At 44.0% G+C, this 485,422-nt stretch overlaps 6 protein-coding genes and 2 non-coding genes across 13 annotated transcripts; 2 read left to right on the plus strand and 6 right to left on the minus strand.

Moving 5' to 3' along the window:
* The first annotated feature begins 4,481 nt into the window (after nt 1-4,481).
* Nucleotides 4,482-50,827, plus strand: SCOC (short coiled-coil protein). Its single transcript, XM_038755324.1, has 4 exons — nt 4,482-4,629; nt 47,302-47,370; nt 47,466-47,549; nt 49,204-50,827. The coding sequence occupies exons 1-4, from the start codon at nt 4,563-4,565 to the stop codon at nt 49,344-49,346; spliced, it is 363 nt and encodes a 120-aa protein (XP_038611252.1). The 5' UTR covers nt 4,482-4,562; the 3' UTR covers nt 49,347-50,827.
* Nucleotides 50,828-53,579: 2,752 nt separating this feature from the next.
* On the minus strand, nt 53,580-89,040 carry CLGN (calmegin). The gene is given in 16 exon segments (XM_038755089.1): nt 53,580-53,902; nt 55,637-55,755; nt 56,830-56,968; nt 56,970-56,993; nt 57,382-57,501; nt 60,497-60,712; nt 62,820-62,976; nt 63,167-63,280; nt 64,200-64,389; nt 68,715-68,907; nt 70,604-70,685; nt 73,391-73,532; nt 74,116-74,174; nt 76,511-76,584; nt 78,789-78,944; nt 88,987-89,040. Coding segments are annotated over 15 exon segments (1,857 nt in total). The 5' UTR covers nt 78,936-78,944; nt 88,987-89,040; the 3' UTR covers nt 53,580-53,821.
* A 7,340-nt stretch (nt 89,041-96,380) lies between these two features.
* MGAT4D (MGAT4 family member D) lies at nt 96,381-185,479 on the minus strand. Of its 2 annotated transcripts, XM_038755124.1 has the most exons (15): nt 185,360-185,479; nt 148,615-148,776; nt 145,525-145,665; nt 144,522-144,655; nt 142,422-142,468; nt 141,257-141,370; nt 137,168-137,243; nt 119,634-119,748; nt 116,406-116,536; nt 113,831-113,938; nt 112,616-112,809; nt 106,649-106,727; nt 106,203-106,284; nt 99,694-99,806; nt 96,381-97,463 (listed from the first exon to the last, which is right to left on the minus strand). In XM_038755124.1, the coding sequence occupies exons 1-15, from the start codon at nt 185,451-185,453 to the stop codon at nt 97,443-97,445; spliced, it is 1,611 nt and encodes a 536-aa protein (XP_038611052.1). In that variant the 5' UTR covers nt 185,454-185,479; the 3' UTR covers nt 96,381-97,442. The 2 variants fall into 2 exon arrangements, with proteins under 2 accessions (XP_038611052.1, XP_038611053.1); XM_038755125.1 differs by lacking the exon at nt 148,615-148,776.
* A 1,230-nt stretch (nt 185,480-186,709) lies between these two features.
* Nucleotides 186,710-281,480, plus strand: ELMOD2 (ELMO domain containing 2). 5 transcript variants are annotated; one of them, XM_038754989.1, is made up of 9 exons: nt 186,710-186,767; nt 257,594-257,741; nt 259,532-259,560; nt 262,963-263,060; nt 265,558-265,687; nt 269,395-269,528; nt 272,718-272,786; nt 273,636-273,769; nt 276,956-281,480. In XM_038754989.1, the coding sequence occupies exons 2-9, from the start codon at nt 257,597-257,599 to the stop codon at nt 277,111-277,113; spliced, it is 897 nt and encodes a 298-aa protein (XP_038610917.1). In that variant the 5' UTR covers nt 186,710-186,767; nt 257,594-257,596; the 3' UTR covers nt 277,114-281,480. The 5 variants fall into 5 exon arrangements, 4 of the variants coding, with proteins under 4 accessions (XP_038610917.1, XP_038610916.1, XP_038610915.1 ...); XM_038754988.1 differs by lacking the exon at nt 186,710-186,767 and adding an exon at nt 245,302-245,344; XR_005453391.1 differs by lacking the exon at nt 186,710-186,767 and having other exon boundaries at nt 257,403-257,741; nt 276,956-280,254; nt 281,243-281,480.
* LOC119935985 lies at nt 199,361-199,498 on the minus strand. Its single transcript, XR_005453580.1, has one exon. It is a non-coding gene; the product is annotated as a small nucleolar RNA SNORA7 (small nucleolar RNA).
* Nucleotides 281,481-284,747: 3,267 nt separating the features above from the next.
* Nucleotides 284,748-300,782, minus strand: UCP1 (uncoupling protein 1). The gene is made up of 6 exons (XM_038755245.1): nt 300,657-300,782; nt 292,628-292,826; nt 290,880-291,077; nt 290,609-290,710; nt 290,024-290,204; nt 284,748-285,147 (listed from the first exon to the last, which is right to left on the minus strand). Exons 1-6 carry the CDS (start codon nt 300,780-300,782, stop codon nt 285,033-285,035), a joined length of 921 nt encoding a protein of 306 aa, XP_038611173.1. The 3' UTR covers nt 284,748-285,032.
* A 37,717-nt stretch (nt 300,783-338,499) lies between these two features.
* TBC1D9 (TBC1 domain family member 9) lies at nt 338,500-435,158 on the minus strand. Its single transcript, XM_038754985.1, has 22 exons — nt 435,037-435,158; nt 434,953-434,985; nt 401,579-401,689; nt 390,284-390,402; nt 385,430-385,658; nt 384,573-384,834; nt 382,635-382,842; nt 377,604-377,810; nt 374,044-374,214; nt 371,690-371,840; nt 367,897-368,111; nt 364,691-364,808; nt 362,240-362,525; nt 361,621-361,750; nt 351,407-351,505; nt 351,200-351,268; nt 348,043-348,283; nt 345,736-345,801; nt 343,379-343,465; nt 342,037-342,111; nt 341,840-341,943; nt 338,500-339,243 (listed from the first exon to the last, which is right to left on the minus strand). The coding sequence occupies exons 1-22, from the start codon at nt 435,131-435,133 to the stop codon at nt 338,500-338,502; spliced, it is 3,822 nt and encodes a 1,273-aa protein (XP_038610913.1). The 5' UTR covers nt 435,134-435,158.
* A 41,657-nt stretch (nt 435,159-476,815) lies between these two features.
* Nucleotides 476,816-476,953, minus strand: LOC119936005. Its single transcript, XR_005453599.1, has one exon. It is a non-coding gene; the product is annotated as a small nucleolar RNA SNORA7 (small nucleolar RNA).
* Between the last annotated feature and the right edge of the window lie 8,469 nt (nt 476,954-485,422).

The following is a 485,422-nucleotide window of genomic DNA, read 5'->3' on the forward strand; positions in this document are numbered from 1 at the left end:
GGACACTAAAATACATTACAGAGAAGGGAAATGGCAGAATATAAGGAGACGTACAGAAGTGCTGTGGGATGGAGGGAGTAACGGTGTTTAAGGGTGGGGCAGAGCCAAGAAAAGAAGCGACACCAAGGAGAAGGCAAGGTTAGTCAGGGAAGGCCCCTTGGACGAAATATGATTTAGTAGGGCTTTGGAGATGGGAAGAGTGATGGTGAGTCAGATAGGAAGGGAAAAGGCTTCGGAGAAGAAGCTTCGGCAAGGGGTTGACAGTGATAATAATAATAATAATAATAATAATAATAATGATGATGGCATTTATTAAGCGTTTACTATGTGCAAAGCACTGTTCTAAGCGCTGGAGAGGCTACAGGGTGATCAGGTTGTCCCACGGGGGGCCACAGTGTTAATCCCCATTTTACAGATGAGGGAACAGAGGCCCAGAGAAGCGAAGGGACTTGCCCAAAGTCACCCAGCTGACAATTGGCGGAGCCGGAATTTGAGCCCATGACCTCTGACTCCAAAGGCCGGGCTCCTTCCGTTGAGCCACGCTGCTTCTCATCATGCAGATGAGAGTGGGGAACAGCGTCTAGGTTGGCACAAGAGGAGCTAAGTGGGCAAGCTGAGCGTAGTAGGAAATCAACCAGGGAAGGTAAGGGGGGGCAAGTAGATTACAGTGACTAAAAGCTCATGGTAAGGAGTTTCTGTTTGATTGTTAATATGTTTTGTTTTGTTGTCTGTCTCCCCCTTCTAGACTGTGAGCCCGCTGTTGGGTAGGGACTGTCTCTATATGTTGCCAACTTGTACTTCCCAAGCGCTTAGTACAGTGCTCTGCACACAGTAAGCGCTCAATAAATACGATTGATGATGATGATGTTGGGTAGGGACCGTCTCTATGTGTTGCCAATCTGTACTTCCCAAGCGCTTAGTACAGTGCTCTGCACACAGTAAGCGCTCAATAAATACGATTGAATGAATGAGTCACCGTCTCCATATGTTGCCAGTTTGTACTGCCCAAGCGGTTAGTACAGTGCCCTGCACACAGTAAGCGCTCAATAAATACGATGGAATGAATGAATGAATGAGCATTTCCTAGGCCCGTTGCTTTATGTACATGTTTACTATTCTGTTTATATTATTTTGTTAATACGTTTTGTTTTGTTCTCTGTCTCCCCCTTCTAGACTGTGAGCCCACTGTTGGGTAGGGACCGTTTCTATATGTTGCCAATTTGTACTTCCCAAGTGCTTAGTACAGTGCTCTGTGCACAGTAAGCGCTCAATAAATACCATTGAATGAATGAATGAGTGAATGAATGAATGAATGCTGAGGTGGATGAGCCACCGCTGGAGGTTCTTGAGTGAGATGTGGACTGGTTTTTTTTTGTTTTTTTTAGAAATATGATTCTGGCAGCAGAGTCAAGTATGGACAAGAGAAAGGAGGTGGTGTGGTGTAGTGGATAGCACATGATCCTGGGAGTCAAAAGGTCATGGGTTCTAATCCCAGCTCTGCCACTTGTCTGCTGTGTGGCCTTGAGCAAGTCACTTCACTTCTCTGTGCCGCAGTTACCTCAACTATAAAATGGGGTGTGAGCCTGTGAGCCCCACAGGGGACAGGGACTAGGTTCAAGTTGATTTACTTGTATCCACCCCAGCACTTAGTACAGTGCCTGGCACATAGGAAACGCTTAACAAATACCACAGTTACTATTATTAGGAAGCAGAGAGGCCAGCAAGGAGGTTGATACAGTAGCTAAGGCAGGAAATGATAAGAACTAGGATCAGCAGGGTGGCCGTTTGGATGGAAAGGAAAGGATGACGTCTAGAGATATCGTGAAAGTAGAAGTTACAGGATTTGGTGATAGATTGAACATGTGGGTTGAATGAGAAAGATGAGTTGAAGATAATGCCCAAGTTTACGGACTTGTGAGACGGGGAGGATGGTAGTGTTGGTTATAGTGATGGGAAAGTTTGGGGGACTCATTAAGACTCCCTTTTTGGTCAGGATTGCAGGAGAGAACCCTTCAACTGCTGAGGCCAAAGCTGGGGCCAATCCATCAATCCTTGAAGGTGATGAAGGAGATTGTTCTCACAGCTTTTTGATCTGGGCCCTCAGGCTTGCTTATCCCAAACCAAAGACAAGACATTTTTTTTAAAAATGGTATTAAGTGCTTATTCTGTGTCAGATACTGTTCTAACATCAGGAGTAGCTACAAGTTAATTAGGTTGGGCACAGTCCTTGTCCCACAGGGGCTCACAGTCTAAGCTAGAGGGAGAACAGGCATTGATTGAATCCCCATTTTACAGTTTAGAAAACTAAGGCAGTTAAGAGTTAAGTGACTTGCCAATTGGCAGAGCTGGGATTGGAACCCAGATCCTCTGGCTCCCAGGCCCGTTCTGCCCATTAGGCCATGCTGCTTCTCCAGGCCTAAGAAATTCCAGTTAGGGCTGAAAAGACCCAAACTGATGGCTTTCTTGCCTGTTAGTTTTCTGAAGCCAGCCCCCTCCAAGTCCTCCTCATTCCCCCCATACCTGAAGGCCCCCTTTATAACCCCACGCTAAAAATGAAAACTATGATGGTGATGCCAGTAGCCATGGCAACTGCTCCTCTTTTACAGGGATGGCATCCACAGTCACCATGGTTACCGCCACTGCCACACCACCAATAAATCAAACAATAATATTTGAGGGAGAAGAAGAAGGATGAGGAAGAGAAGGAGAAGGAGAAGGAAGAAGAATTGTGGTAGTTGTTAAATGCTTACTGTGTACTGAGCTAGATGCCAAATAGTGAAGCTGAACACAGTCCCTGCCTCACATTCATTCATTCATTCAGTCGTATTTATTGAGCACTTACTGTGTGCAGAGCACTGTACTAAGCGCTTGGGAAGTACACGTTGGCAACATATAGAGGCGGTCCCTACCCAACAACGGGCTCACAGTCTAGAAGGGGGACTTTTACATTTCACAGATGAAGAAACTGAGGCACAGATAAGATCACACAGCAGGAAATTGGTGGAGCTAAAATTAGAACCCAGGTTCTTTGAAAGTGGGTGGTGTCATGCTTTTAAAACTGTTGTCTTGCCTACCTGCTTAAAGTGTGTGCAGTTTCTGTTCTTTATAGAGCAGCTGCTTAGAAATCCTCTTCACATGTCCTCTCACCTCTGTCCTCCCACAGTGATCACCTCACCAATGCTAGTGAGCGGACTAGATTCCAGGCCCTCCTTGTTGGAGATCCTGTATGGCTATTTAAAGTTGGCTGTACTTTGCAAGTGACAGTGGGCAATTTTTCAAGAAGCTGAATGTGCAGGGCTCTATTTATGGATTTATTTATTAAGTGCTTACTATGTGCCACACATGGAACTAAGCACTGGGGTAAGTACAAGATAATCAGCTTGGACACAGTCCATGTCCCACATGGGGCTCACAGTCTTAATCCTCATTTTCCAGGTGAGCAACAGGCACGAAGAAGTTATGTGATTTCCCCAAGGTCACACAGCAGACATGGAACAGAGTAGAATTAGAATCCAGAGCCTTCTGACTATTGGGCCCAAGCTCTAGCCTTGAAACCACGTAGAAGATGGGGTGCCTGCAGATAATATTCAGAGAAGCAGCATGGCATAGTAGATAGAGCATGGACCTGGGAACTGTACCACTTTGCTGTGTGACTTTGAGCAAGTCGCTTCACTTCTCTGTGCCTCAGGGACCTCATCTGTAAAATGGGAATTAGACTGGGAGCCCCACGTGGGACAGGGACTGTGTTCAACCTGATTTGCTGTATCCACCCCAGTACTTAGTACAATGCCTGGCACATAGTTAGCGCTTAACAAATACCATCTTCATTATTACTATTATAGCCTGGACCAAAGCAAGAAAGCCTGCAAGAAAGCACGGCATGTAACTCCCTGCAGCTGGCTGTGATGAAGTATGTCGTTCTCCTGTTTTTCCCCATCCCACCTACCCCTTCCTCCCACATCAGTCAGCCCCTTGACCGCACATCTTCTGAGTCCGACTGAAATACCGCAGCTGGAGTGAAAGTAGAACAGAGCAAGGAAACAAGCAACGAACTGTTACTGTTTTCTTGCTCAAGGTCAGATAAAAAAAAGTGCTACATTTTCCTTGGTGATTACCCTCCCTACACTAAATCTTACCTCCAAAGTTGCCCCTTGCCTAGCCCTAACAAATGATCTCCTAAGGCATTTGTTTGCCATGCAATCCACTCTCCTCTGCAAGGTAGATCCCCAAGGAAGTCCCCAAGCACGGATGACTGCTGAGAGTGAAAACGCCGGTAGCTAGAAATGCCAAGTGCTCCAGAAGCAGTTATCTAAGAGGGTGGTTTGAAACTCTTCAACTTGGGACTTCAACAGTTTCCGTTTCAGAATCAGGGCTCAGGAAAGAGCTCATAAAGAGATTAAAAAAAAAAAAGCCGGTGGTTACTGGCAGGATCAGGTGGTAGCATTTGCAGGTTGCACTTGCTCATTAATGATTTAACAAGAACAGTCACGTGCGCTGTGAGGAGCTCTCTCCTAGTTTACCCCCCTCACTCCCCAACAACTAGTCCGAGAAAGTGGAAAAAGATGGACGGGGTCAAAGAAGAGGAGGAAGACAGCAGTTTTACCAGTATTTCACTGACAGACGATTCAGGTAAGAGCTGCATTTAACTAAAGTTTCAGTGGCTGCTCAGCCATTTCCAATAAGTAGGGTTTTTTTTCCTTCTCTTATGGGCCCATGTTGAAGCTTTCTCGGTTAAGTTTGTGTGGCAACTGGCTAGGTTTGGGCTAAAATACTTTTCAGGGAAAAGTGTTATTGAGTTCTGTTCGTAAAAGTGGACAATGGCAAGTGTTCTAACAGTATCTTCCACTTCCTTAGTGGCAACAGGTTAGGTTTGTGCTAAAATACTTTTCAGGGAAGAGTGGTAGTGAGTTCTGCTCGTAAAAGTGGGCAATGGCAAGTGTTCTAACAGTATCTTCCACTTTCTTAGTGGCAACAGGCTAGGTTTGTGCTAAAATACTTTTCAGGGAAGAGTGGTAGTGAGTTCTGCTCGTAAAAGTGGACAATGGCAAGTGCTCTAACAGTATCTTCCACTTTCTTAGTGGCAACGGGCTAGGTTTGTGCTAAAATACTTTTCAGGGAAGAGTGGTAGTGAGTTCTGTTCGTAAAAGTGGACAATGGCAAGTGTTCTAATAGTATCTTCCACTTTCTTAGTGGCAACAGGCTAGGTTTGGGCTAAAATACTTTTCTGGGAAGAGTGGTAGTGAGTTCTGTTTGTAAAAGTGGACAATGGCAAGTGTTCTAATAGTGTCTTCCACTTTCTTAGTGGCAACAGGCTAGGTTTGGGCTAAAATACTTTTCTGGAAAAAGTGGTAGTGAGTTCTGTTCGTAAAAGTGGATAATGGCAAGTGTTGTAACAGTATCTTCCACTTAGTGAGCTACAGATATTTATGGAGGAGTCAAAATTACCAAAGTTCGTAGGGGAGGAAGTGGGAAATGATGGCAACCTATTTATTTAAATGGCATTTGTTAGGAGTTTACTATATTCATTCATTCAATCGTATTTATTGAGTGCTTACTGTGTGCAGAGAGCTAATCAAATTGTACACCAGTCCCTGTCCCACGTGGGGCTCACGGTTTTAATCCTCATTGTACAGATGAGGTAACTAAGGCAAAGAGAAGTTGTGACTTTCTCTAGGTCACATTGCAGACAAGCGATGGAGCTGGGATTAGAACCCAAGTCCTCCGACTTCCAGGCAAGGCCCGTGCTCTTTCCACTAGGCCATATTGCAACCTAATTACATGAAAGCAGCGTTCATAGAAAATGTCCCCAATTCACAGTCGACTGAGATGAGGAGTGCATCACCTATTTCCAAAAGAAGATCTCAGTACTAAACCCAAGAGTCTTTTCAGTGTCCTCTATTTTAGCTGTGTTTCACATGAGAAACAAGCAACATATTTACTGAAAGAACTGGACTATTATTCCAACTTATTACTGAAGTACCTTTTAGGTACAGGTTACAAAATTCCATTCATCTACAAACCCTGCCCTCTCCACCTATGTTAGATAATTTTATCAGTTTTGGAAGCTCCCCCTTTTTTTGTGGTATTTAAGCACTTATTATGTGCCAGGTATTGTACTAAGCACTGGGGTAGATACAAGATAATTATCTCGGACACAGTCCATGCCCAACATGGGGCTCCCCGCCTTAATCTTGTACTTCCCAAGCGCTTAGTACAGTGCTCTGCACACAGTAAGTGCTCAATAAATACGATTGATTGATCCCCATTTTACAGATGAGGTAATAGGTGCAGAGAAGTCCCCGTCCCACGTGGGGCTCACGGTCTTCATCCCCGTTTTCCAGGTGAGGGGACTGAGGCCCAGAGAAGTGAAGGGACATGCCCAAGATCACACAGCGGGCAAGTGGTGATGGCGGGATTAGAACCCAGATCCTCTAATTCCCAAGCCTGTGTCCTTTCCACTACGGCCAGGCCGCTTCCTTATTATTGCAATCAATTGAACGATGGTATTTATTGAGTGCAGTGTATGTAAAGCACTGTACTAAGTGTTTGGGAGAGTACAATTCAACCGAGTTGTTTCTCTGCCTACAAAGAGCTTAGTACAGTGCTTGGCACATAGTAAGCGCCTAACAGATACATTATTATTATTAATCTAGCGTTTGTTATGTGCTTGCTATGTCTCAAGCACTGTACTAACTGCTGGGGTAGAGACAAGTCCATGAGGGCCCTGATTATTTCAAATCTATATCGGCGCTCAGTACAGTGCTCAGCATTAAGTGCATAACAAATACCACAATTATTATTGTACTAGATAAGCAGGTCGAATGGGGACCATCTCTATATGTTGCCAACTTGCACTTCCCAAGCGCTTAGTACAGTGCTCTGCACACAGTAAGCGCTCAAGAAATACTATTGAATGAATAAATAAGTTGTCCTGTATATATGTTTGTATGCATTTATTACTCTATTTGTTTATTTATTTTATTTGTACATATTTATTCTACTTATTTTATTTTGTTAATATGTTTTGTTTTGTTGTCCGTCTCCCGTTTCTAGACTGTAAGCCTGCTGTTGGGTAGGGACCGTCTCTCTATGTTGCCAACTTGTACTTCCCAAGTGCTTAGTCCAGTGCTCTGCACACAGTAAGCGCTCAATAAATACGATTGAATGAATGAATGAAATGGGGACCGTCTCTATATGTTGCCAACTTGGACTTCCCAAGTGCTTAGTCCAGTGCTCTGCACACAGTAAGCGCTCAATAAATACGATTGAATGAATGAATGAAATGGGGACCGTCTCTATATGTTGCCAACTTGTACTTCCCAAGAGCTTAGTACAGTGCTCTGCACACAGTAAGTGCTCAAGAAATGCAATTGAATGAATGAATAAGTTGTGTCCTGTATATATGTATAAATGTTTGTATGTATTTATTACTCTATTTTATTTGTACATATAAATTCTATTTATTTTATTTTGTTAATATGTTTTGTTTTGTCTGTCTCCCCCTTCTAATAATAATAATGATGGCATTTGTTAAGCGCTTACTATGTGCAAAGCACTGTTCTAAGTGCTGGGGGGATATAACATGATCAGGTTGTCCCACGTGGGGCTCACAGTCAATCCCCATTTACAGATGAGGTAACTGAGGCTCAGAGAAGTTAAGTGACTTGCCCAAGGTCACACAGCAGACATGTGGCAGAGCTGGGATTCGAACCCATGACCTCTGACTCCAAAGCCCATGCTCTTTCCACTGAGCCACGCTGCTTCTCTAGACTGCGAGCCCACTGTTGGGTAGGGACCGTCTTTAGATGTTGCCAACTTGGACTTCCCAAGCGCTTAGTCCAGTGCTCTGCACACAGTAGGAGCTCAATAAATACGACTGAATGAAGTGATTTGCCCAAGGCCACACAGCAGACATGGCAGAGGCAGGATTAGAACCCAGGTCCTTCTGACTCCCTCACCAGTTCTCTTTCCACGAGGCCACACTGCTTCTCCAATTTGTCCGAATATCCTCAAGTTGTAAACAAGACCCCAGAGAAGCAGCGTGGCCTGATAGCTGGAGCACCGGCCTGGGTGCCCGCCAACTGACTCTGCCACTTGTCGGCCGTGTGACCTTGGGCAAGTCCCTTAACTTCTCTGTGCCTCAGTTACCTCATCTGTAAAATGGGGATAAAGGCTGTGAGCCCCCTGTGGGACGTGGGCCGATGAGCTTGTATCTACCCCAGCATTAGCACAGTGCCTGGCCCATAGTAAGCACTTACACAAATACCATAAAAAAAAATACTAGCCTTAGCGAGTTGTGGAGTAAGCCAAGTTCTGCCGAATTCAGTTAGGAGAAAGGAAAAAAGGAAGGATTGTCTTCAAATGCTGACTGTGAGGGATAAATAGGGAAAGTAAGGGAAAAAAGACTGAGTTCTACAGTGTTATACCATATAAACATATATATATCTCACAAATAGATATAGATATATATATGGTAGGGAAAGTAAGGGAAAAAAGACTGTGAGTTCTACAGTGTTATACCATATAATATCTATACCTATATCTATATCTATATATGGTAGGGAAAGAAAGGGAAAAAAGACTGCAAGTTCTACAGTGTTATACTATATATATATATATACATATATATATATATATATATATATATATAGTAGGGAAAGTAAAGGAAAAAAGACTGTGAGTTCTACAGTGTTATAGCATATATATATAGTAGGGAAAGTAAGGGAAAAAAGACTGCGAGTTCTACAGTGTTATACCATATAAATATATATGGTAGGGAAAGTAAGGGAAAAAAGACTGTGAGTTCTACAGTGTTATACCATATAAATATATATGGTAGGGAAAGTAAGGGAAAAAAGACTGCGAGTTCTACAGTGTTATACCATATATATATACCATATATATATATATATATATACCATACCATATATATGGTATATATATATGGTATAACACTGTAGAACTCGCAGTCTTTTTTCCCTTACTTTCCCTATTTATATATAGGGAATATATAATATAGGGAATTTATATATATATCTCACACCTCAACCCTTACCCTCTCTCGCTCAATCAATCAATCGTATTTATTGAGCACTTACTGTGTGCAGAGCACTGTACTAAGCGCTTGGGAAGTACAAGTTGGCAACATGGCTCATGTTTTGTAGCGTGGTTCCAGGGAAAGAGCCCGGGCTTGGGAGTCAGAGGTCATGGGTTCAAATCCCAGCTCTGCCAGTTGTCAGCTGCGTGACTTTGGGCAAGTCACTTCACTTCTCTGGGCCTCAGTTACCTCATCTGTAAAATGGCGATGAAGACTGGGAGCCCCACCCGGGACAATCTGATCACCTTGTACCCTCCCCAGTGCTTAGAACAGTGCTTTGCACATAGTAAGCGCTTAACAAATGCCATCGTTATTATTATCAAAGTTTTTTTAGCACCACGGCAGCTGTTATCAGCTGCATATATGGAACGCTTACTGTGTGAACAGCACTGTACTAAGCACTTGCCAGAGTCCACATAAATTTGTACAGACACGTTCCCTGCCCACAAAGAGTTTACAGCCTAGAGCAGGAGGCGGACATTACAGTAAATTACAGATCCGTACATAAGTGCTGTGAGGCTGAAGGTGGAAGGCCAGGAGGCTTGTGCCTAGGAAGGAGAGTGTTCAAAAGAGCCCAAAACAGGAATTTTTTTTTAACATCGATTGTTCTTTCACAGCAGCGACATTTCTCCATTTTTCTCCCCAAGCGCTGCAATCCCGAGGTCCCTTCTAAAGCCCGCCACACACTTAGCACAGACTGCCAGAAAATGCTAAGCCTCTCCTCCTGCAGCCACGCAAACACAACCGCAGCTTTGGAAATCAAAGAGGCATTTCCAAGCCTTTGTCCTTGGGGTGGAGGGAGGGTACGAGGTATCGTGACTGCACGGTAACAGGACACGGCTTGTCTCGTCACGCTCTCGCTGGGGAATTTGTCAGAGTGGGAGGCAGCTGAAGAAGACTGTGATGAAAACAAAAGCAAAATGAGAACTAAATTTAGGAACAGCTAGGTGACAGTTTGGGGAGGTAGCCCTTAGACACAGCAGGTTAGGTAGAGCGCTGGGTTCTTGACTGGGAGGTGAGTCTCAAAAATTCAAGATTAATTTCCTCCCCCTGTCTCCACTCCATCTCATCAGGGCAGAGCAGGAACCCTGTTTTAAATTTTCCAGGAGCTGAGTTCGCTGGGGAGGAAGGAAGAACAAAATAAGGGTGGTCTTAAAATGCTGACGGAGGGATGTGTAGGGAAAGTAAGCAGGGAAGGACCTCTCCTAACATGGCCGGAGAGACAAATTTACTTATAGGCCCGTTCTTCAAGCCTGCCCGAGCTCCCGAGTTAGAGCTACATGGAACAAAGTCCACATGGGCCTCCGGGATCACTGGGCTGCAGCAGAGGCAGCCCTAAGGGTGGGTAAAACAAGTGGCTTCATGATGCCCCTCACAAATGGAGCAGACACTCACCCCTTTGCCGGCTTTCCGGACTCTTGAGTGCACCCACAGTTCAAGGTAGAGACTTGGGACTCCAGTCCCGGAAATGTCTGGGATAAACAAGCATCTCCCCTCCCGCACCTGCTACGTTTGTAATGTATGTGGTGGGGAAAAGGGGTGTGCTTGCCTGCCCGTTTCCTTAATTATGTACAGTGGGACATGTCCGGATGGGCATTCTCACATTCTCTGGGGATGGTTTCCAACAATAATAATAAATGTGGCATTTGCTTAGCGCTTACCGTGTGCCAAGCACTGGGGTAGATACAGGGAAATCGAGTTGGACATGGTCCCTGTCCCACGTGGGGATCACAGTCTAAGGGGAGGAGAGCAGGCATTTAATCCCCATTTTATAGGTGATCAGTCAATCAGTGGCAATTTTTGAGTGCTTAGTAGGTGCAGAGCGCCGTACTAAGCACTTGGGAGATATGTATATAAGTGCTGTGGGGTTGAGGGTGGGGCGAATACTAAATGACCAAAGTTCACAGGTCCAAGTGCAGAGACGACGCAGAAGGGAGTTGGGGAAAAGAAGGCCTTGTCAGGGAAGGCCTCTTGGAGGAGAAGTGACCTTAATAATAATAATAGTAATGATGGTATTAAGTGCTTACTACGTGCAAAGCACCGTTCTAAAGCAAGGTGATCAGGTTGTCCCACGGTGGGCTCACAGTTTTAATCCTCATTTTACAGATGAGGTAACTGAGGCCCAGAGAAGTTAAGGGACTTACCCAAAGTCAAACAGCTGACAGTTGGTGGAGCCGGGATTTGAACTCCTTTGACTCCAAAGCCCGTGCTCTTTCCCCCCTGAGCCACGCTGCTTCAAAAATTTAAAGCACTGTTCTAAGCGCTGGGGGGATACAAGGTGATCAGGTTGTCCCATGTGGGGCTCACATTTTACAGATGAGGTCACTGAGGCTCAGAGAAGTTAAGTGACTTGCCCAAGGTCACACAGCAGACATGTGGCGGAGCCAGGATTAGAACCCATGACCTCTGACTCCCAAGCCGGGGCTCTTTCCACTGAGCCATGCTGCTTCTCTAAGCTGCAAGCCCCTCCCCAGCTGCTCAGGCGGAGATGGGAGAGGGACTGGAAGGCCAGTTCAGGTATGCAGCCACTCCCGGTGATTCATTCATTCATTCAATCGTATTTATTGAGCACTTACTTCCCACACTGAGCCCCCTCCATCCTCTCCCTTCCTTCCTTCCTTCAATCGTATTTATTGAGCACTTACTTCCCACACTGAGCCCCCTCCATCCTCTCCCTTCCTTCCTTCCTTCAATCGTATTTATTGAGCACTTACTGTGTGCAGAGCACTGTACTTAGCGCTTGGGAAGTACAAGTTGGCAACATACAGAGACGGTCCCTACCCAACAGCGGGCTCACAGTCTAGAAGGGGGAGACGGACAACAAAACAAAACATATTAACAAAATAAAATAAATAGAATAAATATGTACAAGTAAAATAAATACAGTAATAAATACTTACAAACATATATACATATATGCAGGTGCTGTGGGGAGGGGAAGGAGGTAAGGTGGGGGAAGGGGGGGGAGGGAGGATGGGGATTTGTAGACTGTGAGCCCACTGTTGGGTAGGGACCGTCTCTACATGTTGCCAACTTGTACTTCCCAAGTACTTAGTACAGTGCTCTGCACACAGTAAGCGCTCAATAAATACGATTGAAGGAAGGAAGGAAGGGAGAGGATGGAGGGGGCTCAGTCTGGGAAGGCCTCCTGGAGGAGGTGAGCTCTCAGTAGGGTTTTGAAGGGAGGAAGAGAGCTAGCTTGGCGGATGTGTGGAGGGAGGGCATTCCAGGCCAGGGAGAGGACGTGGACCGGGGGTCAAAGGCGGGACAGGCGAGAACGAGGCACAGTGAGGAGGTTAGCGGCAGCAGAGGAGCGGAGGGTGCGGGCTGGGCTGGAGAAGGAAAGAAGGGAGGTGAGGTAGGAGGGGGCGAGGTGATGGACAGCCTTGAAGCCCAGAGTGAGGAGTTTTTGCCTGATCTGCTTGAGGCCTGGCCCAGCAGACGTGGAGATCTGGAGGACTCTGGGGTCGGTGGATTTGGTCCTGAGGCCCCGGCTGGGAATTCTGTCAGCTTCTCAAGGGTTCCTGGAGGATCGGAGTGGATAGGCACTACCGGTGGAGAGGGCCTGGAACCGACTCACTTGCCTAAAGGGCTTCTCGTCCGTACCTGTTAGTCTGGACCTGCTTTCTAGAGAGGCCTTGAGAGTTCAGAGATCATCATCATCATCATCAATCGTATTAATTGAGCGCTTACTGTGTGCAGAGCACTGTACTAAGCGCTTGGGAAGTACAAGTTGGCAACATATAGGATCCAAGAGGGGAGCTCTGAAAGACATTCCCCACAGCTCAACACAAATGGCCCTCTCCCTCCTTACTTCACTGAAGCCAACATCTTAGTGAAAGTTGTAGGGGAACCCACAATCGTATGGGGTGCTAAACTGTGGGATCACCGGGAACCTTCTCGGAGACAGGGAGGGGGTTCAACATTGTGCAAGCACCGCACGCACACACACACCACACAAACTGTTCTTCTGCTCCACCCACAAGATTCCCCAGTTGCCACACTTTAAGGGGAAACATAGTGACCCTCTCCGGTGCCTCGATGTTGTACCACACACGAAGACTGTTCCGGTTCTGAGCTACCAGCACGTCACTCCCTGGAAACCACTGCACGAAGGAGCAGAAATTCAGGATCATTGTGTCTTGGAGCTGCTCTCGATGTCAGACAGGTGCAGTCGCAGATAGAGTGGTTGTCAGATGTATAAAGAGAGGGAGGATGGGGAAAGGGGTTGGCGGTGAGATAGACAAGATTGGGGCCCAGTAAGCAAAATGGTGCTAGAGGAGTGAAGTGTACGGGCTGGGCTGTGGTAATTAATCAGTGAGGTGAGGTAGGAGGGTGGCAAGCTGATTTGAGTGCTTTGAAGCCGATGGTGATGAGTTTCTGTTTGAAGCGGAGGTGGGTGGGTAACCACTGGAGATTCTTGAGTGGTGGAGAAACACAAACTGAAAGGTTTTTTTAAGAAAAATGATCCGGACAGCGGAGTGAAGTATGGACTGGAGTTGGGAGAGATAGGAGGCAACGAGCCAGATGCAGTTGTCGAGGTGGGATGAGGATTTGGGGGCAACAGAGAAGTTTTAAATAAAGCTGAACAGCCAGGAGCAGAATCCTTTGATTTTTTTCCTGTTGAATAACAGTGAGTTTTAGTTGTGGCGTGTGTTGCAAAATACGAATCGGTTTGTTGTTTATACTGGTAATGGTTTCTTTTTAAAAGTCTCAAAAAGAAAAAAAACCCAAACACTTGACACCACTTCTCTGGACCTGCCCAGTACTTCAAAGGCAAATCCAGAGGTTGATTACCTTGGTCAAAAAAGCAGGTCCTTCAGGCCCTCCACCACTTCCTCTTTCTGTTTCGAGAGGAACCAGGCGGCAGCAGAGCAGGATCGTTGCCCTTCATCTGCACAAAGTGAAATCTGACCGACTCAATTTTTGACATTACTGCCATGAATGGGTCAGTAGACCCTGACTGTTATCTGGGTCCACGACTGCAAGGACCATTAATTGTTTTCCAAGTTCTTCCTGTGAGCTCTTGCTTCCTTAAAAGGAAACCCTTCGTGGCGAAAGAAAAGGATGAAGAATCAATCCATTGATGGTATTGCTCTGTGCAGAGTACTGTAACAGGTGCTTGGGAGAGTACAGAGGAGGCAGACACAATCTCGCCCCCGAGGAGCGTAAAAGCAAAACCAGAAATCAAATTTATGGGGTGTCCTAATCCTAGAGGCAAGAACCTAAAGTGATCTCGTGGGAAACTACAGTTCAGACCTTTGTCATCTTCCCATTCAAATTTAAGAGAACAGTGTCCTGTCTTCTGTTGCAGGAGAGGGGCAAAACACACCAATTTGTTCAATCAGTGTTGCCACTTTCAGTCAATGGTATTTGGTATTTATTGAGCGCTAGGTGTAGAGCACTGTTGGGAGAGTGCAACAGAATTAGCGGACATGGTTCCTGCCCATAGAGCAGAAGAGCAATGCCCCTTAGCTAAGGAGAGAATAAATGAAGGGGTGTGCTTTATTTCATTTATTCCTCTGCATCCATTTGTGTGTATCATTGTTCTCTATTGACTTTGACTCAAAACTGGATGTGTGCACGTGTGTGTGTAGGTGTATACTTGGCTCGTGTGCCTAGTTGGCTCCTCTGGTGTGTACACTTGGCTTGTGTGTGTACACACTGGGCTCCTGTGTGAGTTTGTGCACCTGTGTGTGCTTGGCTTCTGTAGGCATATGGTCATGTTTCCTATCCTTGCTGGTGGCCTTAGAATGAGAAAAACTAATTCAAGCCTTGAGGACACTTGACTCTGCAAAGTACATCCTGTTTTCCACCCCCTGCTGATAATCTCCCTTATCACCAGTTTTTCTGGATCCTGCTCTAAATTTCTTGTCTCTCCCCGTTCATTCTACTGTGCTCACCTTTCCCACCTGTCCAAAACAAGTTTATAGTCTAAGGGGGCAGACAGAAGTTAATATAAATAACATAATTTAAATATTTTAGTTTAAAATATATACATAAGTGCTGTGGGGTTGAAGGTGGGGCCGATATGAAATACCCAATCTTATTATTGATGTCTTGTCGGACTTATTTAAAACTTTTCCTAACACCGATTTACGAATCCTTTTCTCTTTTAATTCTGAAAAATCACGGACATCTATTTGCCGGGTTTTCACAATTTGGGATTGAATGATCCCAAGGTTCTTTAGTTTTGGGCAAGTCACTGTGAAATCCTTTGCTGCTTGGGAACAACTTGTGAAAGTGAATTGGGTAAGTTCAATGCTAATTGATCACTCTAAGGCAAACCTGGCATGTAGTTTTTCTGACATGTTCTGATTGCCTTTTTGAAAAATAAACGACTGAAACTAAGGCAGGCGTTTGAGAGATGATTAATCGGCTGTCTTCCTTCTAGTCCCCAAATGTGGCAAAGATTTAGAAAACCAGGTGAGACCTTTAAAAATCTTAACCCTTTTGGAACTTAGAACAAACTAACTCATCCTGCTGCCAATAACAATAATAATGGTATTTAAGTGCTATGTGCCAAAATGAAGCTAAGTGCTTGAACTCTCTGTGCCTCAGTTTCTTCATCTGTAAAATGAGGATTAAATCCTATTTCCTCCTATTTAGACTGTGAGTCCCATTTGGGACAGGGGCTGGGTCCGGTTTGATTATCTTGTATAATAATAATAATAATAATAATAATAATAATAATAATGACATTTATTAAGCACTTACTATGTTTAAAGCACTGTTCTAAGCACTGGGGGGGATACAAGCTGAGCAGGTTGTCCCACATGGGGCTCACAGTCTTAACCCCAATTTACAGACGAGGTAACTGAGGCTCAGAGACGAATAATAATAATAATGGCATTTATTAAGTGCTTACTATGTGCAAAGCACTGTTCTAAGCACTGGGGAGGTGACAAGGTGATCAGATTGTCCCATGGGGGGGCTCACAGTCTTCATCCCCATTTTCCAGATGAGGGAACTGAGGCACAGAGAAGTGACGTGCCCGAGGTCACACAGCAGACATGTGGCGGAGTCAGGATTAGAACCCATGACCTCTGGCTCCCAAGCCCGTGCTCTTTCCACTGAGCCACGATCCTAGCACATTTATTTATGTTAATTTCTCTCTCTCCCTCTAGACTGTAAGCTCACTGTGGCCAGGGAATGTCTGTTATATTGTACTCTCCCAAGTGCTTAGTACACAATAGTGTACTAAGAGGAGCAGCGTGGCTCAGTGGAGAAGAGCCTGGGCTTTGGAGTCAGAGGGCATGGGTTCGAATCCCGGCTCCGCCACCTGTCTGCTGTGTGACCTTGGGCAAGTCGCTTCACTTCTCTGGGCCTCAGTTCCCTCATCTGTAAAATGGGGATGAAGACTGTCAGCCCCACGTGGGACAACCTGATCTCCTTGTAACCTCCCCAGCGCTTAGAACAGTGCTCTGCACATAGTAAGCGCTTAATAAATGCCATTAAAAAAAAAATAGTGACTGATGACCACTGTTCAAAGCACTTAGCATAATAATATTGTTTTGTGGTATGTTAAATGCTTCCTACGTGTCAAGCACTGTTCTGAGAGCTAGGGTCGGTACAAATTAATCAGGTCACACACAGTCCCTATCCCACATGGGGCTTATAGTCTCGACTGGATTACTGCATCAGCCTCCTCTCTGATCTCCCATCCTCCTGTCTCTTCCCACTTCAGTCTATACTTCACGCTGCTACCCGGATCATCTTTGTGCAGAAACACTTTGGGCATGTTACTCCCCTCCTCAAAAATCTCCAGTGGCCACCAGTCAATTTACGCATCAGGCAAAAACTCCTCACTCTTGGCTTCAAGGCTGTCCATTACCTCGCCCCCTCCTACCTCACCTCCCTTCTTTCCTTCTACAGCCCAGCCTGCACCCTCCGCTTCTCTGCCACCAACCTCCTCACTAGGCCTCTTTTTTTTTTTTATAATGGCATTTATTAAGCGCTTACTATGTGCAAAGCACTGTTCTAAGCGCTGGGCACTGTTCTAAGCGCTGAAGCACTGTTCTAAGCACTGGGGAGGTTACAAAGTGATCGGGTTGTCCCACGGAGGGCTCACAGTCTTAATCCTCATTTTACAGATGAGGTAACTGAGGCACGAAGAAGTGAAGTGATTTGCCCAAAGTCGCACAGCTGACAGTTGGTGGAGCCGGGATTTGAACCCCTGACCTCTGACTCCAAAGCCCGGGCTCTTTCCACTTGAGCCCAAGAGCTTGTTCTCACCTGTCCCACTGTCGACCCCTGGCCCACGTCCTCCCCCTGGCCTGGAATGTCCTCCCTCCGCACATCCGCCAAGCCAGCTCTCTTCCTCCCTTCAAAGCCCTACTGAGAGCTCACCTCCTCCAGGAGGCCTTCCCACACTGAGCCCCCTCCTTCCTCTCCCCCTCCTCCCCACCCCCCCCCACCCTACCTCCTTCCCCTCCCCACAGCACCTGTATATATGTTGGTACAGATTTATTACTCTAACTTGGATGTATTTATTCTATTTATTTTATTTTGTTAATATGTTTCGTCTTGTTGTCTGTCTCCTCCTTCTAGACTGTGAGCCTGCTGTTGGGTAGGGACCGTCTGTAGATGTTATATATGTATATATGTTTGTACGTATTTATTACTCTTATTACATATTTATTCTATTTATTTTATTTTGTTAATGTCTTTTGTTTTGGTCTCTGTCTCCCCCTTCTAGACTGTGAGCCCACTGTTGGGTAGGGACCGTCTCTATATGTTGCCAACTTGTACTTCCCAAGCGCTTAGTCCAGTGCTCTCCACACAGTAAGCGCTCAATAAATACAAATGAATGAATGAATGAATATATTTGTACATATTTATTACTCTTATTACATATTTATTTTATTTTGTTAATGTGCTTTGTTTTGTTGTCTGTCTCCCCCTTCTAGACTGTGAGCCCGCTGTTGGGTTGGGACCGTCTCTACATGTTGTTGCCAACTTGTCCTTCCCAAGCGCTTAGTCCAGTGCTCTGCACACAGTAAGCGCTCAATAAATACGATTGAATGAATGAATATGTACGTATTTATTACTCTTATTACATATTTATTTTATTTTGCTAACGTGCTTTATTTTGTTGTCTGTCTCCCCCTTCTAGACTGTGAGCCCGCTGTTGGGTAGGGACCATCTCTATATGTTGTTGCCAATTTGTCCTTCCCAAGCGCTTAGTCCAGTGCTCTGCACACAGTAAGCGCTCAATAAATACGATTGAATGAATATGTTTGTACGTATTTATTACTCTTATTGCATATTTATTTTATTTTGTTAATGTGCTTTGTTTTGTTTGTCTCCCCCTTCTAGACTGTGAGCCCGCTGTGGGGTAGGGACCGTCTCTATATGTTGCCAACTTGTACTTCCCAAGCGCTTAGTCCAGTGCTTTGCACACAGTAAGTGCTCAATAAATACGATTGAATGAATGAATATGTTTGTACGTATTTATTACTCTTATTACACATTTATTTTATTTTGTTAATGTGTTTTGTTTCGTTGTCTGTCTTCCCCTTCTAGACTGTGAGCCCGCTGTTGGGTAGGGACCGTCTCTATATGTTGTTGCCAACTTGTACTTCCCAAGCGCTTAGTCCAGTGCTCTGCACACAGTAAGCGCTCAATAAATACGATTGATTGATTGATTGAATGAATGAAAGGCAGGTTTCTGGTCTAGGAATAAGAATGGGTCTTTTGTTCATCTATTTGACCACGAGAGGGCGCCCGTCCTCCATCTCAATGGATCGTAAACCTCAATCCATTTGTCATTCACACTCATCTAATAATAATAATAATAATAATAATAATAATAATGGCATTTATTAAGCGCTTACTACGTGCAGAGCACTGTTCTAAGCGCTGGGGAGGTTACAAGGTGATCAGGTTGTCCCACGGGAGGCTCACAGTCTTCATCGTTGAGAAGCAGCGTGGCCCAGTGGAAAGAGCCCGGGATTTGGAGTCAGAGGTCATGGGTTCAAATCCCAGCTCTGCCACATGTCTGCTGTGCGACCTTGGGCAAGTCACTTAACTTCTCTGAGCCTCAGTGACCTCATCTGTAAAGTGGACATTAAGACTGTGAGCCCCACGTGGGACAACCTGATCACTTTGTGTCCCCCCCAAGCGCTTAGAACAGTGCTTTGCACATAGTAAGCGCTTAACAAATGCCAACATTATTATTCTTCTTATTACTATTTCATCCCCATTTTACAGATGAGGTCACTGAGGCCCAGAGAAGTGGAGTGACTTGCCCAAAGTCACACAGCTGACAATTGGCGGAGCCGGGGTTTGAACTCATGATCTCTGACTCCAAAGGCCGGGCTCTTCCACTGAGCCACGCTGCTTCTCTATCAATCGTATTTATTGAGCGCTTACTATGTGCAGAGCACTGTTCTACTCTCCTCTCTACTAGCTCTACTCTACTATTAGCAGCTAACAAATGCTACTATCATTACTATTATTGTTATTATTATTATTATTATTATTATTATATCTACCCCATTGCTTAGAACAGTGCTTGGTACAGAGTGAGTGGTTAACAAATGCTATTATTATTATTATTATTATTATTATTATTATTATTATTATTATTTTATTGTATCAGCCCCAGCGCTTAGAACAGTGCTTGGCCCAGAGTGAGCGATTAACAAATGTCGTCATTATTATTATTAATTATGATTGTATCTACCCCAGCGCTTAGAACAGTGCTTGGCCCAGAGTGGGTGATTAACAAATGCCATTATTATTATTATTATTATTATTATTATATCTACCCCATTGCTTAGAACAGTGCTTGGTACAGAGTGAGCGGTTAACAAATGCTATTATTATTATTATTATTATTATTATTATTATTATTATTTTATTGTATCTACCCCAGCGCTTAGAACAGTGCTTGGCCCAGAGTGAGCGATTAACAAATGTCGTCATTATTATTATTAATTATGATTGTATCTACCCCAGCGCTTAGAACAGTGCTTGGCCCAGAGTGAGTGATTAACAAATGTTGTTATTATTATTATTATTATTATTATATCTACCCCATTGCTTAAAACAGTCCTTGGTACAGAGTGAGCGGTTAACAAATGCTATTATTACTATTATTATTATTATTATTATTATTATTATTATTATTTTATTGTATCTACCCCAGCGTTTAGAACAGTGCTTGGCCCAGAGTGAGGGATTAACAAATGTCGTCATTATTATTATTAATTATGATTGTATCTACCCCAGCGCTTAGAGCAGTGCTTGGCCCAGAGTGAGTGATTAACAAATGTTGTTATTATTATTATTATTATTATTATTATTATTATTATTATTATATCTACCCCATTGCTTAGAACAGTGCTTGGTACAGAGTGAGCGGTTAACAAATGCTATTATTATTATTATTATTATTATTATTATTTTATTGTATCTACCCCAGCGCTTAGAACAGTGCTTGGCCCAGAGTGAGCGATTAACAAATGTCGTCATTATTATTAATTATGATTGTATCTACCCCAGCGCTTAGAACAGTGCTTGGCCCAGAGTGAGTGATTAACAAATGCCATTATTATTATTATTATTATTATTATTATTATTAATTATATCTACCCCATTGCTTAGAACAGTGCTTGGTACAGAAGAGTGAGCGGTTAACAAATGCTATTATTATTATTATTATTATTATTTTATTGTATCTACACCAGTGCTTAGAAAAGTGCTTGGCCCAGAGTGAGCAGTTAACAAATGCCATTATTATTATTATTGTTATTATTATTATTATTATTATTATTATCATTATTATCTACCCCAACACTTAGAACAGTGCTTGGCCAAGAGTGAGCGATTAACAAATGCCATTATTATTATTATTATTATTATTATTATTATTATTTATTATATCTACCCCATTGCTTAGAACAGTGCTTGGTACAGAGTGAGCGGCTAACAAACGCTATTATTATGATGATTTAATAATAAGTTTATTATTATGATATTATTTTATAATTTCACTAGTATAATTTTATTATTTATGATTTTATAATAAGCGATTAACAAATGCCATTATTATTATTATTATTATTATTATTATTATATCTACCCCATTATTATTATTCTTATATCTACCCCATTGCTTAGAACAGTGCTTGGTACAGAGTGAGCGGTTAACAAATGCTATTATTATTATGATTATTATTATGATGATGATTTTATTGTATCTACCCCAGCGCTTAGAACAGTGGTTGGCCCAGAGTGAGCGGTTAACAAATGCCACTATTATTATTATTATTATTATTATTATTATTATTATTAATTTTTGTATCTACCCCATTGCTTAGAACAGTGCTTGGCCCAGAGTGAGCGGTTAACAAATGATTATTATGATGATTATGATTTTATTGTATCTACCCCAGCGCTTAGTGGTTGGCTCAGGGTGAGTGGTTAACAAATGCCATTATTATTATTATTATCATTATTATTATTATTATTTATTATTATATCTACCCCATTGCTTAGAACAGTGCTTGGCCCAGAGTGAGCGGTTAACAAATGATATTATTATTATGATTATTATGATTTTATTATATCTACCCCAGCGCTTAGAACAGTGGTTGGCCCAGAGTGAGCGGTTAACAAATGCCATTATTATTATTATTATTATTATTATTATTATTATTATTATCATTTATTATATCTACCCCGTTGCTTAGAACAGTGCTTGGCCCAGAGTGAGCGGTTAACAAATGCTACTATTATGATGATTATTATGATGATTATGATTTTATTGTATCTACCCCAGCGCTTAGAACAGTGGTTGGCCCAGAGTGAGCGGTTAACAAATGTTATTATTATTATTATTATTATTATTATTATTATTATTATTATTATTATTACTACCCCATTGCTTAGAACAGTGCTTGGCCCAGAGTGAGCGGTTAACAAATGCTATTATTATGATGATTATTATGATGATTATGATTTTATTGTATCTACCCCAGCGCTTAGAACAGTGGTTGGCCTGGAGTGAGCGGTTAACAAATGCTATTATTATGATGATTATTATGATGATGATGATTTTATTGTATCTACCCCAGCGCTTGGAGCAGTGGTTGGCCCAGAGTGAGCAGTTAACAAATGTCATTATTATTAGTAGTAGTATTAGTATTATTATTTATTATTCTTCTTATTATTATATCTACCCCATTGCTTAGAACAGTGCTTGGCCCAGAGTGAGCGGTTAACAAATGCCATTATTATTATGATTATTATTATGATGATTATGATTTTATTGTATCTACCCCAGCGCTTAGAACAGTGGTTGGCCCAGAGTGAGCGGTTAACAAATGCCATTATTATTATTATTATATTATTATTATTATTATTATTAATCTACCCCATTGCTTAGAACAGTGCTTGGCCCAGAGTGAGCGATTAACACATGCTATTATTATTATTGTTATTATTATTATTATCTGCTTGGTACAGACTGAGTGGTTAACAAATGCTATTATTATTATTATTATTATTATTATTATTATTATTATTATTATTATTTTATTGTATGTACCCCAGCTCTTAGAACAGTGGTTGGCCCAGAGTGAGCGATTAACAAATGACGTCATTGTTCATCGTGATTCCCCCGCCCCCCCCCCTCGGGCGGATTGGCGGCGCGAGCGCCCCGGTGCGGTGGGCCTCGGAAGCGCCGCCTCCCCGCCCCGCCTTCCTATTGGGCGCCTCGCCCCCCCTCCGCCGCTCCTGATTGGTCCGCGGAGACGCCGCTCCCCGCCCCCCGTCTCCCGGGGCGACGCCGCCACGCGCGGCGGGCTCGGGCTCCGGCATGACGTCACTGCCCGGCGGCGCAGGCGCAGATCCGGGGGGGCGGGGGGGGGGGCGGCGCGTGCGCAGTGAGCGGCGGGCGGAAGGTGAGTGTCCGGCGGCCTTGGGCGAGCCCCTGCACCCCTCAGGGCCTCAGTGTTCTCGTCGGGGAAATGGGCAGGCACGGTGGGCTGCCCCGGGGCCTTGGCGGGCCACGGAGCAAAACCCTTTTTCCTTCCCCCCCTCCCCATCCCTCTGCACACAGTCAGCCCTCAATAAATAATAATAATGATAATAATAATGACATTTATTAAGCGCTTACTATGTGCAAAGCACTGTACTAAGCGCTGGGGAGGTTACAAGGTGACCAGGTGGTCCCATGGTTAGGGGGGGGCTCACAGTCTTCATCCCCATTTTCCAGATGAGGTAACTGAGGCCCAGAGAAGTGAAGTGACTTGCCCGAGGTCGCACAGCAGACATGTGGGGGAGACTGAATGAATTAAGTGATGTGTATAATAATAATAATGATGATGATGATGGCATTTATTAAGCGCTTACTATGTGCAAAGCACTGTACTAAGCGCTGGGGAAGTGACTTGCCCAAGGTTGCATAGCAGGCATGTGGGGGAGACTGAGTGAATGAATTATGTAAATGATGTGTATTATAATAATAATAATGATGATGGCATTTATTAACGCTTACTATGTGCAAAGCTCTGTACTAAGCGCTGGGGAGGTTACAAGGTGATCAGGTGGTCCCACGGGGGGGCTCACAGTCTTCATCCCCATTTTCCAGATGAGGTAACTGAGGCCCAGAGAAGTGAAGTGACTTGACCAAGGTCGCACAGCAGACATGTGGGGGAGACTGACTGAATGAATTATGTAAATGATGTGTATACTAATAATAATAATGATGATGATGGCATTTATTGAGCGCTTACTATGTGCAAAGCACTGTACTAAGCGCTGGGGAAGTGACTTGCCCAAGGTCACACAGCAGACATGTGGGGGAGACTGACTGAATGAATTATGTAAATGATGTGTATAATAATCATCATCAATCGTATTTATTGAGCGCTTACTATGTGATGATGGCATTTATTAAGCGCTTACTATGTGCAAAGCACTGTACTAAGCGCTGGGGAGGTTACAAGGTGATCAGGTGGTCCCACGGGGGGGCTCACAGTCCTAATCCCCATTTTCCAGATGAGGTAACTGAGGCACAGAGGAGTGAAGTGACTTGCCCAAGATCACACAGCAGACATGTGGGGGAGACTGACTGAATGAATGAATGATGTAAATGATGTGTATAATAATAATAATAATGATGATGATGGCATTTATTAAGTGCTTACTATGTGCAAAGCACTGTACTAAGCGCTGGGGAAGTGACTTGCCCAAGGTTACATAGCAGGCATGTGGGGGAGACTGAGTGAATGAATTATGTAAATGATGTGTATAATAATAATATTGATGATGATGGCATTTATTAAGCACTTACTATGTGCAAAACACTGTACTAAGCGCTGGGGAGGTTACAAGGTGACCAGGTGGTCCCACGGGGGCGGGGGGGGGGGGGGGCCTCACAGTCTTCATCCCCATTTTCCAGATGAGGTAACTGAGGCACAGAGGAGTGAAGTGACTTGCCCAAGGTCGCACAGCAGACGTGGGGGAGACTGACTGAATGAATGAATTATGTAAATGATGTGTATAATAATAATGATGATGCTGGCATTTATTAAGCGCTTACTGTGTGCAAAGCACTGTACTAAGCGCTGGGGAAGTGACTTGCCCAAGGTTACATAGCAGGCATGTGGGGGAGACTGAGTGAATGAATTATGTAAATGATGTGTATTATAATAATAATAATGATGATGGCATTTATTAACGCTTACTATGTGCAAAGCTCTGTACTAAGCGCTGGGGAGGTTACAAGGTGATCAGGTGGTCCCACGGGGGGGCTCACAGTCTTCATCCCCATTTTCCAGATGAGGTAACTGAGGCACAGAGGAGTGAAGTGACTTGCCCAAGATCACACAGCAGACATGTGGGGGAGACTGAATGAATGAATTATGTAAATGATGTGTATAATAATAATGATGATGGCATTTATTAAGCGTTTACTATGTGCAAAGCACTGTACTAAGCGCTGGGGAAGTGACTTGCCCAAGGTTACATAGGCATGTGGGGGAGACTGAGTGAATGAATTATGTAAATGATGTGTATTATAATAATAATAATGATGATGATGGCATTTATTAAGCGCTTACTATGTGCAAAGCACTGTACTAAGTGCCGGGGAGGTTACAAGGTGATCAGGTGGTCCCACGGGGGGGCTCACAGTCTTAATGCCCATTTTCCAGATGAGGTAACTGAGGCACAGAGGAGTGAAGTGACTTGCCCAAGATCACACAGCAGACATGTGGGGGAGACTGACTGAATGAATGAATTATGTAAATGATGTGTATAATAATAATGATGATGCTGGCATTTATTAAGCACTTACTATGTGCAAAGCACTGTAGGTGATCAGGTGGTCCCAAGGGGGCGGGGGGGGGGGGCTCACAGTCTTCATCCCCATTTTCCAGATGAGGTAACTGAGGCCCAGAGAAGTGAAGTGACTTGCCCAAAGTCACCCAGCTGACAACTGGTGGAGCCGGGATTTGAACCCATGACCTCTGACTCCAAAGCCCGAGCTCTTTCCACTGAGCCACGCTGCTTCCCTTTCTCTGTATATTATCATAATAATAATAATGATGATGGCATTTGTTAAGCGCTTACTATGTGCCAAGCCCTGTTCTAAGCGCTGGGAGGGGGATACAAGGTGATCAGGTTGTCCCCCGCGGGGCTCACAGTCTTAATCCCCATTTTACAGATGAGGGAACTGAGGCCCAGAGGAGTGAAGTTCTGTCTATATTGACGCTTGTTTCCTTGTTTTGATGTCTGTCTCCCCCCTTCTAGACTGTGGGCCCGTTGTGGGAAGGGATTGTCTCTCTTTGCTGCTGAATTGTTCTTACCAAGCGCTTAGTACAGTGCTCTGCACACAGTCAGCGCTCAATAAATACGACTGACTGAATGAATGAATAATTTAAGCGCTCAGAACAGTGCTTTGCACATAGTAAGCGCTTAATAAATGCCATCATCATTAGTAGTAGTAGTACAGTGCTCTTCACACAGTCAGCGCTCAATAAATACGACTGACTGACTGAATGAATAATTTAAGCGCTCAGAACAGTGCTTTGCACATAGTAAGTGCTTAATAAATGCCATCATCATTAGTAGTAGTAGTACAGTGCTCTTCACACAGTCAGCGCTTAATAAATACGACTGACTGAATGAATAATTTAAGCGCTCAGAACAGTGCTTTGCACATAGTAAGTGCTTAATAAATGCCATCATTATTAGTAGTACAGTGCTCTTCACAGTCAGTGCTCAATAAATACGACTGACTGAATGAATAATTTAAGCGCTCAGAACAGTGCTTTGCACATAGTAAGCACTTAATAAATGCCATCATTATTAGTAGTACAGTGCTCTTCACACAGTCAGCGCTCAGTAAATACGACTGACTGACTGAATGAATAAGGGCTCAGAACAGTGCTTTGCACATAGTAAGCGCTTAATAAATGCCATCATTATTAGTAGTAGTAGTAGTACAGTGCTCTTCACACAGTCAGCGCTCAATAAATACGACTGACTGACTGAATGAATAATTTAAGCGCTCAGAACAGTGCTTTGCACATAGTAAGCGCTTAATAAATGCCATCATTATTAGTAGTACAGTGCTCTTCACACAGTCAGCGCTCAATAAATACGACTGGCTGACTGAATGAGTAATTTAAGCGCTCAGACCAGTGCTTTGCACATAGTAAGCGCTTAATAAATGCCATCATCATTAGTAGTAGTAGTAGTACAGTGCTCTTCACACAGTCAGCGCTCAATAAATACGACTGACTGAATGAATAATTTAAGCGCTCAGAACATTGCTTTGCACATAGTAAGCGCTTAATAAATGCCATCATTATTAGTAGTACAGTGCTCTGCACACAGTCAGTGCTCAATAAATACGACTGACTGACTGAATGAATGATTTAAGCGCTCAGAACAGTGCTTTGCACATAGTAAGCACTTAATAAATGCCATCATTATTAGTAGTAGTAGTACAGTGCTCTTCACACAGTCAGCGCTCAATAAATACGACTGACTGACTGAATGAATAATTTAAGCGCTCAGAACAGTGCTTTGCACATAGTAAGCGCTTAAATGCCATCATTATTAGTAGTACAGTGCTCTTCACACAGTCAGCGCTCAATAAATACGACTGACTGACTGAATGAGTAATTTAAGCGCTCAGAACAGTGCTTTGCACATAGTAAGCGCTTAATAAATGCCATCATTATTAGTAGTACAGTGCTCTTCACACAGTCAGCGCTCAATAAATACGACTGACTGACAATGAATAATTTAAGCACTCAGAACAGTGCTTTGCACATAGTAAGCGCTTAATAAATGCCATCATCATTAGTAGTACAGTGCTCTTCACACAGCGCTCAATAAATACGCCTGACTGACTGAATGAATAATTTAAGCGCTCAGAACAGTGCTTTGCATATAGTAAGCGCTTAATAAATGCCATCATCATTAGTAGTAGTAGTAGTACAGTGCTCTTCACACAGTCAGTGCTCAATAAATACGACTGACTGAATGAATAATTTAAGCGCTCAGAACAGTGCTTTGCACATAGTAAGCGCTTAATAAATGCCATCATTATTAGTAGTAGTAGTACAGTGCTCTTCACACAGTCAGCGCTCAATAAATACGACTGACTGACTGAATAATTTAAGCGCTCAGAACAGTGCTTTGCACATAGTAAGCGCTTAATAAATGCCATCCTTATTAGTAGTACAGTGCTCTTCACACAGTCAGCGCTCAATAAATACGACTTACTGACTGAATGAATAATTTAAGCGCTCAGAACAGTGCTTTGCACGTAGTAAGCGCTTAATAAATGCCATCATTATTAGTAGTACAGTGCTCTTCACACAGTCAGCGCTCAATAAATACGACTGACTGACTGAATGAATAATTTAAGTGCTCAGAACAGTGCTTTGCACATAGTAAGCGCTTAATAAATGCCATCATTATTAGTAGTAGTAGTAGTAGTACAGTGCTCTTCACACAGTCAGTGCTCAATAAATACGACTGACTGAATGAATAATTTAAGCGCTCAGAACAGTGCTTTGCACATAGTAAGCGCTTAATAAATGCCATCATCATTAGTAGTAGTAGTAGTACAGTGCTCTTCACACAGTCAATGCTCAATAAATACGACTGACTGACTGAATGAATAATTTAAGCGCTCAGAACAGTGCTTTGCACATAGTAAGCGCTTAATAAATGCCATAATTATTAGTAGTACAGTGCTTTTCACAGTCAGTGCTCAATAAATACGACTGACTGACTGAATGAATAATTTAAGCGCTCAGAGCAGTGCTTTGCACATAGTAAGCGCTTAATAAATGCCATCATTATTAGTAGTACAGTGCTCTTCAGTCAGCGCTCAATAAATACGACTGACTGATTGAATGAATAATTTAAGCGCTCAGAACAGTGCTTTGCACATAGTAAGCGCTTAATAAATGCCATCATTATTAGTAGTACAGTGCTCTTCACACAGTCAGCGCTCAATAAATACGACTGGCTGACTGAATGAGTAATTTAAGCGCTCAGAACAGTGCTTTGCACATAGTAAGCGCTTAATAAATGCCATCATCATTAGTAGTAGTAGTGTACAGTGCTCTTCACACAGTGCTCAATAAATACGACTGACTGAATGAATAATTTAAGTGCTCAGAACAGTGCTTTGCACATAGTAAGCGCTTAATAAGTGCCATCATTATTAGTAGTACAGTGCTCTGCACACAGTCAGTGCTCAATAAATATGACTGACTGACTGAATGAGTAATTTAAACGCTCAGAACAGTGCTTTGCACATAGTAAGCGCTTAATAAATGCCATCATTATTAGTAGTAGTAGTACAGTGCTCTTCACACAGTCAGCGCTCAATAAATACGACTGACTGAATGAATAATTTAAGTGCTCAGAACAGTGCTTTGCACATAGTAAGCGCTTAATAAATGCCATCATTATTAGTAGTACAGTGCTCTTCACACAGTCAGCGCTCAATAAATACGACTGGCTGACTGAATGAGTAATTTAAGCGCTCAGAACAGTGCTTTGCACATAGTAAGCGCTTAATAAATGCCATCATCATTAGTAGTAGTAGTGTACAGTGCTCTTCACACAGTGCTCAATAAATACGACTGACTGAATGAATAATTTAAGTGCTCAGAACAGTGCTTTGCACATAGTAAGCGCTTAATAAGTGCCATCATTATTAGTAGTACAGTGCTCTGCACACAGTCAGTGCTCAATAAATATGACTGACTGACTGAATGAGTAATTTAAGCGCTCAGAACAGTGCTTTGCACATAGTAAGCGCTTAATAAATGCCATCATCATTAGTAGTAGTAGCAGTGCAGTGCTCTTCACACAGTCAGCGCTCAATAAATACGACTGACTGACTGAATGAATAATTTAAGCGCTCAGAACAGTGCTTTGCACATAGTAAGCGCTTAATAAATGCCATCATTATTAGTAGTAGTAGTACAGTGCTCTTCACACAGTCAGCGCTCAATAAATACGACTGACTGCATGAATAATTTAAGCGCTCAGAACAGTGCTTTGCACATAGTAAGCGCTTAATAAATGCCATCATCATTAGTAGTAGTAGTAGTACAGTGCTCTTCACACAGTCAGTGCTCAATAAATACGAATGAATGAATGTTCTAAGCGCTGGGACAGATACAAGTCTAATTCATTCATTCAGTCGTATTTATTGAGCGCTGACTGTGTGCAGAGCACTGTACTAAGCGCTTGGGAAGGACAAGTTGGCAACGTAGAGAGACGGTCCCTACCCGACAATGGGCTCACAGTCCATTTAACAGATGAGGGATCTGAAGCACAGAGAATCAATCAATCAATCAGTCGGATTTATTGAGCGCTTACTGTGTGCAGAGCACTGTACTAAGCGCTTGGGAAGTACAAGTCGGCAACACACAGAGACGGTCCCTACCCAACAGCGGGCTTGATGATGATGGTGGTGTTTAAGCGCTTACAAGGTGCCAAGCACTAGTCTAAGCACTTAAATTCTTCATTCATTCAGTCAGTCGTATTTATTGAGCGCTGACTGTGGGCAGAGCACTGTACTAAGCGCTTGGGAAGTCCAAGTTGGCAACACAGAGAGACGGTCCCTACCCAACAACGGGCTCACAGTCTGTGAATTCCCCCTCTGCCCTTCCAGCGCTTAGAACAGTGCTTTGCACATAGTAAGCGCTTAACAAATGCCATTATCATTATTATTATTATTATTATTATTACCTCCTTCCCCTCCCCACAGTGCCTGTACAGATATTTGTACAGATTTATTACTCTGTTTATCTTACTTGTACATATTTACTATTCTATTGATTTTGTTAATTCGTTCCATCATTCATTCATTCCATCGTATTTATTGAGCGCTGAGTGTGTGCAGAGCACTGTGCTAAGCGCTTGGGAAGCCCAAGTTGGCAACACAGACGGTCCCTACCCAACAATGGGCTCACAGTCTGTGAATTCCCCCTCTGCCCTTCCAGCGCTTAGAACAGTGCTTTGCACATAGTAAGCGCTTAACAAATGCCATTATTATTATTATTATTATTATTATTATTATTATTATTACCTCCTTCCCCTCCCCACAGTGCCTGTACAGATATTTGTACAGATTTATTACTCTGTTTATCTTACTTGTACATATTTACTATTCTATTGATTTTGTTAATTCGTTCCATCGTATTCATTCATTCATTCCGTCGTATTCATTCATTCATTCCATCGTACTGTGAGCCCCCCGGGGGATATCCTGATCACCTTGTAACCTCCCCAGCGCTTAGAACAGTGCTTTGCACATAGTAAGCGCTTAACAAATGCCGTTATTATTATTATTATTATTATTATTATTATTATTATTATTATTATTATTATTACCTCCTTCCCCTCCCCACAGCACTTGTATAGATATTTGTACAGATTTATCGCTCTGTTTATTTTTCTTGTACTTATTTACTATTCTATTGATTTTGTTAGTTCGTCCCATCGTATTTAGTCATTCATTCATTCAGTTGTATTTATTGAGCGCTTACTGTGTGCAGAACTGCGCACTAAGCGCTTGGGAAGTACAAGGCGGCCACATAACATGGCATTTATTAAGCGGCATTATTAATTAATTAATTATCATTATTAATTAATTATTAATTTATTTATTAATCAATCGATCAATAGTATTTATTGAGCGCTTACTGTGTGCAGAGCACTGTACTAAGCGCTTGGGAAGTACAAGCTGGCAACATAGAGAGACGGTCCTTACCCAGCAGCGGGCTCACAGTCTAGAAGGGGGAGACAGACAACAAAACCAAACATACTAACAAAATAAAATAAATGGAATAGATAGGTACAAGTAAAATAGATAAATAAATAGAGTAATAAATAAATATACAGTAATAAATAGAGTAATAATACTCTAATTACTAATTACTCTAATAAATAGAGTAATAAATAGAGTAATAAATAGAGTAATAATACTCTAATTACTAATTACTAATTACTCTAATTACTCATAGTAATAATACTATGCGCAAAGCACTGTTCTAAGCGCTGGGGGAGATACAAGGTGATCAGGTTGTCCCACGTGGGGCTTACAGGCTTCATCCCCATTTTAATAATAATAATGATAATAATAATAATAATAATTGGCATTTGTTAAGCGCTTACTATATGCAAAGCACTGTTCTAAGCGCTGGGGAGGATACAGGCTGATCAGGTTGTCCCACGTGGGGCTCACAGTCTTAATCCCCATTTTACAGACGAGGGAACTGAGGCCCAGAGAAGTGAAGTGACTTGCCCAAGATCACACAGGCGGATGGCATTTGTTAAGCGCTTACTATGTGCCAGGCACTGGGGGAGATGCAAGGTGATCAGGTTGTCCCACGTGGGGCTCACAGGCTTCATCCCCATTTGACAGATGAGGTCACTGAGGCCCCAGTGAAGTGATGTGCTCAAAGTCACCCACTTGACAAGTGGCGGAGCCGGGATTCGAACCCACGACTCCCAAGCCCGGGCTCTTTCCACTGAGCCACGCTGCTTCTCGTCATCATCATCATCATCATCAGAATAATAATAATAGTATTTGACAAGTACATATTTATTACTCTATTTATTTTACTTGTACATATCTATTCTATTTATTTTATTTTGTTAGTATGTTTGGTTTTGTCTCCCCCTTTTAGACTGTGAGCCCACTGTTGGGTCGGGACCGTCTCTCTATGTTGCCAACTTGTACTTCCCAAGCGCTTAGTACAGTGCTCTACACACAGTAAGCGCTCAATACATACGATTGATGATGATGATAAGTGCTAAGAAGCAGCGTGGCTCAGTGGAAAGAGCCCGGGCTTTGGAGTCAGAGGTCCTGGGTTCAAGTGCCGGCTCTGCCAATTGTCAGCTGTGGGACTTTGGGCAAATCGCTTCACTTCTCTGGGCCTCAGTTACCGCATCTGCAAGATGGGGATGAAGACTGTGAGCCCCCCCCCCCCCCCCCCCCCGTAGGACAACCTGATCACTTTGTGACCTCCCCAGGGCTTAGAACAGTGCTTTGCACATAGTAGGTGCTTCATAAATGCCATTATTATTATTAACAAATACCATTATTATTATTATTACTGAAAACTCCCCTCCTCCAGGAGGCCTTCCCAGGCTGAGCCCCCCTTTTCCCCTTCTCCCCTCCCCATCGCCCCCCTCCCTCCGCTCTGCCCCCTCCTCCGCCCCACGACACTTGTGTTTATATGTGCATAGTTGTTATACTATTTTATTAATGATGCGTGTATCTATAGTTCTGTCTATATTGTCGCTGTTGATGCTTGTTTAAGCGCTCAATAAATGCCATTATTATTATTATTATTATTAACAGCTTCATAACTGCCATTATTATTATTAACAAATACCATTATTATTATTATTACTGAAAACTCCCTTCCTCCAGGAGGCCTTCCCAGACTGAGCCCCCCTTTTCCCCTGCTCCCCTCCCCATCGCCCCCCTCCCTCCCTCCGCTCTGCCCCCTCCTCCGCCCCACGACACTTGTGTTTATATGTGCATAGTTGTTATACTATTTTATTAATGATGCGTGCATCTATAGTTCTATCTATATTGATGCTGTTGATGCTTGTTTAAGCGCTCAATAAATGCCATTATTATTATTATTATTAACAGCTTCATAAATGCCAATATTATTATTAACTAATACCATTATTATTATTATTACTGAAAACTCCCCTCCTCCAGGAGGCCTTCCCAGACTGAGCCCCCCTTTTCCCCTGCTCCTCCTCCCCCCCATCGCCCCCACTCCCTCCCTCCACTCTGCCCCCTCCCCTGCCCCACGACACTTTATATCTGCATAGTTGTTATACTATTTTATTAATGATGCGTGTATCTAGAGTTCTATCTATATTGTCGCTGTTGATGCTTGTTTAAGCGCTCAATAAATGCCATTATTATTATTGTTATCATTATTATTATTATTATTAACAGCTTCATAAATGCCATTATTATTATTAACAAATACCATTATTATTATTATTATTATTATTATTATTATTATTATTACTGAAAACTCCCCTCCTCCAGGAGGCCTTCCCAGACTGAGCCCCCCTTTTCCCCTGCTCCTCCTCCTCCCCTCCCCTTCGCCCCCACTCCCTCCCTCCGCTCTGCCCCCTCCCCGCCCCACGTTACTTGTGTTTATATTTGCATAGTTGTTAGACTATTTTATTAATGATGCGTATATCTATAGTTCTATCCATATTGACGCTGTTGATGCTTGTTTAAGCGCTCAATAAATGCGATTGATTGATTGATTCTAGACTGTGGGCCCGTGGTGGGAAGGGATTGTCCCTCTTTGTTGCTGAACTGTTCCTCCCAAGCGCTTAGTACAGTGCTCTGCACACAGTAAGTGCTCAATAAATACGAAAGAAGTACTGTTCTAAGCGCTGGGGCAGATACAAGGTAATCAGGTTGTCCCACTTGGGGCTCACAGTCTTCATCCCCATTTTACAGATGAGGGAACTGAGGCACAGAGAACGATGACGGTATTTAGGTGCTTACGTTGTGCCGAGCACTGTTCTAAGCGTTGGGGGTAGATACAAGGTAATCAGGCTGTCCCACGTGGGGCTCACAGTCTTCATCCCCATTTTACAGATGAGGGAACTGAGTCACAGAGAACGATGACGGTATTTAGGTGCTTACGTTGTGCCGAGCGATGTTCCAAGCGTTGGGGGTAGGTACAAGGTAATCAGGTTGTCCCACGTGGGGCTCACAGTCTTCATCCCCATTTTACAGATGAGGGAACTGAGGCACAGAGAACGATGATGGTATTTAAGTGCTTACGTTGTGCCAAACACCGTTCTAAGCGTTGGGGGTAGATGCAAGGTAATCAGGTTGTCCCACGTGGGGCTCAATCAATCAATCAATCAATCAATCAATCGTATTTATTGAGCTCTTACTGTGTGCAGAGCACTGTATTAAGCGCTTGGGAAGTACAAGTTGGTGTCTGTGCTTACTATGTGCCAAGCACTATTCTAAGCACTGGGGTAGATACAAGGTAATCAGGTTGTCCCACGTGGGGCTCACAGTCTTCATCCCCATTTTACAGATGAGGGAACTGAGGCACAGAGAATGATGACGGTATTTAAGTGCTTACGTTGTGCCGAGCGCTGTTCTAAGCATTGGGGGAAGATACTAGGTAATCAGGTTGTCCCATGTGGGGCTCACAGTCTTTATCCTCGTTTTAAAGATGAGGGAACTGAGGAACAGGGGAGTGAAGCGACTTGCCCAAGGCCACACAGCAGACAAGTGGTCGGGATTAGAACCCATGACCTTCCGACTCCCAGCCCTGGGCTCCATCCACTATGCCATCCTATTATTTTAGGGTTGTACAGCCGGCTTTGGGCACACTGGGCTCCCGCACTGACTGGGGCCAAGGGATTAGTAGGAGTTTTAGGGTGGTCCTGTACTTCCCAAGCGCTTAGTACAGTGCTGTGCACACAGTAAGCGCTCAATAAATACGATTGATTGAATGAATGAATGAATGAATGAATGGTAGGGATGGACTAAGAGAGCAGGCTGGGGGGAGTAAGCAAGCTTGTGGCTCAGTGGACGTGGCCCAGGCTTTGGAGTCAGAGGTCATGGGTTCAAATCCCGCCTCCATCACCTGCCGGCTGGGTGACTTGGGGCAAGTCACTTCACTTCTCTGGGCCTCATCTGGAAAATGGGGATTAAAACTGTGAGCCCTTGGTGGGACAACCTGATCAACCTCCCCCGCGCTTAGAACAGCGCTCTGCACATAGTAAGCGCTTAACAAATACCATCATCATTATTAAAGGGGATGGAGATTCTGGGGGTGCAGAAAGAATCACCGAGAGGTAGGTGAATCCACGTATTTATGGACTTAATAAAGTCACTTTCACCCTTTGGGTGTCCGGCGGCCTATCCTTATAAATTTTAAGATGGATAAAGAGTAGTGTTGATGCCGCAAAGAGGTTGGAAGAGAGGGGAGTGGCGGAAATGTTGAGGCCTCAGTTGTTTTAGAGACGTTGCGTCCAAACTATTCAAAGTTGGGAAAGCTGATGATCACCAAATGACAACAGCGAGGACGTGGATTTGATTTGATTTTCCCCAGCAGAGCTGGAAAGGAAGAAACGAGGTTAAAAACGTTTGCGGGGACGTGGATTTTAGTTTATTATTTTATTTACCCCAGCAGAGCTGGGAAGGAAGAAACGAGGTTAAAAACGTTTGCGGGGATGTGGATTTTAGTTTATTTTATTTTCCCCAGCAGAGCTGGAAAGGAAGAAACGAGGTTAAAAACGTTTGCGGGGACGTGGATTTGATTTGATTTGATTTTCCCCAGCAGAGCTGGGAAGGAAGAAACGAGGCTAAAAACGTTTGCGGGGACGTGGATTTGATTTTATTATTTTATTTTCCCCAGCAGAGCTGGGAAGGAAGAAACGAGGTTAAAAACGTTTGCGGGGACGTGGATTTGATTTTATTATTTTATTTTCTCCAGCAGAGCTGGGAAGGAAGAAATGAGGTTAAAAATGTTTGCGAGGACGTGGATTTGATTTGATTTGATTTTCCCCAGTAGAGCTGGAAAGGAAGAAACGAGGTTAAAAATGTTTGCGGGGACGTGGATTTTAGTTTATTATTTTATTTTCCCCAGTAGAGCTGGGAAGGAAGAAACGAGGTTAAAAACGTTTGCGGGGATGTGGATTTGATTTTATTTTGTTTTCCCCAGCAGAGCTGGGAAGGAAGAAACGAGGTTAAAAATGTTTGCGGGGACGTGGATTTGGTTTTATTTTGTTTTCCCCAGCAGAGCTGGGAAGGAAGAAACGAGGTTAAAAATATTTGCGGGGACGTGGATTTGATTTTATTATTTTATTTTCCCCAGCAGAGCTGGGAAGGAAGAAATGAGGTTAAAAATGTTTGCGAGGACGTGGATTTGATTTGATTTTCCCCAGTAGAGCTGGAAAGGAAGAAACGAGTTTACAAATGTTTGCGGGGACGTGGATTTTAGTTTATTTTATTTTCCCCAGCAGAGCTGGGAAGGAAGAAACGAGGCTAAAAACGTTTGCGGGGACGTGGATTTGAGTTTATTTTACTTTCCCCAGCAGAGCTGGGAAGGAAGAAACGAGGTTAAAAACGTTTGCGGGGACGTGGATTTGATTTTATTTTGTTTTCCCCAGCAGAGCTGGGAAGGAAGAAACGAGGCTAAAAACGTTTGCGGGGACGTGGATTTTAGTTTATTTTATTTTCCCCAGCAGAGCTGGGAAGGAAATAACGAGGTTACAAATGTTTGCGGGGACGTGGATTTGATTTTATTTTCCCCAGCAGAGCCGGGAAGGAAGAAGCGAGGTTAAAAACGTTTCTGGGAGAAGGGGAGGCCAAATTCGGTAGTTTTTTAGGTGGAGTGAAGCAGAAGGAAATGCAGTGATGCAATGTCGGGTGGTGCCCTCGCCGTCGGTGTGGATTTTCCCCCGTCCAAAACAACCCCAAAATCAGGAGGTGGGGACGTGGCTTTGACCTACCTGCGGTTAGGACTTGCGGGACGACAAAGTCTAGGGTGTGATACTCTCCCAAGCGTGCTCGGCACACAATAAGCACGCAGTGTATACCGTCTTTGCAACAGCTCTTCACATCATCATCAATCGTATTTATTGAGCGCTTACTGTGTGCAGAGCACTGGACTAAGCGCTTGGGAAGGACAAGTTGGCAACATCTAGAGACGGTCCCTACCCAACCTTGCCGCAGTCCTCTTCAGAGGGCCCTGATTGTTTCAAATCTAGAGCGGCGCTCAGTACAGCGCTCGCCATTGAGTGCCTGGCCAAGACCGCGCGGCAGCACATGTGGTTGGTGACCTGCTAGGGGAGGATTTGCCCGAAGACCGATGGCCTTTCATCTGTGACGCTGTGGTAGTCGCCTCCTTCGAACGGGTTTTTCTCTGCTCCTCTTGGATTAAATCTACTCGTGAAATCTGGGAGCCTCAGTTAGGTTTCAGACCTCTCCGGTGTTCATAGTGTTTTATCACTGTCCTGTTTTATCACCTGTATATATGTTTGTACGTATTTATTACTCTATTTTACTCGTACATATTCCATTTATTTTATCTTGTTAATATGTTTGGTTTTGTTCTCTGTCTCCCCCTTCTAGACTGAGCGTCCACTGGTTGGGTAGGGACCGTCTCTATATGTTGCCAACTTGTCCTTCCCAGGCGCTTAGTACGGTGCTCTGCACCCAGTAAGTGCTCAATAAATACGATTGAAATGCGATTGAATATTATACTAGATAAGCGGGTCGAATGCTTATCTAGTATACGATTGAATACTAGATTATTGAGTAAGGGCTCAATAAATACGATTGAAATACGATTGAATATTATACTAGATAAGCGGGTCGAATGCTTATCTAGTATACGATTGAATACTAGATTATTGAGTAAGTGCTCAATAAATACGATTGAAATACGATTGAATATTATACTAGATAAGCAGGTCGAATGGGGACCGTCTCTATATGTTGCCAACTTGTCCTTCCCAAGCGCTTAGTACAGTGCTCTGCACACCGTAAGCGCTCAAGAAATACGACTGAATGAATGAATATCCATCAGTCGTATTTATTGAGTGCTTAGTACAGTGCTCTGCACACCGTAAGCGCTCAAGAAATACGACTGAATGAATGAATGAATATCTGTCAGTCGTATTTATTGAGTGCTTAGTACAGTGCTCTGCACACCGTAAGCGCTCAAGGAATACGATTGAATGAATGAATGAATGAATATCCATCAGTCGTATTTACTGAGTGCTTAGTACAGTACTCTGCACACAGTAAGTGCTCAAGAAATACGATTGAATGAATGAATGAATATCCGTCAGTCGTATTTATTGAGTGCTTAGTACAGTGCTGTGCACACCGTAAGCGCTCAAGAAATACGATTGAGTGAATGAATGAATGACTATCCATCAGTCGTATTTTTTGAGTGCTTAGTACAGTGCTCTGCACACCATAAGCGCTCAAGAAATATGATTGAATGAATGAATGAATATCCGTCAGTCGTATTTATTGACTGCTTAGTACAGTGCTCTGCACACTGTAAGTGCTCAAGAAATACGATTGAATGAATGAATGAGTGAATATCCGTCAGTCGTATTTGAGTGCTTAGTACAGTGCTCTGCACACAGTAAGCGCTCAGTAAATACAGTTGAATGAATGAATAGTGAGCATTCACTGTGTGCAGAGCACTGTACTAAGCTCTTAGCACTGTACTAAGCTCCCCTTCTAGACTGTGAGCCCACTGTTGGGTAGGGACCGTCTCTATATGTTGCCAACTTGGACTTCCCACGTGCTTAGTACAGTGCTCTGCACACAGTAAGCGCTCAATAAATGATTGATTGATTGATTAGGAGAGTACAAAACAACAATACTTCTTCGTTCATTCAATCGCTTCATCATTTACATGGTGGGATAGGGAAAGCAGAAAAGTACTAGAGAGGCGCTGATGCATAAAAAGGTGGTGTCACCCATTAGTGGAGTGAAAGTGACTAGACTGTCACTTTCTAGACTTCTTCTAGACTGTGAGCCCACTGTTGGGTAGGGACCGTCTCTATATGTTGCCAACTTGGACTTCCCAAGCGCTTAGTACAGTGCTCTGCACCCAGTAAGCGCTCAGTAAATACGATTGATTGATTAAAGTGAAGGAATTAAGAGAGAGAAACACATAAATGTAGTGGGCCTTGCAATTAAGGCATCGCATCGACATTTGCTGCAGGGAGGAAGCCATCATCATCATCATCAATCGTATTTATTGAGCGCTTACTGTGTGCAGAGCCCTGTACTAAGCGCTTGGGAAGTACAAGTTGGCAACATATAGAGACAGTCCCTACCCAACAGTGGGTTCACAGTCTAAAAGCGGGATAATAATAATAATAATAGCAATAATAGCATAGGCCTCTTTTTTCTTTCCTCTTCAGTGCAGTGCTCTGCACACAGTAAGCACTCAATAAATACGATTGATTGATTAAAGTGGAGGAATTACAAGAGAGAGAAACACATAAATGTAGTGGGCCTTGCAATTAAGGCATTGACATTTCCTGCAGGGAGGAAGAAATAATAGCATAGGCCTCTTTTTTTTTTCCTCTTCAGTGCAGTGCTCTGCACACAGTAAGCGCTCAATAAATGCGATTGATTAAAATGGAGGAATTACGAGAGAGAAACACATAAATGTAGTGGGCCTTGCAATTAAGGCATTGACATTTGCTGCAGGGAGGAAGCAGTGGGACAACCCGATCACCTTGTAAACTCCCCGGCGCTTAGAACAGTGCTTTGCATATAGTAAGCGCTTAATGAATGCCATTATTATTATTATTATTATTATTATTGGCCTCTTTTTTTTTTTTCCTCTTCAGTGCCGGGGCTCTTGGCTCAAAATACTAATTGGCATCTTGTTTTTGGGGACGTTAGCAGAAGGACTTCAGAAGCTCCGTGTCCCCAAGTCATGTTGGACTATGAAATCATGCAATCTACTGCAGTTGTTTTCCAGGTTTAGTAGAAGGCATATTGCACACCCAAACTGTAGAGCAGATTCTAAAGTCAATCAATCAATCGTATTTATTGAGCGCTTACTGTGTGCAGAGCACTGGACTAAGCGCTTGGGAAGTACAAGTCGGCAACACACGGAGACGGTCCCTACCCAACAGCGGGCTCACGGTCTAGAAGGGGGAGACAGAGAACAAAACCAAACATACTGACAAAATAAAATAAAATAAACAAAATAAAATAAAATAAATAGAATAGATATGTATAAGTAAGATAAATTCTTCCAGAGTGTGAGCCCACTGTTGGGTAGGGACTGTCTCTATATTTTGCCAATTTGTACTTCCCAAGCGCTTAGTACAGTGCTCTGCACATAGTAAGCGCTCAATAAATATGATTGATGATGATGATAAATATGTACAAACATATAACATGTACATATAAATTGTACATATATGTACAAACAATCAGTCTTAATGGGCCTGCCAAAAGTCAAGCCTGCGCCTAAAGATTAACCACTGTTGCCAGACCAGGAGTGCCCTTGCCACGCTGACTGCCACATGGCTGCCAACTTGTCATGGCAACTTATATGTTGCCAACTTGTACTTCCCAAGCGCTTAGTACAGTGCTCTGCACATGGTAAGTGCTCAATAAATACGATTGATTGGCTGCCAGGATAACGATGGTATCTGTTGTACTTCCCAAGCGCTTAGTACAGTGCTCTGCACACAGTAAGCGCTCAATAAATACGATTGAGTTTATTAAGAATAATAATAATAATAATAATGATGATGATGGCATTTCATTCCTCCCCTGCCTTACCTCCTTCCCTTCCCCACAGCACCTGTATGTATATATATATATATACATATATATATATATATATATGTTTGTACGGATTTATTACCCTATCTATTTACTTATTTTACTTGTACATATTTATTCTATTTATTTTATTTTGTTAATATGCTTGGTTTTGTTCTCTGTCTCCCCCTTCCAGACTGTGAGCCCACTGGTGGGTAGGGACCGTCTCTATATGTTGCCAACTTGGACTTCCCAAGCGCTTAGTACAGTGCTCTGCACACAGTAAGCGCTCAATAAATACGATTGATTGATCTGTTAAACGCTATGTGCCAAGCACTGTTCTAAGCGTTGGGTTAGATAGAAGGTAATCAGGTTGTCCCACATGGGGCTCCCGGTCTTCATCCCCATTTTACAGAGGAGGTAACTGAGGCCCAGAGAATAATAATAATAATAATAATGATGGCATTTATTAAGCGCTTATTATATGCAAAGCACTGTTCTAAGCGCTGGGGAGGTTACGTGGTGATCAGGTTGTCCCTCGGGGGGCTCACAGTCTTAATCCCCATTTTACAGATGAGGGAACTGAGGCCCAGAGAAGTGAAGTGACCTGCCCAAAGTCACACAGCTGACAATCGGCGGAGCCGGGATTTGAACCCATGACCTCGGACTCCAAAGCCCGGGCTCTCTCCACTGAGCCACGCTGCTTCTCCAAGTCAGCTTGTCCTCTGACTTTCTTCTCTACCAGGACACTACCCTGCGGGTGCTTTCTTCTTTTAGGAAGCACGAATCAAAAGCACAATCGGGGTTTTTCCTATTTTGTGGCTCGTGGTTTTCATTTGTCCATATTCTGTTTTTATATGGGAAGCAGCGTGGCCTGATGGAAAGAGCACAGGTGTGGGAGCCAAAACCTAATAATAATAATAACAATTACGGTATTTGTTACACGATTAATAGGTGCTGAGCACTGTTCTAAGCACTGGGGTAGGTACAAGATAATCGTATTTATTGAGCACTTACTGTGTGCAGAGCACTGTGATTGTCCCATGTGGGGCTCCCAGTTTTAATCCCCGTTTTACAGGTGAGGGAACTGAGGCACAGAGAAATGAAGCAGCTTGCTTAATTTCGCACAGCAGACAAGTGGCCCCTTCCTTCCTCTCCCCCTCGTCCCCCTCTCCATACCCCATCTTACCTCCCTCCCTTCCCCACAGCACCTGTATATATGGATATATGTTTGTACATATTTTTTTACTCTATTCATTTAATTTATTTGTACATATCTATTCTATTTATTTTATTTTGTTAGTATCTTTGGTTTTGTTCTCTGTCTCCCCCTTTTAGACTGTGAGCCCACTGTTGGGTAGATACTGTCTCTCTATGTTGCCAATTTGTACTTCCCAAGCGCTTAGTACAGTGCTCTGCACATAGTAAGCGCTCAATATATACGATTGATGATGATGATGATGAAGTGGTGGAGCCGGGATTAGCCCCGTGTCCTCTGATTCCCAAGCCTGTGCTCTTTCGCTGGTCCGCTGGGTGACCTTGGACAAGTCACTTCGCTTCTCCGTGCCTCAGTTTCCCCACCTGTAAAATGGGTATTAACCCCGCCAGCCGCATGTGGGACAGAGTCTGTGACTATCTTAATTACCTTGTATCTATCCCAGTGCTTAGTACAGTGCCTGGCCCAGTAAACGCTCAACAAATACCACAATTATTATTATCCTGGGAGGTGTGTGCGTGTCTCCAGTCGGTGTAATTGTGTTTTTAAAGTGTAGAGACAGACTATCTAGAGGAGGAGTACACAGCACCTGTATATATGGTTGTACATATTTATTACTCTATTTATTTTACTTGTACATTTCTATCCTATTTATTTTATTTTGTTGGTATGTCTGGTTTTGTTCTCCGTCTCCCCCTTTTAGACTGTGAGCCCACTGTTGGGTAGGGACTGTCTCTATGTGTTGCCAATTTGTCCTTCCCAAGCGCTTAGTACAGTGCTCTGCACATAGTAAGCGCTCAATAAATACGATTGATTGATTGATTGATTGATTGAGGAGTAGAACAAGTAGCAAGCTAAGCAATACTGGGAAAGGTCTGGAGACTTTAGGGGTGGCTATCTTGAAAGCTGGAGTTTCAGTAATTTGACTTAGGCTCATAGGTTGAAATGGTTGTGGTTGGGATCCAAATTTAGAGAATACTGGTGTTTGGGTGTCCCAGGAAATTGTTGGGTTCCCTGATCATTCCCACATCCAAAATCTGTGCTGTCCCATTCACCGGCAGGCTCAATAAATCTCGATTCAACTCACTAGTCAAGCAGAACTGTGACTGCTGAATAGGTGAGCGAGGGCCAAATCAATCAATCAATCAATCGTATTTATTGAGCGCTTACTGTGTGCAGAGCACTGTACTAAGCGCTTGGGAAGTACAAGTTGGCAACGTATAGAGACAGTCCCTACGCAACAGCGGGTTGAAGAGAGAAAGCCTTTTAAGGCAGGCCGCCCTTAAAGCGTGAGTCAAGTGTGCTAGAGAAGCAGCGTGGCTTAGCGGAAATCAATCAATCAGTCGTATTTATTGAGCGGTTACGGTGTGCAGAGCACTGGACTAAGCGCTTGGGAAGTACAAGCTGGCAACATATAGAGACGGTCCCTACCCAACAGTGGGCTCACAGTCTAGGAGGGGGAGAGAGAGAACAAAACCAAACAATAGTAACAAAATAAAATAAATAGAATAGATAGGTACAAGGAAAATAAATGAACTGACTAAGGTACAAGAGTGATTTTCTTTGTTGGGGGCAGTGGACAAGTGTGGGTAAAGATCTCTTTAAATATAACATTAAGTCTTCTACAGGACACTTTGTGTTGTACAGTTAACGTCTGGACTAATGTAGATTCCCGAAAACTGTACTTAGAGCAGAGGGAGGTAGGAAGTGGATGTTCTTGGTTCATCATCATCATCATCAATCGTATTTATTGAGCGCTTACTATGTGCAGAGCACTGTGCTAAGCGCTTGGGAAGTACAAATTGGCAACATATAGAGACAGTCCCTACGCAGCAGTGGGCTCACAGTCTAAAAGGGGGAGACAGAGAACCAAACCAAACATACTAACAAAATAAAATAAATAGAATAGATATGTACAAGTAAAATAAATAAATAGAGTAATAAATATGTACAAACATACATATATACCGGTGCTGTGGGGAAAGGAAGGAGGTAAGAAGCGGGGGATGGAGAGGGGGACGAGGGGGAGAGGAAGGAAAGGGCTCAGTCTGGGAAGGCCTCCTGGAGGAGGTGAGCTCTCAATAGGGCCTTGAAGGGAGGAAGAGAGCTAGCTTGGCGGATGGGCAGAGGGATTGGGGGCATTCCAGGCCCCGGGGGAGAAATAATAAAATGGTTCTGCAGAAATAATAAAATGCTAAAAGGCTGCAGGGTGGATTGACAGCGTTGCTAAACCAACCGGAATACGCTTCTCAGCGTTTAATGCTGTAGTGCACACTCGCATCTCCAGTATTTAGGAACGTTTTTTTTTTTCATTTTCGTCTGCTGATTGAGTTCACACCGACAGGATATGAGCGGAGATTGACATTCCAAAAAATGCGCACATAGAAATTTTGTATTCTTGTTTTTGAAAGAACTGATGCTGTGAAGGAATATCCTGGTAAGTTAATGGGCTCACTCTGTTGTTCAAAGTTTAGCGGGCCCTGGTTGGGGGGGATCACTAAGAGCCCCCTCCCCAAGCCTTACCTCCTTCCCCTCCCCACAGCACCCGTATATATCTGTACATATGTATTACTCCATTTGTTTTACTTGTACATGTTATTTATCTATTTACTTTATTTTGTTAATATGTTTTGTTCTGTCATCTGTCTCCCCCTTCTAGACTGTGAGCCCGCTGTTGGGTAGGGACCGTCTCTATGTGTTGCCAACTTGTACTTCCCAAGCGCTTAGTCCAGTGCTCTGCACACAGTAAGCGCTTAATAAATACAATTGAATGAATGAATGAACAATGGATATAGATGACATGCATCCACGATTCAGTATTACGAATGCCAAGGCCCGAATGAACTTAATTTAAAGCCCAGCAACTTGGACGTGTCTTAATTTTCCACACAAAGGAATTTCTTCAACATAGATATGTGACTTAATAACTTTTCAGGGCTCTTTCGACTTGAAACAGCTGGACTGACGGTGCACAAAATGCTGTTGTTAATTACTGTTGTTATGTAACAGAATGAAGTATAGAAAAGTTATCTATACTTACCACTTGAGACTGCTGGACTGATGGTGCACAAAACGCTGTTGTTAAGAACTGTTATGTAACAGAATGAAGTATAGAAAAGTTATCTGTATATATGTGTATATATATGTATATGTATGTGGTATATGTATATATATATATATATATATCCTGCATATATGTATATATGTTTGTACATATTTATTACTCTATTTTACTTGTACATATCTATTCTATTTATTTTATTTTGTTAGTATGTTTGGTTTTGTTCTCTGTCTCCCCCTTTTAGACTGTGAGCCCACTGTTGGGTAGGGACTGTCTGTATATGTTGCCAATTTGTACTTCCCAAGCGCTTAGTACAGTGCTCTGCACATAGTAAGCGCTCAATAAATACGATTGATGATGATCTGTACTTACCACTTGAGACTGCTGGACTGACGGTGCACAAAACGCTGTTGTTAAGAACTGTTGTTATGTAACAGAATGAAGTATAGAAAAGTTATCTGTACTTACCACTTGAGACTGCTGGACTGATGGTGCACAAAATGCTGTTGTTAAGAACTGTTATATAACAGAATGAAGTATAGAAAAGTTATCTGTATATATGTATATATATATGTATTTGTATGTGGTATATATATATATATATATATATATATATATCCTGCATATATGTATATATGTTTGCACATATTTATTACTCTATTTTACTTGTACATATCTATTCTATTTATTTTGTTAGTATGTTTGGTTTTGTTCTCTGTCTCCCCCTTTTAGACTGTGAGCCCACTGTTGGGTAGGGACTGTCTCTATATGTTGCCAATTTGTACTTCCCAAGCGCTTAGTACAGTGCTCTGCACACAGTAAGCGCTCAATAAATACGATTGATGATGATGATCCACTTGAGACTGCTGGACTGACGGTGCACAAAATGCTGTTGTTAAGAACTGCTGTTATGTAACAGAATGAAGTATAGAAAAGTTATCTGTACTTACCACTTGAGACTGCTGGACTGACGGTGCACAAAATGCTGTTGTTAAGAACTGCTGTTATGTAACGGAATGAAGTATAGAAAAGTTATCTGTTCCCAATGAGATGACATATTTTGTTGTTGTTCATATCAGAGGAAATGAACTCCAGTGTTAGTCCAACTCATTTGGAAGTGAGTCTTTGGTTTCCCAATAATGAACATTACAGCGCTGTTCCTTTTTTCCCACTTGAGGCCCACCGCTCCAGTTCGGCTATCGTTAACAAGCCAGGAAGGGAAAGGAGGTGGGCGGGATGGTGCTCACAGCCAGAGTTGTTGTTCCCATCCCATTCCAATTCTCGGAGCTGGAGTTGGGATGGAACGGTGGAGCGTGTCAGGAATTAGTGGCAGTGGGTTCCCTGTGCCGAGCGTGCCACAGCACCTGCTGGGGGCCGAAGGTTAATTTTAAAAAAGGAAAACACTGGAGTTGTGTGTTGGGGCGGGAAGATGAGGGAGGAGCCTGGAAAACCATCGGGAATGGGGCCGTGGGAGTAACTGGAGTCTGGAAAACCACCGGGAATGGGGCCGCGGGAGTAACTGGCTCAAGTCGGCAGATACGGCAGGACATATCCTCAGGTTGCACGTCTTTTGGGGGCTGCCCGAACTCAAATAGAGTTTAAATAAAATGCCTTTTAGTGTTTGCAGTATTTTTTAATATTTAGCACTCATTAAAAGAAGTCTGTGTTTTTATGTTAACAGAGGGTGTTTCTGAAGGTTGTTAAAATAAGCAGCTTGGAAAGTCACTTCACCTCATGCCTGCCAATTTTTAAATTTACAGTTAGGGTTTTGGGGGGATAGACTTCCAAGATCATGTTGGCAAAATTGTTTCTTCTTACGCTTCTAAGACTTGTACCTTTTATGTTCAAGTAGTAGTTTTTTTAAAAAAAAAAACTAGTTTTTTTTAAAAAAAATGCCAGATTAGTTAGCAGCTTGTAATTTAAAGGTTTGACTGGCCACATCTATCGTTTCCACTGGCTTGATGCTAAATGATGCATGTATTTTACGGAATTGAATGGATGCTATCTGTGGTTGTGTGGTTTAAGGTAGAACATCTTGATTTTTAAGATTTTTGGTACTTTGCAGACCAAGTTGACTTTCTGTTCTCCCATTCCAGACCATTCAGGAGTACTGCACTCAAGATCAGAAAACTCACCATCTATGATGATGAATGCTGACATGGATGGTACGGTTACTACTTTAGTAAGGTGAATACGGGGGGCAGTTTAGTAGCCGCCCATCTCATAATTATTACATTGAATTTCATCTTCTGTATTATAGCTGTTGAGGCTGAAAATCAGGTGGAACTGGAAGAGAAAACACGGCTTATTAATCAGGTGTTGGAACTTCAGCACACACTTGAAGGTTAGTTTGCTTTTAATAATTGCCCCTGCAAATGGCTCGTTGGACGGTTGACATTTGGGATGCAGAAACGGTACAAACCCCCACTAGAGAAACCGACTCCTGTGTTGTAGCTGTAAATTGGAGCATCTGCTTGAATCGGGTCTGAGAGCCAGCTAGCAGAGGCCTCTGTGTAGACTTTGTTGAATCCAGATCATCATCATCATCATCATCAATCGTATTTATTGAGCGCTTACTATGTGCAGAGCACTGTACTAAGCACTTGGGAAGTACAAATTGGCAACATCTAGAGACAGTCCCTACCCAACAGTGGGCTCACAGTCTAAAAGGGGGAGACAGAGAACAAAACCAAACATACTAACAAAATAAAATAGAATAGATATGTACAAGTGAAATAAATAAATAGAGTAATAAATATGTACAAACATATATACATATATACAGGTGCTGTGGGGAAAGGAAGGAGGTAAGATGTGGGGGATGGAGAGGGGGACAAGGGGGAGAGGAAGGAAGGGGCTCAGTCTGGGAAGGCCTCCTGGAGGAGGTGAGCTCTCAGTAGGGCCTTGAAGGGAGGAAGAGAGCTAGCTTGGCGGATGGGCAGAGGGAGGCCATTCCAGGCCCGGGGGATGACGTGGGCCGGGGGTCGATGGCGGGACAGGCGAGAACGAGGTACGGTGAGATAGGAGATAGGAGTCTTGGGTACTCCATTTGGTCCTCTTAGTTCTCTCTGTAGCATCTCCCCTCTGTGATGAGAACTAGTTCCTTTGAGTCCCCAGTTCGTGACCGTTCTACCTTCGCAGCATCTCTTGACCACCCAAGCTGGTCCAATCACCTGGTCATAGCCCACCCTGACTACAGTGTGGATCATTTTTCTAAAAAAAATTAGTTTTGTACAGGTCTCCCCCATACCTCCTAAATCGCCAAGCGTTGCCTCACCTCCCCTTCACACCCAACAGACCACCACTCTCCCCTTCTTCAAAGCCCTACTAAAATCACAGATCTCCCAAGAAGCCTTCTCTGACTAACGGCTCTTCTACCAACACTTTTTTCCCTCCCTTCTGGGTTGCTTAAGCCCCTGAGTTTGTCCCCTGAGCATTTTGGTACTTATCCCATCCGCACTCCTCACACACATCCTGACACTCTCCCTTTTCCCCTAGCTGCAATTTATTTAATGTCTGTCCCCCCAGCCCCAGGTATTAAGCTCCTTGAGGGCAGGTATCATTTCTACCCCTTCCTATACCCTCTGAAGCACTTAGAGTGCTCAAATACCATTCATTGACAGGTGGTCTCTAAATTGCTCTCTTCTTTCCAGTGTTTTGAGGACTAGTCAAACCCATTTTCCACTCCTGATTGAGTCCCAACCACCTAGGGTCTTGGGAAAGAGCTAAATTCCCTGCCTCAAGGGATATTACCCTCTAATGGAGCGTCAGTTTATTTAGTCTTCCGAGTTTACACGCTGCAGGTAACGCTACAGTGTGCTGGGGATGAAGTAGAGGAAGTGATCTTTGCTGTTGGTTTGTGAGTGAAACAAGAGTAATATTATTGTCACTCTTAGTCTGTTTCCCTGTGGTGTAAACTGTCTATTGATTAATGCATGCATGGGAGGGGATTAAAACATTTGACTGCCAGTTGACTTCTGCCCAACGTGTTTTAACAGATCTCTCTGCCAGAGTAGATGCAGTTAAGGAAGAAAACCTGAAGCTGAAGTCAGAAAACCAAGTTCTTGGACAATATATAGAAAACCTTATGTCCGCTTCTAGTGTTTTCCAGACAACTGACACCAAAAGCAAAAGAAAGTAAGGGGTCGGTCCCTCCCTTGCTTCAAGGTATTGCTGCTATTTTTTGGTTGAGGTTTTTCTTTTAATATGCATCGGCTACACAAGTTCCAAATGTCTTAGTTTGTGGCTTCATTAAATATTCATGGAGATAATGGCAGTTGTAGGCAGAGTTAAGAGCACTAACCTATCTGAGGACATCAGTGAATTTGTGTTTTATGTTAATCTTTGGAAAAATGTGCAGATGTATTGTGGAGACTTTATAATTAGATTCCATAGATTTGTTTAAGGTTAAGCTAGTGTCTGACATGGCCGGGTTCACTCTGAAAAAGGCTAAGTTTGGGGAGTGTTAATGAAATGCGTATTGTGAAAATTCCTGAACCATGTTCTGAATGTGTAGTTTTTAATCTGGCTTGCGCCCGCTCCATGTGGCTCCATCTCCCTTCCTTCCTCTTACCACCTCTCCACGTGACAGGGAATGTTTAACAGACTTCTGTCTCCCACTTGCAAATTATGTTATAAATATGAGAGGCCAGGATGAGAATTTTCATAACATCCAATTCTAAGTTGGGCTTGTTGGCTTGCCCCTGGCAAACTGAAAAAAAAACTATATAAAAAAACCCCAAAACTGGCAATGCTGAACTTCTTTTATTTAGAAAAATAATTTCCAGTTTACTTTTCCAAAACTCTACTCTGCCCCTATCATTAAGAATTTTTAACTTAAAAGGTCAGTTCAAGTTTTTTTAGAGGTAGAAAAGGAATTAACCCAAAGAACCACGCAGGCAGATATAAGCACCGATAAGCGAGCGTGTCTCCAGTCATTTTCCCTCTCTGAACACACGTCGATCCTCTTCTGTTGTCTGTGGATTCTCACTCATGGACATCAGGGAATGTTACGTGGGAGAGAGTCGATGGAAAAGGGTCACTTACTCCAAAGGAAGTCTTTCGTCAAGATATCAGAGCCCGTTCAGAAATCATTAGAGCAAGTGCTCCAGTGCACAGAACAGGAGCAGTGTGTGCAAAACCCATTAGGGTGTATATGAAAATCGTGCAAAGAAGGGGCAGTTTTTACCTACGGTGCAAGTTGACCGTCTTTATCAGTATTTGAATTGAACAAACCTCCCAAAAGCTGATCCAGGGATTTGGATTGCAGGATGGTGGGAGATGCCTTTTTTGCTAAATGAGTATTTTTAATCAAATCTCAATTTTGAGAGTTAACGTCAAAACGTGTCGGCCGCCCAGGGAGCAAGAGGGTCCGCCGCTGCCCAGGAGGGGGTATGGCTTGTAGCTATTAAGCCACGAGCCACTTTTAACCAAGAAGCACTCTTAACGTTTGTTTTGTATAGATGGAAGATTGAATAAAGTGATTTAGCTGTGTATATAAATATATAAAGTAGTCAGGACTGAAAACACTTTGCATCGTGATCTTTGGACTTAATTTATGAACGTTTAAAAGTGGTTGCAGTTTGAAATTCCAGTTATTAAAATTTTTTTTTTTGGATTTTGTGCGATCCAGTTTCATTATCTTTGCGTTGTCTTTTCTAGGCTAGCAAAGAAAGCCGTAGCTGTTCATTTTAAGACAGGATGGTAACTCCTCTACTCTCCCAAGCACTTCGTACAGTGCTCTTGCACACTGTAACTGTTCAGATGCCATTATTCTGTTAGTGCTTATTTTTATGCTGTTACCTTAAGTCACACCACAGCCAAAATCACAAAATCATTTCCCTCGGGCTGGGTTTGCGTGCTATGTGAGTAAAACGGAATCCCCTTCCATCCGGCCTGGTTTAACGCTAGTGCTTCTCAGGCATTTTTCAGAAACAACAAATAATTCATCAGCTTTAACCAGAACTCTCTCGATTCTTTGTTCGCAGATAACATCTCTGCGAACAAATTCCCCACTCTAGGTTCCATCCCCATCCATGGCTTTCCGTTGTCCTGGCGACCAGACTAGAAGGTGGGGTTGTCTGGAGGCCTTGTTCCTTTTCATTGACGATTCACTTTACATTGCCCTTTCAATTAGCACCATTCTAGAGTGGAATCACGCACAGGAGGATAGAGGATGAAATTATTCTAAGCACAGTTCAAGAAAGTTAGAAGGGGGTTGGCAGCAGGATTCAGGTGACTAAGCCCTGCTGGGATTTTTAGCTGGATTTAGATACCTCTGGTTACAGATCTTCTGGTAGCCTGCCTCTTTGGTTTGTTTGTCATCTACTAGAACCTCTTATCTGTGATGGTGAAATCCAAAACGGGTCAATTCCCGTCCCTAACATCCTCTGGCTTAGGACTACTCTCCTTAGATGGAGGCCTGGGGTGGGATGGAGGCTATTTCCTATTCTGGGGGTAGAAAGAAGCACAAAGGGAAGAAGGCAGGAGGTAGCCGCTTCCCCACTGGACAATATGGAATTTGGCCCTTATTTCCAAAGGATGTAGCTGATGGACATGAATACAACATGGGGAGGGGATTATTAGCAGTTGGATTTTCCTTTAATACAGATGACTTGAGTTTGGGCTGCACTACTTTCCTCAATCTTTTTAAAACTTGGGAATATTGCTAAAATGACTATCACAGCTGGAAATCCTCTTTAAGCCAGACCACCAAGCTAGACATTAGGAAGTGAAATGTTCTGTTGAACCAAATCAAAATTTAATGCTGCTTTTCTGGGTAACAAGGAAGTCAGGAAAGATTCTGCTCTGGCAGGGCACCAGATTTCTCTCGGTTCATAATGTTTAGAATTTAACTGCAACTGGGAGACAGATTCTGGTGACCCATCTTAGAAAGGGGCAGCGTAAAGGCAGGGAAAGGATTGCTATCCCAAGAGGAAAGAGCGCTGTCTATACAACCCTAATTATTTTTGGTTCTGCACTGCAGAATTGGACAAAAAGGGTTAATAGCCAACCTCTTAAAAAGCCACCCAACAGTTGTACTGAATGTAGCATTGAAAGATCAAAACAAACCAGACGTCACTAGTCCTGACTAGTATTTTTTAACATTATTTGGGGAGCCATTGCTTGAGGGGAAGATGAGGTTAAAAAAAAAATAGATTAATTCTAGTGACACACAGCCCCACTGTTGGCAGAATTTTAAGTGAAAGATGGACTAAAGTTGCCCCAGCACCCCTCTCCCCGCCCCGCCAAAAGGAAACAGGTACACATCTATGGTCTTGAAGCAAATAACTGAATGTGAATCATTTTTGAGGTCCTACACCTTTGCAATTACATCAGAGCTTCCCCTTTATTCCACAAGAAGCTTGGTTAGTCCTTGAAGACCAGGAGAGCCAGATCTGCAGATTCCCATTTTCTACTGCAACCCAAGCCCCGTTACTTGGGGCGACCTAATGGTAAGTTTAAAAAGGATCCGTGTTTTTAAGATGCAATCAGATTTTAAGCAGGGGCTATTAAGCTTTCAATATAATGGGAAAGACGTTTGGCAAAAGGTACCATTTACTAATATAAGAAGAGCACCAATACAGGGTAAGAGAGCAATAATCTTCAATGTTAACCAGCTGCCTCTGAAGTAGGGGTCAACTGCATCATTGGCAGAATTTTGTTTACTTACTACTGAAATGAATTTGTATGAACTCCATCCAACAGGTCTGCTCCAACTAGATGCTTTTTCCAGTTCAGCTGAATATTGCATTAAAGTTAAGCACCCAGGTTATCTATCGTGAGTTGGAAAAACGTTCATTTAGAAAGAAATATATTAAATATTTGAGCTTTATTTTCAAAAGCAATGTACAATAGCAAATATTTTGTAAACAAGGCCACCCTGGCTTAAAATGGGAGAACTATAAAAGTCAGAAATTCATCTGTACATCATTCTAGTTCAATAAATTAAACATCCTTCCATTCAAATGAAAAAAAAATACACTTGGACTACTAGTAAGTAACCAGTGATTCCACAAAGGACAGCTGTCTGCCAACAGAGCACCTTTTAAAATAAGTTCCTGCAACCAATTCTCTAATAACAACTGGACACTAAATAAATGTAAGTCAAGTACACTTTAAATTGTTGCTAGAACCACACAACCATATAAAAGTTTTATTGCATTTAGCTCTGTACACTGGTGCAACTATTCCAATTTAGAGAAGTGAGCTACAACATGACCGTATTTTACCTAGTAATGCCAACATGTGACTTGTGCAACAGCTAAAGTGAGTCTCTTACCAACTCATTTGCTCTGGCCATTTGATAGAGCCAAACTGACAGCAAAACAACTAAACTAAGAAGCCTCTGCTTTAAAGTACTCAAATCTCATAGTCAAATTGCTGTTTTCTTTTATTCTAAATTCAAAAACCAGATAACTTTACAGAGAGCATTTTCCTCCAAAAGGAAGACCACGGGAGAGTTTCGGGAAGAACTTAGAGGCTAGAAGAGGAAGCAGGAGGTGGAGAAAGATCAGAATTCAGCAGGTCTGTCACCTGTGGGCTGCCTCTCTGCTGCTCAAGAAGAAAAGCCCAATTTCTCTCAAAGGAAGTCTAAGGACACTACTTGGAGACTGTTCAGTCCTTTCGTACTTTTCTTTTGCGAACCGACTTCATTGGCCCATCTCCTGATCCTGTGCTCTCATCAGCGTCTTTCATCTAGAAAAATGTCAGAGTAGTGAGTTGAGTCCAGTACAAATATGCCTGCAACAAGTCCTCTGGCAATTAATTTTTACCGATTTAATTACAACATACACTCCCTGAGTGACTTGCGTTCCCTTCCTACTGCCGATACCAACAATCTGGACCCCTCTGCATGCCTTTTTGGACCGATTAAGTCCTATTCAGCCCAAATTCGAACCTACTGATCTTTAGGACGACACAGCTCTTCCCACAAGAACCTCACTGGTAAAGTAGTGAAGTAGCAGAGGCTGTTGTGGCATCTCTCACCTTAGTCATCATCATCATCATCATCAATCGTATTTATTGAGCACTTACTATGTGCAGAGCACTGTACTAAGCGCTTGGGAAGTACAAATTGGCAACATATAGAGACAGTCCCTACCCAACAGTGGGCTCACAGTCTAAAAGGGGGAGACAGAGAACAAAACCAAACATACTAACAAAATAAAATAGAATAGATATGTACAAGCAGAATAGAGTAATAAATATGTACAAACATATACATACAGGTGCTATCATCATTAGCACCGGCATGGGATTTTTTTTAAGCGGCATCCCTCTATCTCTGTTAGAACTTGACTCTCTTTTCCAGAACGTCTAAAACAAACTAGCACACTCCCTGCCCAAGAAGGGAATGAAAGGAGAGTGGTGGTGTGGCAACAGCATTTGGAGAATCAAGGCATTTAATTCCCCAGAACTACAATGGGACCGAAAGGGAGCTTCATCTCAGCCAAATGGGTCAGGGGTTGGGGTTGATGATGATAATAATGATAATAATAATAATAATGATGGTACTTAAGTGCTAACGATGTGCCGAGCACTGTTCTAAATGCTGAGGTAGATAGAAGTTCATCAGGTTGGACACAGTCCCTGTCACAAGTGGGGTTTATAATCCCCATTTTACAGACCACACAGCAGATATGTAGCAGATCCACGCTTAGAACCCAGGCCCTTCTACCAGGACCGTGCTCTATCCAGCACTAAGTCACGCTGCTTCAGTTTAAGGCTGCATCCATACAAGAGTAGTATCTAATGTTCAAGTGGGGTGAAGAGAAGAGTAAGTGCTAAGGGTGACAGTTCTGATAATGTTTAGAGAGTTGTAAATGAATAAAAGGCTTCCTTTCGTGGAGGAGGCTCTGATGATGGCTGTGATCCGGAAGGTTTCAGAGGGAAGATTATTTTCCAGGTCAGGGGAAACAACATAAGAGACTGAGAAAAATTAGAAGGTGAGCTTGAGAGGAACAGGTGAAGGCTCAATTGTGCGTTGTGGGATTCACAATCCAGTTCTCCCTTCCTGCTTTGATTGTGAGTCCTGGATGGGACCCGCACTGTCTGACCTGATTACCTTATATCTACCCCAGCTTTTAGTACAGTGCTTGGCACATCGAAAGCACTTAACAAATACCACAATTAATACGCCTGTAGTTCACTGTGAGATGGAACTGATCATCGGTTTTGTGCCCTGGTGGATGAACTCTCAATAAAGAGAAAATAGAGACTGCCCAGTATAGTTGGAATTGGGACGGCAATGAACTTTCCTTGAGGGTTGAGGTTTCCATGCAGCAATGTTTCAGCGGGATGGAGCCTGTACCTGTGGCCTAAGCCGTAGTTTTCACTGTAGTCCAAGATATTTTCATTCCGAACTTCAGAAGTCTCTTTGCTAAAGTGTTTACCACTAGAGACAGTAGTGGAAAAAGGAAGCAAGCTTACCTCATCCTCAGAACCGGATTTGTTTGATTTATTGCCTTCCTCTTGCCCTTCTGGAGTTCCATTTTCTTCTTCACTCTTTTCTTCAGTTTCAACTTCATCCTCTGCAACACAGATTTCCTCTGAAACACAGATTTCAGTCAAATGGTTGACTTAGTGGATTTAGGATTATGATATTTGGAAGACGAATCACCCATCCTTTTTTTTCCCCTCCAGGTTTTCTCTCAAAACTTCCCATGTTAATTACTCCTTGTGGTGGTGCCCATGGGGTGAATATTTGTTTGTCTTTACAGCAACATCTCAAAAAGGTATGCTGGAGGAGGCTAAACTGCTTGCAGTTCTAAGCTCCCCTGCACTGGCCCCATTAAAATGAATTTTTAATCGTGCACCGGGGAGGCCGCTAGCTCTTGTGCCCCTGTATTGATTTCCACCGTTCCGTATCACGTGAAGTTGTTTAACTCATCTGAACCAAGCTAATTTTAATAGAGTTTAACAAAGAAAGCCTGTGATTCCTAAGGGCACCCGTGTGCACTCTGGTTCCACACATCCAAAGGAGGAGCCAGGACTAGTATGGCCTCTCAGAATAGCTGTCTGAACAGGGACTTTACTGCAAACCGTATGTCTGCTTCCCTGTGCCAGCTTGGGGGCTAAGATTTGAAACAACAGGACCGTGGCAGTGACTTTTACAAGTATGCTTCGGGTGCCCTAGCTGAGCAGTATTCCTCCAACAAGTATGCGAGGTTTAAATGTTGTGACAACAAACAAGATTTTGGGCTGAAGAAGCCTCACCTGATGCTGATGGCAGATTCGCTCAGCCCACAATGCAATCAATCGTATTTACAGTAAAACACTGTACTAAGCGCTTGGGAGAATAAACCGTAACAAAATTGGTTGACACCTTCCCTCCCCCAAACAAGCTTCCAGTCTAGAGGAGGGCTTAATTATGGAAACCGTAGGGTTGAGGCTGGAACTATTTATTCCCTATTTCCCCCTTTTAGACTGTGAGCCCACTGTTGCGTAGGGACTGTCTCTATATGTTGCCAATTTGTACTTCCCAAGCGCTTAGTACAGTGCTCTGCACACAGTAAGCGCTCAATAAATACGATTGATGATGATGATGATTATTCCACAGGTACCTATTTCACCAATCATTCCCTTCTGCAACAGACGCAATCAAAACAAGAAGTCTAGCTTACCCTTTTCAGGAGTTTCGCTATCAACTTGATTTTCCTTCTCCTCTTCCACATCTAAAGGATTCTCTACAGCGGCCTTCTCTTCTTTCACTTCCTGTTCCAGCGCTCCCTTCGTTTGTGGCTTCTGTATGTCGGTTTTTTTTGTAATCCGCTTCTTCCACCGTTTTCTACAAACAAGGTACTCATTAAAATGGGTACACGAAAGAACAACTGCAACAACTTAGTCCTACTGCTGCAATACGGGCATTCTAGATACCCACTGAAAAATACGGAACGTTACCAGCAAGAGAGCAATTTAAAAAATAAAAATGGAAAGAAACAATGAATGTTACGGGATCTAGCGCAAGTCAGTCAACTTCCCTAGGTCTCGTTTTTCTCATCGGTAAAATGGGAATTAAATCCCCCTCCCTCCAGCTTCAGACTGGGAGCCCTACGTGGGACAGGGACTTTGTCCAACCTTGTACCAAACTCCGGGTCTTAGAACAGAGAACACATAGTAAGCACTTAACTACCACAAAGAGAATTGGAAGACGAGAGGAAATCTATTTCCTTTACCTTTCTTGGCCAGCAAAACAATGTAATTAACGCTATAGGCAGCCCTGTGGTCACAACATAAACAATCCACAGCCACGGACGTTCTTCTGCAGCAGTCATCAGCTGGCTGAACACACCAGGCTACATAAACGGAGAAGAAAGGACATTTTTCTCTGTTTTCTAAGACTTCCAGGTCAAGAACTCCTCTTTTAAAATTCAGTATGTACCCTGCCGGACATTCTGATCCTCACCTTTGGAGCCTCTGTGGAAATGATGGTTAGAACGTGACAAAAAGTTGCCCAGAAGAGGGAAAACAGAGACCAAATCCTGCTGTCGAGATGATGAAAAATATGAAGAACTAGGTGGCTCTTGGTGAAGAGGGAAATCCCTATTATAGCAACGGTTGCCGTGCTGGGAATTATAAGTGGGATTCACATGGCAGACAACAGAATTTTCATTCATGGAGGAGCTGAGGAAAACAGCATTCTTCATGGACCTATTGATGGCCTGTGTACAATCTTGCAGATCTCCAGGTTGGCCTGAGAATACGCTTTGAGTTCCGGCCCATCAAATCATACTGCCGAATAGATCTAAATTACATGGGCGCAATCCGTTCTATTTACGGGACGCCAACTCGGTGGGCAACGTTATACTAAGCGCAATCCCTGCCCTCAAGGAGTTCTCTGTTTAACACGGGAGGAAAACAATTTAGAGATCAAACACCTGCTGTGGGAAGGTGCTTGGGAGAGTTCAATAGTAGATCAATCAGTAGTATTGATTGAATGCTTACTAAGGGCAGAGCAGCATACCAAGTGCTTGGGAGAGTATAAGAGCATAGTTGGTGCAGAAATTGCTGAGGTGCTAGTTGGGAAGGGCATTACCTGGGGAGCCGAAAAGTTAATTCGCCTCCGGGGAGATGCGGTATTTCAGAAGAGCTCTGAAGATGGGGAGATGGCCTGGAAGGTTTGAAAGGGGAGGGAACCCTGGTTAGGAGGAAGGGTGGGAGCAAGGGAGTGGAGGAGCAGAGATGAGAACGCGGCCCCGTGAGTAGGCTGGCAGGAGAGGAACGCGGACTACGAGTTGGGGTACAGCGGGAGGAGAGAGAAGATCTGTAAGAGGGAGAGGGCTGGAGGGAGTCCACTGTTGGGAATTTCTACCTGAAGCAGAGAGAATGGGTAACCTCTGAAAAGTAGTGCAGCCTAGTGAAAAAGACCACAGGACTGGGAGTTAGGAGACCTGGGCTCTAGTCCCAGCTCCACCACTTGCTAAATGTGTGACCTGGGGTAAGTCACACATCATTATCATCATCCTCATTAATAATGATCGTATTTATTGAGCGCTTACTCTGGGCAAAGCTTTAACCCCTCTGTCCCTCAGTTTCCTCATCTGTAAAATGGGGAAATATTATCCGTATGCCTCCCTTTCAGATTGAGAGTCTCGTGTGTCTTTTAGATTGTGAGCCCACTGTTGGGTAGGGACTGTCTCTATGTGTTGCCAATTTGTACTTCCCAAGCGCTTAGTACAGTGCTCTGCACATAGTAAGCGCTCAATAAATACGATTGATGATGATGATGATGATGTGGGATGATGGACAATGTCTGACACGATTACCTCGTCTACCCCAGCTAATAGCACTTAAGAGGCACGTCATAAATACTAAAATTATTAGAATCACTGGACTCTCTGAATTTTCACATGATCTAAATCAGCTCTTCCACCAAGTATGGAAACTTGCCCCGTAAAGTAGAAATTTGCAGCACTTTTGTATATATTCATAATTCATGCATTTCTATTAATGTCTATCTTCCCCTCTAGACTGTAAGGGAACACATCTACCAACTCCGTTGTATTATACTCTCCCAAGCACCTAGTAGAGGTGCTCTGCATACAGTAAATCCTTAATAATACCACTGATCGATTGACATCAGCCACATAAATGCTACATACAGAGCATCATCTGTTTTGTTTTACAGTCACGACGCAACCAGCAAGCACCAGCCATCTTTGGTGAGACACACTGTCGCTGGATGTATTTCCCCGGCTCACTAACAATTCCTGCTGACTAAACACCAATTATTGAACAATCACACTACACAAAAAACAAATTGTTACCAGAAGCACTGAAAATAAAACAAAGCTTCCAGGCACTTCCCCCTCCTCTGATCAAAGAAAGGGGCCTCCAAATACTAGTGTTCAATATAAGCATTCCTGCCAGAATACAGATTTCTGGAGCACTGTTTGGATAGGACAGTGCTTTGCACATAGTAAGCGCTTAATACCATCATCATCATCATCATTATTATTATTATTATTATAGGACATGATGGAAGAACAGGGGAACAGAGTTACCATAACATAGCTTGGGAGCAGTTATAATGGGATGCAACTCTCCCAGAAACATCTTCTGAAGCTTGTTTCAGGCACTGGGAAAGAATCATGTAGTAACAATTATCCATGGTTCATTGGCATTACAAAGGGAACCACAGAGAACTTAAAAAAAAAAGCTCACCTACTACTGTAAAGGACTAAACAATTGTAAACCCTAGACTGTACGCTCTTTGTGGGCAGGAAAAATGCCTACCAACTCTGATACTCTACTCTCCCAAGCGCTTAGTACAGCGCTCTACACACAGTAAGCACTCAATAAATATGACTGGTTGACTGATAAACTGATTCCCCATACAGTTCTAATGATACCTGTAAGTTTCACGGAAGGGTCAGGCACCAGGCTGCTTGAAACAAGATTTAGAAGGCTTTTTTCACCTTTCACTCGGTGAGACACCATTACAGTTATTTTCAAACTTCTCTGACCTAACTCCTTATTTATGATTGAAATAAAAGCCGGCCAATGTTATTTTTTGTTTAACATAAGGATTTTCAAGAATTCAATTTGGATGTTGTGACAAGGAATGCCTTGTCTTTAGAATTCTCCGTTGTAATCTTTCCCCATTTGTCTTATGACTCGTCTGTCCTTATACCACCTCTGATTAATTAATAACAAAATTAAGGCTTTACACTTACCTGTAAAGACGGCAAATTTTTAAAAAACCAGTCACCATTTCACTAATGTTAATTAGTACAGTACTACTATGCATATTTACATAACTACTATTAATAATTTCAGTCAATACTATACCTCATTGGCAATAGCTACCATGTTCTTCACGCTCCAACTATCTGCGGCCCAACGATCAGCTACTTCCTTTTCTGAGCATATGATAAAGTTATCAAAGTAAATATCAGAGGTCATAGACCATAGCTCTAAGCCAAGAGCACCAAAAGAAGTGAGAAGAAATGGGTGATCATCCTCAAAGTAATCTGGGTTAGGAATTTTTTGAGGACTCCATATTCCCTGAAAAAAAAAAAAGGAGAAAGATAAAATATATGTATTGGCTTGAGAAAGCCAATAGCAAATGAGAAATCTCAAAAAAAGCATATGATAAATATTGGTAAAAGGGTAAAAATAATGAGCAAAATGAGAAATACCCTGGCTAGTGGTCTAAATTGGTTGCAGGAAATTAGAGTGCTAAGTGAAAGAATGGTAAATGAAGTGTAATTTCCCAAAAGATACGAAGCACTGTAATAAGCTCCCAGGATCGAAAACATTACAAACATACTATAAAAGAGTGATTAAGGGCATAAGATAGTAACCTGGTAAAAGAATAACAGAAAAATGCACCAAGACAATGTTAAATTATTTAATTATGGGAACATATATAAACACTTTTCAGAGTGTTACCTTTCCTAATCTACTGAACAAAATGGCACTTATGCTAGCATACCAGAGCTCTATTGTTATCTATGATGTAGTAGTAGTAGTAGTATTAATGGTATTTATTAAATAGTCATTATGTGCCTCAGCCCTTGGGGTAATTTCTTCTGAGGCAAACTGATTTGGGAGAGAGGCAGGTTCGACAGATAGAAAAATCACAGTAGAAGACAAAACAACAACGAATTGTAAAGTCGACATCCAATATCACGGTAACAAACAAAGCATCTAGAGGTAGTTCTTGAAGAAGGCCTCCCCACTTCCCTGGGGTTCAAACATAGCCAGCTCTAAATATATCTGCCATAACTGAAGCTAAATTAGATTCTACTCAAGTCAGTCAAAATACTCTAACTTTTGAGGAGGGGAAGGGAGATATTTAAGCCAAAGTAAATTTGGCAGCTTATCACAAACTGAGTATATTGAAGTTTAATAGCTATTTGGAAAGAGCACTAAAGAGTGTTTGTTTATAATGGGGATTGCTCTACAGCCTTGAAAATGAAGAAAAATATTTAAACATCTAATAAAAGGTAAAATCCCTTCATAAATATAGGACTTGGTAAATATGAAAATTTTAAAGTAGTTGGAAGGAGAGAAGGCAGCGTAGCCTAGTGGATGGGACACGTGCCTGAAAGTCAGAAGGATCTGGGTTCTAATCCCAGCTCCACTACTTATCTGCTGTGTGACCTTGGGCAAGTCACTTAGCTTCTCTGTGCCTCGGTCACCTCATCTGTAAAATGGGGATTAAGACTGTGAGCCCCATGTGGGACATGGATTGTGTCCCAATGGATTAGCTTGAATCTACCCCAGAGAACAGAATACTTGAAATAAGTGAAAGAAAATGAAAACAAAGGCAGAGGTGGAGGAATAAAATAAATGTAGAATACGGTGGGCTGCATTAAAGAAGGAAGTTTTTTCTAAGGCTATATAATTGCCACAAAATGGCAAGGGAGACACCAGTAACAGGAATTATGAAATACAATGGGAAAGCTACAGGACAAAAAGAGACTAAAACCCCCTTATTTTATATATGGTTATTTTACATAGGAGTATTTTATATCATGCTGCAGACGCTGATAATGTTACCACCAGTGATATTAAAATCTTAAATATTCTCACAAAAATTACATATTGGCTTCACCCCACAACCAAGACTCATTCTTAAAATACTATGTGAGGCTTCACGTTATTAAGAATTTAATTTGTGAAATATTTGCATATGAAGCTTCATATTAAACATATATTTGTCAAGGAAAAAGAACATTGTTTACTAGGTCATGTCTTCAACTTTTCAGTTTGGTTTATTTCTGCAGAAAACACCACATCTTAACAGCGAAAAGAATTCCTCAAAACCTTTTCTTTTTTTAACGGTACTTATTGAGCACTTATATGCCAGGCACTGTACAAGGTAATCAGGTTGGACACAGTCCCTAACTCTCTTGGGGATCACAGTCTAAGTGAGAGGGAGGAGGATTTAATCCTCATTTTACAACTGAGGTAACAAGCCTAAAGAAGTGAAGTGACACACCCAAGGATCAAACAACAGACAAGTGGCGGAACCAGCACTAGAACCCAGATCCTCTGGCTTCCAGGCCTGTGCTCTTTCCTCTAGGCCACACTGCTTCTCTTTCTCCACTATCTTGCCCAGTGTTTAGTACATAGGAAGCACTTAATAAATGCCACACAAACTAACCTGATAGTTAGGATTATCTATCATCGGAGGAGTCCATTTTCCTTTAAAATTCGGATTGTCTATCAGAGGGCGCGTCCATTCCCCACAGCCTGGAACAGTTTCGCACTTTGGATTAGGAATCTGCGGCGCTTCCCACTCACCATCCATTTTTTCATCCCTGTGATAGGACAGCCAAGTAGAATTTTGTTATTTCAATAACAAATTGGTCATCACAAATCTTTCCCCCAAAATTATGAGTAATTTTTTTTTTCAAAATAAGCCGTAGAACCTAAGTATTCTAAGGTTAAAAAAAATAAAAATAAATCTTTGCACTCTGAAATTTAGATCCAGAGTTAAGGAATTCTTACCAATCCTCAGGTTTTTCAGCACCGGGGTCTGGTATGTACAATGGTTCATCATCAAGCCATTCCTCTGGTTTAACAGCATCAGGATCTTCTATTTTGGAAGGTTCATCATCATCCCTTTAAAGATAGTATTGTTTATATTACCACAAATCCCAAACAACCACCCACTTAGAAATTCCACTGAATAATTTAAAATATTAAAATAATTCTAAATGATCACGAATTTTACTTATATCTCCCTGTAGTATACTAGCCATAGGAGAAGCACTTGAAAGAGAACAGCCCTGACCCTATAAGAGCTGGTGGTGCCTCCATGGGCCAGACAGTCCCCAGAGGAGTCCACGACAGTTCGGACCACCTCTGTGAGATTCAACATCAATAAAAACAGCTTCAGCTATGAAGGCCAAAAGCAATAGTTCACATGATTATAAAAATAAAGAATCTTTATTTCCAAATACAGAAGTCATATTTTTCAGCTTTCATTACATACTGCAGTCGTTATCTCTGAGGGGAGTTAAAAATAAAATCCTATAAACTTTAATTATTAAAGTAAAAGAAAATTACAAGGGAGTAAGGGACTGCATTTGCCCGGTTGCTTTGTTCCATACAGACCTCGTGGAAAAATTACTTTTCTAATCTCCACTTTACTGGAGAGTGCAGAGACAACCACTTCGCATATTCTTAGGAGGCAAATCTTTCAAAGCACGATTTACTTCATTTCTCCTCAAACATTTTCTAGTTACAAAATTAAGTAAATCATAACCATCTCATACATAAGTTGGAGTCCATCTGGATTAATTGGGATGGATTAGATAAATCTATCAAGGTCTTTTCTACTAAATAAAAAACATATGCCACTTTTTCATGTCCTTCTCCATATTCCTTGATGGAAGAAAAGGCATGTTGGGCTGGAGCTAGGTAAATTCTACTACTGCTGTTGAATCTTCTAATTGTCTCTACGAGTCTACTGTAATTTCTGCCTTCGAAAAGGTGTTTGCTTTACGATACTCTACAAAGGTAGAAGAAGGATGTTCACCAGTCATCTGGTTTGACAGCAGAAGAATCGGGAATCTTCGCTCTTTCATCCCATTCATCAGGTTTCTTATCATTGGGATCTTCAATTTCCTTAGGAGGGTTGACGGGAGGAACCACATCCTCTAGTAGGTTTCCTTTGCTAACAACCGTTTGGTCAATTAACACTTCATAGGTATCATCTGGTTTCAGAACTATAAAACAATTTAAATTCATTAAAATGTGCTTTCGCTACAGTTTTGGGGCTTTTTTTGAGGAAAACAAATCCAAACTTTACGGGTTCAGTTCTAATACGGCTAATGAAATCGTGGCAAATAATGATGAGAAACACTGCCTGCCTACTTGCGGACTACTACCATTTATTCCTCAGTACTTTTTCCCCTGATGTAAGAAAGAGAGTTGTTGGCATTTTGGGGGCAGTATGCTACTCCTCTACAAGATTACAATGGCAGGGCTGAGGCTTGCAGTGTGGAGCCCATCACTTGGCAGCACTTTTCTAGGGAATATGGGCCCTTTCTTTCCACAGGATGGCTCATCAATAAGCTTTTCAATATAAGTACTTTAAATAAATTATGGTTATTGAACACTGTACATTCCCAACTACCTCTATTAAGAGACCGAGAAAAGAAAACTGCATTCTGAATACAATGGAAAACTTTTCCACTATTATTTTTTTTAATACTCTTGTGAAAGTCAGTTTTACATCTGTAAAAAGATTTGAAATTACATAATTTCTCCCTGGAAAAAGCCCATGACAGTAATATTAGATATCAGTTTTATCTCTATTTTCCATAGAGATAAGTGAAGCCCAGAGAAATTAAGTAACTTTCCATTATGATGGTCATTCAGCTGGACAGTCTGGTTTTCACCTTTGTCATACTGATAGAGCAGTGTTATGGGCACTATTTTATTTTAGATGCTTAGCCTCCTTCTGCTCTGGCTCCTGCCACTCAGTCTCAAAGGTGGCATTCATCTTCATTAGGACAGAGCCTAATAGCATTGGCGCAAAGGGAAAGGTAGGGAATCTCCTGGGAACAGGCTCTAGGTTCTGCAGATTTCCATATCAGTTTCTATAGGACACCACTGTTAACACTGCATAATACGCTTAATAATAATAATAACATTTTACTGCTTACAATGTGCCAAGTACAGGGGTAGATACAAATTAATCAGGTGGGACACAGTCCCTTGTCCCAAACGTGGCTCACAGGTTAAGAGAGGGAGAAGTGCTACCTAATCCCCATTTTACAGATGTGGAAACCAAGGCCCAGAAAAGATAAGTGATTTGACTCAAATCACTGAGTAGGCAAGCAGGGAAGCTGGGATTAGAACCCAGGTCCTCTGGCTACTAGGGTCATGCTGTTTCCACTAGGCCAAACTGCTTAACAATCAAGTACGACTGTTCACTTTGGGTCAGCTAAGGCATGTCTGGTATCTATGGGTGCCATTAGTGCAGACAGGGGAAAACTCACATCGCATGTTACTTCACAAAACAGATCAGAAGAGCAGTCGACTTTCTTAAGGTGCATATTTCCATTTTGCAATTTGGACAGAATGCATGGAAGAATTAAGGAGCATTCTTTCCACAATCTATATCTACCTGGAAAGAAGGCAATCCAAAATGTGTGTAAATAGATGCAATGAAAGAAGAAAAGACCCAAAACAGAACCTGAGAGTCACAGGAGTAGGGGAAAGAGACTGAGAACGATCATACATGGAGGTAAGAAGTGATCCAGGAGAGACATCATTCTCGCCACCTCTAATGGACTCTACTCTGCCTTAATTGACTTTGACTTCTTGGCTGTCTCTGGTACTAGGGACTACCCCTTCCCCCAAACACATGATCTAACCTTGGCTTTTCTAACATAGTTCTCTCCTGATTCTTCCTTTACCTCTGAGATTAGTGTTTCCAGAAGGGATGGGAAAGAGGAAAACCAGGAGGGAAGTGGGTCAGTAAACCAAGATCATCATCATCATCAATGGTATTTATCGAGTGCTTACTGTGTGCAGAGCACTCCTCTAGACTGTAAGCTCATTATGGGTAGGGAAAATGTCTACCATCTCCTGTTGCACTGTACTCTCCCAAGAGCGTAGTATTCATTCATTCAATCGTAGTACAATGCTCTGCACACAGTAAGCGCTTAATACGATTGATGATGATGAACTATACGCTTGTAAGAATACACCAGAGCTGGCAGAATCTACAACGAGCTTACATTCTAGAGAGGGAAGATTTGATAGTGTTCCCAGGAGAAGTGATTGACAGTGCCGTAGGCACCCGAGAGGTCGAGAAGAATTAAGGCAGAAGAGAGTCCATTAGATTTGGCCAGGAGGAAGAAGTTGGCAAGTGGTCTCAGTGGACTGATGGGGGCAGAAACCAGAATCTAAAGAGTCCAGAAGCAAATGAGAGGAGAGAAGATGGAGGTATTTGACCCACTGAAGGAGCTCAGACTGTAAGATTCTTGTGGGCAGGGATTGCATCTACCACCTCTGTTGTACTGTACTTCCTCAAGCACTTAGTACAGTGCTCTGCATACAGAAAGCATTCAGTAAATACCATTGACGGGGTCAGTGGGATCTACAGAACCTTTTTTAGTACACGGGAACCAGCAGCACGTTTGAAGTCAGAGACGCAGGAACCATTCAAGAGTGAGCAGATGGAGATGACATTCAGGGAGGGAAAGGAGTGAGAGGAAGTGTTTTGTGAAGGTGAAAAGGGATGAAGTTGGAGGCACAGGAAGGGTATAGAGTTTGGAAGCAGATAGGAGATCTCGAGAGGTGCCTAAGAATGAGAAGACAGTGATGCGGGGGTAGGAGGAACCTCTGGAGATCTCCTTTATTTCAAAACATTATGTGTGCATGATACTTTGTCCTTAAACATGTGTGTGTGTGGGGGGGGGGGGGGGGGGGGCTCCCAAAGAATCTCATGTTATAGTATTCATGCGCATGCACAAAAACCTTTTTTTGACTTACGACAGCCTTCTGTTCAAAATGCACAATGAAAAATCGTAGTACAGACAAACTGACTGTATTTAAGTTGGGCAGTTTTGCTAATTCCTTGAAAAATATGGAAATAGACTTCAAAGCTGTTATGACACATTAAGAAATGGACCATTAAAAGCCGAAAGAAATGCTAAAGGGAGAAGTATGAGGTAGGTTTTAAGGACAATACAACTATAGGAGGAAACAAATCAATCACAGAAGCAGAAAATGAGTGAACGCTAAAAGGCTGTAATTAAAGAAACTAACATGGTAGTAAACAAATGATGTGCAAAAGCTAGGATGACTTAATTACTGTGTTCAAATACATAGATTATTTTAAAGAGACTGCAGACCAGCTGTTTTCCATCTCCAAAGAGGCATAACCATAAAGAAATAAGCTTAAACTGCAGCTGAAGAATGCCTGGTTAGACAGTGGATTAATTTGTGGATGCTGAAGAAAAAAACCTCTGGAATGTGGCATCTCTATTTTGAAAATCATAAAAATAGGAGAGATCCATCAGGTTATTTAGATGTTGTCCTGCCTGGCCCAGACCTGGTGACTTCTTGGGGTTCAGTTTCCTAATTCTAGATAATGCCAAAAAATATAAATGGGTTGTTTTTTCAGGTCTATTTCAATTAATAGTATTTATTTCAATCAATTAATGTTATTTTTTGAGTGCTTATGAGAGTTCAATAGACTTGATCACTGTCCTCAAGCAGTTTACAATCTAGTCTATAATTATTTTTTAATCATGGGCTTGTCTTTATTTCAATTGGCGGGATTCCTTAATAGAAGTAATATTTATTGAGGGCCCACTGGGTGGAATGCACTATACTAAGCACAAAACCACCAACTGACATATACGTATACAGTGTCCACACGTTTACACACGAATGGGGAAGGTAGACAAAAATTTACAGAGTACTTGAAATAAATGAATGTACAAATTAATAAATATGTACAGAGGGGGCTGTGATCTGTCGGATTTATAAGCTCTCATTCCATGCACATTCTGTTTTAAAACTGCGGCATGAATCTTAAAATGCAAAATGAAAGTTTTTCAAATATTCAACGGCATTATTTCTTATTTTCATGCTTAGGATATTAATGTCTTGTTACACCAAAGATATAAAAAAAAAACAGAGGCTTTACCAACGGGATGTAGCAACTTGTTATGGGATCACTAAAATTTTTAAAAGTATGCATTTCTATTTTCTTTAAATAAAACTTATCATTCTTTCAAAGATGACTAACCTTCAAAATACCCCATTCTATAGTGGAAAAGAGAGATTCTCAGATGAAAAATTAAACTCCTTTAGGCTCAATGCCAAATATTACATTACAGAAAACTAGTCTCGGTTTTTCAATAGAATTACAATAGGGTGTTTGAAGCATCATTTTCCTACACTACATAATACCATGAAAAAACACAACTTAACTTGATAAGAGGTACTAGATGAAAATGTTTGGCAAAATACTCCCCCTTCTCTTGCTACTGCTTTAAATAATTCATTTAAAATGCAATTTAAAATGTACCAAGAGTATATAGATGGGTCCGCCTGTCTGAATAGAATTTTTTTAGGTCTACATCAGGTCGTTTGGCATGTTTCTCCTCAAACACTCCAGTTTTGGGATGTTTATGTCTGAAGATAAAATGAAGTTTATAATCTTCTCCACATTTATCTGGTCCAAACATAATGGTATAAGATGTTTTATCAAAAAATTGTTCCTACAAAGAGAGGTACATATTTTGGTATTACTTATGGAGCCCTTAAATGAATGCACTTCAGAAGCCAAACTTCTGTAACCATCTTCTGTTTTGACACCGATAGCTAACGTATTAAGATAAAAAAATACATTTTACCCCACAGAATCAAGTCTCATATTAAAACAACTTTCATAGATTCTATAAGATGAACTGAAATGAAAATCAGCAGAAGCTTTTATATATTCTCAATGAAAATATTTCTGTTGAGTCGTACTTGCCATGTGGAGCTCTTAAGGTTACAGTAAGTTGCTGAGAGCTGTGGAAAGTGAAAATCCTTCTCTCCCACTCCTTCTAAGTGGAGACACTTGGGAGAAGTAAGTTCTGCTTAATGTCTGCTTACTTCAAGAGGAGAATTACCTTTCAGGTGGCAGAGGAAACCTCTGCCACCTGATCTACTTGGCCCTAGGGGACAAGGGGGAAAAGGTGGCACCGTGAAAAGGGGGACACCGTAACAGGCTTCTGCCATGGGCAGCGAGATGCCATTCCCTCAGTGGGCGATTTTCTCAAAATTTCTCAGGTTCCCGTATCAGAGAGCTTGAAATCAGAGGATTCAATATTTCAGCAGGTCTGTAACAATGGGATTAATCATCATTTAACTAGAGTAAACTCTTATTGAAGGAAGTTCAGAACAAATAAAAGGAAGCGCATTCACACGACAGAATTTGTTACCAGAGAAATTCATGAAAATGGAAACTACTAAGAGGTTTCAAGAAGGGTTTCGATGCACTCATGAATGAGAGGGGCAGAATGGGTAAAAACAGGGACAGCAGTAGAAAATCTAAGAATGTGCAAGTTTAAATGTTCTTGAAAGATGGGTCCAAGATAAGAAAAATTAAGAGATGTTCTTCTTTTGGGGGGGTGTAAGAAGAACAACCAAATCAAATAATGGTTTGGATGCACCATATGTATGACAGGTCTTACATTTTTCAAATCTGTAAAGGAACAAGTTTCACAGATTTAAATAATGTGAAAATCAATAAATTAAACATTCCTCAATTTTCTTTATACCTGTTAGATTAATTTTTATGGGTTCTAAATGGTATCAACAGGTCTTTAAGGCACTATCTCTGGGGGCCCATGCAGGTAATTACCAGGTAATTCTGAGTGATCCACTTGTAAAATAAATTATTCCTGGGAGAAAACTTGTCCAGATGCAGGTTTTGACTAAGACACAGATTTTAAACGTTGAACGTCTGCGAATTGACAGATATACCACCCCAATGCCTCTTTCCATTATCCACTCTTCCATCCTAGAACATTCTGTCCGAAATAGATAATTTACTTCAAGTGTTACTCTAAGGCCTGAAATGAGTCGCTCCTTTAGATAAGATTTTAATGAGTTCAGTTTACTTCAGTGTTCATTCACACTGTTCTTTCACTAGGATCTAAATGTAGAGTCAAATTTACAAAGTTAAACAGAAAATTGAGGACAAAAAGTAGCACAACTTTGAGAGAGACTAGGCTCTTAATATTTATTTACGTACAAATAAATCAATAATTGAGTAATAAAAATCTATTTATTACTAAAATTAAATTGATAGTTTTATATAGGCATATCATTAGTTTCAATTAGTCTTATTATATGTTTCTTATCTGTTATTCCTGAAAAACACATTTCAAGTAACGCAAATTATTCGTAAGTGTCAAAAGGTCATACCAGATTCAAATTGTCAGTGTTTTCCAGAAGCTTAATATAGGCACCACCACAATCAATACCATCTTGAAAATTCACTTCGTATCTGAGGGGGAAAAAGAAGGGACATAAAGTTGTTAAAAAACAGTCAAAGGTCCACTTCTACTTTGTGGCACTAATTTTAACTGCTTAAGGACCAGAGTAAATCAATATAAAAAAAGGTAATCCTTCTATTACTTTTATTATTATTATTACTGTACTTAAGCGCTTATTGTTTGAGCATTTGGGTAGAAACGCGTTAATCAGGTCAGACAGTCCCTGTCCCACTAGGGGCTCACAATCTAAGTATGAGAGAGAACAGATATTTCTAGAATATCAATTTAAATGTTTTCTTACTACTTCCACACCCAGCTTTTGTTCACAAAAATTTACATTTAACCTAATTTTTTTATATTTAAAACCTCGACGCTTGCATGACTGACAACTTCTGAATACGTGAAATAGTTGCTGCGGAAGTTGTATTTATTAAAAGTTAATAAGATAGCTCTCTGTCAAGCTATCTGAAGAACTTGAAATACTTAGGTGGGCTCACAAGAGGCACAGCATCACGTTTACACAAATTCATACTTCAAAATGCAGAAACACAGGTCACATATAGTTTCAAAACCAATAGTGGCAGATCTGTTCTTTACACGGGGTTGAAATATAAACCACCTCCTTGTAACCTAAACCATCTTTCACAGATAAAATATCTTACTGAATATTTCTAAGAAGATTGTCCATAATACCCCACATAAAATCAAATAAACCTGGCTTAGAGACCTGCACCAGTACAAACACAACTCACTTCCCCTTCAATGTGAAAATTGCATTCTTGCAGAATTCCATGTTCAAGTAAATTCATGTTGTAGCATTCACTGTGTCTAATACACAGAACGTTTTTTCCCCAACACCAAACTGTATTTACTGTATTTAAACAGGCTCAAACTGTCATAAGAACGTTCCCTAATTCTGCTGAGGCACTCTTCCAAAATGTCTGTTGAAAGCATGGACTCTGGCAGAATCATCATCATCATCAATCATATTTATTGAGCGCTTACAGTGTGCAGAGCACTGTACTAAGCGCTCGGGAAGAATCGTATGCATTTCTAACTTGTACCCATCCAATATCCATCCAAAGTTTCTTTACCTGCAAGTTTGGGTTGGGTAAGGGAACTTATTTAATAATAATAATAATAATAATGGCATTTATTAAGCTCTTACTATGTGCAAAGCACTATTTTAAGTGCTGGGGAGGTTACCAGGTGATCAGGTTGTCCCATGGGGGGGCTCACAGTCTTAATCCCCATTTCCCGGATGAGGTAACTGAGGGGCAGAGAAGTTAAGTCACCTGCCCAAAGTCACACAGCTGATAATTGGCAGAGCTGGGATTTGAACCCATGACTCCACTTTGACTCCACTGAACCATGGTGCTTCTCTAGGGTTGGGTAAAGAAAGTTTAGGACGGATATTGGGTGGGTACAAGTTGGATCTGAGCAAGGGGACTTATTTGCAGAGTGGAAAAGGTTGCGGGGGCAGGGGTGAGGGTGCAGGATGGGAAAGGTTGTTACAAACAATATCTGTGAAGAGCTCTCTACTGCGGTAAGGCTGCCCATGTATCCTTCTGGGGTACACAGGCAGCCACCCTGCAATCCTCTCTCCTTGGATCACTGTAGTATGCGCTGGGGCCAAGGCTGCACGGGAAGGTTGTGGGGCTGGGAGGGTAAGAGAAAAGACGGAGAACTGGAGGGGAAGATTTGGGATGGGCCATGGCACAGCCCCAACACGGAGTTACCTCTAACTACTATCCTAGTAACGGTGGCAATGATGCAATCGTTAATTTATTCAGTCAAACACAGGGTCCACGGTCTTTGCCCACACTGAACCTGCACCCTGAGAGCAATGGTCTAACACAACCTCAGGTCGGATCAGGTCCAATGCAAATACGCACGTCTTTACACAATGTCACTTATTTTCCAATATGATTAAAACGGCTTACTGTACGCTGGGTTAATCTAAATTAAGCAGTTATATTAACTTTGACTCAAATTCAATTTGCGCTGCTCTCGACCTAAATTCTGTTTAACATTTCTTCGTGCTAATGGAATTTTAAACGGAGAGAATAGTTTAATGCTGTAATTTTTAATTTTTAGCGACATTTCTTTACTATGCTATCTTGAAAGCCTGTTTACTGGCCAAGGCTTATAGTTCTAATTATTTCTCATTGAATCATCATCATCATCACCAATCGTATTTATTGAGCGCTTACTATGTGCAGAGCACTGTACTAAGCGCTTGGGAAGTACAAGTTGGCAACATATAGAGACAGTCCCTACCCAACAGTGGGCTCACAGTCTAAAAGGGGAGACACAGAACAAAACCAAACATACTAACAAAATAAAGTAAATAGAATAGCTATGTACAAGTAAAATAAATAAATAGAGTAATATGTACAAACATATATACATATGTACAAATATATATATACATTGAATGACCTTTAATATTCTAAGTTACCATTTCGTGACAGACTAAAGTCTGTAGTTTAAAGAAAAGATGTAATAAAATTACAGTTGAGCTGAAAATCATTTTCCTTTACAACAAAAACACTTTTCAAAAATACTCAGTTCTCATCTAATGTGGGAGTTATGTTCTTAAAGAATCCTCCCATTATTGACATGCTTTGATGCCGAGGGCATATGACCATAAAACAACTGAAGTACCTCAAAATTCACACACAAAAATGAGAAACTAAATAATTATGAAACTTACTGAACTATCAAAGGCTTATCAGCAAAAATAAATGGTTTCGTTAGCATGGTTGATATGGCATGATGCTTTGCTTTTGACTTTAAAACTAATCCTCTGTCACCAAGTACTCTGTTTTCTTTCAGCTCCTCTATTTCCCATCTGCCTGAAAAACACAATGTAATGAACACGTTAAAACTAATTGAAACACGTTAAAACCGATTGAAAGAAGTCACCCTAGAAGATGAAAAAAGCAACAGTTACTATTATCACACCCATATCAATTTGGTAAATTAAACTTAAAAGAGGTGGCTCAAGTTGTTTTCCAAAGTAGGTTATTAACTTGCAAGTGGATTTGCCTCACTTATATGTTATGATTTAATTACTAACAAAATGTGGACTGTGTCCTTCTGGCCCAGGACAACGAGCTCTTGCTCTTTCTACCTCTCTTACCTGCCCATTCAATGCTTACGTCTGTCTAATCAGGCAGGTTTGCCTTGCCCGAAGCTCTGGAAAACCCCAAACATAAAATGAATTTGTGTGGCGGTACTTGGGATTTTTTTTCCCATTAACTACTATTACTATTATTGACTGAAATAGGGACACAAGCTGATAAGGCAATTGGTGGACTCTTCTATTGTTCCCTGTCATGAGCACATTTTCCCAAATCCATGTAGACGCTTCCCGTAAAAAGAGTTTAGCTAGAGTCAAAGGAATTTAGCTATATACATTTAAATAAATAAAATTACCATCATATTTAGACATGTCATCATCTGTGTCTTCTTTTTTTGTTTTTGACAACACCCAACTGTAAAGGGAAAAAATTAGTTTTAAAAATCAATATATCCATTTCTATGACATATAAAAGCACAGAAGACTGTAGCAAGCAAAATTCAAGGCTAGCAAGATTTTTGAAAGTGAGATGTCACATAAATATGTACGTGTTATTGATGATTCACAGGTTAAGGTAATACTTAGTTTCCTTATTTAATAAAAATTTTTTCTTTAACTCAGATATGACTTCTGAAGCATGATCAGTAATCTGCAGCCCCAAAATTTCAAGGTTTTACACACTTTAGTTACTCTCATCTTGATAACGTTGGGGTGATCTTCCTGACGAACCCCAATGTTACAGAAAACTCAGGTTGCATTATGAGTGCTAAGATGGGTGCTAATTGCACACACACACAACCATTTCTTCCAATACTGCACCACTCCCTACAGACGCATGTTGTAGGAAGAATGTTCCCTAAAGAGGCAGCTTGGCGTGGCACTTGGCATCAGGAAACACGGGTTCTAATCCGGGCTCCACCACTTTTCTGATGGCAACACTGGGCAAGTCAGATAACTTCTCTGTATCCCAGTTTTCTCGTCTGTAAAATGGAGATAATGAATCTGGTTCTCCTTCCCTCAGATTGTGAGCCCCATGTGAGACAGAGACTGCATCCAATCTGATTACCCCCATGCTTGGCACAAAAGAGGTGTTTAATAAAGAAATGAAGATGGTGAGCCAGGTGACAGGGGGTTGAGGGAAGTGTGCTATATTCCTCTGGCCTGACCTCTCAGTCCTCTCCTTACATCCAGTTTCCCTAGGTTTGTTCCCTCTAGGCTGAATGAACCCTACAATTCAATTCCCTCCAGACTGAATGAACACTAATAATAAGAGAAGCAGTGTCGTTCAGTAGAAAGAGCACGGGCTTTGGAGTCAGAGGTCATGGGTTCAAATCCCGGCTCCGCCACTTGTCAGCTGTGTGACTTTCGGCAAGTCACTTCACTTCTCTGTGCCTCAGTGACCTCATCTGTAAAATGGGGATTAAGACTGTGAGCCCCACGTGGGACAACCTGATCACCTTGTAACCTCCCCAGTGCTTAGAAGAGTGCTTTGCACATAGTAAGCACTTAATAAATGCCATTATTATTATTATTATTATTATTATTCCCAGCCAAGCCCTCAGCTATTTCTGGCCACCTCTGCCATGGCTTCCCACTACCCCAGAAGGACCTACTACATGGAGAAGGGAGGAAAAGCAACCAAGAGAATAAAACCCACGCAACTGGGGCTGTGAAGACCAAGCCATTATGTTCACCGTATGGCATCAATCATATTTATTGAGCGCTTCCTGTGTGCAGAACACTGTATCAAGTGCTTGGGAGCATACACTATAACAGTTATAGACACGTTCCCTGTCAACAAGGAGCTTACAGTCTAAGGGATCAGCTTGTCCTCCTTCCTGCCCTATGTGTCTGGAAGTCCACCTCTCTAATCTGGGCTTGTCTAGTGAGAAGCTGCGTGGCCTACTGGAAAAAGCAACAGTCGGAGTCAGAGGACCTTGAGTCTTACCCTGGCTCTGCCGGTTCCTTGCTGGGTGACCTTGGGCAAACTCTGTGCCTCAGTATTCTCAACCATAAAATCCTACTCCCTCATGCTTAGACTATGAGCCCCATGTGTCCAACATGATTAACTTGTATCCACCCCACCTACTGTTTTGTAGAACAGTATGTAACATATATTAAGCACTAATAACAATAACAATGAATAATACTTCCTGGGCTTATGTGTGTCTGCCCTTTTCTCCAGTCCAGCCCTCCAGAAGGCCCTGAACTTCTGAAACCCCTGCAACATTCCCAATTCCTCTTTCCTCTCTTTCCATCTCACCCTCTAACAGCTAAATTTATGTGAATTAAATTAAAATCATAGAAATAGAAAAACAACCAGTTCTCCTTTTAACGTGGGGTGCATTTTCACAGGCCCCACATTAAAAAAAACCTCATGCATCCTGTATTGCATACATAAGCTTAGAACAATGCTCTGCACAAAGCCCTCATTGAGTACTATTGGTCAATTTCCAAAGCATGGTGCAGTATCCTGATAGATGTCTGTTGTTGGACTAACAGTCCCTAAATTTGCCACATTGCTCTATCCAAAACATATAGTGAAAACTCATGTCAGAGGAAAACTAATTTTTAAAATTCACAAAAGCAGGCTGAGTACATGATCGGTTTACCATCTTTAGCAAACACATTTTTTAACAAAATAACTTCCAAGCTGAAAGCAGTTTTCACTGGCCAGAAACTAACACTTGATTAACACTTAACTAATTTGGCCTAGCAATAGATCCTCTTCAAAATTCACTGGACACTTACCCAGACAATATTCCACTATCAAAGGTTTCTGTAAAATATACTTCTCCTATAGGCTGTGGAGTCTTGTATTTAACCTAGAACAAACAGACAGGAAATAACATTTTCCACAAAGACCCAGCTATATGACAATTTACATTTGGAAAATAATTTCTATTGACTGAATAGCTGACACTCATGGTCAATTAATTTAAGAAACACCTGACTGGCTAGAGGAATACCACTGAAAACTTCAGACACTCACACATTTCCACACTCCCCTGGCAAAAATATCTAAAAATCAAAAAGCCATCTTTTCATACAACAGAGCTCTGAAAACATTGGGCTGCTGTCTTATAGCTTTTACCTTCAGAGAGTACCAGCTCAAGTATACATAATTTTGCAAGATCCCAATCAAGACTTGTGTCCTCCCCTGAGTTCAGCAGATTTAAATAAAGGCAAATCTGTGAGAGGGTGAAATTGCCTATGCTTACCTAAACCAAACCTCAGAAGTTTGGGTTCCAGGGGACGTAAAGGCTGGGTCCAACATGTGTAAAAACCTTTTGTGAGTGAGTGTGTGCCCTAACTTGAGTTCTCTTTCTGTACATGTGTGGAAGTATGTTTTTAGGTATCTCTGAATATGCATGTCCACGATGTATGTGGGTCTAAACACACACATATAAATATATATGCATATCCATATTTATACCCCCCAGGTTACAACCCCTTCCATGATACAATTTCCTCCCCGCCTCGCCCCAGGATATAACCTGTATTGTTGATGCCTTACTCCACACTTTTACCAGATCATCCCCAACGTACCAGACAAGAGTTATAGGTGAATAAATCTTTACTTGTATCTTCCCCAATGAATTTCATAGCATTGAAGAGACACCTCAAACACTTACATGTTGTGGGCAGGGAATGTGTCCATTTTTTGTTGTACTGTGCTCTCCCAAGCACTTAGTACAGTGCTCTTGCACACCGTAAGTGCTTAATAAATACGACTGACACACACACACAAACACACACATTAGATAATCAAGGAAGTTGAACTGGGGAAGCAACTTAATTTACAAATGGACAATGCAGATATTGATAAATTGCCTCATTCAGAAAAATAACTGAACAGGACCTCGGTGGACTTCAAACCTCTACTGAATCATTGAACGACACTAAAAAACATGAAGTAGTTATAGCTTCACCGCCAGAGAATAGTTTGGTGTTAAGAAGCTTTGCATCTATTTTTATGAAAGTGGATGACTTACAGATATGATCCAAGACAAAGATCTTAATGAAGTGAGAAATTCAAAATTGTGCAGAGGTGTTTGGGAATATATAAACTCTTACTCCACAAGGAATCATTCTGTCAAAATGGCCCTCACATGGGGAATATAAAAAGTGACAGAGGTAGTAGAGTTTCTCGGTGGGTAAGGTTCAAGATAACAGAGCTTTTAATGCATGTTTGCCTATTTCCATGACTATAAATTTTAATCTCCAGCTCTGAAGTGTCCGATAGTTTAAATAGTTTAAAGCCAAAAAAGGAACAACTTGGGCATTATGACAATTCCATACTCTTTGGGATAAACACGGAAAGATTGCATTTCTACATTCAAAGTCCAAAAGGAAGTGGGGCAGGAATTCTTTCTTGGTGTTGTTATGCATTTTCCTACCACAACTTTATTCAGTGCCTTCCTCACTAAACTGCTGAACATCTGTTTTGCAATGATAATGATGGAGTGGAAATAATGAAGCAGAGAAATTGTATTAAGAAAGGAGTGGCAGGAGACAAGGAGGTAAAGTGTGCAAGATATGGCCAGGACTGTGGGTCCCAGAGTGGTCTTTTCTGCCACACATGCCCTCACAGGAGAATTTCACCAGTGGTGTCATTTACATATATGAAGGGCAACTCAATGTATTCAAGTGCCTTGCTTACTCCAAGTGTGTTTGAATAATAATGAAATGAAGTATCTAATCCTTTTCTATTGGTGACCTGATTCTATTTAGATTCTGCCAACCCTCTCCCCATTTATTAGGATCACAAAAATGCTAGCTAAAGTATAGACAAGTAAACAAAGACCACAGATTCATTCATTCATTCAGTCGTATTTACTGAGCACTTATCGTATTCAATACTATTTATTGCACAGAGCACACTAAACACTTAGGAGACTACAATGAGACTGCACTTATGGGAAAATGGATGACAAAAGGCAGAAAGAACATTGCAGTCACTTTTATGCATTAAGATGAATTACAGTTTAGTTTAAATCCAATTTCAATATTTTCAATATGATATTACCTCTAGAGAAGGTTCATCTTCATCAACATCAGTTTGTTCTGAATTTGTGTCTAATTCCTGTAACTCAACATCTTCATCCTGAATTTCTGCATTTACTGAGATGAACAGCAAGAAACCCAAACATATCCAATATCCTTGGAAGTGCATACTGAGTATCTATAAAATTAAGACAAAGCAAGTTTTCAATGTACAACTCTCATATTTAAGTGTCTTGTGATGCAGTCATGGTGAGGCATCTTTAACCATATTTAAAAGTCCCTTATTACATTTTTCCCTCCCTCTGCATTCTTGGTAGTCCTCATTTCTCAGGCAAACTCTGAGTTCTGAAGCACGCATTCTACAAATGGACACTGAGTCAAATCCAATTTTCTCAAAGAACCTTATCCCTAGTAATCCTATTTATTGGTAAGCATCCTCCACATTTGCTGCCATGTCTTTTCACCTCTCCAGCATCAGATGGATTTGGGCAAGAAGTGGGCAACGTCCCCAATCCTCTGAAAAGAGGCACCCAGTACCTCTTGAACACTCTGGAAATTAATTTATTTAGAGAATCTCACAAACGCAGAGAGAGTTCATCCCCAAACATTCCAAACTAAGAGCAGTTTCCTGTAAATACCTAGTCACCATATCACCAGAGAGCTTCCCTACCAGATCTTCCTCGCTAAACACTGTACCAAAACACAGCGCGTGGGGCAATTGCGGTATATAAACTAAGGTCTCCGACAGGACCAAGGAATTAAGACAGCAGAACAAGACTGAAATTAAAGATTCAATTCAATACATGTGGAATTATCCAAAGCTACCTGTTGAAAAATGCCTCAGTGATGCACAAACTCTAAAGTTCTGGATGCTTTTAAATCAACCACGATCCTAAATGGCTGACTGGAGAAAAACTAGCATCCATTCAATCATTTTCATTGAGAGGGGAAGAGGTTGTCTTCAAATTTAATTGACGTTTATATTTTAATTATTAGAGTAGGATTGTTCAAGTGCATTTAACCCCTTCAGGAAAAAAATACAGCTGTTTCTCCTAAACTACTCACTTAATGAAATGTTTGGAAATCTAGTAATAATTTACCCTTTTCATTTTTATTATTCCTTCTTTTACTTTACTCTGCTTATGGTTTTTTTAAATCACTGTGTGACCTTTACTGTTCTTCATTATATTTGATTTTTTGTCCATAACATACATTCAAAATCTCAGGTTTACCTCTTTTTAAGGCTGCTAGTAGTTCTCATCTGAATTTTTTTCCAAACACTTTGTCAGCAAGGTGAAAAATGAAATATTTATTGACTTCAGTTTAACCACTAATATTTTGCCCTTCAATAGTATTCTAACATTTTTTTTAAAACCTATTCTTTTTGGCCCATGCAACTAAAAATATCTCCCAGCCCTGATAATTCATGTTTCAAATTAAATTTGTGTGAATGGATTTTACTGAAATACGGTGGCTTCAATGAATCAACAGCATTTATGGAGAACCTGTGTGCAAAGCACTTTATTAAACATCTGGGAGTGAATTCCTGCCCAGGAGGCACTTTCAATCTAATCAGAGAGTATAACACTCTCTGTTATTTGCAAGTAATTATACACAATTAGCAAGGTGCAACAATGCTAAAGCTTCTGATAACAGGATGTGTTCAGATAAGTAGCATTTAAAGATGAACTATGAAGCAAACATCCCTGAAGTGAAGGACTGAGAGCAACTCATGCTTTCAATCGCATTTATTGAGTGCTTACTGTGTGCAAAGCACTGTACTAAACACTTGGGAGAATAGAATTCATTCATTCAAGCGTATTTATTGAGCACTTACTGTGTGCAGAGCACTGTACTAAGCGCTTGGAATAGACTATAACTACAAAACACGTTGCTCTATCACTGGTGACAGGGCACCTGGAGAAGTAGCAGGTTTACCTGCCAACTTCCTTAGAGGTACATGTTCTGTTCTGTCTTTGTTTTAATCATTTTATTTTTAATCCACCCAAATGCTCCATTTGCTCACACAAACTGCATTTTTCACATCTGATATAAATTCCAATCCTGAGTTGAGATCTGAATTTCTGAATCATGACTTGATTTGGCAACAATAAGAATCCCCTTATCTTTCAACGGAAGGCCCTAACACGATACTTCCAATTTGCTGCATTTAGAATGTACCCAAAGATTTGTCCAAAAACAAAATGGTCTCCATTATTGTGCACTGAATAGACATTTTGATTTGACTTACCTATAAGTTCACTTCATATTTAACAAAATATACCCTTGACAAATCTATTTTTCTGCACTCCACTCAGTTCTTAACTCTATTGCCGTTTAACCCACTCGGGTGCCTTGCCATTTCCTACATCTAGTGGATGAGAAACTTGCCAAATGTCCTCAAATTTGAAATAATAATAATAATAATAATGGTGGCATTTGTTAAGGGCTTACTATATGCCGGGCATGTACTAAGTGCCGGGGTGGAGATAAGCAAATCGGGTTGGACACAGTCCCTGTCCCACACTGGGCTCACAAAAAGCTTTTAGAGGTCTGCCTGACATCCATCAACTTTTACCATGGCAAATTATTAAATTTAATTGAAAAAAGAACTCTGTACTTCATCCCCACTGATAATTTGTAACTTCTAAGATCAATCTTTGGTATTTTGCCAATGACACAGTAGAGGCCTTCAAATAGCAATCGTATTTACTGAGTGCTTACTGTCTGCAAAGCAGTGTATTAAGCTCTTGGGAGAGTACAACAGAGCTGATAGACACATTCCCTGCACTACACGAGCTTACGGTCTGGAAGGGAAGACAGACATTAATATAAATAACAGAGTATGTCAAAGCCTAGAATTCTGTTGAAGAAAAAAGGTGCACTTTGCGTGTTCAGTGCTTCACCCCAATTCAAAGCTAGAAAGCCAAATGTGAGACCAATTATGCAATCCAGTTGGCTTTTGCTGAGGATGGGACTGCTAATCTGGTTGTTATGGGAATAGATGGGCTATTTCCAGCTACAGGGGAGGGAGCTATGAGCTGGCAAAGTTACGCCTAAAGGCAATGGGGCAACAGGGCAACTCATTTTTGCTGCCCTTTTGAGAAGCCCACAGTGGCCTATAAATAGCCTACTTGAATGGTTGACAGGCTCGGCAGAGCTGTGCGACAGGATGACTGATGACGATGTGGGGGGGAAGGAAAAGGTGTCTGCAATCTATTACCTGGAGGCAGTCCAGGAACTTGATGAAAATGCCACAGGCATATCGTAATTCTGGGAGCAGATTTTAAACACTTTTCTGGAAAAATGATATCACTTTAAACAGAAGAAATACCCTGAAAACTCAAGTTGTCAAACAGATTCTAAATATAGGGAAAAAAAGTCTTTAAAGGGAGAAAAACAGTAAATACCTCGGCCAACACCCCCCAGGATTAGATGGTAAAGGTTTCCGTCAAGAATGACAGATGGGCCTCAGTCCTGGGGCTTCAGGATCAAGAATGTGCACGGAAAAATGGATATCAGTACTACTGGTTTGCACAGAATCATTATCATTCTCGTAGTTGCTGCACTCCATGCCTCAGTGGAAACACCACCAGAAAGGGCAAGTAGCACACTGCGGACTACTTAAGTCCTTCCACGGGTTTGCTTAAAATCAGCCTCCCTCTCTTCAGGAGGCAAAGCCAGGGTCAGTAATAAAGAAGATTAAAGGTGATCGTTTCTATGACTACAAGGAAGCACTCAAATACCATCGGCTGAATGAAGTTAAAGCACTTGAATGTTAGAACTGAAAATGAAAATATTCTCTAACAACTCATTAAAATCAAAGCTGAAAAGGACAGTGACTCAGGTGAGCCTTAATCCAAGTGGCCATGAAGTTATTTAGCCCTGGTCTTGAGTTGGGTTTGGAAGAACGTCCAGAATAACTTTCCTAGACTTGGTCCTGAGTTTTATGTATGAAAAACTACCTGGCATAACTTTCACTATGTTCTTAAATCTGATCATCTGAGGCTGGTGACAGCTGCAAATGACATAATGAGAAACAGGAGTGTAATATGGGAAAGTTGTTTTAAACAGAGATGCCCACTTCCATTGCTACCACCTGCAGAAAGTGAGTGAAACTGAAACTGGCCATGATAATGAATTTAAAATTCTTTCCCTTTCTACCCTCCTCTCTTCATCACCAATATTTACTGAACACCTACTGCGTACCGAGCAAGATACAAAGAATAACACGGCAACCTCTGCTCTTACAAATATAATGGGGAAGAGGACAGAAGTGGATGAATGAATATACAGTAATTAAGGGAGGGGGAGAGTAGATATTAAAAAAATACAAATGGAAAAATAAAAACAGATGGCTGAGGGAATATGACTGGTAGTATTCATGATGATAGTATTTGAGAATGCCACCCTGAACAGGTTTTTCAAAAGGGCTTGGAAGGAGGGGAATGGGTTAGTTAAACTGTAACAGGAAGGGGGAAAGACATGAGAAAAACCTCAGAGATGAGAAAACAGTGATGGAAGGTTAGGAACGAAGAATAGGCAATGGCATAAACCCCCACCTGTGGTTCCTGCCAGCTACTCCCTTATTCAGATTCGCCATCACAAAAACCTCTTCACTGCTTAGTACAGTCCTCTGCACACAGTAAGCCCTCAATAAATACCCTTGATAGATTGCTTGGAATGGCATCAATTAATGGCCAAGACAAGCTAATATTTGGCTAGAGGGTAACAGAAGGGTATGTGAGTGAAAGAAAAAAGGAGTCTATTATCATCATCATTGGTGTTCTGCCCAACGTAAGAGCTCCATATTTTGATGATACAGTTGAGAAATTAATAATTTAAAGAGTTATTCTAACATCATCATACATTCTACATCTCAAAATCCTTACAGAGAAGACTCATTGCTCCAAGAAACACGGCCTACAGTAACTGCATTAAATACTATCCTTGACTTCTCATTTTCAACTCCGTTGCTAAATCCTGCCAGTACTTCCTTCACATTTTTCAGATCTGCTTTTCCCTCTCTATCTTGAACGGCCACCACCTTGGTCCATGTGTGTTTGACTATGGCAGCAGCCACTGCACACAAGTGCTCAATAAGTACCACTGATTAATCAATCAGCCTGCTTGCTGATCTTCCTGCCTCAGTGCTCTTTCCTTTCCAATCCATAGCTCACTCTGCTACCCAGGTCATTTTTTCTAAAACCATCTGCACATGATTTTCCACTCGTCAAAAACCTTAGCCAATATGGCTGAATCTCAGAAGTGTCTGCACTAGCATTTATCCTTTTAAAAAGCCATCCCTTTAAGGCAGAAGTGAAAGGAACTTCTCAATAATATTAAAATATATTCAAGATGAATTCTGCAATCTATTTTCAAAAAGATTAGCTAAATATTGTCTTTGAGACATGGATTAAATAGGCCCTCACATTCAGTCACAATTTCTTAATAAGTGCTGCAGTTTCCATCCTTGTACCTGTCCTTTATACTTCTATAATTATGTATGCTCAATTAGATTTTGAGTTCTTCTAGGGAAGGACTGTTCTTTAGTAACTTCCTAAATCAACTAATACTATGTTCTGTCGCGGTAAATACTAAATAAATACTGTTGACCAGAAGCCTAATGTTAAAAAAAAGTTAAATAGTCTTCAACAGAAGTGTTTCCCGCTTCCTTATAGTATCTATTAGTCCGATACAAATAGGGCCAGCTTCAGATGATGAAAGTGTGAGGCAACTCTCTCAAGGTGCATCATCAGGGGGTGTGGGGGGAGGGAGAGAAAAGGGGCGGACAGTGTTTAACAACTTAAAAGTGCCCACCTGGGGAAGGGGGCAGATAGTATAGCTCTCTAGCACGGTGGATGAGGCAGGAGCCCCTCTGGAGGGATGTTCTGGGTTCCAATGAGGCCCCATATGCCACCATGCACACAGCTTAGCAAAATGATATTGTAAATACGATTGAATATTGTATGAACTCAATTAATCATATTTGAGTGCTCACTGGGTGCATAGAGCTTGGGAGAAAACAATATAACAGAGTTGGTAGACACATTCCCTGCCCACAAGGAATTTACAATCTAAAGAGGGAGATGGACATTCAAATTACGTGCTGTGGGACTGAGGGTGGGGAGAATAAAAGGTGCAAATCCAAGTGCAAGGGTGAAGCAGAGGAGAGTAGGGGAAATGAGAGTTTAGTCGGGAAAGGCCTGATGGCGCAGAAGTGATTTTAATAAGATTTTGAAGAGTGATGGTCTATCAGATATGGGGTTGGTGGGGCGTTCCAGGCCAGAGGCAGGACTTAGGCGAGGGGTCGGCTGCAAGATAGCCAAGATCAAGGCACAGTGAGTAGATTGGGGATAGAAGAGCAAAGTGAGTATGTTGGGTGGCTGTAGGAAACCAGTGAGGTAAGATAGGAGGGGACAAATTGATTGAGAATTTTAAATGCAATGGCAATGAATGAAATACCGTCTGAGACAGTGGTGGATGGGAAACCACAGGTGGCTCTTGACGAGTGGGGAAACGAACCGACCGGTATTTCAGAAATTAACATTTAGTGGGAAGTGGAGTTGGGAGAGACAGGAGGCAGGAAGGTCAGCAAGGAGGGTAATGCAATAGTCACAGCAAGTTATGATAAGTGCTTGAATCAGCACAACTGCAGTTTGGATGGGGAGGAAAGGGCAAGATTTTACAGGTGTTGTGAAGATAGAATCGAGAGGCCTTGGTGACAGTGAATGTAGTGATGCTCCTATTTCTACTAAAGTGAGAGGGGTGCGATTTGCATAGCTTGTACTTCCCAAGCGCTTACTACAGTGCTCTGCACACAGTATGTGCTCAATAAATACGACTGAATGAACAAACGATCTGCCTGGATCCGCCGCAGCGCTTGGTACAGTGCCGGGCTGGTAGAAGGGACTGTCTCACTCTGTGGCCGAATTGTCCTTTCCAAGCGCTCAATAAATACGATTGAATGAACGAACGATCTGCTTGGATCCGCCACAGCGCTTGGTACAGTGCCTGGCGCATAGTAGGGACTGTATCTGTTGCCGAACTGTATTTTCCAAGCGCTTAGCCCGGTGCCCCGCGCACAGTAAGCGCTCACTAAATACGACTGAATCATCATTATCATCAATCGTATTTATTGAGCGCTTACTATGTGCAGAGCACTGTACTAAGCGCTTGGGAAGTACAAATTGGCAACATATAGAGACAGTCCCTACCCAACAGTGGGCTCACAGTCTAAAATGAGACTGAATGAGTAGTAAGCGCTTAACGACCATTCTTATATTATTATTTCTCTTTTTCTCCGGGTGGTTCCCTTGCCGGCTTGCGGCTGCCTCCCTCCCTCCCTGCCCCGGGGGGAATGACCTGCCTCTCCTCCTCCTCTTCCTCCCTCCCGGTTGCCTGGGGGCGAAGCGATAAATAAAACGGTTTCCACGCGGGCGGCAGAAGCAGCGGGGCTCAGCGGCAGGAGCCCGGGCTTGGGTGCCAGCGGCCGTGGGTTCAAATCCCGGCTCTGCCACTCGTCAGCTGTGTGACCTTGGGCAAGTCACTTCCCTTCTCTGGGCCTCAGTTCCCTCATCCGTAAAACGGGGATGAAGTCTGTGAGCCCCACAAGGGACAACCTGATCACCTTGTATCCCTCCAGGCGCTTAGAATAGTGTTTGGCACATAGTAAATGCTTAACAAATACTATTATTATTATTATTATTATTATTAGAACAATGCTTGGCACAGAGTAAGTGCTTAACTGAGAGCTCACCTCCTCCAAGAGGCCTTCCCTTTTTCCTCTCCTCCTCCCCATCCCCCCTCTGCCCTACCAACTTCCCCTCCCCACAGCACTTGTATATATATGTGCAGATTTATTACTCTATTTATTTTACTTGTACATATTTACTATTCTCTTTATTTTGTCAATGATGTGCATTTAGCTTTAATTCTATTTCTTCTGACGCCTTTGCCACCTGTCTCCATGTTTTGTTTTGCTGTCTGCCTCCCCCTCCTAGACTGTGAGCCCGTTGTTGGGTAGGGACCGTGTCTCTCTGTAGCGACTTGTCCTTCCCAAGCGCTTAGTCCAGTGCTCTGCACACAGTAAGCGCTCAATAAATACGGCTGAATGAATTGAATGGATGCATGAATTAACAAATACTAACGTTATTATTATTGACCTTAAACACGCGACCAGGCGGGTAATGAGTGTCTGGCCTTCGGCCCTAAATGAATTGAGGTGTTGGGGGGGGGGGGGGGGGGGGGAGAGAATCCCTGGTCGGCGTCGGGGGCGCGCTTGGGGGGGGGGCGCGAGGAGGGGCGGGGGCGCGCCTGGGGGGGTGAGAAGGGAGGGCGCGCGCACGCCTGGGGGGGTGAGAAGGGACGGGGACGCGCCTGGGGGGGAGAGGAGGGACGGGGGCACGCCTGCGGGGGGTGAGGAGGGACGGGGGCGCGCCTGAGGGGGTGAGGAGGAACGGGGGCGCGCCTGGGGGGGTAAGGAGGGAAGGGGCGCGCCTGGGCGGTGAGAAGGGACGAGGGCGCGCCTGGGGGGTGAGGAGGGGCGGGGGCGCGCCGGGGGGGGGTGAGGCGGGGCGGGGGCGCGCCTGAGGGGGTGAAGAGGGACGGGGACGCGCCTGGGGGGGGTGAGGAGGGACGGGGACGCGCCTGGGGGGGTGAGGAGGGACGGGGACGCGCCTGGGGGGTGAGGAGGGACGAGGGCGAGCCTGGGGGAGTGAGGAGGAACGGGGTCGCGCCTGGGGGAGTGAGGAGAGGCGGGGGCGCGCCTGGGAGGAGGGGGACGGGGGCGCGCCTGAGGGGGTGAGGAGGGACGGGGACGCGCCTGGGGGGGTGAGGAGGGACGGGGACGCGCCTGGGGGGTGAGGAGGGACGGGGACGCGCCTGGGGGGGTGAGGAGGGACGGGGACGCGCCTGGGGGAGTGAGGAGAGGCGGGGGCGCGCCTGGGGGGAGTGGGACGGGGGCGCGCCTGAGGGGGTGAGGAGGGACGGGGACGCGCCTGGGGGGGTGAGGAGGGACAGGGACGCGCCTGGGGGGGGTGAGGAGGGACGGGGACGCGCCTGGGGGGTGAGGAGGGACGGGGACGCGCCTGGGGGGGTGAGGAGGGACGGGGACGCGCCTGGGGGGTGAGAAGGGACGAGGGCGAGCCTGGGGGGGTGAGGAGGGACGGGGACGCGCCTGGGGGGGTGAGGAGGGACGGGGGCGCGCCTGGGAGGTGAGGAGGGACGGGGGCGCGCTTGGCGGGGTAAGGAGGGAAGGGGGCGCGCTTGGAGGGGTAAGGAGCCAAGCGCCTGTATATATGTATATATGGTTGTACATATTTATTACTCTATTTATTTATTTTACTTGTACATATCTATCCTATTTACTTTATTTTGTTGGTATGTTTGGTTTTGTTCTCTGTCTCCCCCTTTTAGACTGTGAGCCCACTGTTGGGGAGGGACTGTCTCTCTGTGCTGCCAACTTGTACTTCCCAAGCGCTTAGCACAGTGCTCTGCACACAGTAAGCGCTCAATAAATACGATTGATGATGATGATGATGGCCAACGGCCAACATCCTCCCCCTGGCCTGGAATGCCCTCCCTCCCCACATCCATGTCTACCTGTATATATGTCTACCTGTATATATGTATATATGTTTGTACATATTTGTTACTCTATTTATTTATTTATTTTACTTGTACATATCCCTTTTATACTGTGAGCCCACTGTTGGGTAGGGACTGTCTCTATGTGTTGCCAATTTGTATTTCCCAAGCGCTTAGTACAGTGCTCTGCACATAGTAAGAGCTCAATAAATACGATTGATGATGATGAGGAGGAGGAGGAGGAGGAAAGTGGGCGCGCCTGGGGGGTGAGGCGGGACGGGGGCGCGCCTGAGTGGGTGAGGAGGGACGGGGACGCGCCTGGGGGGTGTGAGGAGGGACGGGGGCGCGCCTGGGGGGCGAGGCGAGGCGGGGGCGCGCCTGGGGGGGTGAGGGGGGAAGGGGGCGCGCCTGGGGAGGTGAGGCGGGGCGGGGGCGCGCGCCGCTGCCCGCTCCATCCCGGGGGGCCGTTAGATGGGTAACGGCCGCCGCAGTGAGCGCTCAATCAATACGATTGAATGAATGAATGAATGAATGAATGAATGAATAACGGCGTCCCCCGGGGCTCCCGGAGGGGGTGGGGGGGCTGGCCCCCTCCCGTCCCTCTCCCCCCCTCCCTCCCATCCCTCACTCACCCGTGGGTCGGTCGGTCTGTCCGTCGGTCGGTCCCCGCGGCCGTCGGGGTCCCGTGCGGGGGTCGGTCGTCGGTCGTCCGTTCCGCGAGGCCCCCGTTGGCGCGGGCGAAGGCGGCTGAAGCGCTCGGCCCGAGCGCGGCGACCAATCCCGCGGCGGGCCGGGGCGCCAGTGCGCAGGCGCAGGCGGGGCGCGCGCGGCACGAGGCTCAGGGCCGCCAACGCCGCCGGCGGCGGTTTTCAGGCTCCCCCCAGCGGCCCGCCAACCGGCCCTCAGGGAACCCCAAGCCTCGCCTCAGCCCGCCCTCCATCATCCCTCCCGTCCTAGTCAACCCACTGTCGGGTCGGGACCGTCTCTAGATGTTCCCAACTTGTCATCATCATCATCAATCGTATTTATTGAGCGCTTACTATGTGCGGAGCACTGTACTAAGCGCTTGGGAAGTACAAGTTGGCAACACAGAGAGACGGTCCCTACCCAACAGCGGGCTCACAGTCTAAAAGGGGGAGACAGAGAACAGAACCAAACATACCAACAAAATAAAATAAATAGGATAGATAGGTACAAGTAAAATAGAGTAATAAATATGTACAAGTTGGCAACGCATAGAGAGACAGTCCCTACCCAACAGTGGGCTCACAGTCTAAAAGGGGGAGACAGAGAACAGAACCAAACATACCAACAAAATAAAATGAATAGGATAGATAGGTACAAGTAAAATAGAGTAATAAATATGTACAAGTTGGCAACACATAGAGAGACAGTCCCTACCCAACAGTGGGCTCACAGTCTAAAAGGGGGAGACAGAGAACAGAACCAAACATACTAACAAAATAAAATGAATAGGATAGATATGTACAAGTAAAATAGAGTAATAAATACGTACAACCATATATACATATATACAGGTGCCGTGGGGAAGGGAAGGGGGTAAGATGGGGGGATGGAGAGGGGGATGAGGGGGAGAGGAAGGAAGGGGCTCAGGGTGGGAAGGCCTCCTGGAGGAGGTGAGCTCTCAGTAGGGCCTTGAAGGGAGGAAGAGAGCGAGCTTGGCGGAGGGGCAGAGGGATTGGGGGCATTCCAGGCCAGAGGAAGGACTTGGGCCGGGGGTCGATGGTGGGACAGGCGAGAAAGAGGCCCAGTGAGGAGGTTAGAGGTGGAGGAGCGGAGGGTGCGGGCTGGGCTGGAGAAGGAGAGAAGGGAGGTGAGGTAGGAGGGGGCGAGGTGATGGACCTGGCCTTGAAGCCCAGGGTGAGGAGTTTCTGCCTGATGCGCAGGTTGATTGGGAGCCACTGGAGATTTTTGAGGAGGGGAGTGACATGCCCAGAGCGTTTCTGCACAAAGATGATCCGGGCAGCAGCGCTCAGTCCAGTGCTCTGCACACAGTAAGGGCTCAATAAATAAGACGAATAAATGAATGAGTGAATCATCCCTCCATCCATCCCGTCGTATTCAACCCACTGTTGGGTAGGGATCGTCTCTAGATGTTGCCAACTTGTACTTCCCAAGCGCTTAGTCCAGTGCTCTGCACACAGTAAGCGCTCAATAAATACGATGGAATGAATGAATGAGTGAACCATCCCTCCATCCATCCAGTCGTATTCAACCCACTGTTGGGTAGGGACCGTCTCTCTATGTTGCCAACTTGTACTTCTCAAGCGCTCAGTACAGTGCTCTGCACACAGTAAGCGCTCAATAAATACGATTGAATGAATGAATGAATCATCCCTCCATCCATCCATCCATCCCGTCGTATTCAACCCACTGTCGGGTAGGGGCCGTCTCTCTATGTTGCCAACTTGTCCTTCCCAAGCGCTTAGTCCAGTGCTCTGCACACAGTAAGCGCTCAATTAATACGATGGAATGAATGAATGAATGAACCATCCCTCCATCCATCCAGTCCTATTCAACCCACTGTCGGGTAGGGACCGTCTCTCTATGTTGCCAACTTGTACTTCCCAAGCACTTACTACAGTGCTCTGCACACAGTAAGAACTCAGTAAATACGATTGATGATGATGATGGTTCAACCCACTGTTGGGTAGGGACCGTCTCTCTATGTTGCCAACTTGTACTTCCCAAGCATTTAGTAGAGTGCTCTGCACATAGTAAGCGCTCAATAAATACGATTGATGATGATGATGATTCAACCCACTGTCGGGTAGGGACCGTCTCTCTATGTTGCCAACTTGTCCTTCCCAAGCGCTTAGTCCAGTGCTCTGCACACAGTAAGCGCTCAATTAATACGATGGAATGAATGAATGAATGAACCATCCCTCCATCCATCCAGTCCTATTCAACCCACTGTCGGGTAGGGACCGTCTCTCTATGTTGCCAACTTGTACTTCCCAAGCACTTACTACAGTGCTCTGCACACAGTAAGAACTCAGTAAATACGATTGATGATGATGATGATGGTTCAACCCACTGTCGGGTAGGGACCGTCTCTCTATGTTGCCAACTTGTACTTCCCAAGCATTTAGTAGAGTGCTCTGCACATAGTAAGCGCTCAATAAATACGATTGATGATGATGATGATTCAACCCACTGTCGGGTAGGGACCGTCTCTCTATGTTGCCAACTTGTACTTCCCAAGCACTTAGTACAGTGCTCTGCACACAGTAAGAACTCAATAAATACGATGGAATGAATGAATGAATCATCCCTCCATCCAGCCAGTCGTATTCAATAAATACGATGGGATGAATGAATGAATGAATGAATGAATCATCCCTCCATCCCTCCATCCATCCAGTCGTATTCAACCCACTCTCGGGTAGGGACCGTCTCTAGATGTTGCCAACTTGTACTTCCCAAGCGCTTAGTACAGTGCTCTGCACACAGTAAGCGCTCAATAAATACGACGAATGAATGAATGAATAAATCATCCCTCCATCCAGCCAGTCATATTCAAGAAATACGATGGAATGCATGAATGAATGAATCATCCCTCCCTCCATCCAGTCGTAGTCAACCCACTGTCGGGTAGGGACCGTCTCTCTATGTTGCCAACTTGTACTTCCCAAGCGCTTAGTACAGTGCACTGCACACAGTAAGGGCTCAATAAATACGATGAATGAATGAATGATTCAACAAGCCCTTACTGTCAAGCGCTTAGTGCAGTGCTCTGCACACAGTTAGCGCTCAATAAATACGATTGAAGGATGTGTGCGGAGCACTGGACTAAACCCTTGGAAACTACAATTCAACAACTTGTTTTGTCGTCCGTCTCCCCCTTCTAGACTGCAGCCCGCTGTTGGGTAGGGACCATCTCTGTTGCCGACTTGTACTTCCCAAGCGCTTAGTCCAGTGCTCTGCACACAGTAAGCGCTCACTAAATGCGATTCATTCATTCCATCGTATTTATTGAGCGCTTACTGCGCTCACTGGACTAAGCGCTTGGGAAGTACAAGTCGGCCACAGAGAGAGCCGGTCCCGACCCAGCAACGGGCTCAAAGTCTAGAAGGGGGAGACAGACGACAAAACAAAACATTTAGACAGATGTCAATAAATAAAACATGTAGACGGGTGTCAATAAATAGAATTGTTGTCTGTCTCCCCCTTCTAGACTGCGAGCCCGTTGCTGGGTAGGGACCGTCTCTATATGTTGCCGACTTGTACTTCCCAAGCGCTTAGTCATCATCATCATCATCATCATCATCAATCGTATTTATTGAGCGCTTACTATGTGCAGAGCACTGTACTAAGCGCTTGGGAAGTACAAATTGGCAACATATAGAGACAGTCCCTACCCAACAGTGGGCTCACCGTCTAAAAGGGGGAGACAGAGAACAAAACCAAACATACTAACAAAATAAAATAAATAGAATAGATATGTACAAATAAAATTAAAAAATAAATAGAGTAATAAATATGTATAAACATATATACATATATACAGGTGCTGTGGGGAAGGGAAGGAGGTAAGATGGGGGGAATGGAGAGGGGGACGAGGGGGAGAGGAAGGAAGGGGCTCAGTCTGGGAAGGCCTCCTGGAGGAGGTGAGCTCTCAGCAGGGCCTTAGTCCAGTGCTCTGCACGCAGTAAGCGCTCACTAAATGCGATTCATTCATTACATCGTATTTATTGACTGCTTACTGCATGCAGAGCACTGGACTAAGCGCCAGGGAAGTACAAGTCAGCGTGGCTCAGTGGAAAGAGCATGGGCTTTGGAGTCAGAGGTCATGAGTTCGAATTCCGGCACCGCCACATGTCTGCTGTATGACCTTGGGCAAGTCACTTAACTCCTCTGAGCCTCAGTTACCTCATCTGTAAAATGGGGATTAAGACTATGAGCCCCACGTGGGACAACCGGATCACCTTGTATCCCCCCCAACGCTTAGAACAGTGCTTTGCACATAGTAAGCGCTTAACAAATGCCATCATTATTACAAGTCGGCCACAGAGAGAGACTGTCCCGACCCAACAACGGGCTCACAGTCTGGAAGGGGGAGACAGACGACAAAACAAAACATTTAGACAGATGTCAATAAATAAAACATGTAGACGGGTGTCCATAAATAGGATTGTTGTCTGTCTCCCCCTTCTAGACTGCGAGCCCGTGGTTGGGTAGGGACCGTCTCTATATGTTGCCAACTTGTACTTCCCAAGTGCTTAGTCCAGTGCTTTGCATACAGTAAGCGCTGACTAAATGTGATTCATTCATTCCATCGTATTTATTGAGCGCTTACTGCGTGCACAGCACTGGACTAAGCGCTTGGGAAGTACAAGTTGGCCACAGAGAGAGCCGGTCCCGACCCAACAACGGGCTCCCAGGCTAGAAGGGGGAGACAGACAACAAAACAAAACATTTAGACAGATATCAATAAATAAAACATGTAGATGGGTGTCAATAAACAGGATTGTTGTCTGTCTCCCCCTTCTAGACTGTAAGCCCACTGTTGAGTAGGGACTGTCTCTATCTGTTGCCAAAATCGTCGGAACAAATAGAGGTATAGCTATATGCACATCATGAACAAAATAAATAATAGCAGAGTAAATATGTACACGTAAAACAAATAGAGTAATAAATCTGTACAAATATATACAAGTGCTGTGGGGAGGGGAAGGAGATAGGGCGGGGGGGATGGGGAGGAGGAGAAGTAAAAGGGGGCTCAGTGTGGGAAGGCCTCCTGGAGGAGGTGAGCTCTCAGTAGGGCTTTGAAGGGAGGAAGAGAGCTAGCTTGGCGGATGGGCGGAGGGAGGGCATTCCAGGCCAGGGGGAGGACGTGGGCCGGGGGTCGATGGCGGGACAGGCAAGAACGAGGTATGGTGAGGAGATTAGCGGTGGAGGAGCGGAGGGTGCAGGCTGGGCTGGAGAAGGAAAGAAGGGAGGTGAGGTAGGAGGGGGCGAGGAGATGGACAGCCTTGAAGCCCAGAGTGAGGAGTTTTTGCCTGATCTGCTTGAGGCCTGTAATTTTTCTGCTACCTGATCCCTTCTGCTCCCAACACCAGAAACAACAATATCCACAGTGCCTAGTCCACTGAAGAAATGGTGGTCCAGTGGCCTTTTTATGGTATTTGTTAAGCGCTTACTATGTTCCAGGCACCGTACTAAGCGCTGGGGTAGATACAAAATAATCAGGTTGGGTATGGTCCACGTCCCAAACGGGGTTCACAGTTTTAATCCCAGAGGTAACCTCGGCACAGAGAAATTGAGCGACTTGCCCAAGATCAAACAGCGGGTACGGGGTGAAGCTGGGATTAGAACCCAGGTCTTCTGATTACTGTGAGCCCACTGTTGGGTAGGGACTGTCTCTGTATGTTGCCAACTTGTACTTCCCAAGCGCTTAGTACAGTGCTCTGCACACAGTAAGCGCTCAATAAATGTGATTGATTGATTGATTCTCAGGCCCATGCTTTTTCCACTACGGCACACTTCCCTAGATCTGTTTCCTGGAGAAATGAATGGGCCACAGTGTCCAATCCAAAATCTGTCTGGGTCTAAGATTTTAACTGCGAATGAAATAAATCCTCAATGAGTAGAGGGGTGTGCTAATGTTGAAAAGGAAAGTGGGGGCATCAAATTAAAAACATAATGTAATAAAAAAAACACGGTTAAGAAACAGGCAGCTCTGAATAAGGGATTACTACACTGAGAGTCTATTTTCTCCATAAAGCCACGGAAATATAATTTTGACATTTTGCTTTATGAGGGAGGGGAGGAAAGAGTGTGGCAAGGGGCAGGGAGAACGACCCTGACCAACCTGGTTAGTAGAGGAAGCCATCCAAGAGCAGGTGGTTTGGTAGAGGGGCAACTAGCTGTCTAATTGAGGGCAGTGGAAGCCAGCCTGGTGGAAAGCTGGGTTAAAAGTACTAGTCCTGGACCCCAGCCCAGAAATGGGAGAAGCTGCCCAAGAGCATGGAGTTAAGCAGGGAAATAGCCCTGGATCATGTGGATAATCCACAGTCCTTATACTCCATACGTACCTAAGAGGAGATAGTACTTTGTTCTCGTTTCAATAAAAACCCATCACACGTTGGTGTAGAAATATGATGGTTTTATTTTATACCAGGGGCACACTGGTTTTATAACCTTGCTTCCTTCCTCCACTGCATTCCTTTGAATTGGCTTCCATGCATTTTGAGTGAAATTTTAAACGGAAGAGCATTATCCTCACTCTGGAGAGAGAGGAAAGATGTCGAGGCTGAGGATACTACTAGTAAGAGCTGCAAAAATAACGCAAATGAGTATTTGAGAAAAAATAGAAAACGTTGCTTATATAAATAATTATATATATTTAAAAATAAACTCTTAAGCATCTAACAGGGTTTTGGATTCACGTAGCACAATTCTTTCCAAGAGTTTAAAACACTATTGAAGAGTAACGCTCTCTAGAAGTATTTGGGACAATTCTACAAATCATGTAGTTTCATATAATGATAATAATAATAATGATGATGATGATGATGGTATTTGTTAAGCGCTAACTACATGCCAAGCACTGTTCTAAGTGCTGGGGTAGATACAAGGTAATCAGGTTGTCCCATGTGGAGCTTACAGTATTAAGCCCCATTTTACAGATGAGGTTACTGAGGCACAGAGAAGTTAAGTGACTTGCCCAAAGTCACACAGCTGACAAGTGGCGGAGCCGGGATTAGAACCCACGACCGCTGACTCCCAAGCCCGTGCTCTTTCCATTAAGCCACACTGTTTCTCACAATAATGAATGAAATATGCCACGAACAGCCGGTGAGGACCGCGGTTTTAAAAACCCTTCAGGAGAATCGCTGCATAAAACATTATTTTTAAGTCATTATTTTATCCTCTCTACTCCCCTGGGCTGCTCTTTAGGGGATTTCTTGCCCAGGTCTCAGTGGTTTCTCTCCTCTCGGGCGTAAATAATGCGATACGTACTCACGGATACCATTTCTTTGAAATGACTTTAATGGTTTCACTTCACATTGACATATAATGCAGTGTGTAGTTTCGGGGGGTGGGGGGTGTTTGCACATCTTGTAGGGGCCTCCCCAAAGAATGGTAACGGTGTGGGGGGGCACCCAGCAGCAGGAGACGGTTCAGGGGTACTTGACTAGAGGGTGAGGAGCCAAGGCAGAAGAGACGAGAGGAAGGTAGTGTTGATCTCCTGTAGATCTCCTTTTGTGTTTATGTGGCTCCCACTTCCCCGGCACAAGGGGAGGGAAGGAGATGACAGGGAATTAGGGCATCCTAGGCCTGGGACACAGCCCAAGATCCACTGGGTAGGGAATGGGCAGCTCTGTCGAGATGGCAAGGATCCTGGCACTTTAGGGCCTTGGGATCAGGGCATCTTGTTGGGGAAGGAATGGGGACAGCCCTCGGAAGAGCAAGTCTGGTCACCGGTCACCGCTTCTGGATCTGTGACTGCGCTGCCTCTCTCTTCCAGGGTAAAACCTTCCGTCAAAAGTGCTGAAATGTAAAGCTGCTTCTGCCCTCCACCCTCTGGCCTACTTGTTTAGATGGCGGTTGAGGGGGCCGACTGAGGATGAAGGTGGAGAAAATGGATGGGAGGATACGAGGGTGGGTCCCACGATAATGGTTGCCCCGGGCCCTGCCTTGCAGAGCTCACGACCATTGTTAGAATGTGAACCCCGGCCTGGCAGGTGAGGGCAAGCCGTTGGACTGGGAAGAGCTTATGTCCCGTTTGAATGAAACGCTTACTAGGTCTGGATCTATTAGGCTGTTGTGCCAATAAAAAAGTATTTCCTCAATTTAAAAAGACCCCTGCGTTATTTTTTACATTAGACACGTAGACTTCTTCAAATGCTTTAAAGCACATCAAGTTCTTCAGAGTACTAAATTCTGTATAAAATATTGACTTTTCTTTTTCTCAATAGAAACAGTAATGTGCACTTTACGGATTTGTGTGTTGCGTTCAGAGGATCACTTTGTCTCCACCACTAGATGTCCTGGTGCTCCAGGCAATCGAGAAGCGACCGTGCCTTCTCGAATGCAGCGTTGCTCTTTGGCGGGCGGCTTTTCAGCCCGTCCTGATAAATATCTAAAAAAGAAGAAAAAGGGACGAAACTGTTATGATTCGAAAAGAATTTCAAATCAGGCGCCACCCTCTTTGATCCTTCCCTCTTCCAAATCCGTCCAACCACAGTTCTCCCCCCATCTTCAAACCTTTTCGAAAGCCCACCTCTTCCAGGTCGCATCTCCCCAGACCACGCGCGGTCCCAACTGCCACCCCAGAACTCACTCACAGTCTAGGGTGGCCAGTGGCCACTCTAGAAGATACTGGACTGCCAAGAGCAAATGACATTCCATGTGCTCCACCAGGCAGACAACATAATGTAAAAATGTCAGATCGAAGCCCACTGTTGGGTAGAGACCGTCTCTATATGTTGCCAACTTGTACTTCCCAAGTGCTTAGTACAGTGCTCTGCACACAGTATGCACTCAATAAATACAATTGAATGAATGAATGGAACATTCCGGCTCCAGGGGTCCCCAGCCCCCTCTCCACCTCACTCCAGAATTTTTCCAGTCCCATCCAGGTCCCTCTGAACACAAATGCTGCTTCCAAGTCACGGGACTTTAGGAGCAAGAGCCAAGATGAAGGGAAACTTTGTGTTAAAATAAAAAATACCAGCCATGCAGGTACCTGGTGTTATTTCTGTTCAAGACAGGGAACTGACAACCTGAAAACTGGTCCTCCTGCCCCACTCACTATCAGCACTGATGTACATATCAGTTTCTGCATGCTACTATTTAAGCACTTATTAATTCTTTTGTCCCTCTCCCATTCTTTGGTTATGACTGGTTCTAGTGCTCATTTTCCACCTAACTGGAAATTATTTTGTGCCTGTCTAGCATGTAAGTTCTTTGTGGGTGGGCCTATGCCTTTTACCACTATTGAACAAACTCTCCCAAGTGCTTAGCACCATGCTCTGCGCTCAGTAGGGATTCAACAAATACCTCTGATTTATTCACTGATTTTCAACATTTTCCCTTTAAATTTTCCCCCTGCCCTCTTCCAAAGTCTTCTTTGGAATTTGATTCCTCGGCAATCAGCTACGAAGAACACAGGAGCAAAGATGAAATAAAGGGAGAAGGTCCCTTTGACTGGCTCCTTCCTCCGCCTCTCCCTCCCTGTGTGTGCGTGTCAATTCAAGACTCAATTTTGGGTCTCTTCTTAATTTACACTCACTCCAGTCTCACAGCTTGAACTGCCACCTCCGTGCAGTTGATTTCCAAATATACCTCACCAGCCCCGACCACCCTCCTTCCCTGCAATCTCCTCCTGCTTCCAGAGCATCTCAATAGCGATATCCTGCCTCAAGCCAAACATGTCTAAAGAAGCTGGATCGTAAAAGGTTAAGGGGAAAACAGGAGGACGGGAATTGGAGGCAGTAGATGAAAACAGAGCTGGCTTGAGGAATATGGACAGGATCGGTAGGAGGAAGGGGGGCAGTGAGGTTGAGGTAATATGTTTCAGAATAGGGACACATAGGTGTATTTGAAAGCAGAGGGGAAGGAGACATCAGAGACTGAGCAGAGGAAGGTGGTGGTCAGGCAGAGAAGAGGAGTGGGTGCAACTGTTTTTATAAAGCATGAAGTGGGTAGAGTTGGAGAAACAGGCGGAGGAGGTAGACTTCAAAAGCAGGAAGATCTCCTCTTGAGAAGCAGTGTGGCTCAGTGGAAAGAGCCCGGGCTTTGGAATCAGAGGTCATGGATTCAAATCCAGGCTCCGCCAACTGTCAGCTGTGTGACTTTGGGCAAGTCACTCAACTTCTCTGTGCCTCGGTTACCTCATCTGTAAAATGGGGATGAAGACTGTGAGCCCCCGTGGGACAACCTGATCACCTTGTAACCTCCCCAGCGCTTAGAACGGTGCTTTGCAAATAGTAAGCGCTTAATAAATGACATTATTATTATTATTATTATTATTATATGACCCGGGAGGGTGAAAAAGTGGATAGTGGATTTCAGAGCAAAAGCTGTGACTGCCTTTAAGAATGGGAAAAGGGAGAGGTGGGGAATGGGAGGGGAAAAGAAAGGAAAAGGGAAGGGAAAGACAGAATCAAGGAGTGAAGGTGGAGGAGAGGAGGGAGAGGATGGGGAAGGATGCTGAAAGAGAAGAAATTGAAACTGGGGAACGTTGGGAGTTCAACTTTCAGCACAATCGAGCATGGCACAGAATTAACAAAGCCCTTCAATGTAAGTGTTAGGTTAGTCAGGAGAAGTGACTAACTTCCATCCCAAGTGATAACTTGATTCAACCTTACCTCACTCAATAAAGCCCATACAGGTGAATTGGAGAGTACAGTTAACCGAAGAGCTTTTATTTTCCCCACTGTCGGGCTGACTGTACCTTCAGCAATTCCATTTTCAAATGCGCCTTCAGAAAAACAGAAAATGTGTGAATTATTTTCTGTGATTTTTGGTAGGGAACAATGCATACATCTGACCGAGCCAGGACACCTCACATCAGGTTGAATTCTTTTGAAATCCAGGTGCTGCTTAATCACTCTATGAACATTTGTCTCATTATTCATCTAAAAAGTACGAGGTTTGGTTGCTATGCTTTTATCACAATTCATTATTAGAAGAACTGGACAACATTAGTCTTGGCCAACTTGAGCCACTTTATCCTTACTTACTACAACTTTGCTCTCTTTTCCACTCAGCACCATTAAGGATCCCCTTCTTGGGGAGCACATCTGCTTCCATGACTTCAACAACTACCTCTGTGTGGATGACTTCCAAATCTACCTTGCCTGCCCTGACCTCCCTTTCTCTGCAATCTTGCAATTCTATCTGCCTCTAAGACATCATCACTCCAAGGATGTCTTGCCAAGATCTCAAATTTAATACGGCCCAAACGAAGTCTTCATCTTTCCTCCTAAATCTTCTCCTCCACTCACCTTTGCCATCACAGTTTACAACAACACCAACCTCCTGATCTCTCAAGCCTATATCCAGGCTTGACTCCTCCCACTCTTTCAACCTTCATATTTAGTCTGTTGCAAAATCTTGACAATTCATCCTTCACAACAATTCTAGAATACCCCCATTCCTCTCCAGCCAAACGGCCACCCGGATGGTCCAGACACTTTTTGACTACCTTATTAGTGTCAAAGTCAGCCGAGAGCTTCAGAAAGATAAAGATGGGATAGGGTTAGATTTGGCAAGAAGGAGGTCATTGGTGACCTAGGAGAGAGCGATCTCAGCAGGGTAAAGAGGGTGGACATAGGGCTGTTGAAGGACTAGAATAAGTTGTAGATGAGGAACTGGAGACAGTGGGGATATACACTCTGTCTGTCTCCCCCTCTAGAATGTAAGTTCATTATGGGCAGAGAACTTGACAGCTAATTCTGTCATACTGTACTCTCCCAAGCACTTAGTACCGTGCTCTGCACATAGTAAGAGCTCAATAAACACGATTGATTGATTGATTTAGACAGGATTGGGAGGAGGGGAATGGCTGGACCGTGCAGTAGTAGCCATAGCAGGTATTTCTAATAAGAGGAAACATGGGCATGTTGGAAGGCAGAGGGGAGGGAGCCATTAGAGAGTGAGCGGTCGAAGGAAGCCATCAGGGAAACAGAAGGGTGCTGCAGGGGTCTCCAGAAGGTGAGAAGGGTTGGGCTAGGAAGCATAGACGAGGGTTTAGATCGGGCAAAAGAGAAACACATAGGTTGGGAGGAGACGTGCAAATCAAGTTAAGAAGTGAGGAGAGGGTGTAAATGCACTTAGCTAGGGGCTAGATAAAGGAATCGGATCATCTTCTCCCACATCCCCAATTCAGATCTCCCTCCTACTTAGACTGTGGGATTGGGACTGTGTCTGACCTGATTATCTTCTATCAACCCCAGGGCTCAATACAGTGCTTGGCACATAGCAAGTGCTTAAAAAATACCACAGTTGTTACCATCATCTTAATTCGGTTCATGGAAGGGACCTCCCTAAGGGAAGGAGAATTGCACTGTAGCTGAGATAGTATGCTTGGGTGAAGTTTGCTGAACACTAGTTTCTTGGTATACTGGTTTATAGGATCCAGGCCAGAATTTCTTGGGACAGAGTTGTGGAAGAGTAGGGTAGGGTGGGTGGCCACAGAGATAAAAAAAAATATGTGAACTTTACTCCTTACTGAAGGACGTAATCATTTCCCTTCACTCCATGCTCTTCCTTACCTATTATCTACACCCAATATGGCATCTTTAAATCTTTACAAACTAGGATGGTTGTGCAGATCCAATTCTTTATAAGGGAACATGCTAATTGGGATACAAATATAAGTGTACTTGAGAGAATCTTTGAATATATGTATATATATCTATGATATGAAAAATAATATTTGTATATATATTTGTATGTGTTATATATATTGTGTGTGTGTCTGTGTGCTCTTTCATAACTGTATGCCATCATTTGTACACGTTTCTATGTGAACAGGTCTCTGGTGACTTAGAAACCTATTCAATGGTTTTCTCTTTTGCAATGTTGCTTGTCCATTGCCAGATGCATTTTTGGGAAAATGGAAAAAGAGAAGGACTTAATGTACCAAAGAGAAACATCTCTAGAATGCACCTAGTCAAGACATTTTCAATGCACCAAACACTCTTCAGAGAAACATTAAGAGGAGGAAATTATTCCTGCTATTGGCCTCTGTGGGTCTGGCAGCCAAGCAGCTCAGGAGGAAGCATCTTTATTTGATTTAGCATTTGGCTGAGCTGGGTTATGTTCCATTTATTTGCTCCTGATATTATTATTTGATGCTCTAATTATCTGAGCTTGAGAAAATGCAGCATTCACTGTGGGTGGCTTTGGAGAAATATTACTCTTTCCCCACAAGACTTTGGATGATATTTTCTGAGCTATAAGCAGGACACTAAAGTTATTAAATCTAAAAATAAGAAAAACATTTGGAAAAATAATCACCTATAAACACTGTTAAAGATCTGAAAAACCTAGAAAGCGAGAGCAGCAGCGACGGCAGTCGGTCTACTGGAAATAGATCTCGGATTTCAATCGGTCATAGTGGATATGACCAGGATCACCCAACCAGTCAGACCACATAATCCTCTAGAATGTAAGCTTCTTGTGGGCAGGGAACATGTCTCCCAAATCTGTTACAGTGTACTCTCCCAAGCGCTTAGTACAACTGCTCTGGCCACGGTAAGCGCTCAATGAATTTGATTGATTGATGACCTCACACATTTTGTAGAATCCCATTCTTTGATAGATGTGCAATGCTTTTCTGGGGAAGTTCTGTTTCCAATTCCCCTACTGCTGTGAGATCCTGGGTCCCACACTAGCCTTCCCTGCCGTCACATCTGGATTATGGCAACTGAAACAAGTAAGAATACAATGGACATGAAGGGAGTTTTCATTTATAAAATGCCCTTGAAATGCAAAGCAATTTAGAAGCAGATGTAGAAGTTCTGTGCTTGGTTCACTTGGTGCATTGACTTGGCCCCAAACCTTGAGAAAATCCTGGGATCTGCCCGCACGGCTGTCCAAATTGCCAAGCAACAAGGGAAGCCAGGAGGTCAGGGAATTGTCACAAGATTTCAAAGAGCCACCACTGCCAAAACTTTGAGAAAGTGAAAAAGAAGCTGATGATGGCTATTGTGAAATGACAGTGTTCACCAATGCAGGCAAAATCCTGGCCCAGCACCCTTTTCAAACAGCTCCTACTGCTTTAGGCCTCAATTTAGCACACAAACTGTTTTGCAGGACACATTATAATAATAATAATGATATTTGTGAAGTGCTATGTGCCAAGCACTCTTCTAGGTGCTGAGGTAGATACAAGGTAATCAGGTTGTCCCACGTGGGGCTCACAGTCTTAACTCCCATTTTACAGATGAGGTAACTGCGGCCCACAGAAGTGACTTGCCCAAAGTCATACAGCTGACAAGTGGCAGAGCCGGGATTAGAACCCATGACCTCTGACTCCCAAGCCTCTGCTCTTTCCACTTAGCCACGCCGCTGGCGGCCAATGAGGTATATCTAGCTGGCTGCTTTGAGAAATTTAACTAGATCCCAAGGTTACTCCACTGTCCGTCATGTCAGGGTTGAGAGTGCCCTGCCGATCTAGTCCCCATCCCCAGTGGGGTAAAGCAGGGTTTTATAACAGATCCAGTCTCATTCAATCTATTTTTCAAGATAGAACTATTGAAGTTCACACCACACATAGTCAGTTAGTGGTAATTATTAGGTATCCACTGGATGCAGAGCACTATATTATGCACAATAAGGTTTTTGAAGGAAGAACAAGGTTTGGTCCATGCTCCTAATGAAGTTAAGCACTTTTTTTAGCTAAATCAGTTCAGCAATCAATCAATCAAATAATTGATCATACTGACTGACATAGATACAGTTGAAGAAGACTGAGGCCGGGTATCTACTTGCATTATAATAGAGCTGAATTGTACTTTCCAAGCGCTTAGTGCAGTGCTCTGAACACAGTAAGCACTCAATAAAAACGATTGATCGAACGAATGAATAAATACGATTGAATGGATGAATTAGGGAAACCCTACAGGCAAAGATTTTTATCATCAAGATGAATTTGAAAGCTGGTATCTAGATAGCGTTTTGCTATCTAGGCGGAACACTAATGACACACCCATTGATAAAGTGGAAGCAATCAGATCTAGAAAGTCAGCATGTCCTAAAGGCTCTAAGCCTCCCTAATACTCACCCGTATATTCCTCTCAGTGCTCAGAACAGTGCTCTGAACATTGAAGGTGCTTAATAAATATTATTACTATGACTATGGAAAGCAGCGTGGCCTAGTGGAAAAAGCACTGGCTGGGAGTCAGAGGACTTTGGTTCTAATCCCAACTCTGCCACTTGTGTGCTGTGTGATTTGGGTAAGTCGCTTCTCTTTGCCTCAGTTTCCTCAACTGTAAAATGGGGAATCAATACCTGTTTTCCCTCCTACTTAAACTGGGAGCCCTAAGTGGGACAGGGACTGTGTCCAACCTGATTAACTTGTTTCTACCCCAGTGCTTAGAACAGTGCTAGACATATAGTGAGTGCTGAACAAATAATAATAATAATAATACTATAAGCAGGGTCACCTCTAAGGTACAGCAGGCCAAGGTCACTTCCCCCTGCCCTGTGCTTTCAGAGGCTTCGTTTCTAGTCATTAATTCAGGGAAAATTGGCTGATGGGAATAAATCAGCCCCAGGAAATCAATAGTTCCTGAGCTCAGTTTGGGGTTGAGAGCGGGATTGCAGGAGTAAGGAGAGAGGAGGAAAGGGAAGTAGGAGGGAATTATGTATTAATTGACATTCTCTACTGTTTAAGGAGTGGAACTTCTGCTTGGTAAACTGTTCCACTCCTTTCACCACTCCCTTTGACTGCCTCTTCTTCATGCCCTTCTTGGATCAGGTTTGGAATTTGCCTGGGCCCCACACCTCCCTATGGATAGGCCCTGCTATATAAAGTCTCAGAGAAAGAGCCCAACACGGCATCATAATCCGGATCAAACCAAAGGTCTTTGGAACAGTTCTCCTTCCTAACGCTTAAATCAGAAAGGGAGACTTGGACCAACTTTAGACAGTTGGCTTTTTGAACAGTTTCATCATGACGATACTTAGTATGAGTCACATTTAATCTTAAAATGACAACACCCAATCACTAACACACAGGATCTAGATGCCACTCTAATTACCAGCTACCTTCTCCGGTTCCAAAGTTTCCTGGCGCTCATCCACTGACTGGGAAGATTACTTGGATATGGAAGAGATGGGAAGGGGCAGGGAGAGAAAGGCAGAAGCAGGGGGATAGAGTGTAAGCCCGTTGTGGGTGGGGAATTTGTCTGTTTATTGTTCTATTGTACCGTCCCAAGCACTTAGTACAGTCTCTGAATAGTAAGTGCTCAGTAAATGTGATTGACTGACTGAGAAAGGTATGGAGGCAGGGGTGGCAGGAAAGATGTAGAAACTAATCCAGCAAATCATTTTCAGGTCTCTGGGAATGTTTCTATTTCTTTCCAGAACTATCTTCTGAACATCTGAGAAAATTTGAAAATGCCACATTTAAAGTGTAGGCTTTAATTGAAAGTCACCTTGATGACCAGTTTTATGACCAAATCAATTATCTCAATGGGATGACTCTTCCCAACCTCCTGAAATCCCATTACTTCCAGGAAAAATTCCCCAATTCATTTTTTCCTCTCCAGGTTATATGCGCCCAACCAACTACAACATCTCAGCACTTGAGTATATGCTCAGCCACCCCTTGAACTGCTGAACATATTAATTTTCTTACTCACCTATTTAAGCACTTATTCTCCTATCAACGTTTATGACCTCTTTCTCTGCTTATTGGTAATTTCTCTATATCTATCTTCCTCGTTAAATTGAGCAATTTACGTCCAGGAGATCATGTCCTCCATCTCTACTGTGCTCTCCAAGTACTTAGTTTAGGGCTTAGCACATGGTAGGCACTCAGATATTATTGCTTGATTGAAAATTCTTAGACTTTGGCTCGGGCCACAAATTCCAGTTCCTCGTCACTTACTCCATGTCCTAGTTTGCAATGGCAGGTTGTATATTTTAATTGAAAGTCTTTGCTATTCTGCTGAACTACACCCACACATTAGAGTGTAACATTCTATATATTACCAACATTTACAATGCAGCATCTGATTATGACCTAACTTTGGAATTAAGCTTCCGGTACTCTAAATAGGTGCACTATTGCAAACAACTCCAGGTTTTTAAGACAACGTAAAAACAAACTGTTATAATCTTTAAATGGTAATAGACAGTTCACCTATTTTAAAATATTCATTTTCAGTTGCTTCGTTGTCAAATTTATCTCCATTTTCTAGTGAGATTTTTAACAAGTCGGCTTTCTGTAATGAGACAAAGAATTCCACATTAGCATAGACCGCTTTTGTTTCAATTATTATCTTCCACTCTAGACTGTAAGCTCTTTATGGGCAGGGAATGTTTGCTAATTCTGTTGTACTGTAGTTTCCCAAGAGCTTAGCACAGTGCTCTGTACATAATAAGGGTTCAATTCATTCAAACATATTTATTGAGCACTTACTGTGTGCAGAGCACTGTATATGATTAAATGAATAAACACCATTGATTAGTTTTATTATTTTTATATTTAAGTGCTTACTATGTGTCAAGCATTGTTCTCTAAGTGCTGAATTTATCATTTGTGAGATATGGATTTCTATGAATTCTGCTTGGGAAGAGATCACTTACTTCAGCGGGTAAAATTTCCACAGTCGTGTTAAATAGTTTATCTCCTGGATGTTCTGCATTTCCACTTCTGAAAAGATATCTGCCAAAAAGCCAGAGATTTTGTCATTCTTAAGCTGAAAAATTATAGGTTCTGCACTGATCTGCTATTCTAAAGCAAAAAAAAAATCAAAGACAGCTATTACATTTTAGTACCTTAGGAACAAATAAAATAGACTAACTGAAGGAATATGATGTGTGTTTATATGTGTGTGATCCAAGAAAACTTGCAAGACATTCCAGACCATATTATAAAGAGGAAGTGTTCCATGTGCTCTCTAAATCCAACCCCTTTACCTATTACCTCTGACCCCATTCCCTCTCACCTCCTAAATATACATCCTCCCTCACTGCTATTTTCAGCCTCATGCTCTCTGATGGTTCCTTCCCTTCTGACTTCAAACATGCTCAAGTTACCCCCTTATTAAAAAATAAAAACAAAATCAAGTCCTCTTTCAGTCCCTCAGCTCCTTCCAACTTTTTCCCCATCTCTCTGTTCCCATTCCTGTCCAAAAGCCTACTGAAGGCCCATCTCCTCCAAGAGGCCTTCCCCAACTAAGCCCTCCTTTCCTCTTCTCCCTCTCCCTTCTGCATCACCTTGCTTTACTCCCTTTATTCATCACCCCCCTTCCAGCCCCACAGCACTTACATACATAATAATATAAAGTATTAATATAGATACTTTATATTACTGTCTGTCTCCCCCTCTAGACTGTAAGCTCACTTGTGGGTGGGGAATGTGTCTGTTTATTGTTATACTGTACTCTCCCAAGTGCTTAGTACTGCACACAATAAGTGCACAATAAATACGATTGGTTGAACGAATGTGTTGTATACAGCCTTATCTTAACTGCCCCTTCCTCAACTCTTCTTGATTCACTCCATTCAGGTTTTCAACCCCTTCACTCTACTGAGACTGCATGCTCCAAGGTAATTTATGATCTTCCTGTACCAAAGTCTACAGAGCCCAACCCTGTCCTAATCCACCTTAACTTTTCAAAAATCAGCCCTTGAAACTTGGGCTCTGCTTTTTCTGACACCATCCTAACCTGGTTCTCATTCAGGGCAGGAAATGTGTCTGCTAATTCTGTTGTATTATACTCTCCCAAGCACTGAGTACAGCACTCTGCACTTTAGTAAACGCTCAATAAATACCATCTGTTGATTGATTCTCAGATTTCTTTGCTGGCTCCTCCATTTCATTCATTAGCTCATCTTCTGCTGCTCATCCCGTAACTGTGAGCATTCCACAGGGCACTGTTCTGGATCCCTTCTTCTCCTCACTCTACACTCACTCAATCAGATGCATTCAGCTACCAAATCTACCCTTCAGCCCCAAATTCTCACCTAACCTACAATTGCCCATCACCTCTTACCTACAGGACATCCACTTGGATATCCCTCCGGCACCTCAAACCGAACACATTTGAAAAATGAACTACTTATCTTCCTTCCTAAACGCACTCCTGTCCCTAACTTTACCATCTGGCTCAGTTATAACCCACCCTCCCTGACCAGAAGTCTGCAAACTGGGTGTCGTCTTTGACTCCTCACTGTCTTCCAGCTCTTACTATTGCTAAATCCTTCTGATTCTGCCAACACATTCCCCTTCCCCACCTCCCAAATAGTAACCACGCTGCTCTAGTGATATCTAGGCTAGACTTTTGAATCAGCCTTCTCACTGGTCTCCCTACCTTCAGTCTCTCCCCACTCCCATCTATACTTCAGGGATCACCGTCTTGAAGTGCCCCTTGATGTATACATCTCTCTGCATCTCACAAATCACCAGTGGCTTCTCATTTCCTTCCGCATCAAGCAAAAACTCCTCACAGTTGGCTCCAACACTCGCCACCAAATCTCTCCATCTTAAATATCGGCTCACCACCTGCTACCCTCCAGTATAGCTTTCATTCTTCCCAAGATAACCATCTTACTGTATCTTGCTCTTGACTCTCCCACTTCAGTCCCCTTGCTCATAACATCCCCTTGGCTGGAACTCCCGCCCTTTCCAAATCTGACAGACCACAGCTTTTCTCATCTTAAAGCCCCCCAAAAGGCTTCCTGATTCATTCTCTAACACCCCAAGTGATAATAGCCCAACAGTCACTTTTAGCCCCATGGCCACTGGAAAGAGCACAGGCCTGGGAGTTGGAGGACCTGGGTTCTCATCCAGATCTGTCCCTTGTCTGCTATGTGATCTGGGGCAAATCACTTAACTTCTTTATCCCTCAGCTCTCTCATCTACAGAATGGGGATTCGATACCTGTTCTCCCTCTTTACTTAGACTGTGAACTCCATGTGGGACCTGATGATCTTGTCTCTCTCCCAGCACTTCGTATGGTGTGTGGCCAATAGTAAGTGTTTAACAAATACCAGTCACTATTATCATTATATTTTTATACACCTCCTCAGTACTTGTGCATAAAAGTACAGTTACTATTATCATTATATTTTTTATACACCTCCTCAGTACTTGTGCATAAAAGTACAGTCACTATTATCATTATATTTTTATACACCTCCTCAGTACTTGTGCATAAAAGTACACTAAAATTATACAGTGAATGATTTATCAATCGATGGTGCTTACTTCACGCAGAGCACAGTAGTAAACATGGGGAGAATACAATATAGTTGGTAGGTTTGATCCCTGCTCTTAAGAGGCTTACAGTCTAATAGGGGAGACAGACATTAAAATAAATTAGGAGAGAACGATTGAGCATAAGGATATGCACATACGTGTTTCATGGGAGTATAGCCTGCTCTATTTGTACATGTTTTCATGTCTGTTACCTTTGTTAAAATATAAGCTGCTTAGGAGCAATGACTACATCTCTTGTTTCTGTTGAACTTTCCCAAGTGATGAGAACTTTACATTACAGGCAGTAGGTGCTCAATAAATACCATCACTATTAAACAACAAAATTATCTATAGGGCAAGGTATTGAGCCAGTCTTCTGTCCAGTATTCTCAACAGCTTCAGCATCGTCTCCTCTCAGCCTTTGTCCTTCCAGACTGGGGACATCTAATTTTTTCAGTTTATCCTGAGACTCAAGACGTCCCATCCGGCAGGGATTGTCTCTCTCTATTGCTGAATTGTACTTTCCAAGCGCTTAGTACAGTGTTCTGCACACAGTAAGCGCTGAGTAAATATGATTGAATGAATGAATGAATCATTTGATTTACCCAGCTCTGCACCATTTCTACCTCTGTTTTGTTTTTCTAAGTTGCAGCAACCAAAATGCAAATGGGATACTGTGTTTGCACGTACTCTGGTTTTATTTAGTGGAAAAATTCTGCCTTTTGTTTTTATTATTTGTAGCATTCATCATGGTACTTGTTAATTACTTACTATGTGCCAAGCACTGTACTAAGAACCGGGATAGATATGAGATAATCAGGTTGGACACAGTCCCGGTCTCACACGGGGCTCACGGTCTAAGTAGTAGGGAGAACAGGTATTGAATCCCTATTTTACAGATGAGGAAACTGAGGCACAGAGAAATTAGGTGATTTGCCCAGGGTCACAGAGCAGACCAGTGGTGAAACTGAGATTAGATCCCAGGACTTGTGAGTTTCAGGCCCATGCTCTTTCCATCAGGCCACGTTGCTTCCTTTGAACATGTTGGGTTGAACATCCTTTAGCTATCCCTGTTCCGGCACACTTTTATGGCCTTTTCATTTGTCCAAAGAGCTAATGAATGACAGAAACAGTAAATAATGACTCCAAGATCTCTTTAATGAGCTATTTACTATAGCAGTAGTTTTGATTATTGCTTCCTCTGAAATTCATCTGTCACTGAAGCCGCATGGCACAGTGGAAAGGCGTAGTGGACACAGCACGGGCCTGGAATCAGAAGGTCATGGGTTCTAATCCTGTCTCTGCCACTTGTCTGCTGTGTGACCTCGGGCAAGTCACTTAACTTCCCTGTGCTTCAGTTACCTCCTCTGTGAAATGGGGATTGAGCCTGTGAACCCCATATGGGACAGGGACTGTGTCCAACTCGATTAGCTTGTATCCACCCCCGTGCTTAGTACAATAACTGGCACGTAGTAAGTACTTGAGAAATACCATTATTATTATTATTCATACTTTTCTGCCTACTAATTCAACAGTGATGTCTTCCTGCAGTTAAGTGCCACTGAAACAGCATTTCACCATCAGAAAGGAACGGGAAGATTTCACCCCACATGCTATCTTTCAGATCTTCTGTGAACAGATTAAATAAAACTGGTCCTAGACTCAACCCCTTGGGAACCCCAATATTTACATTTCTTCATCCTGGAAAGTGCCTATTATGTCTTACTCTCTGTTTCTTGTCATTCTGTACATTTTTAATGATATTTGTTAAGTGCTTACTGTGTGCCAGACACTGGGGTAGATACAAGCTTATTGGGTTGGACCCAGTCCCTGTCCCACATAATAATAATAATAATAATGGCATTTATTAAGTGCTTACTATGTGCAAAGCACTGTTCTAAGCGCTGGGGAGGTTACAAAGTGATCAGGTTGTCCCACAGGGGGCTCACAGTCTTAATCCCCATTTTACAGATGAGGTAACTGAGGCTCAGAGAAGTGACTTGCCCAAAGTCACACAGCTGACCATTGGCGGAGCCGGGATTTGAACCCATGAACTCTGACTCCAAAGCCCGTGCTCTTTCCTCCGAGCCACATGGAGCTCATTCATTCATTCATTCATTCAATCGTATTTATTGAGCGCTTACTGTGTGCAGAGTACTGTACTAAGCGCTTGGGAAGTACAAATTGGCAACATATAGAGACGGTCCCCATTTCATTCATTCATTCAATCGTATTTATTGAGCGCTTACTGTGTGCAGAGCACTGTACTAAGCGCTTGGGAAGTACAAGTTGGCAACATATAGAGACGGTCCCTACCCAACAGTGGGCTCACAGTCTAGAAAGGGGAGACAGAGAACGAAACAAAACATATTAACAGAATAAAATAAATAGAATAAATATGTACAAGTAAAATAAATAAATAGAGGAATAAATCCGTACAAACATATATACATACATACAGGTGCTGTGGGGAAGGGAAGGGGGTAAGGCGGGGGGGATGGAGAGGGGGAAGAGAGGGAGTGGAAGGAGGGGGCTCAGTCTGGGAAGGCCTCCTGGAGGAGGTATGCACTCAGTAGGGCCTTGAAGGGAGGAAGAGAGCTAGCTTGGCGAATGTGGGGAGGGAGGGCATTCCAGGCCAGGGGGATGAGGTGGGCCAGGGGTCGATGGCGGGACAGGTGAGAACGAGGCACGGTGAGGAGATTAGCAGCAGAGGAGCAGAGGGTGCAGGATGGGCTGGAGAAGGAGAGAAGGGAGGTGAGGTAGGAGGGGGCGAGGTGATGGAGAGCTTTGAAGCTGAGGGTGAGGAGTTTCTTAAAGCTCATTTTACAGATGAGGTAACTGAGGCACAGAGCAGTGAAGTTATTTGCCCAAGGTCAAATAGCAGGCAAGTGGTAGAACTGGGATTAGAACCCATGAACCTCTCATGGACCTCTCAGGCCCATGCTCTATCCACTATGCCCTGCTGCTTCTAACCCAGATCCCCCTAACTGCCAGGCCTATCCTAGGCCATGCCGCTTCTCTAGTAGCCATGATCAGACATTCCTTCCAGTTCCATTATTCCTCAGCTCTTGGCCTTACAACGTGTGACCTAGACGAAGGCCTTTGGAAAATACAAATACTTGGGTTCACTGACTCCTCTCTATCCGTATGCATATTGATCCCTCCAAAAGACTTGGCCTGATTTGTGAGGCATGATTTCCCCTTAAAGAAGCCATGTTCCCTTTTTTCCAACTGGTTTTACCTGTCCAAGTGTTCACCAATTCTAAATTAGAAACTAGCATCTACCACTTTGCCAGCCATAGAAGTGAGAGAAAACGAATACAAGATTCTTCTTAAGAGATAGAACTTACCCTTTCATTTGCAAAGGCTCTTTAAAATTTATTAGGATATAATCTCCGGCCACTGGGGAGTAAGCCCAGAAACACTCAGCTCCCAAATAAGCCTTTTCCAAAGAATAATGCTGATATTCTTTTAGAGAAGTAATTAAATAGGCAGGAGGATTGACATGTGCTACATGCAATGGTGATTTGCCAAAATCTTTATCCTGTTAGTAACCAAAAGATAAATCTAATTAATGCATGCAAAATGTGTGCACAAACTATGGAAATTAGCACGGGTTTCTATTTAATCACCCCTTCCTGGCGCCCAAAGGGTTTTGGAGGGTCTGGATGGAAGAAGGACATTCTGCCTTTGGGGCCTCCAAACCTACCAGAATTTTGGAAAGGCTTGGAGTCCTACAGCCCACGGAGGACCCCAAAGCAGCAGTTAGAGTTGGTCCCTCCGCTCCAGTTGCCAAGGCCACGGATATGCCCGGACACCCCTCTGAACGGCGGCGGTTTTCAGCAGAAAAGCCATGACCATCCAGTGAACCAGCACAGTGCAAATGATTTATTTATTCACTCATTCAGTCGTATTTATTGAGCGCTTACTGGGAGCAGAGCACAGTACTAAGCGCTTGGGAGCGTGCAATACAACAATAAGCAGACACATCCTTTTGTGACCCCCTAGAATACATTTCTGTTCACTTTGGTCACAATGCTTCAGTTACTCTTTTAAAGAAATTGTGCTCTAGGTTTAACCTATCCCATTCATTCCACCTTTCCTCTCTCTCCAAAGCCAAGAAGAAATATGCTTTACTACATATATACGGTATATTCCTTTGGAATACTAAAGGCATAATCGACCCCATATCTCCTATGGCTGTATGATTTTAATTTGTCAGTGTGGTCTCCTAGACAATGCAAATCCCGGTGTAGATGTGGGGCTTTTTTCATCGTTTTTTAAGAGCTGTATTTTGACATTATGCCAAAAGCCCCATATTTTTCATTTTATTCCATGAAAAATGGACATGAAAACGGATTTATCTTTGGCATTATTTACACCACTGGTTTTTCTACGGCCATCATTATTCCTACCGGTGGACATTATCCCAGCTCTGAAGCCATACCTCGGGCAAAGAGGTAACTCAATTGTCAGCAATCAAGGTAACCCGTCTCTCTCATTTATGCCCCTTTGGAATTCTGGGAACACTTGAACATAATTGCAGCTATCTGAAAATGCCTTACTTTTAGGTTCTGAATTTTTCCGGGTAATGACGAATATGTTCCCACGTGCTGGAAAAGGGAAGGTTTGTAGCGGATACGCAAGTTGGTCTTCTGTCTGTCACAGTGTCTCTAGGGAGAAAAGAAAAGTAATATTTTCTTTCAATCACAAATAATCCTCTAACATTGCTATTTCCACTCCATCACTAAATTTTAGAATATCTGTTCCCATGAAGGCTATTCATTTTTGAAGCTAAGATAAAGCTTCATTTTCTTAATAACTGAACCCATCACTTCAGATAAAAAAGTGGCATTTTCAAAGTTCTTTTTATCGATCATAATAGGTTTAAAGACACCAGGGTGACCTATTCATTTTTCTCTCCTTTCCCATATCTTCTCTTTTCTGATCTTCCCTGCCGCCCATTTCTAGGATACCGCTCCTGTCATTCCTTACCTATAATGCTCCCTCCTCACCTTCATATCACATATCTTGAATCAATTTCTTCTACTCTTCCAATTGTCCTTTTTCTAGGGGTCACTTTCGTGGGGCCTTCTCTTCACCTGCCAACTGTGCTCCAGGGATCATCAAGGGCACTTTAACAAACCATTGATATTCTGGCACCCATTCGTCCGGTCAGCAATTATTAAATCATCAACGTGCCAAGCGCCAAGAAAACCATCACATCCTCTCCCTAAGCCTAAACTTTGCTCTGACTAGAACCTCATCTGGGGGAATGCTGGCAAGTGAACATCCATTTTTGACTTTTTTACGGCGTTTATTAAGCACTTATTATGTGCCAGGCACTAGACTAAGTGCAACAGGAGATCCAAGTTAATCAGGCCGGATAAAGTCCCCGTTCCACATAGGGCTGACAATCTTGATCCCCATTTTACAGGTGCAGTAATTGAGGCACAAAAAAGTGAAGTCACTTGCCCAAGGTCACACAGCAGACAAGTGGTGGAGCTGGAATTAGAACCCAGCCCATGCCCTATCCACTGGGCCATATTACACTGTGGATGAAATGCATTTCTTGATCAATCAATCAATCAATCAATCGTATTTATTGAGCACATACTATGTGCAGAGCACTGTACTAAGCGCTTGGGAAGTACAAATTGGCAACACATAGAGACAGTCCCTACCCAACAGTGGGCTCACAGTCTAAAAGGGGGAGACAGAGAACAGAACCAAACATACCAACAAAATAAAATAAATAGGATAGAAATGTACAAGTAAAATAAATAAATAAATAGAGTAATAAATATGTACAACAATAAATACTTGATGCTTGGAACTTGAAGGTCATCTACGATCTGTGTGCAGAGTGTGTATTTGGTTAGAAAATAGATATATATGGAGTGACAATGAAAGCAAACGTACAGTTGTGCATGTGGAGAGCTGGAGAGAGGGAGAGGAGAGAGAGACAGAAAGAGAGAAGAGGAAGAGGAGAGAGAGGAAGAGAGAGACAGAGAGAGAGAGAGAGCGCACATGGGCATATGCCCAGTAAGGGAAAGGAAATGAACACTGAGCCCCAAACTGCTCCCCCTAATCTGGGAGCACCACCAGTGTCTACAGTGTGGGACAGAAGCTGCCCAACCCCATCCCACCAGGAATCCCACTGGCTCCTGCTCCAAACTGGGCAGGGAGAGGAAATTCCTGCAGTGTTGAGGCAGCCTCAACTTCTAGAACACCAGGAAGACCACGGCCGTGGCTGCTGGAACTGTTGAACTGAGCCATAAGGACCCTGAAACTCTGCTCCTATAGCCACAATGCCCTGCTGCTCTCATCGGATTTACCCTTGTCTTCCGAGGCTCACTGGAAAGAACACGGGCTTTGGAGTCAGGGGTTCGAATCCCGGCTCTGCCAATTGTCAGCTGTGTGACTTTGGGCAAATCACTTAACTTCTCTGTGCCTCAGTTCCCTTATCTGTAAAATGGGGATTAAGACCGTGAGCCCCCCGTGGGACAACCTGATCTCCTTGTAACCTCCCCAGCGCTTAGAACAGTGCTTTGCACATAGTAGGTGCTTAATAAATGCCATCATTATTATTATTATCTCTTACCTCATCTGGAAAATGGGGATTAAGTTTGTGAGCCTCACGTGGGACAACTTGATTACCTTGTATCTACCCCAGCGCTTAGAACAGTGCTTTGCACATAGTAAGCGCTTAATAAATGCCATCATTATTATCATTATCTCATATCTCATGCGGGCTTTTTAATTGGTTAGTTTTACTTTACACTTCTGTCACTAATCCACTCTTCCCTTCATTCTTAGACTGTGAACACTTTGGAGGCCAGAGACAGTGTCTATTTTTCATCCATGTATTTTTTTCCCCAGCACTTAGTACAGTGCTTTGCACTTCATAAATAATCTGTCTCTTTTTCCTTCTCCTCCTCCTCCTTCTACTAAATTCTCTCCTTGTAACATACCCATAAAGATGCAGAGAACCACCTTACTGTGGAACTTTTTGCTCCAATCTCTATGCAATCAAATAGTAGATAAGGTATGTTTAGTAATTAATGTCTGGTAATTAGAGTATGCTAATGTAGTTGTTTTCTACCACAACTAAATTCAGTAAAAGGCAGAAATACTTACGGCGTCTTTTTCAGGATTGCATACTCTAACCCAGAGTAAGTGGTCCAAAAGCCAATCTATAGGTTTATCTTTGTAGAACATTAAAAAAAATTCCACTATGAACGGCAAGTCTCTGGATCTAAAGAGCTTTCCTGGAAAGAAAATGAAAATGAAAATCAATCAACCAATATCAATCTATCCACTGATCAATCATATTTATTGAGCACTTGCTGTGTGCAGAGCACTGTCCTAAGCATTTGGGAGAGTACAATATAACAGAGTTGGTAGATATGTTCCGTGTCTACAGGGGGCTTACAGTCTAGAGGGGGTGACTAGCATTTATTGAGTGTTTACTGGGTCCTTAATAAATACTACAATAAACATTTTTTGTAAGCTCATTGTGGGCAGAGACTGTCTGTTATACTGTTGTGTTGTACTCTTCCAAGTACTTAGTACAGTGCTCTGCATGCAGTAAGCACTTCATAAATACAATTGATTAATTGATTGGAAAAGTACCTTGAGAAGCCGTATGGAAAGAGCCTGGGCTCTAGAGGCAGAAGACCTGGGTTCTAAAGTCAGCTCTGCTACTTTTCTGCTATGTGATCTTCAGCAAATCACTTAACTTCTCGGTGCCTCAGTTCCCTCATCCATAAAATGGGAATTCAATCATATTTATTGAGCGCTTACTGTGTGCAGAACAAGACTATGAGCCCCATGTGGAACACGGATTGTGCCCAGACCGATTAGCTTGTACCTACCCTGGCACTTAGTACAGTGCCTGGAGCATAGAAAGTACTTAATAAATACCATTTTTTTTAAAAAAAGTACCTGGGAAGTACAAAACAATCAAGTGACATATTCTCTACCCCTAAGGAACTTGGAAGAGTGTACACAGAATTAGGAGACACGATCCCTGCCCTCAAAGACCTTACAAATAGAGGGAGGGACAGACACTAAAGTAAATTACAGATAGGAGGAAGTAATTCAGTATATTTGTAATGCACTACTCATAACCTACTGCACTTAAAACTCTCCCATGCACTTGATACAGTGCTTTACACACAGTAAGTGCTCAATAAATACCATCGAATGAATGAAGTGGTGAGGACAAAGTGGAGAGATAAGAAGTTAATCCAGGAAGGCCTCCTGAAAGGGATGTGATTTCAGAAGGGTTGTGACTTGTACAGATAACGTGTATTGTCAAGATTTATATTGCATAAATAACATCTGGAAATGCTAAGTCATCCACTGAGTGGGTTCTCAGCTATACATTCATTTAGGATGAGTTGTAATACCTAGCTGCAGTAACAACAACAACATTAAGCGCTTACTATGTGCCAAGCACTGTACTAAGTGCTGGGGTGGATACAAGCAAATCGGGTCGGACATTGTCTCTGCCTCACGTGGGACTCAGTGTCTCAATCCCCATTTTACAGAAGAGGTAAGTGAGGCACGGAGAAGTGAAGTGACTTGTCCAAGGTCACACAGCAGACTAGTGGTGGAGCCAGGATTAGAACCCATGACCTTCTGACTCCCGGGCCTGTGCTCTATCCACCGCTTCTCAAAACGGAGGCACAGAGGAGTTAAATAACTTGTCCGGGGTCACACAGCAGGCAAGTTGTGCGCCTGGGACTAGAAGCTGGATCGCCTAATTCCCAGATTTATGCTCTTTCCACTACGTCAGCCCCTCCCATTATCTCCAGAAACTAGTGGGAACTTTACAAATGTTGGGAAAGCAGAGCGATGGGGCACAGGGAAACCAATAGGCTTGTGTACTTTCAATCAATCAATCAATCGTACTTATTGAGCACTTACTGTGTGCAGAGCACTGTACTAAGCGCTTTCAAGAAGATGCCCCATTGAGCTGGTTTCTGCTTCCCTCTACGTTGTACCACTCCCATAGAGTTGAGATGTTTGGAGCTGTGAAGGGATGCTATTCTTAGAATGACACCCCTGGGTGCAAAGACATTGAATATTTTTGATCTATATGATGAGGATGATGGTATTTGTTAAGCGCCTACTATTGTGTCAAGCACTGTTCTAAGTGCTGGGGGAGATACACGGTTATCAGGTTGTCCCAGGTGGGGCTCACAGTCTTACTCCCCATTTTACAGACGAGGTAACTGAGGCGCAGAGAAGTGACTTGCCCAAAGTCACACAGCTGATGAGTGACGGAGCTGGGATTAGAATCCACAACCTCTTCACTTAGCCACACTGCTTCTAGCTTCTATATCTTTATTAATAGGGAAAGATGACACTCGGGACATGAGGGAAGTCAAATTTCACCCTCCATTCCAGGTATCTTCAGTGGAAAAAGGCTGGGGCTGTTGACCCCTTGTTCACACCTTCCCCCATGCCTGTAACTCCCTCCCCCTTCATATCTGGCAGACTGCAATTGCCCCATCTTCAAAGCCCTACAAAAATCACGTCTTCTCCAGGAAGCCTTCCCTGACTAACTTCTCACCTCCCCACCTTGTTCTCCCTTCCTTCTGCATCTATCAATCAATCAATCAATTGTATTTATTGAGCACTTACTGTGTGCAGAGCACTGTACTAAGCGCTTGGGAAGTACAAGTCGGCAACATATAGAGACAGTCCCTACCCAACAGTGGGCTCACAGTCTAAAAGGGGGAGACAGAGAACAAAACCAAACATACTAACAAAATAAAATAAATAGAATAGATATGTACAAGTAAAATAAATAGAGTAATAAATATGTACAAACATATATACATATATACAGGTGCATATATACATATATATACAAACATATATATATTATATATATATATATATGTATGTAGTGGGGAAGGGAAGGAGGTATAGCCAATTATTTGTATCAATGTCTGTCTTCCCCTCTAGACTATAAATTGAGGGCAGGGAATATATCTTTCCATTTTGCTGTTAGGATATAAATAAGTGTGTACCCCAGCACTTAGTACAGTGCTTGACACATAGGGAGAGCTTAACGAATCCCTCACTTAGGGTCTGTGTCTGATCTGTTTATATTGTATTTACCACAGTGCTTAGTGTCTGGCACATTGTAAGCACTTAACACATACCACAATTTTTATCACTTTGATTAAAAGATAGATTAAAACACCTATGATGAAGTAGCTTTACAGAAACTAGCTTATGTTATACAATACTTTTCCATACAGTTACAAAACTTTTGACAACTTCTTAAATAAACCCATTCTAATACCAAAAAAACCCACCTGGTTCAAGCAAAAAAGATATGCTGCTTACCTATAAATCCAAGCTGCGAGAATTCAAGAATAATCCACTCATCTGAAGTCTGTTGAGTTGCAAAATTTTTTATAGTCTGAAAATATTGAGGCTTGGCTACAATATCATCTTCCAGCTGAAAAAATAAACCCCAAAGTTAATACTTTCATTTCCCCCAATGACTGCAAGATGTAGTGAACCTCTTTTAGTCCAGAACAATGACAGCATGCTAATGAGACAATTGCATTCATTAATTGAGGGTGAATCTTTTAATCTAGGGTGGATTTTTTTGGGAAATCTTGCAAACATAGGCTAGTGGAAAGGAGAAGCTTTGTAGTTCCATAGATGTTCAGGGCGCTGTCAGAATGTGCATCACTGGGGAGAGGGGATCCAGATTAATGGCCGGGAAAATGATTTTATGTGCCTGTCCTTAAAATATTGGTTTTGTTAATTATTGAATTAGTTCCAACTGGATGCCTGTATATCAATCAATACTATTTACTGAGTGCTTCACAACATTAGGTTAAGCACTTAGGAGGGTACAATATAGTAGACACAATCCCCCTTAAGGAGCTTACAGTCCAGTGGGGGAGAAAGACATAAGAATAATTTACATATAGAAGGAAGAAGGAAGAGTGGCTATACAGATGAATGAGTGTTTAATTAACCAATCAAGGAATCAGTGGCATTTTCTCAGTACTTACTGTGTGCAGAACACTGTACTAAGCACTTGGGGAAGTACAATACGATAGAGTTGGTAGACCTGATCCCTGCCCACAAGACTATGGGGGAGACAGATATTAAAATCAATCATATTTATTGAGCGCTTACTGTGTGAAGAGCACTGTACTAAGCGTTTGAATAAATTGCAGGTAGGGGAAATAGCAGAGGATAAGGATATATACGTAAGTTCATTCAGTCATTCATTCAATCGTATTTATTGAGTGCTTACTGTGTGCAGAGCACTGTACTAAGCACTTGGAAAGTTCAATTCAGAAACAAAGAGAGACAATTCCTGCCCACAATGGGCTCACAGTCTCGAACGGGGGAGACAGACATCAAAACAAGTAAACAGGCATCAACAGCATCAATATAAATAAAGAGAATTAGGGAGATATTGGGCAAGTCACTTAACTTCTTTGTGCCTCAGTTACCTCATCTGTAAAATAGAGATTAAGACTGTGAGCCCCATGTGGGACAACCTGATCACCATGTATCCTCCCCAGCTCTTAGAACAGTGCTTTGTACATAGTAAGCGCTTAACAAGTGCTTATTATTATTATATATACATACACATCAGAACAGGCATTAATACAAATAAATAGAATTATAGATATGTACAATATACACAAGTGCTATTGGGTGGGGAGAGGGGTAGAGAAAAGGAAGCGAGACAGGGTGAGATGGGGGGAGCTTAGGAAAAGGGGGGCTTAGTTTGGCTAAATTTTGTGGGGCTGGGGTGAGATTCCAAGTGCTTAAGGGGTATGCAGCCAAGTGCATAGCCAACAAAGAGGGAAGGCCAAATAGGAGAAATGAGGCAAGGCCTCTTGGAGGAGATGTGATTTTAGAAAAGTTTTAGAGGTGGGGAGGGTGATGCTCCGTCAGATATGAAGGGGGAGGGAGTTGGTAGCGGGCCAGGTGAGATTGAGGTACAGTGAGTAGTGAGTAGGTTAGCATTAGAGGAATGAAGTATGGAGAATGGGTTACAGTAGGAAATCGAGGGGAAGGAGGGAGAGAGCTGATTCAATGCCTTCGTGCTTGTCTTCATAAGAAGATAAAATATCTTCATATTCTTCAATAATGGAGCAATATTAACAGTGTAGTAATGTACTGTTACGATATGTACAGTACAGTAGGACAGTACAGTACGATATGTATGTACAGTTTAATGCGATATGTACAAAAGTTACAGGTGGTTGGAGTAAATTAGTGTGTAGGCGGAGCAGAAATCCTGAGATCATAGTCGTGGGCAGAAAATTCATTCGTTCATTCATTCAATCGTATTTATTGAACACTTACTGTGTGCAGAGCACTGTATTAAGCACTTGGGAAGTACAACTTGGCAACGTATAGAGACGGTCCCTACCCAACAATGGGCTCACAGTCTAAATGAATTGGGAATTTGAAAGATGAGCTTTCAGAAGGGTTTAAAAACAGCAGATAGTTCTAAACAGCTCAATTTATTGAACGCTTACTGTGTGCAGAGCACTGTACTAAGCGCTTGGGAAGTACAAGTTGGCAACGTATAGAGACGGTCCCTACCCAACAACGGGCTCACAGTCTAAATGAATTGGGAATTTGAAAGATGAGCTTTCAGAAGGGTTTAAAATCAGCAGATAGTTCTAAACAGCTCAGAATATATTCAGCAGAGCTAACTGCGTCTCTTTAACCAAATCCTCTGAATATATAGAGTAGGGTTTGTAATTTGTACTTAATATTGTACTTCACTGATTTTTCACTGGTTGCCACTGATGACGATTTATAAATTCTTAAAATACGTCCTGGTGATACTTCAGTGATACATATTAATATATGTTATGTAGATCTGTGATTAGTGTTACCAGTGTTACCGATGTGCCAGCTGTAGAATAATCACAGAAAGAGCCCCACAGTGATCGAGCATCAGTCCAGGATGGACAATCTAGTCAATCAATCAATCAATCGTATTTATTGAGGACATACTGTGTGCAGAGCACTGTACTAAGTGCTTGGGAAGTACAAGTTCGCAACATATAGAGACAGTCCCTACCCAACAGTGGGCTCACAGTCTAGGAGGGGGAGACAGAGAACAAAACAAAACATATTAACAAAATAAAATAAATAGAATAGATATGTACAAGTAAAATAAATAAATAAAGTAATAAATACGTACAAACATATATACATATATACAGGTGCTGTGTGGAAGGGAAGGAGGCAAGGCTGGGGGGGATGGAGAGGGGAAGGAGGGGGAGAGGAAAGAGGGGGCTCAGTCTGGGAAGGCCTCCTGGAGGAGGTGAGCTCTCAGTAGGGCCTTGAAGGGAGGAAGAGAGCTAGTCATCTCAGGAACCGTTGAAGGAGAAGGTTCACACATATTACCATCAAAACAAAGACCTCCCAAGAAAAGGATTCCCGCACGCTACCGACGGAAGGGGAATAATAATAATTACAATAATAGTGGTAGTTATTAAACACATACTATGTGTCAAGCACTGTTCTTTGCTCAGGGGTAGATACAGAGCTATGAGTTTGGACACAGTTCCGGTCCTTGTCCCGCATGGGTTCACAGTTTTAGGAGGGAGTGGATTTAATCCCCATTTTACAGATTCATTCAATCATTCAATCGCATTTATTAAGCGCTTACTGTGTGCGGAGCACTGTACTAAACGCTTGGGAAAGTACAATACAACAATATACAGTGACAATCCCTGCCCACAACAAGCTCGCAGTTGTGGTGGGGGGGAGGGCACGGAGACGTTTAGTGACTTGACGTGCCAAGATGACTCTGCAATCAAGTGGAAAAGTTGGGATTAGAACCCAGGTCCTCTGATTCCCAGACTGGTGCTCCTTCTACTAGGCCATGCTGCTTCTCAATCAGTACTGTTGACCTCATGAGGAGATTAATTTCCTCTGAGATTCCCGGAGGGATTTCTTTTGAGAAGAGATGATCTGAGAAGAATTGACCTCATGGTCTGCATAGTATCAGCAAAAGAAACCAGGACCTTGCTCATCCTGAAAGACTCTTTGTTGGATTGGGATTTTACGGGAGGAGTCTAGGAAGCATTTGGGACTTTCGATTTCTTTGATTATAAAAGGCACAAGTCTTTGCTGGAGAAGTGTCCATCTACCAGATGATGCTGGGATAGTGAACCCTGCTACATAGGGCCAGTCTGTTCATTCATTCAATCGTACTCATTGAGCATTTACTGTGTGGAAAGCACTGTACTAAGCACTACTGAGCAGGAGAGTCCTGTTGTCTGAGCAGATAGGCGGTAAGAATCAGCAAGTAATTTTAAGTACTATTTTGCTTGCTATCAACAATAAATTTAGTCACTTGAGACATAGCTTAATAATAATAATGATGATGATGCTATTTATTAAGCGCTTACTATGTGCAAAGCACTGTTCTAAGCACTGGGGAGGTTACAAGATGATCAGGTTATCCCATGGGGGGGGGGCCTCCCAGTCTTAATCCCCATTTTACAGATGAGGTAACTGAGGCACAGAGAGGTTAAGTGACTTGCCCAAAGTCACACAGCTGACAATTGACAGAGCCAGGATTTGAACCCATGACTTCTGACTCCAAAGCCCATGCTCTTTCCACTGACCCATGCTGCTTCTCCTTGAAACTATTAAACAGTAGCATTAATCATTACTCTGCCTACAGGTAAGTCCTACTGGTATGTATTGAAATTGAATTTTTTATGAGTCATTTTTTGTAAACACACAAAAGAAAGGTAGTCTGGACTACATAAAAGCTATTATTTCAATTGGCTTCAGTTATGAAATACATTCCTAAGAGAAAAATTTAGCGCAAATATAATTTGGAATTCATTAGCTTGTCTCTCAAGCCAACAGATGGGTATTTCTGCTCAACCTCTGCAGAACTTTTTATCTCAGTGCCATTAGTTCATTTATTTGAATTTTTATAATACCGAACATGATACGGAAAATATAGACTTATAAATACTATAGTTAAAGCAAGGAGCTACTGAAATAAGTTTTGAACACTGCCAATACAGGTATCTGAAAGGACCAGTAATTTTTTTCTATTCAGCATCCCCAAACGAACATTAAAAGTGATTACAGTTGATTTTTAATGTGACCTATCAGTACAACAAGAAGAATTTACGTTTTAAACGTCCGCTGTTTGAATCTGCTCAAAACTTCAAACTTCTTACAGTAGAAATGCAATATCCATCATCTGAGCGAAAAACATTAGATGACAGAGACGGAAACCCCAATAAATCATGGGGGTAGGGAGGGGCCCTTCAGTACGCTACCAATAATAATAATAATAATAATAATGCTATTTGTTAAACCCTTACTCTGTGCCAAGCGCTGTTCTAAGTGCTGGGGTAGATACAAGGTAATCAGGTCCCTGTCCCACATGGGGCTCACATTCTCAATCCCCATTTTAAGATGAGCTAACTGAGGCACAGAGAAGTTAAGTGACTTGCCCAAGGTCACACAGCGGACAAGTGGCGGCACCAAGATTAGAACCCACAATCTCTGACTCTCAAGCCCATGCTATACTGAGCTTTTCCTCTAAGGCCTTGGTGAGGCAGAGGGGTCAGAACAACCCTGAGCTTTCAATTTGGGGGACCACCATCCATCCAGCACACACTTTGGACACCCCTGTCCACCTGGCCAGAGCCCAGGTCAGTTCCAGAACAGGTCAATCAATCAATCATATTTATTGAGCACTTACTGTTTGCAGAGCACTGTACTAAGCGCTTGGGAAGTACAAGTTGGCAACATATAGAGACAGTCCCTACCCAAGAGTGGGTTCACACTCTAGAAGGTCACTAGTCAGGCGGAGCTGTTGCTTCATCATCAATCATATTTATTGAGCACTTACTATGTGCAGAGCACTCTACTAAGCACTTGGGAAGTACAAATTGGCAACATATAGAGACAGTCCCTACCCAACAGTGGGCTCACAGTCTAAAAGGTGGGCTCACAGTCTAAAAGACTTGCTTGAGAGCAATTGATACGGTATCTAGATGGCTGCTCTAACCCTGAGAAGGAACTTGGTTTTGTTGGAATTGCAATACTGTTCCGCGGGAAATTTCTCCTACAGTGAACGTGAACCCTAGTATAACGCCATCCTGCACCACTGTCCTTGCTTTTACCACAATATACGATACCTGACGAAACGGTAGTTTTCAGGGCATTTCTCTGTTCCTGCAGTACAAAGGAGCTTTCTGTTAGCTTTAAAGAGAGATAAATCATCTTCTATGACAAGTATCATTTTCACTCCTTGTCAGATTTTTGCTTTTATAATAGCCAGATGGCTAAGCAGCTGCTTTATTATCCATGTTCTTTGTTTGGGAATAAAAGCTTTAACAAGTCCCCAGGGTGAGCTTACTGGGAAAATACAAAACATAATATTGTTCGCAAGGTTTCCAAATTTTCAGCCAACTTGGTGATGTCTTAGGTTCAGAAGATGTCTAAAACTTTTGAAACAACTCTCGAAATCCCGGGTGCTAACTAGAGTCTGACCTAATAGCAGCATGGGCTAATGGAAAGGACACAGGTCTGGGAGCCAGAAGACCTGAGTTCTAATCCCGGCTCCGCCAGCTGCCTGCTGGGTGACCTTGGACAAGTCACTTAACTTCTCTGTACCTCAGTTTCTTCACCTGTAAAATGGGGAGTCAACACCTGCTCTCCCTAATACTTAGACTGCGGGGTCCATCTGGGATAGGGACTGCGTCTGACTTAATTGACTCGTATCTGCCCTAGTGCTTAGAATAGTACTTGATATGCATTAAACACTTAATAAATACCATAGTAGTAATAATATTAACAGTGATCCCGCACTTTACATTGGGGTCTGGCATCATTTTGAAGTCAATTTGCTTCAAGTCAACCTATTTTCACAAAAGAGTCTTGGGAGCCATCGTTATAGCAGCAATAAAAGTGAAAGCAGGCCAGTGGGAAGGTATGAGATAGTGCCGGATCAAGGAGAGCAAGATTTGGTTGTTGTAAAGGGAGAGGCCTTTACTTCTGAGCAAAGCCTGTGTGATCATTTCCCAGCTTTCTGCTCTCGTAAAGCACCCTCCGGAGCTGTATGAAGAATCTTGTAACTATTATCTCCTTTCATTAACTAGTGGTTTTGGTTTGAAAATGTCTTTAAAAATAAGAATACTGTTTGATTATTAACTAGTGGCTTTGGTTTGAAAATGCCTTTAAAAATAAGAATACTGTTTGATTGATTCTCCCCTAGTTTGAAGTGCTGGCAAATTCTGGCCCTTGGGGATTGAAAAGGAAAGTCGAGGAGCAGCTTGGACTAGAAAAGCAGTGTGGCCTAATGGATAGAGCATGGGCTTGGGAGTCAGAAGGACCTGGGTTCTAATCCTGACTCTGGCCCTTGTCTGCTGTGTAACCTTGGGCAAGTCACTTCAATTCTCTGTGCCTCAGTAACCTCATCTGTAAAAAGGGGATTGAGACTATGAGCCCCAAGTTGGGCAGGGACTGTGCCTGATCTGATTTGCTTGTATCCATCCCAGCGCTTAGAACAGTGCCTGGCACATAGTAAGTGCTTAATAAATACCATATTATTCTTATCATATCTGTAAACTTCACTCCCTAATGTGAATCAAGCATAAAAGTTTAGGCTCATACCAGGGACCCTCAGTTTGCATTATTTTTCTGGAAATCATTACAATCTTTTCAGCATTCCAAGTGGACCAACAATTTGAGACACCTTGTGAATCAATCAATCAATCAATCAATTGTATTTACTGAGCACTTACTGTGTGCAGAGCACTGTACTAAGCGCTTGGGAAGTACAAGTTGGCAACATATAGAGACAGTCCCTACCCAACAGTGGGCTCACAATCTTTTCAACATTCCAAGTGGACCAACAATTTGAGACACCTTGTGAATGATCTCTGATAGTTTATTAAAAAAAACCCAACAAAACTCACCTTTGGGACAGTCAATGATTTCATTCCAAAATGGAGAACAAGGACAATAAAACAACTCTATTTTCATGTAACTGTGAAAACGCTAAATCTTAAAAGAAAAAAATTAAACTTGTCACTTATAGGTGTATTTAAGTTCAGCCCCAAATTATTTTATGGACAGAGAAATAGATGTCCTTGAAGCTACAGTCTCTCCAGAAATCAGATCTAGGACAGTGGCACCGAATGGTATCATAACAAGGTACTCATTCACTGGAGGGAAAATTACCTCTTGTGCTGTATCACAATTCAAACAAAACTAAGTTGTCTTTCAAGGTTAGAGCAGTCACCTAGATAAATGATCTCTTGTTCTCCTGTGACAACACATTGCAGCTGGTGACCTTTTCTGGAATTGTTCTGGGTTTTGAGGGGCTGGGCAGTCTCCAAAAACCTGGTGTGTGCTGTACGGTTGTCACTGATACTGAAAGATAGGGATTGTTCTCAACCTACTGAGGGGGAGATCAATGTAATTTCTTGTTATTTATGGTATTAACTAAGCACCAGTTTGGACACTGATCCATGACGAGCCTGAATTTCTGCTTCTCTAGCCACATTAACCTAGGACTCTTTTTTTGTATTTATTGTTGCCTTGTCTTTTATAATGTCTTTGTGCTGATATTATTCTTTATCTTTTCTTATGTATCTGTTGCCAGTCCCTCCAAATCCTCTTTATTCTTAAATTACGAGTCCCTTGGTGGCCACAGCACATAAAAGTCACTTAAAAAATATTATTACTACTAGTACTACTTCTACTATGACATGCTGTTCACCAGAGTAGATATAGAATAATCAAATTGACATGTTCTAGGGCTCACATGTTGCAATCAACTGATTTATTATCAATTAATTAAATTAATTCATCCACAGCCTACCCCAGATTGACTACGGCATCAATTTTCTCGCTGATCTCCCTGCCTCTAGAATCTCCCCTCTTCAATCCATACTTCACTCTATACTCCAGATTACTTTTCCAAAACCTTGTTCTGCACAAGCCTGTCCACTTCTCAAAAACTTCTGATCGTTGCCCATCTCTCTTGAATCAAGCAGACACTCCTAACCATTGGCGCTCAATCAGATTTCTCCCTTCTATGTATCCAGTCCCTTTTCCTACTACAAGCCAGCTCGTACTCTTCGTTCCAGTCAAGCTAACCGACTCAGTCCTCATTTTCATTTCTCCCATCGCCAACCTCTTCTTGCTCATACCCTCTCTTCCTCTTTGAACTCCCTCCCCCTTCACATCTGGCAGATCATTGCTCTCCCCATCTTAAAAGTCCTTCTGAAATCACATCTTCTTCAGGCAGCATTCTCTGATTAATCTCCCATCTCCTCACCTTCTAACCCCAAACTGCCAGTAAACTATTGGGCTCCCTGCCCTTGCTGGTAGAATTTCTTTTGTATCTTTATACTCTCTTTCATCCTTCTATCAATAATTTATTTATCTACCCTGCTAGATTACAAAATCCTCGAGGGCAGAGATTATGTTTAAAAATTCCCTTGTACTCACCCATGTGCTCTGTACATAGTAGATGCTCAATAAGTGCTACTTATTGGGTATTTACTGAGCACCCGTTGCACAAAGAGCATTGTACTAAGCATTTGGAAGAGTTCAATAGCTGGAAAAAGACATTATTCTCATCCTCAAAGACTTCACAATCTTTGAGAGAGAGATGGGACAGAATGATTTATAGTTAGGAGGCCGAAGAAGGGGATGGTGACAGTTCTGGGAGCTTCAGGAGGGAGTTAAATGTCTGGAGCTGTGGGAGTGGAAATCAATGAGGGAAGAAAAGTAGTGTGTGCATCAGAAGAGAGAGCTGAATTATAGCAGGCCAGAGTGAGTTTAAAATCACTCTGGATTTTGGATCACTGCCACCAACTCCTAATTGCATGAGAGCAAGAGCAGCAGAAGTGCACTGTGGGGATGAACCATAGCTAGGAGTTGGCGGTGTGAGATCAACGAGGAGAAGGCAGCCTGGGAGTTTAGGTCAGGAGACAGTGTGGTACTGAGGTTGTGCACTTCGGCAGCAAGGGTGGAGAGGGATGAGGGATCCAGGTGGCACATAATGGTTTGGGACAGGTGAAGAGGGTCTAGAGGTCACAGGTTTCTGTTGGGGCAGAGGGCAGATATGGAAGGTGATAACACCAATTTTGGTATTTGTTATGTGCTTGTGAAGGGATGTGCAGGAGGAGGCAGGTTCCACATGTGATCCTGAGAAGCACAGAGAGTCTCATTTCTCTGTCTGGTAAATTGGTAGAATGTTCAATTAAGTTCAGCACTAAGGAGAACTTAGAAACGCACAACCCCTCGGGAGACTGACATCATGATCTCTAGAGTTTTTCACAAGGGTCAAAAACTCATATGACTCACATGATCAAGGGTCAATCAATCAATCAATCAATCATTCGTATTTATTGAGCGCTTACTGTGTGCACAGCACTGTACTAAGCGCTTGGGAAGTACAAGTTGGCAACATATAGAGACAGTCCCTACCCAACAGTGGGCTCACAGTCTAAAAGGGGGAGACAGAGAACAAAACCAAACATACTAACAAAATAAAATAAATAGAATAGCTATGTACAAGTAAAATAAATAAATAGAGTAATAAATATGTACAAACATATATACATATATGTATATATGATATGTGATCATACGATCATATGGTCATGTGACCAGAGATTACTATTCTAATAGATTACTATTCCAATTACTATTACTATAGTAATAGATTACTATTCTATTTATATCACTATACCAATAGATTACTATTCTATTTATTTTGTTAATGATGTGCATCTAGCTTTACTTCTATTTATTCTGGTGACTTGACACCTGTTCTCATGTTTTGTTTTGTTGTCTGTCTCCCCTCTCTAGACCGCGAGCCCGTTGTTGGGTAGGGACCGTCCCTATATGTTGCCAACTTGTACTTCCCAAGCGCTTAGTACAGTGCTCTGCACACAGTAAGTGCTCAATAAATACGATTGAATGAATGAATGAATGAATGAATCAGAGGAGAATCGGTGAATATAAAGTATTCAGATTTAGAAAAGGCCTTTCTCTAGTTTTCACGATTGGAGAAATATTCTCTCAAGGATGGAAAACTGGTTAAAGGAAGAGGGGGGAAAGGGGGTTAAAATAGCTATCCACATCTCAGGATGGAGAAGTGTAAATAGTGGAGTCTACCAGAGATGAGATGGATTTTATTAAGCAGAGTCATAAATAATCCAGGAGGCGGAAGGTGCAGAATGAAATCTCTATGTTTGCAAATGACAGCAAGCTCTTCTGTGTGGTGAAATGTCATGTAGAGGGGGATAAAATGCAGGAGATTTCAGAGTCTGAGGGAGTAGACAAAAAGGTGGCTTCAGTGCCAGGCAAGTATGAGGTAAGACAATTGGAAAAAAAATAATCCATCGTGCTGGGCTGAGGAAAGTTCTTGGCATTGTGGTTGACTGTTCCTTTAAACCATTAGCCCATTGTGGGTTGGCAATCAAAATGGCCAACAAAATAGTGAACATCGAAAGCAAAACAAAAAGGGCATAATTTTTATACCACACAAAACCACTTTCCGCCCACACCTGTCTAAGAGAGTGCAAGTAGCTGCTTCTGGGAGCATCCTTCATCCTCTCCTTTCCCTTTCCCCCAGCGCTGCTTCTGATGGAGAGAGTGGTAAAAGAGGAAAGGAGTCACAGGGGCATGCCCTTTTTGAAAGCTGCAGGAGGGGAGACAAGATGCTCCCTACTGAGTCACCTGGCAGTTTAGGCCTAACCTTGCAGTGGGATCGCTTGTTTAGGAATAGTCAAGCCACCCTTACGCCGAGGAACCCAATACCAAAGCATCCTGAGCTGTTGCCATTTTAGAATCACTGCACATCCTATTGAAATTATTTTTAAAGGATGTTTGGATTGCGTATGATCCAGAAGCAAGAAGTTTTCTACTTTTGCCACAACCAAATCCATCAATCAATGGTGTTTATTGAGTGACAATAATGGACTTCTGCTTCCATTTCCTCCAACCTCCTACAGATAGTTAAGGAATAAGACTCAGAGTGTGTGTCTGGATTCTGGATTTTATACTGGAAGGAAATTGCATATCCACACACTGTACCATTCTGATCAGATCCTTCAATCAATCATATTTATTGAGCACCTACTGTGTGCAGAGTTGGTAGACATGTTCCCTGCCCACAATGAGCCTATGGTCTCCTTTAATATTTTTTGGTTTACTTTTGTTTTTTGCATTCAAATTCATCATAATTTTATTCCATTCCTTTCAACTGATCCTTATCTAAACTTCTGTTCTCAGAAACCAAGCCGAACGTTTCCTCTTCCGTCAACTGAGCCGAGAAAGAGATTATGCCTACCTGCTTTCCCATGTCATCAAGTAAAATATGTTAATTACAGCCAGTAAGAATCGATTTGTTAGATGCACAGGTTCATTATAAGTAGTTGAATGAAACAATGCCCGTGACTAATAAGACCGAAGCTAAAACATAAATTCTGAATGAGGATGGTAAGAGCAGCTGTCAAAGTTCAGGTTTTGACTTCACTTTCCCGAGGGGCTGATAGAAAGCATTTCCCAACAATTACTGTAACCGAACCTCTCAAAGATGCTTTCAGCTTGGGAAAAACACAATTATTTTAGGATGAAGCAAGACTAAATGAATGCAGGGAGTAATGGCAAAGTGGCGCTGCCTTGCTGGGATTAGGCTGCCTACTTTTAAATTGCTTTACAGCTAGGTAATTTGGCATTACTTGCTAGACTGTTGGGCCTCTGATGGCCCACCAGATGCTTGGCAGGCCACAGTGAAGTAGATACAATTATCTTTAATACCCTTTCTACCTTCTATTGATTAATAAAGCCATTACCAACTACAAAAAGAAGCTGATCCAAAAGCACTAGGCTTACTGAATTAGACACTGAAACTATTGTGATGGACTAGAATATCACAGAATACAATTCTGTGATGGAATTGTGGCCCTTCTTCCACATATTAACTGTAGCAACTCCTTGAAGTGCTGCTACTGAAAACTCAAATGAACAGTGGATAATATGTAGATGCAATATGACAACACTGCAACTTAGGTAATAATTAGGTGTAAATTCATTCCTTTAGGCCATATAAAAGTTACTTCATGATATTGCCTTCTTCTCACTACCCCCTGCCCCAATAAGAGTATTCACAGACTTAAAAAAGAAATGCCTCTCTAGACTTAAAGCTACTATGGGCAGGGAATGTGCCTGCTACTTCTATTGTATTGTAATAACAATAATAATGATGATGATGGCATTTATTAAGTGCTTACTATGTGCAAAGCACTGTTCTAAATGCTGGGGAGGGTACAAGATGATCAGGTTGTCCCACGGGGGGGCTCACACTCTTAATCCCCATTTTACAGATGAGGTAACTGAGGCACAGAGAAGTGAAGTGACTTGCCCAAAGTCACACAGCTGACAATCGGCGGAGCTGGGATTTGAACCCATGACCTCTGCCTCGTGCTCTTTCCACTGAGCCACGCTGCTTCTCTAGAAGCGTGTAGTCTCCCAAGCACTTGGTACAGTGCTCTGCTCATAGTATGTGCTCAATAAATAGAACTGGTTGATAGTATTTAAACCAGGTTTCTTTATTTCAGAGAAGCATCTTGGTCTCGTGGATAGTCCCTTCTAGACTGTGAGCCCGTTGTTGGGTAGGGACCGTCTCTATATGTTGCCAACTTGTACTTCCCAAGCGCTTAGTACAGTGCTTTGCACACAGTAAGCGCTCAATAAACACGATTGAATGAATGAATGAATAGAGCACGAGCCTGGAAGTCCGAAGGACCTAGTTATAAGCCTGGCTCCATCATTTATCTTCTCTGTGACCTTGGGTAAATCACTTAACTTTTCTATGACTTAGTTATCTCATCTGTAAAATGGGAATTAAAATTGTGAGCCCTATGTGAGACAGGGACTCTGTCTAACCTGATTATACTGTATCTACCCAGCGCTTAGTACAATGCCTGGCACATAGCAAGCACTCAATAAATACTATTATTATTATTATCATTATACTTTTCCTGCTGATAAAGAAAACACCAATTCTGCATTTTGAGTTAAAATTGTTACACAGTGAGAATAATTTTCACTTAGGACAAGTAATCTCAAACTGAAAACCTATGAATAATGGACTTGGAATATAAAACCGCTTCCTGAATATCTCAACAGGGCTCAACAGACCGCTCCAGCCATTGCTATATTTTCTAGATTCTGCTAGATTTTCTAGATTCCAAAAGAGATGGGTGAATTTTCTACTGCACATAACTCATCTAGAGTTGTCTAAATAAATTCACTCCACTCTCTGAAATATAAATGGCTTATTGGAAAGAAACATAGTGTTCTGGGAAACAAACTTTCAAGTGCAACCGCTGCACAACAGGTGCCAATGTTTGGGTTTGCATGTGGGAATGATAGGGATTAAGGTTTTGGTGGGAGGCAAGCAAGGATGGGGTTGGAAGGTAGGGAGAGACAGGGCTCAAACAGCTAGGAGGTCAGAAAAACTTTTTCACTTGGTAACTCAGATCTTTTGGGTAGGGACTGTCTCTATATGTTGCCAATTTGTACTTCCCAAGCGCTTAGTACAGTGCTCTGCACATAGTAAGCGCTCAATAAATACGATTGATGTTTGATGATCTTTTCAGTCTTGCTCCAAAGTTCTCAGTCTTACCGGTGACCAGAAATGAGCAGAGCTGCATGCCCACACCAAATAATTAAGGGGTGAAAACAGTGGCATTTACTTTAGGTGATACAGCCTCAACTCCCGTGGGCACTGTCTACTGAACAACCATAGCAATTATACTAAATCCCAGAGGGATCTACAGTAATATTAAATCAGGAAAATATCAGTTGGCATTTCCCAATCTTTCTCATAGCAACAAATGGCAATGTTGGGAATAATATGCTGTGCCAGCACCAAAGTAGAATATTAAAATTTTCCATGAGAGAAATAGGTCCTTTCAAGGTCCATGTAAAATCATGGCCATAAATTGGCGCTTAATGGCCCTTATATAACCACTTGTCTGAGTTGCACAGAGGGCAGTTTTAATGAGAGACTCCTCAAGTCAAGTTTCATTTCATTCATTCAAGAGAAGCAGCGTGGCTCAGTGGAAAGAGCATGGGCTTTGGAGTCAGAGGTCATGGGTTCGAATCCCGCCTCCACCACAAGTCTGCTGTGTGACCTTGGGCAAGTCACTTAACTTCTCTGAGCCTCAGTGACCTCATCTGTAAAAAAATGGGGATTAAGACTGTGAGCCCCACGTGGGACAACTTGATCACATTGTATCCCCCCCAGCGCTTAGAACAGTGCTTTGCACATAGTAAGCGCTTAACAAATGCCATCATTATTATTATTATTATTTGCAGAATATCCCTTTAATGGCCATCATAGCCCTAACAATAGGTGTCCCAGGGCTCCATGGTTTCTAGCTCTCCAGCGGTAGCACTCTCTATAACGACCAGGTCAAATTTTCATCAACCAAAAATCAAAGAAAATCCCCTACAGGTGCTCGGCACTCTTTGACTAATGCCCAAATGATGACAGAAATAACGGTACCCTCACAAAAGTTCACAATAGAGACAAATGGATATTCCTTAGTTGTCTGTTCCTTCTATGAATAAAACTTAAAAAAGTAATTTATTCTTGTCTTCCAGCAGGGGTTAGGATAGAGGTAGGTAGAGTTCGTTGGGGAGGTGGAGGGAGGGTAGAGGTGAGGAATTAATAAACTCCATGGGGTCACAGCTTAAGTTTGAGGAAAACACGTGCGTGCTTCACCGTTAACAGCAACGGTAGTGAAGTGTGTTCGGTAAAGGTTTTCTGATAAAAAATGTAGGCCAATAAAGTGACTTGTTTGTAAAACAAAAAGAAATAATAGCTGCTTCTCCCTTGTGCCACAAGTCAAGTAGCGTATCTTATTCATTTATTCATTCAATCATAGTTATTAAGCGCTTACTGTATGCAGAGCACAACATGAATGCCTTACCATTGTACAAATTTATAAATCAAGATTCTGTTTCAAAATCAGGTGAAGATGAAAAATGAAAACATAGCCAGAGTATTTTGGCAAGAGTAGACTGGCGAGGAAACACATAGAATCCATTTAGTCTGTTCCAAGAACTGCTGACCGGCAATGACATGTGAGCCTTAGAAGTACAGTGAGTCCTGGGATGCAAGTTAACTACCAAGAAGTCCTCTTTGTTTCTGTAATACTACATGAGCCTCACTAAAATCACATCTCCTCAAGAGGCAATTCCTGACTCATCCCTTATTTCCCTTATTTGATCTCCCTTTGGTGTCACCTATACACTTGGTTCTACTCCCGGCTCTATCACTTGTCTGCTGTGTGACCTTGGGCAAATCACTTAACTTCTCAGTGTCTCAGTTACCTAACCTGTAAAATGGGGATTAAGACTGTGAGCCCCATGTAGGACAAGGACCGTGTCCACCCTGATTTGCTTGTATTCCCACCCAATGCTTAGTACAGTGCCTGGCACAAAGTAAGCACTTAGCAAATACCATAATTATTATTATTATCTATACCCTTTAAGCACTTGATATTCACTCTACCCTCAGCCCCACAACACTTACTTACTTATCCATAATCTATTTTAATGTCTGTCTTCCCCTCTGGTCTGCGAGCTCATTGTGAGCACATATCTTGTCTACCAACTCTGTTATATTGTACTCTTCCAAGCGCTTCAGTTCAGTGCATGGCACATAATAAGCGGGCAATAAATCCCATTGATTGCTTGATTGATCGATTCCCCTCTCATCTTGTCACCCTAGGTGGTCGACTGGGGGTCTTCCCCAAGCCTGGGGCATCTGGTCCAGAGGTCATGCCCACCTCCTCCGGGGTTCAGGGAAAAGGACCAAATTACGTAACCCCAAGTTAGTGAAGCACGGACAGAAAATCCAAGGAGAGAGATCACACCTAGAGAACAAATCCTGAACCAGACCCACTTCATATCCAAAAAAAAAAATAAAAAAATACAGTTGAGTACAATCAGTGCATTTCTATGATGAAGAAAATATCTGGGAACATATCCTGGACACAGCAGAAGGAAATCTGTATAAAACCTAATGATCTATGAAGAGAACTGCAGAACACAGTAGATGGTAGAAGATGAAATGAAAATCAGACATAAGGTTGGGAAAAAACAATGCTTTTTTTTAAATTTATCAATTCCAACAAGCACATCTATGCCCTTAAGATGTTTCATTACCTAAAGGACCAGGTTTCCTTGGCACTAATCTGAACTAATCAGGACCGAGTCTACACGAATGCTGAAATTATCAGATCGGCTCAGTCTTCCACTTCAGTTGGTGGTTAAGTATCATATTTTGCCACCCTCTTGCATTAGGAGGCAGAAAAACAACTCTCTAAGGTTTCCCAGAGGACAAGCTGGTTGGCAAATTACTATAATTATCATTAAAAAGAAAGCTGAGAATTCAAAGTATTCCTTATGCATAGTTGGGGACATTTGGCATTGCTGAAAGTTCAGAAACCTGGTAACATATCCAAAGAAATGTCATAAAGTGTAGCTAAGGAAATGTGAAAAAGACTGTGAACATTGATTTTTAATGTTTGCTTTGTGATTTGCAAACCTCATGAGAATAAACTGCACTACGTTTAACCAAATTAGTGAAAGAACAGAAATTTTTTGTGTTGCTATATAGAATCAGCCACATGATGACTACAGAGCCAAGAAAAGTTACACAGAGCCATATTCATGCTCAGGAACACATACACAAACATAGCAGAAAAGACAGTTGAAAAAAATAATGTAAAGATCAACCCAAATTTTTAGAGTAGAAAACAATTGTTTGGTTTTTCTTTTAAGAATTTATACTTTAAGCTTACCTGTAAGTAAAATGTTCCTTTGGGTTGGGCATAGAGCATCAAGAAGCTATAATCCAAGTTTTGTTTGGTCCTCCACCTAGAAATCAATACAGAAATCTGTGCATTTTTCCCATGATTTTTAAATTTGTAATGAACAAGCACTATGCTGTGATTAGAAGAATTTTGAAATCCTTGATTTTTTTATGAATCAGCTGTAGTGCTCCCTTGATCAAGTGAAAGCTAATATACCTTTATGCTTGAATTTAAATAATTAGATGCACCAAGTCAACCGTGGATTCAAGACGTCTCCCTAAATTATGCTGCAGAATAGTAAAATAATTCATCCCTCCATTAACATTTTCATTCATAGTTCTCTGTGTATTATTAATCTTCTAAGGCAGAGGTAGAAATTTTCCTGCCTCTCAGGGATTTTTGCCTAAAAACACTACTTTAATGTGATTTGGATAATTTACTTGATAGATTGTAAGCTTGTGTAGGCAGGGAATGTGTCTGCCAACTCTGTTGTATGCTTCCAAGTGCTTAGTACAGTGCTCTGCACACAGTAAACATTCAATAAATACCATTGATTGACTGACCACTAGCTTATCTTTTAATCTTAGCATTGCTGTGCTTCAGAGATACTCCTCAAATTCAGATCTTTTTTAACCTCACCTTTTTATTGTCGGAGTTCCCAGAGTCTGAACCTGAAGCGTGTAAGGTGTGTAGGGGGCGGGGAAAGTAAACTGAGTCACAAACTGCAGATGATTGGGGGAAAAGGATGAGCGAGGTGCAGAGTGAGGAGGAAGAAATCAGGCAGAACGAGGGGCAGGGGAGGAAGCCCTTCGGGGCTGTGATATAGTAATGGTACTTGTTAAGCACTTACTATGTGCAAAGCACTGTTCTAAGCGCTGGGGAGGTTACAAGGCAATCAGGTTGTCCCACGTGGGGCTCACAGTCTTAATCCCCATTTTACAGATAAGGGAACTGAGGCACAGAGAAGTTAAGTGACTTGCCCAAAGTCACACAGCTGACACTTGGTGGAGCTGGGATTTGAACCCATGACCTCTGACTCCAAAGCCCGTGCTCTTTCCACTTAGCCACGCTGCTTCTGGCTTTTTGTCTCCCCAGACAAGCCCTGGATTAAGGGTGGCTTGGAGCAAGGCTGGATCAATCCAGCCTTCAGATCTTAAAATTACTAGGAAGGGAGGTGAAAGCAGGGAAAGAAAGAAAGAGAGAGAGACAGACAGACAAAGAGGGTCGAGGAGCAGAAATTCTTCTGTTTCATGATTCTAATTGGCTCCAAGTCAAGAAGCCGCTCTGCTGTCTCATCCAGAGTCAATGAGAGTTGGAACACCGAAAATAAAGGAACTTCCAAAAGTCTGTTTGGGCGGACTCTCTGCCCACTGTAGTAGCTGAAACCCGGGCACCAGAGAAGCAAGGTCAAGAACAGTTGATCCACTGCCCCAGGGCTACGATGGCCCCACCTGGGGACTCAGGTGAGGTCAGATCACCCTCTCTCACTGGGCCACTCTGACCAAAACTCATTCATTCACTCAATAGTATTTATTGAGCACTTACTGTGTGCAGAGCGCTTTACTAAGCCCTTGGGAAAGTACGACATAACAATAAATAGACACATTCCCTGCCCGCAGCATGCTTACATTCCAGAGGGGGAGACAGACGATAATATAAATAAATTACAGATATGCACGTAAGTATTGCAGGGTTGGGAGCCGAGGGGTGAATAAAGGGAGCAAGTCAGGGCGATGCTGAAGGAAGTGGGAGAAGAGGAAAGGGGGATTTAGTCAGGAAAAACCTCTTGGATGAGATGTGCCTTCAGTAAGGCTTTGAAGGGGGGCAGGGTAATTGTCAGATATGAGGAGGGAGGTCATTCCAGACTAGAGGCAGGATGTGGGCAAGGGGTCGGCGATGAGATAGATGAGGTCACGGTACAGGTGCAGAAACTGCAACTGTCTGTAAGGCAAAGCTCTGGTTTGGGGATGCTAAAAATGGACCCCCAAGAAAGCTGCTCGGTTTCGAGAACAATCCAGTGAAATGTGCAAATGTTTAAGAAGATTTTTGATCCCGGCTACAAAAAGAGGGACAGGGATGGGAAAGGCCATGATTTACTCTGGGAACCCTGACTCTATTGCTAGCAAATGGCTCTCATTCTAGTGAAACTGGGTGGTCTGAAGCTGCATTCCTCCTCCCATCTCCGCTAACCACCCTGCAATTCTGATTCCACTTTAGAAATCACCCCCTTCATTAATCTACAGCGGTCTGCCACATCTGAACGATTGTTCTGGGTGCGTAACATATTGTGCCATTTATATTTGATAATACCCAGCAGCTCCCCCATTCAGCAAGCTAAAAGTAGTGTTTCATAAGTGAGGGAAAGAACAAAAAGAATTCGTGATTCTGTATAGGAGTTGTGACTACTGATGCTTACTTCTAAGCAATTGTGACATCCTTGGATCCACTTCACCAGATTCGTAATCCCAAATCCACCCCTATCTGTATTTAGAAGGATTTATAATGATGATTTAAAAGAGCACTTTATAAAGTAACTGTGCACTCGTTTTCCACACACAATGAATTATTTATATTTGCTCTTCAGAAAGGCTGAGGCTTGGTTGGTGTGTCGTTCCCCCATGATATTTATCTCCCCCACCCTTTCCTTCTATTCTGCCTCTGCTTTCCCAACTCAGTAAATGTAATTGTATTTATTGAATGCTTACTATGTGCAGAGCCCTGTACTAAGAGCTTGGAAAGTACAATTCAGCAATAAAGAGAGACAATCACTGCCCACACCGGAAAATTGACATTATTGAGGAAGAGGAGCAGAGTAGCAGCGTGGCTCAGTGGAAAGATCACGGGTGTGAGAGTCAGAGGTCATGGGTTCAAGTCCTGACTCCGCCACTTGTCAGCTATGTGACTTTGGGCAAGGCACAACTTCTCTGTGCCTCAGTTACCGCATATGTAAAATGGGGATTAAGATTGTGAGCCCCACATGGGACAACCTGATCACCTTGTATCCTCCCCAGAGCTTAGAACAGTGCTTTTGTACATAGTAAGCACTTAACAATTACCAAAATCTTCCAGACTGTGAGCCCATTGTTGGGTAGGGACCATCTCTACATGTTGCCAATTTGTACTTCCCAAGCGCTTAGTACAGTGCTCTGCACACAGTAAGCGCTCAATAAATATGATTGAAGGAATGAAGAGGATTGAAATGGAACATTCCAAACAGATAGCATTGGTTGAAATTGATTTTGGGTCAGATGAAAAGCATGGCATAGTGGTTAAACCAGGGGCCTCGAAGTCAGAAGGACATGCATTCTCATCCTGGCTCTGCCACTCGTCTGTTGTGTGACCTTGGACAAGTCACTTCACTTCTCTGGGCTTCAGTTACCTCATCTGTAAAATGGGGATTAAGACTGTGAGCCCCACGCGGGACAGGGATTGTGCCCAAACCGATTTGCTTGCATTACCCCCTTCCAGAACTTAGTACAGTGTCTGGCACGTAGTAAGCACTTAGCGAATACCATGATTATTATTATTATACCCTTGTTTTTACTCAGTTGAGACCTCTGCGATGTTTTAATTAGATCAATGTTTGGAAGGAATAAGAAATCGCCTCCATTTCCCAAAGCTTCCCCTTCTAGAGAGCCAGATTTACCAGTGATGTTAGCAGGCACATGAATTTAATTTTAAGTTAAAGTTTGCTGTGATAAAAATGTAGTCTTTAACAAAACTATTATGAAGGTGCTAGCCCTTTGCTATCAGCTAGTCTGTTACCTGACTGAAGGAGCAGTGGATTTACACTCCTAAAGTCTCTGAATGTTTCAAATCTATGACATTAAACATATAATTTTAAAAAATCAATAAGCAGAAGTTTAGGATGGTTTACTAATTATCCCTCTGTGAAAAGCTGTGGGAGAAAAAACAATCAGTACTTTTTTCCCCAATTATGTTCTATTAAGTAAAAGAAAGTATTTTGTACTTCAGCTCCATTTCAGTGTGGCATTCCACTATGTGAATGTCAAGTCCAGTTAACGGTACACAAACTTCTCCAATTTGTCCAGGAAAGTGGCATGCAATTTGCCATACCTCACTCTTTCTTTGGAATCTCCAAACGTTTCCTTGAGGTCTGAGAAAACTGGATAATATGAGGCAGGTGGTGAAACGATCTCTAGGACTCCAGACTGCACTTCACTGGGGAAGCTGGAAATGGAAATTTAATAAGAGATAAACAACTAAATTTGCATTCCTGGCTAGTTAACTGGAAAAATGGGACTTTTCATCCTGGCAGGATACACAAGTTGTGGTATTTCTGTTAATCGGAGAGATGACGTACAAAATAGGAGCTCAAGAAACATCAATAAGAAGCAGCAGCAGCTTGGCTCAGTGGAAAGAGCACTGGCTTTGGAGCATGGTTTCAAATCCCAGCTCTGCCAACTGTCAGCTGTGTGACTTTGGGCAAGTCACTTCACTTCTCTGGGCCTCAGTTACCTCATCTGTATAATGGGGATTAAAATCATGAGCCCCCGTGGGACAATCTGATCACCTTGTAACCTCCCCAGCGCTTAGAACAGTGCTTTGCACATAGTAAGCACTTAAATACCATCATTATTATTAACGAATACCATCATTATCAATAGCACTTAGAAGGGGCAGCATATAAGAGCAAATCGGGTCTATGATAAGAAAGTGGAAGGAGTGCTCTTTAATCCTGCCACTATTCAAAAGCTGAGCCCCAACAGCAATGTCTGGGAATTTTTAAGAACTCTATCTCCGTCCTCCTAAAGATTTGACCAGTATTGCCTTGGGAATGGGTTGCTAGGGAGAGCTGGGAAAACCTCTCGATGACGTGCACGGGGAAAGGAAACTGCTGTCCGTCTTTCAGAACCAAACTTGAATAGTGGCATTGCCCGTGGTCTAGCTGTTATAGTCCAAGGAAAATGAGAGCACTGAAAAGGGATTTTTTTTTTTCTATTTGGTTTGGGTTTTTTTGCTGGTATTTGTTGAGCACTTACTATGCATCAAGTATCATTCTAAGTTCTGGTGCAGGTACAGGTTAATTAGGTCAGACCCAATTCCTGTCTCACATGGGGCTCATAGTCTAATTAGGAGGGAGAACAGGTATTACATTCCCATTTTACAGTTGAGGAAACTGAGGCACAGAGCAGTTAAGTGACTTGCCCATGGTCACACAGCAGAGGTGCTTACAAACATAGAAAAGCAACTACTTGTTAAGGTGATACGGAGTACTTACTTGTTCTTAACACTTTCTGCAACACTATTAATATATTCTTCATCAACCTATGAAATGAGAAAAAAATAGTTTCATCAAACTGAATATGTTACATAATTTTCAACTTATATTTCCATCCAATGCAAATCTAGTGTATGAAATGCCTGTACATTTTCCCATTCCCAAGATTTTTGCTCCCCATCAGGGTCATTTTAATAATAATAATAATAACAACAATAATAATAATAATGGCATTTATTAAGCACTTACTAAGTGCAAAGCACTGTTCTAAGTGCTGGGAGGTTACAAGGGGATCAGGTTGTCCCACGGGGGGCCTCACAGTCTTAATCCCCATTTTACAGATGAGGTGACAGGCACAGAGAAGTGAAGTGACTTGCCCAAAGTCACACAGCTGACAATTGGCGGAACCGGGATTTGAACCCATGACCTCTGACTCCAAAGCCCAAGCTCTTTCCACTGAGCCACACTGCTTCTCTCAATTTTCACAGTTGTTTCCATGGGCTAGGAATTGAACAAATACAATAAAAGCCACTTTCTCTCCTGTTATCAGAATGGGGAGTCCTACAGTTGATCCCTTTAGAAATAAAGCACCATCTATTACCTGGGGGAGGGAGTATATCCACTCCAACGGAATTTCATTTGCCCAAAGCTATTCAAACTTTATATATTGTTGTTCACACCTATCAGATTGATGTCATTTTGCTTAAAAATCATTTTGAGATGGGGTCAGACTCATAGCATAAATTTCTCAGCAGAACTTTGACTTGTCAGCTGACTCACAGTGAGTAATAATAATATGAAAAATCCAGGGGTGAACAAACTTGAGTTTCTAGGTACAGCTGTCCTTCGGACCTAAAAGACAGTGTTGTTGATGGTGAGACTGTGTCCGTGAGTGTGAGCAATGTTGAGAGGAAATATCTTGTACACTTTTTCACTGTGCCCTTGAAAATCCAACAGAGTACCTTTTCCTGCAGACTTGCTATTTTAAGGAGGGCATGGCTCCTCCTTAATGAGATTAAAAATCAAGGATGACAGTGAGGTTGGCACTGTATAAACCATTAGCGTTATAATCAATCTCTTCGGGAAATCTTCAAATCTTCAGGACTGAATCTAGGCTCTTCTGTCCTTTGTGAAGGCAGACTTGAACCTCATGAACATATATAATGAGGTTTTAAAAAAATAAAAATAATGCTACTTGTGCAGTGCTTGCTATGTGTCAAGCACTGTTCTAACTGCCAATGTAGAGACAATCAATCAATTAATTGCATTTATCGAGTGCTTCCTGTGTGTAGAGCATTGTATTAAGTGCTTGGGACAGTATAATGTGGACAGTATAATGTAAGAGTTGGTAGATATTTTCCAAGCCCACAGAATAATTAGGCTGGACACAGTCTCTGTCTTACATGAGGCTCACAGTCTAAACAGGAGGGAGAACAGGTACTGAATCTCTTATTTTACAGATGAGGAAACTGAGGCACAGAGAAATTATATGACTTGTCCAAGGTCACACAGCAGACCAGTGGTGGAGCCAGGATTAGAATCCAGGTCCTCTGACTCTCAGACCCAAGATCTTTCCATTAGGTCATGCTGCTTCTCAAGGGGAAAGTTTAAGGAGAATTTAGCTGTTATACTGTACCCTCAAAAGCACACAGAAAACACTCAATAAATATGATTGACTGACTGACTGACTGACTCCAAGTATCCTGTTGCTCCTCTTGGAGACAATACAGAGCTGAATAGGACCACTGGTCTGACACAATAATGGCCTTTTGCATTTTCTCATTCTCTTTCAATTGAAAAGAGCTTAATTGTCCAGATATTTAAAAAGAATTCAAATATCTTGCTGTGAAAGAACTCGGAGTGCCTACTCTGCACGATTGCCTGCGAAGATAATGTAACTCATTTTTTACTTCCATTCTGTTACTACAGGCTAACCATTCATTATTATGGAGCAGAGGATACTTAAGACATTATTATCCTTGCCTCAATTAACCCTGAAAGAAAAGAACCAGAAAAATGCAGTATAATATTAGCTCTTAATTTGTTGTTTCCATATTTTCCCTTTTATTTACGGAAAAGCGTAGTTTAGTATTAGCTTACCTCGGCTATGAAGATAACGACGACACAGTCATCCTTTTCGGCTGCAGACATCTCATAGAAAAGAGATTTCAGTGTTTCTATCAGATAATTTTGTCTTTGCCTTTTTACAGTGGGAATACCCATCACCAAAGAGACTGTGGAAATAGAAGTATAGAATCAAATTCATTCAATCGTATTTATTGAGCGCTTACTGTGTGCAGAGCACTGTACTAAGTGCTTGGGAAGTACAAGTCGGCAACATATAGAGACGGTTCCTACCCAACAACGGGCTCACAGTCACTTCAGGTAATTAGAAAGAAGATCTTTAGAAACATGATGTTTTATGTCCAGATAATAATCGATTATGGTCCTTGTCAAGCACTTACTACGTGTCAAGTAGTGTTCTAAGTGCTTGGGTAGATACAAGCTAATCAGGTTGGACACAGTCCCTGTCCCACTTGGGGCTCAAGTTCAAAGTAGAAGAGAAAGGGATAAACAGAGGACATCAAAAATTGACTGCTAAATCATCTGGGAGTCAGAAGGACCTACCTAGGTTCCAAGTTTTCAATAAATATGATTAATTGATTGATGGTAACTGTGTGACCTTGGGCAAGTCACATCACTTCTCTGTACCTCAGTTACCTCATCTGGCAAATGGAGATTAATACTGCGAGTTCCAGGTGAGACATAGACTGTGTTAAACCTGATTAATTTGTATCTACTCAAGCACTTAGTACAGTGCCTGGCACATGGTAAGTGCTTAACATATACCTTTAAAAAAAGGCACGCAACCACAAATCTAATTTTAGACGTATTATTTCCATGGTTTCTCCCCTTTAGATGATCTCTTTGTAGGCAGAGCACATGTCTCACATTTCTATTGTACTCTCCAAAACACGTAGTGTACCCAGTGGATACCTAATGAATACTTTTTCTCCTACTACTAATTGTAACCTTAAAACTTTTTAGAGCATTTCCTTTTACGCTTAAAATAAACACAATTCTCCCCCAAGAATGTTCTTACCGCCAGTTCTCCTTTGTCCAGTGATTACATTTGGATAAACGCTGTCTTCATGCTCCTGAAGATGAGGCAGATAGTAGTACATGTTGCTGAGATGTACAGGGAGCTTTTTGGAACAATCTAAAATTTTCCATTTCAAGTCATCTGAAAGAAAACAAAGGTTCCAAGGTTATCTGCCTAATGACTCCCCTTTTTCCTTTACCTCTTGGCTAGATCTGGTGATTATTACATACTCAGTGTTTTCAAGTCACAAAGTTAATTTAGGTAAAGGAAATTTTGACTCCCAAGATATGACTTCTTTATTTCACTGTTGAATCTAGAAGTTGACTCAATTTCTCTTACATTCCATGTACTGCATATATTTTTTATGAGCAAATTAAAATAAATATGGAGGAAGAGGAAATTTTATTGGATGGTAATATTTCAGACTATGAACATACCTCATTTTACCATTTTTAAAAGAAATACTGAACTTGCGCGTTTACTTGGCTACATAAAGGACTGAGCAACAGGAACTGTTTATTTTCTTTAGTGACTCTCAAGTTCTGCACTGGGCAAGTTTATGCAAACTTATTGTATTGCTTTGCCCCAACATTTCTCCCTGTCCCTCCGATTGTTTACAAACTCCCTACGGAGATTTAGCAAGAAGGCAAATGTGAGTTTTGCCCCAGTTTAATGGCCACACTGCTCAAATGTTTAAAAAAACAAGAATTGGAGGGGCCTAGTGGAAAGACCTCAGGGCTGGGAATCAGCTAATCCCAGCTCTGCCACCTATCTGTTATGTAACCTTGGGCGAGCCACTTAACCTTTCTGTGCCTCAGTCACCTCATCTATAAAATGGGTATTAAGACCGTGGGCCTCATGTGGGACTGTGTCCACCCTGATTATCTTAAATCTACCCCAGCATTTAGTGCCTGGGACATAGTAAGTGCTTAACAAATACCATTTTAAAAAAGAGTTTGTTTTCTAAAGAGAATTTCCCAGTAGCACCCTCTTTAGGGAAATAACTTCAAAATCAAACATTGACCTTACTGACATTGTGGGTGAAGATAGGCAAGAGTGGAAAGATGGGGAGGAGAACCTCAGGGATCTAAATCTGAAAAAAAGCCGAAGGACATGGTCAAATCTGGATCGTGTTGAAGAGGCTTTCAGCCACGCAGTTCCCCCATTTCCTTTCCTTCATCTCTCTCAACACTGGGTTTTCTTTAGCTTGTCATTTCTGCAACATTTTATATGCACCCACCCCTGGTTTTTTCTCCTTAGTTTCCCTTGATCTTATAGCATTTATAAAGTATTAAACTAGCTATGGCAGCTGAGTGAGCCCAGGTCTAGTGGCTGAAGAAAGGGAGAGAAGGACATCTGCTTAAAGAAACGAGGAGCAGCCAGTCAAGCTTCTTCTTCTTCTTCTCCCCTCTGCCCCATCCCTAGGCTCTCGTACCGTGAGCTTCAGTCAAATGAAATCCTGACCAGGCTAGTAAAACCACACTGGGTCCAGATGCTATTAGCAAACACTCTGTTCTCCAGTTACCCGTCTCCGTCTCTGCCGAAATCTTCATTCATTCCTTCATTATCTCGCACTTTAATTATCTTCCCTATCCCCTTGCCAAATTCCAGCAGACCTGAATCCATTAGATGCAAGGAAACATGACTACACTGTATGTTTCCTTCCCAAACAACACCTCTATCTCCCTATTCTTCCTAAAATTGCCCTCAAATGTGCCCTTCTATTTCATGCCAGTTGGAATTTGTTCCATTCAGCTTTACCAATCTTACCTCACATTTTTCTTCCCTTGCCAATTCCCAGTATTGGTACAGCTTTGTGTCTTCAATCGAATTCCAGCTGGCATAAGCATCTCCTATCTCTTTCAGCACTTTGGTGTGGGATAGTCTTTCTGAATATCTCCATTTCATTTCAGAACTGCTGAAAACTGTTTATCCTTCATTATTTTTCCCCTTCTCTAGTGTCCTAACTAGGCAGATATGTTACAAGGCCCCCAGGATGGTAGAATATCATATTAATATCTGTGCTACCACTGGGAAAGATTTGCAATCCAGAGATACAGTTCCTTTTCCTTTGCTGTGAAAGACTAAAACCATTTCAGAAATGGATTGAAAATGTTGCACTACCAAAGTGAAAATTTGTTTATCCATATGCACAGAAAACATGAGTAGCTTTTTCCTAGGGGAAAAAAAAAAACTTCCCTACAATGCACCAAACATTCTTTCAATATGAATGAATTGAAATACTTTTGTCTCCAGTCGAACAATGTGTTTTTAATAGGAACTGCTAATTATCGCCGTATATTTTGACACTGCACTCTTTTCAAAGTGGTGTGGCCTAGTTGATAGAGCGCGGGCCCGGGAGTCTGAAGGACCTGGTTCTAACCCCAGCTCCGCCATTGGTCTGCTGTGTGACCTTGGGTAAGTCACTTCACTTCTCTGGGTCTCAGTTACCTCCTCTGTAAAATGGGGATTAAGACTATCAGCCCCATGTGGTGTCCAACTCGATTAGTTTGTATCTACCCCAGTGCTTAGAATGGTGCTTGACACATAGTAATTACTTAACAAATATCATTACTATTATTATCATTTACACTAGGGCAGAAAATGGCCTGTTTTCTAGGCACTGGGAGATTACTGGCTGGGGTGCAGGCTGACTTTGAGTGGCAGCTCCAGGCCGTGATTCAGAAGCAGCCACTTCTCCACTGATTGGCCCACACTTCCAAGTTTCCATGCTCTTCCCCCTTCCTGCATCCCTGCTCCCAGATCCTGTGCCCTTTGCCCTTGAGCAGGGGAGCCCGAGCCAAAGTCAAAGCCTTGGCAAAAGTCACAAGCAACAACCCTGGCATCAGTGCCATATTCTGGCACGCCTGGCAGAATAACCTTCAGCCCTACCCTTGACCTCACCCTCTTTCGGGGTTGCCTACGTGGAGGCTCAGAGGGAGGTGATTTCAGTAGGAATAATGTCTCCCTAGAAATGAAAGAAGCAATAACAATGACTTTGGGATGTGTATGAAAATGATTAGGCCCTAATACCAGGAGTGTCTGGGATTCTGAGCTCTCAAAAAGAAGTAAACATTTCTGAGCACAAACCTGTGTGATTTGCAGTAGTGTTTGCTCTCTCTGCAAGTGCATCTTTGATTTTGTCCAGGACACTGCTCAACTCCCGAGACCTTTTGTGATTTTCCTTTTCTGCATGTAACAATCTTTCCCGCAGTTCCAGTAACTGGTTTTGGAAAGTGTCTAAATCATTTCCTGCAAAGAAAATGTACATTTTTTTTCACCCCTCCACCCCTTCAAAAAAATTAAAGCGACACCGGTATGATGTTGTTGCTATCGAAATGTCTAGAAATTATTTTTAGCACGTTAAAAATTACATAGTATGTTTGTGCAGTGGAGTGGGAATGGGGAAAAGGAACTTTGAGAGGTATGATAGAAACCCTATGTTTCCACTGACTCTCCTGACAGGTCTTCCAGTTCTAATGTCAATTAATTTTTTCTTGATTTACAATTAATCAATGGTATTTAATGAACACTTACTGTGTGCTGAGCACTGTATAAAGCACTTGGGAGACTACAATATGACAGAGTTGATAGACACGATTCTTTAGGGAGCTTACAATCACATCCAGAATGTCTCCCCATCCCTTTAGTATTAATCAATCTATCAATGCTATTTATTGAGTGCTTACTGTTTACAGAGCACTGAACTAAGCGACTGGGAGACTACAGTACATATCAGGCATTCTTTGAACAGAATGGAAAAATTAAATCTGGAGTTAATGTAGCCAGCGCAGTGAAACCCAGTAATTGTTACTTATTTTCAAACACAGATAAGATGGACTTGAAATATGGTCTGTCAAGAGGTACTATTCCTGTGTTAGTGGATAACATGGTCGTGATTGAACCATTGAGAAATAAAGTTTGGTTAGTAGTGTAAATAGAGAAATTTTATACAGCTGAAGTTAGATATTGGATTAATGCCCGTGTCTGGATTTTAAACAGTATTTTAACATCAGCATTCACAGGGAATTTTCCCTTCCTCTCTAAAGGTGAAACACAGAACTCTGCAATACCGGTAACCAAATAAAAGGGCTAACTATGAAATGGAGTTTAAATTAATTAGCTATCCAATAGTTAAATTTACATCCAAACTTCTTCCAAGTGGAAATCAGGTTGAGTATCTTAAGAAGAATATGTCTGAATTACATCTTTGGAAGAGCATGAAATAGACAAATGAAGTACTCCTTTTACTATTTCTTTATTACATCATTGTCTGAATAGAATGGGAAGTACAGGAATATTTGGGGATTAAATCCGTTACAGATTTTCTCTAATTTCAAACTTGTTTGGATTTTATTCAATGTGAAGCTTTGAAATGTGCGGGAATGTTGTTGAGAAAGCATTCAGACAAAATACATAAGCTTGCATTATGTACATTTTCTGTTCATTCCAACATTGGCATATAGCAAGCGGATTGTCAAGGGAGACTTTAACATATGTGCTACTAGTGGTAGTGAAACTTGAAAGAAAACCATTAGAAGCTAGGAGATTAAAAATCATTACTGAAAATTATCCCATTATGTGCCTAGAGTGAACTGGTGAACAATCCATCATCTGCTAATCTGACAAGAGAAAAAACACCACAGATGCAGACCTAAAACACTGGATCCTTGGGAAACCTAGAAGTGCGTTCAGCCTACAAAAATCGATGCACAAACCTGAGCTATTAACAGGCTACGGCTTCCTACACTCTAAATTTCAATGTTTCTTTCTGGAGTAGCAAGTTCAACTGCTTACTTAGCTCAGCAAAGCTCTGTAAACATCGGCTTCAGAGGTTAAACAGAAACCAAATGCTATATTATCTATATTTAGCCTGAAAAAACTAATCACACCCTCTGAATTTTCAGGCCTTTGTCCAGAGGTAGCAGCAAAAACAATATTTGTTTTATTTCATTCTAAAACCCTTTGTGTGAATTGGGGGTAGTAAAATATTGGCAAGGACACTGCAGGGATATGATTATGAATCTGATGAAGCTATGCAAAATCTGGGAGTACCCTAGTTTTTCCCTTGAATGATTTTCATATCTTTCAAAAATAGAAAAGACCTAAAAACAACAGATATAAAACAGAGAAGCTACTGAAATATGCAGAATATTTCTGCAGCAATTTCATTTTATTTACATTGATACGTAGCTTATTAATTCAAGAAGTGAGAAAGAGGATTCAAAGTGGAAGCTGGCTAAATTCAACTAGCATAGAGCTAATCAGGATTTTAGGAACACAAAATTGGCTTCTTCAATTTATTACTATTTACTCTTCTCCTACTTTTTAGGGAAGCCTACTACCCGAATCATGGGAGATACAACACGGAGACTAAATTTGGGGCAAAACAGACAGTGAATTACATGTATTACTCTATTTATTTTACTTGTAAATATTTACTATCTATTTATTTTGTTAATGATGGGTATCTAGCTTTATTTTCATTTATTCTGGTGACTTGACACCTGTCCACATGTTTTGTTTTGTTGTCTGTCTCCCCCTTCTAGACTGTAAGCCCATTGTTCTGTAGGGACCGCCTCTCTATGTTGCTGACCTGTAATAATAATAATGGCATTTATTAAGTGCTTACTATGTGCAAAGCACTGTTCTAAGCACTGGGGAAGTTACAAGGTGATCAGGTTGTCCCACGGGGGGCTCACAGTATTAATCCCCATTTTACAGATGAGGTAACTCAATTCAATTGAGTTCATACTAAGCGCTTGGGAAGTACAAGTTGGCAACATCTAGAGACAGTCCCTGACTTGCCCAAAGTCACACAGCTGACAGTTGGCGGAGCCGGAATTTGAACCCATGACCTTTGACTCCAAAGCCCGTGCTCTTTCCACTGAGCCAAGCTGCTTCCCTTGTACTTCCCAAGCGCTTAGTACAGTGCTCTGCATACAGTAAGTGCTCAATAAATATGATTTAATGAATGTAGACAAACACATAAGTATCAATTATTGTAATAATAAATAATAACAATTATAACAGTAATTGTAGTATTAGTGCAAAGTGCTAATACCACATAACAGTGATATTATGTGCCAAGCACTATACTAGGGACCAGCACATAATAATCAGGTTGGTCACAGTCCCTGTCCCACATGAGATTCACAGACTAAGGCAGGAGGAGAACAGGTATTTAATTCCCATTTTACAGATGAGGAAACTGAGGCACAAAGAAGCTGACTTATCCAAGGTCACACAGCAGCCAAGTGGCAGAATTAGAATCCTGGCTCTCTGTCTCTCAGGCCCCTGCTCACATGTCCCTTTTCTAAAGGAATACAACATTATTGACAATGAATCTTAGCCATCCTAACCAACGAAAGACATAGCTATGATTGACCCTCCATTCTACACTATATCTGTAGTGTACTCTCCCAAGCACTTAGTACAGTGCTCTGCACACAGTAAGCACTCAATACCTACTACTGATTGACTGACTGCAACAAATGCTATTTTTCTCTAATCTTCCTCTTGGTCTCTCATTCCTCCCAAAGTTTCTGCTCAACGAGAACAACTCTTCCTCTGATTGCTACATGCCAGCTTGTTGTGTAAGCAATTGTTGTTTCCCCAGAATCCACTGCTAAATCAAATTGTTTGAGTCTGTAATGCTGTGATGTCTTTAAAACATGGGATTTGCCATCACTGCTTATATTTGCCCCCTTGCAATTCCCCGTTAAGCAGGTGTTCATGATTCCTGTGTGCATCCCTGATTCCTTCCCAAGTCCACTGATGTTGTAGCCACAGTGAGCATTGCTTCAGGATTACTGAGCTGATAGTTTTTCAGAGCTTCATTGCCAGGAGTCTTTTTGCCTTGTGTATCGCTTATATGTGACACTGAGCAAATTGCTTAAACACCTGAATGTGTCTTCTATGACAGGCTTGAAACCTAGAAGGTGGGATCTTCAATTTGTTATGAAGTTCGATGTCTGGTTTTTGGATCCCAGTTGTCTTTCTTTTTCTATCTGCATTATGGGAATGTATGTGCATAAATACATATGTATCCCTGGTGCCTGAATTCAGTGACAACATTAAGTTCTGTGTTAACGGACTTATTTGGCATAGTGGATAAAGACTGGGCCTGGAGTCAGGAGGTCGAGGGTTCTAATCCCAGATCTGTCACTTGCCTGCTGTGTGACCTTGGGCAAGTCACTTGATTTTTCTGGGCCTCAGTTACCTCATCTGTAAAATGGGGATTGAAACTGTGAGCCCCATGTGGCACAGGGACTGTGTCCAACCCAATTTGCTTGTATTCCCCTCCAGTGCATAGTACAGTACCTGGCACATAGTAAGTGCTTAACAAATACTATTATTTTTACTATATTTGACTTGGATGTCAGTTTTTCCCACTCAGGCTGGAATAAAACCTCAATTTTCTTCAGGCTATTGGCAACTCATGGCATTTCCCTGGCTCTGTGAAAGGATTCATAATCATCTGTATAGCTCTATATATTCCTCCAGAGAAAAAGCATGAGTATAATAAACATGGGAAAACTTCAAAGATGCAAATTTTGGGGAAGACTGTGGTGGAGTCTTTACACGGAACAGGAAGCTGAATTAATTAGCCCTATTTTCTCTGTAATAGCATCCAGAGATGTACAATTTCCTGCTCCTGCGATTTCTACTGCTCCCCAAATTTGTATCTGCCACTTAGAGGATGACAGGCAGTGGGGGCTGTTTTTGCATGATATATTGCAGGCTCCCAACCTTTTTAATCCTCTTGGATGTTCCTTATGTTCCCACTACTGAGCTTTACACAAAGGAGGAACTCAAATATTGATCCATAATCCAGCATTATTATGCAAATGTCAGTTTTCCAAAAGATAAACTCTCCTTTTAATTAACCTTCTAGTTCTCTCTCTTCTTTGTTGACTAGACCGTAGATTCTCTGATAACCTTCAGCTTTACGTAATTGATGATGAGAAGCAGTGTGGCCTATGGATAGAACACGAGCCTGGGCATCAGAAGGACCTGGGTTCTAATTCCAGCTCTGCCACTTGTCTGTTGTGTGACCTCACTTCTCTGTGTTTCAGTTACTTCATCTGTAAAAAGGGGATTAATGGCATTTGTTAAGCACCTACTATGTGCAAAGCACTGTTCTAAGCCCTGGGGTGGTTGTCCCACGGGGGACAACCTGATTAAGACTGATTAAGATTGACTGATTAAGATTGACTGATTAAGATAAAGACTGATTAAGACAACCTGATTAAAATTAAGACTGTGAGCCCAATCTGGAACGTGGACTGTGTCCAATCCGATTAGCCTGTAACTACCCCAGTACTTAGTTCAGTGCCTGGCACATAGTAAGGACCTAAATACCATAAAAAAAGATGAAAATCTTGGAGCGGTGTCAGGTGCACTTGGTGTGGGCTACTGTGTAATCACTGTCTTCATTCTGTTTATTTTATTTTGTTAAAATGTTTTGTTCTGTTGTCTGTCTCCCCCTTCTAGACTGTGAGTCTTCTGTTGGGTAGGGACCGTCTCTATATGTTGCCAACTTGTACTTCCCAAGCACTTAGTACAGTGCTCTGCACACAGTAAGCATTTTCAAGCACTTAGTACAGTGCTCTGCACACAGTAAGTGCTCAATACGATTGATTGATTCTTCAGGATGAATGATCCCTGGGGCAAAATTCCTCCGTGTAGCAAGCCCTTGCCTTCCACCATTAATGAATACAGAGCCCCAGATATTCTTGAAACTCAGCCCTGGTTCTGGAGTGTTGTGCACTATGAGCTAATCGAGCTTCCAAAGTACCCGTTTCTTGGATGAACCTAGAAATCAGACTGCTTTTGGAGCCATGACATGAAGTTCTTCATGACAGGGGCAATGGCCCTTACCAGGAAAACTGGATCCTTCTAACCTAGGGGACTTGAGGCAGTCCCACTACCTACCTCAGTGGTGCTTCTGTTCCTGGGTTTACTATTAGTTCAGAGGACTGGGCTGAGACATGGCTTAAAATCATTTTCACATCCTTATACATATGCCTCCTGAGCAGAATAATCACCATAATGAGGTTCTAGTAAAAACATATCAAGGCCTTTGGATGATACTTATAGACTGATCGCATCTGTCTTGCCATTGACCCCTTGTCTGGAACTCCTTTCCCCTCATATCCACCGAAGTCCACCACTCTCCCCACCTTCCAAAACATCCTAAAAATCACATCTCCTCCAAGAGGCCTTCCCCGACTAATCCCTATAAAAGAATTCAGGTCCTTATTGACTCCCAGGCTGAGCTGCTTCTTCTATTCAGCCTTGACAGTTCACCTTTGGGTGTGGCTGGGCCTTGACCTGTACATGATGACATTTAGTTGGCATTTCTTCTCTCATAATTAGGAGTTCCTCCATAGGGCTGGCTATGCAATTATTTTCCAATCATTTTCCATGGCATTGGCTACCCATACCCACTGTGCAATGACTGTACTTGAAATCGAATCCATAAGTAGTAATGTGAAGCCTGTCTTGGAGTTTCTCTGCATTAGGTCCCTTTATCAGAAGGCCTCTTTACTATAGAACAACAGGTGGTCTCCTTTAAAGCAAATTGTACTGTAACTGGATAACTTTTTTCAAGAGCAGTAGTTAGGCAACTTGGCTAATTAGCACCTGCTCACCTACTTAAAAATCTAAAAACTAGCAGGTGGCAGGTTTAAAATAGAAATTATGTCTTTAACTTCTATTAATGATCCCCGGCTAGTTGTGTTTGTTGTGAGACTAGAATTATTTTTCTCTTCAGGGATTAAGAAACAATGGGCAGGGCGGACTAGGGCAAGATAGAGGATATTGTTAATAAAATCCTTTCAGAGAAAACTTGGTGGACAGATGAAGATATTTGTAGGTTCATGGACTGTTTTGAGCCATCTGTGAGCTGGGGTACTAATCAGTAGGAAATGCAATTATTTTCAGATTAGGGAGACAAAATAGTGCCAATATTAACAAAGAGGGCCAGAGAGCTTTTGGATATGGAATTGCTCAGTCTTTCAAACATCACTCCAATTCAATACTTCTTTATTTTGTCATCTGGGGTTTATATTACAGAAACATTTCTTTCTTCCACTCAACAATTGGTCTATATTTTTACATTGCCTGTGTTCTTGGTAACTTCCCAAATAGGCACAGTTACTACTTTCAAAAACAAAATGTAAATCAAAAAGTAGTTTGAGTTTCAAAAAGGGTAGAAATATTCTCACTCGACGGGAGGAAACGGAACTATTGTGACTTACTATTGTGACTTACCCCTCCCTCCCCACAGCACTTGTGAGCAAATATGTACATATTTATAATTCTATTTTATTAATGATGTGTATAAATCTATAATTTTATTTATTTATATTGATGCTATTGATGCCTGTTAACTTATTTTGATGTCTGTCTCCCCCCCTTTTAGACTGTGAGCCCATTGTGGGCAGAGATTGTCTCTGTTGCTGAATTGTACTTTCCAAGCGCTTAGTACAGTGTTCTGCACACAGTAAGTGCTTAATAAATATGATTGAAAGAATACTATCCTTCAAGTTTTAAATCAAAGCTTTTTCTCTTAGTTTTTCATTATCATTAATATCCACTTGGCATAGAAAAATGAAGTTGAGTCTTTTTAAAAGCAAACAAATCCTGTGATATTATGAATATATTAACCTTACTTAGTGTAAGACCTAGAGGAAGGAGCACAAGACTGAAAGTCAAGAGAACTGGATTATATTCCCAGCTCTGACGCTTGCTGTTTGACTTTAGTCAAGTCACTTATCTTTTCTGTGCCTGTTTCCTCATCTGTAAATTCATTCATTCAATCGTATTTATTGAGCGCTTACTGTGTGAAGAGCACTGTACTAAGTGTTTGGAAAGTACAATTCAGCAACAAATAATTGAGTATTAAATATCTGTTCTTCCTCTGCCTTAAAAGGTGAACCAAGTATGGGATAGGGATTGTGTTCGACCTGACTGCATTGTATCTACACCAGTATTAAGCACAGTGTGTGGTATATAGTAAGTACTTAAATACCACTATTATTAACATACAATATTTTTATTCAGCACAATATACAGTACACACCCATGAAAGTGTTTATGTGTTTTGGAATTTAAGCTGGCATATTTAAAATTCTCCAATTTAAATTGACATTTATGAAAGTCATTTTTTCATTTGATCCAATAATGTTATCTACTAAGTAGCAGTTCAGTTTTATGGGGAAACCCAAGACAGTATGATATAAAGACAGATAGAATTTTACAGTAGTTTTCCTGAGAAGCAAATTCCACATCCCAGATGTTGAGTAAAAACTTAATGAGCTATTTGACATACAAATAGCTCTCCCAATAATATACAAATTTGTCTATTTTCTACAGTGAAAAAGTGAGCTACTTTTGAAGTATGAGAGAAATGAGGGGCTCTTTGTATCTATATATGAAGGTCCTTCTGAACCTTATTTTTCAAAAATTTGTTAACACTAAGATAGGGATATTTAAAAAATCCTCCCATTTCCTATTTATAAGTATTATGACCTATCTTCACATTATTTTCATCATGCTTTTGACTTGAGAGTGATTGCTAAGAGGTTTCAAAGACATACAAGTTCAAAGCTCTATCCCCTATCTGAATTCAGGGCTTATTTTTTTTCCTACCCAACTCAGCTAGGTAAGGGAATAAACAATTCATGTATTCCCTTATGTGGTCATTCAATACTCCAGAAAGCATTACTACTGGAGTAGTTATATTTTGGCTATTAAAGGGTGCAAATTAAAACACACACAGTGAATTTTTGTCTTTTTGCTACACTTTAGTAAACTCTCTACAAGGTTACTATCACTTGGGAAAACAAGGATAAAATTCTAGGTGGGCTTCATAAATTGGAAAAGTGATTTACACCAAAACAGGGTGAAATTTAATAGGGATTGAGCAGTGCAGTGTAACACCCCAAGGAACAAGAAACAAATAGTGGAAATACAGAATGGGAAAAGACAGGCTAGACAGGCTACAGCAGAATAAGAACTGAGTGGTGGTGGAGGGGTTCAGATTAGTCTATACATTGACTGAGTTAAGAACGAAACACCACTACAAAAACAGCCTATGTGATTTTGTGATATAGTATTGCAACTGTTACATATAAAAGTCAGACCTGCAGCCTTTGCAGTCCACTCTGCTTTGGTCAGACTCTTGGTTGAGTTTTTGGTCCAGTTGGTTGCTGCACTTAAAAAAAAAATTGGAGAAACTGGAAAGAGCCCATAGTTGAATGATCAAAATGATTAACCTGGAGAAATCAATTAGTAGTTTTTATTAAGCACCTGTGTGCGGAGCTCTGTGCTAAGCATTAGGGAGAGCACAATGCAATGGAATTGGTAGACACATCCCTTGTCCACAAGGAACTTATAGCCTAGAGGGAGGAGGTAGAAAAGAAGAAAAGGAGGAATGAAGGTTAAAGAATGTTCAAATAAATCTGTAAATGGTATTTATTGAGTGCTTACTGTGGGCAGACCACTCTACTAAGTGCTTGGGAGGATACAATAAAGTAGGCAAAAATTCCTTAAATATGCAAGGGGCTTTTGTGGGGAGGGGGTTGACCAATTATTTTCAATCAATCGAGGGTATTTATTGAGCAGTTGTGTGCAGAACACTGTACTAAGTGTTTGGGAGAGTACAAGAGTTGGTAGACTTGGTCCCTGCCCCCAAGGAACTTACAGTCTAGAGGGGGAGGCAGACGTTAAAATAAATTACAGCTAGGTACATGAGTTTTGTGGGGTCGAGGACAGGGTGAATCTCAAGTGCTTAAGGAGGATCATACAAAGAGAAATGGGTTTAAATTGAAATAGGAAGGTTGGTTCAGTTGAACCTAAGACAGGACTCCTTGATGACACCCAAGATTTCCTAATCACATTCAGCACTTCTTTGGAAACAGGCTACTAAGAAAATAATGGTAGAAAATGATCTTCTAGGAAGCCTTGGTTATTTACCTATTTTAAAGTAAAGAGGAAGATTAGAGGATATGTCATGACCTCTTCCTGCTCCAAGAAATGTTCCAATGGGGCTGACTGCTGTGGTAAAATCTTACACAACTTGAGCGTCAATCTTCAGTAAGACAATGTCCATTCACAAGTTGAAAATCTGCATTACTTCTTAGAATGACAATTTGCAGCACTCCAGACCTAAATCCAATCCTCCTGGTATATTTTTTTATGGTATTTAAGCACTTAGCACTTAGAACAGTGTTTTGCACATAGTAAGCACTTAATAAACGCCATCATTGTTATTATTATTATGTTCCAGGCATTGTACTAAGCACTGGGGTAGATACAACAGGTTGGACACAGTCCATGTCCCACATGGGCTCACAGCCTTAATCCCTATTTTACAGATGATGTAACTGAAGCGCAGAGAAGTAAAGTGATTTGCCCAAGGTCCCACAGCAGACAAGTGGTGGACCGGGATTAAAATCCAAGTCCTTCTAATTCCCAGGCCAGTGCTCTAGCCACTATGCCATGCTGTTTCTAGTTTCCCACTCGGTATACAGAGTCCCTTTAAAACGCAAGGAACTTGGAAAGCAGTAAAGGAGACAAGCTTCAGGAGAACTGTGAATTATCCGCATATAGCCTGTTCCAATCAGATATTTGCTTTCAAGTATGAGATGGTTTTTAACCTAAAGTGAACAATTTCAGGCTGAGGCCAGGAACAGAACTTCTGAAGCTTTTTCAGCAGCCAACACTGTTTGCCCTAGATCTTCTCCTAAACCATTACTGGGAGAGATACATTACTACTCTTATAGTTTCTTGCATTAAAAAACAATCGAAATGAATTAACTGCATGGAGGAGCTGTGTCAAGGAAAAACAAGTAGTGGATGAGTTGGCGGAGAGGGAGAGGAGGGTGTGCGTAGGAGAGAAAATACTTTTTTAAAAAAGAAGAGGAAAATCACATTTTAAAAAATTAAACAAATCAATAATGAATGGATTTTCCTGAACAGAGAAATGTTCCAAAACTAGGCAGCAGAAAGGAAGCGGAAGATAAAACAAGACTGGAATAATTCACAATCTAGAAAATTAGTCCTTTAATTTGTTGGAGCACTTTGGATTTGAAAAGAATATTATTGTAGAGCAATATTAATGTTCTAAAGGTCAAATATTATTCCTGAAAAGTCTAAACTGAGTGCTTTAAGCAAACCCATAACATAATCAAGATTACAGTCAAAATCCTAATGTAAAACATTTAGGTAATAGTTTTAAATATGTTGCTTTTCATCCCGTTTCATCTTGGAGAAGCAGCGTGGCTCAGTGGAAAGAGCACGGGCTTTGGAATCAGAGGTCATGGGTTCAAATCCCAGCTCTGCCAATTGTCAGCTGTGTGACTTTGGGCAGGTCACTTCACTTCTCTGGGCCTCAGTTCCCTCATCTGTAGAATGGGGGATTAAGACTGTGAGCCTCACGTGGGACAACCTGATCACCTTGTATCTCCCCAGTGTTTAGAACAGCGCTTTGCATATAGTAAGCATTTAACAAATACCATTATTATTATTATTATTATCTCGGAAGGGAGATCATTCAGATATATGGCAACTTGCTGGATAATTTCAATTAGCAACAAATGATGGTCACTTTAAAAGTTTTGTTTTCTAAATGTGACCATGCCAAGTAAACCAGATCCTTTCGAATGTTTTACATTCTAAAAACTCAGCATTATGCTGTTTATTTGCTCAGTATAACAATATACCTAGAAAGCAACAGAACCACACATGAACTACAAGTTTTCCACACTGATATACTGACTCCAAGAATTCCCTACTTTTTGCAAATTAAAACAAGGGTGGGACCATTATGCAGGTCATTTAAGAATTAAGTCTAGTTTTTTATCAATTCCCTTCTGCATCACCCTGACTTGTTCCCTTTATTCATCACCCCTCCCAGCCCCACAGCACTTAAATACATATGTGTAATTCATATATTTATTTTAATATACATCTCCCTCTCTAGACTGTGGACAGGGTAGGGAAAGTGTCTGTTATAGTGTACTCTCCCAAGCATTTAGTACAGTGCTCTACACATTGTAAGTGCTCAATAAATAAATTCCCTGAATGACTGAAAGGAGAGAAGGAAGAGAAGATGGCATTTGAGAATGCAACTCTATTAAGAGCTGCATATAATAAGCACTCAACTCCTCACCTGCTGTATTCCCATCTTTTTTAAATGATATTTGTTAAGTGCTCACTATGTGCCAGACACTGAACTAAGTGCTATGGAAGATATAAAACAATCAGGTTGGACACAGTCCATGTCCCAAATGGGGCTCACAGTCTTAATCCCCGTTTTACAGATGATGCAACTGAGGCGCAGAGAAGCTGAGTGACTTGCCCAAGGTCACACAGTGGACAAGTGGTGGATCTGGGTTTAAATTATTATTAGTATTACTGGCACTTACTAAACTCTTACTTTGTGCCAGGCACTGAACTAAGTGCTGGGGTAGATACAAGCCAATCAGGTTGGACCCTGTTTATGCCCCACATGGTGCTCACAGTCTTAATTCTCATTTTAAAGATGAGGGAACTGAGGCACAGAGAAGTTAAGGGAATTGCCCAGGGTCACACAGCAGACAAGTGGAAGAGGAGGATTAGAACCCAGGTCTTCTGATTCCCAGGCCCTTGCTCTTTCCACTAGACCATGCTGCCTCTCTCTCCAATTCTTCTCCTCTTCCCTGGTGATGCTGAAGTCTTAATGTTGGGTACGGATTGTCTCTATCTGTTGCCATATTGTACTTTCCAAGTGCTTAGTACAGTGCTCTGTACACAGTAAGTGCTCAATAAATATGACTGAATGAATGAATGAACTCTTCCTTCCAGTTGTGTTGCCTTGTTCTCCACGTCCTCCCCAGCCAAGACTACTGGTAGGTACCATTATGTGGCACAAAAAGTAATCTTTTATTTTCTCCTCAAAAATTGGGTTGGGGCAATTATGCAGGGGGGCAGGGGGCAACTATGCAAGTAAAATTTGATCATTATGATTCAGTTCCCGAATAAAGAGAAGCAGCGTGGCTTAGTGGAAAGAGCATGGGCTTGGGAGTTGGAGGTCTTGGGTTCTAATCCCAACCCTGCCATTTGTCAGCTGTGTGATTTTGGGCAAGTCACTTAACTTCTCTGTGCCTCAACTACCTCATCTGTAAAATGGGGATTAAGACTGTGAGCCCCAAGTGGGACCACCTGTTAACCTTGTATCTATCCCAGTGCTTAGAACAGTGGTTGGCACATAGTAAGTGCTTAACAAATGCCATCATTATTGTTATTATTGTAAAGGAAAGAAAGATTTTCCCGGGAAGATTTTTTTTCCCACTCAGTAACTCCAAGAGGCTAAACTTCCGCAGCCTGACTTCTATATGAACCTCTTTGGGAAAGCCAACTTTTGGGATAGCAAATGTGCAGTTTTTGCTCACACACTTGAGCTAACATTGAAACATTTGAAAGAATGGATTAAATGAACAAAACTTAGGTCTCAAAACAAGAGAACCTAAGGACAGTAACACGTATTGAACAGTAAATATTAGATAAGTTAAAAGGAAAAGAAAACTGTTAAAAAAGGAGGAAGTATTAACAGGATTTATGCAGTTTTCTTTCAGGATACAGTACATGTGAAAATATGCTCCTCTAAATTTTAGTTATATAACTACTAGTGCCACCTTGAGGAGCTCTTAATGCTGATGACGAAATTCACCTTTTCCTTTCCTTTACGCTTTTGTCTTTGTTTTGCTTAGAAGATCAGTTTTTAAAATATCTACCTTAAAATAAAACACATACATTTAAAATGACAATGTTCAAATTACCGGCACACTGTTGATTCTCAGACATTTATATACAGTACATTACAATACTGCTTAGCCTTGTAAACATGTTCATAATGTAAAGAGATTCTTAAAAAATCTGTAAGCTCATATGTATATCTCTTGGTTTCTGTTCATTGAAATATATGGCTTCCCAGCAATACATAATTAATGCTTTGTATCTGGAGTATGTCTGGAGTACAGTCTAGCCTAAAAAAAAAAAAGAAGGGAAGGGAAAAGTGCTCTGCATATTATTTCAAAAGCCTCACTGGGGAAAGAGTAGCCATTTTTTATTTATATTACTGTTTGTGTCTCACTCTAGACTCTAAGCTTATTGTGGGCAAGGGAATGTTTCTAACAATTCTCTTGTATTGTACTCTCCCAATCACTCAGTACAGTAATGCTCAGTAAATACCACTGATAGATCAAAAATTCTAATTCATTTTACCAGTGTTTTTTTAAATTTTAAATAAGTACAAGTGGAATGATTCCCCTGTCTCCCCATTCCCCACATAAAGCAAAAACAAAACCACTATAGCAGATTAGCTAAGCCATTAATAGAAACATGGAAGTCAAAAGAAAAAGAACAAGCATAGAGAAGGGTCTTAGCCTGCTTGCTTCCTTTCTGTGGTCTAATCCCAGATCTGTGGAAATTTAAAATGTATATAACTTTCTAGAGGAAGGTTGTGTAAATATTGAAGATAGATGTTAAACGATCTGAAGGTAAAGTTACACACTGGTTGCTAAGTTAAACAAAGTTTACTTAAGTGTAATATACACTCAAACATATCTAGCATTTGTAGAGAAAAAAACTGAAAGAGGAACTGAACAAATTACAAACACAAAGAATAATAAAGAGGATAGACCACTTACAGAATGAGTAAATTCGCTAATGATGGTAGAGAAAGAGGATGACTCGCTTGGATAGTGTTTGGAACCCAAATGATGAGTATATTAAAAAAAGAACATTTTCTTCATTCCTAGAAAAGATGAGATTTTTGGTGGAAAGGCCAAGGCCAAATATTTTCCCTCTAGGCTCATAGACAGGACTCGAGTAGATTCTATCTGAAGACTCTCTACACCAATGAATATATTCAGTCGCTATTTGGAAAGCATGGTTTAGCGGAACTACCATTTAGGTTGTATCATGTTCCTGAGGCTTTCCATTGAAGAATCCAGAGATGATGGATAGTGAAGGGAACAAAAATCTTCAATCAATACACTCTAAGGCACTTATTTAAAATCAGTGAATGGTATTTATTGAGCCCTTGCTGTGTGCAGAACCTTGTACTAACCATTTGGGAGAGTGCAACAGAGTGGGTAGACACATTTTCTGCCCACCATGACATAGGCATGAAACCGAATAAAACCGTGTCTCTCTCTTCCTGTAAAAGCTCCACTTTCCTCCCAAACTCCTGACCATTGGCTCATGACCCTCCATGAGCTCTCCCCATCTTACATTTATATGTACACGCTTCATTCCTCAGCTTGGGGGTCTTCATTCTCCCCCCCGCCCACCACACCTTCTCACTGCCCCTTCTTCTAACCTCTCCCGCCATGGACCCCTTCCTCACGCCCTTCCTCTCCTGTCCAGAGCTCTCTCCTTCTTCAAATGTTCCAGTTCCAGCTCTCTTCAACTTCAAGGCCCTCCTGAAATTCCCTCTCCTCTTTCCCGGCCCTGCCCGTTTCATCCTAACAGTCTCCTCAGCATTTATGCCTTTACAGTCACCCTAGCACTTACGTACATATTGATTTATGCACTCTTATTTATTCAGGTATTTAATCGCTTGTCCATCTTTTCCTGCTCTCCTTATTAACAGTTGTTTTTACCTTTTCCTCCCAGGTCCCATTAGATTGTAAACTCCTGCTTATTTAAATAGGCCTGAATGCCGGGAAGCATTTTGCAATACCTCCTCCTTCAAGATCTTGCATTTTTCTTGACTGTGAATGAACTTTTTACCTTTTGCTTCAAATTTACAGATGCAATTTATAACAGATATTGCTACAGTAAACAGTAATGGAACCAGTAGGATAAAAGAGCTACAAAAAATATAAAGGTTCCTTGGTGATTCATTAAATTTATGTGGATTTCACTAAAAATAATAACAAATAAAAAAGCAGTTGCCTAAATTATACTAATGGTTTCTAAATAATTATAAAGTTATGTGAGGACAAGAGGGTGACAAATTTATTTTTGCAAAACAGAAAAGGTATTTTAGTTCAAAATGAGTCTAGACTTGCATAAAAGTATTTTTGGAAACTATGTTTTTATACAATTTCAATGAAAAATGTGATTATAAGGGTTTTTAAAAAAATTTAACGGTTGATTTCTAAAAGTGCATTAGGTGCTAAATACCTATATGAGCCTTGAAGTACTGATGGGAGGATGAAGAAAAACACTGAGTGAAGACTAAAAGCATTTTAAAACATCTGGAATTGAACAAAATGTACAGCACTTAATTACCCAACGTCATTGGAGGGCTTGTGAAAACGAATCTCTCAGAAAATCTAAAATCTCCTGCAACCAAGTTTCAAATTCTTCTTTTGTCAAAACTTCTCTTCAGTTTCTCATAAGAAACTACCTTTCCTTTCGTTTCTCCTTTCCTCACCTGGTGGAGATACCAGTGAGAATAAAATGACCAAGACACAGGTCAGAGAATGAAAGAGAAGCAAAGGGGCCGGTTAAGATGCAGGGAAAATAGATATAACAAAAAGGTCTAATTTCCCATCAAGTACCATTTTCATTTTGTGAAAGAACTGTATATTCCTGTCACAACATCAAATACAGTACTTGAACATTTTAATGAGTTCCAAGAGCTAAATGCAAGCAAGTGAAATGAATAATAATTAATAACATTCTACAATACTCATGCTGCCTTGCAACATTTGCTTTGGGAGGCTGATAACCAATGGACGAGCTACACGTCCCACTGTCACTTAGTGGCGGTGTGGATCAATAAGGCCCTGGTGAAAGACAAGAAGACAGGGAGAAAAGGCTGATCCAAAACAATAGGCTATTATTTCATATATAATATCAGAAAGAGAAAAAAAAAATCACACAAACTGAAAATATTGCAATGCCATATGCTTGAGAAGTAGCATGGCGTAGTGGATAGAGCACGGGCCTGGGATTCAGGTCATGGATTCTAATCCTGGCTCTTCCCCTTGCCTGCTGTGTGACCTTGAGCAAGTCACTTCACTTGTCTGTGCCTGAGTTATCTGTAAAATGGGGAGAGAGACTGTCAGCCCAAGGTGGGACAGAGACCGTGTCCACCCAGATTTGCTTATATCCACCCCAGCAATTATGACAGTGCCTGGAACATAGTAAGCACTTAAATACCATGATATTTATTATTATTATTGTTACCTCCATCAGGTTCAATTGATACTATTTACTGAATACCTACTCTTTTCAGGGTACTATTTTGGGTGTCTAGGTAAGAGATGTGATTCATGTCTTCAAGGAGCTTACAACTAAATAGGGGAGGAGACAGACACAAAATAAATTACAGATAGGAGAGAGGAAAGATGGAGAGGTGAAAAAACAGGGCTTAAAGAGTATGACATTGTAAAGTGATATGAACAAAAGTGCTCTCGGTGGCTGTGAGTTCACAAATGCTTAGGAGGGAGGATGACCCGGGAAGAAGAAGAATTAAATTGGGGAAAGCCTCTTGGAAGAGATGCAATTTCAGGAGGGTTTTGGAGGAGAGCTGTGATCTGGAGAATGTGAAGCAGACGGGGAGGAAGGCATAAGCGAGGGGCTGGAGGTGAGAGAAATAAAAGTGAAGGACAGTGGGAAGGCAGAGGACTTGGCAGCAGCAGACGAAGAGAGCAGATAGCTACGGAGAGAACCAGAGGAGAGCCTTGAAATCAATGGGTAGAAATTTTTGCTTGATTCTGTGTGAAATGGATCATCAACTGGAGGATTTTAGGGAGCAGAGGGATGTGGACAGAAGGTTTTTAGGAAGGTAATCCAGGCTGAGAAATACAAGAGAAACTGAGAGCTAAGGCAATCCAGGAAGAAGGAAGGGACAAAGAGAGTAGGGGCAGTAGATACTAGAACAAGGCACAGTGAGGTACCTTAAGAGGAATGAGGCATGTGAGCTGGAGTATACAGGGAGAAAAGAGTTTATAAGAGGAGAGCACTGATAGTGAGCCACTAGTCAGATGTCTCTGAGTCAAACTGTAATGGGTAACCACTGAAGGTTTTTGAGGAGTGGAAAGATGTATGTAGGATGACATTAGTAATGGTATGTACTGAGCACCCATGGGTGAAATGCACTGTACTTGGGAAAGTACAATAGTAAGAAGTGACACATTTCCTGACCACAAGGAGTTTACGCACTAACAGTAATACGGGCAGTGCAGATTGGAAACAATAAATATCATTGATTGATTGATTAAAGAGCCAGAGAGAGCAGTGAGAGGGCTGATTCGACCCCAACTGGGCTATGATGACCTCCTGGACCAAAGTGGTGGCTGTTTGGAAGGAGAGAAAGGGGTGGTTCCAGTAAACGTTATGGAAGAAAAATTGACCAAGTTTAGCTACAGAGGGAATGTGAGGGTTGAAACTGTGAGAGAGGTCAAGACAGATACAAGGGTGTCAACTTGGAAACAGAAGGGAAGGGAAAAGACGACAGAGGCGTTGTCAATTATACTGGGAAAGTTAGATGGAGGAGGAGATTTAGGAGGGGGGGAAAAAAGAGTTCTGTTTTGGCATACTGATTATATGGTGCCAGCAGGACAGCCATATAGATTCTGAAGGTAAAAGGAAATAAGAGATTACAGAGGAGGTTAGAGATTAGGGCTAGCAAAATAGATGTGGAAGTTATCTTCTTCATAAGTGGTAACTGAAGCCAGGGAAGCAAATGAGGTCTCAAAGAGAGCGAGGGTGTGATTAGAGGAACAGGGGACATAGAATACATCCACGAGGGACACCTATAGTTAGGGGGTGAGAGGCAGAAGAAAAGCTGGCAAAAGAGAATGTGAAAGAGTGGCCAGAGAAGTAGGAGGAGAACCAGGAGAGAATTGTGTTGGTAAAAACCATGACTGAATAGTGGTTCCAGGAAAAGCATATGATCTAAGGTGTCAAAGGCTGCCAAGAGATCAAGGAGGATTAGGATTGTTCTGAGTTCATTACATTTGGCAGGGATTCATCCCTGGAGAGTGTGATCTCGGAAGAGAAAGAGGGCAGAAACCAAGTTGCAGTATGTCGAGAAGGAAGTTGGAGAAGTGACAGTGCAGGCAGTGGGTTTACATGACCCATTTGGAGGAGTTTGGACAGGAATAGGGACAGGCAGAATGGGTCTTAGCAAGATAAAGAAAAAAGATTTTTTAGGCTAGGGAAGATGTGAGCATGTTTGACAGCAGAAGTAAAGAAACCGTCAGAGAGAGTGAGGTTGAAGATGGTAGTTAGAAAGAGAGGAGTGGGAGTAAGCGATTTTTTTGAAGTTGGGAAGTAGCGTGGCTTAGTGGTTAGAGCACGAGCCAGGGAGACAGAGCACTTGGTTCTGCTACTTACATGCTGTATGAACTTGGACAAGTCACTAAACTTTTCTTTGCCTCATTTACCTCATCTGTAAAATGGGGATTAAGATTGTGAGCCCCATACAGGGCAGGGATTGTGTCAAATCAGATTAGTTTGTATCTACCCCAGCACTTAGTGCATTGTGCCTGGCATATAGTAAGTGCTTAACAAATACTATAAAAAAAGTTGAGAGGGGATCAATAATAATAATAATAATAATAATAATGGCATTTGTTAAGCACTTACTATGTGCAAAGCACTGTTCTAAGCGAGGGGGAGGATACAAGGTGATCAGGTTGTCCCACGTGAGGCTCACAGTCTTAATCCCCACTTTACAGATGAGGTAACTGAGGTCCAGAGAAGTGAAGTGACTTGCCCAAAGTCACACAGCTGACAAGTGGTGGAGCCGGGATTAGAACACATGACCTCTGGCTCTTTCCAAACCCGTGCTTTTTCCACTGAGCCATGCTGTTCCCAAGTTAGATGCCCAGAGAAGAGGGGATAGATTTTAAAAGCAGGAGACTTCCTCCTGAGGGATGGCTGGAAAGGAGGAGGGTTTGGATATCAAGGTAGTGAAGAGTTGGGAAGGTGAGGGGTAAGAGAGGTGTTTTTTTTCAATTTTATCAACAAAGTAACTGATGAGGTCCTTCGGGGCAAGACAGTGGCTCAGGCAGACTTCAGGTAGGAATTAAAAGTCTGGAATAATTGGTGGGGGCAACGGGTATGGGAGTCGAAGGAATGTTGCTGAGCAGAGGAAAGAGCAAAGCTCTTTGGCAAGTACTGTATCAAAGTGAGAGGAAGAGAGACTGGCAGAGAGTGGGGGGAAGGAAGGGGGGCTCTTTTGGCTTGATGTTTACCCCACTGTGGACTGACAGGTAGAGTTTGAGCACCCATAGCCTGTTGCTTAGCTTCTTTCCGAGATCTACCCACCTCATATTTCTGGCCCTCAATGACCCAGTCCAAAAATCCAGGCAGAAGTCCACTGTTTGAATCCCAGGTTTCCCACCACAAAGCTGACCTCTGGCTTCCTCCATTTTAGAGACCCACCCCCACCTATGCCCCCACCTCCCGCCCAATCAGATATCCAGGCTATCGTCCAACGGGAATTCGTTCCTCCATTTATTTTGGTGAACTGTTAGCTGGGTTGGACCAGATAACTTTGTTTGCCTTAGTCTTACTTCTGAATTCTACTTCTCATATATTTCCCGGTTCCTAGCTCACTATTCTAAGGGGCTTAATTTACACCTTAGTTTTCCCAAGCCTAGTCTCCTCATCAGTTTTCAAGTCTTAGGGCCTAGGGTAACCTTGCCTCCTCCTGTCCTATAACTGGTCCTTCAGATTTCCTGAGCTTATTCAGTATTCAGTGCTGGAGACGTACTCCAACTGGCTGGGTTGGACTTGGGAGGGCAACTCCAGATGATCCCTCAAGCTTTCGGCACTTGGGGGGCTCATTGCTCCCTTGACATTGCATTCATTTGAACTTGCAGTCTGGTCTTTTTCTTGAGGGGTCAAGGGGAAGTGCGTACCTTATGTCACAAAATGACAATCTTTGGCAAAACTCCAAGCCCACATCTAAATGCTGATGTTCAATGTCACACATCATCATGTTTAGACGTCACCTCCTTTGTAAAGTAAATACCCAGAACAGGATATTGGCTGACTACATATTTAGGCATGAGCTTAATCTTTGTCAATGTGTTTGCCTACATTTAGGCTGCATAATTAAACAACTTTTAAAGTCTCAGATATTTGACTTGTTTCTTTGGTGTTTTACCTACTGGGTGTATACCAGGTTTTGGAGTTTGCAAACTTTTTTTAACTGGAGAAAACAGAAGATTTCTTTTATACTGAGCATATATGAGTTCATACAATTCTCAACAAGGATTAAACTCGACCGAGAGCCGAGCCCTACAATTCAACTAAGGACTAAGCAAATGTGAATGACACATCTTTGATTATTTGTTTCCATGTTACGTAGGTCTTTATTGGCTAATGGGTGAATACCTAATCCCTGTACTCCACTACTTGGTAATTCTCACCACTTTTTAGTTACTCCTAAATTTGGTTACCTACAACCACCAAAACGATAGAATTGGTGCAGCTTTAGTTTTTCTTAAATATCTCCTCCTTTCGCCTCCTTTTTTGTTTTCACTCATGGATATATGCTGCAGAAGCAGCATGGTCTAGTGGAAAGAATGCAGGTCTAGAAGTCATAAAATCTGGATTCTAATCCTAGTCTGTCACTTGCCTGCTGTGCGGCCTTGGGCAAGTCACTTAACTTCTCTGTACCTCAGTTTACTCATCTGTAAAATGGGGATTCAATACATGTTCTCCCTCCTAGACTGTGAGCCCTATACGGGACAGAAACTGTGTCCAACCTGATTACGTTGTATCTACCCCAGCGCTTAGTTGTGCTTGGCACATAGAAAGCACTTAACAAATACCACAATTATTATTAGAAACAATTCTGGAGTTAAATATTGATTGTCCCAAGAAGGAGAAGAATGCCTATTATAATTTTATTAACTATGGCAATTTTTTTCATCAGAGTGACTCAGACATTATTGACTTTTGTAGACTCTTGCACGGGTGAACTTGAGGTTTATTTTCCAGGAAAAAAAAAATAGCAAAACCAAGAAGATAAACTGCTCACTCTCCCAGGTTTGTGATATTTTGGGCTGGCCCTATCAATATACTAACTCTACATCTCAATTAAAATATGTATTTCAAGACACTTTTGTAGTCATGAGGCCAGAATGAGAAAGGGACTTCCGATGCCTGTGGCAGGATTCTTTTTATTTTCTGATTCAGTCACGCTTCCTTCCCAGACTTAGAAGGAGGAAAGCTGCCCATTCCCACTCTCTCCTGGCCCTGGCTGGGTGGCTGCTGTGAAGAAGCTGTCCAAAAGTGGCCAATGCAAGCTGCAATGGAGAGCAGGGGCAGAGGAGCTCCCTAGACTGTAAACTTGTCCTCTAGATTGAAAGCTCATTCTGAGTGGGAATGTGTCTGTTCTTCTGTACTCTCCCAAAACACTTAGTACAGTGCCTGGCACATAGTACACAAATACCACAATTATTATTCCCCCCCTCTAGACTATGAGCTCATTTTTCTGGGAAGTGATTTGTCACTGTTTATTGTTATATCGAACTTTCCCAAGTGCTTAGTACAGTGCTCTGCACACAGTAAGCACTTAATAAATACGATTGAATGAATGAATGCTCTGTCCATAGTAAGCGCTCAATAAATACGACTGACTGAGTGGTGGAGGGCTTTGGGGCTGTAGTGTCAAAGTAATGGTGAGAAACAGCCTGATGACAGCAAGAATCTCCTCTCCTCTTCTGAAGCAGCGTGGCTCAGTGGAAAGAGCACGGGCTTTGGAGTCAGAGGTCATGGGTTCGAATCCCAGCTCCACCACGTCTGCTGTGTGACCTTGGGCAAGTCACTTAACTTCTCTGAGCCTCAGTTATCTCATCTGTAAAATGGGGATTAAAACTGTGAGCCCCACGTGGGACAACCTGATCACTTTGTATCCCCCCCCAGCGCTTAGAACAGTGCTTTGCACATAGTAAGCGCTTAACAAATGCCAACATTATTATTATTATTATTCTGGCAACCCCAGCCACACTTGGTTCATCTGTGCTGAGATTGTAGATTGTAGGAGTAGTTCCTCTACATGGCAGGGATAGGGAAGGCGGCAGGGCAAGGAGGAGAGGGTTTTTTCCTTTCCCAAGGATGGGCACCCAGGCTGAATCACCAAGGAAAGCCTGTTCTCCACCCCGACCATAGATTGTAAAATCATGGTGCACCTCAGGTAAAATGGATCTGAAGTTCCTTGTGTGTTTGGTAGAAACATTATTTACATCCACATATGGTTCCACACTTAACTGTTACCAGATGTATCTATCTTCTTTAATGCCTATACTACATGACTGTCTCCTCCATTGGATTATGAACTCTGTGGGGGGTGGGGGCTGCGCCTTCTGCTTTTTTCATACACCCCTCAAGTTCTCTGTGCAATAATTATGAATGAAACACTATTTTTTTGATGACCCTGGCAGAGATAGGCTGCTGAGCTGGTTAGACAATACTCCTACAAATACTCCACCTGTCTGCCCTTGCCACTTTTCTCCACATTTCACAACCACTCTGAGTCTGAAAATGAGGCCAAGGAACAGCATATTTGCTTAGATGTCACTTGTCAATTTCCAAGCATTGTTCATGGAATATACCTCCGGCCTTAAAGTGGAACATGTTCATTTTCTTAGCTCCTCAATGTGTATTCCAAGGTCAAAACCTTCTGGGAGGCAGGGAAAGTAAAAACCATACTTAATTTAAAACTAATAATAGTAATAATAATAACTGCGGTATTTTTAAGCACTTACTACATGTCAGGCACTGTACTAAGCACTGGGGTAGATATAAGATAATCACATCAGATCCAGTCCCTGTCCCACATAAGGCTCACAGTCTTAATCCCCATTTTACAGATGAGGTAACTGAGGCACAGAGAAGTGAAGTGACTTGCCCAACGTCATACAGCAGACAAGTGGTGGAGCCGGAATTACAACCCAGGTCCTTCTGACTCCTAGGATTGTGCTCTATCCCCTAGGCTAATTACGTAAATACTAAGGATTATAGAACATAAAACGTGAATTTAAAAACACTATTTGTGTGTAGAATTAAGATACGAAAGTATCAAAGGTGCAGAATCAAAAAAAAATTGTTCCTTTCAGCTCTAGACTCAAAGAAAAGTTAGCTGAGAAAAAGAGGAACCAGTCTTTCTAAATACAAAAACTGAGATGAGTCCCAGGGGAGAGGAAAAAAATGAAAAGGGAAGGGTGAAGCGGCTGTAATTTTACAGTAATTATAAAGAAAATGAGCAAACATGAGTCAAACAAAACAAATTCAATCACAATGGGTGTTGACTGAACTTTTGCCCAAGTTTCTTAGTTTTATTTTTCTCAATACTGATTAGTGTCTATTTATTTCTAGGCTTCTTTCTCAGAAATGTAGCTAGAACTACACAACTGCTGGAGAATGACCCAGGCACAAGTTTGGGTTTTGTTTTGTTTTGTTTTTGGTCATAAAGATTAATAATGAAATGGAAATCATTTCTGCACCTACCTCTGACAAACTTTGGTGAGAAAGAATTTGAGGAAATCCTGAAACTTCCATTTAAATTGGCAAAACCTGGTCTACTTATTAAATCTCCGGGCACAAGTACAATTTGTACTAAATTACAATGCAAACAAAAAACCAGCAGTAGCAAACGCCCAATTTCCCCTTCCTAGGAATACGAGACTAGAAGAACATAAGAAACGACATTCTTAGCCAGACCAACGGTCCGGGTAGTCCGGTATTTATTTTGTCGCTTTTCTAATGATTAAGCCAGAAAATGCAGATTCGGTAGAACAACAACTGACTGTCTTACTGACATATTCTCACTCTTACCCTGCCCCTGACATGGTTCACTGCATTCCGTGCCCCAGGAGGAATACGACTGGCAGGGACCGGAGAGTGTGAGTGGCACTGCATAAGTCACCAGCCCTAAAAAGAATTCCTCTTTGCAGGGTATTGGTACTGAAAGGGAAACTCCGACATCATCATCCTGCTATCACCTCTACGTAGGACATTGTCAAGTCTCCCCTACTTGCCCTGAACCAGGGTGAAAATTTCACGTTTCCTCTTGCCTCTAGGACATCTCAACATGGATGATCCGGGGGCCCCTTAAATGCAATTTGACAAAAACTGAACCCCTGTTCGTCACCAAACCTCCTCCTTACTTTCCTACCACTGTTATTCATTCATTCAATCGTATTTATTGAGCACTTACTGCATGCAGAGCACTGTACTAAGTGCTTGGAAAGTATAATTCCGCAACAGAGACAATCCCTATGCAAAAATGGGCTCACAGTCATGGTTATCAATCACCACAATCTTCCTGGCCCTTCACAGACTTCCTTGCTGTTCTCCCTGCCTCCAAGTTTTTCCAGTCAATCCTATATGTAGCTGATTGGATCATCATAAATGTTGCACAGAACCCAATGCTTCTCTCTTCACAGATCTCCAATAGCTACCCATTTCCCTATCCATCTAAGGTTTTCAACCAGATGTTTTATTTTACCTGATCAATGATATCGATTGCTTACTGAGTGCAAAGGACTAAGGACTGGCAAAAACACAGAGAGCAAACAGATATTCCCAGCCCACAACCTTCCACTTTCTTCTCTCACTCCACTCCATACTCTTGCCTCCTAATTTTTCCTCACTTTCCACTCCAACCCTCTGCCATACCTGTTCTCTAACAAGGAACTCCCTTTTCTCGCAAATCTGCCAAACCATAGCCCTCCCCACCTGTTAAAATGCCAGTTTTCCCAATTGCCAACACTTCAAGCCATGTCAACCCAACAGCCACCTCTGGCCCATATATATGTATTTACTTACACCCATGTTGGGCACACGGAGATATAAGGGAGGTCAGTCGTGCCTTCAGTTATTTTATCTTAATTTATTCCTGGCCATATTCATCCAACTCCCTATCTGACCTTTGTTATGCCTACCACTCTCAGTATTTGTAAATATTTTCTCTGTCTGCCTTCCCTATTAGGTTATACACTTCTTTTTGGTGGGAACTATGTCTTGGATTCCTACGGTATTTTCTCAAGCACTTAGTAGAGTACCTTGCACTCATTTGGCATTCAGTAAATGACACTGTTCCTACCACTGTGCTCCAGCACTTCCTGGCTGCTGGAACTTTCTGAATTAAAGGAGTGCCAAGCTATCTTAACATGTTTTTACTTTATAATAATTACATACACAAAGTATAAAAATATCTTTCTCGTTTATATCATATCTTTAATTTGTATCACACAAATTTTCCAAAGCACTTTCACATTATCTCATTTTAGTGAGATAAAGAGAAGTTGGATTGTTTGTCCGAGGTCACACAGGGAAATCCAGTGGCAGAGTTGCAACTAGAAGCTAGGTCTCTTGCCTCTTAGACCCGAGTTCTTTCTACAACCACACCGCCTCAAATATCAGTATCCGGCATTACATAATTTCAATACTTGTAACAGATTCCATTAATCTTTCAGGTTGTAGTTGACCTTGAAGTGCTTTTCATGAAATGTGAAACTTCCAATCGCCTCTGTCTTTTAGGGAACAGTCGTCATAAAAGTTCTGAAATTAACAGGCTTTATTGATTTATTTTACAGCTCTTAAATAATCAGCTTCTTCCTCGGCAGCTGATGGTTAGGTGTTTTTACTTTTTCAGTTGTTTCATTGAGGAAACACATCTTTCTTCACTCGCCAATCTGCGATCTGTAATCAGTTCACTCCGGATATCATATTGAGTTACTTCTCTTGTAATTATATTATGAAATGCAGATTGCATATAATAACAAATAACCACTTCTTTGTTACGGCAAACTTCTTACAAGCTGGCTTCTGTTCTCGACTCTGTCCTCCGGCTCATGTAGTCCACCGTTCTTGCCTGATATAGTACCAATCTATCTGATATAGTACCAGTACTATCTGTCGATAGTACCAAAGTTCACTTTTTTATGGCATTTGTTAAGCACTTACTATGTGCCAGGAACTGTACTAAATGCTGGGGTAGACACACATTCATCAAGATGGCGGCTACAATCCTTGTCCCACACGGTGCTCGTAGCATTAATCCCCATTTTACAGATGAGGTAACTGAGGCACAGAGAAGTGAAGTGACTTGCCCAACGTCACACAGCAGACAAGTGGTGGAGCTGGAGTTGGAACCTATGCCCTTCTGATTCCCAGGCCCGTGCGCTATACAAATAGGAGATGCTGCTTCTCTACTCCCTTGGATAAATAGTCCAGAACAAGCCTGAAGGTCAGAAGCAACAGCAGTACTGGAGTTGTTTAAACAAAATGGTCCTCTCTAAGTCTGGAGAAAGGACACTAGAATAAACTATTTGCTTAAGAATATGGAAGCTAGTCATTTCCAGGATGAAGCAACCTGCACAGACAACTGCCTAATTATTTTAGTCTCCCGTTATCGACAACACTATCCAATCCATTGGAGGTTTCTCCTCCTCAAAGCATGTTATGCTGGCTTAATTCTGGGCAGTCCTTCAAGACCCATGGAAATTAATGCAGCCTCACTCCTGAGTGAGCATATATTGCATTAAGAAACCCTCATCTGACAACTTTAGATTCCGAAAGTTCAACTTTAAAGTTAAATTTAATAAAGCAAAATGGTTCTGACACTCAAAGGATGCAGCAATAACGACATCTGTTTCATAAACCAGCCATGAAATGGATAAACCGCTGGAAAGGAAAACTGATTGGAAAATTCTACCCAGCAGGCTAACAACCAAGAGGGGTACAGATAATGAGATAACTTATAAAGATCTGTGTTCAAAATGGTCACTGAAAAAGTGAACTTAGTGTCAACTCTTACATAAAAGCCTTCCTGATATACTCACAAAATCCACCACTCAGACTGGAAAAATCGAAATTCTAATCTATGAAGCAGAGAGATATAATAATAATAATGATGGCATTTATTAAGCACTTACTATGTGCGAGGCACTGTTCTAAGCGTGGGGGCGGGGGGGGGATACAAGGTGATCCCACGTGGGGCTCAGTCTTAATTCCCATTTTACAGATGAGGGAACTGAGGCACAGAGAAGTTAAGTAACTTGCCCAAAGTCACACAGTTGACAAGTGGCAGAGTCGGGATTAGAACCCATGACCTCTGGCTCCCAAGCCCAGGCTCTTTCCACTGAGCCACGCTGCTTCTCTAGATATGCACATGAGCTGGTTGTCAGCACTTCTGGGCATTCAACGGAGCTAAGGGCTCTGAAGCAAGCAATCAATCAATCGATCAATCAATTGTATTTATTGAGTGCTTACTGTGTGCAGAGCACTGTACTAAGTGCTTGGGAAGTACAGGTTGGCAACATATAGAGACAGTCCCTACCCAACAGTGGGCTCACAGTCTAGAAGGGGGAGACAGAGAACAAAACCCAACATACTAACAAAATAAAATAAATAGAATAGATATGTACAAGTAAAATAGAGTAATAAATATGTATAAACATATATACATATATACAGGTGCTGTGGGGAAGGGAAGGAGGTAAGATGGGGGGGATGGAGAGGGGGACGAGGGGGAGAGGAAGGAAGGGGCTCAGTCTGGGAAGGCCACCATTCAACTTGTTAGCAGCATTCCAGGGAAAGCGAACAGAGCAGAGATGGAATTATGACAGAAGTGGCCATGTTTTGCATGCCCTGACGATAAAAGTAGCAGGAAAGGAGTTGTCACCCCCACAACGGACTATTCCATCGATGCAGAAATATCAATCTGTGCATCAGAAGATTATGTACACATCTAAGCATAAACCAGTCTTAATCCCAAACCGCTTCAGTCTTGGGCCAGCCTCCATTATCGCCAGGAGTAAGTTGCTTGTTTTGTGCTTCCCAAGTACTTAGTATACAGTGTCCTGCATCCAGTGGGTGCTCAATAAATATGACTACTCCTGCCACTACTGGAGGCTTTAAGGCAGTCGAGGGAGCTTAGGAGGCATCAACTTTTCATTTGGAGCACAGGTTTGTGTGGATGGGGGTGGAATTGGAGCCGCAGAAGCCCCCCAGCTGGAGGGGAGTCCAGTGTTGGGTCATTGTGTGTGGGGGGGTATGGAGTGGTACCCACGGCCAAGGCTGGAGCCCAGAAGAGCATAAGGAGCCCTCAAAGAATGCCGCAGGCCAGAGGAATTCCCGGCTCACCCCCAAGGGGACAGAGGATTACCCCTACCAAAATGTCAGTCCAAACCAAAGAGGAGCCTCTGGCCCAGACCCAGAGATTGGTGAGAGGGGTGCTGGGACCAAGGACTGGGGCCTGGCAAAAAAAAAAGGAAGCCAACATCTTGGCTCCACCTAGGGCCCTAAATGGCCCCAAAGAGTGGGGGCAAACTAGCTCTGGCTTCCCAACCCATCCAAAAAAGCTTTGGGAGCAAAGCAAAAGGCTTCATTCCATGGTTCTATTGGGATAATGGTTCCCCTCACCCGTGGGAAGTTGGTTAGTAAGTGCGCTCAGTAAATACAACTGACTGATTTATGTCTCATTCCAGGAATAACCTGCTAAGACAAATGTTGGACTGTTGGTTTAGCCAAGTGTCGGAGACAGGGGCAAATGTGGATTTCCCAACAAGCCCTGTGGTCCCCAGTCTAGAACAGCAAACTTGGGGACAGGGAAAGTGGGGAGGAAAGAAGACTAGCCATTTGTCAGAAAAAAAAATTAGAAAACTAAAAAACTCATGTCAAAAATACAGTTGCGGGATCATGAGCTTGAAAACATCTTTCTTCCTTTTTTTTTTAAACTAGGGGGTGGCAAACAGTGCCTTTGTGCAGCACAATGACAAATTTGCTCCAAGGCAGTGATTTTGCTTATTTATCCACCCAGAACTCTTCCTAAATAGTTAATATTCCACCAGCTGAAGTGCTGCTTTGGGAAAATGATGAGCTTCGGGGGATTTTCCCCTTCCCTCCTGTTCAAACCAGCGGGAATTGTGCCAACACCGAATGGCACCGGCAATCTGCAACTGTCAAATCCAAAAGATCTAAGTGGTGAGGGTCCTTGAGAAAGTTTTCTAGAGTTTAAAGCTGTGTCATGAATCCAGAAGAGTTAAGAGTATCTGGCACTGATCAAGACCATGAATGCCAGCCCAAGGTTGAAGTGGGAAACTCGGTGGCATGAAGTGTGGTGTCCCTGTCCTCCCACTGGCTTCTGCCATTCAGTAGCATGCCACTGGCATTCATTCATTCATCATCATCAATCGTATTTATTGAGTGCTTACTATGTGCAGAGCACTGTACTAAGCGCTTGGAAAGTACAAATTGGCAACATATAGAGACAGTCCCTACCCAACAGTGGGCTCACAGTCTAAAAGGGGGAGACAGAGAACAAAACCAAACATACTAACAAAATAAAATAAATAGAATAGATATGTACAAGTAAAATGAATAGAGTAATAAATATTCCATGGTACTTACTGAGCGCTTACTGTGTTGCCCCGATTACTGGGTGCCCTTTTAGACTGTGAGCCCACTGTTGGGTCGGGACCGTCTCTATATGTTGCCTACCTGTACTTCCCAAGCGCTTAGTACAGCGCTCTGCACACAGTAAGCATTCATTCATTCAATTGTATTTATTGAGCGCTTACTGTGTGCAGAGCACTGTACTAAGCGCTTGCAGGGAGGATGTTGGGACCACTGAATGTTTCTGGGAATTACCCAAAGTCAAGGGCATTTCGGGGGATCAACCAGGTTATGATGGTGAAGGTAAGGAGGCATGGATATGACCTGGATATGGGGGACTCCAAGCTGTAAATAGCCCCATGTTTTGCCTGCCCCAGGCAGGCATTGGGAACAACAAAAACTGATTGTGCAACTCCTGAAGGCGATACCACCTGAAGACTGGAAATGTAGCTCTATAGAGGGCTGAGGTGGTGGTTTTTGAAAATGGCTTACGGATCCATGATAAAGGCTCCATTGCTTGACCAGGACCCAGGAGGGAAGCCTGTGGTCAGTCTGAGAACAAAAGGAAGGAAGATGAAAATAAAAAGTTCCAAACACTCCCTGAATAAAGTTCATGCTTGGTGCTTACTAGTGTTATCACCCACTGAGAATGAGACCTAGTGACCTTTGAAGTTCCCATATTACCCGAAACTCGGATAGAAAGCTTCGGCTCCTTAGGCCAGGGTTTGAAAGTGGTTACCTTGCTGTGAACAGAAAGTAGATATGGGACAGCTGTGTATTCTAACTAGCTCTACCTTATTCACCTTCACATCTTGCTGCTTCTGTTTCCCCTTAGGAGCTGTTATTATTTTACAATGTCTGAAGACACTTCTTTGGGTCGATAAAATAACAGCAGAAAAAGATGTCAGGTGATACATTGCTCTCTCTCTCTCCTCTCTCTAAATATATATATAAAATATATATAAAATAGAAGTGTAGCTTAAGACACTCACCCCCAGAGCCCAGGGCCCGCTCTGGTAAATTAAGCACTCAAGGAGGCACTCTATTAACCCTTCATTTAATGGATTACCACCATCACTCATTCATTCAATCGTATTTATTGATCACTTACTGTGTGCAGAGCACTGTACTAAGCGCTTTGGAAGTACAAATCATCAACAGAGACAGTCCTCTCAATAGGTGTCACCCTTCAAGCGTTGTTGGGTAGGGACTGTCTCTATCTGTTGCCAAATTGTACTTTCCAAGCGCTTAGTACAGTGCTTTGCACACAATAAGCACTCAATAAATACGATTGAATAAATGAATGAATGAATGGAGATGGGTATAAAACCCCACGGTTGGTGAAGAGCAACCTTTTTCTCTTTTCCTGACACCAGTTCTGAAAAAACAAAAGTAATTCTGAGTTTATAACTTAAAATTTACAGACTTTTCCTCCTAATAAGATGAGGAAATTTTAATACAAAAATAAGACTTTTAGAAGCACTATATTCTTTTCGACATTTTCTATTTCACTAGAATTTCAGGTCTTCATTTAGAAACAAATTAAAACTGGCTGTCTCTTTCAATCCCAAATAAAGATCTTGGAGACTTTTGGAATGCTTTTCTTACCCTGATACAGTGCTCTGTTCTTGGTGAGTGCTCCATAAATGCAGTATTATTCAGTAACCCACACTTTTCACTTTTGATCTAAATTTACTGCATGCAATAAGCATGTCTAAAAATGTAAAGGAGCACAACTAAAGGAAAGGAAAAATAAACTTAAAAGATATCATTTTCAGGGGGAAGAAGATTTCTAATTCTGTTTTTACAGGGTTCCTTTAACCTCCTAATATTAATAATAATAATAATGATGGTATTTGTTAAGCACTTACTAGGCCAAGCACTGTTAATACATACAAATCTAATATTCCTTGACAATAAGCTCAACACATTCTCAAACCCATTTCCTCGGGGCACGCCAATAAAATCCGCACATCGAGGTGCTCCAGTGGAGTTATAAGGGAGACACCTAAATTCAGGTGCTAAACAAGTCCTGCAATTCAACGCCTTGTCAACTCGGTTCCAGGACAACAGACTCCCTCGAAAAATTCAGTTTTCATTCATCAGCTTCCTAAACAAGCCTAAAGACTGCTCTCATTTTCCAGAATGAGAGTGATCTAATGTGTGTGCGAGGCGGGGTGGGAGAGAAGAAGGAAGTGGATAGATAGGAGATCTAACTGGGGCGGTAAAAAGGGATGAAAGGGGAAGCAATGCTGGCTGGAGGAGGAGGAATAGTCCTGGGGTTCAAGGTTTGGGGCAGGATTCAGGGAGATTTGCAGTGTTAAAGAAGCTTTAATCCTACTAGGCAAGTGAAGAAACAGTAGAGTCACCCTACTCTTGCAGGATGGTCATGGAAAAGGTGGTGAGCCTCCGAGCCTCACCACTACCTGGGTTCCAAGGAGGCAGTTGGAAAACATACATTCATTCATTCAATCAATCGCATTTATTGAGCGCTTACTGTGTGCAGAGCCCTGTAGTATTCATTCATTCCATCGTATTTATTGAGTGCTTACTGTATGCAGCGCTTGGGAAAAATCTGTAAATTTTTAGTGATAAACTCAGAATTACTTTTGTTTTTTCGGAACTCGTGTCAGGAAAAGAGAAAAAGGTTGCTCTTCGCCAACCGTGGGGTTTTGAACCCATCTCCATTCATTCATTCATTTATTCAATCGTATTTATTGAGTGATTATTGTATGCACAGCACTGTACTGAGAGCTTGGAAAGTACAATTCGGCAACAGACACAGTCCCTACCCAAGAACGGGCTCACAGTCTAGAAGGGGGAGACAGACAACAATGCTATTTATTGACACCTGTCTAACTGTTTTATTTATTGACACCTGATTAAACGTTTGGTGGTGTTGTCTGTCTCCCCCTTCTAGACTGTGAGCCCGTTGTTGGGTAGGGGCTGTATGTGTCGCTGATTTGTACTTCCCAAGCGCTTAGTCCAGTGCTCCGCACACAGTAAGCGCTCAGTAAATGCAATGGAATTAATTTATTGAGTGTTTACTGTGTGCAGAGCACTGGACTAAACGTTTGGAAAGCACAATTCGGCAACAGATAGAGCCGGTCCCTACCCAACAACGGGCTCACAGTCTAGAAGGGGAAGACGGACAACAATCCTATTTATTGAACGCTTACTGTGTGCAGAGCACTGTACTACTCATTCAATCGTATTTATTGAGCGCTGACTGGGTGCAGAGCACTGGACTAAGCGCTTGGGAAGTACAAGTCGGCCACAGAAAGAGACCAGCCCTGCCCACAGTGGGCTCGCCGTTTAGAAGACGTGAAAGGGAGTAACGGTTTTAACCGCCTAAAATAAGAGAAAAGGGTCAAGGGTCAACCCGGGGCAAGGGGGCAGAGGGGAAAAAGGGGCAGAGGGGGAAAGGGGGCAGAGGGAGCAACCAGCGCTTAGAATAGTGCTTTGCACATAATAAGCGCTTCATAAATGCCATAAAAAAGGAGAAGCAACGGGGCAACCAGCGCTTAGAGCAGTGCTTTACACACAGTAAGCGCTTAATAAATGCCATAAAAAGGAGGGGCAACGGGGCAGAGGGGGCAACGGGGGCAACCAGCGCTTAGAACAGTGCTGTGCACATAGTAAGCGGTTAATAAATGCCATAAAAAGGAGGGGCAACGGGGCAGAGGGGGCAACGGGGGCAACCAGCGCTTAGAACAGTGCTTTACACATAGTAAGCGCTTAATAAATGCCATAAAAAGGAGAGGCAACGGGGGCAGAGGGGGCAAAGGGGCAATCAGCGCTTTAGAGCAGTTCTTAGCGCTTTGAACAGTGCTTTACACACAGTAAGCGCTTAATAAATGCCATAGAAAAGGAGGGGCAACGGGGCAAAGGGGGCAACCAGCGCTTAGAACAGTGCTCCAGCGCTTAGAACAGTGCTTTGCACATAGTAAGCGCTTAATAAATGCCATAAAAAAGGAGAGGCAACGGGGGCAGAGGGGGCAAGGGGGCAACCAGCTCTTAGAGGTAGTGCTCCAGCGCTTAGAGCAGTGCTTTACACAGAGTAAGCGCTTAATAAATGCCTTAAAAAAGGAGGGGCAACGGGGCAGAGGGGGCAACGGGGGCAACCAGCGCTTAGAACAGTGGTTTGCACATAGTAAGCGCTTAATAAATGCCATAAAAAAGGAGAGGCAACGGGGGCAGAGGGGGCAAAGGGGAAACGGGACAGAGGGGGCAACGGGGGGCAAGGGGGCAACCAGCGCTTAGAGCAGTACTCCAGCGCTTAATAAATGCCATAATTCATTCAATCGTATTTATTGAGCGCATACTGTGTGCAGAGCACTGTACTAAGCGCTTGGGAAGGCCAAGGCGGCAACATAGAGGGACGGTCCCTACCCAACAGCGGGCTCACAGTCGAGTTTTTAGACTGTGAGCCCACTGTTGGGTAGGGACTGTCTCTATGTGATGCCAATTTGTACTTCCCAAGCGCTTAGTACAGTGCTCTGCACATAGTAAGCACTCAATAAATACGATTGATTGAGAAGGGGGAGACAGACAACAAAACAAAACATATTAACAAGATAAAATGAATAGAATAAATATGTATAAGTAAAATAAATACAATAATAAATACGTACAAATTATAGACACAGGTGCTGTGGGATATATATATGTATATTTGCAAAGGTGCTGTGGGATAAAAAAGGAGAGGCAACGGGGGCAACTAGCGCTTAGAGCAGTGGTTTGCACATAGTAAGCGCTTAATAAATGCCATAAAAAAGGAGGGGCAACGGGGGCAACTAGCGCTTAGAACAGTGGTTTGCACATAGTAAGAGCTTAATAAATGCCATAAAAAAGGAGGGGCAACGGGGGCAACCAGCGCTTAGAACAGTGCTCCAGCGCTTAGAACAGTGGTTTGCACCTAGTAAGCGCTTAATAAATGCCATAAAAAAAGGAGGGGCAGTGGGGACAAGGGGACAGAGGGGGCAATGGGGGCAACCAGCGCTTAGAACAGTGGTTTGCACATAGTAAGCGCTTAATAAATGCCATAAAATAAAGGAGAGGCAATGGGGGCAACCAGCGCTTAGAACAGTGCTCCAGCGCTTAGAACAGTGGTTTGCACATAGTAAGCGCTTAATAAATGCCATAAAAAAAGGAGAGGCAATGGGGGCAACCAGCGCTTAGAACAGTGCTCCAGCGCTTAGAACAGTGGTTTGCACATAGTAAGCGCTTAATAAATGCCATAAAAAAAGGAGAGGCAATGGGGGCAACGGGGGCAACCAGCGCTTAGAACAGTGCTTTGCACATAGTAAGCGCTTAATAAATGCCATAAAAAAAGGAGAGGCAATGGGGGCAACGGGGGCAACCAGCGCTTAGAACAGTGCTTTGCACATAGTAAGCGCTTAATAAATGCCATAAAAAAGGAGGGGCAATGGGGACAAGGGGGCAACCAGCGCTTAGAACAGTGGTTTGCACATAGTAAGCGCTTAATAAATGCCATAAAAAAAGGAGAGGCAACGGGGGCAACCAGCGCTTAGAACAGTGGTTTGCACATAGTAAGCGCTTAATAAATGCCATAAAAAAAGGAGAGGCAATGGGGGCAACGGGGGCAAACAGTGCTCCAGCGCTTAGAACAGTGGTTTGCACCTAGTAAGCGCTTAATAAATGCCATAAAAAAGGAGGAGCAACGGGGACAAGGGGGCAACGGGGGCAACCGGCGCTTTGAACAGTGGTTTGCACCTAGTAAGCGCTTAATAAATGCCATAAGAAAGGAGAGGCAATGGGGGCAACGGGGGCAACGAGCGCTTAGAACAGTGGTTTGAACATAGTAAACGCTTAATAAATGCCATAAGAAAGGAGATGCAATGGGGGCAACAGGGGCAACCAGCGCTTAGAACAGTGCTTTGCACATAGTAAGCGCTTAATAAATGCCATAAAAAGGAGGGGCAACGGGGGCAACCAGCGCTTAGAACAGTGCTTTGCACCTAGTAAGCGCTTAATAAATGCCATAAAAAAGGAGGGGCAATGGGGACAAGGGGGCAACCAGCGCTTAGAACAGTGGTTTGCACATAGTAAGCGCTTAATAAATGCCATAAGAAAGGAGAGGCAATGGGGGCAACGGGGGCAACCAGCGCTTAGAACAGTGGTTTGCACCTAGTAAGCGCTTAATAAATGCCATAAAAAAGGAGGGGCAATGGGGACAAGGGGGCAGAGGGGGCAACCAGAGCCTAGAACAGTGGTTTGCACCTGGTAAGCGCTTAATAAATGCCATGAAAACGGAGGGGCAATGGGGACAAGGGGGCAGAGGGGGCAACCAGCGCTTAGAACAGTGGTTTGCACCTAGTAAGCGCTTAATAAATGGCATAAAAAGGAGGGGCAACGGGGCAGAGGGGGCAAGGAAGGGTCCAAGGGGTGTGAGGGTCGGCGAGGGGAGGGGAGGGGAGGGGAGGGTGTCCCGTGGGGGTGTTACCTCGCCCGTTGGTCCGGTGGCTGCTGAGCCAGGAAAAGGAGAAGAGCGCGCACAGCCCCAGCGCCGCCAGGACATTGGCGTTCCTGAACCTCATGGCATGGCATGGCCCCGGGGAACCGGCTCGGCTCCGCTCGGCTCGGCTCGGCCCGGATAACGCTCCAGGAGGGACGGCCAAACCGCTCCCGCTCCCACCTGGACGCCCCTGGACCGGCCCGGCCCGCCGCGGGGAGGGGAGGGCGGAGCTAGGACCCGGGGGAGGAGCCGGGACGGGGCGGGGCCAGGGCTGGGGCGGAGCCAGGGCTGGGGCGGAGCCAATGAAGGAGGCGGAGACCGTGAAGGGGGCGGGGCCAGTGATGGGGGCGGGGCCGCTTAGGGAGGCAGAGCCACTGAAGGAGGCGGGGCCGGTGAAGGGGGCGGAGCCAGTGAAGGAGGCGGAGCCAGTAAAGGGGGCGGAGCCAAGGCCGGGGCGGAGCTAACGAAGGGGGCGGAGCCAAGAACGGAGGCGGATCCAAGGATGGAGGCGGAGCCAAGGCAGGGGGCGGAGCCAATATGGGGGCCGGAGCCGGTGAAGGGGGCGGAGCCAAGGCAGGGGCGGAGCCGGTGAAGGGGGCAGAGCCAAAGGCAGGGGCGGGGCACGGGGAGGGACAAATGGTGGGGAGGGGCCAATGGCGGGGCGGGGCAAGGGCGGAGCTAAAACCTGGGGGCGGAGTTAAGCCGTTGGGGCGGGGCAGGGGCGGGGCTAGAACATGGGGAGGGCCAATGCCGGTTGGGGCGGAGTTAAGGCGCGGGGGCGGGACGGGGGTGGGGCTGGAATCTGGGGAGGGACCAATTTAGGGGTGGGCGGGGATAAAAGCTGGGGGCGGAGTTAGGGAGATGGGGCGGGGCAGGGGCGGGGCTAGAACCTGGGGGAGGGGCCAATGGCGGGGCGGGGCGGAGCTAACACCTGGGGGTGGAGTTAAGGCGTTGGGGCGGGGCAGGGGCGGGGTTAGAATCTGGGGGATGGGCCAATGGCGGGGCAGGGCGGGGCGGAGCTAAAACCTGGGGGTGGAGTTAAGGCGTTGGGGCGGGGCAGGCGGCGGGGTTAGAATCTGGGGGATGGACCAATGGAGGGGCGGGGCGGGGGCGGAGCTAAAACCTGGGGAGGTGTTATGGCGATGGGGCGGGGCAGGGGCGGGGCTAGAATCTGGGGATGGACCAATGGCGGGGCAGGGCGGGGCTAGAATTTGAGGATGGACCAATGGCGGGGCAGGGCGGGGCGGAGCTAAAACCTGGGGGCGGAGCAACGGCAGGAGCTGGAGCTGGAGCAGGAGCTGGAGCAGGAGCAGGAGCAGGAGCAGGAGCAGGAGCAGGGCGGGGGGGCGGAGCGCGCGCACGGCCCTGTTGCAACGCTCAGCTAGCAGCCCCACAGGTACAGGTACACATCATCATCATTATTATTATTATTCCACAGGTACAGGTACACATCATCATCATTATTATTATTATTCCACAGGTACAGGTACACATCATTATTATTACTATTATTACAGAAGCAGCGTGGCTCAGTGGAAAGAGCCCGGGCTTCGGAGTCAGAGTCATGGGTTCAAATCCCGGCTCCGCCAACTGTCAGCTGTGGGACTTTGGGCAAGTCACTTCACTTCTCTGGGCCTCAGTGACCTCATGGGGATGAAGTCTGTGAGCCCCCCGTGGGACGATCTAATCACCTTGTAACTTCCTCAGCGCTTAGAACAGTGCTTTGCACATAGTAAGCGCTTAATAATCAATCAATCGTATTTATTGAGCGCTTACTGTGTGCAGAGCACTGTACTAAGCGCTTGGGAAGTACAAGTCGGCAACACATAAAGTCCCTACCCAACAGCGGGCTCACAGTCTAGAATGCCATTATTATTATTATTGCATTCATGCATTCATTCATTCGTTCAGTCATTCGTTCGTTCGTTCGTTCAGTCACTCACTCATTCATTCATTCGTTCGTTCAGTCACTCATTCATTCATTCGTTCGTTCAGTCACTCACTCATTCATTCGTTCGTTCAGTCACTCACTCATTCATTCGTTCGTTCAGTCACTCACTCATTCATTCATTCGTTCGTTCGTTCAGTCACTCATTCATTCGTTCGTTCAGTCACTCAGTCGCTCATTCATTCATTCGTTCAGTCACTCATTAATTCATTCGTTCAGTCACTCATTAATTCACTCGTTCAGTCACTCATTCATTCATTCGTTCGTTCATTCATTCATTCATTCGTTCGTTCAGTCACTCATTCATTCGTTCGTTCGTTCAGTCACTCATTCATTCATTCGTTCGTTCAGTCACTCATTCATTCGTTCGTTCGTTCAGTCACTCACTCATTCATTCGTTCGTTCGTTCGTTCAGTCATTCATTCGTTCGTTTACTCATTCATTCATTCGTTCGTTCTTTCAGTCATTCATTCGTTCGTTCGTTTACTCATTCATTCGTTCGTTCACTCATTCATTCATTCCCTCAATGGTATTTATTGAGCTCTTCCTGTGTGCAGAGCACTGGACTAAGCGCTTGGAAAGTACAATTCAGCAATAAAGAGAGACCATCCCTGCCCACCCCGGGCTCACAGTCTAGAAGGGGGGAGGCAGACATAGAAACAAGTAAACGGGCATCGAAATAAAGAAATAGAATTATAGATATAATAATAATGATGGTATTGGTTAAGCACTTGCTATGTGCCAGCACCTTTCTAAGCGCTGGGGGAGATACACGGTGATCAGGTTGTCCCATGGGGGGCTCACAGTCTTCATCCCCATTTGACGGATGAGGGGACTGAGGCACAGAGAAGTTAAGGGACTTGCCCAAAGTCACACAGCTGACAAGGGGCAGAGGCGGGGTTAGTCATTCGTTCAGTCATATTTATTGAGCGCTTACTGTGTGCAGAGCACTGGACTAAGCGCTTGGGAAGTCCAAGTCGGCATCATCTAGAGACGGTCCCTACCCAACAGCGGGCTCGCGGTCTAGAAGGGGGAGACAGGCAACAATACAGAACATGTGGACAGGTGTCCAAACCGTCAGAACAAATGCAATTAAAGCTCTATGCACGTCATTAACAAAATAGAATGGTTGATATGTACAAGTAAAATAAATAGAGGAATAAATCTGTACAAATATATACAAGTGCTGTGGGGAGGTAGGGCAGAAGGGGTTGATGGGGAGGAGGAGAGGAAAAGGGGGGCTCAGTCTGGGAAGGCCTCCTGGAGGAGGTGAGCTCTCAGTAGGGCTTTGAAGGGAGGAAGAGAGCTAGTTTGGCGGATGTGTGGATTAGAACCCACGACTTCTGACTCCCGGGCTCTTTCTACTGAGCCACGCTGCTTCCCTAATATGAGCCAGGCAGGGAGCACCCGGATTCAAATCGGGGTCGTCTTGATATATGCACAGATACATAAGTGCTGCGGGGCGGGGAGAGGTAAGTGCTTACTAGGTGTTAAACACTGTTCTAAGCACTGGAGTAGAAAGAAGTTCATCAGGTTGGACTGGGTCCTTGTTCCATATGGGACCCCCAGCCTAAGTAGGAGGGAGAAGAGGGCAAACAGGGCAGGATGTAATAATAATAATAACAATAGTAATAATAGGTTGGACTCGGTCCTTGTTCCATATGGGACCCCCAGTCTAAGTAGGAGGGAGAAGAGGGCAAACAGGGCAGGATGTAATAATAATAACAAGAGTAATAATAGGTTGGACTCGGTCCTTGGTCCATATGGGACCTCCAGTCTAAGTAGGAGGGAGAAGAGGGCAAACAGGGCAGGATGTAATAATGATAACAATAGTAATAATAGGTTGGACTCGGTCCTTGTTCCATATGGGACCCCTAGTCTAAGTAGGAGGGAGAAGAGGGCAAACAGGGCAGGATGTAATAATAATAACAATAGTAATAATAGGTTGGACTCGGTCCTTGTTCCATATGGGACCCCCAGTCTAAGTAGGAGGGAGAAGAGGGCAAACAGGGCAGGATGTAATAATAATAACAATAGTAATAATAGGTTGGACTCGGTCCTTGTTCCATATGGGACCCCCAGTCTAAGTAGGAGGGAGAAGAGGGCAAACAGGGCAGGATGTAATAATAATAACAATAATAATAATAGGTTGGACTCAGTCCTTGTTCCATATGGGACCCCCAGTCTAAGTAGGAGGGAGAAGAGGGCAAACAGGGCAGGATGTAATAATAATAACAATAGTAATAATAGGTTGGACTCGGTCCTTGTTCCATATGGGACCCCCAGTCTAAGTAGGAGGGAGAAGAGGGCAAACAGGGCAGGATGTAATAATAATAACAATAGTAATAATAGGTTGGACTCGGTCCTTGTTCCATATGGGACCCCCAGTCTAAGTAGGAGGGAGAAGAGGGCAAACAGGGCAGGATGTAATAATAATAACAATAGTAATAATAGGTTGGATTCAGTCCTTGTTCTATATCGGACCCCTAGTCTAAGTAGGAGGGAGAAGAGGGCAAACAGGGCAGGATGTAATAATAATAACAATAGTAATAATAGGTTGGACTCAGTCCTTGTTCCATATGGGACCCCCAGTCTAAGTAGGAGGGAGAAGAGGGCAAACAGGGCAGGATGTAATAATAATAATAGCAATAATAATAATAATAGCATTTGTTAAGCGCTTACTATGTGCAAAGCACTGTTCTAAGCGCTGAATAACGGGCTCACAGCAATGCAAATAAAGGGGCATCAATCCCTGGCACCGGGCGACAAGGTACCGCTTTTCCAGCACATAACGTATGGATTTGCATTCTTTCCCCCCCCACCTCAAAAACTAATCTGGACTCAGTTTCAAGGGAGAGGAAGAAATCAACCCAAGCCCGGGATCTGAAAGAAATTAGATAAACACTCAGGAAACCAGGCAGCCAGAACACATTCATTCATTCATTCAATCGCATTTATTGAGCGCTTACTGTGTGCAGAAACTGTACTAAGCGCTTGGGAAGTACAAGTCGGCAACACATAGAGACGGTCCCTACCCAACAACGGGCTCACAGTCTAGAAGGGAGAGACAGACAACAAAACAAAAATGTAGACACGTGCACTTAGTCCAGTGCTTTGCACACAGTAAGTGCTCAATAAATATGACTGAATGATTGAATGAATTTAGGTTGTTCATATTTTCTGGCTGTCAGATTTCCTTAGGGTTCATTTAATTTCTTTTACAGCCCCAGCTTATTTAGTTGTTTGGGAATCTGCGCTGTGGATTTGTATTCTTAGTCCAAAGGAATAGGGGTCAGAAGGTGAGGAGGTCGAGCAATCAATTAATAGCATTTATCGAGCTCTTACTCTGTGCAGAATAATACAGTTGGTAGACACAAGCGCCGGTGAGGCCAGCACAAATTTTGCAGACCAGATAGACTATTTGCAGACCTAATTAATGATCTTTGAAACTATCTGAGGGGCTGATGATGCATTAAATATTCAGAATGTTTGGAGACCTCTTCCCCGCCTATACCCCCAGTTTTGTTCCAGGTGTACCCCCGGTTACAATGCCCGGCCCCTCGTTTTTAAATCCTGCCCTATTTGCCCTCCTACCTAAACTGTGGGTCCCATTTGGAACAGGGACTGAGTCCAAACTGATTAACTTGTTTCTATTTCAGTGCTTAGAACAGTGTTTAACACCTAGTGAGCACTCACCTCTCCCCGCCCCACAGCACTTACGTATCTATGTATATATCTATAATTTTATTTATTTGCATTGATGCCGGTTTACTTGTTTCAGTGTCTGTCTTCCCCCCTTCTAGACTGTAATCCTGGTGTGGGCAGGGATTGTCTCTCTTCATTGCTGAATTGTACTTTCCAAGTGCTTAGTACAGTGCTCTGCACACAGTAAGCACTCAATAAACATGATTGAATGAATGAATGAATGAACAATACCATTAACATCATCAACAACAACAATAATTTACCTCATATATGTAAGGCCTGCTCCCTATGTTACAATCAATCAATCAATCAATTGTGCTTATTGAACACTTACTGTGTGCAGGACACTGCACTAAGTGCTTGGGAGAGGATAAGACAATAAAACAAATACAGTTTCGGCCCACAACGATCTTACTATCTAGAGGGGTGACATTCAATACCCGCATGGAAATCAATTCCCTCACTGCCTTGTCTCTTCTTCACCCTGCTCCCTCTCAGTTCACCCCATTCTCCGCCACTTTCTTGTCCCTTTTTCTGCCTCTACAATCAGTCAATTGTATTTATTGAGTGCTTACTATGTGCAGAGCACTCACTAAGCATTTGGGAGCCCCCATTTTCCTCTTCTCCTCCCCATCCCCCCCGCCCTACCTCCTTCCCCTCCCCACAGCACCTGTATATATATTTGTACAGATTTATTACTCCATTTTACTTGTACATATTTACTATTTATTTTGTTGATGATGTACATATAGTTTTAATTCTATTTGTTCTGACTATTTTGACACCTGTCTACATATTTTGCTTTGTTGTCTGTCTCCCCCTTATAGACTGCGAGCCCGTTGTTGGGTAGGGACTGTCTCTATATGTTGCCGACTTGGACTTCCCAAGTGCTTAGTACAGTGCTCTGCACACAGCAAGTGCCCAATAAATACGATTGAATGAATGAACTGGGAGAGTACAGCAGAGTTGCAGACATGTTTCCTGCCCGCAGTGAGCTTACAGTCTGGGGGGAGACAAATACTTATAGAAATTAATAATTTATAACATATAACTGAAAGGCATGTACATAACTCCTGTGGTGTTGAGGGTGGGGTGAATATCAAATGCTCAGTAGGTCACAGATCCAAGTGCACAGGTGATACAGAAGGGACAAGGAGCTAGGGAGAAGAGGGTTTAATAGGGGAAGTCCTCTTGAAGGAGATGTGACTTTAATAATGCCTTGAAGGTGGGGAGAGTTGTAGTCTGGTGTATGTGGAGAGAGAGGAAGTTTCAGGGCAGGGGGAGGACGTGGGAAAGGGGTTGTCGGTGAGATAATAATAATAATGATGGCATTTATTAAGCGCTTACTATGTACAAAGCACTGTTCTAAGCTCCGGGGTAGATACAAGGTAATCAGGTTGTCCCACGTGGGGCTCACAGTCTTAATCCCCATTTTACAGATGAGGTAACTGAGGCACAGAGGAGTTAAGTGACTCGCCCAGAGTCACACGGCTGACAATTGCTGGAACCGGGATTTGAACCCATGACCTCTGACTCCAAAGCCCGCGCTCTTACCACTGAGCCAGATGAGATTGGGGCACAGTGAGTAAGCTGGCACTAGAAGAACGAAATTTTGGGCTGGAATATATACATCATTGAGCTAATGATAATAATAATGGCATTTATTAAGCGCTTACTATGTGCAATACACTGTTCTAAGTACTGGGGAGGTTAAGCGGTGATCAGGTTGTCCCACGGTGGGCTCGCCGTCTTCATCCTCATTTGACAGATGAGGGAACTGAGGCACAGAGACTTGTGCTCAAAGTCACACAGCTGACAATTGGTGGAGTCGGGATTTGAACCCATGACTTCTGACTCCAAAGCCCGTGCTCTTTCCACTGAGCCAAAATGAGGTGAGTTAGGATGAGAAGCAGCGTGGCTCAGTGGAAAGAGCCCGGACTGTAAGCTCGTTGTGGGCAGGGAATGTGTCTGTTGATTGTTGTATCATACTCTCCCAAATGCTTAATGGAGTGTTCTGCACACAGGAAGTGCTCAATAAATACTATTAATGAATGAATGAATGAACCTAGGAAACAAAACTCAGTGGCAGCATTCAATTCCATCTTGCCAATGTAGATCTTTGTTGGTGTATTGGGTTTCCCTGGGACAGGCTAATGCAGTACTTCAGTTTCCATCGGACATCATCAGTTCACTGGGTCAGGTTGGCTCTAGAAAGCAGTTCCCGTTCACTTTTAGACTGTGAGCCCACTGTTGGGTAGGGACTGTCTCTATATGTTGCCAATTTGTACTTCCCAAGCGCTTAGTACAGTGCTCTGCACATAGTAAGCGCTCAATAAATACGATTGATGATGATTCGTGTGTCTTCTTTGGCCTGAGCTTTTTTAGGGCACGGCCGTCCACATTTATAAAGCTGGCCTTCAGGTTTGAAGATGGTACACTGGCTGGGATTTAATTAGGTGGTTGAAGCTAACGAGATCACTGCATAGCAGACAATCCCTTCTGCGTCATTTGCTCGTAAAGATTGCTGTTCACTTTTTACTGCCAATACCTAGTCCCATTTTCTTTCTTTCCTCACCCCAAAGCCGACCTGTCTCCCGTAGCTGTCTGCAGTTTGGCCTAGTGGATAGAGCGTGGGCCTGGGAATCAGAAGGACCTGGGTTCTAATCCCGCTCTGCCACTAGTCTGTTGCGTGACCTTGGGCCAGTCCTTTCACTTCTCTGTGCCTCTGTTACCTCATCTGTAAAACGGAGATTAAGAGTGGGAGTCCTGTGTGGGACAGGAACTGTGTCCAACCCGATCTGCTTCTATCCACTCCAGTACTTACTATTATTATTCATATTATTCATTATGTAGTAGTCATAGTAGTCGTAGTGTTTATTAAGCATTTGCTGCTTGCAGAGCACTGTGCTAAATTCCCGGAGAGAATACCCAGGTGGGAATTAAACACAGTCCCTGTCCCACGGGGGGCTCGCAATCAAAGCCCAACAGAGTTGTGAAAAAAAGTATTTCTTTTCACATTCTCTATAGTCACTTAACTTCTCTGGGCCTCAGTTACCTCATCCATAAAACGGGGATTAAGACTGTGATCCCCACATGGGACAAGGACTGTGTCCAACACAAATAGCTTGTATCCACCCCGGTACTTCGTACAGTGCCTGGTGCATAGTAAGCACTTAATAATTATTCTTATTGTTTTTGTTATTACCACATAGCAATTTCTATGCCAAGCACTGTTCTTAGCTCTAGGACAGATACGAGTTAACTACGTCAGACACTATCCTTGTCCCACATGGGGCTCACAGTCTAAGTAGGAAGGAGAACAGTCATTACTAATTTATAACTAAAGATCACAGAATTGTGCGAGCCCCTGCACATCTTTCTTTACAAATTAAACCTGGGTTAGTTCCTTGGCTGTAAAAGGGAGGTTAGCGAAGCAAATTGGGAGAATTTGGAGAAGCCTAGAAAGGACCAGGGCTTTACCCAGAAAGAATCCACAGACCAAACACTGAAAGAGGCCCAGGACCCAGGAGGTGGAAGTTAAACCCCAGAAGAAAAGGAAGGTCTTCATTTTTATGGCTTCTTCCTCCGCTGATCTCTTTATTGCACACAGGAACCGAAAAGAGAAACAATCTTAATTCTGTAGACTACAGCAAACAAATATTTTCTTAACAGTGTCTTTCTGCAGCATCTGGGCACTATACTTCCCTTTAGAGTTGGTAAAAGGAAAGTCCCGTGGTCCAGTGGAAGAAGTAGGAGCCTGGGAGTTAGAAGGACCTGTGTTCTAATTCCGGCTCTGCCATTAGTCTGCTGTGTGAACTTGGGCAAGTCACTTAACTTTTCTGTGCTTCAGTTACCTCATCTGTAAAATGGGGATTAAATCCTCCTTCCATTTTAAACTGTGAGCCCCAAGTGGGACAGGGTCGGTGTCCAACCTGATTAGCTTGTATTTATCCCAGTACTTTATACCACGCCTGCCACTCAAGTAGGCAGGGAGAAGGGAATGAGCAAGGATTGAAGGTGGAAGAATCGTATAACGGAAAGTGAGCTTGGGAGGAATGAAGAAAGTGAGCAGGGATGAAATCGGAGAACAGTGGCGACGTAAGTGGGAGAGAGTTGATGGAAAGAAAGTCTTAAAGCTAACGGCCAAAGTTTCAGCTTGATGTGGAGAGGAATGGATAACGACTCGAGGTTTTAGAAGTGAAGCATGTGCAGTTCAACATTTTAAAAGTTGGTCTCGGGCAGCAGGAATATGGTCAGGGGAGGGGAAGGAAAATTGGCAATGGAAGTGCTGGAGAAGGAAGGACTTGTGCATTCCTGGGACGTTGGTGAGTTTTAACCTGGCATCTCCTGTCTTCCACTACTAATTAAGCCCAATGTGCTGGACGTGTACGTGTCTTAAACCTGTGTGAGCATGCCACTGGTCCTCCTACCAGGTCTTCCAATTATTCAAAGCAAATTGGTCGATCACTATTTAAGGCTCCCGGAATGCTGAGCATTCTAAAAGGTGAATTTTGAAAACTCAGTAAGGAATGACCACCATCAGTTGTTTGGTGGGGAGATATTGGGTAACAGACACAATAGATAACCACAGTTTCCTAAATATATTTTAAAAATAGGAAGGTTCAGTTTAGCCACAATGACTAATGATCACAGACAGGACAAATCATCAATCGTATTTATTGAGCACTTACTGTGTGCAGAGCACTGTACTAAGCGCTTGGGAAGTACAAGTTGGCAACATATAGAGACAGTCCCTACCCAACAGTGGGCTCACAGTCTAAAAGGTTCAGACAAATGATCTGAATGTCACACCTAAATGAAGAACCTTGCCCCAGGAGTCCTGCATCTGAGCCCAGCATGGTCTAGTGGCTACAGCACGGGCCTATTAGTCCGAAAAACCTGGGTTCTAATCCCGGCTCCGCTGTGTGTCCTTGAGCAAGTTACTTAATTTCTCTGTGCCTCAGTTCCATCATCTGTAAAATGGGGACTAAGACTGTGAGCTCTATGTTGGACGGGACTGTGTCCAACCCAATTATCTTGTATCTACCCAAGTGCTTAGAACGGTGCCTGGCACATAGTAAGCACTTAGCAAATGCAATTATTATTATTCTTAGGAGAGTTGCCAATCATCTGTAGGACCAGGCACCTGAGCCTACTGCCGCTGCTGCAACCAACACAGGGTTCCCAACCATCCAAGAATTAATGAGCAACAGCAAAAAATAGCTGAAATTGGGCAGGGGCATAAAAATATGAACAGAGTACTCAGAATGAATAATTGAATTTAAGATTGAATAAACATTTGAGAGTGCTGAGGATAGGTTATAAAGAAGTTCTTCAATGCTCGAGTTGACTGATGGATTTACATCAGCTTAGAATGCTGGGAAGTTCATTGGGAAAGACTTGGAGGAGGAGGTGGGATTTTTAGGAGGGCTTTGAATGTGGGGGACATTGAAAGTGAGGTCCAGACAAGAAGTTGGCTTGAGAGGAATGAAGAAGTGAGTTGGGAAATAGCTGATGACAAGAATAGTTAGATTAAGAGGGGTAAATTGATGGTGGCTTCTTGCTGGTGACAACAGCAGTTACATCAGGAGGGGTGAATAGAGGCTCTTGAAGCCATTTGTGAGTTTTTGTTGGACGTGAAGAGACCTAAGAAGCTAGTGAGAGTTTTAAGGAGATGGGCGATGTGGGCCAAGAGATGTTTCAGGATGATTATTTTTGCAGAAGCAGGTAGTATAGGTTGGAGTGGGGAGAGACTGAAGGCAGGGAGACCAGAGGAGAGGTTGGTGGAATAGTCTAACCGCAAAATGACCAAGGTTTGTATCAGGATAGTAGCAGTCTGGGTGGAATAGCAGTCCTCTAGGCCGTAAGCTCGTTGAGGGCAGGGAACGTTTCTACCAACTCTGTTGTACTGCAATAATAATAATAATAATAATAATGATGATGACATTTATTAAGTGCTTACTATGTGTAAAGCACTGTTCTAAGCGCTGGGGAGGTTACAGGGTGATCAGGTTGCCCCCCGGGGGGCTCACAGTCTTAAATCCCCATTTTACAGAGGAGGGAACTGAGGCACAGAGAAGTTAAGTGACTTGCCCAAAGTCACACAGCTGACAATTGGAGGAGCTGGATTTGAACCCACGACCTCTGACTCCAAAGCTTGTGCTCTATCCACCGAGCCACGCTGCTTGTACTTTCCCAAGCGCTTAGTACACTGCTCTGCACACAATAAGCGCTCAGTAGATGCCACCGATTGACGATCATGGAGAGGAAGGGGTAGATCTGGGAGATATTGTGGGGGAATAACCAGCAGGATTTGGCAATGGATTGAATGTGAGAGTTGAAATATAATGATTAGTTGAGGATGACACTAAAGTTGCAGCCCCTGGGACGGAGAGGATAGTGGTGCACTCTTCTGTGATAGGAATGTTAGGAGGAAGAGGAATGGGCTAGCAGGAAAGATGAGGAGTTTTGCTTTGTTTCCCGATTCCCCCGTGGTTTCCCGATTCCCCCATATAGCCCCTATATGTGCCCCCTTCCTAAAGCCTGCATTTCTGAGATAGTGCCATGAATGAAGCAAGTGTCCGTCAAAACAATGTGTTAGCTAAAACAGAGCGGAAACATTCATCAACTTAAAATCAATCGATCATATTTGTGAAGCATCAATCAGTGGTATTTTTAGAGTGATTACTGTGTGCAGAGCACTGTACTAAGCACTTTGGAGAGTACAGCATGCCAGCTTTGGTAGACATGTTCCCTGCTCATCACGAGCTTGCAGTCTAAAGGGCGAGACAGACATTAAACTAAATTACAGATTTGAATGTTAAGTGATGTGGGGCTGAGGGTGGGGTGAATAAAGGGTACAAATTCAAGTGCAAGGGTGACACAGGAGGGAGAGGGAGTAGGGGAAGTGAGGGCTTGGGGAAAACTCAACTGAAAAGTTGAGGACTACCTGAGCTTCCTTTCTCCTGTGTAGAAAGTTTTAGAGTTAGGCTGATTTTGCTGAAAGCTTGATATACCAAGCACACCCTGGGTTTCATCTAACCCATGATAAAAAAAAAAAAACCACCCTGGAGATACAAACAGTATTGGTTGAAGACTTACTCCACACAAGTTGCTTTATTTAGAAAAGAAACTGTTGTTTAACCTAAGTTGGACACATTCTTCACTGTTGAGAAACCATGACCATAGTCAGCCCACCCATCTTCTACTTCTGCAATTGTTTGCAAGGGCTCGTGGTATTTCACATTTCCAGCACCTTTCCCTTCCTCTCCTTTCCATGAGCCACTATACTGGTCTGGGCTTTAAAGTTTATAATAATAATAATGGCATTTATTAAGCACTTACTGTGTGCAAAGCACTGTTCTAAGCACTGGGCATCCCTGCTTTAGTACTGCATTAGACTCCTCACTGATCTCCTGCTTCCAGACTTTCCCCAACTTAGTTCATGATTCACTCTGCTGCGTGGGTCATTTCTTCTGAAATATACTACTCATAGCTTCCCACTCCTCAAAAATTTCTAAAGGTCACCCATTCCTCTCCATATCAATAAGAAAGTCCTGACCATTGACTTTAAAGCTCTCAATCAGCTCTCTCCCTTCCTAAATGTCCTCTATCTCCTCTCGCTGACCCCCAACGCATGCTATTTTGTCCCTCTCAAACCCAACTGTTAACTGCGCCTCATTTTTTTCCTTTCATGCTGCTGATCTCTTGCTCCCTCCCTCCCCTCTGTCCAGAATGCCCTCCCTCTTCATTTCTGATAGGCTGCAAGTTTCCCCTCTAGACTGTAAATTCGCTGTGGGCAGGGAACGTGTCTGCCAACTCTGTTGTACTCTCCCAAGTGCTTAGTACAGTGCTCTGAGCACAGTAAGTGCTCAATAAACACCACTGATTGATTTTCCCACCTTAAAAGCCTTTCTGACGTCACATCTCCTTGAGGAAGTCTTTCCCGGATAATCTCTAGTCCTCCCACTTTGTATCCTCCAACTGCAACAATTCTGGGCCATCTAAACATTTAGGTTATGACACTACCTACAACACATATAAATATTTCATATATTTTATTACTCCCCTAGCTGCAATTCATTTAAATATCTGTCACCCTTGCTAGACTTCCAGCAATACCTTGTCTTGTCTTCTTATGCTGTCGAGTCATCTCCAAGCCGTAGCGACCCCATGAACACATCTCTCCCAGAATGTCCCACGTCCATCTGCAGTTGTTCGGGTTGTGTAGCCATTGGGTTTTCTTGGTAAAAATTCGGAAGTGGTTCACCATTGCCTTCTTCCACGCAGTAAGCTTGAGTCTCCGCCCTCGACTCTCTCCTGACAGGTGATTTTTGACTTTTGGCCGATTGTCTTCCACTCGCTAGCCACTGCCCAAGCTAGGAATGGAATGGGTATGTCGCTGCTTGACTCTCCCTCCTACAGCCGAGACGGGCAGAAAACTGGACACTCTCCAGGTGCCATCCTAAGAGGGGGAATCCAGCAATGTAGGCTAGAGGAAAGACCCTGGGCCTGGGAATCAGAGGACCTGGGTTCTAATCCTGGCATCACCACCTACCTGCTGTGTGACCTCGGGCAAGTCTTTTCACTTCTCCGTGCCTCACTTCCCTCCACTGTAAAATGGGGATTCTCCCTCCTACTTAGACTGTGAGCTCCATGTGGAAGAGGGACTGTGTCCAACCTGATTAACTTAAATCTACCCCAGGGCTTAGAACAGTGCTTGACACATAGTAAGCACTTAACAAATACCATAATTATTAAATTCTTGGAGGGCAGGGATGGTAACTTCCCTGTGCTGAGTACAATGCTCTGCCCTCAGTAAGCATTCAGTAAATACTACTCACTGATAATCATTATTATTATCATTGCAACACTTCATTTAATATTATGCTGTCCTTTGAATTACATAAGTAGTAAACAGTGATGTAGCTAATCAGTTCAGTAGATCATGTATAAGAATTTCATATTGCTTTTCCAGAGGTTTGGAACAGATCCTAAATTTATAATGTGTAAGTCTGAGGGAAAACATACATAACACAACCACTTATACTGTAACCACACTTTAAAAGAACACAATTTAGTTGTATTGTGCAATTTGCCCGTATTTTGGAACAATTGTAACTATGGATTCAGAAAAGGTGAACATAGTTCTAAATAGCTTGTAGTCAATGTCCTTTCTGTTAGGGTGAATGACTCATTTAGTTAGATTATTTTCAGGCTTCAGGTTAGTGTGAAATCTGAATCTCTAGCACCTCAGGCAGACAAATGAATAATAAAAACAGTAATGGTAATAATAATATTGTTAAGCACTTCCTATGTGACAAGCACTGTACTAAGCACTGGTGTAGATACAAGATAATCAGGTCCCACATGGGGTCGCAGTCTAAGTAGGAGAGAGAACAGGTATTGAAACTCCATTTTGCAGCTGAGGGACTGGGGCACAGAGAAGTTAAGTGATTTGCCCAAAGTCACACAGCGGACAAGTGGTGGAGCTGAGATTAGAACCCAGATCTTCAAACTCCCAGCGCTATGCTCTTTCCACCAGGCCACGGTGCTTCTCACAAATTAAACTTCTCTTTTGTTTATTCATTTGCTTTTTTTTTTTTACTAATTATACTTATCAATCTATCGTATTCTTGTTCTTTCTTTGACTACAAATTTTCCCTGAGTTCAAAGATAACTCTTTGGTCCATTATCTACTAAATCACTATGTAATTCTATCAAGTAAAGCTGAAGCTAAAGTCCTGCATCATTTGCAGAGGCCAGTTTAATCAATCAATCAATCAATCATGTTTATTGAGTGCTTACTGTGTGCAGAGCACTAAGCACATGGGTGAGTACAATATAACCATATAATAGACACATTTCCTGCCCACAGTGAGGAATTAGTAGCTGCCTTTCTGAACAAAGAGGAACCTGGCCCGGATTTGAGCCTCTCTGTTCCAGGAGGGGGTCTCTGAGACATTCAGGCTGGCTGGGGTTAGGGGTGCCAGTCTATTTTATTATTATTATTTTATTTGTTAAGCACTTACTCAGACACAGTTCTAAGTTCTGGGGTAGAATCAGGTTAATCAGGTCATACACAGTCCCTGTCCCACAAGGGGCTCACAGTCCAAGTAGGAAGGAGAACAAGCATTGATCCCCATTTTACAGGTGGGGGAACTGAGGTATGGAAAAGTTAAGTGATTTGCCTGCAGGCAACTGGCAGAACTGGGATCAGAACTGTGCTCTTGAAACTAGCCCAGAGCCGTAATAGCTTCTTGGGGTTCAGGACACCATTTGAAAACCTCTCCTTACTGCACTTTCTACTTTATCCGTCCATTTATTGGCAATTATGTGGCGTTTATTAAGCGCTTCCTATGTGCAGAGCACTGTATCCGCAGCTCATTATGCCACATTTCTCGAAGTTGAAATTACATTTGTTTATTGTAGGAGAGAATACTGAGGCACAAAGAGGTTTAGCAACTTCCCCAAATTATATGGAGAGGCAGTGGTTAAGCAGAGACTAGAATCCAAACCTTTACAACAGCTAAGCCTTCCCCTTGAAGCTGATGAAGCATTTTCTAATTAGGCAATCAATCAGTGACATTTATTATCTACTAAGTGAAAAGCCCTATACTTGTATATAGTGTGCTACTACTACTACTAATAATAATAATGGTATTTGTTAAGCACTTACTATGTGCAGAGCACTGTTCTAAGCGCTGACGAGATTATAAGGTGATCAGGTTGTCCCACTGGGGGCTCACAGTTTTAATCCCCATTCTACAGATGAGGGAACTGAGGCCGAGAGAAGTGAATTGACTTGCCCAAAATCACACAGCTGACAGTTGGTGGAGCCGGGATTTGAACCTATGACCTCTGACTCGAAAGCCCATGCTCTTTCCACTGAGCCACGCTGCTTCTCCTAATACAATCCTGTAGTATGTTAATATATTATTCTGCATTCCAAATGGTGCTTTGCATTCAGTAACTGTTCAATAAATGTCATCGAGCGATCGGCAAGTGGTCAGGAGAGTACGGTGGAAAGAAGACACATATTCCCGGCCCTTGGATTTTACATAAAGTCAAAAAAATTCTATTTGGACAAGTACTTAAGAGAGTTTATTAAAAAGAGGATATTATGTTTCTCACCTGTGTCTAGGTGTTGTTGACTTCTGTTTTTCTGCCTTTCTCTCTGCATGTGTTTATCTCTGTGTGAATATGTCTCCTAGCACATGTGTGCTAAGTTTACCTTTCCACACCACTCTTTCTCTGACTGTTTAGATCATCTATAGTATGCTCTTGAGAGAAGAGGAAGTAACTCTGTCACTCTCTTTAGAAGTCATACTACTACTTGGTTCCTGAGGCATTTTCTGAAGCTTAGTTAACCACAATTAGGACGAAAACTTCCTGCTAAAGGTCAAAACCTGCCAGAAAATCAGTAAGGAAAGTCGTTTATTTATAGGCGACTTAGAAGGTACAGTATGTCAGGAAGTCTCAGAGTTCAAGTGAGAGAGAATGTGTCAATCATGGCCTAACAAAAATCTCACGACACAATTTTCCTTTACTCATGATTGTACACAGAGCTGTCTTTCATTTTCAAAGCTGAAGTTTCTGACGGCATTCAAAAGTGACCGAAAAGACCACCACAGGTCCGATTCACCCTCCCACATTGTTTCCAAGAAAGAGTAGAGATTCGTTGCATTGGCGTATTTATCCAACATCAGGCCCTGTCGCTGTCTTTCACCCTTCCTCCTTCCTTTTCGACCTTCACAAAGCCTTTGCTCTAGGAGAACATTCCTCAGGCGTTTTCTCCCCACCAGACTGGTCTACCTACTGCAGTGATTACCCAACGATTCCATCATGTCTTTACAACATATCCCTCTGCCCTCTGACTTTATAGGTGTAAACTTTTAGTTTCCTCCTATAGTGGCAGTTTGGATGTCTGCTGACATCCCTTCTTCTCACGCATCCCACCCAGGAGGACTACGTTGCTGTAAGCGTTGCTTCAACCCTGGGGAGCAGACTATGCTTTGAGACTTCGCTGTTGGCCACCTTGTGCTATCGCTGAATGTTGGGTATGGTTTGTGGATCAATGAATCAATCATATTTATTGAGCACTTGCTTTGTGCAGATGACTGTACTGAGCACTTGGGAAAGTACACTACAGTTGAGTTGGTAGACACTTTCCCTGCCCACAAGGAGTTTGCAGTCTAGAGGGGGAGACGGACATTAATATAAATGAATGAATTATGGATATGGACGTAAGTGCCGTGGGGCTGAGGGAGGGGTGGATAAAGGGTGAAAATCTGAGTGCGTTGTGGATGACAGCGATGAAGCTATTCCAGAAACTGAAGCTTTATGGAAGGTTGAACATCACAACAACCTCAAAGGCCTTCAGTTTGGTATGAAGCTTGATACCCATTGTCTCCAAACTCTATCTCATGTTTTCTAAAGGCTGTATTGGCTGTTTTTATTCTATTTTTTTCTCTCTCTCTCTAACTACATACCCTTGGATAGCAGGCACAACCTAGGTGACAGAATTTGATGACTGTTTTGTTTTGGGTTTTTTTAAAATGGTACTTGTTGAGCGCTTACTGTGTGCCAGGCACAAGATAATCAGGTTGGATACAGTCCCTGTCCCATGTAAGACTCACAGTCTTAATCCCCATTTTGCAGATGAGGGAACTGAGGAACAGAGAAGTTAAATGACTTGCCCAAGATCACACAATAGGCCAGTGGTGGAAGTGGGTCCCAGACCTGCACTGTAGCCATTAGATCTCGATCCGTGATAGGAAACATTCACCACTGAATGTATAACCCGAGCAGGCATTTCCCTACTTGCAGATCCGAGACTAGAACCCAGGCCTTCTGATTCCCAGACCCGTACTCTTTTCACTGGACCATGTACATCAAACACTCATATTTACTGAGCTCCTTTTGTGTGCATGTTAAGATACCCTGCCCATTTTCTTCCTTTCCAGACACAATGTTTTTACCATGTATTTACAGGTATTTCTTCTCGTATTTTCCTTTATATATAAATTTTACTTTACTTTTACTTTATTTATAAATATATACTCCACTTTATACAGCAACCCAGGTCATCCACACATGAAACAGAAGCTGAGACAAATTAAATATAGGCTCCTGTTAATTGGTTCTTGCATGCCTTTGTTCATGGATTTAACTTCTTTCAGTGACATCATTAATTTAACCAAATGAATGGGGGAACATTTGGCCAGTAATATGAACATTATTTCGCTCATAAGAAAATTACAAAATAGTAAGACCTCAGCAGGAAGCGCACATCCATACAGTCTCCATAAGTGTGAACAGGAACAGGAGGTATTTAATTGTATTGGACCATAATAATAATAATAATAATGGCATTTATTATTACTATGTGCAAAGCACTGTTCTAAGTGCTGGGGAGGATACAAGGTGGTCAAGTTGTCCCACGGGGGGCTCACAGTCTTCATCCCCATTTTACAGATGAGGGAACTGGGGCACAGAGAAGTTAAGTGACTTGCCCAAAGTCACACAGCTGACAAGTGGTGGAGCCGGGATTTGAACCCATGACCTCTGACTCCAAAGCCCATGCTCTTTCCACCAGGCCATGCTGCTTCTCTACAATTACCTCATCTGTAAAGTTGGAGACTTAAGACTGTGAGTCCCATGTGAGACATGGACTGCATCCAATCTGATAAATTTGTGTCTTCCCCAGAGCTTAGTACAGTGCCTGGCACGCAGTAAGTGTTTTACATATACCATTTTTTAAAAAAAACAAACCCTAGGCCTAACTCCAGGTTTAATATTACTAGTGGGATATTTGTTTGATATACGATTAAACATTGGCTTTTGAGAAACATACTTGCCAAAACTTGGCCATTTATTTGTTGCCTGCTTTTCACTGTCACCAAACACATCGTTATTCATCCCTATGAGTGTAGTTGGAATGACTAATTTCAGACTAGCAGCCTCTTAAATATCACCAATATTTAAGCATAGGAGGAACTCAGTCTGATTATTGACTTCATTCAACTACCAATGGCCAAATGTTGCTGGGTTGTTGTATAAGGTATATATTTATAAGTAAAGTAAAATCTCTGTATAAAATAAAATATGAGAAGAAATACCTGTAACATGGGAAAAATGATTATGTCTGGAAAGGAAGAAAATGGGCAGGGAATCTTAATAATAATTTAAAACAGTATTTGTTAAGCACTTACTATGTTCCAGGTACTGTAATAAGCACTGGGGTAGATGCACAATAATCAGATCAGACAGTCTGTCCCATAAGGGGCTCACAGTCATAATAGGAGGGAGAACAGGTATCAAGTTCCCTTTTTACAAATGAGGAAACTAAGAGAAGTTAAATGGACTTCCCAATGTCGTACGGTAGGCAAGTGGCAGAGTCAAGATTAGAATCCATGTCCTCTGAATCCCAGGCTCGTGCTCTTGCTATTAATAATAATAATAATGATGGCATTTATTAAGCACTTACTATGTGCAAGGCACTGTTCTAAGCGCTGGGGAGGTTACAAGGTGATCAGGTTGTCCCACAGGGGGCTCACAGTCTTAATCCCCATTTTACAGATGAGGGAACTGAGGCCCAGAGAAGTGAAGTGACTTGCCGAAAGTCACACAGCTGACAAATGGCCGAGCCGGGATTTGAACCCATGACCTCCGACTCCAAAGCCCGTGCTCTTTCCACTGAGCCACGCTGCTTCTCTAGGCCACGCTGCTTCTCAGTCTTGTTGATGAAATTAATATGCAGGAAAGACATTTAGCAAACTGAACGTTTTAGTGCATGAAAAGCCAAGGGTGAGGGTGGTCTATTTTAAAACCTGCAGTGGGACCCTGGGGTTTGCATCTGACTCAATTAACTAATGTCTAACTAGAATCATAGGGTTTCAATTAATGGAGCGGAAGAATAGAAGGAGATTTAGTGAACAGGCAGGAAAATTTTGCTAAAATATCCAATGTGGTTTGAGATGATGAATCCAGGACCCACCAGAACTCCATTAACAATTCCTACTCGTAGCTTCACTGACAAACTTTCTGCTTTCCTGTTCCATTTCAGTATGATTAATTATAGTAATTCGCATTCTCTCTCCTACTTAGACTGTGATTCCCAATGTAGGACAGGGACTGTGTCTAACCTAATTATCTTGTATATGCCCCAGCGTTTAGTACAGTGCTTGGCACATATTAAATGCTTAATAAACACCACAAGTATTATTATTATTATGGTATTTTATTTAAAGTAGCAAGGGTCATTTTGAGCTTAATTTTCATTGTCAAAACGGCCTCATTGATCACCATTCTCAATAGGCACTGATGTTATTACCTTTGCCAATTATCCACTCTTCTTACATCTTTAGTTGGATTAGACAATAGCAACAAATTTAACAATTGAACATTTAATCCCTATCATTTGAGCCTTTGTCTCTTTCTCACCGCGCTCACTCTAAGAATATAGCATAAAAAACTAATCCCAGGATTCAAACAGGCCCCTCAGTCAAGAAAGGCAGTGTCCCTGGGGAATAATGTAGGAGATATATATTTTTTAAATGTCAAAAATAAATTTTTCATAGCTCACTTGGTAGCATCGCCACTGCAAAAGAAAACAAACCATGCTCAGTATGTTGAGAAGGGAAATAGAAGTTTACGTTGGATAATAATGAAGCAGAGAGAGACAGAAAGAGAAGGGAAGAGAAAGTAAGAAAAGAATCAAAATGATGGAACCCAGAATCCAATCACACAAAAAGAAGTATTTCCCGGACTGCTTGCTTTCCAAGATTAATTAATTCATTCATTCAAATGTATTTATTGAGCGTGTACTGTTTGCAGAGCACTGTACTAAGCGCTTGGGAAATACACAATTCAGCAACAGAGAGAATCCCTGCCCACAATGGGCTTACAGCCATCTCCCCAATCAGAAAAAAAATAAAGCATGAACTCCAACATAACTTCTGTCAGCATGTATGATCAAACACAAGCAATTAAAAATTTACAAAATTCTTTATATTTTAAACTTAGTTCAATCAGTATTGTGGTAGCAACCAATCACCTGCACTTAAAAAAATCCTCCAACAACCAGCTCCACTTCCAGCCCTTCTTACTGAGCTCCTTCCCCAACTAAACTCTTATTTCCCCTAATTCCCTCTCCCATCTATGTCACCCTTGCACTTGGATCTGTATGCTTTAAGCACTTGACATTCCCTCCACTTTCACCCCCAAAATGCTTATGCCAGACCCAAAGACTATTGTATTATCTGTCTCTCACTCTAGAATGTGTCATCATCAATGGAATTTATTGATATTAAATTCCCTCAACCGAATAAGTGATCCCAAATCAGTGACCTCAAAATGATCTTTCTGTGAGACACAAACTGAGAAACTCCGCATGTTCCATTAGGCAGAAAGACATCTTTTTCTTCCAACTTTCCATACTTGAATATTGTGAAAAGCAGGAGAAAACGCACACTAACAGGAAAAATGGCATAATATTGTTGCTAACACCAGAAGATGGGCTTAATGAAGTAATCACAAAACCCACAGAGAGTGTACAGTTAATTACAGTGTGATTAGAGGGTGATTGGGTTAATGGAAATTCATCAAGAAGGTTGAAGTCTTTTTGGATAAAAATTGGGACTTGGTCACTCTGCAGAGTGGCACTGGACAGAAACACACTAAATTCCTAAGGGATTGGTGAGAAAATCCCTGAAAGTTGTTACCTTTAGGGTATAGAAACACGAAAACCATGAGAACAAATAAGGGTTGGGACAAGCAGGGAGAGCCATTGAACAAAAACCCAGAGTGTCTTAGAAACCTCAAGCCAGTCCAACCCAAAGGTCAGAGGTTCAAGCAGCCCTGTCATTTCTAATGATGGTATTTGTTAAGTGCTTTCTATTTGTCAAGTACTATACTAAGCAATGGGGTAGCTACAAGATCATCAGGTTGGACAGAGTCCCTATACCCCCATGGGGTTCACGGTCTAAATGGGAGGGAGAACAGCTTTGAAGCTCCATTTTACAAATGAGGAAACGGAGGCACAGAGAAGTTGTGACTTGCCCAAGATCAAGCAACAGGCAAGTGGCAGAGCGAGGATTAGAACCCAGGTCCTCTGTCTCCTGGGCTGTGCTCTTTCCGCTAGACCATGTTGCTTCCCTGCAACTTCATAATTCTCCAAATCCTCCTGCTTGTACCCCAGGGATCTCAACCCCATCTTTTTACGCCTCCTACACTGATCATAACAAGTTCAAAAGGAAAAGCAGCAGGAATCTGAATGTGTCACAACTAGCCGACTCTATGGGAAGAGCTTCCATGAGAAAAAACTCACTATGAGTGGTAAAAATGGGTGGGAAGGAGGGGGAGTAGAAGAAGGAGAAATAAATAAAAGTAGGCTATGAAAAGGTCAGTGTGTCCTTCAAGAGATTGAGAGCAAAGTGGGGTGACTAAGAGGCAACAGGCACCACAATGAACAAATAATTGTCAAAAATAATGCTGCCCAGCAACACTACTTCTCTTCCCTCTTTATGTGAGTGAGTGCTTAAGTAATAAGGTATGTAGAAAAGTGGTCTAGGTGGTGGCAAGAACATTCAGGTGTGATTGACTCAAAGTTATGGGGCAACAGTTATGGGGATAAAACTGTGGGAGAGGATAAATCATTTGGGGAAAGGTCAAATTTTTTGTGTATTGTTTCAGTCACCAACTCAGTTATGCTGTTTTTAGCTCAGTTTGTCCCCAGAGCTGTTTCCTGGGCCCATTAAGGCTTCAATGTCACTTCCTCAGTGAGTAACCCTTATTTAGGAGATTTCAGGAAAGTACCAAAGTTTGCTTTATGGTTGATTTCCCTGTCTGTCTCACCCAATGCCCCTACTTGCATATGCATGTCTGGTTTTTGGTGGTGAGGCACAGGCATGCTAATTCTCATAACCTCGTCACACTTCCTGTTTTCTTGAGGAACGCAAATACTTCTTCCAGACACTAACTTTGTTTTTTGGTTGTCCTGACAGGTTGGGGAAAGTGAGTGGTAGAGGGTGTGTCTAGAGGAAGAGAGAGCTTAATTAAGCCTCAATTAAACTTAATTAAGTTCCTCATCTTTGTTCCCCAGTTGGTTTCCCATGAAGGACAGTGTGTGAGTTGACAAGGTCACTCATCCTGAGGTGATTTTGAGTTAATCCATCTGATATCCATGGTTTAAAATGAACTTCGCAAACAATAGGAAAGATACCCACCCCATTTCAATGTGAGCAATTGTAGAGGAACTACACTGTAAACTCATAATAGGCAGGAAAGATGGCAACCAATTCTGCTATTTGCATGCTCCCAAGAGCTTATTATAGTGCCCTGCACACAGTAAACGCTCAATAAATATGGTTGATTGATTGACTGACACTTGCGGAAAAGCTGCATATAAAAATGTCCAAGTTTGGCAATTATGAGTCTTCACGCACAAAAAGGCCTTCTTATCCTATTCTTTTTGTTTGTTTTAATGGTATATGTCAAGTGCTTACTACATGCTAGGCACTGTTCTAAGAGCTGGGATAGATTCAAGATAATCCGGTCGGACACTTTCCCCGCCCTATATGGGGCTCACAGTCTTAATCCCCGTTTTACAGATGAGGGAACTGAGGCGCAGAGAAGTGAAGTGACTTGCCCAAGGTCACACAGCAGGGAAGCGGCAGAACTGGGATTAGAATCCAGGTCCTTCGGACTCCCAAGCCTGAGCTTTAATCACTAGGCCTAGCTGCTTCTCCAAACTCAAACCCCAGCCCCAGTCCCAGTTTGAATTAGGGAGCCTATATCAGAGGAGAAGTGAGCCAAATTTAGTCTGCCTCCTCTTCCCATCACGAGATCCATTTCTGGCCCTGGGCATTGACTAGTGCTTCAATATTCCTGGTCTTTCAACAGTCCATATTGCCAGTGTTCGGCAATACATTTTCACTCCTGATTTCCCTTTGTGTCTTCTTCTGATGAGGTGGCAGTTGAAAGCATTCATTAGCTTTCATGCTGCAAAGCCCCCTCCAAGCAACAGCAGAAATAAGTCACTGAAACACCGAGCACTAAAATTATGGTACTTGTTGGGCGCAGACTATGTTCATTCATTTATTCAGTCGTATTTGTCGAGCTCTTACTGTGTTGCAGAGCACTGTACTAAGTGCTTGGGAGAGTACAATACAGCAATAAACAGTCACATTCCCTGCCCATGACTGGCTTACAGTCCAGAGTGCCAAGCACTGTTCTTAATCCCTATCTTACGGATGAGGTAACTGAGGCTCGGAAAAGTTAAATGACTTGCCCAAGGTCACACAGCAGACATGTGGCAGAGCCGGGATTAGAACCCAGGTCCTTCATAACTTCCCACTACTTCTCACTTTTCACTACTAAACAACCAAAACTAAAATCATCTCCAAGAGCTCAACAGACATCGATACACCCTAGCCTCAGACAGCTGCAAAATCCTTCTGGTGAGAAATGAGTCTGGAAGACAGTGAGGGTTGTAGCCTCTGACCACAAGAAGGAAATTTACTTCACAGCTGTCGCAATGTTAGAAAAATTAAGGTATTGAAATTCTGCTCCCCTTTCCCAGTGAACTAATGCCATTACAATAACCAACTCTCGAAGCACATCAAAAACTTCCTGAGAAACTATGGTGACAGGAGTGACGCTTCTTCTGCATCTTTTGGGATTAATATTCCTCTTCCATTTGACTTCAGATTCACAGCCAAGTGGACCACAAAGCATGCTTGACAGTAATGCATGTTCTGAACCATCCATCCGATGCAGAATGTTGCAAAGGTGTTGTGGTCATATTTCACCAGGTTAAAATGTTGCTTCAGACCTCCCCCAAGCCATTGGGAAACGCTGCCCCGGTTGCTAGGAAAAAGATAACTAAATCTAGTGCAATTTACTGAAGCTCTCCTATCAGCTCGAAGTCTGATAAACAAGAAGAAATGTATTGCCTGAATGTAGCAGCTGAATGTGTAACCATTTCTGTTGGGCCGGGTGGAAATGTTCCAAAATAGGTTCCCAAACTATTTTTAGAAACGATTACAGTGGACTCAAGGTTCTAGCTGAAACACCCTCTCTTACCCCAGTTTCCCCTTCCCTCTTCTCTCTCTAAGAGAAGTTGCCTCTCTCCCTAAGAGAAACAGCCTGGCCTAGCGGAAAGAGCACAGGCCCGGGAGTCAGAAGGTCATGGGTTCTAATTCTGCCTCCACCACTTACTGATCTGCTGTGTGACCTTGGGCAAGTCACTCCCTTTCCTGTGCCTCAGTTACCTCATCTGTAAAATGGAGATTGAGACTGTGAGCCTCACGTGGGACAAGGATTGTGTTCTACAGAAGCAGCGTGGCTCAGTGGAAAGAGCCCGGGCTTTGGAGTCAGAGGTCATGGGTTCAAATGCTGGCTCTGCCAATTGGCAGCTGTGTGACTTTGGGCAAGTCACTTCACTTCTCTGTGCCTCAATTACCTCATCTGTAAAATGGGGATTAAGACTATGAGCCCCCCGTAGGACAACCTGATCACCTTGTAACCTCCCCAGCGCTTAAAACAGTGCTTTGGCCATAGTAAGTGCTTAATAAATGGCATTATTATGATTACCTGATTTGCGTGTATCCACCCCAGCACTTAGTACAGAGCCTGGAACATAGTTTCCTCATGTTTCCACATAGAGCTTAAAAAAACTATCGTTATTATTATTATTATTAAGCTGTTTCTGGACACCTTGCCCTTTCTAGCCCCTAGCCCCTTTCCCCACCAACCCTTCATACCTCCATCCACCTTTCACATCAGTACCCCTTGACACCCAGCCCTTGTCTTACACTCAGTCACCACTTATCTCCCAGTCCCAGCCCCTCTCTCAGATCCTTCCCCGACATGCTCAATCCTTCCTTTTCTTACCCCCAGTCCCCTCAATAAAGTCCCTTCTTCATACTTAGCCTCTCAGACCCTGTCATACTTCAGTTCCTCTTCCCCACCCAGCTCCCTCTTCTACCCAGTCGCCTCTCATTGCTTGGCACATAGTAAGTGCTTAACAAATACCATAATTATTATTATTATGTCGCATCTCCCTTCACCCAGCCCTCCATACTCAGATCCTCCCTTCCATCCAGTTTCCACCCACAGCTAATCCCTCTTTTATATCCAGCACCCCCGCCTCCGCCCCATCCACAATCCCATCCTCCTACTCCACTTCCAGTTGGGCTCCCTCAGCAAGATTTCCAACGGGGCAGTTCTCACCTGCCAGGAGCCCAGCACCTAGTCACTCTGGAGCAGCAGGCTCAACTGTTGTCATAATGGTGAAATTCCCTTCAATATTTGGCTTTAAAACAGTCAGCTGTCCCAGTCCTACCTCACCTCACTGATTTCCTCAGCCCATAATCAATCAGCGGTATTTACTGAGTGCTTACTGTGTTTAGATCACCGTGTTAAGCACTTGGGAGAGCATTCGAAATACTGTAATGTTGTAATACTACAGAATTAGCACACACATTCCCTGTCCGTAACCAGCTTACGGTTTAGGAGGGGAGACAGTTTCACTCTGCTCCTGTGACTTCGGGGGGTTGATCAGGCTACTCCTGTGGCCCCTCTTCCAGCCCTCCACCCCGGCCTGTGGAGGAAGCGGTAGAAAGAAGAGGTAAACTGTTCAGCTGGGTTAGGATTCAATTGCTCTGATTCAAACTAATCGTGATTTGGATCAGCTCAAACTGGTTCTTGGGAAAACACTGTTCCGGTTCCGTTCCGGTTCTAAATAAACAGTAGTTTGGATAGATGAGCAGCTTCCGCTTGCATTCAGTGGATTCCCGTGAGTGGCACAAAAGAGCGCTTTGTGGCAAGGCTGGGAGCGCAAAAATTGACTTGTGACCAGCCTGAGGCCTAGGATGGTGTGAGCTACCGAGCCATGGAAACTACTAAGGAACTACTATTTGAGATTCAGCATGACTCGGTGGAAAGAACCAGGGCTTGGGAGTCAGAGGTCATGAGTTCTAATCCCAGCTCCACCACTTGTTGGCTGTGTGACTTTGGGCAAGTCACTTAACTTCTCTGTGCCTCAGTTACCTCATCTGTAATATGGGAATTAAGACTGTGAGCCCCCTGTGGGACACCCTGATCACCTTGTATCCCCCCTCAGCGCTCAGAACAGTGATTTGCACATAGTAAATGCTTAACAAATACCATCATTATCATTATTATTATTATTACTAGGCCATCCAGGATGGTTCCCTTCGATGATGCCATAGCTTTGTTAACATAGCTTTGTTAAGAAGCAGCGTGGCTCAGTGGAAAGAGCATGGGCTTTGGAGTCAGAGGTCATGGGTTCAAATCCCGGCTCCACCAACTGTCAGCTGTGTGACTTTGGGCAAGTCACTTAACTTCTCTGTGCCTCAGTTACCTCATCTGTAAAATGGGAATTAAGACTGTGAGCCCCCTGTGGGACACCCTAATCACCTTGTATCCCCCCAGCGCTTAGAACAGTGATTTGCACACAGTAAGTGCTTAACAAATACCGTCATTATCATTATTATTATTATTACTAGGCCATCCAGGATGGTTCCCTTCGATGATGCCATAGCTTTGTTAACATAGCTATGTTAAGAAGCAGCGTGGCTCAGTGGAAAGAGCATGGGCTTTGGAGTCAGAGGTCATGGGTTCAAATCCCGGCTCCACCAACTGTCAGCTGTGTGACTTTGGGCAAGTCACTTAACTTCTCTGTGCCTCAGTTACCTCATCTGTAAAATGGGGATGAAGCCTGTGAGCCCCCCATGGGACAACCTGATCACCTTGTAACCTCCCCAGCGCTTAGAACAGTGCTTTGCACATAGTAAGCGCTTAATAAATACCATCATTATTATCCCCAATCAAGGGGGTGGGGAGAGGAGGTGTCCCAAGCCCATTGCTCACTTCCTCCATTGCCTTTTTTCCTGTCTGGGAGGTCCTCCCAACTCAGTTGCAACCAATCGTCTCCTTCCTTTCATTAAAAGCCACCTCCTCCAGGAGGCACTCCTTGACTAAGCCCATAACCTGCCCAACCATGTCATCCCCTCAGCTACTTCAGCCACTTCTTTATTATTGATCTATTTCGGGTATTTAATTATCTGTTTGCTTTTGATTAATTATAATTATGTCCATCGACGTGAAAGTGTGAATTCTTGTTCTCTGCTCACAGATGTCACTGATGGTGAGATTCAGATATCGGCGCATGTATTACTGAAGAGAAGCAGTGTGGCTCAGTGGAAACAGCACAGGCTGGGGAGCCAAAGGTCTTGGGTTCTAATCCCAGCTCCACCACTTGTCAGCTGTGTGACCTTGGGCAAGTCACTTAACTTCTCTGGGCCTCAGTTCCCCCATCTGTAAAATGGGGATGAAGACTGTGAGCCCCACGTGGGACAACCTGATTACTTTGTATCTGCCCTTTGTATCAGCGCTTAGAACAGTGCTTGGCACATAGTAAGTGCTTAACAAATTTCAACATTATTATTATTAAAAGGCTGAGGTAGGACTCACAGTCTTGATCACACTGTGCACACACAAAGACAATTGCTTGTTGTACCAACGTGCTTGTTTGCATTGCCTGGCCCTGGTTTGTGTTTTTGTCATCATCATCATCAATCGTATTTATTGAGTGCTTACTGTGTGCAGAGCACTGTACTAAGCGCTTGGGAAGTACAAATTGGCAACATATAGAGACAGTCCCTACCCAACAGTGGGCTCACAGTCTAAAACAAGTCACCTTGTTTCACAGTCTCTACAAGGCGTCTCCTAGAAACAGAACGACTCCTTTCAGTCAGTCAGTCAATCATACTTATTGAGCGCTTACTGTGTGCAGAGCACTGTACTAAGCTTTTGGGAGAGAAATTAATATGAATAACTAAATTACAGATATGCACAAAAGTGCAGTGGGGCTGGAACGGGGGATAAGTAAAGGGAGCAAGTCAGGGTGATGCAAAACGGAGTGGGAGAAGAGGAAAGGAGGGCTTGGGGAAGGCCTCTTGGAGATGTGCCTTCAATAAGACTTCGAAGCGGGGGAAAGTTATTGTCTGTCGGATATGAGGAGGGAGGGCGTTCCAGGCCAGAGGCAGGATGTGGGCGAGAAGTCGGTGGTGAGATAGATGAGATCGAAATAGAGTGAGAGGTTAGCTTTAGAGGAGCGAAACGTGTGGGCTGGGTTGTAGTAGGAGAGTGAGATAGGTGAGGGCAAGGTGATTGAGTGCTTTAAAGCCAATGGTGAGGAGTTTCTTGAGGAGTAGGGAAACATGGCCTGTTCATTTTTTCTGATTGCACTGTTCCATGTTCTATCTGTGGCATTTGACTCCCAATTTTCACCTGGGACACAGCATTGTCTGAGGTTTTATTTTAGTGTAATCTTAAAATATTTCTTCCCTCCTACTTGCTATTGGTTTCTCAATATCAGCTTAATATACAGCAGCTATTTGGCTCTCCCTACTGTTGTCCCTTCTCCTCACAGCACAAATGTGTTGACTAGTTTCAATGCTAAAGGACTGACTTTGTTCCAGGACACTGTTTGTGACCCTCACTTGCCAATTGGTGTTGAGAATGGATCGTAAGTGGTTTGGATGGAATTGTTCAAATTGTCCCCTGCTGTGGCTGTAGGGAGTCCAGGTCTCACAGCCACAGAGAAAGTCAGACAGCCCTATGAATAATAATAATAATAATAATAATAATAATAATGGTATTTGTTGAGTGCTTCCTATGTGCTTCCCTGTTCTAAGCACTGGAGTAGATACAAGGTAATCAGGTTTGACCCAATCCCTTGTCCCACATGGGACTCGCAGCCTTGATTCCCATTTTACAGATGAGTGAAATGAGGCCCAGAGAAGTGACGTGACTTGCCCAAAGTCACCCAGCAGGCAAGTGATGGAGCTGGGACTTCAACCCATGTCCTCTGACACCCAGACCTGTGCTCTTTTCACTAGGCCACGCTGCTTCCTATTGGCACTTAGACCTTTAGTTTGGAGCCCAAGACTATCCTGCCAACATTCTCTGTTTAACAATCATCCGAAGGATTTACTGGCCTTCTCAATTTAATCTTCTATCAATCAATCAATTACATTTATTGAGCACTTTCTGTGTACAGGGTTTAGGAGAATACCACACAACAATTTAACAGACACATTCCCCACCCATAATGAGCTTACAGTCTGCAGAGGGAGACAAACATTAATATAAACAAATGAATTACAGACACGTACAAAAGTTCTAATCCCTTACATTTTTTTAGTGGTATCCATTAAGCGTTTACTATATGCCAGGCACAGTAGTAAGCGCTGGGGTAGATACCAGCTAATCAGGTTGGACACAATCCATGTGTCACTTGAGGTTTACAGTATTAATCCCCATTTTACAGATGAGGTAACTGAGGCACAGAGATGTTAAGTAACATGCTCAAGGCCACACAGAAGACAGGTGGCAGAGCCGGGATTAGAACCCAGGTCCTTCCAACTCCCAGGCCTGTGCTCTGTCCACTAGGCCATGCTGCTTTTCATGCTGCCGCTCAGTTGGTTGTATGCTGCCTAGATAACAGAATTCTGTGATAATGTCTGAGCTGCAAATAAAGCATTTCGATTATGGATACGGTTTCCCTGGCATGGGCTGACTAATTACCTCAGTTTTCTTCAAAATTAACATCAGTCTTTAATTGCTGGCTGATTCAGCATAGCAATTGACAATCATTTCTCTCTCCTGGGTGAGTGCCTTAAAGCACTCTCCTATGAATCGACGATTTATCACGGCAGGAGATTTTGCAGACGCTGATGAAGCTTAGGGTTATGCCGTTGGGAGATGCTCCGTCTTCAGGGCTACCCATAATGGAAAGGTCTAAGCCACAGCATCAGACAGTCGATTCATCTCTGCTGGGCAGCAGCGGCATGGGAAAGAGTCAAAATGATCCAAAAGTTGATCAGAGACAACGGCAGAGATTTGACAGCGTGGAAGAAGGCGATAGTAAACCACCTCCTCATTTCTACCAAGAAAACTCTATGGGTACACATACCAGAACGACTTTATGGTGGAAGATGGGATGTTCTGGAGAGGGTGTGTTCATGGAGTCGCTATGGATCAGTAATGACTCTGGGGCATTTGAAGGAGAAGCCTCAAAGTTCAGTCATCTGCAGACGACCATTCTCAAATGACCGTCTCTAGGACTTCGGGAATTTCTTGATGTCTGTGGACTTGGAATAGTTTCCCAGAGGAGTTTCTCCCAACAGTAAGGACTCAGTAAATACTAACTGACTGACTGAGCCATGTTGCGATCCGAAGCTGCTCTGTGACTCTTGGAGTGTTTGGTCAACACATATTGTAAGCCTCAATAAATAATGATGGCATTTGTTTATTTATTTATTTATTTATCGTATTTATTGAGTGCTTACTATGTGCAGAGCACTGTACTAAGCGCTTGGGAAGTACGAATTGGCAACATATAGAGACAGTCCCGACCCAACAGTGGGCTCACAGTCTAAAAGGGGGAGACAGAGAACAAAACCAAACATACTAACAAAAAGCACTTACTATGTGCAAAGCACTGTTCTAAGCACTGGGCATGACTGATTGATTGATATATTCTTTAGAAGCCAGTCCTGAAGTATTCTTCCTGGGATCTTGTCTGCAATGGAGAGTATTGAGATTTCTCAGTAATTGTCACCATCTAATCTTTCGCCCTTATTCTTGAAGATGGAAATGATGGTGATTTCTTTGGTGGATTTCTTCAATGATGGTGTGCTCTGCACACAGTAAGCGCTCAATAAATACGATTGAATGAATGAATGAATTTCTTTGAGATCCTTTGACATCCTCTCATGTGTTGGTCGAGGAGGTGCTTTTATAGGTTTTAAGTAGGTGGTCTAGGCTTTTAGATCTCAGACAATAAAAGATTTTTCAGATAGAAGGAAGAAAGAAAAGTGGATGTGTGCAGGAGTTAGTATTTAAGTAATAAGGTATGTACAATATCTACAAAAGTGCTATGGATGGTTGTGAGTATAGAGAAATGCTGAAGTCATACCTGGGGAGAAAATAACTTGGGGAGAAGGACAGTTATCAGAGAAGGCTTCCTGGAGGAGTTGATTTCAGAAAGAATTTAAAGATGGGGAGCACTCTGTTCTGGCAAATTTGAAAAGGGAGAAAGTTCCAGGCAGGAGGAAAATAATAAGAGGTGGGAGAGGGGAGACCAAGGTACAGTGAGAAGGTGAATTTGAGAAGAACAAAGAGGGAAATCTGCAGTGTAGTGGGAGAAGAAAGTGAATAAATAGGAGAGAGGGAGAAAGCTGATCGAGTGCCTTGAAGCTAATGGTCAAGAATGTCCATCTGAGGTGGAGAGGAATGGGTAATCTTCATAGATTTTTGAAGGGTGGAGAAATGTATGCAGAATGATGTTTAAGAAAAATAATCCCAGCATGAGAGTGAATAATAATAATAATGGTATTTGTTAAGTGCTTACTATGTGCAAAGCACTGTTCTAAGCACTGGAGAGGTTATGAGGTGATCAGGTTGTCCCACGAGGGGCTCACAATTTTAATCCCCATTTTACAGATGAGGTACCTGAGGCACAGAGAAGTTGTGACTTGCCCAAAGTCACACAGCACACAGTAAGCGCTCAGTAAATATGATTGAATGAATGAATGAATGAATGAATGACAGTTGGCGGAGCTGGGATTTGAACCCATGACCTCTGACTCCAAAGCCCAGGCTCTTTCCACTGAGCCACACTGAGAAGCAGCATGGCCTACTGGACCTGCATTCTAATCCCAGCTTTACCATTTGTCTGCTGTGTGACCTTGGACAAGTCACTTCACTTCTCTGTGCCTCAATTACTTTATCTGTAAAATGGGGATTAAGATTGTGAGCCCCATGTGGGACAAGGACTGTATCTGGCCTGACTAACTTGCATCTCCCCCAGCCCTTAGTATAGTGCCAGGCTCATAGTACGTGCTTAAAAAATGCCATAAAAAAGTATAGGATGGAGAGGGGAGAGATTAAGCCAGAGAGATCAGCAAGAAGGCTGACATTGTAGTCAAACTGGGTTACGGCCAGAGTCTGGATTAACGTGGTGGCCTTTAGGATAGAGAAGAATGAGGGGATTCTGGAAATACTAAGAAAAAACCCAGCAGAATTTAATGATAGACTGAATATGGGGACTGAGACAGGGAGAGAGAGAAAGAGAAATCAATCAATCCATCATATTTATTAAGTGCTTACTGTTTGCACAGCACTGTACTTAGCACTTGGGAGTTGGTAGACACATTCCCTGCCCACAATGAGCTGACAGTTAAGAGGGTGAAGCAGACATTAATATAAATAAACAGTGGATATGTACATAAGTGTTGTGGGGCTGAGGGTGGGTTGAATAAAGGATGCAAATTCAAGGGGAGTGGGAGAAGAGGAAATGGGGGCTTAGTTGGGGATGGCCCCTTGAAGGAGATGTGCCTTCAATTAGGCTTGGAAGGTGGGGAGAGTGATCATCTATCAGATATGAAGAGGTAGGCAGTTCCAGGCTAGAGGCAGGATGAGAGAGAGAGGTCAGCGGCGGGATAAATGAAATCAAAATACGATAATAGAATCAAGAATGATGCCAAGGTTATAGGCTTCACACATGTGGACATTGGTGGTGTTCTCAACTGTGAAGGGAAAGTTAGGTAGAGGAAATAATTTGCGAGAGATGAGGAGTTTTGTTTTTGATGCATTGAGCTTGGAGTGCTGAGGGGATATTCCTGTAGTGGTGTCCTGGAGGCAGGTGGAGATTTCAGTGGAGGTGAAAATGTGGATCGAGAGTTGACATGAGAGTCATTCACAAAGAGATGGTAGTTAAAGCCATGGGCCTGCATGAGAGTGAAGTGAGAAGGAACAGGATCCAGACCAGAATTGTGAGAGACAACCAGGACGTGTGAGTCATAGGAAGAACCGCTGAACGAGACTGAGGTCGGCCAAAGAAGTAAGAGGAGAACCATGTAAATAAAACCCAAAGTTAGTCTGTTTCCAGGAGAAGGGAGTGGGTTCACAGGGTCACAGCTTTCCAAGAGACTGGGGAAGATTAGCTAGGATTCAGCAGAGTGAGCCCACTGTTGGGTAGGGACTGTCTCTATACGTTGCCAACTTGTACTTCCCAAGCGCTTAGTACAGTGCTTTGTACACAGTAAGCACTCAATAAATACGATCGATTGATTGATTTGGCAAGGAGGAAGTCATTCTTGACCCTGGAGGGAGCAGTTTAAATGAGATGAGAAGCAGCATGGCTTAGTGGCAAGAGCACAGCGCTGGGAGGGGAACTGGGTTCTACTCCCAGCTCTGTCACTTGTCTGCTGTGTGACCTCGAGCAAGTCACTTCACTTCTCTTTGCCTGTTACCCCATCTGTAAAATGGGGATTAAAGGTTGTGAGATCTATGAGGGACAGGGACTGTGACCAACCTGATTATCATGTATCTGATCCAGCGCTTAGTACAATGTCTGGCACAAAGTAAACACTGAACAAATAGCATTTAAAAAACATGCAACAAAAAAGTGGAAACCAGATCACTGCCTAGGTGATTTTTTTTTGACCAGAAACCTTCACCAACTGAGAAGCAGCATGGCCTAGTGGATAGAGCACAGGCCCGGGAATTAGAAGGATCTGGGTTCTAATTCCTGTTCCGCCACATGTCTGTTCATGATCTTGGGTAAGTCACTTCACTTCTCTGTGCCTCAGTTCCCTCATCTGCAAAATGGGGATTAAGACTGTGAGCCCCACATGGGACAACCTCATCTCCTTGTGTTCCCCCCAGCGCTTAGAACAGTGCTTTGCACATAGTAAGCGCTTAACAAATACCAACATTATTATTATTATTATTATCTGTAAAATTCATTCATTCATTCATTCATTCAATCGTATTTATTGAGCACATACTGTGTGCAGAGCACTGTACTAAGTGCTCGGGAAGTCCAAGTTGGCAACGTATAGAGATGGTCCCTACCCAACAACGGGCTCACAGTCTAGAAGGGGGAGACAGACAACAAAACAAAACATGTAGACAGGTGTCAAAGTCGTCAGAACAAATAGAATTAAAGCTATAGGCACATCATTAACAAAATAAATAGAATAGTAAATATGTACAAGTAAAATAAATAGAGTAATAAATCTGTACAAACATATATACAAGTGCTGTGGGGAGGGGAAGGAGATAGGGCAGGGGGGATGGGGAGGAGGAGAGGTAAAAGGGGGCTCAGTCTGGGAAGGCTTCCTGGAGGAGGTAAGCTCTCAGCAGGGCTTTGAAGGGAAGAAGAGAGCTAGCTTGGCCAATATGCGGAGGGAAAGCATTCCGGGCCAGGGGGAGGACATGTGCCAGGGGTCAAAATGGGGCTGAAAACTTTGAGTCCCATGTGGGACATGGACTGTGTCCATCCTGATTAGCTTGTAACTACCCCAGCACTTATGCGGTGCCTAGTACATAATAAGTGCTTAACAAATACCATTAAAAAACCCCAAAATGATAGCACAGCTCCAGCAGGCATTCCCCTTCTTGCAGAGCTGGGACTAGAACCCTGATTCCCGGAGCTGTGCTTGTTCCCTGAAAGACCTACAGCTTGGCTCAGTGGAAAGAGCCCTCTCTCACTCAATCATATTTATTGAGCGCTTACTGTGTGCACAGCACTGTACTAAGCGCTTGGGAAATACAATTCGGCAACAGAGATGGTCCCTACCCAACGACAGGCTCACGGTCTAGAAGTGGGGAGACGGACAACAAAACAAGTAGACAGGTGTCAATACCATCAGAATAAATAATAATTATAATGTTGGTATCATGGCTCAGTGGAAAGAGCCCGGGCTTGAGAGTCAGAGGTCAAGGGTTCTAATCCCGGCTCCACCGCTTGTCAGCTGTGTGACTTTGGGCAAGTCACTTCACTTCTCTGTGCCTCAGTTCCCTCATCTGTAAAATGGGGATTAAGACTGTGACCCCCAGGTGGGACAACCTTAATTACCTTCTATCCCCCCAGCGCTTAGAACAGTGCTTGGCACATGGTAAGCGCTTAACAAATACCAACATTATTGTTATCATTATTATTATTATTAGCTCAAATAAATGTAGTGGATGCTATTGGAGAAGCAGCAGACTGAAGCAGTCAAATTTCCACAGCAGCTCCAGGCTACAAAGAGCCTCTTCCAGGCGGCCTAGTGCTGCTGAGGAATCATAGTCATTCATTCATTCATTTAATCATATTTATTTAGCTCTTACTGTGTGCAGAGCACTGTACTAAGCGCTTGGGAAGTACAAATCGGCAACATATGGAGGCGGTCCCTACCCAACAATGGGCTCACAGTCTAGAAGGAGGAGACAGACAAAAAACCCCAAAGCAAATAAACTCTGCTGTCTTGTGCTTTCCCAAGTGCTTAGTACAGTGCTCCACACACATTAAGCACTCAATAAATACCCCAAATTTAAGGAGGACAGAGCTAGAAATGGAAAAAATAAACTCGAACTTAAAAGGACCCAGCAGCTATATGCCTGAACAGACAGAGAAAGAGGAACTATGGAGACTTTTCAGTTTCAAACTCTTTCAGCTGGAAATTGTGGTCAGAGTTTTGGTTAACAACACTCTCAAGGCTCCAAATCCTCAGCAGAGTGCAAGCAGAGGGAGGCTTGTGGTTAGGTCAATAATAATAATAATAATGATAATGGCATTTGTTAAGCACTTACTATGTGCTGAGGACTGTTCTAAGATCTGGAAAAATGTCATGTGATGGATGATAAACTCAAAATCAGAAAGTGCAGAATTAAGTGAGACTCTGTGAAAAAACAGTAGTAAGGAGTGTGATCTGGGTGAAAAGAACCCCCAGAAAAAGGGATGTGGTCTAGGTAAAAAAGACACAGGGCTGGGTGGGTTTTAGACACACACATCCGCTGCGAGCCGACTGTGTGCCCTGGAGTCACTTAACTTCTTTATGACTCAGTTTCCTCATCGGTAAAATAGGGAAAGTGTAGTAGTAGTAGTAGTAGTAAATATTCAGCCCCCAACTGGGTGCAAAACTCTTTACTAAGTGTTGAGGAAAAAAAAATACATTGGTGAGAATTAGAAAAATTTCCCTGACCCTCAAGGGGGCTCAGAGTCAGAAAACACAGTGGGAAGAGTAGGTGAGTAGAAAAAATAGGGAAACATAAAACAAGTCTCTTGTATCATACTCTACACAATATAAGCACCCAGTAAATACCATTGTTGATGATGACCACTGCTGCTGATGATAATGGTCATAATAATATTAATTCATTCATTCCATCATATTTATTGAGCTCTTACTGTGTGCTGAGCACTGTACTAAGCGCTTGGGAAGTACAAGTTGGCAACATATAGAGATGGTCCCTACCCAACAGCGGGCTCACAGTCTAGAAGGGGCAGACAGACAACAAAACAACAACAGTGGTATTTGTTAAGCGCTTATTATATGTTAAGCACCGTTTTAAGCACTATTGGTCACAGTCCCTATCCCACACAGAACTGTCTCAATCCCCATTTGACAGATGAGGTAACTGAGGCACGGAGCCCATTGTTGGGTAGGGACCATGTCTATATGTTGCCAACTTGTATTTCCCAAGCACTTAGTACAGTGCTCTGCACGCAGTAAGCGCTCAATAAATACGACTGAATGAATGAATGAAAGTGACTTGCCTAAGGTCACATGGCAGACAAGTGGCAGAGCCGGGATTAGAACCCCAGTCTTTCTGATTCCCGGGCCTGTGCTCTATCCACTAAGCCATGCTACTAAAAACAGCATAAAAGAAAAAGTTATATGGAATAAGAACAAGAGAGTGTTGTGGCTAGAGGAAGAGCGTTTTGGACATCATTTCCTCTCCAAGTACAACAACCACAGCTGCAGTGGGAGCAGCAGTTTTCCCGTTATTCTAAAAATCGAGAAGGCCTCACGCTGCTGCTAGGTTTCTTCACCCTCCCAAAAGGAAAAAGAGGAGCCGATGGGAGTCCCGATGGAATGGGAGGGAGGCATTTTCTCCCCTAAATTACATCCCTTTAATCCTGTCATAAGAGCTAAGAGGTAAGGCTGTGGCTGCTGCTAGTTATCCTTGCAGGGCTTGGGCAGGGGTGTACTCAGGTTTCACTCGGGCCCTGTGATCAGGAATCAACTGGAGCCTCATCCTCTTATCACTGATGGATAATACACATCTCCCCCTAACTCACCGGAATGCTGTGCGGAAGAAATGAGATCACTGGGAGAATTTTGAAAAGAAAAATACCAAGTTTTCTTACAGTGTGAGGGATGAGTTCTTACAAAAACATCGCGTTAAGAAAAACTCTCAGGATAGCATTCACCTGCATCAATGCCACATACATGTACCCGGGCACATGCATGCACCTGTTCAATCTTTTCGAAAATGTGACACGCAGAGCCGTAAGAGGCTCTTGCTGTATGGAAAAAGTTCCCTGATTCTCCAATCATGTTCAAACCAATCAGTCAATCAGTGGTATTCACTGAGTGCTTACTGTGTGCAGAACTCTGTACTAAGCTGTTGGGACCATACATTGAGAACTGGTAGATACAATACCTGCATCAAGAAGTTTACAATCTACCCTTGAACACAGATTGAAAGCACAGGTTGTGGCTGAACTGAATGTACAAGTCGGATTACCTTAATCCTAATTTGTCCGCTGATGGACCAGTGGAAAGAGCACAGTTCTGGAAATCCAGAGAACTGAGTTCTAATCCCAGCTCTGCAATTAGTGGGGAGACTGCCAAGATCAATGGCCATCAGTGGTGAAGGCTTCGGGCTTCAGTTTCCTTCAGAAACTTTCAGTTTCTTTGGCCAGAAGAGAAGCAAAATGGCCTAGGACTCAGAGGACCTGGGTTCTAATCCTGACTCCTTGTCTGCTGTGTGACTTTGTTGAGTCACTTAACTTCTCTGTGCCTCTAGTTACCTCATCTGTAATATGGATATTAAGACTGTGAGGTCCATGTGGGACATGGACTGTGTCCAACCCGAATAGATTTTATCTACCTCAGCAGTGCCTGACGCATACTAAATGCTTAACAAATTTTTTAAAATAGAGCTAGGGCTGGCTTCAAAGATGATATCTTTAGATCAGTAATAAAGATCATGATTGTCACTGCATGGGTTCTTTCAACTAATGGGTAGTTGAAAGAAATCCTCTAGTCTAGATTATATATTTTTTTTAGAGATAAAATGGTTACGTTTTATCTTTCATGACTTCCAGTTTCCTGCTATGTGCTTACCCTTCCTCCGGCTTTCACTGTAAGTAATGTTTTTAGTCTTTCCCATTAAATTATAAGCTCCTCAATGATTAATGTCTGTCTCCCCACCCCCAGACTGTAAACTCGTTGTGGGCAGGGAATGTGTCTGTTTATTGTTATAGTGTACGCTCTCAAGCGCTTAGTACAGTGTTTTGCACATGGTAAGGGTTCAATAAATACAAATCAGTGAATGAATGAATAACAGGGAGCTTGGGTAGTTGTTCTTTCCTTAGAGCTTAGTGCAATGCCTGTCACTCAGTAGGTGCTCAATAAATGCCACTGATTGATCAATTGACCAAACTCCTTGGGCCTAAGGCACAAACCAGAAGATGCAGCGTGGCCCAATGGAAAGAGCACGGGCTTTGGAGTCAGAGGTCATGGGTTCAAATCTTGGCTCCGCCAATTGTCAGCTGTGTGACTTTGGGCAAGTCACTTCACTTCTCTGGGCCTCATTGACCTCATCTGAAAAATGGGGATTAAGACTGTGAGCCCCCTGTGGGACAACCTGATCACCTTGTAACCTCCCCAGCGCGTAGAACAGTGCTTTGCACATAATAAGCGCTTAATAAATGCCATTATTATTATTATTATTATGCAGACAGGTGCAGCATGAGGCCCTCTTATCCTAGACTGACCCCTCAGTGTCCCTGGCTCCAGGAACCCACGGCAGAAGATTCCACCCTCCAAATTCCCCCTCCTGGTGGCTGACGATCCCAGACTCTCAGCATTTCCAGGAGTTGATGTCACGAGGTAAGAGCAGGCCCGGAGCCAGGAGAATGATGGAGTTGGAATGAGGAGATGCACAGCCCTGCCAGTTGGGGGGTGGGGGAGAAATACTTTAAAGCCCCCCACATGCCACTGAGCATTAGTGAGATGCCATGCAAGGGCAGGGGGATTAATAAATACTAATTCAAATTCTTTCCCCCCGACTGGGAGACGGTGGGGAGAGAGAGGGAGGGCTGGAGAGGCAAGCAGGTAGGTAGAAAGTTACAGAGGAAGTTCTACGTTGCCTGTCAACCTACAAATCAAGCAAAAACTCCTCACTCTGGGCTTCAAGGCTGTCCATCACCTCGCCCCCTCCTACCTCACCTCCCTGCTCTCCTTCTCCAGCCCAGCCCACACACTCTGCTGTTCTGCCGCTAACCTCCACACTGTACCTCGTTCTTGCCTGTCCCGCTGTCGATCCCCAGCCCATGTCCTTCCCCTGGCCTGGAATGCCCTCCCTCCACACATCGGCCAAGCTAGCTCTCTTCCTCCCTTCAAAACCCTACTGAGAACTCACCTCCTCCAAGAGGCCTTCCCAGACTGAGCCCCCTTTTTCCTCCCCTCCTCCCCATCCCCCCTGCCCTACCTCCTTCCCTTCCCCACAGCACTTGTATATATATTTGTACAGACTTATTACTCTATTTTACTTGTACATATTTACTATTCTATTTATCTTGTTAATGATGTGCATCTAGCTTTAATTCTATTTGTTCTGACGACTTTGACACCTGTCTACATGTTTTGTTTTGTTGTCTGTCTTCCCCTTCTAGACTGTGAGTCCGTTGTTGGGTAGGGACCATCTCTATATGTTGCCAAGCACTTAGTACAGTGCTCTGCACACAAGTGCTCAATAAATATGATTGAGTGAATGAGTGTCCTCAGCTTTTTGTTGGAGAGGGGACCTCGTCTGGGACTGGGTTTTAGTGTTGAGCTACTCCTCAGCAAAGCCTGCACCTGAATACACCCCCAGATCCCCTGCTGCAGCCCCCCCCAGAGAGGCAGTGGTCCCAAGAGGATTAGGGGAGAAACTTGCAATCCCATTGATCTGGCAGTTGGTGGGAGGGCGTTTCTTTGTTTTTCTAATGGTAGGTGTTAAGTACTTACTATGTGCCAGGCACTGCACTAAGCATTGGGATCGATACAAGTTAATCAGGTTGGACAAAGTCCCTGTCCCACACAGGGTTTACGGTCTTCATCTCCATTTTACAGATGGGGTGACTTCTAGACTGTGAGCCCACTGTTGGGTAGGGACTGTCTCTATATGTTCCCAATTTGTACTTCCCAAGCGCTTAGTACAGTGCTCTGCACACAGTAAGCGCTCAATAAATACGATTGATTGATTGACTGAAGCACAGAGAAGTGAGGTGACTTGCCAAGGTCACCTGACAGACAAATGGCAGAGCTGGGATTAGAACCCAGGTCCTTCTGACTTCCAAGACTGCGCCCCTTCCACTAGGCCTTCCTGCTTCTCCGGATTAGCAGATGGGAAGCAGTGTGGCTCAGTGGTAAGAGCCCGGGCTTTGGAGTCAGAGGTCATGGGTTCAGATCCTAGCTCCACCACATATCAGCTGTGTGACTTAGGGCAAGTCACTTAACTTCTCTGTGCCTCAGTTGCCTCATCTGTAAAATGGGGATTAAGATTGTGAGCCCCACATGGGACAACCCTATCACCTTGTATCCTCCCCAGTGCTTAGTAAGCACTTAATAAATGCCATCATCATCATCATCATCATCAGATTACCCCTACTAACACCTCTGGATTTGGTTTTGCCCATTTGGGAGGCATGTAGCAAACCAAGGGGCTATTTTGGCATCAGCTACCTGATACATCCATCAGTGTTGCCTAGTGGCAACACTAGTAGAGCAAGGGCCTGGGAGAGTCAGATGGTCCTGGGTTCTAATCATGGTTCTGCCTAACCTTGGGCAAATAACTTTACTTTTCTGTGCTTCAGTTATCTCATCTATAAATTGGGGATTAGGATTGTGATCCCCACATGGGACATGGTCTGTGTCTAACCTGATTAACTTGTATCTCCCCCAGCGCTTAGTCATAGTAAGTGCTTAACAAGTATCATTTAAAAAAAAAAGGCCAGATCGTTCTCCTCCAGCAGTTGAGCATCAGCGTTGCTGCAGTTGGGATTTCTGGGAATCCGGGCAGCCAGGCAGTTTCCTTTCCTCACGGCTCAGAGGAGGCACTGTAGCATTCTCCTGAGCCTGAAGGGGATTCAATCATTCATTCATTCAATTGTATTTATTGAGCGCTTACTGTGTGCAAAGCACCATACTAAGCACTTGGGAGAGTACAATATAACACCAAAGAGACACATTCCTACCCTCAATGTGCTCACAGACTTTCTGTTGCCAAGCCTAACCCGAGATCTTTTTGACAGAATGTCATTAAAGGGTGTCCTAAGGATGTGAATTATTCTTTCTGGTTTGTGCTTTGTGCTTGCACAGCCTGTCCAGCTCATATTCTGTGACTTGTCAACTTACCATATGTTGGGTAGGCAGGAAGCCCCCACCTCTTTCAGACACACCCTCCTCCGCCTCTCCTCCACCAGTAAGCCAAAGCCAGTCTTCTGTGAGCTTTACGGGGAGAGTTCTGCTATTTTCCTTTCTCCAGGGAAAAATTGGTGTGCCAAAAGCTAAAAAGTCCACTTGATTACCTGAAGGCTAAAGAGTAAGACCTGAAAAGGCATCCAGAGAAGCAAGGCCCTGGGCAGAAATTTAGAATGGAGACGGACACAGAAGAAGAAAAGGGAGAGGGACAGAGAAGGGGAGAGGGATTATTTCTGGAGAGCTTTCCCACTAGTAGGAAAATGCCTGAGGTGAAGGAGAGTCATGGGGCTGGTTCAGCAGCATGTATTTGTTTTACTATGTGCAGCAAAATGGAATGAAGACACAAACAGGAATCTCCATTCAAGCCAGGATTGACCAGTTCGGCGATAATTTGGAAGTAAAGCCCAAAGATATATGTGGGGACGATCTAGCTTCTTCATTTCATTCAATCGTATTTATTGAGCGCTTACTGTGTGCAGAGCACTGGACTAAGCGCTTGGGAAGTACAGGTCGGCAACATATCGAGACGGTCCCTACCCAACGACGGGCTCCCAGTCTGAAGGGGGAGACAGACAACAAAACAAAATGTGGACAGGTGTCAAGTCAGAATAAACAGAATTAAAGCTCAATGCACATCATTAACAAAATCAATAGAATAGTAAATATGTACAAGTAAAATAGAGTAATAAATCTGTACAAACATATATGCAGGTGCTGAGGGGAGGGGAAGGAGGTAGGGTGGTGGGGAGGTGGAGAGGAGGAGGAGGAGAGGAAGCACATCAGTGTTGTGGGGGCTGAGGGAGGGGTGAATAAAGGGAGCAAATCCAAATTCATTTGTTCCCATTAATCCAGTCTGCATTATTTCCCTTTCCTATTTTGTTTCCTTTCCGGCTTCCTTACCTTGTCCCATGAGAATTCTTCTTTTGGGCAACAGCTGCAATCTCCCTTCTTAATATCTCTCTAGCTAAACAATGCCTTAGAGCTGGAGCAGCTGCACCCTATTTACCTCACTACTTCTGAATTATGATTATCATATACTCAGCACTCATAAATCATAAAGCATGCTGAGCAAAACAAGTCCATTCAACGATTAGCTCATTTTCTCAGTGCACATTAATAATAATAATAATATTTTTTAAGCACTTACTATGTGTCAAGCACTGTTCTGAACACTGGAATAGATACAAATAATCAGGTTGAACACAGTCCCAGACCCATGTGAGGCTCCCAGTCTAGGTCAGAGGTAATTCACACCGGGAGTTATTTATTGGATTGCTCTGGAATAGTCACAAGGTTGGTTGCCCTCATTAGCAATCTTTACCTCACCTGATCTCACCATTTGCATCAATAGAACTACATTTTTCTAGCTTCAAGTCAAAGGATTGAATTGACCGCATTTAGAATTTTGATAGGAGAGTTTGCAGATCTGTTGATCACACAGCTTAGTTGTGAACCAAAATCAGAATGCTTAACACAAGCACGGGACATTTGGGGACCTTAGAATGAACTCAAATGTAGATTCCTTTTGAGTCCAATAGGAGCTATCTGTTTCTTGGCTTGCTTTCTTATTTTTTTTTTCCTTGATTGTTTTTGATTTAGAAAATAAAGGACAAGTTGGTTCATTCATTTAATCGTATTTACTGAGCGCTAACTGTGTGCAGAGCACTGTACTAAGCTTTTCCCCTTTTAGACTGTGAGCCCACTGCTGGGTAGGGACTGTCTCTATATGTTGCCAATTTGTACTTCCCAAGCGCTTAGTACAGTGCTCTGCACATAGTAAGCGCTCAATAAATATGATTGATGATGATGATGATGATGATGGGAGAGCACAATATAACAATAAGCAGACACAGTCTCTGTCCGCAATGATCTTACAGTCTAGAGGGGGAGACAGACTCATTCATTCAATCATATTTATTGGGCATTTACTGTGTGCAGAGCGCTGTACTAAGGTCTTGGGAAGTACAAGTTAAGACAGATATTCATATAAACAAATTACAGATATGTACATAAATGCTATGGAGCTGGGAGGGGGGACAAGTAACGGGAGTGGGAGAAGAGGAAAGGGGGATTTAGTCAGGGAAGTCCTCTTGGAAGAGATGTGCCTTCAGTAAGGCTTTGCATGGGAGGGAGAGTAATTGTCTATCGGATTTGAGGAGGAAGGGCGTTCCAGGCCAGAGGCAGGATGTGGTCAAGGGGTCGGCAGCGAGACAGGCGAGATGGAGGTACAGTGAGAAGGTTAGCATTAGAGCCTAATTAGTAAGATGGACTTTATCTTGCTCTGTAACTCAAAGAGCATTGTGGACATTTTCTTTGGAATCAGGCATTCGTTTACCTGGACCCTTCCGTTCAGTTTTCCATTGTACTTTGGTGTCCAGTGACTTCCCAGTTTGGTATATCAGTCATTCATTTATATCATTCAGGCTCCTGTTGTGGTCAGCCTCTTAAATGACTTTGTGACAGCTGAGTACCAATGAGGCCCTGAATAGAATCCTCCCCAAAAGGTGTCAAACCATTTCAGAGTGACATATAAACAAGAATCTGAGAAAGCATTCACTCATTCAATTGTATTTATTGTGCACTTTCTGTGCAAAGCACTGAACTAAACGCTTGGAAGAGGACAATATAACAACAAACAGATGCATTCCTGCCCATAAGGAACATGTGATGCAATGATGTGAGAAGCAGCAGAAAGCTTTGAGGGACTTTTCTTTTGAGGCTAGTTATTACACTTTCTCTTCTGAGCCATACAAACCTGACACACACACCTGGGCATTTCACAACACAACTCTGACCCAAGATTTTATTCTCAGTAATAGTATTTATTAAGCAGTTACTCTATGCAGAGCATTGTAGTAAGTGCTAGGAAAGAATACAGAAGTAGGAATGGGCAGGGAACACGTCTAACTCCAATGTATTATATTCTTCCAAGAGCTTAGTACAGTGCTCTGCCCACAGTAAGTGCTCTGTAAATACCTCTCAATGAATTAAACATGGTTCTTGTGACTTGGAGGGTTTACAACCTATCAGGTCAACTGAATGTCAGTCAATCAATCAATCCATCAGTGCTTAGCCCCATGACAGATAAAGTCATTTCTGGACAAGTAAATGAAACAGTCTTTCTAAAAATTGCATAACTTTGCCCTAGGCATGGGGAGCAAACAATAAATCTGTCAGTTAGTGCAGCTGTTGATTTCCCTCCTGCTGGAAATGCCCAATTTGTTTGTTCTTTAGGAAGTTATAAAAAAAACTCCATTAGGAATCAGTTTTGGCATTGGACCGAATCCAGCTGCATCTCAGATTTAGAAACCTCATGGGGAAAGGCCCTAGGGAGAGGCCTGATTTCACCTGGATGAGGCAAGACTAAAGATTTAAAGGCTGGGGGGAAATCCCCTGAGAAATCCCATTTTCTTTTTGCCTTTTTTTAAATGTGGAAAATGTTGATGTTAATGGTTTGTATTTTCAAGTTGTATTTTTCTAATAATGATAATAAGAGTGATATCTGTTAAACACTTACTGTGTGCATAGACACAGACAGGATAATCCAGTCCTGTCCCACATTCAGCTGACAAACTGTAGGAGGGAGAATTGGTATTTATGGGCCCTCCTGTAGCCAACAGCAGGCTCTGTGAGACCATCCCAAACTCCAGCTGTCATGACTGGACACGTCTTAAAAACAACTACTGGTATTTTTAGCATCAGGTCAAGATAAGAGAGTGTCTTGGAGATTAATGTGATTACATTTGGCATAGTTTGGATTTATTGGTCTAGTTTCCGGGGCTCAGGTGTTCTCGAGTTGGTAGTAAGTTGGAAAACTGTGGAGTCTAATTCTCCTATCGATCAACTGTTTTTATTGAGCACTTACTGTGTGCAGAACACTGTACTAAGTGCTTGGAGATCTCATCTGAAGATACTGCTGGGAAGGATGGGGGAGTAGCAGAGAGGTTTGAGAGCTGGGGGGATGGAGAAGGGGGGGAGTGACTTTGGGGAGCTCAGACCTGATGGAGTTAATTTTACTAATGAATTAGCAGGCTAGATCGTTGGAGGTGAGGGATGGGGGTGGGGGAGGAACAGAGACGTCAAGTGACTTGCCCAGCATCCCACAGCTGAGAAGTAGCAGACTGGTATTAGAACCCAGGTCCACTGATTCTCAGGTCCATGCTCTTTCCACTGACACACTGCTTCTTACACCCTCCCCCCCCCCCACATACACTCACCGCCCCCCAATACACTCACCCCCCCGCCCCCAGACTTGACAGCCATGCATATACTCACAAAGTGCTTTTCCTTGGCGGCTAGTTGCAGCAGGCCACCCCAAATTCACTCTAGTGTCAAGGAGTGTCTTGAACGAGTTATCTTCACCCACTGCCTCGAATTCCTCAATGCCAACTCCCTCCTTGACCCCCTCCAATCTGGCTTCCGTCCCCTACATTCCACCAAAACTGCCCTCACAAAGGTCACCAATGACCTCCTGCTTGCCAAATCCAAAGGCTCCTACTCTATCCTAATCCTCCTCGACCTCTCAGCTGCCTTGGACACTGTGGACCACCCCCTTCTCCTCAACACGCTATCCAACCTTGGCTTCACAGACTCTGTCCTCTCCTGGTTCTCCTCATCTCTCTGGCCGTTCATTCTCAGTCTCTTTTGCGGGCTCCTCCTCCCCCTCCCACACCCTTACTGTAGGGGTTCCTCAAGGGTCAGTTCTCGGTCCCCTTCTGTTCTCTATCTACACTCACTCCCTTGGTGAACTCATTCGCTCCCACAGCTTCAACTATCATCTCTACGCTGATGACACTCAAATCTACATCTCTGCCCCTGCTCTCTCTCCCTCCCTTCAGGCTCATGTCTCCTGCCTTCAGGACATCTCCATCTGGATGTCTGCCCATCATCTAAAACTCAAAATGTCCAAGACTGAACTCCTTATCTTCCCTCCCAAACCCTGCCCTCTCCCTGACTTTCTCATCACTGTTGATGGCACTACCATCCTTCCCGTCTCACAAGCCCACAACCTTGGTGTCATCCTCTCCCCTCCTCAAAAATCTCCAGTGGCCACCAGTCAACCTACGCATCAGGCAAAAACTCCTCACCCTGGGCTTCAAGGCTGTCCATCACCTCGCCCCCTCTTACCTCACCTCCCTTCTTTCCTTCTACAGCCCAGCCCACACCCTCCACTCCTCTTCCGCTCACCTCCTCACTGGGCCTCGTTCTCTCCTGTCCCGCCGGCCACCCCCATCCCACATCCTCCCCCTGGCCTGGAATGCCCTCCCTCCGCACATCCACAAAGCTAGCTCTCTTCCTCCCTTCAAAGCCCTACTGAGAGCTCACCTCCTCCAGGAGGCCTTCCCGCACTGAGCCCCCTACTTCCTCTCCCCCTCCCTATCCCCCCTGCCCTACCTCCTTCCCCTCCCCACAGCACCTGTATATGTTTGTACATATTTATTACTCTATTTTACTTGTACGTGTTTACTATTCTATTTATTTTATTTTGTTAATATATTTTGTTTTGTTGTCTGTCTCCCCCTTCTAGACTGTGAGCCCGTTGTTGGGTAGGGACCGTCTCTACATGTTGCCAACTTGTACTTCCCAAGCGTTTAGTACAGTGCTCTGCACACAGTAAGCACTCAATAAATACGATTGAATGAATGAATGAATGAATGAATGAATCAGCAGACATGTTCCCTGCCAATAACAAGCTTATAGTCTCCCCTGTGTGAAGCACGGCGTAGTGGATAGTGCATGGGAATAGGAGCAGAAGGTCGTGGGTTCTAATCCTGACTCCAGCACTTGTCTGCTGTGTGACCTTGGGTGAGTCATTTCATTTCTCTGTGCCTCAGTTCCCCCATCTGTAAAATGGAGATTGAGACTGTGAGCCCCACGTGGGACAGGGACTGTGTCCAACTTGATTTGCTGGTATCCACCCCAGCACTTAGTGCAGTGCCTGCCAGAGAGTAAGCGCTTAACAAATACCATCATTATTCCTCTGAGTTTCTCCAGGCTCTCTCTACTCCTTGCCCGCCTAGATCCCCTGCAAGAAGCAGATGTTAAGCACTTAGTACAGTGCTTTGCACACAGCGAATGCTCAATAAATACGATTGAATGAATGTATTTTCACCCGCACCAAGATGGGAATCCCCATCTAGTTGGGAAGTGTTAGGCACCGACTCATTCCACTACCTTCTCTGTAATTCTAAAACACTTTGCAAAAGTATTGTTGGGAAGAAGAATAGCAATACCCTTCCCCATGGCAGAAATGCTGCCAGCCTGGGGGAAAGTGTCACTGCTGGATACTCTCCCAGGCAATGCTAAGTGTCACAATCAGCATGAGAACATCACAGAACAGTCTCGAACTCAAGGGCAGAGGCATCTATCTCCCTTTGTCCTTATGATGACTCACCCTTCCCAAAGCGGTGGGGAAAAGGGAGGGAGGGAGACAGGAGAAGGCCAGAGAAGCCAGATGCAATTGATTGAGAATGTCATATTGAATTGCCTTCAGGTCACAAGACATTGAATCCTTCTCATATTGTATTCCAGTTATCCATTTCCTTTTGCAGTTAACCTTGCCGCATACCCTGGATAACAAAAAAAAAAAGTGTGGTGAAATTTATTTGTATAAATGGATGCTGTATCTTTGCCAGAGGCCAACAACCCATTAGCAAGAAAACGGAAGGCTGATGCAGAAGAAAAGAACATCTTAGGTGCGGAGAAACACCACGGCCTAGTGGCTAGAGCACGGGCCTGGGAGTTTGAAGGTTCTGAGTTCTAAATCCCGGCTCTGCCACTTGTCTGCTGTGTGACTTTGGGCAGGAAACTTAATTCTCCGGGCCCCAGTTACCTCATCTGTAAAATGGGGATTCAGAATGTGAGCTCCATGTAGGACATGGACTGGGTCCAACCTGATTAGCTTGTATCTTCCCCAGCACTTAGGACAGTGTCTGCCAAATAGTAAGCGCTTAACAAATATGTGGAAAAGGGGAGGAATAAAATCACATTTACTCAGTGAGAGTTTCCCTTTCATGTTCAGCTCAGCCACGTCTCTAAGGACTTTTGAAACTATTTGCAAGATTGCTTGGGTGCAGTGTCCAAGGGGGCAGGGCCAGAGGTATGGGAGCGGCCGCAGATGCAAATATGAAAGTGCTAATAGGGATCTGGGAGCGGAGCACAGTGACTCTAGAGCACTGGAAATGGGCCAGATGTTCCCCAGGGAGTTGCTCTAGGTTCAGGACTTTGAATGGGCTCCATTATGTTGCGTTGAGCATGCATGCAGCATAACACAATGATATAATGACACCCGGTGTGCACAAAAGGTAACATAATGACATCAAGCAGAAAATTACATGCACGTGCAGTGTAACAAAACGATGTCATATGCAACAGGGGAGGGGCCAGTGAATTGTCCCCTGCCTCAGGGCGGCCAGATGTTGGATGACGGGCCCGATCCCCGTCCTCTGAGCAGCCTCTTCTGGTTCTTAGCAAGTCATCAGCTATGGATGAGTCCCTTGACGGAGAACCAAGTGGGCATTTAGTAATCCAATTATTCCAGTGTCCCAGAAGGGAGCAGAAGTAATGTAAACAAAGCCTTTTTGCACATAGTTACATGGTGACGATGATGCATAGCTAACTCCCTTGCAGGTATAACGCTGCTTTGAGATGACACGGAGTCCATCTTCTACTCCCGAAACACTGTCCCTCTGTGGCTTGAGGCCAGGAGTGGGTGAACATTCAGGGCGATTGGCTTTCAGCAGCAGTGATTCCATCCCTGGCTTCTCTATGCTCTTTTCTCAATGCTTCCCTTTGCTCTATGCTCTTATCCAGGAACCACCCCCTCTAGACTGTAAACTCATTATGGGCAGGGAATGTGTCTGTTTATTGTTATACTGTAGTCTCCCAAGTGCTTAGTACAGTGCTCTGCACACAGTAGTCGCTCAATAAATACAATTGACTGACATGGAGTAGCTAGAGCATCCCCAGCCCAACCAGCTGTAGTGAGAATTTGGAAGTGGACCCCATTTCCTTTTCCCTCTGCCACCCGGGAGCAAACACTGATTTTTTTTTTTTTAGTGGTATTTGTTAAGCGCTCATTAAGTGTCAGACTCAGTGCTGGGGTAGATACAAGACAATCAGGTTGGACACAGTCCCTGTCCCACATGGGGCTCACCGCCTTAATCCCCACTTAACAGATGAGGTAACAGAGGCACAGGGAAGTTAAGTGACTTGACCAAGGTCACACAGCAGAGTGGCGGAGGTGGGATTAGAACCCAGGTCTTCTGAGTCTCAGGCTTGTCTTCTTTCTGCTAGGCGATGCTGCTTCTCAAATACTAGTTCTCTACTTGGCCTCAAGAGAAGAACTCAGTGAAGGACTGATTGAGAAAAGCAACATAGTCCATCCATTCTGGAGAAATAATCATCATCATCAATCGTATTTATTGAGCGCTTACTATGTGCAGAGCACTGTACTAAGCGCTTGGGAAGTACAAATTGGCAACACATAGAGACAGTCCCTACCCAACAGTGGGCTCACAGTCTAAAAGGGGGAGACAGAGAACAAAACCAAACATACTAACAAAATAAAATAAATAGAATAGATATGTACAAATAAAATAAATAAATAAATAGAGTAAAAAAAATTGTACAAACATATACATATATACATATATACATATGTATATAATATGTATATATGTGTAATGTATATATATGTATAATGTATATATGTGTATATATATGTATATATGTATATATATGTATATGTATATATGTATATCATCGTCAATCGTATTTATTGAGCGCTTACTATGTGCAGAGCACTGTACTAAGCGCTTGGGAAGTACAAATTGGCAACATATAGAGACAGTCCCTACCCAACAGTGGGCTCACAGTCTAAAAGGGGGAGACAGAGAACAAAACCAAACATACTAACAAAACAAAATAAATAGAATAGATACGCACAGATAAAATAAGTAAATAAATAAATAGAGTAATAAATATGTACAAACATATATACATATATACTCTAAACTCTAGACTTCAAGCTGCTGCTCTTCTAGCTTGTGGGCAGGAAACATGCCTATCAAATCTTTTATACTGTACTCTCCTATATGTGTGTGTGTGTGTGTGTGTGTGTAATGTATATATATGTAATATGTATGTATATATATATATGTATATAATACATATGTATATGTATATAATGTGTATATAATAATGACCCTGGAGATCCAGGGAAGAGAAAACACCTTCCTTCTGCCGGTTCATTATTCTCCATTTGAAGCTGGTGCCAGTCTACTCCATATGGTGAATGACTCTGTAAGGCAGTTGGGCTGTTGCCCACTCTACTTGTTCCCCAGCTTTCTTGTTGAAATGTCAGAGGCCAAGGAAAGTAGTCATGGCTGTACTAATAACAGAACTGTACCCTACCAGCCACCAGGTTCTCTAATGGCATTAAGAACAGGTCTTATGATACCCCGTGCAAGAAGCAGCGTGGCTCAGCGGGCTTTGGAGTCAGAAGTTATGGGTTCGAGTCCCGGCTCTGCCACATATCAGCTGTGCGACTTTGGGCAAGTCACTTAACTTCTCTGTACCTCAGTTCCCTCATCTGTACAATGGGGATTAAGACTGTGAGCCCCCCCGCCGTGGGACAACCTGATCACCTTGTAACCTCCCCAGTGCTAAGAACAGTGCTTTGCATGTAGCAAGCACTTAATAAATGCCATTATTATTATTAAAATCCTTGCACTACGCACTCAGCGTGCCGACGCATTCTCTCTCCTTCCCACCAAATGTGGACTTAAAACAACCCGTTCTCTTCTTAGGACCAGGAATGCAAAGTATTGAGAGGGCTTCTAGACTGTGAGCCCACTGTTGGGTCCAAGCGCTTAGTACAGTGCTCTGCACACAGTAAGCGCTCAATAAATACGATTGATGGGTCGGGACCGTCTCTATATGTTGCCAACTTGTACTTCCCAAGTGCTTAGTACAGTGCTCTACACACAGTAAGCGCTCAATAAATACGATTAATCGATTGATTGAATCATGACATTCCTCCCGAATTTGGTATGGTATGTGTTCCTGGCTGAAAATATTCCAACAGTATTTGAGAAATGCCATGTAAATTTAATTTTTCTGTTGAGCTGTGTTATTTGCCCCTTAATTTTCTCACCAGAGTTTTTAAACGGTATTTGTTAAGCGCTTACTGTGTGCCAGGAAACGTACTAAGCGCTGGGGGTAGATGCAAGGTGAGCGAGTTGATGTTTGCCAGTCTCAGAAATTTGCTTCAAACCTGTGACCAAATTCTCCTTTCACTCTATTTCAAAATTCCAAGCCTATTCTCAGGATAAATGCAGTAGTCATTCTGTATATTATGGGAACATTTTAAATGCTGGTTAGAAGAATGTCACATTTTAAAGTATTAAATGGTTAGGTAAAGTAAATAACACTTTATTATTAGACTCAGTTTTCCAGCAAAACGAATTATTAATAATAATAATGATAGTATTTGTTAAGCACTTACTATGTGCCAAGCACTGATAGAAATCGAATGAGGTTAATTGCAAATATGTTTGAATCAATCAATCAATCAATCAACACTATTTACTGAAGACCTACTATTATATCTAGCCCTGTGCTTGGAACAGTGCTTGGCACATAGTAAGCCCTAAACAAATACCATATTATTTATTTATATTTTATATTATATATTATATATTATATTATTATATATTATATATTTTATTTATTATATTATTATTATTGTTACGTGCAGAGCACTGTATTAAGCACTTGGGAAAGTACAATAGAATTAGTAAACATGCTCCCTGCCTTCAAAGATCTTACAGTATTGTTGAAGAGGCAGGCGCTAAAATAAATTTCAGAAAGGAGGAGGCAATAGAGTACAAGGATCTGTACATAAGGGACATTGGGGTGCGTGAATACTCAAATGCTTAGACGTGTTTGTTTTTTGTTGTCATATTGTACTCTCCCAAGCGCTTAGTATAGTGCTTTCCACATAGTAAGCACTCAATAAATAAGATTGAGTGAATGGATGAAGTGGCAGCCTGTGAGATATACGGTGGTGAGAAGTTAGTTGAAGAAGGCCTCTTGGAGTAGCGATGATTTCAGGAGGCGCTTTGAAGATGGGTAGAGCAGTGTTTTCATCATCATCGTCATCATCATCAATCGTATTTATTGAGCGCTTACTGTGTGCAGAGCACTGTACTAAGCGCTTGGGAAGTACAAGTTGGCAACATATAGAGACAGTCCCTACCCAACAGTGGGCTCACAGCCTAAAAGGGGCTCGGGGTGGGCATTCTAGGCAATAGGGAGGGCGTTAGCAAGTGTGTTAGTTTGAGAGGAACAAAGAATTAGCTGGGGCATATGGAAGAAACGAGAGTGGATAAGGGGGAGGAATCTGGCTGAGTGCTTTGAACTTACTACTGGTTAGGAGCGTCTGATGTGTGATGTTTGTGTGGCCTCGTAGAAAGAGTCTGGACCCAGGAGACAGAGGACCTGGGTTCTAAACTTGCCTCCATCACTTGTCTGCTGTGGGACCTTGGGCAAGTCGCTTAACTTCTCCGTGCCTCAGCTCCTTCATGGGTAAAATGGGGTCTCCCTCCTATTTAGACTGTGAGCCCCACGTGGGACCTGATTACCTTGTATCTACCCCAGCACTTAGTGCAGCGCTTGGAACATAATAAGGGCTTAATAAAAAATCACAATTATTATTATTATCATTGTTGTGAGTAGTAACACTTTCCCAAGTGCTTAACATAGTGCTCTGAACACAGTACAATAATGATCGTAATAACATTTAACACTGATCATAATGATTGCTCTGCACATAGTAAGCCCTCAATAAATACGATTGATTGATTGATTGATTGGAGGTATTTGAGGTGAAGGGAGAAATGAGTGCAGACAATTTTTTTTAAAAAAATATTGCTCTTATTTTCCAAATACCACAATTCTGTTTCTGGGTATTTTCCAGAAATACGTCACCTATCTAAACGTAAAAATGAATTAGAAATCTGGCTTTATCCTGATATTTGTGCTTAAAACTTCAGTGAAACTGGAGAAGAATTTTAGGGAACAGAAGTTTTAACTCGTGAACAATTTTACACTTAGGATTGAGGGGGAAAAAAAGAATGAAGCTTTTTATTCTGTGCCTTAGGGCTCAGCAGGCCTCTTCTATATGATTGTGAAATGTACTTTTGTGACTGTACCATTGTATTTTACATCCTCCTGTTATGGCCATCTTCCAGCTGTCCCTCCCACGACAGGCACTCAGTTCTGTGGGGCAAAGCAGGTGCTTTTGAAACGTGCTCCGGCCTGTCAAGGCCACTTAGGTGGAGGAAAGCCGGGAATAATGTACAGGCGAGAACCTGTTCACTTGGGCTCAGAGCTGTTTCTCATTGTGCCTGTGTCCAAACACAAATGTGCCGGCTGTTGGACCACTAAGAAACGGTAGTTAGGCTGGTAGAATACACCGTTCAATCAATAAATAGCCTGGCTTTTCTCCCACTTAGCTCCTCTAATGCCAACCTACCCCTGGTCCTTGGCTTCCCTTCTGTTTTCCTGTGAATCAATCAATCAATCAATCAATCGTATTTATTGAGCACTTACTATGTGCAGAGCACTGTACTAAGCGCTTGGGAAGTACAAATTGGCAATACATAGAGACAGTCCCTACCCAACAGTGGGCTCACAGTCTAAAAGGGGGAGACAGAGAACAAAACCAAACATACCAACAAAATAAAATAAATAGGATAGAAATCCCCCTCACAACTCACTTCTGCTAGACTACTACTCTCCATCTTCAGTTCTCTGTCTCCCCCTTCTAGACTGTGAGCCCACTGTTGGGTAGGGACTGGCTCTATATAATAATAATAATAATAATAATGTTGGTATTTGTTAAGCGCTTACTATGTGCAAAGCACTGTTCTAAGCGCTGGGGGGAACACAAGGAGATGAGGTTGTCCCATGTGGGGCCCACAGTCTTAATCCCCATTTTACAGATGAGGGAACTGAGGCACCCCCTCGTCCCCCTCTCCATCCCCCCGTCTTACCTCCTTCCCTTCCCCACAGCACCTGTATGTATGTATATATGGTTGTACATATTTATTACTCTATTTATTTATTTATTTTACTTGTACATTTCTATCCTATCTATTTTATTTTGTTGGTATGTTTGGTTCTGTTCTCTGTCTCCCCCTTTTAGACTGTGAGCCCACTGTTGGGTAGGGACTGTCTCTATGTGTTGCCAATTTGTACTTCCCAAGCGCTTAGTACAGTGCTCTGCACATAGTAAGCGCTCAATAAATACGATTGATTGATTGATTGATTGAAGTGACTTGCCCAAGGTCACACAGCAGACATGTGGGGGAGGTGGGATTCGAACCCATGACCTCTGCCTCCCAAGCCCGCCCTCTTTCCACTGAGCCACGCTGCTTCTCTGTATGTTGCCAGCTTGTACTTCCCAAGCGCTTAGTACAGTGCTCTGCACACAGTAAGCGCTCAATAAATACGATTGATTGATTGATTGATTGATTGATCTCCACCAGGAAGCTTTCCCGGACTAATCTCTCATCTTCTCATCCTATTTTCCCTCCCTACTGTGTCACCTATGCGCTGAGTCTGTACCTCCTAAGCACTTACATGCTCACCCCACTCCCCCATCTTTATATTCAGTTGCATCCCTTCCATGTAATTTTATTTTCATGTCTGTCTCCCCCATGATATTCTAAGCAAGGATCATGTCTACAAGATCTATTGTACTTTCCCAAATACAGTAAGCACTTAATAAATCCTCTTGATTGATAGTATTTATTGAGGGTTGAGTGCAGAACCCTGTACTAAGCTCTTGAAAAAAATCCAATAGAATTAATAGACATGATCCCTGTCCTCAAGGTGCTTACGATCTATTCGGGGAGACAGACACTAAAATAAATCACAGATAGGCAGAAGCGGTGAAGTCAAAGATTTGTTTGTAAGTACCTCCTTCCCTTCCCCACAGCACCTGTATATATGTATATATGTTTGTACATATTTATTACTCTATTTATTTATTTTATTTGTACATATCTATTCTATTTATTTTGTTTTGTTGGTATGTTTGGTTTTGTTCTCTGTCTCCCCCTTTTAGACTGTGAGCCCACTGTTGGGTAGGGACTGTCTTTATGTGTTGCCAATTTGTATTTCCCAAGCGCTTAGTACAGTGCTCTGCACATAGTAAGCGCTCAATAAATACGATTGATGATGATGATGATGATTACTCTATTTATTTATTTTACTTGTACATATCTATTCTATTTATTTTATTTCGTTAATATGTTTGGTTTTGTTCTCTGTCTCCCCCTTTTAGACTGTGAGCCCACTGTTGGGTAGGGACTGTCTCTATATGTTGCCAACTTGTACTTCCCAAGCGCTTAGTACAGTGCTCTGCACACAGTAAGCACTCAATAAATACGATTGATTGATTGATTGATTAGGTGATGCACAAGTGCATCAACTTGCTATTCTCCTGGTCACGCAGCTACTGACACTGCACTTTCGTTCTTCCAGATTTCTTTTTTTATGCATTTTTTATTTTAATGGTCTTTGTTAAGTGCTGATTATGTGCTAAGCACTGGGCGGGGGGAGGGGGGCGAAATAAGGATATCAGGTTGTCCCACGTGGGATTCACAGTCTTAATCCCCATTTTCCAGATGAGACAACTGAGGCCCAGAGAAGTGAAGTGACTTGCCCAAAGTCACACAGCTGACAAGTGGCAGAGCAGGGATTAGACTGTGAGCCCACTGTTGGGTAGGCACTGTCTCTATATGTTGCCAATTTGTACTTCCCAAGCGCTTAGTACAGTGCTCTGCACACAGTAAACGCTCAATAAATACAATTGATGATGATGATGACCTCTGACTCCCATGGCCGGGCTCTTTCTGTAATCAGGTTGTCCCATGGGGGCAACGGTTTTAATCCCCATTTTTCAGATGAGGTAGCTGAGGCCCAGAGAAGTTAAGCGACTTGCCCAGGGTCACACAGCAGAAAAGTGACAGGGCCGGGATTAGAACCCACAACCTCTGGCTCCCAAGCCCGGGCTCTTTCCACTAAACACCACCACAATTCCCAGCGCTTAGAACAGTGCTCTGCACATAGAAAGGGCTTAATAAATGTCATTATTGTTATTTTTTTTTCAAAAGAATCCTTGTTCTTTCAATCCTGTCTTTTTCACTGTCCAGCTTTCGGATCCACACATCTGGAAACAACCCTAGAATTGACAATTCTGTAACAAATAACAAACGCCATCATAATCATTATGATTATAGCGTTCGGCGCACAATCCGTGCTTAGCCAATGGTACGATTATGATCCAGCGCTTAGAACAGTGCTTGGCACATAGTAAGCGCTTAACAAATGCCATCATTATTGGGGGAAGCAGCGTGGCTCATTGGAAAGAGCCCGGGCTTTGGAGTCAGAGGTCATGGGTTCGAATCCCGGCTCCGCCACTTGTCAGCTGGGTGACTTTGGGCAAGTCACTGCGCTTCTCTGGGCCTCAGTTCCCTCATCTGGAAAATGGGCATGAAGACTGTGAGCCCCAAGTGAGGCAACCTGATCACCTTGTATCCCCCCAGCGCTTGGAACAGTGCTTGGCACATAGTAAGCGCTTAACAAATGCCATCATTATTATTATTATTATTATTATTATTATTATCATTATTATGTTATTGCACGCTTCTGGCGATGAGCTTCTAGACTGCGAGCCCGTTATTGGGTGGGGATGGTCTCTGTTGCCGAATTGCCGTTTCCAAGCGCTTAGTACAGTGCTCTGCATATAGTAAGCGCTCAATAAATACGATGAATGAATGAATGAATGAATGAATGAATGAATGAATGAATGCATTTTTGTCCATCAGTTGCCCGCGTCGGTCTCCATGGTGCTGTTGCCAAGGAGACCGCCGAAGCGTCGCGGGGTTGGCCCCGCCCAGCCTCCGCCTCCCCCCCCCACGCGATAGGGCAGAGTTTGAGCCAATCAGAGGGAGGGCGGGCTTCCGAGGGAGCCAATCAGAGGGAAGGCAGCGCTCCGAGGGGAGCCAATCACAGGGAGGGCGGAGTTCCGCGGGGAGCCGACCACAGGGAGGACGGAGCTCCGCGGGAAGCCAATCACAGGGAGGGCGGAGCTCCTCGGGGAGCCAATCACAGGTAAGGCAGCCCTCCGCGGGGAGCCAATCACAGAGAGGCCGGCGCTCCGCGGGGAGCCGATCACAGGGATGGAAGCGCTCCGAGGGCAGCCAATCACAGGGAGGGCGGAGCTCCGCGGGGAGCCAATCCCACGGAAGGCAGCTCTGCGAGGGGAGCCGATCATAGGGCGGAGCTCCGCGGGGAGCCAATCACAGGGAAGGCGGAGTTCCGCGGGGAGCCAATCACAGGTAGGGCGGAGTTCCACGGGGAGCCAATCACAGGTAGGGCGGAGTTCCACGGGGAGCTAATCACAGGGAAGGCAGCGCTCCGGAGGGGGGGGGAGCCGATCATAGGCAGGGCGGAGTTCCGCGGGGAGCCAATCACAGGGAAGAAGGAGTTCCGTGGGGAGCCAATCACAGGGAAGGCAGCGCTCCGAGGGGAGCCGATCATAGGCGGGGCGGGGTTCCGCGGGGAGCCAATCACAGGGACGGCGGCAGCGTCGGTTCTGCTCCCCGACTTCCGGTTCCCGGCGCGCGGGCCGGAGGCAGGGGCGGGACCGTTGTTTCCGTTGGCGGCTGGCGGCGTTGGAAGCAGCAGGTAGCGGGAACGGGAGCCCCGCCGATCCTTCCGCTAAGAGGAGAAGGACGAACCGGGGGCGTCTTCCCTTCCCCCTTCCCCTCTCCTGCCTCGCGCTGACCTGGAGGGGGCGCTGCGGGTCCCGGGGTGCGGTGCTTCCCCGCGCTGACCTGGAGGGGGCGCTGCGGGTGCCGGGGTGCGGCGCTTCCCGCGCTGACCTGGAGGGGGCGCTGCGGGTCCCGGGGCGCGGTGCTTCCCCGCGCTGACCAGGAGGGGGCGCTGCGGGTCCCGGGGCGCGGCGCTTCCCGCGCTGACCTGGAGGGGGCGCTGCGGGTCCCGGGTTGCGGTGCTTCCACGCGCTGACCTGGAGGGGGCAATGCGGGTCCCGGGGCGCGGCGCTTCCCGCGCTGACCTGGAGGGGGCGCTGCGGGTCCCGGGGTGTGGTGCTTCCCGCGCTGACCTGGAGGGGGCAATGCGGGTCCCGGGGTGCGGTGCTTCCCCGCGCTGACCAGGAGGGGGCGCTGCGGGTCCCGGGGCGCGGCGCTTCCCGCGCTGACCTGGAGGGGGCGCTGCGGGTCCCGGGTTGCGGTGCTTCCACGCGCTGACCTGGAGGGGGGCAATGCGGGTCCCGGGGCGCGGCGCTTCCCGCGCTGACCTGGAGGGGGCGCTGCGGGTCCCGGGGTGCGGTGCTTCCACGCGCTGACCTGGAGGGGGCAATGCGGGTCCCGGGGTGCGGTGCTTCCCCGCGCTGACCAGGAGGGGGCGCTGCGGGTCCCGGGGCGCGGCGCTTCCCGCGCTGACCTGGAGGGGGCGCTGCGGGTCCCGGGGCGCGGTGTTTCCCGCGCTGACCTGGAGGGGGCGCTGCGGGTTCTGGGGTGCGGTATTTCCCGTGATGTCCTGGAGGGGGCGCTGCGGGTCCCGCGGCGTTATGCTTTCCCTCGCTGACCTGGAGGGGGCGCTGTGGGTCCCGGGGTGCGGTGTTTTCCGCGCTGACCTGGAGGGGGCGCTGCGGGTCCCGGGGTGGATGCGGTGCCCCGAGGGCTGCTGGGAGTGGCGTCTCCCCCAGCCCCGTGGCGGGAGGTGCCTATTCATTCATTCATTCATTCCATTGTATGTAGTGAGCGCTTCCTGGGTGCAGAGCACTGGACTGAGCGCTTATTCACTTATTCAGTCCTATTTATTGAGCGCCTACTGGGTGCAGGGCACTGTGCTAAGCGCCTGGGAAGTACAAATGGGCATCAGGAGGGGGTGGCGTCTCCCCCACTCCCCCTCGGGATGGCTGCGGGGAGATGCGGTGCCCTGGGAGTGGCGTCTCCCCCAGCCCCTTGGTGGAGGTGCGCATTCATTCGTTCCCTTGTATTTATTGAGCGCTTCCTGGGTGCAGAGCACTGGACTGAGCGCTTATTCATTTATTCAGTCCTATTTATTGAGCGCCCACTGGGTGTAGAGTCCAGTGCTCTGCACCCAGTAAGCGCTCAATAAATAGTTGATTGATTGCAGAGCAGTGTGCTAAGCGCCTTGGAAGTGCAAATGGGCAACAGGAGGGAGTGGCGTCTCCCCCATCCCACCCCCGGGATGGCTGCGGGGAGATGCGGTGCCCTGGGAGTGGCGTCTCCCCCAGCCCCTTGGCGGGAGGTGCGCATTCAGTCATTCCATCGTATTTAGTGAGCGCTTCCTGGGTGCAGAGCACTGGACTGAGCGCTTATTCATTTATTCAGTCGTATTTATTGAGCGCCTAATGGGTGCAGAGTACAGTGCTCGGCACCCAATAAGCGCTCAATAAATGCGATTGACTGATTGCAGAGCACTGTGCTAAGCGCCTGGGAAGTACAAATGGGCATCAGGAGGGAGTGGCGTCTCCCCCACCCACCCCAGGTTGGTGGCGGGGAGATGCGGTGCCCTGGGAGTGGCGTCTCCCCCAGCCCCTTGGCGGGAGGTGCGCATTCATTCATTCCCTTGTATTTATTGAGCGCTTCCTGGGTGCAGAGCACTGGACTGAGCGCTTATTCACTTATTCAGTCCTATTTATTGAGCGCCTAACGGGTGCAGAGCACTGGACTGAGCGCTTATTCATTTATTCAGTCCAATTTATTGAGCGCCCACTGGGTGCAGAGTCCAGTGTTCTGCACCCAGTAAGCGCTCAATAAATAGTTGATTGATTGCAGAGCAGTGTGCTAAGCGCCTTGGAAGTGCAAATGGGCAACAGGAGGGAGTGGCGTCTCCCCCATCCCACCCCCGGGATGGCTGCGGGGAGATGCGGTGCCCTGGGAGTGGCGTCTCCCCCAGCCCCTTGGCGGGAGGTGCGCATTCATTCATTCCCTTGTATTTATTGAGCGCTTCCTGGGTGCAGAGCACTGGACTGAGCGCTTATTCATTTATTTAGTTGTATTTATTGAGCGCCTTCTGGGTGCAGAGCACTGTGCTAAGTGCCTGGGAAGTACAAATGGGCAACAGGAGGGAGTGGCGTCTCCCCCAGCCCCATGGCGGGAGGAGCGTATTCATTCAGTCATTCCATCGTATTTAGTGAGCGCTTCCTGGGTGCAGAGCACTGGACTGAGCACTTATTCATTTATTTAGTCGTATTTATTGAGCGCCTTCTGGGTGCAGAGCACTGTGCTAAGCGCCTGGGAAGTACAAGTGGGCGACAGGAGGGAGTGGCATCTCCCCCAGCCCCGTGGCGGGAGATGCGTATTCATTCATTCATTCCATCGTATTTAGTGAGCGCTTCCTGGGTGCAGAGCACTGGACTGAGCGCTTATTCACTTATTCAGTCGTATTTATTGAGCGCTTACTGGGTGCAGAGTCCAGTGCTCTGCACCCAGTAAGCGCTCAATAAATACGATTGATTGCAGAGCACTGTGCTAAGCGCCTGGGAAGTACAAATGGGCATCAGGAGGGAGTGGCGTCTCCCCCACCCACCCCAGGTTGGTGCCGGGGAGATGCGGTGCCCTGGGAGTGGCGTCTCCCCCAGCCCCGTGGCGGGAGGTGCGCATTCACTCATTCATTCCATCGTATTTAGTGAGCGCTTCCTGGGTGCAGAGCACTGGACTGAGCGCTTATTCACTTGTTCGGTCCTATTTATTGAGCGCCTACTGGGTGCAGAGCACTGAACTGAGCGCTTATTCATTTATTCAGTCCTATTTAGTGAGCGCTTACTGGGTGCAGAGTCCAGTGCTGTGCACCCAGTAAGCGCTCAATAAATACGATTGATTGCAGAGCACTGTGCTAAGCGCCTGGGAAGTACAAATGGACAACAGGAGGGAGTGGCGTCTCCCCCAGCCCCCCCACCGGGATGGTGGCGGGGAGATGCGGTGCCCTGAGAGTGGCGTCTCCCCCAGCCCCGTGGCGGGAGGTGCGCATTCATTCATTCCATCGTATTTATTGAGCGCTTCCTGGGTGCAGAACACTGGACTGAGCACTTATTCATTTATTCAGTCGTATTTATTGAGCGCCTACTGGGTGCAGAGCACTGTGCTAAGCGCCTGGGAAGTACAAATGGGCATCAGGAGGGAGTGGCGTCTCCCCCACCCCACCCCCGGGATGGCTGCGGGGAGATGCGGTGCCCTGGGAGTGGCGTCTCCCCCAGCCCCTTGGCGGGAGGTGCGCATTCAGTCATTCATTCCGTCGTATTTAGTGAGCGCTTCCTGGGTGCAGAGCACTGGACTGAGCGCTCATTCATTTATTCAGTTGTATTTATTAAGCGCTTTCTATGTGCCAGGCACTGTTCTAAGCGCTGGGGTGGATGCAAGGTAATCGGGTTGGCCCACGCGGGGCTCACAGTCTTCATCCCCATTTTACAGATGAGGTAACAGAGGCCCAGAGAAGTGACTTGCCCAAGGTCACACAGCTGACAAGTGGCAGAGGCGGGATTAGAACCCAGAACCTCGGACTCCCAAGCCCGGGTTCTCTCCACTAAGCTACGAGGGTTGGGGTAGGGAGCTCCTGGGGCCCTCGCGGGTCGGTGGCCTTTACTTATTGAGCGCTTCCTGTGTGCAGAGCGCTGTACTAAGCGCTCGGGGGAGAACAGTGCATCCGGATGAATGGGTACATTACCTGCCCCCAACGAGTTTTCAGCCCAGAGGGGAAGTCGGACACTGACATCATCATCATCATCATCAATCGTATTTATTGAGCGCTTACTGTGTGCAGAGCACTGTACTAAGCGCTTGGGAAGGACAAATTGGCAGTGAGCGCTGTGGGGTGAACAAGCAGCGTGGCTCGGTGGAAAGAGCCCGGGCTCCGGAGTCCGGGGTCATGGGTTCGAATCCCCACTCCCCCACATGTCTGCTGTGTGACCATGGGCAAGCCACTTCTGTGCGCCTCAGTTCCCTCGTCTGTAAAATGGGGATTAAGACCGTGAGCCCCACGCGGGACAACCCGATCACCTTGTAACCTCCCTGCGCGTACAACAGTGCTCTGCACATAGGAAGCGCTTAATAAATGCCATCATTAATTAATTAATTAGCAAAGGGCGCAAATCCAAGTGCCTCATCAGTCGTATTTATTGAGCACCTACTGTGTGCAGAGCGCTGTACTAAGCGCTTGGGAAGGACAAGTAGGCAACATATAGAGACAGTCCCGACCCAACAGTGGGCTCCCAGTCTAAAAGGGCACCCAGTTATCGGGGCAACACAGTAAGCGCTCAGTAAGTACCATGGAATATTTATTACTCTATTTATTTATTTTACTTGTACATATCTATTCTATTTATTTTATTTTGTTGGTATGTTTGGTTTTGTTCTCTGTCTCCCCCTTTTAGACTGTGAGCCCACTGCTGGGTAGGGACCGTCTCTCTATGTTGCCAATTTGTACTTCCCAAGCGCTTAGTACAGTGCTCTGCACATAGTAAGCGCTCAATAAATACGATTGATGATGATGATGAATCAATAAATACAATCAAATGAACCGAGGGTGATTGCTCTGCACATAGTAAGCGCTCAATAAATACGATTGATGATTTGCCAATGCGTTGTAAACTCCGGTTTGGCAGCTCGTTGGGGGCAGGGGATGGGGGTCTCCCAACTCTCCCAGGCGCTCATTACAGCGTTCTCAACATGGTGAGCGCTCAGTAAATAGCATTGATGGATTGCACGCTAGCAATCCCAATCCCAGCCTCAATCCGGTGAGGACGTGCAGGAGGGATGCACATCCAGCGGGACGATCCGCTTCCCGGGGTTTGCGGAATGTCCAAACTATTCCCAGCTTGGTGCGTAGTTTGTTGGGATTTTGGGGTTTTTTTGTCCCGACGTAATGAGGAGCCCTTGGTTTCCCCCCGTTTCCAGGCCTTATTTTGATGAGGTTTTGAAGGAAAGATCCAGAAAGAGCGATGGGGATCCCCAGGATCAGGACCGGTTGAGCCGTCAACACTCCTTTTGCGTTTTCGTTTTCCTCTTCTGCTAAGATTTGACATGCCGGTTTGCGGTTAGGTATTATTAAAAATAGAGTTACCGAATTAAAAGCAAAAATCTGGCATTGAGGGCAGTGTCGGATGCAGGCGGCCTTCGCTCTAAACGTTTTGAGGTTCGACCGACGGGACTAAGCCCCCCTTTTCCTCTTCTCCCGTTCCCTTCTGCATCACTCTGACTTGCTCCCTTTATTCCAGCAAAGATTCGACGTGCCGGTTTGCGGTTAGGTATTATTAAAAATAGAGTTACCGACTGAAAAGCAAAAATCTGGCATTGAGGGCTGTGTCGGATGCAGGCGGCCTTCGATCTAAATGTTTTGAGGTTCGACCAACGGGACTAAGCCCCCCTTTTTCCTCTTCTCCCGTTCCCTTCTGCATCACTTTGACTTGCTCCCTTTATTCCAGCAAAGATTCGACGTGCCAGTTTGCGGTTAGGTATTTTAAAAAATAGAGTTACCGACTGAAAAGCAAAAATCTGGCATTGAGGGCAGTGTTGGATGCAGGCGGCCTTCGATCTAAATGTTTTGAGGTTCGACCAACGGGACTAGCCCCTTTTAGCCCCAGACTGAACCCCTTCCTTCCTCTCCCCCTCGCCCCCCTCTCCATCCCCCCCATCTTACCTCCTTCCCTTCCCCACAGCACCTGTATATATGTATATATGTTTGTACAGATTTATTACTCTATTTATTTATTTTACTTGTACATATCTATTCTATTTATTTTATTTTGTTAGTATGTTTGGTTTTGTTCTCTGTCTCCCCCTTTTAGACTGTGAGCCCACTGTTGGGTAGGGACTGTCTCTATATGTTGCGAATTTGTACTTCCCAAGCGCTTAGTACAGTGCTCTGTACATAGTAAACGCTCAATAAATACGATTGATGATGATGATGATGATCTTGCCTCCTTCCCTTCCCCACAGCACCTGTATATATGTATATATGTTTGTACATATTTATTTATTTATTTATTTTACTTGTACATATCTATTCTATTTATTTTATTTTGTTAGTACATTTGGTTTTGTTCTCTGGCTGCCCCTTTTAGACTGTGAGCCCACTGTTGGGTAGGGACTGTCTCTATATGTTGCGAATCTGTACTTCCCAAGCACTTAGTACAGTGCTCTGCACATAGTAAGCGCTCAATAAATATGATTGATGATGATGATGATGATAAGCCCCCCTTTTCCTCTTCTCCCGTTCCCTTCTGCATCACTCTGACTTGCTCCCTTTATTCCAGCAAAGATTCGACATGCCAGTTTGCGGTTAGGTATTATTAAAAATAGAGTTACCGACTGAAAAGCAAAAATCTGGCATTGAGGGCAGTGTCGGATGCAGGCGGCCTTCGCTCTAAATGTTTTGAAGTTCGACCAACGGGACTAAGCCCCCCTTTTTCCTCTTCTCCCGTTCCCTTCTGCATCACTCTGACTTACTCCCTTTATTCCAGCAGAGATTCGACGTGCCAGTTTGCGGTTAGGTATTTTTAAAAATAGAGTTACCGAATTAAAAGCAAAAATCTGGCATTGAGGGCAGTGTTGGATGCAGGCGGCCTTCGATCTAAATGTTTTGAGGTTCGACCAACGGGACTAGCCCCTTTTAGCCCCAGACTGAGCCCCTTCCTTCCTCTCCCCCTCGTCCCCCTCTCCATCCCCCCCATCTTACCTCCTTCCCTTCCCCACAGCACCTGTATATATGGATATATGTTTGTACATATTTATTCTATTTATTTATTTATTTATTTTGCTTGTACATATCTATTCTATTTATTTTATTTTGTTAGTATGTTTGGTTTTGTTCTCTGGCTCCCCCTTTTAGACTGTGAGCCCACTGTTGGGTAGGGACTGTATATGTTGCGAATTTGTACTTCCCAAGCGCTTAGTACAGTGCTCTGCACATAGTAAGCGCTCAATAAATACGATTGATGATGATGATGATGATCTTACCTCCTTCCCTTCCCCACAGCACCTGTATATATGTATATATGTTTGTACATATTTATTACTCTATTTATCTATTTATTCATTTTACTCATACATATCTATTCTATTGATTTTATTTTGTTAGCATGTTTGGTTTCGTTCTCTGGCTGCCCCTTTTAGACTGTGAGCCCACTGTTGGGTAGGGACTCTCTCTATATGTTGCGAATCTGTACTTCCCAAGCGCTTAGTACAGTGCTCTGCACATAGTAAGTGCTCAATAAATATGATTGATGATGATGATGATGATAAGCCCCCCTTTTCCTCTTCTCCCGTTCCCTTCTGCATCACTCTGACTTGCTCCCTTTATTCCAGCAAAGATTCGACATGCCAGTTTGCGGTTAGGTATTATTAAAAATAGAGTTACCGACTGAAAAGCAAAAATCTGGCATTGAGGGCAGTGTTGGATGCAGGTGGCCTTCGCTCTAAATGTTGTGAGGTTCGACCAACGGGACTAAGCCCCCCTTTTTCCTCTTCTCCCGTTCCCTTCTGCATCACTTTGACTTGCTCCCTTAATTCCAGCAAAGATTCGACATGCCAGTTTGCGGTTAGGTATTATTAAAAAAAAAGTTACCGACTTAAAAACAAAAATCTGGCATTGAGGGCTGTGTCGGATGCAGGCGGCCTTCGATCTAAATGTTTTGAGGTTCGACCAACAGGACTAAGCCCCCCTTTTTCCTCTTCTCCCATTCCCTTCTGCATCACTTTGACTTGCTCCCTTTATTCCAGCAAAGATTCGACGTGCCAGTTTGCAGTTAGGTATTTTAAAAAATAGAGTTACCGACTGAAAAGCAAAAATCTGGCATTGAGGGCAGTGTTGGATGCAGGCGGCCTTCGATCTAAATGTTTTGAGGTTCGACCAACGGGACTAGCCCCTTTTAGCCCCAGACTGAACCCCTTCCTTCCTCTCCCCCTCGCCCCCCTCTCCATCCCCCCCATCTTACCTCCTTCCCTTCCCCACAGCACCTGTATATATGTATATATGTTTGTACAGATTTATTACTCTATTTATTTATTTTACTTGTACATATCTATTCTATTTATTTTATTTTGTTAGTATGTTTGGTTTTGTTCTCTGTCTCCCCCTTTTAGACTGTGAGCCCACTGTTGGGTAGGGACTGTCTCTATATGTTGCGAATTTGTACTTCCCAAGCGCTTAGTACAGTGCTCTGTACATAGTAAACGCTCAATAAATACGATTGATGATGATGATGATGATCTTGCCTCCTTCCCTTCCCCACAGCACCTGTATATATGTATATATGTTTGTACATATTTATTACTCTATTTTACTTGTACATATCTATTCTATTTATTTTATTTTGTTAGTATGTTTGGTTTTGTTCTCTGGCTGCCCCTTTTAGACTGTGAGCCCACTGTTGGGTAGGGACTGTCTCTATATGTTGCCAATTTGTACTTCCCAAGCGCTTAGTACAGTGCTCTGCACATAGTAAGCGCTCAATAAATACGATTGATGATGATGATGATGATCTTGCCTCCTTCCCTTCCCCACAGCACCTGTATATATGTATATATGTTTGTACATATTTATTTATTTATTTTACTTGTACATATCTATTCTATTTATTTTATTTTGTTAGTACGTTTGGTTTTGTTCTCTGGCTGCCCCTTTTAGACTGTGAGCCCACTGTTGGGGAGGGACTGTCTCTCTATGTTGCGAATTTGTACTTCCCAAGTGCTTAGTACAGTGCTCTGCACATAGTAAGCGCTCAATACATACGATTGATGATGATGATGATGACTAAGCCCCCCTTTTCCTCTTCTCCCGTTCCCTTCTGCATCACTCTGACTTGCTCCCTTTATTCCAGCAAAGATTCGACATGCCAGTTTGCGGTTAGGTATTATTAAAAATAGAGTTACCGACTGAAAAGCAAAAATCTGGCATTGAGGGCAGTGTTGGATGCAGGTGGCCTTCGCTCTAAATGTTGTGAGGTTCGACCAATGGGACTAAGCCCCCCTTTTTCCTCTTCTCCCGTTCCCTTCTGCATCACTTTGACTTGCTCCCTTAATTCCAGCAAAGATTCGACGTGCCAGTTTGCGGTTAGGTATTATTAAAAATAGAGTTACCGACTGAAAAGGAAAAATCTGGCATTGAGGGCAGTGTTGGATGCAGGCGGCCTTCGATCTAAATGTTTTGAGGTTCGACCAACGGGACTAAGCCCCCCTTTTTCCTCTTCTCCCGTTCCCTTCTGCATCACTTCGACTTGCTCCCTTTATTCTAATCCACTTACTAATCCACAGCTTAGGGTTCTTCAAATGTCTTAAAAGAAATATTTGCAATTTCTGATTGTGTCCCAAGGTCTGTGAGTATGTGTAAAATATTTATGTATATATGTGTATATAAATAGCATATGTACATGATTTTAACCATTTTTAGAGCACTTACTAATCCACAGCTTAGGGTTCTTCAAATGTCTTAAAAAGAAATACTTGCAATTTCTGATTGTGTCCCAAGGTCTGTGAGTGTGTGTAAAATATTTATGTATATATAGCATATGTACATGATTTTAACCATTTTTGAGCACTTACTAATCCACAGCTTAGGGTTCTTCAAATGTCTTAAAAAGAAATACTTGCAATTTCTGACTTACCGATTTTAAGATTATTTTTTATGGTGCAGTCGGGTCTCAAATGACATGTGGTTTCTGACATGTGGTTTCCGGGCCAGGCAATAAAGGAAAAGCCTGTTTGGAGCATTTGTAAAGGGTTTTTGTCTCCCTTTCTCCGTAGTCTTAAGCGAGCATACAGTTTTTGCTGTCACTAGTACCATTATTATTTTACACACTGCCTCTTTGATCGGATGACCCCTTGGCTCTGAGTACAGGGTTCTGCATTCACTAGGGGCTCAGTAAATAAGGACGGAAAAAGTTTTAAGTCACAGCGTGATATGGGTATTAATGTTTTTAATAGAGGCTGAAGAAGAATTTTAAGTTAAAGATATGTTAACTGAGTCAGAGCACCTTTCCACCCAAAAGTTCTAGGTATAAAAGGTTTCTACTTGGGTGTTTATTTGGGAAGTGGGTCCTAAGAGAGGGGATGTGATGGTGATAACGTTGTTACAAGTCTAAGAATGTTTAACCTTGAAGGTCCTTCATATTACAGCATAGCCTTTTTATGGAAAATTTAATGGTTTTGCCAACTCAGTGCGTCGAATGCTCTTTACAAGAGGACATTTGGTAACAGATTAAAATTCCTTCGCTGGAATGGAAATTACATTTACACATTTTTCTTTGAATTTGTACCTGGCATGTTTCCTGAAGTGCATTTAGAAATGATCCTGCATTCAGTCGGTTCTCCTGGTGTGGAAGGTTTTTTTTATGGTATTTAAGCACTGACAATGCACCAGGCACTGTACTAAGTGATGGAGTAGATACAAATTAATCAGGTTGGACACAGTCCATTGATCAATCAGTTGTATTTATTGAAGCCCACTGTTGGGTGGGGACTGTCTCTACATGTTGCCAGTTTATACTTCCCAAGCGCTTAGTACAGTGCTCTGCACACAGTAAGCGCTCAATAAATACGATTGATTGATTGAGCACTTACTGTGTGTAGAGCACTGAACTTATTGCTTGGGAGAGTTTAACGTAACAGAGTTGATAGAGGTGTTCCCTGCCCACAATGAGTTTACGCGTCCCACTTGGGGCTCACTTTACTAATCTCCATTTTACAGAAGAGGTAACTGAGGCCCAGAGAAGTGAAGTGACTTACCCAAGGTCACACAACAGCCAAGTGGCAGAGCTGGAATTAGAACCCAACTTCTGATTTCCTGTCCCGTGCTCTATCCACTAGGCCACAGTGCTTCTGAAGTTGCATTCTTGAAGAAATTGCTTTTTATTACCTACACATGGACAACAGATAATAGTAATTGTGCTTTTTAAGCGCTTACTGTTTGCCAAGCACTGTACTAGACTCTCAAGTAGGTACACGCGTGGCTCAGTGGAAGGAGCACGGGTTTGGGAGTCCGAGGTCATGGGTTCTAATCCTGGCTCCACCACTTATCAGCTGTGTGATTTGGGCAAGTCACTTCACTTCTCTATGCTTCAGCTACCTCATCTGTAAAATGGGGATTAAGACCGTGAGCCCCACGTGGGACAACCTGTTTACCTTGTGTGTGTCCCCCCACCCCACCCCCAAGTGCTTAGAACAGTGTGTGGCACATAGTACACGCTTAAATACCATTATTATTATTACTGTTATTATTACTGTGGGTCCCAAATTGGGCTCAAGTCTAGGTAGGAGGGAGAATAAGTATTGAATCCCCTTTTTGCAGATGAAGGAATTTGAGGCACAGAGAAGTTAAATGACTTGCCCAAGGTCATCCGGCAGACAGTGGCAAAGCGTGGGTTCGAAACCAGATTCTCCGAGTCCCAGGCCGGTGCTCTTTCCATTAGGCCATGCTGCTTCCCATGTCTGCCCTGCAAACTTGTGTAGCTGGAAGACCATTTCCTAACTCCTTAACAGAGCTTATTAAAACAAGTGTTACGGTAAAACTGATCAAATAGTAATAAGATACTGTTCACTGATTAAAACAGACTTTTTTCAAGATCCAATGGGAAAAGATTTTGAAATAGGGTTTACTTCTTTAAAAGTAAGATTATTTGCGGCATTGTCTGATGACTTTGTATTCTAACTTAAGCCCTGTCTAGGTCTGAATGTATTTTATTTGACCAGACTCCGCAGTCGCAATCTTAGAAATGAGGCTTACAGTGCTGCAGTTCTTAGACTCATTATGTTCAAGTATCAATATGTAAGCTAGATTTAGAATCACCATTTGGGGCCGGGTCATCCAAGTTGTATAATAATTTATTGCAGTCACTTAAAATCTTCTATGTTCATTTATTGTGCATGTTTGTTTTTTTCTCCTACCCAGAAAATGTTCCTTTCTTTGTGGCAGTACCTATTTAGTAACTTTTTTCGGTTCTGGATGAAATGGGTCTTGCATCACCTCACCAGAAAATGTGAATTGCAGCGCATTTTTGATGATACCAAAGAAGGGGCGCGAAGGACCCAAAGAATAGGTAATACTAAAAAAGTTTTGTACGATGAAAATGCTTTGGTCCCTTAAGTGTTTCAGCCTTGCCCTTTGGGAATTGTTTGGTCCTAGGGGAAACTTCTGTTAAAGAGAGGCCTTAACTGGATATATAGGTGTATTAGACAAAATTGGTGGTTTTGAGTGTTCTCAGTCAGTACTATTTACTGAGCTCCTGCTCTGTGCCCAACATTATTGAGCCCTTGGGAGAGTTCAAAAAAGTTAGAGGTCTTAAGCCACCTCTTCAAGGAGCTCACAGCCAAGCAGGGAGGAAGACACTTAAATAAATTTACAGTAAGGGGAGAAATAGAGTGTATAAGATATGTATACATCAGAGAGGAAGACACGTTAAATAAATTTACAGTAAGGGGAGAAATAGAGTGTATAAGATATGTATACATCAGAGAGGAAGACACTTAAATAAATTTACAGGAAGGGGAGAAATAGAGTGAATAAGATATGTATACATCAGTCCTGTGGGGGATTCTGTAATTTAAGCACATGTGTGGCACAGAGAGGCCCATGTGGCAGATAAGGTATATAAAAATGAGATTAGAGGTTACTGGGGAAGCACCTCCTGGAGGAGGTGAGATGTCTGAAGAGCCTGGATAATTGGAGAACAGCAGTTTGTCAGATATGAAGGGTCCCGGAATTCCAGGCAGTTGGGAGGATGTGAGTGAGTGGTCAGCAGTGAGAGGTCAATCAATCAGTTGTATTTATTGAGCGCTTACTGTATGCAGAGTCTTTTAGACTGTGAGCCCACTGTTGGGTAGGGACTGTCTCTATATGTTGCCAATTTGTACTTCCCAAGCGCTTAGTACAGTGCTCTGCACATAGTAAGCGCTCAATAAATACGATTGATGATGCAGAGCACTATACTAAGCGCTTGGGAAGTACAAGTTGGCAACATATAGAGACAGTCCCTACCCAACAGTGGGATGAGAACAAGGTACAGAAAGTAGGTTAGCTTCAGAGGAACGTAGAGTGTAAACTGAGGTGGAGTGGGCTGTGCTCTGCACATAGTAAGTGCTCAATAAATGCGACAATGAATGAATAATTAGGAGGGAGACAGAGCGCTGACGGTTTTCAAGCCAGTGGTCTGGAGTTCCTGCATGATCCGCAAAGGGATGGGCAACCATTAGAGCTTTCTGAGGAGCGGGGAGATGTGTGCTGAATGATGTCTTCGGAAAGTGATCTGGTAAGCAGAGCTCGGTGAGGAAGACATTAACATTTTATTTGGCAGCCTTGGAAGAGACTGAGGATTGCTTTAATTTTAGAAATGGTGCAGCTCTTTTTTTCCTCTCGTCACTGCAGAATCTGAAGGCTTTTACAGTGGAGACATTCTGCTGTGTTGCATGTGTGCTTTCTTTTATTTGGCTGGCTTGGGGACTTTGATTTTTCAGTACCCTCAAGTACAGCACCAAATTGTTTCCTGGATTTCCTTTAGTTTGCCTGGTTTTTAATTGGACGCAAGCACACCAGTTAGCCAAGGAGATTCTCTGTGCGACACATTCAAGGTTACAGTCTCACCATCCGCAGCATCTCTATATGGAAGCATTGTGATTTAATTGTAAAAAAGCAGCTAAAAAAAGTTATCCTGGCTCCAAATATCGATTTCCAAAGAATAGTTTAAGTTGATGTCATGTGTCTCATAAATGATGTCCCATGATTCGACCTCTAGAAGTACTAAACTGCAAATGCATATTTTGTATACTAGATACTCATTCAATATATAAAGGGCATTGACTTAATACTTTGTTTTTCTGTCTTTTTCTTCAGAATATTCCCTGGAATTCTCAAAGAATAAGGTATAATGATACAATTCTTTAAGTCTATTTGCTCTTAGAAAACAGTGCATTTTTTAATTTGTGTGTCTGGAAATGTACACACAGATGTTACTGTCCCTTGAGGAGTTTGGTGTTGTTGCTATGAGGCAGTAGTGTTTATTAAATGCTTACAGTGTGCAGAACACTGTACTAAGCACTGGGAGAAAATACACAGGGGTGCAGTTATGGCTGATTAAAAAGATGTGACTGAGTCCCTTCTCATCATGAGCATCTGAAGGTAGTCCCTTAGTCTACATTTGCATTTGCTGTTTCATTTCTTCTTCTTTCATTCATTCAATCGTATTAATTAAGCGCCTACTGGGTGCAGAGCACTGTACTAAGCACTTTGAACACTATCCTCTCTTAGCCTGTTAAGCCAGTGTGCTTTTTTTATGGTATTTGTTAAGAGCTTACTATGTCACTGGGAGTGCTTTAAGGGAGTAACCTGACTGCATATATCAGCCAAGGATTTTGCCGTTTCACTCTTTTCCGTGGACTTCTGTATTTGTGTGTTCTTTATAAAAAATAAAATAACTATTTTCTTCACTCGGTGTTCACGAAAGCATCATGGCAAAGTCCAGGTAATTTGAGGTGTTGTAGGGATCAGTTTTGTTATGATTAAGGGAAGAAGCAGCGTGGCCTAGTGGACAGAGCATAGACCTGGGCGTCAGAAGATCCTGGGTTCTAATCCTGGCTCCTCCGCTTGGCTGCTGGGCAAGTCACTTCACTTCTCTGTGCCTTAATTACCTCATCTGTAAAATGCGGTATGTGGGTCATGGACTGTGCCTAGCCTGATTAGCTTGTATCTACCCCCGTGCTTAGTACAGTGCCCGGTACATAGTAAGCGCTTAAATACCATTAGAAAAACAGAAACTGGGACAGAAGGCTTGTGCTGTTTCACATGTTTGGAGTAACGCTTCTTCAGCTATTTATCTGGGGTTCCTCCTTCCCTCCCCAAGGCAGGATGAGTAGAGCAAGAAAAAGAATACAAAATCAAACTGGTTTACTTGACTTCCCGTTAGCAGCTCCTTTTAATTATTGTGTTACACTTATAAAGAACTACAGAGTCTCTTTTTGTGTACGTTGGAAGCATCTTGGTCTGGTCCTGAAAACGCTGGGACTGAGAATCTGTTTGAGGAGGTCGATTATATCTCTAGTGATTTGTGTGGTGCTGCTCACCCTCATCTCATCCCTGCTAATTGAGTGCCACAAATAAGTAGAAGAGAAGCAGCGTGGCATAGTGGAAAGAGCCCGGGCGTGGAATTCAGAGGTCGTGGGTTCTAATCCCGGCTCCGCCACTTGTCAGCTGTGTGACTTTGGGCAAGTCACTTCACTGAGCCTCAGTTCCCTTCATCTGTAAAATGGGGATTAAGACTGTGAGCTCCATGTGGGACAATCCCCTGTAACCTCCCCAGCGCTTTGCACATATTAAGCGCTTAATAAATGCCATCATTATTATTATTAAGTAGACAGGCAGAGTGACCCATTGGGAGATGCACGTACGAAACAATGTAGTATGCAGTGGTTAAAGGCATAGGGATGATCAGGTATATCCCTGGCCCATAAGAAGCTAACGGTCTAAAAGGGTTTGTTGGGGGGAATGAGGGACAGATACACAGGGAAAGAAATCACAGGATAAATATAGTGAAACCAGTATATACAGCTGTATACAGAGAAGCAGCATGGCCTACTGGATAGAGCACAGGCCTGGAAATCAGAAGGACTGGGTTCTAATCCCAGTTCTGCCACTTGTCTGCTGTGTGGCCTTGGGCAAGTTACTTCACTTCTCTGTGTCTGTTACCTCATCTGTAAAATGGGGATTAAGACTGTGAACCCCATATGGGACATGGACTGCGTCCAACCTGATTAACTTGTGTCTGCCCCAGTGCTTTAGTACAGCACATAGTAAGTTCTTAACAAATACCATTAAAAACAAATGAAATGAATAACCAAACCTGGAATGTGTTACCACTAAAGGGACAGTTTTCCAGCTCCTCGCTGCCTCGAGCCGAACAATTACAAGTTTCCCAACGTCCCGGCAGTTGTTTCGGCTGGATGGGGCCTCACCCAACGATGGTAGCCAAGAGCGGGTAGGGCTGTTTGGAAGATCCCGAAGCACTAATGGAGGAAGAGGAGTCACAGGCCTCCTGGCTGCACCTCCAGCCCTGGCTTTGCCAATCCCTCTCTAGTGAAAAAAGGTTTGGTGGGGGTGGAGGCTGATAAGCGCTTAGTACAGTGCTCTGCATATAGTAAGCACTCAATAAATATGATTGATGATTCTGTCTCTTTCCTATTGCCCTGGATAATTGAGTTAGTTGCATTCCCGGGTTAAGTGAAAGCTGCTGAATTGAATTTTTTTCTGCTTTCCTACAGTAGTGATAGTCCATTATTTACCTCTTCTCTGAGGCCTTCCCCCTTCAGACTGTAAACTCGTTATGGGGAGGGAATGTGTCCGTTCTGTTATAGTGTACTCTCCCAAGTGCTTAGTACAGTGCTGTGCACACAGTAGGAGCTTAATAAATATGATTTATTGACCAAGAGCCCATTGATTTTTTTTTTTTAAGTGGAATGTTTTCTAAAGGCTCTGAGAGGTAGTCTTACTCAGCTTCAGTTGGAAGTTGTTGAGGAGTTCGTTGTGCACCCTCTCACTTAATAAACGTCTGCCGTCCAATAACAGTGAATGCCTAACTGCAGGTAAGGCAAGCTGCAATACTATTGCAACCCAAGGTAGTTGGTACTGCTCTTTACAGATCATTGTATGCCTTCCATTCGAAAGAAGCTATTCACAATATAAGATTTTTCAGAGTAATAGCATAGAGTGATTAACAATCTCTTTTCTAGAAAAAGCTAAACTAGTATTGATTATACGTTGCTGTATACTGCGCTTTAAACTCTGAAAGTTCAGCATATTGTAACATCTGTCCTTAAAGTTCTTTGTGCTGATGGTTTCTTTCTTCCCTTCTGGCATTTAAATATTAAACAACTTACAAAGAAGGTTTGCCTCTTTCCATGTAAATCACTTTTTCTCTCAAAAATCAGTTTTTAAAGAGTTTTACAAGCAACCACCACCATGTGTTTTGTATATGTTTAGAAGGTGTAGAGACTTCTCCCAAGTTTCAAAACAGTAGAGAAGGCAGAACTCATGCCTCTTGCTCTCCAGTCTGGTGTTTTATTGGATATTTATTCCCTGGACCATATTGCTTTTCAGTTTTTCTGAACTATACTCTTGCACACTTTTGATTTAGTAGAGCAAGTTATTTTTTAAACCGCATCAATTTTTGGCGGTTCAATAGGCTGAACCTTTTGTTCTTTATATTCTAAACTCAAATTCCCTCCTAATAAGCCTGCAAATGTTGAGTCCTTTGTTTTTTGATGTGCCAATAGATTTTACAGAATGCTGTTCATGCCAATGAGAGTGAAGTGGAAATATGGGTAGAAGATATAATGAAGGAAAAGAAGATTAACCCTCAGAAGGACCCAGGGTATGTTTGTGGTTAGTAAAATACTGTTTTTCTGTTAGACTGCGACCTGGTTTGCCACTGGTACTTCCTGAATCCTTTAATTCTTTGCTAATGACAAAACTGAAATCTCTGTTTTATGGATGTGTGGAAGGAAAGGGGCATTGTATTCTATAGTTTATGTATATGAAACTTTAAATTTGCTGAATTTTCATGCCAGACTTGAGTCATAACAGTGGTCGCAGATTCTAAGTACAGTATTCTTAAGCCCTACATAGCAATGTAGATGCATTCCAGAGAAACATTATTGAATCAGTGGAAAAGTGAGGCTTATATTCTGTCCCATTTTTACTAACTTGGGGAAAAGGATATAAGTACAGCTCTTAAATGTATGCGGGCAGCTAAGAATGGGGTATTTTCTTCTTTGTAGAAGATCTCCTGTTGGATCCTGTTAGTTATGCTGCCTTCCAAGTATGTAGTATTTGTTGACCGAATTGGGCTCTGTACCACATGGGACCAAACAAGAAGATATTGACTTGGATTTTAAAGCAAGGGATATTTGTTTCTTTAAGGAAGAATTAGTTATGTGACCCCCCCCCCCACCCGCCACCCTGAGCATCCTGTCAATTCAACCTTCACAGCATCCCTAAAATCGACCCTTTCCTCTCTATCCAAACTACTACTATGTTGATCCAAGCACTTATCCTGTCTTTTCGTGATTACTGTATCAGCCTCCTCACTGACTTCCCTGCCTCCTGTCTTCCTCCTCCCCATTCCAGTCCATACTTCACTCTGCTGCACAAGAACATTTTTCTAAAAAAAAAAAAAAAAAGTTCAATACGTTTCTGCACTCAAGAACCTCCAGTGGCTTCCCAGCAACCTCTCCACCAAAGAAACTCCTTTAAAACCTTTTTTTCTCACACTTTCTACATCTTTTAAGCCCTCAATCACCTTGGTCCCCCAACTCCGACACCTTACCTCGCTGATTTCTTCCAACAACCCAGCATGCTCACTCTGCTCCTCTGTCGCCAACCTACTCACTGTACCTCAATCTCCTCTGTCGCCAACCTACTCACTGTACCTCAATCTCATTTATCTCGCCACCAGCCTGTTGCCCACATCCTTCCTCTGGCCTGGAACTCCCTCCCACTTCATATCTGAAAGACTCTCCCACTCTCCACGCCTTCAAAGTCTTACTAAAATAGCAGCTCCTCCAAGAGGCCTTACCTGATTAAACCCTCGTTTCCTCTTTTCCCACTCCCTTCTTTGTCGCCCTTGCACTTGAATTTGCACTCCTTTATCACCCCACCCTCAGCCCAACGGCACTTATGTACAACTCTGTAATTTATTTTGGCTGTCCCCCCCCCCCAGTAGACTGTAACCTCCTAGTGAGCAGAGAACATGTCTACCAACTTTGTTATATTGAACGGTGCCCCCCCCACAGTAAGCACTCAAGTATGATGGATTGATTCTAGGTTCTCAGGGTGATTAAAACACTAGATAAAGCTACTAATGGGGGATGTGGGAGGGTCTTTGTTCCTGGAGATGTTTAAGAAAAGAGTAGATATCTATATGGCCTGGTTGGTTTAGTCATTCACCTGAGTAGAAGCAGAGGCTGGAGCAGATGGAACCCTTGAAGTTCCTGCCAATCTGTGCTTTGTCAACGGGTTACTTCCCGCCAGGCACCTGTTAGCAATTCCGATTCCCTTCCAGGGTGCTTTCTTTCCAAGAACCTGCTGAAAGGTGGCCCAAAGAAGTCAGGTCTCTTCTCTGGATTCCTGCTGTATGGCTTTGCTGTAGGCCTGTGGGAAACAAATGAACCGCCTAGATTTGGATGCCTCCTTTTGGATTTGCAGTCTTTCTTTTTCTGTGGTTTGGTTTGAAAAACACTGTGTTTATAATCCAAGCAATACAGCCACTTGATCTTTTTCCAGGATAGTGGTGTTGCTGACTGAAATAATGAACTAAGGGAGCTGTAATGACAGAAAAATGACTATCTTTGCCCTGTAGGTGTGAAATAGGTTGTTTTGGGCATTCCGCTCAGCAGTGTGGTTTCTTCAGGAACAGATCCCCTGGGCTTGGGAAAAGTTAAGTTTTACTCTGAAATTACTTCTAAAATAAAGAAGTTTTGTGACCTTTGGAACCTCTTCATTATTAATTTATAATGGCTAAAAATTATAAACTCACATATTTTATCAGCCCACCTGCTCTGAAATCATACAAGTGGAATATAAATCACATTCTTTATTTCTCACTCTCACTGTACTAAGTGCTTGGTAGACACAATCCCTGTCCTTAAAGAAGCTTACAGTCTAGTTAGGGAGATGGACATTTAAAATATTAGAGTTAGGGGAAATGGCTTCTTTCCTAGGATAAGTAGCTAGCTATTGTCAAGGCTAGGCAATGCTGAAACTGTGAGCCTCTTTTTAAGGTAAAATTTGTATTTCAGTTAAATAGATATTGCTTTTAGAAATAGGACAATGACAACTTTCTCCTTTGTGAACCTGTTTTTGAATTGCAGTTTTAAAATCAATATGGAGGTGTGTTTGCTACAGATATCAGGTTATAAGAAGCTCTACCTGGATGTCGAAAATGTGAGAAAAAAACCTTATGACTCTGATAACCAGGAGCATGAAAAGTTACTAATCAAGGTAAAGTGTTTTCTTCTGACTTTGGAGTCATAATAACTTTTTAGAAAACTGAAAAATTACCAGGTGGAAATGATTTTATAGATGATAGATAAACTTGTCTCTCTCTTTTTTTTAAAACCCTGACAGTTGGAAGACTAGCTATAAATTTGGTTGATCAGATACACTTAAACCCTTCAAGAAGTATATTTAAGTAATTTGTGGCATATGAACATTTTAATTTATCTGTTAAAGCTGATTTTCATTGAAAACATTTAGCAACTTTATGTCCTCTAACCATTCCTTTTTAAGCAAGGTAAATGAGTAAAGTTAAATAATTCTTTATTAGATTAGATTCATTTTCCAGATATTATTTGAAATCATTCCAAGTGAAAAATGAACTATCAGCAAACTTTAGATTTTTTTATTCAATTCTTAATACAAATCGTTCATAGAAAGAAGGCTTTCTTCCTTTTTCCTCCAATTCCAAATATAGTGTATGAGTCCTTTAGTTTATTGGCATCAAATCAAACCTTGTAACTGTGGAGTATTGATGATAAAGAATGATTAACAACAGTTGAAGCCTGGGATAGTCACGTGAAACAATAAGAAAAGCACTGAAAGCATAGGCACAATTTCTGGCCAACAGTTGTCTTGTAAAACAAAAAATTACCACCTTTAAACTTGCCCAGAAGCAGTAGTGGAACAGCTTGGTCTTGTGAGTATTTTTTTTTTCCTCTTCTTGTTCAGTCTTGCTCTGGGCTTTCATGAACCCAACTCAACTTAGCCCCGTGCCTGGCATAACTAACTCCCCATACCTTCTTGGTGCTTCCACTATTTAAAATCTGCTAAAATTAGGTGTGGGGGAAATGGGATTAGGGTTTTGGCAGGCTGGTATCAATTCATGAATTGATTTATGCCTACCCTTGTTCTCGAAACTATCTACACTCCTCAGAGAGCGGGGTTACAGTAGTTTGGTGCAAATTCTTCTTCTAGAGCTTTGTGGAAACAGTAGCTAGTAAGGGAAAAGACCCCCTTCAAGTTTTAGGTTTCTGTAAAATATTGATCTATTTTCAACCTGCCAGCCCCAATAGAGTTTGTCACTTTTGTCATCCTTGAAGGAAATGCCACTGATAGTGAAATTTACCATTGGTTTCATGGGTGAAGCAGCGTGACCTAATTAAGAAAGTACAGGTCTCTGGGAGGCAGAGGACCTGTTCTACTCCTGGCTCTGCCACTTGTCTGCCATGTGACATTGGGCGAGTGGTTTAACTTCTCTGGGTCTCAGTTACCTCCTCTACAAAATGGGGATTTCACAGTTGAGAAAACTGAGACACAAGAGAAGTTAAGTGACTTGCCCAAGGTTACGCAGAAAACAGGTGATGGAGCTGATATTAGAACTCATATTCTCTGACTCTCAGGCCTATTCTCTTTCCACTTGGCCTTGTTGCGTCTCTTGAGGCTGTTGAGGTTGGAGTTCCCTGTTCCAACAGAGCTGTTGTAATATTGCTCCAGAGCTCCGTGCAGATTTCCCACTGTTCAAGATCTTAATGTTTAACTGTCCAAACTGGCCTACAGACCACAAGTAGAAGTAATTTTGTGGTTGGTGTGAGCTATATGAGATGACCATTCATCCGTTCCATCCACGGCTGCTGGGATATGTAGGTCCTCGAGTTCCCTCTGCTGTCCTGATCTATTTGATGACATGCCACTGTTCATTCATTCATTCATTCATTTAATTGTATTTATTGAGCGCTTACTGTGTGCAGAGCACTGTACTAAGCGCTTGGGAAGTACAAGTTGGCAACATATAGAGACAGTCCCTACCCAACAGCGGGCTCACAGTCTAGAAGGGGGAGACAGACAACAAAACAAAACATGTGGACGGGTGTCAAGTCGTCAGAACAAATAGAATTAAAGCTAAATGCACATCATTAACACTATAAATAGAATAGTAAATATGTACAAGTAAAAGAAATAGAGTGGTAAATTTGTACAAACATATATACAGGTGCTGTGGGGAGGGGAAGGAGGTAGGGCAGGGGGGATGGGACATGTTGACTATGTTACTATGTTACACATGCTATGTTACATGTTACTATGTGCTTTGCATATAGTAAGCGCTTAACAAATACCATCATTATTATTATTATTATGTTGACATGTTGACATGGTATTTTTCTGGCTGATGGTCTTCTTTATCCGGCAAATGCAAAATGGAGTTGGGGATCATGAGGAGGTTTTGGGGCATTCATTCAGCTGTTGTTGTTTTAGTTTGCCAGTTCCATGTGGCCCAGGTTGAGTATGGCTACCAACCCTAGCATTAAAATCATCCATTATAATTAGCTTATTTGGTGTTGGCACTCCCATGACTGTGTATAAATCTTTGAATAAATGTTTTGGGCTTTTTTCCCAGCACCTTGTGGAGACATATGCTGGTGGCAAAGATTTTGTTTTGTGAGCAGATGTGAGGTCTTCAGCTAGCATGCCTCTAGGCAGATTTGGAAGGCCTGATATTAGTGATTGCCTGATTTGCAAATCCAACTTCTGATAACCAGTTTTCTAAGAGGAAGTTGTGCCCAGTATCTGTTTCTGGTGAGCTCACCTTTTGTCTGCTAGCCTAGTCTCGCTTGGTGCTTTGAAATCGACTCTGGACCTGATCAGTTAATATCCTGTCAGCACTGTTCTTCTTATAGGCTGATGATGGTTTTGCACCACAAGAGAACATCCAGTTGTAGTCTACTGACTGGATATGGAAGTGCCAGTTGTAAAAGGAGGAAAATGTGTGGTATATGTAGGAAACTTCACTCTATTCCAGGTTAACCAGGAGACTAAGGGCAGGGGACCAAGTAGCCCTAAGAACTTCCCTTTCCTGGGTCAAACTGGTGGAGGACCATAGAGGTTAAAGAAAAACTGCAAATATAAAGTAAGAAGTGACTGACCTTTGCCTACTGGATCTGGCTACAAAGATGGTTTCTTGCCCCTTTTTGTATGTCAATCAGTCAGTGGTACTTCCCGTTGTTGGGTAGGGATTGTCTCCTTGTTGCCAAATAGTATTTTCCAAGTGCTTAGTACAGCGCTCTGCACACAGTAAGTACTCAATAAGAGTGATTGAATGAATGAATGAAGTGCTTACTATGTGCAGAGTGCTGTACTAAGCACTCGGGAAAGTACAGTACAACAGAATGAGCCAACACGATCCCTGCCCATAAGAGTCCAGGCTCACCCCTCAAATTCTACTTGTTTCCTTCCTCAGTAAGAACCCATTGACAAGCCAAACGTGAATTTAAAGACAGCAGTCCACTCTAATCCATGTGAGTCAGGAGACAAAATGTAGGGAACCTTACTTTGCTACAAATTCCCCTTTCCGGGATCAAGCCAGTGGAGAAGCATGGAGGTCAAAGAAAAATCCAAACATCGAAACAGAAATGGCCTTCCTTACCTGCTGTCCTCCTGCTGCCCGGATCTGGAAAGAATAATCAATGGGAAAAACTAAAAGCCAATAAGCCACAGTTCTAGCTGACCCAGAGAAATAGCTTGAAAGCTAAAAAGTAGTCTGCCTTTAGTTTTTTGAATTATGACCTATCCACAGTCCAAATTGAACATTGGCATTGTTGCCACGTAATTTCAAAACTATGACATTAATGAATGACATGTTAATGGGGGTTAAAAAAAAACCCTGGAAAATTAAGAATTTCTATTATTTGTAATATGGAAGCATGTTTGTTCAGCTTTGGAATCAGCTGATGCCTAATGAAAAACTGAAGACTAGAATCACCAAGCAATGGGGAGATATTGGTTTCCAAGGTGATGATCCCAAAACAGACTTCAGAGGAATGGGCATGCTGGGATTAGTCAATCTTGTGTAAGTGAAAATATACATTCCTTTCTTTTCCAAATGAAATTGCATGTGTTTGAAACATAACGACCTCTCAAATACTGTTTTCTTTCTTTTCGACCCTGTCTAAACTTGTATTGCAGTACTTCCTAATAATGCCTGCCTCTGGAAATGGTAAAGAAGTATCCCAATTAGTTTAGCTCCAGCCTGTGATGTTTTCCTCTCACCCCCTCAATCCCTCTCAGTACTTATAAAGAAACAGTAAGATTTCCCCTTTCACCATCCTTCAGGGAAATGCACCCAGATAAAGATGATGGACTCTAGAAGGGAAAAATCCCCCCAGTTTCCTCCGTCCCTTAGCCGGGCTTCTCTCCCCGTGGTGCTCCTTTGCCGGCTCCCATTTTCACCTCTCTGCACATTTTTATTTCTGCTGAGGGGACAGACCCAGACATATTTTAAATTCTTCACCAGGTACATTTTAGCTCAAGTTAGTTGAGAACCTACCTAGGGCAGGGAATGTATCTGTTTAGTGTTACATTGTACTCTCCCAAGCACTTAGTACAGTGCTCTGCACATAGTAAGCACTCAATAAATGTGCTTGAATGAATGAACCTGGGTATTCATTCATTCATATTTACTGAACGCTTACTGTGTGCAGAGCACTGCACTAAGCACTTGGAAAGTACAATTCAGCAACAGTGATAATCCCTGCCCACAACGGGCTCAGTCTAGAAGGGGGAGACAGTCATCAAAACAAGTAAACAGGCATCAATAGTATCAATATAAATAAATTGAATTGTAGATATATGCATATCAAAAAAGGAAACAGGCATTAATATAAATAAATAGAATTATAGATATGTACGTATATACACAAGTGCTGTGGGGCGGGGGGTAGCACAAAGGGAGCAAGTCAGGGCAATGGGGAGGGGAAGCTGAAGAAAAGGGGGGTTTAGTCTGGAAAGGCCTTCTTTAAGAGGTGAACCTTCAGTAGGGCTTTCAGGGGGGGAAGTGCGATTGTTTGGCGGATTTGAGGAGGGAGGGCATTCCAGGCCAGAGGTAGGACGTGGGCCAGGGGTTGACGGCGGGACAGGCGAGAACGAGGCACAGTGAGAAAGTTAGTACCAGAGGAACAGAGTGTGCGGGGTGGGATGTAGAAGGTGAGAAGGGAGGTGAGATAGGTGGGGGCAAGGTAATGGAGAGCTTTGAAGCCAATAGTGAGAGGTTTGTGCTTGATACGGAGGTTGATGGGCAGCCGCTGGAGATTTTTGAGGACGGGGGTGACATGCTCAGAATATTTCTGTAGAAAGATAATCCGGGCAACAGAATGTAGTATAGACTGAAGCGGGGAGAGACAGGACGTGGGGGATCAGAAAGGCATGCTGATGCAGTAATCCAGTCTGGGTAGAATGAGTGATTGTACTAATGTGGTATCGAACAAAGGAACTAGCAGCTAAAGTGGCAGAGACTTATTTGAGCCAGTTGAATCGGAATATGTGAGCAGATTGATTGTGAGGCAGGGACATTTCCTTCGCAGTTCTATAGTAGAGGATTTGTTCTTGAAACCATCCTGAGAAAACAGTCCTTCCAGCCTGATACATGAAGCAGCAGAATGAAAGCACTGTTAAAACCTCATTCTTGCCTTTCTTGTATCTTTTTATACCTCATCAAATTAGCAAAAGTATTTCTCAAAACAAAACATGGAACTGGCGGAAATTTCTGCCTTGAAAATAAGCAGTTTACTATTTAGAAGTAATTGTGGTTAAAATTAAGCACTGACTATGCACTAAGATTTGGGGTAGCTACAGGGTAATCAAAGAAGGACACAATCCTTGTCACCCACAGGATTCACAGTAGAAGAACTGGAAGAGCAGGTATCATTCCTATTTAACAAATAAGGAAATTGTGGCACAGAGAAGTTAATTTTTTTTTGATGGCATTTATTAAGCGCTTACTATGTGCAAAGCACTGTTCTAAGTGCTGGGGAGGTTACAAGATAATCAGGTTGTCCCCCAAGGGGCTCACAGTCTTAATCCCCATTTTACAGATGAGGTAACTGAGGCCCAGAGAAGTTAAGTGACTTGCCCAAAGCCACACAGCTGACAAGTGGCGGAGCCGGGATTTGAACCCATGACCTCTGACTCCAAAGCCCGAGATCACAATTTGCCCAAGATCACACCGCAGGCAAGGGGTGGAGCCCGGCATAGAATTCAAGTCTCCTAAATTCCTGCCCTGTGCCCTTTCCACTAAATCATGCTACCTCTTTTCAGTTAATTTGCTTTGTTTCCATTTAGAATAAACATGTGAACCTCTCTGCTCAGGAAATAGTTAAGAAAAAAATAGACAACACTGCAACTTGAATAATTTATGCCCAATCCCATTTGAAAATAAGGTCCTGGGTAAATATTCTTTTGCGGTTCTTCAGTCCTGTGATTCTCAGTTTCAGTGTGAATCGGAAGAAATAAGGAGCTAGGGAAGGGGTTGGAAGAGGGGAATCATATTTAATAGTTTATGCAATAGAGTAGGAGGATTATTTTGGCAATAACATCTAAATTTAATGTCAACATTCCAGGCCCCCAGGGTGCACGTACCCTACAGGGTCTTTTGTGATGGCCTCAGCACCCCCAGAGAGGGTGTGCCCCCCCCCCCCAAGCACACCTTTTCCATTCCCAGTTCCGCATCAGGAAATATGGAAGGGGCATTAGAGGTTTGAAGGAGGGGACCAAGGTCTCATTCCCATCCCCAATGGGATGCAATGCGATGTGGAATTGCTTCCACAATTTTTTAGTATAGCACCAGGGTGACATACTCCTAGCCCTTTTCCAAAAGGGTCAGTGGGAAGGAACTTTTAGCTGGGCTACAGCAGGTGACCCTTTTCCCTCTCCAGACCTTGGAACTACCAGGAGCAGGGGGTGATTGCCTCCTCTCTTTCCCCTTTTCCAGACCCCAGGGCTGGTAGCCACTATCAATCAACGGTATTTGTTGATGAAGAGGTGCTAACACATCAGTAGAGTTGGGAGACGTGTTCCCTGCCCTCAAGCAGTTTACACTCCCATTGCTTTCTGTCTTTTTCTCTCACCCCAAGCCCTTAGTCATGCTGCAGTCCAAGGGGTCCCATGTTTTGGTTCCCCTTGTGTTCAGTGATCAATTTTTTTTTTAATTTCATAGAGACCATAAAGAAATGAAAAGACTTACGTCATCTTGTTGCACTTTTAGGTATTTTAGCGAACATTATGCCAACGAAGCTCATCAGATCCTTTCTCGTTCCAATCATCCAAAATTGGGGTAAGCCAGATGTTCTGCACAACCATAACAAATCTTGAATTTAAATTAATCTGAAACAGCGAAGGTACCCTCCGAGGGCAGTTCTTAAAATGCAGATTCCTAAAAGTTTTAGTAGTCAACAAGTAAAGAAGATTAAATTGTAGGGAACTTTTAGGAATAAATAATTGTTCTTTACTCAAAAAAACTTGTTTCAGTGAGTTGAGAAGTAAATCCACATATAGTGGATGCTTGTAATTTTCTGTCAATAGTAATAATTAGCATGTCAGAGAACTTTTTCTTTTGAGATCAGTGAAAAAAGTTAGTGTTGACACCATAGAGATAACTGTATTTAGTCCTTATTTGTTTAAAAATTCACTTTTTGTCCTCTGAATTCTGTGCAGACCTGTATCATTTTCACGATCTGTTTTATTAATAATAGTATTAATAATAATAATAGTAGTATTAAGCACTTGTGTGCCAGGCACTGAATAAGTGCTGGGTTGGATGCAAGCAAATTGGGTTGGACACAGGCTCTGTCCCATATGGGACTCTGTCTCAACCCCCATTTTACAGATGAGGTAACTGAGGCCCAGAGAATTGAAGTGACTTGCCCAATGTCATAGAGCAGACAACTGGCAGAGCCTGGATTAGAACCCAGGACCTTCTGATGCCCAAGCCCGTGCTGTAACCACTACTCCATGCTGCTAGACCGTAGTGGTCAGCTACGTCTTAAAGGAGGTTAAACTCTGAAATCTAGTCGACTTCTATTTTTAGTGAAACGCTCCATGTCGATAACCCAGTGAGCAAATTCAGATTTTTGTTTAGAAGTCGGGTGTTCTCCTCTAACCGGAAATGTTTTTGGTGTTGCAGATATTCCTATGCAATTGTTGGAATTAATCTGACAGAGATGGCTTACAGTTTGCTGAAGAGTGGTGCTCTGAAGTTTCATCTCTATAATTTAGTTCCTGGCACCCCAACAATAGAACACTTTCATCAGTTTTATTGTGAGTGTGGAAACTAGTTTCAACTGGTAGACAAATGGAATCTCAGCCTCAGTTAGCTGGCTCGTGTTGGATAAGCAGTGCCTGCTGTCCTCTGTCCTCATCTTGATCTGTTTCAGGGCTGGGCCCCTTAAGGTGATGCCAGGGGTACCCACATCTTTCTTTCTTTGCTCCCCCACCCCACTCCCCATACACTCACCTGTTCCTCTTCAAGTCCCACCTTCTCTTGCCATTGAGGTCCTCTCTTCAGCCAATCTCACAGGCCGGCCAAAATCTTCCAGTCAATTCGAAGACTCCAAGCTGGTGACACTTATGGATACAACTTGGATTTAATAGAAAACTGATGTCAGCCAGAACACAACCTCCAAATAATTAAAGGCATTTGGCTCTCTAATTCTTCCCAGGCTTCCATATGATTCAGGCACCCAGTTGCAAATGCTTCTTGGCACTGTGTTTGTTGTGTGAGGCTACACTCTGTCGGCTTTAAGTCTGACCTAGTCTTCAGCCTAGAAGCTCTTTGTGCCCAGCAACGTGTCTGCTAATTCTATTGTGTAGTTCTCTCCTAAGTGCTTAGTACAGTTCTCTGCACGTAGTAAGTGCTCAGTAAATACCATTAAGTCAATCCACGGAGTGACAATGCTCGTGCACTTGATGGAACTACTGCACCATGCACCCCATGTAACGAATGAAGAGCTCTACACTTCCCCAGAAAGTGGAGTGAGGCCCAGCTGGGGCTTCAGGATGGGAATGGGTTTACACTCCGTAAGATTGTAAGATTGATTTGATTGTTTCAGGGATCTAGAGTCTACCCTGAAGGCCCAACCGATAATCAGTCGTATTGATTGAACATTTATTGGGTGCAGATCACTGTACTAAGTGGTTAGGAGGGCACAATGTGACAGAATTAACAGACACATTTCCTGCCCTTAACAAGCTTGCAGTAGTGACAGCAATTGATCATCGTAAGTAGTGTGTCCAAACACTGGGATCGAACTCATTCCATTGCTAAGTCCTCCCATTTCTTTTGAAATGTTTCTTGAACTTGACCCTCACTCTCTATGACTAGCACTATGAGACTGCCCCTGTTGCCCCCATTTTGATGATTTTAACAGCCTCTTGCCTGATCTCCCTGACTCTGCACTCTATCATAAATAAAATAACAAAAATTATTTCAGAAAGGATTAGGTCACATCAGTCCTCTTCTCGAAGACCTAGCTGATTTCTTATTTCCTCTTGTATAGAACAAAAGCTCTTGGTCATTGGCTCAAAGTACTCCATTTGTTGGTTTCCTTCTACTTAGCTTCCTACTTTACCTATCCCAGCCCAGTTTTTTACTTTTAACTTTCTTCCAAACTCAACTCCTTACCTTCTCCCAAACTTACCTCACCTGCCACTAAATTGGTGCTCATATCATTTCCCTTCCGCTTTGCTAAATCTCTCTGCCACTGCTTCCAAAAAGGAATAGCATAGCAAATTCTTGAACAGGAGCTCATCCAGTTAACAATAATTGTGCTATTTGTTAAGCACTTCCTATGTGTCAAGCACTGTTCCTAAGTGCTGGGATAGATACAAGGTAGAAGTCCCACCTGAGGCTCAGAGTCTGGAGGGAGAACAGGTATTGCTTCCGCATTTTGCAGATGAGGGAACTGAGGCACAGGGAATAGTAATAATAATAGTAACTGTGGTATTTTATTTAGTAACTGTGGTATTTACTGTGTGCCAGGCAATGTATTAAGCACTGGAGTGGATTCAAGCAGATTGGGTTGGACACAGTCCCTGTCCCATGTGGGGCTCACAGTCTCAGTCCCCATTTTATAGATGAGGTAACTGAGCCACAGTGAAGTGACTTGGCCCAGGCCCCACAGCAGACCAGTGGCGAAGCTAGGATTAAAAACCAGGTTCTCTGGCTCCCAACCATGCTCTTTCCATTAGGCCACACTGTTCTTCAGGCACCTCTATTCTCACCCTCTCCTGGGAGGTCTCAGCGCTTGTCCACAGGTCTATGCACTGAGCACAGGTTGCCTCTAGATCTGGGGTTTATCTCTCTGCCTCTTTACATAGTCCCACCCTTATCTGGCACAATCTAATAATAATGGTAGCATTTATGTGCCAAGCACCATACTAAGCGCTGGGGTAGATACAGTATGAGCCGTGCCAGTCCTTCATTCATTGTTGTATTTATTGAGTGTTTACTGTGTGCAGAGCACTGCACTAAGCACTTGGGAAGTACAGGTTGGCAACATATAGAGACGGTCCCTACCCAACAACAGGCTCACAGTCCTTCCTGGCTTGTCATTAGTTATGTTAGCAAGCCAATCTTGTAGCCTGTTTAGTGGTCATTATCATCAGAGCCCACCGCTCCTTGTGGGGCAAACTGGAATCCACCATCCCGGGCTTGCTGGCACCCTGAGGCCGTGGTCCATCATCAATCATATTTATTGAGCGCTTACTATGTGCAGAGCACTGTACTAAGCGCCTGGGAAGTACAAGTTGGCAACGTATAGAGACAGTCCCTACCCAACAGTGGGCTCACAGTCTAAAAGATCCAGAGCTTGAGGTGCTGGGCCAGGGCTTGCTGAGGGTCGGAGCCGGGGACTCTGTGGCCGGGGCTGCCATTCACCTGGATTTTGATGGAACCAGAGTCAAACCCCCTCCTCTACATGTCTCCCTACCCTGCCCCGTGACCACAAGCACCATTCACCTGTATCCAGACTTTGGGGGGGCCAGTGTCTTTCCATCCCTGCGGGCTCTTCCTGAGGCTGGAATCCCGGCAGGACAGCCAGCTCAACCTAAGGGGATGGTCATCGCCATCCTTCTCATCAGGTGAGAGACTATCACCCAAGGCAAACCCTCTCCTTCAATAGTGAGACTACTGGGTCTGGAAAACACTGTGAGTGCTTGGTAGGTGTACAACATTTGCTCTCAATTGCATGTGAAATGAAAATCTCTTGCTAAACCAAGACTTGATGATCCATTTTAAGATTCCCATTGTGACCCAGACACCCTTCGAGGGGTACTTCCATAGGAAGACCCAAGTTTTAGGAAGGTCTGTTTAAAAACAGAAAAATAATTGTAATTCAACAAAATTAAAGTGGGATATAAAACTTAAATTTATTCACTGTCATTTTTATTAATGAATGCGATTCAGGTATTATTCTTAGGTCTTCTGTTTTGTTTTCGTCACCATAGGTTACCTGGTGTACGAGTTTGACAGATTTTGGTTTGAAGAGGAGCCAGAAAGCATTATGTACTTCAACCAGTACAGAGAGAAGTTTTATGAGAAGGTTTCAGGACTTCTGCTGGATTATAATGTAACACTTTCCTTAAAAAGTATAAATAGCCCTTAATATCATCTGAATCCTGTTACATTTTGCACATCTAATGAAAGTATGAGGTGTGATGGCATTTCACTGACCAGTTTCACTTGAAACTTTGTTCAACAGTGTATCGTTTCCTACACATTTCTTGGAAAAGCATTTCAGAAATTCTGTTGAGAAAGCTAGGGACAATCCATTTCTGTTTACAGTTGTTTGTATTCTGATATCCAAAGGTAAGTTTTCCTTCCAAAGACACTCTGTATGTGGGACCCTGTACCCTACAGTATGAGACTTGGGACTTCACCCTTTGGGTTGAGAAGAATGATTCAGGTAGTATGCTAATCCATCAGGTTCACTTAAATGTAGTAAAATCAATGGCTTTTCTGTTAAGGTAAAGACTGTCAGGTAAAAATTTCCAAGAGGGCCCCTTTGAGAAGAATTTTCTTATTGGAAATTGGTTTCTGCCCTTATTTTGTTTTTCTTTTTAGGCAAATGATAGCTTGGGGTACTGACATGATTATTGCTTTCTAAAATCTTTATCTCGGTCAGTTTCCTTCAGGTGTTTAAAGCATTTATCATGTCAGCAAGCAAGCAAGCCTGTTTAATGCCTTGAAAATGGGTTTGGTGAAGGGCACTTGGATATAGGAGTAATATTGTTTCATGATTTAGGGAATCTTAGGTTTTCATCGTCAGCAAGATAATCTGATTTCTCAACCTGAAGTTCAAAGGGACTTTTCTTTTTTTCATAATCTGGTACTTAAATCCAAGAAAAAAAATCTACTTTGTCTTGGAAGTTTAGTATGGAATTTTCCGTTTACCCCTCCATTTTGTATGTACGTGGTTGAATGTGCAAGACACATTTGCCAAGAAAATCCTAATTATTGTACTGGCAGAAAGACTTTTCTGTTTAATAAAGCTGTCTTTAAGACTGAAAAACAAGAGAGAGCAATTTAAACCTGTTTTTTTTTTTTTAATCTCCTTTGTTACGTATTAGGCAAGTAGAAAAATGACTCTCGTTCTATTTCAGATTTGGCTCCCTAAAAATGTACTCTTTATATATTTGCATACAGGTGTGGTCTGTTATAGGCTAAGGTAGCCTGAGGAGTAACAAGATTGTGCAACTGTGCATGTTGCTCCAGTTTTGCTCTCCCAGGTTTAATTCCGAGAACGACTTATGTGCAGAGCTCTGCTCACTAAGTGGAGGCTTGCTTCTTCAGAAACCATGTTTTCATCTAAATTTAAGGGCTTTCAAAAATATAGAAGTTTAGTGAACGACCAAGTGCCCCTTACAACACTGCTGAAACCAGTCCTGTTGATCTGGGTATTTTGTAATTTGCAGTACTGCTTAAATATTATTTTTAAGTGAAAGATTTTCAATTTATTCGTAGCACTGACTACCTTCATCCCTTCGTTACATATAGACAGAGTTTTCATATGATTTGTTCTTATATCTGTTTATTAATCTCTTTTGAAACTCCTGAAAGAGATGAGTAGTTGGAAGTAAACAGATTGGAAAAGAATAACAAAATATATGCAGTTTATTCTCTCTGGGTGCATACAGCGAAATTATTAATTTTTTTAACTTGGCAAAAAGTGCTATTTTTAAATGGGATAGACTATTCTGATGTAGTATAGATGAGGACTTTATAAATATGCTGCATTTTAACATTGCTTTTCTGTAGGGGGAAAAATATAAACTTGGTGGGAATTTGTGTATTTTTTTATTAACTTTTGATAAGACTATAACTGCCACCAACTGTAGATCCCATATTTTGGAAGTAACAGGGTACCGACAAGGAGCGTGGAGACAATGAATGATTTTAACACTTAACTAGGATTTGGGGGATGGGGGAAGAGGGGGCGTTTAATTACGCACGTTAGGGAAAATAATGTTCGTAATGTCTCATTCCAGTGAAAATGTGTACACTCCCAATTTAAATCTTCTGTAACAGAGATCTAGAGAGGGATGTGATGTTCTGTGTGAGATTATCAAGAACACTAAAGGAAGAAGTAAAGTTGTTTATTAATTTTATTCACTTAAAGTGCTTTACTTTTAAAGGGGGTGGGTTAGAGTAGATTTGAAAATACTATGGACCCCTTTTCCTCCTATAAATTTGTGATGGATATTAATTTCCTAGCATAAAAGTATTAATCTAGTAACAGTTTCAGGCATCTGATTGGGCAGTGACTTGGTCAAAGCTAGGAAGATTTAAAGTTCATCAGGCCTGGAACCAAGTTAAATCAAAGGTTTTGTTTCCAACTGAGAATCAAAGTGTGTTAAACATTCTGATCGTGCAGATAAGATGGTAAATACGTGCAAGGAAGGTTAAAACTATTTTGAGTATCTTTTTTCCCTAAATTTAATCGTCTTCCTACTTTCCGTTGTATAAACTGGAATGTCTTATGCTGTTGTTTGTCCCGGTAGTTGCTGTAGAAACAGAAGTTCTAACAATGTCATGCTAGTGTAGATATCACATGGTTTCGATATCAAGTTAATTTTATATAACTGGCAGTAAACATTAAGACTTGAATCTGATATAATCAGAGTGCCAGGGTCAGAATGTTTGACGATGGCAAGGATATTCTGCTGAGTATAATCATCAAGCTTATCTTCTGGACTTATGATCTATCTGAAAGACAATCTTAAGGCGAGTGACAGCCTCCTTTTGAATAAGAGTATGGAGACCACAGGTAACCTGAATTCACTTCTCACTGGCTACATTTCAGAAAAGTGGGTCTGATTCTGAAAACTGAATCATACCTTAGAAATATCCTTTAAATGTCTTGTAAACATCATTCTGCTTTTGGTGTTTTAAAACCTTTTAGCTTTTTGAAGTATTTCCCATGAAAATGTATGCATTCTTTTCCTTTTAGGTCTAAAGTGTTGTCAATTTGCCGACCCTTTCCCATCGGTATAGAAAACTGCCGACAACACGAATGCTACAAAATGTGTTCGGGGGAGTAAATCAGTGCTAGTGCATTACTACAAATAGGGTTTAAAACGAGCAAGGATTTTGATTTGCCAAGCAGTTTCTGATGTTGGGAGGAGAGGGAAAGGAAGAAAAGATTCAGAGGAAGAGGAGTAGGATGGCTACTACTTCTGAAACATTGATATCTGGCTGCCACTATGAAGCGAATGCCCTGTTTCCCCAGCCAGCCAGAAAGATATAGGTAAATTGGAGAGTGGGGCACAGGGAAGTGGAACAGACTCAGAGTAAACAGTGCTAAGTGCATGCAAAGCCCCAGAGACACAGAGGAGGTAGTAACCCCTCAATCAACTGTATTTATCAAGCATTTACTGTGTGCAGAGCACTGTATTAAGCACTTGGGAGAGTACACTATAACAATATAACAGAGCTGGTAGATGCATTCCCTGCCCACAACTAGTTCACACCGGGGCAGTGCTGAATGTTTTTGCTTTTCTGAAAAAACTCATGCCAGCAGGCTAATCGTGGAGGGCCTGCTGTCCTGGAATGGCCATACTGGGATATTTTTCTTATTCCGTAGCCAAGTTCCAGCACTGCACCTGGGCCAGATGGAACCGCCTGACGTGGCCCCCTCTGGAAATGTGTGCCAGGATTGGCTGGCCAGTGATGGGTTGCACTTATTCTGGGATATTGTTAGAGTGTAACATTAGAATTCAGCTATGCATTTTTCTTCTCTTTGCATAGATGTAGCCACTATCAACTATTTTACTGTCAGTTCACTACCTTCCAAAGTCAAAAATATGTGTGGAACTTTGGTTTAAACTTGAACTTTTTTTTTCTTGAGCCTGTTTGCATCAGCCTTTGTTGTGCGGATTCATTTGGGGAATTTTTATAACTTGATATGTAAAGTTTGCATTCTTAACTCTGCGGATCATCGCAGTGATCAACTTTATATGTATGTACTCCGTATTTGAAGGTGTGAAAATCACCTGTGAGTGTGTATTTTGGGTTGGGGGAGGGAGCCTGAAAAGGCTGATTCAGGATCCACAGTCCCAAACGTATTGTGCACACAAAAAGGCTTGTGCTGTCATGTTTAATATTTGCAGTGCCTGGTGCTGTTTTCTGTCTTGCCTCCTTGTCGTATTGTTCCTTCTGTAAGTATTCTGGTAATATACCTAATTGTCATGTTGAAAACCTTTATGCTGTCTTTTCTTTTTTCTTCTTCCAAACAGGCTGGTAGTGGATTATTTTCTAAAGTAAAAAGCAGTTACGGCACTGCATTCCCTGGAAACAGTAACTAGCTTGAAATCCTGTAGGAGCTGGTAGTTCACTGTTGGATAAAGAATAGGCCAGTTACCCATGGACTGGAACGGGCCCACCGTATGTTGTCAAAGCAATAATGTATTTTGTGTGGTCCCTTTGTGTGGAATATGTTAATGAAAGTAAATAAAGAACAAATTGTCCAGGAAACCTTGTTGGGTTAATAATTAAATGTGTATTACTGTCATTGACTTTCCGTTGATCAGCTTTCTAGTAGGCCTAGATTAATCAAGTGAGGACACGAACCTTGGCTGTTTTGTGAATAATTTTCTGTCTCATGGGTGATTCGCTAACCTCTTTTTCCTGGCCTTTGTCCATCCTTTGTCATCCTTTCTTTTTCCCCCCAAGTTAGTGGAACTAGAATTTTAAGGCTCTGATTTAAAAACCCTTTGCTTTATTTTCTTACTTTGTAATTCCCTTTGCCACTAGTGTTAGATGAATACCTGAGTTTTAATAGGGTTTGATAACCTGAACATATCTGCTCACTACCTGGCAGTAGGGCTCAGTTAAAGAGCCAAAGAAATCCAGTATCCTGAGTGGAAAGCTGTGCCTTTAAAGCAAATCTTAAACATGGGAAAAACATGATTTCTAAACCCATAAGATACTTTCAAAAAATGCTGCTGCCTCCAACTCAGTAGGGGAGCTCTAAATATCTCCCCTCCTTTCGGGGAACTTTGCTCACCTGAGCAAGGGATGGAATGGATGAAAAAAAATCCCTGTTAAGTGTCAAAAGAAACGCAGGTGTACTTTTCTTCTTCCCCCTCCCACCTGTGTCCTGTGTGTCTGCATGTCTGCCTCAGGGAGAAAATGCCTATAACCCTCATTCCTTGCTGCCCTTCCCATTCCTACTCTGGTCCCTTCTCTCAACCTTAGTTTCTCCCAGACCTCTTCCATCCCACATTGTCTCACTTTTTCTTTTCTCCTCTCCCAGGGCTTCACCCATAGGTGCCATAGCTTCGTTCTGAATGAGATTTGAAAAGGGTAGGAGCCAGTGGGTTTTGGATTGGGAGGGTAAAGTTAACTTTGAAGAAGGGTCATTGAAAGACCCAATTTGGGACCTCTTCAGTCATGTTCAGACACTCCTAGCCCAAGGCTTTACCTCCACAGGTAGAAAATCACAGGGGCAATTACCCCCATGTTGGTATTTTAGGATTAGCGCAAGTTCATGCTCTGAACCAGAAGACATACCAAGGGCTAGAATGAAAAACATGGGAAAAATTTAATTTCTGAGCTTCATTCAGTTTAAGGGACAAGATCAGGAGTTAACTTTTTCCTCCTACTTTTTTTGTTTTTCATTTTACAATTTGAATGTGGCTCGGAGTCCAGAGAACATATAGATCTATAAAAAAGGGGCTTTGCTTAGCTCAACTCACCCCTTGGTCTCAAAATCAGAATGAGGGGCATGAGGACCTCATTGGGAGCTGTGAATTTGAGAGTCTTGTATCAAACTGAAATTCTGGAATTGACCTGGCCCAAGCTGAGCCTGAGGGGAATTGGGTTCATACCCATCTCAACCCTGGATCATCCTCAGTGATGGGTGTTGGATCATGTACGGGCGGCTGTCCCTGTCGACGTCCTGGACTTGTCCACTCTGCAGGGGACCCACAAAATTACAGTAAGCGCTCAATAAATATGATTGATGATGATGATGATCCCTTGTGTTGTTTATTATGGCAGGCCTACAAGGTTGAGTTTACGAGGCAAGAGGATAGAGATTGTATCTTTCACCTCAGTTGTATTCTCCCCAGTGCTTAGAAGAGTGTCCAATAAATACCAATGACTGTAACTACCTTTTTCCTTAAAAAACCTTGTTTGAGGTCTAAGCCTGTGTGTGGCAAGCCTAATAATGCCAGGTTTCAGTATAGCATTAACAGTGCCTGAGCCACGGTGGAAAAACCTGCATTAAAGGAATAGCCCGCTAGAGTCTTTTTAGGAATCTAAGTTTTAGCACACACAGGTAATGGACAGAATGTTGTCATGAGCAAGAAATGTGTCTATTGTTGTACTCTACCAAGCGCTTAGTACAGTGCTCTGCACACAATAATGGTCAGTAACTATGATTGAAAGAATGAATAAAGCATGTCAGGTTTTGCCACTTCCTCGCTTCTGCTGCTACTGCAACAACCAGACTGTTCTTCCCCTGGTCTCCACACATCCGCCAAGCTAGCTCTCTTCCTCCCTTCAAATCCCTCCTGAGAGTTCACCTCCTCCAGGAGGCCTTCCCAGACTGAGGCCCCTTTTTCCTCTCCTCCTCCCCATCCCCCCCGCCCTACCTCCTTCCCCTCCACACAGCACTTGTATATATTTGTACAGATTTATTACTCTATTTGTTTTATTAATGATGTGTATATAGCTATAATTGTATTTGTTCTGACGGTTTTGACACCTGTCTACATGTTTTGTTTTGTTGCTTGTCTCCCCTTTCTAGACTGTGAGTCCGTTATTGGGTAGGGACCGTCTCTATATGTTGCGACTTGTACTTCCCAAGCGCTTAGTACAGTGCTGTGCACACAGTAAGCGCCCAATAAATGCAATTGAATGAATCAATGAATAAAGGGAAAAGGGGGTGGCACCTGAAGGGAAGCAGCAGCTGCCCAACACAAGTCAAGAGAAGCAGCGTGGCCTAATGGAGAGAGCCTGGGTGCCTGGGAGTCAGAAGGACCTGAGTTCCAATCCTGGCTCTGCCACTTGTCTATATGTGACCTTAAGCAAGTCACTTGACTTCTCTGTGCCTAAATTACCTCATCTGTAAAATGGGAATTAAGACTGAGCCCCCCTGTGAGACATGGACTGTGTCCAATCTAATTTATTTGTATCGACCCCACTACTTAGAACAGTGCCTGGCACACAGTAAGGGCTTTAAAAAAAAAGTTCCAGGGTCAGTCAGGAGGCTCAGCATCCAAAGTGATGTTTGCAACATCATTTGTCAACCCTTCTGTGCTGTTGGGTCCAAAAAAAAAAAATCACAAGTTCTTCTGTGCTAGTCAGTGTAGTTGTTACAAGAGTTTCAACTTGCCATCAATCTTAGCAGTACAGTACTACTTTAAAGATGTTGATGTATTCTAGATATTAATAGCCCAAAATTGCTAGATCCCAAACAGTTTGGGCTGGCATTCTTGCTGTAGCAATCTAGCTTCTTTCTAACCCTCAAAGCAACTTGGAGAAAGTGTGAAGAACACAGAGGTACAGAGCCAACTAACTGTAGATACAATCACAACAGGTTCCCATGCGTGGGCATAAAGGAATATTGGAAAACTTTATTGACTGACAATTATGACAATACAAAATGGACTTCATTACCAAATATTTTTCATCTGATTTTCAAGTTTAAAAATCTCTCTAAAAATATCAATCTTTAAGTGCCTACAATGAATAAAAGTGTGCTAGGTAAAGTGCTTCTCATTCTTTACTCCCACCAAAAAATTCCAAAGAATTCATACGCTAATATTGCACTACTCTGAGCTACTTCCTAAACCAGGGGCAATCATGAGGCATTGTCTCTTTGCCCTTTTTTATGCTCTTGAAACCAAAATTCTTAGAGCATTGGGTGATTTTCTTTTCCTTCATTTTTGTGACCTGCACTTAGAAAATTTCTCATCTTGTTGAAGCTATCATATTGACTTCCATCTCTTTCTGATGGCATAATGTGGATGGCCTTCTTTGTTCTACAGTCTCTTGCTGCCGTATTTTCCATAAAGAGAATTATGTAGCACAGTCAATGGTCAGTCTTGCCTTCATCATTGCTCTTTTCAGTTGTTCATAGGACACAAACATAACAATATTCCAGGATCCCAGCCGCAAGAAGGAAGGAACACATCTAGAAGATCACATAAAGTCACACGATCAGTTTATTCCTGATACTGAATAGTTGAGAATATTCAGACTTTAGTAATGGACTTAAGATATTAAGTATTGAGGAATTGGTTATATTTAAAATGACTACTTCGTAGTTTGGTGTCTGCTCTTGGAGACCTGCAAAGCTTTTCTCTGTGTGGATAAATGACTTCTGGCTTGTGTATTTGAGGTGGGGCTCTGGTGAGTGTGTATAAATAAATTTAGAGTTCAAGAGGCCAGGCTAGGTCTGATTTGTATTTTGCTGTAGTTCTCACAGTGTAAATTTTCTTTATACAAAGTTTTATCTTGGAGATGAGGGTTAAGGAGGAAAGGTTTTGTTTATAACTTCTGTAATGAATGTATGCTCTAATGACTAATCCATTAGGAGATAAATGATTGCATCACAGGAAAGGGAAGTTTTCCCCAAGAAGGTCAAAAACATCAGATGTTTAGTTAACCGTTGAATTTGAAAGGAGAGACTGAAAACAAAACAATTTCCCTTTCCTTAAGGACTTTGGGCTTTAACCTAAGCACCAACGGAGTAAAAGCTATCTAAATTGCAAGTCTTTACAAATGAGCAAAAGGCACGTTAAAAGCCACTTTTCCGATTCAAAAAAATCTGGCTCATAGTCTTTAGGCTTAGCTTCAGGGACCTTGTCTAAGCCCTTCCTGTGTATTCTTTCCCAGTGCTTAGTACAGTGCTCTGCACAACATATGTGCTTAATAAATACAGTTACTACTGTTCTAGAAGACCTCTGATCTTCTGAAAACTGTGTGAATTTTTCTGAATTATGCAACCACTCACTCTATCGAGTTCATCTGTATAATGAAAGAGTAAAGCTAAAGTGTATATAAAAGGATAGGCTCTCACGCAGAAGACAATTTAGTAAAAACAGTCAATCAGTAGTATTGAGTGTTTCCTGTGTGCAGAGCACTACATTTTCAAAATTAGTTGTAACTAGGCTTTTCCAATTTTCTAACTCAAATATATTCAAATCGGTAGGCATTTGAGTATTTTACCCATGGCTTTTCAGCAGATTGGGAATTATTAAAATAAACTATACAAATAAAAGTGCTTTGCACATAGTAAGCGCTTAATAAATGCCATCATTATTATTATAGTATCGTCCTTGTAGTTTTCGTTTTCCTGTAGCTTTGTTTTCCTCAGGCATACTGCTAACTTTGGCTCGATTTGGGGATACAGTTTTTCAGATACTTCTGACACTGATTATGGACCATCTATTAGGTCCTCGTAGGAGCAGAAAGTCATGGGTTCTAATCCTGACAGCCACTCATCTATTGTGTGGCCTTGGGCAAGCCACTTTACTTATCTGTGCCTCGGTTACCTCATCTCTAAAATGGGGATGAAGACCGTGAGCCCTGTGCAGGTCAGGAACTGCGTCCAACCTGATTTGCTTGTACCTAGCGTATGGTAATCACTTAACAAATACCGAAATTATTATTTGTAGGCATGTCCCTAACTTCTAAACGCATTTATCCAGCGTTGACTCCCTGAGTATATTTGAGCTTCAAGCCAGAATCACTATCCTAACTACCAACTGAATTGAGAGTCCTTGATTCACATCAAAATTAAACATTACTGAGTAGACAAGAATATTGAATATGGCATCCTTTGATTAGTACAGGTCGTTTTCCTGTTATTAAGGTGCTGAATCTATAAGTTCAGTCACTGCTGAAGAATAGAGAAGCAGCGTGGCTCAGTGGAAAGAGCACAGGCTTTGGAGTCAGAGGTCATGGGTTCAAATCCCGGCTCCGTGAATTGTCAGCTGCGTGACTTTGGACAAGTCACTTCACTTCTCTGTGCCTCAGCTACCTCACCTGTAAAATGGGGGTGAAGACTGTGAGCCCCCCGTGGGAGAACCTGATTATCTTGTATCCTCCCCAGAGCTTAGAACAGTGCTTTGCACATAGTAAGCACTTAATAAATGCCAGTATTATTATTATTATTGGTATGTCATATTAACACTGAAATGGGTTCTGTGACCTGGGTGTGTTTTTAAATGTGTGAAAAATAAAGATCAGAAAACTTAAGAAATGCGACTTCCAAATGGTGCTGAAACTTTCCCATTGCTACCCTATCCCCTGGGGATCAGTGATGAGTTATATCGAGCTGTTCTTCAGTGCAAGGATGATGCTGCTGCCTGTGAGACTGCACCCATGGATGTAACACTGAGAATCCCTTGTACGCTGTGTCTAGGAAAATCACGATGCTCTTTTTCTGGCCTCTTGCCATGTGAGGTGACCATTACTCAGGGATCAGCGGTCAAGAGGAAAATGATACAGCCTACTAGAGAAGTAGCATGGCCTATTGGCAAGAGCACCGGCTTGAGAGAGGTTGTAGGGTTCTTATCCTGCCTCCACCACTTGTGTGCTGTGTGACCTTGGGCAAGTCACTTAACTGCTCTGTGCATCAGCTACCTCATCTGCAAAATGGGGATTATTAATAATAATAATTATGGTTTTTGTTAAGCGCTTACTATGTGCCAAGCACTTTTCTAAGTGCTGGGGCAGATACAAGGTAATCAGGTTGTCCCACGTGGGGCTCACAGTCTTAATCCCCATTTTGCAGATGAAGACTACAGACTGAGACTATGAGTCCCAAGTGGGACAGGGACTGTGTCCAACATGATTATCTTGTATCTACCCCCGCACTTAGGACAGTGTTTGGCACATAGTCTTTGCTTAACAAAGACCACAATTATTATTACTGCCAGCACATCACTGGCCTGAACGGTTTTTGCAGAAGTGATGATAGTTTGCATCGATCCTCTCTTTCAGCCAATCCCCCTGTGCCTAGCACCCCCCATTACAAGACAACTGGTGGTAAGGAGAAAGGGTTCAGTCTGTGGGCACAGAACAGAATACCACTGAAATCTCAACAGCAGCCAGTACTCCTGAGCCTATTACTCTATCTTGTACGTATTTATTCTATTTATTTTATTTTGTTAATTTGTTTTGTTCTCTATCTCCCCCTTCTAGACTGTGAGCCCACTGTTGGGTAGGGACCGTCTCTATATGTTGCCAACTTGTACTTCCCAAGTGCTTAGTACAGTGCTCTGCACACAGTAAGTGCTCAATAAATACGATTGATTGATTGATTCAGCCACTAGGTAAGTCATTGTTCAGTATACTAGAGTATCTTAGAAAACGTTAAGGAGTCTTTCCCACGTTATTTGTAAAAACCAGGGGACAAGCAAAAATGAAAAGCAAAGTGCAGAACAGCAGCAGCAAGAAAAAATAGATTTGTCCATTACACAACTGCAGGCTAGAGCTGAAAAATAGCAGGAGCGCCAGAGTGGGGCATACGCAATAAAGAGTAGAGGTTTCAGGAAATAGTGCAGGGTTACCAGTTTCTACCTTTGGGAAGATCTGGGAGGGCTTTTTCTAGCACTAATTTTGGTATTTGTTAAGCAATTACAATTTGCCAGGCACTGTATTAAGCACTTACCTCTCTGAGGTAAGATCCATTCTGCAGCCATTGCCATGAGTCAGCCCACTGGACTGTAAGCTCGTTGTGGGCAGGGAATGTGCTAATTCTGTTGTACTCTCCCAAGCGCTTAGTACAGTGTTCTGCATGTAGTAAGAGCTCAGTAAATACCGTTGATTGATTGATCCCTCACCAAGCCAAACAGCCTCATCCAGTGTTATGATACTGACTCATGTGTCCAAGAGACCCCAACCTTTCTAGGTAATAACTCTTCTCATTGTTAACCATGGTGCCCCAATCAGAAGGGGTGCAATTTAGAAGTGGCACTTGTAAAGAGTGAAGGACTAGGACAGAGAAAGTTTAAAAACCTAAAAAAAAAAATGAAACCCACACTCTGCATCATTCCAGCCAATTGCTAGAAGTAAAAGCTGTTCTCTCTCCTACTCAGACTGTGAGTCCCATGTGAGACAGGGATTATGTCTGAGCCGATTATTTTATTTTGATCCAGTGTTTGGCATATAGTGAGTGCTTAACAAATACCATAATTATCATTACCATTATTGTTATCACATGTAGCTGGGAACGTGGCTTGCTTGGATTTCCATATTAATAATAATAATAATAATAAATATGGAACCCTACTTCTCCAGAAGCCCACTATTGTGGCTCAAGCCCTTTTATGTGGAAGAGCACATAAAAATGAAAAATGACACATCCTTCTTACTGGCTTCTTGTTGCCTGGGCTCAGTTTGTACACTACTGTTGAATGAGACTCTAACTACTCATGAACAAAGTATTGACATTCATTCACTCCATTCGTATTTATTGAGCGCTTACTGTGTGCAGAGCAGTTAGAAGGGGACCAGTAATGGAAGCTGCAATAGTAGATAGTAAAAGAGAGGGAAAGAAAAATTGCTGGGCACATAGTATGTGTTTAACAAATACCATAAAAAAATAAATTAAAACATGCAACTACATATCCTCTGAAAGCCCCCCTCTCCTAGGTAATGACAGTGATAATAGGTAGAGATCAAAGAATAAACATGAATTCAGACTCAGGAACGGTCAGTCAATCCTATTTATTGAGTGCTTACTGTGTACAAAGCATTGTACTAAGCGCTTGGAAGTGTCACGTTCCCTGGGGTAAACCACCTCCACTTTCCATTTATCTGTTTTTAGTGACTGCTTCTAGAGGAAGAGAGAGAATCCCTCAATCCCTCGCGATCAACTGAGAGGACTACATACCACCACTTTACTAAGAATTATTTTATAGCTATCTGTATTGTCGGCGCTGCAGGTTTTCGGGTCCAAGCTTTACTTTTTTGGAATTGGAAAAGCACACGTGAAAACATTCCACTACCCCAGATGGTCTGAACACCCTGCAACGGTAAACACAGAGAACAACTCCTACCCTTTGTAAAATGCTGTTGGTCCTTCTCTAGTGAGCATGGTCCATGCACAATTCAAGGCGCTTAGGTATTGTCCTGGTGGTGAGTTCATATACCTGGTCTTCACTACATCCACCGGAGAGGCTACAACTGTAGTGCAAAATCCAGCCCCAAAAGCAGACAAAAAGTGGCAGGGCAGGTTATCTAAAAACAATCAATGCCACAGGTCAGTAAGTAAAACAGGGATTCTTACTCTAGCACCAGAACACTGTACTAGGTATTTAGTGAACGAACAAAAGAAGAAATTGCTCTTGCTTTACAGTGGCTTCTAATCTAGCCCGGAGTTTTCCCATTTCCGTTTTAATTTTTAAAGCCCAGTTATTAGTAAGGCTATCTAATATCACTTTGGCTCAATTCTATTTTGCTACATGTCTGAAAGTGATCCGCTTATTCTTCTGAGGACAATAAAATGAGCAATGCTTATGTATATTGAGATGTTTAACCTCACAAAGCCCTGCCAATTGTGAGAATTTGGGATTTATAAGGCGGGCAAAATTACCACTGGAAACACCTATTATTTATTTTTGTTTAATAAAATAGGAAGTTACCTGTAAGTAGGTTGTGTTTCAAAATAGTCTCCTTTATTACGTCGTATGTTACTAGCTCTGTGCAATTAACAATAGCATTTCTTGTTACATTGGGTAAAGTCCCTGAAGAAAGAATAAAAAGAGACCACGTTCACTTTGTAGGGGTTGGTACCAAAGTTAACTGAAATTATTTTGTTTTGGTAATGTAAATGTTGGTTAATTCCAGCACGGCATAGTGGCTGCCACATAATAAGAGCCCAACAAATACCATAATTACTTGGGAAATAGTTACCTTTCCAAAGACCTCTCACCCCCTCTTCGGCAGCTATGGATTTGTAGGCCTGTAAAGTACCGCTGTACCGGGGTTTGGCTCCGTGCAGATTGCTTTGGGCTTGAAATCTGACTTTCACAACATCAGTGGGCTGGGCTATCACCACTGCCATCCCTCCCGTGGTACAGCCAGCCAGGATCCTGCTTCCTATCCCAGCCGCTGTTCAGAAAGAAAACGCTCCTCTTTAAAATGAAATCGTTCCAAGATTCAGAAAGTGTTTCACCGTGCATAGAAATGAGGATTACTCCAATTCAAGGGGTTAATACTACAATACCCTAATCTATTCTGCATTTCTGACCTTTTTGAGGCAGTTAATGCCATATTCGTTAAGCAGCAGAGACCATTGCTCAAATTCCCAAAAGCACAGCAGGAAAAAAGATGGGGGGTGCGGGGAGAGAGGGGGAAAGAGAGAGAGAGTTTAAATATAATTTTCTAAAATTCCAAAGTTTCCCATTTTTATATCTCCCAAATCAGCAGCTGCTTATTTTTCTTACATTTTCTTGTATTTTTCTTATAGGGAGAGGAAGGTCACTTTCTGCAACAGCTGAAACCAACCTATTCAGACTGTCTCATTCTTTAACTCCTGACACCAACCTCTGCCTCACACTTTCCCTTCTGTCTGGAATTCCCTCCCCTTTCACATCTGGCAGACCACTGCTCTCTTCTATTTTCAGAGCCCTTCTGAAATCACATCTCCTCCAAGAAGCCTTCCTTCATTAATCCCTCATCTGCCCACCTGATTTCTCTCCCAACAACCATAGTTTGGCACTTCCTGGTCATCTAAGCTCTTAGCTCATCCTCTCCTCCTCCCCCTGTAACACTTTTGAACATATTTCTGTGTTCTCTCTTCATCCAGCACACTAGCAGGTAAACTTTTCTGGTGAAAACCCTGAGTTGCTGACACCCAGCTGATCCAACTGGGCTTGTGCCTAGTCAATCAATCAGTCAGTGGTGATCAATCAATCAATCAATCAGTGGTGTTTGAATGCTTTCTGTTTGCAGAGCACTTAAAGTGTTTGGGAAAGTATAGTACTGTAGAGTTAATAGACAAGATCCCTGCCCTTAAATCAATCTTTCTCTGTCATCTATCGATTGAAACGTGTTTCAAATTTTTATGTTATTTTTCAAAGAATTTTTTAAAAACAGCCTGGGAAATAGTTTTGCCTGGCGATTAAGGGCAGTAATGATTCATGTCAGACGACTAGGAAAGAATATTCTTTCCATTCATTTCACTACCAGAGGGTACTTTTATGACAGACAGTACGGGCTTATCCTTAATACAAGTTTTTTTAAATAGATACATGAAATACTCGTGATAAGTGGCTCTGATGAGGTTGTTCCATTCATGTGCCCATAGCTGTGGCTTATGTTCATGGCCCAGCAGTGGGAAGCAGTGTGGCCTAGTGAATAAAGCATGAGCCCAGGAGCCACAGGACCTGGGTTCTAATCCTAGCTCTGCCACTTTCCTATTGTGTGATTGTAAGCAAGTCACTTAACTTCTCTGTGCCTCAATTTCCTCCTCTGCAAAATGGGGATTCCAATACATGATTTTCCCTCCTACTTATACTGTGAGCACCGTGAAATCAATCAATCGTATAATCATACAATCAATCAATTGTATTTATTGAGAGCTTATTAGAACAGTGCTTGACCCATAGTAAGCGCCTAACAAATACCAGAAAAACAAAACAAGAAACGAGCCAGCTTACTTTCTTTCCCATTGGCGTACAACTGTTTGACAGTGTCGTATAGACCGATCCTAATGGAGGCAAAGCTCATTTGCCTCTGCAGCCCAGCTATCAATCCACTGTAGAGACTCCGTGGCCCTTCTGTCTTCACCAGCGTGACAATGGTGCCCAGGACTCCTTTGTACTTGATCGCACTGGGTACCTGAGCTTCACCTTGAATCTAAAAAAACAAAAAATTGGACATCCAGCCAACCCGATTTGCTTTTTTCCACCCCAGCACTTAGTACAGTTCCTGGCACGTAGTAAGCACTCAACAAATACCACTAATAAAAAGGCTTTAGTCAGTGTCATTTAACACACACAAGCCAGGAGCTTGGCTGTGCCCCCATCCTGAGAATTGCATAATAACAATCGTGATAATTGCAATATTTCTGTTAATATCACTGTTAAGTGCCTACTACGTGCCCAACACTATTAAGCACTGGCTACGTGTTTAATACCCTCTGGAGCCCCCTGGCCCAGCAGGGTCTGGGATGTAATTTCTCCTCTCCTTCCTTTATCTTCCCCAACCGCCCATTCACCCCCTTACCCATTTAAATGCTCAAAACCCTTTTGCACGCTCGTTCGTTCATTCAGTGGCATTTATTGAACGCTTCCTAAGTGCAGAGCATTCGACTAAGCGCTTGGGAGAGTACGGCAGTAAATAGACACATTCCTCGCCCGCAACGAGCTAACAGTGTACCCTCTCAAAGCCCTTATGCACGTCCATTCCTTCATTGTCGCATTTATTGAACGCTTCCTAAGTGCAGAGCACTCAACTAAGCGCTTGGGAGAGTACAGCAGTAGACACACTCCCTGCCCACAGTGAGCTTACAGTCTACACTTCCAAAGCCCTTATGCATGTTCATTCATTCATTCACATTTATTGAACGCTTATTGGGTGCAGAGCACTGTATTAATAATAATAATAATAGTATTTAAGTGCTTACTATGTGTCAGGCACCGTACTAAGCGCTGGGGTGGATACAAGCAAATCAGGGTGGATATAGTCCATGTTCCATACATTCAGTGTGTTAGGAGGATGGAGAAGAGGCATTGAATCCCCATTTCACAGGTATCGAACCAGGCCAACAGAAGTTAAGTGACTTACCCAAGGTCACACAGCAGGAAGGTGACAGAGTAGGGATTACATTCCAGGTCCTCCGACTCCTAGGGCTTTGCTCTTTCCACTAGGCCACCCTGCTTCTTGTTTGCTGCATTAAACTGAGCTTAGGACAGAGCAAGGCCTAGAGGAAAGAAATTGGGCCTGGGACTCGGAGGACCAGAGTTCTAATTCAGGCTCTGCCATTTGCCTTTTGTGTGACCATGGATAAGTCATGACTTATCTGGGCCTCAGTTTCCTCATCTGCAAAACGGGAGTTCTATACCTGTTCTCTCTCCCTCTTAGACTATAATAATAACAATGATGACATGTATTAAGCGCTTACTATGTGCAAAGCACTGTTCTAAGCGCTGGGCACTGTGTAGCACAGGGACTGATCTGATTGCATTATATCTTGTTTGGCTGATTTGAAACACTGAACAAATGCCGTTATTATTATTAGCATTATTTATTGGTCTTATCCAACCTCAAGTGGTTTCTGAGTTTCTCATCTTCTGTTTCATTCATTCATTCAATCATATTTATTGAGCACTTATCATGTGCAGAGCACTGTACTAAGCGCTTGGGAAGTACAAGTTGGCAGCATATAGAGACGGTCCCTACCCAACAGCGGGCTCACAGTCTAGAAGGGGGAGACAGACGACAAAACAAAACATATTAACAAAATAAAATAAATAGAATAAATACTTACAAGTAAAATAAATAGAGTAATAAATATGTACAAGCATGTATACGTATATGCAGGTGCTGTGGGGAGGGGAAGGAGGTAAGGCGGGGGTTGGGGAGGGGGAGGAGAGGGAGAGGAAGGAGGGGGCTCAGTCTGGGAAGGCCTCCTGTAGGAGGAGGCCTCCTCCAATCAATCAATCAATCATATTTATTGAGTGCTTACTGTGTGCAGAGCACTGTACTAAGCGCTTGGGAAGTACAAGTTGGCAACATATAGAGGCAGTCCCTACCCAACAGTGGGCTCACAGTCTAGAAACCACCCTGAATTTCTACTGAATGCTGTGGAAAGCCCCCAAAGGGTGAAGAGGGTTGGACGAGAGTGAGTGAGTGAGTGTTAACTCCTGACTGGATGCATCTCAAAGGCAGAGACAATGGTGACCAGTACATGGTTGTGTACCCCTGGGGGCACTCAGTAAGTGTGGTGGTTGTCAGGGTGGGCGATGATGCTGCCATGAAACAGCAGTGCCTAGTGGATACAGCCCAGTCCTGTGAGTCAGAAGGACTTGAGTTCTAATCCCAAATCTGCCACTTCTGTGCTGTCACTTTGGGCGAGTCACTTAACTTCTCTGTGCCTCAGTTACCTCTCCCATAAACTGGGGATTAAGACTGTGGGCACCATGTGGAACCGGTGCTGTGGACAATCCAACTTGCTTGTTTCCACCCCAGAGTTTAGTATAGTTCCTGGCACATAATAACCACTTAACAAATACCACATTTATCCTCTAGACCGTAAACTCATTGTCGGCAGGGACTGTGTTTACCAATTCTGTTACAGTGCTCTGCACACAATAAGTGCTTAATGAATATGATTGATTGATGACTGTTGAGAAAGGGCCTCCCTTATGCCACATACTCCCTCCCACTTCACATTCGGCAGAACGCTCCCCATTTTCAAAGCCCTTCAAAATCACAACTTTCCGCAAGGCCCTCCATCGCTTAGTAGAGTGCCCGGCACATACTAAGCGCTTAACAAATACCATAACAGGAGGCCTTTGTTGAGTAACAATCACTCATCGCCTCACTCATCCCCACAACAACTGTCTGGTCGTAAACTCCTTGAAAGTAGGGGTCATGTCTACTAATTGTATAAATACTCTCCCAAGTGCTCAGAGTAAGTACACAGAGTAAGTGCACAGAGTAAGTACTCCATGCCCATAACTGATTGAATCAGTTTATTTTATTTTGTTAGTATGTTTGGTTTTGTTCTCTGTCTCCCCCTTTTAGACTGTGAGCCCACTGTTGGGTAGGGACTGTCTCTATATGTTGCCAATTTGTACTTCCCAAGCGCTTAGTACAGTGCTCTGCACATAGTAAGTGCTCAATAAATACGATTGATGATGATGATGATGATGATAGACAGGATGCCTGCCCTCAGGCGGCTTAGAATCTATTGAAGTAGAAACTAAAATTAATTACAGCTAGTATTAAATATTAAGTACTCTGAGTTGGTTGCGGGAAGGAAATGTGTCTACCGTTGTATTGTCCTTCTAATCCCGGCTCCACCACTTGTCTGCTGTGTGACCTTGGGTAAGTCAATTTACTTCTCCGTGCCTCAGTTACCTCATCTGGAAAATGGGGATCGAGACTGTGAGCCTCATAAATACGACTGAATGACTGAAGCACTGTTAATTTATTCTCCCCCTTTTTGACTGTGAGCCCACTGTTGGGTAGGGACTGTCTCTATATGTTGCCAATTTGTACTTCCCAAGCGCTTAGTACAGTGCTCTGCACATAGTAAGTGCTCAATAAATACAATTGATGATGATGATGTGGGACAAGGACTGTGTCCAACCCGATTTGCTTGTGTGCACCCCAGCGCTTAGTACAGTGCCTGACACATAGTAAGCACTTAACAAATACTATTATTTATTTATACAGTGCTCTGCACCCAATAAGCATTCAATAAATCAATCAATCAATCAGTCGTATTTATTGAGCGCTTACTTGTGCAGAGCACTGTACTAAGCGCTTGGGAAGTACAAGTTGGCAACATATAGAGACGGTCCCTACCCAACAGTGGGCTTGAAGTCAATAAATGTGAATGAATGAATGAACGTGCATAAGGGCTTTGGGAGTGTAGACCGTTAGCTCGCTGTGGGCAGGGAGTATTTACTGCTGTACTCTCCTAAGCGCTTAGTCGAGTGCTCTGCACTCAATAAATGCGACAATGAATGAATGGACGTGCATAAGGGCTTTGAGAGGGTACACTGTTAGCTCGTTGCGGGCAAGAAATGTGTCTATTTACTGCCGTCCTCTCCCAACCGCTTAGTCGAATGCTCTGCACTTAGGAGGCGTTCAATAAATGCCACTGAATGAACGAACGAGCGTGCAAAAGGGTTTTGAGCATTTAAATGGGTAAGGGGGGGGAATGGGCGGTGGGGGAAGATAAAGGAGGGAGAGGAGAAATTAGGTCCCAGACCCCGCTGGGCCAGGGGGCTCCAGAGCTTAGAACAGTGCATGGCATGTAGTCAGCGCTTAACAGTGTTGGGCACATAGTAAGCACTTAACAGTGCTTGGCACATAGTCGGCACTTAACACTGCTGGGCACATAGCGCTTAACACTGCTGGGCACATAGTCAGCGCTTAACACTGCTGGACACATAGCACTCAACAGTGCTGGGTACATAGTAAGTACTTAACAGTGCTGGGCACATAGTAAGCACTTAACAGTGTTGGGCACATAGTAAACAGTGCTGGGCACATACTAAGGGCTTAACAATGCTGGGCACATAATAAGTGCTTAACGGTGCTGGGCACATACTAAGTGCTTAACAATGCTGGGCACATAGTAAGTGCTTAACAGTGCTGGGCACATAGTAAGTGCTTAACAGTGCTGGGCACATAGTAAGTGCTTAACAGTGCTGGACACATAATCAGCGCTTAACACTGCTGGGCACGTAGTCAGCACTTAGTGCTGGGCACATAGTAAGTGCTTAACAGTGCTGGGCACATAGTAAGCGCTTAACAGTGTTAGGCACGTAGTAAGCGCTTAACAGTGCTGGGCACATGCTAAGTGCTTAACAATGCTGGGCACAAAGTAAGCACTTAACAGTGCTGGGCACATACTAAGTGCTTAACAATGCTGGGCACATAGCAAGTGCTTAACAGTGCTGGGCACATAATAATAATAACAATAATTGGCATTTGTTAAGCGCTTACTATGTGCAAAGCACTGTTCTAAGCACTGGAGAGGATACAGGGTGATCAGGTTGTCCCATGTGGGGCTCACAGTCTTAATCCCCATTTTACAGATGAGGTAACTGAGGCCCAGAGAAGCGAAGTGACTTGCCCAAGATCACACAGCAGACATGTGGCGGAGTCGGGATTCGAACCCATGACCTCTGACTCCAAAGCCCGGGCTCTTTCCACTGAGCCACGCTGCTTCTGCTTCACATAGTAAGCGCTTAGTGCTGGGCACATAGTGCTTAACAGTGCTTCAGTCATTCAGTCGTATTTATTGAGCGCTTACTGTGTGCAGAGCACTGTACTAAGCACTTGGGAAGTACAAGTTGGCAACATATAGAGAAGGTCTCTACCCAACAGCGGGCTCACAGTCTAGAAGGGGGAGACAGAGAACAAAACAAAACATATTAACAAAATAAAAGAAATAGAATAAATATGTACAAGTAAAATAAATAGAGTAATAAATATGTACAAGCATCTATACAGGTGCTGTGGGGAGGAGAAGGAGGTAAGACGGGGGGGATGGGGAGGAGGGGAAGAGGAAGGAGGGGGCTCAGTCTGGGAAGGCCTCCTGGAGGAGGTGTGCTCTCAGTAGGGCTTGGAAGGGAGGAAGAGAGCTAGCTTGGCAGATGTGCGGAGGGAGGGTATTCACATAGTAAGTGCTTAGTGCTGGGCACATAGTAATAATAATAATAATAATAATGATGGCATTTATTAAGCACTTACTATGTGCAAAGCACTGTTCTAAGCGCTGGGGAGGTTACAAGGTGATCAGGTGTCCCACGTGGGGCTCACAGTCTTAATCCCCATTTTCCAGATGAGGTAACTGAGGCCCAGAGAAGTTAAGTAACTTGCCCAAAGTCACCCAGCTGACAATGGGTGGAGCTGGGGTTTGAACCCATGACCTCCGACTCCAAAGCCCGGGCTCTTTTCCACTGAGCCACGCTGCTTCTCTGCTAAGTAAGCGCTTAACAGTGCTGGGCACATACTAAGTGCTTAATAATGCTGGGCACATAGTGAGTGCTTAACACTACTGGGCACATAGTAAGCGCTTAACAGTGCTGGGCACCTACTGAGTGCTTAACAATGCTGGGCACACAGTGAGTGCTTAACACTACTGGGCACATAGTAAGCACTTAGTGCTGGGCACATAGTAAGCGCTTAACAGTGCTTGGCACATAGTAAGTGCTTAACAGTGCTGGGCACATAGCGCTTAGAGCTGGGCACATAGTGCTTAACAGCGCTGGGCACATAGTAAGTGCTTAACAGTGCTGGGCACATACTAAGTGCTTAACAATGCTGGGCACACAGTGAGTGCTTAACACTACTGGGCACATAGTAAGCACTTAGTGCTGGGCACATAGTAAGCGCTTAACAGTGCTTGGCACATAGTAAGTGCTTAACAGTGCTGGGCACATAGCGCTTAGAGCTGGGCACATAGTGCTTAACAGCACTGGGCACATAGTAAGCGCTTAACAGTGCTGGGCACATACTAAGTGCTTAATAATGCTGGGCACATAGTGAGTGCTTAACACTACTGGGCACATAGTAAGCGCTTAACAGTGCTGGGCACCTACTGAGTGCTTAACAATGCTGGGCACACAGTGAGTGCTTAACACTACTGGGCACGTAGTAATCACTTAGTGCTGGGCACATAGTAAGCGCTTAACAGTGCTTGGCACACAGTAAGTGCTTAACAGTACTGGGCATATAGCGCTTAGTGCTGGGCACATAGCGTTTTAACAGTGCTGGGCACATAGTAAGCACTTAGTGCTGGACACATAGTAAGCGCTTAACAGTGCTGGGCACATACTAAGTGCTTAACAGTGCTGGACACATTGTAAGTGCTTAACAGTGCTGGGCACATAGTAAGCGCTTAACAGTGCTTGGCACACAGTAAGTGCTTAACAGTGCTGGGCACATAGCGCTTAGTGCTGGGCACATAGCGTTTTAACAGTGCTGGGCACATAGTAAGCACTTAGTGCTGGACACATAGTAAGCGCTTAACAGTGCTGGGCACATACTAAGTGCTTAACAGTGCTGGGCACATTGTAAGTGCTTAACAGTGCTGGGCACATAGTAAGCGCTTAACAGTGCTTGGCACATAGTAAGTGCTTAACAGTGCTGGGCACATAGCGCTTAGTGCTGGGCACATAGCGTTTTAACAGTGCTGGGCACATAGTAAGCGCTTAGTGCTGGACATATAGTAAGCGCTTAACAGTGCTGGGCACATAGTAAGCGCTTAGTACTGGGCACATAGCGCTTAACAGTGCTGGCCACATAGCACTTAGTGCTGGGCACATAGTAAGCGCTTAACAGTGCTAGGCACATAGCGCTTAACAGTGCTGGGTACATTCTAAGTGCTTAACAATGCTGGGCACATAGTAAGTGTTTAATAGTGCTGGGCACATAGTAAGTGCTTAACAGTGCTGGGCACATAGTAAGCGCTTAGTGCTGGGCACATAGTAAGCGCTTAACAGTGCTGGGTACATAGCACTTAACAGTGCTGGACACATAGTAAGCGCTTAACAGTGCTGGGCACATAGCGCTTAACAATGCTGGGCACATAGTAAGCGCTTAGCAGTGCTGGGCACATAGTAAGCACTTAAGAGTGCTGGGCACCTATATGGCACTTAGTGCTGGGCACATACTAGGTGCTTAATGCTGGGCACATAGTAAGTGCTTAACAGTGCTGGGCACACAGTAAGCGCTTAGTGCTGGGCACATAGTGCTTAACAGTGCTGGGCACATAGGAAGCGCTTAACACTGCTGGGCACATAGCGCGTAACAGTGCTGGGCACACAGTAAGCGCTTAGTGCTGGACACATAGCGCTTAACAGTGCTGGGCACATACTAAGTGCTTAATGCCGGGCACATAGTAAGTGCTTAACAGTGCTGGGCACATAGTAAGCGCTTAACAAAGATGATAACTCTTAATTCTGATGAACTCCCATCGTCATCGGCCCTCGCGGGTGGTACCTGCAGCCGGACTTTGGCGGTGTCCAGCGGGAAGGTGAGCAGATCGGCGATGCAGGCGGCCGCCCCGGCTCCAAGGAACCTGACCCCGGGGGTGGGGGTGGGGGTGGGGGGCGGCGGCCCCCCCATGGGCCCGGGGGGGCGACCCCTGACCTCTGACCCCTGACCCCCGGCCGGCTCCTGGGGCTCAGAGGGGCAGCGGTTCTCCGGGGTCAAGGGTCAGGCCCAGAGCCTCTCCAAGGGGACGCGCCTCCTGTGGTGTGACCCAGGCCAGGCTCCTTATCTAGGCGGGGCGGGGCGCAGGGAGGGCTGCCCGGAGGAGGCGGCCTCTCCCCAGCCATCGCCCCACCCCGCTCTCGCCCATCCCCCTGGCCTACGTCCTACCCCTGGCCTGGAATAATAATCAGAATAATAATGATATTTGTTAAGCGCTTACTATGTGCAAAGCACTGTTCTAAGCGCTGGGGAGGTTACAATCAATCAATCGTATTTATCGAGCGCTTACTGTGTACAGAGCACTGTACTAAGCGCTAGCTGGCAACATATAGAGACGGTCCCTACCCAACAGTGGGCTCACAGGGGTTCAAATCCCGACCCCGCCACATGTCTGCTGTGTGACCTCGGGCAAGTCACTTAACTTCTCTGAGCCTCAGTTACCTCATCTGGAAAATGGGGATTAAGACTGTGAACCCCACATGGGACAACCTGATCACTTTGTATCCCCCCCCCAGCGCTTAGAACAGTGCTTTGCACATAGTAAGCGCTTAACAAATGCTAACATTATCATTATTATTATTATTAGAAGGGTGTGATCAGGTTGTCCCACGGGGGGGCTCACAGTCTTCATCCCCATTTTACAGATGAGGTCACTGAGGCCCAGAGAAGTGAAGTGACTTGCCCAAAGTCACACAGCTGACTGTTGGCAGAGCGGGGATTTGAACCCATGACCTCTGACTCCAAAGCCCGGGCTCTTTCCACTGAGCCACGCTGCTTCTCCTAATGCCCTCCCTCCGCACATCCGCCAAGCTAGCTCTTTTCCTCCCTTCAAAGCCCTACTGAGAGCTCACCTCCTCCAGGAGGCCTTCCCAGACTGAGCAACCTTTTCCCTCTCCTTCTCCTGCCCATCCCCTCCCGCCCTACCTCCTTCCCCTCCCCACAGCACTTGTATACATATTTGTATGTGTTGTCGACTTGTCTTCCCAAGCGCTTAGTACAGTGCTCTGCACACAGTAGAGCACTGTACTATTTATTTATTTTGTTTATTACTATTTATTTATTTTCCCTCCTGCTCCCTGGTCCCCCTCGTCCCCCTCTCCATCCCCCTCATCTTACCTCCTTCCCTTCCCCACAGCACCTGTATATATGTATATATGTTTGTACATATTTCTTACTCCATTTATTTTACTTGTACATATCTATTCTATTTATTTTATTTTGTTAGCATGTTTGGTTTTGTTCTCTGTCTCCCCCTTTTAGACTGTGAGCCCACTGTTGGGTAGGGGCTGTCTCTATATGTTGCCAACTTGTGCTTCCCAAGCGCTTAGTACTGTGCTCTGCACACAGTAAGCACTCAATAAATATGATTGATTGATTGATTGGTCCCTGGGCACCCCTCCCTGCAGGGACCCAGTGGGGACACTTTAGGTGATCTCAAATGGCCCCACGTCCTTGGGCGGGACTCCTGGGCTCAGCTTCCATGTTTTCTTCCCCCGGCTTCCTATCCCCTCTACTACCCTGTGGGGCTGTTGGACTCTATCCCAGCTGGATAGAGGGGAATGGGAAACTCTCCCTTCAGCGCACCCCCATCCCCAGTTGAGGGGGGTCCCAAGTTTGAGACACTTCCCCCCCACCATAATTCACAGTCCCATGAGACATCACCCCTCTGAACCCCTGCCCTCAGCCACATAGAAGTTACAACATTGCAGTTGCCCCTTCCTGTGGCCTGACCCCTCTCTGGGCCCCGGGAGAAATGAGGAGAGACTCATTTCTCCTAAACAGGCCCTAATTCCAAACGTACAAATAAACAGCAAACCGCCCAGAGTCAGGCATCCTGTGGTGTTGAACAGTAACACAAAGTGAATGTTGTTTTGACACTGAATATCTAAGTGGCGCAAAATACCCCCAAAGACTCACCCCAGTGGAAGATCAATAAAGGCAAAGAGGGCCTTATTGAGGATAGCTCAGCCATGGTCATTCATTAAGGGAGGGAAAATGGTGAGGACTGGGTGTTGGATTACCTTGGACACAGTCCCTGTCCCACGTAGGGCTCACAGTCTCGCTCCCCATTTTACAGGTGAGGTAACTGAGGCACAGAGAACTGAAGTGGCTCAGAGAGTACAATACAAACATTGTCAGAAAACAGGGTGAATTTAGCACTGGTCGCCACACTTCAAATAGGATGTAGAGAAATTGGAGAGGAGTCCTAAAAAAGCAAAGATTATTCAAAAGCATAGAATTGAAGTGGTTTAGTCCCAAAAAGCGACGGCGATTTAATGCTTGTTTTCAAAATCTATGAAAGGTTTCTTGGAGAGGGTTCTGAGACCAGTTGCTCTCCATGGTAGGAAAATTTTCCCTTCTACAAAGTAACGACAGTGTATGTAGGAAGAAAGTCAAAGAAAAAAGGTTTACTTAACTGAATTGAATTTAGGAGTAGATAAGTGGTTCTCAAGGAAAAAGAATGCTGTGACTACATCAATCAATGGAATTTTTGAGCGTGTACTGTGTGCAGAGCACTGTACTAAGTGCTTGGGAGAGTACAGTATAACAGAGTTGGTAGACATATTCCCTAACCAAAATGAGCTTACAGTCTGGAGGGGGAGACAGGCGTTAATATTAATATAAATATGTACTCACAACATTTTAGTTGCCAGATACTTTAAAAATTTAGCTAATACCTAGCTAATTGGTAAGATGGTAAGAGTTAGTGGAGAGGCTTGAAGCCAATGGAAAGGAGTTTCTGCTTGATGCAGAAAGAGATGGCTAGCCATCCAAGGTTTGTGAAGAAATAAGAGCCGTGTCCCCTATGCCATTTTGGGAAGATGATCCAGCCAACAGCATGCCGTACAGACTGAAAAGGGAGAAGGCTAGAAGCAGTGAGGAGGCTGATGAAATGCTCTGATTGTGATTATGATGAGATTTTAAATGAGAGCGATGCTTGTTTGGGTGGAGAGAAAGAGGTGGATCTGGGAAATGTTGCGGAGGAAGAACCAGAAGGATTGAACTGTAGTATTTACCGTCACGGAGTAATCTTGTTCTCTTCATACTTCTCGGCTTGGGTTCGCCGGTTCCTCTCCTGCCTCCGATCCTTATATTGTGGGCATCCTGTGGGGTTCCGTTTTGGATCCACTACTCTTTTCACTCTACAATCAGTCTCTTGGGGTGCCCGCTGTTGGGTAGGGACTGTCTCTATATGTTGCCAACTTGTACTTCCCAAGCGCTTAGTACAGTGCTCTGCACACAGTAAGTGCTCAATAAATACGATTGATTGATTGATTGATTGATTGGGGAGTTCGTCTGATGACATGGCTTCAGCCACCATCTTTCTCTATGCAGAGAGCTTTCAGATATCTCTCTCTAACCCTAACCTCTCATCTGCCCTGCAATCTCACCTTTCCTATTGCCTCCAGAATATCTCCACTCGGCTGTCCTGCTGGCATCTCAGAACTATGTAAAACAGAGCTATTCCTCAAGCCCACTTCTCCTACTTTTCCTTTGTCGGTCAAGTGGAGTGTGCCCTAGTGGAGAGAGCATGGGTCTGGAAATGACAGGATATGAGAAAATCAGCTGTGTCTCTAAGTAATGCTACAGTGTTGTCTAAGTCACACTTCTTAAAGATTGGCCTGCTGTGTTAACTCGGGCAAGTCACTTGGCTTCTCTGTGCCTCAGTTACCTCATCTGCAAAATGGGAATCGATACTGTGCGCCCCATGTGGGGCAAAGATTGTGTCCAACCTGATTTGCTTGTACCCACCCCAGCGCTTAGGACAATGCCTGGCACCTAGTAAGCTCTTAACAAAAAGCACAGTTATTATTATAATAACGCCACCACCTTGCTTGTCCTAGAAGCCAGCAACTTCAGTGTCATCTTAGCCTCCTCCCCACTTTTCAAGTGATCACAGGCAATCTAAATCCTGTCGGTTTTTTTTTACACACCTCCCAAATCTCCCCCTTCATCACCCCCCGAAGAGCTACCATCTTGGTACATTCCCTAGTTAAATCCCAGCTAGACTGTTTATCAGCCTATCGGTTGGTTCCTCTGCCTCCTCCTTGACTCTCCTCACCCTAACGTATACTACATGCTGCAGCACAGATCGTCTTGAAACATCATTCAGCATAAAAACCTTCTGCTGGCTTCTCATGTCTCTCCACATCACTCAACTAGCAGCGCGGCTTAGTGGCTTCGTAAAAAAAAATCCATTTTTTTTAGATGAATAACTTTTTTAAAAGAATTTCAGCAGGGGAATGATTACAGCTGAATTTAGCAAGTCACTTTGGGCAAGTCACTTAACTTCTCTGTGCCTCAGTTCCCTCATCTGTAAAATGGGGTTTAAGACTGTGAGCCCCACGTGGGACAACCTGATTACCTTGTATCTACCGCAGCGCTTAGAACAGTGCTTGGCACATAGTAAGCACTGAACAAAAACCACCATTATAAGCACTTAGTACAGTGCTCCGCACACAGTAAGTGCTCAACAAATAGGATTGAATGAATGAATGAATCTGCAAAATGGGAATAAAATAGATTGTAAGTCCTGTGTGGAACAGAGACTGTGTTCAATCTCATAACCTTGAATCTTCTGCAACCCTTAATCATCATCATCAATCGTATTTATTGAGCTCTTACTATGTGCAGAGCACTGTACTAAGCGCTTGGGAAGTACAAATTGGCAACATATAGAGACAGTCCCTACCCAACAGTGGGCTCACAGTCTAAAAAACCCTTAATAAATGTCATAGTTTTTAATACAGGCTGCCAATAAAACAAAGACAAATAAATGCATTAAATGTGGTTATACCTGGATGCTTTCAAGTATGATTTTTTTATGGTATTTGTTAAGCACTTACTATGTGCAAAGCACTGTTCTAAGCGCTGGGGAGATACAAGGTGGTCAGGTTGTCCCACGTGGGGCTCACAGTCTTCATCCCCATTTTACAGATGAGGGAGCGGAGGCACAGAGAAGTGAAGTGACTTGTCCAAAGTCACACAGCTGACAATTGGCGGAGCTGGGATTTGAACCCATGACCCCTGACTCCAAAGCCCGGGCTCTTTCCACTGGGCCACGCTGCTTCTCTGATTTCTTTACAGTTAGCGAAAAATTGCCAGTGTAATTGGAAAGGCATGTTTCCGGCCCTTTGTAGATAAATGCCTGAGGATATTAAAATAAGTGAAAGAGAAAACATTGGGAGGGTGAAACTGAATCATTCCTGAAGGCAGGCTATATTCGTGGGGACTTTGAGCCCCTGGGAGCTGCTGAACGGCTATGCAGATCAATTGGCTAGTTGGTAATCACAGTACCTACAAACCCTTGATCAGGTACGTCCTTCTTTAGCCCCTCCTGTCTCTTAATCTGCTGAACAAATAGGAATAGAGGTTGATGCGTGCTCTCAAGTGGAAAAAGTTGGTACAAAGGTCATAGATTGCAATTCTGGAAAGAAATGGGAACAAAGAAGCAGCGTGGCTCAGTGGAAAGAGCCTGGGCTTTGGAGTCAGAGGTCAAGGGTTCGAATCCCGGCTCTGCCAATTGTCAGCTGAGTGACTTTGGGCAAGTCACTTCACTTCTCTGGGCCTCAGTTCCCTCACCTGTAAAATGGGGATGAAGACTGTGAGTCCCCCATGGGACAACCTGATCAACTTGTAACCTCCCCAGCGCTTAGAACAGTGCTTTGCACATAGTAAGCGCTTAATAAATGCCATTATATATATATATAGGGTCGAGTTAGAAAGCCCCTGCACTGCCTTGTGTTCTCTGCAACATTTGCAATTTTTCTCATAGTCACCGGGAAACATTTCGAATGCCCCAGAGGTAGTTTTAGCCTACCGGTAGAAAGTGCAGAGGAACGGATCTGCTTTCTTTTTGGCATTTGGGTAGGGACTGTCTCTATATGTTGCCAATTTGTACTTCCCAAGCGCTTAGTACAGTGCTCTGCACAAAGTAAGCGCTCAATAAATACGATTGATTGATTGATTTACAGGTATTTGTTCCATAAACCACTGGTATCATAAATCTAATCTTAGCCGTCAGACTGTAAACTCTTGTGAGGGAAGGAATTATGTCTTTAATTTCTATGATATATTCCCCAAACACCTGATGCAGTGTTCTGCACAGTACTGTTGGTTTTGATACTAGGAGAAAAGGAGACTCACAATGTGAGCCCATGGTTGGGTAGGGACCATCTCCATATGTTGCCGACTTGTACTTCCCAAGCGCTTAGTACAGTGCTTTGCACACAGTAAGCTCTCAATAAATACAATTGAATGAATGAAATAAGAAAACCCATTTTTTTTAGATGAATAACTTTTTTAAAAGAATTTCAGCAGGGGAATGATTACAGCTGAATTTAGCAACAAAATGAACCGATGTTGTTTTCTTCCGATTTGGGTGGGCCAGGCCCATTACTTTCTTGATTGAAAAGAGGAGAAATGGAGAAGTTCCCTAAGAGTGATTTAGACTCTTACCGCCTTATAATGACCTAGAGCATAAAGAAAGGAGGCCAGTCTGGAATGATTCTGGATAATTTAGTTTCTTTCTTTTTCTGAAGTTGTTATACATTTTGTATCCTCATCTAGAATGGTTATTTCACTGAGTGAATTTAATACCCAGGAAGGTTGGTGCTGATTTCATGGGGTATGGAGGCCTCTGCCCCTATGGCATTATTGTTGAGGGGACAAAGTCATTGTTTTCACCCCAGAGTTTTAGTTTCACTGATTCTCCATCTCTGACATAACCTAAATGTTTCTGAGTGAGCGGAAAAGATCCCGCATTAGTTCCTTCTGATCCATTGGGTCACTGAAGCTAAACTGCCTCCTGTTTGCCCCTAAACTAATAATGGAAAATTGGTTTCTATGCCCAGGACCGATGTGAGATTCATTAAATGCTGACAACAGGAACCTTTTCAAGTTTTTCTTCTGTAAAATGCCTCAGAGACTAGTACAGTGCTTTGCACATAAGAGGTGAAGATGCCTTGGTAATTCTCCGTTCCATGACCAACGGAGCCCTTGGTAGAACTTTCTATTTCCAGGGTAGGATGTGCCCAATCGGTGGTATTTATTGAGCATCTACTGAGGGGAGAGCACTTTAGTAAGTGCTGGGGAGTCATGGTCCATGGTCCGTGAGGGTCTAAAGTCTGATCCGCAGCCCTCGGAATAATACTGCTGAAGGTGACAAAAAATCAGTCATTCAAGAGAAGCAGCATGGACCTGAATTCTAATCCTGGCTCTGTCATTTGCCTGTTGTGTGACTTTGGGCAAGTCACTTAACTTCTCTGAGCCTCAGTTTCCTCATCTGCAAAACGAGGATTCAATATCCTCTCTCCCGCCTACTTAGACTGTGAGTCTTATGTGGAGCAGAAACCGTGTCTGATCTAATTGTGGAGTACCTACCCCAGTGCACAGTACAGGGCTTGGCACATTTTACGTGCTTAACAAGTACTTCCATTGTTATTAACATGTTCTGCGCATAATGAGTGATCAGGAAGTGGAGAGTGGGGTGAATGAAGAGGACAAATCCAAGTCTAAGGCTGACGCAGAAGGGAGAGGGAATAGGGGAAATGAAGGCTTGCTTGGGGAAAGCCTCTTGGAGGAGATGCGATTTTAAGAAGGCTTGGAAGGTAGGGAGAGTGATGTTCTGTCAGATATGAAGGGGGAGAGTGTTCCAGACCAGAGACAGGACATGGGCAACAGGTAGGCAGAGAGATAGATAAGATTGAGGTACAGTGACTAAGTTGGCACACATAAGCACTAGAAACTAGAGAAGTCTCACCTTTGTCACTGACTGCGACTCAAGGTTGTTCAGAATGGATACACTAGGGAATATGCGATGGAGCCTGTGGATCCAGATGGAATCAACCTCTCTTTTATCTATATTTTTTATTAACTGTAAGCTAACTTGAAAGATGACTCAGTTGTCATAAAGAAGGCTCTAAAGATAAGGGAAATGGGGCACTTAAAAAGTTTAACCCTTGTGTGTCTTGATGCTTCCTACATTCTACTTAAAGTACAGTACTTCTTTGTTTTCCTTTCCTGCCTTTTTATTTAGGGTATTATCTGTTGATTTGTGTGTGTTTGGCAAAAAAAAATCCCTGTTCAGTCATAAAGTCATGAGTCGTAAGTCATGAGAAGCAGCCTGATTTAATGGAAAGAGCACAGGCCAGCGAGTTAGAGGACTTGGGTTCTAATTTCGTCTCTGTCACTTGTGTGCTGTATGACCCTGGGCAAGTCACTTAACTTCTCTATGCCTCAATTATGTCATCTGTAAAATGGAGATTAAGGCTGTGAGCCTCATTTGGGACATGGGCTGTGTCAAATCTGATTATCTTTTATCTACCCCAGCCTGGTACATAGTAAGCACTTAACAAATGCCATTAAAAAAAAAGTCTAGCCTATCTGGTATCCTCTCCCACACAAAGCTGTTTTCTTCAGAATAGTTCATAGTCCTGCTAACTGCTGATGAGTTGATTTTTGCTAGGAGCAATGAGCCAATACTTTAACTGGAGGAAAATCAGTAAGGTACTGAAAATCGAGGTCCCCACTGATGGGAATGTGGGTTTGCTGACTTAGTTGCCAGTCTCAGTGTTCATTTTACAAAACTCTAGGAAGAACACTTGGGGCCTGCTTGGATGGATTTTATACTCCTGAAGCAGGGTCAGGTCAAGGTAATGAAGGGTTTGCATTTCTCATTACCCCCAAATCAAAATTCACTTCTCTCCCCAGTATTGCTGGGGCTATTTTAGCTCAGTGTAGAGGTCATAGCAGAAACAAGAGCAAAGAGTGGGGTCACTGTCAGGACAGCTGCATCCCCCTCCCACGCAATGGTCACAATGGGTCCCCCAAGACAGCAGGTCTCTCTGACAGTTATAAAGTTGTCCCTTTTGCCCTGACCTGATGCGAAGCTGTAACTCTTTGCCTTTAACTGCTCTCCTTCACGATAAGAACCAGTCTAATGGTATATCTAAACACTGATGTTTTGTGTCCAGTACAGTGTGAATCTCTCATTACTGATTTTCCTTCAGAACCCTGAGAGTCACGTTCCCAGATTTCCTTGCAGTGTTTGGAGTGTAAGAAGACATAAAAGTAGTCAGTTGTTTCCTCTCTGTGGATCTCTGTTGTTACTGCACATTCTCAGAGCATTCCACAGTTATAAATCCAGACTGCTTTACAAAAGTTTAACTTTCTGGAGGAGATAGAATTAAACAAACTTCAAAAGTGGTAGGCTAATCAATTTCATGTGGGGAGGGAGGCCTTTCTTTTCTTCACAGGCAGCAATATGCAGACACTAAATTCACTAAAGGCATTTTTGTCTTATCCATCCTCTGCCCCCCTGGGAACTCCTTCATCCTTTCCCTTCCATCCCTGCCTTAATTCACCCAAAGCTGGAATCAGGATTTGACATTCATTCAACCCATAAATTCATTTTTTTAAATCTAATAAGGACCACAGTGTGCCAGTGGCAAAACAACAAGGCAACTGTTGTTGGAAATTCACTTATTACCTAAGCCAATATTGTTGACTGAAGTCAGAAATAAAAACAAGTGGAAAATACTCCACAACACAAAAGAATGTTGTCTCAGATGCCCCCACTTCAGGTCATCTCTTTTACCTGGAATAGCTATATAATTCAGAAAATCATGGGGAATCTCCAAACTAGAAACTTCACTGAGAAAGAAAATGTCTTCTGAGCGAAGGGCTGTGTTGTTTCTGTGAAGTGAGTGGCATTTGGGGACCTCAAATTGGAAAACTGATGGCAGAATTTTTCACCTTCCCAGACTCTTCGCTTGTGTTAATACTTTACTGTCCACACAGCCTTTAATCTTCCCCATGGTTACTTTCTACCAAAAAAAGGTACTAAAAAGTCAGGACAGTGAATAATTCAAATCAAGTGGAATTGGGGCATTAGGTTCCCCCAACATTTGGAAACACTCTCATCACCTATCTTGCCATAGGAATACTATTTTGACTTAAGGGGAAGCTAGTTTTGAATAGGCTACTTATTTATGGGAATGAGTATTCTTATTAAATTTAAATTTGTTTTGAGCACTGCAGCAGCAATGGTAGCAGTAATGCCATTTATTGAGCACAGGGCATTGTGTGAAGCGTAGACTTTTGTGCAGAGCAAGTAGGGTTTGGGTTGGACTGGAGCCATGTCGGAAGGCTGTTGCTACACAAAATTAGTCAAAATCTAGGCTTTCTAATGTGAAAACCTGAGAAAAAAATGAGGGTATCATATCAAAAACCCTGGGCCTGAACACATGGGAGAGAAGAGATTGTGTGAGAATGAGTGAAAATGAGTGTGAGAATGAGGTGTGAGTTGGGAGGAATTTCCAAACTCCAGAAGCTGATTGTGAATGGTTTTATGTGACTGAGACCACGAGGATTGCGAAAGACTCTTAATTTACACCTGGGAAGGGGGCGGGGCTTGGAGAATGAAGACCAACAAACACTTTAGCAGCAACAGTGTTTGTTCCCTGCACATCGCAACACTCAGAGCACTGGCTAGTCACCTTATCCCTAGCCACAGGACTTTTAGACAAATCCTCACACTTTGCCATTTTCCCTAAATGTACTTTCCATGTGGGACAAGGACTGTGTCCAACCTTGAGTCTACTCCAGCTCTTAGAATAATAATAATAATAATAATAATGGCATTTATTAAGCGCTTACTATGTGCAAAGCACTGTTCTAAGTGCTGGGGAGGATACAAGGTGATCAGGTTGTCCCACATGGGGCTCACAGTCAATCCTCATTTTACAGATGAGGTAACTGAGGCACAGAGAAGTTAAGTGACTTGCCCAAGTCACACAGCTGACAATTGGTGGAGCTGGGATTTGAACCCATGACCTCTGACTCCAAAGCCCGGGCTCCTTCCACTGAGCCATGCTGCTTCTGCTGCATAATAATAATAATAATAATAATAATAATAATAATAATAATAATGTTGGTGTTTGTTAAGCATTTACTATGTGCCAAGCACTGTTCTAAGCGCTGGGGTAGACACAAGGTAATCAGGCTGTCCCACGTGGGGCTCACAGTCTTCATCCCCATTTTACAGAAGAAGGAACTGAGGCCCAGAGAAGTGAAGTGACTTGCCCAAGGTCACACAGCTAAGTGGCAAAAGTTCAAATTAGAACCCATGACCTCTGGCTCCCCAGCCCATGCTCTTTCCACGGAGCCACAGTGCTTCTCAGCGTGCTTGACATATAGTAAGTGCTTAACAAATCGTTATTATTATTATCATTTTGTCTGTGTCTCCCTCTGGACTTTGCATCTGTTTAGCAACTCTATTGTACTTTCCCAGGCTCGTTATACAGTGTTCTGCGCACAATAAGCGCTCAGTAAAATACCACTGGTTGATGGATTGTGCCGAATTAGAAAGTGGAGAGAGGAGGAAGGCGGTGAAAGTGTCTGTGAATCCACCTGCGGTGCAGATTGGGGCTGATGTGTTGCTAATAATTCACTAAAGGGACAGTTCTCAACATTACTTAGGGCTTCGAAACTAGCCCAGGTCTGCCCTTGAAGCGTTTTCATTCATTCAATCGTATTTATTGAGCGCTTACTGTGTGCAGAGCACTGGACTCTAAGCCCTTGGAAAGTACAACTAAGCAACAAATAGAGGCAATTCCTACCCTTTGTTAATTGGGATTTTCAGGGTTGTTCTGTGTGTGCTACACTAATTCATTCAATCATATTTATTGAGTGCTTACTTACTGTGTGCAGGCGACTGTACTAAGCGCTTGGGGGCTTACAATACAAAAATAAACAGACACATTCCCTGTCCACAAAGAGCTTTCAGTCTGAAGGGGACAGACATCAGTGCAAATAAATAAATCCCTCTTGAACCTCAGCCCCTAGATCTTTTCCATATCAAAAATCTCCCCTTTGGGCACAAACTTGTAACTGTTGACTATGGAGGATAGCAACGCAGTCAGGTTGCTGATTGATAATCAGAAACTCCTGCGGCCATCCAGGGGCTTATGGCTAATTAGCGTTTAGGGCTGCAGGGGCCTCGTGGGCCGCCTTACTGTGGGGGGCTAGCACGCTCTCTCCTCTGTTTCTCTCCAAGCCCCCTCTAAGCTCTTTTTTCTCCTCCTTCCCCCATTTGATGGAGCCTCAGGCCAATTCTCTGGGCTTCCCGGATCTATCGGCTTTGCCAGCGCCAAACAATCCTGGGAGCAACGCTTCTTTGGTGCAAGAAAGGTTTGTTTCTACATCAAAGCCTCCAGATGACTTTTTGACCAAAATAGCAATTGTATTTATATAACTGCAGATTTTGAGTACTGGAGTGCTACCTGATGTGCTGGAGTCGAATGACTCCCTACCCTGGGTCTCAATTCATTCATTCAATCAATCATATTGAGTGCTTACTGTGTGCAGAGCACTGTACCAAGCGCTTGGAAAGTACAATTTGGCAACAGATAGATACAGTCCCTACCCAACAACAGGCTCACAGTCTAGAAGGGGGAGACAGACAACACAACAAAACAAGTACACAGGTGTCAATACCATCAGAATAAATAGAATTATAGCTATATATACATCATTAATAAGATGTTAATAAATATGTACAAATATACACAAGTGCTCAATGATATTGAGTGGGTACTCTGTGCAGAGCATTTGGAGGTGAGCCCACTGTTGGGTAGGGACTGTCTCTATATGTTGCCAACTTGTACTTCCCAAGCGCTTAGTATAGTGCTCTGCACACAGTAAGTGCTCAATAAATACGATTGATTGATTGATTGAGTACAATAGAGATGCTGGGACCAGACAGGGGGAATAGTTACATGTGTGTGCCTTACTATTCTATGCAATGCTCTAGGACATAGGGAGTATAGTGTTCTGCACACAGTAAGCGCTCAATAAATATGATTGAATGAAGTTTCTAACTCTGTTTCACCAAGTAATTGCTGGGGCTCAATCAGTGGTAGTTATTTAATGCTTAGCACTATACTAAGCACTTGGGAGAGTACGATATAACAGAGTTGTCCTGCCCCTGATTAAGCACTGTGGGAGATACAAGATCATCAAGGTGGACTCAGCCTCTGTTATACATAGGATTCACAGGTTAAGGAGGATTTAATCCCCATTCTGCAGATGAGGTAATTGAGGCCCAGAGAAGTTAAGTGATTTACCCCAGATCACACAGCAGATTCATTATTCAATCTAATTTATTGAGTGCTTAGGGTGTGCAGAGTACTGTACTCTGTGCTTGGGAGAGAACAATACAGCAATAAACAGACACATTCCCTGCCTACAGTGAGTTTACAGTCAAGAGGGATGAGTTTACAGTCTAGAAGGGTGGCAGAGCTGGGATTAGAACCCAGGTCTTCTGACTCTCAGGCCTATCCCTTTCCATTTAGATCACGCTGCTTCACGAGTGATTTGCACCAGGCCCCTTCATTTTCTCACAGATATCTCTGATCCTTCCAGCCTCACCCTCCTCTTCTCACTTCCCCTTGTTGCCTCCAGAATAGCCATTGATCCTCTTCCTCCCAGTGCCCCTCACAATCTTTCTTCTTCCAACCCCTCTTACTTCCACCGTCTTCATTCCCCCACCCTCAATCTTCATTCTCAACTCCCCCAACACACACAACCTCTTACCCACTTGGAGCTGAGCTCCACCTTCATTCACCCTCATCACACCTGATCGCTATCCTGTCAGAAGTAGTGTCTTTGTTCACAATGCCTGAGAAGGGAATGTCACAGTGCAGGGGTTGGTTAGGTCAAGGGTGCCCCTGGAGGAATCCTCTAGTTGTGGGCATTTCTGCAAAACAGTGAATTTGATGTCATCAAGTTATGCTGTATGTCTGGCATAATAATAATAATGATGATGATGGTATTTATTAAGCGCTTACTATGTACAAAGCACTGTTTAAGTGCTGGGGAGATTACAAGGTGATCAGGCTGTCCCACGTGGGGCTCACAGTCTTAATCCTCATTTTACAGATGAGGGAACTGAGGCCCAGAGAAATTAAGTTGCCCAAAGTCACAGAGCTGACAATTGGCAGAGCTGGGATTTGAACCCATGACCTCTGACTCCAAATCCCGTGCTCTTCCCACTGAGCCACGCTGCTTCTCTAATACATGTAATATCACACACGTCTCAGGGTCTGATATTCCTGGGCTCCGTTGGGCACACTAAGACCAGAGCATGGATTGTAATAGTCTTGATAATATTTATTAAGCAGGCGGTCTGTCTGCAGACTCGGGATTGTACTCTCCCAAGTGTTTAGTACAGTGTTCTTTACACAGAAAGTGCTCAGTTTCTGAGCCTTGAATGATAATTAAGTGCTTATTGTGGGCAGAGCACTATACTAAGCATTGGGAAGAAATACCCAGGGAAGAGTTAGACATGGGTGAGCAGCTCACCATCTAAAAATGGAAAAGCTGTATCGCCTAATAGAAAGAGACTAAACCTGGGAGTCAGATACCCTGGGTTCTAATCCCAGCTCTCTCACTCGCCTCCTTTGTGACCTCGGGCAAGTCACTTCTCTAGGCCTTAGTTTCCTCTTCTGTAAAATGAGGATTCAATACCTGTTCTCCCTCCAAGACTGTGTGCCACAAGTGGGACAGGAACTGTGCTTGATTTGGTTACCTGGTATTCATTCATTCAATCGTATTTGAGTGCTTATTTCATTCATTCAATATTTATTGAGCGCTTACTGTGTGCAGAGCACTGTACTAAGCGCTTGGGAAGTACAGGTTGGCAACATATAGAGACGGTCCCTACCCTACCCAACAGTGGGCTCACAGTCTAGAAGGGGGAGACAGAGAACAAAACATATTAACAAAATAAAACAAATAGAATATGTACAAGTAATATAGAGTAATAAATACGTACAAACATATATACATATATACAGGTGCTGTGGGGAAGGTGCTTCGTAGAGTGCTTGGCACACATTAAGTCCTTAACAAATTCCACTATTATGAAAAATAAGGTGGGAAAGGGTTTGGCAACAGGCACAATGGGGAAAGTGAAACAAATTAAAAACCACTCTGGGAAATTGTCCGTTCATTTGAAAAAAATAATAACAAAATAAATTAGCTGGTGAGGCAGAGGACACAAATGAGAAGGTGCCACAATGTGGCAAGGATCAATGGGCTCCCAGGCCAGACCATGCCCAGCTCCAAGACAGAGGCCTCTCTGTGCGGCTAAGGGCAGGCACAGTCCAAGCAAGATGATGGTCAAATTAGCTGGGAGGGAAAATACCTTTAAATTATCATGTTGGTTGCCTATTGAACTTGCTTATCCAAAATAATCACTGTGGCTTGACTTTTGGAAGAAAAAATATAGGAACAAAGAACAGTAATAATATGGTAATTTGGATTTTTGTAGAGCTCGAAAGAGGATGAGGCAGCTTGGTCAACATGTTGGCATTGGTGTAAATCGGGACATCCCTGCCCTGCCACAGGCTATGGTAAGTGAGAATTTTTCTTCTTTCTGGATGGATTTTTGGCTAGTTAAATGCTCTTTAGCTAGTTAACTCCTGACCTGGTCTAACACCAGAACCAACTTCTAGTTTGTAAGCATCAAAAATGAATATTTCAAAGACACTGAGATGACTCATAAGTAAATGGCTCACACTCTGGTATCTAAGGTGAAAGTATATTCATTTGACCCTACAAATTACCTGTTTGCTTTTTTTTGAGAAAGTGAGGGTAAATTCTCTTGGGGCTTTTGGGCTGTTCAGTGTTTGCACAAGGGCCACACAGTCCTGCCTCCATGAAGTAACCCTGCCCTGTCTACATCAGCCACCTATCTTACCCACCCCGCTCCACCCCTGAGTTAGAGGGAAGCAGTGGGAGGGACAGAGAAGGGAGCTTGCAGTGATAAAATCCCAACAGTATCTTGCCCGTTTTCTTCCTTCTGTGACTGCATAAAATAAATCTGTACTCCACTCCCCTTCCAACTCTGTGATTCTCTGAGTTTATGATGTTTTCTGGAAAAGGTTATCGTTCTTTCCCAAGGGTACCTGACAGATCTAGAAAATCTCTGGAGATCTCTAGAGAAGAGGAAGCAGAGGCTATGTTTTTGTGGCATAGGCAGAGCCAGAGAGACCTAAGAGCTACTGGTTAGATCATCTTTTACACTCTTGAAGAGCCTAGCAACTTGTTTGGCTTTTAAATATCCCTTTTCTTCATTAGGGAATACCAAAGGGAGAAAGGGCACTGGACACCCACAATGGGATAGTAACACCACCGGTCTGATCTACCATGAGCTGCCACAGTGAATTCTACCTGTATTTGCTACAGGAACTTCTAGGGTAGTTCCACCACTCACCTAGGAACCTTTTTCCTTTCCTGAAATACTTTTACATGGGCTAGCAACAACTAATATTCAGAGGTTTTTGGCTTGAATAGCTATCACCAGCTTTAATCTCACGTGGTTACGTAAACTGCTGGGGCAATTGGATGTGCTGCCTGGAGTACTTTGCTGCTCATTCTCTTAATTATAATCAGCTTAGTATATTAAAAAAAAACTCCATAGAGAGGGCAGGGGAAGAAAGTCCAGTCACATCGGGTTTCAAGCAGCTCTCTTGCTTACCATCCACATCGCTCTGCCTGATCATCAGCTTTTCTACTGTTGTCACCTGGGCCAAAGTAGTTACCCTACCATTCAGACTTTGTACCTTTTTCTTACGAAAAAGCTCCAGAACTGGAAAATTCTCGGTCTGGCTATGACCGCAGTAGAGGGGCAGGAGCCAATAAGATCCCTCTGTAGCGGTGGGCCCTTTGACCAGCTTTGTATGGGAAGCAGTGGAAGAGCACGGGTCTGAGAGTAGGAAGGACCTGGGTTCTAATCCTGACTCCACCACTTGCCTGCTGTGTGACCTTGGGCAAGGCATTTAACTTCCCTCTGCCTCAGTTACCTTGTCTGTAAAATGGGGATTAAGACTGTGAGCTCTCTGCAGGACAGAGACTGCGTCCAACCTGATTAGCTTGTATCCAGTGCTTAGTACAGAGCCCGACACATAGTAAGCGATTAACAAAGACCGTAATTAATCTACCCCAGCTCTTGGTACAGTGCCTGGCGCATAGTAAGTGCTTAACAAAGAGTATAAAAAAGTGATCCTGCCAAAGATAGAAAAAGATCTAGGCATTGACTCCTCTCTCATCCAAGCAACTCAAAGGGCTTCAGAGATAAGTGCTCATTTGAGACTGTCTATGAGGCTTGATACCAATTCAAGACTTTTAAAATATTTGTTGCTCAACCCTTTCTGATTATTATCATTATTATTATTATTACAATGACTAATTTTGGTTGAGCAGTAGATTGTAATGCTGTAGTGATGATGATGATGATAGGAATCTTGATCGGATCTCTGTCCTGAGGCTTTAGTAACGAGAACTTGAACGAGAAATTGATTCTTATGCTAATGGTTGCGCTGCGTCATTCACGTTCTCCCTTGCTGCCAGTCTTGTTCCGGATGGGGCAGGGGGTGTGATGTGTGAAAAGATAGGCAGGGAGCAGTACTTCGGGGAAGCAGCGTGGCCTGATGGAAAGAGCACAGGCCTGGGAATCAGAGGACCTGGATTCTAATCCCGGCTCAGCCTCTTGCCTGATGCGTGACCTTGGGCAAGTAACTTAATTTCTCTGCGCCTCAATTTCCTCAACTGAAAAATGGGAACTCAATACCTGTTCTCCCTCCTACTTGACTGTGAGCCCCACGTGGGACAGGGACTGTATCTGGCCTGATTAACTTGCGTCTACCCCAGCACTTGGAACAGTGTTTGACATGCAGTAAGCTAAATATCATTAAAAAAGAAAGGTGCAGGCCCCATTTTCAACCAGTGACCTGAGCATAACGCCTCAGCACCATGACCAGGCCGGAGATGCCTCGAGAGTCACTGTGGTCTTTGCTGCCGACGTTAGCCAACCCTTTTTCAGAATTTCTGGTCGACCTGTTCACCTCGCAGAATGCCCTCGGTGACTGTCGGTCAGAAACCTTCACCCCAGATAACCCTGTTGCAGGGTCAGTGGAAATAGCAGTGCCCTGGGAATCAGGAGTCCTGGTTTTGTCAGTTGGGAATGTGCCAACAGCACCCTATAAGATACTGGGGTACATACAAAAACAGCCCCTGTCTAATAATAATAATAATGGTACTTGTTAGGTGCTTACTCTGTGCCACACTGGGGTGGATACATGGATACAAGCAAAGCAAATGTGGAAGCAGCGTAGTTCAGTGGAAAGACCATGGGCTTTGGAGTCAGAGGTCACGGGTTCAAATCCCGGCTCCACCAACTGTCAGCTGTGTGACTTTGGGCAAGTCACTTAAGTTCTCTGTGCCTCAGTTACCTCATCTGTAAAATGGGGATGAAAACCGTGAGCCCCCCGTGGGACAACCTGATCACCTTGTAACCTCCCCAGAGCTTAGAACAGTGCTTTGCACATAGTAAGCACTTAACAAATACCATTTTAAAAAAATCGGATTGGACACAGTCCCTGTCCCATGTAGGGCTCACAGTCTCAATCCCCATTCATTCATTCATTCATTCAATTGCATTTATTGGGCGCTTACTGTGTGCAGAGCACTGTACTAAGCACTTGGGAAGTACAAGTTGGCAACATATAGAGATGGTCCCTACCCAACAAGGGGCTCACAGTCTAGAAGGGACTATTACATATTACAGAAGAGGAAACTGAGGCACAGAGAAGTGAAGTGATTTGCCCAAGGTCACAGAACAGACATACGGCAGAGCCGCAATTAAAACCCATGACCTTCTGATTCCCAGGCCCATGCCCTATCCACTATGCCATGGCTGCTTCTCTAGAAGGAGATTCTTGTCTAGAGCAGAGGGGTTGGGAGGGAGAAGACAAACAGAATAATAGCTAGTTATTAAGCATCAAAACTAGTTAACCTCTACTATCAAATAATAACCAAATCTAGCCCTTACCTCCACCTCCCTCAGGCCCTGGTTCTAAATAGACCCAATTCTCCTACAATTCCGGGGGTCGCCTTCTTGCAGAACTAGGAGTTACACTCTCACTGGGGTACTCAGTGTGCCTGATGCCTTACACAATCATTATCACAACCAATAACTCTCTCTGGGATATTCAACATGCCTGATGCCATGTACAACTCTCTCTGGGGTACTCAGCGTGTCCGATGACATGCAGAACCATTTATTCAGCTGCCACTTCACAGTTGTGAAAAGATGGATGAGTGTTATTAATAATAATGATAGCATTTATTAAGCGCTTACTATGTGCAAAGCACTGTTCTAAGCGCTGGGGCGGTTACAAGGTGATCCGGTTGTCCTACGGGGGGCTCACAGTTTTCATCCCCATTTTACAGATGAGGAAACTGAGGCAAAGAGAAGTTAGTGACTTGCCCAAAGTCACACAGCTGACAATTGGTGTAGCTGGGATTTGAACCCATGACCTCTGACTCCAAAGCCTGGGCTCTTTTCCACTGAGCCACGCTGCTTCTCATGTTATTGGAAGAACATGTTCCCCAAATCTCTAGAATCCATCCCTTCATCCCCATCCAAACTGCCCCCACACTGGTCCAAGTACTTATAGCCTGCTTACACTACTTCAGCACCCTCCTTGCTGATCTCCCTGCCTCCAGTCTCTCTTCTCTCTGGGCAATACTGCACTCTGCTGCCTGGATCATTTTTCTAAAAAAAAAATTGTTACATCTCCAAAATCTCCAACGGTTGCCATTCCAACTCCACATCAAACCAAAATGCCTTACCATCGGCTTTAAGGCATTCATTCAATCAATCATATTTATTAAGCACTTACTGTGTGCAGCGCACTGTACAAGCCTACTCATTCATTCATTCATTCACTCAATCGTATTTATTGAGCGCTTACTGTGTGCAGAGCACTGTACTAAGCGCTTGGGAAGTACTCCTACCTACTGCCCTTACATCACTAAAATCTGCCCCTTCCTCTTCGTCCAAACTGCTACCACATTAATGCAAGCACTTATCCTCTCCTGCCTTGATTATTGTATCAGCCTCCTTGCTGACCTCCCTTCTCTCCCCACTCCAGTCCATACTCCACTCTGCTCATTCACTCCAGTGGTTGCTCATTCACCTCATCAAGCAAAAAGTCCTCACCATTGGCTTTAAAGCACTCAATCACCTTGCCCCCTCCAACGTCACCTTGCTATTCTCCTTATTAAAACCCAGCCCGCACACTTTGTTCCTCGAATGCTAATCTTCTCAATGTATCTCCATCTTTTCTATCTGTTCGCTATCTCTCACCCACCTACTACCTCTGGCCTGGAACACCCTTCCGCCTATCAGGCATATAATTGCCCTCTCCCATTTCAAAGCCTTTTTGAATGCACATCTCCAAGATGTGCTTTCTCCCTCACTAAGCCCTCCTCTCCTCCCATTCCCTTCTGCATTGCCATGATTTGCTCCCTTCATTCATCCTCCCTCCCATCTCCACAGCACATATGTATATATGGAACTTATGTATTTATGTATATTAATGTCTGTCTCTCTAGACTGTGAGCTCATTGTGCGCAGGGAATGTGTCTGTTGTTGAATTGTACTCTCCCAAGCGCTTAGTACAGTGCTTTTCACACAAGTGCTCAATAAATCCAATTGAAAGTATGAATACCCTTGCTTATCGCATACTACAACCCAGCCTGCACACTTTGCTCCTCTAATACTAACCTACTCGGTACCTCAGTCTTGTCTGTCTCTCTGCCACCCCCTTGCCCACATCCTTCCTTTACCCTGGAATTCTCTTCCCCTTCATATCCATAGACCATTGCTGTTCTTATCTTCAAAGCTCTTCTGGGCATCATATGTATCTACCAATTCTGTTATACTGTACTCTTCCAAGTACAAGTACAGTAGTATAGTGCTCTGCACACAGTAAGCGCTCAATAAATGTGATTATTGATATCTCCTCCAAGACGCCTCCTTTCCCCACCATATTCACTCTCGCTTCTGTGTCGCCTCTTGTCTGCTGTGTGACCACGGGCAAGTCACTTAACTTCTCTGAGCTTCAGTTACCTCATCTGTAAAATGGGGATTAAGACTGTGAGCTCCACGTGGGACAACTTGATCACCTTGTATCCCCCCCAGCGCTTAGAACAGTGCTTTGCACAGAGTAAGCGCTTAACAAATGTTATTATTATTATTATTACCTACGAACTTGGGACTGCCCCCTGAAGCACTTTGATACTCACTCCACACCCAGCCTCACAGCACATAGGTACATTTCCTTACACACTGCCATTTTCCTTATCTGTTATTTATTTTAATGTCTGTCTCCCCCACTAGACTGGAAACTCCTTGAAGGCAGGGATTGTGTCTCTGAACACTACTGTATTGAAATAATTGTGGTATTTAAGTGTGTCAAGGCCTGAACTAAGCACTGAGGTAGATACACCATAATCAGGTTCCACATGGAGCTCACGGTCTAAGTAGGAAGGAGGGCATGTATTTACTCTCCATTTTACAGATGAGGAAACTGAAGCAAAGGAAAGTGAAGTGACTTGCCCAGGATCACACAGCAGACAAGTGACAGAGCCAGGTTTCAAGCCCAGATCCTCTGACTCCCAAGTTCTTTCCACTAGTCCGTTCTGCTTCTATTGTACTCTTCCAAATGCTTAGTACAGAGCCCCAACTTGTAGTGTCCAGATAGGATTGATTGTATTTTTAAAGGCAGTCATCCATGCTTCCCCTGCCTACCCATTCTTGCGGGGTCTCGGGAGGGGGTTTGGTATCACAGTGGTGGGTGGGTCTCTTGGGGAGAGGATCTGAGGCCCTGAACCCTAAAACTGCCTGGCTCCAATAATGGGGAGGGAGGACGTGCTCAAGCTCTGCTCCAAAGCACTTTTCCAAAGGGCAGCTAGACTCATTTTTTGAAGTACCTGGAGATGTGTCTGTGGTCTAGTGTTTTAAAGACTTGCCTGGAATAGTCCAAGGAGGAGCCCAACCTGTGGAGAGGTAACAATCAGCGAAAGAGAAGGCTTAAAACTAGTTAAAGGAGAAGGCCACAGATGCACAGGGGGCTCCCAAGACCGTAACCATGCTTTATTCACCGTCACAGTGGACATTTTTGGTCGATAGTATAAGCTCTCCCAGGTGTCTTTGAGAGAGAGTAGGCAGAGTAATATTGCTGCTTCTCCTAATGAATCCAAACCTCTCCTGGATCTCCTGATATTTTCTCCCTGGTAACAAATTCTGTAGACTTACCGCCTTCAGGAAGGTTGGAAAAAAATATGATAATACTGAATTATTGCTCCTCCATTTTCAAAGTGAGATTTTTAGCGACAACTGGCCCCAGACAGTTTGATGTAAATGTTTAATGATTTCACTGGCCATGACTGCTTTCATCTCCCTTCATGTTGCAGGAGAGTCTAGCAGCCCTTTCTTTTTGAATAAATATTTGTTTCAGGGCTGCACTTAGCTTTTTGTATGTGTGGGTGTTGAATGCTTAAACCATTTACAAGCTTCAGTGAGAGATAAGATATTCATGAAGAAGGAATCTCTCAGAAAAGGGGGTCAGTTGAATGCTTAAAACAAACAAGCACTTGCCAGTATCTAAGTGCCCAGGGCATCTGAGTACAAATTCCTACTGCAGACATGCACAAAGTAATTATGCTGGCTTTCAGATGATTCCAACTGGAGTTCCACTATCTGTCCCTCCCAGCTCCTCTTGGTAACAGGACAGGGAAGGGACCCTGGACTCACTGAGGCGGGGGTCCTCTCCTTGGCATCCATCCCAGTGGTCAGAGATCATGAGCAAGAGCTTGGTACTAAGATATGGGAAAACTCCATGGGTAATAATAATAATAATAATAATTGTGGTATATGTTAAGCACTTACTATATGCCAGGCACTGTACGAAGCACTGGGGTGGATACAAGCAAATCCGGTTGAGCACAGTCCCTGTCCCATATGGGGCTCACAGTCTCAATCCCCATTTTACAGATGAGGGAACTGAGGCACAGAGAAGTGAAGTGACTTGCCCAAGTTCACACAGCCGACAAGTGGCAGAGCCTGGATTTGAAGCCATGACCTTCTGGCTCCCAGGCCCTTGCTCTACCCACTAGGCCATGCTGCTTATGATGATTAGACAGCATCTGTGGCCCCTTGGGGCTCACAATCTATGAATAAGGGGATGATAATAATAATAATAATGATGATGGTATTTGTTAAGCGCTTACTATGTGCAAAGCACTTTTCTAAGCGCTGGGGAGGATACAAGGCGATCGGGTTGTCCCATGTGGGGCTCACGGTCTTAAATCCCCATTTTGCGGAGGAGGGAACTGAGGCCCAGAGAAGTGAAGTGACTTGCCCAAGGTCACCCAGCTGACAAGTGGTGGAGCTGGGATTTGAACCCATGACCTCTGACTCCCAAGCCTGGGCTCTTTCCACTGAACCACTCTGCTTCTCTAATGATGGGAGTTGGTGACAGCTGTATTGGGAAAGACAACAATGAAAACACAAAACCCACATAAAACACGAAAACAGGTGCAATTTAGCGGATGGTGGCTGGAAAATCGGAGTTTCAGGCTCCTTGTGGAACAGGGAATCATAGACACAACAGTCACAACCACAGTCGCGGCCAGGGCCTTCCCAAATGCCCTGAAAATTCACAAGGCCTAATGCTGCTGATTTATTTTTTTTTCCCTCACCTTGCGTATTTTAACAGGACAAGGGGCTTCTGGGTTCATTCATTCTTTCATTCAATCGTATTTATTGAGCGCTTACTGTGTGCAGAGCACTGTACTAAGCGCTTGGGAAGTACAAGTTGGCAACACATAGAGTCGGTCCCTACCCGACAACGGGCTCACAGTCTAGAAGGGGGAGACAGACGACAAAACAAAACATGTGGGCAGGTGTCAGAAGGGCTAAGGTGGACCAGAGAAGCAGCAGCATGGCTCAGTGGGAAGAGCACGGGCTCTGGAGTCAGAGGTCATGGGTTCAAATCCCGGCTCCGCCAATTGCCAGCTGTGTGACTTTGGGCAAGTCACTTAACTTCTCTGGGCCTCAGTTACCTCATCTGTAAAATGGGGATTGACTGTGAGCCCCCCGTGGGACAACCTGATCACCTTGTAACCTCCCCAGCGCTTAGAACAGTGCTTTGCACATAGTAAGTGCTTAATAAATACCATCATTATTATTATTATTATTTCAAGCCCCTAACTTTTTCTCCTATTTGGCCAACTCCCCCTGCCCACCGCAAAGCATTTGGCATTATTTTTATTGGTTCAGGCCAATGGTTGCCACACGGATAAATCCAGCTGGCCTGAACAGGACTAGAACCATTCCCCGAGTCCACCACAGCCCCATTTTCAGGCAAGGGGCTGCAGCAGCCCCAAGCTGGAAGTGGTCAGGGTGAAATCAGAAGGACCTGGGAAAGTCACTGAAGTCAGATGGACGTGGGTTTTAATCCCGGCTCTGCCACTTGTCTGCTGTGGGACCCTGAGCAAGTCACCTCACTTCTCTGTGCCTCAGTTACCTCATCTGTAAAATGGGGATTAAAACAGTGTTGGACATGGACTGTGTCCAACCCGAATAGCTTGTGTCTAACTAACCCAGCTCTTAGTACAGTGTCTGGCACATAATAAGTACTTAACAAATACCATTTTTAAAAGGATTGGCTTCCTGGGAGGTTGTCAGTAGGTGCCACTGCAGCTGATCAAAGGCCGGCCTGGGCAGGGACCCTGGAGGATAAATCCCAGGGGTTACTGCTTGTGGAGGGCTGCAAGAGCCATAGTGCTGTCCTATGGTCCCTAGGCCTGGGGACCCAAACTCATGCAGGGCTTTATGAGAAGCAGCATGGTTCAATGGAAAGGGCACGGGCTTTGGAGTCAGAGGTCATGGGTTCGAATCCCAGCTCTGCCAACTGTCAGCTGTGTGACTTTGGGCAAGTCACTTAACTTCTCTGGGCCTCCGTTACCTCATCTGTAAAATGGGGATTAAAACTGTGAGCCCCCCGTGGGATAACCTGATCACCTTGTAACCTCCCCAGCGCTTAGAACAGTGCTTTGCACAGAGAAAGCGCTTAACAAATGCCATCATTATTATTATTATTATTCTCTGTGCCTCAATTACCTCATATGTAAAATGGGGATTCATTCATTCAATCGTATTTATTGAGCATTTACTGTGTGCAGAGCACTGTACTAAGTGCTTGGGAAGTAATAATAATAATAATAATGATGGCATTTATTAAGCACTTACTATGTGCAAAGCACTGTTCTAAGCGCTGGGGACGTTACAAGGTGATCAGGTTGTCCCACGGGGGGCTCACAGTCTTCATCCCCATTTTACAGATGAGGGAACTGAGGCACAGACAAGTTAAGTGACTTGCCCAAAGTCACACAGCTGACAAGTGGCGCAGTTGGGATTTGAACCCATGACCTCTGACTCCAATGCCCGGGCTTTTTCCACTGAGCCAGGCTGCTTACAAGTTGGATTAAGACTGTGAGCCCCTTATGGGGCCACTTGATCACCTTGTAACCTCTCCAGCACTTAGAACAGTGCTATGCACATAGTAAGCACTTAACAAACACCATTATTATTATCCCGGGCTGTGCTTTGTCCACTATCCAAGGACCCAACTGACTTTTTCCCTATTCCCTCTGTCAACAACTTGGACGTGAAAGTTCATGGAGCTAGATCATGGAGTTAGAGAAACTCTTTTCCACCTTTTTCCCACTCTCCAAGTCCAGACCTTTCCTTCTGAACAGTTCGGGGAACAGCAGACCAGACTCTGGTGCAGGAAATTGACAGAATACACAGATAACCCTGGACCAGACCAGCTATTTCTCCTCCGATCCACCAGCAGAGAGAGCCTGATCCCATGTTTGGGTGGATTTCTGCCTGTTGTTGCCCTAGGACCATGTGAAATTCTTCCTAAAATGGAATTGGTGATGTCCTGAGGGGTTTCCCAATGGTTGGAGCAAATTGTAGAACGTTGAAAGAGTTTCATTTCTCTACATAGGCACTTGATGCTGCTTTACTTTTGGAAAGACAATCAGGCTTACCCTAGAGAGAAAACAGTCCAATTAAACTGTTTCATTCCCTCGGAGTAATTGTGGTATTAAGTGCTTACAGTGTGCTAGGAACTGTGCCAAGCTCTGGGATATATAAAATAGGTTTGAAAAGTCGCAGGCCCACCTGTGGCTCACAGTCTAAAGGAGGGACTGCAGGTATTTTATCTCCATTTTACAGATAAGCAATCAGAGGCACAGAGAAGTTAAATAGTAAGATGCTGTGTGACCTTGAGCAAGTCATTTCTCTTTGCCTCAGCTACCTTATCTGTAAAATGGGGATCAAGACAGTGAGCCGCATGTGGGACAGGGACTGTGTCCAACCTGAGTAGCTTATATTTATCCCAGTGTTTAATGCAGTGCCTGACACAGAGTAAGCACTTAAATACCATCCAAAGAAAAAATTATAGGTGGGAGGCTTCTTTCACTCTGTAATCCTATTCTTAGGGATGAGACACGATCGTCCTACTTGCCTGTTAAGTGCCTATTCTAGCTCATGCATCTGAGCCATCAACTTGCAAAATTTCTCCTTTTTGTTAAAGGTAGTCGTGTGCCTTGGGGGTGTCTTTGAGTGGGTAAGGGCTTTCCCATTACATTTATTGGTAATCTGTGGACATTGTTTCAAGATAGAGTGACTGACTGCTGAAGATCTCAAATCATCATCATCATCAATCGTATTTATTGAGCGCTTACTGTGTGCAGAGCACTGTACTAAGCACTTGGGAAGTACAAATTGGCAACATATAGAGACAGTCCCTACCCAACAGTGGGCTCACAGTCTAAAAGGGGGAGACAGAACAAAACGAAACATACTCAAAGAGGGCAAGGAGTCTTTGTTCACTGTGACTCTCTGGAAAAACGCCCGTGTGCTAGCACAAGTCTTAATTAAAAATGTTGCCATGGGAATAAAATATCTGAGTGGGTCCATTGGGCACACCAAAACCCGATATGAGGTGGTGACTTGCACTTGTCTGGGCAGTAGGAGTGAACATATCAGAGAATTGTGTAGCATAGTGGATAGTTCTAATCCCAGCTCCGCCATTTGTCTGCTGTGTGACCTCAGGTGAATAACTTAACTTCTCTGTGCCTCGGTTCCCTCATTTGTAAAATGGGGATTAGGACTGTGGAACATGGATTATGTCTAACCCGATTAGCATGTGTCTACCTCAGCATTTAATACAGTGTCTGGCATATCATAAATGCTTAACAAATACCATTTAAAAAAAGGAGGAGAAGCTGAGGGGCAAAAAAATTCCAGAATTTCAGAGGATCCCTGGGAATGTGCTGACCCTGGGACTCGGGATCCCTGTATACTGTAAGGTTGTTGTTAGGAGGGGATGGGCTTAGCAATTCTGTAATAGTGTACTCTCCCAAGCACTTAATACAGTCCTGGCACAAAGTAAGTGCTCAATAAATATAATTGACTGATTAGGCCCTGAAATGGGAGAATCAAAAACTCAGAGATGAGAATTCATTCATTCATTCATTCAATCATATCTATTGAGCGCTTACTGTGTGCAGAGCACTGTACTAAGCACTTGGGAAGTACAATTTGGCAACATATAGAGACGGTCCCTACCCAGCAGCGGGCTCACAGTCTAGAAGGGGGAGACAGACAACAAAACAAAACATATTAACAAAATAAAATAAATGGAATAAATATGTACAAGTAAAATAGAGTAATAAATATGTATAAACATATATACAGGTGCTGTGGGGAGGGGAAGGAGGGATGGCAGGGGGATGGGGAGGAGGGGGAGAGGAAGGAGGAGGCTCAGTCTGGGAAGGCCTCCTGGAGGAGGTGAGCTCTCAGTAGAATGAAAAAGGGAAATGAAACTTCAGAAGAAAATAACTCTTGTTCGTGTCTCTGCACCTACATTTAAATTCAGAACTCCACTCTTTACTTTGTGCCTAATTCTGCTCCTCGGTAAAGTGTAATGTATCCTTTTAGTTCTGCATGAGGGAAAAACATATAGCCTAAGACTCAAAATTGAATCTGATACTTTATAGTAAGAGCCTGAGATTTAGCTTGGCTTCTCTAACCCATGAAAACAAATAGTCTCCGTGGGATGATGCCCGGACTGCTGGCTTTTCTTTTAATGGGTTGTGATTTTTAGAAAATCATTTCCATTTCCTAAAAATCATAAGCTTCAGGCTTTGCCTCATGGGGGCATTTGCTGGGAGTTTCCAAATCTCTTGGCTTTTTGCTCTACATTGAAACTCTGCTGCATAGCAATTACTCTGAAGGATTCTGCTTGGAGACTTTAATTGCTAAGCGACGGTGTTCTAGTTCTTACGTCATGCAAGACCCACCAAGGATGCCAGTGGCCCATTCTGGCCTAGGGAAATCTCCTTAATGTGCTTTTCTTGATTGCCGTGAACTAGTGACTTGCTCTTTCTAGCAAGAGGTCGCTGATAATTTTATGGTTGCCTACTCAGCAGCGTGGCTCAGTGGAAAGAGCACAGGCTTTGGAGTCAGAGGTCAGGGGTTCAAATCCCAGCTCCGCCAATTGTCAGCTGTGTGACTTTGGGCAAGTCACTTAACTTCTCTGTGCCTCAGTTCCCTCATCTGTAAAGTGGGGATTAAGACTGTGAGCTCCACGTGGGACAACCTGATCACCTTGTATCCCCCCAGCGCTTAGAACAGTGCTTTGCACATAGTAAGCACTTAACAAATACCATTATTATTATTATTTAAGATTTTGCACGTGGCTGTCTGGCTTTCCGTCAGGCCCACGGCAGGTGGGTGCAGTGATCTTGATGACCCATCTGTGGACTTTCCTTGCCCTTTGCTTCTCCTCCTCCTTTTCTGCTACTTCCCTTCTAGCAATTTCACAGTTCATTAGTGCATCCACCAGGGAAAGGGAAAGGAGATTAAACTTCAACCAGTCGGGCCACTGCTGCTGTGGAAAAGGTCCGGCTCCAAAGGCCTCCTGCTTTTCAGCTCTAGAGCCAGCCTGAGGGGTGAGCAGTGTTGGCTTTGACCTTAGTTCCACCACCCCCGCGAAACCCTCCCACAAAAGAAATCCATGCCGCCCCCTAAAAATGAACTTGAACTTGAAATTTGTGAGAGGTTCAATACTTTAATCACAGTGGAAAGAGCAGAGGCTGGGAGGCAGAAGGATTTGGGTTCTAATCCCGTGTCTGCCATTTGTCTGCTGTGTGACTTGGGGAAAGTCACTTCACTTCTCTGTGCCTCACTTCCCTGTCTGTTAAATGGGGGTGAAGACTGGGAGCTCCATGTGGGTCAGGGACTGTGTATCTTGTATCCACCCCAGTGCTTAGAACAGTGCTTGGCACATAAGTGCTTAACAAATAACACAATTATTATTATTATTATTCCACCTGTCTCTCCATCCATCCCCCGGTACTCTGATTCTCCCCACTAGTCAGATCTTCCTTGCAATTATGGCCTAGGAGAGATGTGTGAATATGCATACTATGGGCTACTATGAGTTAGTTGCTGGGGACTGTGCCGATTTAGAAAGTGTGCTCCAGCGCCCAGTATAGTGCCATACACCCTGTGTGCACTTGGTAGACCCTTGATGATGCTTCTAAAATAGACCCTATGTACTTGTCTCCTCAGCAGGGTCTGATTAAGGGTTGCTGAGCAGAATAAATCCTGTGGGAATCAGCGTCAGAATTTGCTTTCTCCCTGACTTTCTCCTGCATCAATCAATGAGTTGCATTTATTGAGCACATATAATGTGCAGAGCACTGTACCAAGTGCTTGGAAGAGTACAATACCTTCAAGTTGGTAGACACGATTCCTGCCCTTAAGGATTTTATAGCCTATCATCTTTCCCCTCCCCTCCTCAGAATTATTTTAAGCCCAACAGTGACTCCTTCAGAGGTAAGGGAAGGGAAGAAAGTGTCATTAGGGTTTTTTTATGGTATTTAAGTGCTTACTATGAGCTAGGCACTGTGCTAAGCACTGGGATAGATATAAGCTAATCAGGTTGGACACAGTCCCTGTCCTCCATGGGGCTCATAGTTTTAATCTGCATTTTACAGATGAAGTAACTGAGGCACAGAGAAGTGAAGTGATTTGCCCAAGATGACACAGCAGGCAAGTGGAAGAGCCAGGGCTAGAGCAGCAGCGTGGCTCAGTGGAAAGAGCACGGGCTTTGGAGTCGGGGGTCATGGGTTCAAATCCCAGCTCCGCCAACTGTCAGCTGGGTGACTCTGGGCAAGTCACTTAACTTCTCTGTGCCTCAGTTACCTCATCTGTAAAATGGGGATTAAGACTGTGAGCCCATCATGGGACACCCTGATCACCTTGTAACCTCCCCAGTGCTTAGAACAGTGCTTTGCACATAGTAAGCGCTTAATAAATGCCATTATTATTATTATTATTTCCAACTTCTAGGCCTGTGCTCTGCCCACTAGGCCATGCTGCTTTCCTACATTGGCCAAGAGAGCAGGTTTAGGCTAGCCTCACTCATTGTCAGCAGTAAATTTCACCGGTTTATGTGGGCATTCAGAGTGTCCAGGGCAGCTGAATGGTGGGGAGATCTTTCCATGGGTCTTTTTTTGTTTGTTAATTTTGCTTTGAATGTGTGTGTCAAGCATTGTTCTAGGTGCTGGGATAGATACAATTTCATCAGCTTGGCAACAGTCCCTGTCCCACATGGGAATCACAGTTACGTTTGCAGTTGAGGAAATTGAGGCACAGAGAAATTAAGTGATTCTCCCGAGCTCACACAGCAGGCAAGTGGCAGAGCCGGGAATAGAATTCAGGTTATCTGCCTCACATGTGCTCCCCTTATACTCCAGGAGCCTGACAAGGACCTGTTGTGGTAATTTGGAATCTGCTCTTTGATCATGATTGTACTGCAAATGTGAGTTGGGACTGTATCGTTTCATACAGTGGCTCCTCCTTGGGCTCTGTACCCAGATGCCATACGTCTTTCAAACCCTGCTTGTCAGTGAGTCGATCAGTGGAATTTATCGATTACTTACTGTGTGCAGCGCACTATACTAAGCACTTGGGAGAGATCAATATAACTGACAAATTCCCTGTCCTCAACGAGCTTCTGCTCAGGACAACGCCATTCTTCCCACTGTGGGTGCTTCTAGGATGTCTTTTTCTCTTGCCTAGCAGGCAGAAGATGGGTTGGTAACCACAGGCTGGTATTAGTTACACTGGCTGACTAAGTGAAGGGCCTGGCATAGTGCTCAGTATCACAAGCTGTAAGCTTCTATAGACTGGAAGCTCCTTGTGGGCAGGGAATGCATCTACCAGCTCTGTCATATTGTACTCTCCCAAGTGCTTAGTACAGTGATCTGCACACAGGAAGCCCTTAGTAAATACCATTGATTGAGGGATGGAGTTTCGTTTCCAACCTCTGGGAGACTCTGATCCACAGAATTCAAAATGAAATCTGCAGCTACAGAAATGAATTTACACGTTTTTATTGGGTTTGTTTTATGAACAAATCGTCCTTGCGAACATTTCCAGAGTGCCCAGCTACCTATGACTTCCTTCCTTCTTCTCCCCCTCATCCCCCCTCCATCCCCCCATCTTACCTCCTTCCCTTCCCCACAGCACCTGTATATATGTATATATGTTTGTACATATTTATTACTCTATTTTACTTGTACATATCTATTCTATTTATTTTATTTTGTTGGTATGTTTGGTTTTGTTCTCTGTCTCCCCCCTTTCAGACTGTGAGCCCACTGTTGGGTAGGGACTGTCTCTATGTGTTGCCAATTTGTACTTCCCAAGAGCTTAGTACAGTGCTCTGCACATAGTAAGCGCTCAATAAATACGATTGATGATGATGATGATGATGGTAACGCCCTTGAGCAGGCCCAAATCAGTCAGCAGGACCCAACAGGTTGCCCTCCAGGGACTCATTACGCCAGTGCCTACCTGCCTCCTGGCAACCTGCTGCCTCTGGCCACTTTGCAGAGCTGGTGGTGTACTCTCTGGGGAACAAGAGGGCAAGCTCTGGACCGGGCCTCTCCCCGCCCCCCCACACATTCATCCCTCCAGGAATTAATAAATGCCTTGAACTGTGCCTGCCTAGAAGAAGCTGAAAGCAGCAGCAATTAACATGAAGGGGGAGGGAGGATTGGGCACCCTGGCTAGGACTAGATGTAAAATGAAGTTTAAATTCTGAGTCACGGTTTCTGAAATGGGCCAGTGGCAGGCGAAAATAAGAGGAATTACCTCATCACCGGCTGTCCTCGGCTCCCACCTCTGCTGGAGTCTATGGTCTCTGGACCAGAAAGTTCATGCAGGCTGCAAAGACTACTGAGCCCAAGCCGAGTCCCGCTGTAGTTTCCCTTACCTTCTGCCCCTGCTGGGGCTCAGCACCAAGGCCGGGGTGTGAATCTGTGTGCGTGTGTGTGTGTGCATGTGTATGAATGAGAGTGAGAGTTTATGTACACATCTGGATAAGAATGTGCGTATCGACCTCTGTTTCTCTAACATACCCCGTCACATCTCTTGTAACTCTGCAAAGCTCAGGCCTTTCTGTTAAGGCTAAATATATGCTCTAGTCTGTGCCTAATTCTGGCTTCCTGTGTCTGGCTCGTATTTTCTAAAGAACTGTACTGTCAAAATTCAGGGCTTAAACATTACGCAAACAGAGAAATTTGGAACAGAAGCAGAAGGAATCATCACATCAATTACTATTATTTTCGGCTCAGAGTGAGGTGGGAAGTCAGCTTGGGCTTGGCCCAGATGTTCTAATAAAAGTCGCCCCGCCCGGTGGTGACAGGATTTGGGAAGTGAACCAGCACATCATCATCATCATCAATCGTATTTATTGAGCGCTTACTATGTGCAGAGCACTGTACTAAGCGCTTGGAAAGTACAAATTGGCAACATATAGAGACAGTCCCTACCCAACAGTGGGCTCACAGTCTAAAAGCATCACCAAGGAGGGATTCCTGCAGCTAGAGCAACTGCAGTCACCGACCTCCTGATGAGTCTGGGAGATAGGGAGAGTCCAAAGTCACTCTCCTGAAGTACCTCTTGTGCTCAGTGAGGTCCCAGAAAACCCTAAGCGACCTCTTAGATGCCCTGCAAAATCAGTGTGCTTGGGGGAAGAGCAGGAACGCCTAGCTCCTCCTCTCAGAAGCCCTTGATGCTAAGAGCACCAGGCCGCTATGGACAAGGCCCCTGAGGACCAGCTACCAGAGAAGGAGTTGGAGTTGATTAGATCTTAAATTGTGCCTTCAGTTAGACCATTTTTCTTGCATTGGAATAAGAGCTCTAAGCAGCAATGCAGGGGTTTTAAGAGGCTTGGCAGCTCAGGCTAAGAAGGGCCCTCCTCCCACCCAGAACCAGCTTCAGAGAGCAACCATGGGCCTCTTGACCCCACTAAGATAGCCACTGCTTGGGATATTCTAAGATGGCACCCACAATAGACCTGCCTAAAATGAAGGCCGTGCTTGGGCAGTGTTGGAGAGGCGGGATGGGGCTTGAGGAACGAGGCGAGGCTGGAACTGACTCGCCATCCCTGCCTCCCCCTCACCTCCTGCTCAGTCTGACATTGTTCACGCGCAACAACTATCTTAGGAAATTTCTGCTATTCCAGAGAGTCTTGCTTTTTCCCTCCCCTACTACCCCTGTCCCTGCCACCCCCGAAAATAAAAGCAGTTATGCAAAGCTGCGGCTATGAGAAGCCTCAATTGGACCAGCCTTGGGGAGGCTTCTCAGTCCAGAATGGGGTTCAGCGGCTTACGGACCTCCCTCTGGCTTGCCCCCTCCTTGCTTTCCCTGACAGAAAGAGGTCAAAGGAAAAACGTTTACGGAAAAAAAGTTCTTTACTTCAGGGGCTGCGGAGTGCAGTGGCCTGACTCTGATGGGTCTCGATCCTGTGCAGATTTGAAAATGGGTGCAATATGATGATGTCACCACATCATACCATGTGCACTGTAATGCAATGGCAGTTCATGTCCTGTGGAGAATCCTACAAAATGGGTTAGTTCAGAACCCATTAGGGCCTTAATTTGGCCCAGCCTGCCACGGCCAAGCTTCAGTGCCTCCCAACTCTGCCATTCACCTGCTGTGTGACCTTGGGCATGTCACATCACTTATGCCCCTCAGTTTCCTCATCTGTGAAATGGGGATTAAATACTTTTTCTCCCTCCTACTTCGACTAGGAACCCTGTTTGCGCCAGGAACTCTGTCCAATCTGAGTCTGATATACCTATCCCAGTGCTTGGACTGTAACCTCATTGTGGGCAGGGAATGTTTCTGTTGTATTGTACTCTCCCAGCTGGCTTAGTACAGTGCTCAATAAATGTGATTGACTGACTGTTCAGGTTCTCTTCAGTCTCTTCAGCAAAAGATTTGCTTTCCTAGCTGCTGTAAGGGCTGACCTTGCTCTGAATATCTTACTTGGAAATTCTCAGGTGCCGATTCAAAAAAGGATAGGGAGGGAAGGAGGAAGGGGTGAACTTGAACCCTTTTATTCACCCCTCCTTCAGCCCCACAGCACAGATGTATATAGCTGTAATTTATTAATATTAATGTCTGTCTTCCTCTCTAGGCTGTAAGCTCATTGTGGGCAGGTAATGTGCCTGCCAACTCTATATTGTTCTCTCCAAAAGTGTGGTATAGTGCTCTGTGCATAGTTAGTGCTCAATAAGTATGATTAACTGGAGAGAGCATGAGGAAGGGAGGCTTTTCTGCTTTGTTCTGCTGTTGGGGTCTGGGCAGGCCAGGATGGGGATGACATGGCACCCTGAGAGGCTCACTTGGGCATGAGGACCCTGAGATTTTCTTCCATGGCTAGTCTAGCCCTGGCTGCCAGACTCAAATATTTGTTGAAGATTTGCTGTTCTCTCAGATCTTTTTAGCTCAGGACCCAATTCTGGCCAGGTGCCTATTCAGATCAGAGTCCCAGAGGGCAAGTGGGTTGTTACTTTGAAATATTTTGATTACTCTTGTCATTCTCAAGGAAAATACTGATCTGGCTTTATTCAACTATGTAAGTCACCAGTGGAGAGAAAGCTTTCTTCAGGGAGAAATAAGGAATCCAATAATAGGACAGAATTGAAACTACTGATAAAAATGAAATGGACAGACTAGCTCCTGGCATCATAAATTAGAGCCCAAACCAGATTAAAACCTACACTTTCTTCAAGTTTTGTTCCTTCTAAACCCCTCCAAGCCACTCGATGTGCAAGAGTTCATCTCTGTCCCTTCCTTTTTGCACTCCCAGGCTAGTTGATAAAACTAAATGTATTTTCCTCATATCTATGTCAAGACACCCCTTGTTAAACTGAGGCTTTACAGAGAGCGATGAGCAAACCCAAACCTAAAAATATTCTGATGTCAACTGAAACTTTTCTAGGAACAATCTTCCTCTATCACAGTGTCTGGGAACATATAGCTCTAGATCTATGCGGCTCGTGGCAAAATCCGATCTCAGAGGGCAGTTGGTGGGGCTGTGTGGGAAGGGGAAGCAACTCTGTGACACTGGTTTGAGGGTAGATCTGACTGCAGTTCTCCTTCCCAGCTGCAATGGTGAAGAGCCCTGTAAGCTACACTGCTCCCAAGAAAGTCCCACGGCTGGTTTGGGGGATGGACCCATGGCTCTTCCTTCCTCGTTCCCCTCCCTCCCTATCCATCTCCTCTTCCTTTGCAATTGGCAGAGAGCTAGGAAGCAGCGGTACAGAACAATAACATCATCTGATTGTTCTGTGGGTAGCGCGTTGCAGTTAAGTCATGGTGAAGCCCAAATCGTGAGATTCTTCTGTATAGAGTCTGCCCACTTCTACCCTGGATGCTCTGGGTTGAGCACTACAGCATGACCTTATAAAAAAAAAAAGCCAAGGTTGGAATTAATCAGGGCCTCCTTACAAAATAACTAGAATCAGGTACATGAGCCCGGGGGTTGGAGGACCTGGGTTCTAATTCCAGCTCACCTTTTGTCTGCTGAGTGACCTTGGTTGGGTCACTTGGCTTCTCTGTGCTTCTGTTGCCTCATCGGTAAAATGGAGATTAAAACTGTGAGCCCCAAGTGGGACATGGACCATGTCCAACCTGATTATCTTGTATCTACCCCAGCGTTTAGTTCAATGCCTGGCACATAGTAAGTGCTTAACAAATACCATTTTTATAAAAAAAGAAAGTACTGCTTTTCATAGTAGTTTGTCTTTTTCCAGATGGTTGCTTCCTAAAATTCACTTTGAAAGTGGCAGAGGTGACTGTCCTTTCCCTTTGAGCTTGAACTGAATAATTAACAAAGAAGCCATCCATGAGTATCCGAGTGTTTTATTATTCACATTTATCCTATTTTTGATTAAACACTACTTTGCCTTACAGTTTTAAAACCATTCTTGTAAACAAAGAAACAGCAGCATCAGCTAAAATAAAACAGGTTTACAATGTACAATGATATGAAAAAGTCAACTTTGGAGGACATTTTGAAGAAGCAAATCAAGTCATTTAGGAATGTTGAGTTTAGTGATTACAAATAAGCAAAAAAATCATGTCTGTAGAAAAGCAAGAATTCAAAGTGCAGGTGTGCTAGATTTAATTTCCACATACCATTCAGGTAATTGATACAGCATACTATTCTTTATATAAAGTGACATGTTCCCAATAAGATTTTAAAACATTCAGTTACATCATCTTGCAGATTTGTTTCAGTTTACATTACTCCTACTTACAGTGGTTTAACTAAAAAAGAAAAGGACTTAAGCAGTACATGTCCATCATTTCCTATATCTAGAGGGGAGAGATTAAGAGGATGGTAAAAGAGTCAGTTCATCTTGGAGATGAAAAGCAAGTTGCAGTTTCAGCTTTCAAAGAAGTCAAGGTGTCTTTAATTTTCTAAAAACTCGAAGTGGTTATCTTTGCCGCTTGAACTCGAGCTTCCCAGCAAATTTTTGAGGCCTCCACACGTTCCTCCCCTTGGGAAGGAAGGAAAGCTGTGAGGCTTCGGCAAAGCAAACTTCCTCTTCAAGCTTGACTCAAAACAAAACAAAAAAACCCCACTAAAAATCCATCCCGCCAAGATGTGGTATGGGACTTACAAGAGCCTAACCAACCAACAAGGGGCCAGGTCTCTTCCATTTTGAAGTACTCACTATTGACAGCATTTATTCTCTCTGCAGTTCTGATTAGAAAAAACATGTACATACACACCTGCCATTTGGTGTAGAGATAAAAACGCAGAATGAATCTTTACCCCCTGTACAGTGTCACCGTGAGGTCAATATGATGCTTGACTCAACTAGAGTCTGGAGGGCATCTATGTGGGGCCTGGGGTTCACTGAGGGGCGAGGTGTCTGAAATTACAACACCCTGGAGTAAGTCTGTGTGTTTTCTATACTTCTAGGCTCAGGTAATCCCACAGTGTTGAATTTTTGCCCTCTAAAGAGGGGAGAATCAGGCTCAGTCATAATCATGAGAATCCACATTTTTTGCTGGCAATTTAATCTTTTTGAGCCTGTTGTAGAATGAAGCTGCATTCTGCACGTTTGGTGGTGTCCATAGAAATAAAGTGAGTACCCAAGATATTTAAATATTTTCCCATTGTTTACCCTCTACTTACTATTATGAAAATACCAGGCCTCAGGCCAGGTCCCAATAAATACTGAATTTTAAAAAAACAAACAAGAAAAATAAAACCCCGCAACACAAAACAACTTAAAAAACCCTCCCTCCCCACCGACCCCTACTTCACCCTGACAGGGCAGAGATCTCATAGTCACTGGCAGAGGTGATGGGCTTGCCCATCATCCTTACGTTCTTGGCGTTAGTTATCCGGGCCATCATGTTCACGGGCTTGTCGAAGTACCTGACCAGGGCCGGCTCGGTTAACAGCGAGGCCAGGAACTGCTCGAAGGTGATGGCCCAGTCACGGTCCAGGCTGGTGCTCCGGGGCAGGGCTGACGGGGCTCCCCCCGGGTCGCTGCGCACCAGGACAGTGTCGTCCCCGATGTCCTCGCAGTGCAGCTTGTCCTCCTCGTGAGAGCCCGCGCTCAGCACCGAGTAGGAGGACATGGAGCTGTCATCGTCTGAGACGAACATGGAGGCGCCGGCCCCGTGGTCCCGGGGAGACGAGTCCTCCAGCTTGATTTCTTCCATCTGCCCTCCCAGGCTGCTTTCGGGAGGCTCCTCACCCTCGGGGCCCGGGCTGGGAGGAGGTGGCTCGCTCGGCTCTGAGGAGTAGGGTTGGTTGGCCCCTTTCTTGGGGAACAGCATGTTCTGGAGGGCTTGGCTGCCTGGGCCTTGGGCGGTGCCCGTGGCGTCGGGGCCTCTGGCGTCGCTCTCCTTGGCAGGCTGGGCAACAAACAGCTTGCCCACTTCGCCAATCTCCAGCAGCAAGCTGGTCACAGCGGCGGTTGCGTGGTACAGCTCTTGTTCATTCGGGTCCTCGCTGAACATGTTGTACATTGTCTTGCACAGCTCGATAAACTGCCCCTGGGACCAGTTTGTGGGGAGGGTGACAGGTTAATTATAATAATAAGAAGTAGAATGGTACTTGTTAAGTGCTCACTATGTGCCAGGCACTTAGTACATTGCTGGGGTAGATATAATCAAATCATCATCTCACTGGCTCCTCGTACTGAATGTGGAACCTAGATCTGGGTGTGTTCCTTTACTTTTATGCACCTGTCCAGGATCTGTGTCTCTTAGGGCTCTTGCCTGTGTCCCATCTTCCCCAGGAGATCAGCTCTGCAAAGACAGTGATCCTATGGTGCTTTTCTCTTGCAATTCCCCCAGTGCCTAACGCGCTTCTCTACCTATGGTGGTTTAGACCAGTAAAGGCAAGTGTGTTTCCAAGTAGGCTTTTCTAGATTAATATTCCATTTCTGACCCATACCTGTGCGGGACAGCAATCCAACAATGACAGAGAGAAAGTTTCTGATCCAGAACTTCTGCACAGACACTTGTCTGTGCCCCTGTCCCTCTTGTACGTTTTACGGTCCATTTCGTGATTACTGGGGCTCATGGGGGTGTGCATTTCCCTGGTCTGGCTGGAGATTTCTTTTTTCCTGGACCCTTCCCTTCTGGCATATTCTTTTTCAGCACAGAGGAGTGGACTAGTGGGGAGGGTGAAAATGGAGCTGTTGTAGCTTTTAAGCAGGAAAATGTGCACCCAAACGATATTAGAAAAGTTAACATTTCTGTGGGCACAACTGAGTCCTAAATGGAATGAAAAGAGTTCACATCTTACTACATTACAATGGAGCTACTATTTGAGATGAGCTGGGTGTCTAGAGCTTCACTAAGGCTATCTTTTTGGAAAGAGTGTAATAAATTCTAAATGCAGGGGCAAAAAGGTCTCATGCTATATTTCATTTTCCAAGGGGGACAGGAAGGCAGATATGAATTGTTAGGGGAGTCAGAAAGTACACAGGAGAACCAATGGCTTGCTCAAAAACCCACTTCCAGATGCTAAGAATGAGCAGTTTAGTGAGGTGAAAGTTAAACCACATGCTCTGTGGTACAGACTTGGCAGTGCTTTTGTAAAGAAAGTGCTGTTTACTCATATTGGGTACCTGAAAAAAATTCATTTCTTTCCCCAAGTTACCGCGTATAAGCATACTACACTTAACCTTAGAGACCCAAATGCATATCTGGCCTCTTTTGGTGAAACTTTGAAGTAGCAAATATGGGCTAAAGTGAGAACCTGATAATAACGAGAGAAAATGCAGGCAATTTGACAAGACTTTATGGTTGCGTTTTTTAAATAATGAGCACTTGTAAAAACATTTGAATAGACTTTGATATCAAGGTTAGACCTCCATTTACAAAAGATAGTGTATTCTCAAATGACCTATCTTCTCTAAGCAGCGAACTCAATTAAAACAAGTGTCATGTTAGATGCCAAACATACCACAGCAGAGTACTTAATCGTATCAGTGTAGACCCAGAGAGATTTCTAGGCAAAGTTTCATTCATTCATTCAGCCAACCATATTTATTAAGCTCTTACTATGTGCAGGGCACTGTACTAAACACTTGGGAGAGTGCAGTACAACAATAAACAGTCACATGCCCTGCCCACAATGAACTTACAGTCTAGAGTGGGGGAGACAGACATAAATACAAATAAATAAAATGACAGATATGTACATAAGTGCTGTGGGGCTGGGATGGGGGAGGAGTAAAGGGAGCAAGTAAGGGTGATGCAGAAGGGAGTGGGACATGAGGAAAAGAGGGACTTAGTCTGGGAAGGCTTCTTGGAGGAGATGTGCCTTCAATAAGGTTTTGAATGGGGGGAGAGTAATGTAATGGCCTGTCAAATTTGAGGAGGGAGGGTGTTTCAGGCCAGAGGCAGGATGTGGGCTAGGGGTTGGCGGCAAGACAGGTGAGATCGAGGCACAGTGAGAAGTTTACCATTAGAGGAGGAAAGAGTGTGGGCTGGGTTGTAGGAGGAGAGAAGCGAGGTGGAGTGTTTTACAGCCAAGGGTGAGGAGCTATTAGATGTGGAGGTGGATGGGCAACCACTGGAGTATTTTGAGGACGGGGTGATGTGTCCTGAACGTTTTGTAGAAAAATGATCTGGCCAGCAGAGTGAAGTATAGATTGGCGTGGGGAGAGACAGGAAGCTGGGAGATCAGCAAGGAGGCTGATGCAGTAATCCAGGAGGGAAAGGATGAGTGATTGTATTAACACGGTAGCAGTTTGGATGGAGAGGAAAGGGTGGATTTCAGCTATGTCGTGAAAGTGGGACTGACAGGATTTAGTGATGGACTGAATATATGGGTTGAATGACAAAGAGGAGGCAAGGATATTGCCAAGGTTACGGGCTTGTGAGACAGGAAGGATGGTGGTGCCGTCTACAGTGATGGAAAAGTCGGGGGAGGACAGGGTTTTAGCCTACTGAACCTTAATCCCTTCACATGCCAATTTCAATAACTAACACGTTTACCATCTCATGAATAGCTTGACCTTCCCCACAAGTTACCCAACAAGTCACATACAATTTGTATTTACTACTGGTCATGTCTGAATTTAACTGCCACTCTTTACTATATTCTTTTACTTTCTATCAGAGAACAAAAACTTACCTGGTTCAGTTTGGGTAAATCCTTTGCATTTTTCGATTTGGATTTATTCTCTTGGGTCCAAAGTCTTAAGTAGCTGCGATTCTCTTGGGAATTTGCCTTCTTCCCTAATAGTCAAAAGCCAAAGAAATACGGAAACTGCCTATCAAAAGGGCTTTTAATAAATGGAAAAATAAATAGACATATGGAGAGATCCGTACCTTTGTCTGGTTTTAGACTCACTGTAACAAACCCATCATCTGCGCTCTGTTTACTCCTGCTGTCTAGTCCAACAACTACAGGAAAATATTCAGAGGGATAAGACATATTACAAAAAATGCAAATATATATATATATATATATATATATCTGGAGCAAACTAAATTCTCCAGTGGAAAGCGGGGGGGAGATTCCAGATTGGATCTCTGGTGATAATAAACCAGGTTCTGTGAAAGATGGAATCAATTTTTTCAGGATCAGATTTTTTAAAAGATTGGGAAATTATCCAGGAACATTCTCTCAAATGGCTACAGATTTGGATTTGAGGCCACAAAGGTTTCCCTGGTTTTAAGACAAAAACTATAAGTGACATTTCTAACGTTCTATCTTTCTGCCCACCCTTCAAGGGCTTGTGTTGCAGCCATCAAAGGAAGGTTGATTAGGCATTTAGGTTGTAAGGATCTTCAAACCCAGGCAGGGAGGTGGGATGATGGAAATATTCTTACAGAAAAATGTCCCTTCCCGTTTCAAAAGCGATTTGGTATACAAAAAGAAGACAATGAGGAATGACTGATAGTGACTTAATTTCCAGTCCTGTGTGAGCACTGTAGAAGAGTGGCTCTATGCCCTTCCGGGGGGGGGGGGGGAAGAGAGAGAGAGAGAGAGAGAGGTCAATTTCCCCCTTTCTCCTCTCCTCATCATACTAATGGTACTTGTTAAGGGCTTACTATGTGTCAAACACTATATGCAGCCCTGGGGTAGATACAAGATAATCAGGTTGGACCCAGTCCCTGTCCCAAAAGACTCATTATTTAAAAATGAGTCATCAAATCTCATTGCAGGTTTAGCCTGCCAGCTCAGATTTAAAAAGCTAATCAGTTTCCTATAACCTGGTTAGGCAAGAGAGAGGAGTAAAATGACTTAGGGAGGAATTTGTCTTGGCTTATATCTGCCTTGCCTCCCAAATGCTGAGTTATAAACTACCCAATTGCTACAGTCACAGACAGTAGTGATGGCAGAAACGAAAATTAAGACCCTTTACTCAGGCTGGAAGATGACTGTTGTTGGGTCTAATCCTACCACTAAAGGAGAAAGTCAGTCAACTGCTCTCTCCAAGAGCAGCAATTTTCCCTTAAGATTACTAGGGTGCTTGCTACTTAGTAGGTTACCAGCCCAGTGGTCGGCTGAGCAGTTTGCTCTACCCTTTCTGGAAAAACCTTTGTGAAGGAAAGAGGCAGTTCAGATGGAAATGTCATTCTACTTCTTTGCCACAGTCAGTTGCAAGGGCCCCTCTTGGACTCAGAAAAACACAAGAGGGGGCCTCTGGGGAAAGCAGACACCTACCGTGTGTGCATTCTGGCGTGATGTCCTCAAAGAAGTACTGGGTGGCTTCAAAAGCTGAATCTGGCTCTTCTTGATCAGGAGGTAGCTCTACATAAGGGAAAGTATGATTAGTGCCCAAGTTTGATGTGAACGTGGGGGCTTAATCACTCTATTAAAAGCAACATTTAAAAAAAATCCTCTATCTGGTGGCCAATACCAATTCAGGTTTACTGGGGAAAATACCCCAAATGTTTTGGGTACAAGGCCCTGGGCACTGACATTGTCTACTGCCATTCAACAAACTTGCAGCTGATTTCAGGACATTTTTCAGTAGGAATTTTGGTATCTCTTAATGGGGGCAGGAACAATACCATGGAATGTGTTTAATAATAAATATCAACAGTCAACCGCAGAGTGGGAGCATTTAAGGAAACCTATAGATTAGGAAAAGGCAAGTGGGAGAAGAATTTATTTTGGTAAAGCTGTCCCACTCCTACTTAATAATAAATAATAATAATGTTGGCATTTGTTAAGCGCTTACTATGTGCGAAGCACTGTTCTAAGCGCTTGGGGGGATACAAAGTGATCAGGTTGTCCCACGTGGGGCTCACAGTCTTAATCCCCATTTTACAGATGAGGTCACTGAGGCTCAGAGAAGTTAAGTGACTTGCCCAAGGTCACACAGCAGACATGTGGCGGAGCCGGGATTCGAACCCATGACCTCAGACTCCAAAGCCCGTGCTCTTTCCACTGAGCCACGCTGCTTCTCTGAGCCCCACCTCTACTATTGTTCCAGCTCTCATCTCTGGAATCTACAGTATTTGCCTAGTACAGTGCTCTGCATACACTAAGCACTCAATAAATGACTGAATGAATGAAATATCTTTAACATATTCACCTACCACTTTCCTCCTTCCCACCCTAAATCCCCAGGCTCCCTTTGAGGACGTTAACAGTGCCAGGATCATAAGTGGAAGAGTAAAACAGCACCTATAACAATAATGATAATAATAACTGTGGTATTTGTTAAGCGCTTACTATGTGCCAGCCACTGAACTAAGCACTGGCACAGATACAAGCAAATTGGGTTGGACACAGACCCTGTCCCACGTGGGGTTCACAGTCTCAATCCCATTTTACATATAAGGTAACAGACACAAAGAGTTGAAGTGACTTGCCCAAGGTCCCACAGAAGACCACTGGCAGAGCCAGGATTAGAACCCATGACCTTCTGACTCCCAGGCCTGGGAGACCATTATTTTATGGTTTAGGTGCTAGTGAAGGCAAAGCTCAGCTGCTCAGCCTCCATTGACTGGTCAGGACAGAGACCCTAATTTTACAGGTGGGAATTTGAAACCCCAACATCGGATGCTACGGGGGTAATATGCACATGACAAAAAGGTGGTCCCTTCCTGAGAATTTGCCACCTAAAAATTGACCGAATTTTCCTGACTTGTCAAGTCCTAGAATAAATCCAGCATCAGAACCCAATGTACCCTGGAGTGGCAAATTATCTAAACATGTTTTCAAGTTACTCTTACTACCTGCCCCAATCTTATTTACCAATTCCTGCTTGGTTAGCTGACTGGTAGTATAGTTCCACTACAATATTTTGGTAAAAAATCATTTAAAAAGTGAAGTCAAGGAGAAAGAAATCTGGAACCCTAGGTTATGGAATGGAGAATAAGACAAAAAGGCCCATTTATCCCAACTCTAGTCTCCAATAGGAGGGAAGACCCACTAACCATAATTTCAGGTTGACTTTTCCCTGTTTCCCTCCCCCATGTGACCCTGGAAATGGCACATCAGGGCTGGAATGTAAAATCAGTGAGATGTCTTTCAGAAGGTTCTTGCTGCCCTTTAATATGGCTCTTTTCGAATGTCAATTTTAGCTCCGAGCTTTTTTCCGCAGACAGCATCTAGCTGAAGTCCTCTACGGCAGTCTTTCTCTAAGACCCAGCTTGATTTGGGAGTTTTGTGAAAAGGCTTCCAATTTCCACCTCTCTTCTTTTAATTATTCCTTTATCTGTTCCTTGTTCCTCATCCCTCCACCTCTGCTAGGTACTGTGCAAAAGGCCTTCCGCCTCATGACAAGGCTCACCACACCATAGGATGAAGGTAGTTGCTATTTTGTTTTATAGTGGAATGAAAACTTTTAGAAAGAACAATTTGCCACTCCAGGATAGTTAATGAAATAATAGAAGTCTTGGACACCCCAGCCCTGTGCCAATCCAGACACCATGGAAACTGCTTCACTTTGTGTTAGCTAATTTTTAGGAACAACTGTGTTTTCTTAAATCTCTTGATGCAAATTTTGGGTAACTGCTTACTATGCCCTTGACTGTGAGGTCACATGCTTTTCTGTGCTGGTCACTTACCAGGCAGAACGTGCATTTTGTACAGCAATTTCAGTTTCTCTGTTAGGTCTCCGTGACATGCTGCACCTGAAAAAAATCAAGTGAAATGCATGTGAGACTTGAATCACATCACCATACTATACATTCCAAGGCATTATCACATGACTCTGACATGGAGTAGTCCGTTTAATCAATGATTAGACAAATCTGCTATCCTAAGAGAAGCAGTGTGGCCTAGTGGGTAAGAATGCGGACCTTAGAGTCGGTAGGATCTGGGTTCTAATCCCAGTTTTGCCATTGCCTGCTCTGGGACATGGGGCAAGTCACTTAACTTCTCTGTGCCCAAGTTACCTCATCTGTAGAATGGGGATTAAGACTGTGAGCCCTATGTGGGACATGGACTGTGTCCAACCTGATTAGCTTGTACTTGCCCCCGTGCTTAGTACAATGCTTGGCACACAGTAAGCACTTACCAAATAGCAATTAACCAAAAAATCTGCCTTTTGGTTGGGAACTGGGGCACCAAACACCAACATATGACCAAAAGCAGCATGGTATAGTGGATAGAGCCCGGGCGTAGGAGTCAGAAGGACCTGGGTTCTAATCCCAGTTCACCATTTGTCTGCTATGTGGCCTTGGGCAAGTCATTTCACTTTTCTGTGCCTCAGTTACCTCATCTGTAAAATGGGGATTAAGACTGTGTGCCCCATGCAGGACAGGGACTGTGTCCAACCCGATTACCTTATACCCATCCCAGTGCTTAATACAGTGCCTGGCTCATACTAAGCACTCAAGTACCACTTTTATTATTATTATTAAATGCAGTTATTTGCTAAAAATCCAACTAAGGCAGCAGCAAGATTGGCCAAAAGAAGTGTTACTGTAAATGAAATGAACCCTTTCTTCTCTTGTGTGGTAACTAGAATAAAGTGGGACTGGAGGAGGTGACTGTACTTCTTGTCCTGCTCTGGGGGAGATCCAGGTCTTTCTCCTCTCTGGAGGCTGACCCAGTGCCTGCCCCTCCGCAACATCCATTTCCCCCACTGCCTATGGCAGTGTTATGGCTATATATATATATAATTAGAAAAATATATATATTTCTAATTTTCAGCACTGCTTATAAATGCCTAGTTTTCCTTTGTGACAGAGGAAAGGGAGAGATTGAATGCCTCACTCAAGGTCACCCTGAGGCAGAGCCAAATTAGGAATCACAGGAACCCAGAATTCCTTCTTCAGTATACTGGTTAGTTGGACAAGCCAGCCTGCTCTCTCCCTCTCCCTCACTCTCTCACTTTGCTCTATCACTGCATAGGCTTTTGGGCCAAAAAAAGCCCAGGCAGGGGGAAAGTGCCCTTCCTCTGCCTCTGGTAGTGGTCCTGGTTTGGATTTATATGGCTCATTTTAAATTGACATTTTACTGACTGTTTATAGATTGTTTCACAGATTTGCACTAAATGAGTCTCCCCCAGAAAATGTATTCAGATACTGAATAAATGCAGTTAGCTTCATTGTTTCAAATTCAGATGTATTGAAATAAGAAACATTTCTTGCAAAATCCTGGAAGCATTTTCCTGCTTCAACAGCATAAAGTTCCTCCTGTGCCTATTTTCAGTTACTGCTTAGATCTTGACACAATGTCAGCACAGATTTGGATAGTGATTTGAAGTCCATACCCCTGCTTCTGAGCAGGCAGGCATTGGGCATTTTGATCTAATCATGGGGACCAGGCCGGGGGGGGCGGGGGAGAGAGGAAACAAAATCCAGGTGTTCCCCTCATTATCATCCTACCATCAAATCCCTGAGCAGGAGGGGGCTAGGTATCTCTTCCTTGTTCAAAGTGAGGAAAGCATGTCTAGTGGAAAAGCGTGGGAGTATAGAGTCAGGTGATCTGGGTTCTAATCCCAGCTCTGCGACCCTGGGAAAGTCATGTAACTTCTTGAGGCCTCAGTTTTCTCATCTGTAAAATACTTGCTCTCCCTCCGCCTTGGACTGCAAACTTGGGCAGGAGAGGGACTGTGTCCAATCTAATTAATTTATATCTACCACAGTGTTTTGCCTGTACTCTGAGCTTGATAAACACCATCAACATCAACAACATGATGCCTTTATCTATTCTTTCTGGGGGGGGGGGGGGGACGGACGACTACATCCATGGAAACTTATAGCAGAGTGGGAGTTTACTGCAAAATGTTTGAAAAGTCTACAGCCCAAAGACAGCTCATCTCTTTTCCTCTCCGGGACTTCCTTTCAGGTGAAATTTAAGGCACTTCCTTTTAGAACAAGCTTTCCCCCAGGTCAAATCCAAATCCTGTAATAACTTGCCCTTACTTAGCCCGGACACGAATTCCCGGAAGTTGATCAGAGAGTCTCCGTTTTCATCCAGCAGTTGGAACAGGCGTGAAGCCAGCACTTCCGAGTGAGCCCCGCACGCCCATGGAAACAGGAGAGCAAACATCCCCTTAAACTGCTCAAAGTCAATGCGGTACTGCTCCAGGTAGGGCAGGCTGGGGTCATGGCGGTCCAAGGCACTGCTGCTTCCACCCCAGTAACAGCTGGTGAGATGTTCCGCCTGGGGAAAGACAATTCGGTGGTCAGAGTTCCCGGTTTTCAGCCAGGCAGCCTGGGCTTGACTCCCAGTGTGGGAGGAAGAGTGGTGGTTTATCTCTCCTGCTAGACTGGAAACTCCTTGACAGCAGGGATGGGGCCTACTTACTCTACTGTGCACTTAGTAAAGTGCTCTGCACAGAGTATGTGCTCAATAAATATAATGAATTGGCTGAATAGAATTCTGCAAGTGCTGTTCTTCCTTTTCCCAGCAGGAGCTCGGAAACCAGATATTCTATTACTCTATTTATTTATTTATTTTACTTGTACATATCTATTCTATTTATTTTGTTATTATGTTTGGTTTTGTTCTCTGTCTCCCCCTTCTAGACTGTGAGCCCAATGTTGGGTAGGGACTGTCTCTATACGTTGCCAATTTGTACTTCCCAAGCGCTTAGTACAGTGCTCTGCACATAGTAAGCGCTCAATAAATATGATCGATTGATTGATTGATTCTGGAACTCCCTGTCCCCATCTTCGCAAGCTCTTCTGAAATTCCGTCTCCTCCAGGAGGCTTTCCCCGATTAACTTTTCTTCGTTCCAAGTGCCACCTCGGCCTTTGGGTACTACTACCAACCACCCATCAACATCAAAGGTATTTACTGAGCTCTTGTTAGGTGCAGAGCACTGTACTAAGCAGTTGGGAAAGTACAACAGAGTTGGACCACAGCACTTATATCATTTCACATACTCTAACATTTACAAACATATACACCTTCATTTCTTTATCCTTGTAGCTGTAAATCATTTTATCTGCCCTCCCCGTTCAGTCTGTAAGCTCCCTGAGGACAGTGTGTGTGTTATCTACACTAAATTCTTCAAAATGCTTAGTACGGTGATCTGCATACAATAGGCACTCAATTAATAGTGCTACTGCTTGAATGCAAATATGTTTGTACATATTTATTACTCTATTTTACTTGTACATATCTATTCTATTTATTTTATTTTGTTAATATGTTTGGTTTTGTTCTCTGTCTCCCCCTTCTAGACTGTGAGCCCACTGTTGGGTAGGGACTGTCTCTATATGTTGCCAACTTGTACTTCCCAAGTGCTTAGTACAGTGATCTGCACACAGTAAGCGCTCAATAAATACGATTGATTGATTGATTGATTGATTGATTTCTGGGTTTGGCAAATGGTTTTACCAAACAGCGGAATCCTCTAGAGGAGAATTCTCGTGATCCCTGGTGTGTGTGGGGGGCATTTTAAGGTAATAATAATAATAATGATGATGGCATTTATTAAGCACTTACTATGTGCAAAGCAATGTTTTAAGCACTGGAGAGGTTACAAGGTGATCAGGTTGTCCCATGTGGGGGCTCACAGTCTTCACCCCCATTTTACAGATGAGGTAACTGAGGCACAGAGATGTTAAGTGACTTGCCCAAAGTCACACAGCTGACAAGTGGCGGAGCCAGGATTTGAACCCATGACCTCTGACTCCAAAGCCCAGGCTCTTTCCACTGAGCCATGCTGCTTCCCCAGGTAATAGGGTGGCCTGTCCACCTTGGCAGACAATGGGGACAGAGAGTGGAAAATCGAGGACAGACTCGCAGTTACCTTGACAGCTTGATCACCCTGTATCGCCCCAGTGCTTAGAACAGTGCTTTGCTCATAGTAAGGGCTTAACAAATGCCATCATTATTATTATTACAATTTGGCAACAGATAGACAATCCCTACCCAACAATGGGCTCACTGTCTAGAAGGGGGAGACAGACAACAAAACAAAACAAGTACACAGGCATCAATAGCATCAAAATAGATCAACAGAATTATATATATATATATATATATATATATAATTAATTAAAAAATAATAATAAATATGTACAAATTTACACGAGTGCTTTGGGGTGGGGAAGGGAGTAGAGCAGAGGGAGGGAGTAGGGGTGATGGGGAGGGGAGGAGGAGCAGAGGAAAAGGGGGGCTCAGTCTGGAAAGGCCTCCTGGAGGAGGTGAGCTCTCAGTAGGGATCTGAAAAGGGGACAAGAGCTAGTTTGGTGGATGTGAGGAGGGAGGGCATTCCAGGCCAGAGGTAGCACAAGGCTCAGGGGTGCCTGTTGTTGGGTAGGGACCATCTCTATATGTTGCTGATTTGTACTTCCCAAGCGCTTAGTACAGTGCTCTGCACACAGTAAGTGCTCAATAAATACGATTGAATGAATGACAGGCAAGAACAAGGCACAGCGAAGAGGTTAGCAGCACAGGAGCGGAATGTGCGGGCTGGGCTGGAGAAGGAGAGAAGGGAGGTGAGGTAGCAGGGGGCGAGTTGATGGAGAGCTTTGAAGCCAATAATGAGGAGTTTTTGCTTCATGCGAAGGTTGAGAGGCAACCACTGGAGATTTTTGAGGAGGGGAGTGACATGCCCAGAGTGTTTCTGTAGAAAGATAATCTGGGCAGCTGAGTGAAGTATAGACTGAAGCAGGGAGAGACAGGAGGATGGGAGATCAGAAAGGAGGCTGATGCAGTAATCCAGTCAGGATATGATGAGAAACTGTACCAACTAGGTAGTGGTTTGGATGGAGAGGAAAGGGTGGATCTTGGCGATGTCGTGGAGGTGAGACCGGCAGGTTTTCATGACAGACTGGATGTGTGGGGTGAATGAGAGAGCAGAGTCAAAGATGGATAAAGCATAGGCCTGAGAGTCAGATGGACTTGGGTTCTAATCCCAGCTCTGTCACTTGGCTGCTATGTGACCTTGGACAAGTCACTTCATTTCTCTGTGCCTCAGTTACCTCATCTGTAAAATGGGGATTAAGATTGTAAGCTTTAGGGACTATGTCTAAATTATTCTGTATCTACCCAAGCATTTAGTACAATGCCTGGCATATAGTAAGCACTTAAATACCAACCCCCCCCCAAAACGTGTAGCCTACCTTGAAAAGACCGTAGAGTTCCTCCAGTTCATCAATGGTAAAAGACGTTTCTGTGACAATGGTCCGCACCTTATCAAAATGGAACACAAGCAGCTGAATCCAGAGCAGGTTCCTTTCGAAAACATGTTCACGTCAGACATTGAAACACCTTCCTTTTTTTCTAGAGAGGGTGGGGCACCCCCAAATATAACTTTTCCAAGAACCTACCACATTGCGCTTTGTAGTGTCCTCAAGGGTTTGGATCACCTTCAGTCTCTGTTTGAATCTCATCTGTTCTATCAAATCAGCCCGGATGGTTCCAAATTTCTGGAAAGAGACAGAGAGTGAGAAAACACTACCAAAAGCCTGGCCACCACACTGCTTTTATTCAGTGAGATGTAGAGACAGCCCCCCATTCTGAGCAAACTGGAGCAGGGTAACAGGGTCCTTTTTGTTGGTGGCCAGGGACAGAGGATGCGAGTATTTAGTAGTCAGGCAATCTAAAAGCCATCTCAACTTTCTAGAATTTGTTCCTTCCTATTTTTAGTACTAAATTACCACCAGTAGTTATCTGAATGATCTCATTCCTCCACAAACGGCAGAGCTGCCAGCAGTTTGACAGAGATCCCCAGAGCCCATGACTGACTAAATCTCCGATCCTCTTATCCTCTTTGCCAAAAGGCATATTTCTTCCTTCTGGCCATATAAGTTAAATTTGAGTTTCTTGTTCTTCACTTCTGTCCGCACTAGTCCCCCTCCTGAGGAGGGACAGGGACTTGTCTGATCTGATTATCTTGTATCCATCTTGGCATTTAACAAATGCGACAATTATTATTACGATTATGATGATTATTTTTGTAGTCGGCAGCAGTTTTCAAAATCTCTGGTTGCCCCTGGTTCTCAGTTCCTCTGTGCTGATGGGAAGATTCCTTCCTTATATCCTCCTTCTTACTTTCACGAGTGAGCAGAGAAAGTAGTGTTGCCTAGTGGATAGAGCATGGGCCTGTGTGTCAGGAGGACCTGGGTTTTAATCCTAACTCTGCTAGTTGTCTGTTGTGTGACCTTAGGCAAGTCACTTAACTTCTCTGTGCTTCAGATGCCTCTGTAAAATGGGGATTAAGACTGAGTCTGTATCTACCCCAGTGCTTAGAATAGTGCCTGGCATATAGCAAATGCTTAATAAATACCTTTAAAAAAAGAAAAGGATGGGAGCTCTCAGGGTTGGAACCACGTTTGAACAAATATGATTTGTTATAAGAGCCCAGGATTTCGAAAATCTGATGGTCTTATGCACAAAGAGCTTAAAATATGAGGTCTCAGGAAACCTGGAAACAAAAGGTCACAGGGGTCTCCTTTTTGATAGACTGATTACTTTTCATGTTTTAGCTTCTTAAAAATGATGGCATACAATTTGATAAATCAATGAGATTATAGAGAGAAGAGGAATAATCACAAGCACACACAAAGAAGAAATAATCCCAGGCTACCCAGGACCAGTAGACTATGCCCCAAAATAATCAATCCATGGTATCTGAGAGCTTACTATGTGCAGAGTACTGGCTTCAAGGCTGTCCATCACCTCATCCCCTCCTACCTCACCTCCCTTCTCTCCTTCTACGGCCCAGCCCGCACCCTCCACTCCTCTGCTAACCTCCTCACTGTACCTCGTTCTTGCCTGTCCCGCCGTCAACCCCAGGCCCACGTCCTTCCCCTGGCCTGGAATGCCCTCCCTCCACACATCCGCCAAGCTAGCTCTCTTCCTCCCTTCAAAACCCTACTGAGAGCTCACCTCCTCCAAGAGGCCTTCTCAGACTGAGCCCCCTTTTTCCTCTCCTCCTCCCCATCCCCCTGCCCTACCTCCTTCCCCTCCCCACAGAACTTGTGTATATATTTGTACAGATTTATTACTCTATTTATTTTACTTGTACGTATTTACTACACTATTTATTTTATTAATGATGTGCATATATCTTTAATTCTATTTGTTCTGACAACTTTGACACCTGTCTACATGTTTTGTTTTGTTGCCTGTCTCCCCCTTCTAGACTGTGGGCCCGTTACTGGGTAGGGACTGTCTCTATATGTTGGCGACTTGTACTTCCCAAGTGCTTAGTACAGTGCTCTGCACACAGTAAGCGCTCAATAAATACAATTGGATGAATGAATGCTGTACTAGGCACTTGGGAGAGTACTATGCAACAAAATTAGCAGACACGTTCCATGCCCATAAGGAGTTTATAATCTAGAGGTTGACAGACATTAACATGAATAAATACTTTAAAATATATAATTTAAAGATATTCACATAAGTTCTGTGCTGTTGGGGTGGGATGAATGGAAAATGTCTAAAGGTCACAGATAGACAAGGCAGAAAGAGCAAGCTGGAGAAAAGAGGGGTTAATTGGGGAAGGGCTCTTTGAGGAGACGTGACCGTGGTAATGCTTTGAAGGAGGACAGAGTGGTGGTCTGGCATATATTCTAGGGGAGGGGGTTCCAGGCTAGCAGGAGGATGTGAAAAAGAGATTGGCGATGAGGAAGACGAGATCATGGCACAGTGAGTTATCTGGTGCTACAGGAGCAGAGTGTACGGGCTGTCTCGAGGATCAGGGAGGTGAAAGATAGGATGGGGTGAGCTGACTGAGTGCTTTAAAGCCCAAAAGTCAGGTAATTCAGCCTACTGCTTGCTAAGGATAGCTAAACAAATTCCAGCCCGGGATGGTAATAAAGGAAAGCACACCTGTCCCTGGGAATTTTGGTAAAGACCTCTTGAACAAGGAGTTACTGGTGTTAAGTCTACTTGATGAACTATGAGCTTCTCCACCCTAGAAGCAGTAGAAAGAGTTAGATACACCTTCTGTGATTATTTTTTTTTAATGGTGCAATGAAGTTTTAAAACACTGAACAATTAGGCAATCTGGAAAACCAAGAAAAATATTAGGAAAGCAAAATCTGAACTACCAATATTCTGACCTCACCAAATGTGGAGAATCAAGCCATACAGCTCTCTCCAAGCTGTAGTTTTCTTCTTGAATTCATTTCTGGCATCCACTCTCCACCAACCTCCCCAAGGGATATTTTGAATCTTTAAGATTTTTTTGAGTTCTGTTGATGAGATGTTACTAAAGGAGAAGGGAGTTAGTATTACCGTATCTACCAGCATTATTCCCTCCACTGCATAATTTCCCTCTCCCCCAATTTTTATGGAAGAAATAAGATTATATTTGCCAACAATGATAGGTGGTGGCAGGGTGACTGGGTGGGAAGAAGAAAAGGGTCAGAAAATGCATTTGCCAGGGACTTTCGTCACTGACATTTGCTAACTTCTGGGGTAGGAAGGAAAGAAGTCGGTGGTGGTGGGGGTGTGTGTGTGCTACTTCAGAGCCTCCTGTATGCTGCAATTAGAAGACTACAAAGAAAGAGAAGCAGATTCAAATGTCCTCTTACTTTCTCTACTTTTCCTCCTCATTTTTTCACCCCCATCTTTCCTCTGTCTTAGATAATTTTATACACGTAATCCTCTACATAATAACCCCAACCCCATTTTTCAGTGACAAAAAGTGGAGCAGTTATGTGAGTGAATCCCGTATTTCTGTTTGTCAGCAAAGTCACGTGTCTTATGTTCACTTCAGCCACGTGGGCCAAAGCAGAACATCTGTTCCTGGTCTCTAGATAGAACTTCATCACTGCAGTGGCTATTAGTCCTAACCTTTCCCATGCTCAGGTTGCGAAGCAAGCCAGCCCAGGGCTGGCATCCTGGGACTTAGGCCAGACCAAGTACAATTCTCCTTCCATCGGGAAGAAGCAGCGTTGTCCTCCAGGGAAACCATTGCCTCTAAATTGATATCCTGCTATTTTTGTAAGAAGCAAGAAGTGATAAGAATAATGTGATTGTCCCCTGGGAGGGAGGTCTGACAAGCTGAAGAAGGAGACATACTGCAAATAATGCAAAGCAATGAGGTCAGTCCAGCCTGGAGCCACTGTTTTCCACCATTCACAAACACAGATGTTCACAGAGCATAAACTCTCACATCACCTGGAATTTCCAGCCCTTGTGAAAAAGACAATTTACACAACTTGCAGAATTTCCCAGAAAACTCCCAAAGCCAAAGGGAAAGTAATTTTCTCCATACTATTCCAGCTCCTGAAACTTTCTCTTCTCCACCTCAATCCTCCCTCAACTTTCAGTTACATTCCCCCACCTCTTCAGCTTCTTTTCTGACCTTCTTTGCCCCCTGAAGCGAACTGGAAAGCAAATTTACCAAATTACTGGAAGGTCTGCTCTAGGGACAAAACTGTAGTAACGAAGACATTCCTACAGAATAAGACCAGTGAACCTCAGTGTCTCAGAGCTGAAACCAGTAGCATGGTCATGATAATAATAATAATAATAATAATACTTGTTAAGTGCTTAGTATGTGTCAAGCACTGTTCTAAGCCCTGTGGTACATACAAGTTAGTCTCTGTCCCACATGGGGCTCACACTCTTAAGCCCCATTTTACAGGTAACTGAAGTGAAGAAAATTTAAGTGACTTGCTTGATGTCACATAGCAGGCAAATGGCAGAGCCAGGACTAGAACCCAGTTTCTTCCAACTCCCAGGCCCGTGCTTTATCCACTAAGCCACGTTGCTCCTCAGCCAAGGTTCTTACCCACTTAGAGGTGGCCCTGTAGGAATCCTCAACCTTCTTTTTTAAAAAAATGGTATTTGTTCATTCATTCATATTTACTGAGTGCTTATTGTGTGCAAAGCACTGTACTAAGTACTTGGGAGAGTACAATACAATAATAAACAGGCACATTTCCTGTCCACAACTGGCTTAAGGTCTAGAGGATGAGCATAGTAAGTGCTGTTTAGCACACACTTACACTGGCACTTACTTGCCAGAAACTGTACTGAGTACTGGGGTAGATAAAAGCTAATCGGATTGGACACAGTCCATGTCCCACATGGGGCTCACAGGATTAAGACGAAGTAACTGGGGTACAGAGAAGTGAAGTGATTTACCCAAGCAGTAAGTCCCACAGCAGAAAGCCGGCAGGGTCAGAATTAGAACCCAGGTTCTTCTGACTCCAGACCCATGCTCTATTAGGCAACACTGTGTCTCCTAAGAAACAAAACTTAAAAAGACAGTCCAAATCACGGCTGGACAGATGGTGTGGCCCTCATGAGTGGTGGAGCATCTCTCAAGTAAATGCTGGCTTAATGCCAAACTTCCAGGGAAGGCTTCATAAACCCAAGCAGGATAGGTGCATCCCTAGGGTCTCACGATTCTTCCCAACTTGAGTATTTGAAGAAATTTTTTTTTCTAAGTCTAAGTGACTTTATCCACTGCTTGCCAGACAAAAATCAGAACAGAAAAGCCTAACACTTCCATTTTGGCCTGGCATTTATTAAGCATCTTTATGTACCAGGCACTGTACTAAGTGCTGGCTAGCTCCAATGTAATCAATTTGGCCACAATGCCTGTCCCACATGGGATAGATGCTCCCTAATTTATTAACAACATTCTAGTCCCAGTGCACAGTGAAGACACTAAGTTATGGCAGAAATGAGTGTTTTTCCAAAGGGACAGAAATGTGGGAGTGCAGTAGAAGGACTGTGAGCCCCATGTGGGACAGGGCTCTGTCCAACTTGATTATCTCGTATTTATCCCAGTGCCTGGCACAGAGGTGCTTAACAAATGCCCCCCAAATGAGAGGAGAGGCTTGCTCTCCTTTGTACCTGGGAGGGTAAAGCCAGACTGAGCTCCCTAAGACTCTTTCAACTTCATCTTTTGTTTCCTCTAGAGCCGCTAACCCTCGTGGGGCTCAGAATACAGAACAGGGCTTACTTTTTATACACACACACACACACACACACACACACACAGGTATTTGTTAAGCACTTACTATGTGTCAAGCACTATTCTAAGCACTGGGATAGGATATTAGTTAATCAGGCTGGATACAGTCCCTGTCTCATAGGAGGAAGAACAGGTATTTGAATCTTCATTTCGCAGTTGAGGAAACTGAGGCCCAGAGAAGTTGAGTGACTTGCCCAAGGTCAAAGAACAAGCAATTGGGGGAGCCAGGATTAGAACACAGGTCCTTTGGCTCTCAGGCCTGTACTTCATTAATTAGGTCACACTGTCTCCCACTCCTGCTATTCTTCCAGATACCTAACCAAGTCTGGAACATCTCTAGCGAATCACCTCCGGACAATTTCTCTCAGCTCACAAGAGAAGCAATAAATAATGTCCTCTGCTCCTCCTGGCCTCACAGGGGCAAAAAACAGCAAAGAACAGTGGGTTCAAAACATAAGACCTTCCTGGGAGGAAGGCGCTGTGGACATTATTGTGGTATTAGTTTAAAAAACTGCCTTTCCTGATTGGTAAATTAATCTTTCCAAAGGTTAAAGGTAAGGGGACAGTCAGTGAATCGATTTCTGCTTCAGTGTAGGCTACAGCAGAATTAAAGACACTCATAAAGAGGAAGCTTTCTCATAAGATAGACATGAATGTTAAAAAGGGGAACAGCTGAGTTTCAAAACATCAGTAAACACTCAGAAAAGCAATACACAAATAAACCCAGAGTTAGGTGGTTACAGTACCCTGAGCCTGACTCTCATATTTCTTTGTTCAGGTTTTGTTTCCTGTGAGTCTGCCACTTTGTACATCTAAACCCTAATAATGGTAATTAATAATGGTAATAACAACAACTGTGGTATTTGTTAAGCACTTACTAGGTGCCAGGCAGTGTTCTAAGCCTGGGGTAGATACAAGATAATGGGGTTGGACACAGTCCCTTTCCCACAGAGGGCTCACAAACTTAACAAATGAGGGAACTGAGGCACAGAAAAGTGAAGTGACTTGTCCAAGGTCACATGACACATGGCAGAGCCGGGATTAGAAGCCAGGTCTTTCTATCTCCTAGGCCCGTGCTTCATCCGCTGGGCCACACTGGTTGGGAATCAATCAATAATACTCACTGAGAGTGGACTATGGACAGAGTCCCATACTAAGCGCCAAAGCAAGGGAACTGAGACAAAATAAAATTGGAGTCGGGTACTTAGGAGTTCAGAGCTGAAGGGGTGGACAGGTTCCTGCCTTCCAGTCCCGACGTCTCTCTGGACTGGAGTCTAGACAGTAATCAGACCAAGAGGACTGAGTGCTGTGATTTCATTCCTGGGCCAAGTCTCGGCAGGTTTATACAACGGCAGTGAGAAACTCCTCTGGAAGAATCTAATCTCTGACATTGAGTCTTCAGTTGCAGCTCTAAGACCATGAAGGCCAATGTTGACTAGGAAAGGGCATTAGTGACCCCACTTAGAGAAAGGCCAAGTGGTTTAGAAACAAAAGTCTACAAGACACTGGTAGCATCAGTGGAATTGATAAGTGAAAACAGTCATTATGCAGCACTAAGGCATTCCTCAAAGAAATCTTGTCTGTAAAAGTAGCCACTTCTCATTCTGTCTGCTGAAGGAGGAGGGAGGGAAGAGGGAGAGAGAAAGGGAGAAGACAGAGAGAACACATATGTGTTTGAATCTTAGCCACTTAACCAAAATTCCAAGTAGCCTATTCTCTGCCATTACAGAATCAGCAGGCTGGAATGCAAATGAAAAAGACTCTTGGATGATGTCTCCAATTTCCTTTCCTTTCCTAATGAAATGGCCATGGTGCTGACCATGGCACAGTCCCAGCTTGTTGACCTTAAGGAAATGTGGCTAGTCCTGCCCTTTTAGACTGAGGGGGATTTGGGGGAAGGAGTGAGAGTAGAAAGGGAGAGGAAGGGCTTCCCTGTCCCATGTTACTGGAAACTGAAACAGACAATGTTTCTATGACTACAGATCCGAGGAAAACCCCTAGATTTTAGTTTGGTGGTTTTAGTTAAAAAACTGCCTTTCCTGATTGGTAAAATTAATCTTTCCAAAGGTTAAAGGTGAGGGGACAGTCAATGAAACTACCATGAGTTTCTCTGACCTGCCTAAAGCAAGAGAAGGAGGGGAAGTTTGTGCTTGTAATGACACAAGACTTTTTTTAAAGTGTGTTGCCTGGTTCAAAATGACTCAACTAAACCATACTTGTGATGGTTTGTTCTGAGGGTAACAGTTCATGCATGTTTGTCATGCAACCAATACTAAATGAGAATGAGAATCCAGAGATCTGAGGACAATAGGTCAATCTTTAGCAAATTCAAAAAAGTCCAAAAAAGAGATCTAATTTTAAATGCATCCTATTATTCTCCCAGCTTTCAAGGTAAGCCACTAGTACTTTCCAATTATTTAGTCCCTCAACCTCCACTGAGGACTCTTATGATCCTTCCCTCCACCCAACATCTCTCCATCAAAAAAGGAAAATGTGGCAGTAAGTGCCTTGTGGGCAGGGGTCATCTCTACCTAGTCTTTTGAAGTTGTACTCTCCCAAGTGCTAAGTGCAGAGCTGTCCACACAGTAACCACTCATACACCACTGATTAATTGGCAGCATAGCTTTGCTGTTGAGAGAGAAACAATAGCAACAGGTTTCTACTGTTTCACCCAAGAGAAGAAATGTCAACAATGAGCAGTGGAGGGAGGCAAGAATAGGGGACGAGGTGATCTAAGGGAGAAAGTTGGCAGGAGACAGCAATAGTTGCTGTGTTATGGAAAGGAGGATGTGTTACCACCTCAACAGCACCTCCTCAGACACTGCCTGGCAACCCCTCCTTCTGGAGTGGAAGCAACTAAGATGCTAGATCCCTATTTTCAAAAGCCAAACAAACTGTACTGTATCTCAGCTCTTGAGACCCTCCCCCTCTCCCCCTTCCAAGCTTTCTGCGATTATGTTCAGAGAGATCACCCTCTCTGAAACCCCTGACAATTATTCAGTCAATGGTATTATTGTGGGCACAGCCTCGTATTAAACACATGAGAGGGTACAATGCAACAGACTTGGTCAACACGTTCCCTACCCACAAAGAGCTTACAACCTAGTGGGGAGACAGGCATTAAAATAAATGACGGCTATGTACATAATTGCTGTGGTGCAGGGAGTAGGATGAATACCAAGTGCTTAAATGGTGCATGGGCAACGCAGAAGAGAGAGGGAGTAGGGGAAATGAGGATTTAGAGAAGGCCACTTGTAGATGATGTGATTTTAATAAGGCTTTGAAGGCAGGGAGAGTAGAAGTCTGTTGCACATGAAGGGGAGGGAGTTCCAGACCAGAGGGAGGATATGAGTGAGGTTTTAGTAGCGAGACAGAACTACAGTGAGTAGGCTGGCATTAGAGGAGCAAAGTGTGAGGGTAGGAAATCAGTAAGAGGGGGCAAGTGATTGGGTGCTTTAATGCCAATAATAAGGAGTTTCTTTTTGATGTGGAATGGCATGGGCAACCTTGAGGAGTGGGAAGATGTGAAATGAATGTTTTGTTTTTTTGTTTTTTTTTTTAAGAAATACGATCCGCAAAGTAAAGGACTGCAGTGGGGTGAGAAAGGAGGCAGGGAGGTCAGCGAGGAGGCAGAAGCAGCAGTCACGGTGCGAAACGGTAAGTGCTTAGATCAGCATAGTAGCAGTTTGAATGGACAGGAAAGGACGGATTTTAGTGATGCGATGGTAGAACTGACAAGACTTGATGACAGAATGATATGTAGGTTGACCGAGAGATATGAGTAGAGTATAATGCCAAAGTTTACAGACTTGTGAGACAGAGAGGATGGTGGTGGTGTCAACGGCAATGGAAAGGATAATGGGAAGACAAGTTTGGGTGGGAAAATGAGTTTTGTTTGGGACGTGTTAAGACTGAGGTGCTGGAGGGACATCCAGTTAGAGATGTCCCAAGGCAGAAAGAAATGCTAGACTGCAGAGAAGGAGAGCAGTGGCATTGCTCAGAGAGCCTGACGATCAAACACCTAAAGTTTCTAGAGGCAAATGCCAGGAAACAATGGATTCCAGCAATGGCTGAGTCCTCAGTGCATCAGCAGCACCCTGGAATCTGGGGGACTCAGTTCTTCCCTCCCTCCCCACCGTCACTGCCTTCACAGATTAGTCCTGCACATCCCTAGGGTTAGGCTAGTGGCTTTGGCAGCATGAGGGTTGGAAAGGGGCATATGGAACTTCCCTGTTCCACATGGAGGTCATAGTCTCATTTCCCATTTTACAGATGAGGTAACTGAGGCACAGGAGTAACTTCCCCAAGGTCACACAGCAGACAAGTAGTGGAGCCTGGATTAGAATGCAGGTCCTTCTAACTCCTGGGCCCAAGCTCCAGCCGACAGGCCACACCATTTCTAGACCAAGTTCCTATGGTCACGGAAAATCACCTACCAGGCAACTGCTGTTACAACTTCAGAATAAACTACTGCTACCCTCAGGAGGGAAGCCTAGGGTCTGACACTCTCTGGGTTAATAATGAAACAAACGGTTAATTCATCCTCCCCAAAATCCTTCAAGATTCCCAAGCCTTAGTTAAAACATGAGCAAATGGTACCTCATACGATGTTCTGATGAGCCGGAAGATGTCCACCTCAGGGTAAGGTTCCACATCATCGCTGAGCAGGGAGTGAAGATGAGGGATGGGAGGCAGGGTACTATCTTTGTTGGTTATGCTGTCTAAATACCTGAGGAAAGAATGGCATGACAATAAACCACAAAGAGCATGTGACAAATCATCAGCCCTTCTCCCTCCACCCCCAAATATATTGAAGCAGGGGCAACCGCAGTTTCCTAAGGGCTCTACCAAATTGGAGTGGACAAACTGGTGGCTTTTCCTAGAAACAGTGCCCTATCGACCTCCCCAAACAAACCTTGGTGGCCAGGGACGGTCTTCTATGCCTTGACTTCTGCTTTCGTGGAAGGCTGATAGAGGTACAGTGATTGGTTAGGGAATTCCACTGGGATACTGGAAGAGTGACTGCAAACTTCCCTTTTGGAGTTCTCTGGCCAGTTTTTGAAAATGCTGGACTTCTAACCAAAGAAGTTGGGTCTACCTTAAAAGGCCCAGTGGAGTGAGCCCCTTTCCCACGAGGCACGATTCCGACTCTGGAAAGAGGAGGGCCCTAAAAAAAGGCAAAGCACAGGAAAGGAAAGAGGCCTGTGTTTACACATACCTCCCCAGGACAGTCATGGCCTCCCCGTCATCTTTGCAGTTCAGCAGCTTGTCCACATTGGCATCCAGTACGGCCAGTGCCAGCTGGAAGATCACTTTGATTCCTTCATAGAAGAAACAGTCGACAACCACCACGGCGCTCTCGAATGGCATCACGCTGAGAAAGAGGGTGAGGAACCAAGACAGGGAGATGGTGGAGATTACTCCCAGGTCCTGCATGCAGTCGTACAGCTGAGGGACATGGTCTCGGGCCAGCTCCTCAAAGACGCCCTGATCCACCAGCGCTCCTGAAACACGGGAGGGCACCAGACACTCGAGTCAGGCACTTGAGCTTCTTCACCAAGAAACCCATTCCATTACCTTATATTTGTCCTCTCTGGGTAGAAAGTGGGAAAGGAACTCCAAGTGAACTCACTGAAATCGGTCAAAATTTCCCTTGTGTCAGGCCATTGGCCAACCTTAGCACTTGTCGTCACAGGCTTATTTATCCCTCTTTATTCATCTTTTGAGCCTTCTTTTGTTCTTATGCCTTTACTCTTGTTCCTAATTTGATTTGATTACAATTTGAGGCTGCCCATCTCCTTTTTTATATCAAACTCTTCGAGGGCAGAGATGGCACCAGTATAATAATAATTGTGGAATTTGTTAAATGCTTACTATATGCCAGTCACTATATTAAGCGCTGGGGTAGATGTAAGCAAATTGGGTTGAACACAGTCCTTGTCCCATATGGGGCTCATGGTCTTAATCTCCATTATACAGATGAGGTAACTGAGGCACAGAGAAGTTGAGCGACCTGCCCAAAGGTCAAAGAGTGGTGGAGCCGGGATTAGAACCCAAGTCCTTCTGCCTTCCAGGCCCATGGAATTTCTACATTATTCTACAGAATTTCTACAGTATTTTCTACAGGAGGCTCTCAAGCACCTCATATAGTCCTCTGCCCACAATAGGCACTCAAATATTATAATGACTTGTCTGACTCCTTCTCCTTCCCATTATCTTTGGCTGCATCTACCTCATAAAAATAACTCCTCTAAAAATGAAAGCAATTTCTGCTGTTACATGTTTTCAATTACACAATATTAAGAAACTGTTTATTCCCCCCAGAGTACTAGCTTGTCCCAAGTACAACACAATCCACAAATCGGTGCAGATGATGATGCGCTTCCCCGACTCAGCTTTATTGCACGCTGCCAGACAATACTTGGTATTTCTTTGCTTTTGGCATCTTTAAGTACTTAATTCAGTATAATAGCAATGAGAATAAGGAAAGCATTCTACTAGTGGTGGACATAAAAATAATATGGGAATTGGTATCAAAGTGTCAGTTCTGGTGATATCTTTGAACCACCTACCTCCTTGATCCATTAATGATTATTGAGCCGATGATTACTATTTGATTTTTCTCATAACATAGTTCTTTGAGCCCATAACTACTGCCAGTTATAGCTGCATGCTTACGTTGGATTAAACATCTCCTTTCCTCTCCTCCAAATATTTTTAAGTATTTTGACCAGTCAGTCAATAGTATCTATTGAGTGCTTACTGTGTGCAGAGCACTGTACTAAGTGCTAGGGAGAGTAGAATATCACAAAGTTGGAAGACACATTCCCTGACCACAGTGAGCTCAAAGTCTAGAGGGAGGTACTAGAGGGACTGTTTTGAATAGTTATTAAAATCCAATCCATTTATCTGTGCCTCAGTTACCTCATCTGTAAAATGGGGATTAAGACTGTGAGCCCCCTAAGGGACAACCTGATCGCCTTGTAACTTCCCCAGCGCTTAGAACAGTGCTTTGCACATAGTAAGCGCTTAATAAATGCTATCATTATTATTATTATTATTAGGTAATGGCAGATCTTCCTAGCATAAATAACATATTGTGATCTTGACAGTATAAGGCTCCTTTCTGCTGAGGTAAAAGATAGCACTCAAAAATGATTAGTTTACAATATGTACATAAATTCACATATAAAAATATATTATTGGTATATGTCTACAATGTCATTTGTTCACTTAACTACACTGTGTTTTGTCGTGGGCAGGGAACATACATACTGACTCAGTTTTCTTGTACTCTCCTAAGTACTCTGATTTTAGTCTAAGTCCACTTTTTGTCTCTTAGGAATACAGTAATGCTATTTACACCATTTCCTAACTTTGCGTGATACTCTATTCATAATGAACAAATTAGAAGTACTAACAGGGTATAGTAGTTCTGTTCTGCCTGTTACTGGGCTGGGCCTAACAGTTCTAGTCTCCAAATTGTAAAACAGTAAGTAAAGTGGACTCTATTCCTGGAAACTCAAGAACTCTACATGTTCTTTCCATTGTTCAGGGCCATCTCTTCCAGTTACTCTTTCCTCAGCTAAGTCTCCTGAAACACAAATCAGTCTCTTGGAGCACATTGCATGCAACATTGCAGGCCATAGTTAAGCACATCCGCACATACCAACAACTCTCGTGTTATAGTAGTCCGGAAGCATGCGCTCGCACAAAGCCACTAGCAACCAAAAAGCTTCCTCCTCTTTTGCATACAGAAGTAGCACAGATGTCACAATATTCATGGCCTAGAGGAATTAAAAAGCAAAGAAGTTACTAGATGGAAAATATGAATTTTCTTTGCAAATAAATACTGTGCAAAGTTTGAATGACATGCTTTCCTGAGGTAACTATAAATATCACTCTTTAACAAATAATGACTACATACAGATACATGATCCACAGAGAACTACGGTAACAGCAATTCAGCTACTTTCCCTAAATAGGCAACCCCTCTAGCACCTGCCATTTGATTTTAATTGGCTTCTCAGACTTCAGTGTGAAGACTTTTGTGATCTAACGAACTTCAGCAGGCAAAGTTTTCATTTTCTAGAACCATGGCAACATTTCCTATTATTCAGTTCAGGTGGTTCTGTGAAGCATGTGCTTTTTATAGCACCCAACATAAACAAAAGGAGGAAAATAAAGCATTACAGACTAACTTCCCCACTGTTGTTCCATTATTTAAAAAGAATTGTGAGGTTAAAAGAAAACAATTTAAAATGTTGCTGAAACCCTTCACTCGTGATGAAGATTTCAGCAGACATATTTTGTGTGTCAGAACTATTTTGATTGCCCTCTTAATTAGCAAAAAATAAACAAGACGGAGTGCTGGTCCCATTAGATGCCAATGAAACCCGCGTTCCACTTAGCTCGGGGCAGGGTAATGATAATGAAGGGTTGCCAGAAATACGAACCAAAAAAGCTTTTCCGTCTGGACTACTGAAAGCCTTTCTGGCAGGATTTCCCCTAAAGGATCACTGCAGTGTTTTTTCCCCCCTACTTGCAGTAAGTAGTTCCTCCTCTGCTCCTCTGGACTGGAAGTGGGAAAATTGTTTTCTCTCCTTCTCTTTAGAAGATCAGTACGCAGATTTGACCATGGGTCAGGCTGGCCAGATGGACCATCTTTCCTAGGTTCTCCTTTTCAGCCCAACAGAGCAGAGTGGTCCAGCCCCACTGTCGAAAGCCACTTTCATGACCCAGAGTAGAGGTAGGGTCAGACTCCACTCCCAAATTGTGAGCATGTGGGTGTGTGTGGTGGGATTGAGAAAAAGAAGGGCAGACACAATCACCTTCTGGAATATATCACCTGTGGGGATAGCCCTGGAACTAGTAGCTAAAAACCAGTCTTCCATTCCCAAACCATCCTCCTGCTGCTTAACTTTTATCTCCTCTGGGGAAGGGGGATGTGGGAGATGGACTTGGGAGGGAGCTGACCTGATTTGGCTTCTCACCTCCAGGGTTGTGATGATGCAGATGGCTGGAGGGGGTTTGTGGGCCTACAGAAGCCTCGGGAAGAGATATTCAGGCCTTCCCCAAGGACCAGGCATGCAACAAAAGACCCCCCAGTCTCATGTTTATATCCAGTAAAGGCAACCAATCAAGGAAGTGAGCTTAGAGCAAACCACTGTTAAAATTCCTGTTCCTAGCCAGCCCTCTGAGAGTCACACTGCTGGTCATGAGAATGTAGGAAATGCCACATTAGGTTAGACCAGTGGTCCAACAAGCTCGAGACGATATCTCGACAGTGGCATAAAGGATGCTGAGAGGAACAGTGTGAAAGTTACCCTCTTTGATCATCCAACTTAAGGGTCAGGGCTGGACCATCTACCTTTTCCCTTTACTATGTTCAGTACCTAAACTGAACTGAGAAGCAGTGTGGCTCAGCGGCAAGAGCACGGGCTTGGGAGTCAGAGGTCATGGGTTCTAATCCCAGCTCCACCACATGTCTGCTGTGTGACCTTAGGCAAGTCACTTCACTTCTCTGAGCCTGAGTTACCTCATCTGTAAAATGGGGATTAAGACTGAGCCTCAGGTGGGACAACCTGATCACCTTGTATCCCCCCCCCCCAGCGCTGAGAACAGTGCTTTGCACATAGTAAGTGCTTAACAAATGCCATCATTAGTATTATTATTAAACACCTCTTGAACTTTAACATTTTCTGCCCACACAACTTCCTGTGGCAGTATGGAGGTGGGGCGTTCCGGGAGAGATGTGTCCACGGTATCGCTCTGGGTTAGAGATGACTCGACAGCATACGATAACTACCTGCTCAGTGAAGGAGCACCTCTTTCCTGGGAGGAGAACCTTCCTCTTCCAAACTTTTACAGGGGCCTCCTAGAGCCAAATTATAGCTACCCAAAAGGAGGCAAAAGCATAATTGAGGATCTGTAAAATCCTTCTTTAGAGCACTACTCATTTTTACAGAAGTTCCTTACAAAAGAAATGTGCATATGTCACCTAAGCATTTCTCCTCTCAAATTTACAAGAAAAGTGATCTAGGTTCCCAAGAAAAATGGGACCTGCATGAATGCAAGAGAAGCATTGGACCATGACTAGCATTTGAAAGGTTATGAGTTTTTGTTATATTTTAATTTCCTCCACAACTTTTTGAGCTGGATTCTCAGTCTGGTTCAGCCTAATCTCTGACGTGACCTGAGAAAGGGTTTCAAAGGGTGTACAAAAAGACCTAAAATGGAGGCTTTATCTGTAAAATGGGGATTAAGACTGTAAGCCCCACGTAGGACAGGGACTGTGTTCAACCCAATTTGCTTATATCCATCCCAGCGCTTAGTACGGTGCCTGGCACATTGTAAATGCTTTACAAATACCACAATCATTATTATTAGTAGTATCATCAGCTATTTGAAGTCTGCTTTCCTCCTTCCCAGTTCCCATCTATCCTTAAACCCCCTGACAACATCTTAAGTCATGGCAGGTAAGTCAGAGTTCAATGAGCTGAACTTCAGTCATGTCCAAAAAAGTTGCCTCTACTTATTTCTGAGAGAATCATAACTTACAAAATATTCTTCAACTGTGACCATTTCAGTGAAGTTCCAGCACAAGTAGAATTATGCCAATTACAGCTAATTACACAAACCAACTGGCGTGAAGGCTAGAACCAGTAATTGGACAGTTGGAAAAACATAATCAGACTTGGCTCTCTTGAATAGGCATTCACACAATTTTGGTGAGAAGAATTTTTCTTTTCTGATTGCCTGGAGCAGTCTCAGATAACTGACGGTTAGAACAACCGACACTTGGGTAGTAGTCCCTGTTGGTCACAAAAGGTTGATTCCATCTTATGAGCTAAGGATGAAGAGTGGTGTCATTACCTGGCAGTAGCCTATGTTGGGATTTCGAAAGGCGTAGGCTGTTAGCACCCTCCTCAGAGCAGCAATGCCCATTTCATTCTGGAAAGCCGGGTGTTCTGGTAGGGAGCGGTGCAAATCCCTCTCGATCTCTTCTGTGGCGAGGTTGTACTTCCCCATCGACTTCTCTACCAGGTCTTCATAATAGCCAGGGTGGGTGGCCATCTCATTGATGGCTCCTAGGAAGATGGACCTCAGCATCAAAGTGAAAAGGGAAGGGTGGTCTTCAACTCCTCTACTCCTCACTTTCTACACCCACACAATATATAATCTGGGCTTCCCCTCTCCCTCCCTCCCATTTTTGGGGCCTACGGAGGCAAAACTGGGCAGATTGTAAATGGAGCCAGTGGGTTTCCCAGTATTTAACCCTCATTTTATGATTGACTTTAGAAAATGTGATATGTGTAAAATCTGGTTCAAGGCTTGCTTATCTTGAAAACTGCATCAAACTCTTGTTTCAAGAACCATAAAACTGAACTAAAGTGCCTTTCTTCCGGGAAACTCAAAGAGCTGTACTTGTTATCCCTTCCATCCTCCGAGGGGGTGGGATTGAACGTGTTTATTTCTGTATCCCAGATGGCATCCTGGCTGAGTAAACTATTTGTTTTTGAGTCAGTGGCAGGGCTCAGTCTAGAAATGAGTCTCTCCTATGCAGACTAGGGCTAGTCCCATGACTAATCCATATTCCCAACAAATTGAACTAGGCATGAATGTGGGCACTGCCATCTACCCAACTGTTTGTTGCCGACTTGTACTTCCCAAGTGCTTAGTACAGTGCTCTGCACATAGAAGCGCTCAATAAATACGATTCATTGATTGTTTGCTTTGTAGGAAACTGAGAGATTTGACTCAAGTAACCGGCACAAGGAATGCCTCTACTGTTCACAGGGAGCTCATGGACATAAATCCAGTAGTTGCCAGGTTTTCCTGACCTGAGGAAGCAGGATGTTGCTATTTTTCAGGATTGACAACTTCCTTTAATCTGAAAAGGTACCTATAAACAAATGCTAATATGGATAACCAATACCTTGAATTCACATAAAGCCCTTTGATTTTCCCAAGTGCTTTCACCTTAATTATCTCATTTTATCTCATTACAGTCAGCTTCCTCTGAACCGCAAGCTCACTGTGGACAGATGTGTCTACCAACCCTGTTACGCTGTACTATCCCAAGCACTTAGTATAGTGCTCTGCTCACAATAACCACTCAATAAATATGATTGACTGATTGATTCCTGTGAGGAAGGGACTAGACTTTCAGGCCTCTGCTCTTCCCAATGGTGGTTAGTATGATGTTTACTATCGCAGTGAAGTGAATCATGTCAAAATTGGGGGAACAGGCAGGACTATGCAATCCTCACGGTCATGTTCCTGATTTCCAACTGGAGATGTGAAGGCACAGAAACAAGTGTTTTAGGACAAGGAAGTCTGATAATGCTATCCCATAGAAAATGGACATAAAATACATGGAAATATGATTAGGGAGGGTGAGATGGGGCTATGTGAAATAGATTAGGTAAATTAGGTCCTATTCTCCTACTCTTCTCAAAATCCAGTTTCTTAGAGAAGCAGCGTGGCTCAGTGGAAAGAGCCCGGGCTTTGGAGTCAGAGGTCATGGGTTCAAATCTTGGCTCTGCCAATTGTCAGCGGTGTGACTCTGGGCAAGTCACTGAACTTCTCTGGGCCTCAGCTCCCTCATCTGTAAAATGGGGATGAAGACTGTGAGCCCCTCATGGGACAACCTGATCACCTTGTAACCTCCCCAGTGCTTAGAACAGTGCTTTGCACATAGTAAGCACTTAATAAATGCCACCATCATTATTATTATTATGGGGGGGTTAGTATTTTCTTTTTAAAGCAGCATGGTATAGTGGACAGAGCATGGATCTGGGAGTCAGAAGGTTATGGGTTCTAATCCTGTTCCACCACTTGTCTGCTGGGTGACCTTGGGCAAGTCACTTAAGTTCTCTAGGCCTCAGTTACCTCATCTGTAAAATGGGGATTGAGAACGTGAGCCCCATGTGGACAGGGACTGTGTCCAACCTGATTTGCTTGTATCCACCACAGTCCTTAGTACAGTGCCTGGCATATAGTAAGCCCTTAACAAATACCATAATAATCATAATAATTATTCTTTATAGTTAGCCTTCCTCTCTTTTTTAAAAAAAACAAAGACTTTTAACTTGTAAGGACTAGAATAACCCACATTGCCATTAATACTGTCCTTCAGGGTTTATTTGACTATGTGTTTGTGGCTACTTGGTGTGCAAATAAAAATATATATGAGACTAGAAATGGGAGTTAGATTTTTGGTTCTCTATACCAGTAAATAATAATAATAATAATAATAATGGTATTTGTTAAGCACTTACTATGTGCAAAGCACTGTTCTAAGCGCTGGGGGGATACAAGGTGATCAGTTGTCCCACGGGGGCTCACAGTCTTCGTCCCCATTTACAGATGAGGGAACTGAGGCACAGAGAAGTTAAGTGACTTGCCCAAAGTCACACAGCTGACAATTGGCAGAGCCGGGATTTGAACCCACAACCTCCGACTCCAAAGCCCGGACTCTTTGCACTGAGCCAAGCTGATGTATGATCTTGGACTGTAAACTCTTGTTCTACGAAGAATGGTTAACTAGAAGTTTTGTGCTTTTAGGTTCTGTGGCAGGCAAGCCACTTAACTTCTCTGTGCCTCAGTTACCTCATCTGTAAAATGGGGATTAAGGTTGTGAGCCCCACGTGGGGCAACCTGATTTCCCTGTATCTACCCCGGTGCTTAGAACAGTGCTTGGCACATAGTAAGCGCTTAAGAAATATTATTATTATTCTTATTATGCAGGGCTCTGCTCCATTCATTCCCGAGAGCTCTCCAAGGGCATCCCCAAGACCCCTCCAACAAAACAGTGCTAAGTCTGTAAAAACCCTTTTGGGCAAGCATCATCTAAACCTACTCCTTTGTACTGTCGTTTCCCAGTGCCCTGCACACAGTAAGTGCTCAATGAACAGCACTGACCTAAGGCCGGGATCGAGGCTGCCAGAGATCAGGCAGGAATTCTGAGTGAGGCTTGAAGAATCCGGGGGTATACTCTGGTCTTTGCTCTTTTAATGCTAACCATCTCACTGTTCCTAGATTTTGTCTATCTCACCATTGACCTCTTGCCCACTTCCTGCATCTGGTCTGGAACGCCCACCCTACTTAAATCTGACAGACAATTACTCTCCCCTTCTTCAAAGACTTATTGAAAGCACATCTCCTCCCTAAGAGGCCTTCCCTGACTAAGCTCTCCTTTCCTCTCCTCCCACTCCCTTCTGCATCACTCTGACTTGCTCCCTTTATTCATCCTCCCCCGCAGCTCCACAGCACTATGTACATATCTGTAATTTATTTATACTAATGCCCATCTTCCCCTCTAGAATGTAAGCTTGCTGTGGGCACAGAATGTGTCAGTTATATTGTACTTTCCCAAGCACTTAGTGCAGTGCCCTGCCCACAGCGAGTGCTCAATAAATAGGACAGACTGACTGATTGGACATCTGAGAAAATGTCCAAACCTTTGGCTCTAGGAATAGGGTGAGTCAATCTCGACCCACCCTGGACGCCCCCCCTCAGCTTTCTAGGTCTAGTGTGTTAGTTACAGGAAGATGCTTGGGGGGAGGTTTCTTGTGAACAGACCCTTCTGTGCCAGGCATGGGAATTTCAGAAAGAATCTCTGAGGTCTCAGGTGCCCCAGGTCCCCTCTGTCCCCGTGTCTCACCTGAAAGCAGCAGCCAGAGGTCTCCGCGCATGCTCTCGGGGATGCCCTTCAACACCAGGGCTCGGCTTTTCTCCGTGCGGTACATGCAGATCCCCTGCCCGTACTCGGCAAAGTGAATCTTCCAAGCTTGCTCTTTCAAGAACTCTTTGGCCTAAAACGGAGTGGAAAAATCATTTCCTCTCTGAGCCAGAGGGAAGGGGAAACATGGTGGAAATCCATGGCTAGAGGAGCCACCCTCCCCAGAATGCAACTTATTAAGATATGTTGTTCGTTCTAGCCTAATTTCTAGAGGAATGATTTTAGGTGGATGGGGGAGTCAGTGACTGGAGATGGTCAGATATTCCTGAAGGTTAGAAGCCAAATTTGGGAATATACTTCTTGAGGCTAATGTATGTCACGATGCTGGCCGGTTGGCACAGCCCACTGTTATGACAGCCTTCCCCACATTCATTCATCCTTTACTCAGGGACACAATATAAAAGGCCCAATTCATTCATTTTATTCCATATACTTCTGGGGATGGGGGAAAAGGTTACACAGATATATGCCTGGGGCCTGCTTTGTAGGGTTACAGCCTTGTAGCCTGCTCACTATTTTCTCCAATGAAGTCATCACTGATGTCCCTTTTTGTTCTCCTAACAGAGCTCGTACTCTGGAAATTTTACATTTACTTAAAGTTTTGCATCAGGTTATTTTTTCCAAAATATTCAAACCCTTGAGACACAGCAGCCCTCTAATAATAATTGTGGTTCAACAACATCGCTAAAATCCTCCCTCCCCTCCCCAAACTGCTACTATGCTGATCCAAGCACTTGGGCTATTCTGCCTTGAATACTGCATCACCCTCTTTGTTCCCTATCTCTCTTCACTTCAGTCCATACTTCACTCTGCTTCCCAGATCATTTTTTTTTAACAAAACTTTTCAGTCAATGTTTCCTCACAAGAACCTCCAGTGGCTGCCACCTCCACAAACAGAAACGCCTTCCCATTGACTTTAAAGAACTCAATCACCTTGTCCCCTCCTACCTCACACCATCGCTCTCCTATTATAACTCAGCCCACACACTTTCCTCCTCTATTGTTAGCCTACTCGCTGTTCCTTGATCTTTATCTCAGTGCCAACCTCTCAACCATGACCTGCCCCAGGTCTGTAACCACCCCGTCTTCATACCTGATAGAGGATCACTCTTCCAACCTTCAAAGCAAATCTCCTCCAAGAGGCCTTCCCCAACTAAATCCTCATTTCCTCTTTACCCACTCCCTTCTGCATCACCCTGCAGTTGGATTTGCACCCTAGATTCACCCTTCCCTCACCCCCACAGCACTTATGTACATATCCATTATTTTATTTTTTCATATTAATGTCTGTCTCTCCCTCTAGACTGTAAAAAATCACTGTGAGCAGGGAACACGTCTACCAACTGTGTTATACTGTACTCTCCCAAACATTCAGTAAATCCATCAGTGCTTATTGTGTGCAGAGCTTGTAAGCTCTTGTAAGCGCTTGTGAGAGTACAATATAACAGCTGGTAGACATTCCCTGCCACAATGAGCTTACAGTCTAGAAGAGGAGACAGACAATATAAATAAGTAAATTACAGGCATGTACATAAATGTTGTGTGGCTGAGCCCCTTCCTTCCTCTCCCCCTTGCCCCCCTCTCCATCCATCTTACCTTCTTCCCTTCCCCACAGCACCTGTATATATGTATATATGTTTGTACATATTTATTACTCTATTTATTTTACTTGTACATATCTATTCTATTTATTTTATTTAGTTAGTACGTTTGGTTTTATTCTCTGTCTCCCCCTTTTAGACTGTGAGCCCACTGTTGGGTACGGACTGTCTCTATATGTTGCCAACTTGTACTTCCCATGCGCTCAGTACAGTGCTCTGCACACAGTAAGCGCTCAATAAATACGATTGATTGATTGGGGGGGGGTGAATGAAGGGAACAAATCAGGGTAACACACAACAAAGTGGAAGAAAAGTAAATGAGCCCTTAATTAGGGAAGGCCTCTTGAAGGAGACTTGCCTTCAGAAAGGCTTTGAAGGTGGGGAGAATAAGTTCAATAAATATATGATTGATATTTCAACAGCCCTTACCATGTGCCAAGCACTGTGCAAAACACTGAGGTAGGTAAGGCTAATCAGATTGGACACAGTCCTTGTACCAAAGGGGAGCACAGTCTATTGCAGAGGGAGAATAGGTGATTTAATCCCCATTTTATAACAGAGGTACCTGAGACCCAGTGAAGTTAAGTGGCTTGTCCAAGATCACCCAGCAGGCAAGTTGCAGAGCTAGGATTAGAACCTCTTTCCACCTTGTCAAGCTGGAGCAGATTTGCTTACCAATTTGGGGCTGAATTCCTCAGGAGACCGTCGCCGATACATGGTCATCAGAGTCTGTGTGGCCGTGGGAATGCTGTTGCCATTTAGGTTGAACTGCCGCTCTCCCTCCGCTTCGGAGCTCGAGCTTCTCTGCGGGCTTGAGGAAACCAAGCTAGTGGGCTTTGAATAAACCTAGAAACACCAACAAGCATAAGCTGGTCCACTAGGGCTCAGTGCCACAAGAAAGACTGCTCGCCGGGCCCAACCAGAATCAGCCCAAGCCTCAACCCATCCCGGCATCCAAGACCTATAGGAAGATTGATGGTCTGACCCTACTAAGGGAGACAGCTTGAAAAAAAGTGCTTCTAGAAAGTTCTCCAAAACGGTGCCACGACCACAGCCTGCCATGGGCTGTTGGAGGGTAACACGTTCCTCATCTAAAGGGAACCACCAATCAGTCAGAAGGACTTGGGTTCTAATCCCAGCTCTAACACTTGTCTGCTGGGTGACTTTAGGCAAGTCACTTAATTTATCTGTGCCCCAGTTTGTTCATCTGTAAAACAGGGGATTAAGACTGTGAGCCCCATTTGGCACATGGACTGCATCCAACATGATTAGCTTGTATTTACCCCAGTGCTTAGTACAATGCCTGGCACATAGTAAGCGCTTAACAAATACCATTAAAAAAAAATGCAGCCTGAATTTGGAGAGCTCCGGATACGTTCGTTGGATAGTATTATTAACAATAACATTTCACCCTTCCAAGTAGAGGAAGAAAGCAAATTACCATAATCAAAAACTCAACGGAAAAAATCACAGGAGTGTAATTATGCATGAGTATTTTCCAAAGGTCATAACAATTAATGCAATGCCTGAGATTACAAGCTGAGATTTCTTTTTTTTTTCCCCTCCAGAACATTTTCAATTTGGCATTATAAATGTTGTTCTCAAAGACCTCGGCTGTTTTGCTTGAACTTTACAGGCTATTTCTTTATGTGAACTGTTATCTATGTTTTAACATTGGCATAAACAACCTCAACCTTTTAAATAAAATGTGTTACATTGTTTAACATCAACTTCTTTTTCATGCCTTTGATTTTAGATTACATCATGAACTCATACTCCTACGAAATTACTGTCTTTACAACCAGGGTCGACAGATAAGTTTCAGGCTTCGATTTAGCTCCTGCAGAAAAATGTACAACGTAGATGGCAGTACTACCGAGAACTATGTCAAAATCTCTTTCACAGTAGAGATCTTACAGTAGAAGTGATGACGTGAAGGTCAACTGGTTAATTTTAGAATGAAGAAAAAAGATCCTGGGTGTAACAAGCCGCAAAAGTAATTAATTAATCATGGCACTTAGTAAATGCTTTCTACGTGCGAAGCACTGGGGGTAGATACAAGGTTATGAGATTGGACACAATCCCAGTTCAGCCCAGGACTGACAATTTATCTTATCCCATTTTATAGATGAGAAAACACGAGAGTGGTTAAAAGACTTGCCTGAGTCACCCAGTGTGGCCATGGTGGAACTGGGTCTCAAACCTGTGTCTCCTAACTCCTAGGCCCATGCTCTTTCCACTAATAATAATAATAATAATAATGGCATTTATTAAGCGCTTACTATGTGCAAAGCACTGTCCTAAGAGCTGTTGATCAGGTTGTCCCACGGGGGGCTCACAGTCTTAAATCCCCATTTTACAGATGAGGTCACTGAGACATAGAGAAGTTAAGTGACTTGCCCAAAGTCACACAGCTGACAATTGGAGGAGCGGGGATTTGAACCCATGACCTCTGACTCCAAACCCCGGGCTCTTTCCACTGAGCCATGCTGACCACACTGCCTTCCCAAAAGCAGGGCGGAAATGTCTCTGCCCAACGTGGAATGCCACTGCAACCACTTGCGTCCTGAATTTGCTCCATCACGGCCTCTCAGTTAAAATCTGGAGTCCCCAGAAGAAACTAGGAGCTACCCTCATCTATTGTCTGGCTGTGTAGCCATGGATAAAAGAAGACGATGAACCTTGTTACTGTTTTCCCGTGCTGTGGAGGGAGGACAAGGGATATGAACTAGTTCTACCAGGTTGCTGGGAGGAAGAACCAGCCATCACACGCTTGGGGGGGTGGGCAATTTCTTAAAGTAAACAATGGGTATAGTATAAATTTGCCTGTTGGAATGTAGGCAAGGGCGAGTGTGAAGATGGAGTTAGCACAGAAAGCTGGTACTGCAAAAAATGAACACCTTGCCAGTGGACAGAAGCTGGAGCTTGGCAGACCCTCTGGGAGCAGATATCCTGGGGGGTCAAAGTTGGGATATGGTTTGAAAAGCATCACTGTCTGCTGTGTGACCTTGGGCAAATTACGTAACTTCTCTGTGCCTCCATTCCCTCATCTGCAAAATGGGGATTCAATTCCTGGTCTCCCTCCTGCTTAGGCTGTGAGCCCCACGTGGGACTCAATTATCATGTATCTTCCCCAGCACTTAGTACAGTGCTTGACACATTGTAAGCGCTTAACAAATAATATTATTATTCCCTCTAGTCTGTAAGCTTGTTGTGGGCAGGGAATGTTTCTGTTTGTTAATGTATGTACTCTCCCAAGCACTTAGTACTGTCCTCTGCACACAGTAAGCACTCAATAAATACAACTGACTGACTAAAGTTTGGAGAAATGCTAAACAGCAATAGTAATAAAATAATGACAATAAATGCTTCTTAGCCTCAGATCAAGCACAATCAATGGTATTTGTAGAAGGCTTATGGTGTGTAGAATGCTGTACTAAGCGCTTGAGAGAGTGCAATACAGTTGGGCAAGAATGGCAGGCTCCATGTTACTGTAAGCCCCTTGTGGGCAGGGAATGTGTAATTCCCAAGTGCCTAGTACAGTGCACTGCACCAAGTAAGCACTCAGTAAATGCTACTACTGTTCTTAGTTGGGGACAGGCTACAGGCAAGGGTTAATGAGTGGTAAAGTGGAAGAAATGTTTTGGCTCCCCATGCAAAAGCAGCTTTGGTGGTAATTCAAGGTGCAAACCCCATTGAATACCCCACTGTATGAGGAATTTGGGAGAGTTCAATGAAAATACAAGATGCAATTCTTGCTCTCACAGGTTCTCAGTTTCCTCCTCTTTACTCTTCTTTCAGTTCTCTTCTGATCTTGTCTTTCTCCTTTTCTGCCCTCTCCCCCCTTCTTTTCTTCACTCCCATTTATCTCCCAACCTCTACTCAGTGATATGCCCTAACTTTGCCCTGAAGCCAATCTGAGAAGTTAGCAGCCTTGGTGACGATGAGGTACTGGGGGCCTCGTGGCTTGTTGCGGGGGAGTGTATAGGTGTGTGTGGGGAGAAGAACATAGAATTACAGCATTTTCCCTTGGTCAGGAACTGAGATGATGTCAGCTGAAAAGGATGTGGGTAGGGAATGTTTCTGTTTAGTACTGTACTCTGCACACAATAAGCGATCAATAAATACGATTGAATAAATGAATGAATGTCTGTAAAACAAAGCACATGAGTCTTTAGTTCTGACACCCAAGAAACTCAGTTTCAAGACTCAGATCATCAGACCCTTCCTCATACCTCATCATCTGAGCTGTTGTAGCTTCCTGCCATCTCTTTGTCCACGTAGATTTTTGAAGTGGTTTGCTGCAGGAAGTCGGAGATCCGCTGCACCAGAAAGTCTCTATCTTTCAAGTTGGCAAAGAGGAAAGTCATGCGGTTTTTGGTGCTGATTGATAGAGGGCTGGGTAATACACTCGAGCTATCTGCCTTTTCCACTATAGTCACCTGGGAAGAAACAACAGACATCAAACATTACTTTTCAGAAATTTAAAACTGCCCACAAGAAATCCTGATGAGGAAATTTCAGTTGGGTCTTGAATGCTGTACGCCCTTTGCATTTTATAGAAGCAGACTGGGAAATCAATCAGTGGTATTTATTGAGTGCTTACTGGGTGCAGAACACTGCATTAAGTGTTCGGGAAAGTACAAATAAGTAGGTTAACTCGATCCCTACCCTCAAGGAGCTTACAAACTAGCAGAGAAGACAGATATTAAAATAAATTATCAGTAGGGGAAGCAACAGAATATTATTTTCTATGAGTTTAGTGCAGTACTGTGCACACAGGAGTCCAGAAAATGCTTTAAGGATGATGAGGTTCCACTTTTAAAGAGAAAAATAATTAGTAAATCAATGCAGGCACTAAAATTAGTAGTCTTCCACCAAACCTTCCATTCTTTTCTGAGTCAAGCCTCCAATTTCTATTGAAAAGTTTTATAAAGATCTCAGAGATACACGATTATCATCGCTGTTTGGCTTCCTATACTCACATTACATTAAAAGGGTTTTCAAGAAACCACCAATTTCTTAATATGTCTCTTTCAGACCCTCTAGGGTTCCTGCCTTCTGTCTAGAAAGTTAGGAAGCTCTGATTTACCAACAAACATGATGTAAGCAGAATGAGTGCTAATCTATCTGCATTGTCAGACTACATCTGACACCACCAGTCTCAGAAGGGAAGGGGTGAAAGGGGGAATGTTATCGGTTTCAGCTCCCAGCTGAATGATTGTATTTGGTGGTTTATAATGGGGATTGTTGCCAACTGGGAGCCAAGCTAAACACCATACTTTTTTTTCCAGCTTGTCAGAATAAATCCCAAGATAAGACCTATGGGTAAAAAGTAAATTGTTTACTGGAAAATACTTTGATCATAAATGCTTACACTGAACTACTTCATAAACCTCTTGTTTCTCTTGACAAAAAGGAATAACAATTTCTACTTGCAAAGCACATGGACATATTCAATTGGAAGGTTGACTTTAGGAAAAATAATGCTTATTTATAGTAAAAAGGGAGATGGTATTTAAATATTTTTCTCTATAGGACAATTTTTTTTTGAGGTCTATGAAACCATTAGCTTTTCTTCTTTATGCTGCAAAACATCAAGCCCTGGGATGAGGCCAAGAAGGTGAAAATCAGGGATTTAAATGTGATTTCCATTCCTAGGGTGTTTTCAAAGACTCACACCTCAAAGTAACACCAAACTACGGAATCTAGTTGAGCTTACCTTGGGGACAAAATGGGGTAATGGAAATCTCACAGGGAGGTCCCCCACAAATCGTACATGCAGAGGGAAGGCAAAGGGAGTCAGAAGAACCTGGGTTCTAATCCCGGCTTTGCCACTTGTCTGCAGTGTGACCTTGGGCAAGCCACTTCACTTCTTTGTGCCTCAATTACCTCATCTGCAAAGTGGGAGCTGCGATTGTGAGCCCCCATGTGGGACACGGACTTTGCCCAACCCAATTATCTTGTCTCTACCCGAGTGCTTCTTACAGTGCCTGGCACATAATAAATACTTACCAAATACCATTAAAAAAAGATCAGTGAGGTTAGATAGGAAGAAGAGAACGCTGATTGAGTGATTTAAAGGAGTTTCTCTTTGACATGGAGGTGGATGGATAAACATTGGAGAAGTTAGTACAGTGTTTTGCACAAGGTAAGCCCTCAATAAATAACACTGATTTACTGGGCACAAATCCCAATATGGAGATGGGGCTAAAATGTGATAGTCCCCAAGTGTCCCCTGTCCTCCTCCACCTCATCTCCCTGGATCCCTGAGACTGCTGCAGAGGCATCCACTGCCCAAATTCACCCTCCTGGTTGGTGATAATTAACCAATCAATTGTATTACTGAGTGCTTACTGTGTGCAGAGCATCGTACAAAGCATACAAAGCGTGTGGGATAGTACAATACAACAAAATTAGCAGACCCATTCCTGCAGAGCTTACAATCTAGACAGGGAGACAGACATCCATATAAATTGAATGAATAAATTACAGGTCTGTACATAAGTGCTGTAGAGCTGAGGGGTGCAAATACAAGTGCCAGGATTTATTAATAATAATAATAATAATGATGCTGGTATTTATTAAGCACTTACTATGTGCAAAGCACAGTTCTAAGCGCTGGGGAGGTTACAAGGTGATCAGGTTGTCCCACATGGGGCTCACAGTCTTCACCCCCATTTTACAGATGAGGGAACTGAGACACAGAGAAGTTAAGTGACTTGCCCAAAGTCAGACAGCTGACAAGTGGTGGAGCCAGGATTTGAACCCACGACCTCTGACTCCAAAGCCCGGGCTCTTTCCACTGAGCTGATTTGCACGAGAAGCAACATGGCCTAGTGAAAGGAGCCCAGACTTAGGAGTCTGAGGACCTTAGTTCTAACCCCAGCTCCGCCACGTGTCTGCTGTGTGACCTTGGACAAGTCACTTCAATTCTCTGTGCCTCGGTTCTTCTCATCTGTAAAATGAGGACTAAGACTGTGAGCCCCATGTGGGACAGGGATTGTGTTCAACCTGATTAGCTTGTATCTATCCCAGTGCTTAGTACAGTGCCTGGCACATTATAAGGAGCTTTAACAAATACCATTAAAAAAAGGGCAACAGTGGGGAGTGGAAGAGGAAATGAGGGCTTAGCCAGAGAAAGCCACTTGGAGGAGGTGTGCTTAGAGAAGCAGCATGGCTCAGTGTAAAGAGCCCAGGCTTTGGAGTCAGAGGTCATGGGTTCAAATTCCGGCTCTGCCAATTGTCAGCTGTGTGACTTTGGGCAAGTCAACTTCTCTGTGCCTCATTTCCCTCATCTGGAAAATGGGGATTAAGACTGTAAGCCCCCCGTGGGACAACCGGATCACCTTGTAACCTCCCCAGCGCTTAGAGCAGCGCTTTGCACATAGTAAGTGCTTAAGAAATGCCATTACTATTATTGTTTTAATAGGGCTTTGAAGGTGGGAGCATGTTTGTCGGATATGAAATGGGTGGGCATTCCAGGCCAGAGGCAGGATATGGGTGACAGGTCTGTGGTGAAATGGACAAGACTGAGGTACAGTGAATAGGTTGATAGCAGAGGAGCAAAGTGTACAGGATGGTTGTAGTCAGAAATCAGGGAGGTAAAGTAGAAGGGGCCAAGGTGATTGAGTCCCTTAACAGAGTTTCTGTTTGATGCAGAGGTGAATGGGCAACCACTGGAGGTTCTTAAGGAGTGGGGAGACATGGACTGAACGGTTTGGTAGAAAAATGATTCGAGCAAGCAGAGTGAAGTATGGACTGGACAGACAGGGGGCAGATAGGACAGCAAGGAGGCTGAGGTGGTAATCAAATTGGCAGTTGATGACGACCCCCAGACTTTCAATGTACGAGAGGCAGATGGGGTAAAAATAATAATAACAATAATGACGGCACTTGTTAAGCACTCACTATGTGCAAAGCACTGTTCTAAGAGCTGGGGAGAATACAAGGTGATCAGATGGGGCTCACAGTCTTAATCCCCATTTTACAGATGAGGTAACTGAGGCACAGAGAAGTTAAGTAATTTGCCCAAAGTCACATAGCTGACAAGTGGTGGAGCCGGGATCTGAACCCATGACCTCTGACTCCCAAGCCCGTGCTCTTTCCACAGAGCCATGCTGCTTCTCAAAGATGGGAGGGAGTATGTGGGTATGTGGGTGAGGGTGTGGAGATCTGGAGTGAGAGGAGCAAAGGAGGCGAAAGGAATGGCAGAGCCCTGCAAGGGGGCCTTGATTCCAGCTCTTTTACTGAAACCCTCAGCCCTCATGGCTCCTACAGACAAGAACAGCCCCTCTCCTCTCTGTCTGCAGGGAAGCTCTGCTAAACTCAGGTGTTAGCACTAAAGCCATTTGTCCACCTTTCAGAAACTTTTTTCTACCCTCTCAGGATGAGGTCCCCCAAAATCGAACTTTAGTTAGGATCAACTTGTTCTGAAATATAGCTTCTGTTTCTGACCCCAGTTTCCCTGGGGCCAAACTACAACAGGTGATCCTACTCAGTGGCCTTTTTAAGCCTTCAACCCACACCCACTGCTTCCAAAGAAGGATCAACAGCCATACGGACATCTGGGAACTAACTACTTTTCCCAGTGTTCCTTTCTGATGCCTCCATCCCAGAGAAAATGGAACTCTTGAGTAGCAAACCCGCTCCCTTCCTCTCTGCTTTATTGCCTGTTGTACTCCCTCAAGAGCTTAGTACAGTGCTCTGCATATAGAAAGCGCTTAATAAATACAATTGACTGACTGATTCTCTCACAGCAGGATTCTTTGTTCGTTACCACCTTTCTCAAAAAAGAGTCAGGCAAACCAGGCTAAACCTTTAGTTTAAACGACTGCCTCAGGCACAGACAGGAAGGGGCTGGGGACTGTCTGACCACTCTGAAAAACCTCCCCCTTGGAGCCATACACTTTCTAAGTAACTGGAGGTAATAAGCAATATGAGAAACAGCATGGTCTAGTGGGTCGACCATGGATGGGCCTGGGTTCTAATCCAGCCCCTGTTACTTGTCTGCTATGTGATTCTATGGGAAAGTCACAACTTCTCTGTGCCTCACTTGCCTTATCTGCAAAATGGGGACATATGGACTGTACCCAACCTGATTAACTTGTACCTACCCCCAGGGCTTAGTACAGTGCCTGGCCCATATTAAGTACTTAAATACCATTAAAAATAATAAATAATAATAAGAAGAATACCTGCATACTGTCAGAAAGCAGAACAAAGACAGAACGCTGGAACACGTAAAGGTTTCTGCTGATACCCACCTCTCGGAGTGGAATAATCAAGCTACACAAGTTTTCCTCCTTGCTGGTAAAGCAGATGTAATTCGTGGACACAAACATTTGCCCCAAAATATGCATCTTGTTGAATGGAGTCCACAAGGTGCAGTCGGTGTGGCCATCTAACTTCTCGTCTTTGGGCAGTCGGAAGAGGGCACGGTATCGCTCACTCTTTGCCCTGGCATCAAGATCCCTGAAAAGCAGAATGAATAATTATCACTTTAAACTCACTGCCTTTACAGAACAGGATCACAAACTTTTTTTAAAAATAAACAGTTTAAGTATCCTTTAACCACTCGATCAGCTCCAAACAAGTGGTTTTGTATTGTCTGGGTGTAGAAAAGTGATTTCATGGTCACTGACTGCTAAGGAGGTTTCCAAAAATAAGGTCTGCAAGGAAGCAATGGTCTAGTGAATGAATTTCTTGTAGCTAAGGAGTTCTCTCATCCACTCAGACAGAAAACTGTAGAACAAGAAGGGAGCCTCTCAGTCATTTGGCCCATTCCCTTGGCTCCAAGTTAGATCAATGTCAAACTGACTGGAATAGATGATGGCTTACTCTTCTCTAAAAGATCTCCAAGTCTGTAAATCCCACAACTTCACTTGGTAGCCTGTTTCAGTTTTCAGTTCCCAGTAGCTTTTCTTATTCAAAAAATCCTTCATGACGATCAAAATCTCTCCTTTAAACCCATTTCCTTTGTCCGGCTGCCTGTGAACACGAAGACTGACCAGACACTGGGATTCCTCATAAAATTCTCTCTCATTTAATGCTGGGCATTCACCTTCAACTTTTCTCTCCAGGTTAACCAATTCATTCTCAAATCTTTCGCCAGAAGAACTATTTTCCACCTCTCTCTCTCATCAGCTTCTCCATACTCTTTTTAAAATGAGATGATCAAATGTTCTTCAGGTCTGATTAATGCAGAGGCTAGTGGAAGAATTGTTCCCTGTTTCCTATGTCAACCCAGAGTCAAAATGGCACATTTCAATAGTGGCACTTCATGCCTGGATTACAGTCAACTTGTATTCAATTGATACTCAGGTCTTTTCCTATGACAGTCATTCCTAGGAAGTCTTTCAACAACTCATGTCTGTGATGTAGGGTTATTTGCTTTTTTAGTGGTACTGGCGAAGCACTTACTATGTCACAAGGACTGTACTAAGCACTGGAGTTTGCTACTTAAATATCCCTATTGAATTTCATTCCAGTTTTGTTGGGCCATTTTCTTAATTTTACTCCTGACTTCAACCTCATCTCATTTATGGCCCACCTCTAAATCTGGCAAACTCAACCTCTTCACTGCAGTCTTCATGACAGTACTGAATAAACCAGTGCAAACTGGGGGTTGTTATTATTTCAAGGAAAAACCTAGAGGAAATATAGGCTTCTGAGCAACAAGCTACTGATAAACATCAACGATGGATCAATGAAAATACAGTGATTTTCTACTGCTTATCTATGTATATAAAACTTCCAAAGTTTCCCATCCCACTGAGGACTCCCACAATACTACTTGCTGCTTATCACCCCCTTTAAAAAAAAAAATCAAATGAAGAAACATCCGTCACTTGTTTCCAACATAAAATCTGCAGCGAGGAATCCCGTGGCCTGGGAGTCAGGGGGAAGCCAGATCCCACTGTTCACACTACCAGGATTTTCTCTGCTACTTCCAGGAAGCCACTGAAAGATCCAAAGCTCCAATCTGGGAACCCACCTCCACACCCCACCATTCCAGCCCCCGACCCCGAGCACCTGGGCTCATCTGGAGAAACTCAAACCAAAAGGCACGTTTCATTCTTTCCATAGAAAGGCCCAGACCCAGATTTGAGGGGAGACCTCGGGCTCTGCACCTCTATAGGTCCCCCAAACCCAATATCCACCCTCCACTCCCCCCACCACAACTGAACTTCTCTGCTCCCTACCGTTTTAAAGCAGACACTTTTTTGGGGGATTTCTTTCTCAATTTGGGAAGTGATCTGTCTTGTTCAAATCCCTCGTTGTCTAAAAGTTGCCGCATAGCGATGTTGGCCAGCTGTTCCATGAGCTTGAACGTCTCGTTGATGTTGAGGAAGACGGAGAAGAAGTGTTCCCTCGACCTCGTGCTCACTTTGATCACGTCAGGCAGTAGCAGTGTGGCGTTCTTCTCCAGCTGGGTTATGTCCACCCAGCGGATCACCACCTTGGCTGAGCACAAGAGACAGAAACACTTCAGTGCTAAATGAACTGCCTACCCCCTGCTCCCTTATGTCCTTCCACTCTCCTCACCTCCCTCCCTCTCTCCCCGACTCATTCATCCGCCCCTCCAGCACTGAAACCCAGCCAGCATCTCTCTTGAACCAGTCACTATTTCCCCAATCTTCTGCAGCTGAGATTTTCTTGGGCCATGACGGTCCAATTAACTTTTCCTGTCAGTACTGATGAACCATCATCCTTAGAATAACAAAAGAGGTGACAGTGGGCCTCTGATGGGAGGGCTACCCTTCTAAACCCATTTGACCTAACTTTTTTATGGTATTAGTTAAGTGCTTATTATGTGCCAGGCACTGTACTAAATGCTGGGATAAATAAAAGCTTCTCAGGTTGGACAGTCCATGCCCCACATGGGGCTCACAGTAATAATCTCCATTTTCCCGAAGAGGCGATTGAGGCAACAGAGAAGTTAAATAACTTGCTTAAAGTCACACAGCAGACAAGTGGTGGAGCCAGGATTAGAACCCAGGTCCTTTTGACTCCCAGGACCATGCTCTATCCAGTAGGCCATGCAGCTAACTCCGCCTACCTTCCCTTCCCATAAGGAAGGAATAGAAGCACAGGTGGTTAATACTGAGGTACACCCAGCCTTGGCGAGGAACCTTGCCCTTCCAATAGCTGCAAGAGTAATAGTTGACCAGTTTCTCTTCCTCGGGCATCCCAAACAACCGGTGGAATTTCACGATGGCTTCCTTAAACTTCTCGGTGTCGTCATCTTCCTTCACATCATTGATCTTGTTGTATTCCGCGATGATTCCCTAGGTGGAGAGAACACAGAGACAACCCTGGTGGTAAGAGAAATCTCATCGCTTCATCCGACGGGGAGACATTTGGTGGGGGGATAGCCCCACTTCTATGTGGAAACTGGCAGAGCCTAGGATGGGATTTGGAGCCTCAGTTCCAGGACCATTTAAAATGTGTGTGGCTCTAATGCTATGAGACAATCAAAAGGCAATGAAACCCTCTCGCTACACAACTACATTTTGTCCTTTAGAGGTCCGGTAGACTTCTTAGAGGTGAAGCACCACTAAACGTTTTGCTACTTAAGCCACCCCCACAACATATACATATATATGATACATACATATCCTCATCCTATGGTGCTTTCCCTACCTAAAAATTGATTTTAGCATCTGTCTCACTGGCTTGACTGTAAGCTCCCTGAGGGTAGGGATTGCGCCTACTGACTCTATGCACTCTCCTACATGCTTAGCATGGAGTTATGCACATAGTAAGTGCTCAATAAATCCCATGCATTGAGTCTGCCCATTGGGGAACTGCTCAATTTTCCTTTCCTTCTCACTGATAATGGTCATGTCCTGCTTATTCTAGCCCAACTGAACCCTCATTCATTCATTCAATAGTATTTATTGAGCACTTACTGTGAGCAGAGCACTGTACTAGGTGCTTGGGAAGTACAAGCTGGCAACCTATAGAGACGGTCCCTACCCAATAACAGGCTCACAGTCTAGAAGGGGCAGACAGACAACAAAACAAACCATGTAGACAGGTGTCAAAATCGTCAGAACAAATAGAATTAAAGCTATATGCACATCATTAACAAAATAAATAGAATAGTAAGTATGTACAAGTACAATAGAGTAATAAATCTGTAAAATTATATACCAGTGCTGTGGGGAGGGGAAGGAGGTAGGGTGGGGGTGCTGGGGAGGAGGAGAGGAAAAAGGGGGCTCAGTCTGGGAAGGTCTCCTGGAAGAGGTGAGCTCTCAGTAGGGCTTTGAAGGGAGGAAGAGAGCTAGCTTGACGGATGTGTGGAGGGAGGGCATTCCAGGCCAGGGGAAGGACGTGGGCTGGGGGTCGACAGCGGGACAGGTGAGAACGAGGTACAGTGAGGAGGTTCCTGCAGGCACAGGAAGGCCTAGCCCTGTCTTGGGGAATCAACACTGACAATATTTTCTGAGTGCTTATCATGTGCAGAGAACTGTATTACGCAATCACATTTACTGAGTGCTTACTGTGTACAGGGCACTGTACTAAGCACTTGAAAGCTCTCGGGAGAGTACAATACAATGAGCCATTCCCTATCTCTGGAGCCTGTGGGGGATTTCCCCTCCAGGTACAGGCCCCAGGGTACTTGTATCAGCTACACATCCTGCGGTAATACCCCAAGACTGTAAGATGGGCTTGGGATCAGAGCCAGCAGGGTGGGGCAGAGGGAGGGATGGAAGCCCAGTAAAGAAAAGGCAGCCCCAGGGCTTCTACAAGCATCTATGTTCCAAATCCTGCCCTAGCAGCAGCCAGCCTACTGCTGGATTCCCGGGGCAGCCTCAAGGAGTATAAGAAATGGAAGGATTGGGGTTTGCTCAGGTCAAGAACACAGCAACCCTGGTGAGCTGGCTGATGGGTTACTTCCCACAAGAGCACAGCCAGCAGGCTCACTGGAGCCCTTTGACCCATGCTAGGGATCCTGGAATAAGTCGATATTATCGATAATAAGTGGTCCCACCCCGGAAGCAACCCACTTGAGGCTGAGTGCCCCTTGTAGCCCCACAGTGCTGAAGGGTGCCGGGTCGGTCTCTAGAGGGCTGCGGTGTGAACAAAGCAGCTCTGCTTTCAGACCTCTATTTACAACAGGAGGGCAAGAGTCTTTTTAAGAAGATAAGAACCAGGGTGCAGAATGTGTCTAGAAGACCCCTCAAGTCTTTCTGCCCTGAACCTCTTTGGAGTTAAGGTCATTTGCAGAGCCCAGGCGTCTCCAGGTATCCTGACCCCACAGCTGAAAGAAAACAGAAGAGGTCAGATGACCTCTCTTCCTTTCTGTCAGCAGCCATGCTTAGCTTTTTCCAAGAGTAGGGGGCTAGTCGGTGAAGAAATGTACAATGCTAATGTCAAGCTTACAACTGGGAATGAAAGACCTCCTCTTCTTCCTAACGGGGCCACGGTGAAAATCAGCCAAACTAGTTCTGTGTGGTGCTGTGGAAGCTGAGGAATTTTAATTCTCCTAAATCCATCTGGCATAGAAGTTCCTCAAGGCTAAGGTATGTTCAAATGATTTCCTTACCCAACAGAAAACCTGACTTTCCTGCCCATTTTATACTACTTGTCGGTTTCAGGAAAATAAGAACCATCAATTTCAGGAACTCCCCAAGGGGCACAAGGTAAAATGACCAGTCACCTTTCTCCCACCCTTCTTTCTTCTCCCCTCTTTTCCTGGCAATTCACTTAGCTCAGCCCCTCACATCTCAGCCTGTAACCATCCAAAGGGACTATTTTCTGTGGTTCTTATTCGAATCAAACTCCTATGGGATGCCAGTACCTGCCCCTCACCCAACCACTGGAAATATTCACGACGATGACAATGATTTCTCTCTTCCAACCTTGTGCTTCTGTTCCACTTTCCAGGTATCGTGATCAATAAATACCACTGTTGCTACTATCTTCAATATCCCCCCAAAATGGTATTTGTTAAGCGCTTACTATGTGCCAGACACAGTTCTAAGTGGTGGTGTAGAAACAAGATAATCATTTTGGCCACAATCCCTGTCCCACATGGGGCTCACAGGCTTAATCCCCATTTTACAGGTAAGGTAACTGAGGCACGAAGAAGTTAAGTGACTTGCCCAAGGTCACACAGCAGACAAGTGTCAGGCCCAGAACTAGAACCCAGGTCCTTCTAATTCCCAGGTCCATGCTGCTTCTCTGACTCTCTGCAATTTACTCTCCAACTTCTTTTAGGGATGTCTAGTTTATGAATGACATAGGATTAGAAGTAATCTTTTCAAATATGACTGGCTTTGCCACTAGAATGCGACAAGAACAAAGCCAAGGGAAAGCCCCAGAACACCCCTAGGGGTGCATAGCCCAGTGCAGGAACTGGAAAGGATGGATATAAGACAAAGAGGCCGTTACAGGGTGGATCCTCCATCTTTAAATCTCTTCCCCACAAGTTCCCCATGGGAGATCCATTACTTCTCCATCCCCCTGCTCCTCTGGGCCCAACTCTCCTGTGGCCTCTTGCGCCTCACCCAGCAAGGGCTGATCACCTCTGGCCTCCCCACAGGACTCAAGTCTGGGCCTGTATCCCTTAAACACTTTGATTTCAGCCCACCCCCAGTTACGAAGCACTTCAATCAATCATATTTATCAAGCATTTATGTGTGCCGAGCACCACACTGAGCGCTTGGGAGAGTACAATCTAATAACAGAGTTGGTTGACATGTTCCCTGCCCATGACAAGCTTACAGTCTAGCACTTACATACATAGCCTTACTTTCCTCTCCCCCTCTCCATCCCCAACGTCCTACCTCCTTCCCCTCCCCACAGCACCTGTATATATGTTTGTACAGATTTATTACTCTATTTATTTTACTTGTACATGTTTACTATTTATTTTGTCAGTGATGGGCTTCTAGCTTTACTTACTATTTATTCTGATGACTTGACACTTGACCACATGTTTTGTTTTGTTGTCTGTCTCCCCCTTCTAGACTGTGAGCCCACTGCTGGGTAGGGACTGTCTCTATATGTTGCCAACTTGTACTTCCCAAGCGCTTAGTACAGTGCTCTGCACACAGTAAGTGCCCAATAAATACGATTGATTGATTGAATACGATTGAATGAATGAACTCTGCCATCTCCCCTTAGGTAATTTATTGTCATGTTTGTCTCTCCCTTTAGATTATACACTCCTTTTGGGGACAGATTGTGTCTACCAGATCTGTTGTATTGTGCTCTCCCAAAGCTTAGCACAGTGCTTTGCACATAGTAGGTGCTCAATAAATACCTTTGGCTGGCTGATTGATCGGTATTGGTCCTGCCAGATTTTATTGCAAACATGGGTTATGTTTGGGAGCCCTGACAATGACCAGGGCAAGAAACGGGGTGGGGGAGGGGGAGCAAGAATCCATACGGAAGACCATTCCAGCATATGACCCTGAGGACATATCTTATCCATTCTCTATCTTATCCCCCGACCAAGCCAAGGCAAACTCTGTCTGCTGGGAGGCATGGCCCTACCCCACTAACGTTCACAACTCAGGCAAAATCTGTCTTTGATTCTGGTGCTTCCCTGACATTAGCACCTGGGAGAGAGGGTAGGAGGGATGGATGGAGGGAGGGAGAAGGGTAGGAGGGAAGGGAGTGAAACTCAAATCCACCAATACTGCCATTTGCTCTCTGTTTGGAGATGAGGCTTGGGTGGGAGAAGGTTGACTCTCTTGTAAATGACTTTTTTGCTTTTATCTATGGATATCTGCTCCGCACATTCTCTCTGACCCCACCAATCACATGAGTTGGCTGGCCCACTCCCTCCGCCACAGGGTTTTGATTCATGATTATGAAACCCAGAGCCTTTGGGTGGCTGGAGGGGATTTGAGGGGAAGCTTCAGAACCTGATTTTAGGAACAGCATCTGGGCTACCTACCTGGACCTTTCCCCTCACAAACGTTGTTATATCATTTTCATTTTCAAAGATGGACAGTGTCTGCAACAGATTCTGCTCAAGCCATTCCCAGTGTTCAGTGACTTCCTTCCTTGATCCACCTGTGGGAAAAAAAAAAACACAGTAAATTACACACTGAAGCTTGGGTCAAAATGCCCCATGAGGAGGTTCAAAACCAAGTTTACTTCCATCAACACAACAGCATAAGAGTATCAATGAAATAGCAGCTTCTTCCCGCATTTTTAAAATCTGAAAATTCATTCATTCATTCAATCGTATTTATTGAGCTCTTACTGTGTACAAAGCTCTGTATGCAAAGCTTCAAACAGACACATTCTCTGCCCATAGCGAGCTCGCAGTCTAGAAGATTATGGTATTTGGAAAGTGCTTATTATGTATCAGGCACTGTTCTAAGTGCTGGGGAGGATACAAGCAAATCGGTTGGACACATTCCCTGTCCCACGTGGAAGCTGAGTCTCGATGAAGCTAACCTAACAGGGTTGAAAAGAATCTTCGATTCCATCAGTGCTAAGGATAGTTGATTGACAACCAGATTACAAAAAGGAGCTTTTACTACTAGTGAACAGAGCCCAGGCCTGGGAATCAGAAGGCCTGTGTTCTACTCCCAGCTCTGCCACTTGTCTGCTGTGTGATCTTGGGCAAGTCACTTCACTTCTCTGTGCCTCAGTTACTTCATCTGCAAAATGGGGATAAGACTGTGAGCTCTGAGAAAGGGATTATGTCCAACCTGATTAGCTTTTATCTACCCTAGAATTTAGAACAGTGCTTGATACATAGTAAATGCTTAACAAATACCATTATCATTATTATTACCAAAAATAAAAATAATAATCACTCTAATAATAATGATAGTTATGTCCAACCTGATTAACTTAAGCTTAACACATAGTAAATACATATCATAATAATAATAGTCATTTGGCACTTGTTACACACTGCTTATGCTGGAACCCATCCGATAATCAGATTAGACATATTCCCTGTCCCAAATCTCACAGTCTAAAGAGGAGGGAGAACAGGTACCTTAGGCCCAGGAGAAACTGAGGCACAGAGAAGTTAAGTGAATTGCCCACAGTCACACAGCAGGCAAGTGGCAGAGCCGAGACTAGAACCCCGGTCCTCTGGCTCCCAAGCCTGTGCTCTTTCCACTAGGCTCTGCTGCTTCTCAATTCCTCCGAGATGGCCTATTGTGAGGGTCTCCTCTTAGCAAATAGGAACGGCAGTTTGGTCAACCTGACCATAAGAGGTGGGTCAAGGGCAGGTCAACAAGAAGAGATGCCAGGAACCACAGACTCATTTGTGTCTACATGTCTGGGAGGGGGCACTTGGCAGTGCTTCTGGGTGCTCTGCTACAAGTGATCTTTAGCGTGAATTTCTTAGACTGAGTGCTCTTCCTACAGTTACACCCACCCACCTCCTCCGGGTATCACTTGCGAAGCTCAACAGAGCAGGGCTGAAAAGCAACAAGCTGCGCCTGACTCCGCAGGGCACTTTTATAGGGAGATCGGGGGTGAGGGGCTACTCCATTGGCTGACGTGGGTAACATCCCCACCCCGCCATCAGCCTGTCCTGACCTTGTAGTGTGTCCAGAGGCAAGCCAAGGTGATAGCAGGCTGGGGGTCACCGCTGAGGGCTTGCACAGGAAAAACCCCGTGTCCTGTAGCTGCCCATCTGACCACAGCACCCCAATGGCAACAGTCCAGTCTAAGAGGCGCATGGCAGACAGTCATGACTGTTTAAGGTGATGCTCGTCTGGGGCAGACTCATCCCAAACTAGATTTTTCTTGGAAAAAAAATTATCTTCAACACCACCCTGGCCCCCACAGGCTGGGCCAATGTGTAGACTTTGAGCCCCCTGTGGGACAGGGACCGTGTCCAACCTGATTAACCTGTATCTACCCCAGTGCTTAGAACAGTGCTTGACACTAAGTGCTTAAATGATACCAATAAAAAAAGCACTGCGGCCACATCTGACCTGGTGAATAAATGTGTCCACCGACTTACACATCTGCGAGGATACAACCAACTCTCTCACATCCATTTTTCTTAATGAGAAACTTAGCATTGGTCGGTCTACCTTTCCCCCCTCCTCTCTGTACCTCCTCCCAGAACTTGAATCACGTGTGGTGACCCCGATCACATTATACCATATTAGAGTTGTTTCACTCTAGCGCCAGAAAAGCTTCAGTATTCTGCAGATCTGATGCAACCTCCTCCAGTAATGCACCAAAAATGATCTCTCTTCCTTCAATTATGAATGAGATGTGAAAACTGATGGTCTCGAGGGAGATGGCAGCGCAGACCTCACTGACACAGTTACCCGGAGAAGGAATGGAGTGACATCATCCCTGCGGCTTCTGCTCAGGTCTTGGCTTCCTAGTCTGCTCACGGCACAAAGGCAGAAACCTCTTCCCACAGCAATTGGCAAATTCCCCAGAAACAACTGCAGGGCCATGGCGTGCATGTGTGTGCACACAAACCCGCAAGTGAGACCTGGAGAGTAGGGTGAGGGGGTTGGGGGGAAGCACTGTGCCTTGTTCTCGCCTGTTCCGCCGTCGACCCCCGGCCCACGTCCTCCCGCTGGCCTGGAATGCCCTCCCTCTGCACATCCGCCAAACTAGCTCTCTTTCTCCCTTCAAAGCCCTACTGAGAGCTCACCTCCTCCAGGAGGCCTTCCCAGACTGAGCCCCCTCCTTCCTCTCCCCCCCATCGCCCCGCCCTACCTCCTTCCCCTCCCCACAGCACCCGTATAAATGTATGTACAGATTTATTACTCTATTTTACTTGTACATATTTACTATTCTATTTATTTTGTTAATGATGTGCATCTAGCTTTACTTCTATTTATGCTGATGACTTGACACCTGTCCACATGTTTTGTTGTCTGTCTCCCCCTTCTAGGCTGTGAGCCCGTTGTTGGGTAGGGACCATCTCTATATGTTGCCAACTTGAACTTCCCAAGCACTTAGTACAGTGCTCTGCACACAGTAAGTGCTCAATAAATACAATTGAATGAATGAATGAAAGCAGCATGGCCTAGTGGAAAGAGCACAGGCTTGGGAGTCGGAGGACATGGGTTCTAATCCCACCTCTGCCACTTGTCTGCTGTGTGACCTTGGGCAAATCACTTCTTCTCTGTGCCTCAGTTACCTCACCTGTAAAATGAGGATTAAGAATGGGACCCCCACGTGGTATGGGGACAGTATCCAACCTGATTACTTTGTATCTACCCCAGCACTTAGTGCTTGGTACACAGTAAGTGCTTAACAAATACCATAATTATTATTTATTATGTACACACAACAGCCCAAGTTACAGTGTCCTATCATATCCCCTGTAATCCTGTGTGATGACTGCTCATGGGTCCCTGATCTCTGGGACGGAGCTGTTTGGAAGTCCATGGAGGGCGGTGGAAAAGAGATGGTGCCCAAGCTGGGTCTCCTGGGGGTCTTGCTGATGCACAACACCACTCCCTTACAGGGAGGCAGAGAGGTATGTGAGGGCAGAATACTCTCTTCTGGTTTCCTCCCCATCAACTCTGTGTGGGCTCGGGCCTCATTGGAGATATGTTCCCCTCTAGAGTCCCCTCTAGACTGTAAGCTTGTTGCAGGCAGGGAATTTGTCTGCTTGTTGTTGTGTGCTTTGCACACAGTAAGCGCTCGATAAATACGACTGAATGAATGAATGCTGCTGCTCCTCCCCTCATTCCTGGCAACAACCTGCACAGGCTCAGGTCCCACACTTCAGCAGACCACCTGCCCCCTGCCCCTCATCCCACACGTGCGTGGCTCAACAGGGTCTGTATAGGTTGCAAAGGTTAAATGGTGTTGGTGTCTCGGTGTCAGATGCACGACCGCTCCCACCCTCACCCTGCAGCCCTACATGGGGGTGTCACCTCTCCAGAGCCCTGCTCCCTGGTGCTACGGGTGCAGGGAGGGAGGATGATGCCTGCCCTCTTACTTCTGGTGAAGAGATTCAGTCAGCCAAGACGAAATGCCGGCTGGGTGAAAAGAAGAGTTAAGGATCAGACTTCTGCCCTATAGACACTCACGAAGTGACGGATTTACACAGTTCCGTCCCATGGAACCGTCCCCCAGATATCTGCTCACAACCGCACCCAAAATTCTGCTCTATGGAAAATGAATTATGCCATCTCAGGAACTGCTCACTCCAAAGCCACACAATGTCACTGTGATTCTGCCTAATAATAATAATAATTTTGGTATTTGTTAAGCGCTTACTACGTGCAAAGCACTGTTCTAAGCACTGGGGAGGATACAAGGTGATCAGATTGTCCCATGTGGGGCTCACAATCTTAATCCCCATTTTACAGTTGAGGTAACTGAGGCCCAGAGAAGTTAAGTGACTTGCCCAAAGTCACACAGCTGACAACTGGAGGAGCCGGGATTTGAACCTATGAGCTCCAACTCCAAAGCCCGGGCTCTTTCCACTGAGCCACGCTGCAGCTCGTGGACATCCCTCCGATTTCTAGATTCTTTAGAGAAGTCAGTGGGACGTGAGGAGTCTCTGTCTCTCCTCTGTGCGCCTTGTGCCCAAGGGGATGTTTCTCTTGTGATTTCTGATGTCAGTGACTAGGATGCTCTTCTAAGTCGCCTTCCCCTCAGCCCAGAACTTGGCAACATCAGACAAACGGGCTTAATGTTTCTCTTGGAACTGTGTCAGGAGAGCAAGATGGTCTACAAAACAGAAGACAACCTGACAGCTTCCATATTCAACTCCCTGAGATGAGTAAAAGCAAAAATGAACTCAGGGACCAAGTGAAAACAAACAAAAAAAAAACCCTTCAAGACCAGCTCTAATTTTCAACCTGCTTGAAAATGTGATTAGCAATTAAGTAAAGAACAGGACACCATCATGTCTTGAGACGCTTAAAAATGCTTCTCCTGTATTTTGGGATTATCCCACTGACGGTCACAAATGGTATCAATTTATTTTTGTCACCTCTAGGGTATTCCTTAAGGAAACAAGAGTTAGAGTCAGTCAGCCAAAAGCAAAATCAGAGTGGGATTTGGAATTTTTAATTCCCAATCTCAGATGAAACCAGTTGGCACACCCGGGAGAGAGAGAAAAGCTTCTAAGAGGCCAAATGCAGGAAGAATTCACACAGCATTTTTGAAGCATTCGTCAGAATGTGTAAAGGAGGTCATATTGTCATCAGCAAGAAGCAGACACCCAGAATTCAAATTCCGCCAAGAAGGGATCATTTGGAGGCCCATTTTCAATGTGGGGGCCACTGAAGAGGAAATGTGATTGTCAAATAAATGAAGCTGTTACCAAAGGATGAATCCTCATCACCCAGGGCAAACCCCTGAGCATTTTATAAAGAAATGAACACAGTGCCTATTTGAAATAACAAGCTCTCTAGTTCATTCGGTTGTATTTATTGAGCGCTTACTGTGTGCAGAGCATTGTACTAAGTGCTTGATAGAGCATGGATCTGGGAATCAGAAGGACCTGGGTTCTAGTCCTGGCTCTGTCACTTATCTGCTGTGTGACCTTGGGCAAATCACTTAACTTCTCTGGGCCTCAGTTATCTTACCCGTAAAATGAGGATTAAGACTGTGAGCCCCATATGGGACATGGACTGTGTCCAACCCAATTAGCTTCTATCGCAGTGCTTAGCACCACACTTGGCACATAGTAAGCGCTTAACAAATACCAAAAATAAACACCACCACCAAAAACCCTGCAAAGTGATACCACGTCTGACACATCTTCTTCTTGATAGGCTAAAGCTTCCTGCTTAAGACAGGGAGAAATCTAGCACCAGAGGACAGTATCAGTGTTTTAAACAATCGTAATTGTGGCATTTGTTAAGCACTTACTATGTGCCAAACACTGTACTATAAGCACTGGAGTAGGTACCAGATATTCATGTCAGACTCAGTTCCTGTCCCAACCAGGGTTCACCTTTTAAGTAAGGATGGGTCTGTTTGGCAGAAACAGAAATAAACAATTTCTTGAAAAATTCCCTACTGTCAGGCAAAACACAAAACACAGTGGGAAAACAAGGCCCACCTCTTTTCTGAAGATGCTGCGGGAATCCTGAGTTAAAAGTTTTCCTGTGGAGAATTTCTTGGAAATTAGTTTGGAAAAAACAATCACTGCATCATCAGATACAGTTAGCAGGGTATTCTCTGTATGTGCTGGGCTTAATAAACATCACTTAATGATGTTGATAAAAAAGCTGAATGGCTTGGGGATGGATTCTCATCTGGTTCTAAGTCTGCCCAGAGCGTGAAGTCAAATAGAACTGAACAGAGATCAATGCTGGAAGGTGACACCCTTCAAACTGGGTCACTGAAGTGGAAAAGTTACGGTCCAGGGCTTCTCACTGCTGCTGTTGGATAAAATTTCTCCTTTTGCCCAAGTAGAGAAATATATTGCAAGTGGGCTATTTCCCAGGGCTCTTCCTCTATGGTTTTTGCTTGATAAGTGGTGGAGGCAGGATTAGAACCCAAGATCTGACTCCCATGTCTGTGCTCTTTCCACTAGGCCACGCAGCTTCTCACACTTGATAATAATAGTAATTATTATTATTATTTGTTCAGCACTTATGTGTCCGGCACTGTAATAAGCAAGCAAATTGGGTTGGACACAGTTCCTGTCCTCTGTAGGGCTCACAGTCTCAATCCCCATTTTATAGATGAGGTAACTGAGGCATAGAGAAGTGACCTGACTTACCCAAGGTCACACAGCAGATTAGTGGCAGAACCAAGGCTTGATATCACTCCACCCTTAGCTTCACAAAACTTCTGCACATATCCATAATTATTTTAATGTTTGTTTCCCCCTCTAGACTGTACACTCCTGGGGGGCAGGAAATGTGTCTATTGTATGTGTCTTTTTGTGTTTGTGTGTGTGTGTGGGGGGGGGGGGGGGCGGTATATGTTAAGCATTTACTTTGTGCCAGGCACTGTACTAAGCCATGAGGGAGACACAAGCTAATTGGTCCATGTCCCACGCAGGGCTCACAGTCAACCTTCCTTTTAGGAGATGAGACAACTGAGGCACAAAGTTAAGTGATTCGCCTACAGTCATGCAGCAAGTGGCAGAGCTGTGATTAGCTGTTGCATTGAATGCTCCCAAGTGCTTAATACAGTGCTCTGCACACAGTGAATGCTCAATAAATAGTACTGACTGAATACATTTTCAGCTTGATCATCTCAGTCACAAAGACAAGAAGTTTTCCATTTTTATGTTTAAAAATAGTTGCCCAGTGAGAAGAAATAACAGCAGGGTATATTTGCTTCAACAAAAGCACTGCCGTGTACTCAGAAATCATAGAAAAATCACTATCTATAGAAGTTGTGTGGTGCTTTAAAAATCTGAGGGGCAAAAGGTAACTGGGCTTGTTTTAAAATCAGTACCAATCAAGACAGAAGATATACAGTGGTCTTTTCAAAGCTACTATAATGTGGCCAGTGTGAAGGGGAGAGAAGGTCCGTGTTCAGCCGAACACAATGATGTCATCATGAAATTTGCTCCAGGATGATTTCAAACATCTGATTATCAGACCATTAAGGTATTTGTCTGATTAGAGTCTGGAAAAATGCATATCCCGAAATAAAGGGGCACAGCAGTTTCTGAGGAATTTAATACAATCAATCCTGAGTGACAAACTGAACATATTACTAAGAGGTCCTAGATAATAATGAGGTCACTCTATATCTATTACCATCTCTTGACATAACTAGGCTTTGAATCACTCCCACTGTCTGGCAATGTGTCTTGGCTTTATCATGAGTTTGGGTACCTGACGAGATTTTTATTTAAAGATGCCACCCTGGAGGTGAATCAGCAACTGGATATGCATATGGATATAAGAGAAGCAGTGTGGCTCAGTGGGAGGAGCCCGGGCTTTGGAGTCAGAGGTCACGGGTTCAAATCCCAGCTCCGTCAATTTTCAGCTGTGTGACTTTGGGCAAGTCACTTAACTTCTCTGTGCCTCAGTTACCTCATCTATAAAATGGGGATTAAGACTGTGAGCCCCTTGTGGGACAACCTGATCACCTTGCAACCTCCCCAGTGCTTTGCACATAGTAAGCGCTTAATAAATGTCATCATTATTATTATTATTATATTCAAGTGGCTTTTAAGATGAAGGGGGGAGCACACCCAGAGACAGACAGACAAAAAGGCACACACACACACACAAACACACACACACGACGGCAGCCATCACCATGGCCCCCTGTAACTCTGGGAGGGTGGCCACTAAGTCTAGCAGCAATATTAATATAAAATGGAGAGAACAGCTGGCACAGAACAAATTGGGAATCAGTCATTAAACAGTCAACGGAAAGGTTGCAGTAGATGGGCAAAAGCTGCAGTCTACAGAGCCCAGGTTTGGTGGCCCTTTGCAAAGGAAATGGAAATGGAAAGGGAATATAAGGCAGGAGAACAGATGCGCAGTGCAACACGCAGTATGACGACTGCTAAGCGATGAGAGTCGACGCAGGACGGACCACCTTCCTCCTCCTCTAAATTCATCAAGTTGCTGCCTCAGCAAGTCTCTTTACAGGCTACTGGCTTTGGAATTCCCTTGGAATTTCTCTACTCACATCCCCATAAAGGGAACTAGGGAATGCCCATTCCTCACACGTGTGTGTGTGTGTGTGTGTGTGTGTGTGTGTTGTACCAACCTTGCGCACTGTGTCTCTGACCCCTTAGAGTTTCTACGGGTCCATGGAGCATGGGACTGGGACAGAAAAACTGGCTGCAGGGTTATGCAGCAGGGCCTAGTGGAAAGAGCATGGGGCTGAAAGCCAGTGGATCTGGGTTCTAATCCCAGCTCCACCATTTGTCTGCTGTGTGACCTTGGGTAAGCTACTAAACGTCTCTGTGCCTCCATTTCCTCAACTGTAAAATGGGGATTCAATACCTGTTCTCTCTCCTATTTGACTGTGAGTCCCATGGGGGACAGGGACTGGGTCTCACATGATTAATTTGTATCTATTCCAGAACTGAGAACAGTGCTCGGCGATAGTAAGCACTTAAATACCATTACAAAATACAAAAATACGAAAAAAAAAAATCATCCTTGGGTTCTCTACTGTAGCTGGACTTGGTCAGCCTGCTAGATAAGGGATTATCCCCTACATCACAACTTCATCAGTCAATTTAAAAATCTCTGCATCAAGGATCATCTTTAGTGATAAAGAAAACACCTAGTCAGGAATATTTTCTTCCCCTTTATGGCTCCTTCTCTTCACTTCCGAAGGAGGTTTCAACAACAAAAGTAGAGAAAAATCAATCTCTTAAAATCAATAGTAAGACAATTATTAGGAAGCAATAAAAAGGCTACAGATATGAGCTCTCTCTCTCTCTCCTGAATTATTACTGGGTACCTTGTAATTTCTGCAAGGTTAAAATGACTTAAGTCTCTAAGAAATATGAATCCAAATGGAATAAGGGAATTTCAAAGTTGCCTTAATACAATGTCAAAAAGTCAAACTATGTCATTTTCTGAATTTGCATTTTTAGTGCTTTCAAAAACACATGCCCTAAATTGAAAAACATCTCATAAAAAGATCTCTTTAAGAGTGAAAGAGCTTCCCTGTGAATTAGATGGCTACAATCTCAAGCATCAAAGGTGGGGAGGTAGGTGACTATCTTCTTTTCAAACTTGAAATTGGTTAGAAAGGATTATTAATGGGAGAATAAAATCACCTTTAAGGACATTCTGAGGCTACACTTATGGAAGGATTATTTAAAATTGATATAGTCTTTCACCCCAGGCAAAAATCTGCCAGAATAAGCTGCAGCTGTTTTATTTCAATGAAATAATTTTCTGGATTAACCAACATCCCTTTTGCTTCATGAAGCGATAGTCTCCCTGTCTTTTAAATTTGTCTCCCGGTTGAGTGTAAACTCCTTGTGGGCAGAGAACATGTCAATTATTTATTGTGTACTCCCCAGGCACATATCAATCAGAGAAGCAGAGAAGCAGCGTGGCTCAGTGGGAAGAGCCTGGGCTTTGGAGTCAGAGGTCATGGGTTCAAATCCTGGCTCTGCCAATTGTCAGCTGTGTGACTTTGGGCAAGTCACTTTCCTTCTCTGTGTCTCAGTTCCCTCATCTGTAAAATGGGGATGAAGACTGAGAGCCCCTCGTGGGACAACCTGATCACCTTGTAACCTCCCCAGCGCTTAGAACAGTGCTATGCACATAGTAAGCACTTAATAAATGCCATCATTATTATCATCATTCAATCAACCAATCAATGGTATTTACCGAGCACTTACTATGTGCAGAGCACTGAACTAAATGCTTGGGTGTACAACAGAATTAGCAGACACACTCCCTGCCCATAATGAGTTTACAGTCTAGAGGGGAAGACAGACACTGATATGAATAGCTTTTAATTTAAAACTATGTACACAAGTGATATGTTACTCCTCTCCTCAAAAATCTCCAATGGCTACCAATCAACCTACACATCAGGTAAAAACTCCTTACTCTCGGCTTCAAGGCTGTCCATCACCTCGCCCCCACCTACCTCACCTCCCTTCTTTCCTTCTCCAGCCCAGCCCGCACCCTCCGCTCCTCTGCCGCTAACCTACTCACTGGGCCTCGTTCTCGCCTGTCCCACCGTCGACCCCCGGCCCACCTCCTCCCCCTGGCCTGGAATGCCCTCCCTCCGCACATCCGCCAAGCTAGCTCTCTTCCTCCCTTCAAAGCCCTACTGAGAGCTCACCTCCTCCAGGAAGCCTTCCCAAACTGAGCCCCCTCCTTCCTCTCCCTCTCCTCCCCCTCCCCATCCCCCCAACCCTACCTCCTTCCCATCCCCACAGCACCTGTATATATGCTTCTACAGATTTATTACTCTATTTATTTTACTCGTACATATTTACTATTCTATTTATTTTATTTTGTTAATGTTTTGTTTTGTTGTCTGTCTCCCCCTTCTAGACTGTGAGCCCACTGTTGGGTAGGGACCGTCTCTACATGTTGCCAACTTGTACTGCACACAGTAAGCGCTCAATACAATTGAATGAATGAATGAAGGAACAATAAATAATAATGATGGCATTTATTAAGTGCTTACTATGTGCATATGTACTATGCGCTACTCCTCCTCTTCCTCCTCTGGGAAATAAGCCATTTTTGGAAGCTGAGCTCACTCGGGCCATTTGATTTCTAATTACTGGATTACCCAGATGTTGGTTGCCATCATCCACCCTCCCCTGTCTTCCTCACCACATTAGTCATGCATTTCAGATTCTGGGACTTACCGCAGGCAATGGTCCAGTACACCAGTGAATCTGGAGTCTGATAGAGGATTCGGTAGGGGGCAACCCTCGCACTGGAGTCCAGCACAACATCAAGAGTTCCCACCAGAAGACCTGCGAAATAGGAAAGGCACATGGTCAAAAAATCCCAGGCTGAACTTTCAATTCTTTTCCCCAACGACTGATCGAACGGAATGAGAAGCTCATCAATGGCTGTCCTTCGAATCTGATGGTAGGTACCCGGGTTATGGAAGATGTCGGCTTCTTTATTACGCTCCCATTTGAGTCCTAGACCTGGCTGATGTCTTGTGCTGCACCATTTCCACTTTTATGATTCCCTCTTTGGACCTTATGTGGCATTTAGAGAGATGGCTGGTAGTCAGCTTACCATCTGCCTGTGGGCAAGCTCTAGGAGCTGAAAAGGTCGACAACTCAACAAAGAACATACATATAAAGCTCTCAAATTCAAGATGCTGTTTTAATATGATACTTGTTTAGTACTTACTATGCGCCAAGCACTATTCTAGGCACTGGGGTAGATATAAGATAATCAGGTTGGATACATTCCCCTAGCTCAGTGGAAAGAGCATGGGCTTGGGAGCGAGAGGTCATGGGTTCTAATCCTGGCTCTGCCACTTGTCAGCTGTGTGACTTTGGGCAAGTCACTTAATTTCTCTGTGCCTCAGTTATCTCATCTGTAAAATGGGGATTAAGACTGTGAGCCCCACGTAGGACAACCTGATTACCTTGTATCACCCCCAGTGCTTAGAACAGTGCTTGGCACATAGTAAGTGCTTAACAAATACCATTATTATTATGATGATATGGGGTTCACAGTTTAAGTAGGAAGGAATAGGATTCAATCCTCATTTTAGAGATGAGGAAACTGAGGCCTAGGGAAGTAATTTCCTCAAGGTTACACAGCAGAGAACCCAGTTCCTCTGACTCCCAAGCTTGTGCTCTTTCCATTAGGAGCCACTGCTTTTCAAACGGCATGATAGGAAGAGTGCTCTGAAAGGGCCCAATTTGCAAAATTCTTCACAACTATTTTAATTACCTGATCCTCAGGCTAATATGACCACACTCTTATTTTAGATAATGAAGCACAGAAAAAAGGTATTTAACAGACTCAGGAGTTAAACAGAGGTTAGTGGCAGGTGTGAGCCTCCCTAGCACACTCTTTGGTCCAATTTAAATTTCAGCTTAAAAAGACCAAACAAATCATGGTCCAGGTTTGCCATGTTGGTCATGTGACTGAACCAAGAGGCAACACGAACCAAACTCACTGTTTTGACCATAAATTACAGTCCTGGGAGGTGACATGGACTACGGTTTCACTCAGTGTGAATGAGCATCTAAGGAATGAACGAAAAGCCCTTACCCTCATCCCTTACTAAAGACAATACACAATCACCTGCAATTACTGGTGACTGGCCTTCTCTTTGGACATGGTTTTATATGCTTCAAGACTTAACAAAAGTCAAATGCAGATAACATCCATTCCAAAAGCACAGCTGACCAAATCACATCCCACTCCCTCTCTTCCATGTATTCACACAGGTCAGAATTTTGCTACAGCAATGTTTATAATTAGGGAACAAATGTACTGTAAGAGAAAAAGAAATGCCTCTGTGGATCAGCCCAATTGTCGGTCTCTGACTGTGACCACAAAAGAATGCTTAGAGGAAAAGAATGATGACTGTCCCCTTTGACACCTATTCCCACCATCCAACAACCTTATCTTTTATCCTTCATTATCTATTGTGGACCTCTCGAAGCTATTAATATCATTAGACTGCACAACCTCCATATGCTTCCCCCGACCTCCTTGGCTAAGCCTCCTCTCCCGCCTATTTTCCTTTGAGAGTTAGTGTTTGAATTCTCTGGATTGGTTCTCCACCGCATCAAAACTCTGGCTTATTAGAGTGCTTGTAGAAATCAACACCTTTTCAAACTTTTATGGGTTGACTGCCTAGCCAGGGGCTCTCTTCACTTGGCTCATCCTGGCCCAAGGTCAGCCTTTTGGGAACAACTGAGCCAGATTAAGGCTCTTAATGGGCTGACCCTCAGAATTCTCCCTGCCCACAGAGGGCAAACACTCTCTTCAAACCTGCTAGGGCTGCAGCAAAGTCAGCTTTTCTTGACAATCAACCAATCGTATTTTTTGAGTGCTCACTAGGTGCAGAGACCTGCCCTAAGCACTTGGGAGAGTACAACGTCAGAGTTGGTGGACACACTCCCTGCCCACAATGAGCTTGAAGTCTAGAGGAGGATACATTCATTAATATCAATAAATTACCAATATGTACATAAGTGCAGTGGGGATGAGGGAGGGGTGAATAAAGGGTGCAAATTCAATTCCGGGCTGAAGCAGCTGTCAAAGCCAGGATCAGTTCTTATGCTAAGCACAGTTATAGCAGCTGGCTCAAATCAGCTAATTTTGATTTTAAACCATCTTTGCCTATGGTAAGTAAATCTGTCCTAAAAATAACTGCACTGTGATTTTACATAGCCATGTATTTTTAACTCCGAACAACAGAACTACTTGTTCCAAAGGGCATTTAAGAAAAAGAGCAACATCAACCTATCTAGTTCGATAAATGCTACAGGCTTCACCAAATTGTAAACCGTATGTAGGATGAGGACTGAGTTTGATCTGACTGCATTTACCCCAGTGCTCAGCATCTAAGTGATAACATACCAATTATTATTACTATTCTTATTAATAAAACCCAACTAATGATTCCCTGATTACACCCCAGTTTTGTCAGGCCCCCGAGCCAACTCAGCATTCCTATCCATTTATCGACTTATGCCTTGTTGATTTATCTATCCACATGTGTTTCTCACATATCGATTCTTATGTTCTTTTAATTATTGTACATTCGCAGGATGGGTTTGCTTGTTTTCTCCTCAGACTGTCAAATCCTCGAGGTCAGGGGTCATATCTTTCACTTTCTCAGAAATGGTCTAATATCCAACACACAACAGACATGATAAAAGCACTGATAGGGCAGGTGGTGTTTAGTTTGGGCTCGAGAGCAGGGACTACGTCTACCAACTCCCCAATGCTTGGTACAGTGTTCTGCACTGTCTCACACAGAGGGACAATGTCTTAAAAAAGCCCCTCTGGCTTCACTCTGAAAAGCATTAGCAGTTCCACTTGGCCTGCAGGAAGCAGGGTAAAGGCAGCCAGGAAGGCAGACCCTGGCTGGAATGATGAATGGCTCTATTGTCCTCTGAGCTCCTGCTCTAGGCAAACTATCTCCCTAGATCCATCCTGGAGCTAATGAATGGGAAGAAACTTTCATTTCCCAACCCCATGGACTCCCCCTCACCCCAGATCCCAATGTAATCACACTGAACCTTCATCTGTCTCCCAAGACAATCAGGAACAAAGTTTGAGAACCCAAGTGATTCAACATTCGAAGTAGCAGGGGTCCTTCTTATTGAATCACTTGCAATGCAAATATTACTGTTATCTTTTTCCACTTTTGTTTTTTTATGGTATTTGTGCCAGACTCTGAACTAAGCACTGGAGTAGAACAAGCTAATCAGGTTGGACACAGTGCATGTCCCATACGGGGCTATAAATCTTCAAAATAATAATGATGGTATTTCTTAAGCGCTTACTATGTGCCAAGCACTGTTCTAAGTGCTGGAGGAGAAACAAGGTAATCAGGTTGTCCCACATAGGGCTCACAGTCTTAATCCTTATTTAACAGATGAGGTAACTGAGGCATAGAGAAGTTAAATGACTTGCCCAAAGTCACACAGCTGACAAGTGACGGAGAGACAAGTGAACCTATGACCTCTGATTCCCAAGCCTGTGCTCCTTCCACTGAGCCACACTGCTTCTCATTTAACAGATGAGGTAACTGAGGCACACACACAAAAAAAATCAAGGTCACAGAGCAGACAAGTGGCAGAGCTGAGACTAGAATTCAAGTCTTTCTACTAAACCACACTCCTCATTTATTTGAGCCAGCCTACAGCATGCCCACAGGTCTCCAGGAAAGGTCAGTCTAGACTTCTATTTATTTTTTTGAGGGCCAATTGTCACTGGTAAACCCACCTCAGTCCTGAACATTGTGCCTCCTGTCAGGTCCCTCTGATGCATCTGCCCAAGCTCCCAACTGTTAGAGATCATTTTGGCCGCTTCAGAAATCTCTCTCTCTGCTTTCATTTGCAATACAAATCAGCGCTGAATGGTTAAGCCCAGCCTATGGTACCCACGCATGAGTGGATTAGGTCCTCTGCTCCCCAAAACTTGGGTACCTCCTACTGACTCTTCCCCACTTCCTTAAACCCATCTATTGAGATCACACTTGGGCAGGGAGGCCTGCGGCTGGGGCACCACATGTATCATCAATCGTATTTATTGAGCGCTTACTGTGTGCAGAGCACTGTACTAAGCGCTTATGGTGCTTATGTTATATGGCTTATGTATGGTGCAGGGAGTACAGACAGGCGTGGAGGCCCTCCCATGGGTTGCTGGAACTGGAAGTGTCCCCACACACATAAATCCGTGGTGCAACTCCACATGAGTTTGCTCACCCACAGGACTTAGCAGCCTACAGGGACCACCACTGCAATGCCCTTCTCCAAGGCTCCACCTCCTTTTCTCCTGAACCCTCCCTCATGTTGCTTCCCTCTTTTCCCTCCCAGTCCCCCTCCTCCCTCTCCAGCTGTCACTCATCCCACTCCTCTATGTACCAGTGCCGTGTACTTGGGGATGCAGCATGGCCTAGGGGATAGAACCTGGGCTGGGGAGTTGGAACGACCTGGGTTCTAATCCCAGCTCCACCATTTATCTGCTGAGTGACCACGGATAAGACCCTTCGCTTCTTGGTGCCTCAGTTACCTCATCCATAAAATGGGGATTAAGACTGTGAGCCCCAAGTGGGACAGGGACTGTGTCCAACCCTAATAGCTTATATTTACCCCAGCGCTTAGAACAGTACTTGAGACATAGTAAGAGCTTAAAAAATACAAATATGGATAGGAATGCTGAGTTGGCTCAGGGGCGGGAGGAGGTTCTGTGCCTGACAAAACTGGGGTGTAATCAGGGAATCTGGGAATCATTAGTTGGGTTTTATTAATAAGAATAATAATAATAATCGGTATAATATACCCCTTACATGAAAGACAACACTCTGTGACATGCCATGCTTTTATTTATGCACAAATCTCCATGAACCGAGTTCAAACTTCCCCCAAAGGTTTTGTTCTTGTTTGCTTCCAATGTAAACCTAGGCTAATGGAAGTGATGTAGAACACTCAAATTGAACTACCGAAGAACCACACTTCATTAATCATCACCACATCTCTGGGAAGTGGACCCGGTGGCCTATTTGGGGGAAGAGGAAGAGCAGAAATTTCTATCAACAACCGATGAATGAGAAAATTGAGACTTAGGAAGATAGAACTATGCCTCAACAGCATACTGTAAATTAATGGTAACACCACCAGGAAGATGATCCAGATATCCTGATATCTTGACCTAAACTACTGTATTTATCTCCAACTAAAATGACCAGCGGCCACATTCTGCTCACATGTTTCAGCAACAGGAAACTCTTGTCCTTAAAAGGAAAGGTAAGCTTTTTCTAATAGAGCTAGATTAGGCAGGGACTCAAGCTAATCTAGTTGGGCAGGGAATGTGTCTGTTATATTGTTATAACTTACTCTCCCGATCGCTTGGTACTACGCTCTGCACACAGTAAGTGCTCAATAACTATGACTGACTAGTTGATAGAATCACTGGCAATGCAACAATTGAAGAATGGAATGAGTCTATCAAGGGTGACATAAGCACTATTCAAGACAACCACAATTTAAGGAATGGACCCTGAGGTTTTGTTCTCAACAAATCAATCAATGGTGTTTAATGAGCACTTGCAACATGCAGAACAATTTACTAAGCACTGTACAAATGATTCTGAAATTTGAAATTACTTTTTTATGGTATTTGTTACGCCTTTACTATGTGCCGGACACTGTATTTGTTCTTTAAATAGATTGGTTTGAATTGAATCTAAAAAAGGTGATAAATTATAGGCTGTGGGGAGCAAACTACAGCTGTAATAAGAAGAAGAATAATAGCATTTGTTAAGTGCTTACTATGTACCAAGCACTGTTCTAAGCACTGGGAGGGATACAAGGTAATCAGGTTGTCCCACATGGGGCTCACAGTCTTAATCCCCATTTTACAGATGAGGTAACTGAGGCACAGAGAAGTTAAGTGACTTGCCCAAAGTCACACAGCTGACAAGTAGCTGATCGGGGATTAGAACCCATGCCCTTTCGCTCCCAAGCCCATGCTCTTTCCACTGACCCATGCTGCTTCTCTTAATTATTAATTATTTTATTCCCCAATCTGTAAGTTGTAGCTAGGAAAGGACAGGAAGGTTCAGATACAATGGAGAGCAGATACATGCAACTCCAGAAACAGGGGAGGTGTGTTCTTAAAGAACCTACTGTTATAGTGACTGCTGATTTGACTTAATGGGTTGATTTAATAATAATAATAATAATAATGATGATGGCATCTGTTAAGTGCTTACTATGTGCAGAGCACTGTTCTAAGCACTGGGGAGGATACAAGGTGATCAGGTTGTCCCATGGGGGACTCACAGTCTTAATCCCCACTTTACAGATGAGGGAACTGAGGACCAGAGAAGTGAAGCGACTAGCTCAAAAAGTCACATAGCTGACAAGTGGCAGAGCCGAGATTAGAACCCATGACCTCTGACTCCCAAGCCCGGACTCCTTCCACTGAGCCACACTGCTTCTCATAATGGGTTAAGGGGTAGATTGTTCAAACTTACCACCACAACGGCCATTGGGGGAATATAATAACTATACTGTTATGTCCACAATTAGCAAAATGCTTTCATTGCTACTTTACTGAATGAACCACTAACTAAAGCTGCAAAAACAGCCCCAAGTACTGTATGGTACATTACATTTACGCCGAGGCAGAAGCAGAAAAACAGCAGAATCCCACCTAGACCAACACCACAGCTAATTCTTTTTAAATTGAATCTGCTCGTGCCAGTTTACAGATCGTGTTATACCAAAACTAACTTGTTTTTATGGTATTTCCCTCCTAATTTAAGACTGTGAGCCCCATAAGGGACATGGACTGTGTCTGTCCTAATTGACTTGTACCTACTCTAGCACTTGGAACAGTGTTTGTCACATAGTAAGTGCTTAACAAGTACCACAAAACAAACACTAAAAGTGCTGGGATAGATACAAGATAACTGGTTTGGACACAGTCCCTGTCCCACATGGGGCTCCATTTTACAGATGGGGAACTGAGGTCCAGAGAAGTGAAGTGACTTGCCCAAGGTCACACAGCAGCTTAGTGGCAGAGTGAGGATTAGAGCCCAAGTCCTTCTGTTTCCCAGGCCCGTGCTCTATCCCGTAGGCCATACTGCTTCTTGTTATGGGACTGCAGCGTGGCTTAGCGGAAAGAGCATGGGCTTTGGAGTCTGAGGTCATGGGTTCAAATCCCGGCTCCGGAAATTGTCAGCTGTGTGACTTTGGGCAAGTCACTTAACTTCTCTGGGCCTCAGTTCCTTCATCTGTAAAATGGGGATTAGGACTGTGAGCCCCCCGGGGGACAACCTCATCACCTTGTAACCTCCCCAGCACTTAGAACAGTGCTTTGCACATAGTAAGCACTTAATAAATGCCATCATTATAATAATGTTCCCTAATACTTCCACCATGCTATATCCAAATCATGCTATGGCAACACATTACAGTAGAACTGATTCATTCATTCAATCGTATTTATTGAGAGCTTACTGTGTGCAGAGCACTGTACTTGGGAAGCCAACCTTCATTCAGAGTCCCAACTTCGAGTGCTTACTATGTGCCAAACACTGTTCTAAGCACTAGGGTAAGACAGGGTCCCTGCCCTAAATGGAGATCACAGTCTAAGTAGGAAGGGGGTAGGATTTGGTTTCCATTTTACAAATGAGGAAACTGAGGCACAGAGAAGCTAAGTGACTTGCTCAGGGTCATAGCAGGCAAGTGGCAGAATCAGCATCAGAAGCCAGGTCCTCTGACTCCCAGGACTGTCACACTACTTTCATCCCAGGGAGAAAAAGGACATCAAATTACACTTGTTTCCTAGCTTCTGTACTCAACTTCTTAATGCAAAATCAACCACACAGTCATTAGAAACATTCTTGGATCTTTCCGGTCTCTTAATGTAGAGATGTTAGCAGCCTCTGTTTTAAGTTAGTGAAAGGGGGTGTGGTTTCCATAAGCCTTTTGCCACAAGTTCATTCATTCATTCAATCATATTTATTGAGCACTTACTGTGTGCAGAGCACTGTACTAAGTGCTTGGGAAATACAAGTTGGCAACATATAGAGACGGTCCCTACCCAACAACAGACTCACAGTCTAGAAGGGGGAAACAGACAACAAAACAAAACATGTGGTCAGGTGTCAAGTCATCAGAATAAATAGAGGTAAAGCTAGATAATAATAATAATGATGGCATTTATTAAGTGCTTACTATGTGCCAAGCACTGTTCTAAGCGCTGGGGAGGTTACAAGGTGATCAGGTTGTCCCACGGAGGGGGTTCACAGTCTTAATCCCCATTTTACAGATGAGGTAGCTGAGGCCCAGAGAAGTGAAGTGACGTGCCCGAAGTCACACAGCTGACACTTGGCAGAGCCGGAATTTAAACCCATGACCTCCGACTCAAAAGCCCGGGCTCTTTCCACTGAGCCACGCTGCAAATCATTGACAAAATAAATAGAATAGTAAAGATGTACAAGTAAAATAAAGAGTAATAAATCTATACAAACATATATACAGGTGCTGTGGGGAGGGGAAGGAGGTAGGGTGGAGGGGATGGGGAGGGGTAAAGGAAAAAGGGGGCTCAGTCTGGGAAGGCCTCCTGGAGGAGGTGAGCTCTCGGTAGGGCTTTGAAGGGAGGAAGATGGAAAGCACTTGTAGCAGAAGGGCCTTCTTGCCTGATTATCCCAGGGTCCACAAAACAAAGCTTCTGCCCTGCCGCCACTTGTTGTGCAAGCCTGAATCCAGAGGTTGCCCAGGAGCCTCCTAGGGCCGGCAGTGGTTGGAAGACAAGGAAAGCTGAAAATGCACTTTCTTATGCTGGTGTTATAATTTCTAGGGGCAAGTGTGGAAGGGAAACTCTCACTTTACTATTTCATCTCCCTACCTCTAAACCTGCTGCTGATAGTTTGCTCGTAGTCATAAACTGGGCACACGTGGACCAAATGAGATTTTCAAAACAAAAATTATGCCTTCAAAAGCACACTTGCCTCAAATAGATTTGTCCACAGTTTTTCCGGGGCCTTTGAAGGTTTAAAAATCTATAAAATCTTCTCAGTGGTAGATCAAAACAACAGATGCCAGGAAAACCAAAACATTTGCATAACCAAAGCATCTGCATAGTTCACTCACAGTGAACAGATCAGAGGGGGGAAAAAAAGGAACCAATTTAGGAGACAGGTGTTTTTCACCTATTTCTAAGGTTCCTTTGTGGAGTGTGGAGGGTCAAGTTACATAATGGATAGGAGGCAGGGAGAGCTGAGTTCAAGTTCTGCCTTCTCTCAGAAATACAGAGCTTGAGAAGCAGTGTGGCCTAGGGAGAAGAGGATGGGCCTCGGAGTGAGAGGACCTGGGTTCTAATCCCAGCTCTGTCACTTGCCTGCTGTGTGACCTTGGGGAAGTCACAACTTCTCTGTGCATCAGTTTCCTCAAACGTAAAATTCTCCCTCCTACTTGGACTATGAGCCCCATATGGAATAGGGACTGTGTCCAACCTGATTCACTTTGTATCACCCCAGCACTTAAAACAATGCTTGACACATACCATAAATACTATATTTATTATTGAGGGAAATTCCTTCTGGGTCTCGGTTTTTCCATCCACATCAGTCGATCTATCATCAGTGGCATTTATTTAAGCAGTTACTGTCTGCAGAACACTGCTTTATGTGCTTGGGAGGGTCCAACACAATAAAATTGGTAGATACAATCCATATCCTCAAGGAGCTTACAATCTATAATGTGTTTTCCTATTTGCCCTCAAAATCAATGTGAGGAAAAAATACAATTTTATGTGAGGTGTCAATGTAAATTCAGTTACTAGTGAAATTAACAAATATCAAAAATAATCTGGATCATTAATGAAAATTCATTAGTCTTCAAGTGGAGAGCCAAAGTAAATGCTATCTGCCTGGGAAAACCTCTAAAATGCAGCCGTTATGATAATCCTTCACATTCATAGCTTCCTACCATTATTTCTAGTTCTAGGCATCAGTTGTTCAGGGTGATTCACACAGCATTTTTGCCTAACCACTGAATTCTACTGACTAGTTCTTGGAAACTTTGAGAAGCAGCATGGTCTAGTTGATAAAGCATGTGCCTGGGAGTCAAAAGGACCTGGATTCTAACCCTGGCTCTGCCACTTGTCTGCTGAGTGAGCTTGGGCAAGCCACTTCACTTCTCTGTGCCTCAGTTTCCTCATCTGTAAAATGGGGATTAAGACTGTGAGCCTTGACTGGGACAAGGACTGTATCCAACCCACTTATCTTCTATCTACCCCAGTGCTTAAGTACAGTGCCTGGCAAATAGTAAGTGCTTAACAAATGCCACATAACTCAAGGGCTCAGGAAACAGTGGTGCCACCTTTTATATAAGCTGAGTCCATGTGTCAGCTAGACAGACAAGACACACACAAAGTCAGACAATTCCCTCCAGAGGGGCTGATATCAGTCTGCAAGGAAACCGCTCCCCAGTAAACAGTGCTGAGGTTCTTGGATCTAGAATGACTCTAAAAACCATGAGTTTTTCCCCGTCTTTGGTAACTAGTTTAATACAGGAGTGGAGTGATGGGTTGCCTGCAGTATCTCCTGAAGAGAACACTGAAGACTCTTGCTGTAGAAGAACCGGTGAATAAATGCAGAAGTTGAACTTTGATACTTGGGACGGCACATAGTATCTTTGTTACTTACACAGCCAGCACAACTCTCTAAAGACTGAAAAGTTCAGAATAAAGTGAAATGAATGGTTGTATTGTTCCATTTGGGGAAACTGAGTTCTTAGAATTCCACCCCAGCCCCTTCAACTTGCAAATTATTTTCCAGGGAACCAGTTAGGGCTCCAAAGACAACAGCAGGTGGGGTAAACTGCTTCATGGTGCTTGTAGCACCGTAGCTTCTTACAGGGAGCAAAATGTTTAATTTAGCTTTTTCATGATGAATCTGTGCTTGCTAGAGAGGGCTCACTGAGAAAGGCACTGCTTCCAGGCTCACAAGTGACTCTAGGCTGAGCTGGTTGCATGTTTACAATTTGGCCCATCGTAATGAATGCTGAAAGTGTTATATTTTGGAGGATTGGAGAAATACTTCTCGGAATTTGGGAAGAAGGTCTGCTCTCCACCGAGTGAATACAATCTATTCCTTTCCCCGCAAAATGCAGTTTAACAACCTGGGCTTTTCTCGGTGGGAGTGGAAAACTGCATCAATGCCAGTTTAGTATTTGTTTCCAATTTTATCAGGCTTAAAAAAACAAAAAAAACCCATCACACTGGACTCCAGAGCAAAGAGACGCTGGCTCAGAGGGATTTCTTCTCTCCCGCATTTCTGTCAGGATATTTTCTTTTCCTGAATGGCGCTCTTTAAATTCACTTCTAAGAAACGATGATGGAGTCTCTCTCCAGAGGAATGGGTTCTAGTGCTAGCGGTTCTTGATGTGGCTCCATTCACGCTTGCTCATCCCTGCTAATCCCGTTCCACCCAGCAGCCCGGTATGAAACGGGCAAGCTGACAGGCAGGGGTGCAATGCACTGTAAAGTGCATGTGCAATCTGCCCACATTAGCCTGCTACAGGCTAATGCCTAATAGTGCCTAATATACTAAGGACTTACTCCATGCAGAGCAGTGTAATAAGCACTCAGAAGAGTGCAACAGATAGAGGCAGGACCTTAAGGTGCTTACAATCTAGTGAGGGAGACACAAAGTGATTTGAAAAATCAATTAATCAATGATATTTATTGAGTGCTTACTGTGTGCAGAGCACTATACTGAGCACTTGAGAGTGTGCAGTATAACAGAGTTGATAGACATGTTCCCCAGCCCACATAGAAGAGGAGAAAGGAGAAATGAATAAAGGAATGGATGAGCAAGTGCTTAAAAGTAGGGTAAGTTGACTTGGCAGCATGGCTCAGTGGAAAAGAGCATGGGCTTTGGAGTCAAAGGTCATGGGTTCATATCCCAGCTCCACCAATTATCAGCTGGGTGACTTTGGGCAAGTCACTGCTCTTCTCTGGGCCTCAGTTACCTCACCTGTAAAATGGGGATTAAGACTGTGAGCCCTGTGTGACAACCTGATCACCTTGTGTAACCTCTCCAGCGCTTAGAACTGTGCTTAATAAATGCCATTATTATTATTGTACCAAATTGCTCTGGGTACAAAACTCCTAATTGGCATGAGAGTGCAAAGGTGGTAGAAGGAGGGGTCTGACTTGGGGAGAAGAAGAGTTAATCAGGGAAGGCCCCCTGGAGGAAATGAGATTTTTGGAATTGCTTTGAAGATAGGAAGTGGCAGATGTGAAGTGGGAGGAAGCTCCGGGTAAGAGGAAGGGTAATAATAATAATAATAATGATGGCATTTATTAAGCGCTTACTATGTGCAATGCACTGTTCTAAGTGCTGGGGAGGTTACAAGGTGATCAGGTTGTCACACGGGGGTGCTCACAGTCTTCATCCCCATTTTACAGATGAGGTAACAGGTTCAGAGAAGTGAAGTGACTTGCCCAAAGTCACACAGCTGACAAGTGGCAGAGGCGGAATTTGAACCCATGACCTCTGACTCCAAAGCCCGTGCCCTTTCCACTGAGCCATGCTGCTTCGGCTAGGAGTCAGAAGCAAGTTGGGAACGAGACACATTGTGTAGGGTAGCTTGAGAAGAGCAAAGAGTTCGAACTGGAGGGCAGTGGGAAACAAGAGGGGATAAGTAAGAGGGAAAGAGAACCAATGGAATGCCTTGATACTGGTGGCCAAGGTATTTTGCCTTTTTTTTTAAAAAAAGATATTTGTTAAGCGCTTACTATGTGTGAAGTACTGAACTAAACGCTGGGTTAGATATAAACTAATCAGGTTGGGCACAATTAGGGCTCATAATTTTACAGATTAAGTAATTGAGGGATAAAGTAGGTTTTTTTGCATGTACTAAGCGCTTACTATGTGCAAAGCACTGTTCAAAGCGCTGAGGAGGTTACAAGGCGATAAGGTTGTCCCACGGGGGGCTCACAGTCTTAATCCCCATTTGACAGATGAGGTAACAGGCACTGAGAAGTGACTTGACCAAAGTCACACAGCTGACAATTGGTGGAGCCGGAATTTGAACCCATGACCTCTGATTCCAAAGCCCGGGCTTTTTCCACTGAGCCATGCATTAACACCCAGGTCCTTGCTCTAGCAACTCTAGGCCAAGTTGCTTGTTGCACGATGGAATGGGTAACTAAGACCGTTTTTGAGGAGTGCAAAGATGGGAGCAGAATAATTACATTTTAAAAAATGATCAGGGCAACAGAGTATATCAGTCTGGAGAGTGTGGCGACTGGCGGCAGGGAGATGAAGTGAGGAGGTTGATAGATTAATCAACTCAGAATATGGCCAGTGCCCGAACCAGGGTGGTGGCCATCTGAATACAAAGGGAGAGGCAGGTCCAGGAAATGTTGAGGGGGAAGAAACACCACAGAGTTGTCAGCTGTGACTGGAAAGTTGGGTGGAGGGGAGGATTTGGAAGAGAAGTGAAAGGAAAAAAAAAATCAATGCTTTAGTCGCCGGAAAATTCCATCTTTTTTCTTTTCTCCAGTGAAATAAAAATCTCCTTCAGTAATTGTTTTTTTCTTTGTATCTGAATCGTTCTCACCAGCAGGTCACTGTATTCCTGTTAGGATTTCTAGTGAATGCAGACATCCCACAGATAATGACAACACACTTGGTGTATCCCTTAAGCTAACTGCCAGACTATCAGAAGGAAGCAGAAACCCAGCTTGGAGGGAGAGTGCTCGTTTACCCCCATTACAGGTCTTGAATCATTCTAATAGCCATTATGCCTTGGTTCAGATTCCCTCTCAACGAAAGGATTAACTACAGCGGTCAGAAAGAGCAAGTCTTCTGGGGCTATGAAGGATCATATTATTCAGGTCATCCTTTATGCAGAACGGCAGGTGCAAATAAAGTTTAAAATTTTGAAATAGTGCATGAATAAAACAGTATCAGTTGGTATTCACATCAAAACGACTGCTTCTGACGATCTTCAGTATCAGTAAAGGATCAGGTTATCTGAAAAGCAAGCAGCCTCATCCTACCATTCTCTGAGACTTGTTTTTTTCTCCCATAATGTGCAAATACAGTTAGGCAAAAAGAAGAAGTAGCAACAAATATCTTATCAAAATATTATTAATGCCCTTCCACACTGACAACTTCCCTTTTTTATTTAGAACACTGCCATTTCAGGTTTTCTTTATGTCATCTTTTGATTGTTTTTCCACTGTTTCTTCAGAAACATATCTTTGGAATTCCCTAACTACCTTTGCCTTGTCTTATGTCGTTGAGTCGTCCCCGACCCATAGCGACACCATGGACACATCTCTCCCAGAACACCCTGCCTCCATCAGCAATTGTTTCTGGTAATTTTTGGTAAAAATACGGAAGTGGTTTACCATTGCCTCCTCCTGTGCAGTAAACTTGAGTCTCTGCCCTCCACTCTCTCCGACGCCACTGCTGCCCAGCTCAGGTGAGTTTTGCCTTGTGGCAGATGGCCTTCCACTCACTAGCCACTACCCAAGTTAGGAATGGAATGGGTCTGGCTTGACACTCCTTCCCATAGTCGAGACTGGTAGAGTACTGGAAATCTCCATATGCGATCCTGAGAGGGGACTTGCCTTTGTCACTTCTTAATTTTCCTCCTGTATTTTGAACGGCAGTATTGCTTTAAACAAGTTCACCTATCAGGGACTAATCCACTCCTGCTCCCTAAATCACTTCTTAAATTCCACTGCACTTAAAACCCGGCTCTTCATTTAAAACAGAAAATTCCACTCCCTTCTGCATTACCCTCACTTGCTCCCTTTGTTCATCCCCCTCTTCCAGTCCCACAGCACTTTATACACATATCTGTAATTTTACTTATATCAATGTCTGTCTCCCCCTCTAGACTATAAGCTCGTTGTGGGCAAGGACTGTGTCTATTGCATTGTTATACTCTACTCACTCAAGTGCTTAGTATGGTGCTCAGCACACGGTAAGTGCTTAATAAATACAAATGACTGACTCTTTGGAATCTTGAACCGGCTCTCTCAAACAGAAAAGTGTGGTGTCCCTATAATCAGCATGGCCTAGTGAAGAGAGCACAGGCCTGAGAGTCAGAAGACCTGGGTTTTTATCCTGGCTCTGTCACATACCTGCTGTATGACCCTGGGCAAGTCACTTCTTGGTACCTCAGTTCCCTCATCTGCAAAACGGGGATTCAATACCAGTTCTCCCTAGTGCTTAAACTGTGTGGGACCAGATTATCTCGTATCTACCCCAGGGCTTAGTGAGTAGTAAGTGCTTAACAAATATCACAATTAATTACTATGTGGTGATTATAATAATAATGATGGCATTTGTTAAGTGCTTACTTTGTGCAAAGCACCGTTCAAAGCACTGCGGGGGGAATACAAGGTGATCAGGTTGTCCCACGTGGGGCTCACAATCTTAATCCCCATTTTACAGATGAGGTAACTGAGGCTCAGAGAACTTAAGTGACTTGCCCAAGGTCACACAGCAGACATGTGGTGGAGCTGGGATTAGAACCCATGGCCTCTGACTCCCAAGCCCTTGCTCTTTCCACTAAGCCACGCTGCTTCCCATTATGGTGGTGATTATGGTATTATGGATTAGTGACTAGTGGGAGCTACGAGTAATTACTCTTTATATACTATGCACTTCGAACAACTTTTCCCAGTGACTTTGAAATAGCTTGTCTATGAAATGAAGTTTTTGCTAATTAGGACCAACCACCAAAAAATGATCAGAATTCTCGATTCTCCCTTCTCCTCTCTTCCCCCACACCACTAGAAATCCTGGAAATGATTCCTTCTTGTCCGGGTAGGGAAGCAAAGAAAGCTGGGAAAGGTCATCTGCCTCTCTCCTGGGGCTCAGAGCCAAATGGCTTTGACAAAGCTTTGCTCCCTAGCAGACTAGGAGAATGGGCTGCTCTGGAAGCTTCAGAATAGAGCTGATCTCACTAGGAGCTGAGGTAGATAGGAGCTAAATCAGGTGGTACACAGTCCTTGTCCCACATGGGGCTCACAATCTTAATCCCTTTTTACAGATGAAGAAACTGTGGCACAGAGAAGTTAAGTGACTATCCAAGGACACACAGCAGACATGTGGTAGAGCCGGGATTAGAACCCTGGTCCTCTGATTCCCAGGCCCATGCTCTGCTAGGCCATGCTGCCCTCCATAATAATAATAATAATAGCATTTATTAAGCGTTCACTATGTGCAAAGCACTGTTCTAAGTGGGGAGGGCATGCAGTAGTGGGGAGAACCAAACTCAATTTTTCCTTTATGCTTCAAATGGGAGGGTCTGGAGACAGTGTCATCCAGCCATCAGCATCATGCCAACCTGCTCTCTGGTTTATTAATAATAATAATAATGATGATGGTATTTGTTAAGCACTTACTGTGTGCAAAGCACTGTTCTAAGCACTGGGGAGGTTACAAGGTGATCAGGTTGTCCCAAGGGGGGCTCACAGTCTTAATCCCCATTTTACAGATGAGGGAACTGAGGCACAGAGAAGTTAAGTGACTTGCCCGAAGTCACACAGCTGACAGTTGGCAGAGCCGGGATTTGAACCCATGACCTCTGACTCCAAAGCCCGGGCTCTTTCCACTGAGCCACGCTGCCCTAGCCACCATATTGGCCACAGGAACCGTAGCGCTGACAACGGTCACACTGGTTGGGGCCGCAGTTGCAGTAAGGGAGAGTGAGGATTGTCTAGCTGAAGCAAGGGATACACACGGGAATAGTCACTTTTGGAAAGCAACGGAGCCCAGAGGATCGGCTCTGAGAAACATATTTTCTTCCACTCTTCAGGCCCCTAGAAACGTATCCCATCATCCCAGCTGCTTTAAACACTGGCCAGAGTGGGAGGCAGCTGTCTCAGGCCCAGCCCCCATCCCCTCAAAGTAAGAAGGTCATCAGCTCTGCAGCCACCCCAGAACCTCTTCCCCTTTTCTCCCATGTCCCTCCTCTCCCAGAGCAGGCAGAGTTAAAAATGTTGCCGACTTGTAATTCCCAAGCGCTTAGTGCAGTGCTCTGCACACAGTAAGCGCTCAATAAATACGACTGAATGAATGAATAATATCCCGATCCAGGTCTGGAGGGAAGTTCTGGAATGGAGGCCCTGGCCCTGGGAAGACATTCCCCTCCCCTCCCTCCTTGGCCCTCCTCAACCTAGCCTTCCTCTACCTCAGGCCTACCATGGCCTTAAGCTGTTCCCAGGGTTCCTCAATCAAAGCCAGGCTTGTCTGACCTCCCCTCGCCTCATCAGACTAGAGACTCTCACAAATGCATAGTGTGCCAGCAATAGTTCCTAGCAAGATCATCAAACTAAGAGAATGAAAATTTTCATTTTTTATATCCTTTCCTACATTCATGTTTGCTGAGAATCTTTCCGTTTAAAAGGCATTATTAACAGCCCTGTTTGGTTGTTTTCTTTTAATGGTATTGTCAAGCACTTGCTATGTGCCAGGCACTGTACTATGCACTGAGGTAAATACAAACCAGTCAGGTCAGATACAGTCCATGCTCTACATGGGGCTTTCAGTCTTTTACAGACAAGGTAACTGAGACACAGGAGAAGTGAAGTGACTTGCCCATGGGCACACAGCAGACAAGTGGCAGAGCCGGAATCAGAACCCAGGTCCTTCTAACTCCCAGACCTGTGCTCTATCCCTAGGCAACACTGCTTCTCTTTTCTCAGGTGAGGCAACCGCAAAGTACTGCTGGAGAACCACTGTGATGGGCAATCGCTATGTGGCACACAGACAATACAAAATGGGATTCATGAAATGTAGTCACGGTTTAAGACGGCTGTCTGGGTCCAGGCAAACTGAATGCCCCTTTCCCTTTGCATACGCAGGCAGATTGGGGGGCACTGGGGAGGTGGGCAGGCCCTGTACAATTTTAGAGGAAAGCCGTCACTCTGAGGCTCCATCAGGGTAATGCGTGGCCCTCCCTGACCCATTCTAAGGGGCCAGGGAACAGCTTTGAGCCATCTCCGGGTGAATGTTCTGAAAGGACTCTAACAGCTGGCTATGTTAGGGGAGAACTGGGTCAGAGATATCTGGAAATCCCTGGAAAAGAAGGAGGTACACTCCATCCATCCTTCCACCCACAGATCCTGCTGCCATCCCACAGTCACTCTCCAAACCTCATATGGCCCCCTAAGCTTCCCGAGGACAGAGTTCGGGGTCTACTTACTATACCGTACCCTCCCCCAAGCACTCAGTATAGTGCTCTGCCTGCGCACAGTACGTTCCATTGGTTTTCAGCCTTCCCACAGTAACAACAACGGGGCATTTGTTAAGCACTTACTGTGTACCAAATATTGAACTAAGCACCGGGATCGATAGCAGATAATCAGTTCAAACACAATCTCTGTCCCTCACGGGACTCAGTCTAAGGAGTAGGAGAACAAGTATTTAACCTCCATTTTACAGATTAAGAGGCACAGAGATGTGAGGTGACTTGCCCTAGGACACACAGCAGGCAAGTGACAGAGCTAGGATTAGTAACCAGGTCTCTTGACTTCAAGGCCCATACTCTTCCCATTGCAAAGTGGATTGATTTGAGTTCCAATCCCTTTCTCCTGTTTCTTGGAGGAAAGTTCAACTTCACATTTGAAGCCTGCTATCGAAAACAGGAATTTCAATTTGTAGTAACACTAACAACTGTGGTAAAAGACAGATGTTGTTACCATGGGTACGACAGCAGTGACAAACCATGAACAAGAAGAATGACACGGCAGGGATGACAAGGCAATTCATGCTGTCTTAGTCACTGGGGCAAATTCATTCCCTTCTCTCTCCCAAGACTGACAATCTAGGTGAATCAGCTCTACCTGCTGGGATGTGTTGCTGTGAGAATAATCCTGGCTCACCCACTTAATAATAATAATAATAATAATAGCATTTACTAAGCACTTACTATGTACAAAGCACTATTCTAAGCGCTGGGGAGGTTACAAGGTGATCAGGTTGTCCTACAGGGAGCTCACAGTCTTAATCCCCATTTTACAGATGAGGTAACTGAGGCGCAGAGATGTTAAGTGACTGCCCAAAGTCACACAGCTGACAAGTGGGGGAGCCGGGATTTGAACCCATGACCTCTGACGCCAAAGCCCGGGCTCTTTCCACTGAGCCACACTGCTTCTGCTGTGTGACCTCAGGCAAGTCGACCACTTCTCTGTGCCTCAGTTACCCCATGTTTAAAATGGGAAGTAAGATTGTGAGCCCCATATGGGACATGGACTGTGTCCAACCTGATTAGCTTCTATCTACCTCAGTGCTTTGTGTAGGGCCCAGCACATGGTAAGCACTTAAATACCATTTCAAAAAAAAAAAGGCATCCAACTTCAAACTTGTGCCAGGAGTACCACGGGTTAAATTTGTCTCTCTCACTGCACATCAAGCAAACATTTGCATTTACTGGCTTGGGGTAAGGAGAAGCTTGGGGTAAAGGGAACCTGAAGCGCCTACATGCGCTTAATCATCCTAGCCTGAAACCCATAGGGCAAATCTCCTTCCTTCAAATTACAAATATGACCTTTTCCCCAGTATGATCTTCAAAAGGCCTTGGTCTTCTAGAAAATATCATAGAGGAATTCTCATATGTATTCTTCTTTAAAAACGCTCTCTAAATGCAGCAGTGGCTGCCTGGCTGGTTTCCAAAACTAAAAATAAAACAACAGGATTTTACTTATCAAAGGTGAATGCGGAATGCAATTTTATAAACAACGATCTGTGTACTTCCAAAGGTCACAGACTACATGTTTTAGGAATGTTCTGTTTGCACAAGCCCGTACCTGACATCAGTTGGGAATGTTGACAAGAATCCAAGAAAAAGACTCATTACCATGATGAAGAGCAGTAGAATTACCTCTCATAAATCCAGGTAATCTCTGAACTACACGAGGAAATGTGGACGCACTCGATGCAAAAGCAGGAAGCCCATCAGAGAATTCAGTGTTCTCTGCTTAGGCATTGAGCTTTTAAGCAAACTCCATTTAGCCTTGCAAAGGTATGACAAATTAGGTGGTTGCCAGGGATGCTGTGCTGTCTTCTGGAGGGAGAATCACTGAGCTATGGTGGGGAAAGGAGGATGGAGGGGCATGTGAGGGGTTGGCACCTCTACCATCCATACCACCACTTGTATATATATTTGTACACTTGTATATATTCTGTACAGATTTATTACTCTATTTTATTTGTACATATTTACCATTCTATTTCGTTTGTTAATGATGTGCATATAGCTTTAATTCTATTTGTTCTGACAGTTTTGACACCTGTCTATATGTTTTGCTTTGTTTCTGTCTCCCCCTTCTAGACTGTGAGCCCGCTGTTGGGTAGGGACCATCTCTATATGCTGCCGACTTGTACTTCCCAAGCCCTCTGTACAGTGCTCTGCACACAGTAAGCGCTCAATAAATGCGATTGAATGAATCCATGCACTTCTCACTGGATTCCACTACCCAATGATATTGGGGCCAATTCTCAAAATTAGTCAATGGGACGCTGGAACCCGAGGTTGGGTCTTGGCTACCATTCAGAGATGAACCCCGATTACGACCACGCTGCAGCGCTGAACCCCTGTATGGTTTCATGACTCATCCTTGTATACAGACTCCACCCAGAACAATTCCCTGCTTCCTCCTCTCACCCAGCCTACCCTCCCTCATTTCTGACAGCTTTCCTCCCTGCCCCTCATCCCATCTTCTAACCTCCAGGACTCCATGGCAACGCCTGCCATTACGATAACCACTGAAATAGAAAGAACCAAAATACTGTACAGCGCGATGCAAATCAATCATTTTTTTTTCCTGAAATCAAGTAAAATCAAGAGCATGACCCTGGGAGGGCGCTTAGGAGAGTACAATGTAACAGAGTTGGGTCAAAGGGAGGGCTTTGATTTTTATGAGACAGTAATAATGTCTGCATAGTAGCGCTTCTTTGGCTGCAGTACTCCCTTCTGGCATTTGCGATTGATACAAGGGGCCAAGCCAGTTCTCATCCCAGCTACTGTGAGCACACACAGCTATGTTAGGGCAGTTTTATTTAATTTGCTTTTCCACAAGAACATGGGAATTCTTTTCCATGGAAAAGAATTCCCTCAATGCCAGCAACATTTATAAAAATGCTCTGGGAATCACACTCAATGATTGGGTGAGGGCAGAGTTTGTTGCAAATGTGTGAAGCTGGGCATTGGGGGTGCAGAAGAGAGAGTATGGATGGCTCAGAGCAAACCATCACCATTAAGGCAAACATAACTCAAGTGGATGTCCAGCTGGCAGTAGGACATACAGCTTGTTTCGGTAATGCTCAGGAAGGAAGGTGCACGGATTCTCTCTCAAAGACGCTCATCCTCATGGATGAAAAGTGTCCCTATTCCCTTTTTTCCCTCCACTCCTTCCCTGCCCCCACTGATATTTAAACTTTAACCTTCCCAGGGTCATGCTCTTGATTTTAGAAAAAAAAAACCCTCAATTTTGAAAGTATGCAAATCAGATCCTTAGAAAGCACACTTACCCTTCAACTAGTTCAAACAAACCAGCCTTTCTTAATTGAACTTCCTTCCCTCTATTAGTAGTTAAAAGCGCACTTCTCCACTATCTCTTTCTGCCTAAAAATTCAGTAAGTGTCACTCTGAGGAGAGGACACCTGTGCTAGGCATCTTGTTTTTACTCTGGGCACTGTGTTATTGACCAGAAATGTAATAATAATAACAGTACTTATTAAGTGCTTACTACATGCCACGCACTGTTCTAAGTGCTGGAGTAGATATAAGATCATCGGGTTGGACACAGTCCCTGTCCCACATAGGGCTCACAGTCTTATTCCCCATTTTACAGATGAGGAAACTGAGGCACGGAAGTTAAGTGACTTGCCCAAGGTCCCACAGCAGCCACGTGGCAGAGAAGGGATTAGAACCCAGGTTCTTCGGACTCTCAGGCCCATGGTTTTCCCACTAGGCTATGTAATTTCCAAAGATCTTAATTTGGTTAGTTCTACAGGAGGTTATGGGACAAACCCATATTATAATATTCATGACTTCTGCGCTTATGTGCAACTTCCAACTCCACACTGCTCTGTGTCCAGAGAGGTGCATGTCCAAGACTGAGCTCCTTATCTTCCCTCCCTAACTTTGTCCTTGCCCTGACTTTCCCGTCACTGTAGACGGCACTACCATCCTTCCCATCGCACAAGCCCGCAACCTTGGTGTCATCCTTGACTCCTCTCATTGATCCCACACACCCAATCCATCACCAAAATCTGCCAGTCTCACCTCCACAGCATCGCCAAGATTCACCCTTTCCTCTCCATCCAAACCGCTACCTTGCTGGTTCAATCTCTCATCCTATCCTGACTGGATTACTGCATCAGCCTCCTTTCTGATCTCCCATCCTCCTGTCTCTCCCCGCTTCAGTCTATACTTCACTCTGCTGCCCGGATCAACTTTCTACAAAAACGTTCTGGGCATGTCACTCCCCTCCTCAAAAATCTCCAGTGGTTGCCTATCAACCATCGCATGAAGCATAAACTCCTCATTACTGGCTTCAAAGCTCTCCATCACCTCGCCCCCTCCTACCTCACCTCCCTTCTCTCCTTCTACAGCCCAGCGTGCACCCTCCGCCCCTCTACCATTAACCTCCTCACTGTGCCTCATTCTCGCCTGTCCCGCCGTCGACCCCTGGCCCAAGTCCTACCTCTGGCCTGGAATGCCCTTCCTCCGCAAATCCGCCAAACTAGCTCTCTTCCTCCCTTCAAAGCCCTACTGAGAGCTTGTCTCCTCCAGAAGGCCTTCCCAGACTGAGCCCCCCTTTATCCTCTGCTTCTTCTCCCCTCCCTCTGCCCTACCCCCTTTCCCTCCCCACGGCACTTGTGTATATTTGTACATATTTATTACTCTATTTTATTAATGAAGTGTATGTATATCTATAATTCTATTTATTGTGATGGTATTGACACCTGTCTACTTGTTTTGTTGTTTGTGAGCCCGTTGCTGGGTAGGGACTGCCTCTATATGTCACCGAATTGTACTTTCCAACAGCTTAGTACAGTGTTCTGCACACAATAAGCGCTCAATAAATATGATTGAATGAATGAATATTTCCAAGTCAACTCCCATTAACTCTTTTATCTACATTCCTTTGGAAAGAATAGTGGTGATTGGGGGAGATTTAATCAAAGAACCTGGCATGAGCAACAGAGCTCACTGATGGACAGTCTCCAGAAATGCTTCAATCAGCAATTCTTTCTTTCTTAAAAGATTTCTTTCTGGAGTGCAGGGACCATTTCTTCCCCTGCTCCCATAACTCCAAAACCTAATTGCTAATAATGATGATGATGATGAATAAGAGTGGTGACAATGATGTCAATAATTCAAGGAAGGGTCAATTTTGGGGACACAATCTATGCCAAGCAAATCTCTCCAAGACAGTAATTCACTAAAAATGGTTTTGCTCCAAACGAGCTTAGGAAAGAAAAACAAAGCTATGCACAATGTTTTAAAATGAAATTGTTTCAAACAGGAATAGACACATTAGTCATTATTGCACAAAGTCCCATGTTCCGGAAATGAATTTCCCAGGGACTGTCCTAAATGTGCCAAGATCTTCCAGGACACCCACCCACTTTCTGCATGAAAAAGATTTATCTTTTGAATGAAGGATGAACTCCCTTAGGCAGTGGGGAGTGGGCTATAAACACTGCACACTTAAATTTTGGCCTTGGTGTTTAAGGATGACACTAAATGACAGTATTTAGTTAACAGTGACTGTGTGCAAAGTACTATATGTATTGAGCACTTGGGAGACTTCAGCAGAATCAAAAAGACCCTGCCTTCAATCAAGAGAATTAAGAGAAGCAGCAGTGGAAAGAGCCCGGGCTTTGGAGTCAGAGGTCATGGGTTCAAATCCCAGCTCTGCCAATTGTCAGCTGTGTGACTTTGGGTGAGTCACTTAACTTCTCTGTGCCTCAGTTACCTCATCTGTAAAATGGGGATGAAGACTGTGAGCCTCCTGTGGGACAACCTGATCACCTTGTAACCTCCCCAGCGCTTAGAACAGTGCTTTGCACATAGTAAGCGCTTAACAAATGCCATCGTCATCAATCAGTGGTATTAAGTGCTGATTGTGTGCAGAGTACTGTACTTAGTATTTGGGAAAGTACAATGTAACAGAGTAGATGCAATCACTCTCCACAAGGAGAGTACGGTCTACGGGAGACAGACATTAGAACAGATTATGGACAGAGAAAACAGGACTTACAACTGAATGGGGGAGAGGAGCAGACAAACAGCCAATCAAAAATAAAGTTAAAAGAGCAAAAACATAATACAATAAATTTTTAAAAAATGAACATTTGTGATTGATTGAGTGACATGGCCAAGAAGGTGGTGATTAATTGGGGAATTACTCTCGGAGGAGATTGCTTTTTAAAAAGCCAACATGTCTTGAGTCCTGCCAAAAAGATTTTGTCAAGAATGTGACCGAACAAAACCAACAAGAATTTATGGAAGATAACTTTTCCTTTCCTATTTTCCCTCAGGATATACCCTGAGGTTTCTCATGGGGCTTCTTAAAATAAAAATAAGCTTTTCGCCCATTAGCCTTATCTCACCCAGGCATGTCTGCTCTCCAAGCCCTGAGACACCAGGCAAGATGGCTGCTGGCATAGAAGCTCAGCGAGAGGAGTTGGAACTGAATCTCTGGGCCAGGAAGTAGTGGCCTAATGGAAAGAGCAGCAGGACCTGGGTTCTAATCCTGGACCCACCCCATTTCTACTGTGTGACCTTGGGCAAGTTGCTTCACTTCTTGGCCTCAATTCCTTCCCCTGTAAAATGGAGATTAAGATTGTGAGCCCCATGTCATATAGGGACTGTGTCCAACCTGGTTATCTTGTATCTATCCCAGCACTTAGTACAGCATCTGGGACAGAGTAAGCACCGGAATACCACGAAATAATACACAGGAAGGAGAAATGAGGTCCCTGGAAACCAGCAACACAAAAGGAAGAGAAAGGCAAAGAGAGGCAACACCTGAAACAGCAGGGGAAACAGAGACCAGAATCAGTCAGTCAACCGTATTTTTTGAAAACTTACTGCATCCAGAGCACTGTACTAAGCACTTGGGAGAAAACAATAGAGACATCCCTTCCCACAACAAACTTTCAGTCTAGAGGAGGAGACAGACATTAATGTAAATAATAATATAAAGAGAGATCACAAAGGGAGAAGGGCAGGGAGCAGCTGAAATTGTGCATGGAGTTAAGCTATCAGAACCAAGGGTTTCTTTCCATGACATTCTAGACTCCTGTCTTCATTCATCCAAGGTCATCGACAAGTCCAAGAGTTCCTCAGCAGGGGTGGGGTGGGGAGAATAATAGCTAAGCGTTTCTGAGTGGAGCTGAACAGACGTAAAATTATCTCCCTGAAATGTGCACGCACCACCCGACTCCAACACATCTTCCATTGGCCCCAAGCTCCAAATACAAAATTAGACACTTCAGACCATTGTGTCCAGGAGACATGTATACCTCTGTTATACTATGCTCTCCCAAAAGCTTAGTACACACACTATGCACTCAACGAATATAACTGACTGATTGACAGAGACCAGAAGAATGAACACCGTAAAGGGAAAGAGGGAGAAGTTCCTGAAACTAGGGTATAACACGGAATCCAGGTGTAAGGTGGGAGGGCAAAGAGACTGGGATGGATGAGCCTTGGAGGGAAGAAAGCCTAACTAGAACAAATCTCAAAGGGTTAAAAACTGACAAGTAGATTGGGGGGGGGGGGGGGGGGGGGGGGGAGGGTGTGCAGCAGGGAGACGGCACCCAAAAACAGAGAGGAGTGCAGGAAGCCAAATTGCCTTAGAGGGAAATAAGGGCAATACCACATCTTTTCAGCTCTCAGCTTGGCAATATTTTGAGATCTATGAGAACCCCAGATTTTAATACATTAAAGAGATTAGCTTATTTTTCTAAGCTTTATATGACATATGTACATACATCTGTTCAAAAAATAGGGATGTACTAAGAATACTAGAATGATTTACAACTGTCTATGCAGTTCAATCCCAGGTCACTAGATTAAAACTTTACCTGGTACCTTCATGGAGACCAGCAGAGGTGAGTAATGCTAGTGCAAGAATTGCACCCACTAATCCTCACGAAATCATGGGTAGAAACAGATATCAGGAGGACAGTGGTAAAACCTCAACTTCCAGGAGGGTATAAAGGTCTAGACTGTAAGCCCACTGTGGGCAGAGAATGTCCGTCAATGCTGTTGTATTGTACTCAAGTACTTAGTATAGTGCTCTGCAAATAGTAAGCACTCGATAAATACCATCCATTAATTGAGGGAGCATTAAGTCCAACAGAACCACTACCATGATAGAAATTGCTATACTGACACAGACTCGCAATTAGAAACGAACACGAAGCTACTCAAGTCCACACACAACCTTAAATGACAAGCTACATCCATCATCTCTGTGAACTGGAAGCAAATTTATCACCTTCATTGCTCTGAAAAGGGAAACAAATACTGAAGAAAGTGATATAAAGGTCCAGTGACTTGGTTAAGGACACACACACTTCTCCAACCTCTTCTCAGTTTTGTTTTTGCTGATTCCTCTTTCCCCTAACATATCTTTATTGAATGAGTGTTCCACTAGGCTGTGTTTTGGGTCTTCTATTCATCTCACTTCTTACACTTATTCTCTCGAGAAGCTCCTCCATTCACCTGGCAGCTTCAGCTGCCACTTCTATGTATGTGCCTCCTCAATCCCCCAAAGCCCTGATCTCTCCCCACTATTCGATCATGCATTTCCTCTTGCCTCTACAACATCTCTGCTTTGATGGCCCACCGGTACCTCAAACTCAACAATTCCCAAACTGAACTGATCTATCCTCTTGAACAGCCTCCTCCAATTTTCCCATTTTCATTGACACCATCACCATCTTCCCCACCCCTGAAGTCCACCAAGGTGATGCCAGAAGTCTTTTGGTCCTCACATTCCATCAACTGCTGAATCCCCGATGAGTCTTCCTTCAAAACATTTCAGGAATCTGCCCTTTGCTCTCTACCCGACCAGTCACCACCTTGTCTCGGGAACTGGTCACATCATAGTTAGATTATCGCATAGGAATGCGGTATCAATCTTCCTGCCAAGGGCTTCTCCCCACTTCAGTCCATGCTTCAAACTGCAGCCCAGATCATCTTCCCAAAGCATCATTCAACATGCAATTTTCCACTCCCCAAAAGACTCCAAACCAGGACACCCTACCTGGCTTCAAGGCTGTCCACAATTACACACCTGCTCTCTTCCCCTGCAACTTACCAACTGTCCCTCATGGTTCTTCCCAAGTTCACCCTCTGACTGTTCCCTGCTCTCCGCTCACCTCCTCCTGACTCCTTACTCTCACCATCCCCTAGGCTTGGAACTCCCTCTCCTCCCAAATCCCCAAGTCCTCAGCCTTCCCCATCTTTAAAGTCCCTCTATAACCCCATCATCTCCAACAAGTCCTATTTATTCCCAACACCCCAAGTTGAATCAATCCAAAAGCCACCCCCATCCCTTGCATTTTTAATTAAAAGCATCCTATACTGCTTACATATTCAAGTATTTACTCATCCTAGAATATTCTATCTAATCCTTGTTCTTCCTACTACCATTATTCGCAAATACTTTTATGTATCTGTTCCCTATTTAAAAGGTTACTCTGTGGGGGGCAGAGATCTTGTCCACTGACTACTGTACTTTCCCAAACGCTTAGTACAGTGCCCCGAACTCAGTTGATGGTCAATACCATTCATTCATTCAATCGTATTTATTGAGTGCTTACTGTGTGCAGAGCACTGTACTAAGCGCTTGGGAAGTACAAGCTGGCAACATTATAGAGACGGTCCCTACCCAACAAAGGGCTCACAGTCAGTCCAACTACAACATTTGCACTCTATCAATCCACAATTTTAGTGCAACCTGAAATCCAATCTGAGAGCCAACATCTTGCTCTTGGCTCCACAAGGGGTTGGGCAGGTCTATCACCCATGGAAGGATGAATATTTTTTATCTTGATGGTGCATGAAGTATGCCTTGAGATCTTCAAATAAAAAACACAATTTGAGCAGTCATCTCAAATTGCATGGTGGTGTACCCTACTAACCTCTTCTAAGAGGTTTCAACCAACTAATACGGGATCCAACGGGCTGTGAAAGCCAAGGTCCCAACTACAGAGTATCACAGAGTGATCCTAAAATGTTCCAGTTGGGATATGGGGCCCCTTATCTTCAGAATTTGCATGGGAATGGTGAATAGAATAGTCCCCTTCTAGACTGTGAGCCCACTGTTGGGTAGGGACCATCTCTATATGTTGCCAACTTGTACTTCCCAAGCGCTTAGTACAGTGCTCTGCACACAGTAAGCGCTCAATAAATATGATTGATTGATTGATTGAATGAAGCTTGAGGGAATGACTGTCACTTCTCCTAGCACGCTCCATTTCACAGAGGAACTTTAGGCTGGAGGGTTGGCTTTGGATGGAAAATAAGCATCTAGGTCCCTTATGTTGTTCCCATTGAAAAGTTTCAACACTTAAGTCCAGAAGCTTTTAGAAGGGTCATTAAATGTCTAGCAGATCTAAATATGAATCTTCTCATACTTAAAAGCACATTTATATCCATAAGTCAAAGTGATTTTTTTTTTAGGGCATTTGGCCTAGTTAAGTTTCGATGGTGTGAAAATCAAACTGCATTTTATAACCACATTACCAGAGGTCACAAAGTCATTCTAGGACATTTAGGAAGGAACATTTAAAACAGGTTTAAAACAAATCACTTTGAACTTGCCTACTCTTATAAAACACAAGGTCTTGGGCTAGGGAGGAAGTCAGGTTATTCTTTGAGTGGAGACTTTTGGATCCCTACTTCATTGCTCCTAATTTGACGCCAGTGAAAGCACCACAGAGCATTATTTGAGAGGGGGTTAAGGGATTGTGTCTACTTAGTATTGTACTCTCCCAAGCACTTACTACAGTGATCTCGGCACAAAGTGCTCAGTGAATACTACTGATTGATTAAAAAAGAGGGACAAGAGGGTTTTACCTCTTATCCTATGAGCTCCAGAGGTCAGAGACTTGTTTTGGCATTCACTTAATAGCAAATAAATATTAATGACACCATCTCTGAGATGGCAGAACTAGGGATGGCCATCTGGCCTACCACGGATTTGGGGACCCCATTTTCTCGAGTTATGAATTAAAACTTCCCAACACAGGAGTGGAATTCCACCGACACAAATAATAATTATTCTGAACACAGTAAATCATTCTGTTTCCAACTCGAGTTTCCGGGGTCTTTCCTTCCCCCAGATCCATCCCGTTTCCAAATGGCCTCGGCTGGACCCAATTCCCCCACCTCTTCCACTGGAAACAAAGGAGGCTTTTAGACAGGTGCTATTAACCGGCGCTTAGTACAGCGCCTGGCACATAGTAAGCACTTAAATACCATTATTGTTACTATTCTCTGGAACACGAATGAACTCAACATCCACTGTCAATCCCCTCCAGGCGCCCAAAATGAGTTCAGTGGTAAGATACCTTTCGGAAGCACCAAATTGGACCATCGGTCCCCAACATTTTCCGGAATCATTTTAATAAGGGATCGCGGTCAGGCTAAAATGAGCCTCCTTCCCGGGCTGGAGGTCCCGGCCCCCTTTGGGGAATGGGATGGGAAATCTGTCCCAGGTGAGACAGAGAGGGAACAGGGAGGCTGACAAACAGCCCGGTTGAGGAAGGGAGGGCGTCAATCAATCGGTGGCATTTACTGGACACCGATCCTGCGCAAAGCACACCATACTGGACGCCCATCCTGCGCAGAGCACATCGTACTGGACGCCGACCCCGCGCAGGGCACACCGTACTAGGCGCCGATCCTGCACAGGGCACACCGTACTAGACGCCGATCCTGCGCAGAGCATACTATAATAGTCACCGATCCTGTGCAGAGCACACCGTACTGAGCGCCAACTTTATTTTGTTAATATGTTTTGGGTTTTTTTGCCTGTCTCCCCCTTCTAGACTGTGAGCCCGCTGTTGGGTAAGGACTGTCTCTATATGTTGCCAACTTGTACTTCCCAAGCGCTTAGTACACTACTCTGCCCACAGTAAGCGCTCAATAAATACCATTGAATGAATGAATCCTGCGCAGGGCACACTATAATAGGCGCCGATCCTGAGCAGGGCACATTATAATAGGCGCCAATCCTGCACAGGCCACAGTATAATAGGCGCCGATCCTGCGCAAAACATACTATAATAGGCGCCGATCCTGCGCACAGCACACTATAATAGGCGCCGATCCTGCGCAGAGCACACCGTACTAAGCGCCGATCCTCCGCAGAGCATGCTATAATAGGCGCCGATCCTTTGCAGGGCATACTGTAATAGGCGGCAATCCCCTGCAGAGCACACCGTACTAAGCGCCGACCCTGCGCAGAGCACACCGTACTAAGCGCCCATCCTGCGCAGAGCACACCGTACTAAGCGCCGACCCTGTGCAGAGCACACCGTACTAAGCGCCCATCCTGCGGAGAGCACACCGTACTAAGCGCCCATCCTGCGCACAGCACACCGTACTAAGCGCCCATCTTGCGCACAGCACACCGTACTAAGCGCCCATCCTGCGCACAGCACACCGTTACTAAGCGCCCATCTTGCGCAGAGCACACCGTACTAAGCGCCCATCCTGCGCAGAGCACACCGTACTAAGCGCCCATCCTGCGCAGAGCACACCGTACTAAGCGCCGACCCTGTGCAGAGCACACCGTACTAAGCGCCCATCCTGCGGAGAGCACACCGTACTAAGCGCCCATCCTGCGCAGAACATAGTATAATAGGCGCCGATCCTGCGCAGACCATACTATAATAGGCACCGATCCTTTGCAGGGCATACTCAGGCGGCGATCCCCGGCAGAGCACACCGTACTAAGCGCCGATCCTGCGCAGAGCACACCGTACTAAGCGCCGATCCTGCGCAGAACATACTATAATAGGCGCCGATCCTGCGCAGAGTATACTCTAATAGGCGCCGATCCTTTGCAGGGCATACTGTACTAGGCGCCGATCCTTTGCAGGGCCTACTCTAATAGGCGCCGATCCTTTGCAGGGCACACTGTACTAGGCGGCGATCCCCTACAGAGCACACCGTACTAAGCGCCGATCTTGCGCAGGGCATACTACAATAGGCGGCAATCCTTTGCAGGGCACACTGTACTAGGCGGCGATCCTTCGCAGGGCCTACTCTAATAGGCGGCGATCCTTCGCAGGGCACACTGTACTAGGCGGCGATCCCCTACAGAGCACACCGTACTAAGCGCCGATCTTGCGCAGGGCATACTGTACTAGGCGGCGATCCCCTGCAGAGCACACCGTACTAAGCGCCGATCCTGCACAGAGCACACCGTACTAAGCGCCGATCCTCTGCAGGGCATACTGTACTAGGCGGCGATCCCCTGCAGAGCACACCGTACTAAGCGCCGATCCTTTGCAGGGCATACTCTAATAGGCGCCGATCCTTTGCAAAGCATACTGTAATAGGCGCCGATCCTTTGCAAAGCATACTCTAATAGGCGCCGATCCTTTGCAGGGCACACTGTACTAGGCGTCGATCCCCTACAGAGCACACCGTACTAAGCGCCGATCCTGCGCAGAGCACACCGTACTAAGCGCCGATCCTAAGCAGGCCGTACCATAATAGGCGCCGATCCTTTGCAGGGCATACCATAATAGGCGCCGATCCTTTGCAGGGCATACTGTACTAGGCGGCGATCCCCTGCAGAGCACACCGTACTAAGCGCCGATACTACGCAGAGCACACCGTACTAGGCGGCGATTCTTTGCAGGGCCTACTGTACTAGGCGGCGATCCTTTGCAGGGCATACTGTACTAGGCGGCGATTCCCGGCAAAGCACACCGTACTAAGCGGCGATCCTGCGCAGAACATACTATAATAGGCGCCGATCCTTTGCAGAACATACTCTAATAGGCGCCGATCCTTTGCAGGGCATACTGTACTAGGCGGCGATCCCCTACAGAGCACACCGTACTAAGCGCCCATCCTGCGCACAGCATACTCTAATAGGGGCCGATCCTTTGCAGAGCATACTGTAATAGGCGCCGATCCTTTGCAGGGCATACTGTACTAGGCGGCGATCCCCGGCAAAGCACACCGTACTAAGCGCCGATCCTTTGCAGAACATACTATAATAGGCGCCGATCCTTTGCAGGGCATACTGTACTAGGCGGCGATCCCCTGCAGGGCACACCGTACTAAGCGCCGATCCTTTGCAGGACATACTATAATAGGCGCCGATCCTTTGCAGGGCACACTGTACTAGGCGGCGATCCCCTACAGAGCACACCGTACTAAGCGCCGCTCCTTTGCAGGGCCTACTCTAATAGGCGCCGATCCTTTCCAGAGCATACTCTAATAGGCGCCGATCCTTTGCAGGGCATACTCTAATAGGCGCCGATCCGTTGCAGGGCACACCGTCCTAAGCGCCCATCCTGCGCAGAGCATACTCTAATAGGCGCCGATCCTTTGCAGGGCATACTCTAATATTTATTTACTTTATTTGCACATACCTATTCTATTTATTTTGTCAGTACGTTTGGTTTTGTTCTCCGTCTCCCCCCTTCTAGACTGCGAGCCCGCTGTGGGGTCGGGCCTGTCTCGATACGTTGCCCATTTGGACTTCCCAAGCGCTCAGTCCAGCGCTCTGCACATAGTAAGCGCTCAATAAATCATCATCAATCGTATTTATCGTAGTAAGCGCTCAATAAATACGATTGATGATGATGAATAAATCCGATTGATGATGACGATGTAATAGGAGGCGATCCTTTGCAAAGCACGCTGTAGTAGGCGTCGGTCCCCTTTTAGAGCCCCTTAGAGTGGGGGCCCGCTGGGGGCCGGAGGCGGTGGGCGTCTCCCCCGCTCCCCCGGCCGTCCCGGAGCGTAGTGGGCGCCCTTACCGGCCAGGCCGGCTCCTCCGCCTCCGCCGCCGCCTCCTCCTCCTCCTCCTCCTCCCGGGCGGCCGCAGTCGGTCCCATCGCGGCCGTGGCCCTTCCTCCGCTGCAGGATGAAGTAGGGGTTGGCCCGCTCCGTCAGCCACAGCGCGTTGGCCAGCAGCACCTCCTCCGGGGTCAGCCACATGCTCGCTCGCCGACACACAACCACACAAAACGACACAACCCGGGGGAGAGGCCGGACCCCCCCCCCCCCGCCCCTCACCCGGAGCCCCGGGCCGCCCAGCCCACCCGCATCGCAACCGCCTCGCCCTGGTACCCGGAGGAGGGAGGGGAGGGAGGAGGAGGAGGGAGAGGGGGAGGAGGAGGAGGAGGAGCAGCGGCCGCGAGGGTCTCCGGGCCCCTGGTCCTCAGGCCGCGCAGCTCCCCCGTTTCCGAGGGAAGGCACCGCCCCCCAATTCCCACTCCTCCTCTTCCTCCTCCTCCTCCCACCTGCAAGGGACCGTATCCAAAGACGGGCCCTCCTCCTTCCTCCTGCTGGTCCAGTGTGGGAGAGGGCCAGGCCAAGGGGGATGGAGAAAGCCTGGCTGCCGCATTTTATTCATTTATCTATTTATTTATTCATTTAACCTATCTACTCATTTACCTATTTATCCACTTACCTATCTATTCATTTACCCATTTACCTATTTATCCATTTACCTATCTATTCATTTACCTATTTATCCATTTACCTATCTATTCATTTACCTATTTACCTATTTATTTATTCATTTATTTATTTATTCATTTACCCACCTATTCATTTACCTATTTATCTATTTACCTATTTATCCAGTCATTTACCTATCTACCTAGTTATTTATTCATTTATCTATTTATTTATTCATTTACCTATTTATCCATTTATCCATTTATCTACTTATCCATTTACCTATTTATTTACCCACCTATTCATTTACCTATTTATCTATTTACCTATTTATCCAGTCATTTACCTATTTATCCAGTCATTTACCTATCTATCCATTTACCTAGTTATTTATCTATTTATTTATTCATTTATCTATTTATTTATTCATTTACCTATTTATCCATTTATCTACTTATCCATTTACCTATTTATCCATTTATCCATTTACCTATTTATCCATTTACCTATTTATTTATCCACTTACCTATGTATCCATTCATTTACCTATTTATCCATTTATCTACTTATCCATTTACCTATTTATCCATTTATCCATTTACCTATTTATCCATTTACCTATTTATTTATCCACTTACCTATGTATCCATTCATTTACCTATTTATCCAGTCATTTATCTATTTATCCATTTACCTAGTTATTTATTCATTTATCTATTTATTTATTCATTTATCTATTTATTTATTCATTTACCTATTTATCCATTTACCTATCTATTTATCCATTCACCTATTTATCCATTCACCTATTTATCCATTCATTTACCTTTCTATCCATTTATCTATTTATTACTCTATTTCATTTGTACATATTTATTCTATTTATTTTATTTTGTCAGTATGTTTTGTTTTGTTGTCTGTTTCCCCCTTCTAGTACTGGGAGCCTACCGTTGGGTAGGGGCCGTCTCTATATGTTGCCAACTTGGACCTCCCAAGCGCCTAGTCCAGTGCCCTGTACACAGTAAGCACTCAATAAATACGATTAAATGAAAAAAATGAAATGAATGAATGAATGTGCATCTAGCTTTACTTCTATTTATTCTGATGACTTGATACCTGCCCACATGTTTTGTTGTTGTCTGTCTCTCCCTTCCAGACTGTGAGCCCACTGTTGGGTAGGGACCGTCTCTATATGTTGCCAACTTGTACTTCCCAAGCGCTTAGTACAGTGCTCTAAACACAGTAAGCGCTCAATAAATACGATTGAATGAATGAATGCCGCCACCTCCCCCTTGTCGTGGAGGCTTTTGTTTCTGTGCTGCCAGGTCCGGTCACACGCTCTGGCTGTCATCCCCATCCACCCCTCCTCTTCTCCATTCCAGAATCATTCATTCAATCGTATTTATTGAGCGCTTACGCTGGGCAGAGCACTGGACTAAGCGCTTGGCAACGTATAGAGATGGTCCCTACCCAACAGCGGGCTCACAGTCTAGAAGAGGGAGACAGACACCAAAACATATTAACAAAATAAAATAAATGGAATAAATATGTACAAGTAAAATAGAGTAATAAATATGCACAAACATATATAATCATTCATTAATTCAATCATATTTATTGAGCGCTTACTGTGGGCAGAGTAGTGTACTAAGGGCTTGGGAAGTACAAGTTGGCAACATATGAAGATGGTCCCTACCCAACAGCGGGCTCACAGTCTAGAAGGGGGAGACAGACAACAAAACAAAACATATTAACAAAATAAAATAAATGGAATAAGTATGTACAATTATTGAGCACTTATGGTGTGCAGAGCACTGTACTAAGCGCTTGGGAAGTACAAGTTGGCAACATATAGAGATGGTCCCTACCCGACAGCGGGCTCACAGTCTAGAAGTCGTGAAAGGACCCTGGCCGGAGGCCTTGCAAGCCCTTCTTCATTCATTCAATCATTTATTGAGCGCTTACTGTGTGCAGAGCACTGGACTAGTGCTTGGGAAGTACAAGTTGGCAACATATAGGGACGGTCCCTACCCTACAGCGGGCTCACGGTCTAGAAGCAGCCTGGCTCAGTGGAAAGAGCACGGGCTTTGGAGTCAGAGGTCATGGGTTCAAATCCCAGCTCCGTCACTTGTCAGCTGTGTGACTTTGGGCGAGTCACTTAACTTCTCTGGGCCTCAGTTCCCTCGTCTGTAAAATGGGAATGAAGACTGTGAGGCCCCCGTGGGACAAACTGATCACCTTGTAACCTCCCCAGAGCTTAGAACAGTGCTTTGCACATAGCAAGCGCTTAATAAATGCCATTATTATTATTATTAGAAGTCGTGAAAGGACCCTGGCTGGCGGCCTTGCAAGCCCTTCTTCATTCATTCAATCGTATTTATTGAGCGCTGTGTGCAGAGCACTGTACTAAGCGCTTGGGAAGTACAAGTTGGCAACAGAGAGACGGTCCCTACCCTACAGCGGGCTCACAGTCTAGAAGTCATGAAAGGACCCTGGCCGGCGGCCGTGCAAACCCTTCTTGGGCAAGTCTTATTTTGTTCAGTTGTCCATCTCCCCCTTCTAGACTGCGAGCCTGCTGTTGGGTAGGGACCGTCTCTATATGTTGCCGACTTGTACTTCCCAAGAGCTTAGTACAGTGCTCTGCACACCGTAAGCGCTCAATGAATATGATTGAATGAATGAAAAGTCACTTCTAGAACAGTGCCCCAGCTCTTAGAACAGTGTCTGGCCCATAGTAAATGCTTAACAAATACCATTATTATTATTATGCTCTGTATATTGCCGATTTGTACTTCCCCAGCTCTTAGAACAATGTCTGGCCCATAGTAAATGCTTAATACCATTATTATTATTATTATTATTCTCTGTATGTTGCCGATTTGTACTTCCCAAGCGCTTAGTACAGTGCTCTGCACATAGTAAGTGCTTAATACACATGACTGAATGAAAAGTCACTTCTAGAACAGTGCCCAGCGCTTAGAACAGTGCCCCAGCTCTTAGAACTGTGTCTGACCCATAGTAAATGCTTAACAAATACCATTATTATTATTATTATTCTCTGTACGTTGCCGATTTGTACTTCCCAAGCGCTTAGTACAGTGCTCTGCACACCGTAAGCGCTGAATAAATACGATTGAATGAATGAATCCTTCATCTGTCAAATAGGGATTAAGACTGTGAGCCCTACATGGTACAGGCTGAGGACCTTATATCTACCCTTGTATCTGACCTTCTCTATCAGAGAAGCCAGGTGGCTCAGTGGAAAGAGCCCGGGCTTTGGAGTCAGAGGTCATGGTTCAGATCCCCACACTGCCAACTGTCAGCTGTGTGACTTTGGGCAAGTCACTTCACTTCTCTGGGCCTCGGTTACCTCATCTGTAAAATGGGGATTAAGGCTGTGAGCCCCACATGGGACAACCTGATCACCTTGTAACCTCCCCAGCGCTTAGAACAGTGCTTTGCACATAGTAAGTGCTTAATAAATGTCGTCGTTATTATTATTACCCCAGCACTTAGAACAGTGCTTGGCACATAGTAAGCACTTACCAAATATCATCACTAGAAAAACTTGGCAGATTAAAAATAAAAAGGTCCCTGGCCCTTAAAGGGCTCACAACCTAGGAGCTTGGCACATACTAAGCACTTAATAATAATAATAATGATAATGGCATTTGTTAAGCATTTACTATGTGCCAAGCACTGTTCTAAGCACTGGGGTAGATACAAGGTCATCAGCTTGTCCCACGTGGGGCTCACAGTCAATCCCCATTTGACAGATGAGGTAACTGAGGCACAGAGCATTCACTTATTCAATCGTATTTATTGAGCGCTTATGGTGTGCAGAGCACTGTACTAAGCGCTTGGGAAGTACAAGTTGGCAACATATAGAGACGGTCCCTACCCAACAATGGGCTCACAGTCTAGAAACGGGCTCACAGTCTAGAGCAGTTAAGTGACTTGCCCAAAGTCACATAGCTGACAAGTGGTGGAGCCGGGATTAGAACCCACGACTTAATACCATCATTTTTATTATTCTTCCCTTGACCTACTGTAGTGCGACCTGAGAAGTTCGATTTGGCCCAAGAGTCTGTGATCCTTCACATCTCACTGAGTCGCCGTCCTAGTGGCTAGTGTCAGTTGATGAAGATGACGGTATTTGTTAAGTGCTTTCTATGTGCCAAACACTGTTCGAAGCACTGGGGTAGTTACCAGATAATCAGGTTGGCCCACGTGGGGCTCGCAGTTTTAATCCCCATTTTACAGAGGAGGTCACTGAGGCCCAGAGAAGTTAAGTGACTTACCCAAAATCACACAGCTGATGGGTGGTGGAGCCGATATTAGAACCCGTGACCTCTGGCTCCCAAGCCCGTGCTCTTTCCACTAACCCACGCTGCATCTCTAGTTGTAGGACGTTAGGCATAGGGTGAAAAAAATCCCAGGATTTTTACCCTCCCCCCAAAAAAACGATCACAGACACTACATATAGAGAAAATAATTAACACTGATAAGCTTCCCAAGAGCACTGTACCTTTTCAAACTATGTTGACATTGTTTTTTTCAACATAAATCCTTGGATTAGACATATCAGGGGATCGTTCCTCTTCCAGAAAATAGAAAACAAAATAAATGCTTAACCCATTAGGTCTCTTCAAGTGGCCACCAGAGACTTAACAGGACTTATGGAGGGGTTTCAAGGCACCCCATCAGCTCTCTCACACCTACCTACCCTCACTCCTCCCACCATAACCGAGCTCATTCATTCAATCATATTTACTGAGCACTTACTTTCATTCAATCGTACTTATTGAACGCTTACTGTGTGCAGAGCCCTGTACTAAGTGCTTGGGAAGTACAACACTTCACCCCTCTAAGACCAACCTACTCATCGTGACTTCCTCTCTTGTCTTTCACCATCGACACCTGTTCATTCATTCTAATCGTATTTATTGAGCGCTTACTGTGTGCAGAGCACTGTATAAGCGCTTGGGAAGTACAAGTTGGCAACATAGAGAGACAGTTCCGACCCAACACCTGTATTCAAATCTCCTCGAGGAAGCCTACTCAAAGACTTCTCTTAAGATCACATCTTCTCCGAAAGGTCTTCAACGAATAAGTCCTCTTTTCTCCAGCTCCTTTTCCCTTCTGTGTCATATAGGCACCTCTGTCTACGACCTGTGGACATTTGATATTCACTCCACCCCCCAACCCCACAGCACTGATGTACATATCTTTAAATTATACATGATACATTTCATTCAAATTAATGTCTAGACTGTAAGCTCATTATCGACAGGGCACGTGTCTGCTAATTCTCTTGCTCTCTCCCAAGTGCTTAGTACGTTCATACAATCATATTTATTGAGCACTTACTGTGTGCAGAACACTGAACTAGGCGCTTGGAAAGTACAATTCAGCAACAGAGACAATCCCTGCCCACAACGGGACAGTGTACATAGGAAGCACTCAATAGATACAACTGATTGTTTCTCTGACTAATCTCTCCATTTTCCTTTTCTACTGCATTACCTATGCACTTGAGTCTGTACCCCAAAAAACACTTTGTCACATACCCCACTCCTTACCCCCACAGAACAAATGAACATATCGTGCCCAGTGGATAGAGCATAAGCCTGAGAGTCAAAAGGACCTGTTTTCTACTCCGGCCTCCACCATTTGACTGCTGTAACCATGGGCAAGTTACTTCACTTCTCGGGGCTTCAGTTCCCTCATCTATAAAATGGGGATTAAGACTGTGAGCCCCAAGTGGGACAGGGACTGCATCCAACCTGATTAGCTTGTATCTACCCCCTTCATTCAATTGTATTTATTAAGCCCTTACTGTGTGCAGAACATTGTACTAAGTGCTTGGGAAGTACAAATTGGCAACACATAGAGACAGTCCTTACCCAACAATGGGCTCAGTCCAGAAGGGAGAGACAGACAACAAAGCATGTAGACAGGTGGTAATACCATCAGAGTAAATAGAATTATAGCTATACACACATTAATAAAACAGAGTAGTAAATATGTACAAACATATACAAGTACTATGGGGAGGGGAAGAGGGTAAGGCAGAGGGGGTGATGGGGGGGGGGAAGAGGAGGAAGAAAGGATAAAGCAGGGGGCACTTAGTACTTAGTACCCCAGCACTTAGTATAGTGGCTGGTGTACAAATAAGTGCTTAACAAATACCATGATATACTCAGTCGATTCCCCTTACCTGTAATTTTTCCATGTCTGTCTCCCCTACTGGATTGTAAACCTTCTGAGGGCAGATATTGTGTCTACTTACTCCATTGCACTCTCCTAAACACTTAGCACAGAGCTGTACATCACCATCGGTGGTATTTGAGTGCTTTCTGGGTGCAGAGCGCTGTACAAAGTTGCTTGGGAAAGCACACTATATCAGAGCTGGTAGATAAGTTCCCTGCCCACGTTGAGCAGTCTACACACGTGTGCTTAATAAACACCACTGATTGGTGCTTTAGCTCTGGCAGCGATTCAGCTGCAAGTGATCAAAGCAATTAGGTGCCTCCGTAAAGACCAAACATTCTCCAAAATCTGTTGATTTGCAGGTGTGTTTCATTCACTCTCTCACCTTCTTCACATCAGTGGATTTTACCCCTGTAAAATCACTTTCTTAGGCATTTTTGGTACCATGTAGGATTATCCAGCTCTCACTAATCACCCATAACCTCACCTCTATTCTGGAACTCTGAGGATAAAAAGGGGTTCTGTATGGATTTCTAGCTAAATCCCGGTGTTAGGGGATCTCTTCAGGAACCTGGTCTTCTGAGCCTTTGGCTTTCTTCCAACTTCACTCCGTACAAGCCTTCTGATGGATGGAGGGAGCAGGGGATGGAATCCGTGACTGCTTTCCCTAGGTAGAGATGGATTCTCAGTCCCTTTAAATGATGAAGAAAAGCAGCATGGCCTAGAGGAAAGAGCACCTGCGTGGGAGTCAGAGGACCTGGGTTCTCATCTCGGCTCTGCCCCTTGCTTCCTGTGTGACCTTGAGCAAGTCCCTTAACTTTTCTCTGCCATAATAATAATAATGGCATTTATTAAGCGCTTCCTATGTGCAAAGCACTATTCTAAGTGCTGAGGAGGTTACAACGTGATCAGGTTGTCCCACGGGGGGCTCACAGCCTTAATCCTCATTTTACAGATGAGGTAAATGAGACACAGAGAAGTGAAGTGACTTGCCCAAAGTCACACAGCTGACAATTGGCAGAGCAGGGATTTAAACCCATGACCTCTGACTCCAAAGCCCGTGCTCTTTCCACTGAGCCATGGTACATTTTCTTCAATAAATACCATGGATTGACTGATTGATTCAAAAAATATAATAGTGATGATGGAGTCAACCTATGGTATTTATTGAGCACTTACTATGTGCAGAGCACTATACTGTACTACACACTTGGAAGAGCATAGTGCAACAAAATTAGCAATCTCATTCCCTGTGCATAATGAACTTGCAGTCTAGAGGGGGAGACAGACATTACTATGAATAAATAATTTACAATATATAATTTAAAGATATGTACATAAGTGCTGTGGGGTTGGGGGTGGGACAAATATCAAATGCTCAAAGGCCACAGATCCAAGAGTATAGACAGCGCAGAAAGGTAAGCAAGCTGGAGAAATGAGGGCTTAGTAATAACAGTAATAATAATTTTGGTATTTGTTAGGCGCTTACTGTGTGCCAGGCACTTTACTAAGCGCTCGGGTGGATACCAGCGAATTAGGTTGGACACAGTCCCTGTCCCACATGGGGCTCACAATCTCAATCCTCATTTTACAGATGTGGTAATTGAGGCCCAGAAAAGTGAAGTGACTTGCCCAAGGTCACTCAACAGACAAATGGCAGAGCTGGGATTAGAACCCATGGCCTTCATTCATTCAGTCACATCTATTGAGCACTTACTGTGTGCAGAGCACTGTACTAAGCGTTTGGGAAGTCCAAATCGGCAATATATAGAGATGGTCCTTACCCAACAATGGGCTCATAGTTTAGAAGGGGGAGACAGACAACAAAACACTTAGGTATCAAAATCATCAGAACAAATAGAATTATAGCAATATGCACATCATTAACAAATAGAATAGTAAATATATACAAGTAAAATAAATAGAATAATAAATCTGTACAAATATATACAAGTGCTGTGGGGAGGGGAAGGAGGTAGGGCAGAGGGGGGATGGGGAGGAGGAGAGGAAAAAGGGGGCTCAGTCTGGGAAGGCCTCCTGGAGGAGGTGAGCTCTCAGGAGGGCTTTGAAGGGAGGAGGAGAGCTAGCTTGGCGGATGTGTGGAGGGAGGGCATTCCAGGCCAGGGGGAGGACGTGGGCTGGGGGTCGACGGCAGGACAGGCGAGAATAAGGTACAGTGAGGAGGTGAGCAGCAGAGGAGCGGAGGGTGCAGACTGGGCTGGAGAAGGAGAGAAGGGAGGTGAGGTAGGAGGGAACGAGGTGATGGACAGCCTTGAAGCTGAGAGTGAGGAGTTTTTGCTTGATGTGTAGGTTGACAGGCAACTACTGGAGATTTTTGAGGAGGGGAGTAACATGCCCAGAGCGTTTCTGTACAAAGATAATCTGGGCAGCACAGTGAAGTATAAACTGAAGCGGGGAGAGACAAGTAGATGGGAGATCAGAGAGGAGGCTGATGCAGTAATCCAGTCGGGATCATGCCATGCTACTGCCTCCAGGGAAGGCCTCTTGAAGGACAAGTGACCTTAGTAATGCTTTGAAGGTGGAGAGAGCGGTGGGGGTCTGGAAAGGGAGTCAGGAACAACAGATAAGCCTGGAGAAGGAAGAACCAGCACAGAAGGCTCCCACTCTCTGGTCCCCACCAGTCACATTCCCGCTGGGGGCTTGGCCTGCCTAACCATCTGTCTTCCCTCCACAGGCAGCTTCAGGGCAGATGAGGTGGCTCCTTCGTGAAGCCGAGCTGCATCCAGAAGCCTCAGCACAGGTTCAGGAAAGCCTCTGGCTCCGAGCTGGCAGAGAGGGACAGTGGAGATGAACTGAAGTGGCTAGAAACACCCATCTCGAGGTCAAGTAGATTGTCCCGGGGTTGCCTCACCCCACAGAATTCCCTGGAAATGAATTTCCCTCCTACTATCCAGGAGCTTGTTACCTCTAGATGGTAAACTTGTTATGGGCAGAGTATCTACTAATCCTGTAGTTTTGTAATAATAATAATGGTATTTTTTAAGCCAGGCGCTGTACTAAGTGCTGGGGTGGATACAAGCAAATCGGGTTGGACACAGTCCCTGTCCCCCATGGGGCTTACTGTCTCGATCCCTATTTTCCAGATGAGGTAACTGAGGCCCAGAGAAGTGAAGTGACTTGCCCAAAGTCAAACAACAGACAAGTGGTGGAGCTGAGATTAGAATTCTGATGGTATTGACACCCATCTACTTGTTTTGTTTTGTTGTCTGTCTCCCCCCTTCTACACTGTGAGCCCGTTGTTGGGTAGGGACCATCTTTATATGTTGCCGATTTGTACTTCCCAAGCACTTAGTACAGTGCTCTGCGCACAGTAAGCGCCCAATAAATATGAATGAATGAACCAATAACCTTCTGATTCCCAGGCCTATGCTCTATCCAGTACACCATGCTGCTTCTATAGTACTCACCCAAACACCTATACAGTGCTCTTCACATAGTAAGCGCTCAACAAATGCCACTGATTGATTGAGTTCTGGGAAATTAATATGGAACTGCTTTGCTAGGCCAATTTCTGCTTAAGTGCATTTGATTATTCCATTTTAAAGATACAGCGATAAATGGGAAGTGACACCCAGCCAGTGCATGAGTGACTAGCATGAGACTATAAAAGTAGAAATATTTCTTTCAAATTGTTCTTCCTTACTGCACTAAAGTGCCACAGGACCAGTCATCACTTTCTGCCGCAATGGGGCAAGCCAAAACTCTCCCCCGTGAAAGGCAAGGGAAATAACGACAATGAGAAGCCTGACAACCTTTAGCTGTTTCCTCCTTCCCAGGCTCACAGTAGCTAGAGTATTTTCCAAGTGGCTTTTCATAGTGGGTTTTGATTTGCAGATTTGTTTTACATCTGATTAAGTAAACAACATATTTTCCTGAATTGGCACATTTAACCCAGTGAATAGTCAATGTTCAACTAACTTCATATTTCCACCCTGAATCTGCAGGCTTTGGTGTCTAGAAGCTAATACACAGCAGTATTCTCCTCAGCAACCTGGGGTCTCTTCTGGCAGGTTGGAGAACTTCCTGCCTTGTGTTTAGAATGCTGAGCCTTTCCTTGAATGGAATAGTAGTAAAGATATATAATTTCCTTTTTAAAAATAAAAATGTCTAAACTGGGGCCACCTGAAGAGCACAGCCAAAATTACAGAGGAATTTCCAATTTCACTGACCCACCTTTACTCCCTACCCCCTTCACAATGTTTCTGAAGGCAGATCTCCTCCAAGAGTCCTTCCCTAAGCCCTCTTTTCCCATTCCCTTCTGTGTCGAGCTGATCTGACTTGCTCCTTTTATTCATCCCCCATCCCGGCCCCACAACACTTATGTACATATCTGATACTTCAGCGCTCCTGGGTCCCCTAAGCACTTGAGTACTCAGTCCCTTTCCCCCACCCCACTGCACTTAAGTACACAGCTTTACATTTTATTGTTTTGCCTTACCTGTAATCTATGTTAGTGTCTATCCCCCTGACTAGATTGTAAACTCTTTGAGGACAGGCATCATGATTACTAACTCCACTGTGCTGTTCAAAGTGCTGAGTATAGTGCTCTGCACAGAGTAAGTGCTCAATAAATATGATTGATTGATTCTCCCTTGCCTTCCAATGTAATCAAGTGGCCCTGACTTTCTTACCCAGAAGCCTTGTTGATGGTGTAATATGGAAATCATGGGTTTTCCAAAGCAGTTTTTTTTTGGAAACAGCAAAAGTCGCGAGGCAAGATTCCTAGTTATACACATGCATAATAATAATAATAATAGTAGTAGTATTTGTTAAGTGCTTACTATGTGCAGGCACTGTACTAAGTACTGGAGTGAATACAAGCAATTTGGGCTGGATACTGTCCCGGTCCCACATGGGGCTCACAATCTTAACCCCATTTTACAGATGAGGTAATTGAGGCACAGAGAAGTGAAGTGAATTGCTCAAGCTTATACAGCAGGCAAGTAGCAGAACCGGGATTAGACCCCTAGGTCCTTCTGAAGCCCAGGCCAGTACTCTATCCACTAGGCCACTCCCAGGGAACTTGGTTTTAGGCACACGGTCGTTGACAATGAAGGAATTTCATAGCTTGATTTTATAACAAGACTAAAATATTCTATAGGGATTGTTCTGTCCAAGACTGGCCATTTTGGAAAGGAATCAAATTGGAAAATCCTGAATCCTTTGAGTAGAGGAGATTGAAATGAAAGGCATTCAGTGATAAAACTACCTCTAGCTGTACAAAAGAAGGAACATCAAAGTCAGATCTCCACTCTTTGTAAGAAAACCAGAGAGCTGGCTAGGGGCCTATCATTTCCATCAGCTGTGAAGGTTAGAAAAAAGAAGATTAAAAAAAAAGACCCACCAGTCGCCACTATCAATTCAATCTTTAAACATTTCTCTGCTGGAGTTTCCTTTTTAACGAAATGTAATTTTCTTTTATGTCGTTTTATTTCCTCCATTAAAATAAACCGATATGCCCATGAAAATTTGCTATCCCCAAAGGTTTGATCTTCTGTAATTTGAAGCAACAAAAGAATCAAAAAAGTTGAAAACGAATGACCTAAGTTAGCACTAGCGACTGACTCCATCAATCAGATTGGAAGCTCCCCTGATCTAGCACCTAATAATGAAAATGCTTTTTGAAAAAAATCACTTCCCCTGAACACTCAACCGCATTTTACACAAAGAGAGCAAATAATGCTAAGGCATATGGAAAACAAAAATCAATAACTGCTGAATTTATGCTTCCCCTCGGACAGAGGGGGTTCCGATTGCAGAGTGGTGTCTTGATTGAGAAGCTTACGGAAAGAAACAAGACCACCTATTTTAACTTCACAAGGTTCCAAAGAATTATCAGACTACAGAAAGGCTGAGTCTTTGGGTAAAGCCAAATGAGCCCCAGAGAGTCTTGCCAGTATCATCCTTTGTGGAACGCAATTAGAGTGTAAGCCCCTTAGAGCCAGGGACCTTGTCTCTATCTCATTTTTTTAGGGTATTTATTAAGCACTTACTATTTGTCAAACACTGTTCTAAGAGCCAGTGTAGGTACAAGTTAATTAAGTTGGACACAGTCCCTATCCTGCATGGGGCTCACAGTCTAAGTAGGAGAGAGAATGGGTATTTAATCCCCGTTTTATAGTTGAGGGAACTGAGGCCCAGAGAAGTTAAGCGACTTGCCCAAGGTCACGCAGCAAGCAATTGGCAGAACAGGGATTAGAACCCAGATCCTCTGGCTCCCAGTTCCATGCTCTTTCCACTAGACTTTTCCATATGTCATTTATGTATTTCCTTCCCAGCATCTATTCCAGTGTTTTGCACATAATAAGCACTAAATAAGTGCTATTACCACTAAAGTCCACCATTCCCACTTCATCAGACCCCTGGTTCCAAGGACCAATCGATAATACTCAGCACCTTCACAGACCGAAGCCCCCGGAGGATGCCTTTACAAAATAAAGACCTTGACAAGGCTATGGCAGGAAGCCACTTCCTGACTGGAAGTGCACTGTGTTATCAGCAACACCTGACTTTCCCTACTCCTTGAGCCCAGCCCCCCCCCCCGCCCCCCCTTGGCCTCTCCCCTCTCTGTGTTGATAAACCTAATTTGGCTTTAATTCTCCATATTTTGAGGCAGTCATTTCCAGTGTAGATTGAAAATTTAAAAAGTTTTAAGCCTGATGGGTTGTGTAACTAATTTCCTTCTAGGTCCAGTAAAGAGAAATTCATTTTTTGGAAAGGAATCGCTTTGGAGGGTGTGTTACCTCATCTATGGGATGTGTCTGTCAACTCTGTTATACTGTACTCTCCCAAGCGCTTAGCCCAGTGCTATGCATATGGCAAGAGCTCAATAAATAAACATGGATTGATTACCATTCAATAGATGTTACTGAGCACCTGAGTATAGAACACTAAACTAAATACTCCATATAAATGAAGCAAGATACGCTTATAGCTCATATTCTAAAGAGGAGTTTGCAGTGTGATGAGTTTATTGATCTGGATTGTGCTCGCTTGGAGTGGATTCTAGTTAGCCTCCACCTACGCTGAAGTATAGGTGCTGGTGCCTGGAGACCTTGGGAAGAAGGGTTTAGTGAGTGCCTTTGGGAATTTCTGCAATCAGTGGCATTAACTGAATATCTACTGTATGCAGAGCACTGCACTTAGCACTCGGCAGAGTACAACAGAATTGGTGGATATGATCCCTGCCCTCAAGGCCCAGAGGAGTTAGAACATTTTTCATTCCCTTCAAGCAGTTGTTTTAGTCATCCATCATCTTAGCCTGAGCCTATGAAATTGATTTCAATCTAACCACCAGCCTTGTCAGTTAGTCAACAAGTCCTATCGAGCCCCCATAGAGGTCTACACTTTTACACAGGAGTTTACAATCCAAGGGGGAAAATAGGGCAGAGAAGCATGCAATCCACATAAGTATGTTCCTATAAATACACAAATTACAAGCATGAGTGGAGGGAGGAGAAGCTGCATGGCTTAGTGGATAAAGCACAGGCCTGGGAGTTAGAAGGACCTGGATTCTAATCCTGACTCCACCACGTCTGCAGTGTGAGCTTGGGCAAATCACTTAACTTCTCTGAGTCTCAGTTACCTAATCTGTAAAATGAGGATTGAGTGTAAGCCCCACGTGGGACAGGGACTGTGTCCAATCTGAAAGACTTGCATTTACTCCAGTGCTTAGAACAGTATGTGGCACACAGTACGTGCTTAACAAGTATCATTATTATAATTTATTTATATTAAGGTCTGTTGCCCCCTCTAGACTGTAAGCTCATTGTGGGCATTTCTACCATTTCAGTTCTCTTGTATTCTCCCAAGGGCTTAGTACAGTGCCCTGCACACAGTAAGCACTCAATAAATATAATTAATTGATTGAATGCTTTTGGCCTCTTGACCAGCAGGCATAAAGTTCCAGGTTCCCTGTTCCCAAGCCAGGAGTATTCATTCTCTGCAGTTTGATTTCAGAACATGTTGCTAAGAGGTTTCCAGGTGAAATGGAAAAAATAATTATGGTATTTGTTAAGCGCTTACTATGTGCCAAGTACTAATACCAAGGGTTTAATTATTGCTGTGCAAAATGCCCCATACTTAATAATTATGGTGGCATTTATGAAAAGCTTACTATATGCTAAGCCCTGTGGTAGATAAAAGATTATCAATTCAGCCACTGTCCCTGGTCCATTTGGGGTTCACAATCTATTTTATCCCCAATTTACTGATGAGGGTATGGAGGTCCAGAGATGTTAAGTAACTTGCCCAAGATCATACAGCATGCCATTAGAAAAGCCTTCCTCACATCTGCCAAACTAACTCTCTTCCCCCCGCTTCAAAGCCCTTCTGAGAGCTCACCTCCTCCAGGATGCTTCTCAGACTGAGCCCCCCTTTTCCTATGCTCCTCCTCCCCTCCCCTCCCCATCACCCCTACTCCCTCCCTCTGCTCTACCCCCTTCCCCACCCTACAGCACTTGTGTATATTTGTATATATTTATTATTCTATTTATTTTATTGACGATGTGTATATATCTATAATTCTATTCATCTATTTTGATGCTATTGATGCCTGTCTACTTGTTTTGTTTTCTGTCTCCCCCTTCTAGTCTGTGAGCCCTTTGTTGGGTAGGTATTGCCTCTATCTGTTGCCGAATTGTACTTTCCAAATGCTTAGTACAGTCCTCTGCACACAGTAAGCATGCAATAAATACAATTGAATGAATGAATGAATGACCTGTGTCTTCTGACCCTCTGTCTCAACTCTTTGCATCAGCCTATGCACTGCATTTTGATTATTTTGTGTAGAGTCCTGCTTTCACTGCTTCTACTACATAACGCGTTCTATTCAAGTTTTCTTTTTACAGAACACTGTTGATTTGTTTACTCCTATTATGTAGGCACTGTTGCATATGACACATTACTTTCCTACCCTACTGGAATGTGTCCTGAAGGAAAAGCATTTCTGTGGTTCAATCTGTGAAGAAATAGAACCCCACCCTCCATGTTCTTCTTCTAAAAATCACATCAAGGTACAAATAACCCTTCAGGATGCTGACAAATCCACAGCTGCCAATTTGTTAGACTTGTTTCACCTAGAAAAATCACTGGAATCCTTTCCCCTCCTATGTTATACCAAAAGACATGGCTAGGTTTCATTCGTAGAAGAGAGGGCACCTATGGGGAACACTAGAGAAGAAAACAAGGTGTGTGGCTTTGTGGAGTGAGTGGGTCACCGCATTTCTCTGCTGATGAAGCATTTTACTGTATTTGCAATTAATCAATCAATCAATCGTATTTATTGAGCGCTTACTGTGTGCAGAGCACTGTACCAAGCGCTTGGAAAGTACAAATTGGCAACATATAGAGACAGTCCCTACCCCACAGTGGTCTCATAGTCTAAAAGATTGAGTTGAGTTGCACACTCAACTCTGCTTGTGGATCACATTAACTGCAGGATGTGTCCTTTGTGATGACCTTGTACCTGTTACTGCAGAAAGGAGAGCAGAACTACACCTGAAGTTGAGTAGCAAGGAGCATAGGAATAGCCATTCACTAGACACCCCACCCCTACTCTTTTTTTATGGTTCTTGTTAAGTGCTTATTATACGCTAGGCACTGTACTAAGCACTGGGGTACATACAAGTTAATCAGGTTGGACTCACCTGGTAACTCTCAGAGGCCAGTCCTGGGAGGTGTGGGTCAGGACTGGGCTAGGTTCTGGGAGTCTGTTAAGACTGCAAGCTTTACTAGTTCATTCACTCATTCATTTAATCGTATTTACTGAGCGCTTACTGTGTGCAGAGCACTGGACCTAAGTGCTTGGAAGTGTACAACAGAAAAATAAAAAGACACATTCCTTGCCCATGGTGAGCTTACAGTCTAGAGGTGGGGAGACAGACATTAAAATAAATAAATTACAGACTTGTACCTAAGTGCTGTGGGGATGGGAGAGGGGATGAACAAAGGGAATAAGTCAGGACAGCAGAAGGGAGTGGGAGAAGAGGAAAGGTCAGAGGCCATCTCTACTCTACAGACTCCAGATACACCAGGAAACCAGGTTTATTCGTGTCATCTGAAATCTATTCATTCATTCAATCGTATTTCATTCATTCATTCATTCAATCATATTTATTGAGCGCTTACTGTGTGAAGAGCACTGTAGTAAGTGCTTGGGAAGTACAAGTCAGAAACATATAGAGATGGGTCCCTACCCAACAACAGGCTCACAGTCTAGAGGGGGAGACGTGACACTGAGGTGTGGGTCTGAACTGTAGCTGCAGGCCCAATTCCAACATACAGTCTCCGTACAAACCTGACTTGTCAGGGTCCTTCTGGACGAGGGACAATTCAAACAGTGTTGCCTAGTGGATAAAGCACAGGCCTAGCAGTCAGAAGGACCTGGATTCTAATCCTGACTTTGACCCTTGTCTGCTTGGGCAAGTTGCTTCACTTCTCTGTGCCTCAGCTACCTCATCTGTAAAATGGGGATTAAGACTGTGAACCCCATGTGGGACATGGACTGTGTCCAACCTGATTAGGTTGTATTTACCACAGCTTTTAGAACAGTGCCTGGCACATAGTAAGCACTTAACAAATACCATTTAAAAAACAAACAAAAAAACCCATGATGAGAGCATGATGTAGCCGAGAGCAACGCTCATCCCAGGAGTGGGGGTAAAATGAGATTGGGGCAGAAGCAAGTAGGGTCAAGCTGGCAAGGAAAGAGAAATCAGTTGCTCCTTTTCCCCTCTCCCAATCCTACCCCCTTCCTTCGCCTCCCCTTGCCTGTCCATTCATCCCTTCTGGCTCAGGGCTAGGACATATTAACCCTGGTGCTCTGGAGCACCTGTTCTGGACCCTGAATCTATAGGGATCCCAAGCAGAGCTCGAGCCATCAGTGTGGACCATGTTGGACTAAGTGTCTCCTGGGACATCCCTTACTTCCTCTGTATCGCTTAGATTGGCTCCAGGACAAGCAGAAGAGTGGGTTGTTTGGCTCAAAGTCAATTAGGAGTGATGAGACAAGGTGAGGAATTTTCCTTCCTCAAATCCCATCCCACCCTACTCTCAGAGAGGGCCCCCGATCCAGCCCTACTCCGGGCCTCTTTTTCTGACGACAATCTGAGCACAGAGACTGCCTCATGATGACTCCCTGCCCCAGGCTGACAGGCTCATGGATCCAGTGGAAATGGGACAACAGCCTCTAGAAGCTGAGGAGAGGGGAAAAGCCCTCCCTCTTTCCCCTCCCCTCTCTGCCCTCAGATAGGGTGGCTACCTAGTTCCCCATAGAGAGATACAAACTAGAAGAGGAAGCTGATGCTGCCAGTGACAGACTAACCTCCTAACCCACTTTGAGTTCAGCTCTTTGGTTTAATCACTTTATCCAGAACTAATTCTATTTAGCAGGCAGAATCTGCTATAACCTCCAGCTCGTGATTACTGTAAATTTTCAGCTCTAATCTGTGGGCAGCTGGCTGTTACCTGAAGAGGTGGAAGATGGAGGCCTCAAAAGAAAGGCAACAGGCAAACTCTCAGAGAGGAAACCATGGGTTTCTCAGGCTTTTCTCGCTTCTGCATTTTGGCCCTGACAACCTTGAGGATGGAAGCCTGCTGTAGCCAGATACTCGGTCTACCCTTATATAAACAAAGCAAGGATTTCCTTGGGCCTCTGAAGACCCTAGAGCAGCTTTCTGATTCGCAGCCATGTGCCGAGTTTAACTGCCATCAGAGTGGTCCCCCTCAAATCCAGTGGCCAAAGGTTCAGCACATACCGTTCTCAATAATAATAATAATGATGGCATTTATTAAGTGCTTACTACGTGCAAAGCACTATTCTAAGCGCTGGGGAGGTTACAAGGTGATCAGGTTGTCCCACGGGGGGCTCACAGTCTTAATTCCCATTTTACAGATGAGGTAATTGAGGCACAGAGAAGTTAAGTGACTTGCCCCAAGTCACACAGCTGATAAGTGGCAGAACTGGGATTTGAACCCATGACCTCTGACTCCAAAGCCCGTGCTCTTTCCATTGAGCCACGCTGCTTCTCCTGGATCTCAATCTGGATCTGTTCCTTGAAAGTGGAATGTTTTCCTTCTATTTGTAGCAGACCAAGAGGGTATCAGAGTGGCACCCCAGAGAGCCACAGGTGGGCGTGAGTTCAGGCAGATTCCAAAGCCTCCTGCTCGGAGGATCATTCATTCAATCATATTTATTGAGCACTTACTTTGTGCAGAGCACTGTACTATGGTCCAGAGGGGTGCCCAAGGGGAACAGGTGACTACTAGCTGGAATTTGTAGTGAATTGAAGAGCTTGGTTTTCACACGGATGACAGCATTCTGTACTGTCTGTCTATTTTCCCACTTTGGGGGTCCCTTCTGGTCTTGTGTCACCCCTTCACAGTCTTCCCAGTCCCTCAGAGCCCCAGTCTCAGCTCATTTTCTGGAGTGCCAGGTCAGATGAGCTTAGTTCACTCTGTTTGTCTCCATCCTCCTAGTCCAGACAGTCAGAGGAAGGGGAGAACTTTTGGGTAGAAAAAGAAAAACACCACCTCCATGCAGTCCATCATCTGCTGCTTCTACCAGTTCCCAACTGGGGCCTCTGGGTTCCAGCTGTGTGGCTCCCAGGGTTCAGAAGCCTCTCAGCTGAAAGTAATGACTCATTTCCCATGCAACTACAGGATACCCCTAGGTCTTTCCATCTGGCAAATGGAGCAGCATCACCATTAAGCCCCAGGGGCCTAAAGGGTAAGGCACTGGCCTTCTCAGCCAGGGATTGTGGGTTTGAGTCCCATCTGGGGTTTAGTTGGTTTTTCTTCTAGACTGTGAGTCCATTGTTGGGTAGGGACTGTCTCTATATGTTGCCGAATTGCACTTTCCAAGCACTTAGTACAGTACTCTGCACACAGTAAGCCCTCAATAAATACAAATGAATGAATAAAGTCTCTTTCATTCATTCAATCTCATTCAGTCATATTTAGTGAGCACTTACTGTGTGCAGAGCACTGTATTAAGCACTTGGGAGAGTATAATACAACAATAAACGGCACATTCCCTGCCCTTAATGTGCATACCAACTCTCTGACCAGCTCTCCCTGCTCCTTTGTGGAGCAGAGCTCCTTGGGGTTTTATTCTCTCAAAGGACCAGGTGACCCCAAGTATGTGGAGGATGGGGAAGGGCAAACAATTTCTCCATCTCTCCTTTCCCTGGTTCCCAACACGAACCCAAATGTTCGCTTTCAATAGTTTCCCTCCTCAGAAAGTACGAAGCTAAGAAGATTTCAGGCTTCAGAAGTTGAATCGAAGACCTCAATTTTTCCACCCATAAGTTCCCACAGGTAGCCAGTCTGATTGCCTTTTCTACAGTTCAAACCACTGTTTTGAGGGCATGGGGAATCTGGTGGGGTTTATTGGGGTCTGGGAGCCACAGGTCACCCACAGGCCCCTGAAACAATGACCCACAACCAATTGAGTGGTGGCGGGGGGGGGGGGATGAGGGGAGGTGACAGAGGGTCCGGAGTACCACAGGGGTTTTCTCTCTGGGACCCAATCTCCAGAATCTATTGTTGATCTGAAAGTACTTCCTGTGGGAAATTCTGGCTAAACTGGTGCCAACTGGGAAGGTCCTGAGGCAGCGGTGGGAGGTAGGGAGCTGTCTCCCTCTTCTAGATTGTGAGCCTGTTGTTGGGTAGGGACCGTCTCTATATGTTACCGACTTGTTCTTCCCAAGCGCTTTGTACAGTGCTCTGCACACAGTAAGCGCTCAGTAAATATGATTGAATCAATGAGTGAATGAGGGGCAGGCTGATGGTACCCCATGAAAACTCTGGTTGGCACTCTGGAAGAAAGTCAGAGCTGGGCCGGGCTGAATGGCCAGCCTGCGGCAGCTTTCTAAATTAAGGTCACTTGCAGGCTTTCAGAAAACCTTTCACTTCAAATCTTGGGACTGAGGATATGATAATGTGAGGAGGTATCCTGCCTTAAAAAAAAAACCCAAACCAGCCAGAGACATTCTATCTCCAAAATGACTGGCTGAATCTCTCTTTTAGTGAAGTCCTATTAGACTTTGAAACAAATCTTAAGAAGCTTTTTTATTCCAGAATGAGGACAGCACCACTGCCTATCCTGACCTCCCCAGAAAAGACTGCCTTGTATGATATTTATTAAGCACTTACTATGTGCCATGCACTGCACTAAGCACTGAGGTAGATACAAGCTAATCAGGTTGGACAGTCCATGTCCTACATGGGGCTCACAGACTTAATCCCCATTTTACAGATGAGGTAACTGAGGCACAGAGAAGGTAAGTGACTTGCTCAAGATCACACAACAGACCAGTGATATTGTCAGGATTAGAACCCAGTTGCTCTGACTCCCATGCCCAGGATCTTCCCCACAAGGCCATGCTGCTTCTTGGGGGCAAGTGATAAATTCTTATTCCCCCTTTTCTCTCTGAGGAAAAATCTCAGCTGGACCACGGAGATCAGCTAAGCAGAGGGTACAGATTTCTAACTGCATTTTAGATCCAGTTCACTGTCCTTGAGCCATTTTAGTGAGGGAGGAGAATGTTGATAAGCACCCAAACCTTAAATTATTCAAGTGTCCTACCGCTGTCATTTCTGAGCATTTTCTCAGAGTGCCTTGTGAGGGGCCAGGCAGAATGATTTGGCCTGCTGTTCCTCTCCTCTCTGAGGGTGATGCTAATGGGGCAGTGAGTTGGCGGGGCCAAGGAGGAGAAACACGGGGCCTGGACCAGCGTAGATGGGATAATCAATCCCTGAATAATTGAGAGTTGGCTGAGATTCTATTGGCAGAGATTTGCCCATCCAAAGCTGGGTGTGTAATAAGAGCGCAGCTGGCAGGCCTCACCTGACAGAGTTTCTGCCACTGCCCGATGCTCCTGGAATAAGCTACTTATACGGGTAGTTATCTCTTATGTCCTATGTCCCTTAGGCGTGTGCCATAGGTGACTGCCTTGTACAGAGCAATAAGTGTTTGGAAAAATGGTCCACCACTGTGCCTGTGAGTTGGGCCGAGCCATCATTTCCCTTACTATTTTAGGAGGCATGACTCAGGCAGGCAGCGTTGCAGTGTACGATGTCGCCAGAGACCGATCCCGGGGCACTGCGCAGAGCAGTCTGAAAATTTAACTTGATCCTGCTGTGAAGAGGTAACGCTGTTTCCACCTTTCTGCAAACCCAGATCAACCTTGGGGCCTTCAGCACCTGTAGTTCTAGTGTTTTTTGTTAATTGCTTACTATGTGCCAGGCACTGTACTAAAAGCTGGGGTGGATACAAGCAGATCGGGTTGGACACAGTCCCTGTCCCATGTGGGGCTCATATTCTCGATCCCCATTTTACAGATGAGGTAACTGAGGCCCAGAGAAGTGAAGTGACTTGCCCGAGGTCACACAGCAGACAAGTGGCAGAGCTGGGATTAGAACCTATGACCTTCTCACTCCCAGGCCCATGCTCTATTCACTGCACCAAGTGCTCAATAAATACGATTGAATGAATGAATACAAACTAATCAGGCTGTTTACAGTCCCTGTCCTACATAATAACAATAATTGTGGTATTTGTTAAGTGCTTACTATGTGCCAGGCTCTGTACTAAGTGCTGGGGTAGATACTAGGTAAACAGGGTGGAAACAGTCCCTGTCCCACCACGGGTTCACAGTCTTAATCCCCATTTCTTATAGATGAGGGAACTGAGGCACAGAGAAGTAAAGTGACTTACCCAAGGTGACACAGCAGATGTGTGGTGGAGCTGGAATTAGAACCCAGGTCCTTCTGACTCCCAAGCCCATGCTCTATCCCCTAGGCCATGCTGCTTCTCTAGTTGTCTTGAGTGTGGCTCCCTGGTGAAGTTAAAGAGTGAGGGATGGGGGAAAAGAAGGGGAGATTTTATGAGTAATATAGTCTCTCTGGGCACAGAAAGAGTTCTCTTATTTAGGGGGAAGTTTTATATCTCTGGTTCTGGCTGGAGCTGGGACAGTCTCGGATCCTCTATTTTAGTTGCAGGTAAACTACCGCTGCCCTAGATCTAAAGAACTCATGGTCTTTGATAATAAACATAGCAGTTATTAAGCGCTTACTATGTGCAAAGCACTGTTCCAAGCGCTGGGGAGGTTACAAGGTGATCAGGTTGTCCCATCGGGGCTCACGGGCTTAATCCCCATTTTACAGACGAGGTAACTGAGGCACAGAGAAGTTAAGTCACACAGCTGGAAATTGGCGGAGCTGGAACTTGAACCCATGACCTCTGACTCCAAAGCCCGGGTTCTTTCCACCGAGCCGCGCTGCTTCTCTTTGATCTGGCTTGACAAAAGCTTGCAGCTTGCTTTCCGGTTACATCATATGCCATGGGGAAGGTGCCGGAGTCTGCTGCTGTATGAAGCAGACAGCCTCCAGGTCTTTCCCATTAAGGTTTCTGATATCAGTAGGGGAGGCGAACCATAAGGATATTTGCATCTAATCTGCATAGTGCTGATGCCTACAGCTTTTGAGTTCTGCTCTTTTGATTCTTTTTCCTTTTTCTCTTGATATCCACCAACGATCACTGTCTCCAAATTCTTCCCATAAGTGTATCCTAGAGAAGGTTGACCCACAGGGCAAAGGTATTGACCCACAGGGCAACGGTATGTCAAGGACAATGGATAGGTCGCCAATTCTTTCATCATTCATTCTATCATATTTATTGAGCACTTACTGCGTGAAGAGCACTGTACTAAGCGCTTGGGAGAGTACAACAACAAACAGACACATTCCCTGCCCACAAGGAGCTCACTTATGTCCCGTGGCCACATTTTGGAGATGACTAGATTAAGGGATGGTGCTTCCTTCTTGAGGGCAGAGCTAGCCATGTCCATTCTCTCTCCATTTTTTAAAATGATACTTGTTAAGCACTTTTTATGTACCAGGCACTGTACTAAGCTGTGGGATAGATGTGAGTTACTCAGCTTGGACATAGTCGTCCCACATGGGGCTCACAGTCTTAATCCCCATTTTAGGGATGAGGGAATTGAGGCACAGAGAAGTGAAGAGACTTGCCCAAAGGTCACCCAGCAGACAAGTGATTGAGTTAGGATTAGAACCCAGGTCCTTCTGACTTGCAGACCTGTGCTTTATCTGCTAGACCATGCTGCTTCTTTCTGTTTTCTGGGAATAGCCCAGGTTAGCATTTCACTGCTTCTCAGAGGGTCCCTGCAGTCTGAATGCTGTCTCGTACATTTTTTCCTCTACCTTAATTCCAGAGGACACTGCTGATCAACTAACCTGTCCTCAGCCTCAGACTATATCCCACTATAATACTCTTCATATCTCATTTCAGGATCTTGAAGTGACTTTCCATCCCCTTGATCTCCAGGCACAGTAGCAAGGCACTGTAATAACAGACAGTTTCTCTCTTTAGGTAGTTGGTACAACCTCACACTCTCCTGGTGCTTTTTGACAGGGGATCAAAAACTCCCAACATCTGGTCACTTACCTTCCTCATTTCTGAAAGTCAGCAGGGTGACTTGAATTTGTTCCATTTTAGAGCAGCACTGTATCATAATGTATTTACGGACTGAGTGCAGTGCAAGAAGGTATTAAGTGCTTGGAAAAATTAATCAGAAACAAAACACACATTTCTTGCCCACAAGGAGTTGAATCAAATGGGGAGTTGACAAACTGATGTTGGGTTTTATGATTTAGTCGGGGAGACTGGGCTGTAGGTCAGGGAAATGTCTTGCCCAAGAACTAAACTCCTTGAGGGCAGGCATTTTAACTCCTAACTCTATCAAACTCTCCCAAGCACTTAATGCAGTGTCCTACATCCAGTGGATGTTCAATGTATGCTACTGATTGATTGGCCTAGGCTTCAATCAATTTATTTAAAACAGCCATTTACTTAAAAACAGTTTTCCAAAGCAGCCTGAGATGATTGTCCATATGGCAAAGAGACAGGATGGACAGCCCTTTCTGACCTATACTGTCTTAGAATCTAATAATAATTAGTTATTGTGGCATTTATTAAGTTCTTACTATGTGCTAAGAGCTGGGCTAGATTTCAGATCAATCAATGGTATTTATTGAGAGCTTACTATGTGCAGAACACTGTACTAAGTGCTTGGGAGAATACAACAGAATTAAGTCACGTTCCTTGCCCATAAAGAACTTCAGAGGACACACAGTTTTAAGGGAGACAGAGGGCAAGTATTTTATCCCTGTTTTATAGATGAGGGAACTTAGGCACCAAGAAGTCAAGTGATTCACTCGTGGTCATACAGCAGATCAGTGACACAGCTGGGATAAGAACCCAGGTCCCCTGACTCCCAGACTCAAACTCTTTACATCATCAGTTCCCACGCTGCCTATCAATATTTCCTGAGTTTCTGTTAGTTTGTTTTTATTAGCCCCAAGTTACTACATGCCTACTTAAGGCGTGGGTTTTCTTGGCATGCTCTACTTAAGAGTTTGAAGGCACCTTCTTGGGGCTACACAGGACAAGGCTCAAGTCTGAAATTCTTAAGATATTTTTTCTATGAGTCTATAACTGCCCTCAGGTGATTCTAACACAAATATTTGCCTGGGGATCTGCACAGGGGCATATCCCTGAGTGGAGAATGAAGTAGAACAGGAAATCCAGCTTCCTTGGACTTGTCTGGGTGGTGGAGGGGCTGGGAGCAAGAGAGAGCTGGAGGGGAGAAGAGTAAGCTGGGGGGGGGCGGGAGGGGGAAATTTCCTAAGGAAAAGCTGCTCCTCAACTTCCTTGACCCTCACTGCTCCCCTGGGAAGCCACAGCCTCCTCCCCTCCCCACCGCCGGACTTCCAGCTTCACCGGGTGGGGTGAGATATGGGTGAAGGGTCTCGGGTGCTGGGGGTGGGAACTGCTGTTTTCTGGTCCCTCGGGTGTGCTCTCTCCAGATGAAGCTCAGACAATTCATGCTGTTACGAATGAAAATTTGTCGGACAAGCTGTCTACAACCTGGAAAACCCCAGGCTAATTAAAATGTGTCTGGGCCCCAATCCTGTCCCCATTTCTCATCATCATCCTCAATCGTATTTATTGAGCGCTTACTATGTGCAGAGCACTGTTCTAAGCGCTTGGGAAGTACAAATTAGCAACATATAGAGACAGTCCCTACCAAACAGTGGGCTCACAGTCACAGTCACATTTCTCCTTTCTCACTCCAACGCAGACCACCCCTGAACTCTCAGACTTTCCTTGCAGGTCGGGCTGAGTTGTCTCAGGATTTAAACTCTGTGATCCCATCTGCGTGACTTTGCTGAGGGAACTGCTAATTCTCTCGGAGTCATCTAGGCCTCCTGCCCAAGGAAGAAATGTCAAGAAGTGGCAGCAGTACAGGCAGGCCACCCAGGGAGTTCAAAGTGGAACTTCTGCTGCCCAGCATGGTCAGGTCCTACTGTGAGAAAGGTTGCTGGCACCCAGGTTGACCCCTCGGCTACACTCACACTCATTCGACCCGTTCTTCTGGACTGATCAGGGCGGCAGGTAGAGGAATTCAGAGATAAGATGCAATCAAAATCACATCTCTGATGATTGCTTGCCTTCGCTGGAGCTACTTATGTTTGAGATTCTTGAAGTATCGGGCAGTGTCTGACATTTTGAGGCTTGGCTGACTGAGGCCCTCCCACTTTGGTTTTAGAAAAGCAGTGTCACTCAGTGGACAGAGTACGGGTCTGGGAGTGAGAGGACCTGAATTCTAATCTTAGCACTGCCACTAGTGTGCTGTGTGACTGCGGGCAAGTCACTTAACTTCTCTGTGCCTCAGTTCCCTCATCTGTAAAGTGGGGATTAAGACTGTGAGCCCTCTGTGGGACAGGGATGGTATCCAACCCCATTATCTTGTATCTACCCCAACACTTAGAACAGTGCCTGGCACACAGTAAGCGCTTAACAAATAACACAATTATTATTATTATTATTATTATTATTACTATTACCACCAGGTTGTCGGCTGGAGTGGTCCGGGTGGGGCCATGGTCATGTTTTCCTTTGGGCTCCCTGGCTTGGGAGCCTGGGTCTCAAGAGTCAATCCCCTGAGTCAAAGTTCTAGAGCCTCCTTAGGGGTAGGAAGTCAGCCATCATGGTGGGGAGGCAGGAGTGGTGGCAGCCAGCATTTAATAAATATTGTTATTACTACTTGAGCTCTTTTTTCTTTCTTCATGGTATTGTTAAGCACTTACCATGTGCCAGTCACTGTACTAAAGTACTGGAGTAGATACAAGCTAATCAGGTTGAACATAGTCCACGTCCCACATGGGGTTCACAGTCTTACTCCCCATTTTACAGATGAGGTAACTGAGGTACAAAGAAGTGAAGTAACTTGCCCAAGGTCACACAGCAGACACAGCAGCAGTGTTGCCTAGTGGATACAGCACTGGTCTGGGAATCAGAAGGACCAAGGTTCTAATTCTGCCTCCACAACTTGGTCTGTTGTATGACCCTGGGCAAGTCATTTCACTTCTCTAGCCCTCAGTTACCTTTTCTGTAAAATGGGGAGTAAGACTGTGAGCCCCATGTGGGACAGGGACTGTGTCCAACCTGATTAGCTTGTATCTACCCCAGTGCTTAGTACAGTGCCCGGCACATAGTAAGCACTTAACAAATACCATGGGGGGAAAAAAAGTGGTGGAACTGGGACTAGAACCCAGGCCCATGGTCTACCCACTAGGCCATGCTGCTTCACCTCCAACCATTACCCACACTGGGAATTCTCCCCCTACCCTTCGAATCTTGGTATTCTGTCTCAGCACTCAGTTCAGTGCTCTGCATGCAGTAAGCACTTGATAAATACTATTATTACTGCGTAAGCTCTTTTCTTCCCCTCTAACCATTCCCCACATCGGAAATCCTGCCCCTACTCTTCCAGTTTTTCACAGCTGAACGTCTTTTTGGGGGTGTTTATTTTAAATGGCATTTGTTAGGCGCTGACTACGTCAGGCACTGTACTAAGTGAAGGGATAGAGTCAAGCTAATCAGGTTGGACACAGATCCTGTCCCACATGAGGCTCACTGTCTTATTCGAGAAGCAGCGTGGCTCAGTGGAAAGAGCATGGGCTTTGGAGTCAGAGGTCATGGGTTCAAATCCCAGCTCCGCCAATTGTCAGCTGTGTGACTTTGGGCAAGTCACTTAACTTCTCTGGGCCTCAGTTACCTCGTCTGTAAAATGGGGATTAAGACTGTGAGCCCCCCCTATGGGGCAACCTGATCACCTTGTAACCTCCCCAGCGCTTAGTACAGTGCTTTGCACATAGTAAATGCTTACTAAATACCATTATTATTATTATTATTATTCCCATTTTACAGATGAGGTATCTGACGCTCAGAGAAGTTAAGTGACTTGCCGAAGGTCACACAGCAGACAAGTGGTGGAGTTGGGATGAGTTACCAGGTCTAGAATTTCACCAGGTAGTTCAGGGCCTCCGTCTCCAGGGCCAGAGAAGCCCTCTCTCACTTCCCTCCTCTGGCACAGGACACTCCGGAGAATTTCCGAGAATCGCAATGGCACCATTTGCGTCAGAAGAGCTGCTTCCTGCTTTGGATAGTGGGTAACCCTATTATTGCTCCAGCTTTCGCAGGGCTATGATTTCCCTCCACGTGACCTTTGACAGACAAAGCAGTTGTGACACAATTCAGCTTTGACAGGTCGTGAGCAATGCTTCTTCACCCTCTGGATCCTGTATTTTCACGCTATGTTGTAGGCTCCTCCGCCAGATAGTGAGCTCCTTGAGGACAGGGACTGTGTCTGCCAACTCTATTGTACTGTACACTTCCAAGCACTTATTACAGTGTCTGCAGACAGTAATTTTTTCCCATGCTCTGATCAGATTAGGTCTAGAGATGAAAGCTAAAATCATGAGATGAGACACAGCGGGGCCTAGTAATAATAATAAAAACAATAATAATAATGGCATTTATTAAGCGCTTACTATGTGCAAAGCACTGTTCTAAGCGCTGGGGAGGTTACAAGAAGATCAGGTTGTCCCACGGGGGGCTCACAGTCTTAATCCCCATTTTACAGGTGAGGTAACTGAGGCCCAGAGAAGTTAAGTGACTTGCCCAAAGTCACACAGCTGACAATTGGCGGAGCCAGGATTTGAACCCATGACCTCTGACTCCAAAGCCCGGGCTCTTTCCACTGAGCCACGCTGCTTCTCGTAAGAAAGAAACTAAGAAAGTAATAAGGAGGACGGGTCCGGAAGTCAGAGGATCTGTATTCTAATCCCAGGTCTGCCCCTTAGTTGCTGTGTTACCTTGGGCAAGTCATTTGATGTCTCTGTGCCTCAGTTACCACAGCTGTGAAATGGGGATTAAGACTGCGAGCCACATGTGGGACATGGACTGTGCTTAAACTAATTATTTTGTATCTACCCCCGTGCTTACTACAGTGCCTAGCCATAGTAAGCACTTTACAAATACCATTAAAATAATCAGGTAGCTGAAACAAAGATTAACTAAGGCAAAAATAGGTTGTGAGATAGAGGTGATGTTTGTGGCTGTGGGGCTCTCATTGTTCATTTTTCTACTTGGGACTATTATAGCCCGGCACAAGTACCAAGCTGCCCACGAACCTGGTATGGAGCAACTGTATTATTTGTTAAGCACTTATTAAATACCAGGCACTGTACTAAGCACTGGGGTAGATATCAGCAAATTGGATCAGACACAGTCCCTGTCCCACGTGAGGCTCATAGTCCTAATCCCAGTTTTACAGATAAAGGAACTAAGGTACAGAGAAGTAAGAAGAAGCAGCATGGCTCAGTGGAAAGAGAACGGGCTTTGGAGCCAGAGGTCATGGGTTCGAATCCCTACTCCACCACATGTCTGCTGTGTGACCTTGGGCAAGTCACTTAACTTCTCTGAGCCTCAGTTACCTCATCTGTAAAATGGGGATTAAGACTGTGAGCCCCACGTGGGACAACTTGATCACCATGAATCCCCCCCAGCGCTTATAATCAATCAATCAATCAATCGTATTTATTGAGCGCTTAGTGTGTGCAGAGCACTGTACTAAGCGCTTGGGAAGTACAAGTTGGCAACATATAGAGACAGTCCCTACCCAACAGTGGGCTCACAGTCTAAAAGAACAGTGCTCTGCACATAGTAAGTGCTTAACAAATCATCATCATTAAGTAAAGTGACTTGCCCAATGTCACACAGCAGACAAGTAGCTGAGTAGGGTTTAGAACCCAGGTCCTTCTGACTCCCAGGGCCGTGCTCTATCATTTAGGCCATGCTGCTTCTTGAGAGTAATTACTATTAATACTTCTACCGAAGTCCCCATGCGAACCTTCAACCCCCCTCCCTTTTCCTGCCCCCAGAGTCCCTGCAATCTGACTCTCTCCGGAGTCCGACCTCTGTGTGGTGACCCAGTTGGGAGCAATTGCTGATTTAAAGAGATGAGGAATCTCAAATCTTCTTTTCTCCTCACTGGGAGACCTGCAGGTTAAGCTTGGACTCACTCAATGGCTCTGGGAAACTTGGTGATTCTCGGAGCCTTGGCAAATCAACAGGAGGTGGAGGTCTGAAATCGGTGTCGTGGAGAATTTTCTTTGGAATGCCAGACTCTCATCCCTCTCATCTTCCTCCTGCTCATTCACCTGTTCTCTACCCCTCTTTAGAAGTGGTGTGGCCTAGTGGAAAGAGAGCACGGGCCTGAAATGGGTTTGAATCCCACTTTGCTTCTTGTCTGCTGTGTGACCTGGGGCAAGTTGCTTGTCACACTGTAAGTGCTAAACAAATAGCATCATCATTACTATTACTGTTATCATTATCGGCTCACTTTTCCCCTCCCATTTCCACCGCAGTTTTAGGGGCAGGGCTGATGGAGGAAAGGCAGGGAAGGGAGGCTGTTTGATAAAAGCACTCTGCCCAACCCTCTGGGAAATCCAGAGTTGGGTATTGCCCAGGGTATGTGAATCAGAGTGAATGCCCCTTCAGGATAGGGATATCTGCCTGGGGGTCCCAGGACCTCCATGGTTCAGGATGGGGAGAAGATGAGTGCTGCAGAGTTCCTGGCTTTGCATCAGTAGCTGGACTCTTCTCCCAGAAAACAGCTCCTGTGACACTCCTTCAAATCCCCCGCCCTTGACCTGGGACTGGGCCATGAGCAGAAGCCCCACAGCCTCATCCACCACAGGAGGAAGAGTATTGTACTCTCCCAAGCACTTAGTCCAGTGCCCTGCACACAGTAAGTGCTTCATAAATGCCACTGAATGAATGAAGAGGAAGAAGAAAAGGAGGAAGAGGAGGAATAGTAATAGTACCTATTACTGAATTGTTACTATGTGCCAAATAATGTTCTAAGTGCAGGGAAAAAATATATCGATTCAAAATAGACAACATGCCTGACCTCAGGGGGATGCCCAGTCTAAGAATAGGGGGAAGGTGGGGAGGACTGGTGACAGACACAAAGGGAAGGTGAAACGATAAACAGAAAACAACAGAAAAAGACCAGGAAAAGAATAAATACCAAAAGAGGTACCAGGCAGAGCTGCTCAGAGTCTAATGTTCACAGTAGCCACTGCCATGACCCCCTTCAGGTTCAACATTGTACAAATTCTGGAAGCCCCGGGGCTACTGCCATATTCTGTCACAGCGGGGAGTGGGATATCTCCAAGATGCCCCCTCCCTGCCCAGGAGCGGAGATTTGGCTCCTGGACTCCTGACTTTCTCTTCAGACCCACAGCCAGTGGCGGGATCTGCCAGCTAGGCAAGAACTACAGAGTGGGTCTGGTTGAGAAAAGCACTTTGAAATCCAGTTCCCAATTTCCTAATCCAAGGGTCATTAGGGTACAGTCACACTGGCTGAGCGTCTCTGGTATTTCCCGGAATGCACTGTAATTGCAGCCTCTTCTCTTCCCCCATAGGCTGGGGTGGGGCCAGGCCACCACACCACAGACAGTTTTGTTTTTCGGTTTGTTATTGCTCCTGTAAGGAGAGGAGTCAATGGGTCTCTTGATGATGATGATGATGGCATTTATTAAGCGCTTACTATGTACAAAGCACTGTTCTAAGTGCTGGGGAGGTTACAAGGTGATCAGGTTGTCCCACTGGGGGCTCACAGTCTTAATCCCCATTTTACAGATGAGGTAACTGAGGCACAGAGAAGTTAAGTGACTTGCCCAAAGTCACACAGCTGACAATTGGCGGAGTGGGATTTGAACCCACGACCTCTGACTCCAAAGCCTGTGCTCTTTCCACTGAGCCACGCTGCTTCTCTGTTGTCTGACAGAGCTGACCTCCTCTTCCTTCCCACAGGTGGCTCAGTGGAAAGAGCACGGGCTTGGGAGTCGGAGGTCATGGGTTTGAATCCCGACTCCACCACTTGTCAGCTGGGTGACTTTGGGCAAGTCATTTAACTTCTCTGTGCCTCGGTTACCTCATCTGTAAAATGGAGATTAAGACTGTGAGCCCCCCATGGGACAATCTAATTACCTTGTATCTACCCTAGCACTTAGAACAGTGCTTGGCACATAGTAAGCTCTTAAAAATGGCACAATTATTATTATTCAAAAGATGAGGTTGCCCGGATGCTGACTGCCATTATTTCGGGTCCAGATTGCAGGTGAAAATGGTAAATAATGCAAAGTCCCTGAAACCACCCTATGCATTTATCGATTCAAATTTCAAGCACTTAGTTCAGAGTCCTGTACATAGGAATGCTCAATAAATCGCATTGTAATTTGCGTTTCTGCCTGCTCTAGCAATGGAGTGTCCAGGATGGTTGAGAATGACCCAGAAACAACCATCAGGCCTTTTTTTTTTGAGCAAAGGAATGGAACTTTAACTTAAAATGGATTATCTATAGGGGTTCTGCACTTCAGCTGCTTATTATCTTGTGTATGATCATGGGCTGAAACTTTCCAGCATACTCTTTGGGTTAGAGATGGAAAGACATTCAGTACTTTGACTAAGGTGGGCAGAGGCAGCCTGACTATACTAGGGTGACCACTGGCTGGTTTCATACTGAACAGACAGGACTTTTTAACCTTAAACACCCAAGTTCTCTCCATCTCGTCTCCTGTCACCAGGTCATCTGGCTCAGAAGTGGCACCCACGTTTATGGGGACCTGGGAGGGAAACACTATCAATCAGTAAAATTTTCAGAGTAATTTTAACACATTAATGTACATTAAGCATAAAAAGTGTGCAGGCGCTCGTAAAATTTTCAGAATAGTTTTAACACATTAATGTACATTAAATGTAAAAAGTGTGCAGGCACTCCTCCTTTCTCACCTCCCTGATGGGAATCTTCAATCAGTCCCGTGCCAATGGCTCCTATTGCACATTGTAAGGTGGAGAGTGGGGAAAATAGGTCTAGAGAGCCATGGCAGTTTCCCAAAACAGGAAGGCAGAGGTGAGACTAGACAGGCAAGTCGGTGGTGGAGAAGGCTACTTAGAGGCAGTAGCCCTAAACCTAGACAATCTCGGCCAATCAGTCGTATTTATTGAGCGCCTACAGTGTGAAGAGCACTGTACTAACCTCCTGGGAGAGTACTGTATAACAGAGGCAGGGAACGTGTTCACAGTTTAGAGGGGGAGATAGACATTAATATAAATAAATAATGGACAGCTGTGAGCCCTTTTCTAGACCGTGAGCCCGTTTCTAGACTGTGAGCCTGTTGTTGGGTAGGGGCTGTCTCTACACGTTGCCAACTTGTACTTCCCAGGCACTTAGTACAGTGCTCTGCACACAGTACGCGCTCAATAAATACGATTGAATGAATTGAATGAATTTACCGAGTGCTAATCATTTGCAGAGCATGAAACTAAGCGCTTGGGAGACCACAGTACAACAACACTAGAGGCTCTAGAGTGGAGGAAGTGATCGGGGAACACCCCAGGATGCAGTCTAGGTTCCGTGGATTTTTGCCAAAGGTTCCATATGATGTCAACACGTTAGACGGGGAAACACATAATTTTGAATTAAAATCTAAATATAAATAGGAGGGTGCATGTCCTAAAGACAAGATTCATGTTTGGGACCCATGAGGCTCCATGGTCCACCTCAAAGACAACCCAGCGAGTCCTGATATCTGCGTTTCTTCCTGATTTGCCACTACCTGAGGTAACCTATTGAGTGCCGCTCACTGTACTAAGCCCTTGGGAAATACAACAGAAGCAAATAACTGTTCCCTTTCCACAGGGTATTTACACTTAAAATGGGGGACACAGACAGATGGTAGAGGATAAGCAGTAAGGATCAAATAAGGATGACTATGCCAGAATGATATATCAAAATGAATCAGCATAAATACTTGAATGTACAATTGAAAATACACATACACATAAGAGCTGAGCACAGAGGTAAGGATATAATAAATTAAGGCAGGTCTTCCCCTAAAATATAGAGGGGTGTTTTCGAGTTAGAAAGCCAAAAAATAATTAGCATTTGTTAACTGCTTACAATGTGCCAAACACTGAAGCACTGGGGTAGATACAAACTAATCAAGTTGGACAAAATCCATGTCCCGCATGGGGCTCACAGTCTGAATCCTCAATTTATAGATGAGGTAACTAAGGTCCAGAGAAGTCAAGTGACATGGCCAAGGTCGTCACACAGCAGACTGATGCCAGAGGTGGGATTAAAACCCAAGTTCTTCTGACTCTCAAGCCCATGCTCTATCCACTAGGCCATGTAAGGGTCGTCCCCAGAACCTTTGTTATCAAGATTTTAGGATCACTGCAGACTGGATCTTGATGTCCCTATCACAACTATCCAGGAAGTCTCTACCTCCTCAATGCAATGGATAATTGTATAACCGCATTAGTACCCTTTCAACCTGAGGGCTGTTGCGGGTTCCTTCCCGGGGGAGAAAATGGGTGAGTGGCCACACACACCCAGGCAGATTGCCTTCTTGTGTGGCCTTTCTGTCTTGGTTGCTTTGCATTGGATCACACGGGTCATCAGCAGGGTGGTCACTGACAGCACTTGAGAACACCGCACACTGAGATAATGTGATGTCATATACTGGGCATGTGACATCAAGACATCCCACGGGCCATTTTGCAGAAATATGCAGAGTTCACCCTAATTTAGAGCATTTCTCTGGAGGGGTCCCCGATCCTTGATCTCACCCCTCCCCACCCTTTACCAGAGCCATCGTGTTCCCCTCCCAGGATCCTGAAAACACGCAGTGTCGCTACCAAGCCTCAGAGGCGGAACAGCTTGGTAAATAAAACTACCAGACAGAAAGGCATCCAGGGTCATATTTAGGCTGCTAGTTCGTAATGGGCAGGAAAAGTGTCTGTTAATTCTCTCCCAAGCTCTTGGTACAGTGCTCTGCACATAGTAAGTGCTTAATAAATACCCTGATTGGTTGATATCTGGACAGGAGACACACCTGCTGAAAACCTGAACTCGGCTTTGGAACCAGATCAAACAACGGAATGGAGTGTATACCTTTGTGTGGGAAGATGTAGAAGAAAGTGGGTTTGAGTGGGGTAGAAAAGGCTTAGGGCATTGCCTGGGCTTGGTGGGATTGATTTCAGGAAAGGCCCGATTCAAGAAATTATTACGATTTAATGGTCAGGAGAGACCCCTACTGGGAAAAGCTCTCAGATGCTTAAAGTAATTCAGCACAGCATTTCTCTTTCAGCAGAGTAGGTATGTGCTCTATTGGGGTCATGCATGGATTCTTTGGGCATCTGTGTAGAAATTCAGCTGTTGGCTTTGCGGTAAATTACCATAAATTACTGTCGTCCTGGTGGGTTTTCCTGGGCTCTGTTGATGGGACCCAGGCAGCGACATTAATGTTCCAATGTTTCAAGAAGGCTTTTCCACAGTTTGGATGCACCGTAATCTCATGTCTTCTATTGCCAGACGCTAATAATAATAATGATGATGGCATTTATTAAGGGCTTACTAGGTGCAAAGCACTGTTCTAAGCGCTGGGGAGGTTACAAGGTGATTTGGTTGTCCCACGGGGGGCTCACAGTCTTAATCCCCATTTTACAGATGAGGTAACTGAGGCCCAGAGAAGTTAAGTGATTTGCCCAAAGTCACACAGCTGACAATTGGTGGAGCAGGGATTTGAACCCATGACCTCTGACTCCAAAGCCCGGGCTCTTTCCACTGAACCATGCTGCTTCTCTCCTCCGCTAATCTGAGGAGAGCTGTCCCTTCACATTAGATACTCTTAATTATTTCGGTCAGGGATGGCAGTGGTAAATAAAACCCTCCAATAATCTGAAAATACTTGAAACCTACCTCACCTCCCTTCTCTCCTTCTACAGCCCAGCTCGCACCCTCCGCTGCTAATCTCCTCACCGTGCCTCGTTCTCGCCTGTCCCGCCGTCGACCCCTGGCCCACGTCCTCCCCCTGGCCTAGAATGCCCTCTCTCCGCACATCCGCCAAGCTAGCTCTCTTCCTCCCTTCAAGGCCCTACGGAGAGCTCACCTCCTCCAGGAGGCCTTCCCAGACTGAGCCCCCTCCTTCCTCTCCCCCTCCTCATCCCCCCCATCTTACCTCCTTCTCTTCCCCACAGCACCTTTATATATGTACGTTTGTACATATTTATTACTCTATTTATTTTACTTGTACATATCTATTCTATTTATTTTATTTTGTTAATATGTTTGGTTTTGTTCTCTGTCTCCCCCTTCTAGACTGTGAGCCCACTGTTGGGTAGGGACCGTCTCCATATGTTGCCAACTTGTACTTCCCAAGTGCTTAGTCCAGTGCTCTACACACAGTAAGCGCTCAATAAATACGATTGATTGATGGATTGAGGGCAAGGCACATGTCTACCGTGTCTGTTATTGCACTCTTTCAAGTTCTTAGTGCAGTGCTCCGCACACAGTAAACACTCAATTGTTTTTAATGGTATTTGTTAAGTGTTTCCTATGTGCCAGTCACAGTACATGGCTCAGTGGAAAGAGCACGGGCTTTAGAGTCAGAGGTCATGGGTTCGAATCCTGCCCCCACCACACTCATTCATTCAATTGTATTTCTTGAGTGCTTACTGTGTGCAGAGCACTGTACTAAGTGCTTGGGAAGTACAAGTTGGCAACATATAGAGACGGTCCCTACCCAACAATGGGCTCACAGCCACATGTCTGCTGAGTGACCTTGGGCAAGTCACTTAACTTCTCTGAGCCTGTTACCTCATCTGTAAAATGGGGATTAAGACTGTGAGCCCCACATGGGACCTGATCACCTTGTATCCCCCCCAGCGCTTAGAACAGTGCTTTGCACATAGTGAGCACTTAATAAATGCCATCATTGTTATTATTATTAATTACAAATTCTGAAAATGAGGGCAACCGCTCCACGTTTAACCACGTTTAACAAATGTCATCATCATCATCATCATCATTACTAAGTACTGGGGAAGACCACTGACTGACAGATTGGGGATTAAATAAATACCTGCTCTCCTTCCCCATTACAGTGTGGCCCCAAAGTAGGTCAGGAACTAGGATTTATCTAATTATCTTTTAACTACCCTGGCAAGTAGCACAGCTTGGCACACAAACACCACTCATTATAATTATTATTGTTTTTGTTATCTGAGCTTGGGAGAGGTGAAGAGTGTGTGCTCATAAGTGTCTGATCTGTAAGAGGAAAAAAAACTGGTGAAGGGCTTAAAGCCAATTGTGAGTTTTTATTTGAAGTGTCAGGAGCTGAGCAGCCCTTGGAGGGGCTGGAAGAACTGAGAGCTGAGTGTGTGGGCTGTGGTGGCTGCATGTCAATTGTACTTATTGAGCGCTTACTAGGTGCAGATCACTGTAGTAAACACTTGGGAGAGTACAATATAATAGGCACATTGCCTGCTCACAATGAGCTTGCAGTCGAGGGGTCAAGGAGCTGTGGGCTGCTTAAGGGACACACCTGTGTCCAGTGACCTAGCAGGGAAGGTTTGACCACCTGCTGTCAAGGACCTGTCTCCATGCCAGCAGGTTTAGGCCTCACTTGGGGTTTTGTGGCCATCAGGACTCTGACCTCTGCCTCATTTCCTCTGCACGACCTCATATTTGGGGCCTGAGGGCAGGAAGCTACTTTGGCCTTTCTGTTTCCGGTTTTGGCAAAAAAAGAGCGACTGAGATGCCTTCACTTTCACTTGATTTTTTGGCGTGACATCTCCCTTTTTTTGCTTTCCAAAAATCAGGGGAGGTTGGGGGTTGGGGAACAGTGTCTCGGACTCCTTATGCTCCAGGAGATCTTGTTTGGGCTCAGGACCGGGCAGGACATTTGGAGCATTGTTCATCAGACTGTGTCTACCCACATGAGAAACAGTGTGGCCTAGTGGAAAGAGCATGGCCCCGGGCGTCCGAAGGACCTGGGTTCTAATTCCGGCTCTGTTACTTGTTTACTGTGTAACTCTGGACAAGTCAATTCTGTGCCTCAGTATCCTGATCTGTAAAATGGGGGCTGAATACCTATTCTCCGTCCTTTTTAGACTGTGAGCCCACATGGGACAGGGAGTGTATCCAACCTGATTAATAAAGCCTCAATAAATGCTACTGCCACTACTAACTGTTACTGTCATTGCAGCGTGGCTCAGTGGAAAGAGCACGGGCTTTGGAGTCAGAGGTCATGGGTTCCAATCCCGGCCCTGTGAACTGTCCGCTGTGTGACTTTGGGAAAGTCACTTAACTTCTCTGTGCCTCAGTGACCTCACCTGTAAAATGGGGACTAAGACTGTGAGCTCCCCGTGGTACAACCTGATCACCTTGTAACCTCCCCAGCTCTTAGAACAGTGCTTTGCACATAGTAAGTGCTTAATAAATGCAATCATTATTATTATTCTTAATTACAAATTCTGAAAATAAGAGCAACTGCTCCTCCAATCGATCATAGTTACTGAGTGCTTTCTGTGCGCACAGACATGTAGTAAGTGCTTGGGAAAGTACAACATAACACAGGACCTGGGCTCCGAGGCACTTAAGGCCTTGCTCCTTATACCTCCATCAGGCAAAGCTGCCCATCCCACCCAATGGAGGCTTTGCCTGCACAAGGAATACAAGGATGGAGCCCGCATTGATGTAATCCAAGTCCCATGCTCACATCCCATAATTAACAGCTTTGCACTCATATTTATTTATAGATGATGCTATTCCCAGAGGACCTGAATTATATTTCTTCCTCAGATATTTGAGAGCCTTGGCTCCCTTAAGATCTATAATGTCAATGACAGCTGTGTTATGTGTATGGATCTCATAGCAACCAAGTACAGCTGCCTGCGGGGGTGGGGGGAAAAACTGGCTCCGGTTTCCCCCACGACCTGTGCTAAATGAGCAGCAGGGAGCAGACAGAGTTGGGTGTTTGTGGAGGGAGGCAGGAGAAGGGGGAGGAGCAGAAACTCAGGGGAGCAAGCATGGTTAGACCCATCCAGTGTTGGATAGTAGAATGGAGAAAGGCAGAGAGGCTGGGGTTGATTATCGGGGGAACAGCCGCTTCCATTCCCCAGGGGGGCCAGAAAAGTCCTGTCCACCCGTCGGTGTCCAGGAATACTGTCTACCCAGACCTCTCTGGAGTCTTCTGCTGCCAACCATCAGTGCCTGCTGAAACCCTTGCTTGGTTATCATCATCATTATCATCATCAATCGTATTTATTGAGCGCTTACTATGTGCAGAGCACTGTACTAAGCGCTTGGGAAGTACAAATTGGCAACATATAGAGACAGTTCCTACCCAACAGTGGGCTCACAGTCTAAAAGGGGGAGACAGAGAACAAAACCATACTAACAAAATAAAATAAATAGGATAGATATGTACAAGTAAAATAAATAAATAAATAGAGTAATAAATATATACAACCATATATACATATATACAGGTGCTGTGGGGAAGGGAAGGAGGTAAGATGGGGGGGATGGAGAGGTTACCATCAGGATCCATTACCTGAGAGCCACTAGGAGCCACTCCTTTATTTTATGGTATTTGCTGAGTGCTTACTGGGTGTCAAGCACTGTTGTAAGTGCTGGAGTAGATACAAGTTAATCAGGTTGGACACAGTCCCTGTCCCACCTGGGGCTCACGGTGGAAGTAGGAGAGAGAACTGGCACTGAATCCCCATTTTATGGTTGAGGAAACTGCGGTACTCAGAAGTCGTGATTTGCCCAAGGTCATACAGCAGACAAGTGGCAGGGCCTGGACTAGAACCCAGGTCCTCTGACTTTCAGGCCTGTGCTCTTTCCACCACACCATGCTGTACTGAGGGGGGCAAAGGGGAACGGGGTAGAGGTGTCTTTAAAAACAAAAAAATCAGCCCAGCCAATGGCAAAATGATGAGGAATTCCCCCCCCTCCCTTCAAGGTTTCTCTGGTCCCTTCTTTTCCTTTGTCCATTTTAAATAATGTCTATCTCTATTCCAAAAGCAAACATCTCGGGGGGAATAATTCAGGGCATGAGGAGCAATGAGGCCTAGTGGAAAGATCATGGGCAACAGAATCAGATTTTAAACTTAATACTGCCAATGGCCTGCTGTGTGACTTACAGCAAAATCCTTGATTTCTCTGGGTCTCAGTTTTCTCATCTGTAAAACTGGGATTCAATACCTCTTCTCCCTCCCACTTAGACGGTAAACCTCATGTGCAACAGGGACTGTGTCCGATCTGATTATATTATATCTACCCCAGCGCTTAGTATAGTGCTTGGCAAACCCTAAGTGCTTAACTATTGACACAATTATGACTATTAATAATCATTAATAATAATCAATTCCTGGTATTTATTGAATGTTTCCTTTGTGCAGAACACCCAGCCTGCACACTTAGCTCTTCTTGTGCCAAACTACTCTCTGTACCTCCATTTCATCTACTTTGCCACAGACTTCCCACCTTCATCTTACTTCTGGCCTGGAACTCCCTCCTGCTTCCTAACTCACAGCCCACCACACTCCCCATCTTCAAAGCCCTACTAAAATCACATCTCCTCCAAGAAGCCTTCCCTGATTAGCCCCTCATTTTCCCTACTCGCCCTCCATTCTGCGTCACCTATGCACTTGGGTCTGTAACTCTTAACTACTTTGATACTCACCCCACCCTCAACCCCGCAGCACTTAGGTACATATCCTTATACTCTACCAATTCCCTCTCTTGGTAATGTCTTTCTCCCACCGTAGACTGCAAGCTCCTTGTGGACAGGAATCACATCTACCAACTTTAATTGTACAGTACTCTCGCAAGCACTTAGTACCGTGCGATAGATACTCAATAAATACCAGTGATTAAACACTTGAGTACAAAACACAGTTCCCCGAAGTACATCTTTATGGACAGCAATCCTGCTGTTTGTAAAAGAATCCTTTCAACTGGTGAAATGTGAGTGAAGAAGGTCTCCTGGAGATCAATCAATCATTCATATTTAATGAGAGCTCACTGTGTGTAGAGCACTGTACTAAGCACTTGGAAGAGTACAACAGAATATAACAGACATATTCCCTGCCCACAATGAGCTTATAGTCTAGAGGATGAGCTTACAGTCATTTCTTGGTCCTCTGTATTTTTGCTAGGAGCAGATTTCTCGTGCTCCCCAATTCATTTGGCAGACATGATTCCTTCCAGCATTCTAAGTATTGCGCTCCAACAACTGAGAGAATGATTTCTCTTTTCCAGGTCCTAAAATCAACTCAGGCAGGTTCAGAGACCTATCATTTTAAAATAGTCCATGTAAATCAGGAGTAGCAATTGATCTGTCTGCCCCAACGGCTTTATCACTGGATGGCCTCTTTAGGAGCTTACTGGCTCACTGTAGGAAGGAATGTGTCAGTTTATTGTTGTATTGTACTCCCCTAAACACTTAGTCCAGTGATCTGTACACAGTCTTGTCTAATGCTGTCGAGTCATCTCCGACCCACAGTGACCCCATGGACACATCTCTCCCAGAACGCCCCACCTCCATCAGCAATCGTTCTGGTAGTGTATCCAGAGATTTCTTGGTAAAAGTACAAAAGTGGTTTACCATTGCCTCCTTCCGTGCAGTAAACTTGAGTCTACACCCTTGACTCTCTCCCATGACGCTGCTGCCCAGCACAGGGGAGTTTTGACTTTTAGCAGATTGCCTTCCACTCGCTAGCCACTGCCCAAGCTAGGAATGGAATGGGTATGTCTCTGCTTGATTCTCCCTCTTATAGTCGAGACTGGTAGAGTATTGGAAACTCTCCAGGTGCGACCCTGAGAGGGGCCTGCACACAGTAAGCACTGAATAAATATAAATGAATGAATGAATGAGTGGCAGGAACAGGCTCAACCCTCTCTGGCCCTAAAGAAACTCTCTGGGGTAACTGGGAGAAGCACTTTGTGGGGCACAACCAGCCTCTGACACGGCTAACGGCACCCACTGCAGCACTCCACTCACAATTCTCTAGGAGTCCGAAACAGCTGGGGGTGAGGGGGGGGTGGTGAGTGGATGGAGTCTCCCATCAAGATGGCAATCGCTCGTGAAAAAGGTGATTAAAGTGGTGGTGGTTTGTGAAGCATCACTCACACTCTTTCATACTGCCAGTCGGGTTTCTGCTGGGACAGAGGGTAAAGGAAAGAGTCGGTGCATCTCCCATGGCATATCGCTTAACTCTGCTGGGAGAAGTTGAGGCCCTGAGGGAATTTGGCTTGGGGAACCTTCTTCTTCTCTGCTCACCTGGCATCAGATGCAGCTCACTAGAATCAAACTGGCGAGTGGCTATTCGGGTCACTGTCCAGAAGTCCCAGGCCCAAGGCTGATCCGTCGTTCCTGTTGGGAGACACAGTCATTACCGAGCCCATTCGAAAGCGAGTTATTAAGACTGAGAACACTTGAATGGATCTGAAGCGGATTCAGTTTCACCACCCTGGGTGCTCGGTTTCCAAGATGCCAACGGCAACCAGCAGAGCAATGAGGTGGCTTGGGGAGAGGCTGGCGCAATCAGCCTAGTGAAGGTGCCCAGGTCACGGCCAACTGCAAGCCCTTGGCTTCCACGGGGGATGTGGTGTGCTCAGACCCCACCCTTAGGGGTACGTGATCTCCTGCCTGTTGTTCACTCTACTCGTCGCCTTGAGGGCCAGCAGGAGGAAAGGGACACTTTTTCCTTCCCCCTGAGGTTCTGAATATTTCCCTTTCATTCCCACCGGGGCCACCACAATGTTTTGGTGTATTTTGATGCCTGCATCTTTTTCAAATACAGCCACCAGTGACATATGGTTTGAGTTCAAGGTATCCTGACAGACATCATCCAGTGATTATTCGTGCATGCAGAGCACTGTACTAAGCGTTTAAACATGAAAGCCGGTAGATGGAAAATGTCATTTTCCATCGGACAGCTATCATTTTGGTTGGCGTCTCCACTACGGTGATCAGATCGGGCATACTGAAGGCTGTCTGAGCAGCTGCTTCTACTCGTTGTCCTTTTGTAGCCACCAAGGACCTAATCTGGTTTTTGTCATTTTTTAATTCACAGTTAACCCTGTCCCCCGGAGCACAGATGCCCACCTTACAGGGCCCTGCTTGGGCAGGTGAGATGGAGATGATGAAGATGAGCTCTGAAGTTAAGGGAAGAGAACGTTCTCCCAAAAAGGAGTGAGAAAGAAGAAATGTCTGCCCACACCTCCTTGGCCGACTGTGGTTAGGACAACATAGCTCCACCCCTTCACTGGGACCAGACCTTTTGAAATTGGTTGTTTTTCTGAACAACTCAAAGCACTTTCTGGTCACCTCCTGACCCAGATACCCAGGCAGAGAGAGGTGGGGAGACTCGGGCCGAGCTTGTGTAGGGCACCAATGCCTCCGTGAACACTTCTAGGATTTTCTGGGAGGAAAGTTAAAAAAAAATCAGTTAAGAAATCTACATGACAACAAAGAAATCACATTCCGTTTTTTATAAAAACAACCTTGCAATAAAATTTATTGGCATTCACAATCCTTTAACTTCTATAGTTGTGATTTACCAGTACATAACACAGTTACACATATTTACATTATAATCTTCTAGATAACAAAAATAGCCATGTTGTACTACTGAATAATGTTTCCAAATATCCTTACCATTTCATCACTACCTCCAAATGAGACAAACTGTTTATGCTTTTTAAGCACACACAGCAGATAATATAGCAAAATTAAAAGTTTGTGCCTTCTGACATCAGGCAAATCCCTTTAAAGACAATAGTTTTCTGACTCCCATGTTTTTCAAGAGAGATATAAAGTGCATTGGAAGAGGAGGGGGGCAGGGGAAAGGAGAGATGACTACAGAAAATAAAATAACCACACAGAACAAATGGGCGGTTGAAATACATCTGCAATTTGGTTCAGAAAACAATGGCTGGATTTTTTTTTAAAAAGGCTTGGAATACAAACCACTACTACATCTTTTAGGCAGACAACTACAGCGAGCAAAAGGCAAAATTAGAAACTGCCTAAGCAAATGCCACCAGGAGTTGTTTCTGTGATTTTAGCCATGTATTTAATAAATCAAGATAAGATTACTTTGATCCTCTGGTTGGAGCCAAACAGTAATTTACACTATAGAAACATCAAATATACGGTCTACAGGTAAGGATGGAGAGGCCTTTAATGGAACCATCGTTAAGTTTCACCACAAAAACATACGGTTTGTATTTAGGAAGAAAATAAAATAATGGGGGGTTTGTTACCTTTCAGGAAAGGTACTAGAAACAGGTTAAAAATCTCAGGCCCCATATTTTACTGGTCTGGTATTGTAAAATACTTTGCTTACTGGACAGGAATTAAGTAGGGTATGTGATTCACTTGGAAATCCAACATATATAATGGTGATAGAGATTTTTCTCATTCATTCAACCAATCAATGATATTTATTAAGTGCTTACTGTGTGCAGAGCACTGTACTAAGCACCCAGGAGAGTACGATTTGATTTGATATGGTTAGTATCCCTGCCCTCAGGAAACAAAAAACAAAAACCTGACATTGGCTGGTAATGATCTGCAAAACCCCTATTACCGCACCCAGTTGGGAGAGCCAGAGAGACGTCTTTGTCCACGGTCACCTTACCCCATGGAGGCCTCACTCTTGGGATAAAATCCACTTGAAAGGAGAAAGCGCCTACTTCCTCAAAATCAATGGAATGTATCTCTTGACAAGTACAAAATTATCATAAGTTTCACTAAATACAAGGACCATCCCACTATTATAAAAATAACAGTCCTCTCCACCCCCTATACATTTCGTTCTAATTATAAAACAGAACAGCCATCTCCGATGACTGATGCGGAGGCTGGAAGTAAAGGTGGGCTATATACAGAACCATTTGGGCACTTCACCTCTGAGGTTGCCTTCGCTTTCACCGGAAAGAAGCGTGTTTATTGATACTCTGTTTTCGATTCCATGAGACTTACAGACGACCCGGTAACAAATTGCCAAAGAATCAAATGCTTTGCCGCTTTAGGCGACTGACCGCCTCATCCGGACGTGTTTTCCGTGAAAACCATGGAAATACCATTGAGCGTTTTGTCAAAGGGTTTCGGCTGACAAGCAAGAGATCACCCAGGATGCTTTCCTTCACACTTTTCTGCGCTTTCATGATTTCGATGAGGTTCTCGGTTGCCAGGGAAATGGGACATCTTGGAGGAGAGTCGTCAGCCTCTGCCAGAATGCACAGAGAGCTCCAGAAGGGGGCACCCTGCTCCCTTACAAAAATGGATATTCACCAATAGCACCATCTGGTATGTCGGCAAATTCCTGCCCGAAAAGTCCATCTGTTAGCCTTCCTTTCACTTCACAGATATTAATTAGTACGGGCAACAGTTTGGTTAAAAAAAAAGCTGGATAAAATGCTCTCAAACAAACACTGAAGTGGAACTGTTTAGCTATCTGATACACATGCAAACTCTTTGGCTATTAATAAATCAACGTACTCTACATTCCATCTCCAGCTGTCAGACTGGCCATTCTCTCGTCTGAGGAAAAGATGAGGTGGCTTGAAAATTATGAGGAACAAGGGACTGCGTCCTGAACTGGGAAGAAGTGGGGGCAAGGCTACTTTTAATGCTGAAGGATTTGACAAAGTAAATAGGGACGCTGTTGCCGTCAGTCTGATGCCCATCTTTACTTTTAGTTTCTTCGATGGAAAGCCCCTGAATAAATGGAAGAGAACTGTCACCCACTTGAGTGATTACCTATCATGAGTCTTTGGTTTGATTCGAACCAGTGATTACTTACTTGTCATCTTCCCGCCTCTCTTCGCTAACTCCTCCCTGTCAGGACCACAAGACAACTGGAGAGGCTAATACTCGCCCAGATTGAGCTGGGGTGCCCATGCCTTCCTGACCACACAGTTGGCTCACCATCCCCTTCCCACCCACAAATACTTACAGGGGCCCTCCAGGATACTGGGAGCTACATGAAGACCTCCAAATCAGAACAGCATTGGTTACTGGTTTTCTTGAAGGAGTGATGTGTCTGCATGCATGTGAAATAGGAAATGTTTGGAAGGAAATCAAGAAATCACAGCTAAACAACTGATGGCTGAAATTTCATGGTTGGATGGGAAATGCTATTAAACAGCTTCTGCTGGGAAGTTAAGAGGTGAAACCTGAACGGTTAGGGTTTGGTCAGGGGATCTGGGAATCATTCTATTAGGGAAGGACTGATCAGTGGATTCCATGAATGATAGAGGGGCAAGATTCTGGCTTTTGGTCTTGGGACATTTAAAAAATTCCTATCTGTGTCCCCCAGGACCTGGGCTTGTGAGATGGAGCAGGCATGCACTGATGAGGAAATGCTTAACTCAATAGTTGCTTGTTCCCTGCTTCCTCGGCCTTTAGATTTTCCAAGATGGGGATTCCATGCACAATGCTGACAGAGAAGGATGGAATGACTTTTCTACTTGGCTCCTCCAGAGAGTATTAAACAACGGAGCCTGATTCTGGTCTCTGTGCCCCCATACCTCCCTGCACGTAGTATCAGAAACTGCTTAACTCCTGCCCTCTTTCTTTATTATCTGTCTCTATTAAACTGGCTTGGTGCCACCAGTCAAGCCAGCTACAGACTGTCCCTGCAGTCTTAGCACCACGAAAGAATTGCCATCAAGGGCTGGGAGTGGCAGCTCCCTGAATGGACCTGTTTCCAGTGAGGTGGTGAGAATCAAAGAAGCAGGTTAAGGGCAGGAATCATTGTGAACCCATTGCTGGTCTTCTACCAATCTCTTTCTGATTCTGGCACAGAAGCGGGAGGGACAGTTTTTGGAAGTAAAATAGAGAGGTGGAGATGATGGAGTAAGGCTACATTTGCCACTGAGGTGAAGTCCAAAATCAGGATACTGCCATGGGTGAACAAAATGCCCCAGCTGCTACGAGAAAGGAGGGCCAACTCCACAGGTCAACTCCCATGGTGGCCATAGGGCAAGCAACCATTTGAACCAGAAATTATGTTGAAGTGATAGAGAAATCTGGGTAGGGCTTCCACCGAAGGAAATACTGTATGGAATCAGCTTTCTTGGTTTCAGATATTTGACTTGGGAAACACATCTCTATAGAAACACGTCTTTCTCCCTGATGATCTCCTGCCTCATCCAGACTAACGCTGCTTCCCTCCCAGATGGAGGAAATGGAGGTTTCGCCGGGAGTCATGCCTTGTTTGTAATGCCGGATCCTCCATGCTGTTGTAGCCATCAAGCCAGTGATGATGTCCAGAGCGGAGCCTCTGATGTGTAGCGCAAAGGAGGGGGGTGCTCAGCTGATGTTTCCCCTCTCAGGGTGTCTCAGAGGGGAGATCTGGCATTGACTTCTGTAAGAGCCATAGATGGGGCTCAAAGTGAAGCTTGCAGCTAAATTCACCGGACAGCGTCTAGGGAAGTTGGGCTTCTGCAGTTCCTGGGTCACCTTCATCTCATTCCTGTGATGGCCTAAGTGTTAAGTCCTTCCTCACCTCTGGGCTCCTGAGCCCTGCACTCAGTAACAACATGACAGTTCAATCCAATCCCAACCCAATCCCACCACGCCGGCGGCTAAGAACCGTGGAACCTGTTTCAGGCCTCCCGTAACCAGAAAGACTAAGGGGATCAGACCAGGAATTCAAACTGATTTTTGCTCTCCTCACCCTCTTGAGTTGGAACCTACCTATTCAAAATAGGGAAGTGAGGGATGCGGTTTCAGCTTCACACCGAAGGGCTGATTCAATGGCTTTACTGGGAGGAATCATTGGTTATAGCAATAATCATGAATAATTGCAACTGACAGAGTACATTTTGGGCAGAGATCCCACAAAGCTTAGTTTCCAGCTTTGACCTCCAGGTGGATGGCCGGGGGCTGGGAGCAGAAGCCCCTTACTATTCCCCAATTCATTCATTCAATCGTATTTACTGAGCGCTTACTGGGTGCACAGCACTGTACTAAGCACTTGGGAAGCACTGAAGCAGGAAAGGCCAGATAAGAATAAAGCCCATTTGTCCTGGGTACAAATGGCTTTAATGGTCTTCCTCAGGCAAGCGAAGAACCCAACTTCATTACCTGGGTTCTAATCTTAGCTCTACCACTTGCTGGCTTGGTGACCTTGGTCAAGTCACTTAACTTGTCTGTGCGCCAGCTTCCTCAGTAAAATGGAGATTAAATACCTGTTCTCCCCTCACTCAGGGACTGTGTAATCTGATTATCTTGTATCTAGTACAGTGCTTGGCATCTAATAAATGTGTACTAAATACCACAGTTATTATTACGACTATTATGACTGTGCCGACAGAGCGAATGTGCTGATGACCATCGTTCTGGGTTGAGGCTGGTTGGCCTCTTTGGCTGCCCACTGGCCTCCAATTTCAGAGCAGAGCTGACTGTTCAGAGACACACTTGATTCCTCACGGGGAATTTCATTTAGTCTTTCTTTTCCAATGGTGTTAAAAAGGCTCTGACCCTCCAAAACACCCGAGAAGGAAAAACGGATTGGACACTTAACAGGTTTTCCTAAATCAGCCAACAAGATGTTTGCAGGGTGCTTGGCCTTCTGTCATCGGTCCCTTCAGCAGGGTACCCCTCAGCATCTGGCTACCACCAGACACCAATTGCTGCCATTGTCATCAAAAGTATCAACCACTCTTAGCGAGTGCACATGGAGTGCAGAAAGCAGGTTTCCAGGTGCCTGGGAACCCCCATGAAGGGGGTGGGTTTAGGAGTGGGGGCTCCCCAGTGTCCTGCTCAGGCCTTAAATCAATCAATCAATCAACCAACCAGAAGTATTTATTGAGCACTTACTACGATCATGGACTCTGTCTGGGCAAAAATCTCCCTCTGTTGCTCGAACCGGCCTCGTTCAAGAATTTCATTCATTAGAAGTGAAGGTTCACATCCTAGGACGACGAGTTTCTCCTAGGTCCAGTAAACATTCTCCATCCTGAAGCTCTAGGGCCGACGAAGAGGGAGTCCATTGCATTGGTAAAGACACTCTAGCACTACGCGATCTCTTCTGCCTCTGAGTTTGTGGTTCGGCAAACACTAACCTCTCATGGCAAAACTAAGTGGGGCTTATTGAGCCAGAACCGCAGGGGAAAGCTCTCACAAGAACACTATAAGGGCTGAAAACACCAGAAAACACTTTCCCTTCCTTTAATCCACGTTGTAGCGTGGTTCATCTGGCCTCGTGCAGGCAGAAATGAGATTTAAGTACGTCTGATTGTCTAGAGAAATCGTTCACTACTTTGCCAATGCAAAAGTTGTCTCTGTGTTTGGAGAGTTTGAATGTAATATAAAATTGCACGCTGAAAAAATAGCACATCTCTTTCATTGTTTAGAATTAAAAAAGGATAAAAACATAACCACAGTTTAAAAACCCCGGTAAGTTTCAGCATTCAGTCGATGCCCCTTTCGCCCTTCTTGGTTTCTCTCGCTTTCTCTCTTCTCTCGGTTGGAATAAAACTTGGTCCCCACACCTATCTTTTTGGGATTAAATGAATTGTAGATACCACCCCCTCCCCTGGTGAAAAGTCACATTCAGAGAGATTTGGAAAGCAATTCATGGAAGATTTACCTGTATCTCTCTGTATGGTAAGACAGGGGCAGCCCTCCAAGTGGGAATTACGGTGCAAACAGGCCTCGCTGCTACTAGCTGCACCATATGACCAGGCTCAGAGGTGTTACGCTTCTGAAATGGGCTTTCCCCTCTTTCCAAAAAGCCGACCCAAGAGGGGTCTGACAACTGTGGAAACCAACACACAACGCTGCTTGTTTTACGGAGGAACAAAGTACCTGATTCTAAACGTGGATCGGGTGTCCCAGCTACAAGCCCAAAGCTTTGGGGAGGTGGCTCATGGCTGGAAAAAAAACAGTAGAGATCAGCAAGAAGCAGAGGAAGTGAAATGCCTTTCCTGCCTTTCCTCCACCCCCAGAGCTCGCCTCTCCTTTCACGCGGGGTGAGCATTTAAAGGCAAGTGGATGCTGGGATAAAGCAGCTTATAGTGAGGGACTAGCCTCAATGCATCCAAAGCGTCATGGTGGTGGAGTTGGGGGCCTCGGGCAGATGGGCTTTCCGGGACCCTCGTAAAAGGCTTTAGAATCTGAACAAGCGCTGACCAGATTATTACCGGGTGCTGAGGCACTGGCTCGTCTCAAAGCCAAGCGTGCTTCATGCTGAAATTTCACAGCCATAAATCTTGGCGATGGATCATTAAACTGATCGGAGCAGACTGAATGCTGGGAAAATGCTAGGGTCACAAAGGA

The sequence above is a fragment of the Tachyglossus aculeatus genome, chromosome 12, assembly GCF_015852505.1.
Source record: "Tachyglossus aculeatus isolate mTacAcu1 chromosome 12, mTacAcu1.pri, whole genome shotgun sequence".
In the NCBI taxonomy this organism is placed as follows: Eukaryota; Metazoa; Chordata; class Mammalia; order Monotremata; family Tachyglossidae; genus Tachyglossus; species Tachyglossus aculeatus.

Excerpts from the sequence above, each read along its gene's own strand:
- ELMOD2 (XM_038754986.1), top strand. The coding sequence starts at position 257,552 with ATGTTCATTTATTGTGCATGTTTGTTTTTTTCTCCTACCCAGAAAATG. Across the intron at positions 263,061-265,557 it reads AACCCTCAGAAGGACCCAGG|TTTTAAAATCAATATGGAGG; the intron begins GTATGTTTGTGG and ends TTTGAATTGCAG. Across the intron at positions 272,787-273,635 it reads TCCAATCATCCAAAATTGGG|ATATTCCTATGCAATTGTTG; the intron begins GTAAGCCAGATG and ends TTGGTGTTGCAG.
- TBC1D9 (XM_038754985.1), bottom strand. The coding sequence starts at position 435,133 with ATGTGGCTGACCCCGGAGGAGGTGCTGCTGGCCAACGCGCTGTGGCTG. Across the intron at positions 434,986-435,036 it reads GCAGCGGAGGAAGGGCCACG|GCGGCGGCGGAGGCGGAGGA; the intron begins GCCGCGATGGGA and ends GAGGAGGAGGAG. Across the intron at positions 368,112-371,689 it reads CCTCTGGCTGCTGCTTTCAG|GAGCCATCAATGAGATGGCC; the intron begins GTGAGACACGGG and ends CCATCTTCCTAG.
- UCP1 (XM_038755245.1), bottom strand. The coding sequence starts at position 300,782 with ATGGGGGGGCCGCCGCCCCCCACCCCCACCCCCACCCCCGGGGTCAGG. Across the intron at positions 290,711-290,879 it reads GGTGAGAGGTCTTTGGAAAG|GGACTTTACCCAATGTAACA; the intron begins GTAACTATTTCC and ends TTCTTTCTTCAG. Across the intron at positions 285,148-290,023 it reads CCAACAGCATTTTACAAAGG|ATGTGTTCCTTCCTTCTTGC; the intron begins GTAGGAGTTGTT and ends GTGATCTTCTAG.
- SCOC (XM_038755324.1), top strand. The coding sequence starts at position 4,563 with ATGGACGGGGTCAAAGAAGAGGAGGAAGACAGCAGTTTTACCAGTATT. Across the intron at positions 4,630-47,301 it reads TTCACTGACAGACGATTCAG|ACCATTCAGGAGTACTGCAC; the intron begins GTAAGAGCTGCA and ends CTCCCATTCCAG. Across the intron at positions 47,371-47,465 it reads GATGAATGCTGACATGGATG|CTGTTGAGGCTGAAAATCAG; the intron begins GTACGGTTACTA and ends TCTGTATTATAG.
- MGAT4D (XM_038755124.1), bottom strand. The coding sequence starts at position 185,453 with ATGAGGTTCAGGAACGCCAATGTCCTGGCGGCGCTGGGGCTGTGCGCG. Across the intron at positions 119,749-137,167 it reads AAGGAACATTTTACTTACAG|CTGGAAGATGATATTGTAGC; the intron begins GTAAGCTTAAAG and ends TTATTTTTTCAG. Across the intron at positions 97,464-99,693 it reads TATGGGCTTTATTGAGTGAG|ATATTTATCAGGACGGGCTG; the intron begins GTAAGGTTGAAT and ends CTTCTTTTTTAG.